The sequence below is a fragment of the Equus quagga genome, chromosome 8, assembly GCF_021613505.1.
Source record: "Equus quagga isolate Etosha38 chromosome 8, UCLA_HA_Equagga_1.0, whole genome shotgun sequence".
In the NCBI taxonomy this organism is placed as follows: Eukaryota; Metazoa; Chordata; class Mammalia; order Perissodactyla; family Equidae; genus Equus; species Equus quagga.
The window spans coordinates 12,816,597-13,393,312 of NC_060274.1; the positions used below are offsets into that span (position 1 = coordinate 12,816,597).

A 576,716-nucleotide genomic window follows, 5' to 3' on the forward strand; every position below is an offset into this window, starting at 1 on the left:
CAGATGTTGTCTTTCCGGAGTCTTTCTATTCTGGCTCTAGCTCCTCTGTGGGTGAGTTGCATTTCCAGTTGGGGCCAATTTAATACACAATGGTTTTCTAATATATCACCTCTGCTAGCTTTCTCTTTCTAGTAGACTGTGTCTTCATAAGGGCAGAAACCCTCTCTGGGTGTCACAGTCCCTGGCAATACTTCGTAAGCAGTAAGTGCTCAATTGATGCACAGCTTTGGAACGTAACACTTTGCGTTGCTCCCAGTCACTCAGTTTCACTCTTCCGAGGCAACCATTACAGTTTCTTGGATGTTCTTCCAGAGATAATCTCTGGATATTGAAGTAATTATATGTATCCTTTCCCCTCCATTTTTATCCAAATGATGGTCTGTATTTTGCTTTTTCATCTGAAAATATATCTTAATTTTTGTTGCCCGTCAGAATGTAAGGAGCTTCCTCACCTTTTCTTCAAGTAGCTTTTTAGCATTCCATTCCAATGACGGAGTGTCAAAATTTAATCAGCCTTCTCTTGATTGACTTTTAAGGTACTTCTGCCATTTTGATCCTTCATATTCTACTGTAAGTGATGAATAGCCTTAAAAATATACCATTTTACAGAGGTGTGAGCATATATGTAGGGTATGTATCTGTGTAATTGGCTAGGTTAAAAGCTATGCATATTTTAAATGTTGGTAGTTATTACCAAATTCCCTCCACGGAGCATCGATCACATTCCAATCAGTAATGTACAAGAATGCACCACCATAGCACGTTGCTAAATTTTTCATCTTTACAAATCTGACCATTGGAAAACAGTATCTCAGTAAAATTTAAACCAGCATTTCCTTGATTTCAAGTGAGGTAGAATATCTTTTCATATGTTAAAAGCTATCTGTATTTCCCTTCCTGGTAACATCTTTTACCCACTTTTCTACCGGTTTATTGTTCTTTTTCTTATTGGTTCTTGGATATCTTTACATATTAGGGAAATGAGCTCTTTGTCAGTGATAAGAATCGTAAAGTATTTTCTAGTTTAATATTGCTTTTTCTAGCTGAGTTTAGCAATGCTGTATTTCATGGTTTCTGTATTTTGAGTCCTATTTAAAAAGGCCTTCTCCACTATGAGTTTTCTTAAGGCTTTCTCTCTTTCTTGCTTCTTTTCAATTACATTTAACTCTTTGATCCACCTGGACTTTATTTTGATGTAATGTGTGAGCTCTTTTAATTTAAATTTGTTGCAGTATTAGATGATTCCTTTACCAACAATATGCCCAATGTCATGAAGCTAGTTACCTCGTAAGTGATGTGTATAGAACTAACAATGGATCTTAGAAGGAATAAAACTTCAATCCAACAACAAGTAAATCAGTGTGCCCAAGAAAGTCATGGAACAATTAAAGCACTCCCTAGCAGATTGTTAAATGTGTAAATGTTGTTTTACATAGTACAAGATCTCCATTATATCTTCAAAAAAAATCTTGGTGCCGGCCCTGTGGCCAAGTGGTTAAGTTCATGCACTCCGCTGTGGCGGCCCAGGGTTTTGCCAGTTCGAATCCTGGGCGTGGACGTGGCACCGCTCATCAAGCTACACTGAGGTGGTGTCCCACATGCCACAGCTAGAAGGATCCACAACTGAAAATATACAACTATGTACTAGGGGCCTTTGGGGAGAAAAAGGAAAAATAAAATCTTAAAAAAAAAGAAATCTTAATATTACCACTTGAAAAATTTATTTTGCATAATTTGAGGCTGGACTTAATTGCACCTCTCAAAAATAAATACTTTTTGCAAAAGACTCAGTGTTTAACTTATTGGGTAACATAATCCTTACTGATGTATTATAGGATGTTTTTCCATGTGAAAGAGGTCATTTTGTAAGTCCAGAACATACAGTAGCTTTTTGTAACTTACAATGTCACCAACATGGCAGCCTTGAGAGGATGCCACAGAGGAAAGATAGGAAAGTTCAACATGTAGATTTCAGGGCAAAAGGCAAAGGAAAAATTGCTAACTTTCTCTATCATTTTGGCAATGTTTGCTGAACCTAATTAAGGAATGTGAAGTAAAAACAGATAATTCAACAGAGTAAAACATTTTGGATTTATGTCCACTTATGAGTGACCTTAATATTTACTGTGTTTTTGTTAACATGTAGGACTGAAGTGGAGCACATTTTGTGAATAGGTTTAAGCTTTCATTAAAAGTTCGGGTTAACTATAGAACATTGCTTTATAGATCTTTATCCAATCTTCTCATTTTGCTGATTAAGAAATCAAGGATCAGGGGCCAGCCTGGTGGTGTAGTGGTTAAGTTCACACGCTCTGCTTCGGCTGCCTGGGGCTTGTGGGTTTGGACCTCCAGAGCAGACCCAGCGCCACTCGTCAAGCCAACAGACAATATTACTAGCGAATATGTTTAAAACAAAGTGTTTACGGATATGTAGAAGTACATAAAAATACAGAAGGAGGGAAAATAAAAATCATTTAATCCATCGTTCTTCCTAAGAGCAGGTAAAATGTGTTACTTCGTAAAGAAAATATCTGAAATAAGTTTTAAAATATCAGAAAGAGATTTAGAGGCATCTTTGAAAGCTCAGCTAAGTCATTTCAGGACAAACGAGAATGATTTTACAAGGTGAAGGGTGAGATTTGGAATATATTTCCTCAGAAATTACTCCCTGTTAAACTACAAAGAGATCAAGTTTATGGATTTTTATAATTATCAAGAACAACTTGAGTTTTTCTGAGTACATTTTTGACCTTTTGAGTTTATCTTTATGGAAGGCAACCATTGTTTTCCAGAATACATTGCTGTCAAGGACAGGATAATAGGCTGGTTTAACTCAGCATGAAGTTTTCTTAATGAAAGTCAACTTAAACAGAAATAATATTGTGTCTCTCCCAGTCACCAAAAACTTCCTTTCAGAATATTTATCCTTACAAATGAAAAACAAATATTAAGAACAGACAGAAATGAATGAGATTCCTTTGCCCTAACTGCCCATGTTATTAGAAAAACAATAAAGTCAATTGCCCATTTTGGCTATTGGAAAGATGTCAGGAAGCAAATCCAGGGAAGGTCATATTTGTGGAATTATAGGAGAAATGAAATTTTGAGAGCTATACTCCCACGGTGAGAACTACAATCTGTGGAAATATTTAAATGCAAAAAGGTTTTATGTTCAGAATTTGCCACAAATTCTTATCATTCATACTGGTTGCTTTTTTTCTAAAAAGCAAACAGGAAACTTCTTGAAAAGTCATAGGCTCTAGGCTTTAAACCAAAACAGCTTTCACAGCTAACTGTGGCATTTTAAAAGAATAAAATGAAGATTATTTTGCCATTGATTTCATGACTTGATCTTTCTTTATCATTTGTTTATTGAGTGGAGAGTGATGACATTTCAGGAAATTGAGGATAGATTGTATACGAAATAAGAAAAAGGAAAGGTGAGAGCAGAATTCTTCCCTGAGATGTCTGCCTAGTTTTTTCTCTTGTTCCTAACTTAGCCAAGCAAGCTCCTATAGCTTCTGTCCTTTTAAATTCACATTTTGGATTTTACCAAGCCAGACTTTCTCCTATAGGAAGAATACTAGATATTTATACACTTTAGATACCTATTTACATACTTTTACCAAAGAAGACATTAGCGTTTCCTTCAAAATTTTGTTCCTATGATTTGAAGTCCACAGTAAATAGAATAAGGCTCCATTTCTAAAGAGTTTAAAATTTCCTTTATCCCTCTTGCATTCCCATCCCTGCTGTTAAAATACATCAGTATTGTACATATTGTAATGTATATTGGATATCAGATACATAAATCCAAGAAATAATTTGAGAAGAACACAATTTCTTTTTCTCTATATTTGGGAAGAAATGGGGTTGATCAAAGTGAACATTGGCAATAGGGTTTTCTATGTGCTACTCTTGGAGTATAAACTGAAATAGCCCATAGATTCAGGGCAAAGTGCTAAGGACAGAGATAAGATAGGGGCCTGGTCATAGCTATTTATCTATATCCATTAGAAAGGAAAGATGGCCCCAACTTGGCTGACTTAACTTGGCATCCATAAAATGGTTGCGCTCTCCTTCCACTCCATAGCCAAAGATATAGGGGAGAATAAAAGTATAAGTTTGTTTTGCTTTGGTTTTCCTTCTTTTATGTTTAGTAAAACCATCTCTGAGTTCATGCTTGTATATATGATTTCTTGAAAATCATTTAGATATTTGAGAAGTAGGATGGAATAAGGACATTTTAATCTCCATTGATTTGAGGACAGAAACCAGACAGCTGTCTTTTATTAGAATTGTCTTGTCGCACAATTTAAAGAGAGCAAAAAGGAAAAATATAATACTTTAATTTGCCTTCCATAAAGTATAACAAAATATTGAGGTGTTCCTAGGCTGAAAGAAACATTCAGACTACAGCTGAATACAGGAAATTATATCCTGAGAATAATTAGGATGATTCTCCCCAAGTTTGGATTTTTCACTTATTGCACTCCTTACCTGTCTCCCTTTGTAGGCTTTAGAGTGATATTTGTAAATTTTTCCTTGCCAGCATTTGACCTTCCTTCCCATGTTGGAGAATCAGCCATGAGTGAGTTTTGGAAGCCAAAAAGGTCACGTATGTGGTTTTCCCGACTCCCAGTAGTTAGGAGACAGGCCATTGGTTCAGGAATTCAGAGGCTCCTACCTGGACTTTGAGAGGCAGACGATGTGGAGGAGCTGGCCTGCCTGGGTTTGCGGACCAGAGCTGGGTTTACCAGCTCTATGACTTTAGGCAAGGTGCTCAGCCTCTTTGAGCCTCAGTATCCTCACCTGTAAAATGGGACAATTACTTTCTTCAGGGTATTATCATGAGAATTAAATAACATTAACTTGCTCAGAACAGGGCTTCACAGGTAGTAAGTTCACAGTAGATGTGAACTCTTACTGTGAAGGGACCAGTGACACAACGCCACAAGGATAATGTAGAATTCACCTGGCAGTGGCCATGTCTTGTCCCTGGAGTCTGATAATGGCTTTGCTACCCAGCAGTTCCTTTTACGTGTTCCTGGCTGTGGATTCCTTTGGTTTTGTCCTGTCTTCTGAATGTAGCCCTCCAGCCTTGCAGTCAGTTTTATGAGCCACTCAATAACCCTCCAGGAAATTCTTTTTCTGCTTTAAGTTTGCCAGAGTGCACACTCAGATGGGTATAGTCTGTGGCAATCTGTGTCAGACTGTTTTACTTTGGTTTCATTTATATGAGCCTTTTCCTCATAAAGAAAGAGTTAACTTCTAACCTTGCCTTTTGTGTGTATCAGCCATATAGCCTTGAATGGTACCGGGCCCAGGACCAGCATGTGCCACCGTCTCCTAGGACACAGGCTGGCACAGAGGAGACCAAGGGAATATGTAAAGGAACGTTGAATGGAAGAGTGAATCAACGCAGTATTCAATAGACGTCATCAGCTCTGAGCTCTGACATTGTTGAGCTGGGCTGTCAACCCTTCAACAGGCTTCTGGTTAAGAGAAATAGAAATTTCTACATTATTTGTTATTTTTGATTGGTATTCTGCATTGTAGCCAAATACCTCCTGACATTAAGATTAAATGTTTTCCCCCTAGACTCGACCCTTTTTTTCCTTGTTATCCATGTCCTGCCAAAGAAGTATTTCTTGACTTTTTTTTGAGAAGTGATTTACTAGGTACATGCTACAAAGTTCTATTGGAAACAAATATTACTTTGGAAAGATTTTGTATGGTTCATCAAAACCAGCACCATTTCCTTCTTTAATTCAGGAGAAACTTTCTGTGTGATTGGTACAACATCAGAACACATGGAATAAGAGTAGATGAAATTCAAGATGGAGGCAAATCGGGGCTGGCCCTGTGGCCGAGTGGTTAAGTTCGTGCGCTCCGCTGCAGGCGGCCCAGTGTTTCATTGGTTCGAATCCTGGGCACGGACATGGCACTGCTCATCAAACCACGCTGAGGCAGCGTCCCACATGCCACAACTAGAAGGACCCACAACGAAGAATATACAGCTATGTACCGGGGGGGATTTGGGGAAAAAAAGGAAAAAAATAAAATCTTAAAAAAAAAAAAAAAAGATGGAGGCAAATCTTTCATTTCAGAATAGAACTTTGTCTAAAGTTTTTGTATTAAGTTTAGCATATTTTGCATTAAATTGTCATTAAGGGATAACAAAGTTATTTGGATTATACATGTGCAGAAAATGAAAAACGAAAAAATTTTTTCCTGTTTAATTCTGAACTGACCCAATGGCCTGTTTTCCAGAGGTATTTTATGAAACAGCTCGAGTGAACATAGAACAAGGAATCTGTATATGCACAACGAAGCCCTGGGAAGAGTTCTATCAGAAATTTCATCTGGCCACCAACCTGAAATGCTGATCACAAGCCAGAAATTGTCCCCACATAGTCTCTCTTCAAGGGCTTTAAATTGCAGTGCAGTCAGGATGAGAAAACAAGTTCGATTTTAATAATATCCCGTCTTAGATGCCATCAGCAAGATGACATTTCCTGGAAAGAACTATGTTATTACAGTATTATTATTTGTAATAATTTGCTTGATATGATCAACAAAGAAAAAGTAAATGACCCAAATGGGACTTCTGGCAGGGAACTGCATTCTCATTAAAAGAAGTATTAGTGGGCCAAACACATTTGAGTAAACACTGAAGATGAACTTGATGTTAGAAAGGAGGAGCTGTTCACAGAGACCACAAGAATTTGGACGGCCAAGGAATTCCGGTTTCACCCACTTAGACAAAAAACAGGCTGACCTTTGCCAAACTTCTTGGCAGCCTTAACTAGAGTTTATATTTAAGGAAAATTTAAAAGTCAAAATAACATAGTTTACATGATGTCATCTGCTTTATCATTGGCATCTTTTAGATACTCAGACATAATGGCAGAAACCCTGGAGCTCCGGCATTTCAGGAAAACATGAGGAAGAGTGGGGGTGGCGGAGAAGACTTAAAATTCATTGCCATGAGGTCATTAAGCTTGAAAGATAGTAAGTTAGAGCTGACAGGCTGTGACTATGTTACTGACTCGGTTTGTCAATGAGAAAAACACAATAGCAAAACTTTAACAATAACATCGATGGGTTAGTGATAAAAGAGACTACAGACAATTTAACCAAACATATTCATTTCTATATTTTGTACAGTTGCCTTTTAAAGATATATAACATGAAAAAAACCAAGAAAAATTTGAGTTAGGCAAGTGATGTTCTAAGACGGTCTCCTCATAGATCCCTGCCAATTCCTGCCTAACACACGCCAATCTTATTCTCTAAAAATCCTTGTATATTACACAGAAATCAAAATATATAACAATGTACACCTGAAATTTATATGTTATAAGCCAATGTTACTGCAATAAAAAAAATCCTTGTATAAATATAAGATTTCCAAGGCCCAGATGTTCAGTGATATATTCGAGTAACATTTGATCCAAATCATAAATGGAAGACATGAAACAATTTGGAATTACTTGTAATAGGGTATGAGCAATATTACTATTAAATAACCGTGAAAGTACTAAAACATAACTCAACTGTGATTTGTCCTAAAAAGAAGTTATTTTCTTTTTGCTGAGGAAGATTCACCCTAAGCTAACATCTGTTGTCAATCTTCCTCTTTTCTTTTTTTTTTTCTTTGCTTGAGGGAGGTTAGCCCTGAGCTAACGTCTGTGCCAGTCTTCCTCTATTTTGTTTGTGAGCCACCATTACAGCATGGCTTGATGAGTGGTGTAGGTCCGTGTCTGGGATCCAAACCTGTGAACCTGGGCTGCTGAAGCAGAGTGTGCTGAACTTAACCACTGCGCCACTGGGCCAGCCCCAAGAAGTTACTTTTTAATGCATAAAAATAAGATACATTTTTTTCTACCCTAATTTTGAAAATAATGGTTAGTTTTGCGACTGCTCATCCGCCAGGTTTTATACTGAGACATGAATCAGTCTTGGATGATACTTCATTCATCTGCAAAAATGCAATAGGTTCACTCAGGGGCTTGTTTAAAAGATGAAACTTTATGCAAAAATACCTCAAAACCAGCTGGGGAGATGGATCCAAAAGTCACATTCTCAGATAGGGAACGTAGTACACATTTACAAATTAGACAGTCATAGGCTGGTGGGGGCAGAGGGAACGTGAGTTGCAGAGAAACCTAGGACCACTTTTTCAGTTTCTTACAAATGATGATTAAAGGATTGTAGTGGATTACCAGAAGGCAGGCTTCCCTACACTTCTGTGTAAGGTTCTTTTTAGGGCAGTCCAAGACGCTAGGAAAAATGGACTGTTTACAGAGGTAAACCTCCTTCTCGCTCTCCCTCCTCTCCCCTTCCCACCCCCTCCCTCCCTCCCTCCCTCCCAGTTCATAGTCCCTTCATTCCCCACCCCCCCCAACAGAGCTGAGTTCCAGGTGAACGCCAAATTTGAGTCACTTTCTCATCCCGTAGGGCAAAATGCTCTGCACCTGGCCTCATTTCTAAAACAATACCCTGCACCTAGTCCAAATTCTTTGGCTAATATTTGTTGAATTGGAGTATAAAAACAAATGGTTACAATCAGGAGCTGGGCCTGGGGGGCCTAGTGACCCTTGTGCCTCATGAATGCTGTTTGCAGGGTATCTTGGCTCTGGTACTATTAGATGAAGACCAGTTGGCTCAGGTGACAGTAATTATGATTGCCTTGTGACCCTGGAGCTACCACAAACCCAAAGGGCAACGTGGAAAGAGAAGTTTGGGAATTCTTCCCTCTTGGGTGGTTGTTTCGCTTTTGACTGGAACAATGCACTTTTTCCACAGATGGAAAAATAGTTCTGAATTTCAGAATTCACTTGGGTAGTTTTTTTAATGCCTGCCTTAAGAACCATTTATACTCCCTCAAATTTTCCACATTCTTCTGCATTTTCTTTACCTCTGATAAAACACGGTCTTTCCTTGGGGGCTGCCCCCCCTGCTGTGCTGAACTCAAAGCTCAGTTGTCACCTTTGTCACTGCATCTTGGGAAGGTTTCCCTTTCCAGGATTGGGGCACCTAGAATGGAGAAGAATCCACTGAGGCTAGCGAGCTAGGCATCCTCTTATAAACTTCCCTTACCATATTTCATTGATTCACAGGCACACATTTTTTCATACTAGTATCTCCAAAACACAGACGTTTGTTTCAATCTGTGACATCTTATATTCAATAAAATGAAATACAGCCAACACTTTCTGATAACAGCATTGGTGCCACATCTTTTGGAGGTTCCTAAAATTCCATTGGGATCTGCAGTCAGGGTACTCCACAGTGCCTCTCAACAGATATCTCTTTCCTATATATTCAGAGCCCTGTGAATCACCATAGGGCTTTTGATGCTCTTAAGGTTGGATTAGGAGAGTATAGTGGTTGAATCAATAAAGGGTTGGTTTGCCATTTTCTTTTTGTTTTAGAAGGCTAGCTTCTCATTCTTTGCCTGTTACAGCTACTACACAAAATAATCATGGCTAATTATTTAGCGTTGACTATGCAGCAGGCACTGTTCTAATCCCTGGCAGTATAGTGTCACTCAATCTGCACAACAACATAAGGAAAAGACAATTATTATCTGCACTTAACAGATGATGAAGTTGAAGCCCAGAAAGGTTAAGTAACTGGTCTTAATATTAAGAAGTGAAAGAGGGATTTGAACCCAAGCAGCCTGGCTTCAAGGTCCAAGCTCCTATGGGGCATCACTGCCACAGAAAGAGTTAGGGTAATGTAGTCAATCAGCACATTGACTGCAAGGAGTCAAACTTCAAGCTAACATCATGGAGAGATTACTGCTGAGAGTACTGTTATCATGTTACATGATTCAATTTATGTCCTGAGAGCTGAACTTCAGGGCTGTGAGAAAAACTCAACAGATTTTATGTCTAGTTGAAAAAAACACCATGGAGGCATACAGAGATGGGCAACTGTGTAAGAGATGGGCCAGGATGTGGAAGGCCAGGATGTAGCAACCATCTTTGTTTTAACTTCTGTGTCTGAGTGTCCTTGTAAATTACCACATGTCTGCAATTGCCATAACTATCCAACCCTATTATTCACTTTTCCTCAGGATTGTCTGAAAATAGGTGTTGGCTGTTTTTGAAGGTCAAATCCAACCTCAAAGGGCAAAGATTTTTCACCACTGAAAATTTTCAAAAGAATATGCTGTAGTCTGGGAAGGTAATTCTAAAAGCAGCTCTCCTAAATTGTTTAAATAATGGCAACCTCATTGGAGAAAGCATATATTCTCTTGGACTGACTCCTTTAAATGTAGACAAGTTCCTAAGATGTTCAAGTTATGGATATTTATTTTTAAATATGACTTGTTTTGTGGTTAGAGCTCATAGAGTACTTAAAATAGGATTAACCTCTTTATAGATCGTAGAGATGGTTAAACTACATTCCAATCATTTGCTTGCATTCTTCACGGAAAGTGACGTCATATATTTTCCTTTTGGTTTTTAGCATTATGACTCTGAATCCACTGTTGGTAAGGATATAATTTGCTTTTCTGTAGTAAAATTCTATTTATATGGAATTATTCTGGATCAAGATCATGCTGTAAAATAGATTCTCCTGAAAAAAGGAAAATTCCAACTTACTCTATGAGGAAAAAATAGATTCTACTTGACTAATTGACAAACATGCCAGTATTTTCTGTATATTTCTTGTTTCATTTTATTAGCCTATTAAACTATCAACTAAGATTGCAAAAAGTTCAATTAAAATGTTAACACATTTTTGTGTATTTTTATTATTATTTCATACAGCCATTAGCCCTGGCCTCCAGGTGCATTCAGAGCTATGAAGGATTCTTTTGGGACTCGGACAGAGTCCATGGGCCTTGGGGACAGGATAACAGAGTCGGGATCGCAATGGAATTTACAATGGGTAGTTGAAGATTCGAATGTGACCCAAGCTCCCTTCTCTCTATCCCCCTAAACTTTATAGTTACCCCCTCCACGTTAAGTGGGTATTCTGGGATCCAAAAAATTACATAAAAGCCTCAAAAACATTTTTTTTAATGAGGTATAATGGACATACAGTATTATGTTGGTTTCAGGTGTACAACACAGTGATGTGATCAAAAACATTTTTATAAACACTCAGTTATCAGCCACTTTCATTCTTGAATTAGGCGTTATTTCCGATCAGGTAAATTTTGACAAAAAAATTGACTATTGATCAGGGGAAGTGAATCTGCACATGGCGCTTTGGGAGGACTGAGTAGTCTTACGTTGGACTTTTGAGAACTTGGAGTTTATTGCTACTTTAGAAAACCTGAGATCACACTGTCCATCATCTCCTAAACTACTTTTGGTAGCTTTTGGGGAAGCGGAGGCTAGTTGGGGATAAAAATAACAACCACCATCAAAACCTGTTCTTTTGGTTTTTTGTTTGTTTGTGAGGAAGATTTGCCCTGAGCTAACATCTGTACCAGTCTTCCTCTACTTAGTATGTAGGATGCCTCCACAGCATGGCTGATGAATAGAGTGGGTCCGCACCCAGGATCCAAACCTGTGGACCCGGGCTGCCAAAGCGTAGCATGCGGAACATTAACCACTCAGCCATGGGGCTGGCCCCCAACACCCATTTTATTAAAAACTAAAAGGAGTGTCTTTTAAAAAAATAATGATTTTATGTTATAAAATGCCAAAACAACTACATGCTCATTGGTACAATGCAAAGTATGAGGGGTGTTTAGAGAAAGAGATAGTCATTTTGTCTCTTCCCATTTCTGAACCCTGCCTGAACACATAAAACATGTAGCATACTTAAGGCTTTCTTTCCTATTTTTTAATAAACAGAGTACCTTGTATAAAGTAGATAGATGATATCCTCTGACCCAGGGTTCAGGGAGCAGCCTCTGTGCTTGGCTCTGCTTTGAAATGATAAAAAGTTGAATTCCATGCAGAGGGACCTGGAGGTAAGGGTTACGGGATATCATATCTGGTGAAGAAGGAAGCGTGGCCCTGCTCAGGGCAAGAAGACCAGAACAGCTGCGGTGGGAGGTGGATGCCCTTGACCAGAAGGTCAGGCTTCAGAGACGTGAACTCTTCAAGAATATTTTGAAACCACCTTGGCACGGAGCTAAAGTTTTTTATTTTTATGTTTTGGACTATCTCTTTGGAAGGCTATCTGTTGTTTTTCCTTATGACTCTATGCAGACACAGCATAAACATTTCCCTTCTTGAAAACAAGCTGGTGTTTTACTGTAGTGGACCCTGTATCCCAGAGTCAAGAACTATTTAGGATTCAAAGGAGGGCCACACAGATAGGATCTACTGCCTGCAGGCCGTCTGGTGGAAGGGACTTGCCCTAATCCACACAGCAGGCTGTGATAGGTGTCAAGCTTCTGATGGCTTCTGATGGCTCCACTGGGCCCCAGTCATGGTTAGTCCTATTTTACTGGTGAGGAAATCGAGGCTCAGAGAGTTACATAGCTTGCCCAAGTTCACACAGTCAGAGTGTGGTAGAGGCTGTATTAGAGTCTAGGTTTATTTCACTTCAAATGCCATCTATTTTCCCTTGCATCACCCTGACTCCCATGATCCTGTGCCTGAATCACAAGTCTCTATCTCACCTGAAAAAACTCTAACCAGATATAGCAGCCGAGAGGGGAACAAGGTCAGTAAAGACCGAAGTGGGAATGATGAAAAGGGAGTAGGGTTAAAAATCCAAGAGACAGATTCTGGGCAGCTGTGTGGTCTTAGACACGTTACCTACCCTAACTGGCCTCAGTCCTCTGTTTGTTAATTAAGGGTGTAAGCAAGAGGATTAGACGTTCCAGCGCTAACATTTTCTGATCCTGGTCAAGGAAGTTTGGAAGGAACAACCATATGAACTTGGTCTTGAAGGAAGAAGTGAGGGAACAGTGGAAGGACAGTTCAGATTAGGGGAGTAATTTATGCCAGAGGTGAGTTCAGACCAGCTGAGTTCTTGGGGACAGTAATGGACCTCGTAAGTTCACTCATAAAGCAGGGGACAGTGCTTGGACAGGGGGCCAGGGAAACGCCAATGGACAAAGTATTTGGAGACCCGTGCTCAGCACATTCATTGTCTGGATCTCATCTCATATACTTTTCCTCCAGTTAAAAGCTTCCTTACTAACCGCTTTGAGATGGTGAATTGGCAATTTAATAATTCTTAAGCTATAATGACATTTTTTCTAATACCTGCTAAATGCTACTACAGAGAAGATTTTTCTTTTCTTTTTGTAAAGATCTGATTTTTCCTTTTTCTCCCCAAGGCACCCCGGTACATAGTTGTATATTTTTAAGTTTTTTTATTTTTATTTATTTATTTATTTTTAGGAAGATTAGCCCTGAGCTAACATCTGCTGCCAATCCTCCTCTTTTTGCTGAGGAAGACTGGCCCTGAGCTAATATCCGTGCCCATCTTCCTCTTCTTTATATGTGGGACGCCTGCCACTGCATGGCTTGCCAAGCAGTGTGTAGGTCCACACCCGGGATCCAAACTCTCAAACTCCAGGCCACTGAAGCGGAACGTGTGAACTTAACTGCTATGCCACTGGGCTGGCCCCAATATAGTTGTATATTTTCAGTTGCGGGTCCTTCTAGATGTGGCATGTGGGATTCCACCTCAGCATGGCTTGATGAGCAGTTCCATGTCCGTGCCCAGGATCCGAACTGGCGAAACCCTGGGCAGCGGAAGGGGAGTGCACGAACTTAACCACTTGGCTATGGGGTCAGTCCGGAGATTTTTCTTATAGACCAAGAAAGAGATAAAATGTGGACTAGGGATCTGGGGACACTCCCACAGATATGCTGAGTTATGAGGTTTGCACTTATCTCTATTATCCTTGTTGGGTGTTCAAGCCCATCCAAGCAACAATTATGAAAAGATGATTATACACATGACGTTATGAATTAAAGCAGCCCACAGCCTAATGAGTCATGAGGTAAAGGACTGTGAAGCTTCTAGAGAAGATCTAGAAGCCCTATGGGGCTATGGGAAGTCAGCCATTAAACTAGGCTGGAGGGTACTTTAGCAGGTTTCCTACAGGAAGGGAAAATTGAACTGTACCTTGCAGGAAAGGAAGAGGAGAGAGGGAAAAACAGAACAGACAAAGGGAGCAGCACGAGGAAGGGCACAGAACATGATGTGCACAAGCTGACCACGGAACGATGAGACCAGGGGGCATGGCAGAAGCCGTCCGTGGAGAGTTGGAGAAGGACATAGCTGGATCTGAGCTGAGGTCTTGTCATGGCTCTGCAAGTTCTGAGCAAAAAGCTTTGGAATTTTAAAAACATGTTAATTACAATACCATGTCCTGAGACACAGTTTGGGATTCTGGGAGTGTATCTGGGTTTGTCAGAACATTATAGTGACAGGACAGAGAAAATGGAATGAAGCGGCCGACTGAAATCAAATGGTAAACTGAACACATTTATCAAGGTTAATGGGCTAAAAAACAGAAGGGTGTGGAACAGAGTTGGGAAAGAGAAACTGAGTGTGGGCTTCATAAAGACTTTGGAATAAAATCGTATTTTAAAAAAGAAGTTGAGGGCCAGCCCTGGTGGCCTGGTGGGTAAGTTCGCCATGCTCTGCTTCGGGGGCCTGCGTTTAGTTCCCAGGTGCAGATCTATCGCACTTTTCTGTCAGTGGCCATGCTGTGGTCACAGCTCACATACGGAAAAAGAAGAAGACTGGCAACAGATGTTAGCTCAGGGCAAATCTTCCTCAGCAAAGAAACAAGTTTAGGTTCAGTCAGAATCATTAGAGATTGATTCAGTAGTTCAGGAAATAAAAGGTTGACTTTTATCTTGTTGTTCTATGTTGAAACCTTGTTAATTGGACTTTAAATTAGAACTAATTAAGTGAACATGCCCTACTTAAAGAAGGGCACAGTTAAGTGATGGGTGTTTCTTGGAGTAAGGTCAGTTAACTACTATTGTTCTTGGATTGGTCAAGTTGAAGGCTGTCGCCTTATGAAAATAATTTTAATAAATATTTAAAAGGTGATTCATTGTTTAAGAGTAGATGGTTGCATTTTTATGTTTTTCACGTGAGGGCTCAGAAAATTATTTACTGGACTCAATTAGTTTAGTCAATGCCCATTCCTTCATCGAGCCTTTATAGTGAGTCCTTACGAGGTGGGGCTAAGGCAGCTGCAGGAAGAGATTGACAGCATCTCCACCCGTAGAATGTCATGGGTTTGCTTAAGAATCTCAATAGGAAGATAAAAATATTGAGGGACACTTTTAAAGTCTTATGTGAGCATATGCACATTTTATTTTATTAACCACGTATGTGGGAGGGGTTGAGTGAAAGACTCACCATCCACACAGTATTCCAGGATAAAAATCTGAGTTATTCTTAGCTTTTCCTCTCCTTCATTTGTTCCCAAACCACCCCACTCAACCCCACGCTTATTCAATCTGTCACCAGGTTTTACCGTTTATATCTGAAGTGTAATCTGTCTACGTTCTTTTTTGCCTGCTCCCTCTGCCTTGGGCCTCTTACCTAGATCAGTGGTTCTCAAAGTATGTTCTCGAGATCCCTGGGATCCTTGAAACCCTTTCATGGGACCTGTGAGATCGAATATTTTCATAGTGATAGTGAAACATTATTTTCTTCTTTTGCTCTCATTCTTGAAGGAGTAGAAGGTGGAGTTTTTCAGAAGCTCCAGAAACGATGATGATATCATGTCTCTGATGGCTAATGGCATGTGTTCTTATGCACTCTTGTTTTAGAATTTTCTCAATTTTAGTTTATAATACAGTAAATATAGATATAGCTCAAACAAACAAGAGCTCTTTGGAGTCCTCAATAATTTTAAAGAGGGTAAAGGGGTCTTGAGACCAGTAGTGTGAGAATCGCTGGCCTAGGTGGGGGCCTTGTCTAACTCTCATGCTTCTCCAGTCTCGCCCCTTGCCCTGATCACCCTCAGTTTGTCCTCCATACAGGCACAGAGTCATCTTTCTGAAACATAGGTCTGGTAGTTGTCTTGAGCTTAGGTACTACCAGTGGCTTCACATTTGGTTTTACAGAAGGACACCACAGACTAGCATTGAAAGGTTGTCATAGTCTGGCCTCAACCTTCCTTTCCAGCTCCTTCTCTCTCCATATACTGTATCACCTACCCCTAGGCATCCAGAGCTAAAGATGGCCGAAGGCAACAATTCACATGTTTTCTTAACACCTTCTCAATCAAAATAAACTACTCTCAATGTTCATTGAAACACTATTCACAATAGCCAAGATGTGGAAACAACCTAAATGTCTATTGACAGATGAATGGATTAAAAAAAAGTGGTATAAGTGCAATGGAATATTATTCAGCCTGAAAAAAGGAGGAAATTCTGCAATATGTGACAACATAAACGAACCTTGAGAACATTATGCTAAATGAAATGGGCCAATCACAGAAAGACAAATGCTGCATGGTACCATTCATGTGAGTTATCCAAAATAGTCAAATTTGTAGAATTGAAGAGCACAATGGCAGAGGGAAATGGGAAGTTACTAGTCTACAGGAATAAATTTTCGATTAAGCAAGATGAACACGTTGTGGAGATCTCCTGTACAACATTGTACCTATTGTCAACAAAACTGTATTGTTCACTTAAAAATTTGTTAGGAGTGTAGATTTCATGTTAAGTGCTCTTATCACAATAAAATGAAATGAAATAAAATAAAATCTTGTTATTGCTAAATAAAAAAAGAATTTATGTTCCCAAAATATAGTGTTTACACCTTTCTCATTTGTCACAGTCTGACTTGTGTAAAAACCAGGTGGATCCGTCTTCACCCCTTGATTGTGAGTTCGTTAGGGACAGAGACCTGGTTTTACTCATCCCTGCAGTACCTCAGATCTACACAGTGCTACGCTTACTGCATTTTTTCAAAAGTATGTTGATGAGTAAATAAATGAATAAATCCTTTCAATAAGTAGATTCTATTATCTACATATGTAGGCATTTTGTAGTAGGTGCAGATTTAGTTATAAGATATTAAAACTGATTTTGTAACCTATTTACCTTATGAGACATATACAGATATTAATCTCATTATTTGTAGACATTTCTGGGTTTGTATAAAATAGCATTGGTCAGCCTGATTACTCACTTTGTTCATGAAACTTGGTACTAAATGGCTTTGATCTTTTTCCAATCGTATATTCATCCTCAAAGCATTAAGATTTTCCACCACTGAGGTTATTGAAAATAATATGTCTTATGACTCTGGACTTAATTACAGTTCTGTTCCATTCCATTCCATTCAACAGGCATTTATTGAGTTAGCGGCCCTGCAGGTAGCTGCGGATATGAAGATGAGTGATATAAGGTGCTTGCCTTTGAGAAGCTCCCAGGCTAATATGGAGAATAAGGGTAAACACATAAACACAGCTCGTCATGATAAGGGGAATAATAGGACATAGAAGTCGGACCAAAATATGATTAATTCTCTCGGGGTGGTGATGATGTGATGGTGAGGAAGAGTTTTTCAGAGAGTGTGTTCCTTAAGCTAGGATTTTAAGGAAGAATTGGGATTTTTTCCGTGGATGGGTGTAAGGGAGAAGGTTTCATGCAGGAAGACACTTGTCTCCAGGGAAGTGGTTTAGAGCCAACCGTTGGAGGGGAGTGAACAGCAATGGGTCTAGAGAGCTTGGCAGAGCCTGGATCATGAAGGTCTCAGTTTTCAGGTTGGGACTCGATCCTGTAAGTGCTGAAAGATTCCAAGCGAAGAATTCTAAAATTATTTGGAGTAATAACAGCAAGATTGAATGAAGTGTGTGCCTGCCAAGGGTACTACTTGGGATGGCCCACACTCATTTGAATATTTAAGTTGGGGTATTTTTGTTTTGAAAAATCGGCTACAGCATTGTAGATCTTATTTCTTATAATAGATGTTTTTAAAAAAGGGTAGTTTCTTACCCTAAGGCTTTCATTTATCTTAACGAGTATTTGTTGAGCTCTTATGGTGTATCAGATACTTTTCTATGAATTTGGGAAACATCAGTGAACAAAACAAAGATCCCTGTCCTCATACATCGTGTTTTCTAGTTTTCTTAATCTGTAGTCCCATCCTGAGTATTGTGAACAACCTACACAAATTTTTGTGAAGTCACACTTTTAGGTGGGATGTGATGGGTGAAAAAGACAGCGTGCAAGCCAGTAGGTCAATGGGCTACAACAGAAAACATTTGCTTTTTTCCTGACCCCTAATCAGTGATTTTTTTTTTTAAGATTAGCCCTGAGCTAACATCTGCTGCCAAATCCTCCTCTTTTTTGCTGAGGAAGACTGGCCCTGAGCTAACATCCGTGCCCATCTTTCTCTACTTTATATGTGGGACACTTGCCACAGCATGGCTTGATGAGCAGTGCATAGGTCCACACCTGGGATCCAAACCAGCAAACCCTAGGCCGCTGAAGCAGAATGTGCAAACTTAACCGCTGCACCACTAGGCCAGCCCCACTTCATCAGTGATTTTAAAAATAGTCTTTATTTTTTAGAATAGTTTGAGATTTACAAAAAAATTGAGAGGATAGTATAGAGAGTTCTCATATACCCTTACTCAGTTTCCCCTATTATTAACATCCTACATTATTGGTATGGTGTGTTTGTTACAATTAATAAGCCAATATCAATACTAGTATTATCAACTAAAGTTCCTACTTTATTCAGATCTCATTAGTATTTACTTACTGTCTTTCTTCTGTTCCAGGATTCCACCTAGGATAGCACAATACATTTCCTTGTCATATCTCTTAGGCTCCTCTTGGCTGTGACGGTTTCTCGGACCTTCCTAGTTTTGGGGAGTTTTGAGGACTACTAGTGATGCATTGTGTACAATGTCCTCCAATGAGGATTTGCCTCATGTTATTCTCACGGTTAGACTGGGGTTTTGTTTTTTGGAAGGTAGACCACAGATGTGAAGTACCATCCTCATGACATCATGTTGAGGGGACATGCTACCAACACGAGCTATCACTGTTGATGTTGACCTCAATCACCTGACTGAGGCAGCATTTGTCAGTTTCTCCACAGTAAAGTTATTTTCCTTCCTCCACTTTTCCGCACTGTCCTCTTTGGAAAGGAAGTCAGTAAGAGCGGCCCACACTGAAGGAGCAGGGAGTTAAGCTCCGCCTCCTTGAGGGTGGAGTGCCTATATAAATTACTTGGAATTCTTCTGCACGAAAGATTTGTTTCTTCTCCTCTATTTATTTATTTATCACTAGTGATTTTTATAATTACCATGAATCATGTACTTAGCAAACATATTTATTCAAGCCCGACTACATGCAAGGCATTAATAACACATTTTTACTGAACAATATTTTGGTTTTCTCAGAAAAAACTTGCTTAAAAATGGAGAAATCCAATTTCCTGCCATGCTTCTGCCATTACCCGGCTAAGAGGCTTCAGGCAAGTAATTTCACGTCCTAGCCTCAGTGTTCTCTTTTGGAAAAGTAGATGGTGGCACAGGATTAATTCTAACATTTTTCCAGGTTTAAAATGGTAGGATTATTTAATATATTTACAAAAATAGGCTTCAAATTGTTTACAAAAGGAAATTTTTAGTATCTGTAGTGGGCTGGCCTAACTGAATGAAATCTGTGTTTAAAATTCTTTCTTGCCATTTGCCTCGGGGAATGTATCTTTTGTCTGCTATATTATTTTCTTATGACTCAGAGCTAAAATATATATACCCAATGAAAATATCAAGTGGATGAAGGTAACCTTGTTAGTAGCATAAGATATTTTATAAGAAAGAAAAAAATGCCAGAACACCTACAAATGACTGATTTATGGATTTAATAGACATCATTACCTATGGGAAAAGTAACATGGAATACAAATGAAATCAACGACTTTGGAATCCATTCTAACACCAGATTGAGGCATAACAGTCAAAGGAAGGTTCTTACGGACTCTTCCTTACTATTAGCTCTGCTGGGAAAAAGAAATATAAACAAAAAGTGAGAAAAGTTGATGAAACCTGAGGACAAAAAGCATTGTTTAAATCTGAGAGAAAAAATACATAACCCTTAATTACTTGCTTCTTACAATGCTCCTCTTTGGCCTAAAAGAAGGTCTCCATGTTGAATGCCAATTGGTTCTTGGCTTCATTTTAGGGAAAAGGCGAAGTAACCTTTTTCTCCTCCTGCCCTTTGCAAACTTAATCAGACTTTTCTGGACAACTGGAGCCTCTCTTTTTGCTCATGAATGTCTTTTAATGCATTTCTTGCAAATGTGATTATGGATGTTCTTTCCAGTGTTTTCTGGGAAGCTTTATTCCTGTAAACTCAATAGTTGTCAAGGCAAATTGTAGTTTAATATAATTCAAAGAACAGAGGAACCCATGCCAGGCCCTGCCCTGTGCTCCCTTCCTGTTGCCAGCTGTACCACCTTGGGCATGTCAACTACCCTCCCCAGACTGCAGCTCTTCTGCGGGAACACGAGGAACATTTCACCTGCCTGTTTCCAAATGACACAGATGGCCTCGCTAGGTCTCTTCCAAGTCTATATTTCCTGGGGCAGCAGATCCAAAGCGGTAAATGTCAGGGCTGAGGTGACGCAGCCAGTGTCAAGTTTTCATAGAGTGCTTGGGACATGCTAAGGGTTGTACTAAGCGTTACTGAGGAGAGGTGAGTAAAATAGAGTCCCCAGGAACTTACAACTTCGTAAGGGAAACGGACATGTGAAAAACAACTATAATTCAAAGGACAAGCCCTGGGGGAGCCAGGGGTCGCCCCCATCCCTGCAGGCCCAGTTGCTCTTCTCTGGCTGAAAAGGAGGGGGTGGGGGAGACATTGGAAGGAGTGCTGAGTGACGCATGTTTTCCATTTGGAAATAGTTGTAGGGACCCAGAAAGGTGAATCCAACCCCCGACACTGGCATCGGCCTTTTTCAGCTTTGTTTTTCTGTCCTTCAGGCTCAGAGGCAGCAGCTGCAGGAAGAAGATTGCAGCCAGTGCTCTGTCCTTGTTGCTGGCCAAGTTGGGCTGCAGCAGGTGCCCGGTACATGAGCATGGCTGGCTTAGCTCTATTTGAAGAGGCTATACATCCACTTCCATTTTTGAGCAGCCACTTGCTTCTGGCTCAGAAAAAACTAACTTCTAACATTTTTGACTCATCCAACACTCTATAATGAATAGCAAGGTTTTCATTGCTAACATCATTTTTTTCTTCCAGCTTTGGAGACTCCTTGACTCAATTGCTACAACCACATTGCCTTTCAGCCACCAGCTTGCTGCCCCATTGTCACGATAACATCTCCTCCTCTACCTGCCTGGAAAAGAGTGATTGAGCAACAACCATGGGGCCATTTGGGTGGCTTGTTTCAATCCTACTTCTCACCACTCAGTCTCAATAGAAGGCAGGGTAATGGAGGACCCTTACTCCCTCGCTTGCCTACTGCTTGGGTGGGAGCATTGCTACCTACTCTGCTCATCTTCTGATATCTCTGAATCCAGCACATAGGACCCTTGTCCTCTTTTTCTAGCAAGTCATGTCTCTGTCAGCATCCTGTCCTTGCCACATTACCTGTGATTGGGGCAGTAGCTCAATGCAGAGTATGGATGGGGAAACTAAGGAGAAGAAAGCAGCTCAGGAAGGTCAGGTAGTTTGGAGGTGGTCGCATAACTGTAGCCCTTCTCTGAGATGCACAAAGACATTGATGTAAGGGCATAGAATTGGTGCACTGAAAAAGGAGGTGAAAATAGGAGTAGTCATGTATTATACAGTCCAGCGTCACTGAACGACAGGGATGCGTTCTGAGAAACGTGTCATTAGGTGATTTCATCATTGTGCAAACACCATAGAGCGTACTTACACAAACCTAGATGGTATAGCTTACTACACACCTAGGTGATATGGTACTAGTCTTATGGGACCACTGTCGTATATGCGGTCTGTCCTTGACTGAAACGTCGTTATACAGCGTGTGACTGTAATTTTGTCCAAGCACAATTCTCTTTCATCCTTGCTTGATTAAAACTGGCCTTTTTCCTGTTGGAGGCTGCCCTAAATTAATTATCCTATTGGGTTCCTTTAATGTATTAGTAACAGATAACTTTTTGGCAAACACAGTAGGTGGTAGAAGAGCCATTTGGAGATAATTTATTGAATCATTAATTTAACAAAAAATACCGGATCTTACTATGTACCAGGTGCTATAGTAGATGCTGGGCATACAATGGTAGACAAGGGGTGGACGCTGTGTTCAAGGGGCTTAGAGTCCATGAGAAGAGAAAGCTGAGTAAAGATGCAGAGATGACTTGGGCTTTCAGAGGCTCCACCCACACACAATCTGTCCTCCTAGAAAATAGCTGGAGACGGACAAACTCTGGAATGGAGACGAGAATGGAACCGGAGCATCAGGCAAAGAATCATTCACTTAATCACATCTGATTTCATTTGGGAGGTATTACACAGAGTTTACGACAAGCTTGAAAATATAGTTCATTATAATGAAATTTGCAAGAGTCATTGTTATTTATCTTCTTATTCAGCAAGTCCAGGAAGTTGAAGGATGTGTTTACTGTTTGACTGGAAAAACAGGGAGGTATCTTCTACCATGGCCAAAATGAAAAGCCATTACAGAAATTCTGCGCTCATGAAATAAAAACATTCCATAGCTCCATTGTCTCTCCTCCATGCCAAGAAATTAAGTTTGAAAACTGACGCAAATATTGGTAATGCTGCTTTGATGAGCCTGAGTTCCTCACAGTGAGGTTAATGAGTTAGAGGCAATGATGAAAAATAAACATGTCTAAGCTGACAGCAAAGGGAGGGGGCAGAATTCCTTTGGCTGGCAACACACACAAGTTCGCAGACTCAGATTGGTCATGGAGGAGAACATGGGATATTTGGTCCAGAAGAATAAGTTCCACAGGAAATCGGGAAGGGCAGGGAAGCAATCCAGATGAAACCCAGCCTTTTACCTTATCCTCGGTTCAGCTACGCTGGTCTACTTGCTGTTCCTTAAATATGCCTCCTCTGAGGAGCCACCACAGCTGCTGTTCCTACTGCCCAGGGCTCTCTCACCCAGGCTCCAGCTCTCCCTGGTAAATGACTTTTCATCTTTCAATATTTCATTAAAGTTCCAACTCCTCAGTGAAGCTATGCCCTACTATTCCAGGCAATGGACTTGTGAGCCAAATACAACTAGATTAAAATCTTCGTTCTGCTACTTGCTAGCTGTGTGACTTGGAACAAATATTTAAACTCCTCAGCCTTCCTTTTTGAAATTTGGAAAACGGGTATAAGCATATCTATTTCATAGGACTGTTATAAGAATTAACAAAATACCCTCTGAAAAGCACCTTACAGAGAACAAGCAGTCAATCAAAGTGAGTTCTTGTCCTCAGTGGGATCACAATAGTTTCTTGATCTCTCTCTTTTAGCATAGATCCCACTCCACAGTAGTTTTTGATTGTCTTTTTTTCCCCCAATTGATTGGAGTCTCCTTGAAGGTAAGGAATGTGTCTTATTTTTATCTTCGAATGGGCTGCTCTACCTAGAACAATATTTGGCAGGAGTAGGGACTCAATAAACATTTAATGAATGAAGAAAGAATAAGCGAAGAAATTAACAAATGAATAATTAACATACATCCCCAAATTCAATCGTCTTTAAGCTATTGTTTTTCAGGGAAGTATTAAACTCTTGCCTTCAAGAGCCACATTAGGGCGTGTGTGCTGAAGACCGAACCTTTAGAAGATGAAGTGAAAGACTGTTGTCTATGTCAAGATACAAGCTGGACTGGACAGTCAACATCAGTGATACCGATGTCAGAAGAAGTGCATGTATTTTTATGGTTGGGCTGGGGGCAACTGGCATGTGCCTGTTATTGAGAGAGGTGTTTGGTTCTTGCAGATTTTGGGGGAGTGAGCTTCAATAATGAACCTGACCTTTCTATGACTAAAATTTGACGGCCCTGTGTATTAAGTAGGAATGCCTTTGACTGTTAATGTCAGCCATGGGTTAATGGTTGGATGGACTTTTATTTAACTGTTTACAGCACTAGATCCAGATCATCTGGGGGCATTCGGTCTCGGATGACCCAATGGTTATTTCATATTCACCTCTATTTAATGATGTCCCCCATCCCTCCCATGCTCACCCCTTGTAGAGCTTGACAATGAATAAAACATACAACAATGGTTTAATTCCTTTAACTTACCATAGGGAAAGATCATGTTCCCCAACCCTTAGAGAGGGTCTGATACGTTGGCAAGCAGCCATTCATCACTTCATTCGTTCTTGCTCATTCAACAAATATTTATTGAGTCTAATATGTGTCAGACGGTGTTTTGGGTACTGAGCATACATCCGTGAAGAAGGTAGCTAAGTTTGGAGTTAAATACATTATTCCTGAGGATCTGCTAGTTTCCAGGCACTGTGCTGCATTCTGGAAACACACCAAGAAAAGGGGAGAGATTCTAGTGGCACAGGGAGTACATGAATGATGGCGGAGGAAGGCGAGCATCTGTTAAAGAGGGTTTTCTGGTTCCTTGAGTGTTAATACTTAAGAATCACTGCCCAGCCCCACATGGCTGCTTTAGCTCTCCACTTTTATCCCTAAATCATGCCCCAGGCACCACATAAAATAGTTTTTGCAGAATATTCCAGCTGTTTACAACTTTAATTTTGAAACAGTGGCCCTGAACTACTCCACACATTGCATTCTCTCCTCCCTTTGGCTCTACATTTTCTAGGTTAAGCTGGAATCTTGAACTTGGTGTTCAGACCCTGGGTTCTTCCGGACCTCGGTCAGAGTTTTCCCTCCATCTATACTTGCTCAGACTGCTTTGCTTTAACTCCTGCCTCGGTTCAGCCAGGCCCAGGATTGGGGATGTCCCAGCTGACAGTCCTTTTATGAGGCCACCTCAAATCCAAACATAGGGTTTGAACAAACCCAGTTTATTTCAAATCTTTTTCTCAAAATCTAACTCAAATGTATGTATTCATTTCAGACTTTTGTACATACAACATATTGATTTGAATTTTTCTTAATACTTAAGACCCTTGTATTGTTTTGCAATTCACTAGCTTAAACCTTTGTCCTTATACAGTACAATAAATCCATATACAAAGTTCATCACGGGGCCAGCCCCATGGCATAGTGGTTAAGTCTGGCATGCTCTGCTTCAGCGGCCCAGGTTTGTGGGTTTGGATCCTGGGCACTGACCTATACCACTTGTCAAGCCTGCTGTGACAGCAGCCCACGTGCAAAATAGAGAAAGACTGGCACAGACGTTAGCCCAGGGCTAATTTTTCTCAAGCAAAAAAAAGGAAGATTGGCAAGAGATGTTAGCTCAGAGTGAACCTTCCTGACCAAAAAAAAAAAAAAAGAAGTTTCTTATATTTAGAAACCAGCCTACACTTCATTAAAACACTCATTTATTAATATTCTAATCTAATCAATCAAAATGCTTCATTAAGCACTAATTATGTATATGTCACTGAGCTAAGGGTTGTACTGAGAGACATCAGATTTCCAAGGAGGTTAAAAAGAGTGAGAAAGCGGACTTCACAGAAAATCAGCAACATAACACAATACTTGATAGACACCAAATTGGTGACATGGCTAGTAGGCGCTATCAGAATCGAGAGCTGTGAGAAAGATCACTGTCGAATGGGGACGCAATTTGAGCTGGGCCTTGAAGAAGATGTGGGATTTCACTGGGGAGAAGCCACAAGGCGGGGATGGTGGTGTGAACAAAGCCGAGGGCGAGGAGGCACTTGCGTCTGGAGAACATCAAAGAGCTGCAGTTTTATTGATCTGGCAGAAGTCTCCACTGCTTTCAGGCGGCCATTGTGCTGCAGCAAAAACTGAGTTCCCGGGTAAGAATGACTGGCGGCTTTCCTAAGACCTAAGTTGAAAAGCAGAAAGTGAAATAATGATTCTGGGAGGCAGTTTGTTTAACGACATAAAGCTCTAATCACTTTTTATACTGCTAAGGAGAGACATGCCCTTCATTACTGATTGGACTTTTTATGTTTAGCTTCTCCACCAGCAAAAAGAAAATGTCTTTGGTTGCTTTCCTCAGGTCCCTCGAGGCCTTCTCTGGAGAATTACTCTTCGTGGATAATTTCACTCACTGCCCAGTCAGATTAAGACCTTCAACTGCAGATAATGACATTTTCCTTGGACTGTTGCTTCTGTGAACCCCGTTGTGACAGCTTATATTTAAAAGGTGAGTCTGTGTAAACTAAGTGTCTGAATGGGCTTTTTAAGTCTGATGTGAAATGTGTTCAGTACAGCGGTGGCTCACAGGGTTTTGATTCTCTGTAATTTTGAAGGGATGAATTTACTGTAATAACCAAATGATTTCCAGCTCTGTGCCTATGGAAGTGTAAAGTCTGGTGGTCGGTACCTGCTTGATAGTCTGGGTCAAATTGCAGGAATACGTGTCCATCAGGGAGGGATAGGAAAGAATTGCTATTGATATGAGGGTTGCAAAGGGTGTTCAGAGGAGAGTAGCTGGTGTGAACACCAGTTATAGTTATTGAGAAGCCAAAGATGCATCCAGAAGGATAGCTCTTGGTGTTAAGTCTAAGGGCAGAAGTAGGACATATATTGAAAGGTTAGAAGTTTGAGGATTGAGAGCAGGACAGGGTTCAGTATGAGGAATGGTTGTTATGGGCGGTTCTTCAAGACGGGGCTGATGCCATGATTACTGATGCCTGGTGTGTGATGTAGCTGGGCCAAGAAGAACCATACTTAGACTCCATTCTTCCTTGGGGTGGTCTTGTATGGGTAGGAGTGGGAGCTCTGTGTAAGGATCTTAGTGTAGAGATATAGGTGGGGTTTCAGGGAAAGCCAGGGATGGAAGGTAAGTGACCCAGCTGTCTTCTGAGCAAGGAGCATAGGGCCAAAGGTCATCAGAGGGACACCGTTCGTGCATTCTACATAGTTGTGGAACCTGATGACAGATGTTGGGGATGTTTATTTATATGAATAGGATCTTGAAAAGCAACCTTGAACTACAGAGACTTCTAGTTAAATTTCATTTCACTTCAAGCTAGATATACTTGTGTGCTCAAGTTAAAACAGGTGTTTTTATTTGTTTTTGTCTTTATATGTGTATGTTTAAGGTCACAGAAATCCCATTGACTCCAAGCGCAGGAAGGAAATTTTAATTTCAATGAAACTGCAATTATTTCCACCAGACTGAAGCTTGAAAAGCCACCTGGAACCCGAAACTGCTCTCCCACTGTCTCAGGGGACACATGGTCTCTTATCTCTATTTCTCTCTGCGTCAGATGCATTCTCCCTGTCAGCAGACATTCTCTGCTTTTCCATTGTGCACATAGACCGGCTTGGCTGCCAGCCCTAATGCTATATCAGATCATCATTGGCTGGGGCTATCTATTAGTTCATCTTTTTCCAAGAGAGAAATTGCTTGGATGCTGAGATGCCAATGGCTTGGCTGGCTTGGGATCGATGCTCAGCCCCGGTCCAGTCACCCACGGCCGGGATGACATAGCTGCAGCACTGCACGTCCTAGAGGCTGGAATAAATTATGACACTGTGTAGTTCCACAGCCCTCCATCCGACACATGGTAGAAGGTTAGCTGTGGACTCCGACCATCCTCCTCCGAAGCTGAGTGTCTGAGGCTGGTGCCGGCATGGCTGGTTCGACTAAGCAGGGTACAATGTCATAGCTGTGGGATGAGAAAGAAGTTTCTGTGGAAGTTTGTGGTTTCAGGATCCCAGGCAGGAGCAACACTGCTGCCCCACAGGTCATCCCAGTCTGTCTTTGGTCCTGGCACATGCCTGTCCTATTTCTCTGAACTTTGAGGTACACTCTAGTGTAGTCAACAGCCCTCCTGGAGCAGCGTGCCCTTGCCCGCCAGGAGATGCAGTTAGACTCACTGACACGTGAAGATTTGAACTCTATCCCAGCTAGCTAGGGCGTGGTGGTGGCTCAGTCTTTGCATCATTTTTCAGTTCTGAATGGGGTTAACAAACCCCAAATTCTGTACAGTGTAAGCTCTGGAAGGCTCCGTGTGATGTGGACAATCTGGCTTTGAGGGCAGGCGATGGCCTGGCAGTCTTGACTTTTGAGTAGGTATGGTAGATGCAAGGTCTGGGACAAGAACACAGCTAGGGGCCTCCTCTTGCACTCCCCTTCTCTTCTCACCCAGGCTCTGTCCTTCATGGCAAGGCCCCACACATGAGTGCAGAGCCTCCAGCCCACATGTCCCGGTTGTGTATGCTCTTCCCGCCAATAGTTACCTTCAGTCCTGAAGGTGTGTACCCCACCTTCAAACATAGTCTGACGTTTTCTCCCTTAGGAAAAGGCCTGCATTGGCCCTAGAAGTAGGCTTAGAGGCATTTGGGCAGGGAATTCTGGGTCTCGGATGCCCAGAGCATAGTCTAGAAGGGCATGTGGTGTGTGCCCAGAGTGGGGACATCAGATGAGGCTCAGAGTGGTCCCTCGATCACCTCATCTGAAGAGGAGGGATGTGGCCAGAGAAGGGCCAGAACAGGACCCTCTAAAGTAGAGGTGCCAGTAACTGGGTCTATGGGTGATTCTGTGTATAGTACGCAGCATGGGCTCACTGAACCTGGTGTCACTATTTCGAGTAGCTCCAGGGAAGTAGACAGATCTCATGATCATGAGGTATCAGACCCTCTTGGAGTCATATCTCTAAGCCCAATTAGAGTTCTTCCTGTCATATGGCACAACTGATCTTGGCAAGGTCCTTTGGAATAAACATGTGTACATGAGTAGGTTTTTGGCAACTCTTCCCAACACTCCACTCTCTCCCCGTCTTCCTCCACTGCCTGTGTCTGTTTGGGGAATTCCTCAATTTGCAGGAACCTGCCCCTTATTACAGAAGTAAAAAGTAAAAATTGATATTTGCTATCCCAGCCTCCGTGGCAGCAGGGAATATGCCCTCGGCTCAGCCAGGTAGACACAATCACCTAGGATGGAGCTTCTCAACCACTACGCTGTGACAAAGTGGTAAACCACCAATAGGTCACAGGAATGTTGAGATATGGAATTCATCAGTCCTTGGACATACCTGGCAGGGCCTGGGGTAGTCAAAGCTTCTGGCCATGTCACTTCTGACCATAAGAATCTTCTTTTACCCCAGCGTACTGTAAAAATATAATTTCCTATAGTGCTGTGGCATGAAAAAGGCTGGGAAGCACTGGACGAGGAAACTGAACTGGGAGCTGGTGACACGGTCATGGAGACGTTGGAAGGTTCGCTCTCTGGCACGATAGTGGTTGCTGCAAGATGCTGTGTCATGGCCTGTCTTGTTTTCTCATAAGACCAGTTCTGTGACATAGCTCTCCATTTCTTCTGATCATATTTTAAATTTTGAATGAATTTAGTTTCTGTTGAAATCAGAGTTATATAATAGTTATACAACAAAAGCTATCACAATAGCCACAACAGAGAAGCACCATGGGAGGGGAAGGTGGTTATTAGAGCCAATACTTTTCTTCTTCCCACTGTTGGGTAAATCTGAAACAGCTGAGCCCTTTGTTGGACAAAGATATTCCTGAGAATGTCATACACTATAACATTTAGAGCTTGAAGGGACTTTGAAGATTCTTCTAGTTCAATCTTCTCATTATACCAATAAGAGCCGAAGTGAAATGACTTGTAGACTCACAGAGTTAGTTAATTGAAGAATCTCTAGACATTTAAAACTGTGCTTTTCCCAAAGTTTCCCATCATTAAAAGAAAATGGATTTTTTTCCCCAAAGCAAATGCAATCCAAATCAAGAATAAACATAGAGCATTTTTTTCAAAGTTAAAGTTTCCAGTTAGTTTGTTAGATAAAGTATTGATGGAGAAGTTCCTCAATGATTGACACCTCCAAGGAAACACAAGGCATTCCACTTGGGTGAAATGTGGTTTATTTTTATTATCTGAGTGGGTATTTCCTTTAGCAATGCCCTCTCTCACTTTTTAATAAAAACTTGGATCATTTCAGTGTCTAGCTGTTCCTGGCATTCCCTTTTCCATAGGAAAGAATGCTTTTAATGGCTTTAAGCTAAAGCAGATACTTCTTTTCCTTATGCTTGCTAAACATGCCAAATATGTTCTTTGGTCTCTTGAAATTTTCTTGTATTTTAGTTGTGTATTTTTGAATGTGAAAAGTGTGCCAGACAACCAAAGCAGATTACTATGGATGTTTCATGCAGATTAGCAAGAAACGTTACAACTGCAGACGGTTTAAATTAACCAATTAAAAAAGTATTTGAAAAGAATTACTGTTTAAAAGTTTTGTTTGTTTATTTCTTCTGTTTTCTTTTAAGCCAAATGAAAGATTTGGGGAGCGGCAGGGGTTGACTGGAGGAATGACCAAGGGGCAGGAGGAAACTTTTGGGGGTGATGGGCATGTTCATTGTCTTGATAGGAACAAACATACCGCAAAACTAATTAACTTATACACTTTAAGAATGTGCAGTGTGTTCCTTGTCAATTATATCTCAGCATAGTTGTTTTTTAAAAAATCAAATAAAGAAATAACTTCTCTGTAAAAGATTTCGAGTTAACACAAAGGCATAAAGATGCATGCACCCCTATGTTCACTGCAGCATTATTCATGATAGCCAAGTCTTGGAAGCATAATATCTTCAAGGTCCATCCATGTTGTCACAAATGGCCAGATTTCATCATTTCTTATGGCTGAGTAGTAGTCCATCGTGTATAAATACCACATCTTCTTTATCCATTCGTCCCTTGATGGGCACCTAGGTTGCTTCCAAGTCTTGGCTATTGTGTCTAATGCTGCAATGAACATAGGGGTGCAAGTATCTTAATGCCTTTGTGTTTTCAAGTTCTTTGGATAAATACCCAGCAGTGGAATTAGCTCAGACTCTTAACTGTAATCTCTAAGGCACTGCTCAAGTTCTTACGTTTCACAGGAATTCACTGGAATTTCATCATATCACTGCTGTGTGGAATACATGGGAGAGGCTCAGACGCAGAGGTTGAATTCCTGCTGAAACTGGTTCGAAGTAGGGTGACTCTATAATTTATCATCTGAACGCAGACACTTCTGAGAGTGAAAAAGCCACTATTAGTATTTATGTTGACAGCACAGACATAAACTGGGACTGTGCCTGGTAAAGTGGGACAGCTGGTCACCTTCATTATAAGACTCCTTGACCTTTATACAAGTAGAAACCCATGAGCCCAGCTCACCCTTTGTGTGTGCTGGAGAGCAGAAGCAATGCTCTCACGGACAAAGGGGGCCAAATCTGTGTCTGCCCATTGGACTTGCCTTACCTAGAGCTGGAGAGAGAACTGGGGGAGGAAAGGAAGGGTTATTCACAAGGATTCTGAGGATGCAAGTTGGCCACTGGGGATATGGACAGATGGCTCCTTATGAGGCCCTTGGGTGAGCCCTAAACCTTTCTTTCTGTCTTTGACCTTAGAAGCACCTGTGCTATATCTCAGCAAGTCTCTGCACAATGGCAACACATTCAGCCTCTCATATTTGAGGAAAATGGTTCAGACAAATACGACTTTTCTTCCATTCAGCTTCCTGAATCTGTCATGATCTTTGCAGCTCAGAAAGCAAAATTTAAGCAGATTCTTTTGATTATTATTTTTTTAAATTATAATTATATTTTCGTCGTTTGTACTTCTTCCTGCCCTCTTAAAAATTGCCATTAGGTCTAAGTAGCTAGAATTTGAAAATGAAAGAGTAGATGATAGTGTCACAGAGACGAGAATTAGTAAAAGGTTTTCAATACGAAAATATCTTTAATATCCTGCCTGGGTATTAAAGTGACAGGACGTTCCTTGGATAAGCTCTCATGAGTTTACAATAATTAATTTTCATTACATCGTATTGAACAGCTTTTCCTAACACAGCAGCCTTTTCAAACACAGTGGTGTACAAGGTTCTATATAATTCTATTCTTGCTTATCTCTCTCGACTCATCTCTCAATCCTTGTTGACTCACGCTTTATGTTCTTCCAACATTAAACTTCTTGTAGTTCCCCCACTGCCCCACCCAGAAGACTTTGAGAAGAGTTCTTTATTTGCAAGTCCTTTTTATTGCTATGTTCTCTGTAGAGAATGTATTTCCTTTTACCACATTCCTGTTTTTTGTTTAGCTCTCAGTGATCGCTGCTTCCAGGAAGCTCTCCCTAACTCCTTAACTCCTCCTCAGGCTGCATTAGGATTTCTTTCCTTCACCTCCTTAATGTGTATGCAACTCTCTATTCCTATATGTTATATTATTCTATAATTATAAGTCTATGAATTTGCATCTGACATACATTGAACAAGCATCTAGAAAACTGAATCTGGTATACAATGTTCTCTCTCTTTCTCTCTAATGGCCAGCACAGTTGACACAGAGTAGGTGTTTCCAGGGCCTAATAAAATTGTACATGAACCTGAGAAAACAACCAGTTGAAACATTTCCAAGAAAGACAGGTGTGCAAACGACTCCTGCTGAGAGTTGGTACCATGCTGTTTACATTACTGCTCTTGAGCTGAGCTTTGCTTTCCTGTTTCCTCAGAGTCAATATGTGTACATGTTAGACAGACGCAGATGCAGAGAACTGAAGTGCAAGTCTGCTATCGTCAGATCGGAGTAACACGTGCTTTGTTGACCTCGCAATATTGGATCCATTTTTAGCAATCAGTTTATTTCATGTCAGTTTTAATTTTCTTGGAAGTGAGAAATACCACATATTTAACTGCACATCTTTAAGGAAAGTGGTGGTAATATAATGAATAGAAAGTGTTTCTTCCAAACTACTATTACTGAGCTTGCAAGGTCATTTTTTCCAATGTCCTTTCCGACTGAGCAAGCACCGAACACTTTGAGGCAGTGTCTTTATTCCTGAAGAAGTAAGTCCCCACAATTAGTGGGAGTCTGAAGAGACTGGGGAAGAAAATGACTAGAAAAAGCTAAATATATTTTGTTTTCCATCTTTCTGAAATCTTGGTAATTGTTATATGGTCATATGGTAAATTTTAAAAAAATGATTATTATTCCAAAAGCTGTGAATCAGAACTTGAAGTCTGTAGAATCTGTTCCCAAAATTAATATCACTAGAAAGTTAGCAAAAAGGTGGGTAATCTATCCTTCGAATATCTGAATGCAGGAAAGATGTTAAGCAGTCTGATCCTTTTATTTAGTGCACATAAGTATAATTATTTGATTCTTTTCTTCTCCCCAAAGGCCCCTAGTACATAGTCGGATATTCCAGTTGTAGGTTCTTCTGGTTCTGCTGTGTGGGACGCCACCTCAGCATGACTTGGTGAGTGGTTTCAGGTCCAACCCAGGATCCCAATTGGCAAGACGATGGGCCGCCAAAGCGGAGTGCGCGAACTTAACCACTAGGCCACTGGGAAGGCCCCTCACTATTTTTAATCAAGATAAGATAAACCAAGATGATTTTGATGATTTTCAGATGGCTAGAATATTCAGACCAAAATTGCAGGTCAATTATTCAAAATACAAATGGGTAACTGGACAAAGGAAGGTGGCTCCGGACATGTCATTCAAAGTGAAACAGTGTTGAGTTTGCCAAAGCTTTCCTCTGTAGAGGCTCAAAGCTTAGGAATGACCAGTTCAATGTGCAATAAGGAGGAGCGTTGAGCTTCTGGGAAATCCTGTCTTAGGTATCCCAGGTAGAGGCGCTCATGCCTTCTGATTACACATTTACTGGGCAGGTTAATTACAGCGCTTGCTGCCATGAGTTCTGTTGTTCTTGTTGTTGTTTCCAAGTAGCAGAAGCCACCCTGGCCACAGCCCCCTGCTTAGGGAAACATTATCTGACTGTAGCTGTGCATGGGTTACCTCTGATGGAACCAGCATTGAACACCCAACCCAAGGCCTGAAGTGAAGGATTTTGTCCTGTAAGAGGACAGCAACTGACTCAGCCAACCAGACTAGTTCCTTCCAAAATTATTTCTAGGGGATGCAGAGTAAAATCACAGAAGGATGGAGCTGACACTTAGGTTGAGGCAATGGCACTTTGAAAGAGAGACCACATGGGCTATGAGAGGTGGAGAGAAGAGTTAGCTCAAGACCTGCCTAATATTCTCACGGCTTTTACCCAGGTATCTTTATGTGTTCCCATTTTTCTTATCATGTTCTGAGAAAATCTCTGTCCCTCAAGGGTCTAATTGTAACCATCACAGACCAATTCATACTGGCCCTATTATATCTTATTGTATCAATAATGAAATGTCAATCAAAGTTGTTTTGCAGGGGCACGGAGCAAAAATTCCTAGTTGGGTAGCTGGAGCATGTTCAGAAGATGGAAACCTTGTCCTCAGATGACCTCAAGCTGCCCAGGAAACAAAAGTTCTCTAACTATGGAACTCAATGTGAGGAGAAAGTGGAATGGGAAACCTAACATGAAGTCAGGGTTCTCTTGATTTGTAGCACACTGGACATACAAAACTATTATACTCCAACCCGCCAATCAGATTCCACCAAGTTAGCATTTGTATAACCACTCCTACTCCCAAATCCTCAAAAGTTTGTCCCTGCTTCAGCTCAGGGAGACAGATTTGAGCTGTTTCTCCTGTCTCCTTGCTGGTTGGCTATGCAATAAAGCTCTTTCTTCTCTCAAAAGCCAGCGCTGTCATTTTGGCTTCTGTGCACATTGGGCAGTGAGCCCTTGCTCTGGAACACAATGAGTGCACCCAAGGGATAAAAGATGGGTGCATAAAACGCTACAGCCAGTAAAGAGAGAGCACTTCTAATCAGGGACTTATCACAGAAGGAGAAGTGGAGAAAAAAAGATACAAGCTGCAAAGTGCCACCTCCTTCAAAGCTCCAGACAAATGCCAGAGATTCCTCCTTGGCCAACCTTGACAGCCCCGTGACAATGACCGTATTAAGATCAAGTGGAATCATTGAAGAGGGTGTGCCTAAGATAAAGAGGTAGATGTTCTAGTAATTGTTTGATCCTGTTATATTGTTAGGAAGTCAACTTTTGGCCAGGAGGGAAATCCCTTCCCCACGATATACCTATAGTCAAAAAGCTTTCGGTTTCCAAGTTCTCGTCAAGATGGCGCTGTGAGCAGACGTTGAACTCGCCTCCTCCCACGAACACAACCAGGTTACAACAATTTTGGGAAGAATCACCCTGGATTGAAAACTGAAAACTGGATAAAAAGAACCCCCACAACAAGGGACAGTCCTGACGAAAGCAGAAGAGGCAGTAACTCCAGCCAGAGAGGAAAAAAGCCACCTTTGGGAGTAGCGGAGCTTCTCAGCTGGCCAGGCGGGAGCCAACCTAAGGTACGCAGCCCTCCCTGGAGGAGTGAGGTCCAGAGCGGGGGCAATACTGTTATAACCATCCTTCGGACTCAGCCCAACTGAGAGGGGGGTCTTACTGTCTGGCTTTGCTGGCTATTAACTGCAGCGAGGACACCCCAGAAAAGCTATCGGCTGAAAGCTGAAAAGATCCGGGTCTTAAAGGGCCCATGCACAAACTCACTCATTGCAGCAACCTAAAATCACCAGAGAGAAGGCTGACTGTCCTTTGGTGAAACGAGACTCACCTGGTGGGCTCTGGGGGCATCTTGGTGAGAGGAGGATCCTCTCCTGAGACTGAGACATTGGTGGGGGCCGTTGTTCTGAGCTGGTCCAGGCGTGCTGATACGGCCACAGGTGGGCGCCATTGAGGTGCGCCCCTTGGGCTGTTAGCCCAGGGGTCTGCCACACCCACTAGAGCACAGATTTAATCCAGTTTAGCCAGGGCAGGCAACCTGCCCTAGGGACTGGCCCCACCTAACAGCAAGCCCTCAGGCTACTTCTCAGCCTGCATTGACTGAGTGCCTTCGTCCTCTACAGGCAGGCAAAGGTGTCTGCCTCTGTGGGGCAGGGCTTGTGTGAGGACCTGGTGAACTGTGGGTGGCATTGGGGCAGAGGTGGGGGCCTCTGCAGTGTGGCGGTGGGGTACGCTCTAGGGGGTTGAGAAGTGTGCACGGACCAGGACTGTGCTGACTGTGTATGTGGTCCAGAGTGGGGTGAGGCTTATCAGCGGCAGAAGACTTGTGTTTCACAAATAGCCATAAAAAGGATCAGCCCCACCTTCCAAAGCCTGAAACAACTAAGTGCCTCCATGCCAAGGGCTAGCCCCACTCAGCTGCACTCCTAAGAGAACTGACATCAGCCTTGTTGGCCTCAGGCCTATCACAACTGTATGCCCCTGAGCCTAGCAACCAGCTACACTGGGTACCAACCCAATTAAGAGGACAATTGCAATAAGAGTGTGCTAATAGGCGGGACCAAGATGGCAGAGTGAGTGGTCTTCTTTGTCTCTCCCCCGTCGAATCTACAACTAATTGGACATTCACCGATTAACAAAGGATATCCAGATAGCATCTCAAGACGCCTAAGAGTCTCCTGCTACTATACATTGGAAGGCGGACGGACTTCCCCCTGGGAGGAGGTGGAAATAGGTGAAAACTCTCCGACCCCCAACCCCTGGACGGCCTAGTTCCTGCAGGAGGCTCTCTTCCAGTGGACTCCCCCATAGCATCACCACACACCAAGGGCAGGAGTGTGCACTCACCAGCGGAGCGATGGTGGAAACAGGTGACAACAGCCCTACTCAAGCCCCCCGGGATTACACCTAAGCCCAGGGGGAATCCCCAGGGTCCTGCACCCACCAGCAGGGAAGGCCTCCACTCACCATTAGCAGGGAGACCCACCAAGAATCCAGAACAAAGGGAAGCTCCTGGCAGGTGGACTCCCCAGCACGGCACCAGACTGCAAGCTGCTGCTGGGCCCATGATCTCCGGCACATGGGTCAGTGCAGGGGGTGCCCAGACTTCCCGTAGACGTGCTTGGGGACACGGTTGGAGCTCTAGCACCTTGCTCTGCAGCCTGGGGGGAGGCTCTGGGGTCCCACACCCCCCCGGCAGGGAAAGACTCTGCTTGCCATTAGCTGGGAGGCCCCGCCTAGAATCAAGAACAAAGCAAAGCTCCCAGCAGTTGGATTCCCTGGCACTGCACCAGACCACCAGCTGCTGCTGGGCCCACGGTCTCTGGTGCATGGGTCGGTGCAGGGGGTGCCTGGACTTCCTGTGGACATGCTTGGGGACTGGGTGGAGCTCCAACACCTGGCTCTGTGGCCCAGGGGGATGCTCCAGGGTCCCGCACCCCCCCAGCAGGGAGGGCCTCTGCTCGCCATTGGCAGGGAGGCCCTGCCCAGCATTCAGAACACCAGGAAGCTCCCTAGAGCAGAATTCCCCACAAGGCAGCAGCTTACAAGCCACTGCCAGGCCCATGGACTCTGGCCATGTCCCAGACGAGGCAAGGGGCTCCCAGAGATCCCGTGAGAGTGGAGTGGGGCAGAGTGGAGCTCCAGTGAAATGGCACGTAGCCCAGGGGGGAACTCCAGGTTCCTACAGCAGCCACAGCGAAAGCCTCTGCACAGCACTAGTGAAGAGGTCCCCACTGGCAATCGCAAGGTGGGAAGGCCCTGAGGCAAAAGTAGCACAGCTAGGTGAGCTAACGACAGACTGCAGAAGATACCCATAGCTCTGCTGGGACCTGTAGTGGACAAAAGTGATCTTGTGGGCTCTGTTAGGGACAAAGCGGCGCTTATAGGTGATCCTGCTCCTGGCTGCTGGGAAAGCCCACAACACTGCTGCAGACCACAAGGAGGGAGTGCATCTAAGTGGGCTGCAACAGTAGGCACCAGCAGCCTGAGGCCCCCTTGCGATTGCCCCACAAATGATGAGGGACCCCACAGGACCACTGTGACTATGAGGAGGGGTCCAGGTCCAGTCAGTAACAGCTGACAGCGTTCCTGGTTGGTGCAGTCTAAACAGCTGCCCCCCCACCCCCCACACCAGTCACAACAAGTGGAAGCAGTGACTAAACTCTATCTCTATGCAGAGGCACAAATCCACGCCATCAAGCAGTATGAAAAAAATATATTAAATCTCCAGAACAGAAGGAAAATGATAAGCATCCTGAAAGCAATCCCAAAGACAATGAAATCTATAATCTAAATGACGATGATTTCAAAACTGCCATTATTAAAAAACTCAATGAGTTAAAAGAGAATTCAGATAGACAACTCAATGAGTTTAGGAGCTATGTCACAAAAGAGCTTGACACTATAAAGAAGAACCAATTAGAAATACTGGAGATGAAGAACACAAGGGAGGAGATTAAGAAAAATCTGGACACTCTGAACAGTAGGGTCGATAATATGGAGGACAGAATTAGCAATTTTGAGGATAGGAATATAGAAATGCTGCAGACAGAGGAGGAGAGAGAACTAAGACTAAAAAGAAATGAAGAAACTCTCCAAGAATTATCTAACTCAATTAGGAGATGCAACATAAGGATTATAGGTATACCAGAGGGAGAAGAGAAGGAGAAGTGGGCAGAAGGTCTGTTCAAAGAAATAATAGCTGAGAACTTTCCAAACTTCGGAAGAGAGATGGAACTTCATGTGACAGAAGCCAATAGATCTCCAAACTTTATTAACGCAAGAAGACCAACCCCAAGGCATATAGTAGTGAAACTAGCAAAAGTCAATGACAAAGAGAAAATACTAAGGGCAGCCAGGCAGAAGAAAATAACTTACAAAGGAAATCCCATAAGGCTATCAGCAGATTTATCAGGAGAGAACTTACAGGCTAGAAGAGATTGGAATGAAATATTCAAAACTCTGAAGGACAGAAACCTGCAGCCAAGAATACTCTACCCAGTGAAAATATCCTTCAAATATGATGGAGAAATAAAAACTTTCCCAGATAAACAAAAGTTAAGGGAGTTCATCGCCACAAAGCCTCCTCTTCAAGAAATGCTCAGGAAGAACCTCATTCCTGAAAAAATCAAAAAAAGGAAAGGGGTTACAAAATCCAGAACAAAGGAGATAAGCAGAAGGACAATAACACAAAGTAACAGCTCACCATCAGGACAAAATGCAAAAGAACCGGAAAACAAGTGATAAAATGGCAACAGTAGGCCCCCACATTTCAATAATCACTCTAAATGTGAATGGATTGAACTCTCCAATCAAAAGGCACAGAGTGGCAGGATGGATCAAAGAACAAGATCCAACAATATGCTGCCTCCAGGAAACACACCTCAGACCCAAAGACAAACACAGATTCAAAGTGAAGGGATGGAAGACAATACTCCAAGCTAATAATTAACAAAAGAAAGCAGGTGTTGCCATACTTATATCAGACAAAGTAGACTTCAAAGCAAAACAGATAAAGAAAGACAAAGAGGGGCAGTATATAATGATAAGAGGGACGCTCCACCAAGATGACATAACACTTATAAATATATACACACCTAACACAGGAGCACCAAAATTCGTAAAGAAACTATTAACAAACCTAAAAGGAGACATCAACAGCAATACAATAATAGTAGGGGACCTCAACACCCCATTAACATCAATGGACAGATCATCCAGACAGAAAATCAACAAGGAAATTATAGAATTAAATGAAAAATTAGATCAGATGGACCTAATAGATATATATAGGACACTTCATCCAAAAACAGCAGGTTACACATTCTTCTCAAGCGCGCGTGGAACATTCTCAAGGATAGACCATATCTTGGGAAACAAAACAAGCATCAATAAGTTCAAGAGGGTTGAAATAATATCAAGCATCTTTTCTGATCATAATGCTATGAAACTAGAAATCAACTACAAGAATAAAGCTGGGAAAGGGCCAAAAATGTGGAGACTAAACAACATGCTACCAAACAAACAATGGATTATTGAAGAAATTAAAGAAGAAATCAAACGTTATCTGGAGACAAATGAGAATGAAAACACACCATACCAAATGATTTGGGATGCAGCAAAGGCAGTCCTAAGAGGGAAATTCATTGCAATACAAGCTCACCTCAATAAGCAAGAAAAATCTTACATAAACAACCTCAAATGACACCTAACGGAATTAGGAAAAGAAGAACAAACAAAGCCCAAAGTCAGTAGAAGGAGGGAAATAATAAAAATTAGAGCAGAAATAAATGATATTGAAACAAAAAAGACAGTAGAAAGGATCAATGAAACAAAGAGCTGGTTCTTCGAAAAAATTAACAAAATTGACAAACCCTTAGCCAGACTCACTAAAAAAAGAGAAGTCTCAAATAAATAAAATTAGAAACGAGAGAGGAGAAATCACAACAGATACCGAAGAAATACAAAGGATCATAAGAGAATACTATGAAAAACTATATGCCAACAAATTGAACAACCTAGAAGAAATGGATAAATTCCTAGACTCATACAACCTACCCAAATTGAATCAGGAAGAAATAGAGAATCTGAATAGACCAATCACAAGTAAAGAAATAGAAACAGTAATCAAAAACCTCCCCAAAAATAAGAGTCCAGGACTAGACGGCTTCTCTGGAGAATTCTACCAAACATTCAAAGAAGATTTAATACCTATCCTTCTCAAACTATGCCAGAAAATAGAGGAAGATGGAGCACTCCCTTATACATTCTATGAAGCCAACATCACCCTGATCCTCAAACCTGACAAGGACAACACAAAGAAGGAAAACTACAGGCCAATATCACTGATGAACATAGATGCAAAAATCCTCAGCAAAATTTTGGCAAACCGAATACAGCAATATATCAAAAAGATTATACACCATGATCAAGTGGGATTTATACCAGGGACACAGGGATGGTTCAACATCCGCAAGTCAATCAATGTTATTCACTACATTAACAAAATGAGAAACAAAAACCACATGATCATCTCAATAGATGCAGAGAAAGCATTTGAGAAGATCCAACATCCATTTATGATAAAAACCCTCAATAAAATAGGTATAGAAGGAAAGTATCTCAACATAATAAAGGGCATATATGACAAACCCACAGCCAACATCATACTCAATGGACAAAAACTGAAACCCATCCCTCTCAGAACAGGAAGAAGACAAGGGTGCCCACTTTCACCACTCTTATTCAACATAGTACTGGAGGTTTTGGCCAGAACAATTCGGCAAGAAAAAGAAATAAAAGGAATCCAAATAGGCAAGGAAGAAGTAAAACTCTCGCTGTTTGCAGACGACATGATCTTATATATAGAAAACCCCAAAGAATCCATAGAAAAACTATTAGAAACAATCAACAACTACAGCAAAGTTGCAGGGTTTAAAATCAACATACATAAATCAGTAGCATTTCTATATGCTAACAATGAACTAACAGAAAAAGATCTCAAGAACTCAATCCCACTCACGATCGCAACAAAAAGAATAAAATACCTTGGGATAAATTTAACCAAGGAAGTGAAAGATCTATACAACAAAAACTACAAGACCTTCTTGAAAGAAATCGACGATGACATAAAGAGATGGAAAGACATTCCATGCACATGGATTGGAAGAATAAACATAGTTAAAATGTCCATACTACCTAAAGCAATCTACAGATTCAATGCTATCCGAATCAGAATTCCAATGTCATTCTTGACAGAAATTGAACAAAGAATCCCAAAATTCATATGGGGCAACAAAAGACCCCGAATTGCTAAAGCAATCCTGAGAAAGAAGAACAAAGCTGGAGGCATCACAATCCCTGACTTCAAAACATACTACAAAGCTACAGTAATCAAAACAGCATGTTACTGGTACAAAAACAGATGCACAGATCAATGGAACAGAATTGAAAGCCCAGAAATAAAACCACACATCTATGGACAGCTAATCTTTGACAAAGGAGCTGAGGGCCTACAATGGAGGAAAGAAAGTCTCTTCAACAAATGGTGCTGGGAAAACTGGACAGCCACATGTAAAAGAATGAAAATCAACCATTCTTTTTCACCATTTACTAAAATAAACTCAAAATGGATCAAAGACTTAAAGATTAGGCCTGAAACAATAAGTCTTCTAGAAGAGAATATCGGCAGTACACTCTTTGACATCAGCTTCAAAAGAATCTTTCAGACACCATAACACCTCACATGAGGGAAACAATAGAAAGAATAAACAAATGGGACTTCATCAGACTAAAGAGCTTCTTCAAGGCAAGGGAAAACAGGATTGAAACAAAAAAATAGCCCACTAATTGGGGAAAAATATTCACAAGTTTTTTATCCGACAAAGGGTTAATCTCCATAATATACAAAGAACTCACACAACTCAACAATAAAAAATCAAACAACCCAATTACAAAATGGGCAGGGGACATGAACAGACATTTCTCCAAAGAAGACGTACAGATGGCCAATAGACACATGAAAAGATGCTCGTCATCACTAATCATCAGGGAAATGCAAATCAAAACTACACTAAGATATCATCTTACACCTGTTAGAATGGCAAAAATATCCAAAACCAAGAGTGACAAATGTCGGAGAGGCTGTGGAGAAAAGGGGACCCTCATACACTGTTGGTGGGAATGCAAACTGGTGCAGCCACTATGGAAAATAGTATGGAGATTCCTCAAAAAGTTAAGAATAGAAATACCTTATGACCCAGCCATCCCACTACTGGGTATCTATCCTAAGAACCTGAAATCAGCAATTCCAAAAGTTCCATGCACCCCTATGTTCATCGCAGCATTATTCACAATAGCCAAGACGTGGAACCAACCTAAGTGCCCAGCAACTGATGATTGGATAAAGAAGATGTGGTATATGTATACAGTGGAATACTACTCAGCCATAAAAAAGGACAAAGTCGTCCCGTTCACAACAACATGGATAGAGCTTGAGGGTATTATGTTGAGTGATATAAGCCAGACAGAGAAAGACAAACTCTGTAGGACTCCACTCATAGGTGGTAGTTAACATATGGACAAAGAGAACTGATCGGTGGTTGCCAGGGGAAAGGGGGGTGGGAGGAGGGCACTAGGGGTGAAGTGGTGCACCTACAACATGACTAATAATGATGTACAACTGTAATTTCACAAGGATGTTAGCTTTCACAACCTTATTAAAAAAAAAAAAAGCTTTTGGTTTCCTGGAACTGCTATTTAAAATTCCATGTATCTGGGTCTAAATTAGAGGCATTAAAGGTTTGGCTAATATTGACAAGTTCAGGCAGATAATTAATATATATTCCATTTAAGATACTATTTTCTAGAGGACAGTAAATATGTATTTGTGAAACCTTTTTTTAATGAAATGTACAGAGAAATATTTAATCAACGCTTTGCATGGTGGTGGGAGATTACAATGAGGGTGCAGATAATTATGAAGAACGTAATTTCTTTCTTTTAAGTAGAGAACCAATTTGGATCTCTTCACTACAGATGTTGCTTAATCAGTCAAACCAAGAGCCAGAGTGACAGGGAATAAATATTTTATGAAGGGTGTCAGAGACGTGTACTAATCTACAAATGCCCTCAGTAACAGGCTTTGGGATTTCACATAACTTAGAGAAGTATAGCACTGTAAAAAGAGATCAAAAAGATCACACAAAACTAATTGTGTACAGATTTGTAAATTATACAGTAAGGCCACACACTTCAATTACTTTGGCAAAGTCGATTACATATAATTGGAATTCTAGCTCATGCGCTTGCATAATTTAAATTTTACTAAAGTTTTACTACACGGAGCAAGTTTCAGCACATGGAAATAATTTCAAAGTAAATCTCTAATCATATCATACAATAAAAATTTTTTAATTGCTTTTACATTTTGACGCAACTTCATCTGCTTCCAAATAGAAAACATGTCCAACTATTCTTATAATCCACAAATCGGGTAAATTTTTCCTGAAACCAGTCAGAAATGTATATTTAATCACCAATAAGTCATGCATCAAGATGAAATACTAGTTTGGTTTTTCTAACTTAGTTCCTAAAAACCTCTTTGCTCAATACATTTTTATTAGCTCTTCTCACATTGTGAATATGATAAAAACCTACAAATGAGTGTAAGTATCTGGACATGACATAAAGCATACAAAATATCATATTTTCAAATTAGAAAATTCTTGTTTTCTTATATGTGATTTGGGTTCCTTTTGGCAAGGTTTGAAGTTTGAATCCCTTTAGACTTGGGACCTGCTAAATCTGTGACCCCATGAACCTCGGTCATCACAGACTCTGTTCTGGGTGGGTTTACCACTCACTAGCTGTGTGGCCTTGGGCAGCTGTATCTCTTGGACTCTGTTTCTCTATAGTTCTCAGATCCTCATCTGTAAACTGAGTCGTCAGGTAGATCAGTGGTTTTCAGTTGTGATCTATAAACGCTTGGTGTGACTGTGGATACCCTTAGGGACCAGTGAGTATGGTGGGGGCAGTGGGCACAAGGGGCTGGGGCTCTGGGCTCGCACAGTATCTGCTCAAATGGAGCAGCTTTACTTCTCTCTGCCGGATTTATTGGACTTCTACGTGAGCTTTCATTTGATGAAAGAGCTATAAGTCCAAAAAAGACTTGCAAACCACTAGACTAGATAAAAATTAAGGTTGCTATTTTGTTCTAGAATTAAATTATTCTACTCTAAGCACCTGATTGGGTCTGGCATGAAATGGCTCTCAATAAGTATCTGTTGAATGAACGAATAGAGTTCTTTCCTTTAACAGATTTATAACCAAACAAAAAATCTTCTTCATCTTAGAATATACTATAGTTAAAATAATACTTTTCTCCCATTGCTATTACACTTTCAATTGTTTCTTAACCTTGTAATTGTTTCTTAATTTTGTAAGCAGCAAAAGAGAATGTCTATTCTCTATCTTCAAATGTGCCCAACTAAAATCACCCCATTCTGATGAGTCTCAGATGACAATCTGCAGGCTACGGGATTGTTTGTAGTTTCATGATTAATTTGTGTAGCACCTGTAATAGAGGTAGGATAGAAGCATTGACCTTACTGTACGAACACGGGACATTTGGGTGGGATGAATGAAAATCTTTCCTTATAGAGAGAAAGCTCTTCCAAGGATGTGTGCATGGGTAGAAATGAATATATCTTAGTATGTTAATATGTTTTCTAAAGAACTTCTTCAGAAAAACTTTCTGAGTCCACATCCGAATAAGCGTAGAAAACCATGAAATTGAAACAGCATTGTCATCCGTGAGAGGCGGATGCTCTTCAGCAGGTGACTCTTCTCTTGTGAACTCCGTCTACACCTGTGAACTCCAGTCATTCAGAACATAATGTTCCCAAAGTTCTCCTGGTAGCTCACACCTACATCTATGGCAACGACCTAGAACGTCCTTCCCATATTCTTCTGTGTCTGTCTGTCTGAATCTTCAAAAAGTCCCACAAGCATTGCAGACTCACTTCCCGAGTCAAACATTTTATTTGGATATTCCTCCTTCATGCCCCAAATCCTATACATATTTCTAATTTAACATGTATCCAATGACTGTAACCATTTATTTCCTTTTCTTTCTCCCTGGCCACACCGAACTCTCTTTTAGGGTAGGGATCATATCTTACTTATTTGATTTTGTGTTTCCAATGCCTAACAAAGTACCCGGGATGTTGTAATAACCCAATAAATGATTATTTTTTTTCTGAAAAACTGGTGGGTTTGAGAATGTTGTCCAAAAGTCACTCCATCAATCTGAGTCCAAATAGAAAAACAGAGACCACGCTAGGTATTTCAAGTAGAGCAAATTTAATACAGGGAGTCAGTTTCAAATGCATTAGAAGAGCTGGAGGAGCAAGAATGAAGAGGGCTGCCTGAAGAGCAACAAGGACTGAGGGGCGATTAGCAAAGATCAGAAGCTGAAAATCCCCCTGGGCTGATTGAAGCCCTTGATCTTGAGCCCCCACCTGCTGTCGACTGTTGTTTCTGGATCTACTGAAGAGGTCTTCCTGCCGGGTCAGTACCATTAAAGTGGTCCCTTCCTGAGCTGCTGAAATGGCTCCCCACCCTCCTGCCGCCTTCATTGCCCCAAACTGCCAGCAGCTGCCGCTAAACAAAAGGCTTCTCTCTGCCTCAGACCGGGGCTCCCTTCTGACAGGCTCCAACAAGAAGAGAGTTGACAAGAGAGTTCAGCGAATGTAATTCGCAGGCTTCCAGCCTCAGCGGTGCAGAGGGCTGGGTGTGGAGCTGAGACCTCAGTCCCTAAGAGACTTGCAGTGTGCTGCTCCCGGGATCTCCCAGTTTTGGAATCCATAGTGCTAAATACGTATATTGGAGCTTTTCAGCAAAGCAATACTGACTGTTTAAAAAGTATGAATGTGAACATGTCAAAGACGTTTCAGCTCCTGACTAAAGACGCGCTAATCAAGTTTACCCCTCACACAAAAATGGGGAATAGGAGGCAAATCTATGAAGTTTGTCAGAACTGATGTCCAACATTATCTCAGTACGCTAGAACTATGATTCACAAGTCAATGAGATAAAATCTGACAGGAAAGAAGGAAGGAAATTCTGACACATCCTACAACACAGACGAACCTCAAGGATATGATGTTAAGTGAAATCAGCCAGTCACGAAAAGACAAATACTGTGTGATTCCACTTATATGAGGTACCTAGAGTAGTCAAATTCATAAAGAAAGTGTAATGGTGGTTGCCAGGGGCTAAGGGGAGGGGAGAATGCAGAGTTAGCGTTTAATAGGCATAGAGTTTCAGTTTTACAAGATGAAAAGAGTTATGGGGATGCGTGGTGGTGATGGTTGTACAGCAATGTGGATGTATTTAATGCCACTGAACCGTACACTTAAAAATGGTTAAGATTTTACGTTATTTGTATTTTACCACAGCAAAAAGAAAAAAAGAAGGTAAAATAAAGACAATTTTAGATTTAAAAAATCTAACAGGAATAAGTAATTGCAAAGTTTTCATTTGAGTTAAAAAAAGTCAAGTCTAGGGGCTGGCCCCGTGGCTGAGCGGTTAAGTTCGCGCGCTCCGCTGCAGGCGGCCCAGTATTTCGTTGGTTCGAATCCTGGGCGCAGACATGGCACTGCTCATCAAACCACGCTGAGGCAGCGTCCCACATGCCACAACTAGAAGGAACCACAACGAAGAATATACAACTATGTACCGGGGGGCTTTGGGGAGAAAAAGGAAAAAAAATAAAATCTTTAAAAAAAAAAAAAGTCAAGTCTTTCCACTTGTTTTACAAGCAGAAAACTTACGAGCCATAAATGTGATATAAACCATATCATGGGCCTTCTAGATGTGTCTTCTTGATGAATTGACAGCTTTATCATTAAGAAAATGTCCCTTTCATGCCTGGGAATATTCCTTGTTTTAAAATTTACTTTGATATTAATATAGCCCCACTAACTTTCTTTTGTTTAATGTTTTTGTGGTATATCTTTCTCCACCCTTTTACTTTTAACCTATCTGGTTCTTTATGTTTAAAGAGTTTTTCTCGCAGACCGCACTATGTTAGGTCCTGCTTTTTTTTAATTTGACAATCTCTGTTCTTTAATTGGAAAATTTGGATTACCTGTACCTAATGTAAATATTGATACGGTTGGAATTATATCTACCATCTTGCTATATGTTTTCCATTTGTCCAGTTTGGTTTTGTTCCTCTTTTTTCTTGCTTCCTGCTTTCTTTTGATTAACTGGGTGTTTTTTAATAGTTTTATATAGTTTGCCCAGTTTTCAATTTGTGTCTGGCAGGAGAATAATTCCTGTAGCCATTAATACTTCATGAATGGAAGTGAAAGGCTAAATAATGAAATTTGAAAGTTAATTTAGTATCACTGTGAATGCCACAGTTATAAAAATGGATTGACACAGGAGCTCTCTTATTGGCGCCTCCAATACTATAAGCATTTGTTGATGGTGATTTCCCTCAATGGTCAACTATTTTTGGTAAATTTCCAAACAAAATAAGTCTCAATCTTCCTTGAAGTTATATGGTATTTGCATTCCTAGAGAATTCTGTATATATTAAAATGGAGCAAAAATACTTTGTGTTTAGACGTAAAATGGAGTTAGGTTCTGGGCTCAGATAATATAAACAGGTTTTCCCCTTACAGAAAAGTCACAGTGGATGTGGGACCACAATCCCTTGTGTGGGATTATGGTGTGGCATCCTCAGCCCTTATTGGAAACCATGGCTAACGTAATGAATACATGTCACACTTCACACATTTTATCTGTTGTATAAATAAGCATCTGGTAATTTTGAAGGCTCCATGCTATTGGAAATACAGTAAATAAGTTGGTCTTAGCTGCAGCTACTGTTATCAGGGAAGGGGGGAAATACTTATGGTACTTTAGGGAATCTATTTTTAGTTCACCTTCCAAACAAACAACTCTTTCTCCAAAAGGCAAAGTAAAATGCCCCCACATCATCACAACTCATTCATTCTCTCAACAAATATTTATTGAGCCTCCAATATGTGCCATGTGTTGAGGATATATGAGTAATCCACAATCCTTCTATGCTGCCATTTTCCCAGCCGCCGTGAGTAATTCAAAGAGACAAGAATCCCTGGCCTCATGGAGACTACACGTTTATTAGGGTTCATGGCAGAGAAACTGGCCACCAAAGGAAATACCCACACATGCCTCGCATTGTGAAGACAGAGTTGCTATGTCACACATTGCCCATAACTAGGAAAACAGCTTACAGGAATTTTAGAGTTTACAAAATGCCAGCAAAAGCCTCCAACCATCCTTTTGGTCAAGATTCCATACTTAAAGACTTTACTCCGAGGAAGTGCATAACCAGAGGTGAAGACTAGACCTGTAGGCAAAGTTTGGATGATTGCTTCAATTCTATTCATAGATTCAAAAAGATCTTCCAATAATACTGCTCAACCCACGCTTCGTACTTTACAGAAAGAGGGGAAGAAGCCTGCTCTCTTAATGAGCTCAGCTTCCCAGGATCACCTTGTCTTTTGAGAAATCACCATTTGGCTGAGATCTCACTTTCAGAACACACTTACTTGGATCTGGTGTCTTGAGTTCTGGACTAACGACCACCTGGCTTGTTTGGACGGATTCTCTAGGCTACCTGCTCTCTGAGGCTGCCTCAGCCCAGAGCCACAGGAAAATGCATTTTGTCCCACTCCCTGAGACACACTACACTGGGAAATTTGGGGTCTGTGACTCTATGAAATGTGCAGCCACAAAAATAAAACTTGGCATCAGGAGCCCCAGGTTCAAATCCTTGGCCCAAGATCTATTTCATGTGGGTCCTGGGGTAAACCAATTAATTTTTTTTATGAGGCTCAGTGACCTCAACTCTAAAATAAAGACAAAGATAACCTTGTTCATGGGATTTCTATGAGGGTTATCATGAAATTGTGTATGTTAGAATCTTTGTAAGCCACACAATACCATATACACAGGTACATATACATATACCATGTACGTGTCTACATTACATTGTGGTAAGTGGTCATGAGTGGGGTAGGTGGCTTGTTAAAAGGGTTCAGAGCCTAAAAAGTCTGTAGATCACTGGCCTGCACATCTGAATGTAATGGATGTTTTGCTGCTTTTCCTGATCAGACAAAAATCAGCTTTTGCTCTCAATTCTATTTCTAATTTTCACTTCCCTTTTGGATTTGTAGCCAATGCTTGCAGTCTCATCTAAATGTGACTAAGTCTGGCACCTAAGAGACAGTGAAGTAGGTGTTCATGGTACCCAGGTTCCCTTCCCTGGTGTGCAAGCTTCTGCCCTGGGCTGACCTCCTTCTCTGGCTTGGGCGAGAGCCCTGTGTAGCTGTCTCAAACTGACTGACCTGAAGTAGACCCAGACACACCTGTGAATTACTTACCTCGCAGGGTGGAGCTAGTCCTGGGGCTAAGAGGGCTTGCTTGCTCCTGTGATCTCCGTGGCCTAGTAAAAGATGATTACGGTTCTGCTTGCTGCGTGGGAGTCAACGATACGATGATAGCCTCCCTTGACAGATGGCAGGCATGTGCTCCTGTGCTAACAAGAATTTCTTGCTGGATCATCAAAATATATTACGTTTCTCTTTTTGGGATAGCTCCTTGTAGAGTCTCATTCCTCAGTTGGAGGCTTCAGCATCTGTGTTTCATTGTCAGTCTGACCTCTCTTCAAACGCAAGGGCTGCAAAGAAACACTTTTCCAGGAAATCATCCACATGCTGTTGACTTTTACTTTCTACTGTGTCCCTCTCTTACTACCCCCAGCAGTTTCTCACGAATACTAAATGTGTGTCTTGGGCTAATTAGCCTAAACTAGTTTGTCAGATCTATTTACAAGCTCCTTTCAGTTTATTTGTTTGCTCAGATTCAGTTCTGTGTGTGCTGTTCTAATATTTTTGTGATTTAGACAAAAAAACATACAAATCACAGTGTTTCCATCATGCAATGACATGATAATAACAACTCGTTTTCCAGACTCTGTTATGAATTAGATCCTTTTTATATACATGATCTGGTTTAATCTTCATATGCTCTGACTAGGCATCATTGCCCTCCTTTTCCATATGAGGCTTTCAGGGTACAACACTTTGTTTAAAGCTACATGGTTAACAGTTATTAGAGCTGGAATTGGAGCCTAGGTAGCTGGAAGTCCAAGTCAATGTTCTTTCTACTATATCTCGCTGGCTCTTGAATCTTTACTTACTCTTCTGCACGGCATTGGAAATCAGTTCTATCTGTGAGTTTCAGGTTTGTTTCCCTTTAACTTTCTGTAGGGATGGAGGATAGGACACAGGTAGTTCCAATTTTACGAACCAGCATAGAAAGCCTACGGTGAAGCAGTCTGTCGTGAAGCCCACTAAGCACTCAGGGCTACATCCAGATTATTGACAGTGAGGAGCAAGCATGACACAAGGAATGGTGTCAAAAGGTAGGCGAACACCAAGCTGGGACCCCCTTCAATCCTTCCCCTTACAGAAGCTAGAGTTATCATTTGAAAACACAAACCCAGTTATGCCTCTACCACAATGCATGAATTTACTTTCATTTCTGTGATTGTTTCTGAAGTTAATGGCAGTCTCCCCCAGCAGACCCTCAGCTCTTCAAGGACAAGGAGCGGCTCTCTTTCATCTGCCACTGGATCCTGTGCTTAACACAGCACCTGTCTCCAGTCCTTTAAGACATCTGGGTTGTTCCTGATTCCAGACCTTTGCACTGACCATTCCCTCTGCCTGAGAAGCCAGCCCCCTGACACCTGCATGCCCCCACCTTCACTTCGTGTAACATTCTGCTCAAATGGCTCCTCATCTAGAGCACTTGCTGACCGCCCTTTCTAAAATAACACCCCCTGCCTCTCCTCTGGGTCCATCACCGCCTAATCCTTTGCCTTTTTTATTAAAAAAAAAGTTATTTTCCTAGCATGAGTCACTGACTGACATTATATTATTACTTACCAAAAAATCTGTCTTCCTCTGCTAGAAGATAAGCTTATGGAGGGCAGGGACCTTATTTATTGCTGCATCGTCAGCACTTAAAACGGTACCTGGAAATAGTAGGTGCTCAGTAAATATTTGATGACTAATCAATTAATAAATAATTCTGTAGAGCTTTATTGAATTAATGAACAATTCCCAAAATGTATTCCTCCATCCTGTCCTCAGCAGAGGCCACTGGTGACCTGTGCCACGTTCCCTTGGCCCCCCCTGCCTGCAGCTATGGCTGGGGTGGACGTTCGCTGTGCATGTGGCTGCTGGTCCACTCCATGTGCAGGCAGAGTCCCCTGCTTTTCTGCATCAGGCTTTCTCAGAAGCTGTCTTGGAAGTTGCCTCACAGCCTGGAAATGCAGGGGCGGTATAGTCCCCAGGGGCAACCCGCAACCAGTAGAGGAGGGGAGTCAGTGGATAAATGCCCAGGATGCCCTGCTTTGGAGGGACTATTCTGTATTTTCTACAGAGTTACTCAGAGTCTCCAGCAGGACTGTGTCCACAGTGACAAGAAGTTTATTAAGCACCTTTCATGACATGTCCCTCCTTCCTCATCGCTCTGCCTGCTCCTTTGCTCTGACTTCCTTGGGGCACCTCTTAAACTCTGTGCCTCCAAGGCTTTGCATTGGGGAAACCCAAACCAGACCCCTGTCCTTTTCAACACTACTAGCAGTGATCCAGATGTGACTATTGATGGCATATTTGTCACAGGTGCATGAAAATACTAGCAATATGTTAAGTTTATATTGGGTTTCACAGTTACCAAATGCTTTTACTCACGTTGATTAATATATTGCCTAACAGAGTCATGATCCAAGAAGGTATTGAAAGTATCTGGAAAAATGAGTTGAATTCAACACACAAAATTAAATAGGAAGAACTATAAAAGACAAGCCTTAGGTTAAAAAAACCCCACATATACCTATATATAGATTGGAAAGAAATAGTCCAACCTTCACTCTGGTGGGGGTTTTTTTTAGTAGGAAGCTTTGATATTCCAACACTAAGATGGCAATTCCTACATCCTAAGTGTTCTTTGATTCTTTACACACCACTTTGTTGCAGCCGTCCTGACAGCCTCTTTGTGGCAACGTGCTTCAGGTGGCATCAGCTTTACAAAGGAAACCTGGAAACAGGGATGTGCCTGTAAACGCTCAACATCCAATCTGGAGGGAAATCAAGCCCTGACTGGTAGCATAGCCTATTGCCATGGTGTAAGTACTTCCAGCATAGCTGATTTCAAGCTCCCCATGTGACGTCACTAAAAGTGGCATTGGGAGGAGAAACACACACTGGGCTCTCGTGAGCCGGGAGGGGCCAGCTCCAGCACTCCACTGCCAGCAACACCATTTTACAAGTAGAGGGAGTCATTTATTTTCTTGTCAAGTGCTGCTCCACTTTATCAGGGAGGTGGACAACAACTCTGGAGAGTTTTAACTCTAATTCAATTAAAAGCTAATAACACATATAGATGTAAAAAATGTCTCATGAGTGTTGGTCTATGTTTGAGAAGATTTTCCTTCTGGCTTTAGGAGCAGTAGTCTTTGTAGTTTTCCTTTTGTCCAAAATCCTTGGCCACTGTGAGATGGTCAAAATCTTAAAAAATAGAGGATTTCACTTATTAGTCCACTATGTGTAGGGCAGACGTATGCAAATAAAATGGAAAAGACTCTATGGTACTTCTTACACAGGAGTTCCGGGAAAATGAGAGATGTCAATGGGAAGTTAATATTCCGATTAATTAGAACTTCCCAAAGTGCACGTCCCTCAAGGGCCTGAACTCACTTTTAACAAGAGCACCCATCGTTACTACATCGCTGAAGTAGTGATGACTCTGTCTAACAGACACTCTCCTTAGAACCTTTGGGGGTATTTCCACTTGTATCACATCTCTGAATGTTCTCTGCGCATGAGCATGAGCATTCACATGAGGATATGGCTGTGGCTGTCACTGTGGACACGTGAGCATGGGCCAATCCCTACTGGGGACTTATCTGTGTGTTCCCAGGCATGCCACGCCCTGTAGCAAACTGCCTCTCTGTGACGAAAACCCCAAAGACAGATGTTTCCTACTGAACACCATGTGCCATAGAAAGTTCCACAACAAATGTAAATAAGCAGATTTTGAAACAATATTCAGTTTATGAAAGGTTTCTCTGGAATAATAGCATCTCATTATTAAAACCAGAACATGAAAGAAGAATGGCTGTTGTAGCAAACGTTCTAATTTAGACGTTTCCCCCTCTTATCCCATATTGAGAACGAGAGATTATAGAAAACAACAAAAGCAGCCAGTTGAAAGACCACCCAAATACTGAGCCAATGATTAAACGAAGCCTTAGGAAGACGCCTGTGACTATTCTTAATTATTATCAGGTCTCTAGGACTCTGTGTACTTTTACTGAACTTGACAATGAACAAGAAGCTGATTGTTTGAGACAAAGAGCTCTCTTGACAAAGCTAATGTTGATTTTTCCCTGTTTTAATAGAACACTTTCATGAAGTTTGAAAACCGCAACAGCCTCAACACCCAATTTGACTTTTTCCTGAAAAAATAATCCCCCAATATAAAGCCTATTAGTAAGTGCAAGAAAAATCATAATTCTTAACACATACCGAGTAGAACGTGCCTTATGCTTTATTCATCTTGCTTAATGTGCACACGTGCACACACACACACACACATCCCTCTAACATGGATGCTGTTATTTGCAAACTCCTGTTCTTAGATGAGGAAAGTGAAGCTTGGAGAAGTTAAGCGACTTGCTCAAGATCATCTGGAGAATAAATGGCGTGAGGAAGGTGGGATTTGAACCCACACAATCTTTTTTTAACTACTATACAAAATCTTCCTAAGAAGGTCAAAGGACCCCTCCAAAAATAACACTGTGTGGGAGATTCCTTGTCTCCGGTTCTGACATTTTATCCCTGTGAAGCTTGTTCAGATTAGAGGAGCACTAGTGTGGAGGAAGGTACAGTGAGAAGGCAGTGGGAGACTGAGATGTAAGTAAGAGAAGAGTCGGAGCTGGCATTCAGACAACTCCATTTGTTATTAACATTTTACTCTGCTGATTTTGTCGCCGCCTTCCGATCTCCTTCCCCACCCTAAAGTTGAACCATGACTCCGGCTGCTGGGTTCTCCCAGAGGGCACACGTCCTTTACATCAAAGGAGCCCCGGCCTTCTCCCTGATCAGCTGTATCCTCAGGTTGGCTCCCCTACTAACCATCTGACTAACTCACCCAAGACTCCAGCAGCAGATACAGAAGATGACAATGCTGTTATTTCTCCCGTTTCCTAAAGGATGTTTCAAGGGGCCAGTATGAGCAATTAAATAATTCCACCATTGTTGAAGGCATCAAATTTTGGTCCTCAAAAGACAAATGAAGATTAAATCAAGTTCTAGTTTGACTATAATCATAAGTGATAAAGCAAATCTTTCCTGTGTCTCCATAAAACTCAAGATCAGTTCTCTAGTGCCTAATTTGAAAGTGGGTACCATGTCTTCTAGGCCTGGGCAAATTGATATCCTACCCACCATGCCCTGCGGGTGCTGCATGGGTAGGCCCAAGCAGCTCAGACTGGGTAAATAAAATTAATTTCTACAGTATTTTCTATAAGTTGACTTGTTGTAGCCATTGTTGAATTATCTCCAAAGATGAGCAAGTGTTACTTTTGTGGACCACGAAGCAACCTGAGTTTGGGGAACTGTTTTATTGCATGTGTCTGAAACAGTACGGGAGAGTCAGCACTGACAAATATTAATTCAGAAACCAGGCATCAGGAGAGTTTTCCTAATAGATACTATCCAAGTATCCCTTTTATCTTAAAATTGTTAGAATTAGAGACGAAAATTTCCTTTATTGGGCAGGTCTCCTTCTGATTTCTCTTCTGTATTTTTTCTCCTTTATATCCCCGGCCACTTAAAATGATAATTCACATTTCTGATACTTTGTAGTTGATAGATCACATTTACTTATGCTATCTTAATGCTACTCGCCCTCACACTGTGACTCAGGCTGGCATGGTTATACCTGCGAAATAAGTGAGAAAGCTCAAGCTCAAGGTCAGATCTTTTGACCACATTAAATTCACGTATGTACCGAATGTGCCACCAGCTGGAAGCCAGGTCACGTGAGTCCACCTCGGTTTGCTTTCCACCACGCGCAGGGTCAGCTGGTCTGTTTAGAGCTGGGTTTGGGGGGTTTTGTTTTGTTTCTTGGGGGATGTGGTTTTGACCCACAAACTGAGAATGTAGAATCAGCCAGTCATAAAAACACAAACTAAAAAATAAATATCATTTGCCGGGATGTTCAGAGAGCAAATGTTCCATGCCACACAGAATAATATCGTGTCCAACCTCATTTGGCACTTAAACGGAAACATATTTTTAAATGATGGTATCATCACTCCTGTGACATTTAAATTGGCCAGGTGTGGAGTAATACATTTGGACAACTCCAGATGTTTTTCTTCTGGTGGGTCATTTCCCCTCATTGTGTCCACAAAGCAGTTACTAAAACACAAAGTTATCCCTGTAGATTTCTGGTACCTGACTGAAATTTTCCTGGACGCTCATCTACTTCCTGGCAGCAATTTAGTTGATGCAGAAAGACAAACTGAACATGCCTGCTGGTTTTGACATGTCCTCGAATTACAAGATTTCCCCCCCAAACCTAACAGCTGGCATATACAGAAAGATCTGAAAATATCATTCAATAAAGTTGATTTGAAAAAGTTTCCACCACAAAATGCTATTTTGACAGCTGATTAAGACATAAGCAGCTAAAGCGAATCTACTCAAACACTCTAAATTTTATATTTTTAAATTGATGGATGATATGAAATTCCTCACCTGATTTGATTTATTGTTTATGAGTTCACACGGTCCAACCTAGATAGTTGTCTCGTATAACAATCACAAAAGTCTATAGAAATGCTGAAATGTGCTTATATTGGGAGTTTTGATGGATTTTAAGAGTTTTGACTTATAATTTCTTTTCTCCAAGATTCATTCATCTACTCACTTACCCATGATCCATGATTGTTTTGTTTTTGTTTTCTTTTTTCTTTTTTTTTGAGGAAGATTAGCCCTGAGCTAACATCTGCTGCCAATCCTCCTCTTTTTACTGAGGAAGACTGGCCCTGAGCTAACATCTGTGCCCATCTTCTTCTACTTTATATGTGGGACGCCTACCACAGCATGGCTTGCCAAGCAGTGCCATGTCTGCACCCAGGATCTGAACTGGCGAGTCCTGGGCTGCCGAAGAGGAACACGTGCACTTTAACTGCTGCGCCACCAGGCCGGCCCCCGTGACCTATGTTTGAACTTGGCATATAGAGCTTTGCTCTGTGGTCTTGTTAAGGACTTCAGCGACATGAGCAGTCTTTTTTTAAATATAACAGCTTTATTGATATATAATTTAAATACCATACAACCACCTATTTAAAGTATAAAATTCAACGGTTTTTAGTACGTTTACAGAGTTGTGCAACTATAACCACAATCAATTTTAGAATATTTCCTCACCCCAGAAAGAAATCCCACACCCATTAGCAGTCCGCGGACGGTCTTTTGTGTGTGAGTATAGCCCTGCAAATTCTGCTTAAACCCAACAGATTAATATATGTGTTTATCTATGCTCCTTCCCAAAGCCCACTACAAGAGCAGTAAAGAAATTTTTTTAATAAAATCATAGAACCCAAAACCGGCCTAGTGGCGTAGTGGTTAAGTTTACACACTCTGCTTTGGCTGCCTGGGGTTTGCAGGTTCGGATCCTGGGTGCAGACCTACACACCACTCATCAAGCCACGCTGTGGCAGCATCCCAAATACAAAATAGAGGAGGATTGGCACAGATGCTAGCTCAGCGACAATCTTCCTTAAGCAAAAAGAGGAAGATGGGCAACAGATCTTAGCTCAGGGCCAACCTTCCTCGCCAAAAGAAAAAAAAAAGGAAAAATATTAAATAGAAGGTATGAAAGATGAAGTTGAGAAAAATTTTCCCAAAAGCAGAAAAAAATGACACTGAGATAAGAAGCAGGAGCCAAAAGAAGCAAATTAGAGAATCAGTCAAAGTTGTAGCAGAGTGAGAGAACAGAGAAAACAAATGGTGGGGTGGGGGTGGGGAAGCATGGATTATTTAGAAACCAAGAGGCCTGTCAAACTTTCAGCACATAAATTAAGGGAAATATGTGACCCGAGGCAGAAGAGAGCCCCTGTCCAGAATAAAAATTCAGACCAAGATAAGAAGATGGTTTTCCCTGCGAAGTTGGGAGGATGTGAGCTCAGTGTTTCTGGTGGTTGTCTCTGTTTCTTTCAACATTTGGAGAAAGTCCGTCTGTTTTATCCAGAGCAAAGAGATGGGGAGAGAGAGAGAATGAGCATCCCGTGTTGGAATCTCTTGCAGTCATTTCTGACACTGTCCAGTCTTCCTCCTCTGGGATGATGGGAACCAATAGATTCTTCTTATCACAAGAAGGTTTTGGGAGTTTTGTTTCCATCACTTTCGACACGAGTACCATCATTCTAGCCAACGCCAAACTGCACGTGCACGCCCATACATAGGCCGTGTCTGCATCTGCAAGCTGCTGTTTGCAAGCAAGAACTTCATGTAATCCTTCGTGGCAGCAATTATTCGTGAACACTGACCACACTGCAGGCGCTGTGCTGGGCACCACAGATTCAGGGAATGAGAATCAGTCCCTGGTTTTTAAGGAGATTTGTCCAAAAGCCTACTGGTGAAGGCAGAAACACTCGATTTCATATGGTTGATTCGTGACGCACAGATCGCCAAAGGAAGTCAGAGGCGGGGCATCTAGCTCAGGTTCGTGGTCAGGGACAGCTTTCTGGAGGACGTTATGTCGGAGTTGAGTCTTACTGAGCAAGTAAGTGATGGCCAGGGTGACAGCAGAGGGAGAACGGGGAGGTCTTTGGGAGTCTGCAAGCAGTTCAGTGTGCCCAGAGCTGGTGGCCGGAGGAGAACCAGGGGAGGTGAGCAGGAGCTGGGTCATGAAGGAATAAATAAATACAAATATCCATGCAGTGCACCAAGTACATAAGGAATCCAGAAAAGTACAAAACCGCTTTTCTGAAATGCTTTCCCAGGACTCAGCAGCAGTTTGTTGTGGTGACTACATGAACTGAATGTGACTTTTGGCTTTAAACATGTCCTAGTATTTCAAAACGCCTTTTCGTCATGTCTGACAGCTTGAGCTCTTGGACTGTTTCCAGATGGCTGCCCACTGGGCTGCAGGAGAATGGAGAGAGAGCTTGGGTGAGCTGAGGGAGACTCCTGCGTGCCCCAGGTTCCCACTGGAGAATGCTGGATGATGGAGCTTTCCTAGGATACCCTAACTGGCCACACACCAGGTATGGTCACAGTGCTGTGCTCAGAGGAGCAAGAGAGTGACAGGGGCAACTCAAGAAACATGGTCAGCCCCTGGAACACACTCACGGTGGGCCACCCCTGGGCCTGTCCACTCGTAGGCCTGCTGCTGCCACCCAAGAACAAGCCCCAGGGACTCAGCATGCTTTTGTTATCTCTTTAAAGTGACCCCAATTTATTTGTAACTATGTGAGGTGATGGATGTTAACTAAAAGGTATTGTGGTAATCATTCTGCAGTAGATACATATGTCAAATCATTATGTTACACACCTTAAACTAATACAATATGCCAATTACATCTCAATAAAACTGGAGGTAAAAAAAAGTGGCCCCCACTCAATCTCTGCCTTCATTTTCTTCTTCCTCTATGGCAAGCTGTTGAGCCCAAAAGAAATACCCCAGCTCCACTCTGGCTAGTCTGAAGACAGGTCCACAGAGAGTGTTTGTCTCAGGATTTCACTGGTAGTCCCCATGTGGAAATAGACAGTGTGACTCTCAAAGCTTTTCTGGTCATAGTTCTGGGATCGTGCCTTTACTGGCTCCCTCCTGATGACACTTCTTTACTCTACATTGTCCCTGAGGAGCTTAGGTATCTCTAAGCAAAGTATTACTTGGTTTGCTTATTAGAAACCGTAATAAAAATGATTTCTTATTGTATGACAATTTCTGCCACTTGATTTTTTCACTCAACTTTATGGTTCTAAAATTCATCTCTGGTTTTTGTTAACAATATTTATCATCAAAGGGATCTACAACGAGTAGGGAAATGGCAGACCCATTTAAGCCACAAATCTGGCCTACAGGTCTACAGAGATTTTCTTCCATAAAGTTCTAAAAATTCTAATGGGGCACAAAGATACAAATTTTCAGATAGCTATTTTGGATGGCTGATAACCTGTTTTGCATACTGATAACTGTTTCCCCCCCACATTAACTCTGCCTTTAGATATAGGGAATGTTTTTAAATTTTACTTCATAGAATCCTTACATAGTAGTGAAACGTAGAAAATATTTCAATCAGAGCAATAATTATAACTTGTTTTACTCTGATTTGCTAACTATATCCATGTGACCATGGATATTCATAAAGCATTTTTTGCCCATATGAAAGAAACACAGATAGAAAAAATCTTTCTCTTCCCCAGAAAATAAATAGTGATAATTGTAGGAACAGTTGTCAGTTTAAGCCCTAGAAGAAAGTTCCTAAGGGCACTCAGCTCCTCTGTTCTCTCAGAAAAACACTTTTGGTGTGGTGCCAGGCTGAGGGACAGAATGGGTTTCCCAGGGCATTCCAGCTGCCGCTGAAGAATGCAGGCATGTTGGATACCCTCTGTTACCAACAGACTAACTTGTCACCTAAGCGTGCTCAGAGGGGCAGAAGCCTCTGCTTTGGAATTTCACCCCCAACCCTTCTGGCTTTCTCCCCCACAGTAACAAAACAGAGTTCAGGCTTGCCATGGGTGTTACTGCGCTTTAGGATTACACATTAATCCGTACAACGTAATTACCTTGCAACAACTTAGTTCTCTTAATGGTGCTGAGGCATCTAAGGAATTTGACAGCGCTGGTGGTAAGGTTGGCATTTGTTTATACCAACCAGATACATCATTAAGAAGCTTAAGTTAGTATAAGCTGAATGCACTAGAAATGTCATGGTTCAAAAATGAAGTCATATCACCAAGCATATCTTAACCCAGGTACGAAGCTATGACTTTTCTTAATGAGTAAAAGGAGTCATTCCCCTTGGGCTTGGGCATGGTTAAGTTGAATGCAGAAATGACATCATCTTGACTTTGTTTGGGTAATTGATCACGTGGGTAATGTACATTGCATCCTTAATAATGGGAGAGTTATCTTGTGTCTTTCACTGTGAGAAGGAAAGACATCAGGTTTAATTCAAATTAAATGCAAATCATTTTTGAAATCTTATAACTGTGCTTCCCAGAATCAGACTCAAGAAGTAGTAGTCTGTATGTGAACTGGTTCAGGGCAGATCTGAAGTTGTCCACCTTTCTCCATTGCTTACCTCCAGATGATATTCCAGACACCACTAAACGTGGGGACTCTGTGACATAGAGGGGTGTGGAAGCCAAGAACCCCAAAGTCTCTGCAGAGATGGTCAGCATGGTAATACAATGGAAGTGGGAGGTTCTCGAGGTATACAGGAGGCTGTAAAGTCACAACGTGGAAGCTCCATGGGTCACAAACAAACACAGTCTCATTTTTTCCCATATGCACTTTGCTCAGGAAAGGAAAGTCACAGAGCATGGAAAGACACTGAAGGGGAGGCAGAGCCCTCACCTGGCTCACTATTAACTGGCTCTATGACTTTTGGGCATAAAATGGAAGCATTTTGGAAGCTGTAAAACATCCATAGATTTGCAACTTTAAAAAAAAATTGTATTCTCTTTAAAAAGGTATAGGATAGTGGGAAAATGGCTGGTTTTGGCAACAGAGAGGTTAAGATCTGAATCTTGGCTCCGCCAAGACTGAATTTCTGATTTGTCCAGGCAAGTTACTTATCTCTTAGGGATTCCATTTCCTCACTCTTAAATAATAACAGCTACCTCATAGAGTTACTTGTGAATTAATGACATGATATTTGTAGTGCAACTAGATCGTTGCCTAAAAAAATAAGAGGTACTCAGTAAACAGAAAGAATTATTATCTGTAAAATGGGCAGGTTGGGGAACACGATCTCTAGAGTCCTTTATAACAGAAAAATTTCTAAGTAGTGTTATCAGCACCCTCTTTGGCCCCTTGTAGTATCTTCCTTGCTTCAGACTTTGTGAAAACATCAACCTCTTCCCCGCTGCCTTGGAAACCCCTTTCAATCTCCATGAGTTGGCACCGCCATTTTGCTCAACTGTCCAATCAAACACAACGCTCTTCTTCTATTTAATTAGTATCCTTGAAATCCATTCATTCCTCCCCATATCCACTGCCACAAAGAACTGCTGTTTAGACAATTACCATCTCTTGCATGAATTATTGCAATTGCCTTTTACCTAGCTTCCTGCCTACCAGGCTCTCACGTCCCACTTTGTCAACGGGTCACCATGAGTGGACTCCGGGTACTTTCATCCTCTCAGCCCTCTGGCAGCTGTGCAGGGCCTCGGGCCACCTTTTTCTATTCCCCCATTGTCCCTTGTAGTATTACCGTTTTGCACGTGTGTCGTGGGTGCGAAATCTGGGAAGCACTGGTGTCTAATCCACTGTCTACACTGCAGCCAAAGTGATTTTTGGAAAAAAAAAATCATGTTTCTAACCATCAGTGGCTCCTCATTTTGCCTTTAGGATCAATCAAAATGCCTTAGCCTGCCAGATAAAGTTCACTTCATCAGCTTTAATTTATATCAGACTTGCCAGGCTATCTTGAGAAAATATTTTCCAAATTCCTTTAATTCCTTTTTCAGCATACCAACAACTTAGCTTGGAGAAGTGAACTTCTAGAACTCTCCCACAGTGTAGAGGAGAGAGTCCTGCCCCTAATCATAGATGGAGTCAGGGAGGAGGAGGGCAGGATGTGGGGGGAGTAAAAGAAAAGTCCATGCGTTTTCTGGCCCTGGGGATAGTGGGAAAGAGAAGGGAGACAGAGAGTGTTTGTGTGAAGGGGAAGGACAATAAGGAGCACCAAAGGTGAGTCTTAAGCCTTTGAGAGGGCGAGGAGTCATTAAATCAGTGGGTGACACCAAGGGCAAGGAGGGGGCCATTGCTATAGCTACCTTAGGGTGCGGTCTCAGAAAGATATGGCAGTGCGGATACTTTCTGAGGTTCAGCCTCAGTTTCTGTGTGGGAACGAAGCTAAGTCAGCCACGGGGCCTGCTAAGGCACGGCAAGGCAATCTACGGCGGGTCCAGATGGAGGCCAAGGCTCTCAGATCTGGGAGAGCAACCAATGGGAGCCCAAGTGAGATAGAGGCAGCCATGGAGCCCTGTGGTCCTGAGCAAGCCTCGAGGACCCAATCACAGGTTCCACTAACACCTAGGATGACAAGGGTCTCTGGGATCATGCTGTGTGGCTCTGAGAACCCCAGTGTCTCCAAAACCTCAAAGACACACCCATCCCACGCTCTGCTCCTCTACCTGGACGACTTCTCCAGAAGGAAGCTGAAGAGGGGGAGGCTTCTTGAGAGACTAAGCATTTTGTCCTGAGAGAGACGTGGCATGCCCTAAATGGTCTATTTAAATGACTGGACTGGACCGTGCTTTTAACTTGTTTTTCTATTAACCAGACTTAGGAAAAAGAAACTAAAGAAATTACATTTTTCTGCACATCTCAGATGGAGCATGTGAAACACTTTGTAAACCTGCTGTATGCACAAAGCTCCAAGAGGAGTCACAGTGTACGGCAGAATACAAACTTCTCAGTTCCCTGGTCCCATTTTTTCCCTTTTCTTCTGTTTCTAATGTTTTACAGTCAGTAGAGAACAGAAGGCAATGTTTGAGGTTCCAAATTTGGGCGACTGTTTGAACGATCTTGCTTCTAACACACATGAGATTAGAGCGGATATGGAACTGGGACATGATTATGGGGTACAAATTGGACCAGTTTAACTTTGACGTAATTATGCATTATCGATATCAAGACATATTTTGAAATATCTGCTTGGATCTTAAGCAAGTGACTGGGATAGGAGATAGAGACCAGAGTCTTCAAGATATGAGTGATAAGGGAAGCTGTTGGCATGGATGAGACCTCCCTTCAGGAAGAGTAAGAAAATATATCGATTGTGGAGAAGAGGGCCAATGAGAAAGACTGAGAAAGAAGACTGTTGTTAGTAAAATGACCAACCGGAAAAAAGCAAGACAAAGTTTTGGAAGGCGAAAGAAGAGAGAGATTCAAGAAAGAGTCTTTGATTATCTGGGTGAAATGACTTAATTATTAATTCATTCAACACATGTTAAGCACTTATCATGTGCTTGGTGTGGAATTAGGTTCTGGGGATGCAAAAATGAAAAGATAAAAGCTGCAGAGCAGTTGAGCAGGGTACCAACTGGGAAGAAGCTACTGGATTCTGCCACTAGGAGGGCACGGCGCAGTTTTAACGAAGTGATGGGACGAGAGGTAAAGCCGCGGCGAGGCGTGACTGGAGGGGAGGTACTTCTTTTAAGAAAATCTGTGGTAGAATGCAGGAAGCGGTGGGGCTTCATGTTGGAAAGAAGACATGTCTTATGGAAAGAAAGAGGAGCACATGTATAAGCTGAGAGGAATAAGCCAGTGGATTAAGTACATTCTTTTGACAAGTATTTATTGAGTAACTATTCCGTGCTAGATGCTGTTATCAGGGGTAGGGGAGCGCAATGAGCAGTGAATAAAATCCTGCCCTCAGGTGGCCCCCATTCTAGTGGGAGGAGACAAGATTTCAGAACATATATAAAATTTCCATGTGCTGGCAAATGCTATAAACATACAAGTTGGGTGATGTGGAGGGTGCGCCCACTTGATCTAGAGGCCAGGATCTCTCTGGGGTGGACACTTGTACTGAGGCCTGAGCCAAGGGGAGGGGGCAGCTGCACAAACGTGGAGGTGAGCAGCCCTCCCTGCCGAGGGAGCAGCAATCGAGGAGAGTGGAGTGAGTCTGGCATGTCGGAGGGAAAGACAGGCAGGAGCAGGGTTGCAGATGAGGCTTGAGATGGAGATAGTGGTCAGCCTGTGCAGGGCTTGCTGGGCAAAACGAAGGGTTTGGCTTCTGTTTTGATCAAAGCAGGAAACAACCTGAGGTTTTAAACAGGGGGTTGATTATTTTCCTTGAGGCACGTTGACTGTTAATAGAGAACGGTCTGTTGGGGGACAAGAGAAACATCAAGAACAGTTGGGAGGCTTGTGCTGTGGACAAGGCGAGGTTGGTGCCTGGACGATGCCTAGGGGTCTGACAGTGAGGATGTCGCCAAAAGGTGGCATTCAGGATGTTGTTTGAATGTAATGCCATCAGGACCTAATGATGGGTTGGATGTCAGGGTGTATGAGTCAGGGTTCTCCAGACAAACAGAACCAATAGGACAGATGGATAAATAAAAGAGATTTATTACGGCTGAGAAGTCCCACAGTCTGCCATCTGCAAGCTAGAGACCCAGGAAAGCTGGGGGTATAGTTCAGTCCCCAAACCAGGAGCTCAGATGTTCGATAGCAGGAGAAAATGGACATCCCAGCTCAACAAGAGAGAGTGAGAATTCAACCTTCCTTCACCTTTCAGTTCCATTTTGGACTCCAGTGGATTGGATGATGTCCACCCCACTTTGGGGAGGGCCATTCTACCCGGTCTACTGATTCAAATGCTAATTTCTTCCAGAAACGCCCAGAAATAATATTTTACTAGCTATCTGGGCATCCCTTGGGCCAGTCAAGTTGACACAGAAAATTGACCATCACAAGGGATTAAAGGAAAGATTGGACTGGAAAAAAAGGGAAGTCGCAGGAGGATGGAGTAATTGATAAATCAGTCCCCAGAAGAGATGGACAGTACTGGAGTAAGCTCAGGCGTGTATAAGATTTGATAGGTATGCTTCTTTTTAGTTTATGTTTTTTTTTTTCAGCTTTATTGAGGTATAATTGACAAATAAAAGGGTAAGATACTTAATGTGTACAATGTGATGATTCGATATAGGTATACCTTGTGAAAGGTTTCCCCCATCGAGTTAACACATCCATCACCTCACATATTTGCTTTTTTTGCTGAGAACATTTAAATTCTACTCTCTTAGCAAATTTCAATTATACAATACAGTGTTATCAACTACGAGATGTTTCTTTTGAGACATCCAGGAGGAACACATAAACGAAAAAACATTCTGTAACTTTGGCAAATTCCTGAGCCCCTCAAAGCCTTTTTTGTAAAGCACAGAATTGTCATTGGGATTAAATTGGCTCATACGTGCTCAGATCCTGGCAGAATGCCTGGCACCGTAGCAGGTAAGTAGCCAGTAGAGTGTACATATGGGGAGAGAGAAGGATTTTGAAATAGGGGCAGAGGAAGCTCTGGGATTCCCTCCCTCTGAACAGTATTGTCTTAGCGAACCGGGAGAGGAAATTCTCTGAGGTTCTGGGGGGGTAGGAGCGGGCTCAGGGGCAGGAAGAGAGTGATAACATTTAGAAAGCTGCCGCTGAGGAGGCTGAGGGGGGTCGGGAACTGTGACTTGTAAGGTCCTCACAACGCTGTGGTTCAGGGATATTTTTTCCTTCTGAAGTATTTTTTTTTAAGCCAACAGTTTCATCCAAAACTGAAGTCTCTCTGTACTGAGCCCAAGAACAACAGAAGTCATGTTACAATTATAAGACTTGACAGGAAAACGGCACCCTTGGGAGCTGTCTCTGGGATATGCTTGGGAGGAGGTTTTCGTGTCCTTCCCTGTCCCTCTCCCAAACTGCCCAGAGTCTGGTCCCGCCTGAAGACTCGGAACTGACCTCACCTTGGAAAGGGATGGGCCTGGGTGGTGGTGGTGGTGCCTAGGCCAATTTCCTTCTAGGTCCAATCCATACATGGGTTTCCTTTACAGAGGGCATGAGATTTGATTACATCCAGTAAGAGAGAGTGAGGAAGGGGCATGAAATACAGTGTTTTGATAGACAATTTATATGGCACAAGGTCCAACTAGGGTGCATTTTCATGCACTTAAACTCCCAGTTTATTCTCTTTTTTTCCCTTTAAAAACTATTTCAGAGCTGGCCGTGATGGCCTAGTGGTTAAAGTTTGGCACTCACGACTTCAGCGGCTGGATTTTCTTCCCTGTCATGGAACCACACCACCTGTCTGTCAGCTGCCGTGCTGTGGCAGCAGCTCACATAGAAGAGCTAGAATGACTTACAACTAGAATGTACAAACATGTACTGGGGCTTTGGGGGCAAATAAACAAATAAATTAAAACATATTTCAAAAGCATGTAATATGCATATAATATTCTTATCCTAAAAAATTGCTTACTTAAAATTTCTGCCATTTTCTTTTTAGCTAGTTTTCTTTGCTCAACTAATACATGTAATATTGCCATTAAAACATTGTGCTTTGGGGGGCTGGCCCCGTGGCTGAGTGGTTAAGTTCCCGCGCTCTGCTGCAGGCGGCTCAGTGTTTCGTTGGTTCGAATCCTGGGCGTGGACATGGCACTGCTCATCAAACCACGCTGAGGCAGCTTCCCACATACCACAACTAGAAGGACCTACAACAAAGAATATACAACTATGTACTGGGGGGCTTTGGGGAGAAAAAGGAAAAAAAAATAAATAAAACATTGTGCTTTGGGCCAGCCCCCTGGTGCTCCGCTTCGGCGGCCTGGGTTCATGTATTCAGATCCCGGGTGCAGACCTACACCACTCATCAGCCATGTTGTGGTGGCAACCCACATATAAAGTGGAGGAAGATGGGCATGAATGTTAGCTCAGGGCTAATCTTCCTTAAGCAAAAAAAGAGGAGGATTGGCAACAGATTTTAGCTCAGGGCAAATCTTCCTCAGCAAAGCAAAACAAAAACAAAAAACCATTGTGCTTTCATTTTCTTACTGTCCATTATCTTTGGATGAAGTCACTAGGTGAATTAAACGTCTTTTATATTTCTTATTTTCTTTAGATAAGAAAATAAAATATGGAAGTATTTCCACGTAGCTATTAGCAAAAGAAGTTCATTTAATCCTTTGTGACGCTGATTTCACGATTTTTCTTTTCTGTAAATTGCTGTAGCTTGTTTATGAAACAACGTGTGAAATTTCCTGAAGTACTATTGTTTTTCCTCCCCTTCCTTTTTCTCATATACTTTAAAATTTAATTTAGAAGCTCATAATATCCCTATTTCTGTATCTAACTGTTAAGGTTCTTATCCTTAAAAAAGTTTTCTCACACAGAAATTAAAAATCCAGAATAAATTTGTGACTTTAGACTTGTGTTGAAGTTGGGGAGCAATACTTACTGCTGATAGGTAGGAAAAAGGTCTTCACCAATGCAGCTCTCTTTGGCCTTTCTTGGAAAGTGACCTTTTTCTGTTAAATAGCATTTATTAGGAGAATCATAAGGAGAGATGGAAAGGCACTATATGGGGTTTATTAATGATGCTCTCTCCACGATATAAAGTCTGAGAAATACATCAGCACTCCAGATGTTGATGTCCTGCACAAATTCTTGGTTTGAAAATATGATCGGAGATCAATGGAATTGCAGTCTTGGACCATGTGGCCCCCTCACACTGGTGCTCTGATTCTCTCCGGCAGTCCAGGTGGCTCCACTTTCTGGACTATTTCTCTTCAATTTAAATGAAGTGGTAAGTTGATTTGTGTAGATGTATAATGGCAACTATGTATTGAATACCATGTCTAGGAACACACGATACCACATGAGCAGACTGAAAAGAAGCTGACCTTGCCAATTGTCAATGTTTTAACCTACAACACTATTTGCTTTAAGTATTTGAAAAATGTTTCCTTGCTATTTTCGGACTATAGTAAACTACGCGATCGTTAGTTCAGACCGAGCTTGTACGTCCGTTAAACTTCCATTCTTGGGAAAGTTAAAATATTCAGTGTTGCTGGTCAGTCTGTTTCTCTTGATTAGTTTTATGATTTGTCCTTTAAGTTCTGCTTTAATGACCACAACCAAATCATAGCTTAGCATTTGAACAATGGTCGCATGTTAGCTATTTTAAAGAACATGGACTTAAGATGGAGGAAAAGTGTGAAATAAAAGCATTGGGAATTCCGATTTTCTGGTCACCAGGGAATGGATTTTTTCCCTTTGGCGTGGTGACCATCAGAAAATGTGCTAGAAGTCAGGGTCAGGGAATCATGAAATTTCTGAGCTATAGAGAATCTTAAATTCTAATACAATCTAGTACAGCTCATTTTTACAGAGATGCAAGCAGAAGAGAAAGGAAGTGATTTGTCTGAGGGCTCTAGCTGTTAGTGGTAGAGATTGAATTCTGGCATCTAAATTCAATATTCTGCTTACTATACAACCAATCATCTAAAATGAGTCAAGGGGAAAAGAAGGGATGGGGGCAGGATTTTGAAAACAATTGTGATCAAATTCTCTTTGCTCACTCAGACCTTGTTTGGGACCTGTAACTCTGACCCAGATGTAGCCAACCAAGGAGTGTCAAGAAGAAAAGGAGTTGAGATATGCCTTGATGGGTTTCACGCCTTTGAAATCTGCAAGAGATTTGGAAACTAATCTCTGTTTTGACATTAATGATTTTAGGTTTAGATGTCTCAATTGCAAAATAAATGGCTTGGCCTAAATCACGGGTTCTCAAACTTGAGCATGGATGAGAACTGCCTGGAGGGCTTGTTAAAAACTAATTGTCTGGGCCCAACCTCCAAGTTTCTGGTTCAATGGGTCCCGGTGGGGCCTGCGAATTTGCATTTCTAATAAGTTTGCAGATTGTCTGAGAACCACAGTTTGAGAACTCGTGGCCTAGAGATGTCTTAAAGGTCTTGTCCTGCATGAAAAATTCTTCACCTTCTTACCTTATCTTTCTCAGCAAACAAAAGTTAATAACCTTATTCTTTCAAAGCACTTGGAAAGGATGGGGCAGGGCGATGTATTAATGAAACTAAGTATTGTGAGATCTTCAGATGAAAGACACCAGTTATTTTAAGTATGATTTTAATATAGTATTATGTGGAAAGTCACAAATGTTCTTGGAAAAGGAATGTGAGAGATTCTGTGCATCGGGCCAAAAGAAAATGTGGAAGAACTGCCTTGTACGGGTGCATTGCAGGTTTCTCAGTAGTGCCTTCCAGGGAAGCCGATCTCAAAACAAACCTTATTTATTTAAATTGGAGCCAGTGGGAGTTCCCAACAAGGAAAAATAGTTGAAAGATCAAAGCGCTAAGTGAAAAACCATGAAACAAGAATTTTATGTAACTACTATCTAAAGACTTCTTCAGTAAGACTTTGTCAGTTACTTTTATTGGTGTTCTTTCATAGCTAAAATAGCATGAAGCCATGGTTTTAATCCCACTTTTCTCCTTTCTTAACCTTTAATACAATTATGCATGGTCGTTTTATTGACTTAATGGCTGTTCTTTACTCATAACAAAGAAAAACGGGGAAATCCAAATGCATAGTCAGTCCGTTGTCCCTATCCGGATCCTGTTTTGCCTGTAGCGATCTTTCTGCAGGAATAAATATTGGCTGAAGCTGCTATGCTGCGGCTTGGAAACCACAGCTCCATTTTGCATTAGATATAACCTAATTGCTAAGGGGGTATTTACACACTACTTTACAATAAATATTCCCAAGAGTTGAAACACATCTTTCAAAAGGTAAAAAATGGCATTTAAGATGTAAAAATACACTCTCGATACAAAATAATTATTTTACATTCCTTTAATTGAAAAATGACCCCATATCTGATTTAAATCACTTAAAAAGAGATGGCTTTCTTTTTCGGGTAAAGTTCTAACGCACCGGTGATCTACTTTTGTCTTAATGAGCTATGACCCTTGTAAAATGCAAATTTATAGGAAAGAAAGAAAATGAACCATACTTCTCCGTTGGCTCTCTGTTGGCTGTGTAACAATTAGTGTTTTACCCGTTTTTTTCACAGACACAGCAGGGAGGAAGACGTGAGAGGAAGGGTCTGCAATGAAAGTAGCCTCATTGATCATTTAAAGACCATCTGGAAACTCGCCTCCAAATAGCTGATGGGCGTCCTGGACACTGAGTGTCTGGGCAACCCGTGTTCCCACAGAAGCACAGAGGAGCTCTGCCCCCAGGGTCGAGCTTCAATGGGGCTCCTAAACTCAGGACTTCCTTTTTTTCTTAATCTGGTTGATTTGTGACATTATCCAATGGTTTTGTTTTAGAAGCAGTTCTATCAGAAATTAAAAACAAAGCACGTCATGGCTATACTAAAAAAAAGTCAGATAAAAACAAACATTGATGAGGATGTAGAGAAATCGGCACCCACATACTTTGTTGGTGGAACGCAAAATGGTGCAGCTGCTTTGGAAAACAATCCAACACTTTCCTAAATGGTGAAACATTGAGTTACTAAATGACTGGGGGATTCCACTGCGCTCTCTCTCTCTCTCTTCTCCCTCCTCCTTCTTCCCATGTACTTTCAGACTCTCCACATTACAGTGTAAACTCCATAAGAGTCCAGGCCTGGTCTGTCCGGTCACGGCTCTATCTCCACCATCTGGATCACAGTTTGGTGCACAGCAGGTGCTCAACGAATTTTTAATTGAACAAACCAGTGAAACATAGGCCTGTGGTAAAGTTATTAAGAGCACAGACTCCAGAGTTACCCTGGCTCACAGTTAATTCTGGTCCAACTCTTACTGTGGGAACTTGCTTTCCGGATTCAACCTCTTTGAGCCTCAGTTTCTTCATCTGTGAAATGGGATAGTAACAGCACATAAGAGTTTTGAGTGACGAGCACTCAAAAAAACATTAAAAGTAAATTCATTTAACAAAATGTTATTGAGAACTGATTGCATGGAGCCAGCCTGGTGGCATAGTGGTTAAGTTTGTGTGCTCCACTTCAGCAGTCCGGGGTTCGTGGGTATGGATCTGAGTGCAGACCTGCACACTGCTCATCAAGCCTTCCTGTGGCAGCATCCCACATACAAAATAGAGGAAGATTGGAACAGATGAACAGGTGTTAGCTTAGGGACGATCTTCCTCAAGCAAAAAGAGGAAGATGGGCAAGAGAAATTAGCTCAGGGCCAATCTCGCCCACCACCCCCCCTCACCACACACAAAAAGAATTGATTGTATAACACTTTGTATTGTATAATATGGACAACATCTTTATGGATGAATACTATGTGGTCCCTGGCCTAAGGATCATAAGGAACTTTTACCCTAGTAGGAAAGAGATCTATAAAAGCCGAGGATAAGCCTAGGTCCATGAAGAATACACCCAGGTGAACACACCACCTCAGCCAAACACATCAGGACTCACACATCAGCCAAACTTTGTTCCCAGTTTTCAGCATCAAGGAGACACAATAATTTTGAAATGAATTTATTTCTCTAAAATATTGTGGTATGTGTGAAAATATGAACTCCTACATATTTCAGGCACACAAAATTTAGTCATGACGAGAAAATTTTGTTTTATGTCTGGCCGACATACTTCATTTAAAAACAATGAAATTAGTACACTGAAGACAGGATGCATTAAAAAATGCAGCTTTATTTTTGTCTTCTACTCTTCTTTTAAAATGTATCTGGTAAGAGTATTTTCCCCTGCCCCTGCATCATAAGCTGGGTGGGTCCCGTGACTATGAGGCTCACTCTTAGATCCTCGTAGTTCTGTTAGCTGTATCACAGCAGCAGGCTGGGCCTCTCCTGACTTAAAGTTTCTCCTAGACCAAAGCTCCGGAAAACACTATAGTAAACAATTCACAGTTAAGAAGCTTAGTGTCTTACAGGAAAACAAAATGGAGATTGGGGCCATCATGGGGCCATGATTCAATATATTCTATCCTTAGACTCACCAATTCCAGCTAATGCCAATCAAATTGGGAAGATGAAGCATGAAAATAGCCCGAACTTCTGCAGGAGTTGTAGGATCACTTATAGTTGGAGAACTGTCATTAGGACATTTTGCAAAGTTTCGCAGAAGGTTATTCTGCCACACAGATGTTTCCGAATGTGGTGGCAAATGGAATCATTGCAAAATCTGCTACTTTGGATGCTCTTGACCTGGCTCTTAAACCACAGCAGATGTGTATCACCAACATCCTTAACAGAGAGGAGACTAATCTAAGAGGAAAGGACGGCAGCATGGAGGGCTGCATGTTCCAATTCTTAGTAGACTGATATTAGGAACTTTTATAAGGATGTCATGACTGTGTTTTTACCAACATATTTTTAAAAAATGCATCATAGGAAATCGTGAAGCAAAAGTTGTTCTGCTGTTGCTAAGAAAATTACCATAATCGTAGGATGTCTAAATAATGGTTTACTGTTGTCACTATCATACCTAAAAAGTATCATATATATAGACAGAGAGAGAGAAAGAGAGAGAGTACATGCGCGCGTATCTTTTTGTAGTCCTAATACGGAGTGAAGGAGCCAAGTATCAACATTCTGCTTTGCACTTAGACAGTGCAGGCATTTTTACCACTATTCTGTTAAAACTAGAATTTTAGTGCTCGCCGTCTCTGTAAGGGAGCCCCAATGCAGCTTTTCTGTATAAAGCAAGACTAATTTTGTACAAAGCAAAGATCCAACTATGTGACAGCCCTTGTGTGATAAAAGTTTACTTAGCCTTTACAAAGTTCCTTATGCATATGTTTGCATTTAATGAAATAAAAAAGTACACTAAATAAAAATGTTTTGGGAGCATCTTAAACATGTTAAACGAATAATAATGAATGGGGAACTATTCCTTGTCATTACTATTGCAAGAAACTTTCTTTCTCTCCTCTTTCTCTAAGATCTTTAATAAATTCATTTTACCTTATAACAAAATAGATCCCAAGAGTAGTTTTCCCCTTTTGGGTCCTCCATTCACATGTTCAGTTCCTCTCTGGGTTCAACACCCAGGGTTGTTAACGCTGGTCTCTTAGGTCCCAGTATGGTTGTAGGAGGTGCAGACCTGAATGCTTATGATGGGAAAAGCTCAGAGAAAACTTTACTTGATATATTTGCTATTTGATGTAGGTAAGCATTTCTCAATTTCCCAAACTCCTGTCCTCTTTGCTACCAGGACACAAGGTTGTATAGTCTTGGCTTTGCCTGTAAAAACTTCTTGCCAGGGGCTGGCCCCGAGCCTAGTGGTTAAGTTTGGTGTGCTCTGCTTCAGCGGCCTGGGTTAGTAGCTTTGGATCCTGGGCATGGACCTACACAACTTGTCGGCCATGCTGTGGTGGAGACCACACACAAAATGGAGGCAGACTTGGCACAGATGTTAGCTCAGGGCTGACCTTCCTCAAGCAAAAAACGAGGCAGGTTGGTGACAGATGTTAGCTCAGGGTGAAACCCAAAACCTTTCTTGCCAACAAGCTTGAACCTCACTGGTCCTCCTAACACGCAGGAGGATGGTTCTGAGCATCAGGTTTGTGTTCCCATGTACTCACATTACTTTCATGATCTGTATAGGGCTTTATTACCAAAACCTCAGCTTCTGCTTTATCTATTTTTTTCTATTCCTAACTCACAGTATCTACTTTTCTGATTATTTCCAAAAGAATGTCTTATAATTCATGTGTACTACATCAATTTTTTGCTGCCACCTAAATGTCATATAAAAGTAAATCCACCCTATCAGAAAATAGCAAAAGAGAATGCGTGGTTGGAGAAGGAATTAAGTATGAAAATTAAAAGCAAATGAACAAATAAATGCACACAACCCCAAAAAAGAAAAGAAAACAAAACAAAACCCTCTTGTTTCACTGATTAGCTTCTTAATATAAGATTTGCTACTTGAAAAATTATCATTGATTATCGCTAAATCTGTTCAGATTTTTATAACGCACTGCAATACAAGCATTGTTTTGCCCTCCTCTTCTTTTTTTAAGCCTAAAACTTAACTGAAAATATAAAACTTTTTGTTCTGCAATTTCCTAGTGCCTTATTAAATGGGTCAAGGCCATAACATCTTATGTCACAATTACGGTATCCACGGATGCCTGACCCTTGTACTATGTTGTAATGCCTTTGAAATCAGGGCTGGGTTTTTACTTATTTTTGTATTTCCCCCTGGTTCTTAACTTGTCACATAAATTCATGGGGGAAAAATCTTTCTCATCACTATTTTTCTTTCCCTGGAAGATGATTTTAAAAAGTAATAAAGTCATTGTCAACATACACCCTCCAAAAAGAAGTAAAGTTTAATTTGTACCAATTACTTCTTTATTTCAGTAACGTGAAAAATTGGGAAAAAATAAGAGATGTAAAATCAGAACAGTCTCTCTCCATTCCTTTACAGCTAAAAATCACACAAGGACCCTTTTGTTTGAATGTTTTAGTTTGCTGCTGCCATTAAAATAACTCTTAAATCACTACTCCAGATGCACTTATTGTGCGTGAGTATTCAAGGCTCACCAACCTTTGCTCTTCTTTAAACCAAAGCAGGTCAATAAAAAGGGAAAGATGGAAGACACAGAAAGAGGAACACACACACACACTCACACAGGCGCGCCTTAACAAGGGGTTGCTTCTGTGATTGCCCCACAGGCTCAGCTGGAGCTTTATGGCCTTTGTTGGTCTTGCTCAGGGCAGGAAACTGATGACCGTACCACATGGTCACATGTGATGGTAACACCCAGATGCAGCCATGTGCTATCATTGTCAAAGAAAACAACAAAGGTCAGTTGACACATATCCAGTAATAAACATAATTATCACAGAAATGCATAGTAATTAAGCATAAGTATTTATCATTTTACATAAATTGCTGTAATTATTATTATATTTTTGCAAAAAACACAGTTTTAATTTCTTGCGTTGTACTTGCAATCTGTCCCGAATGTTCCCTGTAAAACCTACCATTCTCTTTTGACATTGTCATCACCAAATCTAACTGTATTAATCACAGGGTCTTTGGGGTTCCTTTGCCTTCTATGGCATCCCTATCATACCCTGGAGCTGAAGTCCTACCTATGCACTGGGGCCCACCCTGTCTCCTCCAACAGCCCACACCGTGCTCCCATGCCCCGGATCCAGGGGAGTGAGTGTGAGGTTGGAGGGCCGTGGATCCCAGCTATGGGTGGGTAAGAAGATAACACTTCAATGCTCTAAAAGGGAAGCGAGGCCAAAGTTCAGGGATAGTCAGTCATATAGGAATAAGAGAATCTATTGAGATTAAGGGCTGGCCCCCCTGAATCCTTGAGTAGCGATCATGCGTGTTGAGGAAGAGGTGTTAGGAAGCAAAGAGAAGGCCCATCACAAGCACCATATTAACCCTCTGGCTCAGCGTTTCCACCCACTGACCCCAGACCACGACTTCTAACCTGGCTCAGCTTCAGGACACGTGGGGCGGCAGGGGCATCTCTGACACCCCCACCTGGTATAGGGGATGCCTAGCATGAATATTCTACAGTGATGTGAATTTCAGGGGGTTAATAATGATAATATGTCAATTTTGTTGGGAGTTATACAAGATACAAAGAGTGTTCTCATTTAATCCTACTAACCCTGGGTGGTGGGCATTACTATCACCCCCATTTTTTTTAAATAATTTTTTAAAATTCCAGCTTTACTGAGGTATAATTGACATATAAAAGTATAAGATTTGATATACGTATATATTGTAAAAACATTCCCCCCATCTAGTTAAGTAACACATTCCTCACCTACATATTTATCTTTTTTTTCTTGCTGAGAACATTTAAGTTCTACTCTGTTAGAAAATTTCAATTACACCCATTTTTAAATGAGTAAACTGATGCTCAGAGAGGCGACATCCCACAGCCAGAACCCTGACTCATGTCAAGAAAGCAGAGAACACTGGGAGATCAAGCAGTGGACCCAGCGTGAAAACAAGAGAATGAGGAGGAGATGCCACGAAGGTGAAGGGCAAGAAAAGCGAAGATGGGAGCCCTGGGGGCATACTGGTGTCCTCCCACCCCGCGTTTGTTGTGCTGGACGGGGTTCATCTTCATCACTGTGCAGTCAGCTAAGACCTATGCACAGAGGTGAATTGGGTGCGTTGAACATCTACTTTTTCATCTCAGAGAGAATTATTAGCTGCAATTTTGAAAACCTGAAAAAATATCTATCCTATTTTTGGAAATTGCTTCCTACGGTTTTCATTCTAGTCATATTACCAAATTCTATTTATAATAAATTTGAAAGGATCGTAAAAATCTTTCAACTGTACTGACATCTGGCATCAAATGTGGCTTCTATGAGAAATCTTAGGAAGCTTTCTTTTTCTTGGGATAGTTGAGTCCTGTTGTTTGATCTTAATGTCACCTAAAAAGATTCTGCCATAGATTATTAAATATTGAACTGCTTCCCTGCTAATCCTGCTCTTTTCTAATTTTAAAATAAGAAAAACAGGTTCATTTTGGTTTTAAATGGGGTAAAAACAAATCTGTTGTTCTCAGATGACAAAATATTCTTGGCCCATTCTTAGCAGTTAGAAAATTTGTTTTTCTCATGGACTTTTCTCTTGCTTCTTCCTCTTGCAATGTGACTTCCATGTTCAAATCATTTTTCTATAAGGATCGCCAGGTTTGTGTTATTTCTAATGTAATAAGCGGGTCTCTCAATCACCAAATCAGTAGTTCTCAAACATTTTCATCTTAGAATCTCTTCATACTCTTAAACATTACCAAGAACCCCAGGGAGTTCTTATGTGGGTTTATGCAAGTTATATGTGCCAATGTTTACCTATAATAGAAATTAAAACTGAGAAAATTGTGAGATATTTATTTATAATTCGTTTAAAATAGCAATTATAATGTTAACTGAAATACCATATTTTTTGAATAAAAAATAACTATACCAAATAAAAAGAATTTATGAAAAGAATGGCATTGCTGTACATATTTGCAAATGTCTGGCTTAATAGAAGACAGCTGAATTCTCATGTCTGTTTCTGCATTCAATCTGTTGCAATATCACACGTTATGAAGCCTCTGGAAAACTCCACTGCCAAAAAGACAAATAACATCTTAGTTTTATTATGAAAATAATTTTGACATTGTGGAATGCCTGAGAGTGTCGTAGGGGCCATGACGGGTCCCCAAACCACACTTTGATGATCACTACACTAAATCATCATGATAAGGCTTAAGGGAACCTAAGAGGTCATTGCTAGTAGGCACGGTCACACTTAAACCGCTCCAAAGTGTTGGTTGTCTACAGGTGTGTTTGTAGATTGCCTTTTTGTGATGATGCTCCTGAGCATTCACATGCGATTTTTATTTTTTGGTAAATTCAATAATTTGTATATCATCAGGAGAGCTTAACATTTGGAAATAAGCAATACAGTCACGTGTCGCTTAACAATGGGGACATGCTCTGAGAATGCATTGTTAGGCGATTTCGTCGTGTGAACATCACAGAAGGTACTTACACAAACCTGGATGGTATAGCCTACTACACACCTAAGCTACGTGGTACTGATCTTACGGAACCACCGTTGTATATTTGGTCCTTTTTGTTACACAGCACATGACTGTGTAGTGTAGTGGTTAAGAAAAACATCTTTATGAGGTGCAGAATTTCTTGTGCTGTGTGCCACCATTTGTGTTAAAGATAAAAAGACTGAATCAGAGATGCTTTATAGACTTTCTAGAAGAATATATAAAAAACTGGTAACAGTGGTTCTTTTTGGAGTGGGGACTGGGGAACAGGTATGGAGTAGAAAGAACGGCTGTCACCCATTTACAGTTCATGATTTGTTTTTTCACCAGGTACATGTATTAGCTTCTCAATTAAAATATGTGGGTAAGAACAAAAAGAAAACAACAACAAAGCCTTTAGAATCAGAAAGATTTAGGTTAGAACCTTAGTCTGCCACTTATTACCTACATCACCTTGGCCTAATTACTTTACTTGTTTAACAATCAATTTTTTTACCTGTAAATTGAAGTTATTGATAGTACTTATCTCATAAGATTATTGTATACATGAGAAAATAAAACAATAACTTATTCTTGGCCCATAGAATCATATGTTTTACTTATTATTATTGCTAATCATAATTATCATCACTTTATAAATCAAAAGCTTACTTTGAAAGTCAATAATCATTCTTAAATTTTCCTTTTGTTGGGTGATTCTGCAGTTTCAATAGAGGAATATGGTAATGTAATTACAGTCATGATCTGCTAATTGAGGGGTCGTTAAAAAGTTCAGGTTATTCTAAGTTTTGACTACATCTTCTTATCTTTCTACCTAACATCATTCGTGCTAGATTTCCATAATCACACTTCTCTGCCTCACATCTGTCCTTGGTCAACCCTAACCGGGGCCTGGCTCACAGGCCCATGGTTCCTTTACCTTAAGGCAGAAATCCCTAGCTCCAGGCCAGCCATCTGAATTGGCCTTTTGCCCTTTTTATGCTTGAATGTGCTTCACTCTGCCCTGTCATTCCTATATTGGATTTAGAGTTGTCTATTTTTAGTAAACTTCTTATTTCCTGATTATTCTGCTCAGCTAGGGTAAATTTGTAAGTTCCGACTCCTCTGGTTTTGATTCTGTGTATGTTCCTGTTCTGAATGCATTACTCACTTCCTACTTAACTTAATATCCATATGATTATTTACTGCATGCTTTCCATCCATCATTTGGGTTTGATCCTTGATGGTCAAAGGAATCAGCACAAGGGTCATCACAAGGGTCTGTTTGAGCTTCAACTGCTAATTCTTGGTACCTAACACAACTAAAGACTCCTATCTTGATATACATCAGTTTATATGAGAAGCAAATTACTTGGCTTGATGAACGGTGGAGAATATAGAAATATTGTTCTCTGATATATGTGAAATACACAGTGGACTCTAGTAGAGATGGGTCTGGTTGAGACAGCGTTCTATAAAGGGTGCTGTTTTTGAGATTTTCCAGAATCTTGATAGCAATTGTCATGAGTTCACCTAGTCCACACATCGGTATAAAATAATAGCTACGAAATTATTAGGAAGACAGAGGGATTTATTGAGTCTAAAATGAGAAATACATGCATTTTTCTATAGACCTATTGTAAATAAACTTTAATGGATTTATAGTGGGTTCAGATATCAATCTTCAGGTCCTTTCCAATAAGGAATTGGTGATAAACTTAAGGAGCATAGCTAAGAATATAGCCTCTATTTTAGTCTAGTTCAGTTTCTCAGCCTGGACCCTATTGACACGTTGAATGGATAGTTTTACATTGTCGGGAACTGTCCTGCGCATTGCAGGAGGTTTAGCAGCATCCCTGGTCCAACAGGCTAGAAGCCAATAGCAGCACCCTCTTAGTCATAACAATCACAAATGTCTCCAGACTTTGCCAAATGTCCTCTGGAGGGCAAAATCAGCCCCTCTTGAGAACCAATGGTCTAATCTCTATAAATTTATAACATTGTAGTCTAATTTTTGATTTATTAGCAAGATAATTGCAAGAATATTGGACTTAATTTCCTTCTTTAATTTTTTCACTTTTATGAAAATATTTTATGGTTGTAACTTTTTGTTTTCATTCTTTTATTCCCTTTACTAGAATATTAAATTATTATACTTGCTACATATTCTTGTGAAATTACTTTATCATTATTATTACTATTATTATTAATCATTATCTGTTTTCCCCACCAGATTCTAAGCACCATGAGTAAAAAATGTTTTTCTGGACCAATGGATGTCCTTGTCTATGTTAATGATTGTCATTTGGTAGATGCTTAATAAATATTTGTGGAGTGAGTGAATGAATGAATTCTTATGCTTGAAATGAGAGGCAATATGTTCCTGGAGAATTAGAAAAAAAGTCAGAAGGTCTGGATTCTAGCTTTAGTTTCACTATGGGATCTTTGGCAAATCTTTTTATTTCACTGGCTTTTGGTTTCCTCAGAGGTAAAGTGATGACCTGTGAAAGATCTTGTATTAGTTTCCCAGGGCTGTTGCAAAAGTATAAGTACTGGGCGCCTTAAGACAGAAGTTTATTGTCTTACTTTGATCTTAGGCTGGAAGTCTGAAATGAACATCTGAAACCTATAGGGGAAAATCCTTCCTTGCTTCTTCTAGCTTTCAACATTTGCTGGCAATCCTTGGTGTTCCTTAGTTTCCAGATGCATCACTCCAATCTCTGTCTCCATTGCCACGTGATCTTCCCCATGCATGTCTCTCTCTCTGAGTCTCTTCTTGACTTATAAGGATACTAGTCATATTGGATTAGGACTCAACCTAATGACCTCATCTTGACTTGTTAACATCTGCAAAGACCCTATTCCCAAATAAGGTCATATTCACCAGTACCAGCGTCAGGACTTCAATATATTTTTTTTGGGGGGGGGGGGACACAATTCAATCCGTAACAGATCCCATTTAGTCTGAATGTTGCTATTATGGTTTCTGCCTTTATCCATTGCTCTTAAATTGTAGATCATAATCAATACTGAGAACAGAATTATAATTTGAATTCAGTGTACTATTTAGGCCCTTTGAAAGTAATGGCTGAAATCTAATGGTGCTAGAGGAATCTCTGGGGGTTGACTTTACTGTCACCTACATGATAATGCTGAGCACACTACTCTGCTTTGCCTCTGCCCTTGGCCAACACCAAACCATGACCCTCAATAAAACCTCATCTAACAGTGACACTGGCCAGTGGCAATTCTATGCTTGTTGCCTGACTGCAGTATAGTCTGCAACAAATTCACTGAAAAATAAATTACAGAAAAGTGTTATCTGACATGGTTAAGAGTGGTAAAGTTAAACTTAGACATATTCTAGTCAAGAGAGAGTTATCATAGTGGTTGAGAGGTCAAGCTTTGTAAACAGCTTTGCCTGGATCTGAATTGCAGCTCCATCACTTACCATGTGGCCTTGGGTAAATTATTGAACCACACTAAATCCACCTGTAACATAGGGGTAATAAATATTATCTACAAAAAAGAATTGCTTTGAGGATTACATGACATGGACACGATGTCAAAAGGACTCAGTGAGCCAATTTGAAGAAACTCTCACTAGCCAAAGGTGGAAAAATTTGAGCTTCAAGAAGGAAAAGAGTTGCAATGGATTGAAATCTATCAAATATATTTATTCTAAGATTTTGCAAATGGATATAATAAAAATAAAAATTAATGTTAGTCACCTTCTAAGGATGACAAAAAAATTTATTATCTTGAAAAATGCTTAAGAGGAAAAAATCAAGCATGTATCCTGTCTTTCCCATACAAACTATACCACTGGGTAACCAAATAGTAGATGAGAGGAAAAATAATCTTATAAAATTATTTCCTCTAATAAATAAAAGAAAAATGGTAGAACTAAAACAGCACCATTTTGTAATCACAATTAATGAATAGATCTAGGCACTGAGCGTCAGTAGCTGCTAACATAAAAAAAGTGAAAACTAGCTATTTCTCCTTGTGAAAAAACACAAGAACACTTAAGACTTTCCAAAAAGATCATATCTGAATCTGAGTTTAATGAAGTTTCTGGATCCAGCTGCCAATGTAGGAAATGCAGAGGACAGAGGAATGTGTTGAACTGAACCATGAAAATGCAATTGCTAACGTTCAGACGGTGGGAAACTCCACGTCAAATGAGCTGGAATATTGAACAGACAAATTGTAAGGAAAAGGAGTTGAAAGAAGGGAAATCTAGATTGTAGATTTAAAGATTTATCAGGTTTAAAAAAATGGGCAAGACCAAACTACAGTATGTAGGGATGAATGCTTGGATGATAAAACCATGAAGGAAGTGATTACTCTAGAAGCCAAGACAGTGCTTACTTTTGGAGAGAGGAGGCTATTAGGCTAGGAAGGGCACAAAGAGGGGGCTTCTGGGGCAGCTGGTAAAGTTCTGTTTCTGGACTTGGGTGGTTTCAAAGCCATTGTCTTATAAAAATTCACTAAGCTTCACATTTGTTTAGAGTGATTTCCTGTGGCAGTTTTATGTTAAAAAGTTAAATACCTGTGCAATATTGGAATATCATTCTATCAATGGGGAGTCCAGGTTTGGAGGTATAAGTCGTTGACCCCTCAGAGTTCCACTCTGAAATGGTGTGGTCTTGGAGAGTTGGCCCTGGCCTATGCCTTACCCCACTTCTCTCTTATTCCTAGCTCCATCTCATACTTGAAGGGCTTTCATGTAAGCATGTGGACACCCAAGATCATCTACACTCCCCTACAAATAGCCCTACCTTAGAACTAAGGAGGGCACACTGGCGGCATGTCCACACTTGGGAAGATGGACTTAAGGAAGAACCCCGCACAGGCACTGACTGCTGACTTGAAGATACTTGGTGAGTGTATTAGTTTCCTAAGCTAACGGCTGCCAGAGCAAAGCACCATAACTAGATGGCTTAAACAACACAAATTTATGACCTCACAGTTCTGGAGGCTGGAAGTCGAAATCAAGATGTTCGCAGGGTTGCTTCCCTCTGAGGAACGTTAGGCCATTCCTCTTGGCTTGTAGACGGCCATCTTCTCCTTGAGTCTTTTCACATCATCTTCCTTCTGCCTCTGTGTGCCTCTGTGTCCAAACTTCCCTTTTTATAAGGACACCAGTCATATCGAAGTAGGGCCCACTCTAATGTCATCATTTAAACTTGATTATCTATATAAAGACCCAATCTCCAAATAAGGTCAAATTCTGAGGTACTGGGGGTTAGGATTCCAGCATATTTTTAGGTGGCAGACACAATTCTACCCTTACCGGGCAGAAATTCTGGGATTCACGGAGCTTGGTTTGGACAGCGCTCCATGTGTTCCAGGTGGCCATGTCCTCTTAGCTCCACAGACACCTTCCCCTGTAGGGAGGGTCATAGCCAGAGGAGGGCCATAGGGACCCACACGGTAGTGTGCCTGTCAGTAATATACTCTATAATGTAGCATATATAATTAGAAACTGCAGCAAACTCTGCTCACCCTTTTTCCTCAGTCTTACCATTTCAGAGCAAGCTGGGCCTACAACCTAGTGCCAATGTTTACATCTCTTTGCCTGAAGGTTTTCTCTGGCCCAAGGAGCCTGCTCTGTGCCAGGGAATTAACACTCCTCTGGGAGTAGCACTCAACCCATGACTGAGGAGGTTGGGACATGCCCAGCTCCCTTGCTTCGTGGGAAAGATAACTCCAGGGCAAGGGTAAATATGTGGGTCGATATCAAAGACTTTCCCCCTCATTTAAAAATTTCATCAAAAGATATTAACATTGAATTATCATATATATATTTTTTTCTTTATGTATTTTATTTATTGTTTCTATCTTCCACATTAAAAAGCAAGCTCCAAGGGGCTGGTCCCGTGGCCGAGCGGTTGAGTTCGCGCGCTCCGCTGCAGGCGGCCCAGTGTTTCATTGGTTCGAATCCTGGGCGCGGACGTGGCACTGCTCATCAAACCACGCTGAGACAGCATCCCACATGCCACAACTAGATGGACCCACAACGAAGAATATACAACTATGTAACGGGGGTCTTTGGGGAGAAAAAGGAAAAAAATAAAATCTTAAAAAAAAAAAAAAAAAAAGCAAGCTCCAAGAAGACAGGGATCTTTGTCTATTTGGTTGACTGCTGTATGCCCAAGCCAACACAGGGCCTGGCACGTGAGCACGTGAGTGACGCTGTTGGGGATGTGGACTGTGGAAGAGCGGAGAAGGGCAGTGCTCGTGGGGTGGGGAGGGAGGTTAGGAGGCAAAGTCCAGATTACTTATGATGCTACACCTCATCATCTTATTTTGTTTTTACCATGATTTTCCTTCCCCCCAATATTATGATTACTTGAGAGCTGTTTGTACTGGGCTCATGAAGTTTATCTGCATTTAAAGTTCCAAAATAATTGATTAAGGGAGAAATGTGGTTGTTGCCTGACTGGGCCCATAGTAGTAACCACTCTAGCTATGAACACACCTCCAACCTCCTCCCTATTGTCTCCTCTTCCAAACATAAGAACATCCAACAATTCTTTTTTTATTGAGGTATAATTGACATATAACATTATATAAGCTTCAGGAGTGCAATATTATGGTTCAATATTTGTATATATTGCAAAGTGATCACTACAATAAGTCTAGTTAACATCTGTCACCATATATATTTACATAATTGTTTTTTCTTGTGATGAGAACTTTTAAGATTTACATATTCTCTTAGTAACATTCAAATATGCAATATAGTATTATTATCTGTAGTCACCATGCTGTACATGTCATCCTCAGGACTTACTTATCTTTTACCTGGAAGTTTGAACCTTTTGACTCCCTTTACCCATTTTGCCCGCCCCCACCTCCTGCCTCTGGCAACCACCAGTCTGTTCTCTGTGTCTATGAGCTTGTTTTCGTTTTTTTTTTTTCATTCCACACATAAGTGAGATCATGTGGTATTTGTCTTTCTTTGTCTGACTCATTTCACTTAGCATAATGCCCTCAAGGTCCATCCAAATTGTCACAAATGACAAGATTTTATTCTTTTTTATGGCTGAATAACATTCTGTCGATATGTACCATGTTTTCTTTATTCATTTATCTATTGACAGACACTTGTTTCCATATCTTGGCTATTGTGAATAATGCTGCAATGAACATATAGGTGCATATATATTTTCAAGTTAGTGTTTTTGTTTTCTTTGGATAAATACCCAGAAGTGGAATTGCTGGATCATATGGTAGTTCAATTTTTAACTTTTTAAGGAACTTTCACACTGTTTTTCATAGTGGCTGCACCAATTTACACTCCCACTAACAGTGCACAAGAGTTCCCTTTTCTCCACATCCTCGCCAAAACATTTTTTGTCTTTTTGATGATGGTCATTCTAACAGGTGTGAGGTGCTATCTCCTTGTGGCTTTGATTTGCATTTCTCTATGATTAGTGATCTTGAGCATCTTTTCACATACCTATTGGCCATCTGTATGTCTTTTTGGAAAAATGTCTATTCAGCTCTTCTGCTTGTTTTTTTAATTGGGTTGTTTGGTTTTTTTGCTATTGAGTTGTATGAGTTCCTTACGCATTTTGGATATTAACCCCTTAACAGCTATATGATTTGCAAATATTTTCTCCCATTTGGTAGGCTGCCTTTTCATTTTGCTGATGGTTTCCTTTGCTGTGCAGAAGCTTTTCAGTTCGATGTAGTCAAACTACAAACTTATTTATTTTTGCTTTTGTTGTCTTTGCTTTTGATGTTAGCTCCAAAAAATTATTGACAAGATGTTAAGGATTGCCAAGATGGCAAGGAGCCTATGTTTTCTTCTAGGAGTTTCTCCGTTTCAGGTCTTATATCCAAGTCTTTAATCCATTTTGAGTAAATTTTTGCACATGGTACAAGGTAATGATCCACTTTCATTTTTTTGCACGTGGTGGTCCAGTTTTCTTACGCCATCTATTGAAAGGACTGTTGTTTCCTCATTGTATATTCTTGGCTCCATTGCTGTAAACTAATTGCCCACCTATGTATGGGTTTATTCCTGGGGTTTCTATCCTGTTCCATTCATCTATGTATCTGTTTTCATGCCAATGCCATGCTGTTTTGAGTACTATAACTTTGTAATATAACCTGAAATAAGGGAGCGTGATTCCTCCAACTTTGTTCCTCTTTCTCAAAATCTGCTTTTAAGATCATTCAACAGTTCTAATTCTTTCCCCAGGCCCCAGTAATGCATAAAGAATCAACTGCCATTTTTTAATTAAAGGTGGAACTCCATTGTTAAGTTAGGTTTTATGTCTCTGATTTATTTGTGCACTATCATTTTTCTCTGTTCATTCTGTTTTTCTCTTTTTATTTTCTAGAAGTGTTTTCTTCAGGACACGTAAGTAACTCAGGTTTTAGCTCAAACAACCCATACAAGACATGGCATTAAACTTTTTTTCTTTTGAAATGTTTACTTATTTCTAATTTCACTGAACTTCCATGGCTTCCATCATCTCTGTGATATTACTCAACCAAGAAGTTGAATTAATACACGATTTCCCCAATTGCCCAATATAAAACTAGCGTGATGACCTTGTTTACTACAGTAACATTTTTGGGGTGGGTTATATTTTCTTTTAGAAAAGATTATCTAATTTTTAAAAACGTTGTTTCATTTATATCACCTAGAACAGAAGGAGCTGGTGGTAGACACTCAGCTCCTTGTTGAGTCGGTAACAAGATAATCACAGACATTTTAATGCTCTTAGACTTGAATGGTAAATACAGCATAGTCGTTTACTAAACGTTTCTTTAACGTCCAGTGAGTACAAAGAAAGAAAAATGGCACAATGACTGCCACAGAAGAGCACAGAGGAATTGTGCAACTTAAATAGTCAGTTTAGGACAGAAGGATTTAGTTGGACACGGGTGGAAAATAATTAGATTGATTAGATGGGTCTTTCGATACAAATAGGGAAACTGTTGAAAGAGAGAAAACCAACGGACCTATCTGGCTCTGACGCGTACACAGGAAACAACAGCTTTGTAAATGTTGAAAACGAACACCGCACTATTTATTTTGGCTCTTAGAAGACTTACCACATTGCGCTCATGTTACATCTCTCAGCATTTTCCAGTTATCAGTCAAGTTAACTATGCGCCTTAGAGACTTTTTAGGCCTTTCTCCCACCCTAGGTTCTGGAGAGTTGTGTGTGTGGTGTGTTTGTGTGTTTTTGGTTATTGTTCTCATTTTTGTTTGTTTTTCTGTAGAACTCTGTTCTCATACTTGTTTGCTGGTTAACACTATGTGGAGAGATTACAGGATTTTATCTCCAGTTGAGCCTTTTCCTTTTGTCAACAAATAGATTTCACAGATACTGTACCTATATAATAAAATTATCTTAACGTTAGAAAGGTTATTCCACTTTCACTATAAATATTACCATTTGGCCCTTTTGCTGAAGTTTATTTAGTTTACTGCTGATGAAATGATGCATAGTTGAAAATGTTTTTTGTCCTCTGCTGTTTATCTGATAAAGATTATGACAAGTTCATCAAATGACTCATACATTCAAGAAAGGTTTATTGAGCATCTACTCTGTGACATGCACTGCTTTTCACTCTAAGTGCCCACAGCATTAAACAAAACAGAAATTTTCTGCTTTTATGCAGTTTACATTCTAATGGAATGGAATCGACCATGGATAAATTAGTAATGTTTGTGATAGTGATAAGTATATTAAGGTGACAGAAATCTTAATGTAGAAATGGCTCAAATATTCTGTATTAGTTATCTATTGCTGCAGAACTTATCCCCCAAACTTAGCATGTTGAAACAATTAATGTCTGTTATCCTACCCACTTTCCACAAGTCATGGATCCAGGATCAGCTTAGCTAATGGTTCAGCTCAGGGTCTCTCGTGAGGTTGCAATCAAGAGTTGGCCAAGGCTTCAGTTATCTGAAGCCTGACTGGAGCTGAAGGATTGCTTCCAAGGTAGCCGACTTCTATGGGTGGCAAGTTAGTGCTGGTCATTGGCAGAAGGCCTCCATTCCTTACCCGGTGGACCTTTCTGGAGGGCTTCTTAGGGGTCCTCACATGGAGGCTGGTTCCTCCCACGGGGAGTGATCCAAGAGCATGATAGTCAGAAGCCACACATTCTTTAAGACAGTCTCAAAGTCACTATCTTCACCTCGGCCCTTTCTGTTAGGAGCGAGTCACTCACTCAAGGGGTGGGAAATTAGACTGTACCTCTTGCAAGAGAGATATCAAAGACCGTGCAGATGTATTTTAAAACCACCATAATTACTCTGATAAATTTAAGAACAAACTAAATGGTATGTTTCAGAGATATTCAAAATTATTTAAACCTTGTTTTATACGCATTGTTAGTACACAATGTCTTGTTATGCCTTATTTTACAGCTGTTGCTTTCTTATTGTTTATTATTATAATTCTTGGAAAAAGAATCATTGAAAATGTAGGTTTCTTGAGCTTCACTCTTTTCTCACTGTTTTGGTTGCGTTGCTACCACTCTGTCAACACTGGTTAGGGTTCCATTAATGAAAACATTTGAGGTTTTTTTTTCATTTCTAGGATTAGTTGATGGATTTAAGATCATCTATTACTGCTTCATTCACATTTGTGTTGAACATGATTTGTCTGAATGACTGGAGACTGGAATTACATGGCCCAGGGGTAAGATAAAATCCCCTCTGGTTCTCAGATAAGTCACTTTGGTGGGGCATCTGTAGTCTGCGGAAACAGCTCCTGTGAGGACCCCACTGAGGTTTGTCTGTACATAGATGCTGTACGATGGGGTGAAAATTTAAAATGGTCGTCAGCTACATTTTAGCCGAGAGCTTTGGTGAGAGATTGTGTATGGTTGCTCAGTGGGTAGAAATAGCACACAAAGAAATGTGAGTGAAGGAGTAATTCATTGGCTACTGGGCTATAATATTTGCATCTTGGAGTGGAACTCAAGAGAGCCTCCTCTTTGTGGCCCGAGTGTGAGGACAGTTCCAGGGCTTGTCTCTTAATGACTGAAATGGCCAATTTAGAATTCCTCAAGCTCCACTATTCTCCATGACTGGACTTCCCCTTTGGGGAGTCTTCCATGGGGAGCCTTTAAGGAGTCTTTAAAAGTATGGCAGTTCTACTGCAGATTGATAATCATTTAGCCTCCGGACCTTTGAAGATAAAGGACTCTTGTCAACTATATAAAGCCCCCTTTTCCCAGAAGGGAATGCTTTTAAGTTTCTTAGTGGATTAATTAGTAACTGAAGATAATACCATTCTTTGAATTGTTCCCACTTTCATAATAAATAACGGCAGAAACGAGTGCTATCAGAAGAAGAAATAAGAAACAAACCACATAAAAGATAGATTTCAGATCTTGTCAGTTATGTGGAGATTTCATCTCTACTCCTAAGTCCTGCCCTAAATAGAAGAAGATGTTGATGGAGCCAGATGTTAAAGAGAAAAGGGAGAAGAGGAGAGACACTTTCTCCCCAATTCCACTGGTGGAAGTTTAGCGTCTTGAGTATCTGAGATATTTCTAGTTGTACAGAGACACTGACTGAGGAGGATGCATGCCCATTGTCTCAGAAAGACATAATATTTTACAGAGTGAGTGCAAAATGAAAAAAAAAAATCAAGTGCTAATTAAAACCATACTTGTATCCAGGAATTCTTTTGGGTAGGAGGGAGCAAACCTCAGATGTACTTACGTTGATTTTAAAAAGCGTTAAGCAGTGTTGCAATGGTTAAATTTATAACGACATAGAGCTGGGAGAGACTTTATAGATGGTTTGGTTCTGACCCCACAGGGATGAAATGATTTGGCAAATCACTACTTGGTGAAGGGATGTGGGCAGAGCTGGTGCTAGAACCTCCCAGTACATTTTTTCAGGAAAAACAAAACCACCGATTTTGTATTTTCACTCTTTGTAAAATAGTAATTTAATTTGAGGTCATTTTGTGAATATGTTTTTGTCTGAGGGAAAAAAAGGAACAGAGCCACAGAACTAAATAGAATATAAATTATCAAAAGAGGAATCTAGTAAAGTTAAAATTCAAACAATATTTGCGTGTGCGACCACCTGGGTCGGGGTAAGGCAGGGCAAAGGGGACTTGAAGAAGCGGTTTGGGTCCTAAATGAAATTGAGACACCTCACTTCACACCTGGGGACATTTCTTTCTGGGGGAGCCAGCCCCTCAAGGAGGAGCAGAGCTGGCATCTGATGACCAGGAATAGTAATAAGTACTTCTCTGGGCATTTAGAATTTTTACTTATTTTATTTTAACATTGACAGACGTGAACCCTCAGTTTGACAACCAAAGTATGTTTTGCTATAATTACAGGTAATAAAATAGCCTCCGTCAAATTGCATATCTTCATTCTATGTTAAAATCTGTGAACAATATACAGAATCCTGAATCTCCCCTTTTTCTCCCCTTTATTACTATTCATGTCCTATTTTCAAAGCCAATGTCAGCACGTGAGGTTATACACCCACAGGAGCTTGGCAGACTTAGAGCAGACAGGAAGGAATTCATCAGCTCCTTCGTGCAAAACTGCCTGCCCCCTCGTCTGCCCTCAACAACTGATATCTCACTATTTTGGAAAGGAGAATTGTGAAGCTAGAAGGATCCATCAAGTTCCTTTGGACCTTAAGTCTTCAATATTTAGCCCCAAAGGGGCTGACTTGCTCAAGATTACATGACCGTTTACAGACTAAGAGATTTGGATAATAAAGTTAGTTGGGACCTCAAAGAGTTTCCCTTCAACATACGAATTCTCCAAGAAAAGGGCCGTCTTAGGCCATCTCCATCTTAGTGGAGATGAAGTTATCTAACCACAGGACATGGGCACAAAGGGAGAGGGGGTGGCCCCTACAGAAGGCAAACCTGGCCTCTCCTCTCTGTTGCCTGGGTCCTTGCAGGTGAGGCCAGCACTGTAATTATATTTCTCCTGTTCTTATTCCCTGCTCCACCTGGCTGACCACGGTGTGGCATCCACAGGGGACATTATTTGGAGAAGGACAGAAATGAGGCCTCCTGGCCTACCTGCCTGGGGTTATGCAGGTACCACCTTTGTTTCATTCCGCCCAGCAGCAGGGTTTTCCTGGGACTTGGGTATGAGCTAAACTACCAAAGGGCTTTCTGTTGGCCCCTAAACTGGGGTTCCTCCAGCTCCTGGATTCTCCCCCACCCCCACCACACCGCTGTTTCTCTAGGACTAAGCTCGGGAGAAGGAGAAAAACGTGGAAAAGGAACGGATGTAACCCCACTCCTCTGTAACTGAAAGCAAAACTTATATAGAACTCAAATGGAAAAAGAGATTTGATCTGGGAGTTTTTTCCGGAGTGGAACGCACACTGTAAAACAATTACTGTTGCCATCATTTGTGAGCTGGTTGTGGGTTTTAACAACCATTTTGCTGACTTTTGGCAGCAAGTGTGCGTTTTCCTGTTCAGTTAGACCTTTGGGAGTCCTCTTAAAATCCTATGGAATCATCTGACTCTCTACCGGAAAACACTGATTGGTATTAATTTTCATCCTTTCCCTTTTGATGTTGAAGTAGACTGAAATATTTCCTGCTTTTCTAAGATGTTCTTTTTCTTTCTGCCTTTCTCCCATCCCAAATGGCTATAGAATTTCCAAATATAAGGAGCTAGTGGTGGAAAATGAAGGAATAGAGCGCTGGTACAGGCTCAAATATCCTAGTGAAAATCTAGATGCATTGATTAGCATTGGGCGGCAGAATTTAAATACTCTTGATGGGTTAAAACTAGAAGAAATTTCTCTCCTCTGTATGCAATTGTAGCTAAGGAATGAAGGGGCAAACATCTTTTAGACTGAACTCAAAGTTCATTAAAGCTCCTTGATTATAGTCTGGAGCATTTGGATATATATTTCCACCTGATTTGAAATGGCATTATAAAATATTTCTGGTATGCCAAACTCAAGTTAGAAAAGTGCAAAATAGTAAATAAACAATTATTTTTAGGTTCTGCTTGTTCACACAAGAGAATTTTGTAAAATTCTTAGTGTGTTTATGATACTCAAATCTATTTTATTTCTCATGTTAACAGTTACCTTGGCCTAACTTAATTCTAGTTTTATTTCTAGGTTTAGAATGACTTACATTAATCTTTTTTCACCCTGAAGTTTTGTCCATGTTAAAACATCAACATGGAATTTATGTTTGAAACAAAAATCACTGGGTCTGAACTCTTGGTCTCCTGTTTACTTGTTCAGAGATTACCATTCCCACGCAGTTAAATGGAAACCGTAAGAACAACGGGTGCAAATGGCATTCTGTTCTTTTTGGACACTCTGCAACTTGATAGCTGGAACGAAAAGTAGCATAAATCCCTGGGGGGAAATGCAGGATTGATCGTTCTGTCCTTATCCATGGCATGCTCCTTTGTTAGCTTCTTTTGCACTCTCCGGTAAGCTCAGCTCTTTTGTGGGTACTGTCTCCTATAACAACTGTTCAAAAATACAGCTTTAAGTCCTGGAAAATAGGATTTAACAGTGTCAGTGTTTCTGCTTTGTGTTAGAAAAGTTGAATCAACTTCTCCAAGTCTGATTCAAAATAGGTGAGGTTTTTGAACGTGGATCCAACTGACATTGATCTCTGAGTTACAGAGAGGGCTCAGTACTAGAAAGCCAAATATCAGCTTTCTTACTGTAGGATGACTTCATTAATGTGACTGAGTGATCAAAAGAATTCGAATAAGTAGGGCAGCACTTGTAAGGCTAAAAAAACCGAAAAAAGTTGGAGGATTTTACTACCTGAGTTATCTGATGGGGAACCTGGTGGTCTTTAGGAAGATAACTATATTACTGTGGCGTGAAGAATTCAGACCAAAAGGAATTGAATGAAAGACAAGATCATCAGCCGCCTGGATAATTTAGTTAACCCATGACTTTGCAGTGAGGTAATATCAGAGATAAGAATGCCTAGCTCTAACTGCAGGAGATTTCCCAGGCAATATTTTGCAGGTTTGTTTGGGATTCTCAAGATAAAAGACAATGTAAGAGACATACGTGAGACCATCATATGTGAAGAAAATATTAAGCAATTTTGAATGTTCTGAAAAAGCAATGTGATGGGAGGAAAATGACAATCAAGAGAAGGACCTTAGAATGTGGGTTAAAGTGGAATATTTGGAGCCGCTTACTTTATGTATTCACTTTCTTTTTTTTTTAAGATTTTATTTTTTTCCTTTTTCTCCCCAAAGCCCCCTGGTACATAGTTGTGTATTCTTCGCTGTGGGTCATTCTAGTTGTGGCATGTGGGACGCTGCCTCAGCGTGGTTTGATGAGCAGTGCCATGTCCGGGCCTAGGACTCGAAACAATGAAACACTGGGCCGCCTGCAGTGGAGCGCGCGAACTTAACCACTCAGCCCCGGGGCCAGCCCATGTATTCACTTTTTTCTTCCATTCCGAAAAACATAGTTTTGGACTGGGGAAGGAGACTGGGTCTTTGAAGATTAGTAATTTATTTAAAAGTTGGCTTATTTTGCTCCTCCTGTGTTTATCAAACAAATTATGGTAATAACCACAAGTCCAAAATGCTCCATCCCTAGTTCTCAAAAAAATTAATGAAATATGGACTGGCTCAAAATGTTAATATCACATGCATTTTTAAAAGTCCCTTGTCTGGGTTTACCAGAGTACTTTGCTCTGATTAAAGACTACAGCGGAAAATCTCCCCTCAGAACATCACATGATGCCTTTGATCTATAAAAGCTGCTCAGCATGTCTTTCTGAATCCTCCTTGTGCCCAGTTTAGTGCCTAACAAGTACTGAATGAATATTTCATTGATGGAATAAATGACCTAAATGTGCAAGGAGACCCAAAGTCAGATAAATGAAGGTGCTGGAAAGAGAAATCTAGGAGACCAGGCTCCAGCATCAGCTCTTCCACAAACTCAATTCAATCTATAAAAGGATTTATTCAGCTCCTTGTTATGTGCCAGGAATTGTGGTAAACATTAAGGTGCAAATGAATTCTGCTTCTGAAGATGGCACAGCTGCAGTTCCGTAATGTGCACAGATACACTGTAACAGTATAGCTACAGGTTATAGCAGGGAAGAGAAGTTAGCAAATTTATCAATGATCATTTTGTATGCACTTTGATTTCCAAAGCTATTTACCTAAGATTCTGGCTTTATCATACATCATTAGTCACTTCAGATGTCTTCAAGTTTGCATTTCAGACAGGAAGGCAGGTCTCCCTAAAATTTTCACATATTAACAGCTGTAATTAAAGTAGAAGGCCTTATTTAAATAGTAATTAGCCTTCAGGACCTGAAGTGTAAACAGAATGCTAATTCGTTTAGATAGTTAATTGATCTTCCCAGTTATAGACATTAGCATGGCCTTCCTCTAGCTATGATGTGTTTATTCACTGAGTATAGACAGAGTGTTCACTCAGTGGGATGAAATTTTGCAAACTCTTGCTTGACTCCCAGAATTGTAGCTTTTACTCTCCAGTAATGACTAATGCAAATGAATTTGAAAACACTGTGAAAACATCAAGTAAAATTCCATGGCAAAATCATTAACACTTGATTTTTCTTCTTAATTACGGGGACCATATTGCCCAATTTATTCATGTTATTCCAACATAATTATTGATAGCTCTTATTTCATACTCAGAAATATCTTGGTTTGGAGATAAATTATGTGGTCGCCCTAATTATAATCAAAGATGACACAACATACAGCGATTGCTGTAACTACAGCTGTGGATAAGATTGGTTAATTTTCCAGTGAATCCAACGACAAATATCAAGGTCCTTCTCCCTACTACCTACAATAAAGATGGCTAGTAATGAAGGTTATTAATTTTAAAAGTCATCTTTCCTTTTGAAGGACAACTACTCTACCGGGAATTTTGTCATTGCTTTTCCCAGGTTTCCTGGTCTGCCAGTCACTCTTACTCAAAAAAAACCCCCAAAACCCAAATAATTGTATTTGATAACTGCATATCTCTGTGGTTCCTCAGTTCTGTAGATAAGTTGCAAGGAAGGTGGGTCTGATGTTTCACTTTTTCAAATGTTTATTCTTCTTGGTAACTCCAGCTCATCATGCTACATAACAGATGCTTAGGCCTGCTGCTAGCCATCTTTCCCACACGTGCATGCAAACAGACCTGTATAAATAGTACATATCACACTAACTCAACAACTATTTAATGAAGGCAGCGACTGGGCACACAGGAGGCATTCACAGATCTTTACTGAATGAATAAATACCAACCACACCTTTGACCCTGTGCTAGGTGCTACCAGCTAGGTGGTAGGAAGAGGGAGAGGAGAGAAAGCTCTGTATAATATCAAGTAGGTTCTACCCTCAAGGGGTTAACAGTCTGCAGGCAGAAGATGTAAATAAGTAACCATAATTGAAGGTAAGAATTATTAAGTGCCAAAGAATCTCTAACTCGGAGTGGGAGGTAGAGCTCCTCGGGGCTGGAGAGGGAATGCAGGAGGGGCTTGAAGGAGGAGAGCTAGATGTTCGAATTTAGGATTTTCTCCCAGTGCGGTGTTAATCCGACCTCAGATTGAGTCCTGTGAATAAGGAAGGGCTCTGTTTGTGTCAGCGGCTGAAATTGTGCACACGATATATTTTTTTGGCTGGCTAACAACTTTCCCTTCAAGATTGATGACTAATCCAGATGAGCATTAGCTAGCTTTGCAAATATGAATATTACATTTCTGCAATATATAACGCTAAAAGATACCAATTCATTATGATTCATTTTCCTTGTGAAGCTGAAATATTGCAGTCGCATTCAAAGAGAAGTGAGTTAAACTGTCACTATGTCATCCAAAATATAAAGTGAAATAATTTTACCTTAAGAAATTTAAAATGAGGAAGGCTTAGGCGCAGAGCAGTATTGATACAAAGCATTGAAAATGAACAGAACATGCAGATCCTACTTTTTTTAGTGTCTTGTTGCTCACACCGAGACGCACTGTTCTACCAATGGGACCTGGGCCTCCCTCAAGCCAACGGGCTCTCCAGGATGCACGCACGACCTACAACCCGACCCTTGAAAAGGAAAGTACGGCCCGGCCACTCCGGGTGTGTGCTAGGAGGGCTTAGAGAGGGAAAGTAACCGGAGGCGGCCGTTTCGGGCGGCCCCGCCCCCTCCCACGAGTTTCGCTGGCTCCTCGGCCCCGCCCCCTCTTTTATTCCGAGAGCAACGACCGGAGCTGAAACTTTGTAACCCGAGCGCGCACGCTCTGCCCTGATCCTGCCCCAGAGCGACCGAGAAGGAGGCGCAGAAGGTGGGGCGTGCGGGCGGGAAGGCTCGGGGACGCCAGCGCACGCGGAGCGGGGACCCGGGGAGAGCTCGCCGCGAGGAGGAGGAGCTGGAGGGGGAGCGGAGCGCGCGGCCGGGGAGCCGGAGGAAGTGATCCCGGCCGTGGGCGCAGAGTAGCAGCCGGGCCGGGAGGGTCCCGCGTCGAGCCGAAGCCAGGGTCTGGGGTCGCGTCCCCGCAGCTGCCGTCGCCCAGGAGCAGCAGCTGTGCCCGGGCTCCCGGCGGCGGCGCGGGGAGGAGGAGGAGCTGCAGCTGGACGGCGGCAGCTGGAGGAGGAGCCGCACGGCTGTCCCGTGTGCCGGGGAGAGGGCCGCGCAGCCCTGGCCGAGTGGCGCCGGGATGACCCGCTGACCGCGGCCATGCAACCTTGACGGGGCGCTCGGGCGCGCGGGGACAAGCCGCAGGGCGCGCTCTCCCGGGAAGGGGCCGCGGGCTCAGGCAGCAGGACTTGATCGCCGATTTGTAGCCCAGCGGGGAGCGAAGCCATTTACCATGGAACCCGTGACCAAGTGGAGCCCCAAACAAGTGGTGGATTGGACCAGAGGTGAGCGGCCTGGGGGGCCCGGTGTCTCCAGTCTCCGGAGATGGGGCGAACGGGGAGCTGGGGTAGGGGGTGCTCAGCGGCTCCTGCAGGCGAGAAAGCGTTGAGGGCGCAGCGCGGTGACAATGCAAACTTCTTCGGAGTCGCCTGTTCACCCCTAGCTCTCGTGCCTGTTTTCCGGGGTGCGGGTTGTGGCGAGCCGAGGGGAGCCCCATGTTTAACCCGGGGATCAGGGATGGCCTCTCTTAGGGACCGTGAGGGTTGGGGGTGTCGATCTCAGGACTGGCTGGGGGGCTCTCCGGGGCGGGGGCGCCCTCCCTGCCGTGCCTGGGTGCGGTGCCTGGCGCCCCGGCTGCCCGTCCCGGAGCGCAGAGGCACAAGGCGCCTTTGTGTGGTGACTCCCCTCGGACCTCGTAAATGCCGCCTGCCCGGAGCGGTGCGCATCGTGCCGAGGCGGTTGGACAGGTAAAGGGAGACTCCGGCGGCTTGCCGAGCCTCTGTTTTTCTTGGAAAAGGCGAGAGAGCTGCACGAGTGCCAACACTGAGGCATTCGCGCCGGCGAGAAACCTTGAGTCAGATTCCCCGGGACTCGGTGACTTTTGCTCCGGGAAGGCGCCAGTACCCCCGGTGGCGCTGCATTTTTAGGCCACATTTAAACCCTGGGAAGAAGAAATGTGTTTTGAACCACTCGCCTGAGTTATGCTGTATTTGGGATGAGAGAAAGCGGCGGGTGTGGTGGTAATGGGGGTCGAGCAGGGGTAGAAGCTTGTCCTCTGAGCTGTCACCCTTAGATTTTGGTACCTTTCAAGCTTTGGAGCAAAAGGGCATAGAGGTTCCTCAAGCCTCTTTGTACTCTTACAAGGGAACGAGTCCATCCAGAACACACAGTGGTTTCATGGGTTCCTCCCTCCCAGCTCAGCATCTCTCTGTTTCAAGTCACTGTTTTTTTCTTTCTTCTATCTGCTCTTCCAGGTGAGGAATGGTGTCCCTTCTCAATAATAATAACTAGAATTGTATAGCGCTTTACAGTTTGCTCAGAGCTCTCTCTCTGTTATTGCCCTTGGTCATCCCAGTAAGCCTGTGAGGTAGGTAAAACTGGTAAGACCAGGTCATCTTTCAACCTCTCCCACCCATGGCTGCGACATAATGAGCACCAATCATCTCTACATCTCATTCCTCATGCCTGCTTAGTGCACATGGACCACGTGCAGCGGGATGTCCTGGGAATACGGGATGTATGGGTTGTGTCAGTGGGGTATGTCTGACCATTTCCTGCTCCTCTGGGATGAGGGAAGGGATCCGCTCTTTTTCTGAGAAGAGGTTTGTCCAGGGACCAAAATTTCCTGGGCTCTTACTTAAAAAGAAGCTGAAAACAACAAATACTTGTACGTTGGATGAAGAGTAAATGGCATTGTCGGTGCTTGGCACAATACATTACCTTAAAAGCTATAAATACCCAGACCCAATTTTGAAATGGGGTGTATTCTCCCATTCAGGACACTACTGGATTCCTCAACTAGCAACTTGCTGAGGCTGAATTAGTTGATCTGTTTTACCTGTATGCCCATCATAGAGGCAATTTAAGAAATTGATGGTTTCAGCAATTTTTGGCCTCAAGAGCTCCTCTGTCTGATATGGTAGCCAATAGCCACACGTGGCTCTTCAGCCCTTGAAATGTAAGCTGTTCAGAATTGTGATGTGCTGTAAGTGTAAAATACACATACGTGTGCAGACTTGGTATGAAAAAAAGAAACTAAACTATCTCAATTTTTTATACTTGTCTCCTGTCGAAATGAGAGTATCTTGGCTGTATAAGGTTAAATAAAATTTATTATTAAAGTTAACTTCACCTCTTTATTCTTACCTTCTTAAATATGGCTCCTAAAAACTGAAAATTGCACCAGGCTCACATTTGTGGCTTGCATTGTATTTCTATTGGACAGTACTACTCCAAGTAGGGAAAGGGTTACAATTTATCACTCCTTGCTTTTCCTGATCCTCTGCCAGCCTACTTGATAATGTACAACCAGAAAAATTGTAACAGGCACACGGGAAGATTATGGAGTGAGATCTTCACACCTGCAAGATTTGTCTTTTTTTTTTTGGTCCCTCTTGGGACTGAGGGAGAAGTGTAAATTTACATCCTGTTATGTTTGTTTAGCATTTAAAAGGAAAAGCAGATTAAAATGCTTTTGGTGTCCCATTGCCTTAACGTTCTGACTTCGTTGAGATTGCTTTTATCTAGGGAAAGTTTCCTACTGACCTGAAAGAGCAATGACGGGTGCTTCGGTATCTTGGTGTCTGGAGCATTAGTTACTGACTAGGCTACATACCTGTGATTATCACGTGGCAACTTTACACGGAATGCTTGTGCCCTTTTGGACCCTTAAGTACAGCGTCACAGGATGACCTGGATGCTTTCTGTGTTATAATCTAGAAAAGGTACAAGGAAAAGTGTGTGGCTAACTCTTAGATGACAAGAGGCTACATTCTCCCAAATTGCGTGACACATGAATATTTTTTATAGTAGTGATGTGAACGTATTGACTTTTTAATTAACTATTGACTTATGCAAACTTGTTTGCTTATAGGACTATTTTTAGCTGTCTTTGCTAACCTCTCCACCCAACCCCCATTTTATAAATACATCCTGCTGATAAACAGCTCTTCATGTAGACTTTGCCACCCTTGGTATTGCCTGAGTATAGATATGATGATTATGGGCGCTGCAGAAAGCCTAGATTTAAAACTATCTAACCCTGGCTACAATCGACAGCTTGCTCTGTGTTGATGTTATTAGGCAGATGCCTACATTAGGAAAAAGACTCATGTCTACAGAATGAATTAATTCATCTGGCTTTTACTGTTATTATTTTTTTATCATTATAATTTTTATTTGTATTAATCCTTACTATACTGTGACCAATTTTATCATAATATTAGTAAATCCTAAGTGTTCACAATGTGTCGGCACAGGTCTAAGCATTTGCAAGTATTAACTCATTTGATATGCAGAACCACTCTTTGAAGTAGGAAATATGATTTCCATTTTGCAGTTGAGGAACCTGAGACACAGGAAGGCTAAGTGCCTTGACCACTGTCACACAGCTGGGAAGTGACAGAGCAGTGTTTGACCTCAGGCGATATGGCTTCACTCTATTCCATCTTCTCAGGAGGTTCTTGCCAGAGTCCCTCCTAGAGGACTCTCACAATCTTCACCACATTGGTGAATAGACCTTTAGCATTCCCGTGATGTGAGATATTAATATCATACGTTAGTGGAGGAGCGGCACCTGGTCATATGTGTGCCTTATCCTACATATTGGGTATATGTCAGGAAAGTTATTTGGAAGTCAAATTAATTCATACTTCATGGCACCTTGCCTTTCAAATGACTCAGTCAAGGCTCTTGCAAGGCAAATGACCTTTTACAACATGTATCAGGTAAGAATAAGGTCAGCCGCACATAACCAAAGACCCAGTTTACAGTGGATTAACCAATGGGAATGTTGATTTTCCCTTGTAAAAGAAGGCTGGAGATAAGGAATTCAGGACTATATGGGGGCTCTGTGGTGCTGTCAGGGGCCCAAGCTCCTTCTGTCATCCTGTTCAGCCATTCTTAGCATGTGGCTTAGCGTGTGGCACTCATGTTCATACTAATGCCTCAGTGCAAGATGGCTGCTCCACCTTCAGGATCACTTTCCTATTCCAGGCAGGAGAAAGGAGACCCAGCGAGGACAAAAGACTGGTGGTAGCCAAGTCTTCCCCTTTAAAGAGGTCCCTAAGAAGCTCCATCAGGTGACTTGGCTTACATCTCAGGTGCCAGAACTGTCGCGTGGCCATCTCATGCTGCAAGGGAGGCTGGTTGCTGTAGTGTTTGTTGAGTTGGCCCTGAAAAAAATTTGAGTTTGTTCAATAAGGACAAAGGGGAGAATAGATATTGGTAGGCAGCCAGGAGTGTCTGACACACAGTCATTTACATGTACTGATTTTCATAGATCAGTTCTCAAAGTAGGACACATGTCACAATTTCCTGCTTTCATTCAGTCTGTAGGTCAGCCCTGTTTTAGAAATAGTGTTATGTTTTCATTCCTGTTAAGTTTTCTTGGGTCAAAACCTTAACTTGCATGAGGTCTTTGTCTCTAAGCTTGATTTAAATATTAGAAGTTGCATTGTAAAAAGCAACTACCCAAGCTATGCTTGGCTTGCTTTCAGGCCTTTGGGGAGTATTGTCAACAAGGAGGAAGGGCCATTGGTTTATCCCAGCAACCTTGTCTGTCTTGCTCTTGGTCGTTGATGAGCCTAGAATGGGCAGGCTCTCAATAAGTGTGTTGTTGAGTGGGCACATCTATAAAACCAGCTTTAGTCCCAGAACAGAAGTCTCTCTGCCAGTTTCTGGCGCTGCTAGCGTGGGTAACATTTCCACATCACCAACCAAGAGAAAAGGGGGCTTTCTTGCTTGAGGTCTGAGCTTGTGGGATTCAGGGCGTTTGTCCGTTCTCCGTTATCTGATCATGGTGGGCACTGCTGTTTCCCTGTGATGTCTGTTAGTATGTGGCACTCACCATTTTGGTCATGGAGGGACTGGAATTTCCACAGTAACTATAGGGATCTGGTACATTGTAGGTCACCTGCAGAGTAGCACCTCGCTCTGTTGGCCCGTCACACAGAGGTCCCTTCTTTTTGTAATCCTGCTTCCAGTTGGGTTATGTGTTTTCCTTTAGCCTCTCTGGTCACTGAAGAAGGGAGGTCCTTTTCTTTTGGCAGTTGTGACCATCTGGCCGTAGGTCAAGAACTTTCCTCTTTATTCTACTCTCTTCCCAGTTCTGTTCTATCTCCTGGACTCCAGCCATAGAGTTTTCTTAATCATAATAATGGAAAAACATTCATTGAAGCATTTATTTTGTGTCAGACGCTGTGCTAAGTGCTTTATCTGGACTCCCTCATTTAATCCTCGGAAAACCCAGTGAGGTGTACCAACCGTTAATAGCCCGTCGTAAAGACGAAGAAACTAAAGCAGAGAGAGACAGAGTATTTGCTCAGGGTCCCTTATTTATGGGTCATGCTCTTAAATGCTCTCCTCTCCTCCATCACATCTTCGCTTCCATGGCTTGTACCAGGCACTGGAACTTAGTAGTGGGTGTGGGTTCTGGCATCCGACTCTGGGTTTGTGTCCCAATTCTGCTCCTGACTGTGTGGTCTTGTGTAAACTCTCAGTAAATTACTACTCCTTATTTTTACTGCTTCCTCTCCTCTTTTATCCTATAGCTCCAGGACGTAATCATTCTCCCCGAGCAGTCACGTCTGTCATAGGTTGATTCCTACCATTCAGGAGCACCAGTTGGTGCCAAAGAGGTTGCCCTGCTGTTTGCCAACTTCCAGGAGGATCCTGGGCAGGACTTGCATCTGGCCAGGAAGGTTCTTCGTTCGCTGACTGATAGATACCTGTTGCCAATATCATGAACCTTCTTTGGGTAAAGAAATTCAAACCTTATTTTCTCAACTTCTTTCTTATAGCAACTGGACTTCCAGTGGGCATGGTATTAGGACTGGCTGTTGCTTTGACTGCTGACTCCTGTCTGGTTCCTGGTTCATGACCAGCAGCATCTGTATCACCTGGGAGCTCGTTAGGGATGCAGAAGCACAGGCCTGTTGCATCAGAATCTGCCGTTTAACGGGATCCCCGGGGGATCTGTGTGCCCGTTCCAGTTTGAGCAGCCTGCTTTAGCACGCAGCTGCAGACACCTTTCACGATCCGCTGGTGGGTCCTGCTATCTGCTCTGACATGGGCTCGATCTATTTTTTTTAAGTTCTCCAGTGACGACACTTAATTTCAGGATGCTTGACTTGGCTGCTAAAGCAAAAAAGCAATCTCAGGGCGTGTGCTTATGTTTATAAGCACCACCTAGCAACAGCATCAGGTAATTCTCAGCAAGCCAAACGAGACATTTCCCCTGAGATTTCTTGCATATTTCTTGGGACTTGAAGAGTTCTCATTACAAGCTTTTTTTTTTTTTTAAGACAAGTGGTAAGAAGGGAGTTATGGGGTGATCAGTGGGCCCTGTGGTCCTAATTTCTTCTCAGGATCCTCTGGTGGACTTTGGGGGTGAGATGAGTCCTTGGCCAGTCACACTATCCTATGGTCTGGGACTTCTTGGGGTTCATCACCTTTAGCTGGTTTTTGGGCAGATTTCATTGTTGATGGAAAAAGACACCGAATGTCTTTTCAGGAATAAATAACCAGGGCAATTCTCAAAATCTGAAAGTATGTGTCATCCCAAGGCCAGGTGTCTCAGTTCTGTGCCCATGGAGACTGGGAGGTGACCTCTCTGTGTACTTGTATGCCTCCCTTTCTGCCTTCGCATCATTTCTTAGAGCTGCGAGGGCCTTTCCTCTCTGTCTTACCACTTTTGCCTGCATTTTTGACCATTCTTTGCCTGTTGTGTTCTAGCTCTGGGGCGTTCCTGTTCTCACCTGGCTTTCCCTTTCCTCTCATTTCGTGCTCTTTCTGGAGTTTTCACCACCGTCTTAGCCACTAACTAGGCTTTTAATGAATAAAGCAAGTTTTATTTAATTTGTTCTCATTTGATTCTTTTCACAAGCCCGAGAGACGCCCAGTGAAGGCATCTCCTTTGCATCTGAGGACATTTTGACTTTTGGATGTTAAATGAGTTGTCCAAGGTCAAAGGCCAGGATTGGGACCAGATGCCACAGGCTTCTGTCTGTTGTTCCGTCCACTTCCTGGTTCCTCTGGCCAAGGTGGATGCTTCTAGTTCTCTCTGAATTGACGAGTGTGGGAAGGGGCGGCTTCAAAGACCTTCGGACTTTGGTGCTTCTGATTGTGCCCTCAGCATTTACACTCGTGGGGCACCTTCCTTTCCTTTTTTCATTACACAGTTTAAGCGGGACCCTACATATTTGAACCTGACCTGTTAGCCTTTGAGACTTACTATCAGTTATCTATTTTATTGTAGTTTGTTAATTGTGTTGCGTTATTTCAGAATGCAACTGAGGAATGGAATGAATCATTTCTCTTTGTTGACTCTCTTAATCTGATTTTTATTTTGAGTATCATATTGCAATTTTTTTGTCCATGTGATACAATAACATTTCTTATTTGGTAGAATCATACACACACACACACAAATACATTTAACTTTCTTAAGTAAAACCTGCAATTTTTGTGGCCCTGTTTTCTGCCTGTCTTTCACTCTTCACAGCTTCTTCATTTTTTTCTTTTTTGAGGACGATTAGCCCTGAGCTAACATCTACTGCCAATCCTCCTCTTTTTTGCTGAGGAAGACTGGCCCTGAGCTAACATCCATGCCCATCTTCCTCCACTTTATATGTGGGATGCCTGCCACAGCATGGCTTGCCAAGCGGTGTGTAGGTCCGCACCCGGGATCTGAACCAGTGAACCCCAGGCCGCCAAAGCGGAATGTGTGAACTTAACTGCTGCGCCACCGGGCTGGCCCCCACAGCTTCTTTATTTTAACTGCTTTGGGAGAGAACATCAGGCAGCTATAGTGAACAATACAGAGGCTTTGGAATAAGTTAGAACTGGATTCAAATTCTGTACCTGACACTCACTGGTTCAAAAGCTTGGGAAGTAACTTATCTTCTCCAAGTCTGCCTTAGTTTCTCATCTGTAAAGTAGGGCTGATAATAACCAACTCACAGGGTTTTAGTTAGAGTTAAAAGAGGTGATATAGGGAAAGCACTTTGCTTAATGCGCGGCATATAAATGTTCACACGCTTATTATTGTTTAATTCGTAATAAGGCCAAGTAATATAATTGGATTATTTTTGCTTAATTATTTAATGGTAGTCACTTTTCACATGTTTACCAATAATTTATGACAATTCCATCCTCCTCATTGGTATATAGGCAGCGAGTTAAATCAACTTCATTTTCTGTCTTCTCATCATTTCCTTGGATACTTTCCCTTCACTTCCTCTGAGGACCTTGTAGATCTAAGAGGAAGGTGGTGTCCCAGAAAGACCAAGTACTAGCTCTCTTGGAAAGGGCTTACGAAGAACACTTAGGCAGATGACAAATTCCACCCTGTGGTAAAAAGAGAGTTTCATTCATTCAACAAATAATTATTGACGATGTCCTGAGTTCCAGGTGTTGTTCTAGTGCTGGAAATCCAGCTGTGTTCTACGTGCAGGGGTCCAGCTGGGTCCTTGCTTTAATATGGTGACTGTGGGGATGACAAACAACTGTAGCAACAACCACCACCACAGCAAAACAGATGAACAGGAAAATGTGTGCTATTGATAAGTGCCAAGAAGAAAGGAAAGCAGAGATGTGAAGGAGAGTGACTGAGTGGGGGACTTCTTTGGTTGGTGTCATCAGGAAAGCCTCTCTGAGAAGATGACATTTAGACATGAATGACAAGAAGGAACCAGCCGTTGGAAAATTAGGTGGAAGAGTATTGTAGGCAGAAGGAACAGCTAGTGCAAAGGCTCTGAGGTATGAATGAGCTTGGAGTGTCTGAGGAAAGGAAGTATGGTGGAGTCATGAAGAGCAAGGATGGCAGGGTGGTGGTGAGTGGAGCTGGGGTGAAAGAGATACACCAGATCATGTAAAGTCTTATGAGTCTTGGTCAAGCGTTTGCAATTTTTTCTAGTTGTTATGGAAAGCAGGGGATGACATGACCTGATTTGGATTCTTGGGGCAGAAGGTAATTTAGGAGTCCAGCTGGAAGGCACTGCCGTGTTCTGGAGATTCTGGTATCTTGGACTAAGGTATCGATGGCTCCAGTGTTTGAGAAGCTGAGTTCTAGGTACAGTTGGTTCATTGACAGCTTCACCTCCAGATAATTTTAAAATTATGTTTGAAATTGAGATGTATATTCATTTATTCTTTTTCTTTCCCTGCCAGGGTTAAGAGAACCGCCTCCTCCCTTCATGCAGGTTACGCTCTTGTCATTTAAAGGAGAGAGGCGATCTCTCTTTTCCATTCCCGCGCTTTGCTCGCATCATTGTTCTTTCCTGGCGCGATTTGCTGGGAGCTGCAGTTTCTGAAGCTGCTTATTTATCTATGAATAAGGTTTTTGTGAAAGTGGACTTAGTCTAGTTTGTTTTCTTTGACATCAAATGGCTGATTGCAGTTTTTAACCTGGGATCAGAAGGGTAAACACAGTGGTGTTTATTAGAACAAAACGGTTCCTTCGAATGTGGGTCAGGAGGTTGTAAAAATTAGAAAGCTTTCTATGTGAAAATCTTAAAAATATTTGAGTCAAAAGAACTAGTAGATAGATGTGATTTAAAATATTTTGTTCCGCTGACAGACTATCCTCATTTTACTTTAGAAAATAGAATCACCATGCTTCTGATTGAATAGATGGTATTTTGAGAAATTTTCAACAGGTGAGAGTCCAACACAATTTTTTAACACTTGACGCATCAGTTAACAGGCGGGCGTGAGTGGGAGAGAGTTGAACGGAGGTGGGCTCATATCAGAATAACCTGGAAGCTTGCTACACACACCTGATATCACCCTCCCCTCCCCAGGGAGTGTCTCAGCCCTCTTGGAGGAAACCCCCTACGTGTTGTCTGTCAGAAAAGGCGGCGATTATGATAATCTGCATCATGCTTTCCTCAGGAAAGCCTTTTAGTGAAAGGAAATATTCTATTTCCTATTTTCAGAGATTTGTAGCAGAGGGGAAATTCAGTGCTTTTGGGTTTAGGAGTGGATGTGTGTGTGTGTGTGCATGCATGCATGCATGCGCTCGCTTCTGTGTTTTCAACTTTAACCCCTGTTAATTGAACAGTCTTTCGTGTTCACAGAGCGATTTTATATGACGATATGTTAAAGAGAATCGGGTTAAAAGACTACCTGGAATGCGATCTTTGGAACAGAGGAGAGCTGGTGTGTAGAGTGGTCCAGAGTTCATGTAACACCTGTTGGTGTTGTCAGCACTGTCTTAACAAGGATTCCAACTGGAGTCTTAACCTAGCCGTGAGCAGCTGACACGACTGTGAGTAGCGTTTATGAATACGACTGTCTACACCAAAGCCTAAAATTGTTAGTAATACACATTTGAAAAAACACAGAGACTCCTTGCTAGTGAGACGTCTAGAGACATAAGATGTGAAGTGCTTTGGTTGGAAGCGCCCCTAGGCCAAGCTGAGGAACCTTCTAGAATGCTGATGTGTAAAGAGAGACCCTTTTTGGAGGTGGAGAATCTCTTCATTCTTATTCGGCACCATCTAATCGGGACACTTAAGGAGCACCTATAAATGAATGGCCGTTGTGCCTGACTCCTGACGTTTTTAGACTGAGATTTTTCGAGAAATTCTTTCCTGGCCACATATATGTGGTGCTTCTCAACGTCTTGTCACTGTTATCCTTGGACTTCCTTTTTCAGCATCAGCATCACCTGGGAACTTAGACATGTGACTTCTCAAGTCCTGTCCCAGAGTCACAGAACCAGAAACCCGGGGGAGGGACTCAGGATGCTGCGTCCCTCGGGCGATTGTGGTGCCGGCTAAAATCTGAGAACCAGTGGTCTGTGTCACTCATGTGGAGCATACAAAAATAAGGGAGGCAAGGCAGACTGTCCCCTGTAGGTCCTGTCTGTAGTTGGTCTTTAGCCGATAGATAATGATTGCTTAGGAAGGAGAACTCTTCTAGAAGGGACAGTTACGTATTTCACTGGATGAGGTAGTGCACCTAGGTGTGTCCGTGTCCTTTCCACAGAGTGGGCAGGGAGGGGTTACAGCTGTTACCCCCCTGGGCTCTTAGCTAGCTGCTACAGTCCAAGCCCAGGGGATGCTTCTGTTGTGCACCTCCGTGAGCGCTCAGCGCCGGGAGCGCAGAAGGAGGGCAGTGTTTGACAGTCTGCAGGGACCTGGTTGGCTTTTGTGTAGACTATCCAGGGCTTGCTCTAATAGAGGAGCAGAACGTCACACCCCCTCCTTCATTCCATTTTGAGAGAGAGTGGCTAGTTCTTCTCTCTTACTGAGCACTTTAGGTTTTGGCTTTGAACAGGGCATCCAAATGCAGAGAGAAGGGAAGGAAAGAAAAAGCGGAAAAGAGAAATACTCAGAGTGGCAAATACCTTGCAGCTCAAGGTGAAAAGCTCTTTGGTTTTAGTACATGGACATGGCATCAGTGTGGGTGAAGTTTGAGAGCCCCTGCAGTTGACAAAGGCTGAGAGAGTCTGACATTAAAAAGAAACTACGGAAGTGAACGCTGAAGACCAAGAATGGCACGGAGACTTGCAACAAGAGTTGCAAACTCAGATGCCAACAGGAGACAGGTGGGCAATGTCAGAAATTTGAAATTTGGGTCATGTGATACAGTAGGGAGTGGTGGAGACTGCAGCAAACCCAAAGACACATTTACTGCTCAGTTTCTGCTGACTGTGGACCTACCGTTTTCAGATCTTCTACTTTTTGATTTTTGTTTTTTTTTTTAAAGATTGGCCCTGAGCTAACATCTGTTGCCAGTCTTATTTTCCTTCTTCTTCTCCCCAAAGCCCCCAGTACGTGTATATTCTAGTTGTGAGTGCCTCTGGTTGTGTCAGGAGGGACGCCGCCTCAGCGTGGCTTGAGTGGTGCCATGTCTGTGCCCAGGATCCGAACTGGTGAAACCCCGGGCCGCCAAAGTGAAGCACATGAACTTAACCTCTGTGCCACCGGGCCAGCCCCTGTACAGAAAGATTTTATGTATCACTTGAAATAGGGCAGATTCCCCAAATTTCTGTGCTGGTTGGTTGGGTCCTGTTTGAAGCAGGAAGGTGTCAGTTGACTCAAGGTCTTTCCGTCTTCATGGTGCTCTGAACTGGGAAACAAAACAAAGAAAAGCACTAACTTTAGTACCTAAACTGGAACAGTACTCAGTCAAAAGTACAATCTACGATTTCATAAGAAAAACTATGGAGTATTTTGACCTTTCACTGGCTTTGTAAGTGAACAGCCCCCCCCACACACACACACACATACATAAGTATACAGACTATACACATACACGCATGTATGTTCCTTATAGATGACCTTTGTTAAACCTTCATTAGATTTTTATTTCAACTATTAATTCTCTTTTAAAAACCCAAAATGAAAAAAATTTATAGATTTCCTTTTTGGTACCAATTACTCTGCTTCATGCTGGGAACAGAAAGATGAGTTAGATGTAAATGAAGCCTGTGGTCACGAAGCTCCCAGTTGGTCAGGAGGCAGCAGTTAGCAGGTGGCATTGAGCTGCTCTGTGTGCTGGGCCCTTGCTGTGGCCTTTGGTGGCTTAGTCAGTCCTCACGATGCTTATTTGACAGTGACACTTTTATTGTCTTTATTTTAGAGTTCAGGAAGCCAAGCCCTAACCTTCCTGAGGTTGCGTAATTGGTATGTGGCTTTGAATCCAGAAACACTTGATTTGAGAACCTGACCTCTCACCTGGCTGGTCTTTGGTCCCAACATAGGTTTGGCCTGGTAATAAGTTTCAAGGACAAGGAAGAAACATGTATGTTATTAACAGTATGGTTTGAATTGATCTACTTAAATTTAACCTATAATTTCACCACTCAGTAAAAAAATTCTAGAGAAATTCTTTTCTCTTTATCATATTTGACTGGGCTACAGTAAATGGGAAAAGAGGGGGTTTAAAATATATTTAATGGGATTATGTAACTTTTGGATAGTAGGTTAATGTTTTTAGGTTCTAGTGTTCTCATAAGTTAGATTTCTGGGATTGTCTGAATATGTATTTTAAAAGACTAGAAGGAAATAAATACATCACAATGCCAGCGTTGGTGTTCTGTGGGTGATAGCATTAGAGATGGCTTTTATTCTCTTGTTGGTACGTACCAAGGTAAATGATTTTTCTCGTATTCAGAGCTATGACTACTTTCTGCTTGGCTTCTCATCCTCAGCTGCTTGGGAATCAGAAAAGCCACAAAGGGCAATGTGGGAGAGAATATTGGGCTCACTTTCCTGTCTTTCTTTCCAGGATCTTGAGCCATCAAGTCCTGGCAGCTGTAGCGGCCTTCCAACTGTTACGTTCCAACTTCTAGCCTGTCTGTTAGATTTCTTTTTCAGTCTTGTCTGGTTGGTTTGATGCATGTTAATCCAGCAGAGCCAGATGTATCCCGTCACGAGGTCTGGAACTTAGGGTGTTGGAGCCCAGATTTTAGTGGGCATAAGAGTCACTCACTACAAGGACCAATGACTCCTGGGCGACTTCCAGAGAGTTTGCTAACGTAGGTGTGTGGTGTGGCCCTGGGAGCTACGTGTTTCACAGGCAGCCCCGTACATCTTTTCCAGGTGGTCTGTGAACCACAGTTTGAGAGGCACTGACTTTTTTTTTTTGTAATTTTTTTACTTAGTTTGACTTACGGGCTGACTTTATTTGTTTTTGTTGTTTTTTATTTATTCTTTTTTTTGAGGAAGATTATCCCTGAGCTAACATCTGCCACCAATCCTCCTCTTTTTGCTGAGGAAGACTAGCCCAGAGCTAACATCTGCAGAGGCACTGACTTTTAAGAAGTTTCTTCTTAATTCACTGGATAATGGGGAAATAATACAGGGGTTTGAAAGGAAGCGTCTTGCTGACGGAACTGTGGGAAGTGGGGAGGGCTATGAAGGGAGGGTGGTTAGGGGCTGAGAGACCAGCTCTGGGAGGCGTTTGGGGAGGTCTCTCAGGGAGAACTGAAGAGGCCTGAGCTAGAGCAGTGGCGTTGGGAAGGAGAGGAGGGAAGAGATGCCGAGAGAGGCACGGCCCACGAGCAGCCTGGAAGGCTTGGCAGGGTCTGAATGTGAGAGTAGTGAGAGGGGGATTTCAGTGTCCCAGTTTTGTACCTGAGTGGCTTAGCATGACAACACTGTTAAAAATGTATTGAGGGGCCGGCCTGGTGGTGCAGCGGTTAAGTTCGCACGTTCTGCTTCAGTGGCCCGGGGTTCGCTGGTTCGGATCCTGGATGCAGACATGGCACCGCTTGGCAAAAGCCATGCTGTGGTCGGCGCCTCACATATAAAGTAGAGGAAGACGGGCATGGATATTGGCTCAGGGCCAGTCTTCCTCAACAAAAAGAGGAGGAGTGGCAGCAGTTAGCTCAGGGCTAATCTTCCTCAAAAAAAAAAAAAAAGCAGTGAATTCTGGGAGGAGCTGCTTTACGGGTTCAAGCGTGAGCACACCTTACTTGTACCAACCTCAAAAGCTGTTCTCGTTTGTCAACGATACATCTTGCATGGCACCAACATCTTGGCTGATTCAAACCCTTAAGAATACACAGAGCTGTCTCTTATTGCAGCACTATAATTGTCTCATGTTTTAATGAGGTGTAAATAGCATGCATCTTGGCACATGAGATGTGTTAAAATAGGAGAGTGTTAGCTAAAATTCAGGTCCTCTAACTTGAGTGCGAAATGATGCAATATACATGAGTATGACACCCAGAATTATTCCTGTACAGTGCATTCTGAGACACAGAACACAAAACAAACTAGAGGATTAGAGTCCTGCAGGACAGCGTGTAAATGGAGGTAGGAAATCAGTGCTGATAAATGCAAAGTGCGTCTTTCAGGACTCCCTGAGTCTCGTCCAGTGCTTTGTGAGATGAGCAGTTCTGGCTAACAGGTCTGGCTGCAGTTGCTCTGTGGGTGGGTGAGCTGGTTCTCTGAGATTAGTGCCTTCTTTGGGTTGCCAAAGCAAACCTGTGAGTGGAAACACCAACCGGAAGAGAGCCGGGTGTGTAGAGCTCTTCCAGGACCTGGCATGAAAGGGAGGGGGTGGCGGGTCTTTCCTCCACAGGCATGATGTGGCCCATTTTCTTACTCATCGTTGGTCCAGCCAACCCTCAGAAGTGGATGTGATTTCCCTCAGGTAAAGGTAACAGATTCTTGACTTCACAGGATCAGCTATAAAATGAGAGCTGATTTTTCTTATAACGTCTTCCCCAGTATTCTGCATGGCTGACCTTTCTATGAAAACTGGTTACTTTCTCACTTATGATTTTTAAATTAATACTAACTCCACTTACCTGATATTCTGAAACGAGGCCGCTTGTCTTTCACATCAATTTTAGGTCTGGAGACGGTTTTCGGTGAAGTGCCGTATGACAGAGACACGTTAGGAAAAGTCTCACTCTGACCGTTTGCACTTAACTCACTCTTAGTCTGTTAACTAGAGTACCCTGTTAACTGGCGCTTCCACCAAGTCTGGTGGGGGTTGAAAGTCACCATGCATTCATTCAACAAGTATTTATTGAGTACCTACTGAGTGCCAGCTACTGTTCCAAGAGCTGAAAGTACAGCGGTGAGTAAAGTAGATGGTAGTTCCTGTCTTCCTCAAGCTGATAGTCCAGTGGGGGTAGACCGACAATAAATGGAATTCGCAGCACAAAGATGTGGTCCCCGCTGTGGGGAAGGCCACAGGTGGATGCCGGAAGGGAGTGGGGATGCAGTTTTAACTAGGCTGACCAACGAAAGATTTCAGTGATCAGTGCTTCTAGCAGGTGGAAGAATGGTCTTAGCCGAGGGAAGAGCAGGTACAAATGCCCTGAGACAGGAGAAGGCCTGACACGTGGAAGGAGCAAGGAGGCCAATGTGGCTGGAGCAGAGTGAGTGAGGGGAGATCAGAGAGGAGAGGGGAGGCCAGATGGTGCAGAGCCTTAGGGATTATTATGTATATTTTGGCTTCAGTTTGGTGTTTTGGGGAGCCATTGGAGGGTTTTGAGCCAAGGAGTGATAACAGATTTATGTTTTAAGATTACAGTCGTTGCTGTGTTGAGAAGACTGAAGGGGCAGGAGTGGAATGCCATGGCCATAATCATTTGAAAGATGATTGCTTGGACCAGGTGTTAGCTGTGGCCACCATGAGAGGTGGCCATGTTCTGGGTATTCTGAAAGGCCAATAGGATTTACCGAGAGGTTGGATATTGGTGTGTGAGGATGCCCGTCAACTGTTTGGCCTGGGGAGTGGGAAGGATGGGCTTGCCATCCACAGAGAGGTGGAAGAGTGTGGGAGGAGAAGGTTGAGGGGATGCTGTTCACATTTAGATTGACAGTGCCTGTTAGTCTGTGAAGGGAAGTAGGTAGTTGGGTATGTGTCTCTGAATTAATGGGGGAGGGTGGGGCTAGATAGAAATTAGGCGGCTGTTGAATCTTTGAGACTAGATGATGTCATGAAATGAGTGAACAAAGGGAAACAGGAGAAGAGAAGAAATCTGGGGCCTTCCAACTTTGAGAAGTCTGGGTAGTGAGCAACCAGGAATATTGCTGTGAAGTTGTTACCAGTAAGTAGAAGGGAAACTAGGAGAGGGTGGGGTCCTGAGGCCAGTAAGGGGAGGACTGAGAGTCGACCAGTGTATTTAGCTGTGTGAAGGATGTTGGTGAACTTGACAGGGTAGTTCTGGTGGGTTGAAGGGGGCGAAAGTCTGAGTAAATTCAAGAACCAATTCAAGAGTAAATGGCAGAAGAGGACTTGATGTCCCGAGAGGCCACCCAAGTTAAAGCATCTCCCTGAATGAACACAGCGCTCTTGATTCGCAGTAGGACTTAAGTACTGAATGCATTTTATTTTAGTTCTTTAAAATGTGTCGTCAACTTTTGGAATAGGTAACTGTTTGGTAACTAGATATTTGATAAATCGGGATATGTCACGCCCTCCTGTGCTGGATAAAAGCACACTGCAGATTATGCAATCTCTGACTCTAATACTAACAAAGCCATTCATTTAGAGGATGACTGTGCCGGTGGCTTCTATAGTGAAGAGTTACTCAGCAGAAATTCTGTCTGCATTTTTTTTCCCACATTTATTTGGAAGAGTAGCTCTCTACCTGAGTTCTGTGTTATTCCATAGATTACTCATTTAGGTAGAAAAGATATGTTACGGACAGATCCAAAACCTTGGAAGAATTTCTTATTGCTGATGATTTGCCTTCATGTATGATAAGACTTATCTGAAATATTCAGAATGCCATGAAATCGTATATAAATAATGTCTATTACAGCCCGTACGTGGAAGCCATTTGGTAGCAGGAAAATTGGTGCAAATAGAAACTAGCTAACTTTAAATGTAACTCATCCAATCTTTATTGAGCACCTCTCATTTGTAGTGTTCTCTGCTAGGTGCAGTGAACAAGACAGGCCCCTGTGTCTTTGGCAGCTTCCATCATGTGGTGTACACAGACAAGTCCACAGGCATTTAAGTACAGGGCATCCTAGCAGCGCACAGGAGGAGTATATGTAACTCCAATTTGAAGGGAAGCAGCATAGAGGGCTTCTTGGAGGAAGCGACGTCCAAATCAAGACCTGTAGGATGAGCAGGAGGTAGCCAGGCCTAGAGTAGGGGAAATAGTATTAGGCAGAAGACTAGGAGGGAAGGGAGAGGTGGCATTTGCTAACAACAGAAAGAACTTGGTTGTGTTGGATCTATCATGAGGTGGAGTGGAGAGAGGTGAGGCTGGAGAGGTGGTGTGTGGGGAGGGGCCTAGATCACCGGGCCCTGTTTATGCCTCTGAGCAGGTGGAAACCAGTGAAGGGTTGGTGTCTATGAAAGGCTTTCCTTTGTGGAGGAAGTGTGTGTGTGTATACATACGTAATGCATATATACTCACACACGTACATGTAACTATACATATATATGAATATATGTTTTAAGGCTCCTATATGTTGTTTGATTCAGGATTCTATTAGGGAGACACCTGCCCCTTTTATGGAACATGGCATTATATTGGCTTTTGGACCCGGAGTGAACTAGTCACTCTTCTGTAAAGGGGGATCCCCTGAATCTCAAGGAGAAATATCAGTTAAAGGCTCTGTGCAAAAATTACCTTGACTTCCTGGGTATTTAGTTCCTTTGACCTGTGAAATGTGAAACTGATTGGACTTTTAGCATAAAGAAACATAAAACATGAAAACTCTTCATTAAAAAAAAGAAGGAACTACTAAAACTTTGACTTGAGTTGAACAAGAGATAGGAATGGGCTGCCAGGCAGTGGGAGAGAAAAGGGAATGTAAGCAGTGTGGTAGCGGGAGGAACAGACCCTGGGGGCAGACTGGGTGTGGATGGTGGGATGGTGTGCCCAGAGGACCAAAGTGCTGAGGGGAGTGTGGAGGAGTGTGGCCTGGAGGTCACACCTTGAGCTGTGGGTGTTCTGTGTGTTATCCCCTGTAATCTGCTACCCATGGCTGATTAATGATTAATAATTGTTTCTAGTCAGCATAGAATATAGTCTTTATATATTCAGAGTCTTCACTCCAGGGGCTGAGCCAGAGCATAGCATAGTATTTGTAGGAATTTATTGTCTAGAAGTGATCAGAAGTATCATCCAGGGGTTTGGAAGGCTCCCCCTAGAAGGGTGGTCCAGCATGTAAGACACATTGTCCTCCTCCCCCCATTTCCACTTTTAGCTTGGTGCCATTTATACCTAAATCTTGCAAATGCATACTCTGACCATTTCACACCCTAGATGACTCATGCTTGCTATACCAGATCCAGAAGCAGTCTCGTGGGTATTCATTTCGGAGGTCCTGAACTCTGGGAGAACACACAGATTATACTTAAAACTAATGGGGCTTGATTATGGTAGGATGAAAAAAAAGAAAATAAGAACCCACCTCTGCAGGGTGTGGCTTTTCTCTTGCTTTGCGTTGTTTCCCAGCTTGTTGTGGGTGGTTGACATTGCCACATCGTTCCCGGGGTTCAGCACAGACTCAGTTCTGGGAAAGCATTCATCTTCAGCAGTCCATTGTTATAGTTCATCGGAAGGTGGGTTTAAAAATATTTAACAAGGTAAAATTTTAGTTTCTAATAGTTACCATTTAGAAAAAACAGCCAATTTTTCTGCTCCTTTGTAACTTCTTTTTGTATCAGTGGGCTCGCTGGTGACAAAAACATCTCGAGGGTGTTTTTGCTTCTTCTTCATCTTTTTTAAAAAGCCGTATCATACGTATTGACACCTTTTTTCGATTTTCTGATTTTAAAATTAACTTTAAGTTGAGATAGTATGTATTGTTCCAGCTCTGCCATAGAAATTCTGTCTCGTAAAATCATGGTCTCATGAATCAAGGAGAAAAGGAACATTTTCTAAGACTCCTAACAAAAAGAAAAAAAGTACAAATGCCTTTAAGCAACCTTAGGAATTCAGGGAGAATTCCTAGAAAAATCTATCTGGCTAAATGCAATCGTGGTGTAGACTTCCTGGAAGTGATAAATGAGGTGAAATCCATCTTTTGTAATGACTTAATTGTCATCAGAATATCTGAAAACAATTTTGTGGGTCAAGGTCAGCAATTATCACTCTTGGTGATAACTAACTATAATGTTATAAAAACATAAGGCTCTTTTTCTGTAAAAGAAGATTACATACTATAGATCTTATTATAATTATTGGTTTTGTTTGCTTTTTACAGATACAAAGTTATAGTGAAAGTGACATTGTTGCAGTGAGATATAAGGAATAGAGTTTTGTTTTTTTTTTTGTTCCATACAGATAACATTCTTTTTCTCTTTTAAAAATGGTCATTTTGATCCCAAAACCCAGTGATAGGATTAACATGCGTACTTGAGAGGGTCAGGGATGGTGTCTGTTTATCTACTCAAATTAGGGCCAGGCAATAAAGGTCTTTGGTAAACCCTTGATAAGGAGGAAGGTGAAACCTAAAAGTCAAAGTTGGAATCAGCTTTTAAAAATCGTGACCCTCGCTGGAATGTGTCTGCTTTGGGGGAAGGTTGGAGCGCATGCCTGTTGTTAATTGCCTGCCGCAGAGTACTATTTGTTTCACTCTTAAGGATTTTGCCTGGAGAGAAGATGCATTCATGCATCCATTCATAGTCTCCTTCTCTCTCAGTGTCTCTCTGTTTGGGTTATGTAAATTTGTGTGTGGGGGCGCCATTCCTCATTAAAACCTTGGTGGCTGCTGCAACACTGCATAGTGTTTAAGAGCCAGGGCTGACTGCTCCAGTTGGAGTCCTTACCATCACTTCTTAGATGTGTGATGTTGGCCAAGTGACATACAGTGTTCATCCACTAGCTTCTTTTTCAATTTGGGGTCTCACAATTACTAAACTTGCAGAGTTTATGTTGGGGGGGGGGGTACGTGAGATAACGCAGGTGAAACATTTACCACAGTGAAAGGTAAGCTAACCTGTATGGCGTATAGTAAGCACCTGATGAAACCCAGCTGTTGTTTTGTTGTGTAGACTACAGGGATATCCTGGAGAAAAAATTTCACATTTCCAACAAAATAGTTTCAAATTAAACAAAGATACCCTGCCTTCTACAACAGCCCAGTGGGAAGAATGGTAAAGAGCAGAATGTGGGGCTGGCCCAGTGGCACAGTGGTTGAGTTCGCATGCTCCACTTTGGTGGCCCCAGGTTCACAGGTTTGGATCCCAGGCACAGACCTAGCTAGCACAGCTTGTTGAGCCATGCTGTGGTGGCATCCCACATAAAACAGAGGAAGATTGGCACAGATGTTAGCTCAGTAACAATCTTCCTCACCAAGAAAAAAAAAAAAAGCAGATTGGATCATGTATCTTTTGGGGCGTATGTTGATATAAAACAGCACTGGAAAGAGGAATTGCCAATTATACCTCTTAAACTACAAGACGTGGATGATTTCTTAAATTTCTCACCCTAGTTATTCCACTAACATAGTGTTCTGAGACTTGACAGCTACTGAGGGTGATCTGCGGAATACGATCATTAAAAGTCAGGGAGAAGGCTGTCGCCAAAGGGAGGCCCTTGAAGTTTATGTTGCTTGTATCACAATTAATGTCCCCGACTTGTTACATTTCCTGCTTTACTGTGGCTTTTGATAACTGGTGGGTGTGACAGTAATCCTTGGGTGTGGCCACGGTGTAGTATGTATTCCACTGAGTAATCGTCTTCTGTCATCATCTGGCCGGGCAGCCCCACATGGCAGGCACTCCGTCTCGCCAAGCCCAATTAAGGAAACCAGTTGGTTTCTTCTCGGGAGCCAAGAAGTGATTTCGTAAGATCTGCTCCTGTAAGCTCTGTGGGAATAGCTATCACAATGGTGATCACTTCTGTCCTTGTCACCAGAGTTGCTTCCCCCGGTTTCAGAATCGTAGAAAGTCACAAGCTTCTCAAAGGTCTTTTAGGTTACAGACGTGAAAAAGGGAGGAAGGGTGATCCCCACAGGCCTCAAAGAGACACCTGTGCAGGTAGGCACCCGGAGTGATGGGCAACCTGTTGCCACTGCTGAGTAGACCTGGGCTTATGAGTAAGACTCAGACCTCATGTTTGTTTTGAGAGGCGTGGGGGGTTAAATAAAAAGCTTAACTATAGACTTTTTACAAGCCATCTTTGAGCCGAGGGAAAAAGTGATTTCATATTTTAGTTCCTGTGTATGTGTTTCTGGAACAGAAATTTCTCTGCAATTAATGTAGAAAAGTTGTCTTCCAACTGGATCAATCTATACTAGCCGAGAGAGAGAAACTTCCCCTGGAGAAACTTATTGGCACATAATTTCTTCTAGGTCAGTTTCCAACTTAGTATATTTGCTTATTTTATGTTTATGGATTACTTTAAAAAATATATTTGTAAGATGTCTATTCCACTCCCTCCCCACCTCCCACCCCCCACGTTATAGCTTTAGATCTCTGTGTAGGGAAATGCAGTCCATGATTAATGGATTAAAGCCCAGGGTGTTCTAGATGCTATCAGTTTTCAAACTTGTACGCTGAATTTAGAAGTTGAAAAAATCCACAGAAAATCTCATACAGAGAGAGTTAAAATCTGTTCTGATTGGCAGCACCGTCTTCAGTGGAAGAGGCAGTTTTGCCCTCTAAGAAAGCAGGGCTGGGGAGTGAGGCTAAAAATTCCCTCTCTGAAGGCCCGGAACAGTCAGACCAGGAGCAGCGAGCAGGCCTGGGTGGCTAATTCACCATCTGTTCACAAGCCTTGAAGACCCAGGGTTTGCTGTCATGCCTTTTTCTTACTGAAGATAATAGCAATTTAGTTGTATTTTCAAATTTTTCTTCATTTTATTTGGAGGAAGCTGTAAGGGAAAATCATATTAGGTTTGCGATGAGTGAGACCAGGGGATCCTTACAGTGAAGAAATGTTAGGCGTTAGGCAGTGCTGAGATGCTAATCCTAGTTAGGTCTGTGAAGTGGGAGGCGGCCTGTGTCTTAGGAAAATTGGGCTCTGTCTTGACTTCTACTGGGAACATAACAGGCGAGGGTGTTTTTCTAGGACTGTGGTTCCAGCACTATGATTTCCATGATTTTTCCCGTCACTAACTATAATTTTGAGGGTTGGTGATAACCTTAGATCATACAGTCCAAATCATGTTCTTTTGAGTGAATAAATTGTTTCATTTTATACTTAAAGAAATTGTGGCCCCGAGAGTTACCCGGCTAAGATGTGGTGGCGGGACCGAGACTAGGACCGAATTCTCCAGACTCCCAGTCTAGAATGTTTCTGATTATACTATTTTCCCAACTTCGCTCTAATCACACCCTTCCTGCTGAAGTCCTATAAAATTTACAGCCTTGTAGGTCCCACCCGCAGCAGTAGTGGGCAGCATCCGAGCTCTTTTCCTGTCTGGACTGTGCTCCACATCAATAAGCCTGTATTCACTGCCAAGTGATGAGGAGCTTTCCGTTTACCAGGGGACATGTCAACACTAATTACACAATATGGTCTGGGACATTCAGTAACGGACATGTTTACAGGCCTAGGAGCCGTTCACAGGAGCATAGAATGCAGTGTGTGCGCGCGCGTGTGTGTGTGTGTTTGGGGACATTTGCTTTGGGATGGTTTAAAAGGCTAGAGGGGGGTTGCCAGCCACATGGGGAGTCGGGGTGGGGTCTTCTAGGTGAAGAGATTTAGAAAACTAAAAACAGTCTGTTGGCAGTGGTGGAGGGTGAAGTTGGCAGTGGGATCCTGGCAAATTGCAGAAATCAGTAGGTTGTCCTCACGCTGTCACCTTCTCCAGCCTGTTTCAGAATGGAAAGAGATTGTGGAAGTTTTCTCCATGACCCTGTTTTCTTTTAAGCTGAAGGATGTTAAATGCCTTTGAGTATGATGGCTCGTGTGACAGTGTAGAGGTTGTGTGGACTGTTGGGTGCCTGGAGGCTCCATGGCTTAGGTGTGATCAGGGGAGAAGGTTCCAGAATAATGCCTTGCCTCAGACTCGGAAATAAAAAGGCAGCAGGTTCTATCTGGAGCCTTCCTGCCCTTCCGCCAAGATGCCATTGGGGTGAAGGTGTGGATGCAGGTTTCCACGTTCAGCTTCTGGAACCAGACAGAACTGCCTCTCGGTTTTCATAGCCTTGGAGGAAGCAGATAACAAACGATAGGAAACAGCTGCATCTCACATGGCAGGCGGAACTGCAGCCTCATGGAGCAACTTGGTAATCACAGAGTATCAATGGAAAGTCCTCTCGGATGAGACATTTGGAAGCTATGGAATGTGGTTTGTTTACACATATTTACCCCAGCCTCCATTGTCCTTCTGTTGCCTGCAGATATTACTTTTGTTTGTCCAATAATACAGAAGTTCTTTCTTGTAAGAAAAATTTAAACAACGTAATTAGAAAAGCCAGTCCCCCTTTCTACTAAACCTTCTCCTCTTCCAGAATTGGGGTGAGCACTTCCAGAACCCTTCCTAGATATTTGCCTAAATGTTTAAACATATTCATGGATAATTATTTTCTTTCATATCAACGGATTTGCGCATAGTTTGAATCTGATCCATAGTTTCTTTTTACACGTGATACTGTCTTGAAGATCTTTCCACATCAGCATATATGGATAAATCTCAGACATTTTGGAAGTCAGTTTTATACAATCAGACTTAATGAACTTTATCAGTAATCTCGGAATGGCTGTATGAATATCTGGGTGCTTCTTAGGAATAGGAGGGTGTCATGGCCCACCCATGTGGGTGCTGAACATTAGATGCAGGATGTTTTATTCCAGGCTGGCTGGCACCTGGCAAAACATCTTGGGTTAGCCTGGCAAGGGAGAAATGATCTCTTGCCATGAGAGTTTATTCCCGTGGCACCAGTTCTGCTGCAAGCATTTAGTCTTGTTTTTAAGGCAGGATCGTGTTACAGTGAGAGGGGACTTTGAGAGCTCCTAGACAGAGGGAGAATATGGGACTTGTCTCTTTCTCCAAAGATTGCTTCATAATTTTGCCAAGCCTGTTTAAGAGAGGGTGGTCAATTTTTGACCCAAAGGGCAAGGTGACCTCTTTGAATTTTGACGCTGAGAAGTGGGACCCAGAATTGATAAGGGGAACCCTTTGGAAGGAGAAATGGGGCAGGTCATTATTGTGATATGTTCATGGGCTGCTGACATGAGAAGCTTTGATGACAACTTGCTAAAATTGATGACAATTTGCTAAAATTGCGTTGTAGATTCGAGCTTGCCAAACCCCAAGAGACCATGGGCATTTGTGGCGGTTCCCTGAAGTGCTCCCTGAAAGCAATTGTCCCTGAAGCAGCAAGTGCTGTTGGAATGTTGTCATTGTGACATCAGTACATGTTGTGTAGACAAAGGGGGAAGATGCTTATTGGCTCCACAATTTGCCAGCCACCTGCTGTCATTCTTTTTCTTCAGTGCTCTGAAAGTGACCAGAATCTGGTAGGTCTCTTTTAAAAATAACAAAACACAAGCATGCATAAAATCATAAAATCTGAAAAGATGATGTAATTCTGAAGGTCATAAGGCAGTACGAGGCAATATTTTTTTTTTTTTTTTTTGAATTACATCATCTTTTCATTTTTTTTGTTTTTGGAGGAAGATTAGCCCTCAGCTAACTACTGCCAGTCCTCCTCTTTTTGCTGAGGAAGCCTGGCTCTGAGCTAACATCCGTGCCCATCTTCCTCTAGTTTATACGTGGGACGCCTACCACAGCATGGCTGCCAAGCAGTGCCATGTCCGCAGCCGGGATCCGAACCAGCGAACCCCGGGCCGCCGCGAAGCGGAACGTGCGAACTTAACCGCTGCGCCACCGGGCCGGCCCCAATATTGTTTTGAGACAAAGACAGATTTTTTTTTAAGATTTTATTTTTTTTCCTTTTTTCTCCCCAAGGCCCCCCAGTACATAGTTGCATATTCTTAGTTGTGGGTCCTTCTAGTTGTGGCATGTGGGACGCCACCTCAGCATGGCTGGATGAGTGGTGCCATGTCCGCGCCCAGGATTCAAGCCAACGAAACACTGGGCCGCCTGCAGTGGAGCGCGCGAACTTAACCACTCGGCCACGGGGCCGGCCCCCTAATCTCTACTCTTGAAGGCATCAGCTCGCCTGTATTTCACTCCCATTTGCTGCTTCAAAGAGAGAAATTCTAGAGGAGAGATGGACTTTCCTGGTCAGTCACTTAGATCTTTTATAGGAACTAACTGTTATCACATAAGCAGAGAAAGACCTTCACATTTCTTGAAGATGTGGGGCCGTGTCATGGCTTGTTAGAGAAATTGTGATCTCTAGATATGACGGCTCATACTCAGTTAACTATTTTAATCAGGCTTTCAAGGAAACTGGGGTTTGTGGGACATAAAGAGAACAGGGTGTATCTTCTGTTGAATGTGAAATTGCTATTTACAATTCAGTAGTGTCACCTCTTTGACAGCAGATACAGGGACTTGGTCACGCTGTGGTTAATATGGGTTCTTCAGACATCAGATTTACATTCTGCATTCATTCGTTTATAAACAGCAGTCACTTTGATCACGTAGAGAACAAATCAAGGAGACAGCTCTGTTTCCCTATATCCGTGCTGCTCCTGAGACCTTCCCGCACTCAGGATTTACTTGCCTGGAGAAGTCACCCTTCTGGACAGGATCTTCACCTGCTGTCACCTGCTGTAGGGAGAATTCAGAGCCAGCCTGCGGCAGGGTAGGAAACCTGGCATGGAGTTCTCACTCCAGTGCTTACTGGTGGTATGAGCTTGAGGACTTAGCTCTTCGGAGCTTGCTTCCTCATCTGCAAAATGGGGACAATAATATATCATATGATTATTATGAGGATTAATGAGACACTGGAAGTGAGTGGCCTGTTCAAGTTATGGAATCCGGAAGCCCTCAGGAAATAGTACTTGTGACTTCTTTCTTTGTTTTTCTTTTGTATTCCTGTGTCATGAAATGAGATGGCCTCAGCCCCAGACATTCTGGTGCTTGGTTCTTAACACTGTTCACTGGGAATAACTTTTTGTTGCTGACAGTCTACAAAGAAAGTTGGCTTCTCCAAAAATTACCCTTCTGGAGTTGCAGCCGTCCTGTGATTTATTTGCCTCTCTTCCTCCCCCACCATGACCCCTGCAGTGCAGTAAACTCCAGATCTGTTCAAGGGCAGAACTAATCTTAACCACAGTGGGAAGGAGGCTGGGGGCTGGGAGAGCCGACAATATACACTTACAGTAAGTTGCATGCACAAAATCTCAAGTTACTTTGGCACAAGTTTTACACTTGAAAGTCTCTTCCAGGTGCTTCCTCTTGAACAAAAAAAGTTAGAATCCCGTGGAAAAGGCCACTTTCTTTTTACAAAAGCCATTTTGAAATATGTAAACATAAACATTTCACAGGAGGGACGTCCATCGTTGTTCTCGGTTGCACATTCTTGTATTAATTTTTAGCAGAGGCTCGATTTGTGCAGTAATCATTGTCAGCCCTTGTTTGACTCATGCATTCCTCACAGCCGCAGTAAGATCTGTGTTTATGTGAAATATGGAAACGATTTTTCCCCCCTGTCTTTGTGCTTGAGTTCCGATGGAGCAGCTGAATTTTTCCTTTGTTATTTTTGAAGGGTCTTCATTTCAAAACTCTAGTTTGGGCTTGCGGAGCGACAGCTGGCAGCATGGCCCAGGCTGGTCCTCATGGAATCTGGCTAACATTTCTGTAGCTAAAACCTGACCCTGAATCCAGCATCCTTACGCCGAAACAGGAGGCTCTGTGCCTTCTAAACTTTGACTTGTTCAACATTCAAACAAAATGAAAACTAAAATAATGACAGAGGAATCTGCACTGAAGGAAAGAATTTTTTACTCTGACTTTGTCTCCATTTTTGAAAGCCATATGTGTTGTGTCTTAGTCCCTGCTTTTTTTTCCCCGTCTCCTTCAACTGCCCTTCTGCTTGGGTACCAGGAGGATGGGGAAAGTGTAGGCTGAGTTGTTAATGGTCCAGAGTTTAGCTGTTGGAAAAGAAAAGCCAGAGAAGAGTATGTGTTTCCTCCTCCCTTTTAAACAATTTATCATCCTAAAAAAGAAAGTTTTATGAAAATGATCCCAGGCTATAAAAGACAGGATAAGCAGCTTTCATTGTGTCCAACACTACATTCTCATTGTATCGCTAGCAATCCTTGTGGTGTCTTGGCAGATAGGGTTTTTCCTTTATAGCATAATGTTTTTCCCACTGCAGGGTTGTAGCTGGTTCATGTGCCACGACACATGGCTAGGTGTCAAGATAATTTTATAGAGGGGGAAAAAACCCAAGAAGACTTTTAAAATGTGCAGCGTTCAAGAAAAAAAGAGTCAGTTTTACAAACAGAGTTTAAATAAAAAGGCATTCATGGGTTTATGCTTTCTTCGTGAGCAGATCTTTTCAAAGATGGCATTATAAAAAGAGGACATGCGCCTCATTCATTGAGTCCCCAAAGGTGCGGCTGTCTTGAAGGACCAGGTGCTGGGGACACTGGGATGGATGTCCCCACCGAAGACACTCCGGCCTGGGCATAGCTCCGTTTTACTAAGGGCAGAGACATGAAGGAGAATACACGGGCTAGGTCACAGAAAGGAGGGGTGATGAACCTTGCTGGGGCGGGAGGTCGTATGTCACTGAGTGTCCAAAGAGGCCTCATCTCAAAGTGGGAGAAGCTTCGGGTGAATCTTGGAGGGTCAGGAAGAGTTTGCCAGATCAGATAGGAGTGTGGGAGGTATTGCAGGCAGAAGAAGAGCGAATACAAAGGCACGAAGGTAGGATGCAGCCGGGTGTGCTAGGAGCGTGAATCCTAACTCAGAGAGGCTGGGGTTACAGGATGGAAGAGGGAGAAAGGCAGGGGAGGAGCTGGGCCAGGAGGCCTCAGGCCAACTTTAGGAGGCCTTTACATGCCATATGGTCATGCCATTTCCTTCGTGACTTTGCTCCCCTCCCTTGAGAGGCCTTCTCTAACTATTTATTTTCTTTCCTTGCTTTAGCCTTCTTCCTAGCACTTACCTGACCTGTTATAGCTTAGTGTGTTTGTTGCCTGTGTTGCATCTTTAGGATGGAAGCCCTATGAGGGTATGGACGTTCTTCTGGTTTGGCTGAATACCCAGTGCCTCGAATAGTGTCTGGTGTCGAGTGCTGTTATTGAGTTTGCACTTCATCCTCTGAGTGTTGGGGAACTGCTGAAGGGGCTAAATTGGGGGTGAGGTGTCACATGAGTATTTGGGTGTCAGGAAGAGCAGTGTGAATGACCCATAGAGCTGATGACAAGTCTTTAGGAAGGGAGCTCCTTGGTGCGTATGGAGGGCAAGGGAAGGAAGTGTGTTAGTGATCCTGCTCCTTGGGCAGCCTTGGATGAGTTCCAGCTTGCTGACCTGATTAATTATCAATAGTTAGTATCAGTCTCATTCTATTGGAGATGTTTGAAACTGCTCTAAAAATTACAGAGAAGCTCCAAGAATTTATATTTTTCTACTCTACAATGCCCACAGCTGCCCAGGCATTCCAGTAGATGTCATATTGTTATAGTCATTTACTGTTATTATTGTTATACTGTTATAATCATTTTCTTCATTTATTGATAGTTCAGTGATAGAAAGATTTAAGAAATCTTAGTGAATGATCTTTCTTTGAAATGCATTGAATGCTTTGATGTAAAATGGGTTCTTTATGCAAAAATAAGTTTTAATGGGCTTCAAGATAGCTGACCTCATAGCCTTTTGTGTCTTGCAGTTAGGTTGTCTGCAAACTTGAAAAAAGATAAGAAAGTGGACATTCTATACTTATTCTGAGAGAACTGATAGGATGTATCATCCCGTTTACTGGGCTTAATGAAGGAGTGAACTGTTCCATATACAGAAATTTTCCTGATAACTGAACTTTATCACTTTAAGAACTGGATATTTTTTATTTTTCTCTTCAGTTTGGTTGGAAATCTTTCTAAAAGAAATAATTTACTTTCTCATGCTTACAAACAGAGTACATTCAACATTCCTTGCTTAGGAAAGAATGAATTTTACATAATTATTGAAGTGTGGGATTACTGTAATGATAATGTATTGACATTGTGATTGTCTTTTTTTTTTTTTTTCCAAGGAAGATTAGCCCTGAGCTAACTACTGCCAGTCCTCCTCTTTTTGCTAAGGAAGCCTGGCCCTGAGCTAACATCTGTGCCCATCTTCCTCTACTTTATACGTGGGATGCCTACCACAGCATGGCGTGCCAAGCGGTGCCATGTCCGCACCCGGCATCCGAACGGGTGAACCCTGGGCCTCTGAGAAGCGGAACGTGCGCACTTAACCGCTGCACCACCGGGCTGGCCCCACTTGTGATCGTCTTGCTGAATGACCCCAGGATGCCATGTTTTCAAAGTTACTTCCCTTGGTTTTTAGGTAGTGGATGCTTCTAGCAGCATGCCCATGTGTGCCTTTCGTGAATTTACAGTCATGTGTCACTTAACAATGGGGATACGTTCTGTGAAATGCATTGTTAGGCAATTCATCTTTCTATGAACATCATGTAGTGTACTTACACAAAGCTAGATGGTGCGGCCTGCTACACACCTAAGCTCTATGGTACTAATCTAATGGGACCACCGTTGTATATGTGGTCCATTGTTGACCGAAATGTTGTGTGGCACATGACTGTACTCAACTTGTCTCTTTGAAGGCTGAAAACAAAATAACTTATTTTCTTTCTAAAATGAGAGTAAATAGGCTTTGGGTGAGGCTCTGTGGAGAAGTCCTGTGTACGTCAAGAGAATGTACTTTATCGCATAGGCTTTATCATATCTTTAACATTTCAAAGAAAGAGGACTCATTTTATAATGTTCAAGTCTTTCTAACATTATGCCATCCATGTCTAGAAAAAAAAGATTATAATATTATTACTTCTACTGGCAATGCTGCTGGGTTTGCAGAGTGAAGAAGAAAATCTCTTGGGCCTCTTATACTATTTGTCTCTTTGGGCTCCCAGGTGCATGAGGTGAGGTCTCTGGAGGCATCATTATACTAAAGGTTGTTTTTCATCATCTTTGACAACAATAATTATTGATTGGGCATCTACCATATGTAAGGCACTGTGAACAACATGGGGAAATGACTTCTTCCTAGAAATTTAAATTCCAGTTTGGAAGAGGAAGTACTGGACGAGAAACAACTACAGTACGTGGAATTTGTCAGAGGGTGCGGTAAGGTAGCACGGCCCTAGATAAGCTCATGGCTGAACAAGAGTCCTCATCTCTCTAGAAGGTTGTAACCTTTGACTGGTTACAGCTTCCACGATGACTCAGTTGGAGCTGAGGGGAAGAGGCCCCAGGGAAGGCGCAGCTACGGAATCAGCCCTGTTCATCAGTAGGATGGCACATGGTGGCCAGATCAGCATCCCTAAGTTAAAGCTTGTCTGTACACGCCAGGGGGGTGGGGTGGACAGCAAGGGCTCTGGGAGTCAGGGGGAGGTGATCACTTCCATATGGCTAGGAGGGTGGTTCGTGGAAACTGCATGGGATGGGAAAGATTGTCATTGGATCTTGACTAATGAGTACAGTTGCTGAATTGGAGAAGGTGAGGGAAGGCTTGCCAAGAGAATAATGCCCAGGATGGGGGGGAGGTGGAAAATGGCCAGGTGTGTGTTGTAACTCTGATCTGCTCATTCCTCAGGAGAGCTTGTTCATTCTCCTGGCTAGTCTGCCTGAGCCTCCCAGTGGAAAGACAATGGGTTCTGGAGTTGGATGAAGCTGGATCTGAAGACCAGTTCTACCACTTTCTGGTTTTGTCATCTTCAGCAATGTTTAGTCCCTCTAACATCAACTTCTTCGTAAAAGGAAGGGAGATGATAAGATTGATCTTGTGGACCATTCAGAATAATTGAACCTTGTGTTTGGCCATGTGCTCTATAAATCTAGTGTATGCTCAGTGAATGGTAATTTCATGGACAAGCCCTGCCTCAGGGTCCTGGTCCGGAGCCTCACGTCGCCCACAGGCTGTGCCCACTTACTGACTCACCTATAGGTACAGTCAGCTCAGCAGGTGCAGGAGGAAACACAGTCCCTCAGCCCTCTGCTTCCTACACTCCGCTCCCTTTTCAGATCTGTTCATCCTTTTATGTTGCCATTTTCTGTTGGGCTAGAGTTTGAATTCTTATGGTTAACCTAGCTCAAACCCACGATGTCAGCTTTGATTAATTTGGCTTTTCATGTGGCATTTCTAGTCCATCATCAGATCCTGTCCATTTCTTCCTCTTGTGATGCCATAGTCCCCATCTGCGCTGGGCTCGTGTCACTTCGCAAATGGATTGCGCAGAAGCTTTTCTGAGGGAATCTCTGATTTTCAGCAGCCCCGTCTATCTTGCACATTCTGCACGTCCTGCTGAACTCCTTTCTGCTTCCATACTCCTTTGATTTGGCCATCCCTCCTCTATCTAACCTGGTTTTTCATTAGTTCCGAGCATAATAATAAGTGACATTTATTTGTGTTTGTTGTGTGTCAGGTATTTGTTAAGGACTTTATTTATATTAGCTCGTTTTCTTTAAAATAGCCCCAAGAGATAGATACTATTATTATTGCCAGTTTGTAGTAGAGGAAACTGAAGCACAGGGAAGTTAAGTAATTGCTCAAAGTTGCACAGCTAATCAGTGTTTCAACCCAGGTGACCTGGCTCCAGACCCTACACTCTTAAGATCTGCTCTGTCTTCATTGTCTTCCATCCGTATAAGCTCCTAGAGAGCAGAGGTTATGTCATTCATCTCTGCTCACCACACTGTGTGCTTCATCTTAGCATCCAGCTGCTTATTAAATGCATGCGCTGCACAACTTCCTCATTCGTCCTCTAAGACCTAGCTCATGCCATTCTCTCCCAAGCAGCATGGCAGGAGATACTTACTAAGGGAGATTTAGTGTGGAGGGCCAAGGATGTATTCCCATTGGAAGGGCTGTTTGAGCTGAGATCTGAGGACTGAGTACTCTGCCCAAGTGTACCCAAGTGCAATACCTTAAAATTTAATACTCTTTTTTTTTTTTAAGGTGAGATGCTATTTAGTGTTTTATTAAACTTGGATGATGACAGATGATAATTAGTCTTCACATCTGCCTGTTTTTATCTAACTTGCGTATAAATAGTATGTGTGTCAGGCTGGGTGAGAGAGGCTGAATGTATTTGAGCACAACCAGGTATTGTGTTTTTTATTACGCTTGGGGCCAGTGCTGTCAGTCAAGCCCATCCAGGCACTTTGTCGCGTTACAGGTCGCATTGTCTGGGCTTGCCTCGCCGAAGGCAGGTGCTCTTTATTTTAATTTGTATTACGTCCATTTGCTCTGAAAGCTGTTTTTGTTGAAACTTGAAGAGCCAGGTGCTTGCAGCTAGAGTATGGACCGACTTATTGGAAATTTGAACGAAGTTTGTTGACACGAAGAAGAGGCCCCCTCAGCCAAGTGTACTGGGCTTCTAAAGCATGACAGCTGTTTAAGGCATTGTCCTTTAAAACTCCCAGTATAATTATCACTATGGAACTCATTTTCTGACCTCTTTCGGGAAAGGTATTTCCTGAAATGTTATAGCGGAGTCTTCCAAAGGGGGGATCCTGTGAGGCTTCTAGAGAGATTTTAGAATATCTGAGTAGGTCAGGAGAAGACTCTATAGTTGCATTTCTTCAACACCTGTCACTTGCAATTTCCCCTTTAACTTGAAGCAGGCCCTGGGAGACAATTATATCCAGCTAACTTTGCTTTGTTTTTATCATGTTTATGATAGTTTCTATTTATGGCAAGTGATTAGTAACTTATGGGAGTGATTTAAAGATTTTTTTAAATGATGTTAAAAATGAATTGATTTTTAAAAATTAAGTACGTAATAGTGGCAATGGCACTCGGATTTGGCAAAATCGTGAAGGTGTTTCTTGAATGACTGAAATTTAGGAATGCCTTTGTGTAATCTGGATTTTTTCCTGCTATCTGACATTTGGCTTCTATTTCTGAGGACCTGTTTAAAATTTTGATGCCAAAATCTGGTAACACAATGAAATATTACTTTACACCCACTAGTATGGCTCTAATCAAAAAGATGGATAATAACAAGTATTGGTGAAGATACAGAGAAATTGGAACCCTCTTAATTGCCAGTAGGAATGAAAATGGTGAAGACCCTTTGGGAAATGGTTTGGCCATTCTTCAGAGAGTTAAACATAGAGTTACCGTGTGACTCAACAGTTCCGCTCCTAGGTATGTGCCCACGAGGATTGAAAATGTATGTTCACATAAAAATCTGTACATGAATGCTTATAGCAGCATTATTCATGATAGCCAAAAAGTAGAAACTGCCCAAGTGTCCATCAACTGATGAACGGATTAAAAAATATGTCGTATCCATACAATGAGATATTAGCCATACAAAGGAGTGAAGTACTGACGCATGCTATAACATGGAAAAACCTGGAAAACATTATGCTAAATGACATAAGCAGACACAAAAGGCCACATGTTGTATGATTCCATTTGTGGAAAATGTCCACGATAGGCAAATCCATAGAGACAGAAGATAGATTAGTGATTGCAGGGGTTGGGTGGAAGGGAGAATGGAAAGTGACTGCTAATGGGTATGGGATTCTTTTGGGGATGATAGAAATGCTCTCAAATTAGATAACGGTCACATAACTTTGTGAATATACTATCAGTCACTGAACTGTACACTTCAATTTAAAAGGGTGAATTTTATGGTATGTGAGTTATACTTTTTTTTATCTTAATAAAAAAAATCCAGCAGCATAAAAATGTGTGACTAGTCTTAGGAGACTTTATGTGGAGGTGTTGTCTACCACTGCCAATGGAATGGGACTCTTGTCATTGTCCCTTTGCTATTAAGATTGTGCTTTTCCCAATGGTGCCCATGTGGGCTTTGGAGCCAGAATCCTAATATAGATTGACATGGGTAAGTTCTAACCTGCTGTGCAAATTATAGCATGTTTTTATCATCACAGTAGTACTCTAGGATCTGTGGGTTATTTGTGTATCTATTACTCATCTATAATTGGGGAGGTTGAGCCTTAAAGAAATTGAATGGTAAAGCAGGGGCTTGACCTTGGGTCTTTATATAATACTTTCTACTATAATTTGTAAACAGATTGTCACACACTTGAGAGGTGGCCAGCCAGGGTCAGGATTGCAAGATGGGGTTGAAGATGAGAAAACTCACTCTTGCCAGATTAACTCACTCATTTAAGGATGTATTCTAATTACCTTTTCATTGGTGCCACTATAAATATTGACTCAAGATGTCTTTAAAATCAATAATAGAGTATGTCATAATTAACAAAGTACTCTCAAACACAGTATTTCATGTTAGCTTAAAGCTAAGGAAACTGACGTCTAGAAGTTAAATGACTGTTCCTAGACCTAGAAAATTAAGAAATCAAGCTGGATTTTAAGGCAGGCGGTCTGAGTCCATGTCCGCGGTGTTTTCATCGTACCCGCACGTTATTTTGGAGCGTGTGGATCGGTGATTCTTCATTCACTCAGCAGTTGCTAACTCAGCGCCTCCTAGGAGCAAGAATCTGTTCTTAAAGCTGGGATAGATGAGGAGCCTAACTCTTATGGGGCAGGCGTTTTTAGAGAGAGCAGACAGACAGGAGGCTGTGAGCCTGAGAAACAAGGTCATTTCAAATAGTGATGTCTTCAGATGAAAATAAAAAGGTGGTCTGATAGAAATGACTGTGACAGATAGATGGACTTTTTTAGATTGGATGGCCAGGGAGTGCCTCTCTGAAAGGTGACATTTGAGTCGAGACTGGAAGGACCTGAGAAAGTCAGCCAGGCCACGATCTGGCAGAAGACTTTCGAGGAAGATGAATATTTAGGGCGGCATATACCCTCAGCGTTTCCTGGGTTCCTTATGGGAGCAGACTCTGAGACCAGAGTTGAAACCATTGTTCTGGTCTTCTTCTGTCTAGACATCTGCTATTTTCCACTTTTTGGCTATGTATATGTATTTATATGTGTGTGTATATATATATGTAAACACACACTTATAGTATATTATTATAGTATAAATATATTATGAAAATAAATTTCAAATTAAATACTTCATTTTCAATAGAAATATATCGTAGATGTGCGATTTTCCTATCAGGCATGAGCCTCATGCAAAGTCACTTCAAGAGGTTACTCCTTATATGACCCGTGGTTTTTGCTTGGGTGACTAAACAGTTGGCTGTGATGACCTTAAGAAGAAGATGGCATCTCCAGTTGTTGGTCCTCCTCAGGACCACCTGTTGACCATATATTTCGTGAGGAGGCATTTCTGAGCCCTACACACACGAGTGCTATAGAGCAGTGTCTAGTTGATGTTAAATAAATATGTCTAAGTTGGCTTGGATGGAATGAACTGTTGGTTCTGGGGTAGTGTCATTCTTTCAGAACTCCCAAACAGAAGGCTTTTGTTTTGTTGGTAGTGCCATGCCTCTCCAAAACAAGAAACAGGCAAATGAAAGGGCGGAGGTGATTTGAGGCAAATATCTGTGAGTTTTGGGGTGGGGGGTGGTGGTGGTAGTGTTTGGGGAGGATGGGTTGGGAGGTTCCATGAAAAAGTTGCTGTTGTTTCACTTAAGTGCTGGTCTTGGTAATTGTCAAGGTTCTCTGGGGCTCTCATTGGAAACAGAGTAGCCGTCTAATCTGTGTTTCCTCTTCCTTAAAGCTTCACCTCCCTCCTTGATTTCCGGATACCTGCCTCCTGCATTCCTGTCCTGTTTGTTCTCTTTGGTTAGCTCTTTTTCGCAGAGTGCCACTCCCACATTTTCTTCCCCTCTATAAAAAAATACAAGTGGAGGAGAATAGCTCAATACATCTTTCTTCCCCACCCTTCCTCTTCCTTCCTCCACAAAAGTTTTCTTTCAGGGAGTTCTCAATTCTTTCCCTTAGGGCAAAGCCTGGGTCCCAGACTGTTGTGGAGTGAACCCTCCACTTTTACCGTATTTCCCAACTTTTACAGCATCCTTGCGTCTGCTGGCATGCGTTTCTGTGGGGCACGTGCTTCTTTTGCTTTTGTTTGTGTGGTAGAGGCAAGTCAGTGCTTGCTCTGGTCGAACTGGGCTGTTCTCTCTTCAGGGAACACAGCACAGACAGGGGTTGTTTTTCTTTTTTCTTTTTTTTCCATAGCCCTCAGGATATACAGGTAGGTATTGACCTGCTCTGACAGCTACTTCTCATTTTCTTTTTTTTTTTGTAATATTGTCTCTCTCTGCCTTTGTCTTTTCCCGGGGTGCTTGTGGCATGCAGAAATCTTGAAATGCACTGCCTAAACAATTTCAGATTTTTTTTTGGTTCCAGAAAGGGATAACTTACCTTTTTTCTAAATTCAAGTTTTTGAAAAACAACTTGGGGAAATATAGGTGGAGAGTTCTCTGGATTCCACAGATGTTTGACCCTTTAAAGGCAGTCAATTTTATTGGTGTCTCACTACGCTCCTATGGTCACTCCTGGCATAAAGGGCTTGTTTCTAGAGCCACATTCAAAAGTGAAAGAGCTAGAAAAGAATTCTATCCAGATTTCCTGGAAAGAAATGTAGTGAGTCTATCTCAGCTCCATTTCAGAAGGTTAGTAAGAAACTTGGACACTGGCTCCTGCAAACTGGTTATGATTGCGTGACTCTGAAAACACCCAAACTCACTGAATTGTACACTCTAAAGAGGTGAATTATGTGGTCTGTGCATTATAAAAAAAAACAAAAAAGACTTTAATGATGCCCGAAGAAACTGCTCCATTGTCTTAAGCAACTGTCCCCAATTTAGCAGCTGGTTTGACCTTTCTCCACCCTCCTTGTATCTGGGCATCCCCTTTGACCCCCTCTCCTGCTACCTCATGAAGTAAAAGGCCTCATCAGCTGCTGACAATGTCAGATTCTTGCCCTCAAACCTCCAAATCTCCTGATCCCATATAGGCTTCTGTGCTGTCCTTTCACAATGCTTGGAATTTTTTTTTTTTTTTTTTCTGAGGAAGATTTACCCTGAACTAACATCTGTGCCAATCTTCCTCCACTTTATATGTGGGTTGCCACCACAGCATGGCTGACAAGTGGTGTAGGTCTGAGCCCGGGATGTGAACCCTGGGCCACCAAAGTGGAGCACGCTGAACTTAACCAATACGTCATGGGGCTGGAAATGGTTTTAAATCCCAGCTCTGTTTCTTATTGGTTGTGTGACTTTAGGCCAGATGCTTAAAAGCTCCCTGAGCCCCCGTTTCATTTCCTTTTTTTTTAATTTTCATTTTCACAAACACTTAAATAGCACTTACTATGGACCTGTCATTAATATTTTCAAGGGCTTTAAGAATATTAACTCATTTACAAATTTTAACACGTTTAATCATCCAGATAACCCCACGAAGTAGGTAGTTATCTTCTCTGTTTTGTAGATGAAAAAACTGAGGCACAGAGAGGTTAAGTATTTTGCACAAGGTCACACAGCTGGGAAGTAGCAGAACTGAATCCAGCAGTCTGATTCCAGAGTCCCACTTCCGAACACTCCACCTCCGTGCTGCCCTTCCTGGCCTGTAAATGGGCCCCTTCCTTACTTTGTTGATAATCCTTTGATCTTCAATTTCTTGAACAGCAACTATATCTTATACCATTTCTGCAGTACTCAGCATGGTGTCTGAAACATATCTGTAAATTAATGTACTTAATTAGGTCATTCTTCCCTCCAGTCATTTCTTCGTTGACCACCTCAGATTCGAGGATTTGGGTGCCCAGTTGAGGTCTGGGTTCTGCCGTAGCTCTGTCTTTTTCCTGATGTGATGTCCCAGGGAAGCCATGGGAAAGATAATAATAACCTGTCCAGCATCCTTCCTGGGGTCATCGCCAGGATCAATGACACATAGTACATGCGAGTGCTCTGTAAACCTTGCAGCCCCCAGTTAATGTGGGGGCCTCATTTAACGTGCAGCCCGGCTATTTGGACGGTGCACTTTGAGATGACAATGGCAGTTGGTAGAGGGTTGGATACATGGCAGTTTTTCCACAGAAATCCTGATGGACCCAGGTGGAATGGAGGTGACTGATGTGCTGTGTGTTCACTTCCGCAAGGGGGAACTCTCCACTGGGCAGTGTTGACACCCCAGCAATGGGCGAAGCAGAAGGTCCCAGGCTTGCTGCCGTCCTGCTGCATGGTTCACACGCTGGCTTGATTCTCCCCAGTGCTATAGACTTAAATTTGCAGTGTGTGCAGGGAACTAGTTAATTTTTCCCTCCGTTCGGTGTAAACTTGCCAGTAACAATATTTGTGACCAATGTTTGGCTTTTGGACCAAATCTAATTTATAGTTTTGGCAAAATAAGCTGTGCTGGGGGCGGGGAGTACTGCTTATTGGGTAAAGCACATTCTTTTCTCCTCTTTCACATGTTTCTACTCCCTTTCTCCCCATTTTGGTCCAAGTATTGCAGAATTGGATACAATGGTTTGGTTACTGAATTACAACAACCAACCTTGGAAAGTACATAGTTCTTTTACCAGAGGATCGTGGCAAGCTTTGTGTGCATCTCCACAACTGGGGTTTTGTCTTTAGAATCTAAAAACTTGTTTTGCCTTTTTTGTTTAACTTGTACTGTGATATATATACATGCACACAAACACGCGTACCCTCAGACAGTATATAAGTCGATGTTGAATTTCTTCTCTGCTCCCCTCTGTGTTATCATTCAAGTTCATCCTACGTTTTGGGTGGAGGGTAAGGGAAGCGGACTGGGCTGTCGTTACATTCTGAATTCTGACCATCTACACCGTCGGTTCTTTGGTTCATTCTGAATTGCTTGTCAGTTCCTTTTTAGTGATTTAGATTAGCCTCGACGTCAACGGAAAAAGATGATTTCAGACAATACCACCGTCTGTCCTTTGCCCTGTCCCCACTCTGGGCACTTCTCCGCCTTCATGGCTGGGCTCCGGAGGCTGGGAGCATCCTGGGAGGGATGGGTCTCTTTCACAGCATCGGAAATTGTGCAGAATCGGTGGGGGTTGGGGCAGGGGCGGCCGAGGCCTACAACTTGGAAGCCAGAGTTTCCTGGTTAAAATTGTCAGCTGGGATGCATTACTTACCAGTTCAGAAACCTCAGATGAGGACAGTCCATCTGATTGTTGTTTTCTGGGTAACTGGAATCCTTGAACTAAGGTACTCCATCTATTTTTACTTGCTTAAATTATCCTGGCATGGATACGTTTGCTATTTCCAAGTTTTGTTTCAGTAAAAGATTGTCTGCTAATATAGTGAAACCCAAAGGGGGGTTGTCTCTTGGTTACGTCTTCGGGGTGACCTAAGTCTTAGAGGACATTGGTTACTAGCAAGAAAGTGCAGTTTGCTTCAGGAACAAAATCCTGACTGCTCTTCTGCTCTCCCTGTTGTAAGAAATGGAAGCTGTGGATTTGTTGCTCCATATTTGGTAGCTCCTTAGTGCTGTGGGGACCAGTTTTTCCCAGATGGTTAAAAGCGCATACTTTTGTCTTCAGCGTTACTGTTCTTTCAGCTTCGTGCTCTAAAAAATGGCCGGTAGCTTGTCCCTCCTCCTCAAAATCAGTTGCTGCCTTCCATAAATATAGCAAAAGAGCTGTGTTGATTCTTCACGGGGCTTCCAGGGCTCTCGTGGCTGGACCTCTGGACAAGTTTGGATTTCCTGTGGCTCCTGCGTTGAAGGCTACAGGGGTCTCAGCAATGGCTTCGTGTGCTCACAGCTCTAATCGGGGCAGAAAACCTGACCAAGGTTTCCTCAAGACCAAGTTCATTCATTTGCTAATTAGTTTTAGCTCCGAGGATGTTTGGCATGTAAGTTTCAGGGCAGTTTCTTTCCTTCTTTACACTGTGCTATTGTAAGTCAAGGTAATTTATACTGGCTCAGACATGATGTAGAAGCACAGACTTTTAGACCTGGAAGGAACTGAGAGGTCTTCCAATCCAGTTGTCAGACATCGTGTTTAGAAGTCTTTCTTCACATTAGATTTAACCAGAAGCCTATTAGGATGACTGAAAAAATCAGAGCTGCCAGTGGTAGTGTGTGGGTGTCTTTTTGGCGGAAATTAAAGAAATCTTAATTAAATTGGAGTCAAGAAGGCCTGTAGGGGGAGCTCTCACACCCTATCACACATCTTCAATTACACCAAACAGGAAGAGACAGACCTTGCAGCTTCCACGGGAAGTAAAACTACTTTATTACCGAAGGAAGATTTCTCTCCTTGCCTGGCAACAGCCCAGCCAATGAGAAAAGCCACAGCTCAGCCAATGAGGAGTGGTTGCTGCCCTGAACTGCTGCTTTCCCCCAGTGGACTTTCCTTTAGGACAGCCTCTCCCTGGCCCCCTTTTTCTCTATAAAAGCTGCTCCCCTGCTTTGTTTTCTGGATTTGCCTATGGTTTGCCATAGCATGCACATCCTGAATTATAAGTTCTCTTGGCTGTTCCCAAATGAACTTTTTTGAGATAAAATAACAGGCAAATCTGTGCTTTTTCCCCCCCTTCTTCTCCCCAAAGCCCCCAAGTACATAGTTGTATATTCTAGTTGTAGGTCCTTCTGGTTGTGCTGTGTGGGATGCCGCCTCAGCATGGCCTGATGAGTGGTGCTAGGTCCACGCCCAGGATCTGAAGCAGTGAAACCCTGGACCACTGAAGTGGAGCACATGAACTTAACCACTCATCTGTGGGGCCGGCCCCCAAATTTGCCTTTTAAGTTGTCAGTTCTAATTGAAGCCTCTTCATCCACACATGAGGAGCCCAAGAACCAAGAGTAAGTGGTTTAGCCAGTGTTCCACAGGGAAGACATGGAGTAAAGTCAGGATAAGAAATCAAGTTCTGGGGCTGGCTCCGTGGCCGAGTGGTTAAGTTCACGTGCTCCGCTGCAGTGGCCTAGGGTTCAGATCCTGGGCGTGGACATGGTACCGCTCGTCAGGCCACATTGAGGCGGCGTCCCACATCCCACAACTAGAAGGACCTGCAACTAAGATATACAACTGTGTACATGGGGGGGTTGGGGAGATAAAGCAGAAAAAATAAAGAAAAAGATTGGCAACAGTTGTTAGCCCAGGTGCCAATCCTTAAAAAAATAAATTTAAAAAAAGGAAGATTGGCAACAGTTGTTAGCCTAGGTGCCAATGTTTAAAAAAAAAAAGAAAGAGAAATCAAGTTCCTTTTGTTAGAAAGCAGATTAGTGACTGCCAGGGGCTGTAGGGAGGGAACTGACAGCAGAAGGGCATGAGGAAACTTTCTGAGGTGACAGAAATGTTTATATCATGATTGTAGTGTGGTTACAGGACCGTATGTATTTGTCAAAACTCATAGAAATGTACACTGAAAATTGGTCAATTTTATTATACCTCAAAAAATCTGACCACAAGAAAATAATAAAGTGGATAAAAAGTTGTAAGGGTCTCCTAAAACATGTTCAAGACTTTTTTGGTGACGGAGGGGGTTAACATTTTCTCTGCTTTGTAATATAGTGTAATTATATAAAATGATTCTTCCAAAAATATAAAAAGAAAAGAAAAAATCAGATTCACTTAATTCCTGGTCTAGTCTATTTTTTCCAGTTGGCAGATTGGTCACCACCTTTTGCTCTTTGCTGCTGTGAGTTATACCAAGGGTTGGCAAACTTTTTCTGTAGACGACCAGATAATGAATATTTTAGGCCTTGTGGGCCATTCAGTCCGTGTCACGGCTACTCAGTTCTGTCATTGTAGCGTGAAAGCAGCCAGAAACAATATGTAAATGAACATGTGGCCGTGTTCCCGTAAAACTTTGCTTACAAAAGCAGGCAGTGGCCACACTTGGCCCATGAACTGTATTGGCCAACCTGTGAGTTACACTTTTTCCTTTCGTAGAAACTCAGCAACGTGGGCTTTTTCTATGTCCTCTCAGAAGGATGAATGTTAGAGCAAAGTGGGACTGTGGAGAAATTTGGAAGAGGCAGGCCCTACAGGGCCTGGAATGCCCTGCTAGGCTCCCGGACTTGGATCTGTGAAGTGGAGGGTGGTTTTGCTCAGATGGAAGTGGAGGATAAGCAAAGAGGAAGAAGAGACAGAACATGGCAACCAGTTTCTAGATTCTTGTAGAATCCTGGGCAAGAGAGCAGTTCAGCTGTGACCGTAAGATGGGAGGGCGGGGACCTAGTGAAGGAATACTCAGCAGGTAGAATGGAGAGAACTCAAAGACTTGGAGACTTGAAGTCCTTGGGACTGAAGAATGTGGAGGAGGAGGGGACGACTCCCAGGTTCTGGCTTGGGCAACTCTGTAAGCCTCAGGGTCGTTGACCAAAATAAGGAAAATGAGAGAGAGAGAGGCAGACTTGATGGGAAAGATGAGGAGTTCGAGTCTGGATGTGTTGAGTTTTTGATGAGAGAGCAGAATCTGGCAGGCATCATTGTACAGATCTGTAGCCTCCAGATGTTTGATCATGCTTTCCTGTAAGTAAATAACTTGTGGACAGGCATCAAGAATAAGTAGACATTTATCTATAAGTAACATATACATTCTGCTGGACTTGCATGCTTATTATAAAACCTAACATGAGAAATGGGCATTTCCAAAGGAATAGATAAAGATTTAAAAATATTTTAAAAATATATATATTTAGGTGTGATTCTTCATTAACATTAGGGGATGTGACACCATATTTCAAGTAGTTCTCATTACATATGATCCCCATTGGTTAGAAACTTCAATTCTGCCTTCTTTTTTGGTGAGGAAGATTGGCCCTGAGCTAAAATCTGTGCCAATCTTCCTCTGTTTTGTTTGTGTGGGATGCCACCACAGCATGGCTTGGTGAGAGGTATGTAGATCTGTGCCCCGGCTGCTGAAGCAGAGCATGTGAACTTAACCACTATGCCACTGAGCTGGCCCCTCCATTCTGCCATTTTTGATCGTTAGCATGTGCTTCTTAGTGTGCAGTTCATATCACTTTTCAGGCTCCTCTTGCCCTCTTGAGACCTGTGGGGGAAGACAGTGGCTCCTGAGCCAAAGAAGGGAGGTCATGATGCAGTTTCTCCTCTCAGAGCGGATACAGGATATTCTGACAGGGGAGAAAGGATGGGGTGTGAGGAAATTAGGTCCTTCCATGTCTAGAGGGAGGAACTGTGCTTCCATCAGAGGCCTCAGCAGGTGCAAAGGCAGTGGCCCAGCTGGGTGTCCGCCTTTTGTCTCAGGCTGCCCCTGAGAGGTGGCCCTGCCCTCCCACCGCCTCCTAGAGACACTGGTTGTAGTTTTGACTCATTAGGAAAGGTCAGTCAGTCAGGAGGAGCCTGTCTGATAAGGCAAAAGCAATTCCGCAGTCCTTTAAAATTCTATAGCCGAAAGTCAGTACAGCCTGTGTTTCAAACATGGTGCTATCGCCTCAATTCAGATTTCTATGCTTACACAAGTTTCCTCAGCTCGTTTTAAAATTAAGGCCTACAGGCTTCAACAAAATAAGGGTGACAAAAGAAAGTCATCCTAAAAAGATATCATTGGGTGGCTCACTTCACAAAAGGGCACTTGGAGGTCCTACCACGCTTCTGAATTTTGGCATGCTCTGATGTCAGCTTTGCTCCATTCATCATGTTATGCCCCTTTGGAAGCCAAAGCATGTTGCGCTTCAGTTTGAAACCTGATTTTATTATTCTTAGCAAGGTGCTGTGTTTGTAAGAAGTTATAATATTGGGTATCAGAGGTGTTAGCAAGTTGGGAAGGCTGAAGAGGTCTGATGTCAGGTCTTTGCCGTTCAGTGTTTTCAAAAGTGTCGGGAATTCTGGGAGTATCGTAATTAGGTGTAAACGTGCTTTCTTTCCTCTGGTTCACACCATCAAGAACTGGCCTAAGTTCTCAGCTCCTTCATAGCGGAGGGCCCGCCTCAGTACAGTGCCTTGCACGTGGTGGTTGCTGCAGAAATTTTGTTGAGTTAAATTGCATTTGTGTGATCTGATTGATTCTCCTAGTCGAAGAACATGGTATACCCAAATCCTGTTTGCATCATTGGTCACTTGTGGCCCTTAAAAGTTCTGATGAGATGCGAGTCTACAAGCTGTGGCTAAACCAATTTCTGAATCAAAACATTTCTTTATAAAAACCAAACCAAACCAACACCCTCTCGTTACCACATGCTTTTGTGATAAAAGTACTTGATGTGAAATGCTGTAGGGACAACTCTGGGCTCACTCTATTTGTAGAATTAGAGCTTTTGCTGACTCGAGCCTGTGGGCTCAAAGCATAGCTATCTGAGATCCTTCCAGTGGGTCTCACGTGGCAGAACAGAGGGTGGTCCAGTCAATGATCTGATTTCTGTCTCTTAGAGAAAAGAAGAGAATAGCTCTAGATTTTTTTGTACTGGGGGCATTTACTCTTACTTCTTAATCCTCATGCACATAATCCTTTCCACATTTGGGAGAGATTCATTAATTAATAAAAACTGATTCTTAGTACAGGCCAAGTACCTTGTCAAAGATTGGAGTTTGATTTTGTTTATAATATTTCTCTTAATGTAGAAATGACCTCCTTTAATCTTGAAACATTGAAGCTTGCTGCAAATACCTGTAACTGATAGCACAATCAGGAGTTCCGTTATCTTTGGTTACTTGCACGGGAAAATAAAATCAGGTAACTCGTGCATTGGTGTGACATTAGTATTTATGTGAAGTTCTTTGTCTTCATGCATTCATTTGTTTATTTCACAAATATGGTTGTGCACTGGCAATGTTCTAGATGCTGAGAAACAGGCAGTGAACAGAGAAGCCTCTGCTTTCGTGGTGCTTATAGCCTGATAGAAGTCCTAAAACATTTTTAGGTGGGATCAGTGATTATGGCAAGTTCCCAAATTTGGGAATGCTTTCTGGGGAAGGTAATAACATGGGTTGTTGAGATTTTGTTTCATCTCCAATTTACTCTGTTCCAGAGGGGACTACCTAAGCATTAGGGAATTTCTGTCTCTCTCTAGCAACTTCTATGCAGAACATTTAGGAAATTGAGGACCTGAACAAATCACACTTTTTAAATTTAACAAAATATATAGAGTATTATGGGCTTCATAGTGTTCTAAGCCCTTTATAAATATCAACAGTTAATTTTCATTACCGATTTATGTAGTAGAGAATATTATTGTCCCTGTTTTTACAAATGAGTCAAGTGAATAACTTGCCAGGTGCCTAGTTAGCAGGAAGTGGAATTGGGATTGGAAATCAGGCTCTTAGCCACTGCCTATCACTTGTTGATATAAATCCTGAAATAGTATTTCTTTACATCATGAAATGTTTCTTTCGTTCCTTTTTGCATTTGAGATTTCTTTGAAAGTTTAGGATTATTTCTAGCCAGATTTAGTGACAGTCGAGGAAGCCTGGGCTGTTTCTTACTGTGGCTTCCATTCTGTGGCAGCTCCTTCTCCTTTTCCTTCATGATTCTTTTCACATTGAATTATGTGTTTAATCTAATTTTATTTACTTGTGTGTTTCTCTTGGTCTGCTAGACTTTCTTTAAGTTTCTTGAAGCAAGAAACTAGCAAATAGGTACATTTGACAAATAAGTTAAAGTGTATGGTTTATTGCAAATTCTGAAACCAGTTTACTTGAAATTGGGGATTTTCTCCTCCTTTGTGGGCCCACATAATAGTTTGATTTAGCTGTTTATGAATGTTTAATTGTATTCTAAACAATAGGCTAGCTGAACAATAAGCCATAACGTATTGGAATAATAAAACTGGGGGCAATACTATTTAAAACCTAGCATATTCAATATATGTGTCCCTTGAGGGGACAGTCTTTAAGCCACTATAGCGTCCATTTTTAGGTAGGTAACAATGTGATATTTTCAGTTGATAACTCCCCTGTGTCTTGGGGATCTTTTGATTATTTAAGGGTAGATCATTTATATTCCCTCAGAATCCGCAAGAAGATTCTGGCCTTTTTAGGGAATGCTCTGTATTCTTCAGTTCTCATTCTCTGATCATTTGCAACCTTTGTCCCATCTAGAGCCCTCCTCACACCTCCTATCTCAACCTTCTTCTCTGTGTCCAAAATATTTCCCTAATGCTCCAAAGCTACTTCTGAAATCTTGTTTCTTCAGTGAAATTTTTCCCAGTCAGTTAAAAGAGATATCCAGCCTCATCTTTATTTCTACTTATTATTCAGGGATGAAGTTTGATGAACATCCATTGTGCACGGTTTCTTCACTTTAATTTTAATGGGCTAATTTATTCTGCACTTGAAAACTAATGCAAGTCTCTCAGTCTCATGCTGTGTTTTGAGCAATGAACTTACTTGGCACAGTAGACTTGACTTTCAATCCTATTGGTCATTGAGCCTTGTTTATTTTATGTAAGAAAGTGTTTATCACGTGTGGATGAATATGAAATAAAATTCTCTTAGGTTTGTGTTGCTTTGCTGGGGCTGTCATAACAAAGTGCCACAGACAGGGTGGCTGAAACAACAGAAATTTAGTTTCTTGTAGTTCCGGAGGCCAGAAGTCTGAGATCATAGTGTCGGCAGGATTGGTTTGTTCTGAGGCCTCTGTCCTTGGCTTGTAGGTGACCGTGTTCTCCCCGTGTCTTCGCTTGGTCTTCCTTCTGTGCATGTCTGTGTCCTAATCTCCTCTTCTTATGAGGACACCAGTCATATTGGATTCAGGCCCACCAACATGACCTCATTTTAACTTATTGTCTCTTTAGAGATGCTGTCCAAATACAGTCGTGTTCTGAGGTCCTGGGGGTTAGGACTTCAGCATGTGACTCTTGGGGAGACACAATTCGGCCACAGCAAGGTTTAAATGTATAATATAGTTATCCTAAACTTGTAGACAAATTAAAAAAAAAATTCTTTTTAAAGCTTGAAAGTAGGCAAGGGGAGAGAACATTCTGAAGGTGAGATTGTAGGATATTAGTTGTGATGTGGCTTAGAACTGGCAAAGTGACGTAGGGTAAAATTGACAGTAATTGATCTTTTGTCCTTACTTTCCCAAGTTTTTGATTCGCTGACATCTGAAGTACCTTCTAAGTAGCTCAGAGATTGTGTGATTCTATTTTAATCATTGTTTTGTAATGAGACCTTACTGCTTATTTAGGAAGACGGTTGGAGAGGAATTTTTATAATTCTCTGTTTACCAGCAGGCAAACAGACCTTGATTTGAATTCAAGTTCTTTTTTTCTTCATCAAGCTGAAGAAAATGGCTATAAAAATCCTTCTCTTGGCATCTTCCCAGCTATGTGACTGTGGATGGCATGTGCAGCCACACGAGCCCTAATTTAGTCATCTATAAAATGGGACTAGAGTTGTACGGAGGCTCTCCTGGGCTCTTAGCCCTTGTCACTGTTGCTTGCTACAGTTGGATACTGCCCCTCTGCAGATGGCCCTGGGTATCAGGGTGCTGAGACTCTGCTGCCCAGGCGGAGCATTCCCCTCAATACCTGCTGACTTCTGGGGCCTTAACTGCCCGCCCAACTCACATGCTATGCAGGCCACTTGCAGCTCAAGGCCATCAAAGCAGAGCTGGGTTTATATCAGTGTCCCCAACCTCGGTTGCTAAGTGACAGAGTTCCTCTGCGAGACAGATGTCAGCTCAGGGAGGATGGGTTGGTTCCAACTGGTTACCATAAAATTAATTTTTTCTTACCTCCTCTTCCTGTATGTGATAGCCCCAAACGGTTATCAGGATGTTGTTCCTCTTTCTCTATCTTATCAGGAAGCAAGTGGTGAAAGTTTGTGGAGCAGAGATGTTGTTTAGCTTAGCACATGAGATTTTAAGATCCACGAACTTTAATATTGCCAAGGGTCAGTGCTGGACTTGTGTCTACTTTTCCTAGTGCAGGGTGCTCATATAGCAGAGGCACCCTGCTATGTGAGGGGTGAAGGGTGTGGGTGTGGGTGTGGAAGGGAGAGGGGACAACGGTACCTTCTACATACTTTGTTCCAGTTAAATCGAGTTTTCATCTTTTGTGTTGGGATTGAATTTGTATAAATCTAGTCTTTTAAAACACTAAGGTGGCTTTTATTATTAGGCTTGAATAGATCAACTGATTCAATGTAAAATTTTACTCCGGTAAAAACCATTAAAACAAGTTGACCAGAGAATTCTCTATACAGAAATAAAGATTCCCAAGTTCTATTAGGCTTACCTATTTTAATGATATATAAGAGCATTAAAATACAACCCTGTTGCAGCAGTATTTGACCTGGAAAAATTCCCGTAAGCTAACCCATTTAACATTGCCTTTCTCTGGTACCATGCTGATACCTTCTCCTTTGGATTGTGTATTCATCAGGATTTTTTCGGTTGCAAAGGACAGAAACTCAGCACAAACAAGCTTAAGCTAAAAAGGGAATTTATTCCAATTTAAGTGAAAAAATCTAGGGGTAGATATATCTTTAAACACTGTTAGATGCAGGGGCATGTAAGATATTATTGAGGCGTTTTCTCTGTCTCTCTCAAATGAAGTTTACTTTCAGAAAACTGATCAGAAAACTGATCAGTAAAATGACCATCAATATCCCCAAAGTTGTGTCCTTATGACTTCTGATTGGAAAGGAAGAAAGAGCCTGTGTCGTCCTGTGTCCAAATATCAGATATCAGGGAAGATTTTGATAGGTTCTGCCTGAGTCACATGCTCATTCTTGAACCTATAGTTGGCTGGTGGATAGAGTATTGTGGCCAACCACTGTGGCAAAGCATCTTGATTGGCAGGCCCACTGGGAGCACATGGGCTGGAAGAGGAATGGTGTCCCAAAGGAAGAGTTGCTTAGCAAATAGTCTAACATGTCTAGTACAGATAACTAGCATTTCAAGTCAGCAGGGGTTAGTGTTTATTTTTGTAGTTGAAAGAGAATGGGAAAGTAACTGTCATAAAACTCTGCTGGATTTATTTGGAAATTTTAAACTGCCCATTTAAAATCTGTTTGAGGTGAGAAGATGAGGACGCACTTGAAAGATGTCCCTCAGGTGGGATACACGTTGTATAGACAATCAAGTAGTGGAGCGTAGTTGGGGATTCCTGAGGTTGATTTAAATGTGAGCAATTTTTCGAATAAAGAAACAAAATAACAATTATGGACTTTCTTTGCTTTTTTGGTAGGTTTAGATGATTGCCTGCAGCAGTACGTCCACAAGTTTGAACGGGAGAAGATAAATGGAGAGCAGCTGCTGCAGATTTCCCACCAGGATCTTGAGGAGCTGGGTGTCACTCGAATTGGACACCAGGAACTTGTGTTGGAGGCTGTCGACCTTCTCTGTGCACTGGTTAGTTCAGAATAAGGTGATCTGTACTGTGATGGCGTTCTTTAGAACCTTATTCTCTTAAATCTTCATTGTTTGTGATTTAACGTATCATCATTTTCTTAAATGATCCATTGAAGTGAAGCATGAGCTGAAGATAGTATAAGAAGGGAAAAAAAGAAATCATTTTCTAGATTAAGAGTTGGCAGACTGTGGCCTATGAGTTAAATCTGGCCCATCGTCTATTTCTATAAATAAAGTTTTATTGAGACACAGCCATGCTCATTCATTTATGTGTTGTCAGTGTCTGCTGTTGTGCTACAATGGTAGAACTGAGTAGTTGTAACAGGGAGAGTGTGGTTCCCAAAGCCTAAAATATTTACTGTGTTGCCCTTTACAGAAGAAGTCTCTCTTAGTCTTATTTTCTTATCTTCTGTAAAGAATAAAAAGATGGAGATAGTCCTAAATGAAAATGTCATCTTCTAAACGGAAATGAGAAATGGGTTCCGATTTTCACATCTGTTATTGTTGCTATAAAAATCGCTTTTATGTTTCATAGATAGTTGTAGTATTTAAATAACTGATGTTTGTGCTTGAAATAGTCAACCTATGAAATGGTAGCTAGGTGGGAAAAATGTAAATTTGTTACGTTTCGTAGATGCCTGAGCTTTGGCTTGAATGTGAATGAGTTAAATTTTTCCAGGTTCTGATGCTTACATTGCACCTATGGCTGCAGAGGGAGCTGTTTTAGGAGTGGGCTAATAACACCTGTAAGGGCATTGTGTTTATAGACAGGTTAGCACGGGGTGGGATCCACATCTGTCTGTCCTGGTGCCATGCTAAGGATGCAGTTTCCCTAACTGTCAGGATTTGGACAAACTTGGCAGCATTCAGGCTGGCTTAGTAATGCTATGAACCTGAGCCAGGGGTATATACAATTACATCAGTGAGAATGGTGGGAAAGAATGTGCTCCCAATTATTTTGCCATTGCTGGTCTGCGTTCCGTTGATTATATAACACTTACTGCATTGTGCGTATTCTTCTTCTTAAAATGGACAGAGGCTTGTCTTCTGCTCTGAGATGCGCTGCTCTTGTTTAGGAAAGTAATGGGGAAATTATTTGTGGTTGATAAATGAGCTGCCACAAGGCAGACGCTGTGGCCAAGTGGTGTGAGTGTTGGCCTGGGAGGCAGGATTTTTGCATTCTAATCCTGGCTCTGCTGCACGCTCCTCACTCTGTGACCTCCAGGGAAACGGGCTGTCTGTTTTCCCCATCATTTCCCTACATGTGGCCGTGTGCTAATGTGTAAGTGTTTTGCGCTGTCCAGAAGATGTCTGAGAGTCCTGTTTATTATTAAAACTGTATGTTTTTTGTACGGTAAAACAGATTTGAGTTTACTCTTAGTATGTTTTCTGGATAGATCACTTTTTGGTCTTTTCTGCTATTTTGAATTGTCTCTTTCACTTTGTTGTAGGACTTTGAGGACAGGTAAATTCCTTTGAAATTCACAATATGAGAGGCTAGGAGGAAGGATGGGCCAGAGCACATGTGCACATCAATAATGCACATAACAGCTGCCTCCTTGTGCTTTCCCCCTTCCCTACCTCTTAGAATATTAGACCAAAATGAACAAAGCTGGACAAATGCCAGAACCTAAAGCTGTGTTTTATCTCCTACAATTTCCTTCTAATTTCCTTTGTAGACAAAGTTTTGACCTCAGACTCATTCTGGACGTGTTTTGTAAAGTAGAGTGCTGGTGAATGCATTTGACAGGAGGGTCACTGGAGAGTTCTCAAATGAATGTGCCTTTTCTGGGTTGGGGAGGGTTTTAGAGTTTTACTAAAGTACCTTTAGTCTTGCTGTAATCTCCTTTTAAAATATTCTTATTGCAACGCATATATTAATTATACTATCTATTTAATCCATTTGTACCATATAGATCTTCGTGTATATAAATTGATGATAATTTTTTGCCTTGAACAGCCCATTCCCTGGACAGTTAATGTGTATTTGCAGTTGTCCCTGGTGTTATAAAAGACGGTTTGATGTAAACTTAGTTTCGTGGATGTTCATTTTATGATGGACAGGAACCAAATAGAATTAGAAGTAAGGAAAGGGAGAGGAAAAAACAAAACCACTGGAAAGTTTTGGAAAGAAAAGGGCAGATAGAATGGATAGGAACCTAAAATCGGGAAGAGCTATTGAAGATTCGAAAACCAGTGAGCAGACAGACCCCAAATAGCTGGCCATGGTTAGAGAGCAAGGAGAGGAAGTGCCTTTGGGGAACATTGATCTTGGCTGGCTGGAGTGGCTTAGCACAGTGGCTTGTATTATGAAGCAGAACCAGGACCACCTCTCAGGATTGAATTCAGAGTCTGAGCCCAATTTTTTTTCCCTTTCTCTGGGGCAGACTCTAGAGCTGTTCTTTCTAGTAGTATAGCTTTAGCCACATGTAACTAAATGGACATTAGAATGAAATAAAATTCAGTTCCTCAGTTGCACTTAGCTACATTTCAAGTCTCAATGGCTACATGTGGCTAGTGGCTACTGTATTTGGATAATGCAGATAGAGAACATTTTCATCATTGCGGAAAGTTCTATAGAATAGCGTTGGTCTAGAGGGTGTTGAGAGTAATAAAGTATAATCGTAACCCATTTTCTTTGCCAAATCAAGCAGGTATTAGTTTCCTGAAGACTGAGGCAGGGATATGTATGTTTTTAAGGTTAAAGTAGGCTGAGAAAGTGAACAAGGTTGGAATCAATCATGTGTGGAGTGATGCCACCTAAATGTGTCCTTAAATGAAATACCTGTGATGTGTCTACCTGCCCAGAGTACTTCTGTGTACCCCCAAGAAGATTCATTTTCATCATTTACCCATCCATAGCAAATCATTAAAAAATGTTATCCTTCTTTATGGGGAGAAATCATACAGGAAGAGGAATCTTTGCTAGCAATTTGTTTTTAACTTGATTTTGCTTCTGAGCTTATTAAATACTTTTAAGAAAAATGTGAAGTATATTTCTTAGGCTGTAACTCAATTGACCCAAGTCAATAGGAAGGTTTTGACTATGTGTCTGTGACGCTCCTTAAGTTTGTTAGGTCATGAATAGAGCTAGTAGGAATGGGAAAAGAAAGGAGAGGAGAAGTTAAGATTTGTCCTTAGTTAAAATGTGTACAATCTTAAGGCAGCAGAAGAATGAGAATCTATCTGCCTCTTTCCTTTTCTTCTGTCTTGTTTGTCATTTCTCTAGCCAGACCAGGAAGCGACCCCAAAGGCTAACTTTTAATGAAATGAGATCTTGGTGGAAGGTTTTTAGTATGTATGTAGATTTTCAGAGACTCATTTTGTTTCTTATTTAGTTTCTATCTTCTTGACACCTTATCTTAAAGCAATTTCTGAAGGAGACAGGTTTTGAGGGAAAAAGGTTAGTGAAAATAATCAAATCTGGTCTGGGAAATTATTCATTTTCTGTCTTTCACTGTGGGGCACTTAATTCAATAATCCTTTCCTGATTATGTTTCTACAGTAGAGGTTCTTTTGAGCTAATATAATCAGTTTCTTGTTCTCTTCTTATTGTGGAATGGGGTGGAAGGGGAAGGAATTTTCCTTCCTTACTTTGCTCCCTCCTTCTTTGAAAAATTATACTTTGTTATAGTCCATCCATCCATCCTTCCGGCCCCATGATTTGTTTTGGGGGAAAAAGAAGAAAGAATCAGCAAATTGGATGAAAATGAAAAGAACCAGTTAATAAGAAGCTATACTCATCCTTTATTTTAATGTTAAAAGTGGTAGGTTTGTAGAAGACTGAAGTTTAAAACTTTTTGCAACACTAAAATGCATTTAATTCTCCTTGAGCTCAAGAAGTAAATGTTGTGTATGGTAATAAAAGTTCCAAGTAATTTATGGTGACATTGACTATAGAAAGCTGACTTTCCTGCTTTTAGTTCAAAACACTTGATGTAAGTTGGCAGGCTGAGTAATTGACTGAATAAGGGGACATTTCTCTTTAATCATAGTCCTTCTAAACAAGCTGTGTCATGTGGTGCTTTATCCATTCTTTTGTGAGTCTTTGATTCTTTGACTTTAAAAAGCCATGATGAAGATCCATCTTTCCATTTTTGTCTTCTCTGTTGAAGGACGATATCATGTGTTAGTCTCTAGAAAATAACAGTGAGAAAATAAGTGAATGAATATAAGGTTTAAATAGAACATTACTGTTAATACAGAACACTCATTTTTATTATGAAATTTAGTGTTTTTTTTTAAAGCTTGCAAAAGATGATTTTCACTTAATGGCTCTGGGAAGTTTTTTTATATTTATAGTTAACTCTTTTTAAAATTTCTATCCAAATTTTTTAAAATATTTTTTATTTGACTAGGAAGCAACATAAATTTAAACTTCAAATAAAATCTAGTTAAAGTTAGAATTGTTTTCATTAAAAGAAGAGTCATTAAGATTGTTATTACTTACCGTTTTTCTTTTTTTCCCTTCATTTATTTGTTTATTTTTGGATGTACGTCATAATATATTTCAAATTTTGTATAGATCACATCATGTTCACCAACTTACTGTTTTTCATCTTGCCAAAAAAAAAGTTCTCGCAAACTACGTGGTATATTTATGCTTTACATATCTTGATTTAGAGACATAGCTTATCCTTCCCTAGGGCATTGGAGGTGAGGCTGTACGAGGAGGGGGCTAAGGGACAGGCCAGGTGCCCTGGCTCTCAGGACAGTGAGGTCCCAATGGCTGAAACCAGCTGGAAGAAATTTCTCACACTTCAGAGAGGGTGGAGTACATCAGGATAGAATTGAGGGGAATTAAGACCCACTTGTTCGTTTGTGCTAGATCCAGCATCACTGGCCGCTTTTCTTTTTTTCTTTTCTTTTTCTAGCACTTAGAATCCTACCCCTACTACTGATGAGTAGTGTAATTTTAGGGAATTTATTTAAATGTCTCTGTGCCTCAGTTTCCTCACCTGTAAAATAGAGAGAATATTTCCACCTCCACATGCTGCGTTTACCTGAGATAAAACTTGTCAAACACCTGGTCCAGTTCCTGGCATGGAGTAAGTGTTCCATCCTGTCAGCCATTTTGTATTATTCCCAAGTTTTAAATGGTACCCCATTCTTGCTTTCGGATGCTGTTGATACAGTTGTATATACCCCAGAAATATTTTCACTTTTTGTTAAAATGATGAAACACCAATTTAGGCACATGTAGTGCCATTGAATATAGAAATTTCATCCCTGAGCCCCCAAGTTAGCTCAGATTTATGCGTTGTTTCCTGAGATTTGTTCTTTATCTGAAAGGGAGTCTGGGACAATATTGTCACGTGAAATTGATTTTTTAAAAATACCCAAGTAGGTTGAACATTGTTCAGAAAGAACACAGGTTAGAAGCTCACGAGACGGAAATGACAGGGAAATTGATGTTTCGTCTATGCTGCCCTGTTTCCGTGTGAGCGACTCTCCTCCGATGGAAAGTCATCCATTCGATGACTACTTTATTGTCTGCTGTGCTGGAAATAGAGTCGTGAGCAATGTGCTCAGAGCTGCACGCTCACAGACCTTGCATCCCTGTGGGGAAGACAGCAGCAAAGAAGGTGCCTCAGAGAGATGACAGATAAGTGACGTGCTAGAGAGTGCCCTGAGGAGGCACTTGGCAATGTCTGGAGACATTTTTGGTTGTCACAACTGGGGAGGGAGTACTACTGATACCTATGAGTAGAGGCCAGCTCAACATCCTGCCATGTAGAGGAATCCTCCCCCACAACCCAAACAAAGAATTATTCGGCTTAAATGTTGGTAGGGGCTAGGTTGTGAAACGCTGCTCTAGATGGTCTGAGAAGCCTTGAGGAGGATGCAACATTTGGGCTGGGATGCAAGTGGTAAGAAAGCAATTTGAGGGAGGAACATTTCAGGAAGAGGAATGAGCAGGAGCCAAGTCCCTGAGGTAAGAGTAGGCTGTGGGAGGAACAGAGAAAAGGCTGGTGTGGCCCAAGTGCGTGAAACCAGCACTGCTTGTAAATTACGTAGGGTTTTGTGGCTGTTGTAGGAGTTATTCAAGTTGTTTAGTGAGCTGTTGAGTTATTATGAGAGTTTGAACATTGTTGTCAGTTTTGAGTTTTTCCCTTTGATTTTATTTTCCACAGAATTATGGCCTTGAAACTGATAACATGAAGAACTTGGTTCTGAAGCTGCGTGCGTCTTGCCACAACTTACAGAATTACATAAGTAGTCGGCGGAAGAGTCCAGCTTATGATGGGAACACCTCCCACAAGCCCCCCAATGAGTTCCTGACTTCTGTGGTGGAGCTCATAGGCGCTGCCAAGGCCTTGTTAGCTTGGCTGGACCGGTGAGTCATGGGTGTGCTTTACTGTGCTGTAAAAGGAGGGTCTGAGATGCATACAATAGCCTGTACTTTGTCCCAAGAAAATGGACCATTGCTCCCTTCATGTCTTTCCACCGGATCTCTCCAGGAGTTCTGGATCAGTAGTAGTCTGTAGGGTCCCTCTGGAAGTTCCTGAAAAGGTAAATAGCAGGAACAAAATAACTTCCGCTTAGAAGAGAGTGGAACTGTGCTAAAGTTGTGTTTTGCTGAGGTTAAACATTAGTGAGGGTTGGCCCTGTGGCCTAGTGGTTAAGTTTGGTGTGCTCAGGTTCAGTGGCCTGGGTTCGGTCCCCTGGCATGGACCTACACCACTCATCAGCAGCTGTGCTATGGCGGTAACCCACATACAAAATAGAGGAAGACTGGGACAGATGTTAGCTCAGGGCAAATCTTCCTCAGCAAAAAAAAAAACCAAACCAAAACAACAACAACAGAAACATTAATGAGTATTTGATTGGTATGAGGACTGTTAGTTGACTTCGGAAGGGATGTTCATTCTCTTGGCTCATTTTGTGATGTTTTTATCTAGCACTTCTCTGTCTCTTTTCTGTTCAGATTCCCATTCTGTGTGTTACCTGAAACAGTTACACAATGGATAATTTAAGCCAGCCTGTTGTGTAGGCATGCTTGTCAGCACACAGTGTGGGATCCCAGTGGGTTCCCTCCCCCCGGCCCCCACTTTTCTTTTTTAAGAATTGTTGTTGCTTTCTAGGGCTCCATTTACAGGGATCGCTGACTTCTCAGTAACGAAGAACAAAGTCATTCAGCTTTGTTTGGATCTGACCACTGCAGTCCAGAAGGTCAGTACATCGTTGTCGCTTTCTCAACTTCTTTCCTCCCTTTTCCCACTTCATCAAAGGGTTTACAGGCAGGCATGAAGTACCATTCTTTCTCTCTCTGTTTTTTTTTTTTTTTTTCTCATCAGAATTGGGGAGAGATGAAAGGCTTTAAGTCAGATGTATTGTGTAGATGGTTTCTGAAAAATGACCAGTGGGCTTTCCATCAAAGATGGCCTCTTTTGTTTTAAAATAGTTGAGCTAGGAGTCCTGTACTTCCTCTAAAATGTTAGAATACTTAATTTTTTAAATAGAAATGCTAGAGTAACTAAATTTCACTATCCTCTTTATTTTAAATACCTTACTGTGTCTGCTTCTTAGTTTTCTTTTCATTTCGACCTCTGTGGTTGGCTTTACCAGTCAGGATGTGCTAAGTTATGATGTAGTAACAAATAACCCACAAACCTCAGCACTTTATTGCTTGATTATCTGTATCCCAATGGGTCAGTTTAGGGATCTGCTTTAATTCTCCCCACTTCAGGATGCAGACTGGCAGAACAAGCAGTATCTCATGTTGCTTGAGCCTGTGGCAGAGGAGGTTCTCACACTGACAAATGTCCTGGTTTGGAAGTGACTCATGTCCATTTCACTCCCAGCTCATTGGCCAGACCTAAGTATCTTAGCAAGTATCTTACCAGATCTAAGTATCTGCCTAATCTTCCTTAGCCAGGAAGATTTGTATCAGTCGGTCTGTAACTCACCTGGCTTCTGTAACCTGAACTTTTAAAAATATTTCTTATTAGACCATCAGCTCTTAAGGTCACTTGCTGTCATATTACCTGGCACATAGCAAAGACTTGTAAAATATTTTTGAATTGAATTGAGGCTATAAAATGTAAGGAAGAACGTGTTCTTTTTTCCTATCTCGCTTGGTTCTAAAATTCTGTGATTCCACATTTGTTTCCACTGCTGAGTTGGCAAAAAGTTAAGAACATCCTTTCCTTGGTCCCCACCGTATTACTGCATCTATAATGGATGTAATTCTGAAAAGCTTTGTACTTTGTGTCTTCCTGGAACTTGAAGAGTGAAGTTGGCTTTGCACGTGGCAGCTGTATGTGGTCCAGTCCTGAGCCGTCATTGAACTTAAGGCACGTGTGGCTTCATTATATGCTTTTGAGGCCATGTTCTTAGAAAGGAGCATGGAGCATCTCATGGGACTCTGCGTTTCTGCTCTTTTTTATGATGTGTAAAATAATTTTGACAAAAAGAGTCTGGTACCAATTGTGGTACATTAATCATACAGCCACGGAGTCCTGGCGTTGGTGGTAGAAGGCATTTATTTCTCTGATACCTTGAGCTTTCTTTTTTTTTTTTTTTCCTGCTTCTCTCTTCCCACAATATCCTGCCTCCTATTTTGATTTTTAACAGAATTTACTTGCGATCGATTAAATGACAGTGTAAGAGTTAAACATCATAGTTAGCAAATGGGGAAGTTTTGCTCTTGGGTGCATCTGTGTTTTATTTAACGGGTCCTAGACTGAGTGATTCATCGAGGCGGCCCCTGCTGTAGTGCGGGGGAGAGGAGGAGAAAGGGATGCAGTTGAAAACAGAGGTGGTAGCAGTTGTTTTCACAAGATGCTGCTGCTTTGCCTAAGCAGGTTGATGTTGGCTTCGTAGGTGTTTGGACTGCTCCTTCAATAAATATTTACTGAGCACTTGCTATGTGGGTCTACTGCTCTTCTAGACAATGGGAATACCAGAGTAAATAAATGGATGAAAAGAATCCCTCGTGGAACTTACAGTCTCTGGGGGAATGAGAAAATTAAAAGATAAATACGCAAACTATATTTCAAGTTCTATGAAGTTGGAGAAGTGCTAAGGAGGGAGTGCCAGAAGGATTGAGACGCTGGCTAGAGTCACCTACGTTGAGATGTTGACGTTGAGTAATCTGACCACCCTGATTCTGTTCTTGTCTGGACAGAATGGGCTGATTGCATTGTCTCAGGTGGCTTTTCTTCTTGTGGTCATAGAGGTGTTGATATGAACTGATGATAAGAAAGGCTCCCCGTGGGAGGTGCCGAACCTGACCTGCTTCCATCAGGAGAGGTGTCCACTGAGCACCCTCATGTCGCTCGACCTGGGTAGTTGGGGCCTCATGACGCCTGGCATGTGATTAATGGTGATATTTTAAATGTGCGTTTAAACAAATGAAAGAATGCTTTTGACAAAGAAGCGAAAGAGAATTTGTCTCTTAGGAAAAATTTAATCCCAACTTAAGGGATACAAGAGGTCTTGTTTTTGTTTGTTTGTGGTTTATTTTTTGTTCTTGGTTTCCCTTTGGTGGTCATTGAATGTATGCTTCAGAGACAGCCAGCCATAAGTTCAAATCCTACCTCTGCCGTTAATTAGCCCTGGGACGTAGGACAAGTCACTTAAAACCATAAGCCTCAATTTTTCTCATCTGTAAAATGGGAATACTAATATTTACCTCACCAGATGATTTGGTGGGATTTCTACAAGTTATTGTTGAGGAAAGAAAACGTGTAATGTGAAGAAAAATAGTGATCCCCCCCAATTTTTTAATTGTATATATATATGTGTGTGTGTGTGTGTTTATATTACACACCTGTGTCCAAAAACCTGTATAAAAGGCAATAGATAAGCACAGTGGGCAATTTGGAAGAAAAATTGAGTCTATCTTAGGGAAAGAAGTGGGGAGGGAACATGTCAAGCCAAAAAAAATTTTTTTTTAATTTACAGAAAGTGCACGTATGACCACATTTATGCATTCGTGTAAAATTAAAAATAGAGAAATAATATAAACTGTTTTAAAAATAATATCTAGCTCAAAAGATTGTTATGAAGATTAAATGAGATATATATAAAGCACTATGCCCACTTAAGAAATAGTAACCTAGGGGCCGGCTCCGTGGCCGAGTAGTTAAGCTTGCGCGCTCCGCTGCGGCGGCCCAGGGTTCAGATCCTGGGCGCCGACATGGCACCACTCGTCAGGCCACATTGAGGCGGCGTCCCACATCCCACAACTAGAGGGACCTGCAACTAAGATATACAACTATGTACCAGGGGGGGTTAGGGAAATAAAGCAGGAAAAAAAAAAGATTGGCAACAGTTGTTAGCCCAGGTTCCAATCCTTAAAAAAAAAAAAAAGAGTAACCTATAATAGGACATATAAAAACCTTGCCCTGTATTCGTTTTCTGGAACCAAGCTTGATGGTTTAAGAAGAGGCAGTTACCAAATATGTTCCTCTTATAGTCGGGTATTTTTTGGTTTATTTAAATTTGAACAATTTTTAAGGATTAAAACTGGCAACATATAAATACATATGAGAATATCATTTTATGAACTTGGATTGAAAAAACATCTTTAACTCTTGATGAACATATGCTTTCTGTAGTAATTGGAGAATGTAGGGGCTTTGGCAAGTGCTAATATCTGTGAGTGCACAAATTAGAAATAACAAACTTGATGAATGAGTTGAATGTCGTTTTTCAATGTGCCGAGTAATGGCAGCAATAAGACTGAATGAGCCAGGAGATTTCACACTCTCTTACAACTATGTGAAGTACTGTTTTCCTCTAAATTTCTTGGCAGAAGATCTGTCAACTCATTGAGAAGAAACCTGTCTTTTCCATTTATTCCTTTTAACTGGGGAATGAAAAGAATGAAAGTTGTATCTTTCTTGCCAGTGAGAAGGAACATGTTCTCCTTGAGTCTTGATTTCTTGTGTCTCTGTCTGTGAAGACAGATGTATGCTTGTCCTTTTTCTCCTTTCCCACCTATTGCCATTTCCCCCTCCTCTTTCTTGTCACTTTCTCTGCATCCTTCCTTCTAAGGATAATGTATCAGGCTCCTGATTTGAAGGATAAATGGTTGCTGCTTTTTTCCCCCCTGTAAGGAAAGCACACACTTCTTTTGAGCATGGTTCAGCTAGTCGCACACCAGGTCCACGGATGAGTCTTCCATTGAGTTTTCAGACTAGAATTTCAGGTGAAGGAAACTGAGGTGGGAGGGGATTGTGAGCTGTATCGTCAATGTATCCTCCTAATGTTGTGATGACGTGAAAACTGGAATCTCGATGGGGAGAGATGAAATGACAGTGGCGGGTGCTGAGTTCCCTTGTGGAAAAAAATGGGGGGACATGAGCAATGTAAAGCCTAAGAAAACTGAACGGAAAGAAAGATAGCCATGAAGGCCGAGGAGGAGAAAGCCATGAGACCATTTAATGAGTGTGGGCTGTGTCTCAGGTGTGTGCTGCATGCTGACACGTGTTATCACATTTGGTTCTCAGCAGTTCTCTGAGGTAGGTTTTCAGCCTCCCCGCTTTACAGAGTAGGAAACGGAGCATGGAGAGGTTAAACGGGTCACCCAAGTCTTCTCAGTGGGTAAGAAGGTAGAATAAGGAACAGCCAGGGAAGGAAGGGGCACCTGATAGCTGCCTTGGCTGGCTCTCTGCCAGGTAGGCTGGCCTGTCTGCCAATCCAGGTGACCAGGGAATGTGGCAAGGCCCAGCCCCACTGTCTGGCTCATGATGGGGGGTGACTTGGTTCCTCCACTTCTTTTTTCCATTCCGTTGCCTTCATGCCAGATATCATGAAGTCATGCCTGCAGCTGCTTCCTCCCAGTAGGAATGGGTGTGGGAACCCACGTTCACAGTGGCGGAAGGTGAAAAGTGAGCCCTTTCACACACTGACTTGAACAATTCAAGGAGGAAGGAGAGCTCCCCTCGCGCATTGGCTCCTTCACCATCAGGAGCCCATTTTCTTGGTGGCTTCTTGGATCTGTCAAGGACTCAAGTATCAGAAACCATGAGGTCAAACATCCATCTTGAATCTTGGGCCCTGGCGTATGGAGAGGAGCTCTCTGCCTGTGGGTGATTTTCTCCCGAGGGTGACAGTGCTCACATCGTTGTGGGGTTTGTAATGAAAAATCGCGAACACAAATTATTAGTTTTATTTCTAGCACGAGACCATGTAAGTTCTGTTTTGCTAAAGTTGACATTGATTTCATAATTCCCTCCTTCAAATGGTGTTAAGAGGGGCTGAGCCATTATGGTAGTTGATGATTTAGTTCCTTGCACAAGATGGAGGAAGAAAAGCACATTTTTGAGCTGTAATTATTCATATTTTCTCCTGCAGTTTGAATTTATATCAGATTCACGCATTTTAGCATTACATAGTATATTTTTATATTTATGTAAATTATATATATTTTGTATTTTAGTACACATGCATTTAGTGTTTTGTCACTTGGCTTCTGTTTTGCTGAGAGTCAGTGTCAATTTTGGGAGCAGGAGAGTAATTGTTATTGTTTCCCACATTTTTACCTAATAGAGAAAATGAAAAATTTTTTTAAGCCTCTGATAATCTGATTATAAACTCACATAGCATAGCAATTGGTAGCCATTTCCACCCCTCCCTCCCAGTGGTAGTAAAAAATAACCTAAAAAGACTTTTTTTTTGAGGAAGATTAGCCCTGAGCTAACATCTGCCACCAATCTTCCTCTTTTGCTGAGGAAGACTGGCCCTGAGCTAACATCCGTGCTCATCTTCCTCTACCTTATATGTGGGACGCCTGCCATAGCGTGGCTTGACAAGCGGTGTGTAGGTCCACACCCAGGATCTGAACTGGCGAACCCTGGACCGCCAAAGCGGAACGTGCGAACTTAACCACTGCGCCACCAGGCCGGACCCTAAAATGGCTTTTTGATTGAGGTGAAAATTTTTGTCTGACACTCCCAGCGTAGTTGATTAATATCCTTCATGTACATGAAATAATTAGCATTTTCCATAGGCTGTCCCCTTTTGGGATTATGCTTAATGGTGCTGAATAAACTCTAGAGTCCAGTTGGTGTCCCTTTTCTCCTGCATGCCCTCTGCTGTGTGGATTGAAATCCTCAGCTGTAGACAGTTCTGGAAGGTTAGCTGTGAGAGTTTCACAATGGCGGTTTCAGTTTGGCTGCTTTTAGATGGGACAATGCTGATTCCTATAATCAGCTAACCGGTTCATACAGTTCCAAGTCTTTTGTTCTTAAGCTGAGTAAATAATGCTTTGCATTCCAGCCCTTTATTTAATGTCATCAATAGCATACCTCAAGACCATTTTTTTGGCAGTGTGTTAATGAATGTTTTGTTGAACCTTTTTCCTCTATTAAGGACTGAAATATCTGATTTAATCTCAGTGGTGCTTAAAATAAACTTTTGTGGCTAAGTTTACTCAAGCTCTTATTTGAAAGCTGTTCTTATAGGCAGGCCCAGAGCAAAAGACTCCTGGCTTGTTGGCCCCATGCTAGCCGAGCCTGGGGTCACGTTTGGCAGCCATTGTCAGGTTTCTTGGACTTGGACTTCTGACTTACTATTCTCTGCACAGTCTGGACAGTAGGTATATTTCAGTTCAATGATTTTTGTAGGTTTTCTGATTAAATAATCAGTCAAATGGGTTCTTTGGGTGATAACCTCCTTGGGCGAGGATTGAACAGAGCCTTAGAAGTCACTGAATGTCAGCCCCATTCCTGCTCTTCCCTCTCTCTCCAGTCGAGTCTCTCCTCCCGACCACGCATGCCTGCTCAGGCTACAGGGTAGGGTGCGTGTCAGGCACCATCTTGGGCTCCAGGAAATATGTAGAGAGCTAAGCCGACAGTTTTTGAAAGTTCTTAGCTCTTACAGTTGTCATTTTCTTCTTTCCTTCCTTAGGATTGCCTTGTAGCAGAAATGGAGGATAAAGTTTTAACTGTAGTAAGTATACATTCTAAAAGTTATTGTAAAATTCCTTTGCCCAAAACAGTGGGAATCACATTAATTAAAGTAAATGCACTGTGGCTCATTATTTTAGGATATACTTTGAAATATTGGCATTTGGGATAGGAGTCTATTAATTTAGACGAAAAGGGAAAAATAAAGTTGTTTAACGATAAGACCAACTGTTATGAAAATTCCTGTGCTTAAATTGGATATATTGGGGTCTCTGTTTTGCTGGGGTTTTTTTTTTCCTCTGAACATTTCCTCAGGGTACAGTTGTACTTAAATTGCTAGCTAGCCTGTTAATCAGGGTTAAACTGATCTGCAAATTTCATTTTAGGCCCATTTTGATTAAAAAAAAATTCTTGGCAAAAATCTTATGATGGCGGGGGGTGTGCTGTGACTGTTTCAAGAGCGTTTTGGTAACTATTCATCATCGCTTCCTCCTTTTGACATAAGCCAGCCTGTGCTCTTTTGATAAGGCCTTCCTCCTACTGATGTTGAGGAATTTAGCAATGAAACTGCTATAAATATATTTTCCATAAATAGAGAGGTTAAACAAATTAGAGGAATGTAAAAAGTGTCGCTTCTTGGATTGTCCCCCCTTGGAAAAAGAAAATCACTCTTTGGAATTTCCTGGTTTCTTTAGTTGTTTAATTTTGAAAGGTTAGATGAATCTGATTGGGAGAGGTAACCACACGTAACCACTGTGATTTTTACATGGAGCCCACTTAACAGGGATCCTCATGTCTCAAGATTTTACCTTGTCACTGTTCGGTGTTCAGAGAGTATGAGCCATTGCCAGAAAGACTGTAGACGTAAAGGTAAAATGCAAACTATAGAAGTCCTAGAAGGTAACAGGGGAAAATCTAGGTGACCTTGGCTTTGGCGATGAGTTGTTAAGTACAATGACAAAAGCACGAACCATGAAAGAAAAGTTGAGGGGCCGGCCCCGTGGCCAAGCGATTAAGTTCACACGCTCCTCTTCGGCGCCTCAGGGTTTTGCTGGTTCGGATCCTGGGTGCGGATGTGGCACTGCTCATCAGGCCACGCTGAGGCGGCATCCCACATGCCACAACTAGAAGGACCCACAACTAAAATGTACAACTATGTACTGGGGGGATTTGGGGAGAAAAAGCAGAAAAAAAAAAGTTGGCAAGAGTTGTTAGCTCAGATGCCAATAATTAGGAAAAAAAAGAAAGAAAAGTTGATAAGGTAGACTTCATTAAAATTAGAAACTCTGCTCCTTGAAATCCACTGTTAAGAGAATGAAAAGACAAGCCACAGACTGGGAGAAACTGTTTTCAAAACACATATCAGATAAGGGACTTGTATTCCAAAATATACAAAGAACTCTTAAAACTCAATAATAAGAAAACAAACAACCCAATTAAAAAGCAGGCAAACCATCTGAACAGATACCTCACCAAAAAAGATACACAGCTGGCAAGTAAGCATGTGGAAAGATGTTCAACATAACGTTTCATTAGGGAATTGCAAATTAAAACAATGAGATACCACTACACACCTAATACAATAACATGATAACAAAATCCAAAACATGACACCACCAAATGCTGGTGAGGATGTGGAGCAATAGGAACTCTCGCTGCTGGTGGAAAGGTAGAATGGTACAGCCACTTTGGAAGGCACAAAACTAAACGTACTCTACGATCCAGCAAAACCAAATAAATTAAAAACTTATAGCCAAAAAAACCTGCACAGAATGTTATAGCAGCTTTCTTTATAAGTGCCAAAACTTGGAAGCATCCTTTAGTAGATGACTGGAGAAACAAATTGAGACATCCAGACTGTGGAATCTTATTCAGCACTAAAAAGAAATGAACTGTCAAGCCATGGAGAAACCTTAAAAGCATATTACTAAGTGGAAGAAGCCAGTCTGAAAAGGCTATGTACTGTATAATTCTAATTATTTGACCTTCTGGCAAAGGCAAAACCATAACAGTGATTGCCAGGGGTTCATAGTGGGGGAGAGGGGAGGGTGGAGAGATGAATAGGTGTAGCACAGTGGATTTTTAGGTGGTGAAACTATTCGGTATGATACTGTAATGGTGGATACATGACATTAGGCATTTGTCAAAACCCGTAGAACAATAGACCACAGAGAGTGAACCCAACATCAACTAATGACTTTCGTTAATAACAATGTATCAACCTTGGTTCACCAGTTGTAACAAATGTACCACACTAATGCAAGATGTTAATAATATCATGTTGGGGTCGGTCCAGTGGCGCAGTGGTTAAGTGCGCACGTTCCGCTTCGACAGCCTAGGGTTCACCGGTTCGGATTCGGGGTGCGGACATGGCACCGCTTGTCAAGCCATGCTGTGGTAGGCATCCCACATATAAAGTAGAGGAAGGTGGGCATGAATGTTAGCTCAGGGCCAGTCTTCCTCAGCAAAAAGAGGATTGGCAGCAGATGTTAGCTCAGGGCTAATCTTCCTCAAAAAAAAATAATATCATGTTATTATTAACTGTGTTATAGTAATATAACTGTATTGGAAACTGTGCTGAAGTGGGAGAGGAAGTATATAAGAACTCTGCACTTTTGGCTCAGTTTTTCTGTAAAACTAAAACTGCTTTGAAAAATAAAATATATTTTAAAAAATGGTGCAGGAAAAAAATATTTTTTTTACCTTGTCAATATTTGGTATGCAGAGAATGTGAGTGATCGCTAAAAAAGCATACAAATGGCTGGGAATGGATCATTCTCCTTAACTGCCAAAAGGGGGTTCTGCCCAGCCTGGGCTCTTCAGGGGTTGTAAAGAAGTTAATATGAAAGCGGCATTTTTAAACAAAGCTGAAATACTGGCACCGTTTTCACAGATTGCAAATACGGAGTCCAAATGCCATGCATTCACTGAGCAGTATTATCAAAACGATTGCCAACCAGAGCTAAAGATCATAGGTGAAGTGCGTTTCTTTAAAATTCAGCTTGAGAGAAACTTGGTTAATGATTGACCCTTTCCTGACTATTTGCCTCTCCAATTCTAGGTCAAGGTTTTGAATGGCATCTGTGATAAAACAATCCGATCTACCACGGATCCTGTTATGAGCCAGTGTGCGTGTCTGGAAGAAGTTCACTTACCCAACATTAAACCTGGGGAGGGCCTGGTAAGAAAATTCTAACAACACTTCTTTTATTTTCAAATAACAACACATTGTCATTTTTTGGGAGGGACATGGGGGGAGATTAGCCCTGAGCTAACATCTGCTGCCAACCCTCCTCTTTTTGCTGAGGAAGCCTGGCCCCGAGCTAACATCTGTGCCCATCTTCCTCTGCTTCATATGTGGGGTGCCTGCCACAGCATGGCTTGAGCAGTGGTGCCTAGGTCCACACCTGGGCTCCGAACTGGTGAACTCCAGGCCACTTAAGTGGAGTGGGCAAACTTAACCACTGTGCCACCAGGCCAGCCCCACATTGCCTTTTTTTTTTTTTTTTTTAATAATTCCTTATTGCTTTCATTATCGTTTTAAATGGTAGATGAAACTAGACTGTCTTCCATTATGTAGTTAGGAATGTGCCATCTTGAACTGTTGATATGTTCTATGTTTTCAAAGTATAAAAATAAACAATTTTAAAACTATACTCATATTCTGAAGGAATTGTCTTAACAGTTTTATTTTTAGGGCTTAGCAATGTAAGGAGATATAAAACATTTGGACAAAGGAAGGATAGTCCCTGGGTAGGAAACATTGTCTCTGCTAGTCTCTATTGGCACTTAGGACGAATGTGAGAAGAGGCTGGTTGAAAGATATGGTCCTTGAAAAATAGTTCAGAGGGGCCAGCCCAGTGGCGCAGCGGTTAAGGTTGTGTGCTCCATGTTCGGCGGCCCGGGGTTCCCTGGTTCGGATCCCTGGCATGGACCTATGCACTGCTTATCAAGCCATGCTGTGGCAGGCATCCCACATCTAAAGGAGAGGAAGATGAGCACGGATGTTAGCTCAGGGACAGTCTTCCTCAGCAAAAAGAGGATTGGCAGCAGATGTTAGCTCAGGGCTACTCTTCCTCAAAAAAAAAATGTTCAGAAATATTTCATCAGTAATATATGAGCTCTATAGTAGCAGGGTCTGAGAATGCATACAGGTAGATACCTGGCTACCTAGACCAGTACGTAGATACCCAGCTCTCCCAGGACCTAGCCTGCATCCAATGTCATTAGTTTGCTGAAATTTAAGTGAAGGAACGGTGAGGCTGATGGATGAGCTTAGAGACTTTGAGTCAGAGACCTGGGTTTAGATCCGGCTAACAAGTGACTTTGCGTGTCAGTTTCCTCATCTGTCAAAGGTTAATCATAATACTAACTGCCTCACAGGGTTGCTGAAAGTGTTAAATTAGATGACGAATGTTGAGCACCGGGTGCTGGGTGGATAGGACCTATGCAGAAATTGGTGGCTGCAGCTGCTGTTGCTGGTGTAGATGATGATGAGGACGAGGAGGTGGGGGACGGGTGCCTAGTGTGTAGGTGGCAATGGGGAGATATCAAGGCTGTCACTTCTCTCAGATAGGAAAGCAAAAATCGGCCAAATATCGACAAACCCACATTCTTAGTTAAGTGGGTTTCTAAGTAAGAAATATGATAGTAAGACTGCTCGGGTGTCAGAGTAAATGATGGGTTGTAATAGATTCGACAGGAAGACTTCCCGGAGGTGAGTTTACAGTCAAGTATTGACGTGGAGAAATGCTCCAAGTGGGCAGAAATGGAGTTGTCCTTTCAGATGGTAAAGTTGTACAAGCTGATGCTCTGGGAAGAGGATTAGTACTGTGTGTAGGAGAAGCTGCTTTCTCTGCGAATGAAAGTAACAGGAGAGGAGAGGAATGTGGAGAACCTGGAAGGTGTTCGTATTTGAGGAGATTCTCATTACAGAGTGGGACAGGTTGCTGAGCAGAGCAAGGTCCGAGTCAAAGTGATTTCTGAGGAGGAGCTGTGTTATTGCAATACAGATACCAGGGTGAGCAACTCCTCCTTGGCCAATCTACTTTTTCCGCTCTTCCTCCATCTAATAAAAGTTTAATAGAAATTTTTTATGCTTGATGTGTCAAACTGCAGAAATGTTTCCTCGACGATACGGCATTTACCGCTGAGTTTACCTATCAGGGTTTTTAGGAAGGAGCGTATTTATTTTTATGCTTCCCTTAAAATTAAGGGATGTGTGTTTCTAATTGACTTCCGATGTTGTGTTACTTTGCAGTCTTCGCTCACTCGTCCTGGTCTGGGTTGTTAGCGGCTTGCCTAAGTCACCCTGCAATGATTGTTAATACCAAATTTAACTGGATACGTTGTGTCACTAGACAAAGAGACGGTCAGGAGCGAACAGTCCTTGTTTGAAATGCCTCATTGATTCAGCAGGTCTGAGAAGATGCCTTCTGAGTCCCTGGAGTGATGGCAAAATTCTGTGCGCCTGATACACAAATTATAATATCAAAGAGATCCCCTTTCTGATTTCTTTCACTAGTATTTCGACTTTAGTTTCCCTTCACCGCTCTTTGGATCTTGTTTCACAATCTTTTAGGAGGCTTAAAAATGAGTATTGTTCTGACAGGACTGCCTTTAATGTTTTATAAGTTCAAGTCTCACTTGCAGCTATATTTCTAAATGTTGGAGTAATGAGTTAATAGGTTTGTGACTCCCTCTAGGGCATGTACATCAAATCGACCTACGATGGATTGCACGTGATTACGGGAACCACAGAAAACGTAAGTGCATGTCTGTTAAAAGCTGTTGTATGTTTCAACCAGTTCCACACAGAATCTCTCTAGTTTTCATTTAAATATGTGCGTGCTGTTTTATTATCTGTAATGAGAGCATGGGTGCCTGTTTTGTTTATTTCTTTTGCTAGCACACAGCTTATCACCAGCTGTTGTCAATTTCTTATTTAAATTGTCCTTTATTGCTCTCATTCAAACACCTTGACCAGTTTTAACCCCCGCCCCTGTGTTAATTATTCCTTTCACATCCTGGGAGTGTTAACCCATAAATACAAAAATAATGATCTCTTTGTTGTTGAGAATCGTTCTTAGAAGAACTGGAATTGGTAGCCATATGTGTAAAACAGAGTGTTTTTGGTTTGTTTGTTTAATGGAATTTACATGTGTTACCAAAGCAACTATTTCGGCATTTTTGCATGACATAGACTCTTTTTATGGAATTGTATTTCATAGTATTTGGCATGATATTAAAATTTAGTTTTTTCCCCTAATCCTTTGAATAGAAAAATCAGGGCTTTTTCTACTGTAAGAGACTTTGTACACTGTTCTCTCCCCTTTGGAAATTTTGCCACATGAAAGGTTTTTCTTTAGCCCCTCAAAGTGTTTTGAATTTGTAAAAAGTAGCGCCAATTGGATGCTTTCTTTTTGCAACCTACGATATGGCTAGCTTTTGAATGACATTGATATGAAGCTAAAAATGTTCAAACAGCTTCTTGGATCTGTGTAAAAGAAGCACGTGTATGTGGAATTATCTATTTAATCAACTAAGACAAGAGGAAATAATTCCTGAAAACAGAAGAAATTTGGTAACTACTTTTCTAATCTGGTGGAAATACGGGTTGAATTTTGAGCTTCAGCTGCTAGGTCTTTTGATAAAATAAAATGGCATGATCGTTGATGAGGGTTTGTGACACACTTGATTTTTGTAGTAAGAAAAAAATGACATTGCTTAAGGCAGTCAATGAATTATAAATAAATTGAGTGGTTCTGGCAGACGAATGAGTGGAAGATGGTAGTGTCTTTATGCGTTCTTTGCTGAATTACAGCGAGAATATACTGAGAACCACTGGGAATTTTTATACTGTGTCACTTGATAGGCAGTAACAACACAGGAAGTTCTGCTTTGAGGCTGGAGATGGTGCAAAAGAAAAAAGGCGTAACGCATTACACGGTTCATCCCTTATCCTTGTCAGAGACTTCGTGTATTTCAACTGAACCGTGTCAGGAACATACTTGTGTCCCACAGAGTGCATCGTTTTGGAGTTGGATGGGTTCAGAAGGACGGCGAATGTCATTTCAGTCTTTAAGGAGTTGAAGTTTTCCATCAAGTGCTTTGGTGATGGCGTTGTTTAACAGCCAAACCTCTGTGGTTCCAGACTTTGGTCTTCTCCAATCTTGGATAAACGTGTAGAACACTATAATATTACTACCAGAAGGCACACAGATTTCTCTTCTTCACCACCCCCCCTTTTGTTTTTAAGGATGTGTTGAGTGAGAGACTCAACAAGCTGTTTTGGAAGCAAATGAAATATCTAATATAATGATACATTTCCTAGAATTTCTGCCAGAAGCATAAGAAAGGGTCAGGGATTCAAGGTTTACCTGGATATAGTCAATCCCAGTGCTCCCATACAGGACCGTACAGACGTCATCCCAGAGAGAGTTGGTTTCCATTTTGTTAAAGATCAAAAAAGGAAAACTTGTCTTATTCCATCTGGTAATCCATTTGAAAATGTCATTCATTCTTTCAGTCATTCAGCTTGTGTTCACTGAGTACCTGGAATATGCTAAACACTTGCTAAGTCTTGTACATGAGGGTGGGAAGTTGGGTAAGAGCCCACTTCTGAGAGGCTTAACCTGGATATTTGACACTTAAATGGCAGTAGAAAGTGCCAGATCCAGGACAGCTTTCCAGCTATCACCTAAGGTCATTATGACTTCAGAGTCACAAAGTTTTCATGGAAGACTGGTATGGAGGGTGGTAGTAGATGGAAATCACCCATGGCGTTCTCAAGGGAATTGTCTCCATATGCCTCTATCTTGCACTCCAGGCTGAAACAATGCCAGTAGACCACCTCTGGCCTCTGGCCCATTTTTTTGGGAGGTTATCTGAGAAGCCAGGATCATTCCAGGGTCAGACTAACAGTATCTAGTGATTCTCTGTCTGACTTCTTTTTTGATGTTGTTTAAGACCTTGAAAGGATTCTTGACAGGATCCCATCCATACTCCTGTTTCCCACCCCCAAGATGAGGGAGAATGAGATTAGCCTCCGAAGAATAGATGCATTCTTCTTCAGGTCATCACCCTTGTGCAGCAAACCAGAACAAGCATCATTTTTCAGTAGTCCAGCTCGTGGTGAAGATAGGCGAGATCTACTGCCCTAGGGAGAATTTTGGTATCAAGCTCTCTCTTTACCCGTGTTCTGCCAAGCTCAGCTCTTAATCACTTGGTAGGACATTTGAGAAATGAATGCATGAGGATCCTTAGGAAGGCAAGTCAATTGAGGTCACTGGGGCTTGGTTTTTAAGATTCCACATCTATAATTAGGGACTTCTTGGCCTCAGGGCCATCATTTATAAAGTGAAGCTTACTTTAAATGAATCCCTAGCCGAGGAAGATTAACTGGGCTAGACTGATTATGATCAGACTTACCAAAATTGGTCTGTAACTATGGGTTAAGCATCTGATGCCACGGCAAAGAGAAGCATTGATACATTTTTTTTTAAGTGCCTCGAGAGGAAGAGATTTGAGGTAGGCCATCTCCCTGTGGTACCCAGGATGCTAGTCTCTGAGGTGAGGCGCTGCTGGTTGTTAGGGTGACAGGCTAAATGTTTTTTAAAATAACTGTCACAGTCACCTATGCCTTGCGTCGGACCTAGATAAACCAAATGGAATGTTTCTGCAGTTTAATGCCGCTCCTCATTTCTTGTTGAACCTCTCACAAGAGCTGAGGGAGAAAATTCAGCAGGTGTGTCTTGGGTTTTATGGCTGCCTCCTTACCGTGTTCAAAGGTGCTATTTTTTTTAAGGATAGTTGTAATCTGTTTCAAGATTCAGCCAGTTACATAAGTTATCAAATAAAACACTCTGGCCTAGGTAACGTTTGATTATAATTTGAAATCAAAGGTTTATTCTTTCCTTCTCTTTTGCTCCTTTGAAATGTCTTAAACTTTAAGAGTTCTAGTTTGATTAAATCAGTAAGAATACTATGGGCAAAATATTTGACAAATAAATTACATCTATATATTGATATATACACATATGTGAACATGTATATGTGTATGTATTTACAAATTTATAGCAAAGTATTATTGAGGGGAAGCAAAATATGGACTTCATCTCATACTGAAAACACATTCATTTTGAATGCAACCTGAAAATGAAAAAAAATTTCGTTTTCTGTAAAGAATTACATTTTCTCTTGTCACCAGATTTCTGTTTTATTTTATTTTTATTTATTTATTTATTTTTGAGGAAGATTAGTCCTGAGCTAACATCTGCCACCAATCCTCCTCTTTTGGCTGAGGAAGACTGGCCCTGAGCTAACATCCATGCCCATCTTCCTCTGCTTTATATGTGGGATGCCTGCCACAGCATGGCTTGCCAAGAGATGTGTAGGTCCACACCTGGGATCCGAACTGGCGAACCCCGGGCCACTGAAGCGGACGGTTAGAACTTAACTGCTGTGCCACTGGGCCGGCCCACCATCTTTCTATTTTAATAGCATTGTGATAACATATAAAACGAAGTTGAGTAAAAATAAGATTTAGTTTTAATAATTACTTAAAAGGAAATGGGGTGACAGAGTTGCCATGATGATCTTTACATGTTAAACAGTGGGTCAACTTTGACAAGATTAGTTTTGATAGGGATATCTGTAAGGTATTTTTCAGGTGAACCAGTGGCTTTCATCAGCTCATCATGTCGACAGTGTGTCCCCCTCTTCCTGATAGGTTAGGTGAACCCAGCTGTTCTGACAGATTATCTATCATAACAGGCCACTAATAAAATAGATAACGCAAGTATTCATGTGCCACGTTCTAAAGACTGTATCTCAGGGAACTCAAGTATACTGTGTGATATTTCTTGAGAAAATTGTATTTCCATTACTCGTTGTCTACAGAAGAAAGAAGGAAGAAGAAATAGAAGCAGCAAGAAGTAGAAGGTTTAAAAATTAAAGCAGATCTCTGTTTATTTCTAATAGTCTCCTGCAGACAGATCTCAGAAGATTCACGCTGGGGATGAAGTCATTCAGGTCAATCAGCAAACTGTGGTGAGTTTGTTCGTTGAGACTTAAAAGTGACTATTTCCCTCTAGAACTTTTAGCTAAATCCAAAGCCATTTTGCTTGAATTTTCTAAATTTGCAGTTTATATCCAGTTTTCCATAATTTTAAGTAGTGCTAAGATGAACATATTTGTATCTGCCTATTTGTACCTACCTTTGTGCTCACAGCTGATTTCCTTGAGAGAAATTCATAGGTCCCATTTTTCTTCATTCATGAGCGACTCTCCTCTCCTCTTTTTCTTTCTTTGAAGGTGGGATGGCAGCTAAAAAATCTGGTGAGAAAATTGAGAGAGAATCCTTCAGGAGTTGTGTTACTGCTGAAGAAGCGCCCCACGGGTACTTTCAACTTTACTCCTGCTCCCCTGAAAAACCTGCGGTGGAAGCCGCCTCTTGTCCAGGTATCTTATCAGTTGCAAACTTTCATCTGGCCTCTCCGCTCCTGAACAATGTCAAATTTCTGATATGTCTCCAAAAAGCAAGATTAAAATTTGAAGGTGATTGATTTCAGGAGTTTGTTTGTATATGCCTAATTATCCCAGAATCCTACTTATAGGAAAATATACATTCTAGATTTGCACTGAATAGTTTGGGAGCCACTAGCCACTTGTGAATATTTAAATAGTTGAAATGAAAAGTTCAGTTCCCCAGTCTCACTAGCCACGTTTCAGATGTTCAGGAGTTAAGTATGGCTAATGGCTGTCATGAGCATTGCAGCAAATTCATTCTAGTCTTTCTTCTCTCTCTTTTCCAAAGCACAGTTAGATAAATGTGTACAGTTTGAATGCTCACCTTAGAGCACCTGGGACATGGGGTTGAGTCCTTAGCAGAGGTTTACCGCAGCAGGGGTAGGGACTGTGGGAGTGAAATACCCAGCAGAGAGCTGTATCACTCCCTTGTTTAGAATTGGCAGTCTTGGGTGATAATACAAAGCAGACCGACTTTTAGTGAATTTTATTATTTAAATTCTCTCCAACAATACACTCCTTTATTGCCTACACCTGGGTGGACCATGCTCCCTGGCCAACCCCCCTCGTTATGCCGTGGGTCCTAAGTGTTTATTTCATAAACTGTAAATGAAAAGCAATGACGTTTTAATGCCCTTTTATAAGACTGAGATTACAATTTATATGTAACTGTCTTGCAATTTATATGTAACTGATTTTATTGTGCATCCTCAAGTAGAAGGAACAGTAGGAGTCTCAAGCTATCAATTTGGACATTTCATGATACATAGAACACTGGAAATATGCCTACATGAGTACATTAATAGGGGAGAGTGTTAAAAATAAATAATAGGTTGTGGAGCGTGGAGCAAGGAGGGGGGACAAATAATTAAAATCACTTCCGAAATAATAACCGAGCATATCCATTGACCCCCAGCTGCTTATACTTGCGTCACTCAGTATAAGGTGTACTTGTAAATTTTGGGGGAATTCTCAGAATGTGTTACTTAACATCGAGAGATCTTAATTCATCATCAATAGTTGGAGTATCTGCTGCGTGCTGGCTCTGCCAGCTACTTGGTACATGGGATAAATGTATGGTTCTGAAGAAGGGGAGATGGGTATGGACTGGGTAGGTGAAGGGACCTCTTCTCGAGGAGGTGGGAGCACTTTGGAACCTGGAAGGCTAGGTGGGATTTGACAGATGGGAGGCCATGTCATGGAGATGAATGGTATTCTCTCTTTTTGGTGAGGAAGGTTGGCACTGAGCTAACATCTGTGCCAATCTTCCTCTGTTTTGTATGTCGGATGCCACCACAGCATGGCTTGATGAGTGGGGTAGGTCTACGGTTGGGATCCAAACTCATGAACCAGGGCTGCCAAAGCAGAGCACACAGAACTCAACCACTACACCACTGGGCCAGCCTCAAGAATGCTATCCTTTTTTCTTCCTGAGGAAGAGTTGCCGTGAGCTAACATCCGTGCCAATCCTCCTCTATTTTTTTATATGTGGGACACCTCCACAGTGTGGCTGGTGAGTGGAGTAGGTCTGCACCTGGGATCTGAACCTGCAAACTCCCGCTGCCAAAGCAGAGTGCGTGGAACTTTAACCACCGGGCCACGGCACCAGGCCCAAGAATGCTTAAGACACACACCTGCAAACTGTGGGTATGCTGCCATCAGCAAAGGGTGGTGTCTTAGACAAGGTTTCCTAAGCAGAATCTGTGACAGAGATTTTTGTGAAAGTGATTTTTGAGGGCACGTGCTTCAGGTAAAACTTGTAAGGGAGGGAGGGAAGCAGAATAAGGAAGGGAAGCCAGCAAGGTGCTGTCTTAGGTAAGTGTAGGCTTGGCATGTTATACAGGTGTGACCACACAGTGATGGGCTCCACTAGCTGTCCTCGGGAGAGGCAGCTGTCAGCTGAGGGCTGAACGGAGAAGGAGGCAGCTGTGAGCTTTCAGTAAGTGACACTCGTGGTAGCGGGTTCGCTGGCGGGCAGAGGGGCCCTGAGTAGGCACCGTAGCCCACTGTAGGAGTGAGTAGATCTCTCCCTGGGGCAGAGGGCAGGACAGAAAGCTGGGCTTCTGGGCTGAGATGGCACAGAGTGCCCGGCTAAGGAGCATGGCCTTCGTCCTACAGGTGCCATGTTGGTGGTGGTTTTTTACATTAATATCTGCATTAGTTTGCTAGGGCTGCCATAACAAAGTCCCACAGGCTGGGGGCCTAAAACAAAAGTTTATTTTCTCACAGTTCTGGAGGCTCGAAGTCTAAGATCAAGATATCAGCAGGATTGGCTTCTTCTGAGGCCTCTCTCCTTGGCTCGTAGACCGCCACCTTTTCCCTCTGTCCGACATGGTCCTTCCCCTGTGTGTGTGTGTCCTAATCGCCTCTTCTTATAGGGACACCAGTCATACTGAATTAGGGCCACCGCTAATGACCTCATTTCAGCTTAACTCAGTCAACCAAATACAGTCACGTCCCGAGGTCCTGGAGGTTAGGACTTCAACATGGGAGTTTTGAGGGGGTCACAGTTCAGCCCATGACACTGTCTAGACACAAGACATACCAGGTGGGAGCTGCTGCACGTCTAGATGATGGGTGATGAGGTTCTTTTGGGTGAGGCTGGTGACAGGGGCGATTCCAGTGAAATATTAATGCAAGAGGCCATTTGGAAGAAGCATCAAAAAGACTCACAAAACAGCACATAGTGGTTAGGAGGGGGTGTCTGGAGTTGAACCCCTGGAGTTCCAATCCCAGCTTTGCCATTTATTAGCTAGGAGATGTTAGACATGGTATTTAATCCTCTAAACCTCCCTCCTGATTATTAGTGTTGACTGTTAGAAAGCCTTTGTGCTAAGGGATGAGGAAGGCAAGCCAAGCAGGTGTGAAATGTGACTGTGAACATGAGTCATGATATCGGTGACAGAAATTAGAACATCAGGAAAGAGCCGCCTGGAAGACAGAGATGATGGGTCTTTTAGGCATCAGTGAGTTTGAAGTGATAGAGGAAAATTCAAGTAGATGTGTTCAGAAGGTAAGTGAAAATTATTTCAAAGCACAGGCTAGAGTTAGTGCCTTGACCCCTGGAAACTCAGGAAGGGACACAAGTTCGTCTTTTCCAGTTTTGTCTGCCTTCCTGCCGAGTTCCACTAACTGAAGTTTGGGCAAGAGGTGATGGTGAGAGATGAGACACCGAACTTTGCTTCTGACCCAGGGAGAGAACCACCATCAAAATGCAGAGGTCGTTTTACAGTTTAGCTACCAACTGTTCTCGCGATGCGTCGGGATATTTTCAGAATATAAACTCTGGTCGACCAGTACTCCGCAGACGTTCTCAGCTCCCTACCTGGGCGTTGCTCTGTGTCTCATTCTTCAGGGTCCTTTGTGCCTGGGTGCCCACCTCTCCTTTAATTCTTGTCAACATCATTAGAGTTGTCCTGTCACAAAAAGGTGTTCCACGTTCTGTTTTTAGGCCACAGTCCTGGTAAATGAGGATTATTGGTGCAGAAGTAGTCATCAGTGTTGCTTTTGGAGAATTCCTGTTCTGTGTAAATGTTTCAATTCACTTTGGCTTCTACTTGTCGAGGGCCTGGATCCTGGCCCCGTGCTTCAGACACCGTCTAAGATTGGCAGATTGAGATGTTCATCAATTACGTATTGACTAGAGTTGACAGACTGTACGATAGTGGCCAACATCCAGGATATGGGGATTATGTTTCTCTGTGCCTTGGGGTCTCCCCCAGAAACGGGGCTGTCACTGTGAACACTGGCTATCCCAGTCCTTTGAGTCCTTAGATCTCGTTCACAGTCTTACTTCGGGGAGCCTTAAGGGTCTTGCATCACCGTCTGGGCTAGATAGGGTTTGAGGTACCTTTCTATGTCCATCCAGGCCCGAGCACAGTTCTCATGTGGTGCCTCCATTTCACCGAGCATCTTCGTGCCTTGACTCCGATTTCCTTGCTGTTCCTGTCCCAACCAGAAAACACTGACCGTTGTTGTTAGACTGTAAAAGAGAGAAGATTGAAGTTCTTACACAAGATTTTAAAAAACAGGTTCTTGGAGACCAATGACATAATTAAAGTGAAGCTGTGTGGATTTAAAATTTAACTCATATGTCTGTGTGTATGTCTATCATACTAAATTAAACAGCACAAGGGTTGCGCACTTACTGTGTGACAAGCAATGTGCTAAGCCAGTTACATGTATTATATCACTTAATTCTCACAGCTACCCTGTGTGGGTACTATTCTTGTCCCCATTTGTTCCCATTTTATAGATGAGACACAGAGAAGTTAAGTAATTTGCCCAGGGATACACAGCTAATAAGAGGTAGCACCAGGGTGGCACCCAGACAGTCTGAGCCCACACTCCTAGTCAGTGGAAGCATTGTTAGTGATTTGTATGAATGAACTCATTTAATCCTCACTGCAACCCTATGCAAGAGGTAGTGTCAGTGTGGCTGTTTTTCAGAGGAGGAAACTGAGGCACAGGTGTTTAAGTGATTGTCTTAGAGCTAGAATTCTAACCCGGGCAGCTGGCTCCCGAGCCTCTGCTTCCCACTGTGCATCTAGTCTTTCAGAACTCCCAGGGAATTCTGAATGTCTCAAAGAAGAATGCAGTTGATTGTGGCTCGTAGCTGTAAACACGTGAATGACCTCATTCCCTGTTTCCACAGGGGCCGGTGTTGGTTTTGGGGAGGAGGAAGCGTGTACGAAGAATAATCTTCAATTCAACCTTCACCCTTTTGCCTATTTCAGACCTCACCTCCACCCACGACAACCCAGTCCCCTGAAAGCACTATGGATACCTCGCTGAAGAAGGAGAAGCCAGCCATCCTGGATCTTTATATTCCTCCTCCACCGGCCGTTCCCTACTCTCCCCGGTACGTCCTTGTCCTTTCCGTGATGTGCACGTCTCCTGAGCATGGAGATTCTAAGTGGCGGTGTGAAGACCACGAGGATCTTGAGAGGACAGGTCGCTAAACTCCAGTGTGACAGGGCTGAGTCTTGAAATTTCTGTTAAGAAGTGTGATCCTGGGGTGGCAGTTGGGGGGAAAGGTTGAAGGTGGTCAAAAGATACAAAATTCCAGTTAAAAAATAAGTCTTGGGGTGTAACGTACAGCATGGTGACTACTGTTAGCAATACTATATTGTATATTTTGACAGTTGCTAAGAGTGTAGATCTTAAATGTTCTCACTACGGGGGAGGAAAGAATTTCTAACTATCTGTGGTGATGGGTGTTAACTACACTTACCGTGGTGATCATTTCTCCATACAGTCCCTCAGCATCTGCAGGGGATTGGGTCCAGGAACCCCCTCCATAACCAAATCCACGGATGCTCAAGTCCTTGTGTCAAATGGCTTAGGACGATGGATACAGAGGGCTGAGTGGACATACATAAGGCATTATGTTTTACACCTAAAATTAATACAGTGTTATATGTCAATTATATCTCAATAAAACTGGGTGGAAGAATGTGATCCTTTAGGGAAAAGTGTAGGTTCAATGGGTCTTGAGGCTGCACAGTTTGGTGGGGGAGGGCCGTTTATGAAGGCATGTGCTCTTGGCATGCATGGTTTGGACTCCTCCTCGGGCCTCTCAAGGGGCTGTTTGGGGGTCCCTGAAGCTGAAGTTTTATTAGTGACATGGCAAATTCATCTTTGGGAAGGAAGATAATAACTATTTCTGTGAGGTTAAAGGTACAGCTTTATTTTGCTGAGAGAGATGTGTTCTTCACAGAACTTAAAAAAATATGTGAATGTGGGTGTGGACACTATATTTGCATGTGTGTGTGTCTCTTGTAAAGTCTTAAAGATCATTGCTTTCTTAATGGCTTGCTTAAACGTTATATGGTGCAATAAGATGGACATATTAGATGTTCTCTAGGGGATAATTTAGGTCTGAAATAAAGGCTTATTTATATCAATTTACATATTTACATATGCTGGTAAAACTAGAGAATCTCACTCATTTATTCAACATACTTATTGAGCATCGGGCCTGAGTTACCACCTTACATAAAACAGACATGGTTCTTGCCCCAAGAGAATGGCCAATGTCTTGGTCAGCCGTTCAGGAATAAACTGAGAAATATGTAATTATGTTATAATATTTCATAAGACAAAGTCTGAGCTGAACTTACTGTGATGTTTTACTTTGGAGTTTTTTATTTGTTTGTTTTTGTGCTAAGCTGAGCTGTTTGCTTCTGTTGTGTTTCTCCCCTGGGCACAAGGAAGAATTACAGTCATTTTCCTCTCCCTTGAGTCTTGGTTTGCCCAGAACTGATTGCGGCAGGTAGAGCAGTTGCCTTAGGAGCTCAGAGGCCTTCTGGTTGGCGGACAAGACTCTTCCTTGTATTCACAGACCAGAGTCCTGTGGCCACGGGGTCCTAAGTTTGTCTAAAGCTACAGGGAGTTGTTGCCCCTACACATGAACAATACGAGTTTCACTGATGACCAGTGTCTGGATTATTCTATCAGACATTGTAGGGAGGACCCTCCCAACTCCTGAACCCTGAATATTCTTGTGTGGGTCTGAGTGAGGGGTCACAGGTGCAGTGGTAAGAAAAAGGATGTGTACACAGTGAGGGAGTAGGGGACCTGAGGCTTTTAATCTTCTTAGGGGAGACACATGCGCACACACGTCCACACCCATCACTAATGACGGTACACACCCATCATTTTTTGCTTGAGGTAACATTGGTTTCTAATATTATATAAATTTCGGGTGAACATCATTATATTTTGATTTCCGTGTAGACTACATCGTGTTCACCACCCAAAGACTAATTACCATCCATCACCATGCACACGTGCCCTTTTAGTGCTTGGCCCTCCCTGCACCCCCCTTCCCCTCTGGTAACCACCAGTCTCATCTCTATGAATATTTTCTGAGGAACAAAACTGAAAATGGTTACAGAGAAAAAGTTGGGAGTCATGAAAACTTTGTGAACTGGGAAGTTATATGCCAGACTTAAAATGTAGGAGACAGATTCATGGGGCCAAGGGGTGTGCAGACAGCAGGCTTACTGGGAATACCAGTAGACAAGGGTGATTAGATTATTTTTGGACTCAGTTGATTCTGTAGTTTTTGCAGTGATTACCTAATGGAATTTACTAAATGCAAAAAATTTAACCAGCCAGTAACTTGGACTCAACTAAAATTAAGTTGTATTGTGAGCTGACATTTAGGTAGAGTTAAGTTGGACTCAGTGATCCGACTTTGGCTGGTTTCCATACTTAGTTCAGAAATCAGACACTCTCCGTGGGGTACTATAAAGGCCCCTTTGTATTTTTTGATGTAACTTTCAAATCTAACAACTCCATTACACGTCAGGTGTCTTCTTGGCTGGATCTTTGCAATGACATTACTCTTGGCATGAGAAAAATGGTTCGAGGGAACATACCTTACCTTGTAATTCCTGTAGTAAATAGGAGATTCAATTATGGGACAGAGGTACAGGGAAAATAGAGCTATCTTTTCAAAAGTATATTTGTACCATTTAGACCTCTATAAAAAAAATTTCATTTTCTCTTATTTCATAGGATCATGGCATCTATTCTCATTTAACAGGATCTCTATGTATTTGAGGGGCAACTGGGATTGAAAAAGTCATGCTTTTTCCTCCCGTGAAAGAGGAGGATTTAAATTTTCTCATGTGTGCAGGAGGCAGTAAGTCTCTGCTTCCTCAGATGAGAGGAGCTTTGAGAACAACTTAATTATCACCCATCATCTTCCAGGGATGAGAACGGAAGTTTTCTTTATGGAGGATTCAGTAAGTGTAAACAGCCGTTGCCGGGTCCTAAGGGTTCAGAGTCCCCCAATTCCTTCTTGGACCAGGAAAGCCGAAGACGCAGATTTACCATCGCTGACTCGGATCAGTTGCCTGGGTATTCGGTGGAAAGCAATGTTCTGCCCACAAAAATGAGAGAGAAAACACCATCTTATGGTACGTTTCCGAGTATTTGTTTTGTTCTGCCGTTGGCTTTTTCTTCTCTTCCCCACCCCCTAACTTTTTTGGAACTGTTGGATGAATTTGGCATACTTTACGGGTAATCCGAGGAAAACATAAACCTCAATGAAATTCTAAGTATGAGACCTTTCTGCGTCTCTGAAGCACAGCCTTGTTGAGTCATCACTCTGCCTGGCATCAAAGCCCAGCGGGGTGAGATCATGTTACAGTTTTAACTTTCAGTGCCTGGGTTCTAACTTGGAGTTGCTCTGCTCTGTATACCCGCAGACACAAGTTCAGAACGCCCCTGCCCTCATTGCTTGCTTTGGAAAGACGATGCCTTAAAATACTTTCCTGGTTTTAAAATATGTTCTTGCTTATGCTTAAGGGATTGTCATATTGGTGGTGGCAGAAGGGGGAGGGTTTCCTAAGTTATAACTAAAGGGGAGGATTCGCTAATGTCCAAAATCCCTGTCGACTTGTCGCTTTCCTTCCCCTCTCTCTGAAGGCAAGCCCCGGCCTCTGTCCATGCCTGCGGATGGGAGCTGGATGGGGATTGTGGACCCTTTTGCAAGACCTCGAGGTCATGGGAGGAAAGGTGAGATTAACTTAAGCAAATAGCTCCAAATAGGGAGTCAAAAGACCCAGGCCTTACTTTCAGCCCTATTCCTAAATGTATTGCAATAACTGGATAGAGGCCTCAGTCTGTCTGAGTCCCATCTTCTCATTTATAAAGTCAGGAATGCTGAAGATCTCTAAGGTCCCCCCTATTTCTAGAATAGCAGAATTATATAGTCCTAGTTAGTGATCATAAATGTCCTCATTAGTATTGTGTGTTTTTAAAAGGCTGTAGACACTGATGGTCCAATTTCTAAACAAGTAGAGATACATTATTCAATCTCCTCCTAAATTTTCTGACTATTATTATTGGAGTCTGATTTTTGATGAACAGACATGGATTGTTTTGGTCCCATATCCTTCTTGTGTTAGAGAGTAATTGCTATGGGAAAAGAAATTTGTATTTAATTCACTTTGCTATTAAAGTTAGTAGTTATTACCCTCGTCTTGAGGGAAATGTTTATAAATATTCTTATTTTTTGCCAGATCATATTTGATTATCGATGCTGGCAGGACAATATAACATTGCTTTTGCAGTGCTAAAACAGAGAAAGTTAGAGTACAGGAGACCTTAGGTAGTAAAAGGAAGAAGAAATAAATTTTGGAGGCCCAACTTCCAAAGCAATCAACCCCTGCCATCTCCCCGGGACTGGGTCAAGTTTGTCATCCAAACACCCCTACCACCTGGATTATGCCAATGAGGAAAAGGAAGAGGACACCTGGCTAAGGTCCAAGATACCCTTAGTTGACATGTGAAAATTTCTGGAGCAGTCAGCAGGTGGCAGGGCTGTCCTTTGTTTAGATTTAGAAATGTCAGTGTCTTCATTGCCATTCTTTTAGCCTTTTGAGCGTCCATGTAGCCTTTTATTTCCTTCATATGTTAAGAGTTGGGGGTGGGGGTAAGGAACGTGAAATCGAGATATGAAGAAAATACTGGATGCCCTATCTCACCTTCCACATTTTTCTTCTGTGGTCATTTTAGAATGAAAGGTTTCCTCACAATGGGCACTTAAAAAAAAACAGCTTTATTGAGGTATAACTCACATACCATAAATGCTCATCCTTTAAAGTGTACAGTTTAGTGGTTTCTGGTACATTCATAGAGTTGTGCATCCATCACCACTATCTAATTCCAGAACATTTTATCACATCAAAAAGAAACCCCAGGGGCTGGCCCCGTGGCCGAGTGGTTAAGTTCGCGCGCTGCGCTGCAGGCGGCCAAGTGTTTCGTTAGTTCGAATCCTGGGCGCGGACATGGCACTGCTCATCAGACCACGCTGAGGCAGCGTCCCACATGCCACAACTAGAAGAACCCACAACAAAGAATACACAACTATGTACCGGGGGGCTTAAGGGAAAAAATAAAAAAATCTTAAAAAAAAATACTCAGCTTTAAAAAAAAAAAAAAAGAAACCCCAGACCCATTAGCTGTCAGTCCACATTCCCTCCTCCTTCGGTCCCTGGCAGCCACTAATCTACTTTCTGTCTCTGTGGATTTGCCTATTCTGGATGTTTCATATACAGACTTGTATGATATGTCGCGTTTTGACAATGAGAACTTTTTAAAAGTAACTTTTTCAATTTGATTACAAAAGCGAAACAAGTAGTTTAAAAACATCTAGAAAGTACAAGAAAATAAGACTCAACTGTAATCTGCTTCCCCAACCTAGAAATAATTACTCTGAATTTTTGTGTATCTTCCAGTTATTGCTATATTTACTTATTAGACACTTGGAAAAAATGTGCAAAATGGAAGAAATAGATGTTCAATAATACTATGTAAGGTGAATGTTATCTGGAACATTTTTTTTTAAATAGCTGCGTTAGTCATCCATCTTAATGACGATAGCATCTATTGATTCAGTCTGCTATGTTGTTGGACATTTATTTTCTGTCCCCCCCTCCCCAATTATAAATAGTGCTCCAGAAAGCATCCTTGTATGTAGATCTTCACGCATTTTTAGGAGTGGAATTTCTGAATCAAAAGAATGTTATGTGTTGCCAAAGTGCCCTGCATTTTAAATTTCTATTCTGTTTCTTAAACAGCACCCCCCTCATCCCAAAGAATCTACTGACGTTTAGGGTGGGGTCATTCTTCCTTGTTTGGAAACGTCCCGAGCATTGCAGAGCACTAAAATCTTTGAACCTCATCCATTAAAGGTGAATAGAGCCTGGCTTTCATTCAGGATGACACTTAAAGGTGCCCCCACCTTTTTAAATGCTCCTTAGGGATGCTCCAGGATAAGGACCACTGTTCTAGAAGTATGTTTGACATGCTGCCTGCATAGATCATGGACAGATGGGGAAGGAGTGATAGAATTATGTGGCTTTCTCTCTTTGTCTTTTGATTTCAAGTGAAATTATGAAAATTCTGACACTGCTAAGGAAGCGCCAGCATGCTGTGAATCTGTTCTGCCCTTCGTTACCTCTTAGGTGTGAAAGCAACCTGAAGTATGATGAACCTCTACCATTTCTGCTTTCTAACACCAGTGGGGTGGGCCTGGCCATCTTCGAGGCCCTGTAGCCCCTCCCAGGGAGGAGGGCAGGGTGTGTTACCCACTTTCAGAGGGCGTCAGAAGTCTGAGCAGGCTGCGGGCCGCTGAACAGCAGTGGGCAGTGGACGGGTTATTTTAATGCACTCGTGGGCTTTGTCTGCAAACAGGTGAGGACGCCCTTTGCCGGTATTTCAGCAATGAGCGGATCCCTCCGATCATCGAAGAAAGCGCCTCTCCTCCCTACCGTTTCTCAAGACCCACGCCGGAGAGGCAGCTGGTCCGAGGCGCAGACTACATCCGAGGGAGCAGGTGCTACATCAGTTCAGATCTCCATAGCAGCGCCACGATTCCATTCCAGGAGGAAGGGACCAAAAAGAAAGCCGGCTCCTCCGCAGCCAAGTCCTCTTCTACAGAGCCGTCCCTGCTGGTCAGCTGGTTTACTCGCCTGAAACTGTTGACTCACTGAGCCCGGCCCTTCCTGGACTCCTCAGTGGCTCCTGCTACCAAGTGCCTTGCTCCTTCAGCTGACGACCTGCTCTGATTTCACCCACAGTATTATGTAGCGACCTTATACGATTTCATTTTTTGTTTTGAAAGTTGCTTACTGCCTTTCTTGGAATTTTGAAGTAAATGAATGGGAACAAATCCAGAGGATCTGAGATGCTGGTTTGTGGAGACAGGAGGAGAGAAATGGGTAGAGTCTGCTTTTCTTGCTTCCTTAGGGTCGGAACACAGAGACACACTCACTCTGTAAACTGGAGCCTCGCCAGGAATGTTTTGGTCATTAGAAGGAACTGGGGCATTGTTTGTTTTTGGGAGTGGGACTAAAATTGGTGGCCATTGTCACACAGATGTGTTGGTTTGTGGTCCAACTTCTTCACCTGAAAAAGCTAGTGGAGAAAACATTTTTTGTTTTGATTTTTCAAGCTATATACCGTATTTGTAAGTGTAGCAGCTTTGACTTTGAAGTAAGATGTGGCAAGTGTCTGATATTCTTTCAAAGCAAAGGTTTACGTGTAGGCCTGTTACACTTGGTTAATCCCCTTTTCATAATGATCTCTCAGTATAGGTCAGTTAATACAGAAACACAGGGACACATTTAGATAGGGCTTGTTACACACCAAGAAGTTTATGGTTATTTGTGAGGGGTGTCGTTGTTATCGTTATATATTATTATCTTTAAGGAGAAAGAAAGATTTATAAGATTTGCTGACAGCCAAAGTATCATTCAGAAAGATGAAGCAACAATACTTAGGTTTGTGAGAGATACATCAGTTTTGCATTTTGACCTGTTCAATGTCTATCTTCCAGAAAAGAATGGACAGTTCTTTAAAATTGTACACATTTTGCTAATTAGAAATTTCTCGGAAAGTCTCATGGTCACTAATTTTCAACTAGCATCAGCTATTTTGGATAAGCGTGTCTGGATATTAACTCCTGTTTAAACTGAATGTATGATATTTTGTTAGAATGGAAAAGTGCTATCTTGTTAATTTAAGTGTTTTAAATATAGTTGTATATTTTTCTTACTCCTAGTCACATGTAATTGAAATATTTCTGTTTTGCGTCACTGACAAAGCTAATGAAAAAGAGTGTTCAAAGTGTTTTCAGATTCACAAGTGGCCACCATGGGCCACTTAATTAAAAAGCAAAATAGGGGTGTGTCAGGTGGCGCAGTGGTTAATTCATGTGCTCTGCTTCCGTGGCCCAGGGTTCACAGGTTCAGATCCCAGGTACGAACACACACACTGCTCATCAAACCATGCTTCGGTGGTGTCCCATATACAAAATAGAGGAAGATTGGCACAGATGTGAGCTCAGGGGCAATCTTCTTCACCAAAAAAAATAAAAGCAAAAATAAACCCTCCCAAACATTTTGGGATTTTATGGATTAGAAACAGGGACATTGAGGAAGTGCGTGGAAAGTAAAATTACATTCGGGGAATTTTCTGAGGTGTATTCCTAGGCAGAGCTGGTGTCCCCTACTCAAAAATATCCTCCCCCTCCCCCCGGGATTGTTTACTTTGCTAAACTGACTTGAAATTCAATGAATTGGAGATTCCCTAGAGTTAGCACACATCTGCCCTTTCAGATGCCTCTGCTGGGCTTAAAGGAACTAGGAACCCTCATGTATGGGTTCCTTTCAGTCTCTAAGGAACTGCAGAGAAGACGTGGGTGTTTCGTGGGGGACGGAAAGGAGTTTGGCAAATGGGTAGAGAGGGTGGGAAAGTGTGATTCATTGGGTGCTGAAGGACACAACATAAGGGCAGAGCGTGGGGGCGGGGAGCTCTGGTAATAGGGTCCTGGTGACTGGGAGGGGGCTATGGAAAAGGAGGCGCGCCAGCCAGGCCCATTTTACTGTTAGTGTGAGCTGGCTTTATGCCCAGAAAATGGGGTGGCAACACTTCCTCTCACTCCCTGGCTGGGGGGCGGGGGGACTCTGAGGGCTGCAGTTCAGCTGAATAATGAGTTAAACAGCTTTGGAGGTCTTAGCTGAAGGTTAGCCCCTTTTCTATGGAGAAAATGCCACTTGTGATCAAATGAGCGTCCTCAAAATGAATTTTCAGCAGCCAGTCCTAACTATAGGCAGTGCCCAGCTTAAATTACTGTATTAGATGAGTGTTTTTTAGACTCTGTTCCCTGAAGCCCTAAAAGAAGACCAGAGAGATTTCTGAGTCCTCTCTCTTCAGTCAGCCTCCCCAGCTTCATTTTTTTTTTTTTAAAGATTTTATTTTTTCCTTTTTCTCCCCAAAGCCCCCCGGTACGTAGTTGTGTATTCTTCGTTGTGGGTTCCTCTAGTTGTGGCATGTGGGACGCTGCCTCAGCGTGGTCTGACGAGCAGTGCCATGTCCGCGCCCAGGATTCGAACCGACGAAACACTGGGCCGCCTGCAGCGGAGCGCGCGAACTTAACCACTCGGCCACGGGGCCAGCCCCTCCCCAGCTTCATTTTTATTTTTATTTGGAGTTTTCTCCTGAATTGTGTTTGAGAGAGAGATTGCTGCTAAAAAAAGTTCGTATATATTTCTCCTGTTGAGATATATAAACAGTACTTTCATACTAATTTCTTAGAAATTAATGGAAACTGCTTGTCTCAAGAGCAATCCAGGTTTAATGGTGGACATCTGTTAACGTACGAAGATGCAGAATGACGCTTTTTGATTCGATACTTTAAAACAGTGGTTCTTTTTTAACCCTACCAGACCCAACTCAACACACACCACTTTTTATAAAAAATATTCTATAACATCACTACAATTATTAAATGAAAGTCATGGATGATAAAAACTACCTTCACACATAAAAGCATCACCCCCATTTACTGTTCCCAAATGAAATTAACGGGTAATATAACTGACCTCTATACGTACACATCAATATAATGTCCTAAGTGGAATATAAACAAATACAAATATTTCATAATGAAATAACTGTTTTAATATGTAAATCCTCTAGGATGATTATATTACAAGATGCAATGAAATAACACGGCACATACTTGCGTCTGTATATAACATCACCAGGTATGTGGCAGCTGCAAGTGCAGACCAGGGCGGTCCGGCCATATTGGCAACTCAACACCAGGAGCAGGATTGATGTTGGCAATATGCTTTTCTAAAATGTGGCCAGTGTTCCAGACCAAGCAGAGGTCTCCAACAGCGACACACATACAATGCTTGCTGGATGCCTGGCATTGTTCTAAATACTCACCTAACAACTTTATGAGGTGGATGCCACTGTCATTCCCATTTTACATGAGGAAGTTTCCAAGTATTCGCAGCTGATGCTGGCAGAGCTGGGATTAAAATCGAAACAATCTAGCTTTGGCATCCTTGCTCATAATCACTTTACTGTACAGGCTTCCTTCGATTTATAGAATAACTGCGTTCCTGAAAAAGCCAATGTATATTAAAACCGGGCTAAAAATTCCCTGTGTGTTTATATGTAAAATAAAATTATAGCCTCAGATAATTCTAAAGTGGGTTTCCATCTCCATGAACATTTGGTGGGGCAACTGAAAGTTGTGCTGAGCGGGGTCAGTTCTTAGCTGAGAGGGGTCGAACTCGTAGGGCTTGTGTAGCATCCAAACTCCTCCGCCTGTTACATGCACCCTCCCCATTGCTGGCACTTCGTAAGCCCGCACATTTCCAAAACTGCCTCTAGGGGGCAGTACCATCCCTCTGAGAACAAGTGATTTAAAAGAAACCTGTTGCATCCCTGAGTGGTGTTTCAGTCTTCATGTTGTGTATCCGTCCATTTTCTGTCTCTGCTTCTCTCTCCTTAGTTCTCTCCTCCCCAAACCTGAAGTTTTAATATTTGTTTTGTGGGGTTTGTTTTTGTTTTTTCCCCCTAAGAGCCAAGCCGGTGTTGCCATCTGGCCCAAAGACCATGAATATCCTCAAGTTTCAGTTTGTTGACCCTCAGAAAACCCTAAGAGGTATTTATTTACACATCACTTTTCATCCCCTATAGAGTTTGAGTAAGTAAATCTCTCTGTTTGACACTTGAATATTACCAGCAAAGGATAAACATCCTGTTGCTTTTTTTTGGCCACCAAGGGCATCAATAGGATGGCCATGTCGGCCTAATTTGGATGTTTCCGTGTATCTGTGATTGGTCGTTACAGACAAGTGGTTCACAGTTTGCTCCCAAGCTTGTGAATGCAATCACAGCATCCTTTCCTTTGGGATGAGACCACGGCAAGCTACTTCCTTGGAGATTATCTGGAAGGTGGACATCTTGAAAAAGAATAAACTACTTTTGGTATGGCCGCTTTTTGGCTTGGCCAATGACATTTGATTTTACTCATTTTTGGAGTTACTCTGCTTTTGTGTTTTTTTAATACATTCATGCTAATCTCCTGGAAGGTGAGCATTTAAAAGTCTGTTGATTAAAAACCAGCTTAAAGAGTACACAAAAGTTGACCTGTCTCATGTTTCTTCAAATATGTGGAAGGCCTTGCATGATGGAGCAAGCCTAGCAGGACCATAGTACATGTTTGGTGATACCCAAAGGGATTAAAAAGTAGATTTTATGACCTGTAGGGTATGGGATTAGAAAAAATATGAATCTTCTTGTAAAATTTACCTTATTTTCTGGAAATGTCTCAACTGCTAAGTTTTGCCTTAGGGGTTTTATTTGGGGCCAGAATTATTGCTAGAAGTATGCTGGTTTGACAAAAGTTAAAAAAAAAAAGATTACGTCAAATTCAGATTTGCTAGAAGACCATGTTTTTCTCTGGTTTTAGGGATGTGAGGTCTATCCCAAACCCAGTTTGTGTGTGTGTGTTTATAGAAGATAATTTTTTCCTACTACAAAAATCTTTCTAGGATAATGGCCTATGGCTTACTGATTTGGAAAGAGGAGAGAGATTTTGTCCATAATCAACAGAATAATGTCACTCAGCCAAGAGGCTGGCACACACAGCCTTTCAGAACCTCTGGGGCACTTACTCCTCTCTGCTTACGTGGAAATGCGCATGATGGTGGGTTATTAAGGACAAGATTCTGGTTGTAACCTGATCATCCCTAAGCATATTCTGTAATTCTGTGGCAACATTTATGAAGCTTATCTTCTGAGTTGATCAGCTGTTCATGTGCTGTCAATTTACAATGGACCTCAGATTTAAAACATGAGCTCCAACTGAAGGAGGTGGGGTTTAATCCTACTTTCTCTCTGGATCCCACCAACCATGCTGGAGTCACAGCTCTGAGAAAGACAGTTCACAGTCTGAGCAGGCATGTCACGCTTGCAGCCAAATATTACATTCCTTCTCCTTTACCGAGCTTCTTGTTTCTTCGAAAAGTTTGGAAACTGAAGTTGTAGGAGAAAATTAAGAGATAAACCTCAAAGGTATTTTTTTAAAAAAGAAGGGGTACATTGCTTCTGGAATCCAGGGATCCGGAGATAGGGATGTTCTCATCGTTTTCTTTGCCCTTGCTCGGCGTATTGTAAGTGCTCAAATGCTTGTGAAGGAATGACTAAAAAGAGAGAAACACATCAGGAAAAAACTCCATTTTCTTTGTTCTTCCACTGACTAGACCCATTAAAAGAGATTTACCATTTCACTTTATTGTTAGGGTGATGAGACGGCATTTTGAGCTATTCCTTCACCATTCGGACATATCTTGGTCTGAACATTTTGATTATTTTAAAGAAATATGAAAGAGCTTTAAAGATGAAATTTAACAGAAAGGAATATTGTCTCTGAAGTAAGAAATTGTCCTTTTAATGTTGTGGTGTTGCGTCGTTTTCTTTCTCATAGATACTTGTCTGTCATTCCAACTGAGGCTGTGCCAAGATAAGAGTGGAGAGATTTCAGGAATTAGTACTAATTTAGAAGTCTTTGACTTCTGGAAATTGATATCGAGTATTCAGAACCAGTTGGGGGCTCAGCTTTTGAAGTCATAATCCAGCTGTCCCTCTTTACTGCTTCTAAGCTCTGTGACTTGAAGCAAGTTACTTATCTCACTCTTTCCCAGTTATCTATGAAATGAGGATAATAATAGAAGCTACTTCCTAGGCTTATGGGGATTAAAGGTGATAATGTTTGTAAGGCCCTTAGTATGGTCTAGCACACAGCACTTCATAGATGTTGACTCTCGTTGAAATACTCTAGTAGTGTTTACACCATCTTAACCTCTAGTAAATAAGACCTTCGGAGCCAGTCAGCAGAGAATTGCTCATTCTTTTGTCCATAACCAGCAAAATAATACCATTGTCACACTGTCAGAAGACTGCTGTGTAGTCTGTGGCCTGAAAATGTGGTTTTTACTGGCACACATCTCCATTACTCAGAAGTTCTGGCTGAGTCAGAACTCAAGAAATGATAAAAGTCTGTCTATGATTGGACACACTCAGAATAATAGAGCATTATTTTAACATTGGCTTGATTTGTCATCAGCATGTCTTCTCTCTTTAATCCCCTCAACTTTCTTCAACAAAATGATGTATGAAGACAAAGGAAATCTGAGCATCTTCCCCATCTCCTATTTGGCTGAGTGACTTCTGCCTCCTGTCCCCGGCTTGAAGTGGTACCCCCGAACTTATTTCTGTGTGTCATATAGTTAGGAAAAAAGGAAACATGGAGAGTGGTACCTATTTTGAAAATTCTCATGAAAAGGAACTCTTCCATAATTGTAAAACTAATAGATTGTGTTGCCTTTGCGGAAGCTGAAGAAGGTTGTCCTCAGATGCTTCCCCTAACTAATGCTTTGCTAGGTCCAGGGAGAAATTGGGAAAGAGAAACTACGAGAGGGACAAAGGGAACTGGAAAATGATTGTTAGTCTTGGCTTTCACTTGGTTTATTGCGTTGTGCGTGACTTCCAACCATCTGCGCACGTGCAGCATATCAGCCAGCCTGAGCACAGACCAACAGATGCTTGGCTAATACAGACACAGTAGTCATGAATGTTGTTTCTGGAAAGACTTTGGTGAATAGAGTCCGTTTCTGATTGCCCGTGAGTTGAGATTTATTTATCTGTGCCGTCCGATGGTGGTGGGACTGTGGCTACACTTTTTACAGTGAACTTCCTGGACCCATCACTGCTTGAGCTCCTGTGTTTACCTTCTTCCTCTATAGGCAGAACTATATGAATGTGTGGTTAGTCGGCCATATTAAAATAAAAACCTACATCATCAGCAGTCCATAAAATTCAGCGTAGTACATTGCAGATGCCCCAAGGACAGAGTCATATTTTTTCCTTCATTTCTCCTTCTGGCAAAACTCAGTTCTGTTCTGTGCCCTGTGTCATGGTTGCATTTTGTACTAATTGTCTGCCTCCCTGGATCTCTCACCCCTGACTACGCTGAACATGTAATGATGACCCTCAAATTTGGTCTACTCATCTGTTCATTTCCTAGGAAATAATTTGTTCAATTCCTAGGAAAAAGGGAAGACCGTCACAGTGGATTGACTAACTTGGCATTTTGTCCTGTTTGTGCTTGTGGCAATGCCAAGGGTAGACCATGGGCATTGAGACCAGATGAGCAATTACAAAAACCAAAGCAAACAAAAAAACCTAGAACCTGATTTTTGGAGAAGAAAAGAATTAAACCAAACCTTTCAAGGTTTGCTTCTCCTTTTGCTCTTAGGGCATTTAAATAAATGGAGGAACGTTTAAGCTAATCTTGTTTGTATTTTACTTGGAAGTGCTGATTTTTTTCAGATTTCTCTCAATGAAGGAATGCTACCAAGGCCCCCAGAGAGGATATTCAGTGATATTAATTGAATTATACTCTATAGACAACATAAAATACAAATGTGAGGGTGTAAGATTTGGTTTGTGTATTAGTTTTAATTAGCACCTAGTTAATTTTAGCTCACGCTCTTCCTTAAATCCTGACTTAGCTCTTAGTTCTGGATTCTTAAATCCTGAGGATGGACCCATCCTTCCAGGTCTGGTCACCGAAGTGAGTCCCAAGGTCATCCAGGCTCTCCTTGACCCTCTTCTGGACAGAATTAATTGGTCTCTCCTGTTTTTCTATGGTCTTGACTCATCCTGTTAGTTAGATGTTTGGCTCTGTAGCTTAGAATATGAGCCTTTCTAAAGCAGGGAATATATAACTCACATGGTAGGTAGAGAAAATATTATTGAACTAACTGGATGGTAAAATTAATGACTGTGTAGTCAGAAAACAATTAGAAAAAATTATTAAAGTTTTGTGTGAAAAAAAGATTTTATATTAAGGGTTTTTTTGCAGACTACTATGTATAGAATTTCATTACATTGGCTCTCATTCTAAAGAAAACATTATACCAGGTGTCAGAACTCAATCATATTTATAGGAAGAATAAACTTTGGCCATCGACAACAGCTGCTTTGGTTCCAGGATTACAGTGACTGCTGGGAATGTAAGCCCTTTAGAAGTCTACAGAGGACTCATTTAAGACTCATGCAGGCAGTTTCAAATGAGGCATAGAAAAATTAGTAGTAGGGAATAGGGGCAAAAGAATGTTCCTATAAATTTAGGCGAGAGGGAAAACCATTCCAGTTGTATGACGTTTGGTTGAAGGAGATTTGGACCTGAGAAAACCAAGTGTATAAATACTAAGGCTGTTGACTAGACCATGAAATATTGCTAAGAACCTTCATCCCAGGGGGTCGGGTGATGGAACTACTGAGAATATTGTTGCTGTGTTTTAGAGACAACGGGCTGCGCTGCTGATGCCATCTGAGACATGAAAGTCTAGTTCTAAAATAATGTTGTCCTTTGCTCCTTGCTACATTGGGCTCACTCGAGTCTGTGGGAGGCTATTTTGTTGATGTACGAAAACCAGCAGACATTCTGCTCCCCTAGGAACCCTGCACTCCAAAAGGATGACAAGTAGCAGGAGATGTTCAACTATGATGCACTTCAATAAAGAAAAACAGATTAAAAGGAAGAAATATCAAATAATTAAATAAAGAAACTCCTTTGCAAATTGCATTAATGATGACTGGACCTTCTTATAGCTGCTTTCCCCGAATACATCTGGGTGCTTTTATCAAAAGCACTCTTGTAGAATTAACTGAAAATGTGGGCCACCCTTATTACATGAAAGATGGGATTGAATTCTGTTCCTGGCAGTGGAAAACAGTTGGTGCACCCAAATGACCATACTCTGCTTTTGTCTTTTCTCCTTGCGTGAGGAGCACTCATCCTCAGCACCATAGGAAACCCTGCTCCCCTGCCCCGCCTGCCTTCTTCCTCTTGCCCTTTTTCACCTTTGCTCTCTGACTTTTGACCTCTTGCTCTGCTCTTTTGCATTTGTGTTTTCTTGATGCCCTTCAAACCACAGTTACTGATTTGCTGTCTATGCTCTGTGCATTTCCCACCCTTTGGTTCCTGCAGTGGGAGAAAATCCAGTACATTTATTTGGCAGTTGGAGGAATAAGCAACAAATAATCCAGCCCATGCAGCTTCATATACATAGGCTTTCAGTGTGTTCTTCTTTTGAGCAGCATGTGCTGGTGGAAATACATTTGGTGAGGAGACTATGAACAGAGTTGGGCAGTTAGCAGATGGCTTTTCTAAGGTTCGGGAAAGAACAGCTAGCTGTCCCTTTGTGGAGACTTTCTGCTGCTGCTTTGTTTTCCATTTCATTAATTTTTGCTCTGTTATTTTCTCCTTGCTTCTATTTCCTTTGGATTTATTCTGTTTGTTTCACTTCTTGTTTTAGGCTTATGACGTAACACTCCCAATATCGCAGTGACTTAACACACTACGAGCGTACATTTTCCTCATGCAAAGTCTACTGTGGATGTTCCAGGTTGGGCAACACTCGTTGATGGCCCTCCTCCAACTGGTGACTCAGGGACTCAGACCATCTTGTAGTTTCTCCAACCTGGGGTTTCAAGCTTACTCTGCATTATTCATGGGGTAGGTTGGGGTGTGGGACATGGGGAAGTAAATCTTCATAGTTGAACAACTTGGCCTAGAAATGACAATCATGGCCACTTTAACTGCCAGGGAGATTGGGAAAGGGTTATTGGTGAGGACTAATGGGCTCTGCCATGTTTCTTAAGTTGGATACTTAGCTCATCAGCATACAACTTTTCTTTTCTAATATCAACACTTAAAAGTATAAATTTCTCTCAAAACATTACTTTTGCTATATTTCACAAGATTTGGAATGTAGAATTTTCATTCTCATTCAGTTCCAACTAATTTTTAATTTCCATTATGATTTATTCTTTGGTCCATGCATCATTTTGAAGTTTATGTATTTTTGTGACATTGGAATTAGGAAGGATTTCTTACACAAGACAATAAAAAGGCCAACTATGAAAGAAAAAATTGATAAATTCAACTACATTAAACTTAAGAACTTCTGTTCATCAAAAGACACGGTAAAGAAAATATTAAACAGGCTACAAATTGAGACAAGATAACAAATCCTAAGGGTTAGCATCAAGAATATATAAATAATTCTTACAAATTGATTAGAGAAAGACAAACCAGTGCAAAAATGGGCAAAAGGCATTTCACAAAAGGAAATGCAAATGGTCGATATGCATATGGAAGGATACTCATTAGTCATCAGGGAAATCCAAATCAAAACCACAGGGAGATATTCTTCTATACCTAATTGATTGGCCAAAATGAAGTAACTAGAAAATACTAGGGGGATGTGATAGGAGGATAGGTGAGACCTCATGCATTGCTGTTGTGAGGTTAAATTAGCATTGAATACTCGTATTCCAGATGACCCAGCAATTTCACTCCTGGGTATATATTCTAGAGAATAAAATGATAACCACCTGAGAGGTAAATGCTAATGTGTCAAAGACTGATCTACAAGCTGGAATCCCAGAAAAGGAATTGGGCTCCTGCAGGGCTGCATGGAAATTGGCAATGATCTATTATTTAGGTCAATAAAGTCTGATCGAATCCCATTTTCCACTGCAACCAGCGGGGGCAGAGCTAGTTGTCCCCCCGCCATGGATGCTAACAAAGCAAGTCCTGTTGCTAGCTGGTAGTGTCACTCAGCCGCAAACACAACTTCTGATGACACCAGCAGAGGGTCTGGTGTTTCCTTAAACATGGAGCTTAAAAGCCTCACTAGGGTTAGGTACCTTCTCCTGGAGTCTGGGGTTGGGCTTTGTTAGATTTCTGTCCAGTGCCCTCCATGAAATCTACAACATTGAATGTTCAGCTGCTGCTTTTTCTGAGTGTCCCCAGCAGGCCTGTTATATGTGCTGCTAGGCCATCTGCCTTTGTTTGCACAACACAACCTAGTGTCCATCAACAAAACAATGTTTACATGGTGGTTTATTCTTACAATGGAATAATCTGCAGCAAGTGGAAATGAATGAATTACAGTTGTTCACATCAGAGAGATGAATTTTCTTAATGTAATGTTGAGTGGAAAAAGTAAGTGCCAGACTTCAACATTTAGTTAACACCCTATAACACTCTAACACGGGTAAAACTGGAGAAAATATTATTCAAACACAGCATATAAGTGAAAAGTGCAAAGAAAGGGAATGATAAACCCTGAGTTTAGGATGTTGGCTACCTCTGGTGGGGCTGGGAGAGCATACCCACAGGAGGGTGTACGGAATGGATTGTTGTGTTAGCCTAATTCCTGCCGGAGTCAAGGTTAAATTTATTGCTGCTTTATTTGGAAGGTAAAAACCCAGCCCAACTAGAGTGAGAAAAAAGGGAAGTGAGGCAAAAGAAGCTGTGAGACACTAGAAAGTGTTATGGGCTGAATTATGTCCCCCCCAAATTCGTGTATTGAAGTCCTAACCCCCAGTACCTCAGAATGTAACCATATTTGGAGATAGGATCCTTAAAGAAGTAATGAGGACTTTAGGATGGGCCCTAATTCAATATGACTGGTGCCCTTATAAGAGGAAATTTGGACATAGGTGTGTGTGTGTGTGTACCAAGGGAGGACCGTGTGAAGGCGTGGGGAGAAGATGGCCCATCTACAAGCCCAGGAGAGAGATCTCAGTAAAACCAACCCTGCTGATACCTTGAGCTCAGACTTTTGGTCTCCAGAACTTTGAGAAAATAAATTTCTGCTGTGTAAGTCACCTCATCTGTGGTACTTTGTTAGGGAAGCCTGAGCAAACTAATACACAAAGTGATGACCAGCCTTATTGTCCACCACTTCAAGATGAGCCATGAGGAGACACGAGGGGTCTCTAGGCAACTGTGTCCCACTCAGTGGGGCTTTTCTGGAAAGCATTAAAGAGAGAGGATGAAAGGGGAAATTATCTTCCGGGTGCTTCCCATCTCCTGTCTCCCATTGGTCAAGGTTTGCCCATGGGAAGTTAAGGTCCCTGTACTTTCACATTGTGTCACCTAGCCTCTTTGGTGGCTGCTTGAGATGCCAGAGCCCATGCCATGCAGTGTGGCCTTCCGTCTGAGTCCAAAAAGGGCAGGAGGAGCTAGGAACCTGGATGCGCAGGTGGACGGCCTGGCTGCATGGTTGACCGTCAAGGGGACATCCTGAGCTCATCAGCCCTAGACAGGGGAACCCGAGTAGCCTGGGTAACTTGGTCAGGCATGGGCAGAAACTGAGGCAGAGCAGGTGAAGAGGGCCTGAGACCTGGGGCGTGTTGAGGAGGTGTGCATGATTCATGACGGGTCAGTAAAATTCTTGTTCTTGGTTAGGAAAGTGGACACATAGGTATTCATTTTATTATTTTTAAAATGAAATTTAAAAAGTAAAAAAAGGGACACACATGGACCGATGTTGATGATGATATATAAAGAATCAAAGATTAAATTATGAGTCCTTCGATCCTGTGTTCTGTTTATTTTTCTGTACACCAGAGAATAGCAGTTGCTTTTTAATTCAGAGAACCCCTTACTCTTTCATACATCCAGGCAATTAGCTGCTTATTTTGAAAAGCTAATTAAACGTATTTGGGAGAGAGAAAGAGTCCAATCCCTTAAAAATTCAGCCATTATGTCTCTGGCCACTTTTATTCAGAAGACATTATTTTAGATGTTAAAAAAATAATGTACAATACATTTGATTATAGGAAACCTTTCTCTTTAAATAAGGCTGAATAAAATAATTGAACACGTATGTTTTTAATTTCCATAGCTTGTCAGTTTCTTGTGTTTCATTAAAAGTAGAATTGTTATAAATGCATGTTCATATCCATTGTGAATTACTCACGTGACTTCAACATTCAGCAATCTGTTTATCATATACCCTGAACTTGACAAACATTCTTGCTTTTCTTAACATTCCTTTCCTATTGCCTCAATGAAATAATGTACACAAGAAAACATCTTTCTTTAATTTTCTTTGAGGTAATGCCTAAATTATTTTATTAGTTATGAAGAGTTGTGCACCCTATGTTTGGCTTATTCTTTTCCTTTGTAATTTATTTTTCATTTGGAAAAGAATGATATGCTTGATGCATTGATATGAAAGCTAAAAAAGCCAATCATGCACAGTACTGGTCATGGTCACTGCAGGAAACAGATGACGCTCTCAAAAGGGGTCATTGATGAGAGTCTCATGAATGGGTTATTTACAAAAGTGTTGGCAGATGCAGAGATACCACAAGGACCGTGAAGCATTTCAGGACCAGCAAGAAAGACTAAAGATTAGGAGAGGGAGAGGTCCCTGGAACCCAGAGAGAAGGTGGCAGTAGGAGAGGGAAGGATGCCCATTAGGAACCATGATCTTTGGTGGAAGATCACTGACAGTTCAGAGGAGGAAGAGAGGTAGAGAGAGACAGAGAGGGTCATATGTGTCCTCATCTTTCTCTCCTTGGGTCAGTAGCCCCCCATTGGCAGGGCACAGCCAGAAGCCAGAGGGTAGGAGAGCCCCATTGATGGAGTGGTCCATGGAGGGCAGCTTCCTGGCCCAAGGCAGGGGTCTGGGTAGAGGGGAGGTTCAGGCGGTTCAAGAAGAGTGTATTTGAAGGAACAAACAGAAGACAATCTGTCACACGCACAGGGCAGTTGCTAGAGTGGTAAACAGGTTTTTAATAATTCTTATTCAAATAGAAAAAACTACCTGACCCCCCATGTTCTGATAATTGCCATATTTGTTCAGAGACTTTTTCTTTTTTCCTTTAAAATTTTAAGTTTTGATGGACTGGCCCAGTGGTGCGGTGATTAAGTTCGCACATTCCGCTTTGGCAGCCTGGGGTTTGCCGGTTCGGATCCCAGGTGGGGACCTCACACTGCTTGTCAAGCCATGCTGTGACAGGCGTCCCATATATAAAGTAGAGGAAGATGGGCACAGACATTAGCTCAGGGCCAGTCTTCCTCAGCAAAAAAGAAGAGGATTGGCAGCAGATGTTAGCTCAGGGCTAATCTTCCTCAAAAAAAAAAAATTTAGGTTTTGCTAACTGAGTCCCATTTCAAAAGTGAAGAGCTCTGAAGGGGAAAGGGAAACTTGCCTTTGGACTTTGAGGAATGTCTGTTGTCCTTTTTGATCCTAGGTACTGACAGGTGGAAGGATGCAGTAGGAAACGCGTGCTCCTTGTTAGGGAAGAAGGACAAAGGAGTGCAAAATGCTAATAATTTTGTGTGAATCTTTGTATTTATGTAACCCATAAGTGCTTTAACATTGCTTTTACATGGAAGGTTTTAGGATTGTTAATTTGTGATGTAGAAAGATATCTTTAGCAAACACCATATGATCTCACTTAACATGAGGAACCTTAAAAAAAAAAGACCTCATAGATACAGAGAGCAGATTGGTGGCTGCCACAGGTGGGGAATGTGGAGTGAGTGAAATGGGTGAAGCAGGACAAAAAGTATAAACTTCTGGGGCCGGCCCCGTGGCTGAGTGGTTGAGTTTGCATGCTCTGCATCGGCGGCCCAGGGTTTTGCTGGTTTGGATCCTGGGTGCGGACATGGCCCTGCTCATCAGGCCATGCTGAGGCGGCATCCCACATGCCACAACTAGAAGGACCCACAACTAAAAATATACAACTATGTACCGGGGGGCTTTGGGGAGGAAAAAGGAAAAATAAAATCTTAAAAAGTATAAACTTTCAGTTACAAAATAATTAAGTCCTGGGGATGTAATGTACAGCATGGTAACTATAGTTAATAATACTGTATTGCATATTTGAAAGTTACTGAGAGAGTAGATCCTAAAATTTGTCATCACATGAAAAAAAATTTTCTAACTATGTATGGTGATGGATGTTAACTAGACTTATTGTGGTGACGATGTCACAATATATACAAATATCAAATCATTAGGTTGTATACCTGAAACTAACATAATGTTCTATGTCAAGTATATCTCAATTAAAAAAAGATTTCTTTAGGAAATTTATTTATTTTAAGATGAAATAGACTAACTGCTCCACTTCATAACCCTAGCTGCTTTTGCATTGTGCCTTGTTCTTTTCAAAGAATTCAGAGTGATTTGAGGGATAGATAAGAGGAGGAGAGAAATTGATGCATATGAGTAAGATAACAAATTGAGCAAGTCTGGAGTTTGGATGGAGTAGGACTACTTTTTTCTTCCTCAGGAGAAGAAGTCCCTAGAATGTGTGTAAGCTCAGAGAGCCCATTTGAAAAAGCCATTGTTTCTGCCACTCCTACTCTCCTTTCCTTGGAAGGCTGTCATTCTCTGGCACCAGGACAGTTGTTCCCAGCTCTCCAGGCTGTGGTGGAGTCCCGGACACGCCTCTTCTGTGTAAATTACCGGGGGCTGAGATTCGCTTTCGGTTGCTATTGTATCGCACAGCTGCAGCACCAGCAGGATGAAGGGTCGAAAATCTGAAATGTTGAAATGTTGAGTGGATTTGGGGATTTGGGGATTTAGACAGAATGAGACTCCGAACATATAAGATTTGAAAGGAGAAACATTCCTAGAGCCAGCACTTGCCCTCCCCAGGCGTGCTGTTCCAAGGAAAGAAGGGGTGAGGGGAGGAAGAAGGGGTGGAGTAAGGAAGAGGCCTCCTAGTTGAATTCCTGCATCACTGGATTTTACACCTTATTGCTAGCTGACAAAGGGGAGCAGATATGAAAACCACCACGAGGCCTAAGAGGTTTCCCACACTGAACAGAGATCTGCTAGCTGGGAGGGCAGGATCACAGCTTTCTTGCTATCTGCTGGAAGTCTAGGAAAATGTCTGGGACATTCTGGTGGTAGAGTCTCTCACCAATGTCTTGAATTTCATCATTCAGGGAGAGGAGAGGGCGTGGAGAAGATTGCTTGGTGATGTTGATGCACCTTGTGAAAAAATCCACCGGTTCTTCAATGGTTTGGCAGCTAAACAAAGTCTTAGACAAATATTTTTAAACTACTGCTTTGTTGAACTTTGCCAGATTTCTGGCTTGCTAAGCCTAGCAGTTACAAGGCTAACATTGTTTTATAATTAGACTTTATGGCTTTCTACCTCCTTAGAAGATTGTAAGGAAATTCCAGAAACTCTGTGGGTGCCATCATATCAAGCATTCCAGAAGGCAAAGCAAAACAAAATGTAGTCTACCACTATTCTATGATGACAGTTACTGTCAGAAGTAGAAGGGCAAGAAAATTGTTCATTGAATGGAGGTTATTATTCTGTGGAAAATAACTAAACCAAAAGACTCCCAAGATGAATACCTAGAAACCTTTGAATAGCAACTTTCTGCTACAACCCCATTGTTTCTATTCACTCTGCTGCTTCTCACTCTTTAGTTATGAAATGTAATTTCATTTTTGGAATCTCAAAAAAGATGTAAGGTGATAAACCCCGAAGCTATGAGATTTCTTGCAAAAATGCAAAATCATCTTCTTCTGCAGAGGAAATGTAAAAGTTTACTTTCTGTTTTTTCTCTGCATGATGGAATAGTTACCAACCATTATGCTTCAGTCTTTGGGGATCTTTGGCTTTATACCCCTTTCAAAGGACAAATATTTGTCAGGCACAGTGGTCAGCCTACAGGAAGACCTCCAACGATCTCCATCACGAAGTGTTCATCCTCTTGCGTAATTTCCTCCCACGTTGAATAAAGAGGACCTGTGATACGTGGAAACGACAGCATGTGACTTTTGAGGTAGGTCATAGAAGACACTGAGTCTTCCATCTTGCTCTCTCTTGGGTCGCTGAATTTAGGGACACCAGCTGCCATGTCGTGAGGACACTCAAGCAGTCCTACAGAGAGGACCATCTGCCGAGAAACTGAGCTTTCCTGCAGCACTCAGCTCTGACTTGCCAACCATGTGAGTGAGCCAACTTGGAAGCAGATCCTCAACCCAATCAAGTCTTCAGATGACAGCAGCCCCGGCTGATATCCTGACACCAGCCTCCTATGAGATCCCTAGCCACCCAACTGGCTATCCCCAAATTTCCTACTAGCAGAGACTGGGTGAAAAAGTAAATGTTTATTGCTTCTCCAAGCTGTTAAATTTTAGAGGATTTGTTACCCAGCAATCGATAGCTAATATACCAAGTGATGGTGATCAACTAGGAATCAGAATTAGTTATTAAGAATGATCAGAATAGGATCTAAGGTGAGGCACAAGTTCAGTTAATAAAGTATTTCTTCACTGCATAATTTTCGCTAGGGTTTAGGAAACCAAGATGATGCAAAGAGCTTGAGTTGGGGAGGCTGATTTGTAAGCAGTGCATGAATTACAGCAGGGCATGAATGAATGAAGGATAAGATAAGAAATAGAGGGAGAGAGGATGTTTGTGTTTTTAAATTCTTACAACCTTATTAATGACTAGGGCTCAGAAAGTAGATTTAGGTAATCAAGGGCTAATCTTTGAAGAGTAAAATACCAAGCAGTATACATTCATCTGAAAAATACAGAGGTTGGGACTTAGACTGTCCAGGCTACATTCTTCTTAGGCTGTCAGTCATCATATGGATATTCACGGTAGAAATTGAGCATGCATGCCTGAAGAATTTAGAAAACAAATCTCAACTTCTTCAAGGCAGAATTTTGAAACTGTCATAGATAATAAAATTTTTAAAGGGTATTAGCACTGGAACCAGATTTGTTGCAATCCTTCCTTAGAATATAGCAATGAAGGGAGATATTATCGCAAGACCAGAGGCAAGAATTACGAAACCACGACTTCCACGCACAGCAGTCTGGGTTACTACGAACTTTGAAACACCTTCCTGCTACCCTACAACTAAGTCTTGCATTAATCACAGTGAAGGTATTTTATCAGGCATCACTGGTTTGTAAGAATATAGGGGACCTCTAACAGTGAGCAGAGAGTGATGAGTCGAAAATGGACAGGAAAGTGGTCCTGGGGGCAAATTCTTACATCAGCCCTGGGGTGTGGAGCCCAAGCCTTGCTCATACAACACAAAGTCTCACCCATTAGGACCCAAGGAGGCAAAAATTGCCCAACGAGTCACCTAACTCTCAGCAAATGCAAACATACCTCCTCTTCGAAAGAGGCTTTTAGGGGAAAGGAAGGAGAGGGCGGCGCAGGACCATGAGGCAAGCCGGCACTTTGCAAAGTGATCTTAATAATTAATGGAAAAAGCTCCTATTCTTCTGTGAACTTAAAAAAATTTTCTCAAAACCTCAAACGCGCTCTTTCTGTCAGTTATAAATGCATAGGGAAATGCAGAAAATAGTATAACTGATATACACTTAGTACCGTGTAATTTAAACTGTTAGAAACACTGAGAATTAAACTCTTTTACTTCTCTGTAAAAAACTCATCAAGAGTAATTTGTGAAGTGCTTGCCTTCTTCGCGTCTTTTGTGTCTTGGAGAATTGTCGTACTCCTTTCTAAGTTTGAATCAGCTCCCAACATTTTATCCTTTGTGGTTTAATGAGGAGTATCTCTCAGAGTTCTCTAACGCATTTTTTTTTTTGCCCACATCACTTCCTTTGGGACATCTTCTTCTTCTTCTTTTTTTTTTTTATTGTGGTCATAATAGCTTATAACATAGTGAGATTTCAGTTGTACATTATTGTTTGTCATACACCATGTAAGTATGCCCCTTCACCCCTTGTGCCCACCCTCCACCCCCTTTCCCCTGGTAACCACTAATTTATTCTCTTGGGACATCTTGTTTTGTGTCACAGCCACATTCCTCGCTTACGTGGCTGACCTCACCTTCACTATGCGTCGGGCTGCACATCCCGCTGTGCAGAGACCCATCGCTGATAAACTACGGAAGAAGTAGGGTATCTGGTCACTGATCATGATTTGCATCTGCTATTTACGTAGCGATTTGGGAACCAAAGAGCCAGCAGCGAAATTTGTACTTTATACAATTGCTTATAGTTGATCTTTGGTAACTGCAGTTTATACCCTGTCGTGGAACTGGTGTCATTTAAACTGTGGTAACTGAAATTCATGCATATGGGAACCACGCGAAATGTGGATTACCTCTATATAAGATTGCAGTATCTGGATGGGTTTTATTTCCTAATTTTTGATAATGACAATCAGACCAAAAAGCCACCTACATATTATCATCCTAATATAATTTTTTAAAGTTTATTGGCAAAAAGCTATCATTATTGATAAAGTTTTATTGGATTAATTAATCTCTGACACAATTTCTCCCCAAACTTTTTCTTTCTCTGGGTCAAAAATGACCCCCAAAGCATTTTTCTTCCTGCACTCTTAATTTCAAAGACTGAGGTGAAACTTACAGATGTGCTCTCGAATTCCACATCCAACTTTACGGTAATTTGTCCCTAAATGCACTTTGCTGCCACTCATGGCCTTTTATTTATAATCTTAGTTTGGACTCAGTTTGTCAAACAGAGCCAGGGTTTTCAGCGTTTGCTTTCCTTCTCCCAGTGCCTGTGAGGGTCTCTTTGTAAACTGCTGTCAGGAGTAGGATGCGCAGATTCCAGAGGAAGATGCTTGGACCACCCTGCAGGAGGGCCATCTGCTGTTGGCAGCACAGATCTGGGAAGCTGTGCAACCTTCGGTGGGAGAAGTTCAGCTTCTCACTCGGTGGGGATGCTTGGGGTGGGTTTTGTGAGTTTAGCCACGTGTCTAGTTCCCTCTGCCTCCCTTCTTGCTGTCTGGAAGGACGTGAGAGCAGCACAGGCTGAGAGCAGGGAGCCTCCAAGAAGATGCTCTGGTGTTTTTTTCTCCTTGAAATGCAGAACTTAGAGCAACAGTCAGATCTGTGGGAAAACAGGGTTAGACTGTTCCGTAGTAGGACACTGACGATAAAAGGAGGAAATTTTCTAAGGGAGATTTCATTACACAAATTGCTGACAGTTAACTTGAGAATTGAATGGCTGTAAGTCCTGGCTGGTTTTTGCCCAACCTACACAGGGGTACAGTCCTTTCAGCCTTCCAGACTCTTTCAGGTATGTTTCCTGTGCTTCTCTGCTCTCTGGCTGATGCAGCATGGGTCCTAAACCTGACTGGTTGTCTGATTCTCAGTTGTTTTCCTAATTATTATTAACATGTAAAAATCTCTACTTCATTTGGGTCTACAAAAATTTAAGCCAGAAATTTCATGATAAAAAAAAAAGATTCAGCTACATTTTAGCTCATTTGAATTTCTGTTGCCACCTGGATTTCCTGACTTCTTGGCAACCCATTAGGACCCATTCGAGGCGGTAACAGCATAATCATTGAGAGGTCGTAGATGAATATCTTGGGCTTCAGGAATTTCCTGAGTTAATAGCTATGTTTCAAACAAAATCGAGAGCTGCCAGTTTACCAAGAATTATAATCCAAATATGTGCAATGTTATTATAAATATTTTAAAAATTTCTAAATAGGCTCACACAAGAGAAATGCAAAAGGCAAAAGACAATGGACAGTGCCTGTTTAAGAGGGAAAATGAGCCATGTTGCTGTTCGTACATGTTGCTCTCCTCTAATTCTGTGAATTTAGTCAAGATGTTTAATCTTTGTTTGCCTTTCCTTATCTGTCAATAATACAATTCCTTTTTTGCATAGGCACATTTCAGTAGTCACAATATGGCTAGAGCCTGCCATATTGGACTGTGCAAATCATAAAACATCTCCATCATTACAGGAAGTTCTGTTGGACTGTGCTGGGCCTATAGGTAGACTTATCTTCAAGTACAGCTGAATTCAAGGGTTTGAACAAAGCCTCTGGGACTCTTGTTTCTTTCTACCTCTCAACTACTTTTTCTATTGTGTTAATTTCATTCTTAGTCCAGCAAGGTGGCCATAGCAGCTCTAATCACACATCTTGACAAGTTTAAGTTCGTCATGAAAGAGATTCTCTTCCCCAGAGCTCCTGGACACATGCTGGGATCACAGTGATTGGACTAGCTCAGATCACATGGACTTCTCTGATTGGCTTAGGACTAGCCACATGCTCTTGCTCTGCAGTCTGGAATGCCAATGGAGCACAAATAAGCAGACAGCATAGAAGAAGCTGAGAGAAGAGCAAATACAGCAGTTTTAACAAACACAAGTAGGTACAAAGCCTTAAAGTATGTTTTTTTGTTGTTGAATGGATTCCAACTGCTAGTGTCCCTGTGTACAGCAGAGAGGAATCCTGCCCGGTCTGTATGCACCATCCTCTCACCTTTCAGTGCTGTATCAGACAATGCTCTGCTGCTATTCATAGGGCTTTCATGGCTACTTCTTTCGAGGTGGGTGGCCAGGTCCTTCTTCCTGGTCTGTCTTAGTCTGGAAGTTCCACTGAAACCTGACCCCATGAGTGACCCTGCTGGTATTTAAAATCCTGGTGGCAGAGCTTTCAGCATCACAGTAACATGCAACTGCCACAGTATGACAACTGACAGACAGTGATGCGGTTCCCTGACTGGAAATGAACCTGGGACCCAGTGGTGAGAGCGTGGAATCTTAACCACTAGACCACCAGGGCTGGTAAAGTATGTTTTTATAAAGTACTGAACTATATACTACAAACAAGGAAAAAAGGTCAAAAATATAATTCTGTAGAAGTATTAAAAAAAAGATGGGCAAAGATTAGTCATGAAAACAAAAGAAAATAAGCAGCAATATTAGTTTCAGATAAGATGAATTTCAAGGCAAAAGCATTAGATGAGATAGAGTGTCATTTTAGAAAAGATGTACAATCTACAAGGAAGATGCAATAATGAAAACCTGCATGAGCCCAAGTACATGGACTTAAAACATGCAATGCAGCTTCTATTGGAAAATCAAAGCGATGTTGACAGATACCCAAACGCCATGGGAGTTAACACAGCTCCCTCTGTCAGTCTTTGACAGATCGAGTAGACCGAGTCAATAAGGATTTAGTTAAGAGCAGTGACATAATTTAAAAGTTGAATTAATAGATACAAATTACTTACAACACAGAGAATTCACCTTTTTTAAGGTGCTCATTGAACATTTACAATAATTAATCATGTACATGGACAATAAGAATATGTAAATCTATTTTGCAAAGCATAAATTATTCAGTTGACATTCTCTTACTGTTTTCTAATAAAACTAGAAATGATTACCAAACTTTAAACAATAACAAAAAAATTGCTCAAATGCACCAAACTTAAAAACAGAAATAAAAAAAAAAAAATCAAAACACCTTTATTTGTTCTCAAGGAGCAGAGAGTCACGTAATGTACCTCAGAAAAAAAGAGGCATATTGCTAAGCTATACGAACTAGACCAGGAGCAAAAATGCCGTCAGAACCCAGGTCCGCTTCTCTCTGTTAGGAGGCATCTGTGTGTTCCCCTCCTCTTTCCTCCTGCTCCTGCCCCCAACTCCTGATACAGGTATAGAAAAAAGTCGTCAGGCTACTATCAACATATAATGTGTTACATTTCTTATATCAAATGAATACATCTACTTTCAGGCTTTTGTGTGTGACTTGGTTAGGAGAAGGTGGAATCCCTGTGGTCAAGAAACCCCAAGACTGGGACAAAATGGAGTGTCTGTTCCTGCAAGGATGGGCTGACCCTGGACAGTGGTGAATTTACATTGTGACACAGCAGGAGCCAGCTCTTTCAGCGGCTACTGGCCTTCCACGGCTGCACCAAGACAAACAGGTACATCATTTGGTTCTAATTTCTACTGCAAGGAGGCATCTATGCATGTCCCTTCCATATGGTTAAATTGTAAAAATAAATTTTAATTCTTAAGGACATAAGCTTGAGTTACCTTGAAAATAACCATCCACATCGTCATAGTCCCTTTAATATCAAGTAAATAAGGTGTTATTGTGTTTTGTAATGTTGAACATGGAACAGAAACTACAAGTAAAAATAACTGATTTCTATGGTGATGTTCACACGTATTTTTATTTCTTTTTTCCTGCTTTGACATAAAAATCCTGACAATTGCTGTTCTGAATCTCAGCTCTCACTGGGCCAATGAAAGTTTGAGATACATTTCATGGTCTTCTTTATATATCTAAGGCTGTAACAGAAAATGAAGGAGGCTGCTGTGTCCCTGTGCTTGTCATTCCAATGACAACATCTGCCACTGGGTGGCAGTGATGTTTGGTCCAAGCTGAGGAGTCAGTCACAAACCCCTGTGATTTACCCTCTGAATCTTAGAAATCTGATGTTACAAACGGGCCTCCTGTGGATTATACATGACCTAATCGCCCAGACTCATGGGCTTTCTTACAAAACCGAACACATCGTAGAAACAGGTGAGATCCAGTCAGAGTAATCCCTCACAAGTAAGGACTCAAGTAGCAGATCCCAGGTTATAGGAGCCATGTTATGAATAACTTTTTCTTCCCAAATCAATATCTACTATCACTAGTTCTGTTCAACAGATATTTCAGCAATATTTCCTGAGGCACTATGTGTAGCTCCTGGGGAGTGACAGGTTTGCATGTTGGCAAGATCGCTCAGAATCATCGAGGATGGCTAGGAGAGACCCACCTGGAGGTGAGGAGATTGGCTGGTAAGGGCAAGGACATGGCCTGAAGGTAGAGTGAGGTGGCAGAGTTGGTAGAAGGGCATGGGCTCCAGAAGGAACACAGCCTTGGCAACCCATTTTGGACTTTTGACTTCCAGAACAGTAAGATAATAAATCTGTGACTCTTTAAGCCACCAAGTTTGTGGTAATTTGTTATAAGAGCAATAGGAAACTAAACACCCATTTAGGTTATTTCTTCACTTCTTTCATCTTTCACTTTTTAAACAAATATTTGTGGAGTGCCTACTATGTGCTAAGCATTGTGAAATATATCAATGAACAAGATACTGACCCGGGCTTCTAAGAATTTTCAGTGGAGAGAGAATTGTAATTATAGAAGAATTTCAATTTATAATGCAGTAAGTTTCTGGACCTGTAGATGTTGAAGTCACTTTCAATAACTGCTTACCTTTAGATGAATCTTGTTCTACGACACTTCTGACTTCATGCTATACCAACCCTAGTTTCTAGTAATATCTTGATAATTCAGTCAGCATAAAATATTTTATACTGGAAACCTTATTGCAGATATGTTTTAAAAAATATTTCCAGCACCTGCTCCATTGCTTGTGTTTCCAATTCTTTGATCATCCACTTTGTGAGAGTGTCTTATCTCGTCTCCACCATGATTCATCTTTATGGTTTCCCCAGGTGTCTGCTGATTGATGGCACTCATAATCTAGAAGATCCAGTGAAGCTGAGCCTCTGTCTGGGCCAGGATAATGGACATAATCGTATCTGGAAATGTAGGAAGTAGGGAAAATACTTAGCAGAGCTCTGCTACATGTGGCTGGAAGGGATCCTTTGGGAAAAGCCTTTGTGGGTGAGAGATGAGACCCCTACTTGCCAAAGATCTGCTTCCCTAACAAGTTACAGCCTGACTTGGGGCTTGTATGCCTTCGTTGGGTCCTGGCCTCACCTATGAAATCTTGGCCGTCCTGTCCTCAAGACCAAGGAAGGGAAAAATGGTCAAGATGTTGTGTCATGATGTGGGGGTGGTCTTCCTGTCATTATTGGTTAAAACTTGGTTCAGACGTAGTAAAAGAGGGTTCTTAACAAACAACATTGCGGACTCCGTGGGATCTGTCAGCATGTCGCTATTAAGAAGCAATCCAGGCTGAAATTTCCCCGTTGCGATCTCTTACTGGAACAGGGAGTGACTATTCTAAACTTTGGAATTCTTAGGCATAGGGGTATCTTAAGGTGACAAAATAACCCATTAGGTGAGACTAATATGGGGATCTTTGCTTTTTAAGAGGAAGACCACAAAGGTATGAGAATGGAGCTGTTGGTTTTTCTAATTAAGTGCCTCAGGGCTGGAGCGTGGAAAGAGAGGCAGAAAAAACAAACTTTTGCATTCTAGCCTTTAATGCTGGAAAATATAATTAATTCAAGCAACATTACTTGACCACAATGTGCCAGACAGTGTATCTTGGGGTTTAGAGGTAAAAAAAAAAAACAAAAAGACCCCTGCCTTTGAGAATCTTGCTTCTTTTAACAAGGAGAAGATTTCTGCATGGAAAAATGATGGAATGTTAGGACGGTAAATTAATTCAGAATGCTTTTTATTCAAGGAGGTTGGATCTTTCCAAATGACTCCTTCCACACTCAGCTTGACAGTCAAGGTGTGCCTCGGTCTAACCCTCAGCCATCCTTTAAGTCTTATTTCTCATTTCTTACTCCTTCACATTAGCTTCAATTTTCAGCTATTCTAATAATTCTCATCTTGATCAGACTCAATGCTTCCCTTTTCTTTAAAAAATAGATGTTGAAATATCCTTTTTACTATCTTGAAATGAGATTCATAAACAATATAGCTTGCCTACATATAAATTTAAAATATATATAACACAGTACAGTAATCTGACTAAGGGCATGAGGCCTGGAGCCAGCTTGCCCAGCTTTGAATCCAGGCTCTGCCATTTGCTAGCCGTGGGACCTTGGGCAAGTTCCTTGACCTCTCTGTGTCTGGGTTTCCTCATCTCTGAAATGGGAGCAATAATACCTGCCTTAGGGAGTTATTGTGAGCATCGAATGCTTCTTAGAATATGTCTGGCACACGACGAGCTCTCTGTTATAAACTCTTAATGTCCCAAATAAAATATTAAGGAGAAATAAAAGTAGTTTACAATAAAATAATACATATTTTAATATAGAAATGCTCAGGCATGACCATACTAGAAAAACAAATGAAATTGTCAGAACTTTGCTCCAATCTATAAGCAGTAAGTTTTGATTTAAGCTAAGTAGATAATATCCAACTAAATGTTGTTGGTGCTTTAAACAAACATTTGGGGGCCAGCACTGTGGCCGAGTGGTTGAGTTTGCGCGCTCCGCTGCGGCAGCCCAGGGTTTCGTCGGTTCAGATCCTGGGTGCAGACATGGCACTGCTCATCAGGCCACGCTGAGGTGGCGCCCCATATAGCAGAACTAGAAGGACCTACAGCTAGAATATACAACTAGGTACTGGGGGGCTTTGGGGAGAAAAAGAAGGAAAAGAAATATTGGCAACAGATGTTAGCTCACGTGCCGATCAAAAAACAAATTGGCTTTTGAAGCAGCACCTAACTAACTCTGTTCACATCCGTCAGATGACCGCGAACGTGACCGCGGCTAACACGGGCGGGTACGAGACTGACTCCACAAGCGAGGCTCCTAGGCCACTGTGGTTTACTGAAATGGTGAGCAATTCTTCATCAATTCCCCCCAAAAATAAATTTACAAGATGAACTTGGAAGTAATGATGTTTCAACGTGTATTAAACTCATGCAAAACATACTTTGTTTCTAGATTCGGGCAGCTAAAACGTATCTACCATACATACTTATGACTGTTGAAGTTGTGTAGGACATAGGATCACGCTTCTTTGTCAGGGTTGCCCTTTGGTTTGAGGTGCATCCAACTCCTCTTGCCATGAAACCCACTCCCCCGCCAAACTAAATGCCAGGAGCAACTCTCAACCCTGCTAACAAAAAGTGCCCCTACAAGTCTCCAAAATGTCTCTTAGGGAGCTAGACCGGCTTGGTGAGCACCACCGAGCTGATCAACTGGCTGATCTCCTGAACCTTCTCTCACTATACAGATCGTCTTCCGCTGCCCCGTCTCCCCATCAATGTTTCATCTGTGCTTCAAGGATCAGTGCATATGGCATCTCCTCTGTGAAGCTGGCCCAAGTAGATCCAGTCAGATTTTCTTCTATCTCTGCCCTCTCCTAGTCCCATGGCGTCTATCCCACCCCGCCTCCTGTTCTCCTTGTCTACTTAGGTCTCTGAGCTCTCCTCCTGTCCCAGCTACGTAGCCCTCAGGTTCTACGCAGTATCTTGAACTCAGGAAACATGTTCCATTAATATATTGAATAGTAAATAAGCAAGTAAGGGTTTTTATATTGATTAATGGAAAAGATAAGAAAATGTTTCAGGCATAAATTAGAGATGATGCTCTATGTGTTAGAGACAGTGTATACTTTTCAAAAAGATCTTATGTATTAATATATTTTCATGTGTAACAGTAAAATTTTCACTTCACCGTTCGCAATGGCTGAGGCTCAGGAAGCTATTTGAGTTATTTGTATACATGTTTTACTGACATCCTCCCAAGTGAGTAACACAGCTGGGTGTTACGAGTTCAAAGTGTGAACTTAAAAGGATTCACCTGCCTTGAGGATAGGGGGCTTCTGTCTGAACTGAAGGGATCTGACAAATTTCTATTGGTTAAGGCTCACTAATGAGGTCTACAGGCTACCTCTCCCAAAGGAACTGACTGTGCAAGAGAAGGAAATACCTTACACAGAAAGGAATAAAACTGTAATTACAGCATTTCAGGCATCAGAGAAAGAGTCAGAGATGTTATAGGGATGGTGTTAGAGTGACGCCTGGCATACTACAAACCATAGCTTTTCTGAAAGGTGGATTATGTTCTTGGATCTTGCATATAAAATTATAGCCCTCACAAGTAAAATATACATGAGTATCCATTAGGCAAATGGTCGTCTACTGAGGGCCCTATGCTCGTTCATGGGGATACAAATTTCAAAAATAAACCATCCCTGCTTTTAAAGACCTGGCAGCCCAGGTAGGAGCCAAACTTATGAACAGGACAGCTGCATAATTTGCAAGGCTCAGTTCAAAATGAAAACATGGGCCCCTTGTTCACAGATGACTAAGAATTTTGAAAGGGTTATGTCAGAGCATTAAACCAAGCATGGGGCCGTTCCAAGGACAGGGACTTGAGAAGGCATGTGTGGCATGTGCTTATAAAGATAATTATAAAAAATATGATAAAGTTTGTTTAGAGATGTGTACAGAATACTGTAAGAGCAAAGAGGCGAGAGTAACTCAGTCTGCAGGATGGGAATGCTCCCCTGTGGAAGTGACTCGTGGGCTAAACCTTGAAGCATGGACAGCTCAGGGCGGGGAGCTAGGGTGATCTGGGCAAGGGATGCTAAAGGAAAAGCAGCTTCTGCTGCAGCAACCCTCTCCTCTCAACCAGATCACAGGCTTCTCACTCAGCAATTCTGTTTTTAATCCTTCTTGTGATTTCTATGCATCGTGTGCATGGCTTCTTTTTTGTCAATTTCAGACATTATCTATTGGCCTCAGGGAACAAGAGACGAGGGTTTGGCTCACTTGACAACTCTCACCTCCGTCTTCCTCCCATCATAATTACATCTCTATTTTTAGTGCTTCTGTCAGTTACTAGGGTGACTTTTTCAGACCATATGCTTCCACTTTGGATTCTTGCCTACCTATACAGCATCTCCTGACTCCTCACACAGTCACCTTAGTATCTCAAACCTCTCTTTCCACTTCCCAAATTCTCCAGTGCTCTCCAATGGAACTTTCTGCGTTAGTGGATGTTCCATATCTGCACTGTCCAATATGGTAGCTACTGGACACAAGTGGTATTGAGCACTGGAAATGTGGCTAGTGTGACCGAGGAAGTGAATTTTTAAATTTCATTTCATTTTAGTGAACTAAAATTTAAATTTCAATAGTCAGTGGCTACTGTATTACACAGCCAAGCCTACTTTAACTTTCATATGATCAAGGCTTATTTACACAGTCTTTTCTAATTTTACATGTTTTCGTCATACCTTGATTATCAAAGTTGAAAATCACTTGAGAGTTGCATTGGTGTGACTATATAATTACTACTTATTTTACAGGCAAATAATATAGAGTAATACATTTCAGTTCTCCTACTGTTTTATTTTTATTTTTGGTGGTTCTTAATTACTTTCAGTTTTTTTTTTTTTTTGCTTTGCCTTTACTGTCCACTTAGGTTACTCCATATGTGCAAGCAAGGTACAGACACTCCTACTCCATTTTTCCCAGATATTTTGCTTTCGAGCTTCTCCTCTCATGCTCTAGTCTGATGCTTTGCCATCTAGGCCAGCTGCTTTATTTCACCCATTCACTGTACTCCTGGAATGAATCTTCTGTTTCCTGGATTCTCTCTCTTCCATTTTCTGGTTTATTCCCTTTTTTTGCTTGGGTGCATCATCCAGCAACTTCCTAAGAAAGGATGTATGGGAGGTCATCTTTCTGATTCAGCTCTTGTGTGTCTGAAAATAGGCATATTCTACCTTCATACTTAATCGATAGTTTAATTCAGGATCAGCAAGAGACTCCCCACAGGCAAAATCTAGTTGCTGCCGTTTTCTGTATAGCTCATAGGTTAGGACAGTTTCTTACATTTTTAAACGGATGAAAAAAAATCAAAAGAAAAAGAATTTGTCGTGACACATGAAAATGATAAGCAATTCAAATTCTAGTGCCCACAAATAAAGTTTGATTGGAATACAGTCTTGTTCATTCATTTTCTCATTGTCTAGGGCTGCTTTCACACTACGATGGCACAGTTGAATAGTTGAACTGTGACTATTTACTATTTAAATACTTACTATGTAACCCTTTACAGAAAACGTTTGCCGACTCCTGGTTTAGATGGTCAGAGACAAAACCCCAAGTTCTCACTGTGACCCCATGTGACCTAACCATAGTTATGCATGGCTCTCCTTTAACATTCTGACCCCTTCTCCTCTGCTCGGGCCAGACCCACGTCCTTGCTGTTCACTCCCTGCTGTGTCCGCAGTGCGGAGAACGGTGCTCCAAAATATTTGCTGAATGAGTGAATATGGAACTCTAGCGTGAAATTAAGGTTCTGCAGAACTTTGGAGGTTTTGCTCACTTGTCTTCTAACCCTCAATGCTACTTCCAGAGAAATCTGGAAACTTTCAGTTCCTTGTTCCTGTGGAAGTGACTTGTTTTCTCTATTTGGAAGATTTTAGGATTTTTTCGTTGTCTTTGGTGTTTGGGAATTTTACAATAACTTGAAATTCTTTATTCTGGGCACTCAGTGAGAAGTTTTAATCTAAATACTCATCGACTTCACTTAAGGGAAATCTTTTATGTCATTTCTTTGATGAAGTCATTGAATATTTCCTGAAAGATTTACTTGAATTAATCACTCAAGCCTTGCATGAAAATCTTTATTTGGCAAACATATTCATACTATCCAAGGTTCTTTCTTGTTCTCAGATTATTTATCTTCCTTAGTATCCTGTTCTTTTTTATGGATACAGTATCTTCAGGAATGCCTGTAAAAATACTTATTAGAAAGCCATTTTGCCCGCTTTTCTACATTTCATGGTTACCCAACAGGGAGATGATGTTGTGCTCCAGCACATGCTGGATGATGCTCTCATACCAGAATGTGGTCACTGTGGAGTGCCAACATGCACATATAATAGCTGTATTCTCTGCACCATTTCCATTTGTTTAGAGAAGAATCCTCCATAATATTGCTCAGGGTGGGGTGAAATGGCTGCTGGCCGTTTTATATGTTTGCTGTGTAAAGGCTGGGCTGATGGAGATATTTGAAAGAGGGGTATGGGAGAAGGGCTATGTTCTTACAGACTTTCAATTAATCTTCCTATTTTCAACTCTTTCACTTAAGTGGATTTTCTAACTTCTCTTGGCTTTTTGAGTCCTGATCCTCTCAGGGATTCTGCATCACAAATGGCCAGTTTCTCCACTGTAGTGTCCCTCTTACTAATGGGAAGCTGTGGTTCCCCCGTCTTCCTTCATCCCATCCTCCACCATCCCTTATTTCAGAAATCTATTGAGGTTTCTCTCAAGATCAAAATTTGAGATTTCTCAAAATCTCTCAAGCTCTAATGCTCTTCCTCCAATTTTTCGTTTGTTATTGTTGGTTTATGTATTTTCTATGATTTTCCTATCATTTTAATGGGGTCTTGGGAGGGAGGGAAAGGGGCGAAAAGAATCTGTACCAGTCCATCTTGAACTGGAAGTCCAGCCACCTGGAGGACTATTCCACTTCACTAAATCAGGTGATCTATGCTCAGAGAATTTAAGTGGCTCCAATCCGGGCCCCATAACTATAAATTACATGCCCTTTGGGGATATCTTTGATGATGGCATCTAAAAGCCTGATGAGAAGGCTCTGCCATTGATGTCATTAAATACTTTTTAATATCATCTAGTACTTTCAGATGCTACCTAACACAGAGAACTAGAGAACAGCTCAATGTGGGGATAAGATGAGGCAGCACTTTTGAGAAACACAAGTTTGCGCAAACAAGAAGGCACTGAGAGAATTTTCGTTTTATTCCTGGTCAAAATGTACAGCATCTTCTTTTAATCCTTTCATTCCTCCACAGATTTAATGAAATTTTTATCTTTTCATGAAATGAATATAAGGAAAATGAGAGGAAGTCTGAGACCAGAAACTGAAGTAGTTTTCAAACTATTATCTGTTCCCAAAAGGCAAATCTTTTACCAGATAGTAACTTTGTTATATAGTCTCTCTTTCTCTGCTACCCCAACATGGTTATTTATTTTTAACACAGTTTTTATTTGGATTGGGCGGTGTGGGGTATGTTGGGATGGAGGCTATGTTTAATCTGTAAATTAAAAAATTTCTGAAAAAGCAAGAGACACAAAACATGCCACCCAGAGGATTTCCACTTTGCTTTTGAAAATGTTGCCCTTAAGCTATTGCCAGTCAAGTGACACTGGCTTCTGTCAGCTGTTATCAGCGTACCTTCAAATTAGGAAGATCTAAAGTCAACTGAATGATTTACTTCTCTAGGAAGAATGGCCCCTTTCTTCTTATCCCCAGTTGTTGCAGTTCAGGAAACAGATCTTCTATTTGTTCTGGTTTAAGCAGTTCATGCTTACAAAGGAAGATGGAAAGAGTGATCTGCTTTTGTAGTGTGCGGGGCTGTTGGGGGCTCCAGGCAGTAAAGCCCTGCCTGGTCATTCTTAGGAGGGAGCAGATTCATTGAGTGTCAAGAGGAGAAAGCCCAGGTGTCAGGAGTTCTGATCCTAATGGGATGAACGCTTGAGGTGGCCATATAAACCCACTGAGAAAAGTCCAACTCTGGACTTGCTGTGAGGCTCGCCCGGGCTTGTGGTTAGGGGAAAAGTTATTCTTTTTTTTGAAATGGCTTCAGCCATCTTCCAGATTCTAGGCTAGATTTTCAGGGTAGTTTAGGTTTTTACTTGTGTGTTAATTTGTCTGTTTCATGGAGATGAAATGATGAGGTCATCAGGTTTTCAGGTCTGAGCAATGTGATCTCGGGTATGACTAGAGTGGGCTGCAGGCTGGTATAATGCCTGGATGAAAGTCTCAGATTTTCTTTTAGTGGTATGACTATATTTATGATTTTATTCTTAGATGAATCTTTCCTTTTGTGAATATTTGACTGGACAGGGGCAACTTGAGTTTGGATAAAATATTATATACTGTGTCTAAACCTGTGAGCCAGTCCTCTATGATCACCACCTCTTGGAATGCATACTTTGTGTCTTCTGCTCCTTTTGAGTATAGGCTGGACCAAATGACTTGCTTCTAACAAACAGAATGTGGCAAAAAGGATGTGATACCACTTCTGAGAATAGGTTTCAAGTGATTGTGACTTCTTTCTTGCTCACACTCTCTTTATGTCAGGAGCTCAACTGAGCACAGCTGATAAAAGCGACAAGCCAAAAGTGAAAGAGCTAAGCCTTTGGTCACTTACTGTGAGGGCATAAGCAAGAGTCTACAGCCGGAGGAAGCGCCGACTTCCCGTTTCCTTTTCCCCATGGAATGTTGCACTTGTTGAGGGTCAGGTGGATCAGCACTTGATGGATGTGGGGGGTCATCTCAATGTTGAGGGAACCTCTAACAAAAGGCTCTGGCAGTTTTATGGACCCTGAGTTGTGTGTATGTGTGTAGGAGAATAGAATAAAACAGTACTGACTGAGTAGTGGGGAAAAGTGTCTTCAAGGTTTCTCTCTTGTCCCTTCATAAGGACATCTCAGTAGACGTACCTGAAGGGGACCTTGGCCTGCGGTCTCAGATAAATAGACCTGGGAACGAAGACACTGGAGCTGAGGAATGTAAATATACAAAAGAGCATGGCTGACCAGGGGGCCTTGAGACCTTGACTATAGCTCCTCTCAGAGGCTGCCATGCACTGGCTGTCACCAAGTCTGGTGTGGGAAGGGTGCCTTTCCACAGGGAAACGCTTTGCTGGGGGAAAGCCTTTGTAATTATGCATGGGTAGGCCTGAACGTTCACACAGAGGATTTAACCAGGAGCCAGACTCCTCACTCTCATTCTCTTTCACTCTTGCTTTTTCCCTCTTATGTTCCAGCTGCCATGCTGTGAGCTGCCCTAAGGAGAGACCCATGTGGTAAGGAACAAAGAGTGGCTACAGGTCAACAGCTAGCATTGAACTGAGGCCCTCAGTCCCATAGCCCTTGAGAAAGTGAATCCTACCAACAACTATGTGCATGAACTTGGAAGAATTTCCTTTTCCAACAGAGCCTTGAGATGGCCACATTCCTGGCTGACCCCTGACTGTAACCCTGTGGGAGGCCTCTTGGCCAGAGAACCCAGCTAAGCTGGGCCCAGATTCCCGACACACAGAAACTATGAGGTAATAGGTGTTTGTTGTTTTAAGACTCTAAGTGTTGGGTGTAATCTGCCATGTAGCCATAAATAACTAATACACATGCTAATGATCTAGTGACCACATTTTGGAAAACTGCATTGATCATGGGCCCATTTCTAATGATTTCTTTCCTTTTCTTTGAAAGTAGGATATAAGAATGATGAAATTGTGTTCTTTTCCCAAGAAGGCATAAAGAAACAAGATGCTGGTCTGGAAAAGGAGAGGTGGGAGGGCAGGAATTTATAGGTGATGAGTTCAAATATCTCTAACTATCAGCCTGTCATTTTCCTTTTCTGGTATGTGAAAGAAAAGTTTTGAAGTTAGAGAATCTATTATGTGTGTTGCAAAAGAATGGCAGGCTAAGACTTATTTTTATCCTAAAAGACTTTTCACAAATTTATCTGCACCCTCTACTTATTATGAACTAGTATTAGTATTATGAACTAGTAGGAAAGGAGGAAAAAAAGGGAAATTTGAAAGAAGATTGAACCTAAAAGAGGTGGATGATAAAAGAGTGGCATCTCAACTAAACACACTGAGAACAGCTCTTCAGATGATTTCACCCTCCGTGCCTGTAAATAAACATCTTTGCCTCCCAAACAGGAAAACAAAACCATGCGATGTTTTGTACACGTGTCCTGGAAATGAACACAGTGGGTCGTGGTTAATGATCAATGAAGTCAGACAGATGGCATGTGCCTGTTTTGCATGAATTGTGTCCTGGATTTTGGAATCAAAGAAGGGTTCAAGAGCAATAAGAAGGAAGAACAATAAGATTGGGGAAGTACAGATGACACTTCCTCTTCTTTCGAAAGAGCTTTACTCTCTGCTCAGCTTCTCATGGAAGTCCTGTGTAGACTGAGCCTCCAGGGCAGTGGCTGCTTAGAGTGGAATCCTCAACCTTTGCCTCAGAATAACATGAGTCTTCTGAATTCAGGGATAAAGAGCCAGCTCTTGGATTTACTCTCATTTCATTGAATGTAAGTAAAATCACTCCTTGGCTGCTGTATGAGAAGTCATTGGTTGGCATATCAAGATGGAAAAGAAATAGATTCTCTGGCACCATCTTCAGAACAGTGAGCCCTAAAATGTGACTCTTGAGACATCATATTGGCTCAGCTCTTCACAAACCTGCTGCTGTGAAACCCAGGGCTAATGGAGCTCTTTAATTCTGTTAGAGCTTCGAAGGAGAGAGTTGTGTTGTTCTCATCTGCTTTTCTGTTTCTTAAATTGATGTATTGATAGATGCTTGGACTGCAGACCATGGGTTTGATTTAGAAAAGCACAATTCCGCCTGTTTGGGTCCTGAGGAGTTCACTTGGAGAAACACTCTGTGGCCATCCCCTGGGGAGAAAGTGTGTTCTTTGTGGAGAATCCCCTTTTGTACGTAGCTGGAGGGGATTTTACTTTTAGCCAATAGTCACAGGCTTGACAAAATATCCCTGCATGAAAATGAGAACTTTGGTGATCTTGGTTCAGAGGTTTTTACCAAGGGCATTTGGGGCATTGTGTTTTCTTTGCTTGTGTATATTGTGAAAGAAATTTAATTGTAGGAGTCAGAGTTAAAGCTCACCAAGGCATCTTTGACTACAGCAGTGGACTTTATTAGTCTGTAGGCGCCTGTGTGTTTCCAGTACTGTCCTTGGCATTGTAGAGTCATAGACAGAATCTGATTCCTCTACAATTATTTATTTTACGCAGAAAATCGAAAGAACATGAGTTTCTTTCTGCTCGCATCATGCAAATAAAGAGGAAAAGGACTTCAGTTTGTGTGTTTGTTGACGTATTCATTCTTTATTTTGTAGTTTCCTTTCTTTCCTCTCTTTCTTTATATATCAAAGGTCTTTTCTGGAGAGGGTCCACGTATGAATTATTGCAGGCAAGCTGCGTTAAGCAAATACACATCATCTAAGTATGGAAATAGGAAGTTCTTTCCTGCGGTAGTTTGCTGTTGCAGTAAGAGATAAGAAATTACTTCATGACTATTGCTTGAGACTTTCCTTTTGACTTGCATCTCCTTCTTGAACAGCTCACTTCTGCTTTCCATCCTGTTGGGAGGCTAGGCAGTGTGATCTTATAACCAAAGCACATGTTGACCATTTGCAAGAAAGTTGGACATAGCAAATGGTGTGTGTGAGTGAAGAAAATCCTACACAATAAGCTTTATGGCGTTGAGGAAATTGCTGCAGTTGGGGGAATTACTGTACTCCCAGCACTCAGAGCAGTGCCTGCTCCATACTATGTGCTTGGCAATCATTTCTTGAGTAACGAATGCTCAATGTTGTTCATAAACTGAGTGTTTATGGGTAGGGTCGTCTTTCCTTTCTCTCTGTTACCAACGTACTTAAGGAAATGCAGGTTGGAGGAGGTCAGAGTGAAGCAGGAGAGGAAGAGAATATGAAAGTGTGAAGAGAAGAAATGGTATGTAGAAAAGAGATGATAAGAAGCCCTAGGAGTGGGATATGGTGTGAAGGTGGGGGGGAGGACGTTGCGTAGGTGGTAGAGGTAGAGGTGGTAGTGTACAGGTGGAGCTGGTGGTGAAGGCGGTGGTGGAGGTAGTGGCATTGGTGGTGGTGGAGGTGATGGTGGAGGTGGTAGTGGAGGTGATGGTGGAGGTGGTAGCGGAGGTGATGGTGGAGGTGGCACTGGAAGTGGTGATGGTGGAGGTGGTTGAGGGGGTGTTGGACTCGATGGTGACGGTGATGGTGGAGGTGATGGTGGAAGTAGCATTGGAAGTGGTGGTGGTGGAGGTGGTGGCAGAGGAGATGGTGATAATGGTGGTGGTGGTGGCGTTGCAAGTGATGATGCGGAGGGCAGTGTGATATAGCCAGGAGGAAAAATAGTTTTGGGATCAGACGCATCTATTAAAAATTTGTATCAAACACTTACTATCTCTTTTGGTCTCTGAAACTGTAAAGTGGTGATTATAATAGATTGAACTTTTTGGGTTGTTGTGTGAGGTTTAGAAATATGATTTCACAGTGCCTGACACATCATGGATTTTCAATAAATGGTAGTTATCGATATATTTTCTTCAGCTTTCGAATCACCACAGCCACTCATAAATTTACCCACCAATTAATCTTTTCTTCTTTATGCTTTTTTCTATTTTCTAAATTTCATAAAATAAGCAAGATTCTTTTAAAGTATACTTTATTAAAAATAAGCATTATAAGCCTAGTTATCAGGATGGTTAAGCACATGGTGATATATCTATGTAAAGAAATACCATCAATAAAATTATGTTTATGGAAATATTGTCATGATTTAATACCAAGTCAAAAAAGCACAAAGACAACTTTTTCAACTATGTAAAAATACTGCAGGGAAGCAAGATCGAGGTAAATTATGAATTGTGGGTTTATAGCTGATGGTTATATTTGTCTTTGTATGTTTCATTTTTTTCCGCAATTTTTCATTATTGGAGAATATTTGGACTAATTTAGTAATCTGAAAACAAAATAAATATTGAATGAAAATAAATTAACAAAAACTTAACCCTCTTTTAATTTCACATCAAAATAAAAGTATTTTTTAGCTTTAGTGTGCTAAGGTTTGTGGTTCATTGCAATCTAAGAAATGACACAATTTATGTTATTTAATCTTTGTAGGGGTATCCCCTTTGAGATGAGGACTGGTACAAAATCATGTAACAGCTGGAGGATGAGAACAAGCAAACGAGATCCCCTCTGGGACTAGTTGGTCTAATTAGTTCCTAGAATCACATAAAAATGGGTTGTTTTCTGTGGATGATTTGTAATTGCCTCCGAACCTGAATTGGATGACTGTCTAGCAAGTTCAACTCTCAATTTAATAGTTAATAGTTCTAAATTAAATTTAGATTTCCCAGAATAACAGTAATTAATTTTTTTAGGGAAGGTTGACATATCTTTATCATCTTGATGTAAGTGAGGAGAGGTCAAAAAAACATTTTTGTGAAGTCAAGAAATAATTCCTGTTGTTGGATCTTGATCCTCCCATCTCACAAAGCCAGCTTGTCGGGGTGGAGGAGTCCCTTATCAGAGACAACAGAAATCGAGTATTTTGGCTTGTAGGTATTGGGACGAATCTCTTGTCTTTGTCTTAGGAACGATCAGATGAGAGAGAGTTGGCAGACGAAGAGGCAAAAAGATGAACGAATATGAGCAAAGGCAGGCCTCCCCAACCGACACCGGTGTTGAAATAACAGTAGAAAGGCGAAAAGTTAGCCTGCTTAAACTCACCCCCAAGTTACTAGAATGTGGATGAGCACTTTCAAAAAAGTCTGAATGAACAATGGCCAGATAGTCAGCGAAAGCTGGTTAAGGTTAGAAATGAAGGAACTAATCAGACAGATGACAAACCTCATTCCCAGGAGGAAAAACCAAATATTACCCAGCATGGAATGTGAACTGAACTAGAAATAGCAGCCCAGTAGGCTTTTGAATAGAAAGTCCGTAACATTTTCTGAATATTTCATGGTAGAGCACTGAATAAAAACCCATATTGTCAAACACTTGCTGTGTCCCAAAAGCACTGTAATTAGCACTTTCGTTATTTACATGAACAATTTCAGTCACCTCTCAAAAACAATTCTGGGAAACAGCACTATTGTTATCTCCATGAAACTGAAGCTTCTAGAGGTAAAGTACCCAGTCTGAAACCACCCTGCTAGGCAGGGGCGGAGACGGGATTCAAACCCAGATCTTGGTGTGTCTCCAAGGCTGTCTCCTAATTACCATGCTGCACAACATTACATTGTTTCCATTTGCATTAAGGATTTTCTTCTTTATCTGCACCCATTTAAAAGATACCATCAATTGGAGTGATAAATGGTAAATTATAATTCAGACATAGTGTAAATCCAACTACAGAGAATCTATGTTTATTGGGATGGTGGTCAGAAAAAATATAAGTAAAAAAGATTTTCTTATATACAATAGTGATTTGACGCCAAGAATTGGGACACAAAGGATGAGTATGAGCAGATTCACTTTTACTTTGAAATCTCCTTGAGTGAAATTCCGTTCCATTTTGTTATTGACAAGACAGTGGAAAGGAATTTTTCTCTTTTTCCGGGGAACTACCCGTGCTCTGACATGACTGCACATAAGTGGTTGTCAGTGTAGCCTAATTCTTGGGCAGCCCAGTAATGTTATGTAAGGAGTGCTTCCCAACCAGCAGGAACAAGGTGTGGTGGGGCAGTGGGGTTCACAGCTATCAGAACCATCTTGGGTAGTCCACAGCTGCGGTCAAGATACATAACAGTTTTATCACCACAGGATTCCTCCTCTTGCCCTTTTATAGCAATACAGGATCTAATTTGAAAACATTCAATTTCTACGTTGCGTGTCAACGGACCTGTATTGATGAGAATTTACAACAGACTTTATTAGTGGGAGTAGCATAGATCTAAAGGTTAGGAGACTTGAGTGTTCTGCCTGTGGAATAAAACAGTTGTGTGTTACCAACCAAGGCGTTTAACTTCTCCACGCTTAACTTGTCTCATGTATAGGAGCTGAGATAAAAATAAGCAGTACGCTTTGTTGTGTGGACCAAATGCGATTAAGTGGAAATGCTTTGAAGAAAGCAAAAGCATTATAAACCAATGGAACCTTCTGCCTTTGCTCGTATTCCATTTTCTTACCATGTAGAGACTCGATTGGCATACAAGAACTTTACTGGCAGAAGAGGATTAGAATAAAGATAGTAAGGGGTGTTATTGGTTGAATTGTGCCTCCCCCCTAAAAAAGATATGCTGAAGTCCTAACCCCCAGTACTTCAGACGGTGACCTTATTTGGAATTAGAGTAGTTGTGGGTGTAGTTAGTTAAATGAAGATGAGGTCATAATGGCCCTAATCCCATATGACTGATGTCCTTATAAGAAGACAGTCCTGAGAAAACAGAGACACACAGGAAGAACGCCATGTGATGATGAAGACAGAGATTGGAGTTATGTAGCTGCATGCCAAAGAATGCCAAGGAGCTGCCGACCACAGGCAGGAGCTAGAAGAGGCGAGGAAGGGTCCTCCTCTACAGTTTGAGAGAGATCATGGCCCTGCCAACACCTTGATTTCAGATCTCTAGTCTCCAGAACTGTGCAAGAATAAGTTTCTGTTGTTTGAAGCCACTCAGTTTGTGGTATTGTGTTATGACAGCTCTAGGAAACTAATACAAGGGGTAAAGAATAAAAGTCATTTTACGTGCTAGTAATAAATTCATCTGTATTGCTGGCAATCACTTCCAGGGACCAAACCCAACATGACTCATTTCTCTGACTAACCTGTGGCATTGGTCCTCAAACAGTGGTGTCACTTCTTCATTGAATGGGAATGAATAAAGACTCTAAACAATGAAACACACTTACAAAATGAAAATCAGCTATTGTGAAATCTATAAAAGAGCATCCTTTCATAGATTGAGTCTAGCTTGGGATTCCAGATTATTACACCCATGGGGTCATTTGCTGGATGTGGAACATTAGTGTCTATTTGGGAGGATATTTACTTCCCCAAGTTCTATACTGAATGAAAAGTTCAAATATTTTGAATTAGAAAATGACACAATGTGATGGTGCTTTGGTCCAAATATAAAATCAAAGCCTCCAATCTAAGCATATAGCAAATGGAAACTCCCCAGTTAACGGGATGTCAGGTCATTTTAGCAGTTTCGTCTATAATTGTTGATTCTTTTGATTCATAAAGTTAGTCTGGTACCTGCATAGCTATTTTAATGACAGCATAAATAGCCAGGATTTTAAGCACGTTCTTGGGTTTCTCTGCAATGTAAGAGTCTCTTAAATCTCCTTTTTAGTAGAGTTTAAATTACCTTAATTCCTATTACCATAATTATCCCTAGGAAAACAACATTCTTTTACCAGGCAAGCAGCATTGTTGGAGGCTAATTCATTTAATCTGAGCAACTAAAAACATTTTGCTCCCCCTTCTAATTGAGCTGTATTCATTTTTCCTTAGACGTTATTAATTTTATATAATCTCTTTCAAAATGCCCAACAGAAATTTGTGACTGGATAGATTCTTTCAAGTTAAACAGTGTAGAAGTTCTTTTTTTCCCGACTCTCATGAAAAAAAGGCTTTCTTAGGAGCCTTGTGCACAGATCTCTAATGTCAGAGAGGAATAGAACATTTAACCATTTGTAGGCAAATTTATATATTGATACGAAATTTTGGTTTAAAATAAAATACAGACTTCTCAGAAAGAAAAGAAATGGAACTGACTCAAAATGCTTCCCAGAAGCGTAATTTAACATTATTTCCTCCTACAGAATAGAGCTTAGTGTTAGGTGTCACGACGCACCCAAAAGACACTTGGCTGCACTTATGCTAAGCCACGTTTTGAGGAGAAAACCTACAATTCTTTCCAAAAACTGAGCAAATGGCCATGAACCTGAAAAACATCCTTTTTAGCCTCCTTGTTTATGATTGCTCTTTGGATAGTTCAGAGCACAGCACAATATTGCAGAAGCTTGCGATAGTTTTATTGGTTTGATGACCATAGGTAGTCTCATTAATTTCTTGAACATGTTTGAAGATTCTGCTATTCTAATAAATTAATGATTGCAACAGGAACATTTTCTCAATTCCTTTAAGGTGCAGGTGAGTTATAACAAAACTTATTCTTTCTACCTTTTAAAAGTCTCAAGCAAATTATGCTAAAAGCCGTATTTTCTGTTTCCTTCTGAGAATATAAATCCCAACCACTCTTACTATCCCGACAAAATAGGTAAAGAGTTGTTCTCACTCATGAGCGTGAATGTTAATCATATAATCATATATGATGAGTGCCCGTGTTTGAGTATTTAACATTCACCAAATGCCTATTGAATACCTAATATCTTCCAGGTATTTCATTGCAAGAGAACAAACAATATCACCTTTTAAGTTCTCTGATAATCATGTGAATTAAAACTACCATTTCTTGGTTAGATTCATTTACAGCCATTCTCTGAAAGAGAAGGATATGAACTTGAACTCTCTTGGTCAAATATGGCCCAGGTTTCCAGCTACAGCTGGATCTCACCCTGGAACACAAGGTACCAAGATTTCCTGCACTTGCATTTTCCTTTTTTTTTTTTTTTACTGTACAGGATGTTTATTAGGTCGTGTCCTTGGGTCAACATATGTGGATAGAGTAACCAATTCATTCTGGTTTTCCTGGGACATTTTTGTTTTTAGCACTGAAAATCCAGCATCCTGGGAACTCCTTCGGTCCATGGAAAACTGGGACTGTTGGTAACCCCACCTGTGAAAGGGAGGGGACAGAAGCAGGATTGAACAGAGGGAGAAGTCAAGCTGCAGTGCAGGCCCGATGACCTCTGCCAATCCCATGGAGAAAGAATTCTGGAATTAAATTGGTCCATCAGACATATCCAGCATCAAGCTGAAATGGCCAGGCCTTGTTAAGCAAATGGGTAAAAATTTTTAAATTCTACCAAGTTTATCCTCTTATTTTATTTATTTTGTTTCTTCAATTTTTATTTTTTTCGGATGTACATCATATTTCGAATTCTGTATACATTACATCATGTTCACCACCCGAACACTAATTATAGTGCATCCCCTCACATGAGACCCTAATCACCCCTTTTGCCCTCCCCCGTCCCCGCTTCCCCAATGGTAACCACCAGTCCAATCTCCAATGCTATGTGTTTTTTTTTTTTTTTTTGTCATTTTTATCTTCTACTTATCAGTGAGATCATATGGTATTTGACTTTCTGCCTCTGACTTATTTCACTCAGCATAATACCCTCAAGGTCCATCCATGTTGTCACAAATGGCTGGATTTCGTCATTTCTTATGGCTGAGTAGTAGTCCATCGTGTATAAATACCACATCTTCTTTATCCATTCGTCCCTTGATGGGCACATAGGTTGCTTCCAAGTCTTGGCTATTGTGTATAATGCCTCAATGAACATAGGGGTGCAAGTATCTTTATGCCTTTGTGTTTTCAAGTTCTTTGGATGAATACCCAGCAGTGGAATAGCTGGATCATATGGTAGATCTATCCTGAATTTTCTGAGGATACTCCAAACTGCTTTCCATAGTAGCTGCACCAGTTTGCACTGCCACCAGCAGTGAACAAGGGTTCCCTTCTCTCCACACCCTCTCCAACATTTGTTGTTTCCTGTCTTGTTAATTATAGCCATTCTGACCGGAGTGAGGTGATACCTCATTGTAGTTTTGATTTGCATTTCCCTGATAGCTAATGATGTTGAGCATCTTTTCATATGCCTGTTGGCCATCTGTATGTCTTCTTTCGAGAAATCTCTGTTCAGATCTTTTGCCCGTTTTCTAATTGGATTGTTGGTTTTTTTGTTGTTGAGCTGTATGAGTTCTTTGTATATTTTGGGTATTAACCCCTTATCTGATACATGGTTTGCAAATATCTTCTCCCAATTGTTAGGTTGTCTTTTCGTTTTGTTGGTGGTTTCCTTTGCTGTGCAGAAGCTTTTTAGTTTGATGTAGTCCCATTTGTTCATTTTTTCTTTTGTTTCCCTTGCCCGATCAGACATGGGACTTGAAAATATGCAGCTCAGACCAATGTCATAGAGCGTACTGCCTATGTTTTCTTCTAGAAGTCTCATGGTTTCGGGTCTTACATTCAAGTCTTTAATCCATTTTGAGTTGATTTTTGTGCATGGTGTAAGGGAATGGTCTACTTTCATTCTTTTGCATGTGGCTGTCCAGTTTTCCCAACACCATTTATTGAAGAGACTCTCCTTTCTCCATTGCATGATCTTGGCTCCCTTGTCGCATATTAGCTGTCCATAAACGTATGGGTTTACTTCTGGGCTCTCAATTTTGTTCCATTGATCTGTGTGTCTGTTTTTGTGCCAGTACCATGCTGTTTTGGTTACTACGGCTTTGTAGTATAATTTGAAATCGGGGAGTGTGATACCTCCAGCTTTGTTCTTTTTTCTCAGGAATCCTTTGGCTATTCGGGGTCTTCTGTTGTTCCATATAAATTTTAGGATTCTTTGTTCTATTTCTGTAAAAAATGTTGTTGGAACTTTGATAGGGATTGCATTGAATCTATAGATTGCTTTAGGAAGTATGGACATTTTAACAATGTTAATTCTTCCAATCTGAGAGCACGGAATATCTTTCCATTTCTTTGTGTCTTCTTCGATTTCTTTCAACAATGTCTTATAGTTCTCGGTGTACAGATCTTTCACCTCTTTCGTTAAGTTTATTCCTAGGTATTTCATTCTTTTTGTTGCAATTGTAAATGGGATTGTATTCTTAATTTCTCTTTCTGCTACTTTGCTGCAAAGAGTGACAGTTTCACTTCTTCTTTTCCAATGTGGATCCCTTTTATTTCTTTGAATGTTTGGTAGAATTCACCAGGGAAGCCATCTGGTCCTGGACTTTTATTTTTTGGGAGGTTTTTGATTGCTGTTTCGATCTCCTTACTGGTGATGGGTCTATTCAAATTTTCTGCATCTTCTTGGTCCAGTTTTGGCATGGAGGCACTCAGTTGTTTCAGGCTTTGGAAGGTGGGGCTGATCCTTTTTATGGCTATTTGTGAAACACAAGTCTTCTGCCACTGATAAGCCTCACCCCGCTCTGGACCACATACACAGTCAGCACAGTCCTGGTCCATGCACACTTCTCAAACCCCTGGAGCATACCCCCCAGCCACACTGCAGAGGCCCCCACTTCTGCCCCAATGCCCCTCACAGTTCACCTGGTCCTCATACAAGCCCTGCCCCACAGAGGCAGACACCCTTGCCTGCCTGTAGAGGATCAAGGCACTCAGTCAATGCAGGCTGAAACGTAGCCAGAGGGCTTGCTGTTAGGTGGGGCCAGTCCCTAGGGCAGGTTGCCTGCCCTGGCTGAACTGGATTAAATCTGTGCTCTAGTGGATGTGGCAGACCCCTGGGCTAACAGCCCAAGGGGCGCACCTCAATGGCCCCCACCTGTGGCCGTATCAGCACGCCTGGACCAGCTCAGAACAATGGCCCCCACCAATGTATCAGTCTCCAGAGAGGTCCCCCCTCTCACCAAGATGCCCCCAGAACCCACCACGTGAGTCTCGTTTCACCAAAAGACAGTCAGCCTTCTCTCTGGTGATTTTAGGTAGCTGCAATGAGTGAGTTTGTGCGTGGGCCCTTTAAGACCCGGATCTTTTCGGCTTTCGGCCGATAGCTTTTCTGGGGGTGTCCTCGCTGCAGTTAATAGGCTGAGTCCAAAGGATGGTTATAGCAGTATTGCCCCCGCTCTGGACCTCACTCCTCCAGCGAGGTCTGTGTACCTTAGGTTGGCTCCCGCCTGGCCAGCTGAGAAGCTTCACTGCTCCCAAAGGTGGCTTTTTTCCTCTCTGGCTGGAGTTACTGCCTCTTCTGCTTTCGTCAGGACTGTCCCTTGTCGTGGGGGTTCTTTTTATCCAGTTTTCAGTTTTCAATCCAGGGTGATTCTTCCCAAAATTGTCGTAACCTGGTTGTGTTCGTGGGAGGAGGTGAGTGCAATGTCTGCTCACAGCGCCATCTTGATGAGAACCTGCACTTGCATTTTCAACTTGATAGTCAACTAGAGCTGCTTCTGCATAGGTAACGGGCGCTTAAGAGGCAATCGTCAAGCAAGGTTTGAGCTAGGCACTAGAGTACTATTTAGTTTTCTTTTGTGAACGCTCACAAACATTCCAAAGTTATGTGCAAATCGGTTGCCTTGAGAGGAATGCCAGACCCCCAGCTCTTCTGAGCCGAGAAGCCAGCATGAAGAGAGAAACACGAGAGCATTCATCAAAGAGAATAAGTGAGTGGAGCGAATAAGGCATTCCCTCCGGAGTGACCTTGCTTTCAGGTTTTGGTGTTCCTGGCAGTTGCTAAGTCCTAGACATGGGGTATGGTTATTTCCACTTTGCGTTAAATATTTACTCCTGTGTGCTTTGCTTTGGGAGCAAATTCGCAAGAGATTCCCCTCTCCATCCTGGACCAAGTTCAGGCATTGAGCACTCATGTCTCCTCCCCGCAGCTGTTTCTTACTGTGTGGACATGGGCCTTTTACCAATGGATATAGACCCCTGGCCAGTGAGGTTTCCTCAATAATGCTTGGGACTTTCTGGGCAGTGGGAGCCACTGAGGTGAGCCTTCAAGTGAAGGCAGAAAACAAGGTTCGGGGGGTCTCCTTGTTTCTGATTGTAGGTTCCACATCCCTCGTGGCTGTGTGTTACATGTAGCTAGTACAACTGTTATTACTAAGAGTTAACTTACTATCTGCCAGGGAAGGTGTTAAAGGCTGTGCATTCATTGGCTAATTTCTTAATCAAATAACTCTAGGAGGTGCTGCTATTAACTAGATCCTCTTTTACTGATGAAGAAATGGACTCAGAGAGTTTAAGAACCTGGCTCAAGTTGACACAGTAAGTGGTATAGTCAGGATTCCAACCCCAACAATTTGCTTTTGGGGTCAGAATTTGAACCTGGATCTGTTTGACCTGAGAGTTCAGTAACATAGGGCTGCCTTGAGGGCATGAAGAAAAGGATGCTGCATGATTTCTTATTTTTAGATGAGGGTGTTTTGTGCTTGTTCACGTTTTCCCCCATTCTTGGAGCTGAGGGTGTATGTAATCGAGCCCCATTTAGGCCAGAGGGAGCTTGTGTGGGTGGGGAATATAATGTGAGGAGTGCTTGGACAGATCTCCCGAGCACCAAGGAAAATCTCATTCCTAAAGACACTTCCAGGGCCAAGCTGAGGAGGGTTGGGGCAGAGAGAGGGGACCTTTCCTTCTAGGAAGTCAGACTGAAAGAGGAAGAAACAAAAGATTAAAAGATAAGAAGGCACAATTTTGAGAGGAGGTGTTTGATTGGTCTCCATTCATGCTTCTATTTTTATAAGACCAGAAAAAGTTGTCGAGAAAAAGAAAAGGTTAGTAGATATCAAATTAGATAAAGAGAGGGAACAAAGAATCTCTTTAGGCAAACACATTGAATTCAACCTCATATTAAATTTATGTTATCAACTATCTTGCTGTTTACTGCTTAAGTTTTTTAAAATAATTCTTTTTCTTTATACACATATAATGCATGTTTATTGCCCATAAGGCATATAAGCAAGAAGAAAAATATTTCCCATGATCCTACCGTATTGAAATAATCATAGTGAACATGTTGGTGTAAATCTTGAACACTTTTTCCTTTTTTCTTTATATATGTGTGAATTTAACAAAAACGAGATAAAAATGGGGCGGGCCCAGTGGTGCAGTGGTTAAGTTTGCACATTCCACTTTGTTGGCCCGGGGTTCGCTGGTTCAGATCCTGGGTGTGGACCTATGCACCACTTGTCAAACCATGCTGTGGCATGCATCCCACATATACAAGAGAGGAAGATGGGCACAGATGTTAGCTCAGGGTGAGTCTTCCTCAGCAAAAAGAGGAAGATTGGCGGTGGGAAAAAAAAAAAAGAGATGAAAGTGTACTTTGATATATTAAAGTCATGATCCTAACACATTATATATTTTAGATGTAATAATCGATCATTTAGGAGGGCAGTAGCCAAACTTTCTGAATGGATAATGACGGTTCAGTGAAAAGAGCTCTTTTTTCATAATCGAGCATAGGAAGGCTCAGACATGCAGAATTAGCAAATATTGGAAAGAATTGACAAGTCTAACAGATTTTCAAACAAAAAAGTGAGTAGTAGTCATGTGAAGCAAAATAAAGCAGGAGATAATGAAAGAGCAAGAAGTAGGAGATGAGGGGCCCCAGCGTGAATTTGAAGAGGCAAGTTTTGGGGGTTTCATAGCAGCTGGCGGCAGCTATCTTTTGAAAAGAGAGTTTTCCTCAATTGACCTGCTCTTTTGCAACTTTGTTTTGGTGTCTGGAGGCCCTGCAGACTAGTGTTGGGACCTGAACTCCACCTGTCTTTTAAGTCTATCAGCATCATCACTCATATGAGTTTTTGAGTTATTTGACTGTAAGTGATATTGAAAGATAATTTCTTAAATGTAGAAATTCTCTTATGTTCCCTGAGAAATTGAACCCAATTCAGTTAAAAAAGATTTTGAGGATTTTTTTCTGTATCAAACATTATGGAAAACATAAACTAAATATTAAAAAATGATAGTCCCTAGAATATCATACTAATTTACAGGGGCAAAAACCCTACACATGAAACATTAGGCAAAAGGACCCAAAGTGATACACGATTGTCATAATGAGCAGTGTGGAGAGTAAGTACTGTAACAGTTAGAGAGAGCATGATCCCGGAGAATTTATTGGTGGAGGAGGAAGTTGAACAGAATGTGAAAAGGAGGGCTGTGTTTCAGGTGGATGGAGAGAAGAGAAATGATCACCGAGTCAGGATGAAAAATACAAACAGAACTCTCCCCCCGGAGACAAAACAAGATGGCACCCATGCTTCTGTGTATTAAGCAGCTGTATATGGGGAAGAACCTTGGACCATAAACCACTAACTTTTTTCTGCCAGTTGCTAAGTAGGTGAATTTGGGGTTGTCACTTCTTCGTGTCTCAGTTTCTCCGTTTGTGAAATGGATCCCATCATATCTTGACATGCCTCAAGGAGTTATTGGGTCTCCAGTGAGATGATTTGAAAACTGAAAAGTGGGCCTCAAATGTCACTTGTGATGATGACTTACCGGATGTACAGACAGAAGAAAAGCACAAAATCAGAGCACAAAAGGACATAAAGTAGTCACAGCACACTTTGAGCCAATGTGAGTATTTTAAAGACAGAGAGTGAACAACTGGGTTAAATGTGGCAAGAGGAAAAGGGGTGGGCGTAGGGTTGATAGGTGAGGGCATCGATGCTTCTTTGTCTGATGGACATGGAGAAACGAAGGGCATTGAGGAGGAAAAGGCTGGCCAGGGAAACGGAATGCTCTGGAGAAAGTTTGATGTAGGGGTGAGTTTTCATGCATTCATATTTATCCTAATAAAATGGTACTTTCTTGAGTCTTATGGGCAAAGCATCATGTCAAATCCTTTAACATGTTCTTCCCACTAACTGAAAGAGAGGAAAAGGAAATGTCTTCTTTTCTCCTCATTTTACTTATTTTAATTTTGTTTCCCTAGAAGCATATGGCACGATGCTCAACAAACATGTGAATTAATTTTGAGAAAATATTGTCACTCCTATTGGGTATAAACTAGAGCTTGGGCAGTGGTCCTGGGCTTCCAGTTCACATTTTTCTTCTTAGATCAAAGCATAGAGGTATTATAAATTATTAAGGCTTAATATAATCAACTCATAATGAGTTATCATAATCAGTATCAGACAAAGCATGAATGGATCCACACAATCTATAAAATTACATTTAAACATTTGTGTTTGTATCACTTTTTCCCCTGAACATTTAATAGATTTTAACAATTAGTTTCATCTTCCCTTGTGCATTGAACTTTCTGGTGAACACAAAGAAAAAACCAAAGGCATGTAGCAGGAAGGAGAAGAAAAAGCAGAGAGCTTGGAGAATTCACACACTCTATAAAAGGCTTCTGAATTGATGAAGCCCGGCAAACTTCTGCCTGTTTTTGTTCATTACTTTCTATTCATGCTGCTCTCAAAGGCACCACTTTGGCCAAATCAGTGCTCATCTTCCTGAATTCAGCATCCTTCTCTGTACTGAACCCATCCCCAAATTATCACTTCCGTAGAGTTCAAGACTCAGGGCTTTCTACCTTGTGTACCTTAATGATCTGTACTCCATCTCTCTCAAATTTCTCCTTAAGCCTTTCAACTGTAGCATCTTATTTGGTTTACTTTTTGGTTCTCTGTCTTGCTGTCTCTAGAGATTCTTCCACGGGAAGTTCCCTGACCTCAATTCTCTTCAACTGTTATTCTACAATATGATTTGAACACTCATCTTTCCAGTTTTGATTTAACTCTGGTTCCCAACTCAGTTTCCTCTTGCTAGCAGGGTTTTCCCCTGATATGTGCTGACATTGTTGCAATTCGAACATGTTTAAAATGGAATTATTGCCTAATATTCTCTGGATGTTCTCCTTGTACTCTTTCGAGAATTTGTGGAGAGTTGATCCAAACAAATGAACTTGGTTAGGTATAATTAAAAAAAATCATTACGCTCTCTTTCTCTCTCACTTAGCATTAGCATTGCTTTATCCAATCACACTATGCATTGATATCATATACTTGGCCCTGGGTCAAGGCAGCTTGGCTGCCTATCACTTTTCTTCCTAGCCAACCTGGTCATTCAGGTAAGAAAATCTTTCTTCTTTTCCACTCCCTGTTCACCCCAATCAATAGCTCCCAGAGAATCTTGACTGTGGCCAGATCTCTTTTCTCTCTCCCTACCCCCAGGTTTCTGTACCTGTTCTTCACGATCACCTGGGCACATTAGACTAACCCCTCTTCGGAATCCTATCCTTTGCCTGGCCTCTCAGCCTGTGTCCTGTGTCCTGGTGTAGAGGAGGGATTCTGTGATTCTTTTGCTCACTTGAATGTCCTTGCATGATCCGGGGCTTTGAGTAAATATGACAAAAATTCAGGTTTAGCAATCATTTAATTATGCAGACATTTCCATTGGAAGTCTGCTCTCCATTCTCTTGGGGAGCCTAGAGAAGTTTCATGTATTGACGTTTCAGTGTCTATATCTTACGACTGGGCAAGCAGAAAGCTATTTTCTCAGCAGGCTTTTTCTAGACTTTTATTCATTTTTGTTTTTGTTCTAGTCTTTGAGAAGGAGACCTCCGTCTAAATCTTAAATGTCTGTTCATGTGGAACCTCCAAGCTGTGACTGCTTTATAATCTACTGAGTCCATTTGTACACATTTTCTTATCCTGATGCAAAGACTTTGTGCTGTCTGTATGTGGGGCAGATAGAAATACACCCGTTGAGGAAACTGAGGCTCAGAATGGTTAAGTGGCTTGTCCAAGGCCATACTACTAGTGAATGGCTGAGCTGAGGCTTGACTCTAGCGTACTGTCTGTCTCTTACAGGAGGTCTTCCTGCTCTGGAGTATTCTATTGCCTGACCTTTATCAGTAAGTTGTCTCTACTGATTTATCATCTGGGTAGTTTGAAGTCAAGTCTAATCACCTTCTGCTCCTGAGTGTCTCCCAGCCTGGGTCATTCCACTGGGCATGTATTCTTAGCCTTATGCTTGGGTGGGTTGAGAGGTGCCTACCCACCTGTCTTGGATGCCTGATGTTACTGCTTAATCCATAGAATCAGATACCAAACCCATTTTAGCTAGAAGGTTCTTTAGACTGCCTTTACTCTAACCCTTTATGGATAGGGAACTGAGGTCCAAAGAGATTTTGTGATTTCCCGAATGTATACAGCTTGTTAGAGGTAATGCAGTTCACAGCCTACATTTCCTGACTCCTACACTCTTTCCACTGTTAAATCTAGGTCAAAATGAACACATTCTTGGAAGGGAAAGGTCATTAAGTTGTTATGAGTTACTAATGCCAGTGTGTGAATTAGCCAATCAGATCCTTCCAACTGAGACCTAATTCAGATTGCCCAACCCTCTGGCCCACCTGTCCCCCAGTTTGGAGCTGATACATGCCTAATCTAGACCCTCTAAATGTTAACTGCCCAACAACAAGGACTGCATCATTTATTTCTGAAGATTCTTTCAGGTTTTTTTCATTTAAAATGTCATTCTAGATAATGAGACATTGTCCTTTGTGAATGAAGATAGTGGATTTACTTTATTTCTTCCTTCTTCTCTTCTAATACTCTTGTCTGTCAAGGCTTTGCATGTACAGGATGTCAGGGTTGAGGGAGCAGTCTGTGACTGAGGAAAAATCTAAATGAATTGACTTGTTTAAAGATCCAACTCATGACTTTAGTTTTGGTAACACTCTGAAGACCATCAGGAAATGAAGTTGACCTACCTTTGGGGACTGTGGATAAGAGACAGGCCTGTATTTCCACAGGCAGGAGTTAATGCTAGCTTTTCCATTATATCAGATTTCTTTCAAGTCTCTCTAATCACAATCCCCTCCAGGGTCCCCATGGGGCCTGCTTCAAGATCAGCTGAGCATCAAGATGTGATAAGGCATTTTGGAGACATCTTGATTATGAATATCTTTACTGATAGCTTTTCCTGACCCTGTAACGCACCTATTTTATAACAGAACCCATATCCAGTTTCCCTCTCTCTCTTGAGCCTCCCTCACAAAGTGACAACCTCTCTTAGGCTCTGAGGGTATTTGCGCTGACTTTCTGCATGGTGGTTTCTCCAATGACTTAGAAGTCTTTACAAGATGGGGGTGTTACCACACAAAATTGAGGTTGCCCTACTCAAGGTGCATAAAAATGCCAATCATTATGGCATTAGCTTTTTGGAAAAGAAAACAGCTTTATTGCAAGATTGATCTGCAGGGAGACAGGAGGCATATGCTCTCAGATCTGTCCTCCGGATCCAGGGCTTGGGGCAAAATTTATGAGATGAAGTGCAGGGTGGTCTGAAGTATGGACATTGATGATTGGAGGTAAGGAGAATTGAGGTAATTGATGATCTGCTCAAGCATGGTCAAGCTTCATGGCTCTTCATAGGATGTGTGTTCACAAAATGATGGTGTTAGTATGATCTGAAGATGGAGTTTTCAGCCCTTGACGTCAAAAGGGTCAATCCTTGGGCATTTTCCCAGGCCAAGTTGAAGGGTTGGTGATCTCAATCTGCCTGAACTGGACAGTGGGTCTCAGTTCCTGAAAAACCACTCTGAATTTCTCTGTTGATAAGGTGGGGCCCGTTGAACCTGTCCTAAGGGGCTCGTAGTTACAGGGGTAGAGGAGGGCAGTCTTAATTGGCATAGAAGATGTGGGAATTGAAGCAGAACCTCCACAAAATGCTTGAGTCTCCAGTCCCATTTGCTGAAGGAGGGAATCTCTTCAAAATTTTCCAAGATATTTTAATCAAAAAGTTTTTAAACACGCACTCACATTCAATGACCAATTTTACTTTCTTAATGTATTAAGCTTAGACTCTCAGATAAGTGTTTGTCATTCATGGGCTTTTACCAGAACATGAATTTGCCTCATAAAAAGTTACCAATAGGTCAAATGGCTCACAGGGTGTGAAGTATGAAAAGTCGTGGTTCCTGATAATTTTGTGGTATTTGTTCTACATATGAATTAATGAAATTGCAGCAGGGTTTTCTTGTTGGGAACCGCATCTTTTAAATATAGAAACAAAGGAATCCTTTAAGGTTCACCTTTAGCTAGTAGACTGTAGGAGATGCTGTGTCAAACTTTGGGACTAAGCAAGGCTATTTTTGCCCCTGAAAGCCTTGGAAGTAAGGTGTAGTGATAAAAGTGAAGAGATAATCAGACCTTAGGAAGACCTGGCTCCGTAGCTGAACATACTGGTGAGGGCACTGTAAGAGAAAATGCTTGGATTGGTTTTAGAGTTGCATCCAAAACACTGTCTTGGGCAGAGTGCTAGTTGAAATAGAGGCTATCATTTTAAAAGTCCTGTTGGTATTCTGTTAAAAAGGAGGCTGTTTCCCATCACAGTTTGTTTTGGAAGAATGATTTGGATTGAATCTCCTTTGTCCTGTCCTTAAAAAAAAAAAACTGGATTCGGCACTTGTTGTTACTGGTTTTGCTGCGTTCTATCAGAGAGGATTATCCTTATGAGGAAGTAGTCTGGTTGGTAATACTGAATTTCAATTTTTCTAAGCCCGCACGGATTTAGTTTCTTCACTTTCTTCTTGCCAGGGGACAAGAGCACGCTCCTTGCAACAGAGGTATGTTGTGCTATAATTCTTACAGAGGGAAGCTTCAGGTTAGCAAGAAAAATAAGAAATTTTCACAGCATGGATTCCAGAGTGGGACCAGGAAGTACTGTGGAGTTTGCTGAGAGGAAAACAAAGATTCAGGACTGAGACTTGTCCTGACTTGAGCTCAGATTATACTTTCCTCTGACGTCAGGAGATCTCTTAATTAGCAGAGAAGAATTGTCAGGAAATCTTTTTGTCAGTTGCTTCCTCAGTCTTTGGAGGCGTTTAAACTTTCTTAACACAGGCTGGTTCACACTGTTTGGCAATCGAATGGGTAGGGAACCTGTGAGAAATAATTTATTTCCTTTTTTGCATGACTGATCTAGGAAGTCATGACCAAGTTGTTCATGTGAATAGTTACTTAAAAATATTACTCTTAGTTGTTTTTTAAAGAAGTTAATTTTTAAACTTTTTTCCTATTTCCTAGAAAAATTAGAACCTAAACTAACACTTTTTTGTTTGGTCTGGTGTCTAAGATTATTTCTTTCTGTCATCTTCTGAGACTTATGCTTATGCCTTGAAAAAAGATTTAAAATAGTTTTTCTTGCTATTTACAATGCAGCAGTCAGCCTTTTATGTTGCGTATAACTCCATATCACGTTAAACAATCATAAAGCTTACATTGGAATTCAATAATAGCTGATTATTATTTATTTGGCTGTGTTTCAGATAATTCAATGGCATAGAATGTTTAAATTTCTCAATTTTCCTGAAGTGAGATCAAGAATCTAGAATGATAAAGTAAAACGGGAACCTTGAACATCATCTGGTCTCAACTAAGATTTTAGACATGGGAACACTAAAGCTGAAGAGAATCTGAGTCTTAAATGAAGTGGCAGGGCCAACTCATGGCCGAGAGAAGGGAGAAAGAAAGAGAGGCTCAAAAGTTAAGTAAACTTCTTCATGGAAGTATTTCTTAGGGCTGCTAATATGCTCACGTGCATTATAAATCTCCAACGTGGGGAAAATTTTTAATTGTGAGGAAATTTAATAAGCAGCATTTCCCAGTTATTGACCAAGGGACCCCTTTTTGACAGAGCATTGAGTAAGCCTAGTGTTCATCAGCCATACTTCAGAAATATTGTTCTTTAGCTTATCCCATCTTTTAACTAAAATATGTATTCTTTGTAAGTGAAACAAAGTCTTAACAGTGGTAATTTTACATTTTGTTAGCATAGTTGTTCTATACCTGGAGAAAAAGACAGAGAGATGCAAAGGAAATGAGAACTCAGGACACCGATGGGAACTGTATGTATATGGGTGACAGTAAAAGCCTTTGAGATTTGGGATTGCTTTTGTCCTGAATCTTCAGGATATAACTTAGATTTAAATCCTAAAACAATGAATTAACTGGTAAGGAAGTGAAAGGCTTCTTAACTCTCAATAGATAAACCATAAAATGTTGGCAGAGTGATTAGAAATGTTTTGTTGTAAGGAGAGCAAAATTCTTAAATGATATGGATATAACTGAAGGTATGAACATGAACTTCTTCTCACTTCTCATTCAACAAGGCCTATCCAAATAATGATGAGAATTGTGTCAGTTCCAAAGAATGTGTTCCTATAGTTACCATTTTATGTAAAACTAAATAGATTCACTTGTGTTAAAAAAAGTCACATCCAAAGAAAACATCGTGAAGTTATAGTCAAAATTACTAGATTGAACAGAATTCATTTGAAACTTTTATTATCCGTCCCCCAGGGGCATGTTAGAGCTGTGAGGACAGACATTTATATCAGTGGCCCTGACTTGTATTCCCAGCACTTAAAATAGTGATTGGCGGAAAGTAGATACTCAGTAAATATTTGCTGGATGAAATAATTTAGTTTATTTTATCAACTAGTTATTTTTTATTGAAAAGGTAATGCGGACATACATTTAATAATTTAAATATCATAAAAGAACACACAATGGAAAGTTATTTTTACTCCTCACTCAAGCCTTTCAGGCTCCCACCAGCGAAGCAACCACTGTAACCACTTTGTACAATGTTCTTCTAGAATGTTCTATGCATATTTACACATACATATATGTGTGTATATGGGTGTATATATATATATATATATATATATATACACACATGCATAATTATTTTTACACAGGTAAAGGCATACTATGTAGATTGTTCTACCTCGATTTTTTTCTGCTTAAATATCTATCTTAACAGCATATATTTTAAGAATTGTCTTCTGATAAATGAAAAGTTATATCTCATTGACATTTTATTTTTCATCTTTTTAAGATTGAGATTGACTGTCTTTTCATATGTTATAAACCACTTGTGTTTCTTTTCTGTGAACTGCCTGTAAGTTCTTTGTCAATTTTTCTATTGGTTTAATGGTCTTTTATAACTGATTTGTAAGATGCCTTTATGTATTAAGGAAATGAGCTCATTGTCATATGTGTTGAACTATTTTTCCCAGTTGATCATTTGTCTTTTGACTTTGTATGGTATTTTTTCTGAGCAGAAAAAAACTTTTATGGAGTCACATTCACTAATCTTTTTGGAATTTGGGTTTTGTGTATTGCTTAGAAAAGCCTTCTTATCTTGAAAAGGAAATACATTTTCCTATATTTACTTCTAATAGTTTTATTATTTTATTTTATGTATTCAAATCTTTGATTCACCTGAAATTTATTTTAATGAAAGGTAGCTTTATTAGATGTTTTTCACATGGCTAGTCAATTGCATCAGACATATCGCTCCTCTTGATTTGAAATGCCAACAGTTTCATATTCTAAATTTCAATGTATTTAAACATTCATTCAAAAAATAACTGTTGGGGCTGGCCCCATGGTCGAGTGGTTAGGTTCGCGCGCTACGCTGCAGGTGGCCCAGTGTTTTGTTGGTTTGAGTCCTGGCCGCGGACATGGCACTGCTCATCAAACCACGCTGAGGCAGCATCCCACATGCCACAACTGGAGGGACCCACAAGAATATACAACTATGTGCTGGAGGGCTTTGGGGAGAAAAGGGAGAAAAATAAAATCTTTAAAAAAAAATAACTGTTATTATGGAAAATTTCAAACTTATAAAAGTAGATAGTGAGTAGTAAGGAAGATGAGTCAATAGGCAAGATTTTAACATTTTTGGCCTTATCTAAGCCTAGAAATTTTCACTTCTTTCAGTCTAACAACTTCAGCTGTATAACTTGGAAATAGCAAGAATATTTTGTTTAAAACTGAGCCCTCACGCTGCTCCCAACAAAATAAAACAACTAACCGTCTCCACAAAGGGGGACTTAAAAGTTCCCATAGTTTTTAAATGCCAAAACAGTGATGACGGCAGAGGGGAAAATATCCAACAATTTAATTCTTGTTCCATCCTTGCTGTCTTTCTGTTACTCAGTGCTCTGCATCTTGGGGACGACTGCAATCATTTGGAAGAATGTGACTCCCTAAAGAACAGCGTCAACAGAAATCATTTAGTCAATTTCCTAAGAGCTAAATGGATTCCTAAATTTTTTCAGTATATTTATGAATAGAAGCTACTGCTTGGGTGAAAGTACGTATACATGAGCATACTTTGTTATTTTGCAGTTCTGGCAATATTTTTATTTTTATCTTAATCATTTTTCAATATACACATAGCTAGATTTGGTGAACTGAAGGAATAGGCAGTGTCAACATATGTTGCATTAAAATATAATTATTCACAGAGAATGAGAAGGCAAGCCACAGTCTTGGGGAAAATATTTACAAAAGACATATCTGATAAAATACTATTATTCAAAATATACAAGGAACTCTTAAAACTCAACAAAAAGAAAATGAACAACACAATTTAAAAAGTGGCAAAAAGGTCCGAACACACACCTCATCAAAGATCCGGATGACACATAAGCACGTGAAAGATGCTTAACATGTTATATTAGAGAAACACAAATTAAAACAACGAGATACCGCTACACATCTATTAGAATGGCCAAAATCTGAAACACTGACAACACCAAATGCCAGTGAGGATGTGGAGCAACAGGAACTCTCAAACTTTGCTGGTGGAAATGCAAAACAGTATGGCCATTTTTGGAAAATAGTTTGGTGGTTTCTCACAAAACTAAACATACTCTTTCCATACTATCCAGTAATCATGCTCCTTGGTATTTACCCAAAGGAGTTGAAAACTTATGTTCACAAAAAAACCTGCACACAGATGCTTACAGCAACTTTATTCTCCGTTGCCCAAACTTGGAAGCAACCAAGATGTCCTTTAGCAGGTGAATGGATAAATAAAGTGGTATATCCAGACAATGGAATATTGTTCAGTGCTAAAAAAAGATCGGTGGCTGCCAGGGGTTGTGGGGAGGGAAGGGTGAATAGGTGAAGCTCATAGGATTTTTAGGGCAGTGAACCTATTCTGTGTGATACTATAATGGTGGACGCATGTCATTATAGGTTTATGAAAACCCACAGAATGTACAATACCAATGGAAACTATGGACTTTGGATGATAAAGATGTGTCAGTGTAGGTTCAGATATTGTAACAAATGTGCCACTCTGACGTGGGATGTCCATGGTGGGGGAGGCTGTGCATATGTAGAGGTGGGGAGTATACGGGGAGTATATGGGAGCACTTTCTCCTCAATTTTGCTGTGAACCTGAAATTGCTCTAAAAAATAAAGTCTATTAAAAAATATAGCCATTGAGATTTGCTTAAGTTTTGACACTGAGGTTATATTATTGGCAAACTTATTTTTATGAAAAGTCAGGAAATTTGGTGCCTGGCACATAGTAGGTACTCAGTAAAAGATTGCTGTATGATGTGTTTCATGATAGATTATATCAGACATCGAATCAGCTCTTCACAAAATTCTGTGTGGAATTGGAGAACTTGTTTTCTGAAATAAACTGCCACAAGGGGTTCACATAACCCCAGGATTAGTAAGCATTATTAAGAGCACTGGAAATCGTCTTCTGGCTAGAGGTTTGACTTGTCTGTTCTACCTGCTCAAGGGGTGTTTCAGAGAAATGAAATCCTGTTACTGTGCTGTTTATAATCCTCCACTTAAATAAATTGCAAACACCTGACCTGAGCCTACAAGGATGCATGTGGTCCGGCCCCAGCCTGCCTCTGACTTCATGTTTTACACTATCCCTCTCATTCACTCTGTTCTAGCCACACTGGCCTTCCTTCTGTTTCTCAAATTTAGGGAGGGTAATCTCATACAAGGATGTTAGAAAAAAATCCCAGTTTTCCTGAGGTATAATTGAGGTTTAATAAATGGCACATTTTGGGGCCAGCCCACTTGCATGTTGGTTAAGGTCAGCATGCTCCCCTTTGGCAGCCCAGGTTCAGTTCCTGGGTGTGGACCTAAACCACTCATTGGCGGCCATGCTGTGGCAGTGACCCACACACAAGATAGTGGAATATTGGCACAGATATTAGCTCAGGGCGAATCTTCCTCAGCAAAAGAAAAGAAAAGAGAAGGGCACATTTACATTTTAAAATGTACAGTTTGATAAGTTTTGACATACATCTACACTCATGAAACCATAACCACAATCAAGAAAATGTAGCCCCTCTCTCCAACCGTTCCCTGTTTTCCACATCCTCAGGCAACCATTGATCTCCTTTATATTACCATAGATTATTTTTCATTTTCTAAGATTTTATGTACTGTTCTTTGACTTATTTCACTCACCATAATTATTTTGAGATTCATCCACGTTGTTACATTTATTGATAACTTATTTTATTTGCTTTATTTATACAATGAGCAATAATCGATTGTATGGGTATACCATAATTTGTTTATCCATTCACTCACTGGTGGCTATTTAGGCTGTTTCCTGGCTATTTCAAATAAAGCTGCTACGTACATTTAGGTACAGATCTTTGAACATATATACCTCCTTTCATTTTTATTGGATTAATATTCAGGAGTAGAATGTCTGAGTTGTAGTAGATGTATATTTCACTTTTTAAGCAACTGTCAAACTGTTTTCCAAAGTAATTGAACCATTTTGTATTCCTACCAGTATGTGTGAGAGTTCCATTTGCTTCATGTCTTCATTAATGCTTGATATGATCAATGTTTTTAATTTTCACCATTCTAAGAAGTATGTAGGGATAACATTGTACTTTAAATTTTCACTTCTCTAATGACTAATGATACTGAACATCGTTTCATATGTTTATTTGACATCTGTCTTCTTTTGTGAAGCATTATCACCTTTTTTGCCCTTTTTCTTCTTCTGCTCCCCATAGCCCCCCCAGTACATGGTTGTATATTCTAGTTGTAGGTCCTTCTGGTTCTGCTATGTGAGACTCCACCTCAACATGGCCTGATGAGCGGTGCCATGTCCGTGCCCAGGTTATGACCCAGTGAAACCCTGGGCCCCCGAAGTGAAGCTTGCGAACTTAACCACTCAGCCATGGGGCTGGCCCCTTGCCCATTTTTTATTGGGTTGTTTGTTTTCTTTTTATTGAGTATTGAGAGATCTTTAGATATTCTGGATATGAGCACTTTGTCATATAAATATGATTTTCAAATGTTCTCTTCCAGAGAGTAGCTTGATATTTCATTCTCTTAAAAGTGAATTTCGAGGAGAAGTTCTTAATTCTGATAAAATCTCCTATATTTCCGTCTAGAAGTTTCATAGTTGCAGATTTTACGTTTAACTCTATTATCCATTTTGAGTTAATTTTGTATACAGAGCAAGACATGGATCAGTTTTTTTTTTTTTTGCATATAGATATCTAATTGTTCCATCACTATTCATTGATAAGATGATCCTTTCACTACTCAACTGCTTTTATATCTTTGCCAAAAATCAGTTGACCATACATGTATAGGTTTATTTCTGGACTCTGCTTCATTATGTATTTATCTATATTCATGTCAAACCACACTGTCTTGATTACTGTAGCTTTATAATGAATCCTGAATCAAGTATGTGGGTCCATTGTTGTTGTTATTGTTTTAAAGTTGTTGACTGATATATGAGTTTATTTCGGAATTCTCTTCCATATCGGTAATCTATTTGTCTTTTCATGAATTGATTTTGATTGGAAATGAATTGAGCATACTGACCAATTTGCAGAAAATTGACATCTGAACAATAATAAACCTTCTGATCCATGGCCATGGTACCTCTCCATTAATTTCGATCTCCTGTAGATCTTCTCTCAGCAATATTTAGCAGTTTTCATTGTAGAGATCTTGCATGTATTTGTTAAAGTTATCCCTAAGTATTGTTTGATGGTATTGTAAAGGGGAATTTTTAAATTTTATTTTTTTGAATTAAGTTTTGCTACTGCATAGAAATATAATTGAATTTTATATTAATCTTTTATCTTGTGACTATGCTAAATTCCATGATTACTCCTAAGGGTTTTTTAAAGAAGATTTGTTAGGATTTTCTATATGGATTCTTAGGATTTCCCAGGTTATCTTTTGTTTTTTAAAAAGATAATCCTTAAGATTTTCTTTAGGAGATCGTTTTACTTCTTCCTTTCCAAGTCTGAAAATCTTTTAATTTTTTTCCTCTTACCTTATTGCTAGTACTGGCTAGTACAAGGATAAATAGAAGTAGAGAGATAAGGAAACCTTAGCTTTGTTCCCAACTATAGGGAAGTGTTTAATATTTTACCATAAATATGATGTTATTTGTAAGTTCTTTTGTAGATGGCCTTTTATTAGATAAAGTTCCCTTCTATTACCTGTAAGCCTTGAAGTTTCTTGTTGGTTTTTAGCCATGAATGGGTCTTGAATTTTGGCAAATGCACTTTCTGCATCTTTTGAGATGATCATATGGTTTTCTCCTTTTCTTCTGTTAATATAGTGATTTATATTGATTGGTTTTCAAATGTTAAGCCTGGAATAAACTCCCCACAGTCATGATATAGGATCCTTTTTATATACTGCTGGATTTAATTTGCCGCTATTTTTTTAAGAACTTTTGCATCTATGTCCATGAGGATATGGGTCTACAAATCTCTCCTTACAATGTCTATGTCAGGTTTTATTATCAGGGTCTGCAGTCCTCATAAAAAGAGTTGGGAACTATTCCCTCCTCTACCTTCTGAATGGTTTTATAAGGTTCCTTGGCTCTTTTGGATGCTCATTATGCTTTACTTCTCCAGAAGTTGAGAGAGAAATTTAAATATGCATATTATCCTCTTTCCTGAAATGTCCATCAACCATGTAATAAAAGTTCATGCCTAAAAAATTTTGGCATCAACTGTAGATTTTATTTATCCACATGTTACTTACCTTCTCCTAAAACTAGCACAGACATTGGAAATATCGGAACAGCGAACCAAAACTGATACTCATTCATGTATATGTATTTTTTTATTTGTTTGAGAAAATATATAGTATCCTAGGAAATGATTCTCTGAGTATACAGTGTGACAGCTAGGTTTAAGCAACTTATATTATTTCATAAAATAGAGTCTCTCAAAATAGTACATCTAAAAATCTACGGTTTTCCTTTTTAATCAGTGTGACAAGAATTAAAAACATTAAGGATTCTTTAAATTCTCAGATGCACCAAAAGCTTTATTAGAGCCAGGTTTTCTAGGCTTCTTGAAAATAAAGCTTTTCCTCAGGCTGTTGAGGCCAATTTGACTCATTTCAGTCTCATCTCTTTTCATTTCATCCAATCACTTTCTCTCCAGAGCGTAATGAGCTGTGAAGTGGCCAAAAGATAAACAGGGAAGAGAAAAGAAAACAATCAAGGTCTTGAATTAGATACAAATTGGGAAAATAAGTTTCAAAATAGTTGAAAATAATCATTCCTTTTACTTTTGCTTCTTTGGTATGTATGAACTATGGTCACCTTCTAGGATTTATAATTCAGTGAGGAGTTTCTGTTTTCATTCTTTTTCACTTTCCTTTGTTATTGCTTATGATAACAACATGTGAATAAAAATGAGAAAACAGATTTGTGGATTAAAATCTAAAACAAGAGAATGAAATTCAGACCAGCTCAATTTATTCTAAATCAGTGTTCTGAAACGAATACTCTCATGATTTAACTATGCTTTATATTACTGGAAAATGTATGAATTTAGAATATGATTGATTTTGTCAAACAGACAGGGAAGAACTAGAATGGTACTTGTGTTGTGATTTGAAATTTTGAAGACCTAGGAAGGATTACCTCTTGAAAGCCAAGAATTTCCTTTTATTTTTGTATTTGGAAAGCCCGTGCTTGAAGTTGTGCATGTGGAACATGAAGAATTCAGGCATGTTTCCATCAGCAGAGACTTTATTCAGATGCAGCCTTGCTAACCTTGGAGTACCGCACATGAAGCCAATTGTTGCTTCTGGAGGCTTTTTATTTAAACAGAGTATTTTCCCCTTCGTATCTCAATTTTAGTGTGTGCTTCTCACACACTAGTAAAAATAAGACATGACCCTTGCTTGGGTTAGGCTTGGGAAGTCATGGTTGATAGCAGGAGAGGAAACTGAAGCCAGAGAAGGAAACAGGGCCTGAGAGGGGCCACCTTATCTTCTGTTTTCTTTACATAGAAATGTCTCAACATGAGAGTAGAAACAATATTCTTGCACAAATATATTCAAAAAATGTTTAGTAGGCATATTTTCCAGTCATGTTACGATGAGAAACAGATGTAGATAATGTTAAGTCTTGTACCTTATGTATGTGTGTAAATATTTAACTCGAAAAACAGTCACATGAAAACTACTCTGGACTAATCTTGGAAGCAGGAAGCCACAAATTATAGGTCTGAAATTTACCACGAGTGGCTTCTGAGTCCAGATAAGTAAAACCAAATGAAAAGGATTGGAAAGTTTTATAAATAGTTCATGTTTTTTTGATGGGGGAGGGAAGAGAGAGGATTAAAGAGCATTTTAATGTACTTGAAGTATGATCAGTACATTTAATTATAACCAGAGCGCTAAGAATCATATGATAGGAATTCAGTTATGCATTTGAATCTAGACTATATTAGTTATCAACTTACATAGGAAAAATTACTGTGGAATCATAGCTTATCCTCAATTAGGTTCTAAAGTCAGCACATAAGGCAAAAATTACATATATTCAGACCTGGAAGGCATCCTGTTGGAGACAGATCTGCATTGTTCTACTAACACAGCTGGTGTCGGAAAACATCCCCATATCTTTTATAGGTTCTGGATGATGAGCTTAACTTTAGTTTATGGGCCAAAAGGCAAAAAAAAAAAAAGCAATTATTGACATCAGCAGCATGATGTATGGAAAATACGTCTTTAAAACTAGAAGCACACTGTGATTCTAATCAAGTGGAAATGAAAACAGATTTTGCCTTCCATCTCGCCCACAATCTGGGTCTTATACTCCTTGGTTTATTTGTTTTCAAGTTTAGTTTTCCTTTCATCAAAATAATATTGTCTAATTACCTTCCGTGCTTTAAATTATTTTATTGAAGTATAGTCTCCATATGGCAAAAGGCACAGCTCGTACGTGTTACAGTTCCATGAGTTTTAACGAATGCATATATTCATGTAACCCACACTGTTACCAAGATACGGAATATTTCTATTTGTGCCCTGTTACAGTCAATCCTGCCACTCTCTCCTCTCCCCAGAGGCAACCACAGCTCTGAGTTCTTTCTCCATAGATTAGCTTTTATCTGATTCAGAACTTTCTATCATTGGCATCACATGGTTTGTACTCTTAGTGATCTGGCTTCTTTGGTTCAGCACAATATGTATCAGATTCATTTATGCTGCTGCGAGTATCAGTAATAGATCATTTGTGTTTCTTGCTGTCTATTCAATCATATGAATATATCACAATTTGTTTACCTCTTTTCCTGTTTTTGGACATTTGGGTTGTTTCTAGCTTGAGGCTGTTATAAAGTCACTATGAAAATTCATGGTACAAGTCTTTGTGTGGATGTACATTTTGTTTATTTTTTCTGTTGAGTAAATACAAAAGAGTGGAACTGATGGTAATAGGGCATGTTTTGCTTAACTTGATAAGAAACTGCCAAACCTTAAAAAACAATGGTTGTGCTTTTTTTAGACTCCCGTCAGTAATGACTGAGAGTTCTGGTTGTTCTGCATCTCGCCAACATCTTTTCGTTTTTTGCCATTACAGTAGTATCTCATTGTGGTTTTGTTGCATTTTCCTAATGATTCGCTATGTTGAGCACTATTTCATGTGCTTATTGGCCATTTGTAGATCTTTTGTGAAGCATATATTATGGTCATTTGGCCATTTTTAATTGGCGTATTTGTCATTATATTATTGAGTTGGAAGAATTCTTATATATTGTGGATATAGGTCCCTTGCCTGGTGTATGTTTTGTGACTATTTTCTCCCAGTCTATGGTTTGCTTATTTTGTTAAGGTCATTTTTAACGAGCACAGATTTTAAATTTTTTCTTTTATACTTAGTGATTTCTGTATCCTGGGTAGGAAATCTTTGCGTACCTCAAGATTTCAAAAATATTTCTTTATATTTTCTTCTGGAAGCTTTATATTTTTAACTTTTGTATTTAGGTCTATGAGGTAGGAATTGAAGTTATTTTTTTTTGTATGGGTATCCACTTTATAGCAGTATTATTGAAAAGTCTTTATGCATTGATTTGCTTTGGTGCTTTTGTCAAAAATCAGTTGATTATAAAAGTGTGTATCTATTCTTAACTCTCTTCTGTTCTATTGTCAGTTTGTGTACCCTTATACTCATATCACACTGTCTTGATTGCTACAGCTTTATTGTAGATCTCTTTTAATTTTTCTTAGCGTTTTATAGTTTTTAATGTAGAGGTTTTAGAGATCTTTTGCGAGATTTATCCATAAATATTTTTTGCTTTTGGATGCTATTGTAAATGTATTATTTTTTTTTTTTTTTTATTTATTTTAAAGATTTTTATTTTTTTTCCTTTTTCTCCCCAAAGCCCCCCGGTACATAGTTGTGTATTCTTCGTTGTGGGTTCCTCTAGTTGTGGCATGTGGGACGCTGCCTCAGCGTGGTCTGACGAGCAGTGCCATGTCCGCGCCCAGGATTCGAACCGACGAAACACTGGGCCGCCTGCAGCGGAGCGCGCGAACTTAACCACTCGGCCACGGGGCCAGCCCCGTAAATGTATTATTTTTTAAATATAATTTTCCATTTGTTTGTTACTATTATATAGAAATACTATTGTTTTTGTTTATTGGCTTTGTTTCCTGATGTCTTGCTAAATTCACTTATTAGTTGAGTAGCTGTTTTGTATATTTCTTTGGGTTTTTCTGTGTACATAACCATGCTGTCTGTGAATAAAGATAGTTTTATTTCTTCTTTTTTTAAGATTTATACTTTCTCTTTATTCTTCTTACATTATTACACTGGCTAAACCTACCAGAACAATTTTGAATAAAAATGGTAAGGGTGAATATCCTGGTGGTGTTTCCGATCTTAACTGGTGAGTGGTCTATTTCACCGATAAGTATGATATTGACTATAGCTTTTTGTACATGTTATTTTCAGATTGAAGAAATTTCCTCTACTAATAATTTGCTAACAGTATTTTTTTATGTTATCATGAATGGGTGTTGAGTTTCTTCAAATGCTTTTTCTGAATCTGCTAAGGTAATCATATGGTTATTCTCTTTTATTTTGTCAATGTGCAGAATTATATTGATTAGTTTTCAAAGTGAAAACAAACTTTCATTCTTGGGATATATTATACTTTTATATATTGCTGGATTTTATTTGCCAATATTTTGAAGAGACTTTTGTGTTTGTGTTCAGGTGGGACATTTGCATATAGCATTCTCTTCTTGTAACTTCTCTATTTTGGTAACAGGGTTTGCTAGCCTCATAAAAATAGTTTAGAAGTGTTTCCTCTACCCTTTTGTGGAAAATAGATTTAGTAACCCAGTCTATATCACAGGGTTATTTTGAGAATCAATTGAATGATATATATTAAAGTCTTTAAAACATATATATGATATACTATACACAAATAAAATGTTATTTTGTCATTTTTGTTAATAAAATATTAGTATACCACATAAACATTCTGTTAAGTGAAATTCTATGTTCTGACATTCCTAAGCTGTGGCAACATCATTTATTTATTTATTTGACATACTTAATTGGAAGACAGCATATTTGGCTTCAGGATAACAAAAAATTAAATCAGATATGGTCTCTTTATAAGGCTTCTTCATAATTATGGGTAGACACATTATGAAATCCAAAGTTTGTTATGGAAAATCAAATACATCTCTAATGTGGTTTGGTATTAATCTTTGAATGTGCTCTAATTCTCCAGATTGGTGGTCCATGTTTGGGAGAATTTATGGCGATTACCTACCAACACATTATCATACTCCCTCATACTACCCCCCTGCCTTGATCTTGTTGGAAATTACAGTTCATCCTAGTTGTATGGTTAGAATATATATATTTGATTATATACATATCTTCTGAAAATATTCTGGGATCATGCTCATTCTTTCAAAAAGATGATGCTTAAAGTAGAACTTTATTTGAAAGCCAATATACCTATCGATTTTGACATGCAACCCACTCTCATTTCAATAAAATAAAAATAATTTTCTTAGAGATTGTGGAGTAATTTTCACAGGGGGTAAGTGAGGAGAGTAGAGGATTGTGTTTGTACCTAGGTATCTGAAATGCAAATATATGTTTATTAATCTGAAATTATTTCTTTCTCTACCTAGAGACATCTGTGAGTCAGTTAATAATCTGTTTTCTCACCTGACTAAGGTCACAATTCTTGTCCAAAGGTGGAGGCACCAGAAAGCGAAGGAAGAGGCCCGCCAAAGAGCAAACAGGTGATACTTCCCTTTAAGTGCAGGAGAGGGCCAGCATGGGGCAACACAACCAATCTTTTAGTGAGTGCTACCTAAAGTAAAGGTTAAGAATTTACACATTTTAATCTTGAGTCTATGTTTCTGTATTTTGATTTTCATTAACTCCCCAACAAATATTTATTTTAAAAACTTAAATTGACTGTTTTCCCTATCTGAAGGCAGATAGGGGGATCAATATCCCGTGGCCAAACGCAGGGTCACTAGTGGGTCTGGACCACCAGCTCCAGAGGATCAACAGGACTGAGACAGGTAAATATGGGACTTAGGACACTGCCGCCATCTGTGGTGGCCACTGGCCCATCCCACCTGTGATCTGTGCCACAAAGAAAACTGAATGAAGCCTCGGTTGCTTGTTCTTCACTCTGCCTTCTGCTTTGTATTATAACTGTGTTTAAGGTAAAGATCTTACCACTGCTCTTCACGCTGGGGATCTGGGCTGCTTGTAATTCAGTTTATTCACATTAATAAACAGCTATCATGGGAGAAAACCCTTGGCTTTGCAGTATTTAGAAGATCTTCATATTTCTAAGGACTCCTACTCCTATTGCTTTATCTCTGCACTTTTCATGGGCCCTCTCTTTCCCTATAGAAATGTCAGATGCACAGGAATGCTTTGTCCTATGTCCCACAAAAACGTCCTACAAACAGTTACTGAACAGCAAGACTATTAAATGCTTAGGGTACAAGGGTAAGCAAAAGCATTCACTGTCCATTCAGTCTGATGTAGACACAGATGTTAATCAAATAACCACAGTAATAAGGGCATCATTACAAAGTAGATGGGGCCCTGAAGGGAAAAGAACCCACTTCTGTGAGAACTTATCCCTGAGACCATTAGAGATAAAAGGTATTTTCAAGGACTTCTTTTGTGGTTTCGATCTTATCTCGTTTTGTCTTTTACAAAACAGAACTTTTCAGAATGTTGTGTTTTTCATGTAAAGAGTTGAGATGGATCAGCTGTGAGATGATCAACGCCTACGAGAACTCAGTTAGAACCACAGCAATGAATACATTTCTGAGCTTTCCTTTAATATTGAAAGAGGCAAAAGAATTCTTAGGATACTAAGCCTGGAGAAAGAAACACAAGAAAAAGGAGAGGTTTAAAAAAGTGAGAAGATGTTGAAATCTTTTCCAGGTAGATAGATCTGATCTTTGATTAGTTTATCCTTAGGGTCTCTGTCGGTAACATGTACATATGTATATTTATATATTCTTTTGTAGTTCTCCTGGTTGGATCAAACTTTATATAGATTACTATCTTATTCATCTTCCCAATATGCTGGGCATTCTTTTCGAAGAACTCTTGGGCACAGGGTCATAATGTCTGATTTGATTTTTCTGCTGTCATTTACTGTGGGCAACTTCCCCTGACTCTGCTCAGTTTCTCCATCACTAAAACAAGCTGATAGTAACCCAAGAATTTGTTTTTATGGTCAAAATGAAATCAGAATAACTTTGTAAAGAGTATACAAATGTAGATGATATGATTATTAGCTAAGAAGCAGGGTAACTCCCTTGTTAATGTCAGAGGAAATGTCAAGTTGACGTGGCAAAGACTATCTTGTGGAGCAGAGGCAGAAACAGGAACTGAAGATGAAGTTTCGGCTCCTGAGGGCTTTCTGTCTCTTTTATATGTGCATACATATAATTACACATCATTTTGTAATTTATTTGCGTACAGAATAGTATAGGAAAGCCTAACTAACTGGAATAAGGATTGGCTTAACAGGGACTGGATTTCACTCAAAATATCTTTCTGTAATATATACAATAGTATAGACAAATAATGAAGGGAAAATATTTCAAATATCCAATAGAACAGAATTTTCTAGACCCTTAAAACATCTTGGAGGCAGAATTTTTAGAGTATTAGTTTAAAATACCTTCTATCTATTCCTTAGATTCTCTAAGACATTTGTGTGGCATAGATTTGTTGTCATAAGGAAATAAAAATATACACTTGAAAGTAAGTTAAATAAGATTTTCACAATTTAACTGAATGATGTTATTTTTATATTTAGAAATTAATCTATCAATATTTTGATAATGTGAAAATAGAGAAAATAAGAAGATATTGAATTAAGGGACAAGGTAGATGGGTGGTGCCATTTGTCAAGATGAGAATGAAGGACACGTTTTTAACGAGAGATGATGAGTTCATTTTTTTACATATTTCGGTAACTATAATACAGGGGGGTGGCCAGTGGGCAATCAGATGGATATCTCTGGAGTTCTGAATGTAATTTTGGCTTGAAATACAGATTTGGGACCCATTGGCATTGGTGATAGTTAAATAAAATGTAGTAGGAGAAAGCAAGAACACAAACAGGACCCCAGGAAACATCAATATTTAAGGGAGTAAAGGAGACAAGGGGGAGCAGAGTCTTAGGAGAGATGAAGAAAGTAGAAAGAAGACTGGGAGAAAGTAGAATCCTGAAAGGCAGGGGAAAGGGAATATTGAGACAGGATTTCATGCTGTGGGGAGGTCAGTAAGAAGGGGATTGAGAAGTGCCCACTGAATTCAGCGGCAAGAAAATGCCTGTCATTTTTGACATGAGCATCCTGATACAGCTGAGAGCCTGAAGTCGATCTTCAGATCTTTGAGAACCAAGTGTATAGTGAGAATTGGAGGAGTAAGAGCAAATTTCTTTCAAGAAGCTTGACTGAAGGGAAGGTTAAAAAACAAAAGGATTTGTTTAGAGGTAGGTGGGATTTAAAAATGGCTGTGCATTGAGAAGAAAGAGAATAGAAAGGGATTGTCAGAAGGTAGGAGAAAGAAGGGATGATAAATGTGCTTTCTCTGAAGAATTGGGAGAGGGTGGCTCTCAAACATGGTGGAGGATTTGGTCTTCAATAAGAAGAAAAGGACAATGAGCATATATGAATGGTCTCTAACTCCTCTCGGACGTAGGAGGTGAGCTGGTTGGATGAGAGGTGGAAGGAGGAAGGACGCCTTGGATGTGAAGTTAGAAATAACTGTTGGTTTCTTGCGTCAGTCAGGCAGTGATTAAACCACAAGTCCTGAGCTCCCGTGATGTTTTAGGCGCTGTGCTGGGGATTAACTGATGAGGCAAAACAGAAGTGGTCCCTGCCACCCTAGAGCGGCGGGACAGACATTAAACTTTTTTCTTTTGCATTTTTCTGGGAGAGGGTCTGTAGCCTCATCATATTTTCGACAGGCATTCAGGACCCACAAACTGAGTAGCAGAAGATTAAAATTCTAAAGATGGTCTAATCTATTCCTTTTTTTGTACAGTCTCATTTTTAAAAAATTCAGATATAATTGACTTATAACATTATATTAGTTTCCAGTGTACAACATAAGGATTCGATATATGTATATATTGTCAAATGATCACCACAATAAGTTGGGTTAATATCCATCACCACACATAGTTACAAATGTTTTTTCTTGTGATGAGAACTTCTAAGATTTATTCTCTTAGCATCTTTCAAATATGCAATACAGTCTTATTACCTATAGTTATCATACTATACATAACACCCCCAGGACTTATTTACCTTATAAGTGGAAATTTGTACTCTTTGACTCCCTTTACCCATTTTACCCACCCCTGGCCCCTGCCTCTGTCAACCACCAATCTATTCTCTGCATCTATGAGCTTGGTTTTTTTTTAGATTCCGCATATAAGTGAGATCATAGGATATTTGTCTTTCTTTGTCTGACTTATTTCACTTAGTATAATGCCCTCAAGTTCTGTCTGTGTTGTTGTAAATTCCTTTTTTTTAATGGCTGAATAATATTCTATTGTGTATATATACCACACTTTCTTTATCCATTCATCCACTGATGGACACTTAGGTTGTTGCCATGTCTCGGTCACTGTAAATAATGCTGCAGTGAACATGGGGGTGCATATATCTTTTTGCATTTAGTTCTTTGGATAAACACCCAGAAGTGGAATTGCTGGATCATATAGTAGCTCTATTTTTAATTTTTTGAGGAACCTCCATACTGTTTCCCATAGAACAGCATGAATCTTAATAATACAAATAAATACAAATTTGTGACATTGATAAAGACTGTGAATAAGAGGTTTTTGGGGTTCTGGGTATTTTGAGAGATAGGGGAAGGTTACTTGAGAGAGATCTTTTGGGAATTGGAGGGAGAGAAAACTAGATACATAATGTTTAATAAATGTTAGATTTTCCTTTTTTTTTGGAAGTCACATAATTTGGAAGAGACAGTGTGTTTTAGCGTATGTTAACCTTCTTCCCCATATGTCCCTTTACGAAACTTTCCTCATCTAAGATGACTTGACATACTTGTAAGGAAGTTCCTTGTTTTTAAAAAAATAAAGGTACATGTTCACAGTTTTAAAATGATAACCAGAAAAGACTATGTAACCCATTGGTTTTTTTTGAGGAAAATTATCCCTGAGCTAACGTTCGCCGCTAGTCCTCCTCTCTTTGCTGAGAAGGATTCTCCCTGAGCTAACATCTGTGTCCATGTTCCTCAACTTTATGTGTGGGACATCTGCCACAGCATGGCTTGATGATCGGTGCACAGGTCTGTGCCCGGGATCCAAACTGGTGACCTCCGGGCTGCTGAAGTGGAGCCCACGCACTTAACTGCTAGGCCACTGGACTGGCCCGTGTAACCCATTTTTAATGGACTGTCCCTGTGTTCCTGAGTTTCAGATATCACCACCAACCTTAAATTGAAAATTATTCTCCTTCTATAAACCTGACAAGAAATTAGAACATTCTAAATTATTACCATCTTATAAATAATCTAGAAATTACGAATGTATATTACCTTCCCATCATATTGCAATAGGGGGTGGTATAGTTATGACTCTTTTACCAAGATCTTTTCTCAGGAAGTCTGAAATTAATGTAAAGTATGCTTTGTTCTTTGTTGTGTATAAAAACTACTGGTTTGGGAAGGAAGGTTGGCTTCTGGATAAGTTTTGCAAAAAAGATGAATTAAATGGTAAAATTTTAAATTGAATTAAAATATTTCGGAAAGGAAAATAAGCACATGCACCACACCTTTTGACGCCTTTTCACTCTGTTCTTATTTCTTTTCGTAATCACTGCCCTTTATTTTCGTCTTTCCCCCCTAAGAATTGCTAAGGTTTCTGCAGAGCTCTTTATACTTAAGAAGTGGCCCTCATGCGTTTCTTCTTTTCACTGGTGAGATCCTTACGAGAAATCCTTTGTTCACTTGCTTGTTGTTCATGTTTGTCGGTGGGTGGGTGTGAGTGTGGTGAGTTGGGGAGGGAGCCTGGATATCTAATAGTCTAATGTGTAGTATTTACTCAGCGTGTAGGGGAGCTTAATGCTGTTAGCAGACATTCATTTTTACTCACTATTTTTGATGCTTGTTGGAAGCAAAAAGCAGGGTATAGATAGCAATAAAGACATGGTGAATGCATATCTAGAGCCTGCTCACATTAAATGTAAATCTGCAGAAGAGTCTAAACCTTATTAAATATTAATTTGTGTGATTTTTGTTGTAATTTGGTGAAAGAGGTACTCTACTTGGGAATGGGGTGAGATTGAGGATAATAGAAGTAGAAGATACAGCTCTGGACACTCTTACAGGCTGAACTGTGTCCTTCCCAAAATTCCCATGTTGAAGACCTAACCCCTAGTACCTCAGAATGTGGCTGTATTTGGAGACAGAGCCGGTAAAGAGGTGATTAAGTTAAACTGGGGCTGTTAGGGTGGGCCCTAAACCAAACCCCCAATGCTTTGATCTCAGACTTACCCTCCAGAACTGTGAGAAAATAAATTTCCGTCGTTTAAGCTGCCCAGTCTATGCTATTTTGTTATGGCAGCCCTAGCCGACCAATACACAGAGGTACATAAATAGAGACGTGAATTTTAGATAGCGTCTGCAGGTGGAAGGAACAGTGCAATATAGAAATAAAGAGATTCGAGGGGGCTGAACAAGCCTAGGTCTTAGAACTGAGTCTGACGTTGACTAGATGTAGGATTTTGAGCAAATAATTTACTTGATCTTTCTGAGTGTCAGGTTTGTCTTCCTAAAATGGATTCCTTGTGAGAATCACGTGAGCACACGTGAAAGCATCTAAAATCGAGGCCTGCCATCGGCGAGTGTTCCATGGCATCCGCCCTCCGGCCCTCTTCCCTGGTCATAGAAGTGCTTTCTCGAGAGGAGTTGATGGAGTTAGGTGTGTTGATCCTGACACCTTCCTGTGAGAAGGCTGTCACAAGCCATCTCTGGGTCTTAGTTTCTTGACTGGAAAGAAATGAGGGGACTACATTGCATTATTAGACTCTAACCCAAGGTAATTTTTTTTACTCTAAAATGTTATGTTTTTAAGGAATTTAAGGAAGCAAGTTTGGATGAGAAGATGAGGAAGGGGATGCTGGATAAAAGGCACAGTATATACTAAAATATTATTAAATAATGAGAAAACAAGCACCGATGAGGTTAATTTGACTGCCGTGGAGAGCTTCCTAGAATTAGATAGCTGGGAGTGGGCTGGGCGTCAAGAAGAAGGAAGTTGGGCGCTGTTTCGTTGGTTGGAAAGGAAAGCTAGAGAGGGAAAAACAATCACTGATTCTTTCTTAACCTGTGAGATGTAATTTTTATGGAAGATTATTCTGATAAGTATGTGCAGGACAGATGGATGTAGAAAGAGGCAGGAGGCAGAAATATAGGGAGAAGCATAAGGCGGACCTGGTGATTGTCGTGGAAATGGGAAAATGGGTGGTGAAGAATGCACTGTAGAAATTATGAAGAGGGTGGGTATAGCAGGTATCAAAGAAGTGGGCCCGAGTAACTGAAAAGCAAGTGTGGTGGACCAGGCTGTTTAGCTGCAGCTGTTTTTCATTCTAAGAAAGACACCTGACCCAGTGATCATTGAGATGGAGAGGCTTCAGTGGACAGCCAGGAGGCACCAGCCTTCTCACTTATTTTCTTATGACTTAAAATAGACTATTTTAGTCACAGACAGAATGACTCTGTCTAGAAATGCAGGTGAGGACTTTTTCTTTTCCGATTTAAAGCTACAGTGGGAAATTTCCCAGGTTAACATGATGAACTGAATGTGGTGCTGGGAGGTCTGCAGAGAACCATCGGTGAGTAGCTGTCTATGAATTTGGTCATCCTGGCCTCTTGTTTTTCAGGATCTCTGGCTTCTGATCCAAATTTTTACTATACCAGATTAGAAATCTCCTAATATAAGCAAACTTTCATTCAAGATATCTAAATAGTGATTCGTTCTTTTATTCATTTATTAAATGTGTAAGAGTCAGGAATGCAAAGATGAATGAGATGCCATGCCACTCCTCAAGAAAGTCCTGGTCTGAGGGCTGACAGATTTGTGCATGTACATGTTCAAGAGGCAATGTGAAAAGTGCTCTCACACAGCTGCATTCATCTGATGGGGACTTGGAGAGAGTAACTGAAGCTGCTGGCTGCTGATCAACAATGCCTCACCAAAGATGACAGTTGCATAGTTGAAGATGATCTGTATATTTGAGTGCTGTGGAGTCAATAAACAGGAAAATGAAGGAACACGAGAAAGGATAAGAAACAAATAATTTATGAAGCATCTACCAAGCGCCTGACACTAACTGGGAAGATTCATGGAAATTATGTCACTGAATCCTCACAAACACCTTGGGTCCTAAATTATGTTATATTCAGTTTACAGATGAAAAAGCTGAGACTTGAGAGGACTGTAGTTTCCCAAAGTCCAACAGCTAGCTGGAGGCAGAAGCAGGATTTCAATGTGTCCGCAGTCCTTCCACCACACTGTGTGGTTACAACTAAATGAGACAAATAAAGTCGTGGTGAAAGAGGAAGTGGGAGAAGTTGGTTTTGCTGCCTCCGTGAAACAGAATGTGTGACTCAGAGATTTCTGACAACAAGACCTGGTGTTTTGTGTAGTCAAGGTCTGCAAATATCTCAGTTACTAGATTCAGGAGATTTTAACTCAACAACAGAAACTCACTGTCAGCCAAAAAGTGGGATAAACATTTCTTTGAGTTGGTATATAGACAGACTTATGAGAGCAATGAGGCAGCTCTGGATGATTTCCACAGAAAACCAAGTACAGCTGAGTCTCATTTACTTGAAAGTTATCTATTCTATAAACTCACACATCTAGCGCACAGCAGATCAACAAATAAGTAAAACTTTGTGAATGCTCAAATAGATGTCATAAATAACAAATAATGGATCTCATGCACTGTACTTCTTATTCCGTTTAAAGTCCTTGAGCCCTCAATCTATTCATTATTGCATATCTGGTTTCCAAATATCTCAGAAGATAAAAGAAACTCTCACAAGGATCACTGAAAACAATGAGAAGTAATGTCTGACAAGAAGGGGTTAGACAAAAAGTAGAAAAAGCAGCTGCAAGAACTCAAAGATCTCAACATCAATTCAGATTTATGGTCAAGGGCCCTGAATGGATTGTGGGAATTACCCTTGTAATAAACCCATGTGAGATAGTAGATATTTTCAGTGTCGACCGAGAATCATCAATATAAGATTAAACTAATTTCAGGCTACTTTTCTAAGTACATAGGAGGCATATAGTACATTTGCAGTACATTCAGTTGTCTAAGATAACTAGCATGAAGAAAGTCTCATTGCTTAAGAGGATAGGAACTCAGCCATCCGGATGATTTATCAGTACACGAAATGGTGTATCCTCAAAGGATCTTAGATAATCTGGTGCCTTATTGTTTAGCTATGAACTCCAATTTCCAACCACAACTTTCACTGGAGTGAGGCAGGGGGCCCAGGGGAATAGCCTCCTGTTGGCCGGAAGTGGAGAGAGGAGAAATTCCACCATCCAAGGGGTCCACCATACATCTGCACCCTCCACTTCCCACTGTAGCTGCGGTGGGGGTGGTGCTGGTGAGAGAAAATCTCCCCATTCAATCCTTGCTCCCTCTCCTGGTCTTAGATCAACGAAGTTGGGAAGTAGGGACAAAGGCCCTGGCCCATGGCCTTCTTAGGGTGGTCTCAGCGCCCCACTGGGCACACACAACAGGCACACTCACTTGTACCAGGTCTTATTGCAAATGTCACAACAGTAACTAAAAATATTCCTTAGGCATGTGTTAAGTAATCGTACTGACAGCCTTTTGTTTTACTTCCTTATTCTTGCACTGTTCCAATTGTGCTAAAAGTACCCAAGCGTCTGACATAAATTCAAAAGAAGCCTGATGCACAAGGGGAAAAAAAATAAAAAGAAGGGGCTTGGGTAATTTGCAAAATAGATAATGAGTTGTTACATGATTGAGTCAAATATACTGCTTCTTAAAAGATATTTTAAATGTTAAGTCACTTGATTTTTCTCTCTCGGTAGGAGAAATGCTGACCGGAAGCTTCACAAAGCTGTTAAATGCCTTTTCAGAAATTGCAAATGTGACTTAATAAATAGACTTATTGCGTGTGGGCTGATGATGACCTTATATTGTCAAAAGGACTAGAAGACTCATGGAACTTCTAATATGGCTTTTTGTTTAAAAGAGGATGCCACTGTTCTTAGTCACAGCATGGGTCTCAGTCAGACGTTTGCAAACACTCTGTAAAATGCTACCTCAACAGTTTGTGTTTGTCAGAGTTTTAACTTCTTTTATGCCCAAGACACCCTTGGCTGAGAAAGCCTATGGACCCCTTTTCAGAATAATGTTTTTAAATATATAAAATGAAATATAAAAGATTACAAAGAAACCACATAGAAAAAATATAATAATCAAAAAACCGGTAGTGTAGTAATATAGGTGCTTCTTTATTAACGCATTAGATGACGATCTAGCGGCGAGTCTCATGACATCGGAGTGGCAACGATGAGCGTGAATATTCGGAGATAGACACAGCAATTATAATGGGAGATGAGAATACCTGTGATTCTTATGGGAAACAAAATCACAGATATTGCTAATACTTCTGTGGTTTGTGACCAATATTTTTATTGGAAGAAAATGTTAAATTTCAGTTAGAGATCTGTGAAAACGAAGATATATTTTCCCCAAGTAAGGGTGCAGACTCCCTGAATCCTGTCTACAGGCCCCTTTGAGGGTCCATGAGCCCCAAGTTAAGGGCCCCTGGAATAGGTAAATCATTGCCATATGATTATGAGCATCATTGAGATAAGTTTCTTCAAATAAACATTTGTATATAAATCCAAGTGCAGTTATGAACATTCATATTTTTAATTCTTAATTAGAAATGTCATTCACTCATTTATTTATTTTCTTACTTCTAACCTGCCTGTTTTTGAAACGATTTGAAGCAATTTGCATAAATGCAGACAGCAAAATATAATAAAATTACAAATAAGTGGATGAGGAAAAAGGAACAATAGAAAAGATTATAGGAAAAGTAAGAGGTGTCTTGGAGTGAAATTAATATACAAAGTGTACGATGGAAAGTTCTAGACCTTTATTAGAGTATGATGACAAATTTGATTCTAAGTTTTGTGACTTTTAATGCAAAGGGCAAGTCACAATTAGTTATAGGCTCATGACCACATCCCCTTTAAAAGAAAGTGAGGAGATGCCCAACTCTTTCTCTACCGAAACTAAAGAGAAATTCCTTCTGTAGGCCTTGTCTCATAACTGTCTTAGTCTGGGCTGCTGTAGCAAAATATTATAGACTGAGTGGCTCAAACAATAGACATTTCTTTCTCACAGTTCTAGAGGCTGGGAAGTCTGGGATCGGGGTGCCAGCATGGTTGGGGTCTGGTGAGGACTCTCTTCCTGGCTTACAGGCCATCTTCTTGCTGTGTCCTCATAGATTTCTCCCTTGTTTCTTCTTCTCTAAGGGCACTAAATCTCATCATGAGGTCCCCACCTCATGACCTAATTACCTCTGAAGACGCCATCTCCAAATACCATCACACTGGGGGTTCGGGCTTCAACATATAAATTTTCGGAGGGGAGCCCACAATTCAGTCCAGAGCAATGATACACTGTGTAATGAAATTAACAGTTCTCTTAAAAATTTCCGTGTCTCCCTGGGTTCTCTTATAATTTCTCCATGTAAATCAATGACATATGTTTCTGCTGGCCCAGCTTAGTATGGAAATGGATTTTCAAATATCTGGTCTAAATTTTTTAACCTTCTGGAGGTATAAAGTACTATTATTTATTTTTATATATTTATTTTTTTGGGTACCACCTCCTTAGAGGTACTTCTTCCTGAAATGTGGATTAGTAATTATTAATTTATCTATGTCATGGGCCAATATGAGACTCTGCTGAAAGCCATAAATGCAGATACACATTAAATTCTGCATACAATTTCAGGGAATCACAGATCTCCTGAAATCTCAGTGCTTTGAGTAGTAAATAACTCCGGGATATAGAGTAACAGACAGGCCTTTAAATATATTATAAACGTTGTTTATTGTAACTGAGCTTTTGACATGGATTGATAACCAGCCAGTTGGATTTAATGCTCCTGGCGAGCATGGGAATGCAGCTATTCTGCACTGCAGATTAAATAAATGCTCTAAAAGCCTGGAGAACTGGGAACCCACAGGCACATTTAACAAAATACAATGCTAGCATTTCAAGGTTGGAGGGGTGCCTGGATCATACAGCCTCAACTCTTGTGCCCAAGATTCTCAGGCCCCTTGGAGACATCACTAATCTTTGGGTACCACCGCTACATGGTTTCAGGAGAGGACGAACCAAATGCGGACACATCTCTCAACGCTCACATCTCTTACCCCCGATCATTTGCCATAGCCCAGCTAAAACCCATCTGTAGTGTAAGAAATCAGGGGTAACCCAGGTGAATCCAGATTTTGTGAAACCAGAAGCTTATACAATTTGGGGTATTCTTTAGGAAAAATAATACAAAATTGCAAAGGAAGAGCTGCGGGAAACCTAAAATTTAAAAGACTCGACAGAAATGACAATTAATTTCAAGTTTTAAAAAGCTGACGAAACACCAGAAGTAGCACATTATCCAGAAAAATAAGACAATTCTAAAATTAAATGCCTGACATACCTCTAAAATACTTTTTCTCCTACATTTTTAGCTTCATAATTTGTGATTGCCTCCTCATATGATAATGCTTTTGTGACAACATTTTCTCTAGAGAACATGGAAAGATAATCCAGTCTGTCCTCTAGCATAAGTTCATCAGAATTGCTTTTCTTTTTTATTCGTTGTTTAGAAGTCAGAGTCTTTGGGCTTCACAATGTATTACTGGCAATGTAAATTTTTAGGATGTCTCTCTCACGTTTCTTTCAACTATGAGCTTTAAAATTTGAAAGGAGTTCCCCCAGTCTTGCTTCTGCTTCTATTCATTAGAAATCTTCTTTCCTTCCACTACCCACAGACACAGGGAAATGCATGACCTGTTCGTATTGTAATATGACCTCTGGCCCTGAGCCATCATATCACCAGGTCGGGTGAATTAGCCAGTGGGAAATAGAGTGTCACTGGAGTTATTACGACACTAGAACAGCTAGGAATAACTTAACAGCACAAGGAAGAGGCTGAGAGCCACATAAGTATATCCCATTAATCACAAAGCAAGTATATCAGAGTCCAAATCTTTCCAAGTTTGTTGACACTGGCAATGTATACTCTCTTCTGGAAAGATCCCATTCCTAACCGTGGGGATGTGATCTTATCACAGGCCCTAATAAGACAAATATCTTAGAACTCAGCAGCCTAAGATCAGCATGAGTAAAGGCCACTTGGAATAGTTCGCAATCTATTTCCATTCACAGATGAAAGGGTATTTAAAGCCATAGACACATAGACCACAGAATATGACTAGAATGATTTTAACCTGGAAAATTTAAACCTGATAGAACTATATGCTCATTTCGACTATAAAACTCTTGGTACAGCACACATGGAATATTTTAACTGATTAATATAACTTTCTGGTAAATGCCCCAAGATAATTGGCTACAAAATATATGCTTTGGTAAGTAGCCGAGTTAACATGTTTTATAGATTTATTGATTATGAGCCAGTCAAATGTGGGTCTAAGACTAACAAAGGTGCTTACTTTGGGTTTAGAATAGTTGGTCTGTGGCTCTTCTTTTCAGGAGTCAGGTATCAAGCCTTCTCCATTAAACCCACACCTAGCTGGCAACAATTAAAGCTATTGTTTTCAAATACAAGAATTCTCATTTTATTACCTATGGAAGGGGAGTGTCTGTCACCTTCATGCAAGAGAGGAGTTAAGTTGCGAAGGCACAGGAAGCGCCTGCCTCTTCAAAGCCCATAGGAAGTACAGAGTTTATTTGACTATATTTTGTGTGTGTGTGTGTGGGGGGTGCCTACTTTGTTTGTTTGTTGAAGAAGAAAATGCCATTTCTCTCAATACTTACATTCAAATAAATTAAGAATAAATATTTTCAGAGGCTCAGTTGAGGAATTAGAATAAATAGGAATACTCTCTTTATACTTAAGCCAAAATTACGTCTACTTTGGACTTTACCCAGAAACAGGCCAAACCTGCATTTTATTTTTATTGGAGGTGGACAGGAGCTGTCCTTTCCTTCTGAGAGGGAATAAAAAACACTGTACACACCAGTGGAAGCAATGACCTCCTTCTTTCATGGGGCCTTAGAAAATGAATGGTGAGGTGATGGACCATTCGATTGGTTTAAAACAATTCTAGAAATGGGTTTTTATTTTTTACATAATTTTGTTATTAAATAACAAAAATAATTTTATTACTTAATATTTTTAAGTAATGATGAATTTTAATAACTATTCAGGCGTAGAATTCCTGAGGGAAAATAAATTAGAATAGTATAGATTCACGATTTTCAGAAGAATTTTTTTAAGTATAGGATTCTTTCTTTGAATGGAAGTGTGCCCTGAGTCCAAAGTGAAACCAGTAACCCCGGCTCTCAGCGCACCTCCCCTAGTCTTTTCTCCCAACTGCTTAGAACCTGGCATATTATTGGGCATAGAGCAGGTTCTCAGCCTCATGAAGCACTTGTGGGCGGAATGACTGTTCAAGTTTTTAGGAGGCTAAGTGCTGACAATATTTTAAGGCATGAGTGATTCATGATCTTTCTGTGAAAGAAACAGTAGGATTTCCAGAGAGATTCTGGGGTGAAGCGCTGAGACAAATAGAAGCACTGGCATCCTTTCTCTCTCTGAACACATGTAGGCGTGTATGTGTGTGTGTATGCGGTGCTGATGCTGGTAACCTTAATAGGAATTACTCATTCTCTATTGAAAGGAGAAGAGGCCTTTAATAGTTCTTCATTCTCTAAAGGATCGTTGCTCTCCATTTCTTTTGCTTTCTTTGGGTTTGCGTCATTTTTCAGTTGAGTTAACTGGGCACAGTCTGTTTCTTATATGAACAACTCAAAATGTCCACGTGATTTGAGATTATATAATTGACTACAATAACTCATGAAATGTTTGAGAAGTTAAGGTTAAGCTCTTGGCTTAAACTTAGTTTAAGTTATTATTGAGAAGTTCTCTATAATCAACTCTAAAAAGACATTTTGGTGACAATTTGAGAAATTGTTCAGTCAAAGCAGTGTGTATATGAAATAGCATTACAATCTGTTTTCTCATGCGTCTTCAAAATTTTTCTTAAGAAAACTTTTCGTAATTCTCTAAAACTGAGCCAGATGATTCTGAATCCTACATTTTCCTATTAACAGTGAGTTTTGACTTAAACAATCTGCATTCTGCTGTTTATAGAGCTCTTTCCCTGAAAGTACACAAAAATCTTAAATGATGAAATATTTGAGATTGCCCTAATCACTGAGCCTTAGAAGTGTTGCTAGTCTTGTTCTCAAAAGGATTTCTGTGCTTTATGTACTGGTTTTCAAACACTGAAAATGTGCATGTGGACTTTCACATTGTTCTGCGTCCTAGGACCTCCTGCTCAATGACAGAGATAAGAAAAGAATGCTCTTCAGAGCATTGCAGCTCATTAGGGTGCTGTCCAAAATCTCATACATGCCTGATAAAGTTAGTGGAATGCCAGGGCCTCTGCTGTGATTAAAGAATCTCAATGTGACTTGTCAGGGAGCTCAAATATTAGCTATAATCCCCATCTGTGCAGAGCTCTAAGATTAGGCCTTGTAGACACAAAGCTATATATATAGAATACCCCTTGTTACGTTACAAGTTTTCAAAATGAATAGAAGAAAATGGAGCAGGAACTACACAGGTTAAGAGTGGGTATCTATAGATTTGGGGATGAGGGGTAGTTTTTGTTTTATTAACTTTTTTCTTTTGCATTTTGTAAGTTTACAACAATGTGAATATGTATTTTTTATATCAAAAACTTTATTTTCTAAAAAATGGAATGAATGCTATAATTGTTGCTTTGAGTAAGGACATGGTGAATACAGATCCTGTATATACTTTGTCCCTTCTAGCGCTCAATAGCCAGCACCATTGTCAGACATGCATATCACTTTGGGTTTAAAAATATGCCTGTGGTAGGGGTGGTGACTCAGAAGCCTGCTCTGTGCAAGAAGGACCAAACAACTGGAAATGCAGTGACTTTAGAACAGTGAGGAAGGGAAGAGGAAAGTGTCATTATATAATATACATTTAGCATCTGCATCTAATCCACTCCTCCCTCCCAACATTGGGAATGGGGCTGGTGTGTCAGCCTCTTTCACTTTAATGTTCCTTCTCCTTTACCAAAAACCATTGACGCTGATATTCATGTAAAGAGCATTTTACATGGAATATGCATTTTTGTCAGAGAAGTACAGAAGGAGAGTTTTCCTAGGTGTAGAAAGTTGACACAAATGAATCTCTACTCATGGGAGTTTCTAGGGAGTGTGGCAGAGCTTTAGGGAGGGCTAACGAGGCTAAAAGATGTGATATTGGCCTCTGGGAGAAGCAGAGTAGGCAGTGGCAAAACTGTGAAGTGAATTTTGTTCTCAGTCTTGTCCTGTCTTCTTTATATCCTCATCTATGGCAGCTCCCTTCCCCTACCTCCCACAGGCCTGGCCTTGTGCCACCCTCTGGCTGGTCAAAGTTCCTACAATGACACACCATCATCGAAACTGCGCACCCCAAAGCCTCTTTCCTTCATTTTCCTCTTCTTTCCTTTCTTTTTCCCTGTGCTTCCCTTTACCCTCATTAAATGTATATAGAGTTCACAGCATATCAAGAATCAAAACAGAAAAGCTTGAGAGTCATGAATTTTGCCTCCTTCGTATAGCTAATAATTTGGAACATAGTGTTTTGAACCGCGTCAGGAGGAGGGTCTGCCAACTTGATCTGCAATGTTAGGCTGCAGCCAACCAATTGCTGATGGGCACTGTGTGTCAAAGCTGGGTCAGTCACTGCCCTGCCGGCAGAGAACATTCAGTAAATGGCGCACCCTTCAGAAAGGACTCAGAGACATGACCAGGTGCATTGTATGGGGTCCAAGAGCCATGGGGCTCCTGGCAAAAGCCAAGATGAGCGAAGAAGTCTGGCAGGGTGGGAGGAGGCATGGTTGTGGGTTCAAAGATCTCTGACACAGAGCCTCCTTGTCCTCTGCTCCTCCCCACCCAGTCCCTCTTCTAGAGCGCCTGTGGGTTCTGAAAGAAGAGAGTATAGTCAAAGGAAAGCAACTGTAACTGTGTAGAGTTCTCATCAAAGTAATGATCAGAAACAGGTATGTGTGTGTGTGGGGGGGCGTGGCTAGATGAGGTTGGGGGCAGCATAGGCTGCCAGCTATGAGGAGTAGAGTGGCAGCTGTCCTCAGAGCAGAGGTCGCCAGCCAGAGTGACAGATTTCAGGGCAGTAGTCCTCATCTGTAAAATGGGAATACAGACAGCATCAACTTTATAGGGCTGTTGTGAAAATTGAATGATTAACACGTGTATAGCATTTAGCATGTGCCTATGCAAATTAAGTAATAATCAGAGCTTAATAAATGTTTTTTCATCATGGTTTTTGTGAGATCCCTTCTCTCTGCTTATCTTCTACTTATTTTCAAGTGGTTACAAAGATTGATTTTATGTGATGCAATAAAATGGATTTAGGCCATGTTTTTTATTTAAGCAGAGAAATTGCTTTTCAGGATGTATTAGAAAAGGGTTAGATTAAACCTTAAGTGGATCAAACTTGAGCAAAATTTTAAAAACAATTGTGGCCTCTCAAAGTTGATTTTTTACCAAATAAAAAAATTGGGCACTAATGTCATCTTTTGCTTTAGGAAGATTGTGAGAAAAACTAATAACACTTGGTGGAGGTTAATATAGTATTGAAAGTAGTAATTTTAACAGTTTTGAACTCATTTTCAAAGACATAATTGGAATAATTTTCAATAGACATCAGTCTTTATTTCTTAGGAAATTACAGTGATTAACTGCAGGCAGCCTCTCTTATTGTTATTTGAAGATAATAGGACACTGTTGAGGATTGGGGAAAAAAATGAATGATTCATGTTTTATTAAAGACTTCATAGCTGAAACATTCTTCATCAGTCTTTCTGTCTGGCTACAATTTATATGTTCAAGGCATAATCATCAAATGCAGTTTCCTTTACTGTATTTGGCCTAGAAAATTAATTCCAATGAAGAATAAGAATAATGCTTTTCCTAGGATTAAAATACAGATTTTTCTTTTAAGGGGGTGCATAATATACCAATTTAAAACAAAATGATGTTATACTTGCAGAACTCTGTGATAGTTGAAAAGAGAGTTTTGTTCCATCTTTGGGTATTTTCAGGATTCTGTCTCTGCTTCCTTAGGAAATTGAACACTGGACAAGGGCAATAATTTCACACTCATTATTCAGGCATTTGAAATTACTCTTTTACTTTGAAATGAGATATTCAAATCACTGAGTGTTAGGAAAATTGTACATGGATGAAGGAGCAAATGGGTCTTGATCTGTCTTCTTAGCTTGAGGCTTTGTAGAGGTGGCAATGTGGTTTTTATCAGTGGAAAATAGCACCCTATTTCTTCAAGATCTTTCCAAACTCGAAATGATTTAGATAGTATATTTGAATCTGAGTACCACCCAGGTAAGCATCTGCATTCGCCCTTACATAGGCATTGTTGCTTTTTAAATGTGAGTAATGCTATAAAAGTTGTCTAGCTTTCACCCCCATCAACACCCTTGACTTGTAAGATGGAGAAACCTATTTGTGCTCTTTCTGGCTGGAATGTCTACTTAGAGATTCATGCTATTGGTTGTGAATCAAGTTACATATGCTGATACCCAAACTTGTCTTGTCTTGACCCTAAACTAAACAATACTAGGATTGTGAGGTCCAAGGGTAAAAAGAAAATTTAAAAAAAAACTAATTTAATATGGTAAGAAGTTCCTGTAAAATGTTGATTACTACATCATGAAACAATGCTGTGTTCATTCTTTTGGGAAGTAGAAGGAAGTGACATAAAATTTTGTCCTAGGGAGAAAGGAAAAGCTGCTATACTACAACGTGCACCAAATGCAAAGATATAAACGTGAACAAAAGCTAATTACTTGGCATTCAATACAGCTAACATTCACCTACTTTTGCATTATTTATGATTTTACTATTACAATTTCAAATCATTATAGTTGGAAAATGTTCAGATAAAGCATAATATCACATTACCCTGTAATTTAACATATTAACAAAACTAGAACCAAAAGGCACAAAGTTTGGACAACAAGGAGTGCAGTTTGTAGAAGAGAAAAAAAGCCTAGATTTAGTTGACATGAAAATAGAGGGCTTTTTACTCTGGTGTGATACTTACAGTTTTAAATACTCAAATTTTGGCCGCAGAAGCAGTCTTACTGTTTATATAAATTTTGATGAATTTCCATTCAAAAAGAAAAGTTGATTAAAAATGCATACCTCATGGGGTTCTTGTGCAAATCGAATAAATTAATCCATGCGAAAGCATTTTGTAAACTGCAAACTGTGGCACTAAATTTACTTTATAGGAGGCAATCACTCAGTGTCATTAAGTGATTGAAAGAAAACACTAATCCGGCATATTTTGAGCTTTTTCTAATGTGTAATAAGAAGGAAAGCATTCCAACCTCAGTTGTGTACCTCTGCCAAAAATGTTTAACTCAAGTCTAATTGTGAGGGAACAATTAAACAAATCCAATTTGAGGGACATTATGCAAAGCAACTGGCCTGGGCTCTACAAAAACATTAATCATCAAAGACAAAAGGAACTATATAAACATGACAATATATGCAATGGTGAACCTAGACTGGACCCTGGATTTAAAATAAAATATAAATTCCACAGACTGAAAAGGATATTATCGAGACAATTGGGGAAATTTGAATTGTATATTACGTAATTGTATTGTATCACTTAAAATTTCCTAAGTGTGATCATTCTTATGTAATTATGGTAGGATATTTGTTTTTAGGAGGTGCATGCTAAAGTATTTAGGAATGAGACATCTTTATGTCTACAACTAGTTCTCAAATGGCTAGGCAAAAAATCTGTAGAGACAGAGAGAGTAAGTAAATGTGGCGAAATGGTAATAATTTGGGAATATAGATTAATGCTATCCAGATATTCATTGTTAACTATTTTTTTGCAGCTTTCCATAGTTTTGAACATTTCAAAAATAAAAAGTTGGTGGGGGCTGGCCCCATGGCTGAGTGGTTAAGTTCGCATGCTCCGCTGCAGGCAGCCCAGTGTTTCGTTGGTTCGAGTCCTGGGTGCAGACATGGCACTGCTCATCAAACCACGCTGAGGCAGCATCCCACATGCCACAACTAGAAGGACCCACAACAAAGAATATACAACTATGTACTAGGGGGCTTTGGGGAGAAAAAGGAAAAAAAAATAAAATCTTTAAAATAAATAAATAAATAAATAAAAATTAAAAATAAAAAGTTGGAGAAAAATTCAAAAAATTAAGAAAACCCAAATACTCAAAATAGTTGAGTTATTGAAAAACAGACCTACTTGAAATGTGCCCTTAGCAGATCATGTTTTTCTACCATCTCATTTTACTGTCAGATAGAAACATATGGGTTTAAAAAAGAACCTTGCAGTAAAAGCAATGCTTCAGGGAAATTTATAGCACTGAAGGAACATATTAGAAAAGAAGAAAGATCTAATATTAATAATCTAAGTTTCCATTTTAGGAAACTAGAAAAAGAAGAGGAAGTTAAATCCACAGTAAATAGAAGGAAAGGAAGAATTAGAGCAGAAATCAATCAAATTCAAAACAGGGAAGAAACAGAGAAAAAACAACAAAACTAAAAGCTGATTCTTTAAGAAGGTCAATAAAATCAATAAGCCTCTGGTCAGGGTAACTAAGAAATAAAAGAGAGAGGTCACAAATTACTAATATTAGAAACGAGAGAGGGGACATCACTACAGATCCCATGCAAGTTAAAAGGATAGTAAAGGAATACTATGAACAGCTCTATGCCCACAAATTTGATAACCTAGGTGAAATGGACCAATTCCTTGAAAGACACAATCTGCTAAAACTCCCACAAGAAAAAATAGATGATCTAAATAGGTCTATATTTATTAAATAAATTGAATCAATAATGAATAACCTTTGAAAACAGAAAGCACCAGGTCCAGATAGGTTCACTGGTGAATTCTACCAAACAGTGAAGAAAGAAATTATACCAATTCTTTGCAATCTTTTTCAGAGGATAGAAGCAGAGGGACTACTTCTTAACTCATTCTATGAAGCCAGTATTACCCTAACATCAAAACCAGACAAAGACACTAAAAGAACAGAAAACTATAGACCAATATCTCTTATGAATGTAGATCCAAAAATCCTCAACAAAATATTAGCAAATTGAATCCAAAAAGTATAAAAAGAATTATACACCGCGATGAAGTAGATGTATCTCAGGTATCCAAGGCTGGTTCAACATTTGGAAATCAAGTAATGTAATCTATCACATCAACAGACTAATAAAGAAAAATCACATGATCATATCAATAGATGCAGAAGAAGCCTTTGACAAAATCCAATATCCATTCATGATAAAAACTCTCAGTAAGCTAGGAAGAGAGGGGAACTTTCTCAAATTGGTAAAGACTATCTACAAAAAACCTACACCTGACGTCGTACTTAATGGTGAGAAACTCAAAGCTTTCCCACTAAGATAAGGAACAAGGCAAGGATGTCTTCTTTCACTACTCCTTTTCAACATCACACTAGGAGTTCTAGCTAATGCAGTAAGGCAAGAAAAGGAAATAATATGGATTGGGAAGGAAGACACCAAATTGTCTTTGTTCGTGGATGACATGATCATCTATGTTGAAAATCCAAAAGATCAACAAAAAAGCTCTGGGCATTAATAGTGATTATAACAAGTTTGCAGGATACAGCTAATATACAAAAGTCAATTGCTTTTCTGCATCCCAATGATGAACGTGGAATTTGAAATAAAAAAATTACCATTTACATTAGTACCCTTCAAAATGAAATATTTAGTTATAAATCTAACAAAATATATACAAGGTCTATAATGAAGCAAACTACAAAATTCTTTTGAATGAAATCAAAGAAGCACTAAATAAATGAAGAGATATTTCCTGGTCACGGATAGGAAGATTCAATATTGTCAACTTTACCTGTACATTCACTACAATCCCAACCAAAATCTCAGCAAGTTATTTATGAGTAACAGCAAACTGATTATAAAGTTTATATGGACAGACAAGAGACTCAGGATAGACAACACAATATTGAAGGAGAAGAACAAAGTTGGAAGACTAATGCTACCCAATTTCAAGATAGAATAAAGCTCCGGTAATCAAGACAGTGTGGTATTGGTAAAAGAATAGATAAATAGGTCAATGTAACATAATAGAGCCCAGAAATAGATCCTTATAAATATAGTCAATTGATCTTTATAGAGGAGCAAAGGCAATATAATGGAGCAAAGATAGTTTCTTCAACAAACTGTACTGGAACAACTGGAGATCCATGTGCAAAAAAATGAATCTAGACACAGACCTTACACCTTTCACAAAAATGAACTCAAAATGGATCATAGACCTAAATGTAAAACACAAAACTATAAAACTCCTAGAAGATAACATAGGAGAAAACCTTTCTAATTAATTAATTAATTAATTATTTTATTGCAGTAACATTGATTTGTAATATTATATAAGTTTCAGGTGTACATAATTATATTTCAATTTCTGTGTAGATTACCTCGCAATAGCTAATTACACTCCATCACCACACATGTGCGCCTAGTCACCCCTTTCCCCTCCTCCCGCCCTCTTTCCCTCTGGTAACCACCAATCCAATCTCTGTCTCTATGTGTTTGTTTGTCATTGTTTTTATCTTCTATTTATGAGTGAGATCATATGATATTTGACTTTCTTCCTCTGACGTATTTCGCTTAACAAAATGCTGTCAAGATCCATCCATGGGTCACAAATTTCAAAACCGTTTATTGAAGAGACTTCCCTTTCTTCACTGTGTGTTCTTGGCTCCCTTGTTGAAAATTAGCTGTCCATAGGTGTGTGGGTTTATTTCTGGGCTCTCGATTCTTTTCTGTTGATCTGTGTGTCTGTTTTTGTGCCAGTACCATGCTGTTTTGAGTACTATAGCTTTATAGTATATCTTGAAATCAGAGAGTGTGATACCTCCAGCTTTGTTCTTTTCTCCTCAAGATTCCTTTGGCTATTCAGAGTCTTTTGTTGTTCCATAGAAATTTTAGGATTCTTTGTTCTATTTCTGTGAAAAACATTGTTAGAACTTTGTTATGGATTGCATTGAATCTGTAGATAGCTATAGGAAGTACAGACATTTTCACTATGTTAATTCTTCCAATCCAGGAGCACGGAATATTTTTCCATTTCTTTTTGTCTTCTTCAGTTTCTTTCAATAATGTTTTATAGTTTTCAGTGTACAGATCTTTCACCTCTTTGCTTAAGTTTATTCCTAGGTATTTTATTCTTTTTGTTGCAATTATAAATGGGATTGTATTCTTAATTTCTCTTTCTGCTACTTAATTATTAATAGATAGAAACACAACTGACTTTCGTATGTTGATTTTGTATCCTGCAACTTTACTGCATTCGTGTATTATTTCTAAAAGTTTTTTGGTGCATTCTTTATGGTTTTCTATATATAAAATCATGTCATCTACAAATAGTGGCAGTGTCATTTCTTCCTTTCCAATTTGGATCCCTTTTATTTCTTTTACTTGCCTGATTTCTCTGGTCAAAATCTCCAGTACTGTGTTGAATAAGAGTGGTGAGAGTGAGCACCCTTATCTTGTTCCTGTTCTCAGAGGGATAGCTTTCATTTTTTCACTGTGAAGTATGATGTTGGCTGTGGGTTTGTCAAATATAGCCTTTATTATGTTTCCTCCTTCAGCCATTTTATTGAGAGATTTTTTTTAATGACAAATTGATCCTGTGTCTTATCAAATGCTTTCTTTGCATCTATTGAGATGATCATGAGTTTTTTATTCTTCATTTTATTAACGTGGTGTATCACAGTGATTGATTTGTGGATGTCAAACCATCTCTGTATCCCTGGAATAAATCCCACTTGATGACGGTGTATGATCTTTTTAATGTATTTTACTTGATTTGCTAGTATTTTGTTGAGGATTTTTGCATTGATGTTCATCAGTGATATTGGCCTATAATTTTCTTTTTTTGTGTTGTCCTTGTGTGGTTTTGGCATGAGGGTAATGTTGGCTTTGCAGAATGAGTTAGGAAGCTTCTTTTCCTCTCCAATTTTTTGTAAGAGTTTGAGAAGGATAGGTAACAAGTCTTCTTTGAATGTTTGGTAGAATTTACCAAGGAAGCCATCTGGTCCTGGACATTTATTTTTGGAGAGGTTTTTGATTACTGCGGTCTCCTTGCTGGTGATTTGTCCATCCAAGTTCTCTATTTTTTCTTGATTCACTTTTGGTAGGTTGTATGATTCTGAGAATTTATCCATTTCCTCTAGATTATCCAGTTTGTTGTCATGTAGCTTTTTGTGGTATTCTCTTGTAATCTTTTGTATTTCTGAGATATCTGTTATAATTTCTTCTCTTTCATTTCTAATTTTATTTATTTGAGCCTTCTCTGTTTTTTTCTTGGTGAGTCTAGCTAAAGGCTTGTCAATTTTGTTGATCTTTTCAAAGAACCAGCTCTTTGTTTCATTTATTTTTTTCTATTGTTTGTTTAGTCTCTATTTCATTTATTGCTGCTCTGATTTTTATTATTTCCTTACTTCTACTGATTTTGGGCTTTGCTTGCTCTTCTTTTTCCAATTCCTTTAGGTGCACTGTTAGATAGTTTGAGGTTTTTCTTGTTTGTTGAGGTAGGCCTGTATTGATATAAACTTCCCTCTTAGAACTGCTTTTTCTGTATCTCATAAATTTTGACATGTCGTATTTTCATTTTCATTTGTCTCCATGTATTTTTTGATTTCTCCTTTGATTTCTTCATTGACCCAATTGTTGTTCAGTAGCATTTTGTTAAATCTCCACATTTTTGTGACTTTTCCGATTTTCTTCCTACAGTTGATTTCTAGTTTCATACCATTGTAGTCAGAAAAGATGCTTAGTATTATTTCAGTCTTCTTAAATTTATTGAGACTTGTTTTGTGGCCTAATATGTGATCAATCCTGGAGAATGTTCCATGGGCGTTTGAAAAGAATGTATATTCTGTGGTTTTTGGATGAAATGTTCTGTGAATATCTACTAAGTCCATCTGGTCTAATGTGCCATTTAAAAGCCAATGTTTCCTTATTGATCTTCTGTTTGGATGATCTATCCGTTGGTGTAAATAGAGTGTTGAAATCCCCTAGTATTATTGTGTTGCTGTCTATTTCTCCTTTTACGTCTGTTAATAATTGCTTTATAAATTTAGGTGCTCCTGTGTTGGATGCATAGATATTTACAAGTGTTATATTTTCTTGTTGGATCCTTCCCTTTATCATTATGTAGTGCCCTTCTTTGTCTCTTGTTACAGTTTTTGTTTTAAAGTCTATTTTGTCTGATATGAGTATTGCTACCCCAGCTTTCTTTTCTTTGCCAATTGCATGGAGTATCTTTTTCCATCCCTTCACTTTCAGTTTGTGAGTGTCTTTAGGTCTGATGTGTGTCTCTTGTACTCAGCATATATATAGTCCTTGATTTTTTTATCTAATCAGATACTCTATGCCTTTTGATTGGAGTATTTAGTCCATTGACATCTAAAGCAGCTATTGATAAGAATGCATTTATTGGCACTTTGTTACTTTCTTTCTGGGTCTTTTAGTTCTCTGTTCCTTTCTTCTTCTCTTGCTGTCTTCCCTTGTGGTTTGATGGTTTTCTTTAGTATTATGTTTGGGTTCCTTTCTCTTAATTTTTTTTGTTTTTTGTTTTTTTTATAGGTTTCTGGTTTGTGATTACCATGAGGTTCATATATAATAACCTACAGATAGAGCAATCTATATTAAGTTGACAGTCTCTTAAGTTTGACCTCTTGCTAAAAGCTCTACTCTTTTACTCCTCTCCTCCCACATTTTATATTTTTGATATCGTATGTTACCTCTTTTTTGTGCATTTGTATCCTTTACCTCTTGTCATGGAAATACATAATTTTAGTACTTTTGTCTTTTGACTTTCATCTTAGCTTCATAGGTGGTCGCTTTGCTACATTTGCTGTATACTTGCCTTTACCAGTGATTTTATTGCTTTTTTTAAAAAAAATAATTTTCTTATTACTATTTGTGGTCTTTTCTTTTCCACTTAAATAATTCCCTTTAGCATTTCTTGTAAGACTGGTTTCTTGGTGATAACTTCCTTTAGTTTTTGCTTGTCTAGGAAATCCTGTATCTCTCCTTCGATTCTGAATGATAACCTTGCCAGGTAGCGTATTCTTGGCTATAGGTTTTTTCCTTTCAGCACTTTAAATATGTCATGCCACTCCTTTCTAGTCCGTAAGTTTTCTGCTAAGAAGTCGGCCGATAGCATTATGGGGTTTACTTCATATGTAACTTGTTGCCTTTCTCTTGTAGCTTTTAGGGTTCTCTCTTTATCTTTAACTCGTAACATTTTAATTATAACGTGTCTTGGTGTTGACCTCTTTGGGTTTATCTTGTTTGGTGCTCTCTGAACTTCCTGTACCTGGATGTCTGTTTCCTTCCTTAGGTTAGGAAAGTTTCCAGCTATTATTTCTTCAAATAGATTCTCTGCCCCTTGTCTCTCTCTTCTCCTTCTGAGACAACTATAATACTGATGCTAGTGCACTTGATGTTGTCCCAGTCCCAGGGTCCCTTAGACTGTCCTTGTTTTCCTTAATTCTTTTTTCTTTTATTTGTTCATGTTGGGTGATTTCCTCTAGTCTTTTTTCCAGATTGCTGATACATTCTTCTGTATCATCTGCTCTGTTATTGAGTCCCTCTAGTGAATTTTTCATTTCCAGTTTTGTATTCTACATTTCTGATTGGTTCTCTTTTATATTTTCCAATTCTTTGTTGAAGTTCTCACTGAGTTCATTCATTCTTCTCCCAAGATCAGTGAGCATCCTTATGACTGTTAATTTGTCCTCTTTGTCAGGTAGATTGTTTATCTCTGTTTTGTTTAGTTCTTTTTCTGAGGTTTTGTCCTATTCCCTTATTTGGAATGTATTCCTTTGTCTCCTCATTTTTGCTCTTTCTGTGTGCTTATATCTATGTATTAGGTAGGTCAGCTAGGTCTCCCGTTCTTGGAGATGTGGCCTTATGTAAGAGATGCCTTATGAGGCCCAGCAGTGTGCTTCCCTCTTGTCACCAGTTCCAAATGTTCTAGGAGTGTCCCCTGTGTGGGCTATGTGTGTCCTTCTGTTGTGGCAGGGTTGCTCTTGCTGAAGGTGCCCAGGGAGGCTAGACTGTCCCCCTGGCTGGCTTATTGTAATGCTCAGATGCCTATGGCTGCTCTGGTCCCTTCAGTCACTTTATCATGCATGAAGAGCCCCAGTGTAGTTGGCTGCAAGGTCTAATAACACATTCCTCTTGCAGTTTTTCTGTTAAGTGAGTAGACCCCCACTGAGGCTGCTTGCTAGGCTCAGGGGCTTACAATTGCTATAGGCCTCCAGCCTGCAAGGCTGTTCTTAGCTCTCTCAGGAGGGCAGCTGAGTGGGGCCAGCCCCAGGCATGGGAGAACCCAATTGTTTCAGTCTTTTGAAGGTGGGGCCAATCCCCTATCTGACTGTTTGAGAAGCAGAAGTCTCCTGCAGCTGATAAGCCCCACAACCCACAGGGCCACACGCCCTGTCAGCACAGTCCTACCCCATGTGCATGCCCCAACCTACTGAAGCGGACTCAGTCACCTTGCTGCAGAGGCCCCACACACTCCACCAACACAGGCCCACACCTTGCACATGTCCTTCCCTGCAGAGGTGGACCCACTTGCCTGGCTGCAGAGGTTCCAGGCACCTCACCTATGTGGGTCCACAACTTGCCCAAGGGCTTGCTGTTGGGTGGGCCCAGTCCCTAGGGTGGGCTGCCTGCCCTAGCTGAGCTGAATTAAATCAGTGCTGTAGTGGCTGGGGCAGACTCCTGTGGTAACAGGCCAGGGGAATAACTCAGTGACATCTGCCAGTGTCTGTGTCAGCAGGCCTGTACAAGGTCACAATAATGGCTGCTGCCAATGTCTCAGTCCCTGTGGAGGTCATCCCAGCCTGGGGAGGTCTCCCCACTCACAGAGATATGCCCACAGCTTATCAAATGAGTCTCTTTCACCAAAGGATTGTGCACTTTTCTTCCTGCTGATTTTAGGTTGCTTTCCGAAATGGGTGAATTTGTGCATGGGCCCTTTAAGAGCAGGCTTTCTCCCTCTATGTCCAATAGCTTTTCTGGGAGTATTCCTCCATTGTTGTTAATAGCCAGCAAACCCAGTTATTATGACACTTGTCTCGATCATGTTGAGTCCAAAAGCAACTTACTGTGGTAAAGCTCTCCTGCTCAGCTCCCCTGCTTCTCCAGGGAAGGCTTCATACCTTAAGAATGCTCTTGGCTGGCTGTGAAGTGCTGTGGGTCAAAGGTGATTTTTTTCTCTCCAGAAAGGAGTTTCTGCCTCTTCCACCTCAGTCAGTACTGTCCCTTCTTGTGGGGGTTCTTTTTATCCAGTTTTCAGTTCTCTCTCAGGGATAATTATTCCAAGAGTAATTGCAAATTTGTTGTGTCCATGGGAGGAAGTGAGTTCAGAGTCCATCTACACTGCCATCTTGACATGAGATCAAGAAAACCTTTTTAGATACAACGTTGGAGACATGATCCATGAAAGAAATAACTGATAAGCTGGACTTTGTTAAAATTAAAAACTTCTGCTCTGCAGAAGACAATATCAAGACAATGATAAGATAAGCCACAGACTGGGAGAAAGTATTTTCCAAAGATACATCTGGGTGGTCGGCCCCATGGCTGAGTGGTTAAGTTTGTGCACTCTGCCTTCTGCAGCCCGAGGTTTCACTGGTTCAGATTTTGGGTGAAGACATGGCACCGCTCATCAGGCCATGTTGAGGTGGTGTCCCACATGCCACAACTAGGAGGAGCCACACTAAAAATATACAACTATGTTCTGGGGCGGATTGGGGGAGAAAAAACAGGGGGAAAAAAAGAAGATTGGCAACAGTTGTTAGCTCAGATGCAAATCTTTAAAAAAAAAAAAGACACATACATCTGATAAAGGACTGTTATCCAAAATATACAATGAATTCTTAGAACTCAACAATAAGAAAAACAACCTGATTAAAAAACGGGCCAAAGAGTTTAACAGATACTTCACCAAAGAAAGTATACAGATGGGAAATAAGCATATGAAAATATGCTGCACATCATATGCCATCAGAGAAAGGCAAATTAAAACAAAATGTGATACCACTAAACTATTAGAATGGCCAAAATCTGGAACACTGACAACACCAAATGCTGGTGAGCATTTGGAGCAATAGGAGCTCTCACTCATTGCTGGTGGGAATGCAAAATGGTACAGCCACATTGGAAGACAGTTTGGTGGTTTCTTAAAAAACTAAACATGATCCTACCATGCAGTTCAGCAATCATGCTCCTTGGTATTTACCCAAAGGAGTTGAAAACTTATGTCCACACAAAAATCTGCACATGGGTGTTTATAGCAGCTTTATTCATAATTATCAAAACTTGGAAGGAACCAAGATATCCTTCTGTAGATGAATGGATAAATAAACTGTGGTACATTCAGACAATGCAATATTATTTAGTGCTAAAATGAAATTAGCTATCATTCCATGACAAGATGTGAAGGAAACTTTAATGCATATTACTAAGTGAAAGAAATCAATCTGAGAAGGCTACATACTGTATGAGTCCAACTATCAGATATCCTGAGACAGGCAAAATTACAGAGAAGATAAAAAGATCAGTGATTGCTGGGCTGGGGGTGAGGGTGAAAGACCAGAGCACAGAGGATTTTTAGGGTGGTGAGAATAGTATGTATGATATTATAATGATGGATATATGCCATTATACATTTGTACATACACATAGATTGTGCAACATCAAGAGTGAACCCTAAGGTAAACTATGGACTTTGGGTAATTATGATGTATCAATGTAAGTTCATCTTTGATAAAAAAAAAATGTACCATTCTGGTGAGTGATGTTGATAATGGCGGAGGCTATGCATTTGTGGGGGCAGGATGTATTTGGGAAATCTCTGTACCTTCCTCTCAATTTTACTGTAAACCTAAAACTTCTCTAAAAATATTGTCATTAAAAAATCTGATGTTTTTGACTTACAACTTGGGCAATAAGTGAGGTTATTGTTACTAACTTGCGGCGTTTTCCAACTGGCAAAATTCTAAGAAAACAGATGGAAGTTCTAAATTCATGTACACATCTTTCAAAGTATTTAAAAGCAAAGTAAAAATGTATCTTGAGGAGTGTTCAATGAGGTTAGAACATTTTTTTCGCTGTATCTTTTAGAAAACATTCAATTCCAGGGGATCTCAGTTTAATGATTTCCTGCTCATTTACTACCCAGTTCATCTTCTTTCCTATGAGATAGAACTTCCTGTCTCATCTCCAGGCAAGACACAGGGCAGTTGTCACAAGGACCACGTTATTGTTTTGTTGCCTCTTCTTGAGGTTGATATGGTAGGATTCTGACTTCCTCCTGGGCAGTTGAGTCCAGGCAGAAGTCTCCTGACCCCTTGTCTTGTCTTTTTTTTGTACAGATCGGAAACAACAGCACTGGAAGGAGGAAGCACACAGCTTTTTGGTAAGTAATTGATATTCCTCAAAATTCTCCCTTTTAGTGATATTTATGACCTGGAGGGCCAGCACTCTACTTTGTTATCGCAATTTGTGAATCAAATTATAATAGCCTAGGTATGTTTAGCCCTAGGCTAGGATTAGTGCAGAGGGAAGATAATAGTATTGATAAATAAGCAACTATATTTGGCCCTCTGGATTTCCCTTGAAAATGGATTCTTGGTAGTAATAACTTTTCAGTGGTAGAGTTGTTTAGTAAAGAAGTTTACTTACGGAATTATCTTTGTTGAGCTCCTCGGTGATGAGGAGCATACCATAACTATGAAAGTACCGTAGAACTATAAATATGTGAAGAATCTATTTTGTAAGTAATTGTGTATTTAGAAGCCCAGATGTAAATGGAATTCTCTAGAAATGGGACACTTACTGATCTAAATTTACTAATAATTAAAATAAAATATTTATATTTAATAATTATAATATAAAAGTAAAGCAATTTTAAGATATTTCCACCTTTAAATTTCATCACTAAATGATCTAGACCAGATTGGAGTTCTTTGAATATGCATGTAATTCTTCCCAAATTCCTTTGAGTTTCTATTAATATAAAATGATTTAAAAAGACTTATGTTTTAGCTCCTGACTAGGACATCCACCTCTTTTTTGGTTTAACTCTTTTTTAAGATGAAATACAATTCTAAACTTGCTGGAGAATGCAAGGGACATGTTTTTTTCACAGCCATCTATCAAGGACACATCTTTTGTGACTCTATGGATATAACTGAAATTCTGGTAAATTTTCAGAAAATATTAGCGTATTAATTTAAATGCTATTATTTTTCTATGAGCCAAACAATAATAATAATAATCACTATTCTCCCCAGTATGTACTTTCTGCTCCTTCCAATGATCTTGCCACTGTCTGAAACATTACTCATGACCCATTAGTCACCATCGTCCTTTTTGTTGACCATTGCCCTTCTCTCTTTCCTTCTGTAGTTGTGAAAATCCATTGTCCTAATTGTCTAATTTACTGACAAAAAAATTAGTTTTGGTGCATACCGTACCCATTTAGATGTCTTCATACATAAATTCCTATTGTCTCAACATATATGGACTAAAGGCATGCATTTATTGATGAGACAGACTGTATGACAGGTAATAAGACTCCTACATTGCCTTCCATGGTAAAGAATACTTTATTGACCACAACATTTGATGTGTCACTGACAATTTTAAGTGACATTTTTCATGCTCAAACTTTTAATTGATGGTTTACAAAACTGGTGTCCCTACGGTGTTGACAAAAATGGGTGGATTTTTACCATCTTCAAAAGTTGACAAGTACCTTTTCTAGTAAAACACTTCTGATCCTGCGATTAGGGGCCTCCCCATCATAAAAGGTGTCTAGAAAGATCCTGGATTGTTATTAAAAAAAGGTGTGTTATGAGAGAATTTTTCATTGATTGAAAGACTGGGTTAGATAGATGAACTCTATAGTCTCTTGTAATATAAAACTTGATACTTCTTATGGAAAATGATACTAGCTGTGTCACCAATGACTGAATTTGATAATTTGAGTCTTGTTAAGCATTATAGAAATTCTTGCCCTGAACAAAATCAGAGACAGAGCATAGTGGGGAAGAGGGCATGCTCTGAACTCAGATGGCCTGGATTTGAATCTTGTCTCTGACACTTACTAGCTATTTGACCTTAGACTCATTACTTAACCCTTATGTGCCTCACTTTCCTCACTTGTTGAATAGTGATAGTAATAGTACCTTATAAAGCTGGTGCAAAGGTTTAATGAGTTAATATGAATATAGCTCTTAGAACAATATCTAGTATATAGTTTGGCACTCCATAAATGTTAGTTATGAATGGTGTTGAATGAATGATATTGTCATCAGCTGGGGCATCTGTGACTCTTGGAGATTTTTATGCATTTTTACCAATCCCTCAAATTTATGGCCACTCTTAAAGAGTGGAGTGCATCTGGCAATGATTTCTATGAATTCCCAACTTACTTCTTCAGGTATCCTATGTACCATCTTGGTTCCATGTGAAGCCAACTTGAAGGCAAAGTTTAGACTCTCCACTACTTTCTACTTATACCAACATTGTGAGTGCCGCTTCTTCTATCATATTGCTCTCCTCCATTTTCCAGGCTCCATCTTCATCTTCCTCTCCTTGTCTCACGCAGGTCTTTCTGCATACATGCCAACACTTCTGGATCTCAGGCTTTACAACAAAGAGGCTTGTTATGGTATTTTTATAGCAAAGCTAGATGTTTACCCAAGAGAAAGTCTGGAACTTGCTACTAGGATAATAAAATGTCCTCCAACTTGGTGTCAAAGCATATTAGTAATTTTCATCTTTACCAATGTCATTAAGTAATAGTAAAGGACCTTTGCTTATATAGTCACTCTGATATAGGCATAGTTCTTAGTCCAAGTGTGTGCAGCAGGAGCAAAGAGTTCATATTTAGTTCTCATTCACGCGTGCCTAAACTTCTGACCCCGTGATTATTTTGAGTTCTTCACAGAATTTTCTTTTCACTTTTTTTATTGTGATAAAATACACATGCCATAAAACTTACCATCTGAGACATCTGAACTTTAAGTGTAAAGTTCCATAGTATTAAATACATTCATATTGGTGTACAACCATCAGCACCGTCCATCCGCCTAACTCTTTTCATCTTGTATAAGTGAAACTTTATACCCTTTGAAAAATAACTCTCCATCCTCCCCTCCCCTGCAGCCCCAGGCAATCACCATTATACTTTCTGTTTTTATGATTTTGACTATTCTAAGTACTTTATGAGTGAGATCACACAATGTTTATCTTTTTGTGACTGGCTTATTTCTCTTAGCATAATGTCCTCAAGGTTCACCCACGTGGTATCATATTGCAGAATTTCTTTCCTTTTTAAGGCTGAATAATATTCCATTGTGGATACACACACCACAGTTTGCTTATCAATTAATCCATCAATGGACACTTGGATTGCTTCCGCACTTTACCTATTGTAAATAATGCTGCTATGAACATAGATGTACAAATATCTTTTCAAGACCCAGCTTTCAATACTTTTGGGTATATACCCAGAAGCAGAATTGATGGATTGTATGGTAATTCTATTTTTAATTTTTTGAGGAAGCACCATACTATTTTAGACATTGGCTGTACCACTTTACATTCCTACCAAGAGTCTTCACAAAATTCTTAAGTACAGAATGCTTGTCTAATTATTTTGACATATTCCTACTGGGCAGTAAATATTGTGAAGTTTTATGTGACTACTTTTTGAACACTAGGTTATATTTTTCCTATTGTTTTTATTGCTGTGCCTGTAAGAGTTATGTCCTAAGACTTACTTAATGCTAATTTATGTTACCAGGTGATTCAGAATGTCAGTAGAATTTTCCAGAACAGAAACATGTGGGGCCAAGTCTTATATCTCTAATGGAAAAACAACTTGGACTCAAAAGATTTCTTAGCTTATTTTAGAATAAACTCTATGTTAAAATCCTGGCAGTGCTGGCAGTGAAGGAATAAATGATCACATATGTTTTCTTCTTGAAGTCTCATAATTTTTCTGCACAAAATATATCAGTGTGAACAGGAATGGGAACAATTGGATTACAAAGAGAGATTTGGTTAGCTGAAGAAATACTTATACAGAGGTTATTCTTTGAAACAGAGTCTTCAAGCTTTTCAAATTATTAGGAAGGCAAGTTAACATTTGAGCTATTATTTTTTCTGGTTAATAATATTTGTGTTTTCTTAAATTTTGGTTCAAAAATATGGATATAGCTTTCTAAGGGACAGACTCCAATTCCAGAACTGATAGGTATTAGCCAAAAATCTCAAAATCTTTTGAGTTGATTTCCACAAATTAATGGAGCACTTCCCCCCACCTCAATTTTTTTATTTATTATTTGTAGAGAGTGAGGAGAAGGGGAAAAAGGAATACTCTTACTCAGGGAACAAAATGTTTTGTTGCCAGACATTTCATTCCCCCTTAGTTTCTTATTCTCAGTAAAAATGGCAATGTCTTTCCTAATAAAATCACCTTCTACCTAAAGTATTCAAAAAGAAGATAGACTACTTTAGGTCTATGTCAGTTTACTTTACACAGGAATAACTTAAACATAATTTAAAGAAATTTAGAAAAAACTTTTGTTAATAATTAGTGAGACACAAGGATAGGCCGGCCTGGTGGCGTAGGGATTAAGTTCATATCTTCTGTTTTGGAGGCCTGGGGTTCGCAGGTTCAGATCCTGGGCATGGACCTAACTGCTCATCAAGGCATGCTGTGGCAGTATCCCACACAAAGTAGAGGAAGATTGGCACAGATGTTAACTCAGCACCAATCTTCCTCAGGCAAAAAGAGGAAAATTGGCAACAAATGTTAGCTCAGGGCAAATCTTCCTCACCAAAAAAAAAAAAAAAACAGTAGTGATAATAATTAGTGAGGCACAAGGAGCTCTTATCAGGCTATGCTAGGCTACACTTTGGTAGCTAATTAACCCTGAAATCTCAGTGGCTTAACACAGCACACTTTCATTTCTTATTCACACTATATGTTCTGTGCTGCTTGACATGAGAAGGGGAGGGTGCCTCTACTCCACATGGTCACTCAGGGCACTCAGTCAATCAGGTACAGATGATGGAAGCTCCATCACCTTATGGCATCACCATGGCAACAGGGAGCTTCAGGGTTTGCCATTAGAGGGGAAGAGAGAGTGTGGAGCACCCGTACTCTTCTCTAGACTGGAAGTGATGCACGTTACCTCCAGCCAGAGCCCATTAACCAGAACTAGTCACACGGCTTCTCCTAATGACATGGGGCTGGAGGTTTACCAGACGGCCTGGAGAAGAGAGAAAAACTAGACTTAGTGAGCACCAGCAATTTCTTCTTTGATAAATTTTATTGGAAATTCTTGCATTAGGCATCTCTACAAAACAACTTTCCTCCCTAAATTAGTCGCATTTATAATTCCTTATGTTTTCCTAGGTAGGTAAGTTATTTTAATCTTTTTAAATTAATTTCACATGTTTTGCTTGCTGACTTTAGGTAGGAATAAGTAAAACAAGGATTATTGAGAAGGAATTAGTGAAGGTATAGATATAATCAACAACGGAAAAAATGACCCTCATATGTCCACATGTCTATATATCTATAGATTTTATTTGTATTATTAATAGTATTTTATTATTTATTTTTCTTTTCTATAAAACCATAACTTGAAATTAAATGTAACTCCTAATACAGTGACGATTGATTGCAAAATCAATTCATGGGATATTGAAGTAGCAACACGAAACTATACTTAGAACAATTTTTTTTTAATACTTAGAACAACTTTAATAGATTGTTTTAAATATATTTCATACATTCTTTTTTTTTACCATTATATGCTCAACTTTCCCTCAATCTTAATCTCATGTTTCTTTTCCTTCTTGTATCTCATGTTTTTCTCCTTAAATTTCTTTGTCAGTTTATTGAAGTATGTTATCAAACTATATTTTCATATAGTGTACATGAGGAATAAACGTGTCTGAAAATGTCCTTATTTTGCTCTCCTAATTGATGTGTGTTTGACTGGTGTTGACGAAAATAATCCATAACCAATCTATAAATGAAAATTTGGGTGAGTTTATTCTGAGCTAAAATGTGAGGATTATAACCCGGGAGAGTCTTTCCACAAAGGAACAGAGCACTCCAAAGAAGTGGGGGTATACAGGGTGGTTATATACCCTCAAAGAGGATGTTTCACATATGATTGAAATGTCCCTTTTACAATAGTCACGAGGCTGCTCTGTCGGCACAGCCATTGATGGAAACGGCAGATAGGTCTGCTGCCTCAGTGAACCCTGCAGAGTGGCAGGTCTGTTGCCTCGAGCTGGGCAGTCACAGATGAGCCCTGCAATCAGTTCCCAGCCTAAGGAAAGATGCTTAATCTTTAAGGAGATGCCAACGTTGGGAGGGGGAGGGAAGTTGCACCTTTATCTCTAAATGTCTAAGCAGATATACAATGCATGCTCAATGACCTCAGTCAGGCCCTTTGGGAAAAAACAGTCAGGCCGAATTAGGTTTATACCAAATGGCTTCCTCATGTACTCCAATACATCCTATTGCTTGCCATTTCAATTTTTCACTGGGTATAGCATTTTATGTACAAATTTATCTTCACTCAGAACTTTTAAGGCGTTGCTCCAATATCCTTTAAAATCCCATGTCGCGAATGAGAAACCTGATGTCATTCTTATTCTTGTTCTTTGTGGATAATACTGTTTTATCTGATCTGTAAACTTTTAGAATTCTCTGTATACCATTGAAATTCTGAAATTTCACAAGACATAGTCAGGTGTACATCCTTTTAAATATGTCTAGTTCAGCATTTTGTGGCATAGGAAAATTTCTCTTTTCCTCTCTCTCTGGGCTCTGCTTCCTGCTGTTTTGGTTTCATTCTCTGTTCTCTCTACCAGGTGACCAAGATGGCTGCTGCCAACTCCAGGTTTGCATTGCATTCGTGGCTGAAATCCCAGAATAAGGACAAGTCTCTTTCTCCATACTTCAGGCAGAATTTCCTGATTAGCCTGACTTAGTTCTTTTACTCTTTTCTGAATGGGCCATTGAGGCAAAGGTGATAAGTACTTTGGTCCATTGACTTCTTGTCACCTCTACTGCTACCACTCTGGTCCAAGACACTCTCACGTCTCTGGATTCCTGCAGTAGCCTCTTAACTCCTTTCTCAGTTCACGTCCTTGATCCCTTCAGTCTCTTCTCAATGCTGGAGACAGAGCTATTAACATGTTTGTCAGATCAAACGCTATGAAGCTGGCCTGTTTCACATCAAGGAAAGCTAGTCTTCAAGAATAGCTTAAAAGACCACCCGTGAGCTGTGTAATCTGGCCTCCTGTAACACCTCTGAACTCATCTCCCACCACTCTCCCCCCACTTCTCACTCAGCCTCAGCCATGCTGCCCTCCTTGCTATGCCTTTCACATGCCAGACACACTCCCAGTTCCAATTCAGTCCTTTGCGTGGGCTGTTCTCTAAGCCTGATTGTTCCATCCTTGGATAGCCACAGGCCTTTTTCTCACCTCTTTCAGGTCTTTACTCAAATGTCAGTTATTTAGTGAGACCATTCCTAACCACCCATTTAAAATTATGAACCTCTATAACACTCTCCTCTGTTTTATTTTTCTCCATTTATTTCCATCTAATATACTATATATTTTACTTATTTATCTTGTTAATTGTTTGTCTTCCCCCATGAAATGTAAATCCCATGAGGGCAGGATTTTTAACTATTGTGTTCCATACTGAATCTTCAGGCTTTAAAACTGTGCCTGGCACATGGTCAGTCAATACACGTTTGATGAATGTATGAATGATTGGCAACCTAAGCCGTACGCTGGCTCCTGTGTCGGGGAGGTGGGACTGTATGACTGACAGGCCACACAGGGGAAGAAGCAATTCCGTGAAGTAAAGGAACTCGTCAGACAAAAGTTCGTAAATCTCCAGTGAAAGATGCTTCTGGTGAGCGTCGAGAGATGAGGGTCCGTGTTAGAGGAGAATAGCGCGAGAATCTGCCTTATTTTTTACTATTTCTTCCTTGGGTTTGCTATTTGGCCATTTTTCTAATTTCATGTGTTGAACCCTTTGCTTATTTGTTTTCATTCCTTCTTGTTTTTTGATAAATGTATTTAAAGTATACCTTTTCTTTTAAAGATGCTGTAGTTGTGTACTCTAAAGATTCAGACGTGTAGTGTTTTCAATTGTGATAAATTCTAAATGTTTCTCATTTGATTTCCTTCTGGATTCAAAACTTTTTTAGTAGTGTGAGATTTAGTTTCTAGACATACAGACTTTTAAAGCTATGTTTTCATCATTAAACTCTATAATTAATGCATTATAGTCAGAGAACATAATCTGTGGTGAACTGATTCTGTGAAATTTATCACGGCGTCCTCTGTAATATAGTACTCTTTCAATTTTGACAATATACCGTGTGTGCTGTAAACGAGTGTATGTTCTCTGTTTCTCAACTATACAGTTCTGAGTATCTGAATTTACTAAGTTGTGTCATTTGAGTCACCTGCATCTCTGTTTACCTATTGTAGTCTTAAGCTGTTTATTTATGAGATGCGTGTTACAATCTTCAATTGCTGAATTATTTATTTCTCTTTCTAGTTTTATGAATTCTTGTTGCTTGATATATTTGAGGCAATATATTTATACAGTTATGAAGGTTATATTTTCTGACTGTATTGTTTTGTTATCAATTTATAATCTTTTTCTCCATTATATATATTTACTATGAATTTTATATTTTCAGATATTAAAATTGTCAACGCAGCTTTCTTTTGGTTTATGTTTGCCTGGATATCTGTTTCCATCTCTTTTTTTTCTGGTTTTCTTCTTTTAGATAACATATTGCTAAATCTTGCTTTTTTTTTTTTTTTGAGGAAGATTAGTCCTGAGATAACTGCTGCCAATCCTCCTCTTTTTTCTGAGGAAGACTGGCCCTGAGCTAACATCCATGCCCATCTCCCTCTACTTTTATATGTGGGACGCCTGCAGCAGCATGGCTTACCAAGTGGTGCCATGTCTGCACCTGGGATCCGAACTGGCGAACCCCAGGCTGCCGAAGTGAAACGTGTGCACTTAACTGCTGAGCCACTGGGCTGGCCCCTAAATCTTGCTTTTTAGAATAACTTTTATTTTGAAATATAGCATACATTATCTCAAATATAACATACATTATGAATTAGTGCACGAAACAAATTTGAATAGCTTCATGATTTATTGCAAAGCATCAATTCTTGTAGCTACTACTTGAGTCAAGAAATAGAATACTGTGGAGACCCCAAAATCCCTTCTTGTGCCTCTTCCAATAAACAATCCCTGCTTTCGCCTCAAAGGCACCCACTTTCCTGTCATCTGAGGTCGTTATTTCCTTGCAATCCTTTATAATTTTATGACCCAAGTGTACTTCACTGAACACTATGGTCTAGTTTTGCCAGTTGTATTTTTTTATATAAACAGAATCATAAAGCTTATATTCTTTTGTGTCTGACTTCTTTCTCTCCATGTTATGTGACTGTGGGGACAAGTAGTTTTTCCCTTTTTATTGCCAAGTCGTATTGCTTTGTGTGACATACCACAATTTATTTATCCGCTTTCCTGTTGATGGACATTTGGGTTGTTTTTAACATTTTGGCTATTATTAATAAAGCTGCTAGAAACATTCTTATCTGTGTTTTCAGCGTACGTGAGCGTGCATATCTGATGAGCCGACACCTAAGAGTGAAATTGATGGGACATAGACTATGCGTGTGACGAGCTTTAACTGGCGCTGTCAAACTGGCTTTTTTTTGCCAAACTGGCTGCCCTAATTCACACTCCTAGCAGCAGTGTCTGAGAGTCTTCACTGGCTCGACAATGTGATTGACATTTGGTATTGTCAGTCTTAAAATTTCACGATTTTGGTGAGTGTTTAATGGTGTCTCTTTGCAGTTTTGACTTGCATTTCCCTAACTGTTAATGAGGTTAAGCACCTTTTCACACATATATTGGCTAGTTGTCCTCCTTTGTGAAATGGCTGTTGAGTCTTTTCTCATTTATCTCTTAAGTTTTCTGCCTGTTTCTTATTGATTTACAGGAGTTCTTAATACATTCTTGTCTTAACACATTCTTATCTTATTCTTAATAAAGCCTTGTCTAGGTTATATGTGTTGTACATATTTTTTCTCAATCAGTTGCTTGGTTTTATACTCTCTAATGTTGTCATTTGGTGAATGGACATTTTTTTTTAAAGCTTTCTTTTTTTTTTTTTTTAAAGATTGGCGTCTGGGCTAACAACTGTGGCCAATCTTTTTTTTTTTTTTGCTGCTTTATCTCCCCAAATCCCCCCGGTACATAGTTGTATATCTTAGTTGCAAATCCTTTTAGTTGTGGCTGAATGGACATTTTTAATTTTAGTGTGTTCCAACTTATCAAGCTTTTCTTTTATGATTAGAACCAATAAGGAAATGACAGTATTTTCAGTAAATGATACCAAGACAATTGGTTATGAATTTAAAAAATGAAACTTGATCTTTATTTGAAACCATAATCAGAATTCAATTTCAAGTAGATTGCAGATATAATATGAAAGGAGGAACAAAAGAAGTTCTAGAAGAAAAGATAGGATAATATCTTCATGACTACAGAATAAAAAAATGAATAGCAAAAGAATCAAAGCACTAACCATATTCATCTTTACAATCTCCTCTTCCAATTAATAAACATGGTATATCCTTTCATTTATTTAGATCTTAGTTTCTTTCAATAATGTTGTATCTATTTCTTCATAAAAGTATTGCATGTCTTTTCTTGGATTCGTTCTAACATGAGGAATTTTATAATGTTGCCATATATGTGTCTTCTTAAAAATTATATTTTCATGCTCTTTGTTGCTGGTATGTGGAAATGTTACTGATTTCTACATATCGTCCTTGTATCTAGCAATCCTTCTATGTCCACTTTCTGGTTTTAACAATTCACGTAGATATTTTTTCAAATGTAAAATCACATCATCTAGAAATATTGAGTCGATTTCTTATTTTTGGATCATTTTAACTGTCACTATTCTTTTTACCAGCACTTCTGATACAATATTGTTGAAAGACAATGAGTGCTTTCCTTTATTCCTAATGTTGAAGGAAGAGGTTTCAAAATTTCACCATGGGGCATATTATGGAGGAATTAAGGACCACCTTGTTTACTGAAAATGGCAGATAAGGGCTTCTTTGTTTTGCCCATGGCAGAAGTTTGGGAAGGGCTTGGATGGGCAATTCATCTCTGATCCACATGGTTTCAGCTGGAGTGTTTGGGACAGAGATCTGCTTCCATGGTCTGTTTTTCATCCACATGTCTGGAGCCTTGGTTTCTCTTTCTCCACATGGAGCTTCATTCTCCTGGGCCTATCCACATGGCTCGGCTTTTTAAAGCATGGCAGTCTCAGAGTAACTAGACTTTGTGAATGTCATGTATCTTGCCCTAGATCAAGCGTTCTTTCAGATCTAAAATTCTATGAATTTGAGTCCATGGGGTCACATAAGTTGCAATTAGACATATCTAGTTAATTAAAAATCACTTAATCTAAACTTATGGCATACTCAAATTTCAGTACTATAGAGGAAAGAAAAAAATAGATGATTTCTTATTTTTTGTGATGACAGACTTTTACTTTTGAGGTTAGATGAAGTTATCTAGGGCAATGGGAAGATAGCAGGTGCTTACGGAAGTTGAATGTGAGGAGATAGGTGCAAAACAGTGAGTAGGTGAGGTGTCAGAGAGAAAGAGAGCGCGAAATGAAGACAGTGGGTGGGCCACCGGAAGCTGGGCGGACCACAGGAAGCTGGCTGGAAAAAAAAAAAAAAGTCTTTGGCTTTACTTAATTAAAAGCAAGAATAAAACAACCCAAAGACAAATGGAAAATCTCACACGCAAAGTCTATAAAAGGATGGAAACAACAAAAAATAAGCACATATGTGTTCAGAGAAAGGTGAACCGATATGATTGGCTAATTACAATCTAGTCTGTAATTTTTATATTATTTCTCAGGACTTCATGCAATAAGATAGTCTAATTAAAAAACAAATAAAAGAGCAAAAATTTCCTTTTGAAATAAACAGAAAATATTCTTTTGTAAAACTTAGATTTCTGGGTTTGCAATTAAAAAATGCTCTATTGAAATCAAAAGAATGTCAAATTAGGGAGACCAAAGGATATTTTAGTCTTTGGTTTCAAGCCAAATAGTGTACTTACATGTTTGTCCACTAGGTGTCTCTTTGCATACATAATATGATTTCAGAGAAAGCTAATCTATTCCTGAAGGTGGTAGTTTACACGGGTTCTGTCAACAATGTCTCAGTTTGGGAATGTTTAAGGATGGCTGTAATTTAATAGTTCTTACTAAAGAATAAATATATATGTCTGGGCTACATCTCTCACTCTTGCTTTAGAAATTTCAGAGACATTAATTCAGAATTGTATGCAGATGCAAAACTTGGGTACTAGCACCAGGGTTGTTGGCCAACTGATACGAACAGAAGCCTTAGATTCAATAGCCTGCCCATTTAGGATTCTGACCAGGAAGTCAGCCCACATTATTTCTGAATGAAGCCTTGGCAAGGATGCTCAGTTCCAAAACAAGCTGCATTTGGCTCTCCAATGTCTCTTTCTAGGAGCTATATTCTTGCTGATCAAATTACCCGGTGGCAGCTGATCTGTAGTCCCACATGTAGCCCTTTGGGTACAAGGTGCCAGTTATATGAGTCACATAAGACCCCTTCTGAATTATCCAAATTTGGAGTAGTTTACCCACTCCAACTTGTCCTAAAGTAGAGGCAGGGTCAATATAAGTCAACAGATATTTATTAGATGCCTAATGTTTGCCTGGTCCAGAGTGTCTACAAGAATTATTGGACTCATTCATCCTGTAAGCATATAATGAGATTTACTGTTTTCAGAAAAATTAAGCATGCTGCTAAGGAGAATTTGAAAAGATTGTTATAAAAGACAGCACTGCTAATGTGCAAAGGGCCCTGAGCTTGGAGTCTAAAGACATGAGTTCAGTTCTAGCTTTGTCACTTGCTAGCTGTGTAAACGAGTAGAGCTACCTACTCGGTACGTCAGTTTCTTCATTTGTAAAAATATAGGTAATACCACCTTACAGAGCTGCTGTGAAAACTGAAAACAGTTTACAATAATTCTGCTGAATAGCGTTCTAGGAGCCTCCAAGAGAAGTCACTCTATTCTCGATGAAGACAGCCTTTCCCCTTATTATGCGGGACAGTCCAGCTCCTGATGGTCTCCACTTCTCCTGCCTGATGGGGCCGTGGATCTACCACTCAGAATCATAAGCCCATGACAGTGATATTTCCCAGTGAAAGAAACCAGACAAAGAGGAATTTTGGTTCCAACTCCAGAGCAACGAGTACAAACAGCAGGCAGCTTTTATAGCAGTTTTTCTTTTCCTGGCTTCATTCCAGCCAGCAATGGCCCTGTGGCAGAGACCACTGCCACATGGGGTATTCCTATTCACTTGTGTGGAAAGAGTGCTCAATGGAAGGTCACTTGGCAAAGCTGAGTTAAGGTGATTGACGGCCTCAGAGCAGCGTGCACTTGGTCCAGATTTCACAAGCAGAAAAATAGACTATCTTCCATAAAGAGAAGAAAGATTATTACCCATGTGGAGAAATTTAGGGATGCAGATTGCAGAAAGGTAAGAGCTGTCATCTGCCACTCTTGTCTGGCCCAGTTTAGATCACTGCATCCGCTCTCACCCCCACAGGCTGGGGTGAAGTGAACTTAGGAATCGAGGGTTGTTATGTGGTAGCTGCCATCGTAGGGAACCAGGGTGTGCTTGTGGGGCAGCCTGTAGTGGACCTAATATTTGCTACTTTGCCTAGTAGCTATCAAAGCTTCCTGTGGCCTCATCGTAGGCCTGGAGCCTTTTGTCTACATGATGTAGCATCTTGGGGCTAATACAAACCTCTGAGGAGGCTCCTTGGGTTTAGATCACAAATTTCTTAAGTTGGACCTAAGCACACAGCTAGTTGGGATGTTACAATGACTGGCTCCTAGAAGTTCTTTGGATCTGTCACTGGCTTTGGAGAGGAGGCAGCTGCCATGAAGGTTTTATCTGCGTTGGTCACAAAGCTGCTGCTAGGGTGTGTTTGTGTGTGTGCATCTGTGTGTGTTTGGGGGGGTGTGTGTGCAAATATGTTTTGTGGGGTCCCTGCCTGAACAAATAATTTGAATAGCCACAAGTCAGCGTGCTAGCTCGACTGGATTCTGGAGGTTTGGTGGGAGAAATCACTCACGGGGGCTGGCATCCTGGAATCTAAGACAATTGTGGGAACTGAATTAATCTCATTAGAGATGAGTCCTGGAGCTCTTCTAGCATCTGGTCAAACCCACATGCTGTGAAGGGAAAGCGCTTCAGTTGGGAGCAAGAAGCACAGGGCACATGTGGGTGGTGGCCTGCTATGGTCTCAGAGGGTGATGGACAGAACCCTGCCTGCTTGCCTGAGCCCTAAGGGCGCACTGGGATGCAGACCATAATCTTTGAAGTTTCAGGTTCTGGAGGCCCACAGAAGGGCAGGAGACTCCAACAGTCTGGAGACCGAAGGGAGCTTTGATCCTCCATAAGGGGCATGGCCAATGGCCATTTGCATTTGGTGCAGCTTTTTCCAGATTGTTCTGGATCTCTTACAGTTTGTCACCTGCTTGTTACTATGGTAAAATGGTTGTTTGGGAGTAGAAATTGACACTATTAGCTTAAAGAAGGGTTTTCTCCCCCCTTAAATTTGTGGATTTTTATGCCTAAGCCTTGATCATCAAGACTGGCAGCTTATGTGGGAATGCAAGAAGGAAGTGTAAGGAAGAGCCAGTCTCCTCAGCTGATGTATCACAGTACTTTAGTGGTGTTGAAAATGATTTTAATCATCAGAGTTTCTGTTTAAAAAAAGCTGTGTCTCTTAAAACCATCTGTCAGTTCATCCTCAAAGTGGAGAGACAGCAGAAAAGAAATGCAGCAAAATGAGTGGAAAAATTAACCATAAAAAAGAGAAAATAGGGGACCAGCCCAGTGGTGCAGCAGTTAAGCTCACACATCCTGCTTCGTGGCCTGGGGTTTGCTGGTTCGGATCCCGGGTGTGGACCTAGGCACCACTTATCAAGCCATGCTGTGGCGGGTGTCCCACATATAAAGTAGAGGAAGATAGGCACAGATGTTAGCTCAGGGCCCGTCTTCCTCAACAAAACAAGGAGGATTGGCAGCAGATGTTAGCTCAGGGCTAATCTTCCTCACCAAAAAAAAAAGAGAGAGAGCGAGAAGAGAGAAAATAGATCAAAGAGAAGGAATGAGGATTCTTTAAAGCATGTGGGAAATGGATTGGAATCAGAATGACAATAGAGCTTAAATTAGAAAGAAAAAAGTTTGAAAGAATTTGGATAAAACCATTTTTCCTTTTCATAAATTTCCTGGACAAAGTAACACCCCCAGACCATGCCCATCCCATACATCCCTGTGCACATGCTTATGGGAAGGTTCTCTTCCATTTTGCTTCCTCTCTCCTCTGCCTTAACGAGATCTCCTGCTAATTGGCAGAACCAATGGATTATTTCCTGTCCTTTGCTTCTGTATGGTGTGAGCAGAGATGAATTTTCTCTCCTGCTTCCCGTGGCATTGCTGTGTTGGACTGTCATTGACAGAAGGTGCTCGCTTCCAGACAGTTCTCATTGCGAGCTAAGCTTGTACTTTGTTGCTACATGTATTACAGGATTTTTGATGATGGAGACTCCTGCCTTTAGAATGACCAGCGTTTTCTGTTTCCTCTTTAGCTCTAGTTTCTGGATTAAGAATAAGGCAGGTTGCTTGCCTATGGTCACGGAGTTTCCATAAATCCATTTGTTGCTCTGAGAATGTCTTGTCAAATGCTAGCGCTGTAATTTTAAAGATAAGCATATTACACATGCATCTATGGGTTTTTAAAATTTGCGTTCATAGTTATGTTGTTTTCACTTATGATTCTGTGAAAAAGAATAAACTTAGCCTGTGGTTTGTTTCAACTGGGAAATCATCTCTAAGTCACAATAAATTGTCTTCTTTTGAAAAACCTTTAGAATGTTAGGCTGGTGCTTATTTTCCTGCCTCATTCCAAAGATTATAACGTTTATTGATGAATAATCAACATTTACTTTTGGATCAGTTGAACCCATAACTCTCTTTAGTGAATTTTTTTCTTAGTTCTTAAAAAAATGCCAATTATACTAGAAACTGTCTTCTCTCTTACATATTGATATTCTTCATTTGTTTTCTGGATTTAAAATGATACAGGACCAGAGTCCGTATTTCTGAACTTAACTAACTTACTAAACAGTTTCTAAAATAAACTGGTAGAATAAAATTGCATTTTGTTTGTGCCTAAATCAAAATGGGCTGATTCCTCACCAGTGTCTTAGTCAGCTTGTGCTGCTGTAAGAAAATACCATAAACTGCGTGGCTTAGCAACAACAGAAATTTATTTCTCACACTTCTGGAGGCTGGAAGTCCGAAATCACGGTGCCAGCATAGCTGCGTTCTGGTGGGAGGCCTCTTCTGGGTGGCAGATGGCTGATTTCTCCTTGTATCTTCACATGGTGGAAAGAGACTGAGCTGGGCTCTCACTTCTTATAAGGCACTAATCCCATTTATGAAAGCTCTACCCTCACGACCTAGTTAACTCCTCAAAGCCCCGCCTTCAGATACCATCACACTGGGAATTAGATTTCAGCGTATGAATTTTGGGGGACACAAAACTTCAGTTCATAACAGCCAGTATATATTAAGGAAAACCTCTTTTGAAGTTAACTTTATGATTCACTCGGTAATGAAATGTGTTTTCCACTTTTCAGTTACAGACTTCATCAGAAATATATTTTACTCCACTTCACAAACAAAAAATTATTAATGATCTCATCATTTTGGCTAGATGTCATGTTGTGGTATGTTAAGGAATGGTTCTTTAAAGGAGATAACTGTGTCAAATATACTGGGAAAACTGTTCCTTTCAGCTCTGAAACAAGGTACCAAAAATGTCTCTAGGAGATCGGGTTAGGGAGTTTCATCAGCCTTGAGGGATGAAAGCCATTTCATCTGATGGAACCTGTTATCACACTTGCTCAAACTCTTTCTTTGTGTGCTAATTCCATTAGGAAGGATAGTTTTCTATAACAAAGCTATTTCCAGGTAATTGCTCCCATTCTAGGTAATTGCTACCACTTATTGAGCATGCACTGTGCCTACATGTTTCCCGTTTGATATTTCATTTAATTCTCCCCCAAACCCTATGAGTTGGTTTTTATTATTTCTGTCTAAAAGATGAGGTATCTGCTATTCAGGGAAAATAAGTGATTTTCATAAGTTTCCACATTTAATGAGTGGCAGAGTGAAAGCTGTTTTACTCTAATCCATATGTGTGCAGTAGTTTTAAAACTTTTTTTTCAGTTTTGTACCCATAAAATAATTTGCAAACCCTATGTACTCTATTACACTTTAAATTGTCACCTAGAGATTTTATCGTATGTTTAAATAGGTGCAATTGATGCAACTTCTGGCATATTATAAATCTTAATAGTAAAAATGCTATATTTCGGGACCGGCCCGGTGGTGCCCCGGTTAAGTTCGCACGTTCCGCTTCTCAGTGGCCTGGGGTTTGCCGGATCGGATCCCGGGTGTGGACATGGCACCGCTTGGCAAAAGCCATGCTGTGGTAGGAGTCCCATGTATAAAGTAGAGGCAGATGGGCATGGATGTTAGCTCAGGGCCAGTCTTCCTCAGCGAAAGGGGGAGGATAGGTAGTAGTTAGCTCAGGGCTAATCTTCCAAAAAAAATAAAAGATTACATTTCTCTTTAACTATAACCTATGCAACACACCTCTCATTTTTTTTAAAGTAATCTTTTGAGTTTTAAATTTTACATTGTTCTGTTTTTTTCCTGGAACTCTTATTTTCATTCCATTATTCCATGGATTTTTATACAATTATCTAATATTTTTATGCTTGAAAAGCTTTTATTGATAATTCTATCATATGTTTCAGCAAAAAATTATGTATTGAAGTCAAAATTCGTGTTAAATTTTTTGGGTGACATAATTCTTTAAGCCATAAAAGATTTCATTTGGAGTGGGTTATCATTACAAATACTATTGGTACATAATTTAACATATAACATGACTATGTTACATGTTTTGACAAATAATGGTTAATACAAGAGGTAAATATTTTTATTGACAATGCCTTGTTTAATGAGATAGACAAGGCATTCCCCTAGTTATGGAACATACCCATGGATGAATATTATTTATTGCTAGAATGAGAGAGAGTTCAGAACCAATTTTAATCCTATTTTTGGCTTTTATTTTGGCTTGTATATATGCAAGCACTGAAAACTATTTTTCACATAAATAAATAGATGAGAGTGGAGCATTTTTTGAACTTTTTCCAAGAATATGCCAAATACCAGACAGTGGTCTATCACAACTTCTTTTAATCATTAACAGCCAATTAAAATAGATTTTTCTTTAATTTTGTTGAAAGCAGAGAATAGGAAATCTCTTGATTTGTGAAAGTTATTTGTTATCCTGCCATTAGGGTCTCATACACTTTTAATTCCCAGGAATTATGCAAAAATCCTTTATCAAGATGTATCAAATAACTACTACTTCTTCCTTCAACTCTCTCACTTATAGTCTTAAACTGATATTCTCAGAAAGGGTTGGGAATATGGAAAAATTATTACTTTTAAGACACCCTTGTCAGCATCATTATTATTTTCCATAAGCTGCTTTTATTGTGTGCTTTACACATATTTTTGTCAACATCTTGGAGCTACATATTTAGCTTTTCAGTATATAGATGCCATATGATGTATAACATGGTTAGCTGAGCTGGTTCTCATTGTCCAAACAAAAAGCAAATGTATTTACATGGCTCTCCATGACCACCGTTTCAATTCCTAATTCCTCTGGATTATGGCTATGTGCTTTGTATGGAAGAGGAGAAACAAGAGTTGAGCTGAGATTATTTTGATGATTCTTCTGCCCCAAGTTATTTGAATCATTTTGGTGAAATTTTAGATTTCATATATGTCAACTACTTCAAGAAATAAAGTATCGAAACTCCAAAATCATTAAGTGAATACACACATATAGCCTCCACAAAGGTACACCATCCAGAGGTCCCCTTTCTTATTCACCCCTGCTTGAACCACTGATTCCATATTATTTCTATCCTTTTTTCTTTTTTTTTTGCTGGGAAAGATTCACCCTGAGCTAACATCTGTTGCCAATCTTCTCCCTTTTTTTCCTCTCCAAAGCCCCAGTACCTCATTGTATATTCTAGTGGTAACTCCTTCTAGTTCTTCTATGTGGGCCACCACCACAGCATGGCTACTGACAGACAAGTGGTGTAGTTCTGTGCCCAGGCTGCTGAAATGCAGTGTGTCAAACTTTAGCCACTAGGCTATCAGGGCTGGCTCCCATTTGCTCTTTGATTCGGGAAGTCTGACATCAACAGTTTCATTTCCTTATCTTGCAGATGAAGAGGGAGATTTCTAATGGGATATTCATGATGGCAATATTGCACGGAACAAACAAATTTGGAATTCATATGTTGTCTTCATAGAAACTTACGTAGTGTTTAGTGCTTATATTGTTTGTATTTTTAATTCATTTACTCAAGAAATGTCTACTTAATCACCTGTATACAGAGACTGAGGATACAGCAGTAAACAAGTGAACAAGATAAGACACAGGGCCTGCCCTCAGGTAGGTTATACTATAGTGGGGAGGCAGATGTTAAAGAACAAATTACAAAATTAATAATTCAGTACAATTATGAGAACTTCTATGAGTAAAAGATAAGGTGCTATGAGACCACATGAAAGGGGATTGATCTCTCATAAGGATAAGAATAAGAAAGGGACAGCTTTCTTGACTAAATGACATTTGGTCTGAAGGCTGAAAGATTAGACGGTATAAGCCGTCCTGAGTGGGGGCTGTTGAAGAACAGTATGCACGAAAGTTCTAAGATTGGTAGGAACCTGTTGAAGGAATTTTAAAGAAAGCCAGTGAGTCAGGAAGATGGAAAGGAGGAGACATGGAAATGATTCAAGATGGCGCTGGAGAGGAGGCAGAAGCCAGGTAGTACAAAGCCTTCCTTGTAGAAGATTTTCATGATTTTGGTCTTTATCTCAACACCAATGGCCACTGTAGAGATTTAAGGAAAGAGATGAATAGTCAGATGTACATTGAAAAAAAAGCTGAGACATAAAGCTAGGAGTTCCTGCAGTTGTCCAAGAGAGAGGTGCTATTGCCTTCGACTAGGGTGGTAGCAAGAGATATAGACAGAGTGGACACACCTGAGAGGTCTTTAGGAGGTAAAACGGTACAATACATACATGAGAAATATTCCTCAAGATCCAAGGAAGGCTTGATAACAGTGACTAGAGCAGTATATTTTTTCCCTTTGTCTTCCATCACCTCCTGTCAATTCCATGCTTGTTCTACTATTAGAAAGCTGACTGAGTAAAGGGGTTCGGAATTCCACTGAAATGATAAAGTTGTCTGATGATGCGATCTATTAGTTTCAAAAATCATTTTGACAACTCTTGCTAAGCTGTGTGCTTTACTGGGCTGGGCCCTAGGGCATGAAGAACACAGTGTCTCGGCCTGTACTTTTGACATTCTCATTGTCCAACCAGGGAGATCTATCTGCAGCATCATGGTACAATATCACAGCCAGGAAGGAGTTAGTTATGAACAACCCCTGTGGGAGACTTTGGGGGAGCCAGGATGGTGCTGTGGTGGTTAAGAGAGCAGATTCTGGAGTCTGGGTTTGAATGTGGAAATATCCATTTACTAACTTCCTCATCTAAATTGCCTAAATTGCCTCATCTAAGACATGGGACTAATAATAGTAGGTTATTCAAAGGTGGTTCTAATAATCGTATTGCATGACATGTGAAAATCATCAATTGGCCGGGCACGTAGTAACTGCTTAATAAATGCAATAAATTTAGCAATTATATTATTACAGGGGAAGAGCCAGTTAGCCATCTGGGTAGAGTCAGAAAAGGTTACACAGTGATGCTTTATATCACATTTAAAGGGTGTATATAGTTGACCTTTAAGAAATGCATGCTTAAAGAATGAATATGTTTTATGACAATAAGATAATTTATTGAGCATTTATTCCATATTAGGCTCTGCTATGAGCATTATGAAGATATTTTCTTACTTAATTCTTATCTGACCCTAAAGGAAATACTATTATTAGGTCCATTTCATAGATGAGAGTCCTGAGGCCCCAAAACATTAGTTACTTGCCCAAGATGACACAGTAAATCGCCAAGCTGGGACTTTAAATCCAGTCCAGACCAACCAAAGCTTTGTTCTTGACTCCTACTTGTTCTACAGGATTCTCTACCTAAAGTGCTTCTGACTTCAAGCTAGCTTTTCCTTATTAGGTATTCACTCAGTCAGATGGATACCAAAAATACATTGCTATAAGCAGTCAATAAGATATTTACAGTGTTTTATCTGAACATTTTTATTTTACAAATAAATACTTATTACAGAAAATAAATACATAAAGGAGTAAAATATAAATTACTGGTTTCTTCAACTCTCATACATAATTATTGTACATATTTTGCTGTAAATATCTTCAGACATTCTCCCCCAATGTATTGATATATAAGTTGGATGTATATAAACCTATATTTTAATGATAAAAATGAATGGGGTCACACTGCTCATGGTTTTACTACTTTTTCATTAAGGATGTATTGTAAAACTCTTTACCTGTTTGGTACGGTCATGCTTGGTGTAGTTGATGGCACTTGGGAAAGACTCAGCAAATGCCAGTGGCCATTGTGATTGTGATTGTCATCAACATCATCATCTTGATAAATTGCCCTCTAGAAATGCTGTAATAATTTGACATCCCAACAACAACAAATTATTCTTTTCAACACACCTCCACCAAACTTGGCGTCTATCACTTAATTTTTGTGTGTGCCAGTCTTGAAGATTAAAAACGGAATCATGTTGTTTTATTTTGAACTAATTTTATTACTAATGAGGTTAAACATTAGTCATTTTTATTTTTTGAATTTTCCTTCACTTGTTATTCTGTTAGTTTGCTTATTATTTTCTTATTGGTGTGTAAGAACTCTTTTATATTATGATTCTTTTTTTTTTCTTGATTTTATTTTTTCCTTTTTCTCCCCAAAACCCCCCGGTACATAGTTGTATATTCTTCGTTGTGGGTCCTTCTAGTTGTGGCATGTGGGACGCCACCCCAGCGTGGTTTGATGAGCAGTGCCATGTCCGCGCCCAGGAGTCGAACCAATGAAACACTGGGCCGCCTGCAGCAGAGCGTGCAAACCCAACCACTTGGCCACGGGGCCCACCCCCTATATTATGATTCTTATATATGAAGCGTATATTTCAAATATTTTCACTAGGTTGTGATTTGATTTTTTATTTAGGTTTTAGTGTATTTTTTAAAATAAATAAATAAGTTAAAAACTAAATAATTAAATGCATCAGTCTTTTTTATTGTAGCTTTTCTCTTGGGCATTTTACAAATAACTATTTTATTCATATCTATGTAATATAACTATGGCATTTTTGACATTAATAAGGGGTACCTATTCTTCAAAATTTGGGAACCATTGGTATAAGAAATAAAAAGTCACATGGAGTATGGATCTGTGTTTGTGGTACCACTGGTAAATTGAAAGGCTCTCTGCTTTGGGGAGAGTTTCAGTGGCTTGTGGATGTTTACCAAGTTTCTTGCTTGTCAACATCTGAAAATATGAGATTTTTTCCTTTTTGTTTTCATCTGCTTTTCTTGAAACCACAGAACGTCTTGTTTTTCAGGTAATCCACTACAAAGTGCAATACATCAAAAAGGGCTCAGCTTCATATTAAAGTTGGGACTTCTGGGGCAGAGGGATTAGTTACATTTTTGAAATTGTTTAAATTCCATCAGAATAATAGTAACAGATCAAATATTTCCATACCTTACATTGCATTGTTCATCATGAGGAGGAAAATATTTTCACTTTTCAAAGATGTATGTTTATATATAATACAATTTAAGTATGTAAATAATATACATGTTTTGCTATAGACTTGAAAGAATACTGACAAATGTGCAGAAGAAATTCTGGCTTACTTTATGAACTCAGTTTTAAACAGTTGGCTTACTGAGTTCTGCATTAAAAGGCCATTTAATGAATTGCTTTTATTGTGAAATTCATCAGTCAAAATAGAAATGCCTCTTCGTCTGTCAGAGAGATATACACTGTTATGAACATTTGCATCTCACATTTAACTGAAAATCTTTTTTCTCTTCTAGCTTTTGTTTTTGCCCATTTGACATCATACATGGCTACTGATGGCAATGTTCTTGTAAGTACCCTTTGGAACACCTCAGACTTTAGATATTAATTATCAGTTTGATGAATGAGTGAAAAAGTAGACAAGTGGATTTTAAGTTTGGCCAGCTATTTATTGTCCTCCATTTCATTAGCCACAGTGGAATTAAGTGATCTTTTTACTAGATCATTCTAATGACCACCAAGCATTAGTGTAAGACTCCTAGCTATTTACTTTTAAAAATCAAGAAACATAACTCTGATTTTAATGTACTGTATATAAATTATCTGTGTTTTACATTAACTATGGTACTAGTGCAACCTCTCACGTCAAGGCAGGTTGTAGTAACAGTAATGGAGAAATTGAGTGAACTAGACAGCTTCTGGAAGGGACACCTTACTGAAAAGCAGGGCAGCTGGTTAATTCTCTGCTAGCTTTTTTAACACTTTCATGTCCCGGAAATAGAGAAGGCAATGTGAGCACTTTAATTCTGATGCTAATTCTAAATGAGGAAAAGCTTGCTAGTGATGAAAAGTGGTGGGAACTTTGGGAAACAGGACTGCAGCAAACTGAAAATGAAAACACAAATTACAGTCAGTTATATACCCTAGAAATTCACCATCTAAAACTTGCGGAAAAGGCAAGCGTTATCCCTTGGCATGAATGGGTGGGTGGTGTTTGATGATAGAAATGTGAATAATCACAATGAAGATAAAGAAGAGAAACAACTAAGAATAAATGTGGCCTCAATGAAAGACTTTTGCTAGGATTAGATATAAAGACATATGTATAGGATGTTAAAGGAGGGTCCTGTAGTCAAGGGCAAAAACAAATGGATATTGTAGATCTGTAAAAATAGAGCCAGGAAGACAGGTTCAGAGGTTCCAAAGTTTATGAAAAATTGTAAAAAGAAAAAGTTCGTGTGATTATAAGCACATGTGTATGTGTTATATGGAACAAAGAAATGAAAAGGAAGAAGTAGAATTTTTTTACCCTTGAGGATGGTAATGCCGTTTTTATTTCTTACATTGCTTCACCTTTTCCACTGAAAGAATGTAGTCTTCCAACTGGAAGCAGTTCATCTTATATGCTTAAGAAGAAATGGAAATTAAGATAATTAGAGAGTACCTAAGCACTTTACATTAGTAAATTCATTCATTCATTGAAACATTCATTTGATGTTCACTAATTGCTTCTGACTCAATCGTGCATCAGCCACTGTACAAGATAAGAACTGGAGATTTAATCGTGACTCGAAAGAAGTTAAAATCTCCACATTTTAAAAAGGGTATAATCCTGGATATTAGAACAAAGATTTCAGATGTGATTCTCAAAAGACTATCATCCATACAAAGCCATATCCATATAATTCCCAATCTGGAGCTGTTAGCACCGTAATATGTAGCCTGCGTCCCCTTGGAGCTGGGCACAAGTGGATTTTGTTCTCACTGGTGGGACCTCTGGCTATTTATGGTCTTTCTCATTTCATGAGCCATCCTCCCCTCCAACACTCAGTCAGCCCAGCTCTCCTTGTGTGTTTATTTACCTGTTCCTTTTGTCTCACAGCGATCAGCCGTACTGCTTAATGCCTCTCTTAAGCATTTCTTCAGCTGCTTTTCACTGGTTACCCTACTTTATCTTTCCGTTCAGAGAATTAGTTCAATTTTCTGCTGTCATTTGTTCTCTAAATAAAATGTAGCACAGGAGACCTATTTTTATGCTAGGTAGCTTCAGTAGGCTTGGCACATTTGACCTAATCACATCCCGAATTACACTTCATTTCCAGTAAACTAACGTTTATTGAGCTGTGTGTGCTGAGCACTCTGCTTGGCACTGAGGTACGAAGATGAGGAGCTTACCATGTCGGGGGAAGAGTCACACTTTTAAGGCACTTCATTGATCCTGACCTGATAGTTGTCATTGAGGTTGGCTTGGTAAATGATGCTAATAAAACTCTCCAAGAAAGTAGATTCTGAGCATTTGAAGTCTTATGTATATGGTAGAATAGCATTGCTCTCTTTTGTTAAGCTGAGTTGTTTGTTATCTGATAGTGTTCTTTTTTCCTTTCTGAAGGGAAGCAGCAGAATTTTCAAAGCTAAAGCTTCACAGAGAAGCAAAAATATTAACTCATCAAGCTGTGTTGGTTTTACCTCTTATATGTTTCTCCCCCGTCACAGACCCAACACTTGCCCTTCCCTCCGCTCTCTGGGCTCTTTGCCTCTGCCCCTGCCCGCCTCCAATCCATTTGCCACACGATGGCCAGAGCGAATGTTCTTAAATGCAAATCTGATTGTGCCGCTCACCAGCTGGCATCTGTGTAATGAGTTCCGATCGGCTTTCAGATAAACTTCATACTTTCAGACATAACTTACAAGGCCCTGCATGAGGTGACTGTGACACTCCAAATGTGGATCTCTCCCCACACTCTGTTGTCGATGCCTGCTGGACTGCACTCGCATCCTGTATCAGAGTCTCTTGTGCTCAGGTCTTTATCTTTCAGGTCTTTGTTTTTATCAACTCATGGGGTGCCTTCCCTGACTCCCCACTTCTGGGTAAGTGGCATAATGGGGTACATTATAGCACATATGTGCAGACTCCATTGTCTTCATCCAATCCTCTATCTTCTGTATTTGGAAACTGTGTGAGAGCCTACTTACTGTTGAATCTCTGGTCCTTGGCGCCGAGTATTTGTGCCATAACTGGTGGTTGAATAAACAAAAGCCATAATTTGCCAAATTGTGGCTTGAAAGAAAGAATTAGCATATCACCTTTAGGATCTGGGTGATAGCTTGCTGGGAAATCTTCAACATAATGATTAGATTTGGTAAAAATCCCTAAACATCTCTAAGAATCCATTTGTGTAGTCCTCGATATTTATAAGGCTTGTGGAACATTGCTGAGGTCATAACAAAGTATTATACACTGAATCAGTGTGGCTTAGTTTTCTTTGATGATTAGTTTCTCACTGAATAAATAAATAGAAAGATAAATAAGTAGATAAATAAATAAATAAATAATGACTAGCATATGTGAATTTTAAAGACTTGATAAAAAATAAAAAATAAAAAATTCTCTGGTCCCAGATTTTAGTAACAATGTTTTAACTAAGGAGAGAAAACAGCCTTAATTTAAAGATGACAAGGCTCAGAGAGAATGTGACATATCGTATCTTTTCCCGTTGTGCATAGTTTTTTTACCTAAGACTTCTGAGATTTATTACTTTCAGGGATGGTTCTGGTGGGAAAGAAATGTCAGAATTATCTTAGCTCAAAACTTTATGACAGTGTTTTCTCAAGAATTCTTTTAAATAAAATTCTTTCATTGCATATTGCCTGAAAATAAAATGTCTAGTGAAAACTATTTTCCTGAAACAAAAGTCTCGGCATCTAAGTCAGGCTGACTTTGCCCTGTTTTCATACTGATGAGGGCCAGCTCAGTGAGTATGAATGGACACTTGCTTCTGGCACTGCCAACTGTCTGAAGAATAGATTGCTGGGTAGGGACTTGTTAGCTACCAGTGGAAAAATTCTGTCCCTTCTCCCAGCCCCCGTCCTCCTCTTAATGCATTCCTATTTCTTGGGTTCCAGATTCTTAGTATTTGGAGGATATGGTTAAAACAGGACGCTGGAGAAAGTTACTGTGGTTTTTGAGGAAATAGTACTTTAGACAGAAGCAGATGTTTATTTAGAACGAGTCCATTTTACCTTTAAGGAAATACCAAAGGTCAACTCTCCAAGTGGGTTCAAATTTAGTGTCAGCCAATCCCAGGGGCTTTTCTCTGTGTATCTGCCTCTGTGGAGGTAAGAAAGGTGTTGGAGTGACTTTCATGCTGCTTAATTCCGCCGATGTTATTGGTGTTCAGCTCTGAGTAATCAAGCGGTGGATGGCTTTCCAGATATTTGGTAAGACTCCACTTCGGCCGGTCACTACCAGTAGGACATCATAGGAAGTAAAAATTGATATGACACAGTTAATCTTTTGGTAAACATGTATTAAGTGCTCTCTGTGTATCAGGCGCTGGGCTAGGTTTTGAAGTCATGACGTGTTCAAGACCATCAGTTCTGTCTTGAAGTCTTGGCCAATCATTGACTCTAAACAGAGTTGTCGTCATTCAACTACAGAGCTAATAAAAGAAATGTGATGAAGTAAAAAGTGACATGAACAGAGGAATGATTGAGTAGATGTGTGGGAAATGGGAAAAGGCCTCTTTGAGATTACTCACAGGTTATGGGCTGGACCATCGGGTGGATAGTGTTACCACCATGTATGTACCACACAGATATATAGACAGATAAATTATAATGTCCATTTAAGACGCATCAGAGAAACATTGTGGGAATACAGAAGACAGAAGAAGCAGAATAGCAGAGTTAAACGATATGCTCCAGAATCCCAGTCGGACTGGCCTGGGTCCCATTCTTGCCTCTGCTACTATTTATGTGTGATCTGAGGGGAAGTTACTTAACCAGACCAAGATGAAGTTCCTCATTTGTGAAAAGGAAGATGAAAATAGTACCTCTCATGAAGATCTTTGGGAGATAATATAAATCAATTATTACAGTGACTACAAATAAATAACACTGAGTGAATATAGGATTCTTATAAGAGCTAAGTGCCTTGTAAAGTTAGAGACAGCTTCATGATGGAGATGGCTTGTGACCTGGGTCTGAAAGGATGAGTCAGATTTAACCAGATGGAAAATGAGGGAAAGGAGTAAAGTATTCAAAAGTGTGAATGTGTTAAAGTGCCTGACATTTCTTCAGAATAAAAAAGAATTTAAGGTGCCAGGAGAGGAAACAGACAGATGTCTTGGTGGTATACTGAGGTTACTATGGGAAGAGACTCGCTTGTCATTTGGATTGCGACCTTAAGATGGAATCTTAGAAAGGAGATGACTGCCTTCCATTCAGTAATGGTCCTGGGAGTTCACACTTTGACACTGCTCTGCTGAAAACATAGAGCAATGAAAGACAAAGAGAAACATAGAACACCAAAAAAGCACAGCTAGGCTCAAAAATACAATAATCATCTCTGTGAGTCAGAAATGAAAAGCAGCGAGCATACCTGAAGCTCTGGGCCTGATGGGCACCTTGTCTGGAGGCAGGAAGCAGATTGCCTTCTGCCCCAGTTTAAAGGGGTAACAATTCTCCACTAAATGTGAGGAGAGCTACATTCACTTTTTTCCCCCAGGCATAGTCTCTCTCTCTCTCTTTGTTCTTTTTTTGGTGAGGAAGATTCACCCTGAGCTAACATCTGTTGCCAATCTTCCTCCACTTTATAGGTGGGTCACTGGCATGGCATGGCTGATGAATGGTGTAGGTCCATGCCTGGGATCAGAACCCATGAAGCCCAGGCTGCTGAAGTGGAGTGTGCCAAACTTAACACTAGGCCATAGTGCCAACCCCCCACCCCTGGCTTTTTCTTTTAATTGGAGAACAATTGAAATACAATATCCTATTAGTTTCAAGTGCACATCATAGTGATTTGATATTTATATACATTACAAAATGATCACCATGATAAATCTAGATACCATCTGTCACCGTGCAAAGTTATTACAATATTATTGACTATATTCCTTATGCTGCACATTATATCCCCATGACTTATGTATTTTGTAACTAGAAGTTTGTGCTTCTTCATCCCCTTCAACTCTTTCACTTGCCCCCTCAATCCATCCCTACTCTAGTGTCCACTCGTTTGTTTCCTGTATCTATGAGTCTGTTTCTGTTTGGTTTTGTTTTTTCATTTGTTTTGCTTTTTAGATTCTATAAATAAGTGAAATCATATGGTATTTGTCTTTCTCTATCTGACTTATGTCACTTAACATAATGCTCTCTAGGTCTGTTCATGTTGTTGCAAATGGCAAGATTTCATTCTTTTTTATGGCTGAGTAATATTCCATTGCATATATACACACCATATCTTCTTTATCCATTCATCTATTGATGGACACTTAGATTGTTTCCATATCTTGGCTATTGTAAATAATGCTGCAATGAACAGAGAGGTACACCTATCTCTTTGAATCAACGTTTTTGTTTTCTTTGAATAAATATTCAGAAGTGGAATTGCTGAATTGTTCGCTTCTTGATGATAATGGGGGCTTCCCCACTTGTGAAAGGGGCTAAAGATAAAAGGAAAAACAGTTGCCAAACCACTGTCTGGGGTTACACAGTTAGTCGAGGGCCTAGGAAAGGAGGCAATAGGGACACAGTGTCAAAACCAGGAAATGAACCTAGTCACCAGCTGAATTAGCCACTGGATATCAAATTCTCCATAACTGCCTCAGGACGTGATTGTAGGACTGATTCCACACCAAGTGGAGGCAACCTCCAAACTACTAAAGAGGGAGTCATGAGCACAACAGAGGAGATGGGGAGAGAGAAAGAGATTCTGTAAACTTAAATTCTAAAATAGATTGAAAAATGCTAAGAAAGGAAGACTATAGAATAAAAAATTGGATGATATCTCTATTTTATGTGAAATCAATTTTTAAAAGCCTGATAGAAAAATTTAAATGTGAAGCTCAAAGAATCTTTTAAAAAACTTTGAAGGAAAATTAAGCACAAATGAAAAAGTAAAAAATATAAGTGGGTTTTGAAAAAATTTGGAAGTATTAGAAAAGAAGATTTATTCTTTGAAAGAGAAAGCTCAATAAATGGCATAAGTTTAACATTGGACACTTTCAAAAAGAATATTAGTAAACCGAAAAATTTAGAGGCTGGCCTGATGGCAGAGTAGATAACATTCGCATGCTCTGCTTTGGCGGCTGGGGGTTCGCAGGTTTGGATTCCAGGCACAGACCTAGCACCACTCATCAAGCCATGCTGTGGTGGCATCTCACATAAAATAGAGGAAGATTGGCACAGATGTTAGCTCAGGGACAATCTTCCCCACCACACACAGAGAAAAATTTATATAGGACACACATGGCACAGAGAGATAAAAAGATTAAAAATTAAGAAAAAGAAACTCATATATATCTAACAGTACTCCCAAAAGAAGAGAATGAGGAAAATTGCAGGAAAGCACTATTTGAATATCTGCCAATTTTCCATGCTTGAAAAAGGATACAAATTATCCAATCAAAAGTTCGTTCTGAGGATTGAGCAGTATAAATAAAAATAAACTTACAACTAGATACACTGTAATAAAGCTGCAGAATACTCAGAGTGATAAATATGTCTTATAAGAATGAAAAGGTAGATGACAGACTGCTGGCAGAGATCTCATCAATATAACAGATGCTGGAAGACAAATGATTGAAGTGTTCAAAGTGCCAGGTGGAAACAATTTTATACTCAGCTAGACTAATATTCAATTTTGAGGACTAAAGATATTACGATGCACATAAAAACTAAGAGAATTTACTACTTACAAACCCCCACTAGAAGAGTTGTTAAAGGAGGTACTCTAGTAAGAAGAAAAGTGAATCCAATGAGAAGATATGTGATAAAGGAAACAAAAGCAATCACAGAAACTGATAAACTAGGAGCTGGCCCTGTGGCTGAGTGGTTAAACTCCCAAGCTCCACTTTGGCAGCCTGGGGTTCCACTGGTTTGGATCCTGGCCATGGACCTAGCGCTGCTCATCAAGCCATGCTGAGGTGGAGTCCCACATAGCAGAACCAGAAGGACCTACAGCTGGAATACACAACTATGTACTGGGGGGCTTTGGGAAAGAAGAAGAAAAACTATTGGCAAGAGCTGTTAGCTCAGGGCCAATCTCTAAAAAAAGAAAGAAAGAAAGAAATTGATAAAATATGTCATGTCACTAAATGTAATTACCTATTGGTGAATAATGATAATAATCATAACATTTTTAATGGGAAAATAAAAATATAAACTACGATGACAAGAGAGAAGGCATTCAAGCATGAGTTAAAATGTGCTGAATTACATGTTATACTCATGATGAATTTTTAAATACTTGAGTATCAGAGGAATAACGTGTAAGGAAAAGGAAGAAAGGGAAAAATAAAAAATTAAAATGAATGTAAACTGAAAACAAAAAATAAAAATTACAATAACTGTCAATAGATTAAACTCACCCATGAAAAGTCACAGATAATCACATTATATTTTAAAAAATCAGAATCTAGTTTTATGCTGTTTATAAAAGAAACAGCGAAAGCAAATGAACAAAAAAACTACACATAAAGGTAAAAAAATAAAAGAATGGAAATACTAAAAAGGATATAGCTTTAGCAACTTAAATAGAGATATAAAATATTTGGACAACAAAATTGGCAATTTTGAGATTTACGTAGAATGTTTACAAAATTTTTCTATGTAGTATGTCACAAATAAATACTAACCAATTACAAGAAAATGATATTATAAAGATTATGTTTTCAGAACAAAATCAATGAATTTAGACCTCAAAAAGAAAAAATTAGTAAAATGTTCTCATATCTTAGGAAACCTACAATCTCATTGGGTAGAAAGAAATGACTTAGAATTGAAAAACAGGAGATATAATGTCTAAAGTAGAATTTAGAGGTAAACTTATAGCTCTAAATGTATTATTAAAAACAAAGAAAAATGAATGAGGAGAACATTATCTTCACTAATTAGAAAAAGAATAACAGAGTCAATTCAAAGAAATAAGAATAATAAACTAAGAGCAGAAATTAGTGGAATAGTTACAAAAAATAAAGAAACAGGTAGGAATATTTCTGAAATTCTAAAATAGTACGTTAAAACACATTTCAGTTTGCGGAGAACTAAAAGTTTTATGTATTGCTGGAGGGGTTATAAGTGGGACATTTTGAAAGCAATTTGGGAATATCTAAAAAGTTAAAAAAGCACAAATCCTATGATTGTGCAATCTGCTGTGAGATAAATACTCTGGCCCAGAGAAATACATGCCCATAGGCACAATGGAAGTTATACAACATTGTTGACTGCAACATTGTTGTGCTAGTGTGCAACAGTAAGGGGCTTATGTACATTAGTAGTGAGTGGATAATTAAATTGTGGCATTTTCATCCACTGCAGCAGAGCACTGAGAGGTGAACTAGGGCTACGCATATCAATATGGAAAAAAATCCTCAAAAACACAAATATTGAAAATTAAATATCTATATTAATCCTTTTGTTTTGTTAAATGTTGCTTGTACATATTAAAATTTGCATGGGAATGATAAACATCACATTCAGTTTAGTGTAACCTGGGGAAGATGACAGGGACACAGAAAAGGGAAGGTGTGCATACAGGGACACAACTGTATTTATATTTTATTCCCTTAAAAATAACATCAGGGGCTGGCTTGGTGGCGTACTGGTTAAGTTTACATGCTCTGTTTTGGTGGCCTGGGATTCTGCACACCACTCTTCAAGCCATGCTGTGGCAGCGTCCCACATGTAAAGTAGAGGAAGAATGGCACAGATGTTAGTTCGGTGACAATTTTTATCACCAAAAAAATAAATAAATAAAAATAAAAAAGTAAGAAAGAAATGTGTACTCATTGAGTCAGAATATGGATATAGTTGAAACTTTTGATATTGTGTTAAATTGCTTTCCAATTTCAACTATCAGTGAATAAGTGTGTATATGGTCTTACTGCAGTAGAGATTACAAGTGTAGGAGAGTGGCTTTGAAGGAAGCATGTGACCATCTCTGTCCTTTGGCACTATGTGTCCTACTACTGCCATGTCTCCTCTTTTCAGTAAAGATTCTTGAAAAGAGTGGTCTTCAAGCCCGGCTTTATTTCTTCAATTTCCTTTCATCCCAACTGACTGGAATTTATCTTCTAGCGCAACAGGACAATGATACTGTTTTTGTCAAGATCTCTAATACACTTTTTCTTTCTCTTTCATGCTGGCAGTATGTGATGGTTTGGATCCACCTTGCCCTTAATCCTCGCCCTCATTTCCATGAGAACCTCTCGCCTTATTTCCTTTATTTTTCCATTGGCTGTTCGGCTCAGTCTCCTTGACAGGCTCCTCCTCCATTGCTTCTCTGTAACATGGTGGTCTTCTTTTGACTCCAACTTCAACCCTTTGTCATTGCACACATCTGGGTAATCTTATCCAAACTGAAGTCTTCTACTCTCTAAACACTGATGATTCCCAATTTTATATCTTCATTCCAGATTTTCTCCCAATCCCTAAACCCTTGAATACCATATATTCTGAGTATTTCCATTTGGATGCCTCATATGCACGTCAAGCTCAGTATGTTTACTACTGAGCGTAGATATATTTAAAACTCTGCTCCCCGTATTGCTGTCATTTATTCAACTCTTTAAGCTGGAACCTCCAGGATATTTCCTGGCTCTTGGGTCTTCCTCTCTTTCTACATCTCTCTTCCTCCTCCTCACCCGTCTCTCCCTGCCCCTCCTCCCTCCTTTGCTCCTCTCCTCCAGCTCCTTCTCTCCTCTCTCTTTCTTCTTCCCCTTCTTCCTCATTCTCCTTCTTTTATTTCTTTCTATGTCTCTTCTATGTAGACAGTGCCATTGCGTTCCAGCTTCCCCTCAAACTCTAGTCCTTGCTTCCCTGTCCTACTCCTTTATATGATACCAACCACAAAAGCAAATACCTTAACAGGCTACTACTTTGTGGGTTTTATTCTTGAAATAAATATTTGAATTTATAATTTACTTTTGAGACTTCAGGCAAAATACTGAACCTCCATTTGCTTCAATTTCCTCTTCTGTAAAATGGGGATAGTAGCACAATTGTGAGAATTCAATACAGGTACTCGTGAAAAGACTCAGAGCAGTGCCCAGCACATGGTAAACATTATATGAGTATAAGCTTTGTATGTGTATTTCTTAGCTGTCATTGTTTTCTATTACTGTCTAGTATTACTAGAGTATCTATTATCTGTCTCCATGTTCATTACTAGAGATTTTCATTTCCTATTAATTTATCGAGTAATATTTAAGGTGGTTAGTCTTCTGAAAAAATTAAGCAAGTTTTTTATGCCCTTTCACAAGTAAAATTTTAATAATTAAAAGCTTTAAAATTCCCTTTATAAAATTGAATTTAATTTTCCAGGAAGGAGGAAAGATATTTGTGGAGAAACATTCCTAACAGCTGTGTCCCCTGGAGTTGGCTTGGCTTTAAGACATTTAGGAATTTTTGTACCTTGGTTAAATTATTGGTGGCTTGAAGTTGATAATGGTCTGAGGCTTTACACCAAGGAAATTGGGTAAATGATACAAATCAGGGTCCATTTATTAGCATATCACTGTATAATTTTGCTAAAGACCAGGATTATTATGAAGTTTGACACAATGGCAAACTATCTTACTGTAATTTTTAATGTATCATGGGGATAAATTGTGCCTGCAAGATTTAACAATTACTGTATAGATTAGAAGACAATATAATAATTACCCTGTAACTTGGGTGTCAGTCCATCATTGAACATCAAAGGAGGCCTCTATGTATATTTTGCACTGGTTCCTTTGTATGTTTATATGTGTTTTTGAGTGATTAGGGACCAAATGAATTTTTAAACCATCTTAAAAAGTAAAAGAAAAGTACTCTTGTTCAATAAAAAGAAAATATATATTCAAAAGAAAAATTTCCACCCAAATTTTAGAACCAAGTTAAGGCAAATTCAGAATTTAGAGTAATTCTTCAGTTTTACTTACAACTGGTAAAACTGGATAGTTGTTAAGATAAGTTATAATTCCCCTTTGAAAAACTGTCTCATCAAATGCTCACCTAGAGAAAAAAACCACATATAAGACCTTTGCGAAACTGACTAGTTCGTGGGTTCCACTTCCTGTTGTGAGGAGTAAAATGTACTTAAACTCACTAAAGTTCTCAAGATTGTTTTCATTGTCTCATGTAAACCAATTTAGGTTTCATATTCATGTATATTAAATGAAACTGAGACTCCCTGTAATTTGTTATTTCTATAATATGTAGTCTGTTTCTGGTCAGGGGAAACAGTTTGAGCCGTTATATAGATTTTACAATAATTTGCCTTAGGAGAAGTACTCTCAGAGGACGGTTGACTCAGTGACTAAACTCCCCTGCCCCCCCCCCCGCCCCCCCATAAAAAAGTCTGAATAAAGTCCTTTCTTGGTGTTGGGTGCTTACTTTGTTTGAGGTCTAGTCCTTCTGCTTAGAACTCCCTCTTCCCATCCAGCGTAGGCACAAGAATCTAGTAGACCGAAGGCTGGTCTTGGGAAAAATTGAGACAAAGCCTACAGTTAGATTTGGGGCTTTCTCTAGAGTCAGACTTAAGGGTGGATGGTGGAGCTGGAGAGCCACCAGTCCCACTGGTAGCTCATAAGGGATGGGTGGAGGAGATTCGCTGGTTCCCAGGCAGGACAGACAGATGAATGCTGCCTCCCTTCCCACATCCTACGCCTGCCCTCTCGTGACTCTCCTCTTTCTCCTTCTTTTAAAAGCTGCTCTTTTTGTACAAACTAGCGTGATTTCACCTTGTTCCTCTGGGGCCAGAACCCTCTAGCAATGCCCCTGTCTACGACTCCCTTTTCATCTTATTCATCCAGTTCTTAGCTTGTCTTCACTGCTCTCTGCGTATTTGTGGATGCTAGATTTTCCCAAATCATTCCTACTATCTAAATTCACTCGCTCTCTTCTTTGCCTTTAGACCTAACTCTTGGCTAAATTTTAGCTATCCAAATAACATACATATTTGGGCTAAAATACTTTGTTTATAGGTACTAATCGGGTTTTACTGATCTCAGATAATTGGCGTATCTAAAAAGACCCCAGGAGACCCTCTGAGGGCATGGTGGGGATTTTAGACCAAGAGGATGGTCACGGTGGGGGATATTTTGTGAAGTGGGACTGAGACTAGGTCCTGGTCATGATAACACACCTGAATTTTAGTCACGTGTCATGTGACTATAATGTGTCTACGCTTTCCTAAAATTTAGGGCCATTATTACCTTTGGTATGTCCTTTTTCCACATGGATGATTAATTTCTTTGAGGATAAAATTTTATTCTAACATTCATAAAATAAAAGTCAATACGGGGATTTCCCAGGAAATATAATTTAAGCACTTTAACTTCATCCTCATTACTGAAGGAAATACAAGTCCTACTTATCCTAAAAATATCAGTATGAAATTTTTATTAGATGTGAAGTATGTGTTTATATTTATAATTGTACAATATCATGTTACATAAAATCATATCAAGCAATGTTTTTTAGTTTTCAGAGTATACAGTCTTGTTAAATATTTATGAGATCTATAGGACAGCAATTATTATAAATATCATGATTTTACAAACGAAAAAGCAGATTTGATTGGTAAGGTGACTTTTTCCTGGGTAACACAGCTACTAATTATGACAGCTATGAGTTGATTTCAGGCCTCTGGAGTTGAAAACCCCATCCTATTTCCACTATATCATATTCCTTCTTCAAACATATAGAGCCATAAGCAATAGCCATTCCATCAATAGTCAGATGTGTAGAATACTAGCCAGTTGTATCTAGAATAACATTATAAAATGCTGTAACAAGATCGCATACCGATTTTCAGAATTGCTTTTCAATTATATGCAATTTTTCGAATTCTCAAGCTTTTAACATAAAAGCTTAAGTCATTTAAACCTGAACAAATTCAGCTTAGATATTGTAGAGGAAAAATGGAATTTCTTTGGTCTAAAACCTCGCTCTCTTTCTCTCTCCACACACACACACGCACAAACACACATAGGCAGCCACTTGAAAGTATTTTTGTTTTCTGTTTTTGCTGATGGTCTAATTTTACACAAACTGTTTAAAATGTATTGTGAAAAATGTGTATTTCAGATACATTTTCTTATGTCTGATTTGAGTATCTGAAGAGCTAGTATAAAATAAAAGTTGGTTATTAATATACCTTCCATAAAACATGTGAGAAATATTCAGAGATAATTAAAGGCAGAATAAGAAACTTAAATTTGGCTGTAAATAAGAATTTCCTGATAAGGAGGATTGATAGTTACTTAGAGCTCACTGAGAGAAGTTGTGGAATTTCTTTTTCTGGGATATTTAATTCTTGTGGTTCAGGTGTAACCTTGTGTGGCAGCAGGACCATGAAGTTCATAGTCCAATGTGAACTTGTCATATTTTGAGATGGTGACAATTATCTTCCAGGTTTATTTAAATAATCGTGTTATTTAGAAATCGCAAGAAAAGAAGCAGGCTATATTTTTTCCTCTCTCACAAAAAATAAAAGGGGAAACATAGTATTATTTTTAAGAACTTCGGTGAACCAGTCCTGTCATAACTAAAGTGGTAGTGCGGGAGCTGCCTGTGGGTGGAAACAGGAAACATTAGTGATAAATGCTGTGTGACATACTTTTTTCAGGTTCAGCTCAATGTATACCGATTCTGATTAGCACATTTCGTGCCTCGCCGAGTAGCTCCCCTTTAGCTCTGCCTGGAGAGTTTTTTTTAGCTTCCATCCTGCTCATAAACACTGCCACCTCCTCCCTCCTTCTCTCTTTACAAATGTTACAACACAATCAGAAATTTCCTCTTTTCTTCCGTTCCTGCATTTTCAGCAGGTTCCCTTGCGTCAGAAGCCGAGAAAGAAAACTCAAGGTAATTAAATCTCTTTTGTTTCTTTATTCCCCTTTTGTGTGCGTGGGTGTGAATTTTCTCTTGGATGCCTTCTTTGGGATCGGATTTTGGTCTGTCTTCGCGTTATTATCAGGCAGCTACATTTTGGGTGATTTTTGGATCGATTTTAAGAAATGACGACATGCTGTTCATTTGGATTAATCCCTCGTGGTGTGTCAATAGAGCTTAGAAAAACTGGCACCGAGTCGGGAGGTGGCTGTGTTTTCAGGTGGGCATTAACCCCTCTCCATCTATTGTATAACTACTGCTATTATTGTTCAAAGGAGCTGTGTTAGTGCAATGGTGTGCCTGCCAGCCGTAGGATTTTAATTTTTGCAACTTATTCTTGTTGAATAATATACTTAGACTAATACTTTTATATAAGTCTCAGTATTTCTTTGGCTGTATCTTGTACTGTCTAAGCACCAAATGAATGCTTAAAAATAAAGTAGATAAATTATTTTTTTTTGCATTCACTTTGCGTAAATCTCGGTAAAAAATCCAAATCCCGGGAGGTAGACAATTAACAGTTACTTTTCACTCTGTCGCATACATCAGGGCAATACGTTACCTACCTTTTCACGTAATTGTTGCAGGTTTGTTCATGATGAGTCGGAGGAGGATATCATGTAAAGACCTGGGACATGCTGACTGCCAAGGGTGGCTATATAAGAAAAAGGAAAAGGGAACTTTCCTCAGCAACAAATGGAAAAAGTTCTGGGTGGTGCTGAAGGGATCTTCACTGTACTGGTACAGCAATCAAATGGTGAGTCCACTGTCTTCCCCCTTTTCCCAGTCTCTTTAACAAAGAGTGGATTAAAGATCATCATGGAGCAGGTTATCTCCATGGAAAAGTTAATTTTGATATCTGGGGCTTGGAACAGAGCAAATAAATAAGTTCTGGAAACTATTTCTGGTCTAGTAAATATGTAGGCTATTCTATTGTATTTTATGGAAGAGAAAACCATCCTGCTTGACAAGTCTTTGGTTGGGGAGGGGTGTCCAAACGTATATACTTACTAAGAGAAGCTCTCAGGGTCTATTAATGTTACTTTTCCATGAGAGAGTCTAATCGTTTCAGGATTTATGTGGATAGCCCTTGATATGGGAACTTTATATTGTTAGGTCTTTACTAGAAAGGGATTCAGCTTTATGACCTATTAGGGATGTAAATCAATTCAGTTGGCAGAAGCTATTTCCATTTCTCCTCCTTTCCTATCTTCTCCTCTGACTGTCTTTATTAGGTGGGTTGGTTTTGGAATCTCTAACCTGTGTGCCAGCATCATGTTGGCGACCGTCGTCCCTTGTTCCTTGGCATGTTTGGTGATGGTATTAAACTACTGCTGTTTGGACCACACTTGATAAGAGAGATGTCTAATTTATTCTTTAGAAGAGTACCCTTTTATGGTCTGCTTCACAGCTAGTTTTCTGTTGAAAAGGGCTTGAAATAAAGTTATTGTTAGAAGATGTGCTGATCTTTCATGGCTTGAAATGTTTTGAAAATGATGATATTGTTGAATATTGAATGAATAGAGACTTTTCACATAGGCCTCTCTCCACTAACCCCGGGGTAGCCAATTGCTGATCTCAAGAGAGCTTGCGTTTCTCTTTGAGGTATAGTGAAGATCAACAGTGGATGTCCTTTCATCAGTTAGGGGGAATTTATTTAGAAATTGCCTGTAAGCCAGAACATTCTTTTTATGTGATACCATTCTTTTAAAATGGCTTATGTATGCCCATCACTCAAGCGACAGAGCTTTAGAGCATGTAACTTTATAAATGTGAAATAGGTGCTGCGTATAGTTTGTGGGCAAAATTTTTAGTTGATATATTTACATTCACTGGCCACTAATCAAAAATTTGTGTTACCCACATGCCTCTAGGCACATGTCCTTTAAAGATTTGGTTAAACTGGACCCATATTCAGCTTCAGTGCCCTGGAAGAAGCGTTGCCCCCTGTGCTTCTCTCTCTCCCCCCTTCCTCCTTGCCTCCCTGTTCCCAAGCTTATTGCTTTGGTTTCACCCCATGCAAAACAAAATTTTTCATCGAGTTGCATAAAAATATATTTCTTCAGCCTTTGGTGAGTTTTATCAACTTTATCAAGGATTTGGAAGGTTCACAAGAAAGAATCACCTTGCAGAGGCGCAGTCTTCCACTATCTCCCTTTCGTCTCTTTCTTTTCCCCTCCTGGATTTATTTATCGTCTTGTCTAGCATGGAATACTTTTATCCAAATTAAGGCAACCTGGGCCTGTGGTCTCACCTTCTATCATAAAGGATTCTTCCTAAACTAATACAGCTTCCTTCTTAAGAAGAATTAAGATTAATATAAATTTCTCCTGCTTGTTTCATATTATTTTAGGCTCTTGCCTTTAGGTAATTGTGGCAAGTGATAATCTGCATCCTTTGTAAAATGAGAGGACTTACTCATTTACCTTTTAATAGCTCTCCAGAAATTTCCAGAGGCTGTTGGGTGCTGATGGAGCATGGCACATCTGTGGGAAGTAACAAAGCTCAGCTGTAAGCAAGGCACTGATTTTCTCCTTCAATCAAATTATTCAGCAAATATGTTCCTGGTGCTGTCCCTGTCTTCACAGAATTTGAAGGAAGCTCCTCTGAGCCACACATGCTACAGATTGGGCTTATTTGGCTTCATCAGCTTATTTGGCTTATGCTTCTTAGAGGAGCAATGAATTAACTATTTTAGGCATTCGGAATCTCATGCTTCCACAGGGAGCAGCAGTGTTGACTGAGACCAGATTAGAAAGAGGAAGAAGAGAGAGCATCAGACACACTCCAGCAGCCCTGTCCTGACTCGCTTTCAAGCATTTACTTAAAGTGATATTCAGGTAGCAAATCATGTACTTGAACACACTTGGATTAGCAACATCGAATGGAGAACATGTTTGCTGTTATCTGGCCACAGAATTATCCTATTGACTTAGTAGTACGTAATAGAACAACATGTTCAACTCCCCAATTCTATGACTGTGTTGTAGAGTGATTCTCTCTATGTGCACATGCACATGCATGCCCTGACATCCTAATTATATGTTTGTTATGGGGAAAAAAGGCTATTCAGTGATCACTTAATTAACAGTCATATTCCTGCTATCTGTGTGAATGTCAGCTGTGAAATAAGAGCCAAACACATATCCTCAAGCTAAGAACATCTATTTACTCTCTGCCACTTAAGGAATTCAGTCGACAAGTAGGTCCCAAGGCACCTGCGCCTAATGAGCAAATGTCTTCTTATTCTACCTTCCGTAATCCTTATTCATTCTTATGTGGCCTGATGCTGAGAGAGAACGGAGCCAACAGCATCCCAGCAAGAGCCACCAGCAAAGGCATGTTGAATGCCTACTGCCTGCCAGGGCATCTTCTAGCTACCTTTTACATATGCTCTTTTATACTCCTCCAAAACACCCTCCAATGTAGTAATTGTCATCATGTTTTGAAAGTTGGGAAGTCTGAGATTCAGAGAGATGGTGTACCTTTCCCCAAGTGACGCAAGTACTAACTGGCTGAAAATAGATCACCTTCAGTCCCTTTGACTCCTCAGCCCAGGATTGTTGCCATATGTCAACCTGACCCCACACAGGGACGAGGATAAATGGCATGATTAGATCACCTTGTTTCATGCCTTCGATAGCGTTCCGAGAGAACAACTCTGGAAATGAAATCTCGGGCAATTCTCACGTGAAAGTATGAGTGATGTCATGAGGTCCCTTTGCCTGTCTCTGTTGATCCCTGACACCACCTGAGGAGACCACGTCGCCCTCACCTCTCTCAGCATTCTTTTGCTGTTATTATTATTATCCAGGAATTGACGCCTGGTGTACCTTCTTCTTTCATGACTCTTTGCTGCTTCAAACAGTACTACCCGGATTTCCTTGAGAAAGGTCATGTGCAGACACTCAGCCCCCACTTTTCACACCCCATATTATGTGCTTAGAATGTGTTACAGCACCCAAGACTGCACGCCAAGTCTTACGAAACCATATTGAAGTTTAACAGCCATAAGAAATCCAGGCTGTTTCAAATCCTGGATTTGAAATCCATGCAATTGTTTGCCCTTGCCCCTAGGATAAAGTACAAATTCATTTCCTTGCTCATGAGTCTCCTAACTTATATCTCTCTTACTTTCCCACCCTCCCCACCTCCACTCAAGCTTCAGCTACAGAACTTCTTTTAATTCCTTTTTAACATCAAATATGCTGGCTCTCTTTAAGCCTTTGTGTATGTTATTTCTCTGCCCACAAAAATCTTTGTCCCTATGCCCTAAAGTCTTTCCCACCCGATCCCGTTGAGGTGGTCTAATCTATCCTTTGACCTCTCTGCTCCCATAGCAGCCTGTACTTTTCTTCTTCTTATGCTCATCTTCCTCTTTGGTACATGTTTGTTAGACTTGCTGTTTTCCGTAATTGATAATAGTCTCTGTAGAGCAGGACCACAAGTACGTCTTTAGTACCTTGCACATGTCTGACACTTACTAGGTGCTCAATTCCTATTTGTTGATTTCATAAATAAATGAGATTTATGAATCATCAACATTTATATTACCCATGGGAATTTTGAGACATGAGATGGTGAATAAGGGCTACTTTTGACAGAAAATAATTTTCCAGTAAAGAGTTTTCCACTTCTATTCTTAAAAATAGATATAGGAAAAGGTGCAATTTGAAATTTACCAGAAGGGCTTCATGGTCCCACATAGGTCCCATACAGCTGCTCCAACTTTGCTAACACCTTATTGGGGGTTATTTTAATAGATTCTTTCTAATCATGACCTCTGGCTGAAAACAAGGGCCTATTGATCAAGATCACCAGGGTGGGGACAGAGATGTTGAAAGAGAGATAGAGGGTTTCCCGGGGAAATTCTCTCCACCCTGGAATTTCACCGGCTTACCAGGCACAGCCGGAGACGGAAGTTTGGGATCAATATCTTCTTTCTGGTGAAGGAGAAGAATTATTATTTTCCCTCAGGCATGTCACTATGAAAGAGTGACAAGAAAAGCCCTTAAGATGTTATTGCTTATTCTTTAAAACTATTTTATATTTTTAAGTTTTTAGATTTCTCCCGTTTGCTAGAACTTATTTTTCTTTTCTAAGCATTCTTAATTAAGATCTCACTGAGTTCCTTGGAAAATATATTATGGATTTTATTTATAGCCAAGACAGATCGTAAAGTAAATGTATATTATATAACCCACTTAAAATTAGTGTGGTTCTGAAATGTTTCTATTTGGAGAATTTTTACTCCTCTTACTGGTGTATTTGTTACATTATCCAAGAGTGTATTAAAATACATCAAGGGAACATATATAGTGTACTGGTATGTATAACTTGGAGGCGTTGTCTAAACAATTTGGGTTTTCATGACAAAACGTAGCTTAATATTATTTACAGATAATAGATTTTTAAAATCTCTTTAAGTGAGCCCAATGTGAAAAGTTTATTATCCATCCATTTATCCACTTATCCACCCCCCAACAAATGCTTCCAACCAGTGTTTATTGAGGACTTAAAATAATTTGGGCTAACTGTTGTAACTGCTATTATAGGATTAAAAAAATAAAAGACTACATTTCTTTTCTCCATTAAGAGCTCATAGATGGGTGGAGGAGAAAAGACCTATGTAATGACATAATCAAAGAAAAATTAGTGAAAAAAATGGCTCTGAGATTGAGCAATGCAGATGAATTCTGTAATTCTTGGGATAAGAAAAATATTTGGGGCCATTGTGAGGGTGTTTTGCCACAGTGACTTTTATCCATGGAAAATTTTCTTTCCTTTCTACCTAGGAACTTATATTTTTCCTATTTTAAACATCATTTTCCAAAGCTACATGATATCCTTGAGGGCAGCCTTCTTTACTGGATAAACAGTTTTCACCATGAAAAAAACACTATTCCTGTGTGTTGGAGTGAATACAGAAAGGCTTCAGGGAGAAAATTCTCTTAAGATCAGCCTTGAAAGGCAGTTTTTCCAGGGGTAGAAGGTAGGGAGATGGACGTTTTAGTCTGGCGACTATTGTGAGCAAAGGAATGAAAATAAAAATGAGCTGTGCCAAGCCACTGTGTTAGGTATTATATTGAATTTTCATGATAACCTAGCAAGACAGATTTTATTATTTCCATTTTTCAAGGGAGCTTACTGAAGCTCAGGGAATTTAAGTAACTTCCTCAAAGTCGCATACGGAGTAAATGGCAGAGCTCAGATTAAAAACAAGATCTACCAATACCAAAGGAAGGCTCTTTTCTCTAGGCTGCATGGTGCCCCCATTCAGAGGCGAGTCGGGGCAGTAAATGGGGATCTCCAACACAGAGTCCAGGAAGGTGAATTGGATCCAGTAGTCAGTAGGAACCACTGCATATTCTCTAGTCAGAAGGCGACGTGATGAAATTGACGTGTGAAAATATTAATCTAACAGTGATAAATGGGATGCATTGGAGCATGAGGGAGTTTTCAGAAGGCCGGTTAGAAGGTGGAGACCAAACACAGGCATTGAGACATGAACTTCTGGACTACAGTGGAAACTGAAAATTCGAGACATGCTACACAATAAAAAAGGGCGAGGTGTGCTGAGTGCTTGGATACGGGACATGGAACATTTGAGGCTAAAATCAGAATAATTCCAAGTTTGGGAGACTGAGAAAGTAATATGAAAACTGAAGGATGGAGAGGTTGTGGTTAAAAATGTAGAATTTCATTTGGACTCATTGTCATTTACTTTTTTGGCTTATTTTAATTGTATACATTCTTTCTTTATATGAAATTATATGAAATTCTTCATATGAAATTTATGAGAATCTCGTGTTCTTTAGTAGTTAAGTAACCATTTATTGATACCATTCGTGCTGTTGTATCACCCTGGCCTTGTATAGAAAAGGTGCATCATTCAACTCTTTATTTCATAAAAACGTTTGGTAAACTGCTGAGGTTTGTAGGTTAATACATATTATGCAGACTTTTCAGTTCTTTGAGAATCCAATCTGCCTGCCCAAATGTGGCTGTCTTTCTCCCTCATCGTCTGAGTGGTTCCAAGCGTCTGCCTGTTCAAGTAACTGTGTCTCTAACATATGTTTTGGTCTTGAGCTGCATACGTACTTCGTGTGAATTTTGGAGGATCTTAGATCTGGGAGAGATTTTTCTTAGAATCAGTTTTATGAAACTCTCTATAGCAAAGATCTGATCAATTCTGAGAATAGGCAGAATTTACCTTTGCAGAAAATGATACCTGAAAGCCAAAATTTCTCTTTTCACGAGACAACTCTTCTGAAAGTTTCAGTAAATATAGAGTGCCTTTGTTTCAGCATAAGAAAAAAAAAAGAATGGGTTAATTCTCCTTTGAAAAAGAGACATTTAAGTTGTCTATACCTTCCATTAGTAATCTCTTATTAGCATAGATTTTGGAAAAATGTCTGAGCAAGTTTGAGAGAGTTTACCATGGACTGGAAAAAAATTTCTGTAGGAATTTATGAACACTTCAATCAGAGCTTATTGTGTTCTTTTTTTTTTTTTTTACCCACAATGTAAACACCCGAGAGCGTATTCTTTACCTCTGGTTTAAACTGTGTCTCTAAAGCCTAGAACTGGTAGGCACAGAGTAGGCATCAGTATTTTTTGAGTGAATTACTTAATTATTATGTTACCTACTTATCAATTTGTTATATAAATCAATTAATCAAAGCACTATTGAGCAGTTGATATATTCCCAGAATTCCACCAAAATGAGATGCTTTATGAATTCTGGGCTTCTAATTTATTTGAGCTCCATATTCATTGTTTTAGCCAACAACCAACTTCTGAGTGTTGTCCCAAACAAAATTCCAATATTTTAAAATGTTTCTTCAGAGAAGACGATTCAAATCAATTATGTAGAATCGGTGGCCTCTTTGCCAACACATGTTCCTAGAGTTTGTGTTGTAAAGGAGAAAGAGAAGGTGAAACAGTGATGGGTCCACACAGGGCAAAATATGATGTTTCTGCAGCTAGGAGTAAGCAGCTTACCTCAAGATGATGAAAGATGGATTAAAGGGGTAAAGCTGATTGTTTAGGTACCACTTGAAACCCTGCATACAGGGACCATTGAGGGCTTGTGGAACTCTATTGCTTCCCCCATTATAATTTCAGGCATGTGGAAAAGACCTTTAAAATGCACATGTGGTTTAATTTATTTATAGTCTATGATGCTATCACCATGTTCCTAACATTTATTTTTCTTGGTAGGTCCCAGAATGCATTTCCAAAATAATGATTCCCAACCATAGCGTTAGGATCAGGTCAGTCTGTAGCTGGAGCAGGCAGTTTTTAATAACTTCTTGTTACTAAATCTATAGAATGTGGAAACATTTGCTTATATTGCCAATATTGTTTTCCTTTAAATTATTTCCAGACTTTTTAAATGTTTTCTATTGTGAAACGCCAAGACTATGAAATCCTCCGTTTCTTTCGTCTTGTTCTCAGGAGGCAGTGATATGCTCAGGTACTGCTGATTCAAAAGAGGAGGCGGAGGTAATGATGTAGGTTGGGCTGCGTCTGAGGCCAGTCCTCTTAGCTCACAGCGGTGCCTGCAGTGCCCATTCAGAGGAGGCAGCACTGCCCACGCTCCTCTGGCAAACGGTGCGCGGTGCTTTCTGCTGGTGTTTCCACAGCTTCTCTCTGTTTTACTTCGTCTTTTGTTTTGGTCATATCCACGTTCTTGCTTCTTGAAAAATTAAAGTCATTTTAAAAATTCCTTAAAATAGTATATCATAACACGTGTTCATTACAGAAAAAGTGGAAAATATAAGTAAGCAAAATAAAAAAAGAAGACGGGGAGGCAAACAGACAGAAAGTAATGAATTAAAATTAATTTTTGAAATAAATGGAGGTCCCTCCACTTTGATGTGATCACTGTACATCTTTTGGTGTATATGTTTCCAAACATTTTTTTTCTACGTTTTCAAGAATAAAATGATACTATGCATGATGTTGTAACTTGATTTTTTCACTAAGTGATGCATTATCAACATATTTCCGTGCCAAAGCATATGTATCCACAATGTCATTTCTAAAGGCTGTGACTGTTATATATAGGTACATCATAGTTTATCAATTCATGGAATATAAAATCAGAAATGCCTTTATTCTAAAATCTTTTAAAATACCTAACAGGAGATAGAATACACAAGCCCACATACACTAACTTAAGTATAAAGTGATATATATTTAATTTTTGTATATGTATAAATATAATATACGTGTGTTTGTATAATTATTAATATATGTGTATAAATATATTGATACATGTGTGTGTATACAACTTACCCATTCTTTTAAGCAAGCAGGAGGAAGGTGAATTTCACCAGCATAACGTAAGGGAGAAATGGCACTTGCATTCTAGTCCTGAGCTCTCTTATGAAGTTGTATGCCTTTAGATCAGTGATGTAACTCTTGTAGGGGAGGAAGAAATTTTCCTCTGCCCTTCTAGGTTCTTCTGGCTGGTTTAAGAATTAAATTGACATGAGAAAGATTAACAAGAGAAAATAAACTTTAATTTTGTAAGTACAGTGACCCTACATACATGAGAGATTCAGAGGCAGAAAGGTGAATTGAAATATTTGAGCCATCTTGAGACAAGGAATAGGATATGGGCCTGGGGCTTCACAGGGGAGGAGGCTAACTCACAGGATGATAAGAAGAACAAATTTTCAATATTCAGATATTTGCCTTGCCAAACAAATAGGTTATAAAAATTTACTTCTGGTAGTAACTCTTATTACAGGCAAGGCCCCCAATTTAAATTCTTTACGGGAGAGGGAAAAGTCTCTCTTGAGCCTGCAGAGTCTTGATTGCCTTTAGCTCAAAATATTCCACATGCCAAAGTGGCACATCCTCGGGAGGTCTGTTCTGAACCTCTTCACTCCCTGTGCATCATTTTCTTACGAGTATACTTTGACCAAAAGCACTATCTCTACATAATTCAGAGCGACTTTGAGAAGATCGAATGCATCTTAAAGCAATATAAAAAAAAATCAAAGGACTACATACAAAGAAAGGCAATTTTCTATATCCTTTAGATGAAATGTGCTTGCATAGTATTGTGATTTTAGGATGCAGAAGAATTGGGCTTAGAATGTTCAGGTACCAGAAATGGTTTCTTTTGGCAATAATGGCCTATCCTCTGCTGGCGATTACACAGGCCTACTGCCCCTGTGTAAAGGATGATCTAAAACCATAAAACAGGGGAGTGAACTAGAAGGCTCTGTGGGATTCTTCACCACAGTAGTTCCTAACCTGGAGGAAGAGTTCAGGTAATACATGATATCGTCATGTGTGCACATTTCCCAAGCAGTGGAATGAGAAGTGGCCCATGGAATGAGCTGAACTTTTGGTTAGATTTGAGGATTTTCCCAAGAAGTTGTTATCTGACGACTTATCATCTCTCTGGAGCAAGTTCTTTTAAGGCCTAGGCCCCAGCTGCTTCTACAGCCAAGCTAACTGATGAACTTATCCGTCCTTGTGCCACTGTGTTTCCCTCCCATAGAGCACGTTTCAAGAACATTTCAAAAGGAAGCTATGCAGTGCAAATTTTTTTTTTTAAATATTGAATATTTTTTAAAGGAGTCAGGATTCAGGAGAATGTATTTGAAACAATGTCTTCAAAAAAGACACAAGGAAATGACATGCTCTAGTTGAAGATATCCCTGGGTTCAGAAGCAGGAGGAAAAGTTCTAACTTGAAGCTTCAGCTACTTGACACCTTAGGCAAACCACACATCCTCTCTGGGCCTTCCTCCTTATCTGTTAAACACAAATGTGAATAGATAGCTGTTATCTGTGAAAGAGATGGTGCTCATTAACAGCACATTAACCACTGATACTTTCATATTTCAAATTTTATGAAACGTATTATGGCAAATGCGTTGGCATCTTTTACTGACAAATAATGATTTTCAGAGGAGTATCCTTAATTTTTTTTAATTTATTTTTTTAATTGTGGTGAAATATACATAACACAAAATTTCCCATCTTAATCATTTTTAAGGTCACAGTTCAGCGATATTCAGTATATTCACATTATTGCGCAACCATCTCCAGTACTCTTCAGCTTACAAAACTGAAACTCTGTACTCGTTAAACAGTAACTCTCTATTCTTCCTTTCCTCAGTCCCTGGCAACTACCTTTCTACTTTCTTGCTCTATGAATTTGACTACTCTAGGTGCCTCATGTAAGTGGAATCGCACAATATTTGTCTTCTGCAATGGGCTTATTTCACTTAGCGTAACGTCTTCAAGATTCATTCATGTTGTAGCATGTGTCAGAATTTTCTTTCTTTTTAAGGCTGAATAATACTCCATTGTATGTATATGCCATATTTTGTTTATCCGTTCACATGTGTTGATGGACACTTGAGTTGGGTCTACGTTTTGGCTATTGTGAATAAGGTTGCTATGAACATAGGTGTACAAATATGTCTTTGAGACCCTGCTTTCAATTATTTTGGTTATGTGCTAAGAACTGGAATTGCCAAGTCACATGCTAATTCTATTTGTAATTCTTTAACGAGCTGCCATACTGTTTTCCATAGTGGCTGCACCATTTTGCCTTCCACCAACAGTGCCTAAAGGTTCCAATTTCTCCACATTTTGATCATCATTTTTATTTTCTGTTTTATTTTTGCTTTTTTTGGTAGTAGCCATTCTAATGGGTGTGAGGTGGTAACTCATTGTGGGGTCTTTTTGTTTTTCTTTTTCCTTAAAGATTGGCATCTGAGCTAACCACTGTTGCCAATCATTTTTTTTTTCTACTTTTTCTCTCCAAATCCCCCCAGTACATAGTTGTATACTTTAGCTGTTCATTGTGGTTTTGATTTGCATTTCCCTAATGATTATTGACCTTGAGCATCTTTTAATGTACTTTTTGGCCATTTGTATATCTTTTTTGGAGAAATGTCTTTTTCCATTTTGAATCAGGTTATTTGTTTTATCTCGTGGTTGAGTAGCATCTAATGGTACTCAGGAAACTCATGAAAACAATTTGAAGAGATTTGAAAGTTCCTGAAGTATAGGAAGATTTCATATATATTGTACAAAGGCATGATTATGTGTTATACTGATTGTGATTTAAAAAAAACTAACCTTATTTTTTTATTTCTCCTAAATTTCTAATATTGAAAGCAAATGCGCCAGATTTTTAATTTTCTTAAATGCTGTTCCTTTATTTACTCTTCCCTCTGCTCCTGCTCTAACCGTGGATGGTAGATAAAATTTATTAGATAGCAAGGGATGTAATTTATTCTGTAATAGTGAGATTTAATCACATTTCTTCCTATTCATTTAAAAATTTTCCCCCATTGGTGCTTTCTTCATTTTTTTCCCACCACGCTGCTGAAGAGACCAACCTTACGTAGGTGAAAATTGTCTCTAGGGTTTTAAGGTTGCAAAAGAGCAGGTGGGAGAGGAAGCCGCACAGGGTCACATTATGAATGGCCTCGTGTGCTGAGGATTTTATATTACGGACAAAAGAAACACAAGATTCTTTTACATTGTGACTTTTCCATCTTCATTTTTTAAAAAAATGATATTTTAGGAGGCAATGACTATCTTTGTATGTCAGACTACCAGAAATTCCCTAGAAATTTCATTTCATTTAAAATATGATTCCATAGAGAGAGAATGGAAGAATGTAAGAATGACTAGCTTGGAGAGCTGATTTACAAATCATAGAATAGGATGCCAGTCACTTCTTGGTCACCACTTCAATAAGAACTAATATGATAGTGAGGTAGTCATTTCCTTGGAGATTTTTAGGAGGAAATAATGCAGAGGAATTATGGTGCCACGTAGTTGGGCTATTCATGAGTAGGAACTGTAAACAGGAACATTTTCTGTGAGAGAAATAGCATCTTGGTTTAGGTTGCCCAGAAACGGACCCTGAGAAGAGGATTTGGTTGCAAGTAGTTTGTTCGGAAAGTGACACCATAAATACTAGAAAGGGAATGGGGAAGTGAGAAAGGATGGAGAATTTGCTAACAAAGCTCTCCTTAGCAAGTGAGTTACTGTGGGTAACTGAAGCTTGATTCTGCTGGGGAATTCTGACAGCCTGTGAAAAACATGTACCTCTGAGTTTTCCTCCCAAGGGGCAGAGGAGCTGGGATATTTATCCACCAAGTCCCATTGGTCATTGCTTGAGGGCTCATCTTGGGACCACTGCTTCCTGAGCACCCCTGCACAAGTGGAGAAGTAGAATCTAGCAGTCAGAAAATCCCTCCCACAAAGAGATGCAGGAGCTGTCAGTGAGAAGTCTGGCGAGCATGTCCTGGGTGGTTAGGACGAGAGGATGTGGCTGGGTCATCAACAGCATCTTCTACAAGTGGTCTGGTTCTTTCAGAGTCGTTTTTCTCTTCCTCTTGGAGCCTCAGCAACCTCAGAACCATCATGATTATCACGATCAACACCTTCAGTCCATTTTTCTAATTAATGACAGGAAGCTGTGGATTATGTAGGAAATTGGGCTTTTCTGTTTAATAGTCAAAAACATTTGCTAAATGTTTTCTATGTAGAGAGTATCTTTTTCTAGGCATTAATAGGAAGGAAGTCTCTTTGGATCAAATTCTCATTATATTCGTAGGGTCATGTTAGATAAACACAATGCAACAATGTTTTAATAAAAACATACACTAGATAATGTATGATGGATATAGCGAGCCTGCTAGCATTGTTGTTCTCCAAAGAATTTAAAATATTTCTTACAGTGATTAATCTGACGCAAAGAAGACAGGGAGAGCTGAGACAGAGAACCAGCTGTTTGGAGGGCTCAGCTGACAACGGACAGAGTGAAAAACTTATTTTGCTTCACCTCCGTCTTTCTGGGTCATTTTTTCTCTTTGGTTTTCTGTCCATTCCTTTTCCCGATTCTTATCATTAATTCCTAGAAATTAATAATAGTAAAATCTTAAATTTTGTATAGCTTTGACAATTTTACAGTGTTACATACATCTGTGTTAACTCTGGATGCATCTGCTTTTTCGCTGTGTGAACACTGACTCGAGAGGTTAAGTGCTCTGTTTAAGATTACACAGTAAGAAGCTTGCGTCAAATCTTCTGATTCCAAATCCAGCATTCTTTCTCCTGTGCCATCTACCAACTGCAGATTCTCTTCTCCTTTTTAGCTCCTGCTTGAGACTGAAGAAGTTATTACTTTTTTATTATTATTTAACTGACTTCCAAGTTCTGGTCTGAGTTCTGGCACTTTAATAATACCATATAACTTTCCTACTTTATAACGCCCATCCAGTTCAGTGTCTAGGTTAAAAACCCATCAGTTTCGTAAATTCTGGCACTTGGATATGATTAATTTTCCTCTAAAGGCTAAGATGGTATACCTCCATGGTCTATGCTTAGCACTCAATAAATGTTGGCTATTGTTAGATGTTACTCAAGATCATTATATTTCTTAAAAAGATTTCAGGGGGCTGGCCCCATGGCTGAGTGGTTAAAAAGGTTCCACGTGCTCCACTTTTGCAGTCTGGGTTTGCAGGTTCAGATCCTGGGTGCGGACCGGTTCCACTCCTCAGCCATGCTGTGGAGGCATCCCACATACAAAGCAGAGGAAGACTGGCACAGATGTTAGCTCATGGCTAATCTTCCTCAAGCAAAAAAAAAATAAAAATAAAGAGGAGAATTGTCAACACATGCTAGCTCAGGGCAAATCTTCCTCACAAAGAAAAAAACAACTTGTTTCTCAATCATAATTTACAAAACATTAAATATAACATTAAAAAAAAAATTTCAGGCATTCTCACTGCCAGGCCTGCTTCTGATATCTAGAAGAAAAATCAAAACAAAACAAAAAACATTTTTTCTTGCTTCCCTTGCGATGCTGTCACAGCCCAGTGCTCAGCTCTCTGCCTGCAGGCTAGGTAATATTTACAGAATGTACATCACCTTAGTATGTGATCTTCAAATTTCCTTTTCTGGAAGGAAGAGAGAGAAGAGTTTTTATTAGAACAAAAGAATGTCATGGACTCCGATAAGTGGAGAAAAGGAGGGAACCTTTAGATTCCGTGCAATTTTTTGAGGGGAAAGAGTGGAGAAAAGCTACTAAAACTATCTAAAAATAATAGTAGCAATGTCACTAGTAAAAGTCCTTAGCCTATATTCTGCTAACCATGTATAATCAAAATTCTGTGTTCTCAGATCTCTTAGAGTAATTATTATTCATGTGGGGTTGTGTCACCCTGTTTATAGACAGGTTCATTTGTTTCTATTTGTTTTTAATTTTAGGAATTGCTTCTTTCTTTTGTTTTTTTTTAATATAAATCACTTACCCAATTCTTAGCAATTCTAAGGTGCCTCTTGATTTCAGAATTATTGAAGTATAAAAAATCAAGTTTCTTAGAATCAAGGAAACATGGTTCCACTGAGAATAGAGAGATAATTATACTTTTTATTTCTAACTGTAAAATACATAGTAATTTCCTATGTTCTGCTTCCTTTGATTTTGGTTTGGTCTTCTTTGATCTATTAGCATCTGTATTGTATCTATCGCTCTTATTTTTCTAGGTCTGCCCATCTGCCTTTCTGACATATATAGACACTCAAGTAATTTTGTCTGTTTTGCAAGGTGTTTATAGTAGAAATAAGCCAAACTTTACTGATGGCAATGAACACTTATTTTTGCATTTAAATATTAAAATTTGATGTCTTATTTGAATTAATTTTTAAAAATATGTATGATATGGCAAATTCTATATAAGATATTTTTGTCTCTAAAATTCCTGTAGTCCAAAATTGAAGCCATAGTTAAGCTTAAACCAAAGAATATGAGAAATGTTAAACCAATTTTGCATCTAAAGTTTGAACAAATCAGATAGAGCCATCAACTGGGTCACCGGAGTCGTCACATTTTAGCTTCTTTCAAGTCCTGCTGATAGCCAGACAGGAGGAATTTCATTTGGTTTTTTATTCCCCAAACTTTTCCTGCATCTCGTGTTTTTAAAAAGAGCTTTATTGAAATATATTTTATGTATCATAAAATTCAATTTTATGTATCATAAAATTCATCTTATTTAAATTTACAATTCTGCGATTTTTGGTAAATTTACTGAGTGATGAAGCCATCATAATAAATTAGTTTTAAATCTTTTTCATCAAATCAATAACATTATGTTCATGTGCAGTTAATCTCCACTCCCACTCCTAACTCCAGGAAACCACTATTCTATTTTCTGTCTCCGTAGATTTTCCTTTTCTCTACATTTCATATAAAGGAAACATATAGTAATATGTGGTTTCCTGTGTCTGGCTTTCACTGAGCATAATGTTTTCAAAGTTTATCCATGTTTTAGCATGTGTCAATAGTTCACTAAAAATATTCCATTGTATCACTACCCCACACTAATTATTTTTTGTTGATGGATATTTAGATTTTATCCAATTTTTGGCTATTATGAATAATGCTGCTATAAATATTTGCATGCAAATCTTGGCACGCACATATGCTTTCATTTCTCTTGGGTAAATACCCAAGAGGAGTGGAATTGCTGGATTCTATGGTAATCATATGTTTATCTTTTTTAGAAACTGCCAAACTGTTTTCCAAAGTGGCTCCTGCATTTCATTTTAGCACTTTCTTTATTGTCAGAGGAGAAATACAATGTTCCTGTCATTCATTCATCCATAAAACTCATTTCTTTATTTCACATGTACTGAACAACTACTTTGTTCCAAGTATTAATGATATAACTATAAATCACAAAATTATTTCCTTCCGGGTCCTCACAGTCTATTGGAGAAACAGAGAAATAACCAGAGAACTAAATACAGTAAGAGAAGTGTGTAAGTGAAGCCCACCGCTGGTGCTTGGGCATGAAGAGGACGGCAGCTATTTCAGGCTCACAGGAGCAGGGGAGAAGTTTTGGAGAAGGTCACACCTAAGTTGATTCTTGGAGATGTGTCTAGGGAAGTGAGGTAGGAAGGGCATTGTAAGCCTAGGAGCAGAAGGCAACCTGCCCTGCTTGCAGTCTGAACCTCTTTACCCTGATCAACTTTACTTGTTTCCATAGGAATTATTGCCCACAATATGCAATGTAATTTATGGGTTCCTATATTGAGCTATGGTCTCTTTTCCGCATGAGAGAAGAGCTCTCTGTCTGTTTTGTCCACTGATATATCCCAAATATCTGACACAGTGCCTGACACAAAGCGGGTTCTCAATAAATATGCATTGAATAAATGAATGTGTAACACTGACAGCTTGGATAAAAATGTGTACTTAATGCTGCCTAATAAAGCAACTGCAGAGGAGGCTCCATTGAGATGAACAAAATCAGAGTTTCTGGGACAAGTGGATGCACTGATATGTGAGGAGTCATTGACTCCTTTTGAACTTCATATCACAAAGGGACAAACATTGCCTGTCTTCAGATTTAAGGCTAGACTTGGGAAGACAACTTTGGCACAATGGCCAAAGGATGGTTTGATATTTTTGGCAAGAAAACAGGACTTTTATTACATTAGGATACAGAGGGAAAATTGCAGGCACCAATGCAGAACTTTCAAGTAACTCTTCAGAAAGTTAGGAATTATTGAAGAGGAAGGATATTATTTGAGAAAGTTATTTTAGTTAATGTAATAAGGAACAAGGGATCTGAGGGAGGAGGAGGAGGAAAAAGAGGAAGAGGAGGAAACTGTCAATCCCTTAGGATTTCCCACCGTGATTGTCATTTTTGAGGCATTTTTGCAAGTCAAATAAGCAAAGACAGTTTTTGACACAGTTATCTGTGATTTTGAATACAGTGTGAATGTCTTCAGTACAGAGAAAAAATGCCCTTGCTGTAAAGGAAAGATTTACTGGGGCAAACACTAACATAGCTTTTACTCAAATTTATTTAGGCTCTTAGTGGAAGGAAACTCAGCCATTTCATTATGCAGAAAAGGAATCAACCCAAATGAAGATTTACAACTTCTCTCTTACATATATTTATGTTTCATTTTTTGTTGATTGACTTCTATGTTGTTATCATTTAAGATAAGCTCTTTGTACTGAAAATAGATTGTCTAGAGACTAATAATGCTATAAATTGAGTGTCAATTCTGATTTAGATTAATGAAAGTATTGTTTTTTCTTTATTTGTTTATTTTTGGTTAAGTAAGGGGTAGGGACGTTGGAGGAGATGAAACTAATTAAGCAGGGCTTGATTGTGAAGGGCATTTTATGCTCTGCTAAGACGCTTAAACTTATCCAAGAGCAATTGGGAACCATACAAGATTTTAATGAAAGAGGTGACGGGAAGAATATTCATGGAGTAAAGATTTGCTGTGATGTGATTTGGATGCTAAATTGGAGGAAAGGACAGAATTAGAGGAGGGAGAATGGTTTAGGAGACTTTTGCAGTAATTCAGGTGAGTTAGTGGTGGTCTGTAGGAGAGGTAGGTAATGCATGGATTGAAGAGCTGGGATAGAGGCAGGAACGATACAACTTAGTCAATTACTTGCGTGGATGCTGAGAAAGAAATTGAAGAGTCAAAGATGTCTCCCACATTTCTGTTTTTGAGAACTGGACAGAAAGTGATCTCATTCGTGGAAGTAGAGAACACAGAAGAAAGAGGAGCAGGCATTTTACGGAGTAAGGTGATGACTTGGTTTTGGATTTGTCACTCTTGAGGAGTGTCTTAGTCAGTTTGTGCTGTTATAACAAAATACCATAGACCAGGTGGCTTAAACAACAAACATTATTCCTCATAGTTCTGGAGGCTAAGAAGTCTAAGATCAAGGTGCTGGAAGATTCCATGTCTGGCGAGGGTCTTTTTTCTGGCTTGCAGACAGCTGTTTTCTTGCTGTATCCTTACATGGAGGGAAGTGGTCAAGGGGCTCTTGTCTCTTTCTTTTCTTATGAGGGCACTAATCCCATCATGGGGACTTCACCCTCATGACTTCATCCACATCTAATTACTTCCCAAAGGCCCCACATCCAAATATGATGACATTGGGGTTTAGGGCTTCAGCATATGAATTTGGGGTGGGGGGACACAGACAGGAAATCCATGGAATCTCCCATGTGAATAGGTACACTGGGTAATTAGGTCTCTGAGAGAGAAGCTCCAGGATTGAATCCCAGTTTCAGATATAAATTTAGGATATGTGTATATAACCGTGCAGCCATGGGAGTGTGTATGACCCCCCATAGAGAGCACTGGGGTGAGAAGAAAAAAAGTCTGTAGTCAGAAATCTTGAGAACACTGACATTTAAGAAGCAGGCAGGAGAAGAGGATCCCATGGAAGAAAGCAGGGAGCAGTTAGAGGAGAAGGGAAACAGCAGGAACACGTTGTCAGAAAAGCAAGATATGAGGCATTCAAGAGGGAGGGAGCAGGCTATAGTATCAGTTACTAGAAGTCAATTAAGTGAGGGCTAAAAAGGAGAGATGAGATTTAGCCACATGATGGTCATTGGGGTTCATGGTAACTACAGTTTCTGTGGAACACTGGGCCTAGAAATGAATGAGACGAGGAAGTAGAAACAAATGTCATTTTCTTTCTAAAACAATTACAGGAATTTACATAAAATATCTTAGCCTAACATAGGTATTTTTTTTATTCAGGTGCAATTCACATGAGATTACCTATTTTAAAGTGAGCGATGCAGTGGTGTTTAGTACACTCACAATTGCACTACCACCCCTATCTAGTCCACTCACATTGGCAACCCACCACCTGTATCTAGTTGCAAAGCATTTTCATCACACCAAAAGGAAAATCCATACCCATTAAGCAGTTGCTGCCTGTTCTCCTTTCCCCCTAACCCCGGCAACCACTACCTTCTGTTCTGTCTCTTTGGCTTTACCTATTCCGGATATTTCATATAAATGGAATCATACACTATGTGACATTTTGTGTCTGGTTTCTTTCACTCTGCATAGTATTCTTGAGGTTCATCCACATTGTGGCATATATCAGTACTTCATTCATTTTTATGGCTGAATAATATTCCATTGTATGGATAGACGACAGTTATTTTTCTGTTCCTCTGTTGATGGGCATTTGGACTGTTTCCATCTTTTGGGCTTTGTGAATAATGCTGCTGTGAACATGCATGTACTTGTATTTATTTGAGTACCTGTTTTCACTTCTTTTGGATGTATATCTAGGACTGGAATTCTGGAGCTTAACATAGTTTTTCAAAACTATACTTTAATATAATGACAACTGAGAATCCACAGGAATCATTGGTATTACAGAAAAAGTTGACTTACGTAGTCTATGTTCTTTATATACTTCACATTCTCTTTGAGATAGGATTTGTGAAACTACCGTCCAGTAATTAAATAGCCTATCAAGAGATAGATAAATTGAATAAAAAAATAATAGACATATAATTTTTTAAAGAAGAAAGTGCCCTTTAGAATTGAGTTTTGAGTCTTTATAAGAAGAAAGCATTTCAAGTTAGGAGTTTGGATAAATTGACCCATGTAGGAAGAGAAGATGGGATAGGCAGAGGGTTGGGTGTTTCATAGTTTAATTTTTCTGAAAAGAAGAGTGCAAGTTGTACTCTAGTTGGTGATAAAGAAAAGAGACACAGAATAATGAAGTGAACTAAGAGCACCCCTGGCGCTAATTTAATAGCTAGCTGACTTTTAAAATTAAGATTGTATTTTCAAAATCAACTTTTACTCATCTTCCAATAACCACTGACTCATTTGTGTTTAATATTGTGGATTGTATTTCTCCTCTCAGAGACACCCCTGTAGACGGAAGAAGATTTGAGTTCCATCTGTGATAAGCAATCTAGCCTTTTTGTGGTTCAATTAAATTTTATCCATAAAATAAAGATTAACAAATTCTTAGAGAGGTGGAACAATGACTATGTTTCCTATGAAATATTTCGTGTTTAAATTGGCATTCATGTTTTCTCCTCAAAACATATGTCATTTTCTTCTGCATTCTTTCCTTTGTAGAAAGAACTCCTAGAAACTGATTATGGCACTGAGATTTTCCAAGATATGATTCTGTGATTTAATCCCAAGGAACTGTCTACAGACTTGGCAGAGGAAACAATGTTTGTTGAGTGTCTAAGTGTTTTATTTATGTGAGCTCGCTTAAGTCTTATAACAACCAATAAGTGGTGGATCCATGATATCAGTCTTGATTTGCTAACTCCAAAGTCAGTTTGCTAACTCCAAAATCAGGTCTCTGTCCACCATATATTAAAATGTTAAGTAGGTTGCGTCTTATGTGCTTGTGGCTTATTGCAGTATTAGGGTGAGAAGGATGCTGAAAATGCCTGTGGACTCAGGAGGAAGTTGAGCTCCGATGGGTTAGCTTTGATGTTTTCCAGAAAGCTGGAGATGGGGGGTGGGGGGCAGGTCCCAAGCATGCCATATGTTGGCCATCCCTACAGTGTAGTCATGTTACTTTTCATGGAAAGATGGATGGGAAGTCCAATGCTGATTCAGAGAGGTATCTTGATTCTCTTTCATTTTATCTGTACTATTTCTATTCAATGTATATGATCTGAATAAACTAACTGCTAGGATTGATGCATTTATTCATATTTGTGGTATGTATTTGTTTCAGGCAGAGAAGGCTGATGGATTTGTCAACCTGCCTGATTTCACTGTGGAGAGAGCATCTGAATGCAAGAAAAAGCAGTAAGTTGTCTAGCATTTTCCACAAAACTCTGAGCTAGGATAATATTCCTTCATAATGTTCCTTGAGTGATGTGGAGATCTGAAAGTTAGTGAAGATGACACTCAAATGTCTGAGAATTTTGGGCATTGTGGGTTGGCACCCTAAACAGTAATAGAAGCTTTTAACCTTTTTTTTTCTGGGATTTCAGTTTATGGAGCAGATGGACTTAAAAACCCCATGGAGCCTTGGCATGGCATGTTGTTTACGACTGTGTCTGCAATAGAAAGAAAAACAAGTTCCCATCCAGGATTGGCAGGGAGGTCAAATGTCAGGAGTTTGTCCTTTAAAGAGGATGACTAGTTAAATAGGATTCGCCAGAGATGCAGATATGCCAGCAAGCCCAGTTTCTTTTTCTTAGTTCATAGAATTGTCAGTAGCACCTTTGAAATTGGATCCTCTGAGATGTCTTAGACTTGGGGATTATGTCTCAATATAATTTAAGTCCAAAGGATTTGAGAACTGACAGGAACCGAAAAAGTCACCAGCCCATGGTCCTCATTTTATTGAGAAAGGAGTAGCCTGGAGAGTCTAGACTTGTCTCGAACTCGCAGGAGAGCTGGCTCCAGACTGGCTATCCAGACTCCCAGTCAAGAAGTCTTCCCGTCATAGCATCCAGCTGCATTTTGCATACGTGTCCTCTTCACCTTGACCTTTTTCTTTCCTCTACGTCTGACATCTTTTCTTGTTTTATCAGAAAGGTGTATTTCCCTATTGACCTATGTTACTGGAAGCAGCAATTGGTTAGCTTCCTCTTAAAAAGATGAATAAACTCGTGTTATCTTTTAAGTCTTTGCCATGCTGGTGTAGCTGCACATATCCAATAATACATGAGGTTGTGTAGATTCTTGTGGTTTTGACCAAACCGGTTATTTACAAAAACCCTGTCCTGTGCTGCGGGACTTCTGATCTAAATGGTAAAGGGGAAACACTTCATTATCTTCAATGTATTATATCCTTATACTAAAAATATATATTACACAATATATTTTTACTAATAGAGGGAGGCTTTGATAAGGTTTTGGTGTGTTATCACAGTGTAAAAATTCTATACTTGGTTATTTTCCTGTAAATAAAATTTTTGTGTACAGTCACAAGTCGCTTAGTGATGGGAACAGGTTCTGAGAAATGTGTTGTTAGGTGATTTCATCATTGTGCAAATGTCATAGAGTGCACTCACACAAACCTTGATGGTATAGCCTACTACACATCTAGGCTGTATGGTACTAATCTAATGAGATCACCATCTTATATGCAGTCTGTCATTGAAGGAAACATCATTATGTGGCACATGACCGTATATTTGATTGAATTTGAATAAATACTTTGCTTAACGGAGTTGATCTCAGTATTTTGAAATGACACCTCTATCAGGCTAAATTTTCATTTGTCTTTTTATAGTAAATCAGTTAGCAAATGAAAATAAAAGAATATGCCCACATGTTTTAAAAAGAAACCATTGATCAGCCATGACTCAGTCTTGTTCTGGATGTCCCAATGTGATAAACTAACCTTTCGCTCTCTACATGAAATAGAGATTCAATAACAGGTATTTAATGTAACTAAATTATTATTTTTTAATTTACAAAGAAAGCAGATGAACTTACCCTACTTATATTTGACTGCTTTACTTTCAAACCACCGATGATTTCAAACACTAATTTCTTATGTGTCTATGCTTTTCCCCCCTTCAAGCGCTTTTAAGATCAGCCATCCACAGATCAAGACCTTTTATTTTGCAGCTGAGAATACCCAGGAAATGAGTATGTAAGTAGAGAAAAATCGCTAATTTCAATCTTTATGGGCATGCGCTTACTTTGGTCAGGCGTTCAAATTTTAAACATATGTTTGTATCAATTATTGATTTATTTATTTTTGCTGCTTTAAGGGTTAATCTCTTTGGCAGTTATAAAGTCTTCTTGCTTTCTTCTCCAGGATTTGGAAGTGTTTTGGAGAACCACACATATCAAAATGGCTATTTTAGGAAGAAGTAGTAAGATTCTTCTGAGGGAATCACTAAGTTGAGAAAGGAATAGACAGAAGTCATTATAGGAAAATGTTAAAATGAGGATCAGCATCACAGGAAGAAGGGCTTGAAAGTATTATGTAACCGATCTCACGGGTTTCAGAATTCTATATGAAAAGTATATCTGTGGCGCTTGCGTGCTGTGATTATCATTATGATTCCTGTGCTTGTCGCCTCTCCATGTTCTATCCCAAACATTTTGCAAAATGTCTTAGCTCAGAGCACCTCTAACAGAAAATTTTACCTCCCTGCCTCCCTTTCCCTCTTACCCTGTTTAAATGAGTGGAATATATGTGTAGAGTACTACCCACCCTACTCCATCCATACTGGTTTAGATTATGGGATGATATCAATGGCTGTTATTTGAATGAGGCTATGTACTGAGGTGCTTGAGGCATCAAAGGGCCTTCTATTTAATTTTAGCCTGATGCTTAGAATTCTCAGTCTCTTATAGCCTTACATTAACTAATTAAAAATATGTCTATGGAACACCTGCTATGTGCCCCATTGTAGCGGATCCTGGGCAATAGAAATAAAGAATTAAAGAATTTAGACATAATTCCCCCAATCACAGAGTTTGTCTAAGCTTAATCTATTTTATTATTTTATTTATTTTATTAAATTATTTTATCTATTTTTTCCTCATCTATCTGCCCTGTATAATTTCTCTTTGCCCTCTCGCTGTAGAAACTTAAAGAAAAAAGAAGCTGCTTTTCACCAAACATGCGTGAGCATGAGTGCCCACACACACACGCAACTTCTTACAGGACATTCCATCAGCAGCCCCATTGAGGTAGAGGCATCCTCATCTGTTCCCTACATGATCTCTCTACTGCAATCCTTCAGATGAGGGCGGAATGACTCTTTCCCCAGAAAGTTGGGAAACCCTGTGTTAGAAATACCAAGGCAAGGAATCAACAATTGAGCCTTCCAAACAAGTCTTTTATTTACTTGGACAAAGAGAAGTTGAGTCTACCCTCTTTCTGATTTTAGCTTTGCCCCCCGTCTTTCTCAAGCATCTGGAGAGGATATTAAACTTCACAGACAAAGCTCTTTATTTCTCTTTTTATTTGCATTGGTAACTCTAAATCCTATCAATTAGGAAGCCCTAGGTATATAAGAGGAATGTGCAAGGCTTAATGTCCTGCCCAGCAGTACTTGAAGTTCTACCATAGTGAGGATAGTGAGGGTCCTTTCTGGTCTTTTGGGGTTTTTTTGTTTGTTTCGTTTTGTTTTTTGAGGAAGATTAGCCCTGAGCTAACTGCTGCCAATCCTCCTCTTTTTTGCTGAGGAAGACTGGCCCTGAGCTAACATTCATGCCCATCTTCCTCTACTTTATATGTGGGACACCTACCACAGCATGGCGTGCCAAGCGGTGCCATGTCTGCACCCGGGAGCCGAATTGGCAAACTCAGGGCCGCTGAAGTGGAACGTGCTCACTTACCGCTGCACCACTGGGCTGGCCCCTCCTTTCTGGTCTTTACTGGCCGTGAAACAATGTGGCTTCTGTCCCCTCTGACCCCCTGCTGTCCCTGGCTTCTCTCAAATAATGTCTTGTATCTCCAGCGTCCTTCCTGTCTGCATACATCCTTCCTACCTCTCCTGTGGCTGCTTCTTTCAAAGCAGTTCTGTCCCCTCCTATAAGGGGAGAGTGAGACCCAATTTACCAGAGAAACAATTACTGCTAAGTGTTTTGTTACCCAATGAAGTTTTTTCTCCACCTACACAGTAAAATGCATTTTTAAACCAGTACAAGTGTGAGACACTTACAAGGTTATCTGAATCTGTTACACTTCAGGCAGATCTGCTCTCTAAATTGCATATCTGAGTTATTTAGCTCCCTGCATACCCACTTCTCCAGTTTTTTGGTTTTGTCCATTTATCTTCAGTTGTCATCTTCTCCCTTTGCAGAGATCTAATGGCAAGTACAGCGGCATAAGGATAGCTATATATATGATACATACACTGCCCAGTTGGCTGTTAGAGCATTTCCTAGTTATGAAAGTGAAGATCTCATTGCCCATTTATGCTGTGAAGATCTAGTAATTTTACTTGAAATTATGTTAGTATCTTGTTTACCTTTCCAGCTTAAAAACAAGATGTAAATTGAAATTTGAGCCTAAGTATTCTTGACCCTATAGTTTTGAACCTCTCAGTGTCCTTGATACGCTTAAAAATCGTCCATCTGGCCACTCATAGGTAAATGGCCCACATTGCCTGTGCCTGCATGTATCATAATTTCTTTTGTTTATAATATTGTTGTTAAGTTTTATTATTCTGAAGGTGATTTTTCGGATAGCCAATAATGCAGAATCTCTTTGGGCCCCAGCTTAACTTCTGCTTTCTCCCACAAGATTATGAAGATGATATTTAGAGATTTGTTCTCCAGTAGCACCTGAAGAGCTTCCTTTCTTACTGATGTGGCCTCTTTAAGCCAGCAAATGACGTAGCTGGGTATTTCTTAGCGAGATGCAGCATTGCTGGGGACGGAGGGGGTGGCATTTGGAGTGGCGAGTCCCGTTTTAGAAGTTCGCCTCCTTGGGGAACTGCATTTTTGGGTGGTGACATTTCTCTCAGAGACGATGAAGGGAAAGGTAATTAAGTTTAATAGAAATGCAGTGTGTTCTGTAGGGACCCTCAGTTTAAAAGTACAGGGGTAAGTAATTAAGGGTAATGCAAGAGACGGTTTCTAAACAAAGACTGGAGGTAGCTGCCTTCTCGCTGTGGGAAGAGGGTTCTTGTTCGGTACATCAATTTCTTACCACTTGTGCTTCTCCAACACACACATTCTCGTGGACTGAATATACAACAAACTCCCAGGAAACATCTGTCATCTCTTTTATGTAAATATAAGTCTTTTTGTGCATCCACCTATTTAGCCACAAATAGAAATATTTTTACTGCCTTGATGTTTTAAAAAAATTCTTAGCAAAGGAGGTACTCTAAGCCAGTGGGTACTAGAAAGAAAACAGTCAAACAAGATTATAAACAATCACCAGTTTTTCAGACAAGTGTCTAATGGTAGCAAGAGGAATCATTTCTTTATTGCCAATATTCTTCTTTTTTGCTTTATTTCTGTGTTTACATGTTCTGGAAAGGAACTTAGAAATGCCTTTTCTTGTTTCAGGTATTTTCAATTCAAAACTATTTTTTGTCTTGATTTATTAAAAAAAAAAAATTGTTGGGGCTGGCCCTGTGGCATAATGGGAAGTTTGCGCACTCTGCTTTGGCACCCTGGGGTTTTTGGATTCGGATCCTGGGCATGGACCTACACACCGCTCATTAAGCCATGCTGTGGCAGCTTCCTGCAAGCAAAATAGAGGAAGATTGGCACAGATGTTAGCTCAGGGCCAATCTTCCTCACTCACACACACACAAAAGTGATCATTAAATTCATTATGCTTTGCCTGATTGATTTTTTAATTTTTTTAAATGTTTCTTTTAGTTAAGTAATACATAAAATGTATTCTTGTAAAAAAATCATGTAATACAGAAGTATGTAAAGTGAAAACCTTCCCAGACCCCTAACTTCACCTTCCAGATCAACTTCTCTCACTAGGATTCACCACTTTTAACAGTATGATGTACAGTCACGCATTGCTTAACAACAGGGTTGCATTCTGAGAAATGTGTCATTAGGCAATTGCATTGTTGTGTGAACATCAGAGAGTGTACTTACACAGTCCTAGATGGTATAGCCTACTACACACCTAGGCTCTATGGTGCTAATCTTATGGGACCACCATAAGATTATGTGGATATGTGGTCCATCGTTGACTGAAACATCATTGTGCAGCACATGACTGCATATCCTTCCTGACACTTTTCATACCAATTCGTGCACGTATACAAATATATAGTTTTAAAGTATGTTGAACCAGGCTAAACATAAGTTTTTGTACTTGCTTTTTTTCACTTAACAGTACGTGAGAGTTTTTCCAGGTCATTACAAGACCCCCCCCCCCATCTCAGTCCTTTTATTGGCTTCATTATAACATGGTTCTGATGAATCAGTACCATACTTTATCCATTTTTCTATTAACGGGAAATTCTATTGTTTCAGTGTTATTTTCTTTTTGCCATTGCAAGCCTTGTTGAATTAACATTTTCCACATTTATTTGTGTACATGAAGGTGTGTTTTTGTAAGGTAGATATTTATAATTAGAATTGTTGGGTAGTGGGAATAGATATTTATATTTTGAATAGTGTCAACAAATTGCCTGCTTAAAATTGGCCGTATCAATTTTCATCAACCAACAAAGGATGAGAATATTTCTTCCAAAAGTCTAGAAATCAGTGATATTTTAAATTTTTGCCAATCTAATGGTGAAAAATATTTTCTTGTGTTTGGATATGCATTTCCAAAAACACTCTTGAGGCTGAGAATTTTTTCAATACATTTATTAGCCATTTGTATTTTTTCTGTGAGTTACTGTTTCTTTGATTTGTTTATTATTCTATTGGGTCTTGATGATCATTTTCTGGTTCCTATGACACGACCTGAGTTCAGGTAGTTGTCTAGTTTTAAGTGGCCTCAGAGAGCTTATGTTTATCACGGTGCTGAAAGAGACTTCTTAAATGAGGCTGGAGCTCATCGTCCTTCTTGTAGAAAGTCCTATTCTACTTATTTTCAAAAATAAAATTTATCATTTATTTCCTGTTAAAAAATAATAGATAAAGCAAGACCATGGCAGGTGAGAGTTGGGTAGTGATTCCTAATTTGTTGACAGTTGTAGATTTGGGAATGTGCAATATTTATGACATGGTGGGAGTATAGCATGCAGTGTGGTTCATGGGGCGTTACAGAACTAGAAGCAATGAAAAGTATAAGTGAATCAATAAGTGCATAGTCCTATTATTATTATTTTGTTGGTATTGGTTGACTCAGGCCACTATGGAGTGCTCTGGTTTCTCAAAAAAAAAAAAAAAAAAGAAGATGAATACACAATATGGAATATTTTTTAAAAATACAGAAAACTGGAAAGAAGTAGGAAATAAATCACTTAGATTACCAGTGCTCTGAAATGTTTCCCCTTTAAATAGAACATTATGTATCTAGAAGCATATGAAATAGACACATTTTGTGTCTTCTAAAAACTTGTTTCATAAAATATGTTCCTAACTAAACCCTTGAGAAGGAATTACAGTGGCCTGAAGTTTGAGTTCCTTAAGGTTTGCCTGGTTCTATTTTTGTTATTGATGTTTAGTTGCAATTCCTTGCTAGTAAAATGATAAATCAATAGAAGACAGGACGTTGTCAATTTCTACCTTAAATAAAACTCTTCAAGGAATTAAAATTTTCCCCATCTTAGGGAAACCTGTAAAGCTCTAGCCAGATCTTGTACTGACTGATACAAAAATTTCAGCTTAAAAATGGATCATGTTTTCTTTATTTTTTGTGAAATAAACTTGCATTCTAAGAATTATATAGACAGAACTTTAATGGTTATGTTACTAAATTCAATGATAAAAATTTTGATGGTTTCTAAAATTTTCATATGTGCAATAACAAAACATAGATTTGTTCATGTATTTAAAGTATCTAGTGAAGCTGCCCACATTAATCAACTGGATAATGGGCCCCTTCATTTCTTATCTTACAAAGAATGCCCTGAATGTGAAACCAGAGGTCCTGTATTTCAATAGCACAAATTTATGCAGTGGAGTTTCATAATTCCACTGACTATGGAATTATGACTTGTGCGTGTGTGTGAGGAAGATTGTCCATGAGCTATCTGTCGCTAATCTTACTCTTTTTGCTTGAGGAAGATTGTCCCTGAGCTAACATCTGTGCCAATCTCCCTCTATTTTGTATGTGGGATGCCACCACAGCATGGCTTGATGAGCAGTGTGTAGGTCTGTGCCCAGAATCCGAACCCATGAACCCCAGGTCACCAAAGCGGAGTGCGCTAATTTAATCACTATACCACTGGGCTGGCCTCTGACTTTTCTCATTATAAAATCTGGCACAAGACCTTCCTTCAGGGTCTAGGGGGAAGGTGAATAAGTTGAGGAACAATCTCTTTGGTCATTTATTTTCTATTTGAATTTTAGGTGGTTAAGCAAGCTTGGATTAGCTGTAATCCACCAGGAATCCACTACAAAGGATGAAGGTGGGTTCTATTTTAAATTTATGAAAATTTAGCAAGAGTATTACAATAGGATGAAAATACAACATCAACCTCTATGTATAGTATGGTCATAATGAAACATACTTTGGCATTTAAAATTATCTGAAAATATGTAGAGACAGACGTATTCACACAGACTCACCAACACGGAATAGAGCTTCCCATGCTAGCTAAGAATGCTTTTCACACTTCACCCACACATTAGCAGCTGTAGGCTTCACTGACATCTCAAACAATTGCCAATGCAAATGTTTTCTTGTTCCATTTACCAAATTCTTACTCATAGACATGATCTTGTCATGATCTAGACAGATAACTTTCATCCCACTATTTCCTCTCTGGTATTTTAATATTTCCACCAGGTGTGCACTGAGACTAATTACTCTAAGTTTGTACTAGAAACCTGAATGTCAGATTGGGACACAGGCCATATTTTTATCTCAGTCTGTAGCTTTTAGGGTTCAAAAGCTACAAGAGTCTAATTCTTCTTACTGATGCAATTACTCCTCAGTATTGAGAAGAAGGAGTCTTTTCATGTCAGGAGTCATAGAGCTGAGATACTATTTCTGAAAAGCTCAGACCACATAAAACTCGAGAATTGGAAGTAGGGAGTTAGGTCTTTGGATAATAAAATCATAAAATCTTGAGTTCAGAAGTGGGAAAGTTGCAATTTGATTTTAAAAAATAAAGAAGTACAATGCAATACGGTGAAACCAGTCTCCTAACCATCTCTTTGATCCTCTTTTCCATAAAATGAATACTCGTTGTATATTTGAAGCACATTTATAGATTGTGAAGGAAAAAATACAGAAAATCCTTCTTCTCCTGGTATGTAAGGCCTTCCATGATATGGCCTGAAGCAACCTTTCAGCTTCATTTTCCACCATATCCTTTAGGGGACTCCATACACTTGGCTCAGCCTGCGTCCGGGGTCTGGTTCTCCCATTCCTCTGTGTGCACCATTGATGGTTTACTTAGCCTGCTGTTTTCAGCTCATTATAATTCCTATGATTAAAATTAATCACTACTGATTTTATGCTCCCTAAGTATATGACTCACACCTCTTTTGAGGAATTATTTTATTTTCCCTGAGCTACGGTTAGTCCTCTTCCCGCATATTGAACAGAAAAGCAGAAACCCTAACATGGCCAGTCATTTTTCCCTCTTATGTAATCTCCTTGCACCAGGTAGCTCACTAGATAAGTATTTTCTGAATTGGACTGGAATTGCAATAGCCAGATGGAGAAAAACCTCTGTCATGCATTATGGAATAAGTGATAACAGCATTCAAAACTGAGGCATTTTCATTTTTCTTATAGAGTGCTACAGTGAGAGTGAGCAGGAAGATCCCGAAATAGCTGTGGAGACACCACCCCCTCCTTACTCTTCGGAGACTCTGTCTTCTTTGGTATGTGCCGATGTAGTTAGTCTGTTGGTCATCGATCACTTGTGTGGATGTCATTCCTTCCAATTGGGTAGAAACTACCTTGACCAATAAATTCTTAGAGCAGGCTAATTTAAGGTGACTGCCAGAGAGCAAGTGCAGTTCTCAGGGTGCTGATTTTGAGCCTTCTCCAAAGCAACCCACTGGTATGGCAAACTCAGTGTATTTGTGCATGACCCACAGATGTATCATGCCCTGAGGATCATGGTACTGCAAAGGGCTTCTAGGTAATAGGCCAAACTTTGCACAGATTTGTTTTATAGTGTCTATTTATACCCTACTTGTTCTCAGAAAGAATTGAAAGTGCCTTCTTAGGTGCATGCACAATAACAATTCAAAATAAATGTAAAAGGGATGAGGACAATGGCATGAAGAGAAAATGAGAGTCGGAAAGAGTGCGGGAAGCCAGGAGTGGGTTAGTGGCTAAATCTGCACATGAGATGATGCTGTATATTCACTACGAGAAGTCCAAGTTTAATTCTAAGCTTTGGAAACATCCGGTATAAGTTGAGGTTATTAATGGATGTTAAGACTATGGAGAGTGTCTTTACATTTATGTGCTCATTGGCATTATAGTGATGGCTCCTAGAAAAAGTCAAGTGAGAATCTTTGGGAAAGCTGATTTACGGTTTTTGTACCTACCATATACGAGGATTTATGTAGGGGAATTAAATATAAAACCGTTTAACCCACAAACAGCCCTGAGAAGCAGTATCATTTAGCCTGCATTTCACTGATTACTAATGAGGCCAAGTATCTTTTCATGTTTGTTTATCATTTGGACTTTCTGTTTTGTGAAGTGACTGTTAAGTCTTTTGTACATGTGTTATTATTATTTTGGATTTATAGGATTTCTTTATTATTCTACCCATTACTACTTTGTCAGTTAAAAATGAGGCGAATCTCCTTTCCCACTTCCTGGCTTTCATTTTTTTAAACTCTGTATCATTATTTCTTTTTCTGGACACATATTCTTGATTTTAATGTGTCGGATTTACCCATCACCCCAAATAACTATGGGTTCTGGTAGGTTACAGCAGCCCCTTTACTCACCAGACCTCTTCTGCCAGAATTTTCTATTTTGTGTGATGAAGCCTTCATCTTTACTTGTGTTTTGCCAGTTCCTGGATTTCAAGTGTTAAATTAATCATTTAAATAATGGCCTCTACTGTTCTCACACACTGCCAGTGGAGAATTATGGTCACTTTTATAATTTATCAGTCAAGACCAGAAATAAATATTTGTAGAATGAATATATTTATTAGAATCTCTATTCTTAAGCCAAACTTAAGAAAAGATATAAATAAAGTCAAACTTTGAATATGGTAAAATTTAGACATTTTTGAACTAGACTTACACGACATCCTTTCTCAATATATTCATAGCTTTTCCTTAATGTAGTCTTTCTCGTTTGAAAAAAAATCAGTTTATGGATTTAAAAAAGCCTTTTATTTTCTCTATATCACTCAAACTTCATGATATCTCCAGACCTCAAAGTGTCTCCCAGCTTATAACAACTTTCTTATTGGATTACTCTTTATTGCTCCTAAAGAAGTCATCAACTTTATACTGAGTATGTCTTCAATAGATGTGCCTTGTTGATTTAATAGAGAAGCATATATTTTTGTTTAATTTCTATCTCTGTCTCTGTTTTTCTCTGTCTATCTGTTTCTCCCTCTCTCTGTCTCTGTGTCTCTGTGTCTCTCTCTCTTTCTCTGTCTGTCCCTCCTATTTTATCCCACAACACAGAAGGATTCGGTGGTCCTCCCTCCTTCTCTTCCTGAAATTCCCTCTCCCTCCCACTGTCCCCTCCCCCAGTATGATTCTTTTATGATTTATTTTAGTTCTGAAGTACTGTGATTTTCAGTTTTATAGTGGCAAGCTAGTATCGCAGGTTCCTGACTCAGAGCGTTGTCTGGCATCTAGAACTCTACTTGATGAAAATAAAAGCGAGCACATTGTCTTCCTAGATGAAGGATCACAGCTCATCTGCATTTGTACAACGACAGTCTTACCTGATGTTACAGTAGAAGCTCAGGAGATGTTCGTTTCAAAACAAAGAAATGAAAGGATGCATATGAGACCAGTAAGTTAGGTCATTGCAGTGGGAGGAGTCTTTAGAATTATCTGAGTCATCAATCAAATATTATTTCTTAAAGTTCTAGGTTGAGCATTTTTTGGAAGGCCACTAAGGCAAACATTTTTTTTCTGAAGGAATACATTGGGAATAGATAAATGTTGAACAATTAGACTTTATTTTCCTTAGAAACAGAATGTGTTCCTCCTGCTCACGTATTTCCCAGGCAGATTTTGTTTTTGTTTTCTCTTGTTTCTGAAAATCAGACATGCCAGACACTTGATTAAAATAACATTTATACTTTTTATTTAAACAGATGAAATTCAAAAAACCGTGGTAACTTCTATCCAGAGCATGAATCAACTCATTGTTTTGGCTCAATCTGGCATAGGCCAACCATATGACTGAGCTGTGTAAGCTTAAGCAAAACAAATTTTTTCCAAGTTCTTGCTTTTTTAAAAAATATCTTGGGTAGTGAGCTTTCATTTTGGAATGATGAACTCAAAAGTATAAAAATAATATTATTCTGAAAAAGTATCTCAAAAATTTTAGAATCTTGGATTAAAAATTTTAACTCAATGTCTAATCATTCTAATTGCTTTAAAGATAAGCAGTAAGACTTCAGCACTGGGCCCATTTGGACCTCTGCTTGTAATGGGCGGGATCACATTCCATAAGAGAATTAGGAACATTTCAGAGTCTTTCCTGAGTGAGCAAGAGGTTTCTGTTTCTGTTCCTTCTTCTCGAGAAGTCTTCACAGAATGGATAGTGAAAAGGACATCCATTTATTCACAGAGAAATTAGAAATGGGGAACTTTTTGACCACTTTTTTGAAAAGGCTCATAATAGGTGGGACTCCATAGTTTCCAATTTGGAAGAAGTTTTGCAGAAATCTCTAACCATGATTCCTTGAAACTCACAAAAGAGCAAAAAAGGAACTGACTTCATTCACCTTTCAAACTCAATGATTTCATAAGTTACAAAGTGATTTCAGAGCATAAGGATCATTAAAAATCTGTAACATATATTTTCCCTCTAAGTTTAATTTTTAAAAAGCATTGTCTGATAACTTGATCTACGCTCATGTGCTTATTCATTCATTTGACAAATATTTGAGAGTCACTGTTGTAAATACTTGGGGCACATTAGTAAATAAAAAAGACAATGATTCATTTCTTCATGGAGCCAAACTTCTGGTTGAAGGAGACCGATAATAAATAGTCAACATAGTGAGTAAATTATCTGCTGTGTCAGTAGAAGCAGTAGGGCTGGGTGAGTAAGGAGGGATCAGGAATGCTGGTGATCAGGTTATGGCAATGAATACGGCAGCCAGGACAGGCCTGAGTAAGAGCTGAGATCTGAGCAAAACTATTGAAAAGTCACATGAGAGTCAGCCAGTTGGATATTCAGGGAAGCAGTTTTCCAAGCAAAGGGAACACTTAGAGTCAAGATCTCCTTGACACGTGAGTAGCAATGCAGGAAGGCCAGTTTGGCTGGAGCAGGGTGAACAAGATGAGCTTAGCAGGAAATGAGCTTGGAGTGTGGTGGTGACTGTGCTATGTACGACCTATGGGCCAGTTAAGGACTCTGATGTTTTGAGTTACTTAGGGAGATTTGGGGAGTTTTGAGAAGAGAAGTGACGTGATCAATTTCCACTTTTAAAAGGACTGCTCAGGCTGCTGTGTGGAAGAGACCCTGGGAAGGAGGGGGTAAGCAGAGAAGCAAAGACACCTAAGGGAGGCTGTGCAATAAGCTAGGGGGAGAACTGGTGGTGATTCAGATCAGGGCACAGCCAAGAAACGGGATGGTCAGATTCTGAGCATAGCTGGAAGGGAGACCAGCCAATAGGCGGATCAGATATGAGAGAAACTGAGAAGATAAATATTTATAATCCCAGTTTCAAGCTGCTCATGCAGATTATTTTTACATGGGAGTCCTCCTATTTTGATGCTTTTCAGAAGTACAATTCATTTATATACAAAGGATAAAAAACATCAGCTAAAGCAAACCAAAGAAGCAGTAAATAAAACAAACCCTGCGAATTGTGGCCCAGTGGCCAGCGGCAGAGGAGGAAGTCAAAGATTAAACAGAAAGGGTAGAACCAATTTTAGAAATCCAAATTTAATCTCAGCAGCATGGATCTTGCCCAGTTGTTTACTAAAAGTCACTTGACCTTTCAATATGTACTATACAAAACAATAGAAACAATTGCAAGTGAGATAGCTGCATGCCAAATTACTGGTGACTACGTGTACAAGGAGAAGATAGAAAAATTCATCCTCCGTCCTCATAAACTCTATGGTTGAACATTTAACTAATTTTAAGACTTTTCTGAAATTAATTTTTACATCTTTGCCTCTTGCTTTAACAGTTCATCTTTTCAGCCTACTGCTCTGGCAGGCCATCACAAGATGCAGAGCTATCTCTCATCCTCTCTCACGCTTTCCATTCCCACTGCCACTGCCTAGTTGGGACCTGCATCAGCTCTTGCCCACGTTGTTGAAAGAGCAGGCTCTTTTTCCCTCTCTGTGTCTAATCTCTCTCTCCTCTTAAAAATTGCTTCTGACTTGGTCTTCCTAAAGTGCACTTCTGATAATATTGATTCACCTGCATGAGACCTCCTAATTAATTCTCAACTAGTTTGCTTGGTATACAAGGCCTCAGGGTTTACTTCCAACTGCCATGACAGTCTTCTTGCTGATTCCTCCTTTGTCACCAGCCCAATAAACTGCCTGCTATTTCCCAAAAGCTGTCCAGACTTTCCTGCTCTGGCACCTGTATTTGTAAAGTTTCTCCAATTGCAGGAACCATTCGCTCCCACCCCAATTCTGCCTTCTAAATATTTTTCAAGGCTGATTCAAATGTGACTTCCTTCATTAAAGCATTCCTAGTCCTTTAAATCAGGATAACCCTGTCCCCTTCTGAATTCTTATATTCCTATAGTGCATACGGTGCACTGTTTTTGGCACTGTTTTTAAGTTATCATCTGCCTTGTAGATGTTGTGTGTCTGGTTTATTTCTCTGATTACTAAATTCTTAAAGTCAGAGGCAGCATTGGAAATCTTTTTTTTTACCCAAAACATTTATAGCTATGCCTAATATTTAAAGCTCAATAAATACTTAGTTAATGAACTAATAAATGGGCAAGTAGGTGATGATTGTGACTTTATCCATGCCCTCCACAGATTTGTCACTCTAGAACTAGTTTTCCCATGTGAACTAGAAAGTTACTACTCTACATGTGTCCGGTGCTTTCATATGGCTTTGAGAAGGATAATTTCATTTGACTCTCACTAAAGTCCTATGTATTAGTTTTACAAAGAAGTCTGTTTCCAGAGAAGTAAATACAACTGTCATAAGTAACATTTGCTGGCTCAAGTTTACCTTCTATAAGAATATTTTTTATGTTATCTCATTTGCTCCTCTATATAAATCTGAGTCAGTCAAGCAGGAAGCCAATACAGTTTTTTGTGTATCAACCATGTGCCAGGTACTGTTACTGCTTATCCCCTTACGGGATGCGGAACTGAAATAGACAGTGTCTCTTCCCTGGAGCATCTTAAGTTCTAAGTTGAGGAAGAGACACAGTTAATTTGGAATTAAAACAGTCTCAAGTACTGATGAATGCTATGAATAAGATGAAATAGGGTGATGTGCTTGGAAGTTGCTGGCGTTGACGGTAGAGAGGATATTGCTTTGTCTATGACCATCTGGGAAGCCTACTGAGGATGTGATATTTGAATTGAGACCAAAATGGTGGGAAGGAGGCAGTTAACCAAAAACCCACAGAGGGAGCCTTTTAGGCAGAAGGAACCAGAGATATGCTCAAGGGAAGGAAAGAAGGCCAAAGAGGCTGGAAAGGAGGTGGGGGCGGGGAGTGGAAGGAGATGTCACTGGAGGGGAAGGTAGGGGTCCGTGTAGGCCTTCTTAGCAATGATAAAGACTATGGCTACTTTCCTACCTGTGATGGGAAGTTATTAGACGATTTTCAACAGGAAAATATTGTGATCTGTTTTATGTTTTGTAAATACTCCAGCTGATGTTCAGAGGATGGACTTGGGTGAGGAGGGGGTGAGCAATAGTGGAGGCAGCAGTCAATACAATAGGACTTGGAGGTAAAGTGGCATCTGCAAGGTCACTTGGCTGCTAAGGATGGGGATGAGAAGTGTGCCCAAGATCATGCAGAAGGTCAGTGACAGATGGGGTGAGTGTACTATACAAGGTCTTCAGGTTTTTAGAGTAATGCTTCTATTAGCATATGGTAGAAATACAAACACAGTACTTCCCAAGGCTTAATAGCAATTGACTAATTTGCTTTTATTGATATGGCCAATAAAAGGAAAGAAAAGTTGCATATTTTCCTTTTTTTCTAATTTGGTTTTGTTATGCTTAGTCTTAAGTTATTCCTGCATTTTTTTTTCTCATATACTTTGACTAATGTTACTTAAGATTTATATGCTGACTCATTTCTTCCTAATTACAGGTTTTTGGTGGCCATTTTAAATTATTTTTCCCCATGTCAAACTTGCGTTTTTAAAACAATTCAAGGAAAAGTATTTTAGAGCTAATCAGCGTTTGAACTAAGCTTCTTCGATGAGTAAAAATGTCTTATACAGAAAATGAGAAAAAGCAATATTGTGTTTTTAATTTAACCATATACATAGTCTCTTCATTAAAACTAAGTCTTTAAAATGTCTTTAATTTTATCATTAAAAAATAAAATATTTAAAACACAAATGTTCTGGAATGAATGAAACGACATGCAATTGTTACTCTCTGATAAATAAAATAGTAATTTTGTTTGAGATTATGAGAAAGTTTTGTAGGAGTATTCGCATCGCAATCAGTAAGTCAGCGCTAGATCCTGGAATTAGGTTAAACCATCCATAGCAACTTTACAGAGAATTTCAGGAGAATTTTACAGAGAATCTTCTTTTCAATAAGAGACTGAACCACTCTGGGTTGTTTTTCTTCACATAGCTGGCTCTCTAGACCACTCTTTGTTGGCATTAATTTATTACCAACTATGTGTCAGGCACAAATACCAAAAATGGAAGTATAAAGATGATTAAAAACAGCCTGTTCTCAAGTAACTCACCTAAAGTAATAAACCAGTCCATGAGCAATTACTGTACATATTAGTTAACAAATAAAATGCTATTCCATCTGGTATAGTAGAACCAAGCCTGGGAGCACCAGGCAAAGGTACCTCACCCTGAGGACACTGGGGAAGGCTTCCTGGAGGAGCTGGCCCTTGAACTGACACTCAGAGGACAGGCTTGTGTTAGCCAAGCAGGGGTTGCGGGGAGGAGAGACTGTCAATCCTTTCTACCTTCGTTTGACTTGCAGTGGGAAGTTTTATGAATATATGACATGGATGGTTCATGCAATGCACTGAGCTAAAAGTCCTGTGTGACTTGTGGCTGTTGGTAGCTACAGAATGGTAGAAATAATGGGCTTTGATTTAGCACCACAGTATCTATAAAGCACGTTTCCACACTGAATCCTCTGCAATGGCACTCCAGGTTCACTTCCATTTGTGTCTAGTCAATCTCTCTTCTTATGAAAACTCCCTCTGACCTGACAAGCATCATCTTTTTCTCATTTTCCTTTTCTTTCTCTCTAGTTCTTCTCTTCAGTCCCTTTTATTTTTTGCTTACTCTTCGTTTTTCCATTTAGAAATCAAATTTATAGATGTTATGTGGTGCTAAACAAATGGATTCAATGCATTTGCACTGTGTTTGAGCAGTCCCACCAAAAGGAAACACTGCACAGAAATTTCTGATGCTCATTGAACATGTCTTTGCTTACTTGTTTAAGCAGAGTTTTGAGGTTCAAAAAGGCTTATGGAAAGGGCTACAGCAACCGCGTGCACAGTTTTTGCTCAAAGAGCCTGTTTTGCTACATCAAATAACAGTAGTATGAGCAGGAGCAACAGGAAAAGCTTGTGCTTGGTCTCTTTTCAGAAAAGGAAGCTGATCCCACTGAAGCCAAGTTTTACTAAAATAGCTCACAATAGGGGAACATGTCAAGACTGGGCCTGAGTGGGTGTTTTTGTTAGTATTTACTTTGTAGATCCTGCTAACGTGTAAACAAGTTCTTGGCATTTATTTGGACAGTTTGGGGGTGTGCATTACCTTCTCCAGATACCTAGAATTTTATTTAGTGAATTGCAGATCTTCGATCTCTTTGTTGTTAAATGGTCTGAGTTGCCAAGCTTGTCAGCACATTCCTGAATGGAAAGTTCTCATGTTTGCAAATATGTGGTTCTTAGGAAGATGTGTGTGATGAATTAGCATCTTAACTATATATTTTAATGTCATGCTACTAAAAAGTGGATTTATTGATTATTTGAAAATTCATTTCTCATATGCAGCCAACACACTTTGGGTAAATATTGGCTTTTCTCATCAGAACTCAAAGCTTAGAATTCTTGGGACAATTCTTGAGAACATGTTGGTTTGGATCCAAGGCAACCCTCCTGAGTTAGTTTGCAATGATTCTGAGGTTTAATGGAGAGGATCCTAGTTTGCTGTTTGGCTGCCTCTCTCTAACAATTCACTGTCTTGGAGTTTTGAATGCTTGAAATTGATAGGAGTATCCCCTAGGATGACGTGGCGAAACTGACCACAAAATGCCTTCTCTGTCTTATCTGCCATTGGAGATATAGGGTGACCCATAGGGCACTGGTGTCTAGATTTTTGGATTTTATTGACCAATAAAATTAAAAATGGAGGAACAACATATAGTTACCAAATCTCTGTTTTGCTATGCAAGACATTAAAAAAAATGCCCCAAAGACAAAAACCATCAATATTTTCCAAAAGAAAGCATATGTTTTAACATCAAAATGTAACAAGAATAAAATCTCTGAATAAATGAAGTCCTTCCCAAGAGAGGATGATTGGTGATTATTACATTGATATTTTCTCCACTGACTGGTGAAAATTTTGTTAAGGATTGTCATTCATCCTTGAATTTTATGTTGGAAACTGCTTTCAGAAGATCCTACATCATCAACCCACTTCTCATAGTCTGTGGTGCAGTTTTTGCTTTCTCTTTAATGAGTTAAGAGCCTGCAAATGTATTCTTGTCTTCTTTGGTGAAAGTTTATTAAAATTTTCATTATTGAAGAGTGAGTAAGTTAACATTGTTTCACTGACTATGTAGTTATGAGCTGATACTAATCACGTGCTAAAGAATGTGTGAAAGATATTTGAGGGTTTAAATGTTTGTGCTCTGCCCGTATCACTGGTCTCCACTCAGTTAATATAATTTTGCTTCCTGTCTGGCTTCAGCTTTTGCTTCCTTTCTCTGGATCACCTTTCTCAAGAGTTTTTGCTCAATCAGTGAGAATTCAGTGACAGATTGCAATCTACTTTTTTTCAAAGTATCCTTCGGTATTTCAAAAAATTCCCCCAAGGGGTCTTTTAAGTTTCTGGAGAGCATTAAAGAATAGGGTAAATCATGACATGGAGACTTTTCAGGTCCTGGAACAGTGAATACATAGTTATACAAATGGGTTTTGGAAAATGGCAACCTAATGCCTGCCATACAGATATAAATATCGTACATTTTCCTTTTGACTCATATCATTGGCCACTTTTTGAAACGCTGGGATACCTTCATTGAAAATGAAAAGTAGAGAATGTTGGCTTAATCATGATTCATTTTATTCTTTTTTGGTTTTATTTGTGAAAAACAGTCTGCACAGCAGTCATCTTCATCTTCACCCAAATTGAGTGGAACATCATCTTCTTTCTCTTCCCGAGAAAATACAATAAAGACACCCAGCAGTCTGTCTTCCTCTTTACCTAAAGAAAGACAGTCTTGGATCGACCTGGTTAATAGTTCATCTGCTGCTGAAGATGTGGGACAATCTATAGCATTTGCTGTGCAGGTTCATTCACTGGCACCCTGTGAGGCAAACAGTTGCAAGGCCCTGGAAAACAGCTTTGCCACATCAGAAAGCGAATTTTTGAACTCTTTATCTAGTGACGACACTTCTTCACTGAGTAGCAACCTGGATCATCTTACTGTCCCGGATAAGCCTACTGGATCAAAGACGATGGACAGAGGTAAACCAAGAAATTGTTTATTTTTCTTTGGAGAATGAATATTCGTGTGTGGATGTGGAACTCTAATATGTATATTTGTAAAAAGAATGTTTAAAGTCATGAATGATGATTCAACAAGTAAACAGTCAAGTGGGGCTAGGCCCAAGAGCTGCTTCTGTAGAGGAGTTTGCATGTGGAAACCTCCAGCTTCAAGGCCGTTCATTACCCGCTGTAAGTGTCATTAACCAAAATGCTTATGACTATGTGGTCACAAAATACTGGTACTTTTCCACCAATCTGACGGAAAGCTGGGCTCTTTTTTTGGCCCTATGTACTATGTTTTGGAGCTTGTGGCACTTAGATCAGGGTTCTGAAGACTGATATTTATAACATCACCTCCATGGTTCCTAACAAACATGGAGCAATGACCTTCCCTTGACCATGACAGCAGAGGAGGTCTGGGTCCTAGCTAGTCGGCTCCTGAAGATGCCCCTGTGGTTAACAGGAACACAGACAATTTGCATACACTTTAGAAAAGAAACATTAGAACTTTTAAACACAAAGGGGAGCACAGCTTGTGCCTTTGAAAAAAACTTTTTAAGTCATAGCAAAGGAAAAAGTTAATGGAGTGCGGAAATTAATAATGTGAGCTTTCTTAATAGTCTTTGATGATTGATCCTTATGTTTTATTCAGACTAATTTCTTTCATTATTAGTTTTCAGTCAAGATGTTTCTTTTCTGATGGTCTGTGCCTTATTCATTCTGGTGTAAAACAAGCTTATCTAATAGAAGATACTGAGCAGTGAGAGAATGATGAGTTTGGTTTACATTTTTCTAGCATACTATTAAGAGAAAGTTGACCAGCTAAATTTCCATGATACCTAGCCAGAGTGGCCCAATGACATAGATGACTACTCTCTCCTTTGCCTTGGCCTAATCAGGGAAATTTCCGTGAAGTTCCCAAATTTTCAGATAAACCTATTACTTTAATATTTAATAACAGAGTAATTGAGGCCAAGGATTATAGTTGCAGACCCAGTTTTGTATGTGTGTACAGTATTTTAAAATATGTGAATTTGAATGCTCAGCCTAGAAACTATTCTGGAAGTCACCCCAATTGTCACCATTATCTGTTGCCTTACCCGAAGATGCTTCACACAGTTGAGTTACCTGCCTGTCCTCTGATGCCATTTTCATTTGATACCCCTAATTTAGGCCAACGGTTTACTTTACATTAGAAAAAGTGAAGTAAATGAAGTCATTGGCAAATAACCTATTTCTAGAGGTCAATGATGTGGGATGGGAGGAGAATGGAAATACCGTTGAGGAATCAAGTGGGGATCAAGATTGGACTGCGAGAAATGGAAAACAGACTCAAGCTGGCCTCAGGCTTATGCAGTGCTGTCATGTAGAAGTAGTAGGCTTAATTTGTATCTTCTGGGAAGTACAAAACTGATGCAAATTTTGAGGTCAGTGGTGCAGGTAAAAGGAAGTAGTTTTAGGTTCAGCACAAGAAACTTCTTTTTAATGTTGAGAACTGTTCAAAATGAATAGGCTCCTTGGAAAGTAATGCATTCCATGTCATTAGAGGTGTTTACTCGTTCTGAGATAACCATTTTCATTGGGAATTAATTGCATGTTGCATATTGATCATAGTTTTTGTTCTTATGCGGATCTGCTGAAGAGAGAATTTAAATATCTTGAACTAGGTGGCCTCTAACTTGATACTTAGAAGATCCTTCCAGATATAGGACTGATGGAGCTAAAGAAAATGATGAAAAGTATCACATCTATTCTTTTCCTGATAAAAACTCTTACTTTAATCCTTGGGCCATAAATAGAACTAAAAAGTTTCATGCATGGATACACACACACAGACACACACATAGCACCCCAGGATAAGGATGGCTTCAAAGGCAAAGTAGAGTATAAAATTACATTTGCATTTTTTTCCTAAGAGATAACCCTGCAGATTGAATTTTCCTTTAGGACAAATAACCTGAGAGTCATGGGAAGACGCAATTCTGGTCCATTTCTAAGTGTCATTCTGGGAATGCATGTGCTGTAGAGCCTGGCTGAGTCTCAATAGCTCTTTTAATCTAAGAAGAAAGGAACCTGGTTTTTTAAAATTTTGAGTTAAGTGTAGAAAGCCAACGAAATCTGTATACTTCTTCAAACAGCTTGACATGAAGGTATTCTTCTTGGTAGACAAGAAGAAAAAATAAAAGTATTTTTCCCTCACTGATTTGTCGGCAGTTGCCATATGTTACAAGATTTTTGCTGATGATTTTCTCTTGCTGCTGGGGATTTGGTTAAATTCCCAGACGAGTTAAACCGCATAAAGTCATTGCTATGGAAACAGCACCCCAGTCTTTGCCTGTGTTTGCGATGGCTTGCTCTTGAGTTGATCAGATTGTGTATTGTGCTTTTTTTTTTTTTTATGTGTGTGTGTTTCTGTGTTGGAGAAGAAGGTAGATTTTCATTTTTGCGACTTCTAAAAATTATTTTTTAGCCGTCAATTGGAAAAAAGAAAAGCCCTGAAATTCCTGTGTCTGAAATATTGTTCAGGGTGTTTTATGACAGGGATTTAAGTTTTGACATGGTCCAAGACAGGAGTTAGGATTTTAAACTAAGTCCCAGTCTCAAGATGTGTCTGCTGGGGAAAGAGGATTTATCCTAGAAAGTATTCTGAAAGGTTAATAACTGAGTCCTGAAACAAGCAGGCAGTATGTATTTTAGCCTTTTTTCTCTTTAGACAGCGAGAGAAATATTTTGCAGTTGGTATGCAATTAAAATTGTGGTTGCTAGAATTTCATACTGAAGTTAAAGACTCTTTTAGACTTTTCTCCCCTGCAGCGTAAGCTATTAACAAAATGCAGGGTGTTAATTGCATCCTATTGCCATTCTGCACTGGGACTTCCAGAGTTCCAGAGCTCTCAGATTCTTCACTGAGTCTTTCCACAAACAAAGTGGGAAAAGAGGTGATGGGGTTAATGGAATGTTCATGTCAGCTCAGTTTTGCTCTATACTGTTTCTTTCTTTTGTGAGAATTTATTTGGCCCATGACTTATGCCTCTGTGATGATGACCCACATTGTATGTCTCTACTTAGATTATGCTGACAACGGGGAGACGATTTTACCTATAGTTACTCCACGAATGGAGTGACTATACCCCAGATGCAGAAAAGCTGAATAACCACTAATAAGATTAATACCTAATTTATGCAAATAAATTGTCAAGTACGAATGCAGCCAGAATGCATCTGGGAATCATGTTGAACAAAAAACACTTTTAATGAGGAGACAAACATGCTAGAGCGTGCATGACATCTCAGGAAAGTGACATAAATGAGCCAGATTTTAGGATTTAGCAAACATTACCAAAAATTTTATACAATCTGAGTGTGAAGAGTACAGATGCTATATTATTTTAGCTAGCTACTTCAGATGTTGCTGTAGGAGTCATGTGGCATGTCTTTTTATGAAGCCAGAAGATAATAAAAAGAAAAAGTTGAATGCTGAACTCTATTAAATTTAGTATTATTTTTATTATTCTTTGGAGTTCCTAACATGTACTCATATACTTTGTGCTAACAGGAATACAAAGATGAGCAAGATACAATTTCTGGTCTAAAAAATTATAACATCTAATGGAGAGAGTGGGAGGAATAAGACTCATTTAACAAAAGAAAGCGGAGTCAAGTAAGTGCCACAGAGAGACACAGAGTACCTGAGGGATTTAAAAGAGAGCAGGGACTCAAAGTACAGAAGATTCACATCTAAGTGATCTAAGACGTGATGTAAGTGGGAGCATCTGTGCATAGAGAGGGGAGCCATGGGAAAGAGGAATGGAGAAGAAGTTCGGATGATGTCAAATATTGGGCTAGTTATTAGTTTATTTCAGTAGATAACGGGTGGCCATTTCTAATCAGGGTAATCATATAATTGGAGCTACACTTTGGAAAGGTTATGTTAGCTTTAGAATTTGGGGTAGAAGAGTATAGTGGTAATTGGAAATCAGAAGAGTTAGGAAAATTTTGTAATGCTGGGGTGGCAGTAGAAATAGGAAACAAAAGACAGACTTGAGGGGTTCCATAGCATGCCTATCAAGGTAGAGACTCATCTTGGTCTTTGTATCTCTGTTACTTAATTTAGTCCCTAGAAAATTTCCTAGTGATTGTATTTTTTGAACTATAATTTGAGAAGTGATCTGAAAACAGGAATAAATATTTGCTATTAGGAAAATCTTGAATCTATAATTGTTGACCTCAGTGGCATTGACCTCAGGCATGGATGATCCACTACCTGCTTTCTCTGATCCATGCCCAGTGGCTGAATATCCCTAGAAGATGTTATGAAATAATGCTGATTACGTTACCTGAAAATTTGTGCAATATAAGTAGGTCATTTTTAGGTCTCAGAACTTTATCTCATGTTTTTTTTTTAAATTACTTCGTATATCTTTTTCTGAGGCTAGGAGCTATGAGTGGAAGATGATGGGGCAAAGGTTTTGAAGATGATGACGAGGATAATCTAGATTTTGGAGGTATGTAATCTTAGAGGGGCAGTGACAGTTTGGAAGAAGTAGGAGAAGTAAGGAATTGGAGGTCATAACCAAAGATGAAAGATGTATAAATTCAGAAGAGAGAGAGTGTGAATAGGAAAAAGAGGATACTTTTACCCAGAGAGAAGTAAATTTACAGGTGAAGCTTTTATAGGTGAAGCCTTTGAAATTACCCGTGTTTGACATCCCTTTTAATGCTATGCTACCAGAGCTGTGTTTTAACAATAACTTTTTGTTTATATAGAGTATGGAAAACAGCACTGGGAGAAAAAGTACAGAACATTTTCATATTTGATGGTAGAATGATTTCTAAGTCAACCTAACTTGAGCCAAATTGAGGTGCGAAGGTTTATCCTCGCTGTCGGTCTGGCAGTGATGCAGAAGTTCTTATTACATTATGTGGTCAGGTGGACGACAATGGTTTTGAAAGTTGTCAAATGGTCTTCAGTTCTTTTCCTTTCTTATATCTTCTTCCTGTTTTTGATTAAATGTTTGATTTTCTTGTTCTTTTCATGACTCTTTTCATATTTACATGCTTCAGCGTTTCTTTTGTTTCATAGAGATTTTTTGTTATGGTAAAATATATGGTATATATCAAAAAGTGTACATATATATAGATAGATAGATCCCATGTAGCCACCACTCTGGCCAAGAAATAGAGATTAGCCAGAATTCTAGAAGTGCTTGTGAAATCCTTCCTGTGTAACCGGAATTGGTTCATTTTCATTGCTTTATAGTATTCACTTGTTTTAATATACCACAAAAAAATATATCTACTAAGGATGAACATTTGTTTTTCCAGTTTTGGGCTCTTATGTAAAATGCTTCTATGAACATTCTTTTTTAAAAAAATTAATAGACAACTTTTTAGAGCAGCTTTAGTTGTACACAAAAATTGAGCAGAAAGTACAGAGAATTTCCGTATATTCTCTCTTCCTCTGCACATTTTCCTCTATTATTAATATCTTGCATTAGTGTGATTTACTTGTTACAACTGACAACCAATATTGAAACATTTTTATTAACTAAAGTCCATAGTTTACGTTAGGGTTCACTCTTTGTTCTGTATAGTTCTATGGGTTTTGACAAATGAGTGATGTCATGTATCCACCATTACAATGTCATATATGATAGTTTCACTGCCCTAAAAATCTCCTGTGCTCCATCTATTCATCTCTTCCACTCTTTCCCCAAGCCCCTGACAACCACTTATCTTTTTGCTCTCTCTTTAGTTTTATCTTTTTCAGAATATCATATAGTTGGAATCATATAGTATGTAGCCTTTTCAGACTGGCTTCTTTCACTCAGTAATATTCATTAAAGTTTCCTCCATGCCTTTCTGTGGCTTGATAGTGCATTCCTTTTTATGGCTGAATAATATTCCATTGTCTGGATGTATCACTGCTTGTTATCCACTCACCTATTGAAAGACATCTTAGTTGGTTCTAAGTTTTTGAAATTATGAATAAAGCTGCTATAAATATGTGTGTGCAGATTTTTGTGTAGATACAAAATTTTCAACTCATTTGGGTAAATACCTAGGGGTGTAATTGCCGGATTGTGTGGTAAGACTATGTTTAGCTTTGTAAGAAATACCAAATTGTCTTCCAAAGTAGCCATACTATTTGCATTTCCATCAGCAATGAATGAGAATTTCTATAGCTTCACATCCTCACCAGCATTTGGTCTTGTCAGTGTTTTGGATTTCTGGCATGCTAGTAGGTGGGCAGTGGTATCTCACTGTTGTGTTAATTTGGAATTCCCTAATGATATATAATGTTGAGTGTCTTTTCATATGCTTATTTGTCTTATTTGGTGAGGTGTTTGTTGAAATATTTTGCCCACTTTTTATTTAGATATTTGTTATCTCATTGTTGGGTTCTTTGTATGTTTTGGAGAGAAGTCCTTTATCATATATGTGTTGTAAATGTTTTCTCCCAGTCTGTGGCTTGTTTTTTTCATTCTCTTCATGAAAATTCTTATGCATGTATCATGATCCACATATGCCTGAATTTCTCTAGGGGTGTATACCTTGGAATGGAAGTGCTGGCTGTGTATATGCCTATCTTTACCTTTTCTAGACAATGACAATTGTCTCCTGAATTGCTTGCACCAAGTCATCTCTCTCCAGCCTGAGTGCTAGCTTTCAAAGCCCCACATCCTTACGAGTAATGTCGGACTTTTAAATTTTGCAAAATTGGCAATCTTGATTATCAGTTAGCATATTTTCAGATGTTTGTTTTCACTCTTTTACCTGTACTTCTTGGATTGCTTTTGTTTTCCCAACGGATTCAGAGGAGTTTATATATTCTGGATACTCTTTCGTTGGCAGTTGTATGTATTGCCAATATCTTCACTTTTTGACTTCTCTTCATTTTTTAATGGTGTATCTTAATGAATAGAAGTCAATTTGAATGTGGTCAAATTTATCAATGTTTTTCTTTATAGTTAATGCTTTTTTGTCTTCATCAAGTAATTTCTCCCTAGACTGATACTATGACGAAGATAACTGCCATATTCTATAAACTTTAATCCACTTGGAATAATTTTTATGAGTGCCATGAATAGGATACAACATCATCTTATTCCACATGCATGTGTAGTTTTCCTAGTATTGTTGATGTAAAATCCGTCCTTCTCCCGGACATCCACATGGGTCCTCAGTGCCATCTTGGTTATAAATCCAGTGCTGTTGCTTCTAAGACTTCTGTCTATCCATTGGGCTATTTTTTCTACCTTGGCTCATACCACTCTTTTTAAAAGTGAGTCTTAATACCTGATAGGACAGGTTTTTCTACCTTGTTTTGTTTAAAGAGTGTTTCAGACACTCTTAGCCATTTTATCTTCCATACAAATTTTAGAATTACCTAGTCAAGTTACATGCACATGCATACACACACACACGACACTTTCCGACTTATGTTTTAAAAGGATTGCTCTGACTCTTTTGTGAAGGACAGACAGTAGGGAGCATTGGTGAAAGCAGGCTGGTCAGCAAACAAGCTGTTGCAACTGGTGGTTCAGGTGAGAGATGACGGTGGCTTGTCCTAGGGCAGTGGTACGGGTGGAAGATGCTCAGATGCTGTGTATTTTTCAGAGAGCTGGTGGGATTTGCTGTTGTGAGGTTTGACAGAGAGAGAGAGGAGTCAAAGATGATTCCAAGGATTTTGGCCCAAAGGACTAAAAGAAAGGAGTTGTCATTTCATGAGATGGGAAAGACCTACTGTTGGAGGTATGAATCAAGAATTTGGCTTTGAACACATTAAATTTGAAACACTGCACAGAAATCCATGTGAAGATGTCAAGTAAGCGGTTGATATATGTGTCTGGAGATCAGGGGAGGGCTTGGAGATGTACAATAGGTAATGACCTCCCACCTTTTGTTAGGTGACATTTGATCTGAGAACTGAATGGCAAAAAAGAACCTACACATGTGAACCACAGCTGGCAAAGTACCTAGACAGAGAGAAAATAAAGTATAAGGGCTTGAGCACTGAAACAAATTTTGAGGTCCAGAAACAGAAGGAAATCCAGTGTGGCTGGAATACAGTGGGCAGGGGAAGCACAGGAAGAGATTGGAGAACTTGGTCACAGCTGGCTTATGTGGCAATTAGCAGATCCTGTAAGGTGTTTGGGTTTTGTTCTAAGTGCAAGGGGATGTTTTTGGAGGAATTGAAGCTGGGGAGTGTTATGGTGTGGTTTATATTTTTAAAAAAATCACTGCCCTACATGGAAAATGGATCTTAGGAAGCTGAAGTAGACCAGTTATGTAGTTGTTGAAACAGGCTAACAGTGAAATGATGGTGGCCTGGACTAAGGTAGTAGCAATGGGGGAAGGAGCAGGAAAAAAATACACATATTTGGGATATTGTAAACATAAAATGTAAGAATGTAAGATTCATGAAATTCTTGCCTATTTTAGTCTATCTCTAGTTTCTAAAATGCACTGCCCTAGCACACAGTGGACATTCAAAGAATATTTGATGGATGAATTGAATAAATGTATGGATCAAATGTGTAGGGGAAAGAAAGGCATCAAGGATGAGTCATAAGTTTTCCAGCACATCCAGTCTCCTGTATTATTAAATATAATTGCAACTATGTAGGATTGTTCCTGGAGAAAGGTTTGCAGGTAGGAATGTAATGGTTGTATTTAAATATGCAACTCTAAATATGTACACTGAGGGTTTTCTATAAGGCAAAAATAAGGGTGTTATGCAAGTAATTATAGATCACACTAAACTGTAGTCATAGAGATAAGGCAAATAGAGCTCCGTCTTAAAAGGTAAGAGCATTTATCTGCTCCAAACCTTCATTTTTTGCTTAGTGAAATTGACATAGGTAACTTCTTCCTTCCTCTCGCTTCATTGTTCCTGTCCTGAAGTGGCCCCCGTCCATTCCTCCGCTCCTTCTGAATCTTCCATTTTTATATTTTGCACTCACTTGTCTCCATCACGGATCCACATGACTGATGGATCCAGCAGTTTGTGGAGTCAAGGTCGACATATTTATCTACAGTGCATTGGATTTTTATCCCTGGTTTTAGGCAATTTTCTGACTTTTTTTTTCCCATTGAAACTCCACCTCACAAATATATTTTAAAAAGAAAGAAAAACCTGGCCAAATGCCTTTTTTGTGTGCATGCCAATATTTTTTGTTTTTTTAGGATGTGTTCAGATATAGAAATTTTATGTCTACTTTAAATATTTCGCCTAATCCTGGGTGCTCATAGGATTGTAAGAATTCATTTTACGAAGAAATGGAATCTTTGTTTAAAGAATGTAAAGCTTGATGTAGTCCCATTTGTTCATTTTTTCTTTTGTTTCCCTTGCCCGGTCAGACATGGGACTTGAAAATATGCTGCTAAGACTGATGTCAAAGAGTGAACTGCCTATGTTTTCTTCTAGAAGTTTCATGGTTTCAGGTCTTACATCCAAGTCTTTAATCCATGTTGAGTTGATTTTTGTGCATGGTGTAAGGGAATGGTCTACTTTCATTCTTTTGCATGCGGCTGTCCAGTTTTCCCAACACCATTTATTGAAGAGACTCTCCTTTCTCCATCGTATGCTCCTGGATCCCTTGTAGAATATTAGCTGTCCATAAACGTGTGGGTTTACTTCTGGGCTCTCAATTTTGTTCCATTGATCTGTGTGTCTGTTTTTGTGCCAGTACCATGCTGTTTTGGTTACTACGGCTTTGTAGTATATTTTGAAATCAGGAAGTGTGCTACCTCCAGCTTTGTTCTTTTTTCTCAGGAATCCTTTGGTTATTTGGGGTCTTTCGTCATTCCATGTAAATTTTAGGATTCTTTGTTCTATTTCTGTGAAAAGTGTTGTTGGAACTTTGATAGGGATTGTGTTGAATCTATAGATTGCTTTAGGAAGCATGGACATTTTAATGATGTTAATTCTTCCAATCCAAGAGCACAGAACATCTTTCCATTTCTTTGTGTCTTCTTCAATTTCTTTCAACAATGTTTTATAGTTTTCGGTGTACAGATCTTTCACCTCTTTAAAAAAAAAAGCAAATGTAAAGCTATTTATGAGATGCTTGGGCAGTGGACTCAACCTAAGAGTCTTTCCAAAAATCACTGCCAAACAATGCAATATTAACAAAACAAAAGAACAACATTAAAGATCGTCCAGTAAACTGTTCTTATCAGTAAAAGGAGTAATACAGTAGAAGAGCATTGAGTTGGCTTACTTAACAGAAACATCAAACACCCAAAAGAAAATAGGTACATGACTCTGGCAGAGAAGGTAAAGTTAATATAGAAAAATGAGGGGAATAAAAATGAAACAACTGCTCTTCTCTCAGACTTGAAAGAGCACAAGTAAAAATACTAGCTTTATAGTTGGATGCTCTCTCTCAATCTGATTTCTCACTGGTACCATTTCTTTTGTCTGCCATCTTGTTTTGTTTTAATCACCTCTCTTCCAACTACCATTCTCCCAACTTTGTGTTCTCTATTTCTAGGCACTTAGACCTTTGTTTTACACAGGGCCAGCTGACCATGACTGTGACTCTTACCTTCTGATCCTGATTGGAACTGGTTCGTTATCCCCAGGTGCTCAGTTCAAATGCCCAAGCAGAGAATCTGATTATCCAGCCTGTGTCTTAGGTTGCTGGCCAGCTTGTAAATTTCCTGTCCTAGGTTCTGGTCCCTGTGGCCCTGTGAAAACTGAGTTTGAGGTATAAAACCTGGGTGCCTTAGAAGCAGAGGCTCTGAGTGGAGATTTTTCCTTTGGAAGACAGAGTAGTGGGAGCAGGGATCTGAGCCTTGGCCTGTCCAGTCTAACCAGCTACCATCTGTGTATTGCCTTATTTGAAATCTTCTTCATTGAGCATTATTCAAAAGAAAGCACATCAAGTATAATTATAGTATAGCATAGTGTGCAAGGCTATGAGCTTTGGTCATAACCTAGGTTTGTCTCCTTGTGACTTTGGTCAAGGGTTTCTATCTTTCTATGTCTTGACCTTCTGTCCTTTATATCAGGGTTAATAATACTTTCCTCATAGGGTTGTTACAAAGATAATGAGATAATGTTGGTGTAGCAGTTAACACAGTGTTTGTCACATAGTAAAAACTCAGTACCTGATAGCTATCTTTCTGCAGCAGAGGCAGAAATAGGTGATCTCTGCCTCAAAGTTATACTATGCTAATGTTCTTGCTTAGTACTATCCTTACTGTTAAAACGAGTCGTCCAGATTTATCCTTGTTATATAATTTAAATTTGTCATTACGATCCTGTTTTTTGCTACAATATAATGTAGAGTTATCAGAATCACTAATTAAAGGAAGCCTGTAAAATACTTTTGATCTCTTGGCATCAGGTGCTATAATAAATAACATTCGTAAAGTCGTAAAGGCTATAGGTAATGTCCAAATGACTATGCAGTTATTTCTTCTCTCTGTAACAAGTGCCTTCCATCGTCTTCCTTTTGCAAACACTTAAAACATCGTACATGAAACAGGGAATACTGTTTTCCACCTAAGCTATTCCAAGTGTTTCATGTTTGGGAACTAACATTACCTTCCTTGGGACATCATTTAGACTTTTCCAATCTCAAAAAGGTTTCCTTTCAAATTCTGATATGAAATATAGTATATGAGTTCCCCTCCGGTCTCCTGAAGCCAGCATTTATGTTCTGAAGAGAAAATAAAAACCACATTCTAGAAAGCACAAGGAAACACCAAAAATAAGATAGCGGGGGAGGCAAAGTGGAAAATACAGCATTTAAAGAGATAATCTGCATACAGTGTTCTCAACAGCCAAATTCTGGACCTACTGGAGCATGCCTGTCCTGTCAGAAGCAGACAATAGGCTGGGATACGTAGGAGGATGAGAAGGGAGTAGCACATTCATTTGACATAATCTTGGAAGGAGTGAACTTCTAACCATTAGTTAAATCTTGTTTTGTCTCGTTTGCTAATGTCACCAAGAAAGATCTTATTAAAAAATCAACACCACCATTCCTCTCTTGAGTCTAAATCATTGGATTGTTGACTTAAGTTTGGGGAAAGTTTGCTAGCCTTGCGACTCAGCAGTTCTGGCATCACCTAGGAGCTTGTTAAAAGTTTAGAATGTCAGCACTATCCCAGACGGACTGAGTCAGAATCTGCATTTTAACAAGATCTCTAGATGATTGTTTGCCTGTTAGAGTTTGAGAAGACTGGCTTAGAAGCCCACGGGCCTGCACAGTGTGGAACTGAGCTTTTACTCTTACTTCCATCACTGATTTGCATCTTGGAAAGGTCACTTACTGGTTTTCAAGAATCCCCACTTTTTTCTCATCCATAAAATAAAAATAGTTTTTATCTTCCTTGGCAAACACAGGGAGGCTAGATGAGATAGACTATAAAGTGCCTCATGTGGTGAAGGGAATTAAAGTCCTGCTATTTTATGTTAGAAGAGTAAAATATCCTCTTGAGAGGAAGGATAGCAATTGCATTAGAAACACTTGACTGTCAGACAAGATTCGTTTACGTTGCTCCAGAAGACAAGGGAGGTGGAAATAATTAACTTGGCTTCTGTTTCCAATGGAAGAGAGACCAGTGGTCTTTCCTGCCAATCTTTTTTTCTGGCTCTTTTTACAATCTGGTAAGATGCGAGAAATAATCTAGTGCTTTCTAATATGAAATTATAATTTAGAAAAATATTTAGATAAAAAGATGAGAGGGAGATTTAAAAAATATTACTTTATGGAGAAGCCTCTTAAAGGTACAGGGATAGCCCTGCTGAGTTAACAAGCCAGCGCTAGTCTTCCCTATAGTGATTGCAAAGGACTCTGCTTTGGGGTCAGGTGCAAGCTGTGTTTTATTGTGCACTTAGACACTTTGGGTTCTCTTTTGTCCTATGATTCTGTTTATCATCTGCTTCCATTATTATTGGATGCTCATTTTACAGGCCTGTGAAGACGTAAGCATCAGCCATGAGCAGCCATAAAAACAATATGACGTCCCTGGCTAGTGGACATGGTTGGATCACAGGTGTGTCCCCTGAGTATCTAGTGGTATGTTGTACATCTCTCAGATTATGACACAAAAAAAGCCAATAAGGGTATTTTCTTGACTCCTACCATCATCATTTATTATTTTATTGTCCTTATGGTTGCAGGCGATTCCAGAATCAGGTTATTAGAGGTCAGACCTATAGTCTTTCAGTTTCAGGATTCCTCTGAGAAGAGATAGATGGCTGAGAGGCAAGAACATAGTGGTAATTTGCCTTTCATTTTTTCCTCCATTTCTCCAACAGCTTTACCCTTATCTGAACGTACTCACTCCTTATTATTATCTCCAATTTCTAAGTGAATCCAAACAAAGTGTTCATTTTTTGGATGTTATTTGGTCATATTTTAGGTGAATTCTGTACTAACTTTCAGTAGTCTCAACAAGTCCACTTTATCTTGTTAAAGTGTGTTAATTTTAAAGTTCCACTTTTTCTTGGAAGATCAAGTTATACACACGCACACGCACACACACACACACACACACACACACACTATACAGGCATTCGCACTCCACACACACAGGCATGACCATGTCCTCATGGCTAAGGCACCAAGGTTTAAGTTAGGGTAAGGAATTTGTGTGTGTGTGGAAGACAACCTCTGATGTCTTTAACATAAAGATAATATCTACCTATATAAATATATTAAATAGTAATAAAATTATCCCAAATGGGAGTCCTATTTATTTTTCATTTAGGGAATGTATTTTATGCCATGTTGTTCTAAAATTCTAAAGATATTTTCCTCTTTACCAATTTAATATCTGTTGAATTAGATGTGTGGTCTTAATATAATCATTTTACTCTAACATAATTACAAATTAATATATTAGTCAAAAGTAATTTTATTTTCTATCACAACCTTTAGTAGCACAACTGAACTGCTTGTGGAACACAGAGAAATTTAAAGGATCCATTCTATTTATCTTGTTATATACTTGTTTAGTTTGCTTCTTGAAGTTTGTTAAATATATATCACTTAAAAAACACTGTGATACCAAATGCTGTGTATTTAGGCTTTCTTGAAAGTTGATTCCTACCTGCCTACCTTTAAAAAAAGACATACAAAATTATCGTCTTCTTGTATATCTGAACACTTCCAGAGTCCTCAATTCTGATGTTCTCTCTAAGAGTCAGATGTCTTTTCATTTAAGTTTCTTAAGATTTCCTAATGTCTCCAGCTTAACTCTTGGGCTGTTACCATGCTTAGTATTTCTCCTGTGCAAGTATCATCAGTTATCATGATAATCTCATAAAAGCCTACGTTTTTTACAGCTTTATTGAGATATATTTCACACAACATAAAACTCACACATAAAAATGCACAGTTCAGTGGTTACTATACTCACAGTTGTGCAGCTCTCTCCACAATCTGAGAACACTTTCAACATCACGGAAAGAAGCTCATCCACATTAGCTCTGATTCTCCTTTCCTGTCCCCAGGCAACCACTAATCTACTTTCTGTCTCTATGGATTTGCCTATTCCAGACATTTCATGTAAATGGACTCATACAGTATGTGGTCTTTTGTGGCTGGCTTATTTTACTTGGCAGAATGTTTTCAAGGTTCATCCATGTTGTAGCATGTATCAGTACTTCATTTCTTTTCATTGCTATCCATTCTTCAGTTGATGAACTTTTAGGTTGTTCCAACCTTTTGTCTCTATGAATAGTGCTGCTATGAGCATTCACGTACAAGTTTTGTGTTAATGTATGTTTTTAATTCCTTAGAGTATATACCTAGGCATGGAATGGCTGAGTCATATAACTCTACATTTAGCATTTCGAGGAACCGCCAAAGTGTTTTCTAAAGTGGCGGCTCCATTTTACATTCCCACCTGTAATGCATACAGGACCCAGTTTCTCCGCATTCTTCCCCACACTTAATTATTGTCTGTCTTTTTCATTTGCACCATCCTGGTCGGTGAGAAGTAGTATCTCACTGTAGTTTTGATTTGCGTTTCTCTAATGACGGATGTTGTTGTGGACCTTTTCATGTGCTTATTGACAGAAACCCATTGTTGATGTTTGCACATGGCTTGAACCAAAAAGTCTAATTGTGTTCAAATGTAATTTTGAATATTTCCCCCTTTTTTGAGACTGTTTCGGTAGAGAACAAAGAGGTTTACTGACCAATGCTGTAATTAGTCCGTAGTAAAGTCAGTCCAACATCATTGCTTTCTGTTTAATGAAACAGTATTGGCAACACCTGTGGTGACTTTCTGGCCATAAATGGAGGAAAACGAATTGTTGCTTAAAGATTTCTCATTTTACGAAAGTAAACTGCAAAGTAAGTGAAGTTTGCTAGATTTTGATGCTCATAGATAGCTATGGTGTGCTTTGTTCTCCTCTTTGGAGAGGCCTCTTTTTCCAGTTCCTCTGGATGCCATACTTCTTATATGGTCCTCCATCAAGCTCATTCTCAGGACAAAAAATGAAATGTGTAGACGCTAAGGAGTACATGGTGGAAAAGAAATCTCATTGTGTATCTTTTGCAAGATCATTTTCAGAGAATGAAGGAATAAAGGACTGAAGTTCTTAGTAAGAAATTAAAGCAACCTCAAGAGATGTGGATTGTCTTTGAGTAACTTTCTGTTTCATTTGAGATCCTTTCAGTTGCATATGACTGAAAACCATACCCACAGTATCCTAACAAAGGCAATGTATAAGCTCCCATAAGCTGAGAGGCCTCCAATGGTCTTCCACGTCTCAGTTCAGTGTACTGTGGGTTGGCTCCATTCTCATAATTCTTAGGATGATTCCAAGAAGCTTCCAGCTCACATCATCACACTGCTCAGTTTAGGAATAAAAAGAGATTGCTTCCCTGATCCCCAAACCAGAGCCTTGGAACTGAGTTTCTCTGATCCAGATTGGCCTGACCTGAAACACATGCTCCTCCCTGAGTCAATGACTGTGGGCAGCACAATGGACTGGCCATTGGCTTAGCCTAGCACATATGGTCCCCCTTGAATCCTGGGTGGAGTGCTTCACTAGGAGCACTGGGGCTGAAGCTGGCAAGGCACGGTTAAGAAGGGGAGTGGAGGTGTGTGACAGCGTGAATAGTGATCATTATCTGCTCAAAGCCACAGACCACAGGCAGAGTCCTTCTCTCAAAGGGCAGTTCTAGGAAGGACATTAGAAAGCCATCTGGAGCAACTTTTTTGATCTTTAGGGTGTGTATTAGTTTGCTAGGGATTGCCTTTCTCACCATTGTATTTTAGAAGCAGATAACTTGTTTGGTTTCACAGGTTCACAGATGGAGAGGAATTTTGCCACAGGATGACTCATTCCCTGAGTCTTACCAATAACAGATTTAGATGAATATTTGGACTAGATTTTGGACTTAGAGTTGGTGTTGGAATGCGTTAAGAGTTTTGGAGATGTTGGGATGGGCTGAATGTATTCTGCATGTAAGAAGGACATGAATTTTGGGGTCCTAGATGCTAGACTATTATGGGTTCAGTTGTGTCCCTCCAAAATTCCTATGCTGAGATCCTAACCGCCAGTACATTAGAATGTGGCCTTATTAGAAAGGGCGTTGTTGCAGATGTAATTAGTTAAGATGAGGACAGTAAGGTGAGCCCTAATCCAATATGTAACTGGTGTCCTTATAAAGAGAGACATTTGGATACAGAGACATGTACACAGGGAAAACAGTATGTGAAGATGGGAATTATGCTGCCACAAGCCAAGGAACCACCAGAAGCCAGGAGAGAGGGCTGAAACAGACCCTTCCCTAGGGTCTTCGAAGGGAACGTGGCTCTGTCACAACAAAGCATCATCAACTCAGTGGCTTAGACAACAAATATTGATTGTCTCACAATTCTGGAGGCTGGAAGTCTGAGATCAAGGTGTCAGCAGGGCCTTCTTTTAGCACCACAGGGTTCAATGTTCTCTTCTTGATTTTAACTGGATTTATTGTTATTGCTTTTTTTTTCATTTTGGCAGAAGAAACAAAAGTGTCTGAGGATGATGAAATGGAGAAGCTCTACAAATCACTAGAGCAAGCTAGTCTCTCTCCTCTTGGGGACCGTCGACCTTCCACCAAAAAAGAGTTGAGAAAGTCCTTTGTCAAGCGGTGCAAAAATCCATCCATAAATGAGAAACTCCACAAAATCCGAACCTTGAATAGCACATTAAAGGTAAATTATTTCAGCTTGTGGATGAACTCTGTGGATGCATGGCGAGGAATGGCTGGTTCTGCAGAGAGATTCATGTTAAGCACAGGTGGGTGGAGGGGAGGGCAGAAACAGCAAATATAATCTCTATGGGATGAGATGACCCCTGCATTCTTAAAGCACTGGCACATTCAAGCGATAGCATCCAACACAGTTTTCTACAGTAGGCCTTGATTTTTACATTCACTCTGGGATAAAATTTCAGATGTTAAGCTCCTAGAAAGACTGTGTGTAATTTGATTTTTTAATCTTTTTACCTAGCACAGTAAACGTCAATGAGAGCTTAAGATGGTCAACTCGTGAGAATAGACAGTAATATTAATAAGATCTTGAGATTTCTCCTGCCTTATTAAGGGTGGCTTCTTCTGTATTACATCCAGAAGAACATTTCTAGATTTCAGATACAGCAAAGACTTAGTGACTCTGAGCTGTATGCTCTGGAGCCAAGAAACACTGTGAAAACAAGGCAGTGGGAAATATACACTTCATCATAATAGACCAGCGATGATTTCACAATGGAAATGAGGGACAGTGTACAGGACATACTGAAATTATTTTCAGGGCCTCCTGTAACTAAAATGGTTCTTCCTAACAAAAGCATCTTGCTTTCACATTTAGATAATAGTATGAACAGGAGGATACCAGGATACATTGTAAAATTGTCCTGACTTAGCCTGAATTACAATTAGCCTTGAATTAGATTTATAGATTCTGAAAAGCCTTGATAGATCCTGCAATTTAATTCTGTTTTGTACATGTCCTTTTGCATCAAGAATTTGAGTCCCTTTCCAGGAAAAAAATATCAGCAATCAAAGGACAAAGCTACAAAGAGATGGCTGGGTGACTCTTCATCAGGTGTCCCCGTTAGTCAATAGAAGACCCAAGCACCCCAAAAGGCCGCAAAAATGAGGCCGAAAAATAACAGACAAAGGTGTGTTTTAATTATACAAAGAAAATAAAAGGAAGAGAAATTCCCTAATATTTAATGATGAAAGATATCACTAGCATTCATTTCAAAGGCAAATATGTTACATTCCACAGTATGTATAGGGTTGGTAAATATGTTTGGTCATCGAATGCAATATGCCATAGTATGTTGGAATTTTGCTGTCTTATAACTGATCCAAGTGAATACATTTTTCATTGAACAATTATTTCCCGAACCTTGCTGTGTGCCAGGCACTGTTCTAGGGCACTGGGACCATTGAGTGGACCCCACCGGACAATGGAAACAGAGAGGAACAGTTAGTACTGTAGTTGATACAAGCTTGGAGTGCTTTGGTAACCCAGAGGGGGGAGTGGCTGCTTATCTGAGGCCATTAGGGACAATGTCATGGAGGTGCTGACAACTGTAAGTTGTCATGGGTAAGAGATAAAGAATATTAGGAACAGAAGGGAAGAGCATTCAAGGAGGAGGAACTGGCCTAGGCAAATGTATATCAGTGGATGAGATGTTGCAGTCCCTGTTGGGAGAAACAGCAAATAGAGGCTGGGGAGGGGATGGGCAGTTCAGGCCATTTCTAGAAAGTGAAGAACTGTGGTTTCAGATTTCCACAGAGCAGCAATCTTAGACCTCTACACCTCCACAGGACCACGCCCTGACCTGGCCACTGGAAGGCCAGGTTTGTACAAAGAATTCGAAGGTTTTATCAGCCCATATGGTTCTCCATGACCGCTTTATCCATGAGCTATGGCCATGGAATTGATGAATTCAGCCTCTTTTTCTTTTCTCCCTTGTGTTAGTTATCTATTGGTAGGCAACAAAATACCCCCCAAATTTAGCAACTACAAACAGTAAAAACTTATTATTTCACAGTTTCTGTGGGTCAGGAATCTGGGCATGGCTTGGTTAGATACTTCTGCCTCCAGGTCTCTCACAGGGCTGCAACCCAGGCGTCAGCTGGGGCTGCATTTCATCCCTCCACTGGAGGAGGATGCTTCCAAGCTTGCTGATCTGGTTGTTGGCAGGATTCAGGTCCTCACAGGTCGTTGGACTGAGGGCCTCAGTTGTTCACTGTCTGCTGGCTGGAGGCCACCCCCAGTTCTTTGCCCTGTGAGCCTCTTCATAGGGCAGCTCCCAAAATGTAAGCTGGCAAGTAAGACATCAAGAGTGAGTGAGCAAGGTGGATCATGCCCTAATCTCAGCAGTGATACCATGTTACATTTATAGTATTCTACCCATTAGAAGCAAGTCACTAGGTCAGCCTACATTCAAGGAAGGGAATTGCACAAGGGCATGAGTACCAGGGAGCAGAAACATTGGGGCCACCTCAGGGCTGTCTGCCACACCCAGCTGAAGAACTGCTCTTTCTGTATATTCCCAGAAGGAAGCCCTTTCCACACATTCCTCAGGTCTCACAAAAGTGTAATGCTGGGGTGGATGAAATGTAACCTATGTTATGTGGTCCCATGAACCTCATCAGGAGGTAGGATGCCATGATGATGTGGAAATTGGCCTTCTTAAAAAAAAAGAAAAAAATCACATCAACCTACCCATTGGAGACAGATGATTTGGCTCATGTATGTTTATTCAGTCAAAATGCTGTAAGAGTTATTTTATTTTAACTATCTTTTCTTTTTTTTCTTTTTTTTTTAAAGATTGGCACCTGGGTTAACAACTGTTTCCAATCTTTTTTTTTTTTTCTTTTCTACTTTATCTCCCCAACCCCCCCTTGTACACAGTTGTATACCTTAGTTGCTGGTCCTGCTAGTTATGGGATGTGGGACGCTGCCTCAACGTGGCCTGATGAGTGGTGCCATGTCCGCGCCCAGGATCCGAACCCTGGGCTGCCGCAGCGGAGCGCGCAAACTTAACCACTTGGCCATGGAGCTGGCCCCTATTTTAACTATCTTTAATTTTATTTTAGCTATCTTTAAAATTCAAAGCAGTCAGCCTAGTGGTTGCCTTTAAGGAGGAGGGGAGGATACGACTGGGAGAGACCATAGTACAGCTTCTGAGGAGCCAAGTAAGGGTTCTTTTTTGACCTCTGTGATGGTTACACAGATGTATCCATCTTGTGATAACTCATCAAGCACAAACCTGATTATATGTGGGCTTTTCTCTATGTATAGTATATTGCAATATAAATTTTTATTTTAAAAATACTTCAAAGCTGGAGTGTGGACAAGCAAAGACAATAGAGTTTCATGCAGAAATAAGGAAACTGTTGTAACAATGTTTATATCTGTGATAGGCACAATCCATAAATAAAGAAGAATCCTTGCACTGGGATTGTATTGGAATGAGTGCTCTTTACAGAAATCCTTCTGGGAGGTGGAGCAGACTATCATGTCATTCACTAAATGTAGATTTTTAGGAATTTCTGATAGCTCAACATCCCCTGAGTTTTGGCTAAGCTTGTCTTCATTAAATGAATGATTACTGGGTCCAACTGCAATTTTCTCCCAGGGTTATTCTGGCCTGTGTCAAAAGAGGAACAAACCCCTCTTTCCCCTTAAGTGCTCTGACAGAACGTGTTTCCAGTGCTTAAGTCTTGAGTCAAACCATGTACTGAATATTTGGAGTGAAAAATGAAAGTACACCATTCACTGTTTCACGGTATTTTTGGAAACCCTACCAAATCCTGCCTGCTTGCCAGAAAACAAGGAGAATCTTGTAAAAGTAGTTCAAAGCATTTGGTGAGCCTTTTAGGAGGCTCCAGTGGGGAGAAGCGGGGCCATTGTGGGATGCTGCTGACCCCTGGGGTGCCGGGTTTAGGAAGGAGCTCAGAAAGTTCTGTTGATTCATTAATTTCCTTCCTCTTTATTCTTGTCTACAGGTTTTTTTTTTTTTATTTTTTTATCTGTAAAAGAGCTAGCAGAGACTTGAGCCAAAGAGTAATAAATTTGAGTTGTTTAGAGCTAAAAACCATATGTGAAGTGTTAGTGCAGAGTGGAAGAGACCCTTTCCTAAAAGATTTTATCAGATTTAGAGGGTGGCTAATTCATTGTTGCCTTTACAAAAATCAGTTCTCTAAATTTTATTAATCTGCAAAGATCTTATTTTATATTTTCAAAAAATATTAGGATCTCCCTCTGAAGCTGATGTCAACATTTCTTAAGAACAAAGTAGAACTCCTTAAATAACTTCCTATGAATGGCACTGTGGTGATATCAGAGGATGAAAGCATATTGTGTTTTGGGGAAAGATTGTTTTCTGAAGTGTTGATGTTGAGAACTCGGAGAGAAGAAAGAAAACTCTCTTGGCTGTGCTAGGCTTTCTACCAGCAATCCTTGCTAGTGACCCACTTACTTAACCTTCCTTTCCTCTGCTTCTGGATCCTGGTCAACTGCTTCTTATTGCTTTTTGGTTACTTTCCTACTGCACAATTTTTCTCCCCTTCCTGAAATGCAAACATACCTTGTGACTTCCATCTATCACCACATCCTTGCTCTCTTGATTCATAATTATAAATCTCACCACTCAGACTACTATATGTGTGGTACATTTCCCCTGAAATCCATATTATTCTGACCAATTTAGAAACAGGGAAAGAAGAAAAACGAAAATGCAATAACACAACCCAAACAAAACATAAGTTAAAGCTAATTGTAGAGAACAAATAGCACATTTGTGTGCCACTAATGTTTGTAATCATCTATGACCAGATACCTCATTTGGATAAAACATATACAGTCATGCGTTGCCTAACAACAGGGACAATTCTGAGCAATGTATCATTAGGCAATTTCAGTGTTGTTTGAACAACATAGAGTGTACTTACATAAACCTAGTTGGGGTAGCCTACTACGCACCTAGGCTATATGGTACTAATCTTATGGGACCACTGTCGTATATGCGATCTGTTGTTGATCAAAACATCATTATGCGGCACATGGCTGTGCATGTATATACATATAACATTCTTGTATGTTTGTTTATGGAGAGGATTTCCTCAGATTCTACATGGGGTTCATGATGCAAAAAAGATTAAAAAGCAAATTGATTCATTCATTCATTTCTTATTTCATATATTCGTTTTTCAACAAGTATTTAGTGAATGTTCACTGTGTGTCAGCCATTCTTTCAGGCACTTAGGGTTATAGCAGTGGACATACCAGACAAAAATGCCTGCCCTCATGAAGCTTACCTTTAAGGTAGAGGAAGAAATAAACAAGATAAATAAATTTTATAGTATGCCAAATGATGATAGATTTGATAGGGAATAGAAGAGAAGGGGACTAAAGAATGTTGAGGGATTGATTTTTAACTAGGATAGACATGAAAAGCCTCTTTGAAAGATGGAATTTGAGTAAAATCTGAAAAAGGGAGGCTATCTAAGACAGAAAGTTCCAGGCAAAAGGAACAAAAATGCAAATCCCTTGGGGTGGGAGTATGCCTAGCAAGTTTAAGGAAGAGCAAGGAGGTCAGTGTGTGGCTGGAGTGTAGTAGTGGGTGGGGGACAGGGCCAGCAGCAGTGGGTGAGAGGGACACTGGGGGATCATATCCTGTAGTGCCTTATTGCCATTGCAAATCCCTCAGATTCTACTCAGAGTGAGTCAGGAAGACTTTGGACAGTTCTGAACAGTGGTGTGCCATAGTTTGATGCATTTTGAAGGGAGAACCATCAGGGTTTGCTGGTGGATTGGGAGTGAGAGGAGGAGTCAAGGATAACTCCAATGTTTGGCTTGAACAACTGGAAAGATGGAGTTGCCAACAAGTGCTTTGCAGAAGGCTATGGTAAGAGCAGGTTTCAGGGTGTATTGAGAGTTGGTGGGGTGTGTGGGTGTTGAGAATAACGGGAACTTAGTTTTGGACATGTTGCATTTGAGATGCCTATGAGGTGTCCAGGTGGAGCTGCTGAAGAGGAAGTTTAGACAAACAAGAATGGAGTTCAGGGGAGAGGTAAGTCTGGCAAGATAAATTTGGGACCCTCAGTATACAGGGAGAATGGGAGAGATTGCATGAGATTACCAAGAGCATGAATGTAGACAGAACAGCGGAGAGGCTAAAAGCTGAATCCCCAGGGTGCTCCAGTGTTCAAAGATTGGGAGACAAGGTGAACCAGCAAAGGAGACTGAGAATAAGCAGCCATTGTGGGACGAGAAAAATGGGGAGAATGTGTCACAAAAGCAACATGATGAAAGTATTTGAAGAAAGAGTAGTCAAAATTAGATGCTTTTCATAAAGAAGTTAAAGAGGACTAACTGATTATTGGAGTTAGCAACATGGAGGTCGTTGATGGCCTTAACAAGAAGAGTTTTGGTGGGACAGTGGGGAAGAAGCCTGATGAGAGTGGGTGTGTGAAAGAATGGGCACAGGGACATTGGAGACAAGGAGAAAAGTGGAGCATTAGCTGGAACAGGGATGTGGGGTCGAGAGAGCTTTTAAAATAAGAACATGCATGGATGCCAGTGAGAATGATTACACAGAGAGGGGAAATCGATGAGTCACAGGAAAGGGGGAAGGATTGCTGGAGTGAGTTCCTTGAGTTTGAGAGAGGGGGCAATAGTGCACAAGTGGAGAGATTGGCCTTTGCTGGAAGCACGGATATTTCATCCAAATGCACATCAAGGAAGGCAGCAAATATTTGTGCTGATATAGGTAGTGGGCAGTAGGAACCTGGGAGAAATACTTTTCTGATTGTTACCATTTTCTCAAAAATTTCTCATCAGCTGCAAATGAGGATAGGGGAGGAGGTTTGAGGAGAGATGGGAAGTTTTGCAATAGTCATTTGGGAGAGTGGGAGAGAAAAGGGTCAAGAAAATATGATTACTGGATAGTAGTGAAAGTCCATTAATGGCAGTGCTCATGACGTTGAACTGCAACCAGTGAGCACGGTTGTGAATTCCTAGCTATGCCCAGGCTGTCCTGGGGTAGGCAGAGAGATTGGTTCAATAATGAACATGTATTGAGTGTCTGCCTGGCCCTTGGCATTGTGTTATATACAGGGAATACAGGGATGAATAACATGTTTCCTGTCTCCTTCCTTAAGAAGCTTTAGAATAGGTGGCATGACAGATCCACAAACATCTCAGTATAATATGGTAGGTTCTAAGAAGGCTCTAAGTATTAGAATGCATGAGAACATAAAAAACAGCTTCTCAGTCCTATTTAGGGGTTCAGAAAAGACTTTCTGGAGAATATCATGCCTGAATTGAGTATAGATTCATAAGTTATAGTAAAATCTGGTAAAGAAAAATTGGAAATTGTTCCAGGTGAAAGCAATTCTAGGAATTAGTGTTCATCAGGTGAAGAAAGATAAGAAATGTTCTCCATGTGGCACAACATCATGGCGCTGTGAGCCAGCATTGAGTGGGGGAGAAAATTCACATCAACACTATTACAGTGGAAAGTAAAAAGGAAGTGGAGGATCAATAAATGGAGCTCGAGTCCATGGAACCCTGGACGTGAAGGGGAACCATTAAGAGAACTCAGCATTTCAGGTGGATCTCCTGCACGGCCATGTGGAGGGTGGGTTTACAGTGGCGATTAGAGTCAGGGACCTCACTTAGGAAGCTGTAAAAGCAGATGTGATATATTGGACTTTATATCCAAAATTAGGATTATGGTCATAGGTATGGAGGAAACAGGAGTAGATCTGAGATAAAATTGTCTGGGCTGAGTGATTTTTTTGAACGCTGATGCATCTCATTCCTCGACTACAGAAAATTTCCCCAACCTGAGCCAGACATTTCAGAAATGCGTATCAGTGGTTATAGAGGAGGCAGAGTCAATAATATGAGTAGATTGTTGATCTATTAGCATCTTTGGAATACATATCTTTGGAATACATACTGTTTTGATGGAAGGTCAGTAATCTCTTCTTTGAACAAAAAGATAGCCTGTATATTTATTGTGCATACATTCATTGAATAAACAGGTGTGATTTATTTGAAAATTAAGATAATTTAATGAATAAAACATAAAAAAATATTTTTGTATTACCTTATGTCTTAGGTAAAGTACTATGTCCCAATTTTACTTAGTCAAGTTTGGATGGTCCAATTGTAATTACACAGTTATAAGAGGAATAATGCCCACACTGAGATGGAAATAGTACCATGGTGTAGAATAAAGGATTGATCAGGGAAGAGCAACATAGGAGACCTTGGCTGTCTAGTTCTTCCACTAACTCTTGGGTAGGATACTTAACTTCTGTTTGGCTAGAACCTAGAAACAGATGTCCTGCGTATCTCTTAGGACTGGTGTAGGAATTAGAATATTAATATGTAAAAACACGTTGATAATTTTATGATCAATGTATATGTGCATTTATTTTTAAAAGGGCTGAAGATGGTTTATCAAAATTAAGATACTCACTATATCCAATTCTCTCATTGTTTTTTCTACTTGGACAGTGTAAAGAACATGACCTGGCCATGATTAACCAGTTGCTGGATGATCCGAAGCTGACAGCCAGAAAATACAGGGAATGGAAGGTCATGAACACCCTACTGATCCAGGACATCTATCAGCAGCGGACACCTCTGTCTGCCCCTGAAGGCACCCCCGAGGGACTTGAGAAGCCACCTGCCTCTGCCCGTGTTGAACATTCTATTTGACAAGCCAGGATTCTCTCCTCTTATATCTTACACCAAGCAACTCTTCAAGATGTTGCAAGAGCTTCTATTTTTCCTTGTAAAGGAAAACTGAAACCCAGTTCCTCCTCAAGCATCAGTTCCCCCTCTAAAGATGCATCTTAGGTGAGGACCAACTTCCACAGCGGCAGAACTTCTTGTTTCAGTTGTAGACCTGCCGCTGAGATTGGAGTGGTTGAGACCAGTTGAACAGTTTTTGTGTGCCTGCTGGGAGCTCTTGGTTATGCTAGGCTCTAGGTGGCATGTGAGAAAGGCATCTTCTGTTTCTTGCTCTCAAGAGAAATAGAATATTCCATGGACAAAAGATCACTTTTGACCAGGGACATCTCTACATAGAAATAGTCTGTTTTCCTAAAGAAGAATGTCCAATTCCACCTGGTTGGGTAGCTGAGTTCTCCAAATCCTGTTTTGGGTGGAGGAATGGTTTCTGTAGCATCAACTGGAGCAGGACAAATGTGGTATTATGAGACCCAAATCCCTTGCCTTTGGTCCAGAATGGTGGTGCCTTTTCCCCATGTTGAGAAATACTTCATAGCGAGGAGCATGTGGGAGAGCCCAAGGAGGAGACGTGTTCTATGTTCCACTCACTCAAAGGACAGCTTGATATTGTCACGCTTTACCCAGGTTGGGGGAAAGGTCTGATTAATTTCTTTCCGTAGAACAGCTAAAGAAAATTATCTCATTACACTTGGGAACCTCTACTTCCTCCTAGCTTTTCTGTAGGAGATAGTAATGAGTCCAGCAAAGAAGGTTTGCTGCCTTTGGATTTGGGTGTGGTGCCTATGCACAGTATAAATTTATATCCAGGTTTCCTGGGATCAAGATGATTGACAAGATGATTCTGGTGTCTGAATTGTTTAAATATCTTTACTCCAAAAAAACCCCCAACAAAAATGACAAAAGAGTTAAAACATGACTGTTTTATTTTTGTATGTCTCTGTGTTATTTTGCGTCCTATGTGAATAGCTGTATATAAAATGTTCGGTATTTAAGTCTATTTATAGAGGTTCAAATTGCTAGTGTTTTAAAAGATGATATACTATTATATGTTTTTCTCAGTGTACATTTCAAAGTATATACTTTTTGCTTGAGAATAATAGGAATACTATTGATTCGTTGGAGTTCTGTTGCACTATGATGTATGAGGAATGCTCAGGAAATCTTGTGGGATGAATGTGGGGCATGCATTGACAATCTATCATTTTCTGGCTTCTCTCTCTTTCTCCCTCTTCTCTCTTTCTTCTCTCAACCCAGAGTGTGTAGACTTCTCTGTCTGTGGTAAGTCACTCTCTTAACCAGAAAAAGACTTTTTCAGGTTATCCCTTCTAGTAAATAAACTTTAAGCTCTATACCATTTATGCCCACAAACTCAAACCAAATGAAGCACAACTAATGTAGTCTTTTGACTAAAGACTAATAGAAATTCAAGGGTTTGTTGTTAAAAAGAACTAATTTTATTAGAGAAACAATATGAAAGACTTCACTTGCTTATCACTGTGAATATTTCTCACCACGAGAATAACCACAACCCATCAAAAACCCATTTTGGCTTGACCTCTAGCAAATTGACACAGTTTGCTTTATAGCATCAAAGTGTGTGGCTTGACATTCAAATGGAAAGAACCCCCTGAATTTTATCTGCAAACTAAATGGAAATAGTTGTTGAGTATTTTCCCAACCTTTATTAAGAAGTCCTAAAACGTTGTCAACAAAAAACAACCTCAGCATTGAGAAAAAGAAAAACAGGAAGCAAGTTGTAGTACTAGAAGCTTCTGTAACATAAGAGGCCATGTCAGCCAGTGTGGCCCAGCAAACAGTTGTGTGTTCCCGCACTAAGTGGAATGTGCCGGGTGAGGCCACAGAGCGTGAAGCAAAGGGGACCTGAACCTTGGTGAGTTTCCTGTTGACTCTGCACCAGAGAGAAGGAACCACTCAGGTCCTCAGCATGGACCCTGAAGCTTCTGGTTTGAGAGGCCAATGCTTTAATCTCTTTACTCTGGAAATTATCATTGATTCTTTCTGAAATTGGCCTCTATCAGAGCGTTGACTGTTTGGGATTCGAATGTAAACAAAGTGTTGACGGAAGGAGGAGAAACAGTGGAACAAATAATAGCACGACGTAAAACATTCTTCCACCTTCCTCTTTGGTTTGCAACACCAACCTACAAACTCCGAAGCAGCTTTTCCTAAATTGAAGCACTCCAAAAGCTTTTGACCAGGGCTTGCAAATACATTTTAGTGCTTTACTTTGGCTTTTCATTAGTCCCTATTTCACTGAGCTTTTACAGTAAAATCCTTTAGTACCACTCAAATGTAAAGGCAAAATGGGTCCATGAGATTATTTACTCAAGCCTTTCAGTTATTGTTCAGAGAAGTTAGTCTAGAAGTTTTTGCTTTGTTAGCTAAAGCAGTTACTTTGCCGAAGCTCCAGAAATGAAAGTTAAACTGAACTGCGTGTGATTTTGTGCCCTGCTGTTCTAGAGCACACTTGCCGGCTCGTTAGTGTTTCCCCTCTGGAAATGCTTTCGCTCTCTATGATGTTTTCCCACCTTCACTGTAAGAGGTGGGTGAGGGAAGAGTGGGAGACAGTTTCCGTGATGCTCAGTCTCTCTTGGCCTCAAGCCATTTTTCTGCCCCAAAGGAGATTGAGAAAACTGGATTAGTTCTAATTTATTCCTGGGGATTGGGCCATCTCTGAAATAGTCTTGGGGTGGTTTCATAGTCTTCCATGCCCGCTGCTGTAAGCACAGGATCTGGTGGCTGTGGAATGACGCAGAACCGCGGCCACTCAGGAAGGAAGTGGAGAATCTCTGAGCACAGCCAGGTCCAAACCTGCTATGGATTCAGATCCCGATTGGACTCTTCTTTGGGGTTTTGGGGAGGCCTGCTTCTCCCTATTGCTAGCCTGTAGACCCAGACTGGTGCGTGGTATCATACCCTCACCGGCTGGTACGTTGCAGTACATGCTGAATTGTGTCCAGCACGTGAAGAGTATCTGTTGCCTTTAAGAATTCTTAGCTCCGCCTGAATCCCAGCATTGCATCATCAAAGGCCTAGAAAGAATCTAACGCATACTATTACAAAGACTCCAGGAAGCCTAAGAAAGAGATTGTTTTGGGAATCAGATTTCAATGTGAAACCAATGCCTTATATTTACATAGCACTTTCCAGTTTGTAAATCGGTGTGCTTCAGGCTCCCACCTCCAACTCCCCAGTGGTCTGTGTGGGATGATTGCGGATTATCCTTACTCCTTTTGAGCAGGGAAGAAACAAGCTCTGAGAAGCAAGGTGCCTGGGGAGAGCCCTAAGTGGTGCAGCCAGGACTTGAATCCAAGTCTTGCTCTTCCCTCTCCCTTTACCTTGCACAGTGGCTGTTGGGACCCAGCAGTTTGACTTGGTGTGTGCATGCCTTTGCACTGAAATGGGCACACGCCATGTGGCTTTTGTGAAGTCATCCATTGGAAACCTGAGGGGCCTCTTTTCCTTGAGCACGGTCTTCCTCATGGCCTGAGAGGTTACGGTCCCTCCTGCAGTGACCTGAGGCTGGGCTGACTGTGAGTTGGAGTCTAACCTAATCAGTTCTATGTTTTCTTTCCTTCCTTCTGTAAAGCACACTGCTTGTTAGGCGCTGTGAGATCCTTGGACGAAAGAGAGATATTTAAAGAAATGGAGTGCCTTTATTTTGTTTTCCTTTCAAAATGTGTCAGGAGATGTCAGACAGAGCTTAGTGACTAGGGGTTAGGCTTTTAACTTCCATTCAATTTCTTCTCATGTAATTATAATAATTTCCTCAGATAGCCTTTAAATCACAGACAATATCATAGAGATGAAACATAAAGAGAAATATACTTTTAAGTCTTTTGAAAAGAAGTGACATTGAAAGGTGGTATTTTGATATAGTCACACAGAAGATTTAGTAATTTAGGTACAGACGATGACCATCCAACAGTCACTACTCATTGAAGAGCCACCACATTCAAATGAAGTTTTAGGGTGCATCTCTTCTTCAGTTTAACAGAATATGATATCTGATTGGGATTTTCCAATTTATCTCCCTTCTAATTTTTTGTATGCTTATCTTGCAAGAAAAATCGAGTCCTAGAAACATGAGGTGACTTCCCAGCCTAGGGTTTTGTAATTTTCAATTAAAAAGAAAAGCCCCTGAAACTAGATTTTAACAACCCCTATGAAATGGCTTGGGGAGGGAAAAGCACCCATCTCAGCGAACAAGATATTGAACTGCTACATGGTTATGTTGTGAGCAGGAAGCAATTTCCTTGCCTCTTCTGCACATCTTTACTCTTTCCCATACACCACAGATCACACAGAAAACATTAAAATGGATTCTACATTAAAAAAAATACTTCTTCCATTTCTCTTTATGAGGAGACTTAACTTGCTCTGTATTGATATTTTTTTACCTTTAGTCTAAAGGGGAAGCATGCCCGATGGAGATGTTTAGCATCCCATAATAAAAACCAGATTTTAAATCACCGCACATTTTAATGTCCTTGCATGATGGGGATGTGACTTTTAGCACTGCATGGTGTTTGGGGCAAGATGTTAATGTGGAAATGATACCTTCAATTTCATCGTTCTTTCATTATCTGTCACCTATCTTCTTTGACTAAACTGAAAAAAGAGGCTCATTTTTTTTGCTGTATGTTTTCAAGATTGACTTGTAAGAAAAAAATTAAAAACAAGAGAGAATATATCTAGTAAAGTGACATGGAAAATACTGGAAATGTGCTGGTGGTGTTCATTTTCTGCCCTGCAATTTTTCTTCCTCAAAGAAAAAACTCCCTGGGAAGTGTTTGACGGCTGAGCTTTTATCTTCTGCAAAGGTTATGGTGCCCTCTGGTGGCATTCACGAAAATAAGCAATTCTAGACTATAGCTGTTTCTATTTTTAAATAAAAGATCTAATTATGTAGGGAAATCTAGTTTCACAAAAAATGATGCATTCTTCTCAAATGGCCCTCACTTTACATGTTAATTAGTAGAAAGATATTTATATTTTTCAAAATTGTCGTTGGTCCACAAAGTTCAACTTGCGTGTTATAGTCCCCTTGTCATGACCAGGCCCCCACAATTTGTTTCGAGAATTTTCTGACGTTGCAGATTATAAAAGTTACAACCCGTGGCACATAAGTTCCTTAAAACACATAAGATATTTCTGTGAAAAATGAACAAGGAATATGTTGAAATAGTGGAAGTTACTTTTATTTTGGATCCACAGATCAGAGGAAGTTAGCCTGCATTTGAACCTGATTCATACCTCCATTTTGCTGTCTACACAAAGTGTTTTCCTTTTTTTCCTCTCTCTCTCCATTCTAACTTACACGCTGAGCTCCATCCTCTTTATTTCTTCATCTGGCCACCACCAAATACGTCTAGGCTCCCCCATGGAAGCAATAAAAAATTATTCTAGACCAAAGGAATTAACAAAAGGCATAGGTACAGTGTATTCCCGATTTCTAGAACAACCTTGTATCAGTTTCCTCTTGCTGCTATAACAAATTACTATAAATTTAGCAGCTTAAAAAAAGTGTTTTCTTACGGTTCTGGAGGTCAGAAGTTTGACACAGTTTACTTGGGCTAAAATTTCCTTGGGTGGTGTTTCTCCTGGAAGCTCCAGGAGAGAATACTTTCCTAGTCCTCTCCAGGGCACCCACATTCTTTAGTTTGGCTCCCTTCTTCCATCTTCAAATTTAGCAACATTGTATCTCTCCACATCTTTCTTCTCTAGTCTCACCTTCCTCAGACTGACTTTTAAAGACCCTTGTGATTACATTGAGCCCACCTGGGTAATCAGGAGACATTCTGTTTTAAGGGCAGCTGGTTAGCAACCTGTACTCAATCTGCAACCTTAATTCCTCTCTGGCACATATACACAGGTTCCAGTGATTTGGACACGGCCACTGTTCTGCCTACTGCGAACCTCCATTTCAAATATTCTGCTTAGTGCCTCAGAACCACCAATTTCTCCCAGAAATTCCAGCATTTCCAAGTTTTAACTACAAGCATGAAAGTCCCTTGTCGTACCATGTGACTTGAATTTGATTTCATCAAAATATGGATCACCAGAAGAAAGTAATTCCATCTTGATAAGAAAAGTGAAAAAATTCCCAGCTTTTAAAATCACATATACACAGGTGTAACAGGTAGGGCATTTAAACAATCAGATCAGGTTTTAACAATACCTACATTTAAAGACAAAGTATTAGAAGGTCAATTTTGAGAATCAAGTGTTGTAAAATAGAGGATAATTTGGACCTCAAAATCTTAGGTTTATGAGCTGCTCTGAACCACGTCAGAATGACTGAGGGTTTTGGCCAAGTCACAGCTTCCTCTACCACAAAAAGAGAGGGGACTCTTGTGACTGTGTGTTGATTTCAAATGTACCGATAAGCACAGAATTTCCATAGGTGCTGGCCCTCGTAAATCACAATCTGAGCATTATATTTGTCTTTTCTCTTTAAAAAACCAAACAAACCTGTATTTGTATGTAATTCCCTGATGCTGGTCTGTTGGCTTTTCCAGTCACATGTTTTAGGAAGTCATAAACACTCTACTAACACTGAAGTCTGCTGAGCATGTCTTGACAGTTCTGTCCGGAGGGAGATGTATAGGGAAGGGATAAAATTCCCAGGCAGATGGGATGCCTGGATATTTATCCAGCTGTTATCCTAGTGCCAAGGTTATTGTTTTGGATGCTATGAATGCTGTGAATGCCTGACCATATCCTTCATCTGGCCAGAGTTTTCATTCCCCTATTCCTATGAGCTTTTACAGCTAACAGCATCCCCTTTTTCCAGCAAATTGTCCTCAACTAAACCAGAGCCCCTTAGGCCAGGAGGTTATGCTCCCCATTCCCAACCAGGGTGGCTGCAGCCAATGAGTGCCTGAGGCCAGATGGCAGCACTTAACAGTCATGAGCAAAGCAGTCAGAATTACTGTAATGGGCAGCAAGGTTGGAATGACAGCCTGGGGCTGGTGCTGACCGCATGGTTCTTTAGAGAATGCTAATAGAAAATGGTTTTCCTAGAGACAGATATGTTGGAAGCCAATAATATATACGTTTTTCCAAGGGAAATTGGATACGGGGTCTAATGTTGCTGATTCCCAAGAACTACCCCCAAATATTATGGCCACTGTGTTAGGGTAGGATAGGAGCATATATGGGTCAAGTAACAAATGGCACATGTCCTCTGGTTTCTAGATGTATAATTGGAGTGGCCATACTTAGCTGGAAGAACTCTCATGCGGATTCTTTGACCAGTAATACCTATGGCAGTAAGAGAGGCCAGATGAAAGTTCCTGAAGGTCCCCCCTTCAGGAAAGATAATAAATAAAAGCCAATATTGTATCCAAGGGGAACGGCAGAGATTAGTACCACCCTAAAAGACTTTAAGGTAGAAGGGTAGTGGTCCCCACTCATACCTATTCAATTTACCAGTTTGGCTCCTGAAACACCAAGAGGGATCATGGCAAATTATACTGAATTCTTGTGAACTAAACCAAGACATAAGTTTAGGGCAGTCCAGAAGCAATTCATTGTAAAATGGAAGTGGCACATCCAAGACTGGGCTTAAGCTGTTCCAGAGGGCATAAGAAAATTGCATGAACAGGAGGCTCAGACACCTATACCACTTTCCACTATTGGGTAGCCGTCTCTCCCTCAGTTCACACATTTGACCTCATGAGGGAGTTCTCATTGTCAGACCAAGGAGGAAAATGCCTGAACTTAGTTCAGTAAGGGGTTGACTTGATATGTGAGTTCAAGTCAAAAATGAGTTGTGACTGCCCTATAGCTCACCTGTGGGGGACTCTGAAGCCAGTGGTGAATGGAAAACCCCCCAGGAGTCAGAGCTTCAGGCAATGCATCTGGTTATCCACTTTGTGTGGAGAGAGAGGTGGGGTCCAAGGAACGTCGAAGACAAGGAGGTCTGGGGGAAAGGCTTGAGAAAGTACCTGTGGGAGTGGCCACAATATGTCAGGATCTGATACTCGTATTGAGTGTTAATACCCACGAGAGAGCCTTAATTTCAGAAGAAGCACTAAGCAACCAGTGGACAGAATGGGTCAGCCAACTGATGTCCATCAGCCTCTGTCATTGACCACCCCATGGCTCATGCCATGGGCTCATGAACAGAGAAACCATGGTGGCTAACCATGGGCCCAAAAACATGTGCTTCCTCACCAAGGCCGAAAGCTACTGCTGTTGCTGAATGTCTTGCCCTGCTAATAACAAAGACCAATGCTGAGTCTCAAGAAGGTATCATGATTTGAGGAAACCCAAGCAGATGCTTGTTGTCAAGTTGATTCGGTTAGACTCCTTCCATCGGGGAAAAGGCAATGTGTCACCTGACTAGGATTGACAAGGATCCACATATGGACTTGCCTTTCTATAGTGCCTCAGCCAACAGTACCATTCAAGGGATTATCGAGTGTCTCATCCATGCATGGAATCCCACATAATATCACTATTACAGACTGTTTGTGTCCCTCCCAAATTCATATGTTGAAATCTAATCTCCAATGTGATGATATTTTGAGGTGGTATGTTTGAGAGGTAATTAAGCCATGATTGTCGAGCCCTGATGTATGAGATTAGTGCTTTTCTGAGAAGAGGCCAGATAGCTAGCTCATTCTCTTTCCACCACGTGACAACACAATGAGAAGTCAGGAGTCTGCAATCCAGAAAAGGGCTCTCACCCAAACACAAGCATGCTGGCACCTGATCTCAGATTTTCAGTGGCCGGCTGTATGGCCAAGGAAGTTAGGCAATGGGCACATGGCCATGGGATCCAGTGGTTCTACCACATGTTGTACTTTCAGCAGCTGCTGGCCTGAAAGAGCTTTGGGAAGGTCTCTTGGAGATGCACTTGAGGCAGCTCCTGGTAGAAGACACCCTGTGAGGGGTAGTATACTTTTAAAAGACCAGTGGATGTCATATTATACCCTGTCCAAAATAGACTTAATTATACATGTCAGAGAATCAAGGGGCAGAAGTATGACTGGCCCATCTCACCATCATTGCAAATGACCCACTTGGGGAATTTGTGTTTCCCATTCCTCCAAATTAGATGCTGTGGGTCTAGAGGACATGTTTCTACCAGGGGACACCATAAGAATCCCAATAAATCCAAAACTGTGGCTGCTACCTAGTTACTTTGGGTTCCTTATGCTAGGAGCCCAGCAGGCACTGAAAGGATCTATCATACTGGGATTATTGACTATGATAATCATGAAAAGGTAGGATCACTGCTACATCATGCAAGAGAGAAGAATATGTTTGGAACTCAGACAATCCAATGGGCTGTCTCTTGATTCTCCCATGCCCAGTTATAACTTGCCCAGTAAAAGAGCAGGTACGGTAACAGGCCTGATAACTGTACACTAACCGGGAGCTCAGACGGCTCAGAGATGGGGGTCTGGGATATCAGATAACAGAAGTGTGAGGCAAGGAGGATCTAGAATGTGTGGTGGAGGAGGGAAATAATGTGTCATTGGCCTTAAGAGCTATTGCATGGTGGGGCTATAGTTCATCACCTTAACTTGCCTCTTGGAAGTTTGCTCAGAAGTTGTGACCGTATAGTGAACTTAATGTGAAAATCTAGAGGATCTGAATAGCACAAGAGGTGGACTCCCTTGGATGCTGATAGTACCCTGTTCAGATTTCTTATTCAGACAGATGGACAAAACCCAATGAACGTTGGCTGCCAACAGCTCACAACTACCTCCTTCTCTAGAGATTGGCATTTGGCTGAAAGCAGCTGCCTCCCTAGAGGGGCTGTCTTCCTGCTCCCTTTCCCCATTCTTCCCCAACAGCCAGTGACCAATAAATGATTTACACAGGGTACAAAAGTCCATTTCTCTTGTCTTAAGATAGGACCAACTCTGTGGTGCCATGTGTACTTCAGAGCGGCCCTTGAGATCAGACTAAAACTAGTTTCTATCCAGACCACTCTGTTAATTAGCTTTCTTCCTCTGCTCATCCATGCCCCCTCTCCTGAGGGTACTCCTCAATACATCGCTTCAACAAAAATCTCCATCTTTGGCAATGCGTCTATGGAACCTGATCTAAGACAGTTATCCGCCTCTCTGCATGGCTCTTCCATGTAGGGAGATCTTTTTGTTTTGTGCTCCATAAGGACATCCTAGAAAGCATAGCATATTAGGGATGACGTTTTATTCTCCTTGCTCAATAGTTTGTCAGCCCTGAGAATGAGCCCAGAATGCAAATACTCTTTTCTTCAGACTCCTAACCCATCATCTTAATGTAAGTATCATCCAATCTATGAGTGAATGTCAGAATCATTCATTAGCAGTCACAAAACACATCATGATTTTATACATTATGCACAAAATGCTCCATTTCACATCTCCAAAACTTTGGTTGGAATTTAAGTGTTTACTCTCGTAATCACCCGCCATTACGAATTATTGATCAGAGTAGATTGTATGAGATTTTTCTCTCCCACTTTCTTCCTTTACCTAAACATCCAAGTTAAGCAAATGTGTCTCCAAAAATGCATTGCCTTGAGGAGATGACTCAGCCCAATACTGTCTTATTATGAGGCCATTTTATCAAGGACAACGTGATACTTTTTGTATAAGATGTGATGCCCATGAACCTTGTGAATTCAGGTTTATTTCTTGCCTGTGGACGGCTAATTACTCCAGAACCATTTGTTGAAAATGCTATCTTTCCTCCATTGAATTGCTGTTGCACCTTTGTCAAAAATCAGTTTGGCATTTTTGTGTGGGTCCATTTCTGGGTTTTCTAATCTGTTCGTTTGATCTGTGTCCATCCCTCTGCCAGTATCACACAGTCTTGATTACTGTAGCTATATAAATAAGTATTGAAATTGGACAGATTGCTTCCTCCCACTTTATTCTTCTTTTTCAAAATTGTATTAGCTACTCTAGTTCCTTGCCCTTTCATGTAAACTTTAGAATAATCTTGTACATATCTACAAAAAGCCTTGCTGGGATTTTTTCCCAGCTTCATTAAAGTATAATTGACAAAAATTGTGTATCTTAATGGTGCACAGTGTGGTATTTTGACATAAGTATACATTGTGAAATGATTACCACAATCAAGTAATTAACGTATCCATCATCTCACACAGTTATTTTATGGTGGTAAGAACATTTAAGATCTACTCTCTTAGCAAATTTTAAGCATGCAATACAGTTTTGTTAACTATAGTTACCATGCTGTACATTAGATCGCTAGAGCTTACTCATCTTATAACTAAAAGTTTGTGCCCTTTGACTAATACCTCCTCATTTGCCCACCCCCAGCCCCTAGAAACCACCGTTATAATCTCTGCTTCTATGTGTTCAATTTTTTTAGATTCTAAATATGAGTGAAATCATGCAGTATTTGTCCTTCTGTGCCTGCCTTATTTCACTTAGCATAATGCCCTCCAGATTCATCCATGTCGTCACAAATGACAGGATTTCCTTCTTTTTTAAGACTGAATATTATTCCATCATATGTTTAACCATATTCATATATTTTAATATATACTACATACAATATATAATCATAATATATATTATATATATAATCACATTTTTTTATCCATTCATCCATCAGTGGACTCTTAGGTTGATTCCATATCTTGGCTATTGTGAATAAGGCTGCAATGAACATGGGAATGCAGACATTTTTTCGAGATACTTTTTTTGAGATGAATTCATTTCTTTTGCGTATATTCCCAGAAGTGAGATTACTGGATCACGTAGTAATTCTATTTTTAATTTTTGTGCGTGGGTGTGAGGAAGATTGACCCTGTGCTAACATCTGTTGCCCATCTTCCTCCTTTTTGCTTGAGGAAGATTGTCACTAGCTAACATCTGTGGCAATCTTCCTTTATTTTATGTGGGATGCCACTACAGCATGGCCTGATGAGTGGTGCTAGGTCCACGCATGGGATCCAAACCCGTGAACCCCAGGCTGCTAAAGCCGAGCACATGAATTTAACCAATAAGCCACCTGGCCGGCCCCTATTTTTAATTTTTTGAGGAACATCCATGCTGTTTTCCATGATGGCTGTACCAATTTACATTCCCACCAACAGTGTACAAAGGTTCCCTTTGATCTACATGCTCACTAGCGCTTGTTATCTTTTGTCTTTTTGATAATAGCCATTCTAACAGTTGTGAGGTGATATTTTACTGTGGTTTTGATTTGCATTTCTCTGATGATTAGTGATATTGACCATATTTTCATATACTTACTGGTCATTTCTAGGTTGTCTTTTGAGAAATCTCTGTTGGGGTTCTTGCCCATTTTAAAATCAGGGTTATTTGTTTTCTTGCTATTGAGTTGTTTGAATTCCAGATATATTTCAGATATTAACCTCTTATCAGATGTATGATTTGCAAATATTTTCTCCCATTCCATATGTTGTCTTTTCACTATATTGGTTGATTCCTTTGCTGTACAGAAGCTTTTTATTTTTATACAATTCCATTTGTCTACTTTTGCTTTTGTTGCCTGTGCTTTTGGTGTCATATTCAGAAAATCATTGCCCAGACTAATGTCAAGAGGCTTTTTCCCTATGTTTTTTTCTAATAATTTTATAGTTTCAGTCTTATGTGAAATATTTAATCCATTTTGAGTTGATTTTTGTGTGTGGGATTAGATAATGGTCATTCTTCCTCATGTAGATTTCCTAATACCATTGTTGAAAAGATGGTCCTCTTCCTATTGTGTATTCACGGCACCTTTCTCAAAGATCAATTGACTATAAATGCATGGATTTATTTCTGGGATCTTTCCTTTGTTCCATTGGTCTATATGTCTATTCTTATGCCAGTACCTTGCTGGTTTGATCACTACAGCTTTGTAGTATATTTTGAAATCGAGTAGTGTGATGCCTCCAGTTTTGTTCTTTTTTGCTCAAGATTGCTTTTGCTATTTAGGATCTTTTTTGGTTCCATATGAATTTTATGATTATTTTTCCTATTCCTGTGAAAAATCTCACTGGAATCTTGAAAGGGAGTGCTATGAATCTGTAGATTGTTTTAGGTAGTCTGGACATTTTAGTAAAGCAATTCTTCCAATCCATGAACATGGGATATCTTCTATTTATTTGTACCTTCTTCAATGTCATCAATGTTTTATAGTTTTCAACATACAGGTTTTTCACATCCTTGGTTAAATTCATTCCTAAGTATTTTATTGTTTTTGATGCTATTGTAAATAGGACTGTTTCTTTAATTTCTTTTTCAGATAGTGTGTATGGAAATGCGACTGATTTTTCTATGTTGATTTTTTATCCTGCAATTTTACTGAATTCATTTGTTAGTTCTAACAGTGTTTTGGTGGAGTCTTTAGTATTTTCTGAATATAAATCATGTAACCTGCAAACAGAGACAATCTTACTTCTTTCTTTCTCATCTGAATGCTTTTTATTTCTTTTTCTTGCCTAATTTCTCTGGCTAGGACTTCCAGTACCATTTGAATAGAAGTGACCAGAACTGAGCATCCTTGTCTTGTTCTTGATCTTAGAAGAAAAGCTTCCAGTTTTCCACCATCGAGTATGATGTTAGCTGTGGATTTGCCATATATTGCCTTTATTATGTTGAGGTACATTCCTTCTGTATCTAATTTGTTGTTTGTTTTTTCTGCCTTTTCTCCCCAAATCCCCCCAGTACATAGTTGTATATTTTAGTTGTGGACCCTTCTAGTTGTCACATATAGGACGCCGCCTCAACATGGCCTGATGAGCGGTACCATGTCCACGCCCAGGATCTGAAACAGTGAAACCCTGGGCTGCTGAAGCAGAGCATGCAAACTTGATCACTTGGCCATGGAGCTGGCTCCAAGAGCTTTTATCATAAAAGGATTTTGTATTTTGTCAGATCCTTTCTCTGCATCTGTTGAGATGATCATATGCTTTTTAACTTTCATTCTGTTAAAGTGGTGTATCACATTTTTGATTTGTGTATATTGAACCAAACTTGCATCCCAGGGATAAATCACACTTAATTATCATGTATGACCCTTTTAACTTGCTGTTGTATTTGTTTTGCTCATATTATATCGAGCATATTTCCATCTATATTAATCAGGAATATTAGCCTATACTTTTATTTTATTTTTTAAAATTCCTTAATTTTTAAAAATTTTGTTGAGCTTGTATTGGTTTATAAAATTATGTAATTTCAAATGTACGTTATCATGTATCAGTTTCTGTATAGACTGCATAGTGCTTACCACCAATAGTCTACTTTTTGTCTTTCACCATACATATATGACCCTTTACCCCTTTCACCCATCCCCTACTCCCATCCCCTCTGGTAACCACTTTTTGCCCATGTGTTTGTTGATCTTCCACATACGAGTGAAATCATATGGTGTTTGTCTTTCTTTGTCTCGTTTATTTGGCTTATCATAATACTCTCAAGGTCCATCCATGTTGTTGCAAATGGGGCAATTTTGTCTTTTTCTCATGGCTGAGTAGTATTCTATTGTATATATGTACCACATCTTCTTTATCTATTCATCAGTTAATGGGCAATTGGGCTGCTTCCACATCTTGGCTATTGTGAATAATGCTGCAATGAACATAGGGGTGCATAGATCTCTTTGTATTGTTGATTTCATGTTCTTTGGATAAATACCCAGTAGTGGGGTAGATAGATCATATAGTATTTCTATTTTTAATTTTTTGAGAAATCTCCATACTGTTTTCCATAGTGGCTGCACCAGTTTGCATTCCTACAAGCAGTGTATGAGAGTTACCTTTTCTTCTCATCTTCTCCAACACATATTACTTCTCATCTTCATAATTATAGCCATTCTGATGGGTGTGAGGAGATACCTCATTGTAGTTTTGATTTGCATTTCCCTGATAATTAGTGACATTGAACATCTTTTCATGTTCCTATCGGCCATCTGTATATCTTCTTTGGGAAAATATCTGTTCATATGTTCTGCCCATTTTTTGATTGGGTTGTTTGTCTTTTTGTTGTTGAGTTGTATGAGTTCTTTATATATTTTGGAAATGAACCCTTTATCAGATATATGATTTATAAATAATTTATCCCAGTTGCTGGGTTGTCTTTTCATTTTTTTCATGATTTCAAGCTTTAACTTGCTGAAGCTTTTCAGTGTTGTAATCTCATGTGTTTATTTTTTCTTTTATTTCTTTTGCCTAAGTAGACATGGTATTAAAAAAGATGCTGCTAAGACCAGTGTCAAAGAGTGTACTGCCTATGTTTTCCAGAAGTTTTATGGTTTCAGGTCTTATATTCAAGTCTTTAATCCATTTTGAATTAATTTTTGTGTATAGTGTAAGATAATGGTCTACTTTCATTTGTTTGCATGTGGCTATCCAGTTTTCCAAATACTATTTATTGAAGAGACTTTCCTTTCTCCATTGTATGTTCTTCACTCCTTTGTTGAAGATTAGCTGTCCATAGATGTGTGGTTTTATTTCTGGGCTTTCAATTCTGTTCCATTGACCTGTGTGTCTGTTTTTGTACCAATATAATGCTCCTTTGATTACTATAGCTTTGTAGTATATTTTGAAGTCAAGGATTGTGATGTCTCTAGCTTTGTTTTTTTTTCTCTGGATTGCTCAGCTATTCAGGGTGTTTTGTTGTTCCATATACATTTTGAGAGTCTTTGTTCTATTTCTGTGAAGAATGTCATTGGGATTCTGATTGGGATTGCATTGAATTCGTAGATTGCTTTATGTATTATGGACATTTTAACTATGGTTATTCTTATAATCCATGTGCATGGAATATCTTTCCATTTCTTTATGTATTCTTCAATTTCTTTCAATAATGTCTTACAGTTTTCAGTGTATAGGTCTTTTACTTTCATGATTAAATTTATTCCTAGATATTTTATTCTTTATGTTGGAATTGTAAATGGGATTGCATTCTTGACTTCTCTTTCTGCTACTTCATTATTAGCGTATAGAAATGCAACTTATTTTTGTAAGTTAATTTTGTACCCTGCTACATTGTGGTAGTTGTTGCTTATTTTTAATAGCTTTCTGGTGGATTGTTTAGGATTTTGTATGTAGAGAATCATGTCATCTGCAAAGAATGAGAGTTTCACTTCTTCCTGTTCAATTTGGATATCTTTTATTTCTTTTTCTTGACTATTTGTTCTAGCCAAAACCTCCAATACTATGTTGAATAGGAGTGATGATAGTGGGCACCCTTGTCTTGTTCCTGTTCTCAAAAGGATGGCCTTCAATTTTTCACCATTAAGTATGATGTTGGCTGTGGGTTTGTCACATATGGCCTTTGTTATGTTGAGATGCTTTCCTTCTATACCCATTTTATTTAGAGTTTTTAATCATAAATGGAAGTTAGAGCTTGTTAGATGCTTTCTCTGCATCTATTGAGATGATCATGTGATTTTCTTCCCTCATTTTGTTAATGTGTATCACATTGATTGATTTGAAGATGTTGAGCCATCCCTGAATCCCTTGTATAAATCTCACTTGATTTTAGTGTATGATTCTTTCAAACTATTGCTGTATTTGATTTGCCAATATCTTTTTTGAGGATTTTTGCATTTATGTTCATCAGTGACATTGGCCTGCAATTATTCTTCTTTGTGTTGTCTTTGTCTGGTTTTGGTATCAGGGTAATTTTGGCCTCATAGAAGGATTTAGGAAGCATTCTGTCTTCTTCAGTTTTTTGGAATAGTTTGAGAAGGATAGGTATTAAATCTTCTTTGAATGTTTGGTAGAATTCTCCAGAGAAGCCACCTGATCCTGGACTTTTATTTTATAGGAGGTTTTTGATTACTCTTTCAATCTGTTTACTTGTTATTGGTCTATTCAGACTCTCTATTTCTTCTTGATTCAGTTTGGGAGGTTGTATGAGTCTAAGAATTTATCTGTTTCTTCTGGGTTGTCCAATGTGTTGGCATGTAGTTTTTCAGAATATTCTCTTATAATCTTTTGTATTTCTGTGGTATCCATTGTAATTTCTCCTCTTTCACTTCTAATTTTATTTCTTTGAAACTTCTCTATGTTTTTCTTAGTAAGTCTGCCTAAGGGTGTGTCAACTTTGTTTATCTTCTCAAAGAACCAGCTCTTAGTTTCATTGATACTTTCTATTTTTTTTTTAGTCTTTATTTCATTCATTTCTGCTCTAATTTTTATTATTTCCCTCCTTCTGCTGACTTTGGGCTTTGTTTGTTCTTCTCTTTCTAAATCTGTTAGGTGTAATTTAAGATTACATATTTGAGATTTTTCTTCTTTGTTGAGGTAGACCTGTATTGCTATAAATTTCACTCTTAGCACCACTTTCACTGCATCCAAGAAGAGTTGGTATGTTGTATTTTCATTTTCACTTGTCTTCAGGTTTTTTTGATTTCTCTTTTGATTTCTTCATTGATCCAATGGTTGTTCAGTAGTATGTTGTTTAGTCTCCACATATTTGTGGCTTTCCTGGCTTTTTTCTTGCCATTGATTTCTAGTTTCATAGCATTATGGTGGGAAAAGCTGCTTGATGTTATTTCAATCTTCTTGAATTTATTGAGGGCTACCTTGTTTCCCAACATATGGTCTATCTTTGAGAATGTTCCATGTACACTTGAGAAGAATGTGTATTCTCCTGTTTTTGGATGGAATGGTCTATATATATCTAGTAAGTCCAAGTGGTCTAGTATTTTATTTAAGGCCACTGTTTCCTGGTTGACTTTTTGTCTGGGTGATCTATCCATTGATGTAGGTGGAGTGTTGAGGTCCCCTACTATTATTGTGTTGCTGCCAATTTCTCCCTTTAGGTTTGTTAATGGTTGCTTTATATACCTTGGTGCTCCTGTGTTAGGTGCATATGTATTCCTAAGTGTTATATCCTCTTGGTGGAATGTGCCTTTTGTCATTATATACTGCCCCCCATTGTCTCTCATTGTCTATCTTGTCTTGAAGTCTGCTTTGTATGATACAAGTATGGCAACACCTACTTTCTTTTGCTCGCCATTTGCTTGGAGTATCGTCTTCCATCCCTTCGCTCTGAGCCTATGTCTTTAGAGTTGAGATGTATTTCCTGGAGGTAGCATATTGTTGGGTCTTGTTTTTTAGTCCAGCCAGCCACTCTGTGTCTTTTGATTGGAGAATTCAGTCCATTTCCATTTGGAGTGATTATTGATATATGAAGGCTTAGTACTCTCATTTTATCTCTTGTTTTCTGGTTGTTCTATATTTCTATTTTTTCTCATCCCTTGTATTTCTGATTGCAATTTCAATTTCATGTTTTTTTTTTGTGATGATTTTCTCTTTATTTATGATTTATGGCTCTGCTCTGATTTTTTGTTTAGTGGTTACAATGAATTTTGCATAGAAGATCTCATAGATGAGATAGTCCATTTTCCTATAGCTTCTTATCTTCATTAGCCTAAGCAGGTTCCGTCCCTTTTCTGTTCCCCATCTGAGCTATTGTCACAAATTGTTCTTTTCTGAGTCACGAGTTTGTGACTAAATTGAAGTGTTTATAGTTATTCTAGATGCTTTCCTTTCCTTTGTCTTTCATGTTATAATTAAGTGTTTATTTGTTTACTGACCTATTCTGGTATAGAGCTGAAATTTGCTGGTTCTATCCATCTATTGATCTTTTGCTCAATGTTTTGTAAACTTTTGCCTTTCTGTTACAGGTAGGATGACTTCCTTCATCATTTCTTGCAAGGGTGGTCTAGTGGCAATGAACTCCTTCAGCTTTTGTTTATACAGGAGAGTTTATTTCTCCATCATATGTGAAGGATAGTTTCACTGGTTAGAGTATTCATGGCGGCAAATTTTTGTCTTTCTGTATTTTGAATATATCATTTCAATTTCTCCTAGCCTGTAAGTTTTCTGCTGAGAAATCCACTGAAAGCCTGATAGGGGTTCCTTCATAGGTTATTTTCTTCTGCCTTGCTGCTCTAAATATTTTTTCTTTGTCATTGACTTTTGCCAGTTTTACTACCTTAAATGCCTGGAGAAGGTCTTTTGGCATTGATGTAATTAGGACGTCTATTGGCTTCATGTATTTGAAAGTCCAGTTCTTTTCCCAGATTTGGGAAGTTCTCAGCTATTACTCTTTGAACAAGCTCTCTGTTCCTTTCTTCCTCTCTTCTCCCTCTGGAATATCCATCATCCTTATGTTTTTCTTAATTGAGTCAGATATTTCTTGAAGAATTTCTTCATTTTTAAAAAGTCTTAGTTTTCTCTTCTCTTCCACCTGAAGCATTTCTATTTTTCTGTCCTCTAGATCACTAATTCTGTCCTCCACAATATCAGCTCTATTTTTTATGGATTCTAGATTATTTTCTATCTTATTAATTGTGCTCTTTTTATCAGAACTTCTGTTTGGATCTTTTTAGAGTTTCAGTCTCTTTGGTGAAGTATTCCTTCTGCTTGTTAGTTTTATTTTTGAGTTCATTGATCTCTCTTTCTGAGTTTTCTTGTAACTTCTTGAGTTTCTTTATGAAAACTATTTTGAATTTGCTGTCATTTAGATTGTAAATTTCTGACTTCAGGATTATTTTTGGATACTTGTCATTTTCCTTCTGCTCTGAAGTGTTAATGTAGTTCTTCACAGTGTTTGATGAAGTGATCCTTTGCTGGTGCAATTTTTATAGTGTCAAGTCACAGATTCCACTTGCCTCCACTGGGCGGCAGACAGGAGCTGAGTTTTCTGATTGTGCTCCATCTGCTGGTAGTTGTGTGGGTAGGGGCTACTCTGTGTTCACCTGGGCTGGCCAAAGCAGCTCTGCAGATTGTGCTCACTTGGGCAGGGCCTCTGAGGTGGGTGGGCTGGTTTGGCACTGTAGGCAGGGCCTCTGTACTTGGCAGGGGACCAACTGATCTGACGCACTCTGGGTGGGAGGTTCACCTAGGTAGGAGCTCGGCTACCACTCCATGGGTCCTGTGGCCTGCTGTGCTCTGTGGATGGGGTGCCTTCTGAGTTAGTAGGGCACCTTCCCACCTGTGCTGAGTTAGGGCACCTATGTGGGCGCTGAGCTGCCACTCAGTGGATCTCTTGGGCTGTTGTTCTCCTGGGAGAGGGTGCCTTCTGTGTAGGTGGGACACCTTTTCGCCTGTGCTGTTGTAGGGAGGAGGCTTGCCTGTGTGGTTGCTAAGCTACCACCACTCAGTGTACAGCATTCCCACAGGGGGACCACTGCAGCACGTTGGGAACTCTCATGGGCCAGGCTGCAACTCTGAAAGTATTTGCTCAGGCCAGGCTGTCCCTGCCTCCTCTTACAGTCACATGGCTCCTGTGTGAGGATTCATGAACTGGCTCCCTGACACTGGGGAGGAGAATGGGTGCACCTTACTTAGTTCCACTGACTCCTGGAGATCCAGTCCACTCACCTGCAGGTGTATAGCTGCGTGGATCTCTCAGAAGTCCTGTTGTGCTTTGCAGGCAGTCCTCTTCTGGTTAATGAATGTCTATTTAGTTGTAACTTAAAGAGGAGAGACTGAGGAAACAACTCACTCTACCATGATGCTGACATCATCTAATTTCTTGTAGTGTCTTTGTTTAGCTTTGATATCAGAGTAATGCTGGCCTTGTAAAATATGTTTGAACATTTTCCCTCCTCTTCTTTATTTTGGGAGAATTTGAGAAGGAGTAGCATTAATTCTTCTTTAAATGTTTGGCAGAATTCACCAGTGAAGACATCGATCCTGGGCTTTTCTTTGTTGGGAGGTTTTTGATTGCTAACTCAATCTCCTTACTAGTGATTGGTCTGTTCAGATTTTCTATTTCTTTGTGATTCAGTCTTGTTAAGTTGTATGTTTCTAGAAATTTATCTATTTTTTCTAGGTTATTCAATTTGTTGCAATATAATATATTGTATTGCTGTCTATTTTTCCCTTCAGTTTTGTTCATATTTGCTTTATAATTGAGGTACTCCAATTTTGGGTATATTTATAATTTTTATAAACTCTTATGGATTTACACCTTTATTATTATAAATGACCTTCTTTGTCTTTTATGACAGTTTTTGGCTTAAAGTCTATTTTGTCTGATATAATTATAGCCATTCATGCTCTCTATTGGCTACCATTTGCATAGAATATCTTTTTCCATCCTTTCACTTTCAACCTATGTGTGTCCTTAAACTAAAGTGAATCTCTTGTTGGTTGCATATCGCTGGATAGTTGAACCTTTTTTTTTCCCCATTAGCTACTCTATGTCTTGTGATTGGAAAATATAGTCCATTTACATTTATCATAATTATTGTTAGGTAAAGGCTTATTACTGCCATTTTGTTAATTGTTTTCTGACTGTTCTGTAGTTCCTTTGTTCCTCTCTTGTTGTCTTCCTTTATGATTGATGATTTTTTTGTAGCAGTATGCTTTGATTCCTTTCTCTTTATCTTTTGTGTATCTACTACAGTTTTTTTTGTGTGTGTGGTTACCATGAGGCATACATGAAACATCTTATAGTTAAAACAGTCTAAGTTGACAACACCCTAAATTTGACCACATACAAAAACTGTACACTTTAACTTCTACTCCTCCCACATCTTGTTATTGATGTCACAATTTACATTTTTAGTATATTTTGTATCCATTAACAAATTAATGTAACTATAGTTATTTTTAATACTTTTGTCTTTTAACTTTTATACCAGAGTTAAAAGTGGAGCTCATTGATTCTTTTTTCGAATGATTGTCTCTCTTGTTGAAGCTTTCTATGGAATTTTATAGTTCAGTCATTATGTTCTTCAGTTCCAGAATTTCTGTTTGGTTCTTCTTTTTTTTTTTTTTATGATTTCTCTCTCTTTGTTGAACTTCTAGTTTTGTTCATGTATTGTTATCTTGATTTCATTTTATTGTCTATCTGTGTCCCCTTGTAGCTCATGGAGCCCCTTTAAGATGATTATTTTGAATTCTTTGTCAAGTAGCTTATAGATCTCCTTTTCTTTATGGTTAATTACTGGTGCTTAATTTGTTCCTGTGGTGATGTCATGTTTCCCTGATTATTTGTGATCATTTTAGCTTTGCATTAGTTTTTGTGCATTTGAAGAACTAGGTACCTCTTTACAGACTGGCTTTAGCTGGCAGAGCCCTTCACTAGTCACCTTGTCCAGAAATTCTGGGCATGGACCCTGGGGCAGAAGGGCCCAGCCTGGTACCAAGGTTCACCGGGCCTGATGCTTGGGTCTGCAGTCAGGTCAGGTGCTCACTTTGCTTTCCTTCCCCATGTGTAGGATAGCTCTCTCTGTGCTGCACCACCCAGGTTTGGGGGAAGGGTGATGCAAGTAATGTGAAACTGTCCTTTCTACCTTCTTCAAAGTATCATTTCTTATTTCTGTGGTCCACTCAAGTGCTGTAATCTCTCACCTGGATTCCTTATCTCAAATGAAGGTATTTTTGAGTGAGGATAATTGTATAAATTAACATTTCTTGGAGGGGATGAGTGCAAGAAGCACCATTCCACTATCTTGCTGATGTCACCACCCTTGCTGGGATTTTCATAGGAGCTTTTTAAACCTGTATATCAATTTGGGGAGAATTGATATCTTTACTAGGTTGAGACTTCTAACCTTTGAACAAGGTATGTCTCTCCAGTTATTTAGATTTCTTTCATCAATGTTTTGTAGTTTTAAGCCTACAAGTTTTTATGCACTTTTGTTAGATTAACACCTAAGTATTTCATTGTTTTGAGTGATTGTAGATGGCATTGTATTTTTAATTTTGGCGTCCATATGTCCATTGCAAGTATACAGAAATACAAAAGGCTTCTTGTGTGTGTGGTTATGTTTATCCTAAATCCTGTGATTCTTGCTGAACTCCCTTGTTAGTTCTAGGAGTTTTTTTTTTTTTAAGATTCCTTGGGATTTTCTACACAGACAGTCATATCATTCACAAACGGGAAATTTAATTTTTTCCTTTCTGGTTTGTATGACTTTATTTCCTTCTCTTGTCTTATTGAACTGGCTAGAACTTCCAGCATTATGTTAAATAAGAGTAGTGAGAGTAGAAATTTTTTACTTTTTCCCAATCTTAGGGGGAAAGCATTCAGCTTTTCACCATTAAGTATGATGTTAGCTATAGGTTTTGGTAGATCTTCCTTATCAAGTGAATAAGTTCCATCTATTCTTGTTTTTCTGAGAGTTTTATCAAGTATAGGTATTGAATTTCATCAAGTGAATTTTCTATAACAATTGATATAATCCTGTGATTTTTCTTCTTTGGCTTGTTGATATGGTAGATTTTTTTGTTGATTTTGAATGTTGAATGACCCTTGAATCCCTGGAATAAAGTCCACTTGGTCATGGTGTACACTTCTTTTTAGATACTGCTGAACTTTATTAATATCTTATTAAGAATTTTCAGATCTATATTTATGAGAGATATTGGTCTATGTTTTTCTGTATTTGGGTTGGTTCCACTATAATAGAAGTTTCAGAAGGCAAATTAGGAAGTATTCTCTTGTCTTCTATTTTCTGGAAGGGATTGTATTAATTCTTTTTTTAAAAGTTTGGTAGAATTCTCCAGTGAAACTGCTTGGTCTTGGAGATATCTTTTTTGGGAGTTTATAAATAACAAATTCTATTTCCTCAATACTACAGAGTATACAAATTATCTATTTCATATTGGGTGAGTTGTGGTAGTTGGTGATCTTTGAGGAATTCGTCCATTTCATCTAAGTTACCAAATTTATTTTTGTTGAATTGTTCATCATATCTCCATATTATCCTTTTGATGTCTGCAGGGTCTGTACTGATAACCTTACTGTTTCATTCCTTATGTTGGTAATTCACGTCTTTTCTTCTTTTTTCTTTGTCAGTCTTGCTAGATATTTGTCAATTTTATTGATCTTTGCAGAGACACCTTTTTATTTTTATTTACTTGGTCTTGGAATGTTTTATTTTATTAACTCTATAGTTTTTCTGTTTTCAATTTTTAGCTGTATTTTGTGGGAGGAATAGGAAAAAGTGCATCTAGTCCATCTTCCTGGAAGTGGAAACAGCTGATGAGCGCATACTAGTAGGTCATCAACCCCCCCCCCCCCATTCAAGTGCAATTCATTTATCTCTGCAAAAGAAGCTGCCTGTGGTTTATTGAAACTGCCCTTTCCAGTAGTTTATACAAATTAAGGTAGTTTGTGCTCTTAGACGTTGCTCTGTGTTCTTGTTATTCTTTACCTCCTATCCTGGAGAAGAACAGGTTTATTGTCAAATGTATACCACAGACAATGAGACGAAGAATAGAGGACTGTGTACTGGAGTGGTCAAAGAGGGCTTCATGGAGGAGGTGAAGTTTGAGCTGGATTTTGACATATTGATATAGATGGAGTAAGAGTGAGAGAGGGACTAGGTATGCCAGTCTGAGGCACAAAGGGACAGCGTGAAGTCAGAAGAATAGGAGATGTATTAGTGAAACATAAACAGTTTGGCTTCCTGTAGAAAAGTAATCAAAATAACATTAACTCTTTTTATTGAACACGTATTATACCTGTGCATTTATGTGCATATGTATATATATATATATATTTGTGGCCAGGTGTTTTCTATACTACAGATGAGACTCTGTTAGTCTGACTGGACGTCCTCTACTCTGAGAGAATGTTCAAGGAATTCAAAGCCACAAAGACTTATGAAAAAGAACTGGCCCACAACTGTGGTTGAGGTAAGGTCACACCTAGCTGATGGATTGGGGGAACTCAGGTGAGGCGGGACTAGAGAGTGAGAGGAATAACGGGGCCTGCAAGGGACTGTCTGGCTAGAAATGTGGCAGAGAGGGCCAAGGGTTGGAGGGGACAGATGCCAGTTCAGAGTGAGTGAAGATTGGGCTATTTGCATCTTCTCTGCAATTCAAGTGCCCAAGCACCCTGGGAAAGAGAAATCCATGGTGCTACATGTGCCGTAGGTCTATGTGGGAACTCTTGCGTAAAACTTGGTCACAAGAGGCCCAAGAAAAGCAGGAACAGAGGCTTGTAGACTGGGAAAGCTTCACAGTGCTGCAGCCCTGGCATATGGAACTTCAGACAATAGGGCTGGAATTCCAGGCAGCCTGTTGTCTGAAGTTCCCTGTCCCAGGGCTGCCTGGAATTCTACCATCCCTAACCCCATCAAAGGGTCTAAGAGGTGGAACTTAACGGAAAGGAATGGACTTTCAGACGTGATGGACCAGGGACATATGGCACTGAGAATTAGCAGGCAGGGCTGACCATTAGAATACTTATACTTACCAGCTGATAAAGTCTGGGACAAACTGCTGACTTATGATATCAATATATATTGCCCATGGATTGTATGTAAGGCAGTGTGCTTTATATACATTATCTCTTTTATGTGAGGTAAGTTTTCCCCTTTGGTAAAAAAGGAAACTAAACTAAACCTCAGAGGGGTAAATGTTTTGTCCAAAATTGTGCATCCAGTGAAAGCTAGATTAGCTAGTTGGGTTAGATTTGATTCCAGTTTGACTTTGGCTCCGTTACTGAAGCTCTGACCAAGAGAACTATACAAGGGCTAGAACTCAAGAGCTGGGACCACACATGGGTCATTTGCTCATTCTTGCTTCTGTAGTGCCTAGTATTAGCCTATAATTGGAAGATAGCAAATAATGAGTGATTTAATCAAGTCAAAACAGGAGCTGAGTGGTTAGAGTGTGGAAAAGGGGAAGCGGTCTGCAGGAAGTTTGCAGAAAGGGTGCCCTCTCCCAGAAGGTAAGCAATAGGGTAGTGAGTGCAGAGGTGCCATCCCCTGTGGGTTGAGCTATTAAATCTATGTTCCAAAGTCTCTCACAGCTTTCTAGGACCGCATGTGATTCTTGGGAGGACCATCTGCAAGCAGCTTCTTATAAATAAATGGCTGAACATTCTAGTATTTTTAAGGTTGGTGATGAAATAAATCATAGGTCTGGGAAGAGTATGAATTTGAAAGTTGGAGTTCTTAAAATCTTACTTCCTCTGGGGAGGATAAAAGCTGTGGTTCTTTTGTTGTGGTAATGACAGATTGTCAGTATCTGTCTGCCTGAGTCCTGCTCACGGAATAAATGCTGGTAATTGCTAATTGCTTTGAGAAGAAAACTGACTCATAGCCTGAGAGTGACTTGCATATCAATGTTTCAGGCCCTCTGTGCTGGTTTTCTGTTGAACGCTAGAATGTGTTACTGGAGCCTGCATGCTTGCTTCCTCATCTTCCTACAGAGTAGGCTGTTGAAGTATGACTTTTGCCAAAAGATAGCATTACCGGGAAATTTAAAATGTGGGCAGTGGGATCATGCTCCTTGTTTCTGGCCATTTTGGTCTGTAGATCATGTCCTTTGTTTCATATACAGTGGAGAAGATGAAAAGCATTTGATTAAATTTCTAGGAAGCTAGGCGTTAGGGGCTGATATAAGTGGCTACCCACACTTGCCAGTGTCCTTAAATGTCTTATATTCTGATTGTTTCTCTGAAAATCTATTAGCCTACCACAGATTTACGGCTGTGTTAGACCCAGCTGCACCATAGTGATACCTTCCTTTCCTTAGGGACAGTTGTAGACTAAAGAAAGTGTCCCCAGTCCGCCCCCCCCCCCCCCACCACCACATTAGGGGCTCTTTCTGACATGCCAGTGACCAGATCAGAGTGAGTGAACATGGACAGAGTGGATGCAGACATGGGACCGCTCAAAGGGCCACTGCTATTGATTGCTCTGTTCTTTTCCATTGCAGCTGTTCAACTCTGTGTTTCCTTTCTGGTTTGAAGTTTGCTTCAGGTTGAAAGAAAATTTAAAGGCAAGAGGTTGTAAGGGGAGAACTCAACAAGTTTGAGACGCACCATAAAGAGGAAGCATTTGTAAGTCCCCAAAGAGAGAAATATAACCCTGCTCCTGACATCTCCAATGTCTAGTGCACGTCTGATTCTCTTCCCATTTTTCCGTTGGATTCTGATACCCGTTGCATAAGTCAGGAATCATCAATTCCAGGATGTCCACCTTGGCTGTCTCCCCTCCCTCTGAACATACAGGTGGAGCTCCTTTATCCCTTCTGTGTGCTCAAACCAGAAGGCACGCATAAGAGAACGTCAGGGGAGCTTTTAAAAAGTCTTGATGACCAGGCCTCACCTCCAGAAACTCAACTGAGAAAATTCATCTGGAGCAGGGCCCAGACATTGCATTTTTCATTTTAAACCAATGAGATGATTTAAATGAATAACTGAGATGAGAATCACTTCTATATGAAGGCATTCTAAACTATTAACATTGTCAACCACATAACAGTCATTTTTTTAACTGAAAACTGTCTGTATATTGTCTAATTTAATCCTCATGTCAGTTATTAGTGATTTTGCAGTGGCAAAAACAGGCTCAGAGAGGTTAAGAATATGCTAGTGAGTAGAAGAGGTGAGGGGTTAACCCTGGTCAGTGTGGCTCTAAAGCTCAGAATTTTAATTACTGCACTATTACAAATGCCGTCTTAATTTTCTTTATTTTACACTGGGCTCTGAGCTCCTTGAAGGAGAAGACTAAGTCTTTTTATCTCTCTCTCTCTAGTGCTTAGCATTACGCCTGATGCTAGTTGGAAAGGGATGAATACTAAATGCTGTTAGTGAACTCCAGGGCCCTTCAGCAGAGAGATGGTTCTTGGCACTGATCTCTGGGTTTTCAGAGTGTTAAAAAATAAAATTCAACTGAGTAAATTTTAAAGATCTTATTGGCTTTATTCAGTGATTTGTGAATCAGGCAGTATCCAGTCTAACAGAAAGAGGCTCTGAAGAGCTATACCAGGCAAGAGACTATTTTGGGATGCTGCCATAGCATGGCTCGATGAGCTGTGTGTGGGTCCACACCCTGGATCTGAACTGGCAAACCCTAGGCCGCTGAAGGAGAGTGCACAGACTTAACCACTTGGCCACCATGGGGCTGGCCCCTAGGTGAGAGATTTTGTGGGTGGAAGGGAGCAGGAACAAGGAAGTTGTGCTAGGCAGAAAAGTGAGTTGGTTATTGGAAGGTTACTTTTCTTATAGGAGATGGCAGGAGTTTATCAGGCAGATTACCTAGTAATGCTGATCAGGCATTGATGGTTCCATTTCTAGAAGAGCAGAAACTGTAATTAAGTCTCAGTTTGGTGATGTGGGGCTTAGCATAAGTGACTCATTTTAGGCCTGTTGCCTTGTTTTTAACAAGAATCATTCCTCTCTCATGCCTGGCTCCAGCAAATCCCTCTGCCTCCAATGTCCTTCATTATCATATCCTCTGATCTGCATTCCATACTTCTTTCCTTTATCTTACTTACTTTATCTTTCTTACTTTTCCAAGCTAACTTTGGTAGAAATTGTTTTTCTTTCTCTGAACTCACACAGCACATAAAACATGTATTATATTATTTGGCTTATGATTGAATCTGTTTCATTTACTGGTTTTTGTGTATCAAGACCATATACTTCCATTTGGATCTGTAAGATAATTGGAGTAAGATTTTAAACAGACCGGAATCTTCTACTTTAAATTTCCAATAACCCCCAACATTCCACGTATAGAGAACTTGCTAACTAATTTCTGTTTAACTTCTGTCCAAATTGTAGAAAAAGTATTTCTAACATTAGAAAATAAATCACAGCATAAAGAACTGAGTATATAAAGATTTATCTCTTTGTTTACCCATAAAATAATTTGTTAATCTTGTACAAGGCACGCCACACGAAAAAAGCATATTCAGATATGTTTTAAATTGTAATTACGCTCTTATCTTATCCTTTCTTATCATTATTGTAGGTAGCTGTGATCTTCTCTTTATCAGAAGCCCAACTCTAGCTTCATTTTTCCAACCATGGACTTTTCTTTGTATTTTACGTCGCCTATACGCTTGGGAAATAATTTTTGAAAGACATAGTATCATGTGGAAATTAAGAGCATGGTTTTGAAATAACTTAGTACCTGGGTTACTATGAGGAATGTCATCTCTCTGTCTTGATTTGCTCATCTGTAAAATGGGACAGCACTAGCACCGCCTGACAAGGTTGTTGTGAAGATTAAGTGAGATAATAATTGTAAAGCACTTAGGGGGACATCTACAAATAGTTTGCACTTGATGCACATTCACAATATCCTTCTTAACGTCTTTATTATCGTTAAAAGGGTTATAATGTGAGTGTCTTTCAAAGGCACTTTATATTCCCAATGAGTGCTGCAGATTTTTCTGGGCAAGTAGGTGTGGGCAGCTACCTACTACTCAGCTTGCCTCGCTCTTTTGCCTTCCCATTGCAAGCAAACAGGTTGGAATCCCTTCAAAGCCCAGCTCCATCCACATCTTATGGGTGGATTACGGGAAGCAGCTACTGGTTTTCATTGCGCTTCCCGTGTATTTGAACTTAAAGAGCTATGAATATTTGTTGTACCTGCATTTCAGAATGTGACTTGGCCACTGTCTACGGGGATGCTGGGCCAGTGGGGGATGAGAGCTCAGGAAGGGGGCTGAGGGTCTAAAGGTTTAGGTGGGCCATGAGGTCCCCTAGCCATTCTAGAGAGGGAGTATAAAGTGGGCATGAGAGATCTAGATGAGCTCGGCCTGCAGAATCACTTGGCTATATCTAACATCTCTACATTATTTCTACCTTGGGCATAGTATTTTTCTGCTGAGGAAGATTAGCTCTGAGCCAACATCTGTTGCCAATCTTCTTCTTTTTTTGCTTGAGGAAGATTAGCCTTGAGCTAACATGTTTGCCAATCTTCCTCCACTTTATATGTGGGTCACTGCCGCAGCAAGGCTGACAAGTGGTGTAGATCTGCGTCTGGGATCCAAACCGGGATCAGAGTGTGCTGAACTTAACCACTACTCCACAGGCCAGCCCCAGGTGTAGTATTTTTTGTATTAAATATTATCCTCAGAATGGAGCCCTGGTGTAGTCAGGAATGAGAGAGGTGGGAGAGATGGAGAAAGGGCAGCCTAGGAAATCAGCCCTAGGTACAGGTTGTGACACAAATAGGATTGTACATGTGATCCCTTTGACATCCTTTCTCCTTCTTTTATGATAGACAGGACTCAACAAATTTATTCAGCCATTTCCATGTGACCAACCAGTTCTCTCTGGGATATGATGTCTAGGGCATTCTGGTTGGGCAGAGCTGAATTATGTCTTTATAGGTCCTAAACACTCAAAAGCTAATGGTTCCCCATCCTCCATATGCAAATCAAAATAGTGAAACTATTCAGCATTACAGAAAGTTCAGCAAGGTGTTGAGTTTTTCTGTGATGACTATCTTGGTGCTTCTCTAGGAATATTAAATATCAAAATCTTTCCATTTTCTATCTTGGTGTTTTCAGTATGTCGGCTTTGATCTTCCTCTAAGGAAACACACGTCTAGTATCAGTGGGAAATCTTGGGCACTGCTGCCGGTATCAGGCTGTGCTAGGAAAATTTTGAATGGAGCCCACACTATTGCTTTCATTCCTTGGGAGCCTCCATGTCTCCCTGCCAAGGCCGAGAGGCTCTGGAGGCCTGGATATGAGGCCTAGGTAGCTCAGAGAGGTTGGCTATTGCGGCTGATCCAAGTCTTTCATATGCTGGTCATGGAGCCTGTCACTAAGGAGAAGATAGAATTTAAAAAATAGCTAAAGTTCCCCCTGGATCTGCACAGAGATTAAGTCTATCAATATTCCTTAGGATAGGTATACAGACTTAATAGTGGAAGGTATCTATCCTCATAGATTATTCTGGTATATTTTAATTTTGTAAAGGACATCTCCAATTAATTCCATGTTACATACAGTGAACAAAGCTTTGTCAGGATGTGGACTACAGATTTGACCTACGGAAATGGTCCAAGGCTCAGGTGGCCATCAGACTACCCCTGGAAGGCTCATGACCCCATGGGAAATGCGTGATTTGATAAGTGGGTTAATTACTACTCCAATTTCCTCTTCTGGGGAGTGTTTTTCTTTGACTCTTGTCCCAAAAATGCATATGAATTTTTAAATAAGCTGCTCAGCCAGCCAGCTTCTGGAAGAGAACTGTCTGTACTTTTGTTGAACTGCTGATTGCTCCTGCTGTCTGGGTCAGAAAATGGAGGGGAAGAAGTCTGAGTCATGGTTTGAATATCTTTTAACAAGTTGCTATTTTGTGTGTGTTTTATTGTACATAATGTGTCTTCTGGATGTATTATGTCTGCAACACTTTTGGTGCTGAGTGTGTTCCCTACCTCAGCCTGGGGGTTAGAGGAAGAGGAAAGGATGATGTTGGCGAGAGGATGGGTAATTTGGGCACAACTCCAGTACCAGAGCCATTGTATCTGCTCTCATCATCTCAGCATCCCAGAGAGCTCCGTGTCTTCCCTGCAGACATAAACTGCCTCTCAAACCAAGGCTTGGATTGAATGCTGGTGTATCAGAAAGGAGCACATTGCTGGCTGAGTTTACTCTAATACATGGAGGGGCCTCTCTCCCACCACCCAAGGCATGAAACAACTCTTCTTTCAGGTTCCTGAAGGAATAACTTATTTCCCAGTACATGGGTAAGAACATAACCCTACTTTTAAGGTAGGTATCTAGGAATTTAGGTGGTTGGAGTTGGGCATGGATGCTGCTTCCTTGTGACCTTTCAAAAATACAAATCAAGTCATCTGACTTCCCTACTTAAAGATCTCTGACGTTCCCCATTGGTCATTGAATAAAGTATACATTCCCTAAATAACATTCAAGGTCCTTAAACTTTGGCTTTGGCCAGACATAAAGCTTCTTCCGTCATTCAACTCTCAAACCCTATGCCCTGGTCATAGGCCATTCCCAGCAGGCAACACTGTATATTAATCAAAATCCCTTTGGCCTTTTCTGTAGAAGTCAACAAGCTGATTCTAAAATTTATATGGAAACATAAAGGGCCAAAAATAGCAAAGTCAACCTTGAAGACAAAGAAGGAAGATGGAGACCTTATGCTCCTAGATAGGGAAGACTAATTGTAAGGTTATATTGTCCAAAGCAGTGTCTCTAGACCAATGGAACATATTGAATAGAAACAGACCCTTGCATGTAAGGGTACCTGAATAATAGCATAGGTATACTGCAATGCAGAGGGGAGAGAGTCTTCAATAAGTATTGTGGGTCAATTGAATGTCCATAGGGAGACAGCAGTGAGTATTTCACCTACTCTATATCATACACGTAAATAATTTTCAGATGGATTGTAGACTACGAAAGGTAAAAGCTTCTAGAAGAAAACATGAGAGGATATCTTCTTCACTTTGTAGTAGGCAAAGATGTCTTAAACAGGACATAAAAACCACTGTCATTGATAAATTAGACTACAGTTGTGTGTTGCTTAACAACTGAGATACATTCTGAGAAATGCATCATTTGGCAATTTTGTTGTTGCGCGAACATCACAGAGTGTACTTATGCAAACACAGGTGGTATAGCCTACTACACACCTAGGCTGTATGGTACTAATCTTATGGGACCACCATTGTATATATATGGCCCGTCGTTGACTGAAACGTTGTTCTGCAGTGCATGATCGTACATTAAAATCTAGAACTTTCATTGATCCAAATATGCCTGTGAACGAGTAAAAAGTCAAACCATAGAGTGGAAAAAGATATTTTCAATACATATCCAACAAAGGACTTGTAGCCAAGAGTTGTGAGTCAACAGAAAATGACATACAACTCAATAAAGAACAGGCAAAAAGCTATGCAATCATTTCACAAGAGAATTTCCAAATGCTGATGAGGATATGCTAAGATGCTCAACATAATAACTATCAGAGAAGTGCAATTAAACCCATAATAAGATACCCACTGTATACCACTAAGATGGCTAAAATTGTTAAAAACTGACCATGAAATGTTGGCAAGGATTTGTAGCATTGGAACTCTCTTACACACTGCTGGCAGGAGAATAAATTTGTAAAGTCACTTTAGAAAACCATTTGGTATTTATTTACCAAGTAATTCCATCCCCAGGTATTTACTGGAGAGAAATGCATGTATTTGAGCACCAGAAGATATGTATATGCTAGCATTGTTTCCAGTAGCCTAAGACTAGAAACAACCCAACCGTCCAGCAGTAGCAGGATGGATGATTAAATTGTGGTATATTCACACCAAGTATTAAGGTCCTTGGATGTCCTGTGAAGGAATTGGACTTTAATTGTTAAGTAATGGAACACCAATCAAAGGTTTAGAACAGCGGAAGAACAAAGCTGTGCTTCAGGAAGTTGCTCCTAGTCATGTTATGCAGAGAAAATATTTGCATGTATTGGAATTTGGGCGTAGGTTTTTCCTTTCAAAAGGTTCATATTTATGTCTTTTTAATATGCAATCTAGAGTTAGCTAATGTTATTTTGCAATAACCGTTTCTTCTCACAAAGTGTTCTGGTATCAAGACCGCTTCCATATTCAAAAAATCATACCTAACGAGTTAAAGTGTGCTCTAAATTTCACCCTATTGAACTTCTTGTTTCTTTCAAAGAATTTCACTGCTTAAGATACCAAATTCACTTTTAAGTAGCAGACTGGAAGTGAGTCTAGCTACGTTTATTTTCAGCTACAGACTTTACAGCCGAGGAGTCTTTTCTCTGTGTAGTTTGGCTGGCAGCTCTAGCTGAAGGAGTTGTGAAGTCAGGTTTAGGTCACTTTGGTTCTAAAAATAGAAATAAGTCATGAAGAGAAAAAACCCACTTTTTTCATTCATTTTGAAGTACTTACTCAGTACTTCAAAGTGTTGAATTTAGTACTGATTCTTAGCCTTCTTATCTACATTGCAAAATTTACTTGAAGAATATTCTTTTTAAACAGATCGGTTATCATGTGTGAATGAGAAAGAGAAGAGCAAAATCTACATTTGTATCACTTCAGGTTTTCTTTATTAGTCATATATATCATTGTACATTACATGCAAGAAAATCACAATATAGCCCAAAATGTTTATATATTCTGACACAACAACAATAATACAATGCAAAAGTTTATATTTTTACATACAACTACCTTAAACAGTAAAATAAGAATAACGTAAAAATAATTTAGTGATACGCTCCACTGTTGAATGTATGAGTCAACATTTTGATCTACACGAGGCCATAGTGATTCGGTAGCTCATTCTTTTGAAAGCCACGGCTGAACATCCTGTCTTACCTGGAAATGTGCATAAAGTATGAAATGATAGCTTAGTCTTTACTGCAAGTGAAAATATTTATTTTTCAAAAGAGAAAAAGACAGTATGATGGCAATAATACACTAATTAGAACCAAAAAACTAAAGAAAAATAATCAGATCATCAAAGTGAAAAGGATGTTGTATATTTTTAAACGCTCTTCTTTGTGAATTACCATAACCAACAATATATTCATTTGTTTCTATTTCCCTTCCGGGGGCACATAGGTGAAATGCAGATATCAGGCAAATATTTTTGACTTATTGTGGTAAAGGAAGGTATGAGGGACGGTCTTAAAAATTCACAGTATATTTCAAAAGATGGTAGTTATGTTTTCATTTACTTGGATACAAAAATCTGTAAAACATAAACTATTCTAGACTTTCTTTTTATGATACCGGTTGGTATTTCTATGTGCTCTTTAGATGCTTGCCTGCTGCATAGTAGCTGAAGCCTTATACAGAGCAGCAGATTTGTTTCTTTCCTTTCAACTCCAACACTTTCAAGAAAATGATGAGTTCAGCTCTTCTTTTAGACCCCTGAATCGGAACCACTAGAATGAGAGCAACGCGTAGGGAGCTGATTGCTTATGTGAAGTTTGACTTCAAGATACAGAAAAAACAAGTAACAATTCTGCTGCCATTTCTGTTGCTGGGGAGAAAAGTAGTTTTGGGGCAAGAATCTGTTTAAAAATATTTGAACTAAGTCAACCACAGAGAATCTCATTTAATGAAACATATTCTTTATAATATTTTGATTTTTCCCACAGAAACATTATGGGCATTTTTTTAGACTAAGTGTTTTTAGTGAATTTCAAATGTAATTAAAAACACGGAGCATATCTTCTCCTTTCTAATGGAAATTATCTTTGAAAAGCAAAAATGTGTCATTAATGTTACAAAAAATTTAATGACAAGTGACAGAGAACCTGATGTTTAGATTCACACTTTTTTAAAAAACTTACCTACTTGCTACATTTGATAGAGCAGATTTTTCAATTTCCTTTTTTTAAAAGCCCACTTGCAAAATGGTTTCTCTTTTCATTTACCAGAACAAAATGCAAACAACAAAATCACTTGTCATTTTAAGTTTCCTGAATTATTAAGTAGATGAAAAGTTCAAAAAATGTATTGCCAAGGGAAGAATGAATTAGTGCAAACTGGCAATTCTTCTTTAATTCCCATTAAATTAATGGGAATTTATATATCAATATAAATATATAAGTAAGCTTATATCAGTATATACATTTCCTTTATATATTCCATTTTTATTGCTATATATTCCAATATAGTGGGAATCCCATATAGTGGGAATATATATGCTAATGTTTCTAATTTAACTTTCATTAATGGGAATTTATGTTCTGATATTCATAGCAGAAATTTTTATGGTGGGAGTATTAAATCGTAGATTGTAGCACTGAATTTTACAGATTCAGGATTTATGACCATTCCAACTTCTCAGTGAAACTGATGATTTGGTTGGAGACAATACTATAATTTGAAGTTCAAATTAAGATTTAACCAGAGAATGTATAGTTGGAAGCAGTTTCTAATTTTTACTTTAAGTTATTTCCAGAGTATAAATATAAAAAAGTTTGCAAGTAATTTATTGATTCTAGACTTTCAAATGAGGAGCTAAATTCTTGAGAAATTTTATTTTATAGGTTGCTTTCTATTTTGATTACAATTACCATGTAATATCCATGGTTCCATTTTGCTATGGGGTGTGTGTGTGTGTGTGTTGCTGGTAGCTATTTTAAAGTATACTATATAAGACAAAGCACCTGATCGATAACAGAAACTTCAGCCAAACTGGTCATTTTAAGAATTACAGGGTCCCCAGATCCTTGAGAGGCTATACAGCTACTTTCAGTACTTTGGGAAGTCACGTGTTTATCAGGCCATGAACTAAATAAATATGTTTGAGACTATGTACAGAACCATTTTTCAAATGAATATATATGTTCTTATGAGAAATAAAATACACACCTAAAAGTATTATTGACATTTTAGATTTTCCATTATGGATTTTCTCAAATTATACTTGTATAAATACAAATTATTTTGTATGTGAGAGTCTCCTATATTATGTAATGTTGATGTGAGCTTCTTAGACTTCAAAATATTGTAAAATACAGATGTAGGTCAAAACTATTCTCTTTAACATAATGGAGTCGAATTGACTTTGTTTATAGATCCAACCTAATATTAATTTCCTATTATTTACAAAGATATCTGTGCACTATGCAAAAACAGAGTTAGAGGAAGCACTCGTAGTTTTAAATTTATGTCAGAAATAGCAGGGCTGTTACCAGGCAGTCACCATTTACTGATTCCCCTCTCATCTCCCTGAGCTCTGCGTGAAGTACAAGGCAGCCTTTTTCCTCATGGTGTCTTTAGTTGCTCAGTTGCCAGCTGTCTCTAAGTGAGAAACCAGCCAGTCAGAGAACAATCAACATGATTGCTTCAGGATCAATAAGAGAACTAATCAAATTGATCTCCCAATTTCCTACTGGAAGCTTCAGACTTGTTATGAGAAAATGATACTTTAAAAGAGATCCTCATATTTTTATGTGCATATCCATACATACCGGCCAAGCTACCTCCTGGTGCAAGTAACTTCAGTGGACTGTCCCAATTCTTAGATTTCACTGGAATTTTGTTGTAGTGAACATTACTTAAAAATAAATGGATCAGAACCATTATTAGGAATTGTATTGTACAATTTGGTTCATGAATTTGGTTATGATAAGATTTCGTTCATTCTTAAAGAAGGAAGGATTTAATAATAAAAGTGAAAAAAGAATCACGTAATCAGGATTGACTCCACCCCCACTCTCTCCCTAGTAAATGGTCGAAGTTTATTAAAACAAACAAACAAAAATCATTGGGCAGTTGTTCCTGTAAACGCAAGTTTTTCTTACTGTCCTTATTTTTCCCCAATCCATGGAGAAGTTATGTGATTGATTCACAGGCAGCAAGGGGACCACTTGCTGAACACTTGCCAGGTTCTACTATTTGCAATATTGAGTTTACAAACCCTGAAAATAGCCTGATGTGATTTGGACCTAATTTATATAGATGCAGCAGCTTGCATGGAAAGTGCTCGGCTGGGTAGGAGGCCTATTGGTTTTCTCCGTTCCCTTGAGAAATAAGGGCCATGAATTTCCATAAACCTAATGAGTTTTGAGTTAATACAGCAATGATCAGTAGCAGCTTCCCCCTGTGTCAGAGCGCAGGGTGAGCCTGGGGGCAGATGGGAACAAATTGTCTCACAGCCAAAGAGAGTAACTGGAGGGCCTTGTTATTTTTCTGTTTTCTGAATGAACCCCTGAGGAGGCAGGAGCAGGCAATAGGAATCAGGTTTACCACCTGCAGAGCTGAACAAGAATCAGCTGATAGGTTTCTTGTGCTAGTCAGGACACTGGAGATTGGATTCTGACTGGTTCTAAAGTCAAAATGATGCAGAGAAGGGGACTATTTTTCGGAGAAATGGGGAAGGTAGGTGGCCCATCATGATGTCAAGCTATGAACAAAGATATGTCTCAATTTTCCACTTTATTCTGGAGATGACAACCTCCTACACTGGACATTACAAGGAGAAATCCATTCCGGAGAGAAAACAGAGGAACATGCACCTGTGTGATGACAAATATCCCATGGAAAAGTAAAAAATTTTGAACAGCAACAACAAATAAGCCAACAACAACCACAAAAACCCCCAAACTAACCAAGTAACCAACCAACCAACCAACAAAAACACCTCAAAGTGTCGGCAGATAAGGAATAGGTATTCTGAAACACCAGACTGAGCATTTCATCCAAATTCAGCTTATAAACGGGAACTCTTCTCCTTTGGAAGTCTCTGGTAGTCAGACTCCTTGGACTATAGTGTCCACTGATTTCAAAGCCTGTTGTCTTGACCATAGCAAGAGAAAGTCGTATGTACTATTCTGCTAGGAAAACGATAGAAATTAATACTGCATCTCAATACTATGCTGTATAATGGGAACTTCATGCAAATTGCATTTTCTTATTTTGAGAGAGTAAGAGCTCTAAAATGTCACTCAAAAACCAGTGGGATCCACAGGTATACCTCTGATGGGAGCTCCTTTGAGGGGTCCATGTGCCTGTCTACAACTGTACCTGGGCCTTCTTATCTCAGAACTGGGGACATCTGGGGAAGCCAAGTCTGTCCAGTCACTTGCAGACCAAAAGAGGCACCGACTGGTCTCTAGGCTTGGTTGTTTTGGTGTCATAGCAGTGTGGGGTGGTGACATTATGTCCATAACCGGACATGGCATGTGAAAAGTATCTCTGCATCTTAGACGTGACTATGTTCAGTTTTACCCAGACTCTTAGGAAAATAGTTGTTTCCTTTATTTCTTCCCTTTATCTTCTTGTGTCTCCCTCAGTTTGTACCACTTCTCTTCTCATTTTCATTTGGTACTTTGTAATCCTGCGTATTCACTGAACATTTTATGACATCAGTGGGTAAATGCTAATTAAGTAAAACATTTATGTATTTGAAGCAAAGCCACAGAAATTTCTTTTAAGAGACTTGAAAGCAAATATGGTAGCCTGTTATCAAGACTTAGGTTCTTTCAAAAATCAAATTGCAAGGTAAGAAGAAGGAGGTTGTAGGCAATGGTTAAAATAATCTTTTCCTGGAAGATTTTTGTTGCTAAGCCTTCTTAGTACTGGGCATGTTACAATACTAAGATGAATTTTCCTCAGTTTCCAAAAGAACCTCTGTGCTCCTTTTCTGAAATCATAAAACAAATACACATTTTTCTTTATAGGCAATGTATATATCACCAAGAATGCGATGCTATTAGTTGGAAGTGAAGTGATAAACCTTTTTATTTCAACTATACTGATTTAGATTTCATGCACGTGATTGTGGCATGAGAAGAAAACTATATTTGATTCATAAGTAGCTTTGAATGACAACAAATCATTGAGAAGTGCAACCATTGAGGTGTTCAGACAGAGGTAAATTCAGTTACTGCAAAAATTGTGAGCTTCCCCTCCCATGAGATATACTTAATATTGCCGTTCTTTCAAAACCAAAACTGAAGACAACACCATCTGAAAAATATAAACATATCTGTGCTTACATTGAAATGTTGCGGGCTGTTATGATTAGTATTAGACAATTTTTATATTAACATAGGACTGTTCTGTGTTGTTTCCACAATTGCAGAGGTTTACCTGAAACAGCTGGAAAACTATCTAGTGTGGCTGCTTGCACTCAACTGTGGTTTTGGTAGGTCCTGTTTGTAGTCTGATAGTATATAGAACCTTTGCAAGTTTGAATAGATTACTATCTGCTCTACAAAACATCTGAGCACTTTTTAGAGATAATCTCTTTGTATAAAGCACAGTAATGCCAACCATTTCCTCTGAGTGTCAGCAAAGTGTGGTGCCAAATAATTCAAATGGTAGAATGATAAAAATGAGTAAGCTCTCTTCTACCTTCCTTACTTCATATTGGTTCCATTTGACTCTTAACTTACTTTTTCCAGGTAAATAATAAACCTTTTGCATTATCTCAGACCTAGTAATACACTCTAGGAATATTTTAATCTATTGCCATAGAGTTTTATGTTGTCTTCAGGCGTATGAGGAACTCGTGGACATGAATGGATCAGAGATTTACTAAGTTTCTGGAACTTGGGGGAGAAGGAAGGAGCTCACCTCTCGTATCAGAAGAGATCATGGGACTGTTTTTTTCTAGATTTGGGGTCTGGGACATGGGGATATTTGAGCTCTAAGCATTAGTTTCCAGGTGGGTTGGCTGTGAAATGCAAACCTGAATCTCTCTCAAAATGCAGAGGAAGAAATAACTCTCCTAATTTCCTAACTTTGTAAAGTTTAAGTGCAACTCCAAGTGCAGATTTTAATGGAGTTCTCACTTACTACAAGCTTATAGGTAACACAAAGTGAGTTGAATAAATAAATTATTAAATTTGTATTAAATGTATGACAGGAACAACTCCAGAAAATTGATCTTACTTTGAACACGTGCCTAGAGTCTCGAATCATCACATATTTGAGTCAAGAGATGCTTTCAAAGATTGATATGTTTAATTTTAATAATTTCTGAGTTCTTAAAATTCTTTTGAAAAGCATATGCTGCTATTCAATGTTATTTGAAAAGGTCTCTCGTTGATACAGGATGCACTTCCAATTCACCCTCAGTCCGCTTTTCATAATCCTAAAACCTCAGCCTCAGTGGTTCTTATGTTTGGAGCCCAAGTGCCTAGGACACAATAAGGTTGGTTGAATTAAATTGAACTTGATCCATTTGCTGACTCTTTTAAGAAATGTCACGGCATTACATGATAAGAGCTTGAATATTTGCCACACACTGTAACACACTAAGCTTTTGGTATTTGGTTTTGCTTAATTTTGAACAGTTAGTAATGTACATACCTTCCTGCAGTTTTAGTATTTTGGTCTCAGTGAAAAACGTGACTATGGGTTGAAATTATTTATAATTAAATGCAACTGTCTCTTGGCTGGTTGTCCCAAAGTTAGACCCTTTGATTGACTTGTCACTTAAGGCCCTATGGTCCTAATGGCAGTGGTCTTAAAGATAATCTGGGTGCTGTATTCTGTGACTATGACTCCTGAAGCATCTCACACCAGCGAAAATATAGTAGTCAGACCAAGGCACTGATAAAGGTTCACGTTTGTTTCCATCCCTTCTCCTATGCCAAACAACATGGCCTATAAGAAAATAATGATGTTGAGAATCTAGGCAAGAATGTTGATGCTTCTACAATGGCAGTAAGGATTCCTCAAGACACTAATTTCCTGTTGGTGGATATTTGTATGAAAAGGGTAGCGTTTCTGGTTATGATCAACATCCAGAATTGCAGAGCCATAGCAGGGGCATGTGCGGCCAGTAGAGAAGCCAAGAAGCTGAGACTAAAATGTCCTATCCTTAGTTTGCTTTGGCTAGAGCACTCCAGAGTTTGGAAAATCCAAGAGGTAATATCAGCTTCTGCAGTATTCGTGGCTGAAGCTGGAGAAATCACCTGTGGGCCATCTCGTCTTGGTAATTGCTGGTAGACAGCGAATTTGTCTGTATAAACTGATTACCTTTGCCATATGAGAGAGGCAGCACACATCTTATCATTTCCAAGTATTTTGAATGAAACACTTAATCCAAGCATTACCAAGGGGATCTCGTTTTAGCTTTTGAACAAATAAATACACTTGACTTAAGTAAATATTTGGAAGCTTTGGGGACCTTGTGATAAATGTGGTCAGACAGAATCCTTTTGGAGGTACATTCTTTGTACCTTAGTTACGTTTCCTTCCTAGGCTTTGTATCTGTACTTCTGAATTTCAACTTTTTCCTGGATCCTGAGAAGTAAGTGATGCATGTGATAGTGTTGGGAATAGAATTTTGTTAGCTTCTTTTAGGTAAGATTAAATAAGCTAATTGTGCCTTTTCAATAAAAAAATTTGCAAGTGAATGGATATCAGTTTTAGCAAAATATCACATTATCTAAGGAAATGAATATCCTCTTACTAACTCAAAGCTATTTTTTAGAAGAGTTTATTGTAAAACTGCCAACTGTCTATTTTGATATTGAGAACTGTTTCAAATGGCCAGATTAAGAGTCCTGCTTCCTCCGATGCACTGTTGGAATGCCATTCTGTCATAGAGGTCCTGCCTGGAGGTGCCGTCTGCCTTCTCAAAAGAGATCCCTCTCAGAGTTTTGAGCTAAGGCTCGACAGTGGTGGTTTCCATTGAATTCACCAAGTTTCTCTTGTTTTTATTGACATTGATAATTTTCATTTATAATTTTTACTACAAATAGGGAGCATTTGCTGCATTGTAAGCCAAGATTTTTTTGTATATTATCTCACTGATCCTGACCATAACCCAATAAGATTGCTATTATTGCCCTGCTCTTAAGAGAAGACTGAAGCTAAGAGAGCTTAAATATGTTGCTCCAAACCACAAAGCCAAAAAATGCCACAATGTGTATTCCAACACGGATGTAGGCGACTCAAAGCTCAAAACATTCAGCCCCTTCAGTAAACTCTTTTATTTGACATCATCAAGTTGTTAACGTGGATCTGGAATATCACAGCAAAAGACTTTTTTAAAAAGTGTGATCAAACCTCCTTCAGAGGACCCCACAGTGAGGGTGTTGGCAGTAGATTCCAGGTAACTCGCTTTTGCCTTAGGTGAGTCTCATCTCTCTTCTCTGCTTTCTAGGGACTAGCAGGGAAAGAAGAATGCAGGAACAAAATGACAGTGAAGGTGGAGACTAAAGGAGCAAAGGCCACTACCCACTTGGGATTAGAATTTCCACAGCAAGTAATCAGGTGAAGAAGCCAAATTTCCGCTTCACATCTACAGTCTGCATTACTGGGATGCCAGATAGGAAGAAACCCCATCCATAAAGATGAGGGTGAAATAAAAAGGAAGAACAAAGCAGAACATTACATTTTCTTTATCTTCAGATTTCTAAGAAACTTTAGCCCATCCAACGGGGTTAGGGCTGTTCCTTCTCTATTTGCCATAGAATTGCAAGATCTAGCAAATTTATGATAAAAAATAGTTTTGAATGAAAAATATTGAGAACACATTTATTACTTACTTTAGAATGTCTTAACAAAGAGTAAGTGATTAGGCAGAAACAATAATGGTTGAGAAACAGCCTTGTGAGCAGAGCTCAGTACTCCGTCATCCCTCGAGAGAACTCATGTTACTATAACCTATTAAAGACAAGAATTTTCCTCCCCAGCGACTGACATACAAGTATTTTATTCTTCATTATTGTGTTTCATTTGAACTATCCCTTTTACCTGTGGAAGCTCTAGTAGTGTATATAGGTATATATTTGTAAAAGTATTGCACACAAATGCAGCTATTTAACACTTTAAAGCTTTTTCAGGCCCTGGTTTTAGTTACTTTGATCAGAACAAATATTAAAAATAATGCATATCCATTCTGGGACATAATATTTGAGAAATGGAGGTTATTAGAGGCAAATATAAGACTTAATCAGAAGGAAACATGAAAACATTTATCTTAGTTTTTGTTTTTCTCTCACGCAATGGGTACATGTGTTGGGTCCACGTGACTGCAGCCAATTGGATCTGAGACAGTAAATTGGCTCATTCTGGTCTGCAATGGTTGTCTTCTTGAAACATTGCCTTCGGGTGTCCAGTGCTCACTGTGCCTTGTTAAATTGAAGAATAGATACAAATTTAAGGTTGAGTCTTCTGGCAGCTTGCAGACTCAGGAATACTCTTATAACAGAAGATACTACCCTGTTTTCTACTTGTGTCTTCATAAATAACTACAATATGCATGATTCATTTAATCAATGCAGACAGAATTTCAAAGAGGAAAGCTTTTTGGCATGTGCCATTTGACTTGACTGTCTACATAGATCAAATAAAATGAGTGATTGGCAAATTTCTACCATATTTATACCAAAGAAAACCAGTCAAAGAGGAGGATTGTCTTAAAGAAACTACTTAGAAGACTGACATTTTACAAATGAAATCTTGACATTTAGCAAAGATCAAAAAGACCAACATATTGGTGATGACATTACATAAACACAATATTCTGGGGAAATATTTTGGGGTAATTGTTAATATTTCATGTCCAAGTAACTACAGAGGATTGAAAAGTAGATCAGCCGTTTTTATCTATGGTCATTTGAGTCTTTCTGTTTTGAAATTAAGCTTATTGCATCTATATTTTTAAAAAAGTTTAAACTGTTCTGAAAGTCAACAAAAGCATCTGTCATTTTATCATGCTTATTCAAAAGGCATAAGTGTTCTGAGCAGAGTCAGAAAAAGGAAAATAATATGCAAAGGGAGCATGCAGTGTGGAGAAACTACTGAGAAATGAAGAGTGCATTTTAATGCTTGACTTCCTGTGTAGAAGAAGTGATGAGTTCACTGACCCACTATCACCTTCTGTGAATACTTAGATGGGAGCAAAGGAATGGAACAGTTAAAACTGAGGAGCAAATCACTGCAAGCCTAACAATGGAAAAATCTCCCATTATGACTCCCAGGAAGTACTTGCAATGCACAAGAACCAAGCTTTCTGAAGCTGACATATTACCATGCTTCAGATTACCTTTCATCTTATCTTTTCCCTTACAGTTTTGGAGCTAGGTATTCTTTTAAAAAATACAAAACCAAGAAATGAAGGTGGAAATGATGCCTTGACCAAAAGACCATTTTAAGGTTAACGTTAAAGGTGAAAAATAGAGCAAGTATTCCCTTAGAGAAGACTAGAAAGTCTTGGACTTTCCACACAAGATGCTTTGATCAGAGGTAGCATTTACTTTACGTGTTACTATGGTGAATTTAACAATCAATGATTTTTCTTTGATGAGGTCATAAATATTTGCTTGAAAACGAAATATTATATACAGAAGGGTCATCTTCCATGTGACCCCAATTCACATACCACAGTGCGTTTTGGTCCCATTGGGCATCTTCCTCGTGATTAGGTACGCAAGGTGGACTCGTTAGTGTGATATAGTCCTCTCCTTCCCAGTGCTTGATTTAGTTTGGATGTCCCTCTAATGTGCCGAGTGGAGTGGCCAGAGAGGAAAGAGTTTTGATGACTCAGAAGCAAGCATGTTCCTAGGAAACTAGAACCTCCCACACATTCTCGCAGCAATCTTCTTCCAAATATATGGTGGCTTTTAAGCTCAGTGAGGCTCTGAATGGCATGAGACCCACTTAGGGCAACGGAGCAGTTTCTGCTTCCAGATTTTCTAGCTGAAAGAGAAAGAAAAAAGACAGTGAGGATTTCAGATTTGGTTGTAGCACACATTTATTGGGTGTCTTCTGTGTGTCAGACCTGTATTGAGGACCTTAATGTATATTTTCACCTGCAACCCTCAAAGTTTTTCCTACATGTCAAGACATTAATTAATCTCTTGGGTTATTATGAATAATCTCTCGGATTGTTATGAATATGCTATTCCATTTGTATACACCAATGAATAAGAATTACATACTAGTCATCAAAGAGATATTATTGATGGCTTCCTTGAAAAACTATATTTTAACCCAAACCCCTCATCTCCCTGTCTTTGACCTTCTTCCTCCCTCTTTATCCTCACATTATTCATGACTTGGCTAAAACGTCAAAAGTAAAACAATGCTTTTATTTTTTTTTTGCAATACCTCTTATGTTCTTTATTTCTAGATAAAAAAAATCTTTATTTTTCACCCAATTCTCAAAATTATTGGAATTTTTTCTGAAGCAACTGATTTGAAGCACAGGGATTTCCCTACCCCAACCTCTACTGTAAAGCTAGCATATATGTTGAGCTAATAACATGACATTTATTCACACACAAAAAATGTGACTTGATTGTGAAGCGTGGCTTTCCTTTTCAAATAAGGGAGGAGGATTAGGGAAATCAAACAATATTGTAATTAACAAATAATCCTTGCTGTAATTGTTATTATTACTTTTGGTGAGAAGAAAAGGAAGCGTTTGTATAGTAAGTGTAAAAGGATGAGACATTCTTTTTCTTTATTTTGGTAAAGTCCAAACTTCAGGAAAAGTGCAAAAATAAGAATTGTACAAGGAACACTTCCGTATCTTTTACCTAGGTCCACGTACTATTAACATTTTACGCATTCTCTTCATCATTTGCTTTCTCTTCTCTTTTCTTTCTCCTTCTACACACATGCACATGCACACACACACACACACACATATTATCTAAACGAATAATTTGATACTAAGATGAACTTCTATCTCCAAATATTTCAATATATTTTTCCTAAGAATAAGGAACAGAAAGATCGTAATCACCATGGGAGAGACATTCTGCCATGGGCCCTGAGGTTCCTGCACATCCTTGCTGACTGTGCCAAACTGCAAGGCTTAACTGTCCTCTGATCCGGAACAGTTCCTGCAGACAGCCACGTGGCAATTCAGTAGACTTAGGTGACCCCAGCGTTGATCACTGTCTGGCTGCTTGCTCCTGGGGAGGTTCATTTATTACTTGCCTCCAAAGGGGTTACGAGTTTATCTTTGAGTTCCTTAACTATGACACAACCCATTGTGTGTGCGAGTGTGTGTATAACCATCTGTAGTTGTGCAGCCATTATGTGTGTAGCTGCCATCCGGCCCCACTGCATCGCCCAGTGAGATCTGAGGGCAGAGGAGGCACTGATGCTCTAAAGCCTCTGCTGTTTGCTGTGCTGTGAACACTAAGCTGTCTGAGTTTTTGTCTACTTTGCCACCTATAGACTTGTGCCAAGACAACCTGCTTGTTTGCTCAGTCTTCTCCTTTGGAGTCTTGTTACTTCTTACCATTTTCTAAGTGCAGATGTTCCTCCCAAACTGACACAATGAGCAGGGTGCCAAGACAGACAACGGTCTTTTGGAATAGAAAAGGCAAGTGCTCAGGGATGAGATTCGAGGCTATGAAGAAACTCCTTGGGAGCTGGCAGCAAATGTTCTGGCCCAAGTGGTACAGAAAGATGGGGAGTGAATGGTCCACTCTTGTCCTACCTGTTGATGAACATGATTTGAGTCAATGGATGGAGGCTGAGTGGTGAGGGATAAAATCTAACTGGCCGTCCAAATGGTGCCATGGTTGCTGTTGGCTCTCTTACGGACTAGGGGACTAGGAGAAGTCTTTAAGCCCCACCAGGGAGGAAAGCACAACTTCACCCAGTTCAAGTCGCAACTAGAAACATCTAGAGGGCAATATGCCCCCATAGTGAGTACGAAAATGTACACTCACAGTGAGAGGGAAAGGAAGAAAGTCCAGGGATGCTTTGACCAACAGACTGAGGAGCTATTAGACACATGGTTGATGAGGGAATGAGGAAGATTATGCACTTAGAGGGTAAACGAAGCACCTAGGCTGCCTCACATGACAACCCATGCATTAAGTCACTATGAAGATTATTTAAATGCTACAGAATCATGCCCCACAATGAGGTTTGCTAATGTGGATTTCTGTTTCAATGATTATATTATGGCTATCCCAAGGAGACTTTCTTGAGGCCAATAAAATCCTATAAAATCCCATGGAGGAAGCTACTCAAAGCCTGAGGGCTGAAGATGCTATAGACAGGGTCTATCCTAGACAGAGTGACAGCCTCATTATGATCCCTCATCCAGTTAGTTGTTCACTGCCTACAGATTGACTTCACCCTACGGATGGGATTCCTTGGACAATAACCCTAATCAAGTATTGATTGAAATTAATAGAAGAGATCTGGTCCTAGCCCTGTCAGTATGTCTAACCCAAATTGCTGATAGGGTGGCATAATCACATGAAAATTGAGTGCAGCCAAAAATATGTTGAGCTGACAGATGAATTCTTGGGAGAGAGCGTCCACCAAGCATCCCGGAAAAATCTTGCTGACTGAGCTGAATTGCAAGTCCTAACTATCTTCTAACTGAGTCATTTCTGGAGTCACATAGTCAATTAAGAACCTTTGCTGTCCAAACACTGTGGGAACCACAGCACGATCACTTTGTGATTGTTTGCTCCTGGGAGAAGTGGATTGGTTTGTTTACTGCTTGCTACAAAATGTGCTGAAGCCCTGGCTCTGGGCTGCTTTGCTGCAGTGCAATCCACTGTGTACGTAGCAGCAATCTGGGTCCATTGTGTTGCATCATGGGACATGTGGGCAAGGGAACCAGTGCTCATGTGCTGATGCTCCTGCTGTTTTCTGTGCTGTGAGTAGTAAACTATTTTCTCTGGTTCATTGAGTCACCTTATCTATTTTTGAAGCCCACAGAGTTGTAACAAGCCAACCCACTTGCTCACTGAGATACCTCCTTTGGAAACTTGTAACTCCTCATTTTCTGAGATTGGACTTCTTTCTAGACAATGACCACAGTACTGTTATAAATTTCAGTAAATTTGACACTTGACATAGACACAATATTTTAATCTACCATGAGTTTTCCAATATTGTCAACAGCTTTTTAAACTGTTGTTTTTCCAGGAAGTCAACTAGCAAATCCCCTTGGGCTAATTTTCAGCCTATTTTGAAAAACAAAGCTTTGAAAGGCTCAGGTTCAAACTGAAGCTTATTTAAGGCACTTTTAATCTCCATCCATACAACGATTTGAGTGTGTTTCCTATCCCTGGTAGGAATGTAAGAGATTATCTTTTCCAATTTCATCCAACTTTGGAAGGAAACAGAAGTGTTGAGAGGTGAAGTGACATGCCCCAGAGTATTGGTTGAGGAAAGCTGGTTTAATATTTATACTTTTGTGCTTTGCAGCCACTCTCTTCCACTTCCGTTTTCTCTTTCCAATTCGTGATGCCATCCAAAGTTGCCCTTGAAGCCAATAATAGACCTGGGTACTTTTGAAGCTGATCGGAGTTTCAGCCAGTAATAGGCTTCAAAATCTCATTCATTATAGAAACCATGAAAACAGAGCCACAGAAAAAACTTTGGGAGTTGATGACTCATAGGGTTCTCCATTTATCTAAAGAATAGAGAATTCATCCCCTCTTCCAAGCTCCATTGCCAAACTCAGACATTTTGGGATCTAGAGCGTAATCAGGGGTCAAATTTCAGTGAGGGAGAATTCAAGGAGAGGTGGAATAATCTGGCAGTTCAAAGGATCCAGACTCAATATGATGTATGCTTCCTCTTGCTTTTAATATGAATTTACTTTGTTCAATATAATAAATCTTTTCTCTCATAAAAGGAAGCTTTAGTGGTTGCTTTTGTTGTCCATTAGGAGAAGCTAGCCCCCAGAGTCTGAATGGTGTAATCTATCAAACCCGGAAATGAGCCCTAATTCGTTGGCCTTGATCAAAAGAGGCTGAGAAAGCCTTCTTTGTGAAGAGATCCCCTCAGCAGCCACTGGCACGAGATGACAAGCTCACGCAGCTTGTTACCAGCATCCTGGTACCAGAACTCATATTCCCTAGCTTCCGATCTTTTGTTCGTTCACAAGACAAATTGTAATTATTCAACCTTTGCTATGCTTCTCACAGTTGAGTATAGTGAGTTTTAAAGGAAACCTATTTTCCTCTAAGACGTTTCATTCCAAACAAAAGAGTGTGTCAATTACAAGGCTTATTCTTAGCAGTGTTCAGGTTAAGCGACGTAAAGCACATCCCAAGGCTGCACAGACGTCCTCCCTCCTGAGGACTGTGACCAGAAAGCGGCAAGCTTCAGAGCAAAGCAAAGCAAAGCAAAAGTGAAATCCCAGACAAAACGCAAGCTGTTCTATTTTCAGAGACAGGCAGTTTCAGTATCTTGTTTCTATTTAGACCATATATTATAAATGAGTGTGACTAAGAGATCAGCAATCAATTTTAGAACCCTGGTGAATTGCCATGTATTCTATTAAAACGTTGAATTTTGAATAGATAGGCACATAGATTTGTGCCTCACTGAGACTTACGGTTGAAACTGGGCTTTTTGAAACTGCTTAGTGAAACTTTCATTCTCTTAGGTGTTACAAGGCATTCCTTGAAAAACTGGGTCTGTGCTCAAGTAAGTTTGAGAACTTGAGCTTAAAAAAAGAAATATAAACTTATATATAAAACTAAAGGCAGGGGGCCTGCCCCACGGCTGAGTGGTTAAGTTCATGCGCTCCACTTCGGTGGCCCAGGGTCTCGCCGGTTTGGATCCTGGGTGTGGACCGAGCAGGGCTCATCAGGCCACGCTGAGTTGGTGTCCCACATAGCAGAATCAGAAGGACCTACAACTAGAATATACACCTATGTACTGGGGGCCTTTGGGGAGAAGAAAAAACAAAGAGGAAGATTGGTAACAGATGTTAGCTCAGGGCCAATCTGGAAAAAAAAACAAAAAACAAAAACAGGGCTGGCCTAGTGGCACAGTGGTTAAATTTGTGTGCTCTGCTTTGGCGGCCCCAGGGTTCAGCGGTTCAGATCCGGGTGCGGACCTACACACTGCTTATCAAGCCATGCTGTAGCAGGCCTCTTGCATATAAAGTAGAGGAAGATGGTCACGAATGCTAGCTCAGGGCCAGTCTTCCAGAGCAAAAAGAGGAGGATTCACAGTGGATGTTAGCTCAGGGCTAATCTTCCTCAAAAGCAAAGAAACAAACAAACAAACAACTAAATGCAGTGTACAGACACACACACACACACACACACACACACACACACACATTATAGGGCTTTTCAATGCTTTTAAAATGTTAATACACAGTATCAGTTCCCATGACCAAAATAAGATATGCACTATTTCTCTAAAGAGCTATTTTTTCATGGACCACATGTCAACATTTCACTGTAGCAGTGTTCTGTAAGAACCTGGTAGAACTTGTAAAAACTAAAAACTTTATGAGGGAATCATTTGTTCTGATTCCTTAAACATCAAGTCTTAGCACCTGGATTCTTGCAACATCCCCTTTCACGCAGGAAGATGCTGATGCTTGAACATTAGAGGCTTCCAGTGACAAGGAAATCCTTGTATCTCAAAGCTTAGAAAATTATTTATTTGGTTGTATGGAAATCCCTTTCTATCCATTGGCTTTAATTAGAGGAGCTGTATGGTATAAGTCCAATTCCCTATTCACATCCCTTTTAGTATCTGAAGATAACTATCTTGTCCTGTCTGAGTCTTCCATTACTGAGATAATTATGGGCAGTTATTTCAACCATTTGTCATACTCAGGAATTTTAACTCCTTGCACCCTTTTGGTTGCTCGTCTCTGAATATGATCTAATTTGCTTATTCCGTTCCTCATATTAGAGTGAGGCTAAAATTTCTTTGGTTCTAGACACTAGACTTCTGTTGATGCAATTATCTCTAATTACAACAGTTGAGATAGCCTATATCATATTGCTAATCTATGAAATAAAGTGTGACTTTTTTTCATATTTGCTATCACTCACCTTCTCTGCTTCCATAGTTGGATTCTTACACTAAAGTTTTTCTCTGGTAACTACTATTGTTTTAGTTTTTGCTTACTTTTCTAGTATCCTTTCCTTTCCTTTCATCCACGTTATTCAGCATTCCTCCATTTACTGGGACTCTTTAGTTGAGAATGAGCTAAAGTTTATAAACCTTATCTCGTTGTACCATTATATCCAGATTATAATTCAATGTAGTATACTATTACAGAAATTAACAAGAGCTTGTCAATCTCTTGTTAAAAACATTATCCACACTGGGTTTGCCTGATTTCCCTGTCCTCTAAGAAATTAAAATCTGTTTTGCCATAATTAATTCTTAGAGAACTTATCTTGCCTTCTAGAGATTACTGCTTCCTTTCTAACTGCTCTCAAAATATTTATTTTTTACTTTTTTTTTTTTTGAGGAAGATTAGCCCTGAGCTAACATCTGCTGCCAATCCTCCTCTTTTTGCTGAGGAAGACTGGCCCTGAGCTAACATTTGTGCCCATCTTCCTCTGCTTTATATGCGGGACACCTGCCACAGCATGGCTTGACAAGTGGTGCGTAGGTCTGCACCTGGGATTTGAACCAGTGAACCCCAGGCCACCACAGCGGAACGTGCAAACTAAACAGCTGCACCCCTGGGCCGGCCCCGTCAAAATATATTTTAATAATATGATCTGGGTTCTAAAAATAATCAGTGCAAAGTTAAATATTCTGTGTGATTTTCAGTTGCTACAAAGTTACCATTAAAATTGAGACTTTACTTTTTTCTTCTAGTTTTCCGGGACTACTCCCTCGCTTCTTTGCTTCTGAGGTTACGATTTGTGTTTCATTTACAAGCTCCCTTAATGTTTTAAGATCGCCCGGACATTTGACCTCATTCAGAGCCTCTCAGTGTTCTCTAACAGCATCTTCACCTTTCCTGGCCTTTCATTCTTTCCTAATAATGATTCAGGGTGAAGATCTTTTCTCTGAAAGAGAAGTTTGAAATAAAATAAAGGTTGAAGAATTGCGCTTTCCTCTTGTCTTCCAATAATGTTGAGTCTTATTCTTGGCAACTGGTTAGCAGTGCCGAAGAAAGCTTTCTTTTCAGAAATCACTATGATGTTTTAGAGATTGAGACTAATGTCATGACACCCGGGGTTTAGTTCCAACTCGCAGGCACTTCTTTAAGGGCGTGCCAACTAATTTGGACCTTGATGTTTCTTCACTTATCAAACACAGTTTCTCAGGTTAGATTCGTGGTTCTCAACTGATTTTTACTGCAGTGGTTTTCAACTGATTTTTTTGGCAATGTCTGGAGACGTTTTGGCTGTCACAACTGGGGTTGGTTGGGTGACACTGGCATCTAGTGGGTAGAGACCAGGGAGGCTTCTAAACATTCTACAGACACGTCCCCCACAACACAGGATTATCTGGCCCAAAATGTCACTAGCGCCAAGGTTGAGAAGCCTTGTGTTAGACCAAACTTATGATTTCTTTTAGCAACATTACTTCATTCCTTTGAAATTTTCTCTATAAGAGCTGTAATTCAACTTCTTGAGGAACAGGGATGGGAGGAAATGAAGAGTAAAGCCTCATTGAGTGGCTTAGAACAGTAGTATTAGCCAGTTGCCTGGCACCGTGCTATGTACTTTGCATGGACAATCACATATCACCCTGACGTCAAAGCTAAGTATTAGCTACTATAGTTATCACCATTCTTACCGATGAGGAAATTGAAATACACAGTTTCAGAAACTTGCCCAGAGACATTCAGTGGTGGAATCTTGTCAGTGGTAGAAAATGGTTAAATAAGTGAACCATCAAAATTTTTAAGATTTTATATTATATCTGCTATTCTTACCTAATTATAAAGTTTCCCCTTCCTGCTTATATTTTTAAATTTACATGTACTAGAGTTATGTAAAAATATAGTTATCTTTCTCTTTAATCACCAAATTTTTCTTGAACTCAATTTGAAAAGACTCTCACTATCATCTTTTAATTAGAAAAAAGCATGCAATAAAAAATACATTTCTGGTTTACAATTTCTCCATTTTTAGGACTAGGAGGTTTGGCCTAGATGACCTGTAGTGCTCTTTTTCAGTCTAATATCCTAAGAAGCATGAATATTTTGCATCTGCTTGATAAATCCAATTGCATTATTGGAATTTAGATGTTGATATTTACTTATACTATGGCCATGTGAAATCTATTTGTTCCACTGAATTTCTGAAATAACCAGAAAAATCTTCAGTTATTGAAGAGTATGCTAGGCGTACCTCAAGTCTTTATCTGCAGCATTTTAAGATTCTATGAGTGGCATGTATCTCTTCTGTTTCCAAAGAGTAGCTCAAAGGCAGCAATTTTTAAAAGTTGATATTTTGAATTTGAATGAGCTCACATATATTTGGGGATTTTCGAATATAAGGACATTCTACCTGACATGACAGAGAAGAAACAACAGGAAGCGTGAGATATTCTTGCAAGTTGGTAAATTATAGGATGGGTTAAACAGGCGATTGCATAGTCAAATATATAGTGGCCATATCCCACTCCACATCCACTCTTCACCGCATTTTCTTGTTGTAAAAGGGTTTTTTCCTTACTAATTTGACTTTTCTTAAGATATTGTAATTTCTTAATGTCATTCCTCACAGACTTTACTTTTTTGCCTTTCTATCAGATGTCTTAGACTTACTTATGTCATCGCAAGAAAATTCATTTCTTATGCATTTAGAGGCTTAGATACACCATTTGGGGACTTTGGATCATATATACATTATATACATAATATATCTTTTTCTTAATCTTTATGAAGATTTGATAATGTGGGTAGAAAAAAGTGGAAATAATTAGATAGGACTTGATAGATTTCCAGCATTCCTGGGATTTCTAGTATTTGTATGAGAAATAAAATAGTAGGAGGAATATAGTTGACTTCAGGCACAAAATGTACTCTGTGGGCCACCTCTTTTTCATGCCTTCCTTCCATCCTTTTTGTTTTCCTTCCTTCCTTCTTTGCTAATAAATACTATGCTTTATGTAGACAAATAAAATGAATTAGTTTTCTACATGTTCATTCTTGGATTGAGAGGACGATTATTTTAAATTGTAATGAAACTTTAAGCTTATATTTATTTGATATTTGTGATTATATGGAGCTAACCTATCAGGCTTGTTATTTATTTGCTGTATGTGTCCCTAATAAGTCAAGTGTTAGAGAAAGAAAAAATGGTTCATTTCCTTTGATCCACAAATAGTAAACCCACAAGCACTAAATTAAATTGACACTTATTTGCACCCATGTATAGTTAATACTTATGGCAATTCATTCCTTCAGCATACATCACCGGCAATGTGGGGGTCTTGAGAGCTGGTATTATGATCTTTTGGATACGTATCAGGAAAACCATTCATGTTTTGAAGAGGTACTATTATAATTTAGCACTCAAAATGAATCCTGTTTTAGCCTCCCCTCACTCACACCATATATATGGGATTTTATTGCAGTAAAAAGTAGAAATCATAGACTATATGGTTCTAATTTTCTTCTCATCATGAAAGTTTCTATTTATTTCAAAGCCAGGAACTCTCCAATATAAGAAAGAAATTCCTGAGTGTAAAGGGAGCAGGCTGAAAAAACTTGTGGCTCTAGGTTCTTGATTTCCAGAGAAATAATAATTAGTAAGGAAAAAGTAAGATATATTTTATTCTACAAGTTTGTAGTTTTCACAATGTCATCCCCCAAAATAATATTATGATTTTTGTAAAATTGTAGCAATTTGCAAATATTTATGGCAACCTACCAAAAGATACAGTAGATAAAGAAAATATACCTTATATCTAGAAGACATATCTAGAAAAGATAAAGATTGACAAGTCTAAAACACTACATCTCAATGTGAGAACTTTTTAATGATAAGTGGTTATCAAATAGCAATTCACCACTTAAGGTTAGCCAATAAATAACATCTCATTTTACGTTAGTTTTTCAAAGAAAAAGATGTTGCTATATTTTATCAGTTGGTTCTATTAGTTGAAACAACAAGCATAGGAACATGCTACAGTAATTATACGAGTTAATTGAATCTTAAAAATTCAACTTCCCTGGAAGATCAGAGTATTCAATCAGGAAGAACTCTAGTTAATTCGCGTATCAATGTCTGCTGTATGATTCTGTTTACAGAATAATCCACTTATGTGAGAGTTGAGAAAACAGTTCTTGCAAGAAGAAGGGGTTTTCTCATCACATGTTGGTCAGGCAGAGCATGACAAACTAGAACATTTGCCTGACTCCCTGTCTTGGTCCCCTCTGGCATCACCACCGCACCAAGCTACCTCTTCTAGGAGGATAAATATGATTGTATGCATGATCATAAAGGTCAATTTACGAAAAATATTAAACAAATCTCTCTGACATGAATAAAAATGTTAACTTGTGGAAAAGAAAATGCTATCGTTCAATGAGAGTCAATATGACCTTAATGACCACAAAAGATTTTAGTTCAAATAGTTTGAACTCATATAATGGTAACCAAATACCTCATTACTGAATTTCTAATTCCCCATGCTGTTCATTAAAATTTACCTTTACCTGTGCACTTTAAAGTTTCCCTGTGCACAGACACACAGATACATCATGAATACATCTAAACAAGCCTACATAACAATCTTACGGTATTCAAATAGTCAGTATATGAATGCTAAAATTTAGTTCTAAGAACCACCACTGAGAAGAGTGAAAAGCAGACTGAGGAGACAGTAGGGCACATTGACTAACAGTCCAGGTTATAATACCAAATTCAACCGGATTCATTCCTCAGCCACTACTTTTTAACTATTACCTTGGGCAAGTTAACTCCTTAAGCACTGATTTCCTCAGCTGTAGAGTAGAGCTAATGATCCGTACTTCTTATGATTAAATAAGGTACTGGACACAAACTTGTCAATAAACGTTATTACGAATAGTCTTAAAACTAAATATTTTCTGGGAATAAGCATATTTCCAATTAAACAATATTGTCTCCTCCCAGATTACAGTCAATTTATAGAAACATATGACATTCTTTTGCTATTTATAAAAGGCATTATTCATTTTAAGATATATGCTATTAACACATACATAAAATGGCACATGCATATTATGCGTGCACACGTGTGAGTGCACACACACACACTCATAACTGGAATCAATTTCTTTTTAAACCACAGAATTGAAAGAATAACCATTTTGGTTTCATTCACAAAATATGCATTAATGTGGCCCAGCTCTGTAATTTTGTGAGCTATTCTCATTTGAAGCTTTTGTCATGAAATTTAAATGCCTTTCCTTCTCAAATGAGCTTCCCACAGATGTCTTGTAAAAAGCCTCAAGATCTGACTTTTGCTAGTGATGTGATTGATTTTAAAAATTATGCTTCTGATTTTAGGTTAGCCTAATTTCTTGACCTGCTCTTTTCACTAAGATTTCAAGAAAGTGTTTTAAAAATAGTAACCAGAGGGCTTAGGAATGGACCTAAGCTCTGAGGAGTTAGCGGGAGGTCCCATAACGTTAGCTTTATCACTGGTATGTAACTTTGTCCTATAAGACTCTCTAATAGATATATTAGAAAGTTAAGGCTTTGTTCAAGGAAGACTACATTATTCTGCTAAATAGGAGATTAATTTGATGAAAAAATTCATATCAACCAGCTTGACTGAAAGGGTTACCAGTTAGACGAAACAGTAAGTTTGGCGGTGTTTGGATGAAGTCGCAGTTTAAACCAGAGTTTTCAGTTTAGTGTTTTATTAAAAATGCAGATTGTTGAACCCTACCTTGACCCAGAATTTCTTAGAGGAGTTCTTCAGAAGTTACAATTTTGGGATCTCACAGTGAAGCTTGAGAACCTCTGGCTGAGACCATACAAAATTACTTGAGCATGAAGTAGCATGTCGTGGGACAGCAGGGAAAAGCTTTGGATTAATATTAGAAGCCCAGATGTTTGTCTGGATTCTGCCTCTTACTGGTGCTTTGGTCTTGTATAATCATTTCATATCTACCCTTTAGGATTATTGTAGGAAGCCGATGTGATGGTGCACATGAATGCACTTTTTAATCTGTACATCGTCATTCAAATGTAAGATAGCATTATCCTTATGGTTATGGTCAATACAAAGTCTTTAAATAATAATCCATCTGACCTAATAGAGTTGTTCCTTTTCCCATATAATGTTAAACATTAATAAAAAATAATCTAGGGCTAGTCCCAGTGGCCCAGAAATTAAATTTGGCATGCTCCACTTTGGTGACCAGGATTTGGTTCCTGGGTGTGGACCTACACTGCTTGTCTGTTGGTGGCCATGCTGTGGTGGTGGCTCATGTACAAAATAGAGGAAGATGAACACAGATGTTAGCTCAGGGTGAATCTTCCTTAGCAAGAAGAAGAAGAATGGCAACAGATGCTAGCAGGGTGAATCTTCCTCAACAACAACAACAACAAAAATAATAATAATCAAGATGACAAAACAAAAAATGCTTTATAGAATGCGATTGGGGTGGAAACGAAGTTAGTAGTGGCCAGCATCTCAGGTCTGAGTTGTACCTGGACTGATTTGAGCAAATGCTAGATGTGTTCTGAAGCAAAGTGTGGTCCAACGAGGACAATGGCAAGGTGGTACATGTACAGAGGAATTAAATTGCATTGAGAGCAGATGGAAAATGAGTGCCTATGCCTGAGTCAACCTAATCAAGATCTAGAAGCCATAAAGACAGCAAGTCGAACATAAATCAAGCATGAAGCACCACAGCTGGAGCAGTAGGCTGAGCCCTGGAGTGTACAAAAGAACACGAGACCATCTTTTTTTCTTTTATACTTAGCTAGGGCAAGACCTCTTTAGGGCACTGAGTCCATTTCTTGGCCTCCTCATTAATAGCACTTGTTAAATGTAAAATCTGAAGACAAGCACAAGTGTAGGAAAGTTTCTGAAAAGTATAACTTTTGATCAGAAGACTAAAGGCTGAAGAAGAGAAAACAAAGAAACTCTCCTCTGAATATTTTCTTGTTACTACAGGGTTAGCCTGAAATAATGTCAGTGTGTTAACTCAGTCACTTAGGTTGTCAATCAGTTCCAAGAAAGGGGTCATTCCCATCACCCTCCATACCTCCTGAAGTATTGTGAGCCCTCTGACCATTCATTCATTCAACAGATATTTTTGAAGTACATACTCTTTAATGTGCCAGACCCTGTGTTAGGTAGATACTGGAGGTACAAGAAAAAGCAAGGCAGGCATGGTTTGTGTTCTCAGGAAGCTGTGGCTTGCCTGTCCTGTGCAGCATGTGCCTACTGTAGATCGTTAGCAAAAACGGCCACAGTTACTCCCCTCTCTATATCCATATCCCTTTGCAATGTGACAGCAACACCTCCCATCAACAGATAGAGACTGTTTTTCCACCTCTTGAATCTAGAACCCATGACCACCATGAGAATAAGCCTGGGTCAACATGATGGAAGATGAAGATCCACGTGGAACTAACTATTCTTGCTGAGTTCATCCTAGATCAGCTGGCTGATAGCCACTCAGGCGGCTGCTGCGGACCCCAGGGAAGACTGGAAGAATTGCCTAGTCCAGTCCAGCCTAGCCCAAATTACTGACCTATAGAATCTCAAACTAAATAAATGGCTGCTTTAAGACACTAAATTTTGGAATGATTTGTCATGTAGTCAAAACTGACTGAGTAGCCCTTAACTTTGTAAATATGGCTCACAGTTCATTTTGGGCACAGAATTTTCTCATATGGCTTATCAAATTACCTTGACAACTGCCAACTCTCCACTTCACTTTGCGATGTATGGACACAGTCTCAGTGTACAGTTGTCAGAATACAGACACCCTGGGGAGATTTGATATTGGATCTGTGATCTGCGGAATATGAAGTTGACTAATGTGCTTGAGATGTGACATATATAGTATAATACACTTCTTGGAGAAAATGCAAGTATATCAGCAGCACATAAACATCTACAACAGTACAAACTTCAAACAAGCAGTTTAAAAGTTAGTGTAAATCCAACTAGCTTTGTTTCCTAACATGATTGCTTATGATGCAAAAAAAAAAAAAAAAAGGCTGTTTGTCAGACACTGAATTTGTACAACTAATCAACTCTGTCCTACAGACACGGCCATAAAGTCTCTGATTTTTCCTTCAAAGAATTTTATTATTTTGATATATTATTGAAACTACCACCAAAGGCTGATGTATCATTCCAGATGTCTGTGTTGAACTGCCTTGATTCTAATGATGACACATCAGAGGAGATTAGTGAACTGGACCTTTGATTTATCTTAATTTTCAAACATGTCAGAGTGTCTTTTCCTCTTTTCCTGGCAGCCACTCTTTTCTGTCCAGCTCTCCCAGCTGGGCATTTTGGGAAAGCAGCCAATTCCAGGGCTAATGTGTTTCTGCTGTTATCTGACACTGGTGCTGCTTCATAGAGGCAGCAATGAAGATAAGCCCTAATTGGATGTATTTTTAAAGCAAACCTTTTAGTTACTTAGAGCAGAGCTTCCCCAATTAGCTTCCTTTCTCCTCTCTCTGGCTGTGCAAGAACCACACTAATGTGAAATGCTGGATTTGGAAGGGAGTCAAGGGCAGTGTCGGGGCAACTAAAGGACAATCAGAATGAACTCTGGAGAAACACTCCACTGGACAGGCTGGGAGCTGTATTTCCAGAAAGGCAAGGCAAGTGATGGGTGTTGAGAGGATCAGACATGACAAGAGGCCCCAGCAGTGGTCCAGGGTACACTACCAACTGTCCCACCCTGAAGCACGTGAAAGGAGAGGGAAGGAATATACAGGCACTGAAAGAGAAAGAATCACTACTTCATAATGGCCATCATTGTGCCCCAATGGAGATATATTGCTTCAATGAAAAATATTTTAACCTTAGTTCAGGACTGTCAGTTTTAAGTTACATTCTTTAATATATTATCCTCAGGTTGGAGAAAATCTATTTAAATCCCTACCTTCTTTAAGACACTTGCCAGATTTTGATAGTGATTGAGTAAGAAAGCTGCTTAGCAAAAGGAGCAGGTTTAGAGGGCTTGATATTGAAAAAAAAATAGAGAAAAGAAGCAGGGTAGAAAAACATTTTTTTCTGGCTTTTATTTCTGAAATGGAATTATAAGTGAGACATAATAAGTTAATAATTTCCCTTTGGTTGGAAGTAGGTCTGCCATCATTACCTCCTACTCCCTAGGGGGTGTGAGTTCCTGCATTCATTTTAGTGTTATTTAATAGCAGGGGTATGAGGATAAACGCCCCCTTTGGCAGATCCATCCAGACTGTATTACATTAGTCCTGTGGTCAATTAGAAGGGGTGAGCCTGGGCTGGGCTGGGTTGCAGTAGTGGGGGTAAGAGGAGAGAGTGAGGTGGGGCGTGGTGAAGAGAAAGCAGAGAGGAAGCAGCTGCACTCCACTGAACCAGGCTCTCCATCTGGCTCCTCGACTTGACTTCCTACCCATTTTTATGGAGGCATCTGTCCCCACAGACCTGCCCCCGACACTAGGAACTTCATCTCAGGTTCTGACTCAGGGATTTACTTCACAGGAAGTTAGAATTTGAGTTCAGTGTTATAAGGTTACACAGGTTGTGATTTTTGCATGCAGGCACTATTTGAAAATTTACTTACTGAAATTAATATTAACATGTGGAATGTTTGACTTACTTTATAGGTCAGTTTCCAAATTTTGCAAACCAGTGACCTAACAAGATAATATTAACTTGGAGACATATTTTTCTCTTTCCTCTCTTTTGATTTCTCACGGGATTATAGTACTGTGTGTAAATCCTGAATCTTCCCCTATCTGTGCAGGCCCCCATATGTACTCCTCTGCACGTAGGAATAAATTTTCCAACAGATAGTCCCTCTTCACGATAATAACCCAGACTGGTAAGATGACTGTTGTGAAACTAATTTAGTTCTAATGATTAAGTAACATGTTTGGTGTTTGCTTTAGAGTTCCGGGATAAAAATTTACAAACAGTGACTTAACAAGGTTTAGGTCGGCCGTTTTTTTTTTTTTTTTCCTTTTCTCCTTTGCTGTGACACTGATTTGCTGGGAACATCTTGTACACATAACCACAGTGGACAAAGTGGCTCTTGAAAAGTGGCAGGGATATTGGAGTGCTATGCATAAAATACATAACATTGCTGGGGAAATATGAAGAATTCTAGATCAAGATCACTTCCAGAATGTGCTAGAGTCATGAATTTTGCATAGAAGAAAAGACTCTGAAGACAGTTATTTTTAGCAGCTTTACAGTTTCTAGGTGGCACATCTAAATGAATAGGTACAAATATATAGAGCTCAGTTTAGGTAACGAAGCTCCTCTCCAACACAATGATCACAATTTGCTCCCCCCTCCTTCCATCCTCATGCTGAACCTCAATCCCCTAGTAATTGAACTCCTTCTAATGGATTAAAATCTTGGGTGCGTGCAAAGTTCTATAATTTTTATGTCATCCCCAGTACATATACCCAATTTTAGAAGCTGCGTACCTGATGGTTAGTCCTATCCACTGTATTGGCCGTGGAGGGGTGGTCTCTAGTGTTCTGACGAACTCGAGTGGAGTTTTGCTGCTCAATGGTGGAGGAAGTTGGGATACAGAACTCTCTGAAGCATCGTTTGAAGTTTTCATCCAGAAATGCATAAAGGACTGGGTTCAGGCAGCTGTTTGTGTAACCTAGAGCAATGCAGAAGTGCCAAGAGACGGTCTGGAAAGTAGTTTCTGGGATCGTAATCAAGGCTTTAATGATGACATAAATGTGAATGGGAGTCCAGCAGACAATGAACACAGCCACAACCACAAGCACCATCCTGGTGATTCTTCTCAGGTTTCTGTCTTTTTCTTTGGAGCCAGAGAGCATACGGACACTCCTGAGGCGTAAGATCATCAGTCCATAACACACCGTAATGATGAGGACCGGCATGATGAAGGCAAAGATGAAAACACAGATTTTCAGCAGGTTTTCCCAGTACCATGTTGGGTGAGAGAATGTTAGTGTGCAGTCTATGGAACCTAGAAGAAAAGAATTATAAGGAAGAATTAGCAGCATTCAGTATTATTGAGTATTAATATTACCATTTTGCTTTAATGTACAGCCTTGAGGAGAGATAACTTAAGGCCATTACTACACAAGGCAGTAAGGGAAGATTTAAAAAAATTGTGAGAGAAACATATTTTCTTGTTGATTTTCAGGAAGAGTTATTTTTAATCTTTTTTCTAAATATCTCATTTTGTTGTCTGCTTCAATTATATTAAGCTTTCATTCAGTCAACAATTATGGACCTATCATCATTAGCTAGATCCTCTATGGGACTATGTTGATATCAAAACATATAATCACTGTCCAAAATCTATAGAAGTTTTTCTCTAATGGATGTTTTCACTCCACTTTTTGATAGGTAGTTCATCATCCTGATATGAGGTCTAAAAAGACAAATTTGTCATGTAGGCAGTCAGTTGAAATTTTAAAACAAGCCTCTAACTTAATGTTATTTGGGTTTAAGCTCTAATTACTCTTGGAAGAGCTATATTCTTATTTCCCTATCATTTTGAAAAAGTAAATGCAGAGAAATCAGGAACCAATAGATTGCATTCTGTATAAAATGTTTAGTGGGCTTAAAATTATAGGTAAAATTCCTATTTCGAAATATTTAAAGGCATTTTGCTGGAAAGAATCGTTAAAATTACAATTTGACTAAGACATTGGACCACTCCATGAATTCTACTTGGCTCATGACTTCACCAACATATTGATCTAAAAACTCTCCTCCCTCAGGCCTGCAACATTACTCACCATGCCTGTATTTTGTTGTTGCCATAAACATTACAGGCAGACCAATGGCTGAAGAGAGGATCCAGTTGCAGACGTTGACGATTTTGGCATTGCGGGGAGTACGGAAATCCAGGGCCTTGACGGGATGGCAGACTGCAATGTAGCGATCAACACTCATAGTACAGAGGGTGAATATGCTGGTGAACATATTATAATAATCTATGGAGATCACGATCTTGCAGAGGATGGTTCCAAATGGCCATGTTCCCATTAGGTAATTAACACTCTGGAATGGCAGGGTGCTGGTTGCTAAGGCATCTGCCAGAGCAAGATTGAAAATATAGATGTTGGTGGCAGTCTTCATTTTGGTGTATCTAGGAGATGAAGAAAGAGCAGTGGCAGAGTCAGAAAAAGACACTGATGTGAAATACAGATAAGCTTCCAATAATAAAAAAAAAATGCAAGGATTAGTGGAAAGCATTTGAGATTAAGTATGGAAGAATTTTTTCTAGTACTAGATTGGCTATTTATAACCATGTGCCTATGGAGTAAATATATAATTTCCCTACCTGTCTGTGTTCTTATCTGTAAAATGATTATAATAATAGCTGCCATACTGATGTACTGTTCGTTTGGTATTTTTTAGTGTGCCAGGAACTGTGATAGGTGTAAAAGACACGGGGAGCTCTCAGTCAAGTATCCAGGCACTGGATAATAATTCACTTTAATTCTAAACACATAAGAGAAAAGTTTCAGATATGTGGCTAAAATTATGGAACAACATAATAGTGCAAGAGTGTATATATAATGCATGTATGCGCATATATACATATGTACATATACACAAATGCAGGCTATTATGGGCACATAGAGATGAGGCAAAGGCAATAGAAGGGGTAAGATAAGGAAAGAAGGAAGGCATCCTGGAAGTCCAGAAGCAAAAGTTTAATCTGACGGTTAGTAGGTGTAGCTCGGTCCAGGCAGAGAAAGAACCCACAGGCTTAGAGTTGAAATGGCATGAAGCGCATGTTTGGCACTGCTTAAGGGTGACAATGAATCTGATCAAGGAGGAATATGGAGGCCAGTTCATGGAGAGACTTGTATGCCTTGGTAAAAATATTAGACTTTATCCAATCTGTGATGGGAAAGTTAGGTTGTTTTGTTTTTATTATATAATAGCTCCATTGAGGCAGATAATTAAACTGTGCAGTTTGATAAGTTTTGACATGTGCACACCCTTGTGAAACCATCAGCATAATCAAGATCAGGGACTGGCAAACTACGGCCTGCAAACTCAGTTGGGCTGCTGCTTGTTTTTGTAAACAGGTTTTATTGGAACTTATTCACACGCATTTAATTACTTCTTATCTATGACTGTTTTGATGATGCAATGGCAGAGTTGAATAGTTGCTACAGAGACTGTATAACTTGCAAAGCCTAAAATATTTACTATCTGGCCCTTTACAGCAAAAAAAAAAGCACCAAATCATCATCAAGATAAATGAACATTTCAATCACCCCCAAAAGTTTCCTTGTGTAGCTCTATAATCTTTCCATTTTGCCCATCCCTGTCTTGACCCCCATCCCCACTCTTCCCTAGGCTATCAGTCAATCTTGATCTGTTTTCTGTCATTATAAATTAGTTTACGTTTTCTAGAATTTTATGTAAATAGAATCATTCAGTATATATTCTTTCTTTCTAGTTTCTTTCACTCAGATAATTATTTTGAGATTTATCCATGTTGTTGCATGTGTCAACAATTCATTCTTTTTCATTGCCAAATGGTATTCCATTGCTTGGATATGCCATAACTTGTTTATCCATTCGTCTATTAATGAGAATTGAGCTGCATCTAGTTTGGGGATATTACCAATTAGCTGTTATGAACATTCATGCACAAGTCTTTCCATGGACATACGTTTTTCTTTTTCTTGTGTAAGTATCTAGGAGTGTTATATATCTTCCAAGCCACAGAAATTAGAACTACTAAGTAGAAGAAATAAGCAGACACACTGACAAGAGTAATAAATTGTATCTGATGGTAGAAGAGTATCTTGCAAATATATTGTCAAATTGTCCAATATATTTGACATTCCACATCTATTTACCCTGATGTTAGTAACAGTACCTCAGTTTCACTCCGGGGACCCACCCATTTCCCACTCTCAGTCCATGTGTTTCTGTGGGCTCCATTACCAGTTCAGGGCATAAAGATGTAAAGCAATTGGGGCCACCATGGATGTTCAGCAGTGGTCTCACATTTCAACTAGAGCAAATGATATTTTGAGGGGACTTCTGGGAAAAGAGTACACTATTTTTCCCACAGGACCCAAACCCGAGAGGATGTAAAGTACACAGTTTCTGGAAGAGCTTGTCTGAAAACGGACCTAACCCTGAGGATATGGATTCAACAGAGTGAGAGAGAAACCCATACCTGACACCGGATCTTTTTTGGACTTTTTTTTTACCTGGTACAATAAATTCTCTTTAAGCTTCAGCTTGTGTTGTTTTTCAGTCACACGAAATTAGGACTCTAACTCATTCAGCCCAAGATGGCTGTTGGTAGGAGGAGATGTTTATAGACTCCTTTGTTTAGGACCTTAATTCAGTGTTCCAGGAAAGTTTGTTTGGTTTCAGTAAGCACCAGGAAGCTGAAGTTATAAAGGAGGATTTCATTAACCTCCTCAGGGTCAATAGGCTCGAACTGTTTCTCGAGCTCTAAAATTCTGACACTCGATCTAGCCTGCTATCATTTCAGAAGTGGCATTACTGCCAGAACGGCTCCTCATTTTCAGATTTGGGGGCTTTTGATTCGCTTTAATGGTTTTACTTCCTTAAAGAATTTTAAAGGGAAAAGGTAGAGAAAGCCATTTAACTTGAGGAGATAAACCAATTTGATTTTAGTGAGGACCTTAAACATGGCAAACATAAAAAGATAATTCAGACAGGATCCTCCAAACAACAAAAACTAAGAAATGAAAACAAAATTAAAATTGTGAAATATTTTTTTTTTTGAGGAAGATTAGCCCTGAGCTAATATCCCCTGTCAATCCTCCTCTTTTTGCTGAGGAAGACTGGCCTTGAGCTAACATCTATGTCCATCTTCCTCTATTTTATATGTGGGACGCCTTCCACAGCATGGCTTCGTAAGTGGTGTATAGGTCCACACCCAGGATTCAAACCAGCAAACCTGGGCCACCAAAGCAGAGCATGTGGACTTAACCACTGCGCCACAGGGCTGCCCCCCCAAATTGTAAGACTTTAGAATTACTGACCATAATGTTCAAGAAGTTTTAAAATTTTTGATGCTATTTATAAGCAGAAATTTCTCTCTCAAAGCAGAAGAAACACCCCCATTGCTAGCTACACCACTGATGACAGACCTGCATGATCTCAAGGCACGCCCAGCTGTGTTAGTCACTTTACCACCCAGCAGACCCTCCGTCTCACATCTTAGCTTTAATAGGCTGTTTTATGTTAAATAATCAGGTTCTTTACTGTCAGTAAACTTTAACCTTTTCTTCAGGCTCATCTTAGTACTGGGTACCTATTGATGTATGTTTACTTCAGTTTTAAAAGAATCATTTTCTCCCCCAGAATGAGAATGAGCTCCCCCTGAGCTAACATCCATGCCCATCTTCCTCTACTTTATATGTGGGACACCTGCCACAGCATGGCTTGACAAGCCGTGTGCCCGTCCTCAACCATGATCAGAAATGGTGAACCCTGGGCTGCTGAAGCGGAACGTGTGAGCTTAACCGCCGCACCACCGGGTCAGCCCCAGAAGGAATTTCTTAAATATGTGAAAGAGAATTATACAAGACTAAAGGTTTGGGAATTCCAACTGCCTCCAGCATATCTCCGAACACTTTAATCTACAGGGACCATCTGATCAGAAAAGGGCTCATGCAGTCCAGCAAACATGAGCTTCTCCTTCTTTTCTGTTCTGATGTGGTGGTATGAATGTTGACCCACAAAAGTTCACAAGAACGATCAGGGTTGCACTACAAGTTATAGGAATGTGCAAACCAGAGTTAGCAAACGGGCCAAAGAGGTCAGCTGAAGGAGGGATTATCTTTGCTATTCAGTTCACCTGAGTGGGTCTGAGTAGAACTCCTGGATATTAACACGCAATCCTTTTTCCATCCCTTCTACCTGTTACTTCTTACTGTGCCATTAATGAGTTTAGTAGTAAAGAGGGGAAAGTGAAAGGAGAGGGATGTGGAGCATGTCCTTAGAGGGTCTCACCTAGACTCACAGGGCCTTCCTGACATTGACCTGTCCTACTGTGCCCACTGAATTGGGGCTTTTCCTTTAGGCAGTGTCCCAAGCTCCTTTTCCTTTCTAATTATCCCATTGAAATTGTCCTAGTATGTATTTCTTTAAATTGTTCTAGGTGATTGAGTAGCTTATTTGCTATACGAATCCAAATAAATTACCTTGCAATTATTAGTTTTTTAAATGATATCTTCTCAGGACCTTCAATGCTTGATCCATCAGAGTGATTTTATGGAGCTTCCAGGTGCTGTGCTGCGGAAGAAGCGTATGAAGCCCATTCCAGCGGCAGCTCATCTATTCTCCTGAGAGAACTTTTATTTGTAAATGTCCTTCCTCTTTTTCATGGTTATAAAATATTTCCTATTCATCTTTAGACCCATTCTTCACGCCATTTCCCAACTGTTACTACTTACCAAAACATCATTGATTTTAACCAACTTGTGCTAAATGAAGCTACGCTGAATAAATTACTCTTGCTTTGCGAACCTTTTGTTGTTGTTGTTTTAATTTGCTTTTGAGTTATTCTTGAATTGAGATGACCCTATCTCTGTCCAGAAATAAAACTGACCAAGGAAGATTGAAAGAAGGAAGAACCCATTCTAGAATCCAGCTTGTCAGTTTTATACTACATCATGCAGTTCACATCTCCTCTTTTAGGAGCTCACAATAGAGCCAATGGAATGTACAGAAGATTTTTACTTCTTTTTGGGCTTATTTTCTGCCTTTTGATGTTTTTACCAAATGGAGTTTTTCTCCCTTTTGCTAATATCAGTGAAAAAGAAAGACACCAAATTCAGTAAGAATTCGACGAGCCCCTTTTATTTGTTTGGCACTGTGCTTGCAAAGATACCTTTCTAGAATCTGTTATGACTTTTATGTCCACTTACCCTCACATTAAAAAATCCACATTTTTAAAGGAGAAAAGAAACTCCCTAGAGTGTCATCCTTAAATAGCAATGATTTCTTGGATAAATCCAACAAAATAAATGTACTTATATACTTCAGGTTATTACTTAGATGAAGAAAATGGTCATATGAGTGAGGACCTACCTGCATTTCTCCTTTATTATCCATTCCATTCTGATATCTCAGGCAAGCATGTGTGTGCATGTGTGTGTGTGTGTGTGTGTGTGAGAGAGAGAGAGAGACAGAGACAGAGAGACAGAGAGAGACAGAGAGAGATTGAAAACAACAGAAACCAAAATCAAAACCAGTGATACACTCTCTTCAGCTATTAACACAGAAAAAGGCCGTATATTAATTTGTTATTTTCTGTTATGGTCTCCACTAGCTTAGTGAAAGAGGGGACAGGACATGTCTCACTTAGCCATAAAATGTTTAAAACATTTCAATAACATTTATTTCACAGTGGTTTTGTGTGGTCAATGAGCAAATCTCCAGTGAGCTTATACTAGCAAATGGAGAGAGTATTAACCTCGGACCTCTGAGCCCCACAGACAGACAAGTGACTGTGGCTTGCTGGTTTCTCTCAAAACAGAAGACAGAGACCTACAAGAAATTAAACAGAGGCCCTTCTTCCAGAGGTCAATTGTCTCTTTCCATCTGTGTTACCAGAGCGTAATGATCATCAGTCTTTCCGGTTGAGTGTTGCTCTCTCTTTATCCATACCCACTTCATTTTTTTGTTCTCTATATTCCTGTTTTCTTCCTCCTCCATGTCCTATTAATGGCAGTTCATGATAAAAATCTCTTTCCGATGGAACAAGGGAAAAATCTGATCCCTTGAAGCATTGAGAGCACTTTATAAGTAGAAAATGTGAAACGAATAATTGATCATATTTTTCATCTTTGCATTTGGTGCTGAGAAAAATCAGAATAAAATGTGTGTCTTCTCTTAATTGCATAGAATTCTAATGGCATATGAATCTAATACAATTCTATTCTACAAACTCTTTTGCTAATCTCATCATTTCATTCTTTTTTGGCTTCCTATTTGCCTCTTTTCTTCTTTATTTCTCTTATTTTACTGTATGAATGTTTATAAGGCTCTCCAAATCCTCTTTTTGAAATTGGACACTGAGGCGGAGAATGAAGAGAGAATACGGCCACACGTCAATGCTCACTCCTCTGGGCAAAACAAAGGAAACGAGAGAGACACTCTTCCGTGGCGGTCAAGAGACTGCTTAACCATATTTTGAATTATGCTTTTTAGAAATGCTTATTTCCTGATTTATTTGATTTCTGAAAATTTTACTTCAGGACATGACTAGCATTTATCTCATCAGAAGTGCGTAAGAAAAAAACCATGTTTTGCTTCCTTGATTCCATGATAAATAATATTTGTGCATTAATATTTATGCACTATAGAAAAATACCACTATGCTAAATCCTCTGATGTCTATAAACCATTATAATTGGATTAAATATTCTTATCTGTGACTTTAGACTTTTGTTTGCAGATATAAAGATTATTCATCTCTTTAGGCCAAATGACTTCAAAAACAGCATCAGAACACTTACCTCAGGAGCTTGGGCTTTTTGCTTCATAGATAACAATGTTTTGCTTTTATTCTAAAGGCCTGGTTTTTAGAATTTAGAAATACTTTAGCTTTCAAATTTGAGAATTCTAAGAGAAAAGGAAATTTCTTCTATTTTAGGATCCAAGAATTCTGTACGTAAAAAATGATCAAGTGCGCATTACCACTAACGTCAAATGATGGTGTATCCCTAGATATTTCTTTAATACTGAAGCAACAAAAAATAAGGTGACTTCAGAATATAATGAAACAATTCTATCAATATTAGAAAGTTGCTTTTTGAAGAACCTCAAGCGTATGCCGTAGAGTATACATTTTTAGAGGGCATAGACTGTGAGGAACATTATTATCTATTGCACTCTGCACAACAAATATAAGGCTTCATCTACACTTTTGGTGATGATGTTGTGCATGTAATCACTCAATGTAAGTAAAATATGAGAGATAGTATGAACAAAAATGTTAAAAGAAATAAAAAATAATTAAATTATTCATTCAGCACTGAACCCAGCACAAGCTGGGCACCAGTAAACGCTTGCTGAATGGAATTGAATACAGGAAGAGGGTTTGGGTTATTTTATTTTTATTTTTTGTGACAAGATGAAACAAACTTTTTAAAGGGAACTGGCAGCTTTTGGAGTAAAAGTGAACAGGTAATATTCCTTTTTGCCTTGTCAATTCATTGTCAAATTAGAAATAACTTTGGTCATAGCAGGTCATGGAATGATGAGAAGTAAGACCTGAAAGGGGCTTTCAAGACCACATTGTGTGATCACCTTGTTTTATGGTGAAAGAACCTGAGGTGCAGAGAGATGTGCAAATGTTTGAGACTTCCCCCCCCCCCCCATTTCTCTAGGTTTCATCTAAAACTAAAATGTGCCTTCTGTACTGTACTGTTGGCCATGTGTATTTCTGGATATACATTGCTGATATATTTGGCCCCTATCTAGCTAAAACAAAGTGGTCATGCAAAGCTTTTTTATCTTCTTTTCAAAGATGGCCATGCTGGGAGTATCTAGGAAATTTTGAGAAATTTTCTCATTATATTGACTGTTATCACAGAGTCATACATTTTTAAAGGAAAGCTACGTTTTCCATTTCCTTTGCTTTACTCGCTCACAATCCATGGTTTAAACCCATCGTTTCTGCATAGTTGACTCACAATCTCTCTCTCAAATTCCATGACTGCCTTTCCAGCTCTCTTTTGGATATCTGCACCTGCTATTGGTTTCTCAAATGCAATACTTCTCAGTGAACTTGTTCTTTCTCATCCACTACCACCACCACCACCACACCACAATCAGTAATAGAAAAAATTAATAACATTATTTAAGAAGATATGACAAATGGAGAATTAAGATAATTAGAAAGAAAGACCAATAAAAGTTAATTACTTTTTTAGAAATAGGAAGTAAAGGAGGAAGGATGTAATATGACTCCCAAATTCTAGCATGGAAGAATGGTAATATCGTTACCTAACAGAGAAGAAAGAGAGGAAAAGCAGATTTGGTATTGATAGAGAGTTCAATTTTGAGTGCATTATATTGTAAGACAAAAACAAAATGTCCATTAAGCAGCTGAATATGCTTGCAGTTCAGCTGGAACAATTCATTTATGTCATCGGCCTTTGGATGGTAATTCCCAGCATGCAAGTGGCTAAGATTGCCTTGTGGCTTGATACAAACTGTGAAGAATGTTGAACACAGAGAAGGGCAAGATTCCAGAAAAGCACAGAAAATAAGAGAGGAAGAGAAAAAGTTAGAGAAGGAAAGAGGGCAAGAGAGAGCACATGAATGTGTTATACAGGATGCATGAGAAGGTCAGTGAGAGAGAAATGAGGTTTAAAATGTCAGAGCCAGAAGCTGGTCTGTGGAAAATTTTTCTAATCACCAGCCATATATTTTTGTAAATGGAAGATTTGATTTTAATCAATATCCAATCAAAATAGTTCTTTTCTATTATGACTCTATTTGATTATATAGTGTAAAATGCAATTATTCACAGACTGTACCTCTTGATGACAATTGTTTGAGATAGAAGTTAACAGAATTCTTGCTTTTGAAAGCATAAGTTTGTAGCAGTACTCCAGCCATGAGTATGTCTATATGTGAAATTACATATTTTATGCATCCTAACATATTAGACACATCTTACTTGTATGATACATATTTTCTTGATAAATCTTATAGCTCATATAAGAAAGAAATTTCTCCAAATTTGACAGTCTTAAAATTTGCATGACAATTCCAGTATCAATTTTTAAACTGAAAAAATTTTTTTAAAGTATCAATAAAAATAAATAAATTTGATCAACTGTGCTTGAGGAAGAATTATTTTTCTACTTTCCCATAGAAAATGAGGTTGTAAAATTGTTATCAAATGACGAGAGATTCAAAAAGTATACAGCCTAGAATTTAGAAAAGCATAACAGATGTATGGCAGGGAGTTAATTAATAAAAAATTATTTTTCTAGATTTTGTGATGTTTGTAGTGTTTGTCAGCTTTTAAAAATTTGTATTTTTCATGATTTTTCAGTCTAATTATTTGCTTTAATTTCTTTTTATTTGCAATTTTTATCGTTTTCTTAAAGAATGCTCTAAGGTATGTGAGCTCTGAGCCCCACTCCACACGTTCTGAACCTGTCCCTGCCCCATCTCAGCTCGCTCTAACAGGGCTCTGCTTGACATTCAGCCTCGTGATCTCCCTGTTCTGTGCCCTGGGCTTTCTACCATACAGTAACTGGAGGGCTCTCTTGCCGCATGTAATAGGGACGCCTCTGGATGGCACATTGATTCTCAACTCCAATAATATCCTACGCTCCATTTTTGGGTCTCCTCCATTTATTACAAGACCATCTCAGTTCCTTTCTCTGCTTAGCTCTGCCTTACCACCATTTCTGCTCCATTGTAATGATCCAGTTGCACCCTGTGATACTCTGTGAGGCATCTCATTGCAGAATTCCAGCTCGATGTGAGATCGTCTCTTATTATTTTGTACTCACAATCATATTTTTTATTTATACCCCCATGCAGAGTTTCCACCTAGATGGAGGCAGTGAGGTGGGCAAGTGGTAAGGCAGGGTCTTCCACTAAGAGTTAACCTCTGTGGTTTTTTTTTTCTTTTTTAAAGATTTTACCCTTCCTATTTCTATCCAAAGGCCCCCTGGGCAGATAGTTGTATATTTTAGTTGTGGTCCTTCTAGTTGTGGCATGTGGTACGCCGCCCCAGCACGGCTGGATGAGTGGCGCCAGGTTCGCACCCAGGATATGAACTGGTGAAACCCTGGGCCGCCGCAGCAGAGTTCGCCAACTCAACCACTCAGCCACGGGACCAGCCCCAAACTCTGTTCTCTTTTTCCTGTCTTTCCAAATAGCTTTCTTCCAGCCCGGAAAGTTCTCTTTTCTCTCTGTGTGGGAGGAAAATCACTATTTTCACTAGCTTTTCCTCTAACTTACGGATTATGATATAAACTGTATTCTCACAGTCCTTTAGGTTGAGATTTTCATAATCAAGTTCAATATTTTAGAATTCATTCAAAACATTTCCCTTTTTTCATCTACCTAGTCTTGCAATTTAAAGCTAAGTCTTTCAAAACCCTATAATGGAACACATAGTGGAGAATTTTATTTTTTCATCCTCATTGCGTTATTTCATAGCCTCCTTTTTCTTTGGGACAATAAAGCTCAGTCTCATAGTCTGGTTTTAAAGATAAAAGAGCTGTAAGATATTTACTGAAAGGAAATATACACATTGGGTAGTATTTTAGTTTATTGTTTTGCTAAATGCCTATTAGATATATGGTGAAATTAAATAAGCAGTTCGAATACGGAGCCTAGAAGAGAAAATGGCTGAAGGTGTGGATTTGGGAATAGTTAGCATATGGGCAGTGTATCAAGCATGAGACAGTGGAAGAACACTTAAGGAGAAAGTGTGTGTAGGGAAGAGGAAATCTCTAAGAAATGTAGAAGATTTCTACATCTTCTACAGATTTATAAATCTCTAATTTAATAAATTAGAGGTTAAACAAGTTAAATCTCTAATAAATGTAGAAGAGTAAGGAATAGCCAGAGAATTAAAGAAGAAACTCAGAGTCAGGGTTAAGGAAATTAAGAGAGGAAAGGGTATCATGAAGTCGATAGTGGTCTAATTCACTCAATGTTACAGAGAGATCGAGTAAAATGAGGACCGAGATATATGACCACTGCCTTTAACAAAACACAGATTATCAATGGTGTTGACAACTGCCTGGAGTGGTTGAGGTTGGAAGATAAATAGATAAGAGTTAAAAAGTAAATGGGGAGTGAAGGAGGTGGATGGTATGGAAAACATTTTTGAGATAGTTTACTATGAAGAGAACCAGAGGGAATATGAGTTCAAGAAATAATTTTTTTAAAACTTGATCTGATATATTAGAGAATGTGTGTGTGTGTGCTATTGAATCATGTTGTAGTAATGGAAAATTGATGAAGCAGGGAAATAGAAGATACCTGTGTGAGCAATGTCCTTGAAAACTGGAAGGAGATGGAATTCCCAGCACACGTGGAGTGGTTGGTCACTTCTTGATTGTTACTAGCAACAAGACTAAAAATATGGGTACAGATACAGAAAAGGTTTGCAGGTTTGTTGAGGACTTTCCGTTTGCTTATATTTTTTCAAAATCCCTCTCTTTACCTCATTTTCCATTTTGTGACTTCATTTCTGTTTTTCATTTTAGCAGAGTTTCTACAAAGAATCCAGATTCAGTATCGTTGATTCTACTGTGTAGGCAAACACAAAATATTTGTTGAAAGAATAAATAAAGTAAAAGCCTGGGGCATCGGTTAAAGAAGGTGACCGCATAAAGAATGTGGGAGGTCTAGCAGAGAGGAGAGAGGGAAAGCAAATTTAGTAAAGAAATATTTGCTTGGCAGTGTTGAGTGCTCATTTGAGATTTGTAGTTTACAAAGCATGTGATTAGAATGATGGGTTGGAGGGCTCAGTCATGTGGGATGACCAGATTCAGGCTCTGGAGAATTAAGAGGTGCTGGTCTGAAAGGAGGGGGCGTTCTTAAAGGAGAGATTTTGAAGTTCTTGATAATGACTATTTATGAGTGTGTCTATAGAAGGTGGAGCTAACATTTAGCTAGAGTGAAATACCATTACTGAGCCCAAATCAAACACCGTCTCTTTCATGGTGCCTCTTGATCCTTCCCATGGGTGTGATCTCTCTAGACTCGTCTCATAATGACTATAGTCACCTATAGAATCTTGAATGCCAAAAATTATGGTTGTCATTTTCAGGATTTTAAATTTGGTTCTTTATTTAACAAACACTTATGTGTCAGCTATTGCACTGAGTGCTTTGCAAGTGTTAAATAATTAGTAGCTGTTATGATTATCCCCATTGTACAGACAAGAAAACTTAGACAGAGATTGGCTAAATAACTTGTCCTGGGGGACCCTGGATAACAATTGTTGGAGCCTAGATTTGAGCCCAGATTATTTGGGCCCTTAGCTGCTATGCTTTGCTTGTTAATAATCTCTTATTATTTTCTAATTGCTTCTTCTTGTTTCATGGAAGCAATACTCTCTTTCTTCTCTCCAAAGTTGTTAAACATAACTTATTTTAAAGACCTTGCGTGATTGCTTTTTTTTTTTGGTGAGGATGATTGGCTATGAACTAACATCCATCGCCAATCCTTTGAGGAAGATTGTCCATGAGCTCATATCTGTGCCAATCTTCCTCTATTTTGCATGTGGCATGCCACCATGGCATGGCTTGATGAGTCGTGTGTAGGTCCACACCCAGGATCTGAACTGGTGAACCCTGGGCTGCTAAAGCAGAGTGCATGAACCAGATCACTACGTCACCAGGCCAGCCTCTGCTTGTTTTTTAATTGTTTCCTCAAGTGTAAATTCTTCTGTTTGTTATGTCTTCCCCCATCTCTTTTGTTATGTAATCACCTATTAACAATACGGTGAGTAATGATTTTAAGGGGGCCCTTGAAATTAATATTCCTTGGTAGAATGTTCACCGCCTCCACTGTGTAGCCTAACTGGGGACAGGAGGTGGAATTAGCTCCTGAACCTTGTCTACCATACGATTTTCAGTAAGAATGGATGATGAGATGGGCTTGAGGTAGAGAGAGTACACTGCTGGCTACCTTCTAACCCTCCAGAGTATTGCTAGTCTCCCAGGGACAGCCTCGTAGTTCTGCCCCAAACATTGTCCAGTTTTTAAATGGATATTGTTGCTTCTGTCTAGCCTGTGGACTGTAATATACCCAAGGGTCAACTCATATGGCTGCCATCACCGTGGAAACCCATTCCATTATGGAACCTTCCAGAGGCTCATATTATCTGTTCTCTGTCCCAGGTATTCCTTCAGAGTTTTAGTTTATCTGAAGTAAAACAAACTCTTTTCTTCTGAATTCGTATTTCATAAGTAAAGTCATCAATGACTCTAATACTGTTGATCTCTCCCTGTTGTATCATTCACTCCTTTCAAAAGGAGGAGGAGTGACTTATCTAGTTTACATGTTTAGGATAAAGATCTGTCCCTTCCTCTATCTCTTTCTGAGATTCAGCTGCTCAAAGGAAACACATTTTCTATCCTACTACTCTAGGTTCTAAATTTTAAAGGGGCTGTCCCCTTGTGCAGAGGTCTCCAGTGGTCCAGGCCTGTGACTAGGTGGGTTAGTGGATTTCTGGGGTTCAAATTAGGAAGCCATTATTACTGTGCAACTAAGCCACATCAGCAAAGTCTTTATCAATGATAAAGCTGATATTTCTTCTCCATCTGCTGATTCATTTTGTATTATCTCTCAGTTGATTCAAACATCAGCAGAGAAAATAGGAGTGACATTTAATAGGGCCCTTTAAACATCTACATCGCCTACAAGAATTTCTTTACCATTTTCAAAAGTTTACGTATGGCTCTTCACTGATTAATTGCTTTAATTTGTGTTCCTTAAAAAATAATTTCTCAAAGGCGTTCTGGAGTTTGGAGACCAGGATTGGAGTCTTCTGCCTATTCTCAATTAGCCACTTTTGTACTCACTTTAAACAAGTTTTCAGTTTGAGTATTTAATAAAGGCAAATCTTGTGCTATTAATGAACTTGAGAATAAATTTCAACCTTTTGCTTGCTTCGCATGAAATCTCAGTGCTGTGTAACAGATGTGTGGATTATACTAGTGTTATCTCTTTTGTCTTTTAGTCTGTAAGCTTCTGGAGTATAGGGACAATCTGTACTTTACTGCCTGCTTGCCTGAGCCACATGATGAAGTCTCCTGACCCTAATGCCTACGTCTATATAATCTCTTTAGATACGACATTCCTATTCATCTATAGTCTTAAGGAATTTCTTCCCCTCAGTAGGAATCTCTATAGGAATAAATCATACCTTCCCACCCCATGTCATCTTATCATTCCCACATTGGTCCCCATTTAAATCCCTCCCCTATGGCCAGAGGAGAGGAGGGGATGGCATGTAATAGCAGTGAGGCTGAATAATAGTGAGAAAGAAAAGAGCTCCTGACAGCTTTCAGGGAGCTAGCCTAGTTGCAAACAGCCGGGCTGTGGTATTTCTTTGTGGAACATAATTCTATAGAACATCAACCTCAGATAAGGACTCTCCATGACCATGATGCAACAAGACAAAACAAGTCGACTAGATGACCATACCTGAACAGAGCTAAAACAAAAATCACCCACAACCATAAAAATGCCAAACATCTCCCTCTCCTGGTTAATATTAAGCCACTACTACTCTTATTCAATGAAAACTCTAGTCTTACTCTGTGAATTCTGTCTCCTAGACAAAAAAATCACTGATGCCCATGTGTCAAATTACTCTTATGTCTGTCTAAATACTCCCTGTCTAGACAGACTTCTGGTTCCTTGAATCCTTTCCTAAATCGCCAACATAAATTAAACTCCCTGTGGTGTTCTGTCTCCTTTGCTGCAGCAAGCTTAATAAGCCTAGTTTTGTTTGGCTCTAGGTGTATTCCTGGTGGCTTTTGTCTGGTGAGCATTGACAACAGAGTGTACTTGGATCAGGAGGTTGCACCAGAAGTGGTAAGACAAGACCAGTTAGCAATTGGAGGTAAGAATTAGGAATTTTCCAGTGATGTCCACAGATGGATATAGGCCACTTAGAGGGCATTGTAGCCACAACAGCTGCTTGCACTGTGGGAATTTTGGCAGTGTATTCTCTCAATGTCTGTCTGAAGCAGGCGGAACCCATTCTGGGTGGAACTGGGGGCTACGAAAGCTTGTATTGGATACCATCTCACATTTTTTCAGGGTTGTTCCCCTTTTTCAAAGCCCGCGACCATGCATTGCATCTGTAGCTGGATTTTCACCATGCTGTAGGTTAACTCTCTTCACCTAATATGCATTTCATTCCTTCAAATAGTAGTTGACCGTGATTCTTAGGATCTAGAAGTCATCAAAGTAAAGACCTGCTTGCTCAATTGTAGTCAACTGGTTTATATTTGTAGTGCTTATTTTCAATAACTTCTTGAGATATTTTACATTTTAAAATGACTATCTGATGTTCCTTAATTAAAATCTTAAGTGTCAGGAGATCAAGCAATGAAAATCTTCCTTTTTAAGGTAGGACCATTCCTGTTGATTGTCAAGTCATACCAACTGTTTACTTAATCTTAAGAGCAAGTCCAGCCCCATTAAAATGCTATGAACCCACAGAGTAGTGAATAACTAAAACTACTTTGATTTTGTTAATTTCCCCCAATTTGGCTTCTTAATCAAGTTAGGTAGAAAACAATCCAGCATAGTCTGGTAGGAAGAACATTGGGTTTGGAATTAGGATACATAGGTCTGACGGCTGTGTCTTGTAACCTTGGCCAAGTGGCTGAGCTTCCATTTCCACAACTGTAAAGAGGTGATTCTATCACCACTAAAAATTACCATTAAAAAAAATTAAATGATGATGGTGATAAGTGCTGTGTTTTGAGTGTTACATCTATAGCCAAATTCATTGAATGCTTTCTTTGAGCCAGGTATTGCTGTACGCAGTTTACTTGAATTTTCCTACTTACTCTTCACAACAGACTTATGAGTTGCATATTATCACTTCTTTCGTAGATGAATAAACTGAGGTTCATGGAGGTTAAATAACTTGCTCAAGAATAACAGTGGCAGAGGCAAAGTTTCAATCTAGATCTGTTTGTTGTAGTTTATGCTCTTCACTATTACATTTCACTGCTGCAACACGCACCAGGTAAGATAAGCTATCTGGAGGACCAGTAATTACTTTCATAAAGGGCAGGAAGTTTACAAGCAGTTCTCCATACAGCTGTGTAAACTGAGGCTCACAAAACTCCTAGTAGAAGCTAAAACAATTGACTATTGTCTCTAATTTAAAGAGAACTGAGGTTTCGAAAAGTTGTCAAGGACAAAAGTGTTTAACATCGTACATTTGAAAGACCTGGTTTTTTGTTGCTATGCAAGCAAAAACCTGGATATTTTGGATTTTCTCTTTGTTTTTGCGTTTGTGTGTGTCCGGTAGATATAACCATGAGCAGTGTGTAATAATAGCACAACGTGTTGGAGAGAATTATGTATCAGAACACTGTGTAGAGAGTTGAAATAAGAATGTTCTCATTTCTCCTCAGTTTTGCAACAGAGATTTAATTAAGATCCATGAAGACTTAATTTCAAATTCCGTTAGTCAAAACTGTTGATGAGCATGCCCTGTTTTTCTCTTTTAATGTGTCATAGCACCTGCTGCTGTCTAAATATTTTGGCATTCCATTAATTCCTGCAACAGTAGCTGTCCAAAATCCTTTTTGACCAATTGAAGGAAAAATTAAGGTAATTATTTCCTGTAGGTCTTCCTTATATAAAATTGTATACTTATGATAACTGTTTTCTATCCAAGAATTACACAATCTTTTATAACTTTCTTATGCTGACTTGAGATTTTTCTAGGAAACAGAAAGGAGTTTATTGAGATTTTTTTTCTAAGTATTTTCAGGCAGAGAAATTTTTTGGAAGGTATTTTCCTTCCTCTGTGGAGAATTCACTAGCACTTGTTAGGAGAAAATATGATTCATGAATAAACCAGTAATCTGGCAAAGCAAAGAAGTCCTATTAGTTTTCAAAATTTGAAATTTTAGTCTTATAGTGCAATAGGATTATTAAATCAGTGTAGAGTTGTCTTTCAACTTGGAATAAACTCATTTGGCACTAACGACATTTTTAGTCAAAAATTAATGTATGTAACTCTATTTTTATAGGCAGACTCCAAACATGACCATGATTTATATTTTAGTGAAAAATCCCTCTATGCAATATTTTATTGCCTCTCAAGATCATATAGTACTTTTGAAATTTTATCCCCTTTTATTTTCATATTATTAATTGTTTTTCTTCATTATGCCATTGAAGATCCATTTTTAAAAATCTTAAGAATGTAAAATATAAACTACAGATCACCATAAGCTGAACAGGAAGAGACAAACTCTGATAACATTTTATGTTTAATACTCTAACTTTGTGATCAAAGTTATGCATTTCATGTTTGTCCTAGCTTAAAAATTATATTGGACTTTATAAATGAAATAGAACATCTTAAAAATTCTAGCTATGTGTTTAATTTTTGTAGAATATATTTATATTTTCATAATTACTTTTTTCACCAGGAAAACTTCTAAGTGCCAACATTAAGTCCAACATACATTTAACACCATTTTAATTTTAATTTTTGCCAAGTACTGTCCTAGGCAATGGTTCTCAACTGAGATGTGCCCCCTCCTGTTTTGGAGGAAACTTCAGTCTGGTGAGAGACCGGAAGCAAGTGATTTCAAAAAAAACACCATCTAATGTTAGATATTATGGCAAAGTATGGAGTGAAATGGCAACGTCGAAAGGAGAAAGTAACTTGCATTTGAGCGTCAGGAAAGTTGCACTTATTCAACATTTGTTTCATCACATGGAGAGTGCCCATGAAAAGGTTATATTTGCTTCCCGGGGTAATATGTCTGGCCCATGCTACCAAATATTTTGTCTTTGATGGTGGCAGGAAAGGATTAGTAGACAGTCAACACCAAATGGGCCTATTTATTATCTGTTTTCTAGAAATAAATGTAAATCTAGTTTCTCCAATTACTCTGTCATGTATCTGTTTTTTCAGAAGCAAATATAAACCTCTGCTAAATACATTTAAATTGGCAAATTTTACTACTCATTTTACTGATAGAGAGTAATCATCACATTTTGTTGCCAGTTTATTTTCTGCTCTGTGAAGTAGAACTTCTTTTTCTTGCCCTAAACTTTGCATTTTTAAATGTCTGTGAAATGGTTGGCCCATAGCAGAGGCTAGAAATTTCTCTTTAGTCACTAGTGTGACCTTTTGTGTGGTGCATCACCCAGATGAATCTGGATTCTTTAGTTAAACGTTATCTTGTGATTTCTCTTTTCCCATTTCCTGGGGGAAGAACCTGACTCCTATTGCCTTCCTGATATTATGGTTAATATTATTGGTAGCATAATAATGTTATGGTCACCTCATCTTTCTTCTCCTGGGTAAGAATAAATCCTTGGTTTTTCAGGGGGAGAAAAAAATTCTCACCACTGAGAATTCTTCTCCCAATATTTGTCAGTTTTCAGTCCATCATGTTGATGCAAGAAGCAGAATTCCATTGACTGGTAATCTCCCTGGATAACTCATGTTCTTCAGTCTGCTTCCAAACCATAAAATGTGGAATGAACTGGCATGGGAGTTGTACAGGCTAGTTCTCCATACTTTTCGTAAGTGACTCCATGAACCATTTGAGAAGCAAAAAAGGAGTTATAGGTAAGAGTCATGAGTGAGAAGGGAGGATTTTCAGTTCTTTCAGTGTCCCTTTACTTTGTATAGACTCCGTGGAGTAACACCGATATGCCTGGTTGCTTTCACTTGGCAGTGATTCCAGCTAACTTTCTCCCAGCCTGTCCATCTGGTGTTTTCCTCATGGGGAGACAAGGACACGGAGTGCGATGCTTTTCTTAGAATTTACTTAGGAGGATGCTTTAGCAAAATCTTTGAGTAAAAGTGTATCTTTTCTTCCACGTTGATTCCTCTCAGATTCTTCCAGAATTAACTCTTCCAGATGCATTTTTGCTCCATCACTTGTAGCCACTCTCCCATTTGGACTCCTTTGGACGATGAAGTGGGAGAAGGAGAGAGCAGAGACTCCATGTGCTCAGGTTCTCTTCTCTACTTGAATGCGAAAAATAACCCTGAAAAATATCTTCGCTCTCCAAGTTAAACAATAGTTACAAGAATTTTATTTTTGAGAATTCCAGGTTTCTTTCAACCATTAACTCTCAGAGGAATAACTATGTAAAAGTTGTTATTTTCACCAACCAGAAATGGGACACTGAAACACAGAAGCTGAAATAAATATAGCATTAAGATAATAGTATAATCAATTCAATTTACTGAAACATTTCAGCTATACTATGTCTTATGACCATTTGTTACTCTGTTAAGTTCGGGGACATAAGAGTTAAAAACAAAAAAGACAGTCTAGTCTTCAAGGGGCTTACATTCTCCAAATCGGAAATTTCCGTTTTTTTTTTTTAATTAAAAAAAATTTTTTTAAATTTCTTTTTTAAAGATTTTTTTCATTTTTTTCCTTTTTCTCCCCAAAGCCCCCCAGTACATAGCTGTGTACTCTTCGTGTGGGTCCTTCTAGTTGTGGCCCGATGAGCAGTGCCATGTCCGCGCCCAGCATTCAAACCAGCAAAACACCAGGCCGCCTGCAGTGGAGCGCACGAACTTAACCACTCGGCTACGGGGCCAGCCCCCATGGAAATTTCCTTTTTTTATTCAGGTAAATGGAAATACGAAAATGGCATGGTGCTTGGCTGAATAACAGATCCAGAAACCCCAGCTGGATCTATACCTCTCAGCACTGAGTCTGGCACACTGGTTGTCTCCTGATCAGTTTGTTGATATAAATTATTGGCATCCACCAGTCACAACATAAAATTATGCTGTTGGGGACACAGTATGAGAGCACCTTTAGATCACAACTGAGTTTTCGTAATTAGAAGTTCTACAAATAATTAATGGATTCTATTTTTCCAGGCTGAAGGGCAGAGTCAGTTAGAGACCTGTACCCAGTTAGCCCAGAGACACAAGCTCAATTCAAAATACCACATCCTGATACATAGGAAACACTCCAGATTTAGACCTGTAAGGAGACAAGTTTCCTGTTTCCTCTGTTCTCATTTTCAGTGCCACTCCCTATCAACAAATGAAAAGTCATGAACAGGTTGTCAATTACGGGAGATTCTGGGACATATGCTGTAAGAGTTAAGATAATAGTCCAGTCAGCCATCCTAATGAAGCCTCAACAACTGGCTTGAAAATCTCACCTTGATGCAATTAGACATAACAGTTTTGAAAGACCTTAAGTTTCAGGGTCATATAGATCTTATTTCCAATCTTAGTACTATAATTTATTAGCTGGACAAAGTTGTACTTATTACTCAAATTTTCTGTAAAACTTGGAAAATACTAGTATCTTCCTTAAATGGTTGTTGTAAGAATGAAAATTTTAAAAATAGTGTATTTAAGGATTGTTAGTATCAATTCTAACGTACTAACTTTCAATAAACATTAGCTAAGATGGTGGTGATGATGGTGGTTATGCTTCTCATGCGTGTCAAATTTAATAAGGCAGATACAACTCTCCAACAAGACACAGATTAAATGTTTCTATTTATAAAAGTGCTACTTCTGTTTGCCTATACTAACATTGTTTTAGGCATATTTTCTCATATGTGCTAAAGATAACTGATGCATTCTTTCCTATGATTGCTCTGAAAACACAACTATTTTCCTTGATCAATTATCCCCTACAAAATATTTTGACTTTTTAAATTCTACATCTTATATTTTAACTAGAATGTTGAGCAATTTGTTATATTCTGAATATCAACTTAACGTCAAACAATGGTGTGATCAAAATATCTCAGCTACATCAAAGCAAGGTTTCTATCATTGTATGAGAGTTAGAGTAAATTTTTTGACAGATTAGAGGACATATATATCTTTTTTGAGGAAGATTCGCCCTGAGCTAACACTCCGTGCCCATCTTCCTCTACTTTATATGTGGGATGCCTACCACTACACGGCTTGATACACAGTGCATACGTCCGCACCTGGGATCTGAAGCAGCAAACCCTAGGCTGCCGAAGCAGAGTGTGCAAACTTAACTCTTGCTCCACTGGGCTGGCCCCAGGACATATCTCTTTATGTAAAATATGTTTTAAAAGGCAATTAAGGCAAGGGTATGTAGATAGGCATGTTCATTCATTCATTCATATACCGTTACTTTGAGCTTTTATATTGTTGAGAAAATAATACTCTTTTGTGGAAATTATCATTGGTGTGATTTATGTGTTTTAATGTATTCTTTGTGGCATTGACTCATGTACCAATGTACCAACGTCTTTTATGAAAATGTGACGTATTTGTTTATTGGCAGGAAACTTATTCTTTGTTGAGAGCAGTAATCCTTTTCAAAAGATGGCATCACTTTCTCCTTTGATACTTATATCCCAAATTCCATAAAAAGGAGAGTAATTTCAAAGAAGAGAAGTTTCAAGTCTGACTTCCAGCTTGAGCTTTCTGCTGCCTGTGTCCATGTGACAGGGTGTTCAGAAGTAGACTGCTCATCGTTTCAGTACAGTGACACACTGATAAGCATCCCAGAGCAATGATTCTTAAGATTTTCTTCCTCTGAATCCCATTAATTCAGGACCCTACTATTCCATTGCATTATCCTTACAATTTGTAAAATGTTTACATCTGCTTTGAGAAATATTTGTAAATTGTGGTCATTAGGATTATCTTTCATTGTTTTATGAAAATTAATCAAGGCCCTCTCCACTGGCTTTTATCTGTCTTGTCTCTGAGATATAAATAATGTCTTCAACAAAATTTGGAAAATTGAATAAAGACTTAAATCTGAATTTATCCCATTGCTGGGCTTGGTAATGGAAGAAGATGAACTGCAATAATTGTAATAAACTTTGGGAATCATGTTTGTCTAATAGCGTGGCTGAAGAACACTAGGTTCGTCCTGCCCTTGGCATCTATCAACTGGTAAAATGGTTTAATTTTCTTCTCTGCCAGACTGTACTTTCGGAGAGAGGCAGGACTGCGTCGGTTTTGCTCATTGGTAGATCTGGAGCTTCTAGGAGAGAGCTTTGTGCATAGTTAGTGTTCAACAAACACAGAAAATAAATAAAGGATCCTCCGTGTCATCTTATTTAATATTAGTTTGGTTAACAATTTTTTCTCTCTCTATACTCACAAAAATTTTATAAGAATCAAATTACTCAATGCAATGAAAAAATTAAAGTCCTACACAATTTTAAATGTATCTTTATTCTTTAGATATATGTTTTGTTTGTTTTACAAAGAAGTTAAATAAGCTTCCTTTTGTCATCAGAAGGACAGACCATTTGAAGGATTTCAATTAACGCTGTCTGCTTTTAATAGGACTTCTTATTTTAGTGGACTTGGATTGCCACCATAATCAGAAGCACATATTTAATTTCATCCAATTCATGTGGTTTCCTTTTCAGAGACGATGGGGGCTGAGTAAGTATGAAATTATAATGTCGGTAATAATTTCCCCTGTTCTTCTTGGCAGGCACAATCAGGTTCTGATGTTCGGGTTATACTGCCGGCAGCACTTTACAATTAAAGTTTAATACTCCCCCACAAAATGCTCCACCTTTCACTGGCATTGAACCCAGTGTTTCAGCGAAAAAATGCTCAGAAACAAAGAAATCCTTCGCTTTCATTAATCTCCTTGTTCCCCACACTTTCTGTACTTGGAATACTTAGTTCTCAGGGACACTGTAAGCGTCAAGAATGTTATTTTCTTCCTTGTGCTTACTTTATTTATAGAGTTTACTACTCTGATTTAGGAATTTTGCAGACATTTTGCTTTGCAAGTCCTGGAAAAATCCATTATGAAGGTGTTAGGAATAGACAGGCACACAGACTCACTGTGTCATCAATTCATCCTCCATGAAGAGCCTTGTCTTTTTGACCAATTTTACTGAGACTAGCGACTCAGACTCGTAACAGAAGCTAGGACCCTTCACTGAAATGATATTTTCAATGCCTAAATTTCCGCAGCTAGTATTCAGAGAATGCCATTATTATAAGTTATTTCTCCTCATTCAAATAAACTACTCTGCTGGGTAAAATGAATCTAATCACATGCAGTCAACATTTAGACTTCAATTCTGCGTTAGACACTTTGACTATAACACCAATTTAAATGTGCAACATTTAGGAAAAAATTGCTATTTTTTTCCAAAAAATAATTGGTTTGCCTCTTTTTTCTCCACTGGATTTGTTGGACATTATAAAAAGACTTATCAATAGGGAGCCAAGTAAGTTGCCTTTATCCATCCTTAGGATACTCTTCACATCATGATGGTTGCCCACAAGATGCTTTGGACTCAGCGCATCAGGAAAGAGTTGACTGAAATGAAGAGTGACAACAGTGACACCCTTGCAATGCCTTGCTTGGCCTCTGCAGAAATTGTGATTCCAAAAGGATAAACTGCATTTCGAAATATTATAACCAATAATATGTTTGACCTATGGGAAGGCAAAAGCACTAGTTGAATGTTGAGATCCCTCACATTGATGATGATGTGAGCCTAGTGGGAGGGAAGATAAATTCCCAGAGGAAGGGAAGCAAATAACAAAATTCCCTATTTTTATATAGCACTTCTAGAGTTTTATCGCACACTTCCGTGTATCTTATCTAATTTGTACCTAAAATCCATGTGAGATTGAATATGATTATTATTCCTTTAGTAAACGCTGACTAATGAGATTCAGGGAGGTTATGTGACTATGATAAGTAAGGAGCAGGGCTTCAAACATGAGTCTTCTGGTTCCAGGTTTAGCATTCTATCCACTCCAGTATACCTCTTGTGAAGAGAGCTGATCTGTCAATTTTAGGGAAATTTTTGAAACATCCTGAGCTTTAGCTTTTCAGGAGGTAATTTAACTAGTTTCTTATTCTGTGAACGGCTTCTTAAAGTTTAGAGAAGTAAAACATATGGACAGACATCTTAAACCTCCTTGCCAAACAGGACTCAGTTTTCTCATCCATAAAATGGATAGGTTGGTCCAGATCTGTGCTTCTCAATCTTGACTGCATGTCAGAATCACTTGGGGAGATTTTAGACCTATCTATGACCAGAAGCTACCCCCAGAGATTCTGATTTAATTAGTCTTAGGTGGAGGTGGGTTTCCTTTTTTTTTTTAAAGGCTTCTCAGATGATGATAATGTCTAATCACTAAATGGAAGATCCTGGAGGCCTTCTATTTGTCTTAACACGTTGCAAAGATTTATGCAATAGCTCTGGGTGTTCCAGGAGTAAATTGGAAGGAAAGTCAAATTTTTTTATCCTCGAATTTAGCTCCAATTCTCTCTTGAGAGATTCTGTGAGCTGTGGAATTCTTCAGCTGGACTATATATCATCCAGTTAAAACTCTCCTTAACTTGGCTCTCCTTGCAAACCTATACCTGGTGGCCATCTGGCTACTCTAAAGAATTTCTGTACGTGCCAGAAAGTTCTCTGTGAGAACAACTGATCAAAGAAGCAGTCATTTGGAGACAGATGGGGACTGAATTAAAGATGTGAAGTGAGGCAGGGAGGAGATTTCAGCAAGTCTTTAGGAAATCATTGAGCAAAACCATGGATAAGAAGCTGAAGGATAAAAAATACCACAGAACGCCTTGGTCTACCCCAGTCCTTTTTATCCAGCAGGATAGTCTGGGTTCTAAAATGCGAGGAATAACATTTTTCAAAGCAAACTTTGAGAACTGCAGAAACCAAAGTTTTGAAAAACAAACAAGTTATGTAAGTCAGAAAGAAGAGAAAAAAATCCAAGCAATGAGCCTTTGTGCTTGAAAGGGCATAAAGAGAGATTGAGTGAAATGAAGCTGCCAGTCACCATCTGGGTGCACTCGGGTGGGTGCAAAGTGGCTGGTGTGCACGCATAGGTGTCTTTGAGGACAGATTTTATGTTTGTTAAGAAGTTAATATGAATTTGCAGATGACAGTTTCAATTTTTCCTGAAAGCTTCAAATGATTGAAGATGAAAATACTGTGGGAAAGCCTAGAAAATTGCCCTCATTTAAGATAACCAAAAAGCATATCCAATAGAGGGAAATTTTTCAGAAATGCTATTTTCTAAGCACTTACTCCTTAATCTCTGGCTAAGGGTGGTAATGAATATTGTGGATCGTCTGAGTCAAATGAAGAGATGGAGGTTGACGATGGGGACCTGGAGTGAAATGAGACAATCCTGTGTGATTACTACTTTAGTCCAACTTCAACATCAGTTTCAAAAAAGTAATATCCTCTGTCTTAATAATCTATGAATACTCTCTGGTTTGTGCGAAATTTCACATTTGTATTGCTATTTTCTGATATTGAAAAATATTGCAAGTTGGTACTAGGATATTTTTACAAAATGCTTTGTCTCTATCTATTAAGCAACATTCAATCAAATTTGTCAAAGACAATATATTGTTATTTTATGACCACTGAAAGCAAATAAATTTTATTTAGCACATTCTGTACCAGAGTTTGGCAAATGATAGCTTGTGGGTCAAATCCAGCCCACTGCTTCTTTTTATGACCTGTCAGCTAAAGAGGTTTACATTTTTATTTGTATTTTTTTCTATGTTTATATATAATAATTAGCTTGGTTGTTTTTAATCTCAGGCTGTAAAAGGGAAGTAATATTTGTTGTGGAATAATTTGCATCATATAATCAAGTAAACCAAAATGAAGATTAGCATTTTTGTACTGAATGAAGAATCATGTCATTCTTGTAGAGTAAGTTAACCAAAGAAAATATGGCATGATTGTTTTTCTGATAAACGCATGGATTTTCATAAAAATTAACTAAAAGATTAGACAAAATAATTTTAAAAATACCAGTTAAAAATCGATTGTTTTGTCATTGTCATTAATAAGAAATATGTTTAAATTTGAGAAATATTTAAAAATTTTAAAATATGTAAAAACTGAGTTTTTACATGTCTGCCTTTCTTTTTCTTTTTCCCCCTAAGCAAGATTCACCCTAAGCCGACATCTGTTGCCAATCCTTCTCTTTTGGCTTGAGGAATTTCAGCCCTGAGCTGACCTCTGTGCCATTCTGCCCTCGTTTCGTGGGTGGGACGCCTCCACAGTGGGATTGGTGAGTGCGGTAGGTCTGTGCTCGGGATCAAGACCCACAAACCTGGGCTGCTGAAGCAGAGCACGTGGACTATAACCACGCAGCCATGGCTGGGCCCTGCATGTCTGCCTTTTATGTCTTCACAGAGCCAGCATCCTGGTAGAATGATCACAAAACAAAGTAAGATTATAGATGGTTTTACATTTTTAAATGGTTGAAAAAAGTCAAAAGAAAAATAATATTTTGTGGCAGGTGAAAATTATATGGAAATTCAAGTTTCAGTGTCCATACAAAGTTTTATCAGAACATAGTCATGTCCATTCACTTACACGTTATCTATGGCCACTTTTGGGCTTCAGCGGCAGAGTGGAGTGGTCGTGACAGAGACCATCTGGTTGCAAAGCCCGATTGATTTTCTTTCTGGCCCTTTGCAGTAAATATTTGTCACACCCTGGCCTCGACTGAGAGAAATGAGCCCTTTTTATCTGATGGGTATGAGTTGTATGTGTGCCCAAATGTAGTAAAAATGAAGTGAAATTCTTTGGAATCATTTAGATTCAAACTTTACATTGGCTCATGGAAGCATTTTGTCATCAAACAGGGTTTTATGTTCCGGACTGCATCCCTACTTTATTTGTGCATTCTCCCCCTTCTCAGTGTGGAGAAAACAGGCTAATTCACAGACCTGGAGCCATTACACCATAGGCAGAGCCCTTTTTAGTTTCTTATTAAAAACTAGAGTAAGGAATTTGTGGCTTAAACATTACTCTGAAGCTTGTTGTATTTAAGCATCAAGTAACAGTTGCAATTGTACGTCTATAGGGCAGTTTCACTCTTAGGCGAAAGTTTTCTTTCTGGAACTTAGAACTTTACTAAAAATAAAAACATAAGACTTCAGGCAACTGAAAGGAATCCTAAATTGTAATTATAATCCAGACATTCACATACTTACATTACATAATCCCAATTCTATTTTAAACTTCTATTTTTAGAAATATAAGGGGATCAATTTAATTTTAAGAATTTTATTTCAATATGGAAAATGAAATATACCACGTATAGTTTCAAATTTGTGTGCCATACTTAGGTCTCTAGTGACAGACTGATGATTGAATCATACGAGAATCCATTTTGCTTTCAAGCTATTCCCTCTGAGTATGATAAATGGTAATAAAAACACAAAACTTGTCTTCATTTCTTGAACCTGCTGTCATATTTAATATGGAACATAGCCTCCTGGTTTTTTTCTTCAGCTGTATTTTTAAAATATTTCCTTGAAGAACATTGCATATGCAATCGATCCTCATTATTCGTGGGTTCTGTATTTGCAAACAAGCTTATTTGCTAAAATTTATTTGTACCCATAAAATCTGCATTCATGGGCTTTTGTAGTGATTCGCAGACACATCTAGAAAGGCAAAAAATTGAGCAGCTATGATGAGCAAGTTCCCAGCTGAGGTCAAGCCCAAAGCAACACTCTGCTTTCCCATTTCAGCTCTCAGACTCCAAATGTCTCCTTTTCGTGGTCTATTTAGTGCCACAATTTTGGCACGTTTGTGTGTTTTTGTTGGTGATTTCACTCTTTAAAAAAAGCATAGCGCTGGTGTTCCTAAGTACAAGATGGCTGTGACGTGCCCAATGGAGAAAGTGGGTACCTTACATAAGCTTTGTGCAGGCATTAGTTATGATGCTGTTGGCTTGGAGTTCAACGTTAATGAATCAAAAGTATGTATTAAATAGGCTGCCTTTAAACAGAAACACGCATAACAGAACATTACCTATTGATTAGTTGATGAAACTGTTGTGATTGGAGGCTCACAAAACCTAATCCTGTATCTCCCACAGAAGCAAATCTTCGTCATCTCTAATTTAGTAGTCAGGGTGACTTTATAGAACATAACTGCCATGAATAATGAGAATCGACTATATTAATTTCCTTTTCACTCTTTAAAATTTTACTTTCTGGAGTTAAATTATGAGTAAACTTTGTGGACTTATGTGTACAAGTGTATATAGATACATATGTGTGTATGTCTGAATTTATTATTTGCTGATAGCAATCCACCGGTACAGATCAGTTTTCATGACTCAAGACATAACGGCAAGAATAAAGCAGTGAATTGAATGAATTGTCTGAATTAGAATTTATATTTGAATAATGTGAGATAAATTTAAAATGCTAAAAACTTTGAAAGACACAATATTTTAAAGACAGACAGTTCTGTTGCTTGACTGTGAAATGTTGAATTTCATGGCTAACACAGAGAGATAATTGTAGACCAATTCTTCAAGGATTATCAAGTAACATTTTTTAAAGTCCTGAGAAAACGCACAGAGTTTTCACAGTAGGAGCATATATTATGGGTTACACTGCAGGAAAGTTGGTTTAATGAGTACTTTGAGGCAGCTGCAAGGAGGAATGGATTCAAGTTGGGATTTGAAGAATGAGAAGGATTTTGGTAGAAAAAGAAGTGGAGAGATGATGGGAGGAAAATAGAAAGAGGAAAGAAAAATGTAAAGAAGACATTAATATGTAACATCTTTGAAGACAATGAATGGATCAGGTTGGTTTAACTTATTCAAATATTAATTTAAATTATCCTAATACTTCTTAGTAAATCTGAATGGTTACTATTTGAATCACTTTAGGATACCTACTTATATGCAACTGATAAGCTAACACATGGTTTAATTTAAAAAAAATAGACGATATTCTTGCCTGGACAGACACTGATATCTAGAACAGAATCCTCTCTCTCTCATTAGACAGAACCCATCATATGCTCCACCATGTATAAGAGCCCTACCTACTCAACCCATTGGTTTACAAAGTTTCACTTGATGAGATTTGATGCAACCACTATCTCCTCTCTCTCTGACTCAGTTCTGAAATGCAACATGAAGAATATGATTAATTTCTGAAGGCAAATATTAAAGTGATCACCCCATGAATTAAACAGAGAATGAGAGAGAGATATGAGGGTTTAAGCTGAATTTGAGAAATCTGGGTCCACTTCAAAATCTTTTGTGTGACCTTTGAGGGCAACTATAGGCACTTGCAAAGGCTTTACCTGGCAGGCTTTGTGGGGTAGAGCTGCTCTCTACCACAGATTTGGTACACAGACTAGAAGGAACTGTGGTCAAGGACTCATGACCCTCCCACACCTTCACCAACCATGCTTTTGTGTGTATATACATTCTTACCCCAAACACCTCCATTTGCAGGCCTCCTCAGTGAGGGGCCATTGGCAAGGTCCTTCCCAGTTGCCTCTGCTGAGACCTCCTTACCAGGACACCTTGAAGAAACTCTTCTCCACTCCGACTCAGTACTTTCCCATGCCTAACTCTCCTCCTCTCCCTCCTGCTGGACCCCAGGTCCATAAAACAACAGGATCCTTTTGTTTGGGGCTCCCTGTGCAGCAAGACGATGACCCTCCTTCCCCCTCCCCTATATCTGCGTTCATATATGTGACCTGGTGCCTCTCTGTGGGGAAAAATGGAACATTGGGGAGCTGATAGCTTTTCCTGTTCAACCTCTTGCTTATACTGTCACCGTAAGTGAATAAATGCTTGCCTGTGACTTTCAGCTTGGCTCATTATCTTAATTGACCACTGCAACAGCTAGCAACTCAGCACTTTCTCTCTCTGACAGTTTCCATGTGAGCTCATTTAGAATCCAAGGGCGAGAAATGGATTTGGCACCAAGATCATTTAATTTTGTAGGTGATTACTTTTTTCTCTATACAGGATAGCTGGAAAAAATTGTGGAGAAACAGTCATTGAAGTCGCCACGGGAAATCTTAGTCCTAGAAGGGACTTTAAGATTTTTAGTCCATCACACATTTTACAAGTGAGAGAATGAGGCACAGAACAGAGAGAAGTCGATCCACAATTGACACTTGGGGTTCTGAGCCAAAGCAAAGCTTTTCTTCCGTGCTACTCTTCTTTTCTGAATTTCTGTCTTGGTTCAAGGACCCTCAGCCTGAGGAATTGGGAGGGAAGGAAATAAGGTGGCCTAAAACAAAAAAGGATGGCTAAGGAAAGGCATTGCTATGACAAGCTTATGGCATGATGCTTCTTTTATATGACATTTCTTGTATTGGTCATTTTAGCTCAGTTTTGAGGACCTTGAAATTTTCTTGAGCTTAATTATTATAAGTACTCTTACGGTTACTATACAACTTGGGATAAGCAGAGAAGGGAGCGGTAGTTTTTGTCTTCAGATAATTTTTTAGAAGGCATAGGGAGTTTCATTTCCTTTACATATCAGAGACCCTAGTGCTACCATCGCCATGAACTCAAGAAGTAAACTGAATGCCATACATGACTGCTGCCTACTCCTTGTCCATTAAGCAAAATATACTGAAGTATTAATGTACTTTTCTGGGTCCTGAGGCAGGAAGAAAATGGAAGGAAAAGCTTAGCTTATGAACTTGCTTGGTAGTTCTAATTGGGAATACTTATTAGAATTTTTCTTAAGAGTTTCTACTTGTTAAGAAAAATCTATATTCAATGAGTCTATAAAGCTCTATTTATTAATCAGATTTTACTGTGCCAACACATAGTAGCCAGTGACAAAATAACAGGAATGATGAGCTTTGCAGAGTCTGAGACAAGAGCTTATGTGAAGGTGAATCATCTTGGAAAGCAACTGCAGGGAAGAGAAGTGAGGAACAGAAGCGAGTAACAGAAATGGGGGAGGAGTGAAACTGGAAAGAAGGAGCAGCACATCTTTGAGATGATCAAAATGTTGACCAGACCTTCCGATGTGCCTTCTGGTCTGCTCCTCAGAACTGTGCAAGTAAGGAGAGACTGAAGCAGAGGGGACTGTTTGTCCACAGGCCCCCATTTCCCCTGCCAAGGGTTGTTCCATGGAGTGGCGACTCCTTCCCATTTCCTCAGGCTGATTTCTCTGGAGGCTGGTGGAGTTAGAGAAGCTCCAGGGCAGAAGGTGAGGGATAGAGATGCAGCTAAAATGAAGTGTTACCAAGTGATATCTGGGCAAAATTGACTGCTACATCAATTACTGAAGTAAAAGGTGAGCTGAAGGATGAGAGGTAAGGGACAAGAGGAGTCTGAAATAATATGAAAACCATTGTTTTAAAATATTGCCTGAGGGAGCCCTAGAAATTCCAGGGAGGTGCCTTTGGGACAGCAATGGGGGGGGGGGGGGAATGGACGTGGCAGTTGAGCAGTGTTCTTGGGCCCCAACACATGATTAATTCTGAATAGCTCTTCTTTGATCTGTTTTCTATGTTGACTTCCAAGTTCTTGAAATAAGTGTCTACATCTAAAAATGAGTTTGGAGACTATTGTCATAAATCATTATTTCAGTTAAATTTATACTAAACTTTGTGAGGGTTAAAGATTTGAAATTCTCATATTTTAAATCTCCATGCAACATTTATTCTTGGTATTTATTGTTAATATATTTTAAAATGTCATAGTCTTTTATATTATTTATCGAAATGAGTTTATTTTTTCCTGTTGACAAAAACAATTTGATTTCAATTAATACCTAAAGTGGAATACTAGGGGAAATAACATTTTCAATTTTTATGTGTAAAGGATCTTCCAAGATGTTCAAAACCCCAAAGTAAATATTATCAGCATTTGTCACTTAAATGACATTTTGAGGTAATCAGAACCAATTATTTTTATTTCCTTCTTAGAAGTAGAGAAATTATGCCTAAGTTATATCCATGAACAGATTTACTTGTTGCAGCAAATGCACAAAATTTTTTTCTGAATAGTGTATATAAATATTAATGGAAATATTACTTAGTTTGCAAAACACTCGCAGAGAAATCTTTACAATAATTTTTAATGCAGATTTAGAGATAAGTTAAAAGTATTCAGGAGAGTTAATGGGCAAAGTTTTTGCTTGCTTTATGTTGTTTTGTTTGACATCTTGTTTTTATTATTTATCTGCTAGAACTAGAACAACTCTGGGCAAATAGTGAAATTATTTGTATTAACATTAATGTAAAATATAAATATTTAATATATAAAGTTTGAAGAATGTGTTGAAAAGGTTACATTTTGCTTGTGGAAACACACATGTGAAATAAAAGTTTAAAAATATGTATGTGAATAATAACCACCAAATTTATGATAGTGATAGTCTCTGAGAAAGGAGCAGAAAAGAGAGGAGGCTTCTTATATATATTATATATATATTTTATATACTGTATTATTATGTGTATATAATTATGTTATATATTACATTATACATTACATGTAATATATAAATTATGTATTATCCATTATATTATGTACATATAAATAATATATAATATACAATATATATTACTAGAAGTATACATATTATAATTATATATATAATTTTTAAAGGTGAAGACATTATTCTCTATATATTCGTTTATGTTGAAAATATTTCATAAAATATAAGCTAGCTCATTCTTTCAAGAAAGAAAGAATAAAGGAACAAGAAACTCAATGAAAACTTTGTGCAAATGACAGAGACACAGCTCACAATGGAGAAAATGGAAAGCAGTTTAGTGTTCTCAGGACATGCTGAGGAACAGACCTTACAGCAGAATTAGCGTCTTTATAGGAAATGGTAGTTAAAGTTCAGATTATAACAGATAATACCAGAGGCTCTCCATTGTGAAGTGAAAGGCATACAATTCAATTCTTATGTTTTGATGTAAACCATTATGTTAGGGACAGATTTTCATTTAGTTGGAGTTTTTCCCTTTAAATCCATATTCTAGGAGATTTTATAGTTTTTTAAAAAAGGAAGTGAGCTGTATTAGTATTTGAGCTTTCTAAATAAACTATATTTTTTCTTTCATGGAAATTGCTAGTGACCATATTCAGTGACATATACATTCAAATTAATTCATGCATATATATTTGTATATGTCTATATATATAAATACATACATGCATATCCTTAAGTTAGATAAAACATTATTATTCCTTATTTCCTCTGCTGCTTATATCTGAATTAAGTAAAAACCTTGTACCTCTGTTCCAATCAGGCTTGACTGATCATTTTGTAGTTTAAACTTGAATCAAATATTTAGTATATAGAGCAAGTATAAGCTCATAGGACTTGTTTTAAAATCAGAAATACTTTTTAGTGAAAGAAAAATGACAATAACACCTTCCATATATTTAAATGCTCTTCTCTGATAACTAGTCATATTGAGAATTAATCTAGCCAAATTAAGAAATAAGCTTGAAAATGAAGGCAGTATCGTTTGGTACTCTTAATTGGAACTTTACTTGAAGGGATGGTTTACACAGCCCACAAAAATCTAAGTTTCTAACCCTCTACCTGTTTCATCAGTGTCTGCATAGACCATGTTCATGACTACATGGAGAAATTTTTTTTGAAAAAAAAACTCACAAAATAAACACATCTGGGACTATATTAGTTTTTACAGTTATAGCTAATTCTATACTTTGGTCAAATATTTTCAATAAGTGAAATATTCCTGTATATATTCCTGCTATAACTATATGTGATTTTGATTGATTTTTTCCTTAAAACATACTTAACAATAATATACTATCATCCCATTTTAACTGCTACATCTTATAATATTTTTATCACCATATTTTCCAGAATCTTTGTGGTAATTTTTATAATGTTATTACCCTGGAAGTAATTTTTTTCTTTAAAACCAAAAATGCTTTCAGGCCATGAATAGTTATAACATTTGTATTGTTTAACATCTGGATTTTAAGTCATATGACAGTATCTCTTTTCCTCCCTTGCGTTCCTTAGAATAGTACCACGTAAGAATTCTACCTATGTCACAGTATTTAATAATGTTGTTGATGTAGGTATGATGATGACGGAGTTGAGACACAAAACAGAAAAGCCTTAATCACAACATCTGTATTACCAGTTATTTTTGTTGCTGTTTTTGTTATCATAGCCATCTGAGCCTCACAATTTACTCAATGCATTAAGATATTCCAATAAACATTGCCTTAATCTGGTTAGAAAACTGTAACTACTTGACCACTTAAAAATATTTGTTGAATTTTAAATAATAGCATTTAAAAGATGAGCATTTCACCTCAATACTTTAATAGAGGCAGCATTATACTCCTCTTTTTAACAGGAGCAGTAATATTTCTGAACTGGCCATTTGGTAGTGAAAACATCACAGCCTGAAGGCAGTCCAGTTAAACATTCTCAGCTAAATAGACATACTTTCTTCAATCTCCAGATGCTTTCCTCCTTACTTCTTTGGTCACTGAACTGTCTATTTTTCTGTTTCACAGTCATATTCCCAAAGGGTTACCTGACCTTGGAATTAAACACCTGACTTGCCACAGGTGGGTGTTTGGGGTGACCTTTTAAATCATCCTGCATTTTGTTAGAACTTGAAGTACAGAGAAAGAAAGCATAATATCATGTTCTCAGTAAGATATAAGGTCACCCTCCTTCTCCAGCTCATGAAGAAGTCAGAGGTAATGCCTTTAAAACAAACTCACCCAACTAGCAATCTCTTAAACACTGGAATAAGACAAATCTGTTTATTTCACAGCCAGTTGGTGCTCCACTGGCTCTTTCTTTACAGAAAAGTATAAAGTAGAGGGGAGAAAAATGAGGGAGGAAAATACCAAGACAAGAAATAAAAAGGAATGAAAGATTATGTCTCAGATGGTAAGATTTCTAGATGCTTTGGTAATTTCTCTTCATCCTTATTCTCTAGGATCCTAGACACAAATTTGGGATAATTTATTATTTCCACATTATTCCTGCTAACTAAATCTACTCTGTTAACCTTTTAGCTGAATTAACTCAAATCATGATTTGCCATCCTGATAAATGGAAGATTGTATTGGCTAAGAGAGATTCAGTGGGATTGAGCTAATGGACTATCTGTCCTTGGAGAGATAATTTCTATTTTCTGTGCCTCAGTTTACTCACCTCGTATAGAGAATCCTTAAGGTCCCTTCGAGCCCTATAAGCTTATTATTCTATGAATTTTCCCAGGAAAAATGAGAAACATATTTTCCCTTCAAAAGGCAAGACTTTAGTTATGATTTTTATTACCATAACTGCAGAATGAGACATGGTTTTTATCTTTGATATGAATCTTTGTATTGGATAACATAAAGTAAATGTTTTAAAAAATAAATGCTTCCTTGATTCTCTTCCTGGATTATTTTTTTCTGTTGTTAGCCTTTTCCTCAATAGATGGTGCTCTTTTCTCAGAGACGCTACTTATCTTATTCCTCATCAGGCCATCAGGAAAATTAGTTTTACTCTTTAACAATTATTAATTAAAGAAATCAGATATATAAGTAGAAAGAATCGATTGCAAGCAACTTTCAGTACCTTGATAATGAAAGCATAACGGGGAAAACAATTAATGATTAAAGATCTCCATTGAAACCAGAAATATTGCTGAATAGATGAAGCAAATGTTGTAGCTACATATGAAAATGCCATGTTCACTACATACGCAGAACCCTTAGTAGGAAGAAGACCCCAAATTAAGAGCCATTTTAAAGTGTTAAAATATTTATCTACTTTAACAAAAGTAAATATATAGTATTCCATATTAACATGTAGGACTTGAATATACACATCAACACTAACACAATCTAAATCATTTAATATTGAGAGCTTACACACTCCTTACCAAATAAACTTGGAATTTCTGGCTAAATAGAAGGTGGGCCACAAACTCTTTTGATATAATTTAAGTGGACTAAAACACTTCTTCTTTTTTTCAGATCAACCATTACAACTTCCTATATCATAGTTTGTAATCCAGAATTATGCTACTTTTGGTCACTTCTAACTGGTTCTCACTTTTGGAGGCATTGAAAACAGTCACGTCCTGTGGTTCTCCTGAACCGCACTACCTATTTTGGATTCAGTTTGTGACTCTCCTAGTAGATCTGCAGCTGACAGATGCTGACTGCTCTAGGCAATACAACTGTCATGTTTGTTACAACAAAGCAACACTATTTACTGTGGAGAGACAGCAGGAAAACTTCCTCTATGAGTGTGGCCTCAAGATGGAGGCAAGAGGGGGAGTATAGGCTACTGTGACAGGGAAGGGGATGGGTGGGGCGGTGGTGGAGCAAAGTATACCCAAACCAGCAGGAGTAGGAAAGTTGCCAAGGTTCATCTCTGGAAAGAACTGAGAAGGAGATCTGGCCCTCCAATTAGGGAAAACGAACTAGAATTCCTCTTCCATTACTCATAAATTACGATTTCCTCAGCTCCTGCCAAAGGCTGTGGGGCTCTGTGCCCAAGAGCCCTCTTGACTCAGTATAAGTGAGCTCTAAGGTAGAGAATTTTTTTGCCAGAGCTTTATAGCTTTTACCAAACCAACTTCTCTGTTCCTGAAAAATAGAAAAGTAGATTTTTGCACTCAAACAGCAACCACTCTATCCACTGTCGCTCCCACATTCTCCACTGTTTACCTCCCTTCTCTCACCCTCCCGCCAAACAGTCGGTCTGGGGACTCAGGTGTCCCTTTTTGCCCCTATTAGCTGCTGAAATCTCCGTTCGGACCCCTGGCACCTTCCTTACCTGACAATCACATACATGACCAGGAAGTTTCCGAAGAGACCCACCACGCATACGATGGAGTAGATGGCCATGATCGTGATGGCTGTGATCATAGAAGGACTGCCGGTCGGAGGGCACAGGCTGTCGCTCCCGCCCAGTTCGGTACGGTTCGGACCGCATGGGTCGGAGAGGTTGCCATCTGCGTGGGAGAAGTTGACCCAGGAACCGGGGCTGGGTGCTGGGGAGCAACTTGAAGAGTGCGTAAAGGGATCATTGCAATTGCTGGCGTTTGTGGGGACGGTGCTGCTGTCCATGGTGCTGACGGCCGGCTGTGACCACGATGTGAGGTAACCGCAAGCGCCCGGACTGTTCTGGTTCCACGCGCTTCAGCTGCTTCCTTTAGCTGCTGCCACAGCTCCTGCTGTTTCTTACAGAGACCATCCCTGGCGGAGCCAGAGAGGAGCAGAAGGGGATAGCTGAGCATCTGACATTATCCACTGCTTGCAGCCCCCTCCCACCTTAGTAGTTCAGAGAGAAACATCCCCAACCCCAAACCGCTGAGGGGAGGGAGGGCTGTGCAGGATCCAGAGGCTGGAGGGGAGGGAGGAGAGAGAAGCGTGGATTTTGCGCAAAGCGATCCAACGGACTGATCCCCCCACTTAGCACGGGCCGTGCAAACATCTCTAAGGAGGGACAGAATCGGGAAAGGAGTTGGAGGGAATGGGTGGGGAGTGAGACAGAGTTTTTGGTAACAGTAAAGCATGAAAAGGGAGTTTGACATCACTCCATTTTTCCAGTGCCATTTTCTCTGTACAGTATGACAGGAAAGACATTGGCCTGACACAGCCAGGGCAACTCTAACACCCCAATGTTCTTCCATCAGTACTACCTACTGCAATCATTTGGGACAGGGGACACAAAATCTTCTTATTTAGTCCTCCTTGCCTTAGTCCTGCACATTCACAATAAGGTAACCATGTTTTCATATCATTAAATATGAATTTCCAACCCTTGAAACCTGCCTGAACAAGAGAGAACCTTTCCCTGAAAAAGAAATGAGAAACAAACTTTTGTAGGGGGAGCCTATTGCCTTTACTCCATATCCCTCAATTTCTCCTAGAGTAGACACTCTAGTTGTGTTTGATTTCCATCCCAGTGGGAAAGAAGCACAAAAATTGGTTACAGAAATCAGAGGATTATGGCATCCAGGAAAACCAGTGAAAGATAATGATGATCCTCCACATCTTAAATCTCATAGATCCATTTGGAATTACTAATTATCTGTCTTATCTCCAGAGTGCCTACAGGGACATGCACTTCTCAGTATCAGGTTGTCAAAACCAAACAACTTTGCATTATTTCTGTCTGTTTTCTAGTGTAGAGGTCCCAGAGGGAACTACATAGACATGTGGAACTGGAGTGGTCCACACAAGGTTGAGGAATTAATACATTTAAAAATTTGATACCTCACTTTTAAGTCCACAAATGCTTCTATTTTAGAAATAAATTTGTAAATCAACCAGGGTTAAGGGATTTTTGTTGTAAAATTAACACTAATTCTGAAGTAATTTTCATTTCTGTATATGTATATGTTTGAGCATGTATTTACCTTTTAACAATAAACATTAGCATTAAATATCCCCAGTTGGTCATAGAAAGTCACACTGTTGGGGAGCAGGGAGAAGGGTGGGTTAGGGAGCTTGAAGGGAACATTTAATTCCAATATTATTTTTATCATTTTCTTGAAAACAGGTAACTCATAGATAAACTCTACTAATCATAGGTTATTTTGCCAATTTCAGTATTATTTTAATCCTCTTACATTAAAGCATTTAATTTCAACAATAAAAGGTTATAGAGATCTGGAGACTAATAAAAATACCTTGCCACATATTCTCCTATAAACTAATATATCAACTCACTCACATTGAACTGAAATTCCCTGCCATTGCTTAGTCTCTTGAGGACACACAGAACCGGTACAAGCTTACTTCATATGAAAAACAAATAGACACAACGTAATAAGACCTGACGTTGGAGTCAAATCATTTTGTGAATCTTAGATTTGTAACTTTTTAGCTATGAGTTTGGATATGTTACTTTAACCTCACTCAGTGACAGTTTTCTGATCATGTCAAAAACATGTTAATAATACCTCACATGTCTGGTAACAGGATTAAATGAGATGCACAATGCAATAGTAGTTGTTTAATAAATGATAACTGTCATTATTACACTTTCTATATTTGAAAATAACTGAGTAGTCTCTTCTACAAGTTAAATGTTGTCTTCCTTCGACTGTTTCTGATAAGATGTGGTTTTGAGTTTTTTCAGTAGCCTTGCCTCTTTTCTATTCACATTATAGTTTGTATCTGCTCTTAAGGTACAGCTCTAGAGCTAAAAACAGTGCCCTAAGTTTGGTCTGACCAATAAAAACTAAACAAGATTATAAACTTCCTCTTTCTGTGAATACAGGTATCAAAGGGTTCCATTCCCTCTTTTTTTTTTTCGAAGTCACACTGCTGTCTTGACTCTCTTTAGGTTGAGTATTGACAAAATTCCCTAAACATGATACAAATCAGTTAAAGAAATATTTATTAAAGGTCTACTTTGGACCAGCTGCTGAATTTAAAAAAGACAGAAACAATTACTTAGAACACAGAAACTTACTTATACCTGATGAGTCATGTTTTTCCTCTCCTATAAATTTATAATTCTTCTAGAGGGATCTGAGCACACCATAAATTTTTTATTTTTAAATTACATCTTGTTAGATCCAGTTCATGATTCAAATCAAACAAGATCTTTCGGAATGGTGATTCTGTCATCTTTTGTATGCATACTTCCTACTTTATATATTTTACTTACCCTCCCAGCTTTATGCTTCCTGAGAGCAGGCCCATTCGCTATATAGTACTTAATACATAGTGGACTCCCTCCCCCAGATCTGTGTATTAAATATATATGTATATGTACATATATAATATTTTAATTCAATTGAAAAATAATTATCGTGTTTCATAAATGCTACAGACTGAATGTGTTCTCCTCAAATTCATATGTTGAAGTCCTAGCACCGAATGTGATGGTATTAGGAGATGAGGTCTTTGGGAAGTAATTAGGTCATGAGGGTGGAGCCTTCATGAATGAGATTATTGCCGCTATAAAAGAGACCCCAGAGAACTCTCTAACTCTCTTTCCGCCATGTGACGGTCCAATGAGAAGACAGCAGTCTGGCGGTCTGCAACCCAGAAGAGGGCCCTTACCTGAACCTGACCATGCTGGCGCCCTGATCTCAGACTTCTAGCCTTTAGAACTGTGAGAAATAAATTTCTGTTGCTTATCAGCCACTCAGTTTACAGCATGTTGTTACAGCAGCTCAAACTGACTAAGACAATAACATCATCTGAAATAATCTGGGCGATTTTTAAATGGCACAGTGTGAAAACAAAATACATTTATGAATACTTTTATGAATACTTTTATGGTACCATTTTGTCCGTTGTAACTCAGTGTGTTCTGTTCACCAGCCAGGATTTAAATGTGTAAACATATGGACTGGCCATGTGACTTTCCTTCTAGAGTTACTGTCAAAGAGCAACTCAATTCCCATTGTCCTTTTCTGGAAACATTATTTGTTTTTCATTCTATTTTACAAAAAGTGTAATCATTCTGTGGAGAAGGAATTTGAACTTTGTATTTCAACTATATGTATTTTTTTCTTTTCTCTCTCTCTTTTTTGTTTTTCGTGAGGAAGATTGGCCCTGAGCTAATATCTATTGCCAGTCTTCCTCATTTTGCTTGAGGAAGATGGTCACTGAGCTAACATAGATGCCAATCGTCCTCTATTTCATGTTGGTTGCACCACAGCATGGCTTGACAAGTGGTGCTAGGTCTGTGCTGGGATGTGAACCTGTGGACCCTGGGCCACTGAAGAGGAATGTGCAAACTTAACCACTGCAACACCGGGCTGGACACTCAGTTATATTTAACCGTAATTTGATGTTTTCCTTTTCTACTACTCTTTCTCCAGTTTCATTAAGGATAATTATTATGTCTATTTTAAGTGTAGGATTTTCTGGACATCATTGCAAGTTTTTCCTTAAATTGTACTAACATCTACATCTCAGTATCTCCCATCTATTCAATACACAACTTGGAAAAAAGAAGAAAAAAATTTAATCTCTTTCAAATATCTTCAGTCTTGGGAATCCCAGAGAAGAGCTGTTATAAAAATAATAAATTAATACCTCTTAATATATAGTATAAAAGGACCTCAAATTCCTCCTATTTTGTTATATTATACTTCCAACCAGAGTTGTCTCAAGTCTACTGTGAAAGGAGATGGGCTGTAAATAAATGAGTCAATTTATTGCAAGCCTAATTATTTTATATAACATGGATTCTAACCATATAACCTGTAGTTTCCTTGAGGCTTCATATGTTATCTGATTAATAGGAATATCTGCCATTTTGTTGATAATTTTTGCTTAGACTAGATTTTCTATTTGCAGAAAGAAAAACTTATCTTTCAGTCAACATTTAACATTGATATAAAAGCCATATTATATAACATTTTTTCATTAAAATATTTTCTCCAAAGCCATGTGTTTAGTAATAGTGAGGATGAATCCCAGGCAAGTGCTAAAAGTCACTCCTCTTCCTTGTATTTCAAAATATGTTGGCTTTAGTTATTTGTATAATTGCCATCATCTCATACTTATTTTGATAGCTTTGTCCTGATTTTTTTGAGAGTAGCTGTTAATAGAACACATGATAAACAGCTGTTAATGAGGAATACAGACATAAACACTATGGGTGAAGCTATTACAGTGGTTTGAAGCACATGAAAAAAGGGAACATCCAAGATTTCACTGGAAGAATATTTTATGTGTTTGTTTACAGATATTTTCTATGTTACCTAACATCTAAATCGGTATCACTAATGAGAACGTAAATGCATTACGATACAACGTTATCTTAGATCACTGCAGTGTTGTGTAAACATCCAGTGAAATGGAATAGGTACTCTCATTTATGTGGTAAAAATAAAACAAAAAAGAAGAAAATACTTCACAACTACCTCAACCTGATAAACCTAAGAGAGACATCTGGGATAGAGTGGGCCAAAGTCCTGGACTTTAAATTTAAAAAGCAGCTTGAAATCCAGACTCTGCTATTTACTTCCTTGTGACTTAGCTAAAATTGCTCATGCTTCCTGATACTTGGTTTCCTGTTCTGTAAAATAAAAATATGAGAATCAACTTCAAAGAAGTTTTGCAGGATAACTTGTATATGAAAGAATTTATCCTTTGCCTTTTGGCTTTTTATATCTTGTTGTATGTGGCCTGGAGATTAGCGAGAAGAATGATCAGAAATATTACACTATGTTTAATAGCACAGAATTGACCTTACAGGACCTGATTCTTTTAAGGGCCTGCAGATTGTGTCGATGAGTCCAACTGCTTCAAATAATTCATTTAAGCAGCTAGTTTAAGTGGGCCATGGATCTAAATGTCTTTCTTAAAATCTGGAACCTCATCTCTATTTGAATCTTGCTCTTCACTTTTCAGTTATAGAGGACCACCATTTCTCCAGTACTCTCTCTTATCACTTTATATTTAGAGGCACAGTTGTCGGATTTCTTGGTCTCAGGACTTTTTTACACATTTAAAAATTATTGAGGATTCAAAGAACTTTTATTTATGTGTATTGTCTTTATCACAATTTATCGCTTAGAAATTAAAACAAAAATTTAAAAACCTTTATCAATTCATTTAAAATAAGAATAAACCTGTTATATGGCAACAATTTTTTTGAGAAAAAATCCTATATCTTGTAAAATAAGAAAATATTTAATGAGAAGAGTGGCTTTGTTTTACATTATGCAATTAGTTTTAATGTCTGGTTTAGAAGAAGACATTTGGATTCTAATATCCTCTTTAGCATTTGGTAAGTTGCGATGTTTTTTGGTTGAAGTATTTGAAGAAAATGTGGCCTTACACTTGTGGTTGGAAAAAGGAAGCGCATTTTAGTGGCCTTTACAGATAATTGTGGTTATTTTTCTTTGATAATAAACCCAAACTTAAGTGCTTCTTTCTTAAATGTTAGTTGGAATATGGAAATTGAAATCATATCAGTGAATTTTTTGTGCTCTGTTACATTAAAATCAATTGGTCTATCTTCCACTTTGAAATAATCTGCTACTCATGCATCATTTTGTCATGCCTTGATCATCTGAAAAATATTGGTTTACTGGATTATGTTAATTTTCCAAATGCTGAAACATTCCATTATATAATATTAAAAATCATATACCTTATATCACCACTGATAATATAGGAAATTTCTTCAAATATTGGAATGCTATCTAATTGACAATGGAGGAAAAATTTTCCAATTTCCAATTTTGCTTGGATTTTTATCATGGGTAATAAATACTTTCAGTTTTCTTTGAAGTGACAGTCTCACTTCCTTCATTTTCAGCAAAATCTCTACAAATATACACTTCTGAATACATGCAATTTACCTTTCAGTCATACTTTATGTAAAAATAGTATCCCGTGGAAATTTTGGTTCACAACTGGAACAATCACACAAGTGCTTTTCCTCGAGAGAGAGCCGTCTACTCTGAAGTGAGAGAGAAACGCTTGGTCTCTACTTCCTGTTTCATCGTCCAGAATGTCAAAAAGACATACAGTCAAGGGTCAAGATTTAATTAAATTAATAATTGTTACTGATCCATCAATGACATTTTAAAAGTGAAAATTTTTTCTTTTTTGTGAAGAATACAGTGAGTACAAGCAGTTTGGTGTCACTGCCTTGATTCCCGCTCAGGTGCTGGCAGCTTTCCCCATCACTTCTTTTTGCATCATTGATGCAAATTTCAATACAGTGAAAAAGCCATATAACTTTCTAGAATTATTATGAAAATGGTTTTGACCTCATGGATTCTTTAAGGAGTTTTAGAGAACCCCAGGATCAATGGACCACACTTTCAGAACCACTGATCTAGACTATTATAAATATTTCCTGTTTTCTGCTTTCATTTCCTATCAATCCTTTAGACATATACATATATATCTCAGTGCTGTATAAATAAATCTTCCTAAAATTTCTCCCTGAGCAAATACTCCTTTTCACCATAGCCTTCAATGACTCACACACACACACAAAAATCCTTATTAATCCGTATAAGAATCCACGTACTACTCTGTGATTCTTTTCCCCGATTAACTTTTTCATTTTTCCCCTACCTGAACTTCCAGGCACCACAGATCACAGAGAAAGTGATGGTGCAGCATTCTTCTAGCACATTAATTCTGCTTTCAAACCATTACACATCTGCCTTTGTACAACAGACGCTCTTACTTTGGTGTTAATACAATCAGGCTATTCCATTTTCATTAAAAAAAAGGCACGTTATTCTTGTTTTTATCTCTAACTCAAGCACTGCCCTCAGTCTTCCCTCTATTTTCTCACAGCCCCGTTGGCTCCTCCACACTTAAAATCTGGCCTTTCTTTCGTTTTTTTTTTTTTTTTTTTTTTGAGGAAGATTAGCCCTGAGCTAACTACTGCCAGTCCTCCTCTTTTTGCTGAGGAAGACTGGCCCTGAGCTAACATCTGTGCCCATCTTCCTCTACTTTATATGTGGGACACCTACCGCAGCATGGCGTGCAAGCAGTGCTATGTCCACACCCGGGATCCGAACCGGCAAACCCCGGGCCACTGAGAAGGGGAGTGTGTGAACTTAACCACTGTGCCACTGGGCCAGCCCCTGGCCTTTATTTCTAAGGACACTAGGAACTTTCATAATGGTAGCCTCATGGCATTTTTAGTCTTATCTTATAGAATCTCTCTTCCTGACACTCTTTATTATCTCTCCACAACTTTATTTCTTGATTATCTTTCCACTCTGATCATTCTTTTTTGTTTATCTTAATGGTTCCTTCTTCCTTTGCTTGCTCCTTAAAATGTTGAATTTTCCAGCATTCTTTGAACCTTCTCAACATTGTTTTCCAAAGTGATCTCAAATAACCCTTGATTTTAACCTATATGTTGATGGGCCTTACCTACATCTCTAGCTCTGACTTTTATCTAAATCTTCAGATTCTAATACCCATGGGTTTGGTAGACATTTCCACTTAGGTGCTAGAAATGCCATATGTCCAAAGTATTCTCACCTTCTTATCCAAACGTACTTCTCTTAATGGTATCACCATCCCCTGAGTCTCCCAACCAGGAAAGCTGACATCCATCCTCGGCACTTCCAAGTGGGCGGCATCCTGCAGTTAACCACTCTGCATAAACTCTGGTGTCCCGTTTACCGGTAAAATCTTATTTTCACAACAAACAAGCAGTGTGACCACGAAACACTGACTTAGCCAGCTGACAGCCTTTTTTTTTTGAGGAAGATCAGCCCTGAGCTAACATCTGCGCCAATCTTCCTCCACTTTATGTGTGCATCCCTGCCACAGCATGGCTGATGAGTGGTGTAGGTCTGCATCCAGGATCCGAACCTGTGAACCCAGGACGCCAAAGTGGAGCACACTGGAATTAACCACTACACCCCGGAGCTGGTCCCTGATAGCGTGTTTCTTTAATCTATAAAATTGGGTTCCCATTAGTGCCTCCTTCAGAGGGCTTTTGTGGGTATTAAATGACTTGTTGATAAAAAAGTGCTTACAAGAATCCTTGGCACATATAAACATGATATAAATATTTGTTAAATAAAATCATAGACTGCTCCCAATCCCTTTTTTGTCTCCACATTCAATCACCACGATTGCTGATTCTGTCTTTAAAATGTCCTCTCATTCTTGCTATTACTCTTCCAGTTCAGGCTTTTGTCACTCATTGAGAGTTACACAGTCAGCTCTGAACTGATGTCTCTTTCTGTGCACACATTCACCATATACACTGTTTGCCAAAATGAGATGTTGAAAATGGAAATCTGACTGTGCCCTACTGATCATGTTTGTTGGCTTCCCATAATTTATAGAATAAAGTTGAGTCCCCTGTCACGTATAGTCGTTTAGGACAAACCCTTCTAGCTTCATCTTTGGATATTCGTGGTTTATGCTTTGCTCCCAAGAATACTGAACAGCTTATAATTCTTGTACGCACCATACTCTTTCTTGTCCCTGTATTTTGCTCATTTTCTCCTTAGCACACAAGAAGTATTTAATACATATTTGTTGACTGACTATAGGGCACTGTTTTGATCCTATTTAATAATGTAGCACAATAGCACAGTGATAGAATATATAAGACCTTCAGTAAACATTTCTGTAGCAACTGATTGCCAGGAAAAAAGCAAAGACCCAATGGTTAGATGCATCTAGACACGGAGCAGAGTATCTCAGACTGAACGCCCTTGTGCAAAAACGTTGGATAAGTCATTTTTCTCATAAGTATCTTTAGTAAAATACTAATTTAAAATTGTCTAAGAACCAATATTTTTACATTAACATTAAGAAAATGTGTTTTTTAAAAATAATATTTAAAGAGATTTAAACTCCTAATCACAGAGCTTTGGATGGGATTAAACTATCATAGATTTTTCTTTAATTTTTATTTTTTTCTTATTGCTTTTAATATAAAACCAAAAAAAAGTTCTATGATAATCCTAGCATTAACTTACACTTATATTCTTTCTGTCTATAACTTCTACTCATTACTTTCGATTATATATTCTAAACTTCATCTGCATCCATTTGCAGGTTCAGAGATGTACTGATATAATTTTATTTTTTTCTCTTTTCTGTGACCCCTTTTCTATAGAAGCAATGAAAGCAATAAACATATTTTACTTATTTATTTATATTGACGTAACATTGGTCTATAACATTATATAAATTTTCGGTGTACATCATTATATTTCAATTTCTGTGTAGACCACATTCTGTTGGTCCATCCATGTTGTTTCAAATGGTAAGATTTCATCTTTTTTATGGCTGAGTAGTATTCCATTGTGTACCACATCTCCTTTATCCATTCATCCATTGATGGGTACTTAGGTTGTTTCCAAGTCTTGGCCATTGTGAATAATGCTATAGCTAACATAGGGGTGCAAATATCTTTTCACATTTGTGATTTCATGTTCTCTGGATCAATACCCAGAAGTAGAATAGTTGGATCATATGGTAGTTCTACTCTTCTTCTTCTCTTTTTTTTTTTTTTTTGAGGAAGATTAGCCCTGAGCTAACATCTGCTGCCAATTCTCCTCTTTTTGCTGAGGAAGACTGGCCCTGAACTAACATCCGTGCCCAACTTCCTCTACTTTATATGTGGGATGCCTACCATAGTATGGCTTGCCAAGCAGTGCTATGTCCACACCTGGGATCCCAACTGGCAAACCCTGGGCCACTGAAGTGGAATGTGTGAACATAACCGCTGCACCACCGGGCCAGCCCTATTCTTATTTTTTAAGGAATCTCCATAGTGGCTGCACCAGTTTACATTCACAGAGCTGTGCATGAGTGTCCCCTTTCTCCATATCCTCTCCAACACTTATTTCTTGTCTTTTTAATTACAGCCATCCTGATGGTTGTGAGGTGATAGCTCATTGTGCTTTTGATTTGCAATACGTGTATTTTTAAAGTTGTTTTTAACTCTGGATTCTTCCCATTTAAATATATTTTTTCCTCTTTTCATTGAATAGATTGCACAATATTTGATGTATAATGATATTAATCACCCTAACCTCTTCTCCAATCTCCTTATACTTTCCAAATCCTGTAGGGAAAATATCCCAGAATTTTCTTTACTATAAACAAATTTCCTGGGGGAAAAGCTGAGGGCATATCTTGGCTTTTTTTTTGGCTTAAAATTAAACTTTTCTGCTCCTCATTTCTCTTGAAAAGGTCCAGGCATACAGTAAGACTTTTGATTCAAGCGAGTTGACACTTCCAAGCTCATTCTTGGTAATATATTACTATGAAAATTTGAATTGTTAAAGGGACCAGACATAGTACTATTTTGAATTAAAAAACATTTTTCTGGGTATCAGAAAAAAGTTTTAAAATCCTAGTGTCTCCATAATGCCTGTCTATTTTATTTTCTTAATGAAGCTTAAGACCCCCAAGAGCAAAACCCGGGATTTACACTTCTTTGCAAATATGTTAAAATGTCTTCTTAAATGTAAATGTGTGTCTGAATACTGTGAGAAGACTCTCAGAAGGATACAATGTGTCAGGTATTCTACAAAGTTTTGAGAAAACATACCCGAATATAAATATAAATAGGAATATGTCTGTTCAAAGATTTCCTAACAAGAGGCTACAGAATCATCAATGATAGCCGATGGTATTTCTAGAAAATCTCATTTGGAACTGTGCTCCCTTATAATTATTGATGTATCCTTAATATAGCTGCAAGTGTTTAAGTCTTTGTTCTTTGAAGGTAAAATTGATTTTCTGGAATAAAAAAAGTGATTTAGAGCCAAGTTTATGTATTGTGCTTACATGATTTGACTTTGGGCTTGAAAGATAGTCAGCCTTCTGGGGCTGGCCCCATGGCATAGTGGTTAAGTTTGGTGTGTTCCACTTCCACAGTCCGGGGTTCACAGGTTTGGATCCAGGGCATGGAACTACTCCACTCATCAGCCATGCTGTGGTGGTGACACACATATAAAAAGTGGAGGAAGATTGGCATAGTTGTTAACTCAGAGCTAATCTTCCTCAGCAAAAAAAAAAAAAAAAAGTAATCAGCCTCTGAGTATGGAGATAGAGTTTTGAAAAAATTTAGCTTATACATTTTTTGAAGGTAATTGCAAGATTAGTTCTTGAAATAGCAAGTATTTGTAGAAATACATAATCTTACAAAATGACCATTTTGAAAAACTATTTTCATTTAGGTATTCATGCTCTAGAGTGCTTAGTTTTAAAAAAAAAAAAATTTCATTTGCTGTCATATTGCAATTTACTACCTTAGAAAATGTCAGTTCTATGTATATTTAAATATTTTGAGGGGTGATCAAAGTATAAAGGGGATACTTTTCAATGTACGAATGTATATTTGAGTTCAGTGAAGCCTCATGGAAGGAATATAGAGACCTGTACGAAAAGAAGGGGAATCTATAAGCTAAACCAAATAAGATGGTATTATTGTTCAGAAAAATTGTGATATAATGAAAATTTTGTTTTGGTGGGAGAGAAAGTACATGTTCAGAAAGAAAAGAAAGGTATATTAACAGGGGTGAGGGTGGGGTGCCAGGGAGAACAGCTTAGTGATGGATGTAAGGAAGGTGGGCTTTGAACCCAAACAGAAAATGCCTTCTTTTTCGAGAGAAGCAGGAAACATGAAGAGAAAGGTTATCTTAGGTCTAGGCATAGTAGCATTTTCAAGACTTAAGTTCTCATTCTTGGGCCCAAAGATTGGATAAGAGAATGACATTGTGCTTAGAAGAGGGTACCTAATGCTTTCTCCTGGGGCAATATAAGTGACTTTAGTCTATTTTTATTATTTATCAGAACAATAATTGGTTTTGGAGTCTCATATTTCTTTTTTATTGAGGTTATGATAGTTTACAACCTTGTGAAATTTCAGTTATACATTATTATTTGTCAGTCATATTATAGGTATACCAATTCACCCTTTGTGCCCACCTCCCACCCCCCATTACCCTGGTAACCACTAATCTGTTCTCTTTGTCCACGTGTTTATCTTCCACATATGAGTGGAATCACATAGAGTTTGTCTTTCTCTATCTGGCTTATTTCAGTTAACATAATACCCTCAAGATCCATCCACGTTGCTGTGAATGGGGTGATTTATCCATTTTTATGGCTGAATAGTATTCCATTGTATATATGTACCATATCTTCTTTATCCAGTAGTCAGTCAATGGGCACTTAGGTTGCTTCCATGTCTTGGCTACTGTGAATAATGCTGCAGTGAACATAATAGTGCATAAGTCTCTTTGAATTGCTGATTTCAAGTTCTTTGGATAGATACCCAGTAGTGGGATGGCTGGGTCATATGGTATTTCTATTTTTAATTTTTTGAGAAATCTTCATACTGTTTTCCATAGTGGCTGCACCAGTTTGCATTCCCACCAGTAGTGTATGAGGGTTCCTTTTTCGCCACAACCTCTCCAACGTTTGTCATTTTTTGTCTTGGTTATTTTAGCCATTCTAATGTGTGTAAGGTGATATCTTAGTGTAGTTTTGATTTGCATTTCCCTGATTATTAGTGATGATGAGCATCTTTTCATATGCCTATTTGCCAAGTGTATATCTTTTTTGGAGAAATGTCTGTTCATATCCCCTGCCCATATTTTGATCGGGTTGTTTGATTTTTTGTTGTTGAGTTGTGTGAGTTCTTTATATATTAAGGAAATTAACCTTTATTGGATATATGATTTGCAAATAATTTTTCCCAGTTGGTAGGTTATGTTTGTGTGTCAATCCTGTTTTCCCTTGCCTTGAAAAAACTCTTTAGTCTGATGAAGTCCCATTTGTTTATTCTTCCTATTGTTTCCCTTGTCTGAGAAGACATGGTATCTGAAAAGATCCTTTTAAGACTGATGTCAAAGAATGTACTGCCTAAATTTTCTTCTAGAAGTCTTATGGTTTCAGGTCTTGACTTTAAGTCTTTGATCCATTTTGAGTTTATTTTTGTGAATGGAGTAAAAGAATGTTTTGTTTTCATTCTTTTACATGTGACTGTCCAGTTTTCCCAACCTCGTTTGTTGAAAAGACTTTCTTTTCTCCATTGTACGTTCTCAGCTGCTTTGTCAAAGATTAGCTGTCCATAGATGTGTGGTTTTATTTCTGGGCTTTCAGTTCTGTTCCATTGATCTGTGTACCTGTTTTTCTACCACGCTGTTTTGATTAGAATAGCTTTTTGTATATTTTGAAGTCAGGGATTGTCATGCCTCCAGCTTTGCTCTTTTTTCTCAGGATTGCTTTAGCAATTCGGGGTCTTTTGTTGCCCCTTATGAATTTTTGGATTCTTTGTTCTATTTCTGTGAAGAATGTCATTGGGATTCTGTTTGGGATTGCATTAAATCTGTAGATTGCTTTAGGTATTATGGACATTTTAACTACGTTTATTCTTCCAATCCATGAGGAAGGAATCTCTTTCCATCTCTTTATGTCTTTCAATTTCTTTCAGGAAAGTCTTGCAGTTTTCATTGTATAGGTCTTTCCTTACCTTCGTTAAATTTATTCCAAGATGTTTTATTCTTTTTTGTTGTGATTGTGAATGAGACTGTGTTCTTGAGTTCTCTTTCTGTTAGTTCATTATTAGAGTATAGAAATGCTACTGACTTATGTAAGTTGATTTGGACTCCCGTATTTTTGATGACTAGGACCAAGAAAAGACAAGAAGAAGAATTTTGGGGGAACAATAGAAAATGATAAAGGAATTTGAACCCAGGGATGTGTTCTTTATGGAAAAAAATCTCCTCTACCTTTCCACATGGGTGCCAGCAGACGAATGTTAAAAGTCAGAAGAAATGAGTGACTCTTTTGTCTGTAGTTTCCTTGGACAGTGCTGTGAATAATCACATTGTTCTACATGGTGAACAGTTTAGTACCTTTCACATGGAAAATGATCATAAATATGTATTGTTTGATGAATTGATTAGGCAGTTGACTTATTTGACTAAATGGATTGAGTGGTAGATGACAAAGGACACAGCACAGTCGTACGGTAACAGCACTTCCACTTAAGTGGTCTGATTTGATTTTCAGAACAATCCAGGTGCTGTATGTTGAGTAGGAATTATTTTATTTCCATATCACTAATTCAGAAACTGAAGCTCAAATTATTCCAACAACTCAACAATGGTCACCTGTATGGAAAATACTAGAACATGGAGTTGAGGAAGTTAGATGTTAGGGAAGTGTCATGACTCCTTCACTCTTCTGTCCTTACTCTCTTCTCCCAAGACAAGAGTACAAATAAGACATTTTCTGGGAGCTCATTGTGTGCCAGGCACTGTGTTCCATGCTTTACCTGGAATAACCCTATGGGGTAGGTACCATCATGAATCTCTCTACCCAGGTGAGTAAACCAGGCTCTGAGAGAAGGTGGAGTGAGTGCCTTCTGAGGCTCATCTTTAGTCACTACATTCTGCCATTGATATCATGTACAACCTATGGACCAATGCCATTAAAAGCCTAAAGGAGACACTGTCCATCCTAAACATTTGGGTTTACACACATGGCTAAACACACTATGACCTTGGGTCATATTAAGTCTTGGGTAGATTTTTGGCTATGACAAATAAATGACATTCACACATTCATTTATTTATCAAATATTTTTGGGGCAACATTTATGTGCCAGGCACTGGAATCAAGTACTAGTTTAAAAGAGCAAACCAAAGTCCTTATTTTAATGGAGCTTAGGTTCTAGAGGAAGGAAGGGAAGAAGAGTTGAGAGAGAGACAACGAATTAGTTTATGATATAATGTCTGGTGGTGATAAGTGCCAGGAATAAAACCAAGTCAATGTTATGTCAAAATCAGATTGATAGTCCAAGGAGAAACCGAACTAAGAGGTATACTGTGATATTTGCATTTGATTACATAAATGAGATTACAGCCATTAAAGGAATAAACCCAATCATATTTTTATTTCCTAACACAATTATTAACCATCGGGGTTTTTATTTCTAAAGAACTCCTTTTTTATTTTCTTCTCTTTTTTGGACTACTAACCTGATTTCCAATTGAGGAACTCTCCACTACACTATCTCCTTCTCTGCTGTATCATGGAGCCCCTATCATGGTGAAAAATACAGTCCACACATATGGTGCTTTCACATGTGCCAAAATATATTACTAGCTGTAGAAAATAAGTTAATGCTATGTTACAAAAGTTGAAGCAGAATTTCCAGACTTGAAAGTGACTTTCAGTGTAAATTTTTCAAATTCAGTACTAAAACTTACAGTATTCAAATATGTTTTATCCCCAATTTAAATCGTTAGAGTGAAGTATACGATATAAAGTACATCTAAAGAAGTTTAACCACTGCCTACCTACCACTTTTTTCTCTTCCTCCCTGATGTAAAGATAATCATTTTTTAAGCTTTAGGTTTTCTCCATAATTTATTTTTATTTTTATTTTTTTAAAAGATTTTATTTTTTCCTTTTTATCCCCAAAACCCCCGGTACATAGTTGTATATTCTTCGTTGTGGGTCCTTCTAGTTGTGGCATGTGGGACGCTGCCTCAGCGTGGTTTGATGAGCAGTGCCGTGTCCGTGCCCAGGATTTGAACCAACGAAACACTGGGCTGCCTGCAGCGGAGCGCGCGAACTTAACCACTCGGCCACGGGGCCAGCCCCCTCCATAATTTTTTTGTTATAAAGTTATGTATATGTATTAATAGTGCCCCTCTTCCATTCTTAGATGTGTTAGCACGTCATACATTTTTTTACTCCTCATCACTTTCTTATGCTTTTTGTATGTTAATTTTATAATATGCTACTTCAATAAGTTTTCCTGAAGATAACATGTAGTGATAAGTAAAGATATGTCGAGATTCATTCTTTTTTGCAGCTCTAAGTAACCCCTTTGTGTGGATGTACCATAGTTTATTCAACCAGTCTCTATTTAATGGACACTTGAGTAATTTTAAGACTTTTGCTATTACAAATACCAGTACAATGAACACCTTTGTGCTTTTCATATTTTCTGCCAGTGTGTCTTTTAGGTAGATTCCTGGAGTTATTGCTGGCTCAAAGTGTGAATGTATGTATAATTTTGCTAGATATTATTCAGTTCCTCTCTTCGGGAATTTTACTTTTTTACAGCTCTAACAGAAATATATGAGTGCCTGATTCTTCATTGATTTAACAGCTGAGTGTGGTCTCAACCTTTTGGATTTTTGTTAATCCAGCAGATGAGAAATGGTATGTCAATATAGTTTTAAATTGCATTTTTCTTACCATTGAAGTTGAACGTCTTTCCTTAGAGTTAAGAACCATTCGCCTTAATTATCTTTGAGCTCTCTGTTCAGTTTTCTATTTTGTTTAAAAAATAAAGTTATTAGTTTTTTTCTTCTTTATTTAGGAGCTCTTTATATGTTAAGGATATTAACACTTTAGCTATATTTTTTCCCAGTTTGTCATTTGTCTTTGTTTGGGGGGGGGGGGGCGTAGATTAGCCCTGAGCCAACATCCACTACCAATCCTCCTCTTTTTGCTGTGGAAGACTGGCCCTGAGCTAACATCTGTGGCCGTCTTCCTCGATTTTATATGTGGGACACTTGCCACTGCATGGCTTGATAAGCAGCACGTAGGTCTGTGCCTGGGATCTGAACCGGTGAAGCCCAGGCCACTGAACTGGAGCACGCAAACTTAACTGCTGCGCCACCAGGCCAGCCCCTGACATTTGTCTGTTTTATTTGCTCATGGTGTCTTTTGCCACGTAAAAAGTATTTTTTTTTTTTTATTTTATGTACTGAAAATATCCATATTTTCCTGTATCACTTCTGGACTTTGGTGGTAAATAGGCAAATTTTCCTGCTCCCAGATTATAGAGGAATTTAACCATGTTGGCTTCTAGTTTCTAGTACAAGTATGTTTTACTTTTTACAATGGCTTTTTGATCCTTTTGGAGTTTATGTTCCTTTATGGTGCAAGGAATGGATCTAATTTTTATCTTTTTTTCCTTATGGTTGTCCAGTTATTGTAATTCCACATACTAAAAAGCTCATCTTTCCCCTCAGACTTGAGAGGCCACCTTTATGTATTCTATATGTTATGTGTGTGTGTGTATGTAAATGAGTGTATTTCTGAATGTTTTATTCTGTTCTATTGTCTCTCTGTTTTTTTATGCAACAGATTCCACACCTTATGAGACTTCATAGTGTATTTCAATAACTGATAGAACTACTTCTTTTTCAATATTTTTGCTTTGTTTTTTCCAAACGAACTTTATAGTTAACCTGTCTATTTCTAGAAAAGAAAAACTTGATGGTTTGTCAGTGGTATTGTATTAAATTTCTAAATTACCCTCGGGAAAACTGATCTATTTATGATGTTGATTCTTCCTACCCAAGTACATGGTACGTTCTTTTCATTTGTTTACATTTATTGTTGCACCATTTAAGAGTGTTTTACAGATTTCCTCGTAAAGGTGTGGATATTTCTTGTTAAAGTTCAGCCTAGGTGTTTTCTATTATTCTTCTTCTTATTTTTTTTTTTTTTTGCTGTTCCAAATGTGGTATTTTTCCATTATAGTTTTACTTGGTTATATTTTTACATATGTAGGATTTTACTTTTTGTATATTAACTTTTTATACCTGCTACTTTATTAATTTCCATTATTGTTTCTGGAAAATTTCTTATTTAGGGAATTTCAATTAATTTTTGCATGGGATTACATATTTTAAATTAACAATGGAGAATTACTTCACTTTAAAATTTAAAACCCCAGAAAACTTTTAAGAAAGGCATATGCTACATAAAGGACATCTGTGCTCAATGAGCCTAGCAGTTATACATCCAAAGCCATAGCTTATAGTGACATTTATGCTTAGCTGGGGAATTTTCTAAATGCAGCATAAGCAAATTGTAAATCACCTTGTCTTGAATAGCCATTAAATTTCCTTTTAGGTATCCTATATGTAGTTTTGTATATATGATCCCACGTGTAGAATTTACCAATTCCTCTTATCGTCTGTAAGTACATATTTCTCCATGGCTGTCAATTAATCTTTCAGTTTTCATGACAATCATTGACATGCCCAGCATTTTGCCAGTTGTAGTAAACCCTGTAAATATCAAGTTATGTTTTTGTCTTTTCTCATAATCTTTACATGGCTTCTTATCTAACTTAGAGTAAATAAAAGTTCTTTCAAGGACCTGTAAGATCTGTGCCCCAATTCACTTTCCTCCACCACCTCTCTCACCTCATTTCTACCACTTTCCCCTCACTTTCTCCATACTGCTTCATGGCCATTACATGTGAAATATTTCTCCCAGATATCCAAGTGGATCACTCTTTTGCCTCCTTAAGATGTCTGATCAATTGGACCAAATGGATCAATAACTCCCTTCAAGTAGCCTACACACTGTGGTAGATGCATCATTGGCCCCATTTCCTACTCTTCCCTGTGTCAATATCCTTTACTATTAACTCTCCAGCTCTCTCTCCTAGTGAGTGAAGTGACTGCTCCTTGGGTCTAGGTTTGGTAATACGACTTTCTTTGGCTGGTAGCACGAATTAGAAGTGACAGTGTGCCAGTTCCAAGTCTAGGTCTCAAGAAGCCTTGGATGTTTCTACTTGTTCTCCATACCTCTTCCAAGGCCCTGAGAACCTGCTCAGACTGGCCTGCTGGAGGTTGAGAAAGATGTGAATTAGAGCGGAGTTGCTCCAATTACCTCACCCGAGATCAACCTTGCTGGTTCTACAGTCAGTCAACCCTGGCTGAGATCGGCATAGCGGACACATGTGCAATAAACACTCACTGATGAATGCCGCAACGTTGTGATAATAGCCAACTAGGAGACACACTACTGCCACTTTATTTCACTCCATAGCACTAAGCTTTATTTAGCGCTTATCAGTGTCCAAACTATTATACATTTTACTTCTGTATTCACTGTTTTCTATCATTTTATCTTAGTTCCATAAAGGCAGAGAATTTTCTGGCACGAAGTAGGTCCTCAATAAACATTTGTTGGATGAGTAAATTCACAAATTATTTCCATAAGTTTTGCCAACATGCATTGATGATTTCAGTCACTTGAATGACATTGCTAATAGAATTTCTCAAACTATTTAATTATTCTCACACACAATTATACTGGTGATTTAAATTAAACGCACATAGCTGCCTCTCAACTCCTTAGAATTTCATTCATTATTTTTTGAAAGTGTCCTGGCTGCAGCTCGTTGCTGCTTGATGCATAACTCTCCTCATTGTTCTTGTTTTCTCTGGATTAGTAGCTGACTTAAAAAGGCAGGATCAAAATGTTTGGGGCTCAAGGATAACAGCTACTTGAAAACTCTCCTCCCCTCTTTTGCAGGGCCTAATTAATTAAGGATATTGAGAAATAATATTACTAAACAAATTCACTCATATTTTATCTGCTTTTGGAAAATATTTCATAGAGCCTATTTTTATTTTTGAACATTGTTGAGGATGAATAAGTTTAAAGACAGAAAAACGTTATTAATTGATTGAAATGTAATTGAAAACAGACCAATCTTGACAAAAATTCCCCCTTTGAATGTGAGACTCCAGGCTAGGCTCACGGGTGCTAGAATGTGGCATTATTTGCCACTTTAACCTTTTGGAGATACGAGACATACATATTCCTCCAATTCAAATTGTTTGGCCTTAAATATTTTTTGTGTGTGATCATGTGTAAAGGCACACACACATGCACACAGGCAAGCTATACAGACAGTCATGAAGATATTTTATATTTATATTGAAAAACAACACTTTTGTGAAACTTTTCATCTGTTGAAGCTTTTCTCTATTCTTTTCTGTCTTTAGCTGATTTTTCTAAATATTTTCATGTCTGGGAGCCCTAGATTTTCTCATATTTTCCAAGCTTCCAAATGTATAATTAAATTAAGAAGTAATAATAGGAACTCTAAAATAATTTCTGTGAAGCCATACCCTGGTATAAATATTACTTATTCCGTAGCCACTCTGGGAAAACACAGATATGCACACATAACACGCCATCTCATTTAATTCTCAAAATTGTTAATTACAGCTTTTGTGTCTGCTCTCCCTTGTTTGTCTGCTTTTCCGTCACAGGGACAAGGCAGAATGCAGAATATTCAAAAAATGAGTCTCAAGTATACCTTATTCTTGCTCTTTCAGCGGAAAAGACTTCTACAGCAAAACAAATCAGGTCTATCTCCCCTAGACGGTGCTGTTTCGGCAATGTGCCTTGTACTGTCGCTTTTCTGCCACAATATGAGTAGATATCAGAGTTCTATGCTCCAGGTTTCTGGGAAAAATTTCGATGAGATGCAAAGGTTAGTCCTTCTCATAGAATGACATTTATTGCGTATAACAACCACAAGAACAAGAGGCTGCAATTACATAAAAGACAGGACTCCTTTTCTATCACATGAGAGCAACCCGGTTCTGCCACATCTACTGGGCTGAATTCTCTTGTTTGTAAGAGAAAGGGGCAATTAGTGCTGGCAGAGTCATGACAGCACACCGAATGGAGAAGCCTGCCTGACTCAGCTGCTCCTTCTTGTTTGCTTTCCCTTTTCCCAGCGAGTTTTTAGAATGCAGTCTTAGTGCAAACTTACAATATTGTGACAGATCACACCTCCCCTAAGCTCCACGGAGTGTTCTCCAAATGAACCTGGAAGCCTTCCCAGCTTTGGTGCTGATGGATTTCGTAGCTATCGTTCTCTTTACAGGAAGACAAACAAGGATTTATTGGGGGGTGGGGTGGGTAAAACTTACACAACAAGTAAACACATAAATAGTGATGGGCCAGAGACAATTTTGTCAGGATTTAGAATAAAAATAATAGTTGTCTACATCAGATATAAAATCACAAGTGGTTTAGCATGATTCGACTGTGAAGCATCTTTGCCCACTAAAGTCACTAGGAACACTTTATTAAAAGAGTGACCTCACCAAACAGAGAAGAAACCTTCTTCTTATGAGAAGGCAATATTCTAATGATTGTCATTTACTGAGGTCTATGGTCCAAGCATTGTTTAAACTCATTTAATTCTCATAACAATCCTATGAAGTTAATGTTACCATTATCCCCATTTTATAGATGAGAAAACTGAGATAGAGTAGAAGAAATAACTTGTCCAAGTTCACAGAGTTGATATAGAGTGGAATTAGGTATTGCGCTCAGGCAGTCTGTTTCCTAGCCTACATTCCTAACCGCTTTCATCTACTGCTGAGTATTTGTTGCATCTTTGCAACCACTGGCTTTGGAGCTGCATAAGCTGAACTTAGACCCTGGCTCTGATACTTGCCAGTTGTGTATCCTTGGGTAAGATGTTTAACTTACCTTAGTTTCCTCATCTGTAAAATTAAAATAATAAGATCAACCTCATTGTGTTGAATAAAAATGAATAGAATATGCTCGGCATGCTTACTTGGAAGGAAGCTGTTAAATTAAAAAGAACAGTCCCTTCATTTAAACTTTATATGTTTTCTATTAAATAATAAGACTAGCTTCTTGACTGCTCCCTCACAACTAGGTGGTCTGCTCATTCCTTCGTCTGTGCTTATTTATCTACTCTTCATTTATCCATATCTCACCCATAGGTGTGAGAAGAACTAAAGAATTCTCGTTTTTGCTGAAGATATCCTATGAGTTTGGCTCTTTTAGCAGTAAAATTGCAGGAAAAGCACATCCTGAAGTGAAACCTGATGTCTAGCCCTCTATCTTTGGTCTGGTAGTGCTTAGTTTTACACAGGCAGAGAAAGAAAGCTTTCATAGTGACACACGTCACATGAATTGCTGTAATTCTATGAGAATCTGCATCAAAAAACACTTCTTCTTATTAAATAGAAAGAAAATTTTTGGTTGGATAGTTTTGTAAAATTGTGCTGATACCGATGAGTTTTTTCAATGGGTTGGTTTGCACAAATATTGATAGAATGAATTTCCACATATCTTTCAGGAAGGTAAACTGCCATAAAGCCTTCTTTCCTTGATGATGCTAGGCAACTTTGATTTCTTCCCCCAACTTATGTATAGGCTTCAAATTTGTACCATGGCAAATATTCAGGGTTCATTTCAGTGAGGAAAGATTACATATACACCATGGAATCATCTACCTTTACAAAACCCTTCCTTGATGCATGTCTCCTTCTATTTACCAACCCATTTCATTGATTTCATTCAAAATCATTTTTCCAAGTTATTGGTCACATATGCAGTCTCTACTTCCTCACCTTCTATCTCTTTGCAACCTACTCAATCTGGCTTTACTTCTAATGCTTCACAAAAACTCTTCTTCATAAGATCGCTATTGACTTTTAGAATTAATTGACACATCCCTTTCCTCAATCTGCTCACTTTAGCTTTCTTAGAACCCCTTCTTCTCTTGGCTTTTATCACATCACACTGCCCTCTTTTCTCTTCTTTTTTTCTCTGGCACTCTTTCTCTTCCGTTGCCTGAAATCTAGATATTGGAGTTGGAGTTCCTTGGTTTATTAGTCAGGGTTCTCCAGAGAAACAGAACTGATAGTAGATACATATATACAAAGAGATTTATTATAAAGCAACGGTTCATGTGATTATGGAGGCCGAGAAGTCCCACTGTCTGCCATGTGCAAGCTGGAGACCCAGGAAAACCAGTGGTGTAGTTTGAAGGCCTGAGAGCCAGAAGGCCAATGGTGTAGATTCCAGTCTGAGTCTGAAGGCTTGAGAACCAGAAGTGCTGAGGTTAGAAAAGGTTAATGCCTCTGCTCAACAGTCAGGCAGAGAGAGATAAAGAGGATGAATATTCCCTTCCTCCACATTGTCATTCTCTTCAGGTCCTTGAGGGATTGGATGGTGCCCACACACATTGGGGAGGGCAATGGACTCTACTCAGTCTACAGATTCAAATGCTAATCTCTTCTGGAAACATCCTCAGAGACAAACAAATATAATGTTCAATCAGATATCTGGGCATCCTGTGATCCAATCAAGTTGACACATAATATTAACTATCACTCTTGGGGGTAAGTCTTTGGGTCCCCTGATTACGTTCTCTGGTTAGCTGAGTTTATCCAGCCCCGTGCCTTTAAATATAACCTAAATTCTAACAACTGCCAAAATTGCATTTCCACTTCAAACTCATCCCCTGAATTATTTATCCAGTTGGCTAATTAACATCTCTATTTTGATAATTCCTGGTCATTCCAAACTTAATGGGCCTCAAACTGAACTCCTGATTTCACTTCCAAAACTTTTTCTCACTCAGTCTTTTCACATCTCAGTAAGTGACATCATTGTTAAGCTAGTTTTTCAAAACAGAAACTTGAGACCTAAAGTTGGTTCCTTACCTTCCCATATCCCCACACGTTCATCTATAAACAAACTCTCCATCCAAACATATAATCATCCGCTCTCTGCATCTCCACCGCCGCCACCTCAGGATATTTCACTAACATTCTCATCTGGACTCCTGTATTAGTCTCTTAGTTGATATATTTGCTTCCACTCTTGCCTTCCTCCAATCTACAGGTGGAAGTTAAAGTGATGTTTTAATAACGTGAAGATGATTCTGCTGTTGCCATGCTCTAAACTCTTCAATGACTACTGTACTTAAGATCCTCTAGGATATGGCTTCTGCTTGTCCTCCAATCTCATCTTGTTCCACTCTCTCCTGTCCTGTATTTTAACCAGTGATTTTATTTCATTTCCTTGAACACATTAAGCTGTCTTTTCTTTCTTAACATCTCAGTACAAACGTATCTCTCTGATAACTCTCTTTTGTGCTATTTCTGTGATTGCTTTTTTTTTCATTGTGGGTCACTTTATATGTTATTGTCTTAGAAAGCACTTCCTTATATTATCAAAATTGATTGCCTTATTATTCTCTGGCATAGCTTTCTATTCATTTCCTTCACAGCACCTAATGCAATTTGTATTTAAATACTCATTTATTTGTTTACTTGTGTTATCCATTTCCTCACTAGATTATATACTTCATTAGTACAGAGACGACTTTTTGCTTCATGTGTTATAAACTCTGTCTCACACAGTGTCTTGACTTAGTAGACACTAAATAAATAGTTTTTAAATAAACAATAAGTTAAACTGAGTGGAAAATTGCTTTGAGCTATAGGTGTCTGTCAGCATTCCTTAGAGTAGAGCAAAATAAAGAACAATTACGTCTGTAGACTTTGGGATATGGTTTATGAGCTCCCAGGGTTTACATTTATTAAAACCTCTGTGGACTTCAACCTAAGCGAAATATGAAGTCCACAAAGCAACAGTAAAAGAGAAACACAACTGGCCACTGTTCACAGTCTTCACTCCCCCAAACAGTTCCCAGAATGATTCTCTGCAATGTTCTCAATGCAGAAAAAGGTGCCCATAACAGATGAAGCTATCCAGTCACTCTATCTGGTGAAATGTTCTTGCTTTGATGTAGCTGATGAGAGAATTAGTAGACCATAGCAGTTGAGAAAATATTGGTGTAGACTCAAATGCCTTTAATGGGAGAAATCTTTCTGCTTCCCTTTATTGTGTATGATGTAAAAATGTGCATTAAGGAAATATCAGTCGTTACCATTCTTAGTAATCATCCATCTTCTTGCACTAATAGTTACATAGCTGGGTAGAATATCTATTTCAAACTTTTCCTATTTGAGATCAGCACTTTGTAAATGTAAAACTTCAATTCTGGGATTTCTGCTTCTAGTGGAAATGAAATAAAGGAACTAGATTTACCTTCTCACCTGAAATAACCATAAATACATGAAAGCAGTTTTCAAGATATTGGACATTAGGCAACAAAAGACAATGATGTCTGCAAGATGGGAAACAAATAAGTTGAACCTGAACATTTTCCCAACTTCCCACCTGGAGAAAGTTCCGAGGCTGCAATACAAGGAGAGAAAACCCAGATAGAACCTGGTGATTTCTTTCAACTGAAGAGCGAGGACTTGGAGTCCATGGAGGCCAAGGTGGCTTGAGTTGGGAAGCAAGAGTACCAGAGAAGGGAGAGCTGTGTATGAGAAAGCCACAGAGTTCCCTCTCGAGTCTCTGGGTATATACTGATAAGCACATGAATGCGAGGAAACTGTCTGAGACCAGAGGAAGAACCACCTGAAAGGATTCGAGAAAACAGTACTTGAAGAAGGGTTGAGAATAGTTCCTATTCCCACCAGTGGGAGTGAAAAATCTTTTAATTCATGGAGCATCAAGAAAAGTGCTCAAGAGGCCAGCCCGGTGGCACAATGGTTAAGTTTGCACGTTCAGCTTCAAGGGGGCAGCCTAGGGTTCGCTAGTTTGGATCCAGGTGTGGACATGGTACCACTTGGCAAAAACCATGCTGTGGTAGGCATCCCATGTATAAAGTAAAGGAAGATGGGCATGGATGTTAGCTCAGGGCCAGTCTTTCTTAGCAAAAAGAGGAGGATTGGCAGTAGTTAGCTCAGGGTTAATCTTCCTCAAAAAAAAAAAAAAGAGAGAAGTGCTCAAAAGGGTTTCATCTTAGTAGTAGGGAAAATTCAACCTAGACAAAATACTGCTTCGATCTTGCCTAACAAAGTTTTTTTAAGACCCAAAGGACCATACTGTTTCCAAGTAAATTATCTCTGTCCCACAATAAAGGTCAAGAATATTTATAGAAATACAAACATTTCCAGAAAAAAGCAAGACGAAAATCATAGTGTTGGCATACAATAGAAAATTACTAGGCATGCCAAAGAAGCAGGAAAATATGATCCATAGTTAGGAGAAGACTCAGTCAACTAAAACAACCTCAAAATGGCATAGATGACAAAATTAGTAAACAATGATGTTAAAATAGTTATTGTAATTGTAATCTGTATGTTCAAGAAGCATATTAAGTAAGACATGGAAAAAAAATACACACATTCCCATATCAAATTTCTCAAGATGAAAACAATAATATCCAAGATAATAAATACACTGAATGAGATTAACAGTAAATTAGACATTGCAGAAGAAAAAGAATCAATGAACTTGTGGATATAGCAACATAGAATATTCAAAATGAAATAGAAGAAAAAATGAATATCAGAGAGTTGTGGGAAAACTTCAAGCAGCTTAATATATGTATAACGGAGTCCCCAAAGGAAAGGGAGTAAGAAAAATGTATAAAGAAATATACTAAATAAGATAGAAATAACTAAAAGTAAAATGATGAAAAAATATACCATAATAATAGTATTTAAAGAAAATCTCGGGTGGCTATATTAATATCAAAGTAGATTTCAGAATAAATATTACCAGTAGTAAAAAGAGACATTTTCTGATGATAAAGGGGTCAATTCATTAGGAGAACTTAAAAATCCTAATTATTCATATATTTAATAATAGAACCTCAATATACATCAAGAAAAAACTGAAAAACTAAAAGAACTACAAGGAGAAATAGACAAATCCACAATTACAGTTGAATATTTCATAACAGCTCTTCTCAATATCATAGAACAAGTAGATAGAAAACCAGCAAGGATGTGGAAGACTTGAACAATACCCTCATCCAATTTGAACTATAGTAATTGACATTTTCAGGACATTCCCCTGAATAAGACTAAATTGCACAATCTTTTAAATGCATATGGAACATTCAACAAAATAGACCTTATTCTGGAACATAAAATGAGTCTCAATAAATTTTCAAAGATTCAAGTCATAGGAAGTATGTTCTCTGAGAACAATGGAATTAAATTAGAAAGCAATAATAAAAAAGAAATATCTCTAGAATCTTAGAGATCTTCTAAATAAACCAATGGACAAAGAATTCAAAAAGGAAATTAGAAAGTATTTTTCAGTGAATGAAAAGGAAAACACATCATATTGAAATTTGTGCATCACAGCTAAAGCAGTACTTAGAGGGAAATTTATAAGACTAAAGTCCTGTATTAGGAAAAAAAAGGGTCTCAAATCACTAACATCAGATTCCATTTTAACACACTAGAAAAAGAAGAGTAATGAGAAAGCAAGCAAAAGAAAGGAAATAATACACATCAGAGAAGAAATCAATTAATTAGAAAACAGAAAAACAATAGAGAAAACTAATGAAAACAAAGGTTGATTTTGAGACGATAAATAAAATCGCAGCAACGTCATTTCCTTTCCCAACCCATGTGTCTTTGTAGGTTTGTTGAATTTAGATTAGAGGACCTTTTGCATACTCTACTTCATGTCCCATAAATTGATATTTTCCCATTTGGCTGGTAGGAACAGGCATTGTTTTCAGCCCTGTGTGAGTGTCAGGAAATATTCCCTCTAACCCTTTTGGGTGATTCGTTCCCTAACCTCCAACACTTTTCTCACACACATGAACTGTTCAGTGCTATGTCAAATACTCAAGGGGCATCTTCTGCAGATTTCAGGGTTCTCTCTGAGTGCAGCCCTCTCCTCTCCAGAATTCTGTTTGGTGAACTCTAGCTGCCTTGCTGTACCTGGACTCCTAGTTCCACCTCCTCACTACTCAAATTCTCTGCCTGGGTTCCCCCTTCCTGTGGTGGAGGTCTGGAGACTCTCTGAGGCAGTAAGACGGAGCAATTGGAGGGCTTGCTTCATTTGCATTTCTCAGAGATTGCTGTCCTTTTTTGCCATAGCCTAATGTCTTAAAGACTTTTGTTTTATATGTTTCATCCTATTTTTTATTGTTCCAATGGGAGCATTAAGTAAGTCTCTATTACTCCATTTGGCTAGTAGGAGAACCTTCAATTTGTTTCATTTTTTGATACATTTGGATTTATGTTGTCATTATTTTTGGTTTTCTCTTTGCACATCTTTTCTTTGCCCCAATTTGTTTGAGCTTTCTCTTTTCTTTTCTTTTTTAAATCATTTGAGTGTTTAATTGTATCATTCCATTATCTCCCAAATTGAATTGGAATTTATACATCCTACATCTTTTTCTTTTGGTGGCTGCATTAACAGTGGCAGTTTAAAAAGTGTTTCATTGCTACCCAACACTCACTGTACCTAGAATTACAAGGATTACAAACATATAGTTTAATTCAAGAAAAGGAAACAAGGTAGCTACTTGGGATTAATTTAATACTCCCAGGCAACAATTTACTGAGAGCTCTGGATGTCCAATATTGGTTTGTAATCATAAGACACCAAAATAAACTTTGAATCCGTCAAAGTAGCATTAAGAATGCATTCAGAATACAAAACTATTATTGGTCTTTCTAAATTTCACACTTTATGCTGCTACTGTTTAAATATTGCATGCCACCTGATTTAATTTGGCAATCATTTAAGGCAACTGGTGATACATATAATGTTAAGATTATTAATACCCTCTAGCCAAAGACCATGAGAAATATATCTGTAGTTGAACAAGTTGGGTTTATTGCTTGATTCAGCAAGGGAAAATGCACACCATCAAGAACTGAGTCATCTCAGTAAGGAAGTTTCAGAAATAACCTTAAAGTAAGATTTGGGCTTGGGTTTCTCACTTTTGATGAAGGTTGAGAAAGCAGACATTTTTCTGGATTGGATGCTGTCAGAGAGTTGGGGTATTTCTATGTTAATAAATCTTATCTTAAAGGAGAAAAGACTAGACTGAGGCTGGAACTGCAGTCATTCCTATTAGCCAGGATAGGGAGGTGTTTAGAAATTTCTGCAGTTTGGACAATGTTATTTTTTTGGTCTGTTTTCAAGCATGATTATGGTCTTGTGTCTCGATCCATCAGAGTCACAGATTGACTTTGTCTGATGGTCTTTGAAATGACGTTCCATAGGAGAACACCAAGGCCTAGCTATGAGTGACAGACTGGCTCCTGACTGTCAGGGACTACTTTTCTTTTCCCAAGATTTATTCAAATGAAACTAGGTAAGAGAAAGCAATCAAAAGGACATTAATAATAGGATAGTCTGTAAAAGCTAAAAGAATGCACAGTGTGCAAAATGTGCATCATAGTGTTAGTAAGGGTTCTCCAGAGAAACATAACAAATAGGATATGTATATACGTGTGTGTGTGTGTGTGTGTGTGTAAAATATATATATTTATTTTAAGGATTAGCTCACATGATTATGGAGGCTGGCAAGTCCAAAACCTGGAGGGTGAGCCAGGAGGCTGGAGACCCAGGAAGAGCCAATGCAGCTGCAGTTCAAGTCTGAAGTCTGGAGACCCAAAGGAGTTGACGTTGCAATTCAAGTCTGAAGGGTGTCTGCTGGCAGAATTCTCTCTTGCTCAGGGGTGGTCAGACTTTTGTTTTATTCAGGCCTTCAACCGATTAGACAAGGCCCACCCACATTGCAGGGAACAATCTGCTTTACTCAAAGTCTTGTATTTTCAATGTTCATGTTACCCCCAAACACCTTCATAGAATATCCAGAATAATGTTTGACCACATATCTGGGCACAGTGGCCCAGCTCATTTGACACAAAATTAACTATTTCGTTAACCATGTTAATGTTATACACTTGCTAGAAAAGGAACATAAGCACTTATGTGTTTCACAGAATCCAATAACTAGGTGCTCTGTAGAAGCACAATTCTTCTTGCTACTGAGACCAGAGATACCTTCCCCTTTGGTTCTCATGAAATGGATGGACAATTCCCTTGGCTGTCAATGGACAAAGTGTCAGCCTGTTCCTAAGGCAATAAATCTATGCTTTGGGTATATGCTCCACTCTGTTCCTATACCTTCTATTTATATTTAGACACATCACAACATACTTCGAGGTGAGGTTTGACAGGAGAGGTTGTCTGGTTGTCTGTAAGCCAGCATGGATTGTTAGATTTCTGACGCTAATGATGAAGATACTTGGGCTGCTGCTTCTAACCTTTAATGCTAAGCACAGTGAGCATGATGTCGTCCACAGGATGAGGCAAATTTTGAAATATGTTCTCTAATTAGACTTCATCAGTGTGAGCCAGATTGATAGTCTATTGCATGTATTTACATCAAATAAGTGGGTCAGAAGTTGTCCAAAAGAATAACTATATCTTCCAAAGTCCTTCAATTGTTTGTACAGAACAACTGTTTCAATGACAGTTGGGAGAAGCAGTCTGTGCCTGAGGCCAGTCATAATTTGGGACATTCCAACAGGAGGTACCAAACTCTTAAAAAGTCTTTCACGACCCCACCTTCACCTTTGTTATTTTGCATTGTGGCTAAGTTTCATGCCCTGTTCCTACATCGCTGTGTATCTCTTTCTCATTCCTTCAGCTAGGCCACAAACTCCTTTTTATTTTGTGGTTGTGGGGGTGACTAACACCTAAAGATACTGTTGAATGGACAAATGAAGAAAGGAAAGTGTGACTATATGGATAAATCAGTGAATTGATACCTGGATAGGTAGATCCTAACTCACTCCAGCCCATGTTAAAAAGAGTGGCTCTGAGAAGATGACAATTTGTTCTCATAAGTCTCTGTTTATTGTCTGCACTGAAGAAGAAATGCCAAGGAGCACCTTGCAATATCATTTATATCCAGTGACTGAACTGAGGAGATAAGACAGCACACTACAAGGATAAATTGATGCAGTTTATCTATTCTTTTGCAATAGTTTGATATCTCAGAGTTTCTTCTATCTGGTGTTTTATTCATAGAAAGTAGCCAGAACACTGAGAAAGTAATTAGAGGAGTTGGGTTTACATTCTGGCTCCACTACTTACTCTATCTCTGACATTAGACAAGTTACAGTGGTTAAAAGACTTGGGTTCTTAAACTGAAAACTAGGAAAATAATTCTTACTCTGACTATTAACGCAAGGCTCAGGAGAAGTGATGGATGATGGACTTTATAGGCAACAGAACCATTTAAGGTAATAGAAATTGTATTTTTTGAGTCTCTTGGTTCTTCAGCAACAATACTAATTTCTTATCCACTCAGCTTGCATCAGTGACTTTGTTTAGATCTACATTTCCTGCAGTTCATCCCAGACTATAAATGTAAGATGAACTAAAACTTGGAAGCAATTGTCCAGATAATTTAGAATACCAGTATACTTGTGTTTGGCATTTCCAGAGAGTGGTAGTGAATAAATTAGAGAGGTACCCAGGAGCAGGATCATGTAGGAGCTGGTAGGCCATGTGAAGGACTTTGAAATTCATTTTGAGTGTGATGGAAATTTCTTGGAGCATTGAGAGCAGAGTTGATATGATTATGATAAATCATGATATGATTTACGTTTTAAAAAGATCACTCTGGAGAACGTGGCAGCTAGTCTCCAAAGATGGCTCACAATGGACCACGCTTCTCAGAATTCATTCTCTGGTGCACTCCTCTCCCACAACAATTAAGAAGAGTGTCACTCACTTTGGGAGCTTTTGCCTGCCATGTAGGAAGCCAGGGCACCATATTGGAGAGATCCCATGGGTAGGAAAAGCCCTAAGACTGCCAGACAGAGAGAGGCCTAGGTTTTTCAGTGTCCTAATCCAAGTGCAGCCAGCCAAATAATTGCTCAGATGAGCTCAATCAACAAACAGAACTATGAAAAACGATATAAAATTATTGTCGTTTTCAAGTCACTTTGCTTTGAGAAAGCTTGCTATACAACAATAGATAATCAGAACATGGATGTGGAAAGGCAAAAGAAGCAGCAGAGAGAACAGAGGCATATTCAGTTGTCCAGTTGAGAGAGAATGTGACCTTGAACAAACATTTCAGGAGGTAAGAAGAGATTGAAGTAAGAGATGACAAAATTTGTTGATGGATGGCTGGTGGGATGTGAGGGAAAGAGAAAAATAAGGCATTCTATGTTTACTGGCTGGAGCAACTGGGATAACAGTGACCTCAATAAGAGTTGAGAAAAACTTAGGGAAAATTCTACTTAAGAAGGGAAAATAGGAATTTAGCTATTAGATATCACTACTAATATGACTATTAGGCATCAAGTAGAGATTTCATGTAAGTAGTTGGATAGATACTAGGGGGCATTTTGGAGCTGAGGTATAATTATTGGAGGCACTAATGTGCGGGTGACACTAACCTATGATGCCAGATGAGATCATTTAGAGATGACTGTAGTCAGAGATAGAAATGGTCCAAGGTGGAGCCCTGCAATATGCCAATGTTTAGAAGCCAGGAAGATATGTAGAACCCAAAAAGAGGAGACCAAGATGAAATGACCAGTCAGAGAGGAGGAAAATCAGAAGCATGTGATATTTCTAACGCCAAGTGGAGAGGTATTTGAAAGAAGAAAGTGTGAACTTTTCGGTCAAATGCTCCTAAGAGATTGTGTAAGACGGACTGCCAACTAGGACGATTGGATGTGACAATATGAATATCATTATTGACCAAGAACAAGATTAGTTTCAGTGGAGTGATGAAGATGAAAGCTTGAAATGAGTTCAGGAGAGAGTGGGTGACAAAAAAATGGAGGTGATGAGGATAAAAATGATTTTTTTTCTTTTTGCTACTAAAAGGAACAGAGAAATGTGTTAAAAATTGGGAATATATAAGATTTAAAGAGGATTTTTAAAAGAAGGAAGATGTCCCATTGTTGCTGTGTCATGAGAATAATCCAGCGAACAGAGAAAATTTGATGACGGGGAGATAAATAGGTAGTTTCAGGAGCCAGGATCCAGAACACAGGTGGAGGAATTGACCTTATCTAGGAGAAGGGCTGCTCGCCTCTTGTTCAGGAAGGAAGCAGGTACACAAGAACAGATGCTGGATCTTGGCGGATTTGGTGGAATAGGATGAGGAAATTATCCTCTGAGTGCTTTTGTTTCTGCTCATAGAATGATGTTTTGGGGAAGAGATGTCAGAGTTTTGAGGAAAAATAAAATGTTATGCAGTAAAGTGAATAAATTAGGCATCTAGATGCATATTTGAAGTTCTGATCATAGAAGACCGACTCAATCCTGACCCTCTGTTCTGTTGCTACATATTCTGCTATTTTGGTCAAAAGTTATGGTTGAAATTGTTCTGAATTAATGTTGTCATAGAGCTTATGCATGCAGGCTAAGGGAATCACCCCAAATTCCATATCTGCTGGGGAGATTCAAGATGGGTGTGCCACTGTATGAGATAGGTGGTACCTATCAGGACAACTTTTTAAACTCTATATAGGCAGACTGCTGAAATGCCTTTGATTACCATTGTAAAAGTTTTAGCAACACCACATGGCAGAGTTATTTCAAAGGATATGATTCCTTCCTGCAGATAGGAAAAATGTTTGCTCTGCATCTGCTGAATTGTTGAAGCCATTCAGCAGGCCTCAGGATGGTTCCTTGTTCTTTGGATAGCCATGAATTATTATCAGTGTGTTATCATTCTGTCTTACTGGTCCAGCATTCTTGCCAAAACATTTTCATCCATCAACAAAAACTTTTTTTTTTGGTTTATTCCTTATTTATCAATGAAAAACCAGAGAACTACAGGAGGACCTTAAATTCCTGAATCCCATGGGTTAGTGGTGTCCAGAAAAGCCTTGAGCAATTAAACGCCACAGATTTTTAAAAGATAATCATTCAATTGTTCATCAAGTGGTAAGTAAAAAAAAACGTTGCTACAGAGGCCCATCTATATTTTAAAAATAGTTACTGTAGGAGGGCAGGACCAAGATGGCGGAGTGAGAGGTCTTCTTTGTCTCTCCCCCGTCGAATCTACAGCTAATTGGACATTCACCGATTAACAAAGGATATCCAGATAGCATCTCAAAACGCCTAAAAGTCTCATGCTACTACACATCAGAAGGCGGATGGACTCCCCCCCGGGAGGAGGTGGAAATAGGTGAAAACTCTCTGACCCCTGACCCCCGACCCCCGACCCCCGGACAGCCTAGTTCCTGCAGGAGGCTCTCTTCCAGCGGACTCCCCCATAGCATTGCCACACAACAAGGGCAGGAGTGTGCACTCACCAGTGGAGCGATGGTGGAAACAGGTGACAACACCCCTACCCAAGCCACCCACAATCAACCTAAGCCCAGGGGGAAATCCCCAGGGTCCTGCACCCACGGGCAGGGAAGGCCTCCACTCGCCATTAGCAGGGAGGCCCCGCCCAGAAGACATAACAAAGAGAAGCTCCTGGTGGGCCCGGCACGGCACAAGACCGCAAGCTGCCACTGAGCTCACGGTCTCCGGCGCACGGCTTGGTGCAGGGGGTACTCAGACTTCCTGTAGATGTGCTTGGGAAGATGATTGGAGCTCCAGCGCCTGGCTCTGCGGCACGGGGGAAGGCTCCAGGGTCCCGCATCTCCCGGGCAGGGAAAGCCTCTGCTCACCATTAGCAGGGAGGCCACACCCAGAATCCAGGACAAAGGGAAGCTCCCAGTGGGAGGATCCCCTGGGGCAGCTCCAGGCTGCAAGCTGCCACTGGGCTCACCATCTCCTGCACATGGGTCAGTGCAGGGGGTGCCCGGACTTCCTGTGGATGCGCTTGGGGACTGGGTGGAGCTCCAACACCCGGCTCTGTGGCCTGGGGGGTCCCTCCAGGGTCCTGCACCCCTCCAGCAGGGAGGGCCTCTGCTCGCCATTGGCAGGGAGGCCCTGCCCAGCATTCAGAACACCAGGAAGCTCCCTAGAGCAGAATTCCCCACAAGGCAGCAGCTTACAAGCCACTGCCAAGCCCACGGACTCTGGCTATGTCCCAGACAAGGCAAGGGGCTCCCAGGGATCCTGTGAGAGTGAAGTGGGGCAGAGTGGAGCTCCGGTGAAATGGCTACGTAGCCCAGGTAGGATCTCCAGGTTCTTACAGCAGCCTCAGCGAAAGCCTCTGAACAGCACTAGTGGAGAGGTCTCGACTGGCAATCGCAAGGTGGGAAGGCCCTGGGGCAAAAGCAGCACAGGGAGCTAATGACAGACTGCAGAAGATACCCATAACTCTGCTGGGACCTATAGTGGACAAGTGTGATCTGGTGGGCTCTGTTAGGGACAAATTGGAGATTATAGGTGATCCTGCTCCTGGCTGATGAGAAAGCCCACAACACTGCTGCAGACCACAAGGAGGGAGTGCATCTAGGTGGGCTGCAGCAGTAGGCACCAGCAGCCTGAGGCCCCCTTGCGATTGCCCCACAACTGACGAGGGACCCCACAGGACCACTGTGACTACGAGGAGGGATACAGGCCCAGTCAGTAACAGCTGACAGCGTTCCTGGTTGGGGCAGTCTAAACAGCTGCCCCCTCCCCCCACACCAGACGCAACAAGTGGAAGCAGAGACTAAACTCTATCTCTATGAGGAGGCACAAATCCACGCCATCAAGCAGTATGAAAAAATATATTAAATCTCCAGAACAGAAGGAAAATGATAAGCACTCAGAAAACAATCCCAAAGACAATGAAATCTATAACCTAAATGATGATGATTTCAAAACTGCCATTATGAAAAAACTCAACGACCTAAAAGAGAATTCAGATAGACAACTCAATGAGTTCAGGAGCTATGTCACAAAAGAGCTTGACACTATAAAGAACCAATTAGAAATACTGGAGATGAAGAACACAATGGAGGAGATTAAGAAAAATCTGGACTCTCTGAACAGTAGGGTCAATAATATGGAGGACAGAATTAGCAATTTGGAGGATAGGAATATAGAAATGCTGCAGGCAGAGGAGGAGAGAGAATTAAGACTAAAAAGAAATGAAGAAACTCTCCAAGAATTATCCGACTCAATTAGGAGATGCAACATAAGGATTATAGGTATATCAGAGGGAGAACAGAAGGAGAAGGGGGCAGAAGGCCTGTTCAAAGAAATAATAGCTGAGAACTTTCCAAACTTGGGAAGAGAGATGGAACGTCACGTCACAGAAGCCAATAGATCTCCAAACTTTATTAATGCAAGAAGACCAAGCCCAAGACATATAGTAGTGAAACTAGCAAAAGTCAATGACAAAGAGAAAATACTAAGGGCAGCCAGGCAGAAGAAAATAACTTACAAAGGAAACCCCATAAGGCTATCAGCAGATTTCTCAGGAGAGACCTTACAGGCTAGAAGAGATTGGAATGAAATATTCAAAACTCTGAAGGACAAAAACCTGCAGCCAAGAATACTCTACCCAGCAAAAATATCCTTCAAATATGATGGAGTAATAAAAACTTTCCCAGATAAACAAAAGTTAAGGGAGTTCATCACCACAAAACCTCCTCTTCAAGAATTGCTCAGGAAGAAACTCATTCCTGAAAAACCAAAAGAAGGAAAGGGGTTACAAAATCCAGAACAAAGGAGATAAGCAGAAGGACAATAACACAAAGTAACAGCTCTCCATCAGGACAAAATCCAAAAGAACTGGAAAACAAGTGATAAAATTGCAACAGTAGGCCCCCACATTTCAATAATCACACTAAACATGAATGGATTGAACTCTCCAATCAAAAGGCACAGAGTGGCAGGATGGATCAAAGAACAAGATCCAACAATATGTTGTCTCCAGGAAACACACCTCAGCCCCAAAGACAAACACAGACTCAGAGTGAAGGGTTGGAAGACAGTACTCCAAACCAATAATGAACAAAAGAAAGCAGGTGTTGCCATACTTATATCAGACAAAGTAGACTTCAAAGCAAAACAGATAAAGAAAGACAAAGAGGGACAGTATATAATGATAAAAGGGATGCTCCACCAAGATGACATAACAGTTATAAATATATATGCACCTAACACAGGAGCACCAAAACTCGTAAAGAAACTATTAACAAAGCTAAAAGGAGACATCAACAGCAATACAATAATAGTAGGGGACCTCAACACCCCATTAACATCAATGGACAGATCATCCAGACAGAAAATCAACAAGGAAATTATAGAATTAAATGAAAAATTAGATCAGATGGACCTAATAGATATATATAGGACACTTCATCCAAAAAACAGCAGGTTACACATTCTTCTCAAGCGCGCATGGAACATTCTCAAGGATAGACCATAGCTTGGGAAACAAAGCAAGCATCAATAAGTTCAAGAGGGTTGAAATAATATCAAGCATCTTTTCTGATCACAATGCTATGAAACTAGAAATCAACTAGAAGAATAAAGCTTGGAAAGGGCCAAAAATGTGGAGACTAAACAACATGCTACTGAACAAAAAATGGATTATTGAAGAAATTAAAGAAGAAATCAAATATTATCGGGAGACAAATGAAAATGAAAACACACTGTACCAAATTATTTGGGACGCAGCAAAGGCAGTCCTAAGAGGGAAATTCATTGCAATACAGGCTCACCTCAATAAGCAAGAAAAATCTTACATAAACTACTTCAAATGACACCTAACGGAATTAGAAAAAGAAGAACAAACAAAGCCCGAAGACAGTAGAAGGAGGGAAATAATAAAAATTAGAGCAGAAATAAATGATATTGAAACAAAAAAGACAGTAGAAAGGATCAATGAAACAAAGAGTTGGTTCTTCGAAAAAATTAACAAAATTGACAAACCCTTAGCCAGACTCACTAAATAAAAGAGAGATAAGTCTGAAATAAATAAAATTAGAAACGAGAGAGGAGAAATCACAACAGATACCGAAGAAATACAAAGGATCATAAGAGAATACTATGAAAAACTATATGCCAACAAATTGAACAACCTAGAAGAAATGGATAAATTCCTAGCCTCATACAACCTACCCAAACTGAATCAGGAAGAAATAGAGAATCTGAATAGACCAATCACAAGTAAAGAAACAGTAATCAAAAACCTCCCCAAAAATAAGAGTCCAGGACCAGACAGCTTCTCTGGAGAATTCTACCAAAGATTCAAAGAAGATTTAATACCTATCCTTCTCAAACTGTTCCAGAAAATAGAGGAAGATGGAGCACTCCCTAATACATTCTATGAAGCCAACATCACCCTGATCCCCAAACCTGACAAGGACAACACAAAGAAGGAAAACTACAGGCCAATATCACTGATGAACATAGATGCAAAAATCCTCAACAAAATTTTGGCAAACCGAATACAGCAATATATCAAAAAGATTATACACCATGATCAAGTGGGATTTATACCAGGGACACAAGGATGGTTCAACATCCACAAGTCAATCAACGTGATTCACTGCATTAACAATATGAGAAACAAAAACCACATGATCATCTCAATAGATGCAGAGAAAGCATTCGACAAGATCCAACATCCATTTATGATAAAAACCCTCAATAAAATAGGTATAGAAGGAAAGTACCTCAACATAATAAAGGCCATATATGACAAACCCACAGCCAACATCATACTCAACGGACAAAAACTGAAACCCATCCCTCTCAGAACAGGAACAAGACAAGGGTGCCCGCTTTCACCACTCTTATTCAACATAGTACTGGAGGTGTTGGCCAGAGCTATTTGGCAGGAAAAAGAAATAAAAGGAATCCAAATAGGCAACGAAGAAGTAAAACTCTTGCTGTTAGCAGACGACATGATCTTATATATAGAAAACCCCAAAGAATCCATAGAAATACTATTAGAAACAATCAACAACTACAGCAAAGTTGCAGGGTATAAAATCAACATACATAAATCAGTAGCATTTCTATATGCTAACAATGAACTAACAGAAAAAGATCTCAAGAACTCAATCCCATTCACGATCGCAACAAAAAGAATAAAATACCTTGGGATAAATTTAACCAAGGAAGTGAAAGATCTATACAACGAAAACCACAAGACCTTCTTGAAAGAAATCAACGACGACATAAAGAGATGGAAAGACATTCCATGCACATGGATTGGAAAAATAAACATAGTTAAAATGTCCATACTACCTAAAGCAATCTACAGATTCAGCACTATCCCATTCACAATTCCAATGTCATTTTTTACAGAAATTGAACAGAGAATCCAAAAATTCACATGGGGCAAACAAAGACCCCGAATTGCTAAAGCAATCCTGAGAAAGAAGAACAAAGCTGGAGGCATCACAATCCCTGACTTCAAAACATACTACAAAGCCACAGTAATCAAAACAGCATGGTACTGGTACAAAAGCAGATGCACAGATCAATGGAACAGAATTGAAAGCCCAGAAATAAAACCACACATCTATGGACAGCTAATCTTTGACAAAGGAGCTGAGGGCCTACAATGGAGGAAAGAAAGTCTCTTCAACAAATGGTGCTGGGAAAACTGGACAGCCACATGTAAAAGAATGAAAATCAACCATTCTTTTTCACCACTTACTAAAATAAACTCAAAATGGATCAAAGACCTAAAGATTAGGCCTGAAACAATAAGTCTTCTAGAAGAGAATATCGGCAGCACACTCTTTGACATCAGCTTCAAAAGAATCTTTTTGGACACCATAACCCCTCACATGAGGGAAACAATAGAAAGAATAAACAAATGGGACTTCATCAGGCTAAAGAGCTTCTTCAAGGCAAGGGAAAACAGGATTGAAACAAAAAAACAGGCCACTAATTGGGAAAAAATATTCACAAATTATTTATCCGACAAAGGGTTAATCTCCATAATATACAAAGAACTCACACGACTCAACAATAAAAAATCAAACAACCCAATTACAAAATGGGCAGGGGACATGAACAGACATTTCTCCAAAGAAGATATACAGATGGCCAATAGACACATGAGAAGATGCTCATCATCACTAATCATCAGGGAAATGCAAATCAAAACTACACTAAGATATCACCTTACACCTGTTAGAATGGCAAAAATATCCAAAACCAAGAGTGACAAATGTTGGAGAGGCTGTGGAGAAAAGGGAAACCTCATACACTGTTGGTGGGAATGCAAACTGGTGCAGCCACTATGGAAAACCGTATGGCGATTCCTCAAAAAGTTAAGAATAGAAATACCTTATGACCCAGCCATCCCACTACTGGGTATCTATCCTAAGAACCTGAAATCAGCAATTCCAGAAGTTCCATGCACCCCTATGTTCGTCGCAGCGTTATTCACAATAGCCAAGTCATGGAACCAACCTAAGTGCCCAGCAACTGATGATTGGATAAAGAAGATGTGGTATATATATACAATGGAATACTACTCAGCCATAAAAAGGACAAAGTCGTCCCATTCACAACAACATGGATAGACCTTGAGAGTATTATGTTGAGTGAAATAAGCCAGACAGAGAAAGACGAACTCTGTATGACTCCACTCATAGGTGGTAGCTCACATATGGACAAAGAGAACTGATCGGTGGTTGCCAGGGGAAAGGGGGGTGGGGGGAGGGCACTAGGGGTGAAGTGGTGTACCTACAACATGATTAATAATAATGTACAACTGAAATTTCACAAGGATGTTAACTTTTATAACCTTAATAAAAAAATAGTTACTGTATTTTAAAAAATAAATAGAGCTACCCAACATTGTAGAAAAAACAAGCAGGGATGACTTCGTGATCAAACCCACGGAGAAGGAAGAGGGAAATATGATTTTTCTTTCCAAGTGCCAAAAGGAAAAATCATGACAGCCTGTTTTTGAGCCATAACTTAGGTAAAACCAGAGCTGTATGAAAACAAAGTCTTACTGGTCGGAACAATAAGTATTGGTATATCAAGAAACACATACTGACACAGAGAATATATTTACAAAAGATAAATTTTTGGCCGCTCGTTCAGAAAGACTTTGAATGCCCTGGTGTTAAATAAAACCCTTTGGTCAATTCAGAATTTCAGTTTCTGCACTTCAGTATATCTGTAATTTTAGACCAAATGTAAGACTTTTCACTTGGGGATAAAAACATCTGGCTTTGAGTCACTGAGTTGTCTAATGGCAGAAGCAGTGGAAGTATTCAGAAGTGATAATGGGCAGATGATTTAAACGTGCTCTTTGGCTTCCTTAGCTCCCCAAAGGCATAAATATTTCATTCTGTGGAAGGAGAATCAGCTTTTGAAGTAACAGTGATGGCACCAAGAATTTTCCCAGCCCTCTGTCTCCAGAGGTACTACCTAATGCAAGTAATCAAACTTTTGGAAATGGGACTGGTGACCGTTCATATGCTGCGGTTAAACTCAGACCAAAGCATGGCAAGAAGTTATTCGGGCACGCGGTAAGTTGGTGTAGCAGGGCATGGCCATACATCAATTACCGTGAGGACTCCAGGTAAGAGAGATGGTGCATGTTTCCCACACACTAGGTGGAAAAACCTAGAGGGTGCCAGAGGATGTCTGCCTTTATAAAGGTAAAGTCAAATAAGAGAGGGATAGTCTGGGCTCTCACTATAAATACTAGGAATTAGAAATGTAACTACAGCTAAATTAAGCTATGTTAAAGGCCTCCAGTTTGCACTTCCTTATCTCTGAAACAAAGCCACATGGTATTAATTTGCATTTTAATTGTCTTAGAGTGTTTCACCTTTCCCCAGCTGATATATCGGATTGATGTACTTCTGGGTGATTTTTCCAATTTCTTGATGTTGGACATAGACGAAAAACTCAGGCACTAAGCAACAGTACTAGCAAACCTTTCATTGTGCAGGGAGAGCTATTCCAGGATGTTTAGAGCTCAGAAGGAGACAGAGGAAGAAGACTCTCAGAATGATGTACTGCTATAAAGAGTAAGGCAATGTTTGTAACGGGGAAAGTATTTTTTTCTCTTTCTTATATGTACATTTTATTCAGAACACATGGGAAGTCTGGTTCTAATTCCATTCTTCCTGCCACAGGAAATAACTAAAAATCTAAGATTTGGAAAGCTGAAATGATTCAATTTACATAAAACCATAAGGGCCACAACTGCTAAATGATGGTCCTGGCAATTGTAATAACCCTCAGCTGAGGTGCTTAGAGAGGCAATAGCTAGAGAACAGAGATACTAAAATAATTCTAATTTATCCATGAGAACTGTTTTAAAGATAAAACCAAAGAACAGCAATAACAACACAACTGCTTCTAGAAAAAAGTATCATTTTAGATGGTTAAGTCCAACTCAAAATATTCCTTTCTCTCCCACAAATAGCTAAATGAGAAACGTTGAAAATAAAGCAAAAATACAACAGCAATGGGCCTATACGCAATTAGGAACGAGGAAAGCCTTGGGCTTTCTGGGAGTCCATGCCAAGAAAACTGTGCAGAGCTTTTGACAATGTCTGAAGTTCTGGGATGAGCTCTGGAAAGTAACAGGGCAGGCAGAACTTACCATCAGGGACCTAGTCTCCCCATCACCCAGAGGGTCAGAAGGAACTGAAGGAGCACCAAGTCATTCCTGTCCTTGAGGCTGGCAGAGTTCAGGATTCTGAGGAGAAGGAAGGTTTCTTCCAGGTGCTTTGGCAGGAAGCATGCCTAGTCTTAAATTACAGGCCTCTTGATTTTCACCATCTGTGATGACTGGGTAAAGAATAATATATTTCATCTAAAGGGATACAACAGCTGGAAAAACCATTATCAGTTAAAACAAATAGGACATTTGGTATAATAAAATTGATTTTATAGGCAGATAAAAAATTGGGGAAAGAAAACCCCAGCTTTTAAGGAGGTACAGATGCAGCACACAAAAGGTTTTTCTGGAGTTAGAAACTATGCTTAGGATAATGTGAAAATAGTTTGGAAATGGGAAAAATTTCAATTGCACCTCAAATCATACACAAAAATTAATTTCCAGTAGGTCAAAGCATTAAATGTAAAAAGCAAAATGAAAAATTTAGAAAAGTGCAAGCTGAATCTGTATGACCTTTGAGTAGCAAAAATTTTAAAAAATAACACTCATAAAGTGAGTATTTATTTATAATAAATAAAGCATTTGACAAATTTTCCTAAATTAAATTTAAGAACACTGTTCATTAAAAGGCACCACTAGAAAAAGAGAAAAGTTACAGAGAAGAGATGGCATTTGAACATTTTCTGATCAAAATTCAATAAAAATTAATTTATCCATAAGAAAAATGGAGAATAAGACAATATTTATTAAAAGAAAATTGATAGAACAGAAAAAAAAATTAACAGGTAGAAGCTTCTCATAATGAATTATTTCTCATAATGAATTATTTGGTAAAAGAGGGAATCTATACCAAAATTGCAAAATATCCAGAAAATAAAAATAATAAAAAGACTACTTATCTGAACCTTTGACATGCAGATGGAATAAAATAACTAAGTAAATCATCAAGAAAAATGAAAAGAAAATGTGAAGCACTCAACACAAGGACTTGTAAAAACTAAAACCTAAAGAAAACAAAGAAACAAATAAAAATAAAAGTAGAAAATAATGAATTAGAAAATGAAAATCATTAGAAATAAGGAATAAATCTCCTGCTGGTTCTTTGGGGAAAACAAGACCATAAGTTGTTAGCAAACCAATCAAGAAAAAGAGAGGAAAATACATCAATAAAGAATAAAAAATGATAATGGGGAAATAAAAAAGATACAAAGGAAATTTAAAGATGCAAAAGAGATGGTTCTGCCCATATGATGCATTTTAATTTGATGAAATACATTTTCCACAAGAATGTAAGTTGCCCAAATTGCGCCCAGAAGAGATGAAATAATAGTATTAAATGCTGCTTATCCTGTGCCAGGCACTGTTCTGAGATCTTTACATATCTTAATTTTTTTATTTTCGCAACAACCTTATGAGACAGGCATTATCATTATTTTTATCATTCCTATTCTTCAGTGAAGAAATGGAGGCACAGAAGGAGAAGTAATTTGCCTGAGGACATACAGCTAGTGAGCGATGGAACCAAAGTCTAACCATGGGCTTCTGGCACCAGAGCCCCTACTTTCAGCCAGTTTGTTACATTGCCTGTAGGAAAACATAGTAAGCCAAGTGCCACAGAAGGAATAGAGATTGTTGTGAAAATGTTACTTCCTGAAAAAAATCAGGCTAGAGAGAGGCGAAGAGAATTCCACCTTGCTTTGAATGAGGTTTAATCAATACTATTTAACCAATTCCACAGAAGAGAAACAGAAAAAAATTCAATTTGTTTTGTGAAGCAACATAACTTTGATATTAATGCCCCTAAAATATGGTACGTAAAAGTAAGTCAAGAAGCCAAACTCACATATGGATGCTGATAGAAATATTTTAAGTAAACAGAATTCTAAGCAAACAGAATTGAGCAACACAATTACAGCGTAATAAGCTGTGTTTTATTCTAGTTACATAACAAAGTTTTACACTAGGAAGTCTAGTAATATAATTCATCAACTAATACATTAAAATATAGTGATTTTATATATAACAAATGATGAAAATAAGGTTGGTAAAGGTTATTATCTGTGATTAGAAAACCTTCTTGTTAAGTAATGTCTTGGAACAGGAAATTGATTCGTCCACGCTGACAGTCTATATACGATGACTAGTTCTGTGGTACTCCAGGCAATGTTCTCCTCTAAACAATTGATGAAGAAGCCAGAGAAATGAAGATAAATATTGATAAAAAAAGAATAAACACACGTTATTCTGCTACACACTTCTGAGAATGGCTATAATTAAACAGACCAATGATACAAAATCTTGGCAAGAAGGTGGTGCATTTAGAGCTCTCATATATTGCTCCTTGGAGTGTAAATTGGGACAACTACTTTGGAAACATTTTTTGCAATATCTACTAATACTAAGTATATGCATAACCCTTGACCCAGAAATTTTATATATACTTCATATGTATATATAATACATGTTATATAAATATATTCGAAAGAAGTGAGTGCGTAAACCCAGTTAAAGACATATGTACAAAATGCATTTGTGAAATTCTTTGTGCAATATGTAACAGCTTATTCATAATAGCCCCAAACTGGAAATAACCCAAACGTCCATCGATAGCAGAACGGATAGACGTTATGGTGTGTTTGTTCAATGGAGAACCACACAGCTACAAAATGGAACTACTGCGACCTGCAACAACATGGATGAACCTCAGTGTCATAGTGATGAGAGAGTAAAACTAGACAAAAAGAATACATAATGTGTATGATTCCATTTATAAGAAGTTGAAGAACAAAAGAAGCAAATGTCTGGCTGTAGCGGTTGCTACCTGGGTATGGAGGTAAGGGCGGGCAGTGATTTTGCCTTGGAAAAGACACAAGGGAACTTTCTGGGGCACTAGAAATATGCTATATTTTGATCTGAGTGGCCATCACAAGGGTTTGCATGTATATAAACGTTCATAAACATTCATCAAACTGTACACTCAAAATTTTTGCCCTTTGTGCATGTTCGACCTCAACAAAATATTAAAAAATAAAATGTGAAAAAAGTACAAAACATCAAGGCAAAATTTGGGGGCTTTAAATACAACACAAGTAAAGATTTCTGTTATTCAAATAGCATCGAGGACAAGATTAACAGACAGGTCATAAACTTGATGATTCTGGCACAACATACAGCTAAAAAGGATTACAATCTGAAATATGTAAGAAATTCCTTCAATTTAGCAACAATAAGACAGGAGAACCACTAATTAGCCAAGAAATGATGTAATACATCAATTGTGTTCACAGGAAGAAACATGAATACCTAGAAGTTTCAGAAAATTTTTTAATTAAAAAAAACAATGAAATGCCAATTTTTGCCATCAAAATTAAGGTCAGAGATCAACATAGAAAATCAAATTTTTCCCTGCTTCTGAAATATAATTAGGGTCAACTACTCTGCAAAGCCATTGGTAGTGAATTTGTGTATATACGTATGTCATGACTCATCAACTCTATTCCTTGAGACGTACTCTTGAGAATAACCATTCTATATATACACACGAAGAAATTGTCCAGCCTTGCTAGTGCAATCAAAGAGTGGGAGACAATCTAAATGCCCATCCATGGAGACTGGATGGGTAAAATGAGGTACTGCAAATGATGGAATACTATGCCACAGTGAAAAAGGAGACTACTATATCTACATAGGACAGGATGGGTGACTCACAGCGTACTTGGAATGAAAATTGTGAAGTGACACAAAGAGATGATAGCTCCATGCCATTTTGTAAATTGTATTCATGTAATTTATGCTGACATGATGGATTGGGGTGAAGATGAGGTGATATTAGGGATGATACAAAGGGATAAAGGGGAAGAAAATAAAAGCAAATGAAAATAAATTTAAAAAGAAGAATATAGGAAGCAAGCATTACAGTGTACCATAAGCTGTGGCTGATTGCCCCACTTCTATGCACTTGAAGTCGAAAAGAATAAAATAACCTCCCAGAAAACACAACAAAATAAACTAGTTATTTCCTTTAAATTGAAATTTATGCAGCTAAATTGTATAAAAAATGAACAAATTGGACAAAGCAAGAACTGTGTCAGAATAATATCATTTGAACACATTTCATTGCTGCATCTTGTTGAAGTTCAGTCTATGTTTAGCTTATGTAATATGTTCTTAGTTTTTGGCTATTTGATTGAAATTAAAAAATCATTAAATCTGCTTCAGTTTGAAAGATAATGCCATGTGGGTTTTCTGATTTCTAAAGATCTGCTGTCAGAAAAATTAACCAGATTTATTTTTACTAATCTAAATCTGCTAGTATAGCTCTTGTAATTATCTATTTTGTGGAAATCAACAGTACTACTCCTCTATCTATAGAGTTTAAATAATCATGTTAAGTAGTCAAATCTTGTATAAGACAATAAACTGAAAGTATGTTTGAATAACCATCCTCAGAATGGCATTACTTTAAGTGTCATGTTTCCCTTAATGTGGATGTGACATTTTTTGTAGTTAGAAGAGAGCAGAGAAGTTGTGTTACCAAAATAATGTACCTACTCATGCTCTATTTTAATGAATGATCAATTCTGGCAACCAAAATTCTACTTGTTTCACACCGAAAAAACTGCCCAAGACAATTTTATTGATATAATTCATACCGTGTCAAAACACTGAAAAGCTTAAAGGTACTGTACAAACTACAAGCTATGATCATCACAATTTTCATTATACCAGTCTAACATATTAAACTTGTACACAAACTAGCTTTCAGTTATTACTTATTCTGTTAAGTAAAGAAGAGCCAGAGTCATGAAGAGTTGCAGAAAGCTATTATGTTCTTTTAGTGCAAGTCTGAAGATGTTTATGATCTGTAGATCAACAGGTCACACCCTGGAGATAGTTAATATCAACACAACTTATCTATTCTTTTCTATTATGCCGTTTTTGTTTCACCTTGAGAAAATTAATGAATGTTTCTAGAATGTCGTGCACCAACTATGGAGATAAATTCCCTGGTTTCAGATCCTAACTCCCCACTTAGCAATCTGTGTCATTGTGCAAAAGACACTTTTGATCTTTCTGTGCCCCAGTTTCCTCATATATTAAATTAGACAAATGTCATTGTGACCTATTTGAGTCTAGTTAATTGGTGCCCAGAACATGTGAAAAGAGTCAAAGAGTCCAGCAATTTGGAGCTTAGCCAAACACATCTCATTGCCAGTTGTCTCTGCCTTAGAGCTCTTTGGAGCAGGGCTACGATACACTTCAGTTCTCTGCAGGTAAAGAGCAACATCTGGCACTAATGTCTTCACTGCCAAATACTGGTCAGCATCAACCATCCTGCCAACTTCTCTAGCTGCCAGCTGCCCATCAAGATCAAGAGGTCCTGCTAGGAGGAGTGGTGCTTTGGGTGCACTCCTAGGTCTGATGTGTCCAGGTGAGCAGGGCCTCTTAGTAGATGCACATGCTCTTATCTCTGAATTTCTGTTTCCACACATATCATATATGGTGACACACAAAAATGAAACTACTGGTGGTGAGCACAATGAAGTCTGTTCAGAAATTGATAAATAATGTACACTTGAAATTATACAATGTCTAAACCATTATAATCTCAACAAAATCACTGGAGAGAAAAAATGATAGATGATCCAGTAAAATTATAGGCAAGTGTCTTGAACAAAAAAGAGGATGCGCAAATGATCATTAACTATATAAAAAGGTGATTAAAGAAATGTAAATCAAAATATAATGACATATCAAACATATATCGGAATGGCTAAATTCAACAAACTGACAATACCAAGTGTCAGCAATGATACAAAGAAATGGAAACGCTGGCAGAAATATAAATTGGAACAACCACTTTGCAAAACTGTGGCATTATCTACTAAATTTGAATGTACTCAATCTCAAGGACTCAGCTATTTCACAGCTAGGTATCAACCAGAAATCAGTGTAAAAGAGTCAACTGAAAACCAAAGTAGAATAGATAGTTAAATAGTGGCATTTTCATATAGCGATATATTATTCATCAGTAAAGGTGAACAAATTACAGCAAGACACGACTACAGGGACAAATATCATAAACATAATATTGACTGAAAAAGCTGTGCTCAGAAGAAGACATACTGTATTTTTCCTTTTCATAAATTTCAAAATGTTGCAAAAATAGCCCTAATGTTAGAAGTCAGTATCACGTTAGGTGGGGGAGGAAGGACGAGCAGTGATTGTGATTGTGTCCCTTCAAGGGACCTTTTGGGGTGCTTACAATGTTACTATCTTCTCTTGAGTGGTGGTTATTGGAGTGTTTATTTCGTGATAATTCACTGAGATAGATATTTGTTCCATACATGTTTTTCGTGTGTTTGTTACACAAGAGAATATTATTAAGGCAAACTCTCTTTTTGATAAATATGTACATAGGCAAACTAAACACCATGGGAGTATGTATTTGATACAAATTATCCTGTACGGTAAAATTACAGATGATTTTATATTCTTCAATGCTTTTAACTATATTGTTACACAATTATTTTTTGTAATATGAAAGAAAATAAGACTATTAAAAATAAAAGCAAATACGTCAACCTTATGGCAGGGCACAAAATTTCCTTCACAATTTTCTTAAACTATTACACATCCTTTCACTTCTTTTTCAGAAGCATTAACTTTAATATATTATTTTAAAAATGTATCTCTGCATTTCTGTTTTATTTAACTGCTATGGTTTTAACAATAATTTTTTAAGAAGAGTTTTACTGGGGGCCAGCCCGGTGGTGCAGCGGTTAAGTTTGCACACTCCACTTCGGAGGCCTGGGGTTCACTGGTTTGGATCCTGGGTGTGGATATATGCACCGCTTGTCAAGCCATGCTGTGGTAGGTGTCTCACATATAAAGTAGAGGAAGGTGGGCAAAGATGTTAGCTCAGGGCTAATCTTCCTCAGCAAAAGAAGAGGAGGATTGGCAGTTGATGTCAGCTCAGGGCTAATCTTCCTCAAAAAAGAAAAAAGTTTTACTGCAGGGCTGGCCCTGTTGCCGAGTGGTTAAGTTTGCGCGCTCCGCTGCAGGCAGCCCAGTGTTTCGTCAGTTCAAATCCTGGGCGCGGACATGGCACTGCTCATCAAACAAATCCTATGAGAATATTTGGGACTTTAAATAGTCCTGTAGAAAGTGAGTCTTCCTCATTAACATTAACCCATTCTTCCTTAAATTTATCTGAAACTGACCATTTCCCCGGTTACTACAGTCCGCAACATTCCCACTCCGTGAAATCTTGGTTTGCCTCTAAGTCAAACTCGACAGCCCCGCATTTTCGTTGAGTGGACGCCCTGTTTTCTTCCCTGATTGAAAGACATCTGGGCAATTCTGTGCCATAAATCTGAATAAAAATGGAAGTGGTTCTTGCTTTTCTCCTTTGCTTCCTTCAAAAACCTTTGTTTTGTTCAGTTTTAGTCTTAGTGGTAAAACCAGGATACAGTCTGGGGCAAGCTAGCAGCTATGTTTATTTTATCTTGTTTGGTTCCACACCCCAGTGTCTGCACCACCTCCCCTCGGCTGCATCTCAGCCCTTGTCTCTCCTTGTCTGCTCCGCACCCCACCCAAATAGCCCACAAACCTTTCTCAGTAGTGATCTGTTATCTAAAAGGAAGCTTTCTTCCTCTCTTTTACCCCATTACAACTTCCATTTTCTAGCCATAGCTGTCAGGAGAAAATCATTTGCACAATTTCACATGGTGATAGAGAGCATAGCCTAATGCATTTCTTCCCTTAGAATTTTAGTTTTTGGGGTTTTTTTAGTAAACAATGGGACTTCTAAGTATGGTCTTAGAACTGGTAAAGTAATCAAGTACATTTCATCAGGAAAGAACATGGGCAGATATTTTTCAGAACCCATATAGCATATCACGTAGGAGTGATAACCTCCAATCTTTTGTAAATTTTGTACCGGGCTCACCTGGATGCCACGGCACTGGCTTGAACATCAGGACCCAATTCCAGTAGGTTTATTGCCATTCCCTCCTGTGCTTCCCAGTACGAGGGTTGGAAATTGTAGTCCAAACCTGTTTGGGGGCAGCCTGCCAACTGAGAATGGTTTTTATATTTTTAAATAAATAGCTGAAAAAATATCAAAAGAAGGAAATATTTACATGAAAATTATATGAAATATAGACTTCAGTGTCAACAAATAAACTTTTATTGGAATACAGTCATGGCATTTGTTTACCAGTTGCTTATGGCTGATTTTGTACAGCAAAGTTGAGTAGTTGTGACAGAATCTGTATGGCCTGTCAAGCCTAAGATACTTAACAATCTGGCCCGTTACAGACAAAGTTTGCCTACCCCAACCTAGAAGACAGAAAAACACCCACATAGAATCGCAAAGGCCAACTCACCATTTTCTGATCTAGAATAACACTGTGCCTCTGTGTTCACACCACCTAACATGTAGGTCCCTCATGGAATAGTTTTTTTCATTTGCTTTTCGAGGTCTTAAGATTTTATTTTTTAAAATTGCCCAAGTAACACTTGCTTTTTATAACGAATCAAAGAGTTAAGAGATACTTTTAGAAAAAATTAAAATTCTTATCCAAAACCCATAAAATCCCTCTACCAGAAGTGAGCCAAATGAAGAGTTTGATCCGTATATTCTACAAGTTGCCCCATGATTAATCAGACAGAAACAAGCATGTATGAAACATGAGTATTGCTTTTTGTGTGTGTTTCTGTGTGTTTAAGAAATATACATTATATATAAATCTGAAACCTAAGAGCGGCCTCTGATAGATTTTATATAACCCATCGTGTTTAGTAGTTCCTAGTGGCTTATAGTTTGAACAGATTATAATTTATGCAGCCATTGACTTTGGGACACATGCATGCATTCTATTTTCAGTCTTCTATCCCAGGACGGTAAATAGTGTCACTTACAAATCCCTCCATAATGGAGGATTTGTCTATGAAGAGCAGAGTCCTCAGTGTGGGATTGCTGGATCAAAAGATTCGTGTAATTTTCTTAAAAAATAAAAACTCTAGTTTTATTTTTATTAATGCTAAGAAGGTAGACATTCTTTTAAGACTACTAAAAGAAATTTAAATATATTTTACATCATCTTGCATTTTTAAGTAATACTCAACATTGTAGAGATGCCAAACCTCCCTATCTATATTAATTGATAAAGGTAGTGCCCCTCTTTGGTTTATTTATCATCTGCTGTAAATTCAACCTTAGTTGATATTCTTATTGCAATTTCAACATTCTTTTTTATTGTATGCTTGATTTAATATTTTCATGTCTTTACCTATATTTGAGACAATTAGTTTTAGTCATGTCATTTATATAAAACACATAGCACATTTTAGTTTATTCAACCAGGTATGAATCTTTATGTTTCAACAGTTGCGTTTACCCTCCATTTAAAATTGCTGCTGTAATTAGTATTAATTTTTAATCTTATTTTCTGTTGAGAATGTTTCCTATATTCTATTTTTGCTAGTTGGATTTCCTTTTCGGTCTTGTTTTATGTGTAACAGTGAGTGTGTGAGTTTCTCTGTGACTTTGTTTTGAAGGCTCATAGTCTGTTTTCACTTCCTCTAGTGAATTTCTTTGTATCTATAACACGTAACCCTTTATCTCTTTGTACAACCACTGTAGGCAGCATCTATTAATGTCCTACTTTGAGAAAATCAATATGCTTCTATTACTTCTGCCTTTTTCCTTTTATAGATTTTATTTCTTCTGTTTTACTAAATTTATTTAATTGGCTTATACCATTCATTCTTGATTTATCCTTTACAAAAAGTAACTATTGAATTTCCTTTAAGAAATATGAGGAAATTACATATATTCTTCAATTTATTTTCTGTCACTTTCCCACAGTTTTTATTTATTAAAGTGTTATTTTAGATTCTCCCAATTTATAACTTTTACCTTCTATGGCCATATAGCCCATGGTTGTCTAGACTTATTCCATATTATTAGAATTGAGTCAATACTCATAAGTCACCAGACTGTTGACTCTCTTGTCCTCCTATGCCTTGGTCACCTGGATTCTATCACTGAGTTCCATTTTCAAAAATGATTCAAGTCAATCAAGAATGACGCGCTAGGGTTCTTTCATATTTTGGATTGTGTGTCATCCTTGATATAATACACTTAGATCATACTTTCCCTCTGTACTTTATTATTCTGGCTCAGTAGTTCTGAACAAGGGGGCAGTTTCAACCTCATCATCCACCATAGGGACTGTCTTGGACCATTTGGGCTGCTCTAACAAAATATCATATACTGGGCGGCTTAATGACAACAGACACTTATTTCCCATAATTCTGGAGACTGAGAAGTCCAAGAAGACACCAAAGGATTCAATATCTGATGAGGGCTGATAGTTCATAGATAGCACCTTTTTGCTGTCTTTACATGTGGAAGGGGCGAGGTGCTTTTTTGATCTTCTTTTATAAGGGCACTAATTCCCAATCACGAGGGCTCCACCCTCACAACCTCATCACCTCCCAAAGGCCCCACCTCCTAATACCATCACCTTGGGGGTTAGCATTTCAACATATGAATTTTGGGAGGATACAAACATTCAGACCATAGCAAGGACATCAGGCATCTGGAGTCATTTTTGGGCAGAGGACAGTGTGCCTCTGGCATCTGGTAAGTAGAGGCACAGGGCAGCCCCTCACAACAAAGACTTATCCGACCAAAAATATCATAGTGCCGAGGCTGAGAAACCTTTTCTTCACTGTTTCTAGAGTTGACTGCACCTGTGCAGCAATATAAAGCCAGGCTGATTTTTATCTCTTTGTAAGTTACTTGATTTTTTTGCACAGATATCCAAAAAATTTATTTTTGCCCTTGAGATTCATTACCTAACATGTTACTCTTTCAGTATTAAATAGCATGCATCAGTTTTTATCCAAATTTGTTTTCTTGCTGTCCAGATTAGGCCTACTTTCAAGGAGTGGCTTTTTTGAGGTCTCACCTGAAGGCCAAGTGTTCAGTGCTGTCTCTCCACGCTGGATGGTCAGGGCTACAACCTCTGCCAGCACTAGGTGGTCTCCCGAATCTCATTCCCCTTAGCATCACAGTCCTCCCGTGCCTGCTGTTCAATGCCTGAAAATAGTTGCTTTGTGTAGTTTGTTTTTGAGGGTACTGGATCAGTTTGATATCTGTTACTCCACCACGGCTGGAAGCGGAAGTAAGATTTACACTTAAAACTTTGTTCTCCCCTTCAGTCACAGAAACGTATTCTCCTATGTTTTATGAAAAATCATTTCACGGCTCGGATTTTACGTTTTTCCTTAAGCTTTATGTATTGTATTTTTAACAAGGTGTGAAATGATCTGATTGTAATTTCATTTTTTTAATGCCCTGAATTCATTCTTCCAACACCATTTAATAAGTTAGCAATCTTCTTTTCACTTATTTGTGGGAGAGGCAGCAAGACAAAATAGTTAGGATGATCTCGTTTCAAGTTCTGGCTCTGCTATTTCTTAGTTCTCTGACCTTGGGCAAGTGACGTCCTTTTGCTGGGTCTCAGTTTCCTAATCTGTAAAATGCAGATAAAAATACTATGTATGTCACGGACAGTTGTGACAACTTTTGTAAAGCACTTAGAATCATACGTGGCATATTGTGAGCACTTATTACATGTTGACTCATCATCTGTGATGCCATATCTTCTATACACCCAATTTCCATAAATATAAGTAGAAATGTTTCTGGAAATTTTATTTTGCTCCAATGGTATTATTTGCCTGTAGCTGTCCAGTATCATCTTATTCTTTTATTCCTATAATTTCTGTTGCTATTAGTTCTGATGAAAAAAACTGAATTCAGCTTTGTATGGACAGATAGTATATTTTTTCAAATAAAATGTAAAAAATAAAGAATAGCATGGGCTATAGATGATATCAAGTTTTAAAGAAAGTCAATTATTACAGGTTGTAATATGTCTCAATATCTGTTAATCTGCAAAACCTGTTGTTTCTACTCTTTGTTAAATTTTAGTTACAATTGTACCTCTATTGTTCAATATATATTTAGAATAATTTCATCAGATTTCCCCCAAATTCTGCTGAGATTGATTACGTAGCTAATTCTTCATTCATTGAACAATATTTCATGCGTTGAGTATACATAACACAAAAGAGTCTTTGACCTTATGGAGCATAAGCTCCAATCACGGGTAGAAATAGATAAAACTCAAAAAGCACAAGACATAGACAATTTAAAAGTGATTAACAAAACAGATCTAAAGGAAATAGAGAAATCTATGTCTAGGGAAGATAGTGTAAACTCATCTTTATCACACAGAACACGGACAAGAAAATCAATCAAGTACTAGATCTCAAAGGAAACTTTAGTATATTCTAAAGAACTCACACTACCCATAAGGTTTTCTGCTATAATGCAAGAAGTTTGGGAATTAACAGCATTAATTTAGCATAAAAAATCCCACTGTCTGAAACCTAAAAAAATTAGTTCTAATAACTTATCCATTTCTTTCTGCGATTGTCGCTTTATATCTAAAAATGTTACCTCCTTGAGTTATTCTTTAACGGTTACCTTTTAATTAAATTTATCCTCTGCATTGGTAAAAATCTTTTTCATTAGGTAGGTCATATCCTCTTCAGTTCTATACAAGAAATTTTATAATATTCATTTACTTTGACCTGTTTCCTAAAGCTCCTGCATTAGCAGTGGGATATAAAGAGCAAGGCTTCATCTGTCCTTTCGGTTAAGCTGGGGAGGAAAATCCAGCCTGGGGAATGTTTGTGATAGGAGACATATATGACTGCATGCTTTCTAGAGGGTAAATATTTTGCATATTTTTAAAAAGTAATTAAAAATAAAATAATAAAAATAAAAGAGCCTTCACTTTTTAGAAACATTGGAATTGGTTATTCCAGTGATTAAGTTATTAATATTAATGACCATTTTAATGCATTTTTCTGTGTTACTGAAACCACGTAATTATTATTGGAATTGTATTTGCTACAAAATAATTGTCATTCAGTATATAATGAGCTTGATCTTTATTATGATGGAGATTTGGCAATTTCTTTTCTCAACATGTAATCTTTCCTAATGCATCATTAGGGCACCTCATAATGTCTTTCAACATAGAGAGACTTATATTTGTTTGTTTTTGGGTATATATATATATTAATAATCAAATCTCTTTATTTCCTGAATTTTGTTAATGAAGCTCTGAATAATAATCTCAAATATGTTGCTATCCAAATCTTTTTGGGTCTTGGGTTTCAGAGAATGAATAAGGAGATTTTGAGTAGTAAAGCGTTCATCAGGCATTTGTCCAAAATTATTTAGTTCCATAGTTTGGATAGCAAGAGTTTCAATTGCTAGAGATAACTGTATGTGATTTTTATACAATGCTGAGCAACATCAGAGGTTTCTCTATAGTTATGACAAAAGTTGACACACAGAGAATTAAATTTCATGGAAATGTCAGTAATTTATTTCATGAACCAATTTCTGCAGTCGAAAAACTCACACTGTTTCAGGATTTACAGTGAAATGAAGTTGACAAAGCATTTAAGGAAAGCCAAGTCTCATGGGTAAAGGAGGCACAGTTCCCAAGAAGACGTGAAATTCTAATTCACGGTTTCTTTTAGTGTTACCAACTTCAAAATGAAAAACAATCTCTGACTGAGGAAGTCTCTCTACCAGCTTTCAATCACTGCTCTTACTCATTTTATGGATTAAATTAAAGCCTTAAAATAGCTCACCCTATCATTTATCTATCTATCTATCTATCTATTTATCTACCATCTATCATTAAGTGATAGACAGGTTGGAGTACATTCCTAGTAGACGCTAAAGGACAGCACAGACCCTCTGCTGTTCATTGGTTGTGAATTATTTGTAAGACCCTTTTAAGTTCTTCTGAAGAACTTATATAATATGACAAATTTTAAAGGCAGACAAATATTTTTATGTGAATCTAGGGCATAAGATTATTCCGATCCATTTGCCAGCTTTTATTTGAGGAGGAATAATTCATCACCTGCTTAGGAAAATGATACTGTAGAAGCCCTTTATATCAGCAAAACTTCAGATAAGACAGTTGTGAAATTATTTGATATAAATATAAAGCATCTCTATATTTATGGAAATAAATTATTGTCAAAATTCATTGAAGGTAAGTAAAATTTGAGAATTACAGAACTCTAAATTACACAATTATAAAAAGAAGCATAATTTTATCTAGTTATATATAGAATCAGAACTGGTACCTAATTTGCTTCTGCTAGGTAATGATCTTTTGGAAATAAAATTAATAGATTCAAAAAATGAAAAAAAATTGGAATGAGTACAGAAAAATTGTAATTCACATATTTGTATCTACATGGATCTTACTAATGTAGATTTAAGTATTTTCAAAGATTTTACCCTCTTAAATTGTTTTGCATTTCTTCTTTCTACTTATAATCTAGTTTATTCTATATTTGACTCATTGCTTTCATTGTTGTCGTGACATAATGCAAAGCGCACAATAATAGATTCTAAAAAACTACACTTAAAATTAAGAGTGCTTTAGGCTTTACTGTATATATAAATTGGCTTTGAACAAATTCAGAAAATGTCATGAATAGATGGTACTACTATATTTTCTAGTTTATATGAAAGCAAACAATATTATATTGATCTGAATATCCTTTAAGCCTGACCCAGTAACACGTTCAGAAAGAATGTTGTGTAAGGCAATATGGCACACAGTTAGGACTACCATGTAAAATACAAGATACCAAATATTTCATGGGATACATGTATATGAAACAACTATTTGTTGTTCATCTGAAATTCAAGTTTGACTAGGCGTCCTGTATTTTTGTTTGCTAGATCTGGCAAACTTACATATAGTGTCAGAATAAAAGTGACTTTTTTGCAGAGCACGGAAATTGCTAAACCTGGTTCCAGGCATATAGTAAGTGTTGAACATGTTAGCAGGTATTAATAATGATAATAACAAAAATTAAAATGATAAATTGCAATATTGACCAAATATGAAAAGAATTCTCCAACATGCACTACCTGCTGTATGAAAAAGTGAATGGTAAAAAATATTACCTCAAACATTATTAAGAGTAATATTGGCTCTCAAGGAGTAATTTCAAGCTCTATGTGTATACTATATCGCTCAGGTATTGCAAAGAAGGGTTATCCAAGAAGCAACGGAAGGCAAAAATTTCTGTAAACAAATGAAAATTGGAATAACTATGGAACCCAGCCAAGCTAAAAAGTACAGCCAGCTAACCAAGGTGCTTCAAAATGTGTTATTTTCTCAGGAACATTAGAAAATTGTTTAAGAGGATGCTTTAAAAATACAATTTAAGGATTTATTGCAGACAATTTTTGCTCACAAACATCTTGTAAGTTTTTAAAGTAATATTTGAATATTGAAAACTTTAGCTTGCTGTTGTGTTTCCAAGTTGACCTTTTAAAGTGTAAGCACATAGACTTTAAAAGGATAAAATCAAAATACTTATAAGACCACTCTTTTCTCACATAAGATGAAACCAACCCTTATAAAAATTAGATAACTTGAGCAATGTCATACGCATAGTTAAGAGAACCACTTGGACTCAGACCCAGGTTACTTGATCTCAAGCCTTGTCCTCTTTCCATAATCACATGATAAATAAGAGACAGAAGTGATTATAATTACAGTAATAACTTAGTGCTTAAGAGTTTACTAAAAATTACTGTTTCATGTTTGAGATCTTCTATGTTATCATGGTCTACTCCAATCCATCTGAAAACTCCAACTAAATATCGTATTAAGGAATTAGCTTCAGGCAAGTTGGTACCAATAAGTTGTTCTAGTATGTTCTTGGGGGATGGGTGGAAAACAATGTTTATTGGGAGTCTCAAGTTCATAAAGAGTGGTATTGTTATGTCATTTACCAGTAACCAGCAGGAGATGACTTAGACATCAAATTTCATCTTTCCTTTCCTGTTTATTTGATGAACAGCGTGTCAGTTTTCACTTGTCCATACTTTTCAGTACACAGCTTTGATAGGCTCATTGTTCCTCATGACTGAATGATTGTAGTTTGGTGTCCTGTCCAGTTGTAATTTCTTTCATTCTTTGTATGACATCTCTAACTTTTAAGTCTGTTTCTGACAGCCTGACTCTTACTGTTTCAGGCGTTCAGTCAACTAAAAGTTATGGAATGATTTTTCATTTGCTGCCACATTAAGGAACAAAGTGAGACTGCAAAGAAAATCTTACAATATTTCCAAGGAGTAGCTCTTCTGAGTGGGCAAGAGAACTTGAAGGAGAAAGATCCTCAATCCTGGAGAGATCTAATGTAGACAGTTGAGATAGAGTCTTCTCAGAGTTCACTTAGCAAGTTATGCTGTACGCTCTTTAAACCTAGAATTTCAGATTTGCAAGGAAATCCACTTTAAGATTATCTATTTAAATCGTTCATATGATGCTCCTTTTCCTGCAGTATATACCACGCAATCCTTCATCAGGAATGTGGGCAACTTCAGTGACAGGAAACTCTAATCTCCAGACCAGCCTAGACTACCTCCTGTTGGCTCTGACCATTTACATTCCTACTTTAACTTGGGCCCTAACCTCTCTTTCTGTGCCTTGCATCCTCTCATGATAATACCTTTCACGACAATTCCTCTAACAATTGAAGGCAGTGAATCTTCATGTCCTCTTAACTCTTCTGTCCAGGTTAATTCTCTGAGCTTGTCCAAGAATTCTATATGACGTGGTTTCTAGGCCCATCACCCATCTGCTGCTCAATAGGTTTCTGCACCTCTCTTAAGTGTGGTCCAAGAACTGAATATAATTATTCAGGTTATTCTCATCAGTGCATAGTAAATATGATATCAATCTTCCTGTTCTAGATATTATACCTTTATTACAGGATTGCATCTGATTTTTTATCATTGACATCATGTTTTTGGCATATATTCATTTTAATAAGGTAGAAAAAATCAACTAAATTGGTTTAATGAAAGCTACTGATAAGTCAAAATCACTCAGAACTAGAATTTATATAGTGGTTCTATCTATGTAGTCTTATAAAATTGCACCAATTAAATTCTAGTGTGTTAAATTTTTGCCAATTATTGCAAGCTAAACAAGTTCTTTTTTGATATGGATTCTGTTATCCAACTTATTCACTCTCCCATCCAGTTTCTCTTCATCCATATATTTGATAAATATTTTATTTCTACTTCCAAATTACTTGTGAGAATGTAGAGTAAATAAGATTTTTGGACAAAACTCCAGAAACATATTAGTTACATTTAAAAATTTATTTTCCATTCTTATTGCCATTGTGTATTACCTTTTTGATCTATTTTACTTAGAACCACTTTTTTCCCTTAGAGGGAAATTCCTTAAATAAAAGTAAAGATTAAAACAGTAATCAGTCATAGTCTCTCTACTCACAGGGGATGAACCTATCTAAGAGCAAAACAGTTGTTTCAGGCAGTGTGTTTTAAGTAGCCTATGAAAAATACCAACACAATGTTATAAATATTTGGGGACAGGCAAAGACACTTTTGCCTGACATGAGAGCCATATAGAACTAACATTTCAATTACTCATTCATTCATCAAATATTTAGTTAGCCCTTACTATGTACCAGGCTTGTTTCATGCAGTGAGAAACAACAAAGTGAACAAAATGAGCTTTAAACAACAGACAGATTATCTCTAGGCAAAATTTGGAGTGGAGATCTACGTCATTCTCAGCTGAAATAATCAGGGTGTTTTGTAATGAGTTCTCATGGAGTTCTTTTTAGACAAATCACCAAGAGAAATGTAATTCTAATATTTAACTGGATTACTATTCACAAAGTTTCATTCCTATTAACTAAGATATGAATGTGTCCTTGCAAACATATGCGCGCACACACACACACACACACAGCCCCACCTTGACTTCCAGGCACGATTTGTTTTTAAACATTCGTTGATGAGTAGCTTCCATGTTGGCTAATTCTCATCACACTTATAGTAAAAGAGTTTGTGTTGTGGTTTTGATGGAATGTTCACACAAAAGTCCCTATTATTTGTATTTTACTTTGGATTCAGACATGGTTTTTTGGTTTGGAAGCATGGGAATCTTTTGATATCTTGCACATCAGGTTGAGATGCAAGTTTCTGGCAACTTACCAGTGGAAACACGGTAATGTCGAGACAGGGTATTTGGGCAAGGCAACTAATCTCAAGTCAAGTCAAAGCCATTCCAGTCTTCTATGGAGGAATTTCTTTTCTTCTGTTTTCTCTTTCTTTTTTTCCTTCTTTCCTTCCTTCCTTCTCTCTCTTTCCCTCTCTCCCTTCCTTCCTTCATGTCAGATTTATCTTCTAGTAATTTTTTACTTTTAGGCTTTCTAATACTTATAGACTTTTCTCTTTTATTTCAGTATTTCAGCTTTATTAAAAACTAATTGCATACAACTTGAAAATTTTAAATGCATTCACTATAAAAAATTAGAAAATAAGCAAAATGATGAAAAAAATCCCCTGTAATATCTCCACCAGAGATAATTGTTATCATTTTGATGTATTTTAAAATGTGGATTGTGATATAATTGTCTTTTATCTACTTAACATATTTTGTAAGTAAATTTATAAGTTGCTAAACATACTTCTACTTTATGATAGTCAGGCTGAATTACATCCATAGTATGGATATTTCATCATTATTTTAACAAATCCCTGTTGTTGTATGTACATCTTTGCATAAAACTCTCATGATTTCATTAGAGCAATTTTCAAGAAATAAAAAGGCACATTTGAAGGCTTTGTGAACCAATTCTAAATCATCTATATAATAATAACTTTTATGTTTTTCCTTTTAATTATACATATAACATTTATCTTACAATAGAAGCTTGTTAAAAGCTTATATTTATTATAGTCATCAATTATTATTTCATATATGTAGTATGCTAATAATTACTATTGCAAAGACACTAAACAAAACTCCTTGATGGCAGAGATCATATATGACTCATCTCTGTGGCCTAGGTGCCTAGCCAGCGTCTGGAGTGTGCAGATCTACGCTTTTTGCTTAATGAATGATTGAACGCGAAAGAATGAAACTTTAAATTTGGGAAAATAATTTGAATTCAAGATTTCTAAGTCATTATTTTCTCATTCTACCTTTAATGTAAAAATTAATACAGAGGAAAATTATCAGAGACATTTATTGAAATGGAGGTTTGTTTGAGAGGTTCCAGTTTTTCCTAATTAAATTCATAGTGAGGAATATAATCAGTATTGAAAATTATCTTCTGCTGTTTTCTCATAATGAGGACAAAGCAGAAATGGACACGACAGGAGACATCGTTGGGATGCCAAATGCTGGCAAGAATAATCCCCAGCTGTTTTAAGCAGTTGCAGTTCATCATCCTTCTGAGAAGACGCAGAAGTCGCTTCCTAAGCTCTTCTCCATTAACCATCTTAAAAAGTCAAATCCATAGTTGGAATAGAATGTTATTTCTATTATGTCTAATATAAATTTTGGGCAATTATTGAACAATGACAAATTAGGCAGTAGGTATTTTTAAAAAATGCAAGTTGTTTTTTACCTCCTTTTACAAACATAACTGAAGAAATTACAGATAAGTAAAAAGATAACAAGATCTTTCCTAACATACTGCTTCATATTTTCAACTTCTTTCCTAATATATTTATACAAACAGGGTAAAAATATCATTCTATATCTCTAAATGGACTTTTAAGATTTATTTATTTCACTGAGGTAACATTGGTTTATAACATTTTATAAATTTCAGGTGTGCATCATTATATTTCGACTTTTGTGTAGACTACATCATGTTCACCACAAAAAGTCTAATCACCATCTCCAAATGGATTTTATAAAAGATAAATTATGTCAGGAAGATAATTTTCAAAGTTACTATTTCTTTTCTCTTTAGGTAATAGTGATTCCAGAGGCATATTACAAAAATCAGTGTATTTTCATTGTAAAATATAATGAAAGAAATAATTGCTAACGAATGTAATACTTACATAATAAATATATTTCTTTGTCATAGACAATTGGAACGCAAGTGTACGTTATTTGGTTAAGAATATTGTGCTTCTTTCCTCCTACCTCTAGGGAGGATAAACGGGTAGAGAAGCAAGCAACATTTCTTGCACAGAAAGAAGAACCTAGATCTGAATAGAAGATGAAACAGAAAGCGATACTGTTCACCCTCAGAAAGCCTGAAGTTACGTCAAGAAACCAGTGTCATGTCTGTGTTCCCAAAGCAAGGGTTTGTTCCCAAGAGTAGACCCAAATATTATTTGTAGAGATTTCTATCTCCATGTTCTTTACTTTTTCTCTTTCTTCCAGATACTGCAAAGTTCTCCATCTGTTTACCACTTGGCAGGGGTTATGGAGCCTTGTGAAAGATGTCTAATTATAGCTTTACTGCTTCTCTCTCTATTTCTTCAGGAACTTCTGTCAGTAGGTTGAGTGAAGTTATTGAACCTGCTGATTTTTGGGCTCTTGAACAACAGCATCAGAAAGCAGGATCTATAGTGACAATTTTAGATCCAACAGGAGTTATCATATGACAGTCTTCTGTACAGACAGAAAAACTATGGTGACACTTAACACCAAGAATTTGAGAACTTTGGAAAGCCCAGAAACACTTCTGATGGGTCAATCTCAACTAATGTGTGAAATTTGAGACTGAGTCCAAAATGGACTGGCTCAAATCCATGTGGAGGATAATGCCCGTTACTTTTGTCACACATTTTTTGTTCCATATTGAATACTGCTTTTTTTTTTTAAAGGGAAGAAAGAGTCAATATGCACTTAGTTGTATTCTCCTATCAATTGCTGTTTCTGAAAAGTGCATTGGCAGAAAATGTTTTTGATCTTTATCAGTTTGGTGCAGTGTTAATCCCCAGGTAATAGGAATTTTTTCAGCCTAAACAGCTTGGGAAAAGAATGGAGAACTTAAAGGAAATAGAAAAAAATCAATACTGTATTGTACTGTTCTCCACATCCACGGACGTTAAATGCAGGATATTATCACTTCAGATAATTCTGTTGCACTAGAGATTTGGACACTGATTTACATGTGGACAAGGGATACAAGGGTAGTAAAGAAGAGGAAGAATTCTAGATGCATCTGAAGAGTTCATCTATTGCTATGGAAACAGATTCATCCTAGCAACAGCTGCTTGGTACATAGCTGACATGCAGAGCTTAAGGCCTTAAACAAGAGGAAAATGAGCCATGAAGAAATCTTTAGTATATATATAGCATTTATATTTTGAAGGTTTGAAATGGTAGTGGAAAATTCATACATAAATATGTCAAAAGAATAGCAAGTTACAAAAATCAAACTTTATTTTCTCACCACCACAGAACCCAGAATACTACTTGATACATTGTAATAGCTACTATTATCTTGATTGCAAGACAAAATGCCACTTATCAGATGGCCAATATTACTTGAACATCTTCTGCTGAGTCTAGAAGATAGTATTCAACCATACTTTAATATACATTTTTTATTCTCAGCAATTCCTTGAATCTTATCTAAGATTATATTTCAAATAATCCTCTGTAAAAATAAAAAATTCAGACCATGCCTTATGGTTTTTATTAGAGCTTGAAAAATATCGTAACTCTATCTTTTTTATCTTAGTGAATAGAATAATTTTCTTATGCTTTAAATTCTCCGAGTGCTTCAGTTGTTCATTTTACATGTTTAAATAAACATTTATTTATATAAAATTAAAATAACCAAATATTTGTCATAATTTTACCTCACTTTGAGGTGTGTGGGTGTGTGTGTGTGTGTGTCCATGCAAATAGTTTCCAGGGAGTAGAGGATATTATTCTGTAACTTTCAATCACGACACAAAAGTAATGAAATTAACGTTAATTAAGGGCCTTTTAAAGCTGTACTGTCAAATTTGCTGGATCACAGAAAGTTACATCTGGCGTGGATCAAATCCTTTTTCTAAAGGAAATTAATACTCAGGAGGGGAGTGGTGTACATGTTTAGTGCAGAGCTAACACATTTTGCTGTGTTTTTTTCTTTGCCAAAGGAAATATATTTTCTCCCTGCCTAAACATGGGACTCTGTGAGATTTCTTATGCCAAAATCTCATCAAAAGTAATTACAAAACAAAGAATTCTACTAGGATTAATCACTTGTTTAAGTCAATACGTCAAAAAGAGTGGGAGGAAGATTCTCTGTACATAGCAAACATACATGAAAAGAAGGAAGCTTGGAGGACTTCATATTAACATAGGTTTATAGTTTTTAATATATCTTAATTAAGGGTGAAATAACTGGAAGCCATTTTAGGTATCTGATCATTGGTTCTGGAGGTAAATGTCTCTGATTTGTATTGTGTTGCTTAATCAAAACATTTTCTGCTCTTAGCATTGACTATAACAGCAAACCAGAGAAGGTGTCAAATATTTTTTTTGCAAAAATTCTCCTCCATGTAATGGACACCAATGGACAGAAAGTGGAGTTATTGTAGTATTTATATTACATATGCCTCTAAGTAACTAGTTCATTAAACTAATTTTAAAGATCCAGATTAATTCAGAACTTTGAACCATGTAGACCCCCAAGAAGTGGATACAGAGAATGTATCCAAAGAACATGAAAACACTGATTCAAAAAGATATATGCACCCCTATGTTCATTGCAGCATTATTCACAATAGCCAAGACTTGAGAGCAACCTAAGTGCTCACCAATGGATGAATGGATAAAGAAGTGGGATATATATACATATGAATATTACTCAGGCACAAAAAAGACAAAATTATGCCATTTGCAACAACATAGATAGATCTTGAGGATATTATGCTAAGCGAACTAAGTCGGACAGAGAAAGACAAACACCATATGATTTCACTCATATGTGGAAGATAAACAAACAAACAAACACATAGATACAGAAAACAGATTGGTGGTTACCAGAGTGGAAGGGGACTGGAGGTGAGGCAAAAAGAGTAAAGGGTCACGTGTGTATGGTGACGGATGGAAAGTAGACTTTTGGTGATGAACATAATGCAGTCTGTATAGAAGCCAAAATAAAATGATGTATACCTGAAATTTACATGATGTTATAAATCAGTGTGATGTCAATTAAAAAAAAAGTGGATTCAGCTTACTCCGTGGTGAGGTAGGTTTCACATCTCAAAGGCTTGTTGTCTCTTGTACTGTGGTTGTGCACAAGCCATGACACATTGGTTAGAAACTACTTAATAAGAATGCCAGCTCTCTGCCCTCAATGAAAGGCAAACAGCCTTTTCAAACTTGAAGACCTTCCCTGGTGACCAATGGCAGAACCAAATGTCAGCTTTGGCTTTAGCTTCCTTCAGTTTCCATCATCCTAAAACCACCACAGATAAACATCCATTTAAATATTCATATAGGACTGTAGCTTCAAGATAAGTCTTCCGGATTTTTTCTTCTCCTATTTCTGGAGACATCAAAATTGGTGACCCACTCACGTTGCAATAGATTCTTTTAGGAACTCATGCTACTTTATTGTTTTATCTATCTCTTTTAATGTCCAGAATAATAATTTTAATGTTTAAAACATACTTTCATACTAAACCCAAAGGAACAGACCAGAAGACAGTTACTGAAAACATGAACTTTTATAGAGAGCAGCTCAAAAAATTGTAGTAAATGGATGAAATTCGCTTTGAATTTAAATGTCAAATACTATTGAGCATCCATAAATCAGAAATATCATTCTTTTTTAATCCAGAAGAATCTAAAATTCTTTTATATGTCTTTACTAAATGTTTGGAAAGCAAATGCTCTTATGTGCACCATCAACATTGCATGACTGTGCCTCAGAACATTTAAATGTCTGTTTGCCACCACATAGAGAATCATTTACGTGATTCATAGAGCCGTATTCTGTGAATGTTGATTTTCACATTCAGTGGACACTGGTGTTGTGATTTGTGGTTCTCGTTTTCTAATACTTAGGCATCTCATTGGCTTCAGATACATTAAGAGTCTCTAAACCCTGAAAAATTAATTCTATTTTATTTTAATTTAATTACAATCCCATCCATACAGGTAACAAAATCAAGTACCTGGGAGTCCTCCTAGACTTTTTCTTTATTTCTCATCTCATATTCAATTACTAAGTCCTATCAATTTTATCTCCATTAAATTTCTTTTCCTGCATTGCTGTCACAGCCTGCTCTGCTGCTGTCCTGCCTCACCCCAGTCAGTTTCCTCACAGGTGCTATCTGAACCTGCTAAATCCATTTCCAGTGATGTTCTGTCCTGCTTAAACATTTTTAATTGCTCCCCATTTCCCTCACAATAACTTACAGCTTTTATCATACAAGACTCTCTGAGATCTGACCTCCGCCTACCGTTCCAACCTGGTATTCCCTCTGCTCTTGAAACTCTGAGCAACAATCATAGGAACGAATTCTATTTCCTGAACTGTGCTTGCTTATGCCTCAACACTTTTATTCCTAAGAAACTATTCCTTAATTTCTAATTTGTTTCATTTGTCCTTCGAAATCACCAGATGTGTTAAATTTTTTTAAAAAGGAGAATTGCGAACATATATAAAAGTAGACCGAAGTGTATAATGAAACCCCATGTACCCTTTATTCATCTTCAACTATTAATCCATGGTCAACAGTTTTCAGATATACCTCAGCCCTCCTGTATTATTTTGAAGCAATTCCATTAAGTCATATTATTCCTTCTGTAAATGTTTCGGTTTATACCTCTTAAAGATACCTCTTTTTAACCAAATCACAATAACGTTATCTAAAATAATTACCAATAATTCCTTAATACTATAAAATATCCAGTAAGTGTTTGATCTCCAACTGTTTCATATGTTATCATTTTTAGAAATTTTCCAATTTTTAAATGTTTCATGATTTGCTCTTTGAATCTGGATTGAAATAAGGTCCAAACGGTGAAAATGATTTATGTGTCTATTATCTATAAATTCTCTCTCCAACGTTTTCCCCTGATGACTTATTTGTGGAAGAAATTAGGTTATTTATCTAGAGGAGTTTCCAACTACCAGGATTTTGCTCATTCAATGTTCTCAAGTGTTCTTCTGTCCTCTCGTTTGTCTGTACTGGTAGCTGCATCTAGAGACTTAATCAGATTCAGATTCAATTTTTTTTTTTTAAAGATTGGCACCTGAGCTAACAACTCTTGCCATCTTTTGTCTGTACTGATAGCTGCATCTCGAGACTTAATCATATTCAAGTTCAATTTTTTTTTTTTTAAGGTTGGCACCTGAGCTAACAACTGTTGCCAATCTTCTTTTTTTTTCTTTCTGCTTTTTCTCCCCGAATCCCCTCAGTACATAGTTGTACATTTTAGTTGTGGGTCCTTGTAGTTGTGGCATGCGGGATGCCACCTCAACGTGGCCTGATGAGCCATGCCATGTCCGTGCCCAGGATCCGAACCAGCGAAACCCTGGGCCACCGAAGCAGAGTGTGTGAACTTAGCCACTCGACCACGGGGCCAGCTCCCAGGTTCAATTTTTTTGACAAGACTACTTCAGAGGTAGTATTGTTGTTCTTCTATGAGGGGCACATATTGTCTGGTTACCTCTATTTTTGTGGTGCAAGTTGCTGTTTACACTCTTGATTCATTAATTCATTAGGGGTTGCTAAATGGTGGCATTGCAACTGTATCATTCCTTCCTCATTTAATAGCTGGATTACTTTGATAAATAGAAACATCTCTTTATCTACTATTTAGCTATCAGTGATAGTGCTTATTTACTCGTTTTTATTTATTTACCAGTTTTCAAAACAGTAATTGACCAACAATTTTTAAAATTTTATTTGGAATATTTATGAACTAATGACTTCACGTATTTTATGCTTTTTAATCCATTTTAGTTATTTTCCTTATTGCTTGTCCATTTTTGATCAATGGGAGCCTCCTTCGCTTGGCTCCTGAGTTCTTTTAATGACTCTACAAATCTTTTGTCTTCTTTATTTTGGTATAACAAAATGTTTCAGGCTCAGCTTTTTTTATTTTCTGCTCAGATCTGAAATCAACCATTTCTCTGGTGAGCTATTTTATTTCTTTCAATAAAAGCTAATGAATATCATGTGTCACATTCCTACTTCCAAATCAAATTCATGACCACCCGGGTGTTACTTAGTCTCCCCGCCGCATGTCCGTATCTTCTTACTCCTGCACCGAGAATCTTGGTTCTCAAGGATGTTGGCTGTGATAGAATAACACCTATTGTACACAACTACATATGTAGTTAGGTTTTTTGGTTTAATTTTCTTAAGAATTCTTAAGATGTGTGAAAGTTAAATTAAATAATTTATTTTTTGAATGTGTGAGATATTCTCACAATTTAAAAATCCGAACAGGGAATGAAGAAGCCTAGCGTCCGTCTCCATTGCCTTGTTCCTACTTGCTTCTCCTCTTACGTAGGTATCTATTTTTAAAATGTTCATTTCCTTTTATTTTTTAGTGATAAGCACACACGTCATTGCAGTAGTTGCTTTTTTAAAGATAAATTGTAGCATACTAACCAATTCTCTTTTCACCTTGCTTTCATCACTGAAAAATATTTCTCTGAGACCGATCTCTAGTTCTACTTAGAGATATTCCTCATTTATTTTTATAGCTACATGGTAAACAATTGTGTGGATATATCATAAATATTTCTGCAATATATAGTTTTATGCAAAGTTTTTTTTTTCTTTTGCCAGTATATCTGTCAGATAGATTCAAGCAAGAGAGATTGCTGAGTCAAAAGATAAATGCTATGTAATTTCACTAGATATTTTCAAATTATTTTCCATAGTGACTCTTCCATGTTGCATTTTCTATAATTGTTTATCTATGATTTAAATTGCAAGTAAGTAATTTATCTTATTATTTTGCTTATAGTGTTTTAAACCATTCAACAGTTTTTTTTTAATATGACCAAATTTTTGTATTTCTTTTTGCCTCTGGATTTTGAATCTTAGATGGATAAGTTATTCCCTTTGCAGGTTATAGAATAATTCATCCAAGTTTCTCCTAGCATGATTTCACTTTTTGTTTAAATCTATGATCCATTTGAAGCTTATCCTGTTGTATCAAGTGAGTAATGGATCCAATTTTACTGTTTATCTACATGGCTATCCAGTTATCCCCTTATCACTAATTTAAAAAAAGCAATATCTGCCATTTAAGATGGTCTTTTTATCACATATTATTTGAGTGTGTGTTTCAGAGTATTTATCTTTTTTCGTGATTCTGTCTGAGCTATGCAGAAATCCCACATTGTTTTAACACAAGGGCTTTATAGTTAGGATTATTTTAATATGTGGTGGGGCTAGCCCTCCTTTTCCCTCTTCTTGATCATCTTCAGGATTCTCTTGGGTTTTATCCCTCGCTGGTGGATATCTTTAACCTGACCAACCAGAAAAGTGTCAGTAGTTTACCTCCTGCCAAATTCTAGCAGAGGAGCTCTGGGGAGGCAGATCTATCTTGAAGTTCTGAGAATTATTTTAAAAATAAAACACAAAAAGATAAATGTGTAAATCAAGACTTCTGATAATTTTTTATTTCATTCTTGACCACTGAAGCAGAGGGTATACTGTTGCAAATGCCTTATTTCCTGGAATCTTAACCTTGACTGGATCAAGTCAGAACTACAATTATATCATTGAAGTAATCACCAAGCTAACAGACCACAACAGACCACATTCTAGATAGATAATGGGGATAATCAATCTTTTTCCAGATAAATAATCTTTTTGGTAAAACTTTGAAAATTAGGAGAGCATACAAAAATTAAATTCCTAAAGTTTTCAACAGTGTTGATGTAAACACTATCTGTACCTCTATCACTTGCATTATTTCAATTATGAAATTAATTCCTGAATAACTATTTGTAACATCTATTTATCAGTTCATGTCTTGTTAGCATAGATCTGACTTTGCGTTTTATAGCTTTAAAAAAATGAAGTCCCATATCTATAGCTAATTGACATTTTTTGCACTCAAAAATAATAATATAAAAATGTAAAGTCCTGCGTAGTATGGGTTGAGGGATTCTACAACCTCCCCTAGGCCCAAAACATCTCCCTTTAGTACCTGAAATGAGAGTAAAAATTTCCAGAAGACATACTTCTTTACATGAGGCTTTAAAGGATTTAGTTAAAATTCATTTTTTTAAGAAATGGCAGAATACAAAGATTTATTGTGTGAATAATAACATCTTCACTTGGAAATCAAGCTCTCCTACCTGGCAGGACTCTGAAAATATAGATCCCAAGATAAGTAAGTTGTAATCAAACAGTAGAAAAAAGGGCTGCACTATCTTACATCTTAGTAACTAACTCTCTGACACAAATCCTACTGTGCTTACAAATATGAGGCAGCATGAAACTATTAGAATCTTCAGAAACTAGGTACTTAAGTAAGGCAACTATATGGTGTTAGTCTATGGGTAGCCAGGTAGTGTAGTGGGCTGTCCTCTGAATGGTATGATTATAAAATGTACAACGATAATTTTCACAATCTATTTTGTTATACAATAACTTAGGTATGTGTGTATATATATGTATTTTACTTGGAAGTATGTATATATAATGTATGTAGACTAATTTTTATTCTTGTATGATCTTCTGCAGGAGCCCCCAGCTCTTCGGGCTCTGTCTTATCTGTCCCTGTGCCAGTGTGTAGCACAGCACATGCAGCAGAATAAATGCTCAGAAGTTTAGCCAAATGAATAAATAAATAAAGACCACGCTTTGCCATTTGTGCCGAGGTCTCACTCTTCTTACACAGAGTCACCTGTGGTTGGAAACAGGCTGAAAACGGATCCTCCATTTCAGAATTTAAAGAATTCCGATACGGCAGGATTTGACCCCATAGAAGAAATTCAATATGGGCAAGAAGCATTATTGCTGTCTTGCTTTTTGTGTTTCTGAAACGGTAAATTGGCTTTTGCATGGAAAGTTTTGCTATGTAGGAAAAACTGCAACCAGACTTCAGAGTGGAACCTTAAGATATTGTATATAAATGAAGAGAGTCCTACAGCTAATTTGCAAGTCTCCATCAAAAGCAAATCTTGAATAATAAGACAGTGTGCTCCCTGCTGGACTGACAAGATGTGAAGATGGTCTTTGTCCTTGAATGACTTGAAGTGAAATGGCAGGAGCCAGATCCAAGTCATAAAAGGTAAATCAGATTCAGAGTTGTAGGGGAGGAAGACATTTCCTCTTCCCAAATGTGGGTTCATCTGGCCGGAGAACAAATTAAATTCACATGAGACAGAATAGCAAGAGAAAATTAAACAAAGCTTTATGAGGAACCATGGCCCAGGGCCTTTCTTCCTTCAGGGAGAAAGGGCACCGAAGAAGTGGGGTGCACAGAGTGGTTATATACCCCCAAACAGGGTGTTTCACAGGTGATTGAAATGTCCCTCCTACAGATTCACAAGATTGCCCTGTTGGCACAGCGCTTGATGGACACAGCAGGTAGTGGTCTGCTGTCTCAGAGGGCGTAGCCGGAGGCAAGTCTATTGTTTTGAGCCAGTGGTCACAGCTGAGCTCAGCAAACAGTTCCTAGCCTAAGGAAAGATGCTTAATCCTTAAAGAAATGCCAAAGTTAGGAGGGGGAGGGAAGTCAGCTACAGGAGGTTACCAGAAACAGGCACAATAAAATGCAGATTTAAGTCCTTGCCTTTGGTATTGATTAAGAGTTTCTAGAGAGAAGGTCATCGCCTTTCTTCTTCCTGGTACAGAGGGAGGCACCTTTTACAGATAGAGATTTACCTTGCAGATGTAAATGTGTCCTAACAAAGGGCAAGTTCGGTACCTCAGAGCCTCCTTCCCTGTCCCAGTTTATCAAAAGCAATCAGCCTCAAATAATCCTGATGCCAAAGAGACACATCTTGGGTGGCCAATTCCAGGTCCCCACAGAGTCAACAAAACTCTTAAAGAAATATTTAATTTTTGCATATTTCCACTGTGATGCACACGTTGTTAGGCCATTCTTTTTACACAACTACCCAGCAGATGTCATTCAATCATTTAATATAGTTAATCATTTTTACGTTTTCAGATTCTCTCATGTCCTCTTGTACTTTATTTAAACCCAGAGTCATTTTTCAGTGTTCACAATATTATGCTTCTTTACTTGGCAGGCATTTTGCAGTAACTTCCTTTTTGAGCGAGAAGATCAGAAATTGATACTATTGACGAAAATAATCCATAACCAATCTATAAATGAAAATTTGGGTGAGTTTATTCTGAACTTAAATCTTAGGATTATAACCCGGGAGAGTCTTTCCACAAAGGAACAGAGCACTCCAAAGAAGTGGGGGTACATAGGGTGGTTATATACCTTCAAAGAGGGTGTTTCACATATGATTGAAATGTCCCTTCCACAATAGTCACAAGAGTGCCCTGTTGGCACAGCGCTTGATGGATACAGCAGGTAGTGAGTGGGTCTGCTATCTTGGTGAGTGTAGCAGGAGGCAAGTCTATTGTCTCCAGCTGGGCGGTCACAGGTGAGCGCAGCAATCAGCTCCTAGCCTAAGGAAAGATGCTTAATCCTTAAGGAGACGCCAACGTTGGGATGGGGAGGGAAGCTGCACCTTTTTCTCAAGGGCCTTTTGCTCTTGCCATAGGGAATCTCTAAAGCAGATATACAATGCATGCTCAATGGCCTTGGTCAGGCCCTTTTGGAAAGACAAGGTCAGGCCGAATTAGGTTTACACCAAATGGCTTCCTCATATATTCCAATATATCCTATTACTTGCCATTTTTATTTGTCAATACTTTGTTTCTCAATGGTTATAGTGTTCATTCTTTCCTTCTAGAGTATTCAGAACCATGAGGAAAATTAATTATAACAAAAAGAGCAAGTGAAACTGTTTATAATTTAAATACAAAATGCCCTAGTTTAGCAAAAATATTCTGATGAAATGAAAATGATAACAGTTTGTTCACATATTAGCCATCATTTACAAATAGTACAATATGACTTACACTTGATCTGATTATAGCAAAATGAAGTGCTTATTTTTTAAGCTTTTAGGCATGGTGTATCCACACAAGGTTTGGTCCACAATAAGGCAAAAAAAAAAAGGAAAGAAAAAGAAAAAAAAGACAGCAGAGAAAAGGGAAAAAATAGGAAGAAGGGGGAAAAAGTGGAGAAAAGACTAAACATGATGTCAGACCAAATTAAAATGCGTAAATACAAAAAGTGTGTCAGAAACACACAAAATTAAAGAAAAACTTGAGGCAATTATTTACATAAATACATACCACTGAAGCCCTGCAAAAGAGCAGGTCCAAGACTTTCCAATAATTGAGGATATTAAAAACAAAATATATTTCAAGTATTCACCTTGCACTGTATGTGGCTTTGCCTCAAACACATTCATCAGTTCTCAGTTAAAACTTTCCACTTTTTTATGGAAGTAGGGGAATGAGAAGGCTATTAATGCATCAGTTTGGCACTGACGATTCTAAGAATAGACAGCAAGCCATTGCCAGATTCTTTAGCAGATTCAGAGATAAAATACAGACCAGACTACAACGTAAAGAGAGCCGCTGTGTTTTCAGAATGACACGAATTTTTCTGGCTTGCAGTTCCAGCTCATGACCAGAGACGGCGCTAAGTGTACAGGGAACCTAGGGGCAACCTGAATCAAAATTGGAAAGAAACAGGACTTCAGTCTGAGCATGAAACCTCATTTAACCTCGGCAGCTATCTAAGCATCTAAGATAGCGAATCTGGAGGAAGGGAGACAGAAGCATAAAAGACAAAGAAGAAAGACTTGTGTTAGGGGAATCGCACATTAGAAAGGAGATGGGGACGAAAATCCTGACAAGTTAATGTGGAGGGAAGCACGAACCCTGTCAGGCGTCAGGAGTACAGATCAAAACACTCAGAGAATGGGGGCATTGATGTATTTTCTTAGGTAAAATAACCCATTAGAGAAGTTTTTCTAATATTCAATGTCTCTTTTTGGCAGGAGAACCATGGAAGTTTTCATGCTTTTACATTTTTTTAACTGTAACGTATTTATTGTGCATTAAAATTACGCACTTTTCCCCCCAAAGACATGCAGTCATGAGAATTACAGAAAATTTGGGCCACATATAATAGTCTGGTCTAAGAGAATTCAATACCTGTGTCTTTGCTGCTCAGTGTGTAATGCTAGAGATTTGTAAATCTTTGTGAAAGTTGTGTACCGCTTCCCCAGAGCTGTTCATTCCTTGCTACCTGCTTTCAGCACAATAAATATACTACTGCTGTGGGAAAAATGATTTTTTTTTGTAAATCAGTTATTATAATGTAAATTATCTGATAGATGTTTATTTATTTGATTCAGTTGTTAATATTCTGCTGCCAATTTCTAATGTAGAATAGAAATGAAACTGGAACTTGGGTGCCTACAATTCCTGGTTAAAAGTTTTTCTGTTTTTTTTTTTTTTGAGGAAGATTAGCTCTGAGCTAACATCTGCCAATCCTCCTCTTTTTTGCTGAGGAAGACTGGCCCTGAGCTCACATCCATGCCCATCTTCCTCTACTTTATATGTGGGACGCCTACCACAGCATGGCTTGCCAAGTGGTGCCATGTCCACACCGGGGATCCAAACCCAGGAGCCCCGGTCCTGCAAAGCGGAATGTACGCACTTAACCACAGCACCACTGGGCCGACCCCAAGTCTTTCTTATTGAAGTACAATTGACATGCAATGTCCTATTAGTTTCAGGTGTACATCATAGTGACTCAGTATTTACATACCTTATGAAATGATCAGCACAGTAAGCCTAGTTACCATCTATCGCCATGCAAAGTTATTACAATATTATTGACTTTATTCTCTATGCTGTACGTTACATCCTCATGACTTATTTATTTTATAACTGGAAAGTTTGAACCTCTTAATCCCCTTCATGTATTCTGCCCTCCTCCCTCACCCCTCCCCGCTCTGATATCCACTAGTTTGTTTCCTACATCTATAAGTCTATTTGTTCTGTTTTGTGTGTTCATTCACTTGCTTTGACTTTCAGATTCCACAAATAAGTGAAATTGTATGGATATATTTATTTTCTATTCTAAAGGTACGTGGGTTCGTTGTACTTTTTCTGACTTTAACAGATAGGAGTTCAAAAGTCATGTGATGTAGTCGTAGAGTTCCACACCGAAGTCCGACTTCACGCATTCCAACTTTCCTTCTGGTTAATAAATACTTGCTAACCAAAGACACCCATCTCGGGTGAGAAGGGCATAAGCTGCTTAACTTGCAGCAGCAGGGGGAGCTGATGTGTATATCCCTTCACTCATATTTGAAAAAAAACAGAACTGAAGGTTTTATATAAATGTACAATAAGGATGGCAATCTTTTAAATTATTTTCATCCTTTTGTGTTGCTTCAGCTTCTGGGTTTTTTTTTTAAATCTTTTTTAATAAAAGTGAAAACAAAAGTTTCTAATTCATACAAAAGGATTTTAAATAGAAAACGAATGTGTCCTTCCCCACTTTGCTTGCGCGTCTCCATCTTCCGTCTCTCCCCTGGAATTCATAACCAGAGCATACACCGTTGTGGGAAGAAAGGTACTAAATACTTTCTCCTTGCTGTTCAAAGTGTAGTCTGTCAATCAGCAGCATTAGCATCACCCAGGAGCTTGTGAGAAATGCAGAATCTCAGGCCTCAGCTCAGATTTAATGGATCAGAATCCACATTTTAACAACACCCCCAAGTGAAATGTGTGCACATTAGTTTGAGAAGCTCTGCTCTAAATTCCAAAGAGAGAACCATGGAGGGCAAGCCCTTCTCTTCCACCTTAGCCAGAGGCAGCAGATGGTCTAACCATATTCAATACTTCTATCCGTAGACTATGTAGAAAGGGGTCTTCTGGGAAGTCTAAGTCAGTCTTCCTTAGGGATATTGAGAAGTAGTGTTCACAGCTAGAGACTTTCTCATTTCCAAGGAAGTGAGAGGAGCTCCAAGGGAATCTGTATAGATGTAAGTGTTTCTGACATAAAGGAACAGTTTCATTCAATGCAAGGCTGAGTATTTGTTGAGTTGCAGAATCTACACAGCCTCTCTGGTTCTTCCCTTGGAGTATAAGGGAGCATGCAAGTTCTTGGATGAGCTTGTCAGTGTGTCCCCAGAGTTTAGGGACATGTGTAAATAGAGAGACTGTGCTCATTTATGGCCTTTCAATTTTTAATGTGGGAGGCTTCTTGGAGTAGCCTATCACAACAGTGTGAGAAGGCACTTGGGCTTACTATGGGAAGATGGGTGGCAATCAGTTCCCCAAACCATCTCAGTTCTCTATGATCTTGGGAGGGGTACAAAAAAGGATGTGTGCAGTTCTTGTGGCTCCATGAGATGGAACATAGAGATTTGACATGTGAGTATAAGCCCAGGTGACTGATTGGCCTAGCAAGGTTTTGTCCTTTCCACAGAAGTAATTGTGGGCTTGAACCACTGCCATAGCTAACAAGAGACATTGCTGCTATCTCTGAATGGGTCATCAGTGACAAAGGGGACTGGGTGAACATTGAGTGAACAATCTCCTAAGAAAAACACTCATACTACCGCATGTGGACTCTCATCACCATGAAGGTCAGCAGCAGCAAGGAGAATGAGCTCAAACCAGAACAAAAACAGGTCTAGTGCCCATCGTTGGCATTCAGGTAGCTATGTTAGATGAACCCCACCACTACTATCATTCCTTTTTAATGTCTTGCTCTAAGAAGATCTAAACAGAGAAAAGGGAGTTAAAGCAGATTCCATTTTCTTTGATCACTTCAAGCAACTAAGGTTACAACTCAAAACTAATCTCGGAAATGGACATGGAATAGAAAAGGAAGAGGTAAGATTTGAATTGAGTTTAGGATTGGTGCTTTAAATTAGACCGGACTTTAATAACTAAAAGTGATCAGAAAGTTATGGAATCTTCCCAAGATGCAGTTAAGAGATGAGAAAGAAGGATTCAACATAGTAGGGTTGGAAGTAATGGCAGGAAACATAAAACTCCTGTCATCCATCTACTTTTCTTTAAAAAAAAGTTACAAATGTAAATAATAAACATATATTTATATATCTTGGTAAATCCTCCTTTTCTGTTTTCTGCATGGTGAGAAATGACAGAATATGTCTGACATGTTCATTACCACATGAAGCTTGTTGGACTGACTGTGAGTCTTAAAATCCTGATAGTTAATTCGCATAATGGAAGGAGGGCCTTTTCTTTGACTTATAAAATGAGATAAGCAAAAAATATAAGATAATCTGGGGAAGTTCACAATGATCATGAAATTGTGTTACGAAATACCGTGAATAGAATCATTCCAAGTGCACTAAATTTTTAAGAGTCTGTTTAGTGACTTTTGTAGGGGAGGAAGACATTTCCTCTTTCCAAATGTGGGTTCGTCTGGCCGGAGAATGAATTAAATTCACATGAGACAGAATAGCAAGAGAAAATTAAACAAAACTTTATGAGGAACCATGGACTGGGGCCTTTCTTCCTTCAGGAAGAAAGGGCACCGAAGAAGTGGGGTGCACAGAGTGGTTATATACCCTCAAACAGGGTGTTTCACACATGATTGAAATGTCCCTTTTACAGTAGTCATGAGGCTGCTCTGTCAGCACAGCTCTTGAGGGAAACAGCAGACCTTTCGGCTGTTTCCATAACCGCCGCGGGGTGGCAGGTGTGTTGCCTCGGGCTGGGGGGGTGGGGTCACAGATGAGAGCTGCAATCGGTTCCCAGCCTAAAGAAAGATGCTTAATCTTTAAGGAGATGCCAACGTTGGGAGGGGGAGGGAAGTCAGTTACAGGAGGTTACCAGACTAGCACAATAAAATGCAGATTTAAGTCCTTGCCTTTGGTATTGATTAAGAGTTTCTAGAGAGAAGGTCATCTCCTTTCTTCTTCCTGGTACAGAGAGGGAGGCACCTTTTACAGATAGAGATTTACCTTACAAATGTAAATGTGTCCTAACAAAGGGCAAGTTCGGTACCTCAGAGCCTCCTTCCTTGTCCCAGCTTATCAAAAGTAATCAGCCTCAAATAATCCTGATGCCAAAGAGACATATCTTGGGGTGGCCAATTTCAGGTCCCTACACTTTCGTGGAGATTTTTCTTCTTGGTTTATGTTTTATTTTTTTACTTTATTTTTATTTTTCTTTTTCCTCTTCCTTCCTGAAACCTGCCTTTTAAGACATGTTATATTTTTTTTTAAGTTGAAAGAAATTAGGAGACAGGAGAGAAAACTCAAAACAGTTTGTTTTATTCTTATTAAAACAATTTTGAGGGAAAGATGAGAAGGAAGGATTTGGAAACATTTAAAATACCTCTTGGACTACTGGTGGGTTTTAATTTTTTAAGATAGTTTCAAGTTCTTATATGTGCTACAGATTGGCAAGAAGTGCCCACCCATATATACACAAAAAATCAATTTCTCCATCCATTTATATTTTACCCACTCCACTTTGTTACAGTCCATCTTAGTGAATATGGGCAATTTTACAGAGAAATAACATTGTGCTTGTCACCAGAAAGATAAATAGATGTGGCAGTCATCTGAAGAGCAATGATAATGCATTTGGTATTCTCCAGTGATAATTACATGAAGCAGGTCTAAGATATGACAGTTTCAAATGAGAAGAATAACCATAGCAAGATCTCTCCTCTTGGGTAAAGGCAGGGGAGGAGCACCTCTTACTGAATCTGTTATTTTCTTGGATACACATTATATTATTAAAAGTAATAGCCCTTAACCAGTGCAATTATAGCTAGTTTGAAAAATAGATGAGAAGTCACATCTTAACCCAGTAAAATGGCTATCATAAAAAAGGCAGACAATCACAAATGTTGGCAAGGGTATGTACAAACTCATACATTAATGGTGAGACTGTAAAATGTTACAACTGGTTTGGAAAACAGCCTAACAGTATCTTAAAAAGCTAAACATAAACTTACCATAAAACCTGACAATGCCACTCTTAGATATCTATCCAAGAAAAATATAAACGTATCCACATAATGACTCATTAAAAATAGCAGCATTATTCATAATTGCAAGAAGAGAAACAATCCAAATCAGCTGGTGAACGGACAAACAGAATGTGGTATACCCATACAATGGACTACAACTCAGCAATAAAAAGGAATAAACGACATCTTCATGCTACAGCATGACTGAACCTCAAAAAATATTACTCTAAGAAGTCCAACACAAAAGATTATGTATCGTGTGATTTCATTTATATGCATACCAGGTAGAGTTTAACAGAGGACTAGATAGCTAGTTGTAGTTCAATATGTACTGAAGAAAATCACAGAAATTTTATTTAAATCTCTACTGATTTAAAGTAAGAAGCTCTAACTCAGACTGTTGGTATATTTGAGGGGATCTTTAGCAAGTACCTTATTCTTGAGGACTGACCATAAGTTATTCAATCAGTCACTACATACACAGAATTAAATTATTTGAAATTAAATGTATGCATATTTATATCACATATATTACTTTACTTTAAAGATTTCAAAGAGCTTTCACGTAAATTATCTTATATGATGGTCACAAAAATCTTGTGAGGTAGGCATTGGAAACTTAAAGATATTAAAAATATTCAGATTTCATTGAGAGAGGTCTCATTATGTATCAGGCCACAGTTCTTGTAAGTGAAAGTTTCTCATCCAAATTCCCCACCATGAGATATTCCCATTAGCAGCTGATTTGGCAAAAAGTAGACATTGGACCCAAAGACCACCTAGAAATCTATGCCATGGATTAATGTGAAAAGGTGAGAAAGATCAATCAGATCATCCATCCTGGGGCTGTGAATTATGAAACAGAGTTGCTGGTGTGGAAGTTGAAGATGAAAGAGCAAGGCCCTGTGGTCTCCTGGCAAGTCAAACCCAGTGTGGGTCAAACAGAAGTCAAGATGAAAAAAGAGAATGTCACTCAAAGACATTTGGTAACAGGTGAGAAATAAGCAGATATACAGAAATAATTGAACCACTTCAATGGTGGACATGGGCATGAAAATAATACTTCTGTGCGTGAGAGCTCTAGATGGCACTGGATTCTTCATGAAATATGCTCTGGTTTTCATGATGCTTGGATGTTGGACTAAACCTGGGTACTTATTCATTTTTATCCTTACAATAACCTCGCTATATCATTATCACCATCATTAATGTATGGTCTAGGTTTATTTTTTAAATTACACATCTTTTACACTCAAACACACAGAGCTGAATCATTCATAACTTGAATCAATCAGACATGGCTTACTGCTTCAATTATTTTTCAGAAAAAAAGAGCAAGTTAAAATGAACTATATTCCACAGATATGCTTCTAACATAAAACTCCGTTTCATGCTGCAATTCTTGCTTCATAAATACTTTAACACAGCCATCAGAGACAGCACTTTAGTTACTTAGCTGCATGCTGCTTTCATTTTGAAAGTTTGCTTTACTTGCGCTATCTCTGAGCTCTACTACAGAATCTAAATCTTAAAAACTAAATATAAGTTGTCTGAACCTCCAGAAAAGCTCACTGAAAACTTATTGTGAAAAGAAGACGTGTGATCCTGCAAACACATCACATTGACATCTTTACCCTCCATCTTTCTAGTCACCGAGGCTGAGGAACGTCTCATCCACACACCTTTCGTTGCTTAATTCTGAAAATGTGGTGGTGAAATATACTGACCCATTTGGATGTCCTTGCGAAATCTCGTTGGTTTTTACTGGTGCAGATTTCTCAAGTTGCCTCTATAGTTTGTCTTTTTTTTTTTTTAACGCTAAGCAAAATTCTTGTGTCCATTTAAAACACTTGCTTATTTTTTGCTTTTTAAAATCTGCAGCCGCTGTTATCCTTTTTGTATAGCTTACTTCCACCTTTTAAATTTTGTCAGCTCTTTCTGCACCTGAGGCTACCTTACCTTCTTTTATCTTTCGATTTTCTCTGCCCTTTTTTGGGTATATCAAAAGTTTAATTTTGGTTTTCATAGAGAACATGATTCTCATTTTATAAGAGAGAAAGCTGAGTCTTAAAGAAAAGAAGGTACCTGTCTAATAGAAAATGTTATTAAGTGGCAGACTCTGTACCTGAGCCTATGTTTGACTATAAACCTGTGCTAACAATTTCTGTACTATGTAGTTAAAACTACGAAAATAAATAATCAGCTATTAAGTACAACATCTTAAATTAGACCAAGACCTCCTACTGATTGCAATGTCTGTGTTATTTGCACTACATCAGGCTGCTTTGCAGAAATAATTGCATTCACTTCACTTTGGCTTTACCTAGTGTTTTCACGTTCATTATTTCAGCTTGACCTCTGAGATGGGTAGGCCAGGTACTTATTCTACAGATAAGTAAACCCAGGCTAAAGGGAGTTTAAATGATGTACCAAAGGTCACCAAGCCAGTAAAAGCTTGTTCTCAAAAAGACTCAGTGTTTTCAAGATGTCTATTCATGTGTCAGACTATTTTAAAAATCAGACTAGATTTAAACTCCAGAGAGAATCTTCATTCATACAACACATGAAGAATAACATTTCAAATCCTCTGTTTAATTAAGCCAGATTTTTTTTTTTCCAATTTCTCTTTCAATGTCTTCATTACAAACAGTGACATAGATTGGAGGGGAAATAAGAGGATTCTGTCAGTGGGGATGAACCTTCACAGGCATAGGCAGCTCTTTGGTAGTGGTTGTCAGTAAAGGTCTGTTCTGAGGCTGGAATTCTCCTTATTTCTCGAGGGTTGAGCAAAAAAGAATTATTCAAAGGAAATAACAAGTACAATACACACAAAGGGCACATATAGGCTGGATGCTTCACTGGGCAGCATCCCCAGTGAGGTCAGGTGGTGCACAGTTTACCAGTGGATAAGACCATGGAGCATCTACTGAAACATCCTGCATCCCGTGGCCACATTTTGGTTCCACTTGTAAAAAGTAGTCAAAATTAGATAGGAACTAAATCCTCAAGAAACCATGGGAATAAAACAAACCTGGTTTATAATATGCAGCCATTCTTATAATTAAATTTCAGGCTACTGAAGCAAAGAAAAGTAGTTATTTGACTATAGACACATTTGGGCACAGTTTGCATGATTGTCTTTTGCAGTCTGCAGATCTTTTCTCATTGAGATGACAGAATAGCTCTGCATCCTTACAAGCACATTTCTTGCCAGTGTGACAGATCCTTAATTCTGGAAAAGAATTCTGTCATAAGAAAGCAGAGCTACTTCTGTGATGGATTTTCTTACTTAGTATGACTATGACAGCTTCCTTTTTTTCTCTCTTTTTAAATAAATCTCTACCTCATTCTGTTTTGCATATCTTATTCTATCCATTTGAAACTGTGGGTAATAAATTACCATGACTGACTTTGCCTGGGAAAAATACATGCATTTTTAACATATTACAATTTCTTGGAGACATTCATAAAAAATGTATATATATATTCCTAGGTTCTTTGTTTGAAGAGAGGCAAGTAAAGATGGAGAGGGCGTATAGTCAAGTGTCCCTAACAAGTCCAAACAACTAAACTACCATTTCGGATGAACATAAGGTGTAGAGCAGCCATAATTCCTACTGTTTTGGTAGGTCTAACAGCAGGTAGCTTCCAATATAAGCAAAGGCTCGGAGGGTGACAGTCAGAGATATCTGTTGATTGCTGTAAGCTGTATTGTTTTTTGCTTGTCCAGCATGCACTTCCTTTTAGTCTGGTAGCTGTGTCCTGATTCGCTTTGGGGAAAGGACGCTCCTCCTTTATTGTGAGGAGCATTATCTGGTATTTCAGTGAAGTTGCCATGATCTTTCCTGTCCAAGAGGTCGTAAGTATGTTACCCAGCTTGGCCAATCAAGGGCTCTTTCCAGGTGGGGAGAAACCAGGAGAGAAAATATTTGGTGCAGACTTATCCATATGGTGATGTGGGGACATTCTCTCTCTCTGTTCTCACTGTCCCCAAATAGGCTCTATTTACTGGCCTTTAAGAAGCCCAATTTATCAGATCTTTTGTCAATTCTATGACCCTATCACATTTGCTTCCAATTAATTCCTTTTGATTTTTTGGCTTAATTTAGCCAGTTTTTTTTTTTTTTTTCTGTTGTATACAACCGAAGAACCCTGAGACATATAGACATTTTCCTACTGTGTTGAGGATAGGGCCAGCGGTTGTCATAGAAGGAGGAAGTGATTAACCTGTATTGTAGTTTGAGAGTCCACAGTGCCTACATCCAAATATCACCCACTCTGGGCTCCCATCACTTACAATTCTCACATTGGCATCACCAATAATTGGAGAAGCATAGTTTCTAATGAACTATAATGAACTAATGAACTTGCAAACTCATCATCATCCCACTAATTTTACCCAGGTATATACTTGAAACAGCATGATAATCTACTTCTCTAAGGTCACAAGGCTGGTAAGTAGGGGAGATGGATCTGAAACCTGAGTCTTTTGTTCATAAATTGACTTCTTTATATACTAACATGTGGCTGCGTCTACAGAGACCTGTAAGCATTTCCCCAGTAGACTCCTGTGTTGGCATGGATTAATTGAAACATCAGATCTGAGAAGATTTTGAAAACTGAGGAGAGACTTTAAGACAAAATCTGTTGAAACTCTACCTCCATGCCTCGACCTTGTCCTGACAAGGGGGGAAGAAGAGTTATCTCTGAGTCACTGACAAGACGGGATAAAGTTGGATAAGTGATCGAATGAAACTTAGAAGGATCCTGAGCATCAAAGCATTGACTCTTACGAATCTTACTGCTGAGCTTTGAGGATCATTTAGGTTCTCATATTTCAAAAATGGAATTTTTATTCTACTTACAGATTAATTATACACAATTCTATCAACTTTTATTTTTATGTGTGATTAAGTTGTAAAAATAGCCTACTAAATAGCTAACTCTGTGTACATAAAGTATGCTATTCATAAATTAAAATTAGCCCTGTAAATAGGGCTTTTGGAATCTTGTTTAAGAAGTTCTTGGGGCCGGCCCTATGCCCTGGTGGTTAAGTTTGCACGCTCTGCCTCAGTGGCCTAGGGTTCGCTGGTTCGGATCCTGGGCACAGACCTATGCACCGCTAGTCAAGCTATGCTGCGGTGGCATACCACATAGAGCAACTAAAATGACTCACAACTAGGTTGTACAACTATGCACTGGGGCTTTGGGGAGAAAGTAAAGGAAAAGAGGGAAAGAGGAAGATGGGGAATAGGTGTTACCTCAGGGCCAATCTCCAAAAAAAAAAAAAGGAAATTCTTCCCCAATTTAATCTCGTAAAATTTCTTAAATTTTCTTCTGAGTGTTTTTTTTTTTTAATTTTATTTTTTCCTTTTTCTCCCCAAAGCCCCCCAGTACATAGTTGTATATTCTTCGTTGTGTGTCCTTCTAGTTGTGGCATGTGGGACGCTGCCTCAGCGTGGTTTGATGAGCAGTGCCCTGTCCGTACCCAGGATTCGAACCAACGAAACACTGGGCCGCCGGCAGCGGAGCGCGCGGACTAAACCACTCGGCCACGGGGCCAGCCCCGTTCTTTTGAGTGTTTTGTAACATTTTCTCTAACATTTAGATTTAATGCACTTATGTTCGCATATATTGTGTTGTAGTAAATCTACTCTTTCGTTTCTTCTTATAGCAAGCCAGTTTTCCCAACATTATTTAACATAAAATCTGTTTTTTCTTCTCTCATTTGTGATGTCCTAACCCAAGTTTCATCACAACATGTGGCCCAATAGGTATTCTCATTGATTCCACTGATCTGTTTGTCATTTCCTATGCAGAACGGTACTGTTTTGACACCAATGGCTTTCTAATATGTGTTCATAACTGCTAGGATGCTTTATCCTTTTTTGTTAGTATTTTCCAAAATTTCCTTAGCTATCATCTGTAGACTTTCATTCTTCCACATCCATTTTGGAATGAATTTTTCACAATTCCCTAACAATCCGGCTGAGATTGAAGTTGTAATTGCATTGATAAATTAACTGGGAGAAATAATATTTTCAAAACATTAAGAAATCTCATCCGTAAGTATGTTATATCACTTCTTTTATGTCTTTTAATAGAATTTAAATTTCTCTCCATGTAGGTCTTACTAATTTTTATAAAGTTAGGTCTCAGATAAAATACAGGTTTTCTTATCATTGTACAATGTATCTCATTTTCTATCTCACTTACTCTACCAGTCAGAATTCTCCAGAGAAACAGAACCAATAAAATTTATCTATCTGTCTGTCCCTCTATCAATTTATTTTAAGGGACTGGTTCACACGGTGTGAGGTCGGGAAGCCTGAAATCCATAGGGCAGGGCTGCAGGGTGGAAACTCAGACAGGAGTTAATACTGCTGTCTTGAGGCAAAATTTCTTTTGTGGAAAACTTCAGTTATTTCTCTTAAGGCCTTCAAATGATTGATAAGGCCCACCCGCATTATCAGTGGGTATCTGCTTTACTTGAAGTCAGCTGTTTACAGATGTTAACTACATCTACAAAATACCTTCACAGTCATACCCAGATTAATATTTGATTAGATAACTGGGTACTATAGCTTTGCCAAGTTGATACATAAAACTAATTATCACACTTAATAGTGAAAATACATAGGAGGATACTGTTGAGTTTTTGCATGTTGATATATATAAAGCAAACTTCTGACTCTGATTATAATCTGATTGTAATCTCTTTGATTCTATTGGGTTTTATACATAAATGATGACATAATGAGCATATAATTTGTCTTTTCCCTTCCAATCCTGATGTATGTTTTCCCTCTTCTCTTATTGCATTGGCCAGGGTCTCCTTTTCGTAGGTGAATTGTGTGGGGAGGAATCCTTTTCTTGTTTCCAACCTTATGTAGTTTTTCTACCAAGTAAAATGTTTTTGAAGGGATTTGATAGATCTTACCAAGCAAAATAAACTCCCTTATATTTCTAATTTTCTAACAGCTTTTCTTTATAAATAGGTATTAGTTTTCATTAAATGCATTTCAACTCCTAAAAAGATGACTATTTTAATTTTTCTCCTTTCGAATATTGACGAGGAATATTACATTGCTAGATTTTCTAATGTTGAATGCTTCTTGAATTTCTGGAATATATTGTAATTGATCATGACGTATTATTTTTGTAATGTGAGGATTTTTTAAACTAAACTTATAACTAAAATCGACCTATTTTTCTTTGTACTTACTTATGAGATTTAGGTATTGAGGTTCCTGCCTCTTCCGGAGTTGGAGCATGAAGACAGAAAGGAGGCAAAGGGAGGGAAGAATTCTAACTTGACTCAAGCTATGATGGTGATCCAACATTGGCACTTGCCAAATATGGCAGATGTTCGAAAGCTACCCTCATGGAACGCTTTTGTGGGACTTTTGGAATCCCTCTCAATGTTGGGCATCTCTCACCTTGCAATTCCTTCGATAAGGCTGAACATTCTCTCTTTCTGCTGATCATGTCCTCCTTCCTCAGCTCCTGGTTATCTAGTGATATCTCTAGCTCCTTCTTACTGGGATCTGTTCACTCTTCCAGATGGTCTGGTTGAAAAAGACTTAAGACAAGCCCTCCTTTGCATATGGCCTACAGTTAATCTTCGGAACTATTTATTCATTGTCCCAACAAGATCTAGGAGTACAGGATGCCCATTGCAGCGACCTCTATTTATTCTAACATTCTAACAGTTAACCACCCTCTTAGATTTTCCAGATAAATCAGAATGAGTACCTCCTCCATGTTACCCTTAAATTGCATACCATCAGAGAGTGTGAGAGTTTTAAGTGTCTCAAAACGAGATGTCTAATCATTTATCATAAATTCTGTATCTTACTTTGGAGTAGAGTGTCTATTTTCCTGGTTTGTCAGTTAAAAAAGTCTTTTTCTAATAATTTATTATATATACATAATCCCTCTACCCTCATAATTGTTTTTAAATGTTACTACACCATTATCACACAGTCGTTTTCTAATGATGAATGGGAAACCGAGCAGTAGACTATCGTCTGTAGCTCACTAAGTGGACTGCAGCTCGTGATGTTTGGAGGCACAGACTAGAGCTGGCATTTGGCAGATACTTAGTGGCTGTGAATTGTCTGAAATTCTAAAACAAGTTGTGTGCACGTGTGTGTGTGAGAGAGAGGGACAGAAACAGTTTGCACATGTATATACTTACTTTCACTTTTATTGGATTATCAGAAGGTCCTTGGGATCAAAATAATTAAGAACCACTCCTTAAATTCATATTCCTCTGCAGATTAATTGACATCAGAGTTCTTTCACTTTTCATGAAGTCTCAGTTTCATGAACTCTTTAACTTAATAGATCTTTGCATTTGTATCTAGAGAAGTTGTACTCAAATATACTAAAGAATACTATGTAATGCCCTTTTCTTGCTCCATTTACAACGTTTATTCAATTCAGTTGACTACTGCTTAGTTCCTAAGAAGACATTCTATCCATCCTTTGTGCACAATTCCTTACCCTTGAGATAATTCAAATCTTCATGGAACATATGCTTTCTTTACATTTTACATTTTCATGTCTTACTGCCGATTTTAATAACGAGGCAATAATTTTATTGAATTTCATAGGATCAAAATTAGTGACTAATACATGCTTAGGAAAAAAAGCTTGTTTAAGGTAGGCTGTGGGCAACGCTTTTCTACAGGAATTTTAAAAAGGACAATGTAGTACAAAGGGAGAGAAAAAAGAATACAAATAGAGAGAGTGGACTTTCCGGATGCATGTGCACTATGTGTCTTTAAACAAATACATGAAAGTATCTTCCAGACATATAGAATATGTTGAACAAAGGCAAAATGTTAGAATGTGAAGGGTGTATTCAGAGGAGGGTGAGAAGATGAGGTCTGGTTACTGTGAATTATCTACAGAAGAACAGGTTACAGAAGGTCTTAATTCTCTTTGAGTAGCTCTAGGAAACTATTAGATATTTGTTTGGTCAAGTTTTCAATTTTTTAGAGGTTAGACATGGTATATCTATTTCAGTGGTTAGGTCTGCAGCAACAAGTTGACTTATCCTGTTATCAAGTGTTTCTTTGGCTTCCTAAGCCATTCCTATATATCTCCCAATTCAACCTTCCACACTATCTTTCAAAAAAAATTCCTGCCACAAAAATAATATGCAAATAAAATAAAATATAAAGATTACTGTTTATTTACAGGCATTGTTACCATTACTAATTAGTTATTTGTGTCTCTGATTCGTTACCATCCCTCAACAGAGCTAAATAGTTCTGGAGTGGCCTCATTTCTCAATTCACCCACTGGCTGTCTTCAGATCCCAGAATCCAATACTAAGCTTGTGGCACTTGATCACTAATTCTGTCTGAGGGAGAAAGGCTTTTTTTAAACATATGCTCTTAGAGAATTTGAAGTATAGATTTCTATGCGCAAATATTTTCTGAGGATACCAAGAGGACATCTCAGTTTGAAACACAATGAACCGGCCAAGAAACAACCAGGAATGAGCCTGATTCCAGGAAGTCTGGTGAGAAGGTTTTAAATTTGTTATAGAAAACTGATTGTCACCTTTAATGAAAATGTTCCAGGACTTCCTCTGTACTCACGTATATTACTTGGTAATACAAATATAAATGTCATAAAAGTGGGGTTTTAAAATATTATTTATTTAACTTTGATTATTGCTTAATAGATGAATTTGATACATATCAATTAAGTATATAAAGATAGGGGCCGGCTCGGTTGGTGGAGCGGTTAAGTTCGCACCTTCCGCATCTCGGCAGCCAGGGGTTCACCAGTTCAGATCCTGGGTGTGGACATGGCACCGCTTGGCAAAAGCCATGCTGTGGTAGGCATCCCACATGTAAAAGTAGAGGAAGATGGGCATGGATGCTAGCTCAGGGCCAGTCTTCTTCAGCAAAAAGAGGAGGATTGGCAGTAGTTAGCTCAGGGCTAATCTTCCTCAAAAAAAAAAAAAAGCATATAGAGATAACCAAATATAACCATTAAGTAATCATGCAATGTAATAAAAACAAATAAAAAAATATGAATGAACACTGTTTTTTTTAACCAATATAGCAATTGGGATATTTAAGAAAGCAAAATAGAAATTTCAAACCCTAAAATAAGTTCACAACTAAAAGCCAAAGAGATTTAGAATTCTCATCATATATTTAGCGCATAAGATGGACATATGATCTTTTAAACAGTAATTATTAAGTAAATTTGAATCTGCTGTTGTATCTCTGCGTGAGAAAAAAATGAAGGCATTTTCGTTGCGGTTTCTATGGAAACCTGTACTTTGATTACTGATGGATTTCAAGTGTATCATTTCTCGTCCCACTGGTACAATGTTTGAAGAAAAAAATATAAGACAGAGTGAAGGAATAAGACTGCAAAATTATCAGGAATATTTCCTCAAGTACTAATATTTTCAGAATCATAGGTATGAGAGATGCTGGAAGAGACTCCAAATTAATTTTTAGCTGTAATCAATAATTAGTTATTAGTGCCTACTAGGTGCCAAGCACTGCCCCAATGGCTATAGCAGTGATTTAAAAAGATAAAATTTAATAAAAAGCCTTAGACATAACTTTATTACAAAACATTGGTAATAATTATATATTTGAGTTATGAGTTATTTGAATTTTGTTATTTTCTTACCTCTATTCATGGAACATCTTAATAAAAGGATTCTTGATATAGTTTGTTGAAAAGTATGTGTTCTTGGGGCCGGCCCAGTGGCGCAGCAGTTAAGTGTGCACCTTCTGCTTTGGCAGCCCGGCGTTCCCCGATTCGGATCCCGGATGGGGACATGGCACCACTTGGCAAACCGTGCTGTGGTAGGCGCCCCACATAGAACGTAGAGGACGATGGGCACAGATGTTAGCTCAGGGCCAGTCTTCCTCAGCAAAAAGAGGAGGATTGGCAGTAGTTAGCTCAGGGCTAATCTTCCTCAAAACAAAAGAAAAGAAAACTATGTGTTCTTTTCTTGAAGAATAATTTTTAAAAAGTCATTACCCTTTACTTAAGCAAGTGGAGAATTTGTTTCTGCTTTCATCCTTTGTTCTTTTTCATTGGCTTCCAGACAAGATTTTAGGACAGCAATGAAGTCTAATGTTTTTAGTGTTGGTATTTGCAATGTGACATGTTGGGCCAGTGCTTCTGCTAGGGGGTGACACTTTTCAAAGAGATATCTTTATGGTTCATTTACCTACTTTCTAATCAGATAAACTGAATACATAAGACAAGCAAAGATCAATTTTAACATGGGAACTGGTATGACTAGCATAAAATAGCTGAAACTACTACTTACCAGTCACATATAAAATATGTGTTTATCATAAATTTAAATCCAAGTACTATTTTTTAATTTAGATGACAAAATAAAATGTTTTATTCATCTACAATAGCAAAAGCAGTAATGGAGTGACCTCATAGCATTTTCAGTTTGGGTTAAAAATAGAAATTATTTAATTCTTATTCATTCTTTAGATCACTGTTGAATTGATATTTTCTTGGGAAATATTCCATAACCTCATGACTAGGCTAAACGTCCTTTTGTTTGTACAATGCCACTATCATTTGTAGCAATTTTACATTTGTTTGGAAGCTTTTATGTGTTTGTTTTCTACATCACGTTGAATGAATGAATGAATGGATGGATGGATGGATGAGTACACCAGTTACTTAGCTGAAAATATTCTTCCCTTCCCTTATCTCTGCTGAGTAAATAAGCCACGATGATACTACAGTGTTTTGTCTACTTCATTCTGCTCACTTATCTATTCGATAGCAAAGCGACTCATGAGCTTTCAGATCAAAGTAATGTCAGCAAGAGTCTTAGCTGAAAGACAGGACCCATTGCAGTGAATTGTTGTAATATATATTTTCCCTACTAGTCTCTGAACTTTTTGAGTACCGCGGCTAAAGTTTTTCTCCCCTACTACTGCGCTTCTAGCACTTCCCTTAATGCCCAGCTCTTAATAAGCTGCACGAATTAGAATATTTTCATTTGCAGTAATAGAAAACTAATAAAGCTTAGAACATGAATCGGAATTTGCTGGGTAACACAATTTTAAATATCTGGATACAGGACAAGATGGAGGCTCAGTTTGAAGAAACCTCTCATTCCATGTCTGTATGACTCTGAGCCCCAATCTCGTCTATGTACTGGCAACTTCCTCCTCCCAGCTCCCCTCATGTTGGTAAAATATCTGCAGTGCTCCCATGTTTTACCTGGGAATGCCACGCAAATCCAGAAGAATATAAAGCTTTTGAAAAAAAGTTCCAAGCTTCCTTCTAATTGGGGAAAACAATTAAGTGCATATTTCTTATCAAATGCTGTGGGTCAGAATTGTCATTCACTGATTGGCTTAGGTCTCTGTCATGTGTCCGGTGCTTATCCAATAACAATGGGATAACTTAGTCAGAGCTTTGTCCCGGAGCTGAGGATGTGGCCCTCTAAGTAACTGGCCAACCGTCAACAGCAGAGTGTGAAATGGCTGAGGAAAAGGCAACTGAAAATGCTCACTATTCATTTGCAAGAAGGAGAGCTAAGGCATTAAATATATTCAAAATATCTTTTCTCATCTAGCACCCATAACAAAACAAAGTCATTCTCATGAAGGAGAAAGGCAGGTTGAAGGCTGAAACGTAATTGTATACATGTTTATGATTCTCATGGATATTTATGGATATTGGTGGATTGAATAAAAGTTTCTATTTTTTTAATGTTTCCTGCACAGGGCAAAAATGGAAGATCACACAATCATAGATACTTCAGAAATTCCAGTTCTATTGACTATTATTGTATAATTAAGTGGAAGTAAATAGTACTTTAAATGACTGTAGGTTATAAAAAGAAACTGAGTTGAGGCTAAATATTCCTGCACCAATGTGAGCAGCAAGTTAAATATATACATTTAACTATGTACATTTCACTAGGTTGTAATATATTGCTCTAAAAATGGTTCTTTTAGAAAATAGTAATGCCTTCCACATACATGTTAACTGACAAGAGGAGTGCCCATAATTATATTGTCACAAAAAAGTACATCATTGACTAATTCAATAAGAGATAAAGAGAAACATAACATCCAGGAGCAGGTCAGCAGGAAGCAGTTGGGGGTCTGGGGTTGGGGAAGGCATATGAGGTTCTAGTAGTGAAAAACTAGGAAAGACAGAAAGATAAAGTGTCAAAAAAGATTAGAGGGACTGGCCCGGTGGCACAGTGGTTAAGTGCGCACGTTCCGCTTTTTGACGGCCGGGGGTTCACCTGTTGGAATCCTGGGTGCGGACATGGCACCGCTTGGCATGCCATGCTGTGGTAGGTGTCCCACATAGAAAGTAGAGGACGATGGGCATGGATGTTAGCTCAGGGCCAGGCTTCCTCAGCAAAAAAGAGGAGGACTGGCAGTAGTTAGCTCAGGGCTAATCTTCCTCAAAAAAAAAAAGATTAGAAAAGCTGAAGCTCATAAGATAAGAGCACTCGGGGCTGGCTCCATGGCTGAGTGGTTAAGTTTTAGCACTCTGCTTTGGTGACCCAGGGTTTCGCTGGTTGGAATCCTGGGTGCAGACATGGCACCACTCATCAGGCCATGCTGAGGCAGCATCCCACATGCCACAACTGGAAGAACCCACAACCAAAGATACACAACTATATACTGGGGGGCTTTGGGAGAAAAAGGAAAAATAAAATCTTTAAAAAAAAAAAGATAAAAAGACTCACTTAGATGCCCAGGTTAGTGGAGTTTCACCTGGTTCAGCAGTAGTGAAGATCAGACACAGATAAATAGTACAGACTTTTGAGGCAGACCTGTCAAAGGAGCCTGAGCTGGGGATAGAGTGATATCACATGGCTGGACAGAAACATTCAAATGATGAGGCTGAAAAGTCTGTCCTTCTGTGATGGGTAAATCTCAAATTGCTTTGTAATCTATGCACTTGCATGTGTCAGTTGTATGCATTGTGCATCCTCGTTTATCCGCATCATCTTTAATAAAGTGGTTTTGGTTTCATCAAGGATTGTGCAACTGCTCTAAACATGGAGATTATATGGGGAGGAAATGGATGAGTG

The 576,716-nt window shown here is 39.2% G+C and overlaps 3 protein-coding genes across 7 annotated transcripts; 2 read left to right on the plus strand and 1 right to left on the minus strand.

Moving 5' to 3' along the window:
- Positions 1 to 96,294: 96,294 nt before the first annotated feature.
- Positions 96,295 to 182,702, plus strand: CNKSR3 (CNKSR family member 3). Its single transcript, XM_046669266.1, has 13 exons — positions 96,295 to 96,421; positions 145,580 to 145,743; positions 151,878 to 152,080; positions 152,829 to 152,916; positions 159,604 to 159,645; positions 162,664 to 162,783; positions 165,308 to 165,367; positions 169,584 to 169,652; positions 169,917 to 170,063; positions 174,866 to 174,990; positions 177,849 to 178,057; positions 178,569 to 178,658; positions 181,341 to 182,702. The coding sequence occupies exons 1-13, from the start codon at positions 96,370 to 96,372 to the stop codon at positions 181,637 to 181,639; spliced, it is 1,668 nt and encodes a 555-aa protein (XP_046525222.1). The 5' UTR covers positions 96,295 to 96,369; the 3' UTR covers positions 181,640 to 182,702.
- Positions 182,703 to 208,082: 25,380 nt separating this feature from the next.
- IPCEF1 (interaction protein for cytohesin exchange factors 1) lies at positions 208,083 to 384,665 on the plus strand. Of its 5 annotated transcripts, none has more exons than XM_046669269.1 (12): positions 208,083 to 208,110; positions 278,948 to 278,991; positions 301,963 to 302,015; positions 316,477 to 316,516; positions 317,131 to 317,300; positions 338,096 to 338,169; positions 339,902 to 339,973; positions 346,288 to 346,346; positions 347,684 to 347,772; positions 357,591 to 357,963; positions 374,966 to 375,159; positions 383,497 to 384,665. In XM_046669269.1, the coding sequence occupies exons 3-12, from the start codon at positions 301,992 to 301,994 to the stop codon at positions 383,698 to 383,700; spliced, it is 1,299 nt and encodes a 432-aa protein (XP_046525225.1). In that variant the 5' UTR covers positions 208,083 to 208,110; positions 278,948 to 278,991; positions 301,963 to 301,991; the 3' UTR covers positions 383,701 to 384,665. The 5 variants fall into 5 exon arrangements, with proteins under 5 accessions (XP_046525225.1, XP_046525224.1, XP_046525227.1 ...); XM_046669268.1 differs by lacking the exon at positions 208,083 to 208,110 and adding an exon at positions 215,971 to 216,370; XM_046669270.1 differs by lacking the exon at positions 208,083 to 208,110 and adding an exon at positions 248,749 to 248,849.
- Positions 317,160 to 483,505, minus strand: OPRM1 (opioid receptor mu 1). Its single transcript, XM_046669267.1, is given in 6 exon segments — positions 317,160 to 317,198; positions 445,215 to 445,735; positions 446,517 to 446,869; positions 483,036 to 483,348; positions 483,351 to 483,481; positions 483,483 to 483,505. Coding segments are annotated over 6 exon segments (1,380 nt in total).
- Positions 483,506 to 576,716: the final 93,211 nt, after the last annotated feature.

What these genes read in the sequence shown, in the direction of transcription:
- CNKSR3 (XM_046669266.1), top strand. Translation starts at nt 96,370, where the DNA reads ATGGAACCCGTGACCAAGTGGAGCCCCAAACAAGTGGTGGATTGGACC. An exon ending in AGTGGTGGATTGGACCAGAG is followed by an intron (nt 96,422 to 145,579) that starts GTGAGCGGCCTG and finishes CTTTTTTGGTAG; the next exon opens with GTTTAGATGATTGCCTGCAG. An exon ending in AGGATAAAGTTTTAACTGTA is followed by an intron (nt 159,646 to 162,663) that starts GTAAGTATACAT and finishes CTCCAATTCTAG; the next exon opens with GTCAAGGTTTTGAATGGCAT.
- IPCEF1 (XM_046669269.1), top strand. Translation starts at nt 301,992, where the DNA reads ATGGCTACTGATGGCAATGTTCTT. An exon ending in CTACTGATGGCAATGTTCTT is followed by an intron (nt 302,016 to 316,476) that starts GTAAGTACCCTT and finishes CTGCATTTTCAG; the next exon opens with CAGGTTCCCTTGCGTCAGAA. An exon ending in ATCCACTACAAAGGATGAAG is followed by an intron (nt 346,347 to 347,683) that starts GTGGGTTCTATT and finishes TTTTTCTTATAG; the next exon opens with AGTGCTACAGTGAGAGTGAG.